Source organism: Panthera tigris, chromosome A2, assembly GCF_018350195.1.
Source record: "Panthera tigris isolate Pti1 chromosome A2, P.tigris_Pti1_mat1.1, whole genome shotgun sequence".
NCBI classification, from domain to species: Eukaryota; Metazoa; Chordata; class Mammalia; order Carnivora; family Felidae; genus Panthera; species Panthera tigris.
The window spans coordinates 145,609,525-146,186,240 of record NC_056661.1 but is presented as its reverse complement, the minus strand read 5'-3'; the positions used below and the strand labels follow the sequence as shown (position 1 = coordinate 146,186,240).

The 576,716-nt window shown below is 42.1% G+C and overlaps 2 protein-coding genes, 3 long non-coding RNA genes and 1 pseudogene across 7 annotated transcripts; 4 read left to right on the top strand and 2 right to left on the bottom strand.

Moving 5' to 3' along the window:
• Nucleotides 1-79,675: 79,675 nt before the first annotated feature.
• PODXL (podocalyxin like) lies at nucleotides 79,676-123,297 on the top strand. Its single transcript, XM_042977218.1, has 9 exons — nucleotides 79,676-79,730; nucleotides 84,758-84,811; nucleotides 112,387-113,064; nucleotides 115,439-115,827; nucleotides 116,118-116,189; nucleotides 118,133-118,280; nucleotides 118,519-118,580; nucleotides 118,831-118,998; nucleotides 120,032-123,297. The coding sequence occupies exons 1-9, from the start codon at nucleotides 79,676-79,678 to the stop codon at nucleotides 120,227-120,229; spliced, it is 1,824 nt and encodes a 607-aa protein (XP_042833152.1). The 3' UTR covers nucleotides 120,230-123,297.
• Nucleotides 123,298-136,539: 13,242 nt separating this feature from the next.
• On the bottom strand, nucleotides 136,540-350,645 carry MKLN1 (muskelin 1). Of its 2 annotated transcripts, none has more exons than XM_007076283.3 (18): nucleotides 350,509-350,645; nucleotides 272,357-272,426; nucleotides 251,289-251,431; nucleotides 249,967-250,055; nucleotides 242,072-242,181; nucleotides 239,259-239,451; nucleotides 221,008-221,085; nucleotides 218,895-218,960; nucleotides 208,662-208,774; nucleotides 198,605-198,817; nucleotides 190,666-190,887; nucleotides 187,826-187,955; nucleotides 170,040-170,187; nucleotides 166,061-166,175; nucleotides 164,759-164,898; nucleotides 157,810-157,912; nucleotides 147,530-147,584; nucleotides 136,540-136,892 (listed from the first exon to the last, which is right to left on the bottom strand). In XM_007076283.3, the coding sequence occupies exons 1-18, from the start codon at nucleotides 350,532-350,534 to the stop codon at nucleotides 136,771-136,773; spliced, it is 2,136 nt and encodes a 711-aa protein (XP_007076345.1). In that variant the 5' UTR covers nucleotides 350,535-350,645; the 3' UTR covers nucleotides 136,540-136,770. The 2 variants fall into 2 exon arrangements, with proteins under 2 accessions (XP_007076345.1, XP_042828509.1); XM_042972575.1 differs by lacking the exon at nucleotides 350,509-350,645 and adding an exon at nucleotides 319,111-319,258.
• LOC122234825 lies at nucleotides 319,317-376,498 on the top strand. Of its 2 annotated transcripts, XR_006212758.1 has the most exons (4): nucleotides 319,317-319,503; nucleotides 375,186-375,371; nucleotides 375,709-375,896; nucleotides 376,463-376,496. It is a non-coding gene; the product is annotated as an uncharacterized LOC122234825 (long non-coding RNA). The 2 variants fall into 2 exon arrangements; XR_006212757.1 differs by lacking the exon at nucleotides 375,709-375,896 and having other exon boundaries at nucleotides 376,463-376,498.
• Nucleotides 376,499-376,605: 107 nt separating this feature from the next.
• Nucleotides 376,606-423,262, top strand: LOC122234842. Its single transcript, XR_006212761.1, has 7 exons — nucleotides 376,606-376,645; nucleotides 378,503-378,701; nucleotides 401,514-401,577; nucleotides 401,661-401,794; nucleotides 408,062-408,223; nucleotides 408,899-409,049; nucleotides 422,116-423,262. It is a non-coding gene; the product is annotated as an uncharacterized LOC122234842 (long non-coding RNA).
• An 81,607-nt stretch (nucleotides 423,263-504,869) lies between these two features.
• Nucleotides 504,870-553,953, top strand: LOC122234814. The gene is made up of 3 exons (XR_006212756.1): nucleotides 504,870-505,785; nucleotides 506,876-506,948; nucleotides 553,819-553,953. It is a non-coding gene; the product is annotated as an uncharacterized LOC122234814 (long non-coding RNA).
• Nucleotides 553,954-569,019: 15,066 nt separating this feature from the next.
• Nucleotides 569,020-576,716, bottom strand: part of LOC102961354 — a 12,263-nt pseudogene continuing 4,566 nt past the window's right edge.

Below are 576,716 nucleotides of genomic sequence, written 5' to 3'. Positions count from 1 at the left end.
CCTGCGCTAGTCATTGTCTAAAGCCATGCACTCTTTAGGCATCTCTCTCATGCTGCACCTCTGCCCGGCTTGCTCTTCCACCCTCCTCCCACTAGGCCAAGTCGAAGCTCTGAGGTGCTTTCTCAGACCCGCCCAGCCCTATTCCCAGATGGCCTCTCTTTCTTCTGGATGTCACTGCCTTGGTCCCGCCTCTGTGTCCCCAGCCCCTTTCGGTATGGAGTATGTTTGATGTTCAAACACTGGCAGAATTAGATTCATCTGTTCATATGCTAACTTATTCAGTCAATAAATATCTATTTAGACCCTGCTCTATGCAAAGCATAGTCTTAGGCATTGGAGGGAGGGAGGTGTGCAAGGATTCTTGACCCAGAATCTACCAGGGAGCTAAGACGTGCGTCCTCATACCTGCGCCACCGGACACCACGAGACAGGCACAGGGGCTCCCTGGATGGAAACTTCCCAGCACAGGTGCTGCCTCCACCTTAACAATCCAAGTGGCCCACTGGGACCCCGGGCGGGGAAGGGGTTGGCAAGCACTGATGAATTCCAAGCATCATCAAGCATCCCAGTTCAGCCCTGTTCAATTCTTGGGGCACCATGCTAGGAGCCACACAGAGCCCTCTCGGCCCCCACCATCCTTCAGCTCCCCTATCCTTTCTGAAGTCCTCCCTGTCTGCCCCAGACCACTTGAACCTTCATGGCCCCAAACTCCTATAGCGCTCACACTCCTCTGGGTTGTGTACAGTTCCGCTCCGCTGCTTATTTTCTGTTGGTCCTGCTGTTCACATCAGTCAGTAACCCCGCAGGGAACAAACAGCACACTCGCATGAGGATGATTGTAGGAGAGTTTTTCAATGAGGGACGGGTTAGAGAGGAACCAGAAGAGATGGGACTACGCCCAGGGCTCTGTCACAACCCTGGAACTGAAGAGCTGAGGGAAAGGACTCTCACTGGACCCTGGAAGGTGGGGGTCAAACAGGATCCACGCAGGCAGAGCTGGCATTCCTAGCCAGCACCCAGGCTCTATTCCCACCCTCTTCCCCCGCTCTCCCACCCCCATGCCACCCACTGTCCTGCACCTTTAGGACCAGAGAGGTGACCTGGAGCTGGAGGTGCTTCCTCCAAATGCCAGTGCTGATACAGACCCTGATGACCGAGAGGAACCCATCTGCCGGATGCCAAGACCCAGTGCTGGCCATGAATTTATCATCTGCTTGTCCTAACTTAGACACTCTGGGCTCTGCCCCCCAGCACCCGGGCTGTGCAACACTGGGGCCATGTTGCCCCTTTCTAGGGGTGCCAATGTTTCTCCTTCTGAGAGAAAGCACATCACCTGGCTTGTAAACGTCTAAGAGGGAGGCTGCGGGAAAGGGGCCGCTGAAATCCAGGGCTCTTTACCAACACTATTTGACATCACTCCCCAAGTTGTACCAGGAACGACGGGAGCCCATAAGTCTACCTGAAGTTTCTCTAAACAGCAGAGTCCTGGATACAAGGCAGCTCCAGCCACAGCCCCCACATGAGAGCTCGAAGGGGGTGTGGGGCTTTGCCCGTCGTGTCAGGCCGGCCAAGAGCCCAGCCTCATGAGCACCATAAACAGGGGCCTAAGAAGGGGGTGGGGAACGGAGGCAGAGGAGGTGATGGACTGCTTTTTTTTTTTTTTTTTTTTTTTTTTTTGCAACACAGTCAATTAATAAGAAAGTTAAAAAGGCCATTGTGTTATTCCACTTATGAGAAGAATGTGACCCGGGGCCGCGGTTCCAGGTACCTGCTCCCGGCAGCTCTGGTGGTGCTCTGGGTGATAAGGGAGGCTCTGGGGGAGTGAGGCTCTGTCTGGTCTCCTGTAAGTGCTTACACTGAGCAGCCCGCAGGGCTCGTGGCAAGGAAACCCCAGTCAGCAGGTTCATCTGAGGCTCTCCCCAAACCCTCCGCTCTTCTCTGCGAGCCCCAGGCGGCCCCGCAGGGGTCAAGCCCCCCAGCAAGATGCCCAGGCCTCTGTAGCATGTCCCCTCCTGTCTGTTCTGTGTGCTGCTTCTGTCTTCTAAGGCCACACATCAATGCACAGTGTGGCCTTGTCAAGTGTGAGGTCTGAATGGACAGGCCGCACCGCGGCAGCACCAGGGCCTGTGTCACTGTCAGCGCAGAAGCCCAGGACTGGGCAGACGCTTGAAGGCACCCAGGAAGCGCACTCTCACATACTGGCCAACGCCTGAAATTCCACCCTCAGACTTTCATTCTTTTCACTTAAAACACTTAATCATCAGGAGTTCTCTAAGAGAGAGGTGTGACCGGCCCCCCTCTTCCCTCCAAGTGGCCACATGTTCATTGTTCATCCCGAAGGCAGCTCTCCAGAGACAATAATCTTGCCCTTGCCTGAGTACGTGAGTCCTAGCACAGATGGGGTTGTGGCCCGCTACTGAAGAGATGCTGCTGTGGGCTGGCCCCATCGAGATCAAATCGGTCACGGAAAGAGCAGGAGCCAAGGATCAGCAGCTGTGGATCCTAGGCTGTGTGAGCTTAAGAAGGTCGCTCCTCTCTCTGGGTCTCCATTTCCCCAGCTCTAAACTGAGGAGGTGGATGAGTGGTCTCCAGGCTTCCTCCCGGCGCCACAAGGCTCCACCATGAAAGGTCCTGATCCTCGGGGACCAGAGAGGCATAGTCCCAGCAGGCCCTGTGGCAGGCTGCGGGCCGTTCCCCCTTGCAGCTCAAGTTCAACGTATCCAGTAGTCGCTTCCGTTCTCCCCCACCTCTTCCCTCTGGCCCTCAGGCCCCTCCCACCAGGCCCCAGCCACAGGTCCCATTCCTCCTTCTGACCCACACCTGATTCGGCCCTCACCCCGCATCAAATGGTCTTCCAGCCCAAGTTCATATAGGAGCAAGGTCTTTTGCCACCAGGGTCTGTCCTTCATTGGACATGAACTTTCCAGGAGCCACCTCTAATGCCACATCGCGCCTGTGTGTCACCGAGGGAGCTGGGCTTGGGGAGCCACAGCTGCTCTTCCCTTCAGGGCTGCTCTCCCGGCTGCTGCCCAGCAGCCTGCCCCAGAGCCCTCTCCTCAGGCCTCCCCACAGCCCCGAGTCCTGAGCTCCTTCACCTTCACCTCCAGCACTTCCAAACCCCAAGTCCTGGGCTTGCGAGACCCTTGCCAACTCTGGGCCAGGGAGCCCCACTTCCCACAGGCTCCTTGGTGATCCCTATCCCCCTTCCAGTAGTCCAAGGTCACATGAGGACAGAGGCCAAGACCAAACTATATAGTTTCTTTCCTGATTTTGGTCAACAGCCATGACAGCTCTAGATCTCTCTCCCACACCCATAACAGCTCCCGACTGACAGGAGAGAAAGACGCCAGCCCAAAGCCACCCTGAACTTTCTGTGTGAAAAGGCTCAACCGGAGTCCTCCAGCAGGAGAACACCGAGGTCGTCAAACACCCCCTTCCACAGGGCAGCTGCCATCAATCTTAAGCCCCAGGACATCACAAGAAAACAGTTTTTAAAAGCTGACCTCTACCATTTCTCAAGAACATCCGGGCACGTTTTCATCTGTAATCACTTTGGCAAAGGGGAGGTCAGGGGTTGCTTTTTTCTTAAAGATTTTCTCAATCTTGCCAAGTGCTGGGTTGGTGTCCTGTCTCTTTAGCAAATGTTGGGGTGGTGGGAGGAAGTGATGGTCATTCAGGGAAGGGAGGCGGGAGCGAGGCTGACGTCTGTGAGCCGTCTGCAGGTACGCCCCGCTGAAACCACCGTGCGTGCAGACGTACCACTGACAGAAAACGGTTGTGACTTTGTATATCTGCCAGTGATTCGTACCTCAGCACAATTTAGCTCTTCTGAAAGACTTAATGCCTAAAAAATCACTGCCCCAACTCCACCACAGAACCCTCTCAGGAGGTTGAAGGGACGTGGCTTGACATCAAATGTAAAATATCCAAACTTAAAATACAGATGCAGCGCATTTAATCAAACATATACACACCCATGTTTTTTTAAATTTTTTTTTTAATGTTTATTTATTTTGAGAGACAGAGGGACAGAGCACAAGCAGGGGAGGGGCAGAGAGAGAGGGAGACACAGAATCTGAAGCAGGCTCCAGGCTCTGAGCTGTCAGCAGATTCCGACACGAGGCTTGAACCCATGAACTGAGAGATCATGACCTGAGCCGAAGTCAGACACTTAACCGACTGAGTCACCCAGGCACCCCCATATTTTTTTTATTTAATCTGTCCGAACTAGGACAGCTATGATCAATGCTATTGGCTAGCTGGTTCTCCAAATTCCAGGACACCAATAGAAAGCTTAGTGAGAGGAAAGAACAGGAAAGAAAACACCACTTGAGGGGCGGCTGGGTGGCTCAGTAGGTTAAGCATACGACTTCAGGTTAGGTCATGATCTCGCGGTTCGTGAGTTCAAGCCCCACATCAGGCTCTGTGCTGACAGCTCGGAGCCTGGAGCCTGCTTCGGATTCTGTGTCTCCCTCTTTCTCTGCCCACCCCCACCTCTCCCCCACTTGCACACTCTCTCTCAATAATAAACATTAAAATTTTTAAAAAAAGAAAAGAAAAAAGAAAACACCACTTGAGTAATCAGTACTCTGAAGAGACGGGTCCAGGTAGGTATATAAACTGGCAGCAAAAGTTTAGGATAAAGTTATAGATAGCCTATCCATAGTGGAATATTAAGACCAAAATGGGATCTGGAGACTGTCTCTGATCCTAAGGGTGACATCAGGGGAACGATCACCCACAAACCCAGGGTGCTCCCTTATCAGACACAGCTCTTCATCAGAAGACCAGACCTTAGCCCACATGGCATTTCCTATACCCTCGTGGACACCCTCCAGCCTGATGAGGCCAGAAATTCCCTCTTCCAAACAGCTGAATATCGGCCAAATGCCTCTGCCCGGGCCTGAAGGTCAAAGCACAGAAGGTGGTGTTTTTTCATTTTGCCGCCTTTCTGTCTCTTTGTTCTTCCCCGTGCCTCATTATCTTGAGAGGTCTTTAATAACTGAGCAGGCCTGCAACATTCCTCCTCCTCTTCTCCCACATGGGCTCTTGCCATCTCCCTCCGTGGAGGAGGACGGTGAGAGTGCCAAGCTAGCTGGCCTGAGTGTCTCTTCCTGGGGCAGCTGGCTCACAGCCCCAGGGCAAGAACTGGGAACAGAGGGTCCTGGAGCCTCCCCGGAGTCCATCAGCCACAGGAAATGAGATTTTAGCAGAAAAGGAGGTCTGTCCACCAACACTTCCACCCTGCCCTGTGTGTACAACCGCACGCGCGCGCGCCCCATACGCCCCTGAGTCCTCCAGCCAGCAGGGCCTGAGTCATGGTGTCCATGAGTTCATAAGTGAGAGGGGTTTCGAGGGAGGTGCCCCGGTTGGAACATGCCAAATCAGGTGTTTTCCAACAACTCAGGATGACGCTAGGAACACACCCCCACGGACAGGATATTACTTATGTGAACAGTAAGTCCCCAGCTGGTCAACATTCAAGTGGCAACTATAAACATCCCAGATCTCCCAAATACTCCTCAAACCATCACACTTCCTGTCAGTCCCGGAGCGAGGAAAGGTGGCTGGTGTAGTCAAGTCCTCAGACGGAGCACTGTGCTGAGATGGGGGCCCTGAGGAAGAAGCCGGTCCCTGACCCCCGGGGGCCCCCAGGCTTTGAGAGGAGCCAGCAGCACACACGGGAGGCTGCCAGCGGGGCTCTAACGAACTAAATCCCATGAGAGCACCTACAAGGGGTCAAAGGGAGGTACCCCAGAGGAGGTGGCACTGGGACCAAGCCTTCACCTCGGAGGAGGATCTGAACTATCCCCCAAGGCAGGCACGAGGGTGTGAGCCCAGGGCACCACAGCCTGTGTGGAAGCAGGCAGAGCAGCTAGAGCGCGAGCTACTTGAGAGCCGACGAGCCTACAGAAAAAGCACCGGCTCACAGAGGACTTGAGTGTTGGGATGAGGGTCTGAATTTCATTTGCTCCAGGAAGAGGGTTCCTAGCAAAGGCTTTCTAGTAAAGCAGAGATCCAAGAGGCTGACAGCCTGGGTTCAGGTCGCAGCTCTGCCACTTACTATGTGGGCCCTGGGAAAGGTATTTCATCATTTGGGATGAATGTGGGATAATGTATTTCATCAATTACAAGATACATCCTTTTTCTTCTACCTTTTAAAATCTGTAAAGGGGTGCCTGGGTGGCTCAGGCGGTTAAGCATCTGACTCTTGATCTCAGTTCAGGTCTTTGTCTCAGGGTCGTGAGTTCAAGCCCCACTTTGAGCTCCACGCATGGAGCCTAAATACACACATACGTACGTACAAACACACATACATCAAATGTGTAAAATCATCTTAGTATCGTTGGCTAGGTGGCAAGAATGACACAGTAACATCGGCTGTGCATGCATAGCAAATATTACAAAATCAATGTCAGCTGTCTAGAAAAAAATTCATGCTTTTTTTCTTAAATGTTTATTTTTGAGAGAGAGAGAGAGAGAGAGAGAGCATGAGCAGGGTAGGGGCAGAGAGACAGGAGGACAAAGGATCCAAAATGGGCTCTGTGCTGACAGCAGTGAGCCCACTGTGGGGCTCCAACTCAGGAACTGCAAGATCATGACCTGAGATGAAGTCAGATGCTCAACCAACTGAGCCAACGGGCGCCCCAGAAAATTCATGCTTTTAAGAAATACTGCATCGTTGCTAATGGCACAGAGAATGTTATGGGGGCGGGGCGGAACATAGGTTCTGAGGGCTCTGAGTGTTAAAATAATTCAGAAGGGTGGAAGCCTGAAAATGAGAAAATGTGGTGAACACCTAGACTAATTTACTTCATTGTGAACTTAAGTATGTGCTAGATAAATATATGACTTTGAAAATTTATGTCTAAACAAGTCTAAAAGAGCTCTTTCGGGTGCCTGGGTGGCTCAATCAGTTAAGCATCCGACTTTGGCTCAGATCATGATTTCACAGTTTGTGAGTTCAAGTCCCATGTCAGGCTCTGTGCTGACAGCTCAGAGCCTGGAGCCTGCTTTGGATTCTGTGTCTCCCCCTCTCTCTCTGCCACTCCCCCTTGCACGTGCTCATTCTCTCTCTCTCTCTCTCTCTCAAAAATAAACATAAAAAAATTTTTAAATAAATAAAAGAGCTCTTTCATTAAATAGATAATAAAAATTTGAAGTGATAAAGAATTGTGTCAGAATTTTTCTTTCTTGTGGCGCCCGGGTGGCTCAGTCTGTTGAGCATCTGACTTCAGCTCAGGTCATGATCTCATGGTTCCTGAGTTTGAGCCCTGTGTCAGGCTCTGTGCTGACAGCTCAGAGCCTGGAGCCTGCTTCAGATTCTGTGTCTCCCTCTCTCTCTGCCCCTCCCCTGCTCATGCTCTGTCTCTATCTCTCAAAAATAAATATTTTTAAGAAATTTTTAAAAAAGAATTTTTCTTTCTCAGTGTTACAAACATAAGGTGCATCTTACAACAGACAGCATCTTCAAGCCCATCACATACGCCTCACACAACTGTTAGGAGGATCAAAGGAACTGGTATTTATATTAACCACTGAGAATGGTGCCTGGCAAATGGTGATTCCAATATACACGCTATCAAATAAACAACCTGATTTGTGTCTTAGAAACGTTCCTAGCAGGGCTGTGCATTAAAGGCGGGAAGTGAAGTCACGGGCCAGGAGAGCCCTGAAGAGGACTGGGACAGAGACGGTGAGAGCCCGTGTCAACGGTGGCCGTGTGGACAGACAAGTGCCAGGTGGGCTGGAAAACATTTCGGAGGTAAGCCCTCAAATATCTGATACCCCATGTGTGTGTATGAGGAAAAGGGAGGAGGTGGAAACACCACCAGAAGTTTCTAGCTGGGGGCACAGAGCAGTGCTTTCACGTGAGATGGGAAATGCAGAGGAGCAGGTAGGGGGGAAAAAAGAGTGACATGGGTAGGTCATGTTGAACGGGGACGGCTGTGGGACATCCAAGCGAAGTACCTGGCAAGAAGCTGGCAATTAGGGTCTAGTGCTCAACAGACACACCCAGGACTGTAAAAAGAAAGTAGGGGAGGGAAGAAGGCAGGGAAGGAAGGAGGGGAGCTGAATGGATTCCTGCCACCACACAGCTTATGTCACCTGCGCAGCACCCACCCCCCGGTTCTCCTTAACACTTGAGGTATTCGTTTATTTGTCAGGCTCCCCACTCAAGAGCAAGCTGAGGGCAGGGATCAAGTCTCCCCTGTATGTGTAACTCAGTGCTTAGCCCAGAATGCAGCACACGCTAGCCATTCCATGAAGGTCTGTGGGTGCCACCCCCATCAAGGGTAGAAGCCCTGACGCCCCGTCCTCTGGTTCACTTGTTCTTCACTCTGCTCCCTCAATCTGTGCTTGCCAACTGCAAACCGAAACTGATCTGAGCAGGGAAGAGGCACTGATGCTCACCAGACGAGTAGGGAAGAGAGGGACAAGAGAGGTGACAAACAAGACAAGACAGGTGAACACAGAGGATGACAGAGAGAAATAAGGACATTCCAAGGTTGGCCATGAAGGCCTGCTTGCTGTCTCCTGCTGTGGCCTCAGTGTCCCCCATGAGGAAACCCCACCCTCTCAGCCTTCCAGTTCAAGTAGTGTCTGAAGCGGGGGTTGAAAGAGGCCTGACCCCAGGAGCTTAGTTGCAGGACCATCGGCCTCTCTATGGCAGGGTGGCCACGGGCCAAACCCCTCACCTCCCTGGGTGGGTCTCGGTTTCCTCTTCTGTGCCCCAAGGAGGTGGATGGATGTGGATGCCTGTTCCACCTCTACTCACAGCCCCTCCCCTGCCTCCCACCAGCATGCAGGGAGAGTGGCTGCACCATGCAAATTTACCTTCGTGGTGCTTTGCTAGCACTTTTCATGGTCAGTGTGGTTCAGGTCTTGTCATCCTCTCCCACTCCCCTCTGTCTTTGCTACTTCTGTATCCAGCACCCTCCTCTAGACTCTGGTCTGCATCACCTGGTGGGCTTATCACTGGGGGCAACCCTCCGAGAGTCTTTCAGATGGCCCCAGGGCACCCCACGTCCTACAACCCGAGGACCTGGCTTCAGCCCCACATACGCTCCTGCGATCACAGGACTGTTCTGGGCGAGTCACTGTCCAGTTCGTGGAGAGTCTGAAAGGGAAGTTTGGGACCACCTCCCAGTACACACCCTCAGCCACAACGGGCTTTCTGACGAGCCCCCACTCATAGGGGACAGTCCAGTCCTACCCCGCCTGCCCCCAGGGCCCAGGTTGAGAAAATGGACAGGAAAAGGGGCAGCCCACAGCTGTCCTGGTGTGAGCAGGCCCCGATAAAAGGCAGCAGGGGCAGCCCCGCACTGGGAGACAAAGGAAAACAGACACGGGATGAGATGAGGGAAGTGCCGGCCCACCCTGCTCCACACCACCGCACTTTCCAGATGCCCCAGAATGAATCCAGGCTCTATTTTTGGCCACTGCCCACCGGCTTCCCTGCCCCAGGCTCATCACAGAAATGCTGGGCCTGCCCAGCCTGAGGGTTATCACAGGGACGCTCCACCCACCCCTGGAACTGGGGGACTTTCTAAAACCCCATGACACATGCCACTGCCCCTTTTGCTCTCTCCTTGCCCCAGATGGCTGGCAGTGCATAAAGTCACTTTACTTCATCATGGCTCAAATTGGGGAGCTGGGACACTGAGCAGGAAAGGGGATGCCCGGAGGTCCCTGGGAGCCCACAGAGCCTGCGGGCTGCAAAACAGCAGCCGTGATGGTCCCCTGAGACCAGAGGGCTTTACAAGGAGACCCTGGAACAGAACAAGAGTTGGGATGGGCAGGGAGAGGCATACTCACAGGAGAAAGGAATAAGTTCCCCAGAGAGGTCCAGAAGCCAAGCATTGTAACATGAAGTTTTGCAGGCAGAAAGAGGGAGCGGTATGAGTGGGGGATCTGAGGAATGAAAACCCCAAAGGCCCCGAGGTGTATGCAAGAAGAGGTCCTCGGAGGGCAAAGGTTGGCAATCCAGCCCAAGCACCACTTTTTCAGAGGGGAAAAGACCCAGAAGAAATAAAAGAAAAACAGTACAGGTCTTGGAAATGGGTTTTCCTAGGTGAGTAGGGGCAGAGGGGGTGGGCAACGTGAGGGTTTCGCTCAGGAAGGTAAATACTGGGGAAAGTCAGTTTCTTGATGCACTTTATGTCCTGATGCTTGGTTTATCCAGTTGTCAAAACAGCTGCTTCACCAGGCAAGATGGACAGTCAGTTGAGTGGTCTGACAAGGTGCATGCTCTTTGAGGGCAGGGAACATCTTTGGTTCACCCTGCACTGATGGGTTTTTAGATATTTTAAGTTACAGATGTAAAAACCCATCAGAACAGCTGTCAGCCAGCACGCCACACCCACAGCTACCAGCTGGGTTTGTATCCCAAGCCATGCTCAGCCCCAGGAAATATTTGTTGCTTTGAACTGACTTGAGGTCGAAAGAAAGTATCAGTCAGTTTAGTTAAGTAGTAGGTTCAACTTGGGGACTGAAGGGACTTTCTTCTCCCTGAATTATGGTCCTAATCAGGGCTCTAGGCTGCCACACAGAGCTTGGAGCTGTTAGCACGTGGAGGGCATGGCCCTGGCTGCCGGCTGTTTCACGTGAGCTGGTCCCCAACCAGGGCCAGCCCAAAGGGAGCAGCTGGGCCCTGCTGTGTTTTCAGAACTCAGGATTGCCTCTGGCATCAGCAAATAGCACCAGAAAGTTCCATCACAGACCAGGGACAAAATAAATAAATAAAAAGAAACCAGTGACAGCTGCCTGCCATCACCATAATTAAAATAAACATGCAGCCCACCACGGCCAGTCAGCCTTCTGCCTCCCTGGCACCCCCCCACACACACAGGCAACAGCCACCTGTGGACGGACGGAGGTCACAGCCCTGGGGGGAAAGGGGCTCCCCAGCTCCAAGTGTGCCCACTTAGGGTCCTGTGCACCCTCTCTCCCTTCAGCCCATCTTCTCCGGTCTTCACGTTCTAGAACCTGCCAAGCTGGGTCTCTACCTCAGGGCTTCCAAATTTGCTGCTCTCGATGGCTGGAAAACATTCCTGCCTCATTTCCTCACTGTTCCACTCAAAAATCACCTCCTTAGAAAGGCCTTCCTTACATGCCCTGGGGCATGTAAGGGGCGCCTAGGTGGCTCAGTCGGTTAAGCGTCCGACTTCAGCTCAGGTCACGATCTCGCGGTCCGTGAGTTCGAGCCCCGCGTCGGGCTCTGGGCTGATGGCTCAGAGCCTGGAGCCTGCTTCTGATTCTGTGTCTCCCTCTCTCTCTGCCCCTCCCCCGTTCATGCTCTGTCTCTCTCTGTCTCAAAAATAAATAAACGTTAAAAAAAAAAATTTTTTTTAAATAGCACACGTGGGGCACCTGGGTGGCTCGGTCGCTTAAGCATCCGACTTCGGTCCAGGTCATGATCTCATGGTCCATGAGTTCAAGCCTTGCATCAGGCTCTGTGCTAGCAGCCCTGAGCCTGGAGCCTGCTTCAGATTCTGTGTCTCCCTCTCTCTCTGCCCCTCCCCCACTTGTGCTCTGTCTCTAGCTCTCAAAAATAAATAAATGTTAAAAAAAAAAAATTAAAAAAAATAAAAAATAAAATAAAATAAAATAGCACACGTGCGGCCCTCCAGCAACGAACCCTTGATTCTATTTTCATTTTCTTCTAAGCACCCACGTCTATGTGAACTTATATTATATGTTTATGTTTTGCTAATCTGTTACTGTTCCCACCTCCCCAGCCACCCCTGCCCCAAGCCCCAGTCCTGCACATGTGTGCACCCCAAAGGACAGGGACTGTCTTGCTCACTGTTGTTTCCCAAGATGCCTGATATATACAAGATCCCAAGTACTTGCTACATAGTAACTTTGAATAAATAGGTATTTACTTACTGAATGAATGAAGTGTCATTCCTTCCACGCCAAGATGACCCATCTGACTTACATCAGAATAGCTGCCATTTCCAGTAAAGGATGAGGTGAGAGAATTCCTATTCACTGATGTCACAAGGCCACCTACCAGATGGCAGCACAGGAATGACCATCATACTAGTCTCCTTGTGCCAGGCCCTCTACCAGGTTCCCTACACGTAATAGATCTTTTCCTCCTTGTAGTCAACCCTACACATGCAGCATTTTCATCCCCATTTAACAAATGATAAAACCAGGGCGCAGAGAAGAAACTTTCAGTTTCCCATCTCACTGAGTTAATCCATGATGGAGCCTGGATTCTTTTTTTTTCTTTTTTTTTTTTTTGTTTATTTTTTGTGTGTGAGAGACAGAAACAGAGTGTGAGTGGGAGAGGGGCAGAGAGCAAGGGAGACACAGAACCCAAAGCAGGTTCCAGGCTCTGAGCCATCGGCACAGAGCCCGAAATGGGGCTCAAACTCATGAACCATGAGATCATGACCTGAGCTGAATTCAGACAATTAACCGACTGAGCCACCCAGGCACCCCAATATACTTTTTTTTTTAAGTTTACTTACTTATTTTGAGAAAGAAAGAGAAAGTGCGAGTAGGAGAAGGGCAGACACAGAATCTGAAGCAGAATCCAGGCTCTGAGCTGTCAGCACAGAGCCCAGCACGGAACTCAAATTCACTAACCGTGAGATCGTGACCTGAGGCGAAGTCGGATGCTTAACCAACTGAGCCACCCAGGTGCCCCTAGAGAGAGCCTGGACTCTTGAAGCTTTTTCAAGGGACAAAACGAAAGCAACTAGACCATCCCTACAACCCTCTTCCCTCCCCCAGGTACTTTTCCTACCCACTATACTGACAGCACTGAAGGAGTTAATGAGGCCTGTCCAGCCTCAACCAAAGCTTCCCAGAAATTCATCAAAGCCTTGAGGGGTAAGGGTGAAGATGAGGGGAGAAGGAAGAAGAGAGAAAGTGACAGAAGACAGGCTGGGAGGTTAAATGATCTCTCTAAGTATGGCCCACCAGATATCTCAGGGCAGCAAAGGGCTCACTCAGACCCTCCACCCTTTCCCTGAACCTGATAGATAGACATCTCTCAAAGTTATCTCGGCCTCAAAAGGAAACTGTCAGCCCAGCAGCTGGGCTCCCCAGGCCCAGGCTGCCTGGGACAATGGGGCGGGGTTTCCGGCAAGGGACGACAGCAAGACGGGAGGCAGGGCCCCAGGCTGACCTGTGGAAAGCAGAAACTCAGTATACTAGCAAGCAGACCAGCCCACAGGGAGATGTAGGCTCCAGGACCCCCAAGCCGTTGACTCACTATGTCTCAGGGACCTGTCACTTCCCCTAGGGACAGCTTTGTCTCCAAAGGACAGTCACCCACACCCATCCTCACAGTCTGTGAGGAGATAGACAAGGGCAAGGAAGAAGGCAGGCTGGCTCCGAAGGAGCACCCTTTAGGAAAAATGGTTTCTCAGCCTTAGTAAGTTTCCTGTGCTCTGTGCTCCCTGGGCACTTTGTAAATATCATCTCAGTTGAACCTCCGCCACACCCTATGAAGCCAGTTCCTTTCTTGTTCCCACTTTACAGATGAGGAAATAAAGCTCAGAAGGGTCAAATCGCCCCAGTCACTTCAGTACAGCATTTCTAATTTTAAAGGAAAATGAGCTCAGCCTTGCCACCTTACACCCGTTCTCATCACCATCGACACAAGCAGGAGCCTGGAGCCGTGTGAAATCTTCGCAGGGGATGAGGGTATCTGTTTTGCCTGCAGGGACCACCTCTGGCCCGTGCAGGCCACATACAGCATGGACACAACGACAAATGTACAGAGATGTGGGAATTGTGCTGTCCTCTTCCGACCCTGATTACACACCTTCCGCTTTACGCAACAGCCACAGTTTCTGGAGTCTCTGGGCCGACAGTTCACCACCTGGAGGAGGGCAGGGTGGCGATCCAGAGATCTGAATTGCAGCTCAGTTCTGCTGCTCACCAGCAGCGTAACTCCACGTGTTGGGTGCCGGGAAACCTGCTCACAGAGGAGTGTTCAAAAGGCCCGTGATGAGCGGGAGACCCCCTCCCGGCCACTGTGTATAAAGCACCTGGAGCTGAGTTGAGCTAGTGAAAGCACAGGAAAAAGAAGGACACTTTCCACAGAGTGAGGAAGGACACCGGTGACGTCAACACTGGTTCGGCACAGTCCTGCTGGGGATGTCAAGGCAGAACCAGTTCTCCCGAGAGGCCCCATTCTACAGCATGAGCTTACAGAGGACACCCACACACACCTGAGGCAAGATCCAAGGCTGAAGGCAGGCATAACAAATCATGCCAGGTCCCATCTATCCAAACATGAGTTATACCACCTAGTTCCTTTCCCCCTCAGGTACAATCTCCTCGGCCACACATGTAGCTAATCTGAACCTCATTAACCCCAGAATCCAGGTTATTGACCAAAAAGGCCCAAAAAGCACACAGATCTCTAAGACTCTTAACAACAGCAGGAACAAAATCACTTTCTTGTGAGACAGCACCTGTAGAGCACCAGACATTAGTTGTTGATGCTCAAAGTCCAGTTTTGACCAGGGCATCTGACAGCATCCAGACCAAAGATCCAGTTGATTTTTCTAGGTGTAACCCTCGTACCTCAGCAGACCCTTTGAGGTTCCTGTCAACTCTATTTTTGTCCCTGTGTCTGGGAAAACTGACTAAATTTCCTTTTATTTGGAACCAAGCCCAACTCTGAAGTTGGGTGGATGTAGCCACACTTCCGCACCCAAATTTCCGTAGGCTTGAAAACAACACTGGGTGTTGCAGAGAACAGCTGTGCTAACAAGCACAGTTCTTATCTGTCAGAGCCTAGTCTGCCGGGGTGTCCTGGAGAGCTGGGGTAGTGACTGAAGAGTGGCCAGCCACACCCAATTGGGACCAGAGTTACAAAGAAGCTGGTTCATCAGATAAGGAACCTGAGAGAAAACCCTTAGAAAGGACCAGAAGAGTCAGTGCAACATTGTGAAGGCCTCTCCCCCCCCCACAAAACTGCCTCCAGAACTTCTTCCAGAAAGACCAGCCTGATTACCCTCAGGACACCCGAACTGCCTCCTTCCTCAGCATCTTCAACAGCCATGTCTGGATTGGCACAAGTTGGATACGGTGGGCATCACACCGAGTGTTCCTGTCTCTTTGTGCACAGGTTCTAGCTTGCTCACCAACATTGTGGTCAACTACAAGCCCCCAGAGGCCGGGCAGGCATCTCTGTACTGGCCCCTTTGTCCACTCCGGGGACTTTTCTGCATCTGCCTCAGTGGTCCTCAACCCTGCCCACACATTGGAGGCATCCTGGGAACCTAAAAATCACCCCTGTTTGAGGGCTCACCCCAGAGGTTCTGATTTAAGTGGTGTGGCATGGGACTCAGACCCTGGCCTTTTAATTTATTTATTTTTTAAGACCTTGACATTTTAAAAACATGCAGCCAGCTTGGAGTCAAAGACTGCTCACTCTAAAGGCTGGGAGGTTGAAACAGGTAATCCAGGGAAGAGGAGGCAGAAACCCTTCCTGCAGCCACTGTTAGAGGAAGTAAAGAGAACATCACTGGATGGGAGATGCTGGCTTGGGGAAGGGAACTGACCCCAGATTACAATCTTCCTCCTATTCAAAGAAGAGATATCATTTCTGGACTGGGAAGGGTTTTTTTAATATTTTTTTTTTAAGTTTATTTATTTATTTTGAGAGAGAGTGATCAGGGAAAGGGCAGAGAGAGGGGGAGAGAGAATCCCAAGCAGGGTCCACACTGCCGGCACAGAGCCCGACGCAGGGCTCAAACCCACAAACCATGAGATCATGCCCTGAGCCGAAATCAAGAGTCAGATGCTTAACCTTAAATATGAGTTGCCCAGGCGCCCGTGGGCAGGGAAAACATTAAAATATTTATTAATGGGTGTGGGACAGGCACTGGTCAGTCAAAACAGGTCACTGGATGCCTGCTGAATGCCAGCCCAGCTTCTGGGGCTTCTGTGCTCATCCTTTAAAGCTCACCTCAACAGTCACTACTCAACAAAATACTCAATAAACATTTCTCTTTTTACATCTCTAGTTCCTCTTTTGAGAGTGTAAAAGTAATGTTTGCTCATGGTAGAAAATGCAAGAAAGCATAAAAAGAAAACCAAAATCATCCACAATCCACCATCCAGAGACAACCACCATGAACACACACACACACACACACACACACGCACACAAACACACACACACAGCACCTCTCTCCCCTCCTGCTCAGAAAGCTCACCTGTCTTCTTCTGCTCCTCTCTGGCATGTGCCTTCCTTGATAGGGAAGGTGTGCCATCTGCAGTCAAAGGAAGAAAGTCCCAATGACCCCAAAGCCTCCCCAGGTCACTTTCTATTACCCAAGGGAGTAGGAAAGGAAATCCTAGTCCCACTTGAAGAGAAAGGGAAAGTGAGTAACCAGGATGGGATGTCACCTCCCAAGGACAGACCGAGTCAATCAGCAAACATTCCTGGAGTGCAAGGAATTTGGGGGATATAAAGATGTGTTACCCTAGTCTCTGCCCTTGAGGACTTCACTATATAATTAAAGAAATTAGACAGACTCCCTCAACCCCAACTACTGAGATTAAATGAACTAGTAACTCTAAAGTGCTTAGAATAGTACCTGGAACATAGTAAGTGCTCTCTGTGTGTTTGCTGATAATCTTATTTTTATTACCCAAGACACTTGGCATGTATGTTCCAAGAGAGTGATAAAGATCAAAAGCGCTCTTTGTTTGGAGGAAGGAAAGATTGTTAGGGTTTAGGGGAGGCAGGGATGGGTTCCTGGAACCTGAGAGCAGACAAAGACCCTAGCCCTGAGCTTTGGAAATATCCCCAGAGCATGCAGGAACTTGGGATGGCCATCTACCCAGCTGGGCCCTGCACCCTGCAAAGGAGACTGCACACCCCACAATTAAACTCTTCTCTGCTTTAGGAGTGGTGGGACGAAGGGAGTGCCTGACTGGCTTAGTCGGTAAAACATGTGACTCTTGATCTCGGGGTCGTTGAGTTCAAACCCCACACTGGGTATAGAGATTACTAAAACAAAATAAAAATATTTTTTTAAGAGAAAAAAAATTTTTAATTAAAAAAAACAACAACAACAACAAAGGAGTGGTGGGATGAGGCAGGCCAGATGCACCCTGGGCAGGTTTAAGAAGGCACTCAAAGCACAGCTATTTATAGGGCAGCTGCTGACTGAGGCGACTCTGAATCTGTTCGCTGGGTGAAAGCTGTAGTCTACAGACTGCAGGGAAATCCCGAGGAGGCCTGAGGGAAGGACCTGGGAAAGGCCCCGTTGCACTGGAGAAGAGAGGGGGTTTTAGAGTCTGAGTAAGGAACAGAAAGGGAAGAAGGGGCTGGCAGCCAGTGCTGAGGAACAAGGATGCAGAGAGGGCCAGGATGTCTACTGGGCAGGGAAGTGTTGCTGGGGGACTGGTGTGTGAAATGCCCTCTTCCTGACCTCCACAAAACGTCCAGGAAAATCCACTCTTCCTCCAGGATTTAGAGGCTAGATTACAGGCTGTAACAAAGTGTCCACTGACCCCAAGACTGGCATGGGTGGGCACAGGGCCCCCCGGGGGTCTTACTGAGGCTCACAAAAGCTGCTCATGATGTTAACTTCAAGCCAACTTGGGCCCCCGGGGATAAACCTGAAAGGACACAGGACCAGCCTCACAGGAAGACCTGGGGGAGGGCAGGGGGGTAAGACCCAACACCAGAGGGGTGGGGGGCTGTGCAGCAGAAGGTGCACAGGCTGCTTCACACACAAGATGTTTGTGCAAAGGGCTTCAAAAGGAAACACAAAATCCCCTCCACGTATATACATATGATCTGTCTTGTCACTCCACCCACCCGGTGGCGGATCCCGACTTAGTGGCGTAGGAGGCCTTGGCCCCTTTGATCCATCCTTATCTACCCTAGAGCACTGTGAGGCCCAGAACTCCCCAGCTCAGCCCCCTCACCCAGCTGGGCTTGGCCTATAACTCATACACTCTGGCCTGGCTTCAGAGGGGCTGTGGTGGTGAAACTGCAGTCCCGGCTGGTACCAGCCACACTCTGCCTCTCCCCCAGGCCCTGGGGATTAGGGCATGGGGGGCAACTGCATTCCTGCAGACCACCTCACCTCCAATCCCCTGCGTTAGGACCTCTCAGACTTCGGTGGGCCGGGCCCAGGGGCTCTAACAGCATTTCAAGTGGAGAAATGAGGAAGTGAGACTGTTTCTCCTCAGGAACCTCAGGCCTTCCTCGGAGACAAGCTCTTTCCAATGGCATCCGTGTGAGTCAACCCCCAGTGCCTGGAGCCAGGAAGCACCCTCCTTAGTGCGTGACAGACTTGCCTCAGCAGCTCCAGTTGAGAAAGAACCAGCCAGCAGCAGTGGGATGGGGTCGCCCACCCACCGCTTCTGCCCCTGAGAAGCCTCTGCCTTCACTGCTCCCTAACAAGGCAGGGTCTCTGCCCCGGATAAGGGCATCCATCCATCTACTACCTATTCAACCACAAGCTCTTTGAGGGCAGAGCTGGACCCTCAGTCCCTATCTCCCAGACTTTGACATAGGCCTGTGCAGAGAAAGGACATGGGCATTTCCAGGAAGCTTTTTTCTGCTCATGACTTCTTCCTTTTTTTTTTTTTTTTAATTGGGGGGGGGGGGGTGAGTGAGCAAGAGGCAGAGACAGAGCCCAAAGTGGGGCTTGAGCTCACCCAAAGCAGGGCTCAAACTCCCAAACCATGACATCATGACCTGAGCTTAAGGCGGATGCTTAACCGACTGAACCACCCAGGTGCTCCCATGACATATCTCTTTCATTTGTCCTTGGTGGCACAAGAACCCAGAGCTGATCTGGGAATCAGAACTCCTAGGTCTAACCTGTTCTGCTCTCTGCGTCAGCTGCCCCATGTGTGAACCCCACAGTGGCTGTGGTGGAGGAAGATGGGCTGGGCCCCTCGGCTGGCCAGCACACCCCACACCCGCTGGAGGCTCCCTCCACCACTGCTTTCAGAAGCCTGTGCAGACGTGGCCAACTCCACAGTCAAAGAGCTGTGTCCCTTGAAGTGCTTCCAGTTAACATTTCCTCTCCGGAGGAGATAAACAGCAGGCCTGGTGACATCAGTGTAGCCACCTAGGGCTTAAAGCGGGAGGACTGTTCAGGGGCTCCTATAAATTCGGGCTTGTGCTTGGTGCTCCTCTATCAGCAACACTATCTCTCACCTTCACAACAGCCTCTAGGGGTGGGGGAGCAGATATTACTGTCTAGATTTTATCCACGAGAAGATGGAGACTGAGAAAACTTATTTGGCTTGCCCAAGATTTCATAGCTACCATGTGAGAGCCAGAATTAAACTTCAAGCTTCTGGCTCTGTTCTGTGAGCTGCATACACTAGAGAAGAAAGGTCCCCCAACACGGGTCTCTTCTCTGGCTCCCCGGGACTCTGAAGGCAAGAGCGAGGGGACAGTTGCTCAATGTGAACCTCAAGGACGGGGATGTTCCCCCATATTCTACACCTCCCTACAATCCGCCATTTGTTCACTCATCAAATATTAAGTACTACCTCGAACCAAGCACAATAGCGCCCCCCCCATCCGCAGGGGATATGTTCCAAGACCCCCAGCGGATGCCTGAAACTGCGGGTAATATCGAACCCTATATAAACTATGGTTTTTCCTATACATACCTACCCATAACAAAGTTAAACTTACGAATTAGGTGCAGTAAGAAATCAGCAATAATAATACAAAGAACATGTGTAACAATATACCGTAATAAAAATTAGGCGGATGTTACCTCTCAAAATATCTTACTGTATTCTACTCACCCTTCCCGTTCCCGTGATCACGCGAGATAGTAAGGTGCTGGAGGGATGAGAGGAAGTGAGGTGATGACGTCACACTGTGACGTAGAATGAGGCTACCATTGACCTTCGGCAGATTCGTCAGGACGATCTTCTGCTGCCCGAGCGAAGCTGACAACAGGTAGCAGAAACCCGGGAAAGCGAAACCGAAGATGGGGGACGGGTACCACTGCACTGTGCTAGGAGCCGGCCACAAAGATGCAATAACCTCTGGGCGGGAAGTGTGAAAAAGTTTCAGCCTAAAATGGAATCGGAGAATAGGAAATGCAGAATCTCACGCATGCGCCCTCAGAAGGATATGCGGCTCTGAGCCTGATTATGCAAGACCGACGCTTCTCTCCTGACCAATGAACTTCCGCCAAGAATCCCTCCCCGTCCTCAAGCCAATGAACTTACAGCCTGGACTCTGGCGGAAGTCCCCACTTTGCGTTCCTTGCGAGTAAATACTCCAAAACGCTCGACGGACTGGCTTGTGGCTTGCTGCGGTCCGCGTTTCCCGTGTTACTCAAACTCTGGTAATTCGAGAGTGCCTCAATTTACCTTTTCATTTAGATTGATGGAAAAGACAGATGGTAATCAGCTAATGACAAGAAAGCCTGAGCCATGGGGGCCAGGGTGGCATTCTCGGAAGAAGTACATTTCAGGGGAGACCTGAGCGTGAGTAAGAGTTACCCAAGTCACAGCAGAAGGCACCTCATCATCCAGGGGGAAATCTTTAGCACGCTGTTGGATATAAGAGAGGTATAGACTGCATAGAAGACATTTGAAAATTATTAGCCTAGGAAAAGATGACATTAGCCTTCCCATGCCCAGTATCCACCAGTCTCCCAAAGAGGCAGACTCTAAGAGTAGCATGCAAACAATTTCTAAATAAGTGCCTTATTTGCAGTTCTAATCAGTTGGTCCCAGTAAGCGCTTTTCATATGGAAATTGGCTAACATTCTGCCTGGAGTTGGCCATCTCTCCCTTCTGCCCTTATCCCCACCTGGACTAGGTTTGCCTCTGTCTTACTCTACTCTGTCCCGCTCCCTCAGGCCAGTAGGAGATCCTCCCATCAAGAGCAGCCTTTCTCATCCCTGTGGCTCCCTCTAGCCAACATCCTGGTTCTCTCCTTCCTTTTCTGGGCCAAGCATGTTCCTACTACTCTCACATCCCTGTTCTCTGGTCTGTATTGCAGGAAGACGGACTCCTGCAAGCTGTGTTCCCCACCCGTCGGCTGAGAACCAGTTTCCAGACAAGGCTGTCCAGTGAAATTGGGGAGCAGGAGAAAGAAAGAAACCAAGGTATTTGTCCCCCTTCTCTCTGCTCTGATTGGGGCTTCCAGCAGGAGCTTCACTTCCTTGGTATTTTCAGATCCTCTCAAGCAGCCCCTAACATGATTCTGGTTCCCACTAGTAGTCCTTTATAATGCCAAGTCCCAAAAGGAAGCTATTGCTCCTGGCCAGTGGTACACCCGACCCCACCTTTGTCCTTCAGTCTCAAGGGCAGTAGCAGCTCCCAGTTAAGCCCCTCTGGCTTCCTGGCCACCCTCTGGCTTTTCTGCAATTCCAACAATCCTGTAACTAGCGACCTGCATTGTGTTCCCTGTATTGCTTCTCAAACTTTTTGGTTTTAGGATTCCTTTATATTCTTAAATATCGTTGGTGATATTTATAATAAGATATATTTAGTCTACATCCCCATCCTTGCCACAGAGCTCCTAAAACCCTCGGAATTTCCTAAGTGATGAGAGTTATCAAGGTGTCTTTTGTTATGTTAATGAGATGGCTCCGTGAAAGCTCCTAGGAAGGGGGACTGGTTGCCAGGACAACCAAGGTTGTATTTAGAGGGCTGGAACTTTCAGTCCCACCCCTCTAACCTCCAGAGAGGGGATAGGGGCTGTATATTGAAATCAGTCACCAACAGCCAATGACTTGCATGCTTATGTGAAGAACCCTTTATAAAAACCCCAAAAACAGGGACGGTAGGGCTTCCACAATGGTGAACAGGTGGAGCCTGAGGACAGTGCCATGCTGAGACAGCCCTATGCAGCTCTAACGTCTAACTGCCAGTTACACCCTTTTATAATATACCAATAATCTAGTGAGTGAAATGTTTCTCCGACTTCTGTGAGCCACTCCAGCAAATTAATTGAATCCAAGGAGGGGATTGGAACAGGTGACAACCTAGGCTTGTGATTGGGATCTGAAGGGGTGAAGGGAGGTAGGGGCAGTCTTGTAAGGCTGAGCCTTTAACCTGTGGGATCTGATTTCCGTCTCCAGGTAGACAGTGTCAGAATTGAGTTGAATTGTAGGAGACCCAGCTGGTATCAGAGAATCGTTTGGTGGTTGGGGAAAACACACACACACACTGGAATTGGGTGCAGCGTCTTATGTTAAAGACATTAAACAGCTGGATTCTATGTACTGCTATTGGTCATATTAGAAGTTAAAACAGGGGCACCTGGGTGACTCAGTCGCTTGAGTGTTGACTTCTGCTCCAGTCATGATTTCGCGGTTCTTGAGTTTAGGCCCCACATCGGGCTCGGTGCTGTCAGCACAGAGCCTGCTTCAGATCCTGTCCCCCTCTGTCCCCCTGTCTCTGTCCCTCCCCCGCTTGTGCTCTCTCAAAAATAAATAAAAAATAATTAAAAAATTTAATTAATTAAATAATTAAATAATTAAAAAATAATTAAAAAAAAAAAGATGAGAATGCAAGCTGGTGCAGCCACTCTGGAAAACAGTACGGAGGTTCCTCAAAAAACTAAAAATAGAACTACCCTACGACCCAGCAATTGCACTACTAGGCATTTATCCAAGGGATACAGGTGTGCTGTTTCGAAGGGACACATGCACCCCAATGTTTATAGCAGCACTATCAACAATAGCCAAAGTATGGAAAGAGCCCAAATGTCCATCGATGGATGAATGGATAAAGAAGATGTGGTATATACATATACAATGGAGTATTACTCGGCAATCAAAAAGAAGGAAATCTTGCCATTTGCAACTACGTGAGTGGAACTGGAGGGTATTATGCTAAGTGAAATTAGTCAGTCAGAGAAAGACAAAAATCATATGACTTCACTCATATGAGGACTTTAAGTGACAAAACAGATGAACATAAGGGAAGGGAAGCAAAAATAATATAAAAACAGGGAGGGGGACAAAACATAAGACTCTTAAATATGGAGAACAAACAGGGTTACTGGAGGGGTTGTGGGAGGGGGATGGGGTAAATGGGTAAGGGGCACTAAGGAATCTACTCCTGAAATCATTGTTGCACTATATGCTAACTGATTTGGATGTAAATTAAAAAAAAAAAAATTAAAAGTATTTCCTTTAAGATCAGGAACAGGGCAAAATGCTCACTTCTATTCAGCCTACTACTGGAAATGCTAGCCAGAACCATTAAGCAAGAGAAAGAAATAAAACAAAATTAGAAAGGAAGACATAAAATTACCTCTGCACATGAAATGATGGTATATGTAGAAAACCCTAAAGAGTCCATTCAAAAAAATGTCAGAACTACTAAATGAATTAATTCATCAAGGTAGCAGGATACAAAGTCAACAAAAATGAGTTGTATTTCTATGTATAAACAATTAACAACCTGAAGGAAATAACAAAAGAACAATTCTATTTATAATACCATCAAAAAATAATAAAATACTTAGGAATGAACTTAGCCAAGGAGACGAGAGACTTGTAAAATAAAAACTACAAAACATTGTTAAAAGAAATTAAAGAAGATATCAATATATAGGAGCACATCTCATGTTTATATTCATGGATGGTTAAAATATTAAATGTCAACTATTAATATACCAAAGTGATCTGCAGATTTCAATGTAATCCCTATCATACTCACAATAGCCTTATGAGCAGGTACAGTTATTCCTATTTTAATGAGGAGGAAACTAGGCAGTGGAAGGCCAAATTAATAATTGGATGCCACATGGACAAATGCAAGATGTGAATCAGCAGTGTGACTAGAATCTCTGTTTTTATATTACATTCCCTCCTATTGAATAAACCATTACTTGTAGAGAATTCTCCAGAGTCGCAGGGTAAGAGAATTTGCAAAGCTGTATATATATTTTGCTTTTGTATTATTTTCTTATTCAGCTAGACTGTATATTTCACCCAATCTTTGCATCACATGAAGTTCCATGATGTTCAGGTCTGGAAATACTGCTCACAGTTTTCTGTTTCCTTGGTTATTTTATAATTTTGGATTTTTAATTATTTGTGGTAGGATTTTTAATCTAGTGAGACTTTCTCTAACTTTATCTATGGGAATCTTTTGCATTTACTTTTTGTCAGTTGCTCCTGGCTGCTGACAAACTTAGAATTCAAGAACCATTTAACATCATTTTACTAATGTGATCTTCCTTGCATGTTGTGAATGCCAAAATAAACAATTTTCCTTTTTCAGCTACTTTTGCTAGTCTAGGGTATTTTTCTCAACATTTTCATTGAAGCTATCTTCTAGGGTCCAGTATTAAACCCTAGTATTCTTAATTACTACAACTAGAAACGCCCCAAGTGTGACTATAGCTTGAGAGTTATCTTGCAATTTTTGGTTCAGATTTTATTTTTATTTTTTGGCCTCTGGGGATTTTTCTTATTCTTCTACGGGCACAGTGTTGCATTAACAAATGCTTGCTACATTTTCATAGCATTTAGAGGTGTTTTGTGTCAAGAATTTTCTCAGAGCATCTGTCTTGGCTTACCAATGGAAAAGCCTGTCCAGGTACTCTCTACTTTCTGCCAGTATAATAAAAAGATCTTTGAGCTTTTAAGTTCCTAAAAGAAACCGTAACACTCTGAAAGGAGAAAGATGTAAAAGTCTATAAGATATAAAGATATAAAAAGATATAAAATTTTGAGAACAAGGAAAATTCTGCAGTGTGGCCACAATTTCATAAATCAATAAGGAGGTAATCAAAATACCTCAATGAAGTGAGAAAATGTTTGTGTCGCTTATATCAAGATGGATTTTTATGACCAATAAAAGCGATTTCTTTTTTAACTGTGAAACCATTTGTAACCTCTGAAATCAATTGTTTTACTTTTGCTATGTAAAGAATTTCATTATAAAGTACTATAAAGTAAAAATTTCTCATAAAAAAACATTAAGAAAGTAAAACAAAAAAATTAGTATAGACTCATTTAAATTAAAAATAAACCCATTCCACGTTAACGTAAATAACATTTTTATTTTTAAAAATTATAAAAACCAGCACCTGCTTGGCTCAGTTGGTTAATCCCCCGACTTCAGCTCAGGTCACGATCTCAGGGTTCATGGGTTCGAGCCCTGCTTCAGCCACTCTGCTGTCAGAGCCCCCTTCGGATCCTCTCTCTCTCACTCTGTCTCTGTCTCTCTCTCTCTCTCTCTCTCTCTCTCTCTCTCTCTCTCTCTCTCTCTGTGTCTCTCTCTGTTTGCCCTTTCCCTGCTCACACCTGCGCACGCACGTGCTGTCTCTCTCAAAAATAAACATTAAACTATAAAAACAAAAATATACTTGCGAACAGAGTGGCATTGTTTTACATGTCTGCAAATCTCTTCCTTGTCTGGATGAATAAAGGAATAGCTGGATTCTCATATCTGCTTCTGCATTCGATCTACCGTGATATGTTGTTTGGACTGAAATGTGAGGAAATTCTGGCCTCACTCAGATTTGCCATTGAGAATGGGTATAGTATTTTCATAGTCTTTGCTGATACTTGTGGGTATTGTTCTTTGATACCATACCAAAACTCAACAAGTGGTATACTTCAAAGTAACTTGCAGTGTGGAACTTGAAAATACATTGTTGAAATTTTGTACTCTGTTACAATGATACATTAGTCTCTTGAATTTTGAATGGATCTTTGTCTCCGAGGTTTTGCAATCTCATGTATTGATCATTTAAAAAATACTGGTGTGGGGGGGAGGGGAGCCTGGATGGCTCAGTCAGTTAAGCCTCCAGCTTCAGCTCAGCTCATGATCTCGCAGTTCATGAGTTCAAGCCCTATGTTGGACTTTCTCCTGGCAGCACAGAGCCTGCTCGGGATCCTCTGTCCCCCTCTCTGCCCCTCTGCCGCTTACATTCTCTCTCTCTCTCTCTCAAAAAAGAAATCAACTTTTAAAAATATATATTGGTGGGGTGTCTGGCTGACTTAGTCGATAGAACATGTGACTCTTGATCTCAGGGTCATGAGTTCAAGCCCCACATTGGATGTGTAGCCTGCTTAAATATATATATATACACATATATGTGTATATATATATACATGTGTGTGTATATATATATATATGTGTGTGTGTATATATATATATATATATATATATATGTATAGATAGATATAGATTCATTAAATCATAAAAATCTTCCAGGTGAGGGAGAGCCCATTTCATCTAATATCAAAGGCCACATTCATTAATATGAACACCAATCCCATCAAAAAAGTCTTTAAGTATTGGATAGCTGTCAAGCTCACAAAGGTGCTTTCCAAACCAGAGGTGGTTTGGAAACAAGGTTTCCAAAATTCTAATTTCTAAAATTTTTTTTTTAACGTTTATTTATTTTTGAGACAGAGAGAGACAGAGCATGAACAGGGGAGGGTCAGAGAGAGGGAGACACAGAATCTGAAACAGGCTCCAGGCTCCGCGCTGTCAGCACAGAGCCCGACGCTGGGCCCGAACTCATGAACTGCGAGATCGTGACCTGAGCCGAAGTTGGCCGCTTAACCGACTGAGCCACCCAGGCGCCCCCTCCCCCGCCCCCCGCCCCCCGCCAAATTCTAATTTCTACTTTAAAGCTGAAGTTTTATAATTGGCAACAAACAATTACTATCAGTTGTTTTCATTGTAGTCACAGTCTCACTTTGATCACTCAAAAATAACTGCAGAATATCCAAGTGTAATAAAAAAAATTGTCATTCTCTAAAGTAAAAAAATATATATATATAGGATTCTATGAAGAAAGCAGTTAGTTCAGTTGACAAATCAAAAAACTCGCACATGCTTTTTCCTTAAAACAACCTTCATACTTCAATAGGCACTAGCAGTGTTTTATGCCCACTTCCTATATCAACACTCAGAACGATAAAAAAAAAAAAAAAAAAAAAAAAAAAAAAAAAAAAATCATGAGTTAAGTGGGGCACCTGCGTGGCTCAGTCAGTTAAGCATCTGTCGGTTTTGCCTCAGGTCATGATCTCACAGTTCATGAGATTGAATCCTGCATTGGGCTCTGGGCTGACAGGGCAGAGCCTGTTTGGGATTCTCTCTGTCTGTCTGTCTGTCTCTGTTCCTCCCCTGCACACACACTCTCTCTCTCAAAATAAATAAAAATAAACATTTTTAAAAATCATAGGTTAAGGTTTAATAAAATTAATACCTTTTACAGCTTCATCAAAAACATTCTTAAGTGAAACCTCCCCCCCCCCCCAACCATGTGCCCAATGATGAAGAATACTGTAACTCCTACCATTTGGTGCTACTGCCTTGACTGATGGATGCTAAGTCCCCAGACTGACAGCATTCTGACATTTTTTAAATGCTTATTTATTTATTTTGAGGGTGGGGAGGAGCAGAGAGAGAGAGAGGGAATCCCAAGCAGGCTCCGTGCCGTCTAAACAGAACCTGATGACTCAGGGCTCGATCCTACAAACCACGAGATCATGACCTGAACTGAAATCAAGAGTGGGACGCTTAACCGACTGATCTGCCCAGGTGCCCTGCATTCTGACGTTTTGGAAACTTCTTTACAAAACTTTTTTCTTCACCGATGGGCTAGTATTTTCCATTTGCCCCTCCAGATTCACTCCGCACCCTGAGCCCCAAGAGGCCGACACATAGGGACCATGCGAATGGACTTTCCCTCTGGCTTCTGGGCAGATGCAGCCAGTGGGGAGCCCCAGCCAGAGATGGAAAGATGGGAAGGAGGAGACTGGGATATTTTTCCTCAGGCTCCCCCTCTCTCGGGTCACTGCGGGCTGCCCGCGTTCCTGTGAGGGAGCCCTTCCGTACAGCTGTCTCCCCACATTCTCTCCCTTTTCCCTTCGATCCACAGAGTGGTAATGGCTCCCAGCTCCTGCTGTTCCAGGGGTACTGTGCCCTCTCTTGTTGCTTTCTCCGACCCCTGCCCACCTGTTATAAAGTCATTTATTCAACTCTCTTCAGTAATCTTTGTGCGTGGCCTCATTTTCCTGCAGAGACCCTGACACGCCATTAACACTCCCCAACGTGTGACACCTGACGCTCCCCAACGTCATGGTCCAGGCTGTCACCATTGCTTCTCTAGCCAATCCTTGCCTTTCTGCTAATGGCTCTTTCCTTTCTCACCTACCTGCAGGGCCACCCGCTTTATAAATGTTCCACTCCTCCTTTGCTTACTCACCCCCTCTTCAGACATTCCTCCTTCACCTTTCGTCTGGGCCATATATATGAGAAGAGGGATCAATGGATAGATAGAGAGATAGACAGAGACACCGACACAAATAATAGCACATGAAGCACCATCCTGCTTTTTAAATGGTCATTATGTACAATTCCTTTAAAACTAACATCATTGAATACCCACAAAGGAGTGACCCAGCTTCCATCTGAAGTTCCTTTTGTACCATCTTGCTCACAGCCCTCTCCATCCTCTACCTCAAGGCAACAAGGTGAAGATTTTTTTAATTTTTAACTTTTTAATTTTTATTTTTTTTAAGTTTAAATTTTTTTTTTTTGTTTATTTATTTTTGAGACAGAGTGACAGAGCATGAACGGGAGAGGGTCAGAGAGAGAGGGAGACACAGAATCTGAAACAGGCTCCAGGCTCTGAGCTGTCAGCACAGAGCCCGACGCAGGGCTCGAACCCACGGACCGCGAGATCATGACCTGAGCTGAAGTCGGATGCCCAACCGACTGAGCCACCCAGGCGCCCCTATTTTTTTAAAGTTTAAAAAAATTTCTTTATTTTGAGAGAGACAGAGAGAGCATGCAAGCAAGGGAGGGGCACAGAGAGAATGGGACAGAGGATCCCAAGCAGGCTCCCTGGTGACAGCAGAGGGGCCAGTGTGGGGCTTGAACTCACAATCCGTGAGATCATGACCTGAGCCCAAGTCTGACACTTATCTGACTGAGCCACCCAGGTGCCCATTTTTTATTTTTCAAATGTTTACTTATTTATTTGGATGGGGGCAGGGGGCAAGAGGGAGAGAGAATCCCAAACAGGCTCCACACTGTCAGCACAGAGCCCGACGCAGGGCTCGATACCACAGACTGTGAGATCATGACCCGAGCCGAACTCAAAAGTCAGATGCTTAACCAACTGAGCCACCCAGACACCCCTAGGTTTTTTTGTTTTGTTTTTGTTTTATCTTACTTTTCAGAGTATCTTCAGTGCCTTTGTATGCATCCCTAAACAACTATTTTTTTTTAATGTTTATTCTTGAGAGATCGAGAGCACAAGCTGGAGAGGGGCAGAGAGAGACGGGGACACAAAATCAGACGTAGGCTCCAGGCTCCCAGCTGTCAGCACAGAGCCTGACTTGCGTCTTGAACTCACAGACTGTGAGATCATGACCTGAGCTGATACTGGATGCTTAACGGACTGAGCCACCTAGGCAACTTTTTTTTACTAAACAACTATTTTTTAAGTTTAGTATGGTTTTGAAGTCAGTTACGTTTTTTCTTTTTGCTAGTCTCCTGTCAGGACAAGCAGGCTATGCCAAACCATAATTTCCAGTCACAGCTCAGGACTGTCAGGGTCTCCTCCTTGGCACTTCTGAGCTACTTCTTACTTGTGAGGCTGTGACCTTAAACGTAGGACTGAAGTGGAAGGAGCATGGACAATACCACATCACTTCTGCCACATCCCATTGGTCAGGACTCCTATGGCCAAACCTAGCAGCAAGAGTGTCTGGGAAATGTAGTCTTGCTACGCGCCTAGGCAAAATGAAGCGGGACTTAGAGAACACGTTGTGTTGTCTCTGCCTCTCCAATGTAATTCATGCTCCCAATGAGGGTATTTACTCCTTAAAGATATGTGTCCTGTTCAGTATAACTTTATTCCTCTCCTAGAAAGCACTAAATGCATTTTAACTGACTATTCAATCGTGGACCCATGGAAAAGACCATTCTCTGTTACTTCACACTCCAGTGTCACTAAAACTTGGGCATCATCTTTCGTCTCTGTCGCCTCTGTAATTTTGTAATGTATTTCCTAGGCCCTAGGAAACAATTGCCTGTCTACTGATTTTAGACTTTATGTGAGGATACAAAGTTTGACCTGTAAACAGCAGACACTCTTCAGATAGAGCACAGAGATAAGGGGAAGTCTGAGAGGCAGAATAATAGGGCAGAAATAGTCCTGGACTAGCAGTCAAGTCTGAAGTGTTTAGGAAGCGGAGATGTATCACATTAGTCATAATTCAGCTTGAATTCAGGGTTTTATGAGCTGAGAGGATGAAAGTCTGAAAGATGAGGACTCACATTGTACGTTTGTTGTAAGGATTAAATGAAATAGCACAAATAAAGTACTTAGCACAATACTTGTCAAACTGTAAAAATTAACAAGTGGTAGTTGATGTGGGAAACCAAGGCAGAAGGAAAAGGGAGATCAAATTAAATTTCCTTATAACCTGCAGCCCACTGACAACTACTTGAGGCAGACAGAATATATTCCTTACTGTCTTAAAGCTTTGCTAGAGGGAAAAACAACCTTAGGTTGACAATAGCTAGGCCTCCAGGATCCTGGGAGTCCTCTTTGGAAAATTTCCCTTGCCTTTACCCCTGCCCCAATTCCCAAGTATATAATGAGTCACTCCTCACAATCCTGGGGCAGCTCTTTCTGCCCAAGGGTCCTGTTCCCATGCTTTAATAAAACCACCATTTTTGGTCTCAGGTGAGCGTCCCACTCTTGATCTTAGCTCAGGTCATGATCTCATGGCTCGTGGGTTCAAGCCCTGTGTCAGGCTTTGCACTAACAGCACAGAGCTTGCTTGGGATTCTCTCCCTCTCTCTCTGCACCTCCCCTGCTCACTCTCTCCCTCTCTCTCAAATAAATAAACATTAGAAATAACCAAAAAACCTCAGTTCTCTGGACCTAAGGAGTGTGGGCATTGGAGGAGCAGGGCTCTTGTGCAAAGAGCACAGAAAGGGGTCTGCAGGTCTCCCCTTTCAGAAAGTAAGGCAGGCAATTAGGGCTGTCACTATCTCTCTACCCAAAACTCCCTCCTGCCTCCTGTGGCTCCCCTGGGTTAAAAAAAAAATGCTTTAAAAAATAATTTTTTTTGATGTTTACTTATTTTTGAGAGAGAGCACAAGTGGGGGAGGGGCAGAGAGAGGGGGACAGAGGATCTGAGCTGGGCTCTGCACTAACAGCAGCAGCAAGCCTGATGTGGAGCTCAAACTCACAAAAGGCGGGATCATGACCTGAGCCCAAGTCAGACACTCAACCAACTGAGCCACCCCCCAAAAAAGTTTTAGAACTGCAGGGGGCTTTCCCTAACCTTGGGCCCCCCAGCCTTCTGTTCCAGGAAACTTCTTTTTTTTTTTTTTTAAGTAATCTCTACACCCAATATGAGGCTTAAACTCACAACCCCGAGATCAAGAGTCACATTCTCTACAAACTAGCCAGCCAGGTGCCCCATTTCCCAGGAAACTTCCAAACACGGTACCTTAGCATTGCCCAGCACTAAATCACTGCAGCCTGGAGCATGAGACCAAACACTTGGCCTCATTCGTTCGGTCATTAATTATGATACACCAGGCACTAAGTGCTAGGGCACAGTTAGGTGAAGAAACTAGTCTCTGCCCTCCTTCCATTCAAGTTGGGAAGGCAACACAAAATAGGCAATTAATTTCAGGTTGTAATCAGTATCACAAAGAAAAACCAGGTCGTAATGGGGTCACTAGGGTGGTTGAGAGGGACTTGTTCATCCACGTCACCCTCTCCCGGGCTAAGATGCAGGGGCTGCCAGCTGGGATGGAGAGAGGTATAGGTAGGGAAAGTGAGAACAAAAGAGAAGGAAGGGTACAAGGAAAAGAGACTGGCTCATGGAGGGGCAGGGCCCATCCTGGTTAGCTGAGCCCTTTTAGGAGCCAAAAGCTGCCGGTGGCCCAGGGCCCTGGCTTTCCTGGTGCTCACCTTGAGTTCATACCCTCTGCCTCCAGGCTTTTTCCAGGGGCCCTCCTGTCCCCAAGTGTGAGAAGGGAGATGATTCATTTTCAGAAGTACCAAATAAAAGCTGTGCTGTTCAGTGAACAGTAAGTCTACAACCTGCTGGAAGTATGTACAAACCACCCCCAACGGTGGAGTCCTAAACCTTTTTATACACTTTATACACTTAACTTTATACCTTAACTTAACGCCATACCTTTATACACTTAACTTCCTGGTTCTTCTCCTGATTCAAGGGCTATTTTCGTGGGCTTTGCAATGAACATGCGCCATAGAAGAAAGGGAGGAGGGACTGGAAGTCTCAGGGTCACCTCAGGGAATGTACATTTGTTCCAATCAGACTACTTGTTGCCTTACGTGGGCATAGGAGACTTCCAGGAAAGGCCGAAACCTCTGGAGCACTCAGCCAATGAGGAACCAGGGGAGGGACCTGCGTGCTAGGAGATAAATCACCTGCTGTGACTGCCCTGGATGTGCCTCTCCGTCAGACACGTGCTCTTGCAGGAATATTGATTAAAGCCTGGCTTCACTGTGCTCCGAGTCTCGGCGTTCCTCCTTTGATTGGGCTTGTTTCACATACCAAGGTTGTGAGTTTGTAACGGCCTGGGAGTGGCCCCAGGGGAGACCTCTGAAGGAGACAGCTGGACACCCCAAGTGTGACCGCCAAACATCTTGGTGCCCCAACATGACCTGGTTGGAATCATTGGTTTCTGATGGAAGGGTGGAAGCAGAACAGCTTTTCTCTGAAAATCAAGTGGCCCCTGGAGGCAGCTGTCATTTTGATGGGGCTGTGTATGCAAGACTCTCCTGGGGCTGCCTGTCTAGGAGCTCAGGAAACATGAGCCCCAGGGAGCGGGGAGTCACCACTTCGTGACAGCCACAGCAGCCCAGCCTGGAACTAAGAGCAGACACCAGGAGGACTGACTCAGGACTGCTCTGGAGACAGGGGCAGCAGCCAGGAGAAACTCAGGCCTCAGCCTTCCCAGGTGCCCCACAGCTCGCTCCCAGAAGGCCACTGACCCATCTCTACCCTGCAGTACCCCAGTCCACCGTGTAGGCCCCCTTGTCCATGAAGGACAACCCTCCTGGGTTTCCATCCAGGAGATCAAGAATTCTCTCCTGGATGGGAATCATGTGCTCACTCGTAAATACTGACACTTCTATGTGGCAACAGATACCAAAAAAGGAAAGAAAACAATCCTTCTTTTAAGGAGATCACAATCTCCTAGAGCAGATTAGGAACTAAGCATGAGGAGTGCCGGGCATATGTGCGCGTGTAAATGTAAGAGTGTGTGTGTGTGTGTGTGTGTGTGTGTGTGTGTGTGTGTGTGTGTGTGTGTGACATATGACACTGCAAGCCCATGAGAGGCCACCTCACCCAGCCTGGGCCTTTTGGAGGGATGAATGGAACCTGCTGGGCTGAGTGCAAGAGTCCTTCAAGGGAGCAAAGAAGTAGGGGATCAACGTGTCCACCGAGTGAAAATGGGGAATGCATGGATGCCTCCTCAATATACTTATGCTAAATAAACATCAGCCATAACTTGCTTCCCGATTTTATTTGAACCAGGGCTTCTGCAGACCCACCACGTCTGCAGACAATACACCATTAGCCATGCTTGCAAGTGGCAAAACAGTCCTGTCCCCTTTTGTTATCAAATTTTTGGTGGGGGAGTCATGAGAGAGAAGTATGAGAAGTTTCAAATGCAACAAAAGCTCTCCAGGATGAAAGTAGGGTGACAATTGTCCCAATTTTAGCCCCAAATGTTCTGCATCCTGGGAAATCCTTGGTCCCAGGGAATCCAGGACAATGGGTCACCCTAAAAGAGACAGTGCAAAAGGGACAGGAAACCAGGGACCTGGCTAGCTGGTCAGTTAACCACCTTGAGGAAGGGAGGGTTGGCTGCAGGTGATGGAGAGGTTGTGTCTATATGTGATGGAGGAAACACTTCTCCTTTGGTAGCATTAACCCCACCTCTCTCCCCCACCCTCGTTGTCACCCCATTCTGAATGCTCCTGGGCAGACTCCAGACAGCAGCCCCCCAACAGTGCTTCCTGACCTCTCAATAACCCCTTGGGGGCGCACAATGGGCTTGCATCCCTCTTAGACAGAAACAACATGCCTGGCATTGTCCCTGGTCTTATAGCAAGCCCCAGTGGAGTTGGGCTTTGGCAATGTCTCCAAGCAGCTATCTTTAACCCGTTCCTGCCCAGTACACATGGACCCCCTTGCTCGCATTCTGTGCCCCTGCTACAGCCTTGAACCCTGACTGATGGCCCATGGGGGGAGGGGGATGATGTCCAGGCACCTTGAGCTACGGACACTATGACTCTTCGAGTCTTCTCCTCTGAAAGGAGACATCTGACCTCCCCCCCACCCCAGCCAAGGCAGGGTCAGGAGGAGCAGCAATGTTATTCCACTGATGCCACGCGTCTACCAGACCCCACGTCTACCCGAAAGCCACCAGTCACGCTCAATGCCGCCTCTGTTGCGAGGTTGCTCGTGAAAAGCCCCTGTGTTGTGGCTCCTGGCTCCAGTGAGGTCTTCGATACAAGGTCTCCATTCATGCCACGCTGGCCCTCCTCGGCTGCACAGGCAGCCCCTGCTCCCTGAGGAAAGCTGCCTGGGGTACAGGGTGGATCTTCCCCTCAGCTTCCACAAAGGCCAAGCACATACTGCCTGTATTCCCTCCCTCCACCCAGCACCGCCTTCCATCTGCCTTCTGGGAAACCCTGACACAGGTGCAGAGAAGCAGGGCAGGAATGGACACCACAGTGGGTCCTGGAGAGCCTGTACCTCTCCGTTAACACCCATCCAAGCTCCTGGCTGCCACAAAACGTCAATGAGAGGACACACACAACGAAACATACAAAGGAAGCATACAAACTGTCTGAAAGGGATCTACCTCTAGAGACTGAATGGACAGTCCGCTCTGGGGAATGGGGCAACTATATTGGTTGGAGAGCTGGTTGACTGGCTTTTTGAAGCTTATGGAGCATGGTGAGTCCTGTAGTATTCTGTAGGGCATTCACACTCCAAGCAATGGAAGAGAGCAGTGGTTCTCAAACATGAGCATGCACCAGAATCATCTGGAAGGCTTGGTACAGCGCAGATGGCTGGACTACCCACCAGAGACAGTGGTTCATCAGGCCTGGGGTGGAGCCTGGGAATTTGCATTCTTACCAAGTTCCCAGGAGATGCGGATGCTGTGGTCAGAGGACCTCTCTGTAAGAACCATCATAATAGGGATACCTGGTGGTTCAGTTGGTTGAGAGTCCAACACTTGGTCTCAGCTCAGGTCTTATCTCATGGTTCTGAGTTCAAGTCCTGCATTGAGCTCCATGCTGGGCATAGAGTCTACTTAAAAAAAAAATAAAAAGTAAGAACCATCACAATAGGGTCTCCCCTGTTAAAAAAAGAGAGAGAGAGAGAGAGAGAGAGAGAGACAGACAGACAATAGGCCCAAAATGGAGTCACTTGTGCTAAGGCCGATGTCACCTAACCAAACTGCTGTTTCAGCCTTTCCCAGGAATGTAATTTTAACCAGTCAGTCTGGAATTTCCTGGTCAACACCAGTGACGAAATCTCCCTGACAGACTCCCAGCATGCTCCAAAGGAAGGTGACCTTGCCTGAAACAATCTACTCCTTGCTGGAATCACTACCTTGCCCTGATTCTTTCTGCCTATAAGTTTTCCCTTTTGTACAGCTTCTTGGAGCTCCTTTCCACTTGCTGGATGGGATGCTGCCGATTCATGAATCATTGAATAAAGCCAGTAAGATCTTTACACGTATTCACTTGAATTTTGTTTTTTAACACCCTGACCTCAAGATTATAAATCATTTGAGTTCCCAAAGGCAGTTCCAAAGCAAAAAGTACCCACAAATGCAGTGCAGACTAAATACATCCAAACTGAGGGGATTTGGGGGAAAAAGAGGTAGACATGTATTGAGCACTTATTACAATGTTCTCATCATCTCACATGATCATCATAAAGTCCTATATGGTGGGTAATCATTTCCCAACTTCACAGATGAGGGAAGAGAAAGGCTCAAGGTCCATCCTTTCCCCAAGGATAAGTAAGGGTGTCAGGCTACTCAGCGCTCTGAGGCCAAGCCTGCCTGAATGAGGGGAGGTGGGGTTTGTCAGAGGAGCTTCCTAGAGGAAAAGGAACTCAAGCTGGATGGTGAATGTGATGGGCAGTGAAGAGGGGAGGAGAGTTGGTGAAATGCCATGTTGAAATGGGGGACAGGAGGAGGGGAAGGGAGGTGCCCTCCATATTGGATGGGATAAGAGTCAAGGAGGTAAGAACAGACTGTTTGGGGAGAGGGGTGGGATAAATGACAGGAGAGGGTGGCCCTGTTGAGGAGCAGTGAGAGGTGAGTTGTAGAGACTGGGAAGAGGGGACCCTGGGCTGCTGTCAGACCTTGAGTGCCACACCAAGACCACTGAGCCTGATACAGTGGTCAGCAGGTGCTCCTGAGTGTTCTAACATTGGCAATGGCATTGATGTGGGAAACAAAAGCAGAATTTAAAAAATAAAATTCCCTTATAACTTACAGCCCATTGACAAGTCTTTGAGACAGGCAGAGTGACATTCCTCTAGGAGCTCAGCTGCCCCCATGACGACACTTTGCTAAGGGGCAAAAGGCAATCTAACAGTATCGTGACCCCCAGAATCCTGTAAGTCTGCTTTAACATATAAAAACTCCTTTGGAAACTTCCTTTATCTCTACCCCCCAAGATATATGTTGGTAATCATCCTCAAAGCTTAAGCCTCACTGATATCCATCTGAAGGGTCTCATGACTGAGCTTTTACTAAACAGCAATAAATGACCTTTTCCTAACAGCAGCTAGCCCCTCAGGGTCCTGGAAACCTTGTTGCCAAAATTCCTTAGAGACTTAATGGGATCCCTAACCTCCTCTCAACCTGAAGGTATATAATCAGTCACTCTTCACAACCCCAGTGCAGCTCTTTCTGCCTGTGGGTCCTGGTGCTGTGCTTTAATAAAACCACCCTTTTGCACCAAAGAGGTCAAGAATTCTTCCTTGCCCATCGGCTCCGAACCCTAACACTCCAAACCACATCAGCATGACTAGGCTAGGGCATGAGGAAAGCTGGGGAGCTAGGCGCATGCCAGCAGGGAGCAAGGAGAGAGCCTGCAGTCAGCCTACCAAGTTGTAGTTCAGGGCAGTCAGTGAACAAGGTTATTCCCTAATATTGCCATCTGATAAGTGGAACAGTCCATGTAGGACTGTGCAACCCAATGTGGGTTTTTGGTTTTTGGTTTTTTGGTTTTTTTAGATTTTATTTTTAAGTCATCTCTACCCCCAACATGGGGGTCGAACTTACAACCCCGAGATCAGAAGTCACATGCTCCACCAACTAAGCCAGCCAGACGCCCCCTGTGCAATCCAATGTTACCATTCCCACGCCACCCCCTCAAGATTTTCTATAGGTTGTTATCTTCTGTTTTTTCTCACCTTCTGATGGGTCACAGTGACCCCCAAAGAACGCAGCATTCTGCAGGGAAAGAAAAGGAAATTAGTGGTAAATAAATGGGCACAGTGCGGCCAGCAGACATTTCCCCAGACTGCCAAGGGCCTCAGGACCGTGAGTCGTCCCTGTCTGTTTCAAAGGTGTCTTAAAATGAGAATTCTGTGGGCTCTTTCCCAGTCTCTTTCTTCACTCCTCATGACGTCCTGGAAGCTTATTCCCTTTTGGTCAGCCTCCAAAGGCGAAGGAGAAACAAAAGAACCCTGAGCCGAATGAGGCTCCTTTCAAAGGCCCTCCCTCAGAAAGTGAGGACATTCTCATTGCCCTGGAGTGGGTGAGGTGCCTGGGTCTCCCCAACCCGCCATCACAGCAGTTACCCTCCCGCTGGCGGGGGCGAGGGGGGGGCAGGCAAGCAGGGGAGCCTGTGGGCTGCCCCCCGCCGTGTCCCTTCACCAGGCCCACCCACTACCTGGGTTCACAGAGGTATCTTCTTACAGGAGCACAAGAGCAGGAGGCTTAGCAGGGAGATTCCTAATTTCATTTGTCCTCAGATCCAATCTTTTAGCGAGTGGGCAGCAGGCCAGGCCAGGCCCATAGAAGAAAGCCACCATTCCCATCGTGGTGCTGGTGGAGCCGAGCCAGAGGGTGGGGGAGACGCTGTTTGCAAGAGGCACTTTGGAAATTCCTCACATTTTTTGGCTTTTGTCTCTGGGCATTGAGATGGAGATCCACGTTTGACTCTACCCAGAGCTCTGGGACTCTCCTTTGCATTCAAAAGGAAGCTCCTAGCTGAGAGCAGAAAGAATTTGGTGGCTGTTTTCTCATCTCAATGACCAATTGAGTCATTTGGGGGTAGGGGGTACAGCAGAGAGACCGGTTTTCTTTTGCTGCTTCTTTACTACATTTCCTTCTCTCTCACCTCTGGCCCCAGCACCAGGCCCAAGTCCTAAGTGATGTAAGTGTGACACCTTTTCAGAGAAGAGCTGCCCTCTTGTGCTCTCAGGGCCCCATGGGAACATCAAAGGCACCTGCACGCCACCGGAAGATCTGACTGGGAGCCAGGACGCCTGGGTACCGAGGACTCTGCAAGACCCCAAGCAAACCATTGCAGACTTGAACACCTGGTTCCTGCCCCCTCCCGACGTGGACAGGAGTTTGGTCCTATCCTCCCATTTCCCATCCCAGTAGTGGTCAGGGAGGGTTGGATGTAAGACCAGCGTTAATGAGGGACGGGGATGCCAGAGCAAGGCTCCATGAAAACAATGGCCAGAATCCCCCGTAGGCCTGTAATTTCAGAGTTCCACATTCCTCTCTGTCCAGCAAGGCTCCTGCAGTTGTTGTGAAGGAAGATCCCTGAATTACCAGTTTGGGAGCCTGTTCGTTCTCCCGCTGAACTGGCGCCCCTCTCCCATCAGATGCCACTTTGCAAATCAACTGATTCGCAAGCAGCAGGGTGGGAGGAAGAGAGGAAGCAGGGAGCCTCCATGCTGTGACTAAGGTCACTCTGTGCTCCTGAATGCCATCAATTAGCTTCTCCTCCGTTCGTTCTCTTCCTGAGTCTGTCAAAATCACCTACTCTTGGAAGGACTCAAGTCACTGTATCTCCTTTATGACCGAAATTAAGTCTTCATCAAGAATAACTGGCCCAAAGGAGGGGAGACCCTACAGATAAAATGAAGCAGAAGCTTCTGTGACAGTTTCCCAGTGGTTTCTCAGAGACACTCGTCCCTACTGTCAAGTTTTGTCCCCACCAGCCCAACCGCACTGACTTGATCTCCCTCCAGAAAGTTAAAAGAAAACTGATGTAGGGGCAGCAGCCATTGATGAAGAGTGCGCCAGGCCACCATAACTCACTGCAGGACCTCAGGGAGTCACTTAACCTCTGAGCTTCAGGCCTCTCTGAAAAATGAATGGGTTGGCAAGATCTCCAATGTCCCTGGCAGACGTGACAGCCTAAAGCTTGAGTGTGAGCTCCACATCCTACCCAGGGAGCAACTCATCCATTTCCCCTTGCTGCTGTTGAGGTGCTGGCCCTGCCCCAAGGGACTGGCTGTGGCTGGAACCCACACCCTTCGTGGTCTCAACACCCCTCTGGGTGCCTGTGCAGTGAGAACCACAGGCAGACAACAGCCACCCTTCTGGGCATCATGGGCGCTCCAGCCCAGACTGGTCATTTCTCCAGACGCTCGGAGTCTTCCAGGGCTTTCAGGGGGGGCAGGGGGGGGGACTTCTGAATGGTGGGTCACAGACTAAGCAGACTCTTGGAACTCATCTGGATTCTTGCAACTTCTCCAAAAGCGTGTCTACTCCTACTTTTTTTTTTTCCTTTCCAACTTCAAGAAACACATTTTCTTGTGAAAAGGGATTACACTGCATTGGTAGCCACAGCACTGCACCCTCTCCTCTCCCGAAGATGAGCCCAGCAACTGCTCTGCCATGACATCCTGGGCATCCACAAAGATGGCCCTTTTTTCCCCTTTGCGCTGGATGCCTCCACCTTCTGTGTGAAGGGATGAGGCAGCCTTCACTTGCACCAGACTAGGTCCGCTTCAGCCACAAGCTCTCTTCAGATCTCTGCTTGTGTCAGTGCATGTGGGTGTGCCCGAGTGAGTGTTGTGTCTCTCACTCTCTGTGTATCTCTCAGGGTTTGGATCTCTCTATGTCTCTTAGCGTTGCAGGATTTCCTACCTCAATACCTGGCGTTCGTTTTCTCGCCACTTGGAGGAACAAAGAGGTGGACATAAAATGAGCAGCAGGCAAAAGTTTAGTAGAGCATAAGATGACAAAGTAAGAATAGGATGAAAGTTCTCTTTAAAGAGAGGGGGCAGGGGTGCCTGGGTGGCTCAGTCATTTGAGCGTCTGACTTCAGCTCAGGTCATAATCTCCCAGTCTGTGGGTTCGAGCCTCACATCGGACTCTGTGCGGATAGCTCAGAGCCTGGAGCCTGCTTGGGATTCTGTGTCTCCCTCTCTCTCTGCCCCTGCCCCACTCATGCTCTGTCTCTCTCCCTCTCTCAAAAATAAATAACAACATTAAATAAATAAATACATACAGAAATAAAGAAAGAAAAAGAAAAAGAAAGAAAGAAAGAAAGAAAGAAAGGGGGCATTCGAGGTGAATACCCATGGACTGTAGGCAAGGGTCTTTGTCTTATAGGGTTCTGGTCAGCACCCCCCTTTTTCTCCCTCATTCCTTCTGAGGCTCTACCCTTATTGGTTGGATAACTCTAGGTGCTGGGTTGTCCATCCCTGATTGGCTCGACTCAGTTGTGTGAGGAATCAGACTATGGTCATGCTGTCCCTTGTATAACGTAAGTTTTATGGTTTACTTATTTTTAGTTAGGTATTTTGATTGTCAAGCTCCTGAGGGGAACCTGAAGGGAGGAGGTGGTGTCTGTTACATTCTTAAGAGGAACCTTACCCCCAAGGGGTTCTCTGTGGTCCCTGCTCCCAGTATTGTTCCAAAATACGTGTTTTTCCCACCATGGACCTCAGGTCCCAACTTTTCCCTGCCTATTTTATCGTATCTTTGTCTATCATATTAGCGTTCTGTCTTTCACTCTGTCCGTGTGTGTGTGTGTGTGTGTGTGTGTCCCTGGCATCTCTGCACACGTCTCCTCTGGGTCAATGTGCAGGCGATCCCGTGGAGGCATCCTATTTTCTCCTTCCACTCAGTGCCCAACTTCTCAAGTGTTTTCTACAGGTAACCAGTTGTGGGCCCCCCAAAACCAGCCTCTGTTCGACACCTGTGTCCCCGCAGAGGCCAGAGTCAGCACAACCAACCTCCCTCCGAAAACACAAGGATAAGGTCCAAAGTACTGATGCGCGACGCACATTTTACACGGATGACGGGGAGAGATGGTATCCGCCATTCAGTCAAGCTTCCTTGAGAAGTTTTTTTTTTTCTCTCTCCAGAATTCCTCTGAAAGCATCACTTCATCACGTGGTTTACATCGGACGGAGGAGCAGGCCCCGAAGACCTGCCGCAAGGGCAGCCCCCTTGCTGTGCGGCACCCTGTGAGCCGGGGCATGTGGGCCACAGCTGATTGGACCAAGGGTGAGCACCTGACCCGAGCGCTGCCCCTCTATTGGTCAGCCAGCCTCCTAGAGGTAACCAGGCCGAGGGGCTCGCGAAACCTGAGCCTATACTTTGGGAATTCGGGTCCATGTAGAGGGAGCGGGAGTGAGGGCGTTGTCAGTGAGAGAAGCAGAATGAGGAGGAAAGAAAATCGAGAACAGAGATTGAGATAGGTCCGTGGCAGAGTAGGATTGAGTAGGGCCAAGCGCTCCTTCTGGCAAGAAGCTGCAGATCCAGGGCCGTGCGAAGTCCTGGAGGCGCTATCACCATGCACCTTGCATCCCTGGTGCCTATCTTGGCCACCAGCCAGCCTCAGTGAGGTCCCCATACAGCTTGTTACAGGGGCCTGTATGCATTCCCGAAACACCTGCTCCCCAGAACCACACCCCGTGTGTCTTCATACAGGTTAGGAGTACTGCTCGCTGGGGGCTCTGGTGCCCTTCCTGGAGTTATAATCTGTGAAACTGAGGCCCTGGGGGGAAGTGTGCCTTGATTCACTATTTCCAGATTTCAAGGTTGGGAGGGACCACCACCGAGAGGCTTTCCTCCCCCATCGTGTCCTTCCAAGACCCTCAGTGAGGACACTTCTTCCGCATTGTCCGGTCAAGAGAAATTCCAGATCTCTGTGTTTGGGTGGTGAGGACCATTCATAAGCACCCACTATTTGGTTGGGTCCCCATGAGTCCCCTCCACCCAATGTGTTCACTCTGCCTGGGCCATACAGTACAAGGGGAGTGAGTGAAACTGGAGAAGAATGTGTGGAAGTTTGTGGCTTTCATCTCTTAAACAAATAGCAAATTCCTCCAGGCCAACGCTGCAGGCATTAAACAATGATGTGTTCGGGAAGGCTCTAAGGCGTTACCTTAGCAACGCCCAGGCTGTTTTCAGGCAAGATCTCATTAAAGAGGAAAAAGAACAAAAATAATAAAGGGACGAGTCTGGATGGGGTCCAGGAATGGGGGTCTTTTGGCTGAATGTGTGTGTTTTGTGTTCTGATGTGTTTGCAGCCTGCCTTTCAGCCAAGTTTCCTCTCAGCTCCCGGGTGGGGTCCACGGTGAAGGTCACCCACTGGCATACTAATGGCAGCTAAGAAAAGATAGCATGCTACATGGAGGACGGGTAGGAACGGGAAGGACATCATAGCAGGGACCACCTCAGCGGAAGAGATGTGTATAAAGCCTGCCAGGCTGGCTCTTGAAATCAAAAGGTCATGGGAGAAAGAGGGCAAGTCTCTTCGCGTGTGACCAATGCTTACGCCTTAGGGCAGAGGCCTGCAAGGTGGCAATCCATCAGACCCTTGCTACTCACACTGTGATCTGCTGACCAACAGCAGAGGCAGCACTGGGGAGCTTGACAGAAATCCAGAATGTCAGGCTGCCCCAGGCCTACAGACCAAGTCTGCATTTTCACAAGACCCCCAGGTGATTCATGTGTGAGCTGCAGCTTGGGAAGTGCTGGGCAGGACCTACCTTTGTTGTGTGGAGGCATCTGCTAAAATAAGGTGGCTCTCTCACACAAACACAGGCATATCCAGTTTGCTGATAATGCACTTGGGTATGTTTGCTTGCTTGCTTGCTCTAAATACTTTAAGTAATCTCTATACCCATCGTAGGGCTTGAACTTACAACCTATAGGATCAAGAGTAGCATGCTGTGTCTACTGAGGCAGCCAGGCATCCTGGTGTGTTTCTTTGTTTTTTAATGTTTATTTGTTTATTTTGAGAGAGAAGAGAGAGAGAGCACTTGCATGCACAAGCCCATGCAGGGGAGGGACAGAAAAAGAGGGAGCAAGAGGGAATCCCAAGCAGTCTCCAGGCTGTCAGTGCAGAGCCCAACACAGAGCTCCATCCCATGTGCTATAAGCTCCTGACCTAAGGTGAAATCAAGAGTCTAATGCTCAACTGACTGAGCCAGTGTGTGTGTGTGTGTGTGTGTGTGTGTGTGTGTGTGTGTGTGTGTTTATAAAGTTTATTTATTTATTTTGCAAGAGAGAGAGACAGCATGAGTGGGGGGGGGAGGCAGAGAGAACAAAGACAGAGAATCCCAAGCAGCGTGGGGCTGAAACCCATGAAACCATGAGATCATGACCACAGCCGAAACCAAGAATTGGATGCTTAACTGACTAAGCCACCCAGGAGCCCTGTTTTTTAACATTGATTCTTTGTGGTGATGATGACAATGATGGTGCTGATGATGAAGGGGACATTAAGTACTATAATGGTTTGGATTGTGTGCCCACAAAGAGATATGTTCAAGTCTTAACTCTGGTACTGTGAGTGTGACCTTATTATGAAAGCAGCTCAGGTCATGATCTCACAGTTTGTGGATTCGAGCCCTGCATTGGGTTTTCTGCTGTCAGTACAGAGCCCTATTTGGATCCTCTGTCCCCCTGTCTCTCTGCCCTTCCCCTGCTAGTGCTTTGTCTGTCTCTCTCTCAAAAATAAATAAACATAAGAAAGAAAGAAAGAAAGAAAGAAAGAAGAAAGAAAGAAAGAAAGAAAGAAAGAAAGAAAGAAAGAAAGAAAGAAAGAAAGAGAAAGAGAAGGAAGGAAGGAAGGAAGGAAGGAAGGAAGAAAGAAAGAAAGAGGGAGGGAGGAAGGGAGGAAGAAAGAAAGAAATAGGGTCTTTGCAGATGTAATCACGTTAAGACTTGGTCATTAGGGTGGGCCCTAATCCAATAACTGGTGTCCTCATAAAAAGAGAGAAATTTGTATTCAGACACCCAGGGAGGATGTTGTGTGATGACAGAGGCAGAGATTAGAGATGCTGTCACAGAATGCCAAGGATCGCTGATGGCTACCAGAAGCTAGGACAGAGGCCTGGAACAGATTCCCCTCAGAGCCCCTAAGGAGGAGCCGACCTGATTTCAAACTTGCAGCCTCTGGAACTGTGAGACAATAATTTCTGTTGTGTTAAACCCATCCAGTGTGTGGTGCTTTGTTACAGCAGGCCCAGGACACTGATGTAGAAGCCTTTTTTTATTTTTTATTTTTTAATGTTTACTTATTTTTGAGAGAGAGAGAGAGAGAGAGAGAGAGAGACAGAGCCCAAGCAGGGGAGGGGCAGAGAGAGAGGGAGACACAGAATCCTAAGCAGGCTCCAGGCTCTGCACTGTCAGCACAGAGCCCGATGCAGGGCTTGAACCCATGGACCACAAGATCATGACCTGAGCCGAAGTCGGACGCTCAACTGACTGAGCCTCCCAGGTGCCCTGAGAGAGAGAATCTTAAGTAGTCTCGACACTCAGCACAGAGCCTGACACGGGGCTTGAACCCGTGACCTGAACTCAAGACCTGAACTGAGATCAAGAGTTGGCCGCTTAACAAACCGAGCCACCCGGGCGCCCCCTAAAGCAACTCCATTTAAGTTATCTTGTGAAAGCGGAGGCAGATTAGGTGTTTTATTCAGTTTTACAAATAAGAGAGTCCCCTTATTACTCTGAGAGGTCACAAAAGTGAGGGAGTGCTGCAGCTGGGCCTGGCCCAGTGCTCTGTCATGCCTGCCTAGTCTGTTAGGGACTCACCCCAAGGGGCCGTGGGCCTGCTGAGCAGCCTGTGTACCTGTATGTACCCATCCCTTGGCAGCTGTCCTGTACCTGCTGCCACTGGCCCTGAGGACACCAAGTAAGGAAGAGGCAAGACTCAGGCCACAGGGTTCCTCTCATCTCCGTGTCTACCGTCCACATCATATGGATTCACTGGTGTCGCCAGTAGTGTGCGTCCTAGTCCACACTGGACAGGGCCCAAGTATGCATCCTTCTTGTTCTCCAGAAGTTTGTATTTAGTTGTCAAGTGTCACCCGAGAGTGACGTTTTCCCAAACCCTCTGGTTTTATTTTCTTTATCACACTTAACACCATCCATAGTGCTCCGGCTTATTTATATAATTACTGTTATATTTCCTGTTTTCGTTACTTGAATGTAAATTCTGGTCCCCACAATAGAGCTTTATCCATGACAGTTTCTCAGTAAAGAATGGGAAGTGAGCCTGTTAAAAATATGGCATGTGCCTGTACTGAAATGTCAAGCAGCCCCTGAAAAGAAAAAGTTGGGTTCGTGTGCCTTCTGTGGAAAGGTAGCTGTGACCTTACTGAAGGAGGGGAGTGATTTGAACAGTGATACACATTGTTTGATCCTGTTTTTAAACATATGTCACTAATATAAACAGCTAACTGTTGGCAGGGGCTGCCTCTTGGAAGTGGCATTAGAGGGGAGCGTGGTGTGAACCCGGAGCCCGGGACCGGGACCGGGGCCAGGCTAAAGGAGTGGGGGACAAGTCAGTTACTCGCAGAGACAGAGATTATACTGAAGTCAGGGGAGGAACATGCGAGAGGGACACCAAGGACAAATCCTACCTCGGTCAAGGGCTGACCAGGCCACAGGTCTGGGGAGCCTCTTGTCCCTTTTTCCATTCCTGCTGCCATTGAACTGTGCAAGCCTGGGAAGGGTGGCAGCTGGTGGGAGTCTACAGGAAGAGCCTCCCGGCTGCTCCCCTGGGACATAATGGAGGAGCCCCCAAGAACCGTTAGGCTCGTTGGGGAAAGCCAGTAACAGAAGTGTGGAGCGGCCGCTCAGCTGTGAGGTCGGGGGTTGGTCTGGTGGGTGGGTTAAGACTGGTGACAGAATGTGACCAGGGGGATATGCTGGGAAGTGGGCACCACCCCAATTTATCTTCCACCCTCCGTGACCGTGACAAAGGTACACACGCACCCAGATGCTCTCGTGGGCAGAGAAAGGCGGCTTCTCTCTGCGTCTCTCCTGCCCTCATGGAGACTGCGGTGTGACTGGGGCATTTTAAAGTTCAGCCCAAGCTCCCCCACCCATTGCCGCCTGAGGGATAAGGAGTAACCTCCCCTGCCCTGACCTTCTCCCACCCCCGCCCCCAAAGCAGCAACTCTTTTAGGAGAGCCTCCCACAAATTTCCTGCACTTGGCCAAAGTGCTCTTCCTTATACAAGCCCCAGCTCTCCTGCCTCTCTCGCCTATAAACCTCTGGCTGTTTCCTCTGAGTAAAGGCTCCTTCCTCCCCATTCCCCCTGGTGTCCTGGGTCCAGGTGACCGAAGCTGGGTCACGAGCTTCCTTAAACCAGCACTGAGGGAGCTCCGAGTCCCTGTTTGGCACCAGCCTAGATTCTGGTTTAGCTCTGTTGCAGTGAGTCCCTAAACTTCTCAGCCTGTACGTCCTCACCCAAAAGCAGAGCAGAGCTGTCACTAGGATTAAAGTGATGCAGAGGCAGAGAACCACCCCCCCGCCACCCCCCCCCCCCGCCCCCAAACCTGCCAGGAACATAAAAGCTGTTCAGTAAAGGATGAGGTTGTTGTATCAGAGTGTGCTCTGTTCTCAGCACCTCACTGGACACCACGAGGAAATAAAGATCAATGAGCTGATGTGCCCATACCCACATCCCAGAAGCCAGTGATCTGCTTGGAGAAACAAGACGGGTCTGCAGGGAGAGAAATTTCTGGAGACTAGGAGGGACGGGTCTAGTAGTAATAACTCCAGGCAGCACCTGGCCTCACGTATTCCGCACCCACCCTTCCCCCAGCCGTGGCTGTAGCAGCCAGCTTTGCCAGCACCTGTCAGATGCACCTGTCACCATTCTGCCCCCCAAGCTCCTCCATGACCGGGTACTCTGGACACTCATGCACGTGACAGGATAATTCTTGGCCAGTGGGGGAATGGGAGCTTCTGGGTATATGCTGTCCCATTCTTCACAGGACAATTCTAAGACCCTTTCTATGTTTCCCTCAGAGGTTTCCAGCAGGATGGAGCCCCAGCTGCCACGGCAACAGCCAGCCTGGAAGGGCTTCTTTGGACTGGCTTGCCCTCCTTCCCGCTTTGCTCTCTTCAAGCCCCCACTCCTAGTCTTTGGGATCATTTTCTTTATTTTTTTAACTTGCTTTATTTGGGGGGGTATTTTATAAAATTACCCACCTATGGTGCCTGGGTGGCTCGGTCAGTTAAGCATCTGACTCTTGATTTTGGCTCAGGTCATGATTTCATGGTTTGTGAGTTCAAGCCCCACATTGGGCTCTGTGATGACAGTGCAGAGACTGCTTGGGATTCTCTCCTACTGCCCCTCCCCAGCTCACGCATGCATTTTCTCTCTCTCTCTCTCTCTCTCTCTCTCTCTCAAAATAAATAAATAAACCTTAAAAAAAATTTTTTTTAAATGAGCCACCTAGGTCCAGGTGCTCACCTCAGGCTTTCTTTCCCAGTGGGAACGAAGTGCAGTGGCTCAAGGCACAGGCTGTAAGCTCAGACTGACTTTGCGGCTGTCTGGGGCTGTGAGCTAGGGCAAGGAGGAGTGGCATCTGTTCATTTACTCTGAGTGTACTAATCAGGGCTCTCTGGAGAAACAGAACCAACAGGATACCTAGAGATACATACAAAAGGAGATTTACTGTAGGAATTGGCTCGTGCCATTATGGAGACCAAGAAGTCCCAAGATCTGCCATTTGCAGGCTGGAGAACCAGGAAAGCTGGTGAGATAATTCAGTCTGAGGGAGAAGGCAGACACCCTCAAGAATGCACCCAGAAACAGTTTACCCACTCTCTGGGCATCCATCCCTCAGTCAGTCAAGTTGACCTATAAAGTTAATCATTATCCTAAGGGTTGCTGTGAAGTTCACCTGAGAGAGAAGGTTTAGCATTGACATTGAAGATACAGTCTCTGGAGCCAGACTCCTAGATTCTTCAGCTTGTTACCTGTGTGACCCTGGAGAAGTCACTTAACCTCTCTGTGCCTCAGTTTTCTAAAATGTAGCATGGGGATGATAGTAACAGTGCCCACCTCCCAGGGTTGTGAGCATTGAACAAGTTAATACATGGATCTGAAGCAGTCTCCACCTGTTAAGTGTCTGCAAAGTGTCTGCAAAGCACTTGCAGAGTACCTGTCACTATGGAAAACGCTAGATAAAGTATAAGCCTGGTACAAGAAAAGGTATTAACCTTGTAAGGCTAGTATAAGAAAGTATAGGACAATATTTTTTTTATTTGTTTTGAGATGGGGAGGAAGGGGGGGTGGTGGAGAGAGAATTCCAAGCAGGCTCTGTGCCGTCAGCACAGAGCCCAATGTGGAACTTGAACCCACAAACAGCAAGACCATGATCTGAACCAAAATCCAGATCAGACACTTAGACTGACTGAGCCACCCAGGCATCCCCATAGGAGAATATTTTTGTGACTTAGAAACTGGAAAGGACATCTTAAAATTTCAAAAGCATGCACAAAAATTTAAAAGTTTGATTTTGGGGGGGATGCTTGGGTGGCTCAGTCGATTAAGCGTCCAACTTTGGCTCAGGTCATGATCTCTTGGTTTATGAGTTCTGTGCTAAAAGCTTTGAATCCTCTGTTTCCCTCTCTCCCTGCCCCTCCCCTGCTCATGCGCACAATCTCTCTCTCTCTCAAAAATAAACACTGAAAAAAAATAAAAGTTTCCTTTTTCTACATCAAAATGAAGGCCTCATTGACAAAGAAGGATACTATGAACAAAATTAATAGACGGATGATAGAATGGGAGAAGCCATTGCCAGGTCTAAAACCAACACTGAGTTTATTCTAATTCTAGGTAAAATCTAGAATATACAAAGGACAGGGGTAGGGCATCAAGCCCAACAGAAGACAGACAGGCCTAAGGTACGAACAGACCACATGGGGGGAGAAAGCTCAGAGGCACATGAAGTGCTCTGTGGTTGGTAACAATATAGGCAAGTTGGGAGTGGAGCGGTGTGGCCATTCTGGAAAGCACTGTGGCAGGACCCATTCCTTGGCTACCCAAGGAAAAGCTCACCCAGGTCTGTGGGGCAGGGTTGGGGGGCTGTGCTCTGGATGTTCCCTGCAGCGTTGTCTCTAGGGGGCGAAGGAGTTGTCACCTTGACCCTAACCAATACCTCATCAATGTTTGCTGTTACTGCGTAGTCTAATCAGAGGAAATCAAAACCTGAAGTGGGGAAGGACAGTGACAAGAGACATCATGACATCTTCTTCCTTGTCATGAGTCCAGCCACTGACCAGAAGAACAGATGTGGTCAGTGACTCGTCTCCCTCTCTCTCTCCCTCTCTCTTTCTGTCATGCACACACACTCGAGTGTGCATACACATGCAGGACAGTGGAAGAGGCCCAGTTTGTTCGCTTTTTTAAAATTATTTCTGTAATGTTTATTTTTGAGAGACAGAGTATGAGTCGGGAGGAGCAGGGAGAGAGGGAGACACAGAATCGGAAGCAGGCTCCAGGCTCTGAGCTGTCAGCACAGAGCCCGACACGGGGCTCGAACCCATGGACCGCGAGATCATGACCTGAGCCAAAGTCAGATGCCTAACTCACTGAGCCACCTAGGTGCGCCCAGGAAGCCCAGTGTTTAAGCCTGGGTGCTGGTAGGATGGCAGTGCCAGCGGGAGAGTCAGGAACTGAGGTGCAGAACCAGGTGTGAGGTCCTGTAGAGATGGTCATGAGAAAACGTGCTGCAGTGAGGCCCGTGTGTGGATGGAGCAAAGCCTTGCCGGGAGGCCCGGAGAGGAGCCCAGGGGCCGGGGCCAGTGCCTGGGCCCCGCTCCCCATCCTCGCCCCCGTGGTGTCTCAGTGCAGCGGGCTCAGCACATGGCCACAGCCCCACCCACTGCCATAAGCCTGTTTTACGGGAAGCTCTGAGCCGGGAGCCGCGGAGGGCAGCGGGCCTGAACCAGGAAAGCGCCCACGAAGGTGTCCCTGTCCGGGGTCTGGGAGCCGAGCCTTCAAGGACAAAGATGCTTTTTGAGGTGGAGAGGATGGGCAGGGCCTTCCACAGAGAGGAAATGGCGCAAACAGGGGCCCAGAGACAGGAAAACACATAGAGGAGGAGGTCCCCGGGAGGGCAAGGTGGGCACGGTGGCTGCCTGCGGCCTGGAACTGAATCCTGAAGGCGTCTCGTGGTGGTTTCGGGCTTCAGAGCGTGTTCTGAAGTCGCTGAGGGCCACCGCTGCCACAGCGCTGTTTTCAAGGGGGTGAGGGTGGGAGCTGGGCCCGGAGCCTGCCAGGACTGCCCGCCCCTCACACCACGGGCACGCGGCCCCCGCTGGCCGGCGCTGCACACACGTGCTACTCACGCGTACACACACGTACCCGCACCCCTGCACACGGGCCGCACGCTCGTACCATATACACGTACTACGCACACCCCCCACGGTATACTGGACCCACAGACCTCACGCGCACTGCACACGCACACACACACACCCTCACACACACACCGCACAACATACTGTACTTACAGTTCCCACAGCCACTGCGCGCGCGCGCACACACACACACACACACACACAGTACACACACGTACCGCACCCACGCACACCCCACGCCCACCGCACACCCGTACCCCACGCGTGCATGCTGCACACACACATATCTACGGCACACATACTTCACCCCCATACCACACCCCACACACCACACACGTTACACCCACACATCACACACACTCAACTTCTACAACCACCAGCCCACACACGCACACACTGCACCACCCCGGGGCCGTGCCTCCAGTAAATGCGGGCAGGCAACTAATTCCCGGACAACCTGAAAGAGTAAAACATAAAGAGCCTGCGATCCCAGGGCACTCGGGGCACTCGAATTTAGGGGCACTCGGACCCCGAGTAAGTTCCAAAGCTTCTGGACTTGAGGGAACTTCCTGTCTCCATTTCCCATCAGAATCACAGGGGCTTCTGCCTGGCAGGGCCCGGGGGATGAGACGCCCCCTCCCCAGGTGCAGCCCCACACCTCCCCCCTCTGACGCACCCTGGCACCTTCCTGTCTCAAAGGACCCTGTCCCCAGAGGGCCCTCTTGCCTTTCCTCCGGTAAGCACAGGTTATCTGTCCAGCTGCTGGCCACTGGCCTGTTTATCTTCTTAGGACTCTCTTCCTGAAATAGCTCCAGGTTATCTAAGCTGCTAGAGCAGGCAGGCCGGCCTGCCTGACAGCCCCCCTCCCGCAGAGAGTCCCTCACTGGCGGCTTTCAACTCCTTCAATCCAGGCCCGAATTCCACACATTATTGAGCCAAGCTGGAGATCTTCCTGGGAAGGGCCAGCACCCCCGCTCCCACGGGGTCCCTCCCATCCCCCCGACCGCAGCCACAGGAGCACCAGGTGGCCTCTCCTCTCCCGTCCCTTGGCGAGGAGGCCGGGGTCCCTTCCCCAGCTCTCTCACTACAGCCCTGGGCGGCTGCACACTTACACTCGCCAGTCCGGCCATCTCAAAGCTGGCAAACCCGTAGCCAAGCTCATCGGTCTTATCCCGAACCACTTACCTCTCCCACATGTCCCTCTGTTCAGGCATGTCAAAACTTTCCTAGACTCTCGAATGAAAGTCTCAGTCCTCCTGCCATCCTGGCAGTGCCCCCTCACCAGCCCTACTGCCCACACCCTCACCCCCTGCCCTTCCAGGTTGGAGTCCTCTGGCTGCTCCCCAGGCTCTCGATTCCGAGCCCTACACACCAGCTGTCAGGGTCATCGCCTTCATCTAGCATTTCATCCTGGCACTGCCCTGCTCAAGAACCTGCCATGGCTCCCCCATTAATGGCTGCATCCAGTCCAAACACATCTCAAGACGCATCTGCATTTATTTAACATCAGAGCCAACCACTCCAATTAGTACTGTCTCTGCTTCAGTCACACTAGTCCCCGCAGCCCCCATACAAGCGTGTTCTTTTGGGCCTCTGTGCCTGTGCTTGGGCTGACACGCTGACCAGCAATACCTTTCATTATCTCCGCCCCCTCACCAAGACTTCCTCCCCCTCCAAGTCCCAATTTTCCTTTTTTAAAATTTATTTTGAGAGAGAGTGTGTGTGCATGTGCGAACTGAGGAGGAGCGGGGTGGGGGGGGGTGGGGGGGGTGGGGGTGGAGGGAGAGAGAGAGAATCCCAAGCAGGCTCTGCACTGTCAGGGCAGAGCCCAATGTGGGAGCTCTATCCCATGAACGATGAAATCATGACCTGAGCTGAAATCAAGAGTCTGACGCTCAACTGACTGAGCCACCCAGGTGCCCCCCAAGTCCCAATTTTCTTAAGTCCTCTTCAGTGGTTTCCCGTCATGCATTTACTCAGCCACTGTTAATTGAGTGCTTGCTATGGAAAAGACTCTCTCGGGCCAGCCTCCCCTCTGAGCTCCAATGGCACCAGTAACTTTGGCCCCACACTTTGGCACAGAGTCCCTTGAGATTTTGTAATGTGTCACCATTGCAGGTCTGTGGCCCTCCACCAAGCCATAGCCCCTTGAGGGAGACAGCCCAGTCTTCCTCTTCCGTGCACCTCATGTGGTTCCTTTACAAGCTGCAGGTGCTGGTGGTTGTTTGGTTTTTGTTTTTGTTTTTTGTTCAGAGGGCTAGCATAGAACTGTCACCTCTTTGTTCAATCAAACAAAAACACTTATTTTTTAAAATTTATTAAAGTTTGTTTGTTTGTTTGTTAAGTAATCTCCATGCCCAACATGGGGCTCCAACTTGGAGATCAAAGGTCCTCTGCTCTTCTGATTGAGTCAGCCAGGGGCACCAAATAAACACATTTTTAAATTACTGGGATGTCATAAACAAAAGCACATTTTAACACTAAGAAAGTCATGTTAGGGAGGAAGGAAGAAGATGATGCCAGCATAAAGGACAACCCTTAAAACTGAATACGCTTAGCAGCATGGGGAAATTCACATTTTTCTTTTTCTTCACTTCACAACATAATCTCAGAATGAAGTGATGGTCCTTTCAATGGAATAAATTTAGCAAGCTGGAAAATATATCACGTTTCTCTTTCTTCAGTTTACAGGGGACAGGGGACCACTTGACCAGCATTTATCCCAGTATCTGGGAGCCACTGTGTGCAGCTGAGCACAGCCCAAGGGAGCAGAGCGGGTGGTTAAAGTCTTCCGTCGTTGCCCAGAGAAGTGACCTGAGTCGCTGAGTCCCAGGATGCAGCTGGGAGCCAGGGACATGGCTTCCAATCCTTGAGCCTCTGTTTCAGACACATGGCCTGATTTTTTGCTCCACGAGGCTCACCTCTGTGGGCATGGAGGTATTCTGGATGCTGATTGCAGCCTACTCTGGGGCAGAGAAGTCCTGGGGTCCCAGGGGAGACAGGTGGGACAGAGACTCTGGAGTCTCGTTCGGGAGCAGAAAGCAAATGGGTCACAGAAGCAGACACCCCCACCCCGTGGCCTCACAGCTCCAAGCCAGTCTGGAGCAGAGCCAGGGTGGGACCTCGGGGCTTCTTTCTGTCCCCTGGCCCTGGGATCCTGCCCTCTCCCTGCTGTGTCTGAGCCAGGCTTCTTCAGAAGAGAAATACAACTGAAACTTTCCATGGCTCAGCCCTGGATCCCCCCGGCCTCTTCCATAAAAAGCCATCACTGCCTGGACAGGAGAAAGAGAGAGAATTTTTCCAAAGGATGTATGTGTGTATTGTTGGGAGCAGCAAGCATTTTGGTGAACTCTGGGTCACAGCACAGCCTGACAAATGGCAGGAAGTTCAGGACTTGGGCCTGACATTTGTTGCACAAAGACCCTACAGCCCGGCCAGGTGAGCTGGGTCTGGGGACCGACACAGGGCCACCGCCCGGCACTTCCTGCCCTTTGTTGGGCCATGTGACAGCCTTCCCAGCGCTCTAAATGGCCTTTCTTTCGTGCCTGACTCCTGTTCTTTATTTATGGAGAGGAGCTCCTCAATATAGAAACGGGTGGGCCCGGAGTCGGCAGCAGGATGTGGGAATGCAGACTGGCGGGATGCCCACCACCGGGGACAGGATCGCTGAATTAAAATAATGTGGCCGTATACACCCAATAATAAGCCTGCCCGGTATTTATATACCTGATGAGATGTTCCACACACTCCCCTGGCGCATGTCAGGGGATCACAAGCCTGCCCTGCCATCAGCACCCCCGTTGGCACCGTCTTCTGGTTCTCGTTGCCTAGTCTGACCCTCAAAGTCAGCATGGGCCCCATAGAAGGAAGGGACGGACCTTTTCTTTCTCCCAGAGCAAAATCTTTGCTGTCTGTGTGCTTCCTCAGGGTTAGTCTTTGCCTCCAGATAGCTGGTGTATGTGTTTGGGGGCCACAGGGCACACAGGACCTCTGTCGGATCCCAATCTTTTATTCATTATCATCATTTACGAAGGAATTCTTTCTAAAAGTAGGCACACATGTTCCTGATGTCCCAGATAGAAGACCTAGAACAGAATTTGAGGTTTTCTTGGGAACTTGGGCTCTCAGTTAGGATCCCTGTATGAGCAGTGGAAAGAACTCTGGGCCAGGTAGGACAAGGAGACCTGGGTACCACTTAAGCTGCCCGGCTGGCTATGCAGACTTGAGCAAGTTCCTTCACCTCTCTGGCTCTCAGAGGTTGCCCTGTGTACCATGTGGTCATACAATGAGGTCAACACAAAAGTTATTGAGGTATACAGAAGGCCATTTTCCGCACACGCTAAATCACAGCTGACTCTGACTTTCAAAACCAGTTTTGCTAGATTTCCTTCTCTCCTACCTTGTTTTTAGGCTAATTTTAGACCACTGTTTATAGACCCATCCATAGTAGCAACTCTCTTTCAAGTTTGTAACATCTAAATCTGTTACAACTGGGGGCGCCTGGCTGGCTCAGTCCTGGAGCATGGGACTCTTGATCTGGGGGGTTGTGGGCTCCAGCCCCATATTGGGTGGAGACATGACTTAAAAAAAGAAAACCTGAAAAAAAAAAAAAAAAGGCGGGGCAGATGGGTGGCTCAGTCAGTTAAGCGTATGACTTCAGCTCTGGTCATGATCTCACAGTTCATGGGTTCAAGCCTCGCATCGGGCTCTGTGCTGACATCTCGGAGCCTGGAGCCTGCTTCAGATTCTGTGTCTCCCTCTCTCTCTGCCTGTCCCCTGCTCACACTCTGACTCTTTCTCAAAAATAAATATTAAAAAACTTTTTTAATAAAAAATAAATAAAAAGGCATAGCCACAACTATTATTTAAACCAAAAATAATAAACAAATAAATAAACAGATAAATAAGTTTGCTAGAGCTATGTGCAAATTAAAAGTTAATAGGCCCAGAGTAAATATACAAATGTGTGTATTTATGTGTGTACTTTGTGGTGTATTTCTGACTAATCAATGACCTTTTTTCCTTCCTAGTTCTTGACTCTCTTCCAGAAGGATGGATTGTCAGAAATGTGAGATCTGGAACAGTGCAGTTCTACTGTACTTTTTTCATATATTCCTATGGTGCTTTCAGAGAACATACTAGAAATTTAATAAATCATTGTTGAACTGATAACTTCCCCTTCTACTCAAAATTCACCTAGAATAAAAGTCTGCCTCATGCAAGTTTATTTCTGAGCTCAGGTGCAGGATGCAAACTGGTCAGGCCTCCATGCTTGTCTGACAGACTCCTGGTCCTCTTCCTGCTCCCTACAAAACGTATGTCCCCCGGGGGTGCCTGGGTGGCTCAGTTGGTCAAGCATCCAGCTTCAGCTCAGGTCATGAGCTCACATTTCGTGAGTTCGAGCCCCACCTCAGGCCGTCGGCTGTCAGCACAGAGCCGGCTTCCGATCCCTTGCCCTCCTGACTCTGCCCCCTCTCAAAGATCAATAACCATTTAAAAAACAGGTGTCCCCTCCCTTTCCCATCGCCTCTTCCCTCCTTGCACGGACCCCCATCCTAATGCTCTCCCCCACAGCACTTCCCCCCCAACACACACAGGAAAGACACGAGCGTAAATAGATGTCCCTCCCTTTCTCAGTGAGATTTGGAAGCCACACAGAGACATTCCAGAGAGGCTGAGCTCAAAAGATGATAATAATGAACATTTGCATAGACTTCAAAATTCACAGAGTACTTCTGCACGCTGTACATCACTTACTGTGCAATCCTGAGATGGTAGTGCCAGCATGTGCTGGATTAACTGTGATCGGGTACAGCTGCGTCATTTTCCAGACCAATTTGGGAGCCCAGGACTTTCGCGCTGTATCTAGCTATCTCAGCTGGGGGGGCTGCAAGGAAGCAGAGAGGGCGAGGGGTGTCTTGGGAGCTCCCCTTCTTCCAAGAAGGTAAAGACAGTTGTCTTTGAGGAGACAGGGAAAGGGGGAGGGGGCAGGAGGGAGTGAGCACGGGGTTTGAAGTGAGACCAGGGCTCCCTTACTTGGCTCACTTGCTTGCCATCAGCGTGGAATGGGAAGTACCTGGGCCAGGGGTCAGAGGATCAGAAGACTTGGTCTGCACCTGGAGCTCTCCTGGTCCTGGGGAAAATTAAACTCAGAACAATACAACGATAACAATGGTAACAATAATAAACCCACGGCAGCAAGGGAGCAGACCCCGTGGAGATGTTCTAGCCACACAAACCACAATATCCCAGCGACTTGTTTTCACTCATTTCACAGAGATTCCTTGAACACCTACTATGCTCTGGGCACTGAGGCAGGCCCTGGGGATTCAATGATAAAAAAAACAAGACCCACGATACATATCCTCATGGGTCAGTCTGCTGCGTCCCTCCACACCCTCCCCCCAACCCTGCCACTTTGGTCCCACCGGGCTGTGGACAGTGTGGGCCACTATTCAGGCACCAATGTCCTTATCCCTATTACTGTTAGCTCTTCTCCAAAAGCACCCTTTAATGTCACACCTCTCTGTGGACAAAAAGGTTAAGATTTGTGTGCCCTGAGCTTAGTCACTGACTAAAATATTTCCCCTCCCTCGCACCCTCCCCCCGTCAATGCAGATTAATGCAGACCTCCAGTGCAGGCTTGGGCTTTGTGTGTGTGTGTGTGTGTGTGTGTGTGTGTGTGTGTGCGCGCGCGCGCGCGTGTGTGCGTGCGTGCGTGTGTGTGTGTGTGTGTGTGTGTGTGTCTTACCTCTCGAAATAGACCACAGGCCCCTGGAAGGTAGAGATTCACTCTCTTTCCGTGGTGGGTGCCAGAAGGAACAGACAAGTTGGTGAGAAATCCCTTGCAACTCTGGTGTTATCGATTTTCTTCCTGGCTCACCACTGAAGTGCGAAGCGCCTGACAGCATAGCAGGAAGTGTCAGGAAGTGCCTAGGACACTCGAGACGAGGGGGACCATTCACTGATTTGAGGGCCAGAAGCTACTCTGTTTTGCACACACAACTAGTTCCGGGGCAAGAAAGGGCCACCGAAGCTGTGACCTGGACAGTTTTTTCCTGGATCCCTGCCGCACACGCCCTGCCCTCCTGAATCCCCAGCCTGTGGGTATTCCATGTAATGTCACAGCCGTCCAGTCTGGCCACCAACATCTTGCCCTCCTGTTGTGATTCCAGGTCCAGAAGGCACCTTTGTGCTAGTAAAGGCAAGGGGACCCCATATTCTAGGCAGGCCACATCCACACCAGGGTATAACCTTCCCAACCGCTCAGCAGCTCTCCAGGGACACTCTGCCCTTGATGGAGCTTCTGTCAACCAGAGCCCCCATGCCCTCTTGGTGCCCAGGAGAGATGTTACCTAAGAGTCTCTTTTTGCTTTTCTTTTCTTTGTGGTTCAGCCCCCTCTGTATGGCAGCTGGCCCACAGCACAGCCTTGGGAACAGACGCTTGCTGGCCCGGAATTGAATCTCCTCCCTGACCTTGGCCTGTTGTTCTAGAACCTAAGCGATGTGCATGACTCTCTTGTTCCTTAGGCTGAATTCCCTGTCGAGAGGCTCCTCGACTCTGACGCAGGCAGAGGCCTCCCTCTGATAGACCCAAGTCCCAGTGGAAACAGAGTCTACCCTCGTGTCAGGCCCTGGTCTTCATGGAGCCATGCTCAGGGTCCAGGAGTTTTAGTCTAATGACCTTCCATGCCCCAAGGCCCACCTGTAGTGCTTCTGTTGAACCACTTTAGTGATAGGCCCTGCTGGGGCCATTTTACTTTTATTTTTATTTTAAAGTTTATTCATTTATTTGGGGGATGGGGAGGGGCAGAAAGAGAGAGGGAGAGAGAATCCCAGGCAGGCTCTGCTCTGTCAGCACAAAGCCCGATGCAGGGCTCCATCCCATGAACCAGGAGATCATGACCTGAGCCGAAGCCGAGAGTCAGACGCTTAACTGACTGGGCCACCCAGGTGCCCCTCCCCCACTTTATTTTTTAAATTGCTTTCACTGCTAGAAAGTTCTTCCTAGGTTCATTTGACAAATCTTTATAGAAGATATCCCTAACTCCCAGACCTGGTTCTCAATTCTGGAGAGCTAGATCAGGTCTAGATCTCAAGCTAGATCAGGTCCCTGCTTAGGTAGAGCTTAAGTTTAAGGGCAGACAACACAGAGTATGCAAATGGTAATCAGATGGTTTCAGTTATTGAAAAGCGCCATGATTAATAATCACGGAATGTGGTGATTGATCACGAGGAAGCCTTCCTGGAGGCAGAGGGTGGGTACCTCTGAGGCCAGACCCAAGGGCCAGAGGGGACAGCCACAGGGATGGTGAGGGCAGGGGCTGTGAGGGCAGAAGAACGAGCCCAGGAAGGCCAGTGGAGCTGGAACAGGCCCTTGGACTACAGCAAGGAGGTAACAGACGGGGAAGGAAAGAAATGGGGATTCGATCCTCACTTTTAAGGAGTTCTTTTTAAGGGCAAAACCCGCCACACCAGTCACACTGACCTGCTGTCATCTCCCCAGCTCCCTCCTGTGCAGTCATTTCTGCCTCTGCATGAGGAGGCTTCTGCCCAGCCTAACCTTCCACCGCCACCCTCCCAGCCCTGGCAAACTCCTGCTTAGCCACTGAGATCCGGCTCATAGGTCCCCTCCTCTGAGAAGCCTTCCTAGATGCCCAACCTTGGGCAGGAGTAGGTGGCTACTCCTCTCTGTCCTCCACAGATCTCTCTGAGATCATGACCTGAGCCAGAATTAGGAGTTGGACGCTCAACCCACTGAGCCACTCAGGTGCCCCTCCTTTTTTAATCCTCAGTGTTTAACACAAAGTTTGTGCTCAACATTTTTGCCTTCTGAATGAGCCACTGCTACTTTGAGGGCAACGTTAAGATCAAAGGGATGATTTTGAACATCTCCGTTTCCATCAAAGAAAATTTACTGGGGGAACAATTAGGCAGTGGTTCAAACTTTCTTGGATAAGTTTTTAATGAGCTCAGGATGCCTAAAAGGTATCTCAAAATTTATTGAATTATTAAATCAAAACTGCCTCTTAATCATTATCTCAAAATATCTTCAAATTATTCTCAAAAGCCTTTCTAACTTCTATGAAGGGCAGGGAGAATTATTGTTAATTAATCTTTAAATTAATGCTTATCACAAGTAATGTATCAGTCCTGGGAAGATTTATGAGGCAGAAATGCTATACTTTTTATGTGCTGCATGTACGTTTTATGGCTGATTGGGGCCCTTTGTGTAATCAATATGATTGGTACATTCATGTACATTTGTAAAACGTTTTGGAGTATAATTTTATTATTTTAAGTGATTAGAAAGGTTTATCGTTCTTTGCTCTCATGACATCTCTAGTCGTATCTGTGGTTTTGGATGCCAAGGCCTTACTTAGGATGTGACCTCCAGCTGCCTCATTATTTTTATGAAGAAAATGTGATCTGCTTTACAATGACTCACTTTATGGTGAGTTTCCAGAGACAAAAAGTAGAGAAAAGTGGTTAATTTTCCTTTAAAACTTAATGCCACCCCATCTTCTCTCCTTACCCCCCTGGTCTCCACTCCCTGCCCAGCCTACTCCTGAGTGTAGGCTGAATTAACTGAAATAGGACAGGTCTTAACCAATCCTAAGTGGGAGCTGTTTGCAGACAGGGTTTAAGTTTTCTGTTATATTCCCCTTGGGATCCACTTTCTAATAAAGCCTGTGCACATAGTGAGCTTATTAAATGTTGGATTTTAATTGATGGCCTATTACTGGATATCCCAGCCAAAAGCAATTCATAAAATGCATATACATTACATGTTACATATTTTAGCTATAACATATATAGCTAATTTATTTGTATAGCTAATATATATGTTTTATATACACATATATGCACAATATATTATAGCTAAAACTATTTTTTCTGGCACATGTATAAAATCTCTCTGGAAGAACACAAAAGAGAGGAATAGAGTTGGTTGTCTGCATGGAGGGGAATAAGGAGCTGGGGGGAAGAGGAAAAGGAGAGTGGTCATAATCCATTTACTTTTGAATCATGTGACTTGCTACCTAGTTCAAAAAATGTTTTCAGTTCATCTGTGTCCAAAACGAAGATGTAGATAAACATCTTTGGGCCCTTGCTGCTGTGTCCTCATAAAGCCTTAGGCTATATAGTTCAAAGGTGCATGCGTAACCTCCCAGTTAGACTGTAAATTTTTTAAACCTCTGAGATCATCGCTTTCACTCCATCTCTCTTCTTCAGGACCCCAACTAAGCACGACGCTCTCCTTGGTCCTCAGAATTGCTTGTGACAGAATCCACCACCTTCGTGTTTACCATTTTTTCTATCAGAAAACATTGGTGGGGCTTCTCACGGCGCTGGGGGCGCCAGTGAAGGATGTAAGGCAACACCTTCCCTCTAAAGCAAGGGCAGGGGTAGGGAGAACAGGCTTGGGTGCCACCATTTTTTTTAAGTTTGTTTATTTATTTTTTCAGTAATGTCTGCACCCAAACCAGGGCCCGAACTCATGACCCTGAGATCACAAAATGCATGCTCTTCTGACTGAACCAGCCAGGTACCCCTCAGGCGCCCCCATGGATTCTGGTAGGGCCAGAGCTCCAACGTTGTATGAATAAAGTGCCACGGGGTGGGGGGGGGAACGGCTCAGGACAGGCTTGCGGAAAGGGTGTTTGCGAGCTGACCCTAGAAGAAGAGCCCAAAAAGTTTTCAGTTGAAGGGCGGATTTCTTTTCTTTCTTTTTTTTTTTTTTTGTAATTTTTTTTTAATGCTTATTTATTTTTGAGACAGAGCCTGAGTGGGGGAGGAGCAGAGAGAGAGGGAGACACAGAATCCAAAACAGGCTCCAGACTCCGAGCTGTCAGCACAGAGCCCGACGCGGGGCTCATATCCACGAACCGTCAGATCATGACCTGAGCCCAAGCTGGATGCTCAACTGACTGAGCCACCCAGGCGCCCCCGCATTTCTTCTAAATAACTAGAGCACAAAGGTTCTGAGCATGCGCAGGAGGCTGCCAGGGTTCCGAAGCTCCGCCACTAACTAGTTGTCTGCCTCTCGGCAAGTTACTGAGTTTGTGTGCTTATCTATAAGCTAGGAAAACCCTAATTCCTTCTTCCCAGGTTTGTGGAGAAAATGAAATAAGACAACGCTTACAAAGCACTTCGCACAAGGCCTGGCACAAAGTAAGTGCTCACCAAACCTTAGGGGGGGATTATTAGTTGTACTTGATGCATGAAGAAGAAAACCTCTTTAAGGGCTGAGTCCTGGGTGAGAAATCTGGGCAGGTCCAGGCTCGCTGACTTTCTGTGGCCCAAGGAGTCCTTTTGTGATCAGTGCACCTCAGTTCTCAAGTAATACCTTGCCGCCTTGGTGATTTTGGTTTCAAAAATGGAGGGGAAAAAACAAAAACAAAACTCTGGCAGGCCACTGGAGGCAAATGAGGGGGCTGAGCTTCCGGTTTGGGGGTGTGGGGCAATGGGGCCGAAAGGTGGGGCACCGAGGAGCTTATGCGGGCTTGCACAGCAACAGATGAGCACGCGACAGTTAAAGAGGCAATCCCGTCTTCTTTTTTTTAAGACTAGAATTTTTTTTTTAAGTTTATTTATTTTGAGAGAGAGAGAGCGAGCATTGTGTGTGCATGCGTGAGGGGTAAAGACAGGAAGACACAGAATCCCAAACAGGCTGTGCACCACCAGCACAGAGCCCCTCGAGGGTCTTGATCCCAGGAGCCTCAAGGTCATGACCTGAGCCACCATCGAGATTCAGAGGCTTAACCAAGGGAGCCACCCAGGTACCCAACAGCCCAGGCTTCTGACCCTGTAGGTGGGGGTTGCTCTTAAAAAGGCCTTTGAGTGATCAGAAGGGGAAGGGGGATGTTCTTTGTGAGGGGTGGTCCCCAGCGACACTTTCTCACTGAACTTGGGCTCCGAGTCTGAAGTTTTAACCAAGGAAGCTCGCGTCCCTGATGGAGTCGGAGGCAAGAACTCTGTGGACACAGAACTGCCGGACCCTCCCTGAGGGGCGAAGGAACTGTGAGTGAGATTCCCTCTCCAGTGTCTCTGTAGGACGGAAGGGGAGGAAGCTGCCTCCTCCAGAATGGACTAGGTGCCGCCCGCCTTAGGTCTTGACCTCAGGTGCTCCTACGTCCCTCGCTATCTCTGGGGGCACTTACAGAGATTCTCAAAAAGCAGCACAGAGAAGTGTCCATAAATGGGCTTCCAAGATTTGGGGGTTTAAAAAAGCAACAATCGTGAGGCACTTCCTGAGATAACATAGCATTCGTTCCTGGGGTTAAAATGATTTGCCGTGCCCAGTGTTAGACGCCAACCTGTGGGAACGCTAGGGGAGACTGAGAAAAGAACCCAGAAGAAGGGAGAGGGGAAATAATTGCAAAGAGGGTTATAGTTTTCTTTTTTTAAAGATTTTTAAAAGATGTTTATTTATTTATTTCGAGAGAGTGAGAGCAGGGGAGGGGCAGAGAGAGAAAGAGGGAGCCCAAGCAGGCTCCAAGCTGTCAGCACAGAGCCCGATTCGGGGTTTGAACTCACAAACTGCCCGATCATGACCTGAGCCGAAAACAAGAATCGGACGTTTAAACCAACTGAGCCACCCAGGCACCCCTTAAGATTTTATTAAGTAATCTCTACACCCAATGTGTAGATTTATTAAGTAATCTCTACACCCACAGTCCTGAGACCAAGTCTCATGCTCTACTAACTGAGCCAGCCAGGTGCCCCAGAGTGTTATATTTTTCAAAGTTCATCAACAGTTTTTGCTTCCAGAGTTTTATATCTCTGGAGGAAAAAATTATATATAAATATATATGTATATATTTATATATAATAACTTATATATAACACAAAATTACATATAATATTAAATTATATATAATATAAAATTATATATACTATAAAATATAAAGATTAAATATATATATTTGAGAGAGAGAGAGAGAGTGAGCATGCACGTTCGAGCAGGGAGGAGGGGCAAAAGGAGAAAGAGAATTGTCAGCGAGCTCCACTCTCAGTGTGGAGCCTGATGCAGGGCTTGATCCCACAACCTTGGGATCATGACTTGAGTCAAAATCAAGAGTTGGCTGCTCAATCAACTGAGCCACTGAGGTGCCCCCCTCCCCGAGTTTTTTTTTTTTTTAAGTAAGCTTTGCACCCAGTGCGGGGCTTGAACTTACAACCCTGAGATCAAGAGTTGCATGTTCTATTGACTGAGCCAGCCAGGTGTCCCTTGCTTCCAAGGTTTTGAACCATCTCTGAAAAGGAGTTAGGGCAGATATTTTTTTTATCCCATTTGGCAGATTAGGAAGGAGACACTTGGAGAGTTTCCTGATATCATAGGCTAGTGGATGGTAGAAGAATAGAAATACAACTTTTTTAATGATCTCTGGAGATGGATTCATGTATCCATCTGTATTTACCAAGCACCTACTATGGCCAGGCACGGTGCTAGACCCTGGGGATGTAAAAGTGAACCGAGAGAGAAGAACTGTGGTCTCATGGAGCTCTGAGTGCAGTGGAAAGGTCAGAACTGCACACACAGAGAAAAAAAATCTAGAAATATACCAACCATCCCTGCTATGAAGGAGTCAGGGGAGAACCCCTTACCCTCTAACACTCTCCGAACGTGGGGTTTTATTCAAGCTTCTTTGCTACATGATTGTCAGGATTCCTTCCAATCTGAGAATTCAGCGGTTCCCACGCAGCCTCCCCGACAAGAGTTTGTGATTGTACGAAGTGGAAAGTGGGGAGATTCGGTTTTGTCTTCTGTCCCCACAGCCGCCCCTGTGTGGACTTGCCGTCCCTGAGCTGTGGGCTCTGCACGGTGTCCCTGCTGCAGAGAGGCAGATCTCACAACCCCGGCTGTACACTGAGTGTGTAAATGTTATCAACAAACCCTGGTGACAGGGGAAGAACAATGCTTCAGAGGTTAATGAAGTCATGGGAACCTCCAGTGCTGATCCCAGCCCTGTCCTGTGTCTGTCGTCCATCCATATCTGGGCCAGCTTGTTTATCTCTGCAGGTCTGTAGCCCTGTCCCTGTGGGTCCCGGCAGGCCTTGCAGTAGGTTTACTCATTCTGTAGCAAGGAAGAAGGACACATGGGCTAGATACCTCTCTTGGAGACCGAAGGCCAAGAAGCAGAAGTCATTCTGGGGTTGGATAAACCCAGGTTTTGTGAATCAATCTACCAGTTAGAGTGAATAAAAACCCTTAAACATACCAGCCGATTAATGCAGTTTGGAAGAAGATCCTTGGGAGCGTGGAAAAGGAAGAGTTGGAGTGCAGTGGTTTCAAACATTGGGGAACGGTGTGGCAATTCTGATTTTTGCAGACGGGGCAAGTGGCCCTGAGATGTGATTCAGTGAAAAGTTCTTGCTGTATTTAACTTAAATGCAGGGCAGAGACGACTGCTCTGGGAATAATGAAGTTTCAGTGAGTGAAAACTGGAGGGTAAGTCCATGTCAATTTTTTGAGTTGGGTGGACGTCTTTGGGGAACCAGAGCAGGACGGGTTTTGACAAGCGTAGGCGGGGTTGTGTGGGTGAGCAATCACTTCTTGAATGGAGAAAAACACCAGTAGTCTGCTTCATCTGTGTGGTGTGTTTTAGATTGCCCCTGGGGTAGGCATCTCCTCTTAACCATGTTTATGAAACACAGCAGGCAAAATTACAGTATAATGAATATCACTATTCATTCATGCATTTATTCGCTCTCTGAATAGTATAGTTTTAGTGTGGTTTTAGGAGGCAGGCTGCCAGGTTGGAATCCTGACTCCGCTACCTAATAGCTGGGTGATCGTAGGCCAGGTATTTAAGTTCCATAAACACCTCAGTGTTCTTATCAGTAAAAAAATGAAAGGAGGCTACGCATGTAAAATGCCGGGCCTCGTGCTAGCATGTGTGGTTAGGATCAACAAACTCCGGGTATTCTTTGCATTGTTTGTTATCAAATGCCCACTGCTCAACCAGGCTAGATATGGAACACACAAATAAATAGAGAAGCTTGCCCTCAGAGAAAGAACCTATGGGCTATATGTGTATATAACTATGAAAAAACATTCCAAGTCAGTGAATCAGGGCACGAACCCAAGGCAATGGGAACGCAGAGGAGGAGATTATGATGTCAGAGGCAGGGGGGCAGATCAGAATAGACGGCATAACATCTGATCCTTCCAACCTGGTCCGACTTCGGCTCAGGTCATGATCTCGCAGTTTGTGAGTTCGAGCCCCACGTGGGGCTCTGTGCAGACAGCGCAGAGCCCTCTTGGGATTCTCTCTCCCTTCCCCACCTGTGCTTACACACACTCCTTCTCTCTCAAAATAAATAAATAAACTTAAAAAAAAATAAAAACAAAGGGCAATTCTTAAATCTTTTTAAAAAAGAAGAGTGAAAATGAGTGTTGTAGTTGAATCTAAACAGCCATCTCCCTTTCAATGGGAGAAGGTGGAAAGGTTCGTTGGGGCCAGATCTTGGAGACCTCGAATGCTATGTTTGGGAATGTGTTCAAGAGGCAAGCAGACAGGAGTTTGAGCAGGTGAGGGACAGGATTACACCTGATTCTGAGGACAACACTCTAGTGCAGGGGGAGGTAAGACAGGGGAGGAAGGAGGTGAGGGTGCCAGATGCAGAGCTGGGGACTGCCAAGGGTTCAGGGACAGGGCACGGCTGGCTCTTTCCTCAAGGAGCTCAGAGCTCACCGGGAAAACTGGACACATGCACATCAACGCCCAGAGAAGAGGGCCATGTGACAAATCTCTCTCTGCCTTCAGGTGGATGCCAGGGAAACAAGGTTCTTGATACCTTGTCTGCAAAATGGGGTGATGGCAATATATTTACCTCTCCAAATTGTATGAGGATGTAGTCATTTTAGGCAAGTGAAGTGTTTAGCACATGCCCGGAATACAGGCATAGCTCCATGCAGTTCTATTCAAGCACACGTTCTGGTCCTGGTCAGTCTCCAGGGTGGAAGAAGCTGGCTGCATTCTGGTTTTTTTTGGTTTTTTTTTTTTGTTTTTTGTTTTTTGTTTTTTTTTTGCACAGGGGCAGAGGAAGGAGGGGGCACTCAGGGGCTAAGCGGGAGATGAGATTGGAAAGCAGGTTGGGGCATGCGTGTCACGAAGAAAGCCGGAGCCAATGCATCAGGCTTCTTTTATTTCAACTTAATTAGGACTTGACTCCTATCTCCCTCCCCTGGTTCCATCCCCACGGCACATCTTTTGTTCCTGCCATGGGACCTGTGGCTTTTTGAGTTGAGAGACCAACAGCCCAGGACACAGATGCATGAATGCGGATAATCTTGATAGGAAGGCACCAGGCTGTGTTACAACAGTGGCCGGAGTGCTATCCTGGTTCTGGAGCCAGCACTGTTTACCCGCTGTGTGAGCGGGGACAGGTCAGCCCAACTTGCCTGGCCTTTTCTTCTCATGTGATAAGGGTGTTGGCCACTGGCATCTAACATGCCCTTGGCCCTAGCCTATCTCTGAAGCTGAGGTGTTTGGGAATTCCAAGGATCACAGGTGCATGGCTGCAATCCCTGCTTGCACGTCGATGGCTCTTCAATGTCTCTTTCCCGTCCTTTCCTCAAGTCCGTGCTTCAGTGTCACAGACACAACTTCTTAAGTGTCCCCTGGATATTCAAAGTCAACATGTTCAAAATTGGACTCATCATTTTCTTCTCCCAAACTTGCTTCGCGTCTTATGTCAGATAATCCACCTAGTAACCCAGCAGGGGAACCTGGACTCTGGAGCACCTGCCATGCCTCATGCCCTGAACATACCACACACATCACATCCAGTGAGCTGTTAAGGCCTATTAATTCTGTCCCCCCCAATACCTCTAGTGGCTGGTTCCTCCTCTTCCCTCCCACTGCTACTGAACTCATGCCCTTGGGACAGCGACAGATGCATTGGCCTCTCAAAGTGCGTGACCTGCGGTCTCCCATCTACATTCTGCTTAAGGCAAAATACGTGCAGTTGTCAGCTCCTTACTCCACCTGCCTGAAATGCCTTTCCTTTTGCTATTGCCCTCATGAGTCTTACTCCTCCTGTGAGACCCTGTGCCCTCCTCAGGAGCCTTCCCTGACTTCCCTCTCCAGGCCAAGCTGAGCCTGTCCTGCTCTGTCCTTTGTGCCTGCTCACAACACTTGCCGCAGCCTCTACTGCGCTTCAGCTAGGTGCGTTTGAGAGGGCAGGGGCTGTGCTGTCCAGGTGTGCATGTTCAGCACTGTGCACAGAATGCGGCACATTTTGCATGGTAGAGCGGGTGTTGCCGTATAATCATACCTAAGTGCATGACTTTGGGGAGAGGTGCCCAACTTGAACCCCAGCTGATAGTCACAGAATCATACGATTTGGCAACGATAAGGCCCAACCTCGTGGATAAAGTCCAACCACTCATTTATCTATTCAGTCTTTGTGTTTTGACTCCTTCTTGGAGTCAGGCACCACTGTACTGGGCGCCGAGATTCCAAGATGAACGAAATACCACTCTGGGCCCCCAAGGAACTTGGAGGTCAAGGGTTAGAAAACCCAGGTAAGGGTGTCCTGTGCAGCTTATGAACAGCTGCTATGGCCTCAGGATGGATAAATGTATGCATTTGTCTCTTATTGGGAGGTGTGGTGGCTGAGGTTCTGTCCCACCTCTCAACTGAGATGTTGTGATGGGGGACTGAAGTTATTTAGTATGAAGATGAAAAGGACTTTACCAAACCTGCACTTAAGAGCAGGGTCAGCAACATGACCAAATTGCATGTAGAGCCCATAATCATGTTCCCTGACTTGGACAGGAACCATGGGAAAAACCATTTTAAACCTTGTGCCTGTGTAATATCTCCTACCTGGTGTTCATGTTTGCATTCAGTATCTGTAGCTGTGATGTGATATGTTGATCTAGGTGGTCTGAAAAAGTACAAGTTGAGTAAGAAAGACCCCCATATTAAGAAGTTTAACATCTAGGGGAGCTAACTCATGCATGAATATAAACAAAATGTAATAAATCCCAGAAGGATTGTGGGATAGCATTTATAAAGTGCTTTGAGGTTGATGGGGGGTGGGAGGGAGGGGAGGGTAGGTGATGGGCATTAAAGAGGGCATCTTTTGGGATGAGCACTGGGTGTTGTATGGAAACTAATTTGACAATAAATTTCATATAATAAAAAATAAATAAACAAAAAGTAAAGTGCTTTGAGTTTCTGCTATAAGCTCAGGTGATCTGGGCCAGCGAGAGCTTACAAGTGGCAACAAGCTGCTAAGTAGGACCAAGGACACAGGCCAGTTACCTGGGGACAGATCTGCTCACTGACCATAGGTGACCCGTAAGTCCAGCCAGCCTCAGGCCTCATTCCTGAAACTTCTATTGCACATAAGGTGTGTGTGGGGGCGGTGCTTGGATACTTGGGGTCCAGAGCATTCTAATTTTGCAGAGTCTTCAGTAACAAAGAGAGGGTACGGCTTCTTAAACCCAGATGTCTGCTCTCATTTAAAATTTTTGGCAATCTGGTAATGGGACCGATCCCAAATCGTGGGGATTTAAAATGCCCCAAGTTTTGAAATATACATTCTCCCGGTACAAAACTAACACGTTCCTTTCCCGGTTTTTAGAGAAATTGACTCACTGAGTGCAAAGCACTGTTCAAATCAGAGAACATATAATACAGATTTTTTAATTCCCAGTTTTTTAATTGTACTGCTTGGTCTCAGAGAAACAAGCTTTTGTTGACATGGATATTAGAGGAACAGTACTAAAATACACCAAAGATGGTCACACAGCCCACGGTATTTACAGGGAACACCCTCTGTCTTTCCCATATGCTGCGTGGAAAACAGGGTCAGAACGATCCTGCAGAAACTTCCCGATGAAAACAGCATGGTCAGCCGTTCCCAAGGCTGAGCCTGGCTCCGGCGGAACCCCAGCTAGGGCTCCAGCGCTCCCTTCGCTGCTCCAAGGACTTGGTGCCAATCCGCCGGCGCCTGTGTGCAGCTGACATGAGGGGCTCGTGGAGTCCAAGGTCCCTAGAACGGGGCTAGGTACAGGGCACCCCCCCCCCCCCCCCCCAGACCCATCAGAAAGATACTCCGGATTATCAACCCAGGAGTCTCGTGAGCTAAATCCAGGCTGCCCCTGCGCCCTCCCCACCCAACCTCCAGGGTTAATCGCCCCTCCCCCTCGGGGCCCGCTTCACCCCACTTCCCCCGCCTGGCGCCGCGGAAGCGCCACCCCTCCCGCAGGGGGTTCCAGGACCTGCATCACCAACCGCCCCGACAGCTTCCGCAAAACACAAAACAACAACAAACAACGAGGGGGTTCTTCTTTGTTCTTTCACTGGGTTAACTCGGTTTTTGGAACGCAACTCCCACCTCCATCCCAAGTAGGCAGATTTCTCTCACCTTCTCTTCAAATGCGGGCCGCTTCATTCTGTGTTCCCGGCCCAGGGCTAACGGCTCGTTCCGGATTAAATCTCATAGCAAGCCTCTGAGGTGGGCGGTGGTGTCAGTATATTACAGATGCAAAAAACCTGAGGTACCAAGAGTACCTTGCTTAGGGTTTTAGCTACTAATTAGATGGGCACAGCTGGATTAGGAGCCCAAATCGGGTTTGACCCCAGAGCCCTAAATCTTTATTGCTGTTCTTTACACACCGAGAATAAGAATAATAGCTAATACTTATTGAGCAGTTACTATTTGCCAGGCACTGTGCAAAGGATTTCTCCAACCTACTCTCAGAGGCGGGTATGCCACTTAACCACTTATTGGATCTTGAGCAAGTTTCTTAAACTCTTCTTGACTCAATTCCCTCTGCAAAATGAGGCTAAAAATATGGCTGCTGTAAAGAGTAAATGAAATAATAGGGGCAAAGCTCTGAGAACACAGACGGACACATATTAATCCCCCAAAAAGTCCTTTTTTTTTTTTTTTTTTTTTTACCGTCACCTCAATTTCACAGGTGAGGAACCAGGCTTGGAGACATTAAGCAACTAGTTAGCCCAGCTTGCTCAGTGCACACTGCAGCGTAGACTTGCTCGGAAGTGGTGCGGCCCGCGGGCCCGCCCGCAGGTGAGTTTGCACCTGGCAGCTGGGAGACTCGCTTCTCGGGAGTTGGAGCACCGTGCTCTGCAGCCCGGAGGCCTCGAAAGATCCTTAGCGCACGCACGAGGCTGGGGGTCGCCACGCTCCGGATTTGGGCGTGCGAGGGCCCTGGCGGTGTCGGGGGTCCCTCCGGACCCCCTCGGAAGCACTGCGGGCGACGCCTGTGTGCCAGGGCGAGCTCACCAGCGGGCGAGGAGCCGTCCGGCGTCAGGAGCCGCCCAGCCGCCCCGCGCACACACACATTCACCACCCCGCCCGCCCGGGGGCCGCTAGCCCGGAGCCCGCCGCCAGCCCGCGCTCCCCCGCCCGCCGCGCTCCCGGGCGGAGTTTCCTCCTCTGCTCATTGTTCCCGGCCCAGCGCCCGCCCCGCCCCGCCCGCCCCACTGCAGCCGCCCGCGCGCTCCTGGGCGGCGGGGCGGGGGAGGGTAGGGAGAGGAGGGGAGGAGGGGGGGGCGGGGCCGGGGGCCGGCGCGGACGGGACGGGAGTCGCCGCAGCCGCCGGCCTGGCCCAGCCGCGCAGACACCGCCCGCGACGCAGCCACCCGCCGCTCCTCCGCCGCCTGGCTCCGCGCCTCAGTCCAGCTCTGCCGCAGCGGTCGCGAGGAGGGGCCGCTGGAGCGCGACTCGGGAGCCCCGGGTCATCACCCGGCCGCCGGAGCCACAGCCGGGCCTCCCTGAGCGGCGCCCACGCTCTCGCTGTTCGGACGCTCGCACCCGCAGCCACCTGCTCCCGGCCCGAGGCCAGGACACGATGCGCTCCGCGCTGGCGCTCTGCGCGCTGCTGCTGCTGCTGCCGCCGCGGTCGCTCTCTGATGGTGAGTGGTGGCCCGGATTCCGCTGGGACCCCACCGTGCGGGTGCGCTCCCGGCCGGGCCGCACCTCGTGGCGCGACCTGGAGCAGCCCCTGTGCTCGCCTTTCGCTGGGGGCACACGCGGAGCCCTGACCTTGAACCATTCACGTCCCTTCCGAACCCGCGAACACTGCAGGTGCCGGGCGGGAGCGCGGATCGTCCCTGGTCTCCATTCGGGTGGAGTGGGCGGTGGATTGTGGATTGTGCTGGGGCAAACCGAGGGGCGACAACCCTAAATGGGTTTGCGGGCAAATAGAGCGGGGAGTTGGGGCATGGCGAGGCTCAACGTTTTCGCGGGATCTCCCCCCCAGGTCTGGTCACTCTTTCTCTCCGTTTTTGGAGGGGATGAGCAACGGTATTGTGTAGTCGATGATTCCAGCAAAACAGCGGGCTGGAAGCTCACGCGGAAGTCCCTGAAGCAGGTGACAAGCCTCCAGTAACAGCTCAGGCGGCTGTCTTCTGCGTTTGCAGAGAGGTTTTTTTTTGAGCAGTGTGGGCAGTTCAGCCCACCTGAGCCTGTGTTGGGATAGGTACAAGGGGAGTAAGTGGACCTTCCACAGTCTCAGAGTCACCTAGCTGAGTAGGACCCCTGTCTCCTTTGCCACCAAAGGAACTGCTCCCTTCTTGGCCATGGCCAGGAAGGTGAGACACCCCCCTCCCTTTTATAAACAGGAACTTGTCTCCTGGAACAAGCTTGGATGCACCTTAGAAACAGCCCTCCTGTTTTTTTCTCAAGGTGAAATGTTATCCTTTGGGGAGACGGGTGGCTGCAGACTCCTCCAAGAAAGTGTCCCAAGGCCCCTGAGAACAGCTGGAGGCTCGGCCCCAGGAAAGAGATGAATTTCTTTGTGACCCGCCTGAGCACATGTCTCCCTCGAGAAAGACTGGGGGTGGCGCTCCTACCCTAGGTAGGGCCAGGAAGACTTTGGTGACAGCCCAGGGAGGGAAGGGACCTTGCTGCTGGCAGGCGCTGGCACTTGGGGCTGAACTCTTAGGGCAGAGTGGGAGGGAATGGCTGTACAGCCTGTTCTCTGCACTGCATGGAACCGTTCGTGGTCGGGGGCTGGTTCTCAGAGGGCAAACAGGTGTGAGCACACTGCTCTCAGAGGGCAAACAGGTGTGACCACTCTGTGGTCCGTGGCCCTGAGGCTCCACCAGCTTGGCCTGTAAAAAGGAAAGGGCACGGTCAGTGGGCAAAGGTGTTGTGCCCCCAAAGGGTATTTTGTGGTGTGAAGACTGGTCTGAACAGCTCTGAGGGTGACCGTCACCTTGGATTTGTACAACCTACAGGGCCGAGAAGATGCTGGAGTGTGGCCACTCCTGAGCCCTGCTCTAAGAGCAGCCAGACTTCAGCATGGGTCTTGACGTGCACCTTTTTAGAGCGAGCTTCTTAGCACCACCTAGAAGGGAGATGGGTTGTGTCAGGAGGGATAGGCTAGTTTCTGGTGCTCCAGAGCCTAGAGACTGAGCTGTGAGGAGAGGCTGGGGGCTGTTGTGCACTAAGAAATGCTCCAGAGCCACCCAGGGGAAAGCTCGAAGCCCAGCTTGCTGCTGGCTTCAAGGCTGGGATTGCCTTCCCCAGCATCTGGGCACTGCCCAGAAACTGCCTCTTTCAGGAAGCCCTCCTCAAGCCTAGCACAGGGCAAGGCACGTGGTGGGAGCTTGATACATGTTAAACAAGTGTGGTGAACAGGACCATACTCCCATCCCCCCCTCCCCAGCAAGTCTCTGGGCCTTTCCAAGCCCCCAGTGCCCAATCCCTAAAATGCTAGTGCCATATATAATAAAGGGATAAAAGGAAGTACTTTGAAACATGTAAAGCACAAGGGATTATTATAGTAGTAGCAGTAAAGTTTATTTATTTTGAGAGAGTGCATGAGAACGGGGGAGGGGCAAAGAGAGAAGAAGAGAGAGAGGGAGAGAATCCCAGGCAGGCTCCGCACTGTCCATTCAGAGCCTGGAAATCAGGAACCATGAGATCACGACCCAAGCCGTAATCAAGAGTTGGACACTCGACTGAGCCATCCAGGCGCCCTTATTATTATTTGTCATACCTTGAGGCAGAAAAGGCTGAGGGGTGCAGGTGTGGTGTTCAATGGCTGCGCTGAATTTCATACCCTCCTATAGGGACTCCGTAAGGACTGTTCCATCTCTGCCCTTCCAAAGGTGTGGCCGCCTGGGCTGCAGTCACCAAGGATCGTGTAACCCCCGACGCCGTTGGAATACCGTGATGTGATTCTAAACAATACAGGATTATAGTGAGTCTCCTCCACAAAGGAATTACCCCACCCAGGTCCCCTGAGAGCTTACCTTTTCATTAACAGGGAAGTCACACAGCCTACAGCATAAGCAGCATTAAATCCAGGGGCCTGACAGTCCATTAGACTCCTTTTCAGTACTTTTGGTTTTTTTTTTTTTTTTTTTTTTTTCCCAGTACTTTTGGTTTGATACTCATTTAGTGGAACCACATGGCGAGCTGTACGAACGGGCCTCAGTTCCCTTATCTATAAGATAGAATAAAAGAGCAGAGGGCACCTCTAGTTTCATGTTATATAACATTTCTGGGGTTTTCTGGCCCGTTATCTGCCAGCTGAGTCGTACTATCAATCTGATCGAGCCATTCCATGGGTGAATCCTGGAGAGGGAGAGGCAGCTTGGTGTGGTGGAAAACACTCAGGGGCACCTGGGTGGCTCGGTTGGTTAAGCATCCGACTTCAGCTCAGGTCATGATCTTGCAGTTCATGAATTGGAGCCCCGCATTAGGCTCTCTGCTGTCAGCTCAGAGCCTGCTTCGGGTCCTCTGTCTCTGTGCCCCTCCCCGCCCCCACTGCGCCGTCTCTCAAAGTTACATAAACGTTAAAGAAAGAAAGAAAGAAAGAGAGAGAGAGAGAGAGAGAGAGAGAGAGAAAGAAAGAAAGAAAGAAAGAAAGAAAGAAAGAAAGAAAGAAAGAAAACAGATTGTGGGTCAAACAGACCCCCGGAGACCATAGACAAAATAGTGAACCTCTTTGAGCCTCGGTTTCCTCAGCTGTAAAATGATAAAGCTATCTTGCAGGTTGCCCTGAAGGTGGGCGATAACATAGAATGAGCTTGACAGTGTGCCCAACTACTCGAGGCCGGAGCTTAATACATCCTGGCTGTGATGATTACTCAAGCATATTAACTGAGAACTTGATCGGTCTGAGGCAGCTGAGTGTCAGGATTCTGCTAATGTCTGTGGGAATCAATTGATAGGTGGTTGCAAAGACTGCAGCCTTAGTGCCATAAGGTGTGGGAAAAGGAGGCACGTGGAAACGAAGTGGTAAGGTGTGGGTAGGGGTGACCTAGGCAAAGCTTCCTGAAGGAGGTGGGAGTTTATACAGGGGTTTTAAGATAAAAAGGGTCACGGTGGGGTGGGCTAGCTGGGGCTGAATGAATTGTCGCTGGAGAGGAGACACGGGCTAGGGGTCATGATATGGGTTCTTGAGGTGGGGAGAGCTGCAGGAAGGCCATGGGGAGGAGGTGAGTTTCCAGAGCCCGGGGGGAAAGTTCTATGGGATGAGGTCAGGGCATGGTAGATATTCCAAGCATGGTCCTGCTTTGGGCATGGCTCTGAGGCAAGAGGGAGCAAGCCATGGGGGTTGGGAGCAGACTGGGCTCAACAGGTGAGGGGCGAAGGGGAGCGGTAGGGGTCACAAAGGCACCAGGTGGTAGCTTTGCCCATGCTGTGGGGTGTGCTCTCCCCCTCCACCCCCGAGGAGGGGCAGAGGGGAGGCACGTGTTGGAGGGGTGTCCTCTGGCAGGCAGCAGGGCACAGAGGTGGGGCAGAGGCACGGATTCTGAGCCACATCTGCCTTTTCCTCAGGCATCCATGTTTGAAGGGAGAGGAGGGGCTCCTGCTGGGTGGGGTTTGATACCTCTGCCCTTGGGAAGCTGAGAGAGGAAAAGGCTCCCACCTGATTCGAATTCCTCTGAGCAGGGAAGACTAGAGATTTAACCCTGGTTTACACCTGTCCTCAGGTATCATCTCTGCCAAGAAGCCTTCCCTGGTTTCTAGATGGACACAAATTATGTTCCGTGGTCTGTTTGGGTCTCTTGCAGCCTGTGGGGAGCCCCTCCAGGGTAGGGGCCACAGCACATTTATCTCTCCGTCCAGGGCCCCAAGCAGCAATGGGCACTGAGCAGTTGCTCAAAATTTTATCTGCACCTTTCAACTGAGGGGAGCCGGGGCCTAGGCCCTGGTTTCAGGCTCTTGGAAAGGGAAGCCGTAGCCCAGCTCACATCCTGGGCAATGATGCTGGCCAGTGAGCTCTTTCTGCAGCAGCCGGAACTGGCAGGAGTGACTGCTGAGGGTTGGGGCTTCGGGGCTGGGGATCCAGGACCTGACCAGCGGCTGCTGTGGGGACAGCTTGGCCAAGCTTAGCTCAAGGCCCTCCACTCCTAAGGGAAGTGGGAGGAGCCCTGTGGACAGCTCACCGCACTTCCTGGGAAGGGGGGTCGGGATTTAGATGGTCCTACCCTAGTGAGAGCTTGTTTCTTCACATCCTTGGTGCAGAGGCTCCGGGAGCCCTCTGCAAGTTTGCTCAGTGGAAGCTCCATGCCAGAGAGAGAGTGACCCTCTTCTGCCCATCCCCTGCTCAGCAGCCCCCGCCTGAGCCCCAGCCTGCCTAGAGACTTCCTCAGACCTAGAGGCCAGGGAGCTCGTCCCTCAGCTCTGGGCTCACTTCCTATTTGTGCTTTAAGGTATGATGCAGGGCCGGGAGCTCAGTTGGTGGGTTTTCCCTCACATTCTGTTCCCAGGAACACAGGTGAATTTGCATAGAGTTTCTCTTGTCATGGGTCTTGTCAAACAAGGTTGCAGATCTAGGTTTATGACTCTGGGCCATACAAGCCTCGTGACTGTAGGTATTCTCTCTCTCTCTCTCTCTCTCTCTCTCTCTCTCTCTCTCTCTCTTTTTCTCTCTTTTCTTCCTTCCTTCCTTCCGAGAGAATCTTAAGCAGGCTCCATGCCGAGTGTGGAGCCCGACACGGGCTCCGTGCTAGTGAGATCATGACCTGAGCCAAAATCAAGAGTCGGACGCTGAACCAGCCGAGCCACCCAGGCGCCCCTGTAGGTATTCTCTTAAGGAAAGCCTTCAAGAGAATCTCCACAGAAGATCCATTGCAAGGAGCCTCTTCATATTTGCAGTAGCATTTACCATTAGATTGCTACAAGTAGGCTGTTCAAAATAGAATTCAACTGGCAAACAGTAATTTCCACGCTGCTTCTAAATAACCTAGAAAATCACAGAACACAGAATCCTAGAGCTGGGAAGCCTTCTGGAAATCATCTTCTGCACCCACATGTTTTTCAGATGAGGGAACGCAGACCAGGGAGTGGGTTCACTTGGCCAAGTCCTAGTGACTCCCAGTGAGATGCATGTGCAGCCATAGAATGTAAGAACGGGACTGAGCCTTTCTGTGCTAATTCCCTCCCGGGCACTGGAGAAACTCATTAGAACCCTTTCTAGAAAGGGTTTCGTGAAGGTGAAAACATTATACTGTGCCCAGACTCTCCCCATCCCTCCGCCTTCAGGGTGTGTTGAGAGTTGGAGCTACTTTATTCCCCAGGAGTTAGGCTCTCCAAAGGTTCTCCCTGTCATGTCACAGTGCGGGCCACCATGCTGGCCACTCTACATGTCTGTCTCCCACTGCCTGTGAGCCCCAGTAGTGACTGTAGCATCCAGCCAGAGTCTGGAACGAATGAGTGGGGTGCTTACCTGGTGCACAAATTCAGCCCTCCTCACATGCCCCCCACCCCAAGCCCTCGTATTGGCTCTGGACTGTGGTCTCACCCTGTACCACGATAGTAATGGCTGGCGCAGACCCTCAGCTTTGCTTGGCCTCCTGGCCATCCATCCTCCCTCCGTCCCCACCCCTTTCCCTGACAAACCACCGCCACCCTCTCTTCCTTTGTAGCCTTATCCCCCTCGGGTCAGCCACCTCGCACTTCCCTGCGGCCAGGGCGCAGGGTGGCACCCTGTCCGCCAATTGTCATGGCCGGAAGGCCGTGTGCCTCAGCCCAGGGGGAAGAGAATTCTGACAAATGGCTGACTGAGGCTTGCCATGCAGCCCCAGGTTGGGGTGCTGGGAGACACATGGGCTGACCAGGAGCCCAAACTGTCTGGTCTCGAACCTTTTAGCGCTCTGACCCAGGTCAACGTAGAAGGGACACTGGGGAGACCAGCCCTGGTGAGGGGGCACTTTGCAGGCCTCACACCCCTTCTTACCTGAAATTTATGGAGTGCTGTCCAAGGGGACCCTCTGTCCCCATCCAGTCTGATTCCCATGCCGACTTGGCTTTGAACATCCTCTCTGGAGCCACAGTCTTCAGCCAGGATGGCACGAGGTTGTCTTGGGATGGCTTTTGTCTCACAAACCATTCCAGCGAGGGGAAACTGAGGCATAGCACTGAGGACTTGGAGTAGGTGACATAAACAGCTTTTCCCCCAAATATCCACGTGCCTCACTCCCTCATTTCTGTTAGCCACCGTCTCAGAGAGAACTTCCGGGCTGCTCGCATAACACGCCCTCCTCTCCTTACTCAGTGTATTTTCTCCATAGCACTTATCACCTGATGCATGCTCGTTTCTGCCTTTGTGTGTCTCTCTCTTGAGTAGACTATAAGTTCCATGAGGGCAAGGTCTTCTGTTGTTCATTGCTGTAGCCCCAGTACCTGGAACAGTACCTGGGAAATAGTAGATACTCAATAACTGTTTGCTGAATGAATGAGTGAGTAAGTGGCCGAGCTGGCTTAGAACCCAAAGTCTTGTCTGCTAGTTCTGAGCCGTCCACTTGCAAGGCTCTAACCTGGTTCCAGAAGAAGAGAGGCAGGTGGCTGGTGAGACCAGCCCGGGACGTGGGAGGGATGGTTGCCTGGGCACGAAGGTGGAGCGGGACTCCTGAAGGCAGGGGTGCTGTGGGAGGTGCAGCCGCCTCATAGCTGCTTCTGGCCACCTCCCCGCCCCCAGAGGACCCTTCTGTTGAAGGTTAGGGCTGCTGGTTGTTAAAACTTAATTTGGCTGCTCTTAGCAACTAAAAAACAGTGGACTGACCAAGACGGAAGTTGTCTGTCACTCACGTGAGAGAAGTTCAGAGCGCTGGGATGGCGGTCTGTTCTGCCATCATCAGCATGCTGCCTCATGGTCCAAGATGGCTCCTGGGGCTCAGCTATCAGGAGAAAAGAACAAGAAGCCTGTGGCTCCTCTTTCGAGGGCACCTGCCAGAAACCACACACAACACTTTAGTTACATTTGTTGGACAGAACTTGGTCCTTGGCCACACCTAGCTGCAAGGGAAGCAGGGAAGAATACTTTGATTAGGGAAGAGTATTTGTTATTTCAGGTACCCATATATATGCCTAAGCAAAAACCAGTGGTTCAGTGATAAAGAAGTCAGAAAGAATGCATATCGGAGTAGGTCACTGGCAAATACTACCACAGGCTAAGTCCCTGAAAACCTTGGGTTTCTCTGCAGCTGCCCTCAAACCTCGTCTTGCCAATCAGATCGGCTCTGCTTGCGTGAAACCCAAGTAGTTGTCCGCCATGGCCAAAGGCCTTGCCCCAGCTCTGGCTGAGCCATTTTCAGCTTATCTGTTGTCTTTTTGGTGGCTCCAGTGTGTTGGTGTATTGATGGAGGGTTTCCTTGTAATGTGCAAAGAAACCCAGCTCCCTCCCACGCAAGCCCCCTCGCCTTGAGCTGCACTAGTGTCCCGGGGACCGCCGATGACCAGGGCTTCCTCCAGGGCTGCCCCTGGGGGACCTACTTTCTCCCACTGCCCTTTGAATGGCAAAGAAGTATTTCTACACCCTATCCTCCCCTTCCTAGCTCAGCAGGGGCAAGTATGGGGCCGAGGGAAGTACTGTCTTAAATGTTTGGTCCATGGGGCACCTGGGTGGCTCCATCGGTTAAGTGGCCGACTTTGGCTTAGGTCACGATCTCAGTTTGTGGGTTGGAGCCCCGTGTCAGGCCCCGTGTCATGCTAACAGCTCAGAGCCTGGAGCCTGTTTTGGATTCTGTCTTCCTCTCTCTCTACCCCTCCACTGCTCGGGCCATTTCTCAAAAATAAATAAACATTAGAAGAGATTAAAAAAATAAATATTTGGTCCATGGACACTCCTGAGAGCACCAGCTGGAGGCCGGTGGCTTTCCAAACTGGTGGAGGTACTCTATGGAGCTGTCGTGGGGGCCACCGAGAGGTTGGGGTACACACCTAGAGAGGAAAGCTAAGAGAAGGCCAATTTGGGGGCGGACTTTTCATCCCACCCCACTTTGCGCATCTCCATTTTTATCTGTTCTGTAGGGTAGGTCTCCACATAAGAGTTCCTCTGAGAAAAATTCTGCTGTCAAGGAGAAGAAACACTGAAATCTCTCGGCATGATGTGCCAGGATTTGAAGTTAGAAGCGTGGAGTTTAGCCTGGGCTTTGGCACTTGCTGGCCTTGCGGTTTCAGACTTGTTCCTTGGCCTCTGTTTCCCTGGCTGTGAGATAGTATAATGCCTTCTCTGCAAGTGTGGGTTACACACTGGTGGTGTGCCTGACGCAGTTTTGTTTTACGTCTTTTACTGGCTTTAGGTCTAGCCCAGCGTGCGATATGATGAAGCAGACCTGTTCCCCCCTCTCCACCCCCCAGCATGTGCCATGACCTCTCTGCGCTAAGCTTTTGCCCATTTATTCACTGTCCCACAGCCAGGCCCTTCAGGACGAGGGCCCCGGTTCTGAGGCTGTGGTAAGCCGTACTCCCAGGAAGGGGCTGCAATGTCCACCCCCCCTCCCTGCCTCCCAGTTCCTGCTTCCCACCTGGTGCTTCCCACTCCATTTCTCGGGGACGCTGCCCTTTCCCCTTAGGCTACAAGTCAGACGGGTTTTCCTGAAGCCACCAAGGCCCTGATCCTGGAGCCCCTGAGGTTCTGGCCATCACGCTGTGAAATGGAGGGTCACATCCTACTGCTTTTTTTTCTGGATCGGTGTCCCTCTGGCTGCTCTTTCTCCACTGCCCCTGTGCAGGCCACAGATCTGAGTATCACCCTCTAAATAGCTTCCTTCCTCCTCCTCCAACCCTCCCTGACTCTAGCACCAAATTCACTGTGGCACCATCCGAGCCGGGCAGCAAAACCTGGTGAAGGTCTTTAGAGCCAATCTGCACTCCCCTTCAGGGAGGAGGGGAAGCAATCCAGCAGCAAATATAAACCAGGGAACTGAGTATCTCCTCCCGGAGGTGAGAAGTGGGAGGAAGATAGAAACTGCTCACCGAGCTGCATTTGACTTTCTGCACCGTAATCCCCAGGGGCTGGTGCCCTTGTGCCTCACTTTACCCCTACGGTAAATCAGGGCTAGCACCCCACTTTTTTTCCTTTGGTCTTGTTTTTTACTTTTAAGTCGGTAGAATAAGCTGGGTCTCAAACTGTGCCCAAAGAGAACACCAGTAGTCCTCAAGATAGTAAGAGTTCTGCTCCCAGTAAATGTTTGATAAATGAATAGAAAGTTTGTCGTGAGTAAAAGAGACGCATGATCCAAAAGGTTTGGAAAAGGCTGCCGACTCGATTCCCCTTCTTGGAAAGTCAGTGCCTGTTAGGATCTTAAATGCTCCCAGATGCCCCTTACCGAATAGCCTTTGCTTAATTCAGCGTCCTCCAAATGTACTTTAACCGTGGAAACAACCTTTCCTCCTCCTTTTTTTTTTTTTTTTGTTTATATATTTTTGAGACAGAGAGAGCATGAATGGGGGAGGGTGAGAGAGAGAGGGAGACACAGAATCCGAAGCAGACTCCAGGCTCTGAGCCGTCAGCACAGAGCCCGACGCGGGGCTCGAACTCACGGACCGCGAGATCATGACCTGAGCCGAAGTCGGACGCTCAACCGACTGAGCCACCCAGGTGCCCCTTTCCTCCTCCTTTTTAGAACATCCACGAACATCTGGTGGGGGGAAATACGGATATGAAGATAGAGGGACCGCCTGCCCCAGTTTGCCCAGGACTGAGAGGTATCCAGGGATATGTGACTCAGGGCTAGAACCCACGCAGTCCTATGTAAAGACCGGACCACTGGGCGTGTGCGTCCAGTCTGGAGCTTTGCTAAGCAGGACCTTCTGGAAAGGGAAATGCAGCCTGACAGCGCCCTCCTTCCTGAGGGGATTTGTAGGAAACCACATGGAAGCTTGTGGCCAGAATAAAGGCTGCTTGTACCAGAGTCAGTGTAGGGAACAGGTTCCATTCCAGGCCAGTGGCCCTGCATGGGTGCTTAATAACGGTGTTGTTTCTCAGGTAGGAGTTGAAGGCATTATTACGAAAATTGTGGGTGGGTGTGTTTTTGACGTTTGATCTTTCTACTCAGATGGGGGCAGACGTGGCTTGCTGGTTGATTCTGGCTGCTTTTTTTTCCTGTTGTGCCTCTGCTCCTACTGCTTTGAGTCCCTGTTCCTGACAACATCACGGTTTCTGTGTTAAATCCAGTCTCAGGCTGTCCCCCTGTCCCAGGGGCTTGGAGAAGGGGATTCCCAAGGCTGTTCTGCCAGCCAGCACTGCCCTGGTGGCTCACCCGAGGCAGTGGTGCTGGGGCTTTGTCCTCAGCCCTGGGTAACGCCGAGCTCCTCCACCTTCGGGCTGTCATTTTTCTGGGAGCCAGGGAACCAAATGGTGGAAAGGGGGTGACTCGTTGGATGGAATCACCGGCTTGCCCGTGCTTTTCGAGCTGCTGCCAGCACATCATACATCCTCCCAGTGGCGGGTCGGTGAGCGCGGGGTCCCCTCGCTCAGGCACATGTAGCTCCACACCCCAGGCGTAGGGGGCGCTGCTGAGTAGAGCGCGTCTGGGTCTCAGCCCGTCCCTGCGCGCGGCAGCCCCGCGCTATGAGCCCAGTCCCCAGCATGCCCCCTTCTGCTGGCCAGGCCACTGCATCCGGAGACCCCGGAGCCCCACACGGAACTACTTCTCACCCTGAGCTCATCCTCGTTTTCAGCTTCTCAGTGGCCACAGTGGACATTGGAGGGCACGTGCTGTCGACAGCTGGCTCCTGGGGAGAGGCGGGGTGGGAGCTTGTCCACAGGCTCTCATTCTCCCCTTGGCATCCCGGGAGGTTGTACTTGGCTGGAAAAACACTTTGGCTTTCCTCCCAGGCACCGGGGAGAATCTGGAAGCCTGGTCCTGACCGCACAATATCACATCTCTGAATTCCATGAGCTCTCTCGGGCAGTCACGACATCACACCAGCTGTAGCTGCCCCAGCGCCTCCTGTTAATTAAGCTTCGGTGTACGTAAGTGTGTCTGTGTGTATGGGGGGTGACGGCAGGCATAGGGCAGATACCCAGGAGGGTCCTGTGTTGGGTGTTGAATAAAGGGCAGGGAAAAAAAGAAAACGGGTTTGTAAGAGCAAGATGCTCCCTCCCTCCGGGGCCGGGAGTCCTCCCGGTGGGCCTCAGTTTTCTCATCTGTGGATAAGGGGCTGTGCCCAGCCGCCAGTTATGCAGGGCGGTGGACTCAGCCACATGTTGGCCCTGACTGCTCGGTAGCTCACTGCCTCTCTGGCCCCTGCTTCCCCAGCTGCTTCCTCAGCGGAGGGGTGGACATCAGCTCCTTTTCCGGTTGCATCTTTAGGCATGATGTCATTACTGTAAAAGCAAAGACCAGTCTGTAAGGGAAGACGAGAAAGGCAACAGTCTCTGGGGGCTAGTATCTCCAAAGTCCTGTGGCCTTGGGTTGTGCCACACTCCAGAGGATTGCACCCGTTTTCCAGACGGGACATCCAAGGTGGGAGGATGGTGGTGAATTACCCAGCCACGAGCTAAGTCTCGGAGTCTTGAGGTTCCAGCTAGCTCCTTCCAACTTAGGTATGACTTAGTGCTCTTGGCCTGGCCATCTGTACCCCTTGCATGGTAGCAAGACTCCTAACACAATAAAGAGCGTGGAGAAAGAAAGGGGAGATGGGAGCATGGGAGGCCAAGGCGTAGGGGATGGTTCTTCCCCTGCCTCCACCCATTCAGGAGCCCCAAGTCTGACTTTGGTGTCAATCTTGTGTGACCTAAGCAAAGCCTTGACCCTCTTTCCTGACCTGGGAAGTTTCAGAGGGAAACATTCCATTTTGCTCGAAGTTTCTTCTGAAAAGAAGAGCCGTGAAATCACCGTGTGTGTGTGCGTGCGCACCTTCCGTCCCCCCTCTGATGTAAGCCCCCTTGACTACTTTTAGGGGATGAATTTTCAGCTGCTTGGACACCTGGCTCCAAGCAGGCTGGCCCTGGGATTCTTGATTCACTTCCCAAGGCGGCTCCCGTAGGAAACCCCGCTTCCTTGACGAGCTCTAACATCTCAAACGCTGGGGGACAACTTGGCTTTGTTTAAAAGGAACGAGGCTTTTAACTTTCCCACCACCACCGGCCTTGGCGGGAGTGGGGGGGGGGCAAGAGAGCCAGCCCTCAATTGTTTAGCTGTATTCATTTATGAGGTTTGTTTGTTTCTCTTTAAGCAATACTCCTACCAGATCCCTACTTCCCCACAGGCAAGCGGACCTCCTTTGTCTTTAAACACCAAAGAAGTCTAGATTTTGAGCTTAACAGGGGAGTAGTCCTGTTTTTCCCTGTTTCTTAGGGCCAAGCATAGTCTTGGGTGATGGAGTTTAGACTTTTTTTAAATTGTTTTTTAGAATTGTACTTGGGGGGGGTGGGGGGAGGATGCAAGTGGGGTAGGGGCAAAGGGAGTGGGAGAGAGAATCTTAAGCTCCCAACGCAGGGCTCGATCTCAGGACCCTGAGATCACGACCTGAGCTGAAATCAAGAGTCGGACACTTAAGTGACTGAGCCACCCAGGCGTGCCTTGGCTTTGTTTTTAACTTGCTTTGCAGAGTAAGTGGGGTTTCGGGTGGGGAGCCAGCTAACCTGAGCCTTAGCTCCCCTCACCCCAGCACACACACATTTCGCCTAGGGAACGTGTACTAACATGGATTATTCTGCAGCAAGAAGGATGCAGGTGTTATTCCTGGAAGGGGAGAATTCTCTCCAGGACAGAAAAAAAAAAGTTTGGAAATTTGGAAGGCTGTGCTTGCTGCCTTAACCTTCAGCTTCCAGCAGGCGGAAACTGGTCATTCCCGGGGAAGTTCACAGGCCCCGTTTCACAGAACTTTCTCATTCGGCTCATAGAGCCCACTATCTCACCTTCTATTTGGGACTTCCCTCTGGCTTCTGGCCCTTGTTTGTTTTCAGCCTGGAGCGGAGACTGGTCCCTGGTGGAGGTTTCCAAGGGCGGTGGAGAAACCGGTACGCATCTGGTTATTTTCATGGCTTCGGGACCAGGAAGGTGGCGTGGGAACGACAGCGTGCTCCCTCAGAAAAACATTTACCAAGGTTGTCTTTGAACTGACCACCGAGGGAAGAGTTGCATTCTGAGTGTGCGCAGGCTTTGGCCGGAAGCCTGCGTGTGCCCGAGGGTTTAGAGAACAGTAGGTGCCCCGGGGGAAGCGGTGTGGTCAGTTGCAAAGTTGATGAGGCATGCACCAGCCGTGGTGGTTCATTGTCATGGGCGCTCGCCTCCTGTGGACAGCCGGGGCTGGATCTGCTCTTGCCCCCACTGTCCCATAGCCAGTCCCCAGTCTGCTCTGCAAAGAGCACAACGGTGGGACCTTCTCAGAGAGCGTGGGAGACGCATGCAGAGCTCTCAGTTCAGTGTCTGGCCCGAATGATAAGGCCTCAGTAAGTGCAAGATAAAAGCTTAAGAGTGATACGATAAACTGGTTTGGATGGGGGGGGGTTTGTAGAAAATGCCACTGCGTGAGGAGGGAGGAAGTACATACTTGTGTCCTGTGGTCTCAGACCTGACGCAAGCCCAGGGCGACGCGCGGTGCCCCACCGGTTCCCAGCCCTAGCGTGCACACATTTGTGTCTCCAGCACGCAGGAGGGTGTTGGCAAGGTTGTCAGCCTGGCTTCCCATCCAGCCAGACCTGCCCCTCTGCAGATTTGAGGTATTTTGACATTTCCCCCCAAAGCTTATACATTTTCTTAAGTGCTCATTTTGTTCCAAGGTAGCTATTTCTCTCTCCCTTGGCTGACAAGGCTCCAGACGCCTCAGGCTCACACAGGACCTGGGGTTCACACCCCAGGGCTCGCTCTTTTTGTGCATCACACACGGGGACCTTGAATCTGATCCTAAAGATGGGCCACAGGGCCCTGCGTTTCCTCCCCGGAGCACCGCCCTGTTGTACTGACCCTTGTACAGGAGCCCTTCCTGGAGCTGGCGAGCTCAGCTGGCTGGGCATCACCCCTGCCGGCGCCCAGGCCAGGGGGTTGGCGGCTGCTGGGCACGCTGCCTGGTCAGACAGATCAGGATTCACATGGTCTGCAGCAGCTGAAGGGATTAGGAGGCCCTGGGAAGGGTATTGTTTTAAGGAGGTTAGCCTGTCTTTCCAGCTCAGGAAGAGCCCCAGCCCCTTTCCTGGACAGGCTGGCTGCCCTCACACCAAGCCTGAAACACCTGCCCCAAACCTCCAGGGGTCAGCACGTGCACACTCCTCATTAGGAATAGCAACGACAGGTGGCTCAGAGGTCGGTAGCGGGCCCGGGACAGGGACATCCGGGTGGGTGGAAGGAGGAACCCGGCAGGGGCAGCGGGGGCTCGGGGTAGAGGCAGGACTACAATCTTGGGTGGCACAGTTGACCGAATTCCAAGCTCTCCTCATACCTCTCTGCCTCCAGCAACAGAATTAGAATAATGAGTAATCCAAAGAATGTATTTAGAAGCTTCCTGCTGAGGAGCTCAGTCCTGTACAGGATGGGGGTGGGGTTCCACCCTCTGACCCCCACTTGGAGAGCTTCTGATGAGGGTGGGGTGGTGGTGTGCAGTCAAGTCTGGCCTCTCATTGTCATTAGGGGGGACTGCCGACGTCATCGGAGCCACCCCTCCGTGAATCGTTTGGAAATGAAGGCCTCCTGAGGCTGGTCCTCCAGGGAAGCAGGAGAGAGCACAGTGCCCCAGAGCCCCTGAAAGCCAGATCTGAGTGACAGCTAGTCGGTCAGGGTGTGGGTCTGGGACGACCAAGCTGAGTGGAGTGGCTGGAGATTCCGTCTGGGTGCGGGATGTGGAAGCTCAGGAAATGGGGCCTGGGGCTAGCAAGCATTCCGGTTCCCGAGGACCACCCCCCGCCCTGTCCACGCAGCTCAGCCTCCCAGCCTCTGCACGGAGCTGTGTGCAGGGCAGGCAGATGTTCCCCCAAAGGCAGGAGCTGCAGTGTTCATGCAGAGTGACTCCGTGCTGGGAGCCACCCGAACACCCATCAGCAGTGGAATGAGTGAGACATGGGGGGATGTCCACACAACAGAGAACAAACAGTCCACAGCGACGCGCCGTGGGAAGGATGAATCGTGCAAATAAGATGCCAAGGGAAAGAAGCCAGACCTAAACGTCAGTAGTGTGGGATACCATTGATAGACACACAGTTAGCCCGGGTATTTAAGTCGGATGAGAGCTTACCCTTGGGGGATGGAGAGTGACTGGGAGTACGGTGGGCTTCCAGGATCGTGCGCCCTGTTCTGTGGTCCGGGTATGGGGGTGTGTTCCATCAACACTTGTGATGGCTGCAGTTCTCTGAACGTATGTAATTCTTTTTAAGTTCCTGTATTCATTTTGAGAGAGAGAGAGCGCGAGCAGAGAGGTGCAGAGAGAGAAGGAGAGCGAGAATCCAGGCAGACTCCATGCTGTCAGCTCAGATCCTGATGCGGGGCTTGAACTCCCAAACCGTGAGCTGAAATCAAGAGTCGGTCGCTGCTCAACCGACTGAGCTACCCAGGTGCCCCGAATACACGTAATTCTTTACTAAAACACTGTTAAGATACAGGAGGAGGGGCTGTTCTGAGGATCTCCTGATCCAAGCCAGCAGCCCAAACCCCAGGCTTCCAGAGAGTTCGGAGGGGCGGCCCAGGGAGAGAGGCTCTGTCGACCAGGAGCAACCAGCCTCGAGGGGAACAGGAAGGAAACCACGTTAGGTGCACCGACCTGCGTGTCTGCTGGCCGACTTCTACCTTGGCCATTCCCGTGAGGGTCAAAGGGAGTACGGTTACTAGGCAGCCCCGAGCTTGGGAACACGGCAGGCGCCTGCTGGGGATGGGTGCCCGACAGGTTCCGGTGCGAGAAGACTGGCCAAGGCCCCTCCCACGATACGGCGAGTAAATGGTAACAAACAGGGCGGAAGAAGCGGGGGCGGGGGTCCCTCTGTAGGGACCCTCTCCGATGTCTCACCTCTCCGATGTCTGTTACTGGACTGTGGTGCTCTCGCATTTTTTAAGTCCTTTTCTATTATTTGAGTAGGTAGCAGTTTAGGTGTTTCTGCTTGTGGTATGAATTGCAAAACCTTTTTGCCACCGTGGTTTCTAATAGTCTGCTGGTACAAGTGGCCCTCACTGGGTCCTTCGGGGAAATCACAGAGGCTTGCGCACACGAGGCGGGGCGGGGGGGGGGCGGTGGGGGGAGGTCTGCAAACTACAGCTCAGGTGCCTGCATTTGTCCCTGCAGTTTTAGTGGGACGCGGCCACAGCCACGTGCACCGCACATACTGCCTGTGGTGGATTTTGTGGCTACAGTGCAGTTGAGGCCTAAAGCAAGGTCTAAAATATTTACTCTCGAGCCCTTTGCAGAGAAAGCTTGCTAATAACCCCTGTTATACATTACTGTGTCACGACGTCATCGTTCCACAAATGGAAAGCAAGGCCTGAGGAGTGTAAGTGGCCCCAGGCTGAGAAGTCGCCCGAATCGGCACCACGGGGTGCTCTGGGAAGAAAGCTGGTCCTCGGCTGACTGCGGGCCTAAGCCGCCTGACCCCTCAGTCGCTGTGGTGCTGAACAGGTCAGTTACCTTTTTTCACCTCCCTTCCTTATCAGAAACTTCCGGAGTTTTTCAGCATTAAGTGAGCTACCACATCAAAGCCCCCCACCCTCTGTTGGCATGAGGACGTTTTAATATTTGAGTTCCCCACCTTTAAAAAAAACATTTTTTTTTTTAATGTTTATTTACTTTTGAGAGAGAAAGAGAGCACGAGCAGGGGAGGGGCAGAGAGAGAGGGAGACAGGCTCTAGGCTCTGAGCTGTCAGCACAGAGCCGGAGACCCGTGAACCACGAGACCATGACCTGAGCTGAAGTCGGACGCTTAACCGACTAGGCCACCCAGGCACCCCAAGTCCCCCACCTTCTTAAGGGCCAGACACTTATCAGGTTCTGTTGTCTTCACACAGGGTGGGATGGGGAAGGAGGCCGAAGGGGTATAGTTTCGGTTCACCAAGGAGGAAACCCAGGCCTGAGAGAGAGAGGCACACCCAGCGTCTCTCCCCCCTGGTGCCCTGTGCACCCCCATCACGTGGGCTCTCACGCCAGACGCTGGTCCCAGAGCCCATGTAGCCTTAAACAGCTCTCCCTGAAGGGAGCCTGAGGCTGCCCGGACTTGCCCTGTGAGGCTGTGGTCTGGGGTTGCTGTCAGGGCAGAACTGGAGGCTGCCACCAGAAAAGCCCCTCCCTCCCTCACCCCTGCTCTCGTTCCCCCCCCAGGCTTCTCTGAGGAGATGAGGAAACACTTCCTGGAGCAGGAAGATTCCCACTTATCCCTTCCTCTTGTCTGGGAATTTGCTTGACCGTAGCCACCCTGATGCTGTCACCTTCCCCTGCCCCTTCTCCTAAGAGGCTGTGCTGCCCTGGGAAACCTTGGAAGAGACCCAGTGGGTCCGAGGATGCCTTGCGTCCACCCTCCCCTGTGTCCAGGCCTGTAGAGATGTGAACACCCCCAGAGGGGGAGGCATGCGGACGGTGTGGCTCTGTAACCAGGGGATTGTGGCCGAGGGCGTAACTCCGGGCTCCCAGAGGGTATAATCATTTCTTTCTTTTTTTTTTTTTTTTTTAATTTTTTAATGTTTATTTATTTTTAGAGACAGAGACAGAGCGTGAGCGAGGGAGGGGCAGAGAGAGGGAGACACAGAATCCAAAGCAGGCTCCAGACTCTGATCTGTCAGCACAGAGTCCGACATGGGGCTCGAACTCACAAACTGCGAGATCATGACCTGAGCCAAAGGCAGATGCTTAACTGACTGAGCCACCCAGGTGCCCTGAAATTGATTTTTTTTAAAGTTTATTTATTTTTGAGAGAAAGAGAGTGTGAGCAGGGGAGGGGCAGAGAGGGGGAGAGAGAGAGAGAGAGAGAGAGAGAGAGAGAATGAGAATGAGAGAGAGAGAGAGAGAGAGAGAGAGAGAATCCCAAGCAGGCTCCGTGTTCTCAGTGTAGAGCCTGAGCCGGGGCTTCAGCTCCCAAACTGTGAACTGAGCTGAAATTAAGAGTCAGATGCCTCACCTACTGAGCCACCCAGGGGCCCTCTGAGTACGTGCTCTTAACCATCACCCCGTACTGCTTTCGTGGAGGGGAAGGGAGAGGGTCACAGTGGGACAGGGCAGGGATGTGTGTAGGCTGGAGCTGGCCACCCGCAGGCTCTGGGCCACACTGTTGGTGCAGGGAACAGGAGAGAAGGGAGAGTTGTTGGCTTGGGGAAGAAGAGGTGGGATGAGGTCCTCTGGCCGTGTGCCCTCCCCTTCAGGGAGGAGAGTGCCCAAGGGAAGCCTGCCCTTCTCCACTGCCGAGGGACGTCCACGTTGGACAGTGGCGGCCCTCTCCTGCCCAGGGAAACAGCCAGACGGGGCCCCACCCTGGGAGCGAGTGTCGGGCAGGCCAGCTGAAGCAAGCTGATAAGGGCAGAACAATTCTAGATTTGAAGAATGCCCGGAATTATCTCCCTTGAGGGGGCAGCTCTGCGCCCCTGTGGGAGAGGCAGTGCCGAGGAGCCAGGCCCCATAACCCCCTGGGGTGCTGTCCTGCTGTCCAGAGACCCCAAGAAGGCAGGCTCATAGTGGGGCCAGCAGAACTGCCGGGGTGGGGGGCCCCGGGGAGGGACAGGGAGGCTGGACCAGAACCTGTGGCCACACGTCTGCCTGGCCACTCAGCCTGAGTGGGGTGATGAGGGCCGGCCGGCCCTGGCCTTCCCTAGGCAGTTGAGGCAGCTCTTCCTGCTGTTTCTGGTCTATTAACCTCCATCCGAGCCCCTGGTCTTAACTCGGTTTGCAACAGTAAGACACCACAGACTGGGTGGCCTAAGCATCAGACATTTGTTTCTCACAGTTCTGAGGTTGGGAAATCCAAGACCGGGGTGGCAGCGTGGTCGGGGGGCCCTTTTCCTGGCTTGTAGATGGCCACATTTTGTGTCCTCACTTGCCAAAGAGGGGCGAAGCTGTGTCCTTCCTCGTGTAAGGACATTACTCCCCCCCTGGGGGCCCCACCCTCATGACCCCATCAAACCTTAATCACCTCCCAAAGGCCCCTATCATACCATCACATTGAGGGGTAGGCCTTCAACCAGTGACTTTGGTGGTGGTGGGGACACAGCCGGTCAGTTCATAGCACCCCTTATGCCAGGCAAGTTGACCAGGTGCATTTTGGGGGCCCTCAGCCCAAGCAGGGAGCTGTGTGGAGGGGGTACAGAGAACAGCCCCAGAGGGACCTGTGGCAAAAAATACCATGCTACCTGCTTCCCCACCTCACCCCCCAAAAAACCAACTTTAAATCCTCAAACCTGTCATCATCACCCTATTTGGACAAAGCGTCTTTGCAGATGTAACTAATAAGCTAAGGATCTTGACGTGAGGTTATCCAGATGGGCCCTAAATCCAATGAGGAGCTTCCTTATAAAAGAGACCAGGAAAAGAGGTGACAGCAGTGTGACCAGGTGGCAGAGATTGGCCCATGGCCCCCAGAGGCTAGAGAGGCAGGGAACGGTCCCCCTTGGAAACTCCAGAGGGCCTCCAGAACCGTGACAAAATACATTTCTGGTTTTTTTTAATTTAATGTTTGTTTATTTTTGAGAGAGAGACTTGAGCAGGGGAGGGGCAAGAGAGGGCTTGAGAGGGCTTGAGCAGGGGAGGGGCAAGAGAGAGAGAGGGAGACACAGAATCCTTAGCAGGCTCCAGGCTCTGAGCTGTCAGCACAGAGCCCTACGCGGGGCAGGGCTGGACCTCATGAACCACGAGATCATGACCTGAGTCGAAAGTTGGACACTTAACTGAGCGACCCAGGCACCCCTACATTTCTCTTGTTTTAAACCACTCAGTTTGTGGGGATTGGTGTGCAGCCAGAGAAAACTGATACAGGTCCCAAGGCACAAAGAGGGTCTGGGCTTTACCCAGTACCCAAAGAGCCCAGTGCACACCTGAGGAGAAAGTCGAAGCTGGTTGGGAGAGGTGAGGGGAGTCAGCCTTCCTCCTCTCCTCCCTGGGCTCCCAGCCCAGGGCTCTGACCTTTCCCAGTCGCTGTCCTCTGCCCACTGCCCACAAGCTCCTTGCTGATGCCGTTCCCCCAGGTCAGGCTCCCCCATCCTCCCCAGCCCCAACCAATGCCTGCTTGGGACCTTTGGGGGGTGGGAACGAGGACTGGCTTTCTTAGAGCCATAGGGACGAGCATTTATAAGGGATGTGGATAGGGCAAGTGAGCAGAACATCGTAGCAACCAGCCTCCAAGGACAGGACCCATATTGGGTCAGAGGGCAGAATCCAGAAGAGCCTCTTGGTGGAGGCAGTGAGTGCTGAACTGAGTAGGAGGTGGGAGATAGCAGGGAAGGATGACCAGATAGGGCTGAGGCAGGGCACTGGTGAAGACCTGGGTGGAATGAGGAGTGTGTGGGAGCACAGAGGTGGGGACACAACATGGATGAGCCCAGAGGAGCGCAAGGGAGTGAGTGTGGTGCAGAGAGCGGGCGTCTGAGTTTGGGGCTCCCCAAAGCTCCCCATCTGCCCCACATCGCCCTAATTCCCAGCTACCACCCAGAAGCAATAAGCCCAGAGCAACATGGGCAGCAGGGTTTGGGGTCTGAGAAGAGTGTGCTCTAGCAGGCTAGGAGGGGCTCAGACTTCAGCCAAGGCTGCACCTGCGGCACCATCTGGCTCCTGGGGGGGGGGCGGGGCGGGGGGTGAGAGAGGCTCAGGAAACAGGTGGCACAGGCTGGAAAATGAGTTTTGAGGTCGGTCAGTTCTTGGAAAGGGGTGCCCAGAGGGCAAGGCCACTGGAGCAGCTGGTTAGCGTGGCTCTCTTGTCACAGCAAAAGCAGACCTACCTGTGCCGTGCTTAGGGAAGTGCCTCCACATCTGCAGGGACCTGAGAAACCTTGTCGTTTTCACAGATGTGCTTCGTGGGGGATCAGAGGCAGAACTGGGATGTGAAAGCTCAGATCTCCGGATTCCCAGTCTATGTGCTTTCCTTTATCGCTCCAGTCCGGGAAGACGCCAGCTTACCCCACCTGGTTGCTGCCATTTTACCGTGCCCCCCCCCCCCCCCCGTCCCCCCCGTCCCCCCCGTCCCCCCTGCCCCTAGCTTTTTGGTGTTATTTTCCTGGAGATAAAAGTGTAGTTGGGGGTGATGAGCTGGGGGTAACAAAGGAAGGAGGGGGTGGACGCTGGTGTCCAGGCCTGGCCCTCCCTCCCATCTAACTGCCTTCCTGCCCTCCTTCCACACGCCCTCTTCCTGGGGCATTCTTTCCAGTTTCCTTTCTCGCTATTAATAGCCCAGAGTCACCCCAGGTCTGTCAGTGGCCAGGAACAGGAGGAAGCAGGCCCTCACCGAAGGCTGGGAGCAGCCTTCTCCTCTCCCCAGGGGAGCAGACGGGCCGAGCCTCGCCTCCCACTCTCCCAGTGCAGACAGGCGTGCGGCCCCCTTCCCCCGCTCATTTCTTTCAAGACCTGCTTCACTGTCCTCTCCTGCTTGCTCTTATCTCTGACCTCTTCGGCACCCCTCCCTCGCCGCACTTTCATTTCTTCCTCTCCTTCTTAATTCTCGGTGACCTCAGTGCCCACCCGTATAGACAGCGAGATACCGTGGCCTCCCACTTTCTTGACGGTCTCCCATCTCTGCTGTTTCACACCCTGTACCTTATCACCGCCACAAACTACCTCCTCTGAGATCTAAGCATTGCGTTCTTTGATTGCTCTTCCTCTGCCGTCCAGTTCATTTGCTCAAGTACACCCGTACTTGAACCCGTACCTATACATAATGCTCGAACCTAGACAGCCCGTCCTAGTGACCCACCCCCTCCTCGTGGCCTCTGGGCCCCCATCTGCCCATAAGGATAACCCTCCTGTCCTTCGCCATTCACCATCATAGCCCGACCTCACAAATATCAAGTCCCTTGCACCCTTTCCCGCCCCTGTGCTCACCTAGCAAACCCCGTTCCCGGATGGGCCCCGCCTCCATTTTTTGCGTGCCCACACCTAAGGACTGGAACACTCCTGGGGCAAAGCCACGCACTGGCTGATGGGATTAATTTAAAATGTGTGATTCCAGGCCTCAGTTTGGCACCAACTACTACTTGGCATTCGTTCTTTATTTCTCAAGGTGCAGACCTCTGACCAGCGGCGGCAGAATCCCCGGAACTGGTTAGAAATGTAAATTCTCATGCTCTATCCCAGACCTGCTGAATCAGAAAGTCTGGGGCTGGGTTCTGCACTTAGGGTTTTTTTTTTTTTTTTTTTTTTTTTTTGGGACAGAGAGAGACAGAGCATGAACAGGGGAGGGGCAGAGAGAGAGGGAGACACAGAATCGGAAACAGGCTCCAGGCTCCGAGCCATCAGCCCAGAGCCTGACGCGGGGCTCGAACTCACGGAGCGCGAGATCGTGACCTGGCTGAAGTCGGACGCTCAACCGACTGCGCCACCCAGGCGCCCCAATGCACTTAGGGTTTTAACAAGTCCTCCAAGTGATTCTGATGCTCATTGAAGTTGGAGAACCCTTTTCTAGTAGGCTGTCTTTTCCCCTTTCCAAAACGAGCGTTGCGTACTTTTTCCTTCCGCGAACTTCATCTGTAACAGCATGACTTGATTGAGAACACTTAATCTTTCTGCCACCAAAATTACAAACGCACTTAGGTCTGTACCCATCTTTTTTCCATTTCCAAGGCAGAAGTGTCTGACCTTCTACCGAAGGTCAGGTCTGGGGGCGGGGGGGGGGGGGGGGGGCAGGGGCGGGCACTTGGGATTCACACGCTTATATCCCCTTCTGTATCTTAAGGACCCAAAGAGACAATAGAGAGGAAGCAAAACAAAAGGAGCTTTCTTTTTTTTGGTGTTTGTTTATTCATTTGAGGGAGAGAGAGAGCGCGCGCGCGCCCGCACATGAGCTGGGGAGAGGCAGAGAGAGGGAGGCAGAATCGAATGCAGGCTCAGCGCTGTCAACACAGAACTTGATGTGGGGCTTGAACTCACAAACCATGAGATCAGATGCTTAACCGACTGAGCCACCCAGGCACCCCTAAATTTTTTTTTTTTTTTTTTAACATATACTCATTTTTGAGAGTGAGAGAGACAGAGCATGAGCGGGGGAGGGGCAGAGAGAGAGGGAGACACAGAATTGGAAGCAGGCTCCAGGAAGCAGGCTCCAGGCTCCGAGCTGTCAGCACAGAGCCCGACGCGGGCCTTGAACTCACGGACCGTGAGATCATGACCTGAGCCGAAGTCGGACACTCAACCGACTGAGCCACCCAGGCGCCCCATTGTTAGGGGCATTTTTTAAGTTTATTTTTTAATTTTTATTTTGAGAGGGAGAGAGCAAGCAGGGGAGGGGCAGAGAGAGAGGGAGAGAGAGAGGATCCCAGGCAGGTTCTGTGCTGTTAGTTGAGTTGGTCACCCAACCGACTGGGCCACCCGGGCGCCCCCATTAGGGTCATTCTTATGAATGCATCCTGATTCATACATGGCTCCCTAGGATAAATGCCTACTGGTACAACTAAGAGATGTCGATTTTTTTTTTTTTAATTAAAAAAATAAATTTTTTTAATGTTTATTTTTGAGACAGCATAATGTTTATTTTTGAGACAGCATGAACAGGGGATGGTCACAGAGAGAGGGAGACAATGTTACAAGTATTTTCTGATTCGTTTTCATTTTCCTTTTGGTTTCTTTTTTGTTTTTTAACTTTTTTCTTTTTAAACAATTTTAGATTTGCCGAAAAGTTGCAAAGAGGATACGGAGAGTTTTATATCCCTTTCCTTCAGCGTTGGCCTAATATTACCATCCTACATAATTGTGGTACATTTATCACAACTGAGAAATTAACCACTGGCACAACACAACTAAACTACAGACTTTATTCCTGTTTTACCATTATTTCTACTCATGGTCTTTTTTGTTCCAGAATATATTGCATTCAGTCACCATGTCTGAGTAGTCTCTCCCAATCTGTGACAGTTTTTCAGTCTTTCCTTATTGTTTATAATCTTGCTGGTTTTTAAGAGTACTAGCCAGATATTTGTAGAATGGCCTTCAATTTTGATGTGTCTGATGTTCTTAAATTCTTCCCGTGATTAGACTGGGGATATATATTATTTATTAATTTTTTTTTTAAATTCAAGTATTGAAGTATACTAATACAATCGTGTATTAGTTTTAGGTGAACAACATAGTGATTCAACAATTATATCCATTAGGAAATGCTTACAGTGATAAGCGTAGTTACCATCTGAGGGGTTATGCATGTTTAGAAAGAGGAGGGCAGAGCTGAAGTACCCTTCTCATGACATCTTACCAGGGGACAAGATGACGGGTTACTACTTACCATTGGTGATGTTAACGTTGATCATTTGGTTAAGATGATGTGTCTACCAGATTTCTCCACTTTTTTTTTTTTAATAATTTTTTGAATGTTTAATTGTTTTTGAGAGGTGGGGGGAGCAGAGGGAGAGGGAGACACAAATCTGAAGCAGGCTCCAGGTTCTGACCTGTCAGCACTGAGCCCCACGTGGGGCTCAAATCCAGGAACCCTCAGATCGTGACTTAAGTCGAAGTCAGATGCTTAACTGACTGGGCCGCCCAGGCGCCTCCCAGAGTTCTCCACCTTAAAGTTGTTACTAGTTTTCCCTTTCCATTCTCTGCTAGAAGAGAGCCCCTAAGGGGCGCCTGGGTGGCTCAGTCCGTTGAACTTGGGACTCTTGATTTCGTGTCAGGTCCCGATCCCAGGGTTGTGGGATCCGGCCCCGCCTCTGGCTCCACGCAGTACATGGAGCCTGCTTGGGATTCCTCTGTCTCCCTCTGCCTCTGCCCTTCCCCCGTTTGCACAAGCACGCAGTGTCTCTCAATTAAAACAAAAAAAAAGAAAAGAGAAAGAGCCCCTGGGACCAGCACACCCTCTGATGGGGATGAGGGTGGGGGAATATACTTCCTTCTGGAGGCAGGAAGGATATCTACAAATTGTTGGAATTCTGTAAACGATTTTGTTCCTTCTGCCCATTTTCCTTTACGTGCAAGGACTCTCTGGGGCTCAAATCGCTGCAGGTATGGCCACTGGGGGCTCCTTCAGATTGCTCCCTAGGTCTTTTGGACTTGGCCCGCTTTTTTATTTTATTTTATTTTATTTTATTTTTAAGCACTTCCTTACTTTCTGACACGTCCCAGCCTCAGCCTGCATTTTCCCTACATCAGCACTGGAATCGAGCCATTTCTCCAAGGAGCCCTGGTTCCTGATTTTGGAGAACGGTTGGGTATACTTAAGGCCACTACTTTTTTTTTATTGTTTTATTTATTTTAGAGAGGGAGACAGAGCGTGAGTGGGGGAGGAACAGAGAGAGAGGGAGACATGGAATCTGAAGCAGGCTCCAGGCTCCGAGCTGTCAGCACAGAGCCTGACACGGGGCTCGAATTCACGAGCCGCGAGGTCATGATCTGAGCCGAGGTCGGACACATAACCACCTGAGCCACCCAGGGGCCCCTGTGTATACTTGATAGTGCTGGCGTGTGGCTGCTTCTAGACCCTCTCAGTGGACAGAGCTAAGAAATACACATTTGTTTACCCACTTGTGTGTGCACACATCTGGATCGTTTCTTTGTATGTGCGTGTTAAATCATGCATTCATACTGACATCTGTCACTAATCATCATAGGGTTCATACAGCTTCTTCCCTACCTGCCTTACTTATAACTTCCTTCTCTGACGTGGAGAAACTTGGCTCCTGTTAATTATTCATCATTTATTTACTTATATACCAACTCTGGTATACATACAAAGTAGATTTTTAATTGACAACCCACACTCTTTTGCTTTCTTTCTTTCTTTTTTTTTTTTTTTAAAGTAGGCTCCATGCTCAGTGCAGAGCCCAGCGTGGGGCTTGAACTCATGACCCTGAGAGCAAGACCTGAGCTGAGATCAAGAGTCGCATGCTTAACTGACTGAGCCACCCAGGTACCCCAACAACCCGTACTCTTGTGAGGAACAAATTTACCCCTTAGAGTACACGGTTTATGTATATTCTTTTTGTCTTTAGCTTTACAGTACCCAGTCAGTGAACTATTTTCACTTTGGTTAGCTGTTTTCTCCCATCTCTCCAGGGAGGTTATGTTATACATTTGTAACATTGTTAAGTTTATTTTCATAGTCTCCATACATCCTAGGATTTTTAAAATTTTTTTTCTTCTTCTAAATTTGCGCCAAGTTACAAGGAACTTGGCGCCAAGGAACAAGTTAATTCTTCGGGTATTCAATTCTATGGGTTTCAGCAAATGCAGTCTTACATCCGTCACCCCAGTACTATATAGAGCAAGCAGTTCCGGGGTGCCTGGTTGGCTCAGTCGGTAAAGCATGTGAGTTCAAGCTCCCCCGTTGGGTGCAGAGATTACTTAAAAAATAAAATCTTAAAAAAAAAAAAAAAAAAGTTCCATTGTACTAAGTCAGTTCTTCTCCCTTCCCTCAAACACTGACCCGTTTTCTATTCCTACAGTTTTGCCTTTTCCATAATATCATATAAATGACCTCAGACACTTGTAGCCTTTTGGCTTCTTTCGCTTAAAATATCTTTCAGATTCACCCATGTAATGTGAATCAATAGTTCCTTTTTTATTCTTAAGTAGTCGTTGTATGGATGTGTGACAGTTTGCTTATCCATTCATTTGTTGAAAGATATCTTGGTTGTTTCCAGCTTTCAATGATTATGAATCGGTGGTAAACATTAGCATTTAGATTTCTGCGTCACCACGAGTTTTCAGTCCTTTTGAGTAAATACTAAGAATGTAACTGCTGGGTCACATGGTAATTGTATGCCAACCTAAAAGAAACTGCAAAACTGTTTTCCAAAGTTTGCATTCCCGCTAGCAATGTGTGAGAGTTCCTGTTTAACTTGATATTGTCAGATTGTTTTTAGCCATGTAATAGATGTGTAATGGAATTGCAGTGTAGCTCTAATTTGCATTTGCCTAATGACACTGAAGATCGTTTCATATGCTTATTGGCCATCTGTATCTCTTCTTTGGTGATTTTTTTCCTTGTAGATCTTTTGCCCATTAAAAAAAGATTGAGTTATCTTTTTTATTGTTGAGTTTAAGTTATTTAGGAGATGTTTTTCCCTTCTTACTGAACTGCTAGGACTTCCTGTACAGTGTTAAATAGAAGTGGGGAGAGAGGACATCCTTGCCCTAGTCCCAGATTTAAGAGCAAAACATTCAGTCTCTCCACATTAGGTATGTTAGCTGTTGGCTTAATTCAGAGATATTATTTATTAGGTTAGGAGAATTCCCTCCTATTCCTAGTTTGCTCAGCGCTGTTTTTTTTTTTTTTTTCAAGGTATTATTTTTAAGTAATCTCTACACCCCACGTGGGGCTGAAACTTACAACCACGTGATCAAGAGTCCCATGCTCCACTGACTGAGCCAGCCAAGTGCCCAAGTTTTTTTTTAATCATAAATGATAAATTTTGTCAAATGATTTTTCTGCATATATTGAGATGATCATATGGTTTTTCATTTTGTTGTTAATATGGTGAATTGCATTGATTTTTCAAGTACTGAATTAGCCATGAGATGAACCTCGCTTAATCATGATATATTATCTTTTTTATATATTGCCGGGTTTGATTAGTCATTAGGGAAATACAAATTAAAACCACTTCATGCCGAGTAAAATGGCTGTAATAAAAAGGTGATAACAGTTGCTGGTGAGGAGGTGGAGAAATTGAATCCTTACACACTGCTTGTGGGCGTGTAATGTGGTGCATTTTTTAAAACAATTTGGCCGTTCCTCAAAACGCTAAATCTAGAGTTACCATATGATCCAGAAATTCCACTCCTCAGTATATATGCGAGAGAAATGAAAACATATGTCTACACGGAAACTTGTACACGAAGGCTCATAGCTGCATTATTCAAATAGCCAAAAGTTGAAACAACCCACGTGTTCATTATCTGACAAAAGGATAGACAAAATGTGGTATATCCATACACTGGAGTATTATTCAGCAATAAAAAGAAATAAAGAGCAGACACATGCTATGACTGGGGTGAAGCTGAAAAACGTTACACGAAGTGGAAATAGCCAGTCACGAGAGACCATTCGTTGTAGGATTCCATTTATGTGGGATGTTCAGAACGGGCAAATCCCCAGAGACAGTAGCTTGCTGGTTGCCCAGCGCCTGGCTTTCTCCTCTGCTGTGTCTTCAGTGTGAGGGTTTTGTGTTCATGCAGTCAAGAGTTGGGCTTCGTTTAAAACCTGTTGTGGGGCGCCTGGGTGGCTCAGTCAGTTAAGCCTCCGTCCGACTTCAGCTCAGGTTGTGATCTCGCGGTTCGTGGGTTCAAGCACCGCATCGGGCTCTGGCTGACCGCTCAGAGCCTGGAGCCTGCTTCGCGTTCTGTGTCTCCCTCTCTCTCTGCCCCTCCCCTACTTATGCTCTGTCTTTCTGTCTCTCAAAAATAAGCGTAAAACAAAAACAAAACTGTCGCACCACGGGCTGCAGATCCCTGTGTCTCCCTGTTTGGCTGTGGATCTTCCCTTTCTGCTGCTCTGCAGAGCGTCTTTCCCAGTTTCCGCCGGCTGTATTCCACTCGCTTGTACTTCACACTTGCTATTGTTAGCGATGAGGGTTTTTGGGGGTGATAGTGGAGTGTGTGGGGTCCGGAGTTGACGATCAACAAAGAATTCTTGAAGATGTCTTTGGTGCAAGAAGGTGATTTTATCAAAGCTGGAAGACAGGACCCGCGGGCAGGAAGAGCTGCCCAGGGGCCATGAGACCCTGGTTATATACTCTGGGGATTGGGGGAGGTAAAATCCTGGAAGTTTCCAAGGAGACTTTCGTATGCTAAAGAAGACTCAGAGGAAGCTGGAGGCCTAGCAGTTGTCTAAGCTAAGGTTGTTTTTCCCTCTAGCAAAGCATTAGCATTAAGACTGTAGGGTTAAGTAGTTCCTGAGAAGAAACGTTTTTCCTCCGCCTGCCCCAAGTATTTGCCAGTGGGCTGCAGGTTATAAGGAAATTTAATTTTATCTGCCATTTCCTTCTGCCTTTGTTTCCCACATCAGCTAGCACTTTGGGTTACTGGCAGGGAGAAGGTCATTCTCTGATGTTTTGATTAAACGGGATTCTTCCATAGGTGCTGGAACCTGGGGCTTGAGGGTGTGGCCTTCATTGGCCGTTCTACTTCTTTTCTAGAAGTTACTCTGGACTTCTCACGTATCCTTGCCCTCCCTAGGGCTAAAGAGCTTTTTTTAGTTTTCCTGTTCCCTTTCCCAGCTGCAGTGGCTTTCCACCAGTGCCTCCTGGCTATAATGTTTTGCCTTTCTCCAGTAGTTTAAGCTTTTGATTCCTAGAAGAAATGGGAGAGCTGAATCTGGGCAGGGTTTCATTGCTATCATTTTCTATCCCCAGCTTTGGTGAGTTTCCACCCATGTCGTGTCCTCAGGCTATAGGTTTTGTTGACTCTCACGGAAAGTAGGGATTTTTTTTTTCCCATAGGGGGTGTGGGTTTCATGGAGTTTCAGCAGTGACTACTGTTTTCTTCCCCTAGCCAGTCCCACCGGGGAACTTTCTTCTCAAGGTTCTCCCCAGTCCTCCTCATGAAGCCCTGGTGGGGTTACCAGGGCGAGAAAGCCTCCACAGGGTGGGAACCGTGCCTGCAGCTCCCGGGGCTTCACATGTTCACACTAGCCCATAGTCAGCCTTTCATGATTCATTAATCTTATCAAACTCTGTCCCGGGCAAACAAATGCGTGGGTCCCGTCTCTCCTGCAGTTGTGTCTCCGCTTTTCAAGAGACTTGTTGACCCATGACCTCAGTTCTCCAGTGATTCAAGGAAAGTCATTAATTTTGTTTCTTAAGCTTTTTTCTTGTCCTAAGGATGGGAGCAATGTTCTTTCGGGCTCCGTTCTCGTTGGTTTCAAACTGGAAGTCGTGTGGTTCTTTGGATGCACACAGATTCTTAATTTTGATAAAGCCAAATTTATCCGCCGTTTTCTTTGGTTTGTACTTTTCATGTTTTGTTGATTGACAACTGTGTATGAGCTAGTTCTTTAAAAAAAAATTTTTTTTAACATTTATTTATTTTTGAGACAGAGAGAGCATGAACAGGGGAGGGTCAGAGAAAGAGGGAGACAAAGAATCGGAAACAGGCTCCAGGCTCTGAGCTGTCAGCACAGAGCCCGACGCGGGGCTAGAACCCACAGACCGCGAGATCATGACCTGAGCCGAAGTCGGACGTTTAACCGACTGAGCCACCCAGGTGCCCCTGACCTAGTTCTTTTAACAGACACGCATATTAAGGCAGGCAGACTATGCTGTAGAGAAGTTCATGTAAAAGGCTGGAATTATTTGATCCTTGAATCCAGGCTTAGATTTTCTGTATGAGAAAATGTTAACTAATTCACTTTCTTTAAGCATATAGGATAACTTATTTCTGTTTCTTCTTGAGTCATTCTGGTAAGTTGTATTTTCTTTTCTTTTTTTTTTTTTTAATTTTTTAACGTTTATTTATTTTTGAGACAGAGACAGAGCATGAATGGGGGAGGGTCAGAGAGAGGGAGACACAGAATCTGAAACAGGCTCCAGGCTCTGAGCAGTCAGCACAGAGCCTGACGCGGGGCTTGAACTCACGGACTGTGAGATCATGACCTGAGCGAAGTCGGACACTTAACCGACTGAGCCACCCAGGCGCCCCAGTAAGTTGTATTTTCTTAAAAATTTGTCCATCTAATCTGCTTCAGATTTATCAGCACTCATACTAGCCTATACTATAAGTATCTGTTATTTTTATACCTCATATTTTGTATTTATGCATTCTGGGTTATGTTTTCCTTTCTTTGGTCAACCTCACCTAAGAGGTAGGTTTTAAAAAAATGGTTATTTTAATTTTTAGAGAGAGAGAGAGAGAGAGAGAGAGAGAGCAAGCGAACAGGGAAAGGGGCAGAGAGAGAATCCCCAGCAGGCTCCATCCATGCTCAGCGTGGAGCCCGATGCGGGGCTTGATTCCACAACCGTGAGAACATGACCTGAGCCAAAATCAAGAGTCACATGCTTAACCAACTGAGCCAACCAAGCATCCCTTAGTTTTTAAAGAAAATTTGTTTTGGGGCATCTGGCTGGCTTGGTTGGTAGAGCATTCAACTCCAGATCACAGGATCATGAGTTCAAGCCCCATGTTGGGTGTAGAGATTACTTTTAAAAAAGTGAGTAATAATGGGGTTCCTGGGTGGCTCAGTCAGTTAAGAGTCCAACTCTTGATTTTGACTCAGGTCATGATCTCATGGTTTTTGAGATTGAGGCCTATGTTGGGTTTTGCATTAACAGCAAGGAGTCTGCTTAGGATTCTCTCTCTCTCTCTGCCTGTCTTTCTCTCTCTCTCTGCCTGTCTTTCTCTCTCTCTCTGCCTGTCTTTCTCTCTCTCTCTGCTTCTCCACTCGCGCTCTCACCCAAAATAAATAAATAAGCTTAAAAAAATGGGTAATAAAATTTTCTCAAATTCCTATATTAAAAAATCTGTTTCTCTGTTGATATTTGCTATTGTCTTTTGTTTTCCATTTCATTGATTTCTGCTTTTATCTTTATTTCATTCCTCCTATTTTTTTTTTTTTTCACCTTTCCATGATCAAATTGCAGAATATATACAGTACCAGATCTGAGCGGGTCCTAAATGCATTGTAAATTGCAATGTGGATCACACTCTAGCATGTCTGTTCCTGCCATACCGCCAGCCTTTCCCTCAACTCATCCCCAAAAGGCCCAAAGAGTATAGTTCCCTGTGATCAGTTGTCTGACGAGTGTGAATAAAGCCAAGTTATGTTTATGTATGTAAGTTGATGGAACCAGGCAAGAGTGGACTGCTGTGGGATAATAGCCCTGTTTAGGGGAGACACTGAAGTATAGTAAGGAAGGAAAGAAAGTTCTTCCAATGGGTAGCACTTTGAATAGTACATTTCATAGTCAGTTTTTTTTTTGTTTGTTTTTTGTTTTTAATATGAAATTTATTGTCAAATTGGTTTCCATACAACACCCAGTGTTCCTCCCAACAGGTGCCCTCCTCAATACCCATCGCCCACCCTCCCCTCCCTCCCACCCCCCATCAACCCTCAATTTATTCTCAGTTTTTTTTTTACATTTTTTTTAATGTTTATGTTTATTTTTGAGACAGAGAAAGACAGAGCATGAACGGGGGAGGGGCAGAGAGAGAGGGAGACACAGAATCGGAAGTGGGCTCCAGGCTCTGAGCCATCAGCCCAGAGCCTGACGCGGGGCTCGAACTCATGGACCGAACGCGAGATGGTGACCTGAGCCGAAGTCGGACGCTCAACCGACTGAGCCACCCAGGCGCCCCAATTTATTCTCAGTTTTTAAGAGTCTCTTATAGTTTGGCTCCCTCCCTCTCTAACTTTTTTTCCCCTTCACCTCCCCCATGGTCTTCTGTTAAGTTTCTCAGGATCCACATAAGAGTGAAAACATACGGTATCTTTCTCTGCCTGACCTATTTCACTTAGCATCACACTCTCCAGTTCCATCCACGTTGCTACAAAAGGCCGTATTTCATTCTTTCTCGTTGCCACGTAGTATTCCATTGTGTATATAAACCACAATTTCTTTATCCATTCATCAGTTGATGGACATTTAGGCTCTTTCCATAATCTGGCTATTGTTGAAAGTGTTGCTGTAAACACTGGGGTACAAGTGCCCCTGTGCATCAGCACTCCTGTATCCCTTGGGTAAATTCCTAGCAGTGCTATTGCTGGGCCATAGGGTAGATCAATTTTTAATTTTTTGAGGAACCTCCACACTGTTTTCCAGAGCGGCTGCACCAGTTTGCATTCCCATGTTATTTGTTTTTTTTGAAGGCAAGCTATACTGAGGTGAGGATCTGACCAGATTCACAGACAATAGCTAATGATTTTTAGATAGATAAGGACTCAGAAGGAGCAAGAATAGAGAATCAGTGCAAGGAAGTGTATGGAAAAGGCGTGTGGACAGACCTCTTGGGATAGATCTGGAGTGCAAGGATTTAAATCTCACTTGTGATCATCAGATGAGCGAGATACTCGTTATGCCTCAGTTAGCTTCTTTCTCCATCCACCTACATGATTGCTCCGTGGGCTCATGAACAAGTGGCCATGACGCAGGGAGGCCGAAAAGGACACATTCTGGATCGGAATGTATTTTCCCACCTGCCATGTTCTGTTGGCGACCCCATTCGCCATCATGAGATTCCACAGAGCAAAGGGCTTCACCAAGGAGTTCACTCTAAGGCAAAGTAAGTGGAGCGTTATTAACAAGATTTTCTCCTCTTACTATGAATCCTACATGCTGCCAGAGGAATATGGTCGGGACTCAGCATACCTGTGGTGCCCCCTGGCATTCATCCTGACAGCATCCCTAAGACCTAGATCTTTCAGAAATGAAATCAAGAAAGGAAGGAAGGGAGGGAGGGAGGGAGAGGGAGAAAGAAAAAAGAAAGAAAACGAGGGAGAGAGAGAAAAAAGGGAGGGAGGGAGAGGGAGAGAGAAAGAAATCCAGTATATATACTAGTAATGATGTCATTGATGCGTGTACTGAATTAACCCGTGTGTGGTGGTAGAAATGATGTCTTCTCAGACAAGTTCAGGAGAAAGGTTCTAGGTATGGTTTCTGACCTAAGCCTGGTTCGTTAGCCATCTTAAGTGATTTTGTTAGCTAAGGGATTATCTTTTTGTTTGTTTTAACCGGCTGCTTGGAGTTTATTTTCCACTTGGTGCGAGGCACACCTTCGTGGGGGTGTCAGGAAGGCTTGCATGTGGCTTGGATAGTAGAGGGTGGGGTTCTCTCAGCTTCCTTTTTGGTGTTTGCAGTTTTGATGTTAAAGACCCCACTGCTTCTGCCTGCTGCAGCCTGCCTAGTCTACGGGGAGGGGAGGAAAGGGACCCCGGGGAGCCTAGTGCCTCCTGAAGCCTGGTGGCTGGTGGTGGCCACTCAGGACTGGGGCGGGGTGTCGGCTTTGCCAGGCTGGCCGCCAGGCTGCTTTCTCCTGACATCCAGAGCCAAGTCACAGGTGATTGTGGTGTTGGAGGCCTGGGGAGGTTCCAAGCCTGCGGAGTCTAACGCCGTAGCCGTGAATGGGAGAGCGGACTTCCCGACAAAGAAGCTTGCCCACCAGTGACCTGGGTAGGCCTCGGGGGGACCAGGGTGGTGAAGGATGGCTTCCCCAGGATATTCTGCACTTCCGCAGGAGCTGTTACTGGAAGTGGAACCCAGGCAGTGGCGGTAATAGTCGTGGGTGGCTACGAGCAAGCCGCGATAGGGGGTGGCTTCCTTGCTGTCGTTTGTGGGCTGGTGGAAACCTTGGCAGCGACCCCTCCCGGGCCTCGGCATGTGGTCGTGGGTGGTGAGGATGGTGATGGGGGCGCTAGGCCACAGAACCAATTTGCAAAGGAGACCAGGGAAAACCGCTGCACAACTGAGATGCCCACAGGGCTCCGCTTTCTGTTTAATGCAGACAGAGTTGACTTTAAAATTTTTTTTTAATGTTTATTTGTTTTTGAGACAGAGACAGAGCACGAGTGGGGGAGGAGGGTTGGGGGGGGAGGGAGAGGGAGGCCGATAGACACAGAATCCAAAGGAGCCTCCAGGCTCTGAGCTGTCTGCACAGAGCCTGACGCAGGGCTCGAACTCACAAACCACGAGATCATGACCTGAGCTGAAGTCGGATGCTTAACCGACTGAGCCACCCAGGCGCCCCAGACAGAGTTGATTTTCAGTGTTTGAAACTAAGAACCCTGGTTTCTACAGCGAAATAAGTCAAGTGGAGGAACAGATTAGGAGGTTGAATAGCATGCTCCCCAAAAGATGTGTTCAAACCCTAATCCCCAGTACTTGGTGTCAGCCAATGTGACTTGATTTGGAAACAGGGTCTCTGCAGATATAATCAAGTTAAGATCATACTGGGTTAGGTCATACTAGATTCGGGTGAGCCCTGAATCCACTGACTAGTATCCTTATAAAAGGCCAGACACACAGGGAGGAAGGCCATGTGATGCCGGGGCCATAAATTGGAGGGATGTAACTATAAGCCAAGGAATACCAAAGACTGCCACAAAGAAGCAAAGGGAGATGCTTCCTGAGTCCTTCAGAAGGGAGTGTGGCCCTGCCGATTTTGGATTTCTAGCCTCCAAAGCCACGAGAGAATACATTTATGTTTAAGCCACCCAGTTTGTGGTCATTTGATACAGCAGCCTTGGGAAAAGAATACACGCTTCATTCAAGGTACCCTGAGTCCGTGGAAAGATTCAGTTCTGTGAACTGGGTGAGTGGCTGACTGTGTTCTCTACCGTGGAGATTTGACACAGGTCTCTGTTTGCTGAGCCTTGAGGGGGGGATGTTAGTGGGCGGCCCCTAAAAGACCACATGATAGTTAGCCCCGGTCCCAAGTCCCTTTAGTTAGATGATTCCGATTAGCATGCTGATCCGGCCGTCCATTACGGTATTGAACCCACCTTTGTTCCGAGAAATGAAATCCTACTCTTCCCCCTACTACCCGAAGAACCTGGCTTCCATGCCCACTGAAATCAGTATTATCTCCTATGAGCATTCCCGGCCAATGAAAAACAGCCACACCAGTCTCTTAGAATATGCTATTAGTCTCCTCAACAGTATCCCCAATTTAATCAAATCTAAGGCACCATCAATGATAAGACACACTATTACTTTACGAACTACTTAGAAAAAAAAAACACTGTCAAAGTTTGACCTGTAATAACTTATAATGCATCTGCATTTCACAGGCATGAAAAGATGTGCATCTTAGAACTCATGGAACACAGTATTTCTCAAAGCCTTGGTGAAACAAGTGTCATTTGAACTCAGAATTCTCAGGAAAACAAAAGCGTGAGGGAGCAGATTATCCATGATAAACCATTCTACCCCTTGTGTCTCTCTGAGGTTTTGGATTTCTTCCTATTCGTTATTCCAGGGCATTTCTGGCAACTTAACTTTATTTAGTGTGGACTAACGTTGAGTGCAGGTTTCAGTTCACCAACTAAGAAAACGATGAGAACCCAGCTGCTTTAGGTCAGCATATTGAACCCAAAATCTCTGATACGCATACCCATAACGACCGATTCAGCCTGATACGATTATCCCTCCTTGATCTGGCACCCTCCTGTCATATAACCAGACATCCTTGCTCGGGTTGTTACAGGTATTTCTTAGGGTGTAAGCCTTCTCCTGGGCCAGACTCTGTATTTGTCTTTCTGGAGCATACTGGGTCTGACTGTTGTTACAGGTCTGGAAAAAGTGAAGAGTCCTAGAGACGATGAGGAAATGTGGCTTTCTGTGTCCCTGAGCTCACGTGAGCCTCTTTACGAGTTTTCAGGCAAGGTGGCAACTGCATCATCAAACAGAATAGCAGTTGAGTATAGGCAGGCGAGCACCATTCCGGATTGAGACTTAGAAAAAAAAATTTTTTTAACATTTTATTTATTTTTGAGAGACAGTGCTCAAGCGGGTTAGGGGCAGAGAGAGAGGGAGACATAGAGTCTGAAGCAGGCTCCAGGCTCTGAGCTGTCAGAGAGCCAGATGAGGGGCTCGAACCCACAAACTGTGAGATCATGACCTGAGCTGACGTCGGACGCTTAACTGAGCCACCCAGGTGCCCTGCAGACTGAGACTTAATGGAAACTGTGACTCATCTGCATCCTCTCATATGTCGCCATTTCAGTTGTCAAGGTCCTATTTTCACCTAAGAGACTTGGTGAAGAATTAAACTAACATTGGGGTACCGGGTGCCTTAATCGGTTAAATGTCCGGTTTCAGCTCAGGTCATGATGTCGCTGTTCATGAGTTCGAGCTCCGCTTAGGTCTCTGTGCTGACAGCTCAGAGCCTGGAGCCTGCCTCAGATTCTGTGTCTGCCTCGCTCTCTGCCCCTCCCCTGCTTGTACTTTGTGTGTGTGTATGTGTGTCTGTGTGTCTGTGTGTCTGTGTCTCTCTCTCTCTCAAATAAATAAAACATTAAAAAAAAAAGAAACTAACATTGTAATTTGGCAACTCGTGGGATCAAACTTTCACATTTGTCTTTTGGTTTTCTCTGTTCTTCAGCTGCAAACAATAAGAGATTCCTTTACTGTAGCCTCAGAAATTTCAGTCTGTGCTTTCATAGGAGGATTTAGAAATTAGAGCTTCTCTTTTTTTTTTTTTTTTTTTTTTTAAGTAAGCAAGCTCTATGCTTGCTGTATATAAGGCTTGAACTCAGAACCCCCAAGATCGAGAGTCGTGGGATCTACCGACTGAGCCAGCCAGGCACCCCTGTTAATTCTTCTTTAAGCCAGTTTTCACTGGTAGTGATTTTTGTCTCTCCCAGGGTACATGTGGCAATATCTAAAGATATTTTTAGCTGTCACAGCTGGGGAGGGATGTGTGTATATGTTACTTGCATCTGGTGGATAGATACCAGGGATGTTGTTAAATATCCTGTAATGCATAGGATACCCTCCTATAACCAATAAATATCCTGCCCAAAATGTCAGTAGTTCTCGGCTGAAGAAACCCCATCTTAAGCTACTCACCACAGTGAGAAGTCACCACCCTATCCCACGTCCCTTGGTCCCTCAAATATGCTTCTATCCCCTTCAGCAATCTCAGCTCTTTTGCCAAAAAAGTACCATGACATGATCAACGATAAGGAGCACCGTTATTTTATGACGGTGAAGGAAGCAGCACTGGCAAACCATAATGGCACTTTGATCTTCAACACGCCCTTTTATGTGTGCCCTTCATGGGCACTTCATTCTAGATGACGGGATAATGTAGCTGCTTCTCCGCAGGGTGCCACAGGATACTAGAGCCACGCCCCCTCATACTTGCAGGTTCTCCCTTAGGCCCCAAGTAGACCCAATCCCCAATCCTTGAAGTCCTCTTGCCTGCAACCACTTCTGATGCACATTTCTGCTTTTCAGCAGCACAGTTGTGTCTGTGTGCGTGTGCACACGCACGTGTAAGACACGGTGGGTTCCTGTGTAGCTTGGGGGGGAACTGGGATTGCTGGAGACCACGTTTACGACTACTTTTTTCTCACTTAAAAATTTTTTTTCCTCAATGTTTACTTACTGATTTTTATTATAAAATTGTTTTTAATGTTTATTTTTGAGAGGGAGGGAGAGACAGAATGTGAGTGGGGGAGGGGCAGAGAGAGAGAGGGGGACACAGAATCGGAAGCAGGCTCCAGGCTCTGAGCTGTCGGCACAGAGCCCAGTGCAAGGCTCAAACTCATGAACTGTGAGATCATGACCTGAGCCGAAGTTGGACGCTTAACTGACTGAGCCACCCAGGAGTCCCTAGTCTTTTTTCTTAATGTAAACTCTAACCCCAACGTAGCACTTGAACTCCTGGCCCTGAGATCAAGAGTCACATGCTCTACCGACTGAGCCAGCCAGGTGCCTCCATAATACAGTGTTGAACCATCCTCTTTTCATCGCCACTGTGAGTAACTTTGTACAGCAGACTGTTATCCATTCTGTCTGGATTACTGTCCTGGCCTTTTTCTCCCCGCTTCCGCTCACTCTCCCTTCCAGTCCACAGCCCTCGAAGTAGCAAGTGTGTTTCCTTTTCCAGCCACCCTATAAACCTTCTTTGCTTACAACCTTCCGTGGCTTCATTTTGCACTTAGAATAAAATCCAAAATCTTTATTTTGGTTTCTAAGGGTGATCAAGTCTTCCCTTTTGTTTTTTTTTAAAGTGTTTATTTATTTTGAGAGAGAGCGAGAGAAAGAGCACATGCTTGAGCAGGGAAGGGGCAGAGGAGAGAGGGAGGGAGAATCTCAAGCAGGCTCCACACTCAGCACCGTGAGATCATGACTTGAGCTGATATGAAGAGTCGGATGCTCAGCTGACCAAGCCACCCACACGCTCCAAGAGAGCCTCCTTTTATTCTCAAAAATTAATGCTTTGGACAGTAAGTTACTGGCCCTTTACCTGTACGGCCCTGATTTTCTTTACATTTTTTTTTTTTTTTTAACATTTATTTATTATTGAGAGAGAGAAGAGAGAGACAGAGCGTGAGCAGGGGAGGGGTAGAGAGAGAGGGGGAGACACAGACTCTGAAGCAGGCTCCAGGCTCTGAGCTGTCAGCACAGAGCCCACATGGGGCTCTATCTCAACGAACCACGAGATCATGACCTGAATGGAAGTCGGACGCCCAACCGACTGAGCCTCCCAGGCGTCCCTGGAAGGCCCTGATTTTCTGGACCCTGCTCCCTGACCCCCTGAGTCACTAACCCCCGCTCACATCTCCTCTTACCTTTCGTCCCTGCTTTGGGGCCTTTGAAGGTTCTGTTCTTCTGCCTTCTGTTTTCCACACAGTTTTCTCCTTGTCATCCTTCAAGTCTTAGCAAAATGGGCATCTGAGATGGCTTTCGTCACTTTTTTTTTTTTTTTTTTTTTTTAAGGAATCTTTATACCTCATGTGGGGCTTGAATCCACAACCCCCAGATCAAGAGTCGCATGCTCCACCCCCCCCCCTTCTCACCTCTCTACCTAAACAGCCTCTATCTCTGTTCTCTGCACCATTTCCTTGCTCACTTCTTCCATAGATTCTCCAGAATTTGATGGCTTTTTTTTTTTTTTAATTTATTTTGAGAGAGTGAGAGACCAGGGGAGGGGCAGAGAGAGGGGGAAATAGAATCCCAGGCAGGCTCTGTGCTGTCAGCACAGAGCCCAGTGCAGGGCTCCAACTCACAAACCACGAGACCGTGACCTGAGCCGAAACCAAGGGTGGGATGCTTAACCAACTGAGCCACCCAGGAGCCCCCAGAATTTGGTGTTTGTTCTGTCCACTTGTTTATCGTTAATTTCTGGCTTGTCCATCAGAATGTAAGCTCCCTGAGGGTATGGATTATGTGTGTTTTCTTCACCAGTGTGTCCTGGGGCCCGCACGCCACAGTTCCCTTAATGAATAATATGTTAAACAGAAGAGTAAAATTCACCAGGCCTTCCCTCCCTGACCTCCTGGTAAGGGTAACCTGCCTTGCAGAACAGAGTCAGACGGTCCGTCGTTCTCTTCCTTGCACGTCTCACAGCTGTACTTAGACGGCCATTTGTGTAATGTCACTATTGTCAGTTTCTCCTAGATTATACTTCCATGAGAACGGAGGCACATCTCTCTTGCCATGCCCACAACAAGGCAGTTCAGGAGGCATGAGTCTGCGGAGTCTCACGGAGGCTCATGTGCCTGCGAGCTGGGGAGAGGGAGGAGGAGGGGACCTTGGCTCTGTGGTGGCACAGTGAAAACAGGAAGGGCACGTGCGCGGCTCACGCAGGCCTCCCCGTGCAGGGTGATTAGGTGGCCCGGTCTTTCTCTTCTGCAGAATTTCCCTGGACTTCCTCTGCTGCACTCTTGTTGTCCTTAGAGGTTTCTTAAACTTCAGCAAATCTGGGTACGTGGAGGACCCAGGCCTTCAGCCAAGGCACATGGCTGGGATGGCAGCAAGGCCTCTGGATCCCGGGAAGACTTGGAGGAGTGTGGAGAGGAACACTTGCAGCTGATGCCCTAACTTCTTTCTGTGTTGTCTTTGTAAACAGATGTCCCGACCGCTACTGGCTCAAAGACCACAGTAGAAAGTATAAACTCAGACAACCCCAACGCAGCATTAACACAGGGTGGTGAAAGTCCAGTTGAAAACACAAAGACCACGACGACCACGACGACCACGACGACCACGACGGCCACGACAGCCACGACCACGACGACCACGGTTCCACCATCTCCTGAGGAAATGAAGCCGTCACCCACCACGTCAGCCGTGGTCACCAAAATCCCATCTACGGCACCCAACAACTCACCCGCTGCCCCGTCTCTAGCCCCGACGCAGAAAGACACAGCTGCCACTCCCAGTAACAAAGAGGGGGTGTTAACCGGCCCCCCGACAGCTCCTGATCCACCAACCAGTAAGTCCGTGAAGCCCGACACCACACAGGGCCAGCCAGCCGGATCTGGAGCCCAGAGTAGCACCAGTGTTCCCACTGACCACGCGACCACACAGGGCACGGGGCCTCTGCCGCCACTGGTTAGCCCCACCCGTGCCACACCCGCTCCTTCCACGGCCACCCCAGCAAGCCCTCACCAACCAGCTGCGACCGCTACTTTGAAGCCCCCGGGGGACTCTTCCAAGGCACCAGACAAAGTCTCTGCGGCTTCAAGTACTTTAGGCACCAAGACCAGTCCCGACTCCACATTACACGGGGCGCCTACCACGCCAAGTAAGTGATGTGCGCCCCCCCCCCCCCCCCCCCCCCAGGAAGAAACTTCTGAATGCTTATATTCCATACAGTTGCTCAGCTGGAAGATAGAATTCATGCTGAGGGTTACACACTGTGACTACACCACCTTCATTCAGGCCTGGGGTCCCCTTCAATGACAAGCAGAGGCCAACAATGCTGTGTTGTTCTGATGAGAGCTCGGGGTTTTGGCCTGCTCGGTTGAGCGCATTAACAAGCCAACAGTCTATTCGTGGGTAAGACTTGGGCGGTTGGTTGCAGGGTGGAGGGAGCGTTGAAAGTAGTTCAGAGCAGCGGCGCCTGGGAGACTCAGTCTGTTAAACGTCCGACTTCGGCTCAGGTCACGATCTCACGATTCGTGGGTTTGAGCCCCGCACTGGGCTCTGTGCTGACAGCTCGGAGCCTGGAGCCTGCTTCGGATTCTGTGTCTCGCTCGCTCTCTGCCCCTCCCCCGCTCACACTCTGTCTCTCTCTCTCAAAAATAAAACAAACATGAAAGAAAAAGCAGGACTCCAGAACAGTGTTCGTCACATGCGTTTGATAGCATTTACAGTAGGAAATACATTTTAATTTTACACCACGATCTGGGACACGAAAATATAACACATGTATAACAACACATGTAACTGATAACAAAAGTTTCACGTATCAGGGCTTATCCTTGCTGTATGGGATACGTCCTAATAATTTTCTACTCCATCCCATTCCTTTATTCCTTTTTAAAAGTGCTGATCTTAACCCAGTAAGTAAATTTTAAAACTCACTGATGGATCATGAGCCTCAAGGTCATGACCCATAGCAGATCTATTGAACCAGAACTTCTGAGTGTGAACCTGAGGGTCTGCATTGTCCAGGACTTCCTCGGTAATCGGGATGCACGCTGCTGTTGCCACTGTGGTGGTGCTGTCCTGCTGTAAGAGCAAGGGCTCTGAGTTAGGGACGCCGGGATTCACATCCCCGTTGCGTCTCCCTGTTGTGTCGTGTCGTCTTCTTTTTTTTAAGTTTACTTCTTTATTTCGGGAGAGAGAGAGAGACAGAGAATTCCAAGTAGACTTTGCACTGGCAGCGTGGAGCCTGGCATAGGCTCGAACACATAAACTGCAATCATGACCTGAGCGGAAACCTTGAGTCAGTCACTTAACCAACTGAACCACCCACATGCCCCGTATTGTGCCACTTCTTAACACTGTGACCTTGGGCAAATCATCAAGCCCCTCTGAGCCTCAGTTTTCTTTTTCTTTCTCTCTTTCTTTCTTTCTCTTTTTCTCTTTCTTTCTTTCTTTCTTTCTTTCTTTTTTTCTTTCTTTCTTTCTTTTTTTCTTTCTTTCTTTCTTTCTTTCTTTCTTTCTTTCTTTCTCTTCTCTTTCTCTCTTTTCTTTTTCCTTTCTTTTTTTTTCCTTTCTTCCTGTCTTTCTTAAATTAAAACATTTTTTTTCATTTTTACTTAGAGGGCAGGGGAGGGGTAGAGACAGGAGAGAAGAATCCCAAGGAATCCCAAGCAGGCTCCACAGTGTCGGCACAGAGCCCCATGTGGGGCTCAAACCCACAAAACCGCGAGATCATGACCTGACCCGAAATCAAGTGTTGGGCGCCCAACTGAGCCATCCAGGCACCCCTGAATTTTTTTTAATGTTTATTTATTTTTGAGAGAAAGAGACAGTGTGAGCAGGGGCGGGGCAGAGAGAGAAAGAGGGAGACGGAATCCGAAGCAGGCTCCAGGCTCTGAGCTGCCAGCACAGAGCCCGACACGGGGCTCAAACCCACCAGCCGTGAGATCATGACCTGAGCCGAAGTCGGGCACTTCACCACCTGAGCCACCCAGGAGCCACTCAGTTTCTTTATGTATAAAATAGGTTAATTATGGTACCTTCTTCGTAGGGCGTGGTGAGGATTAACTAAGAGAGTAACTTGGAAGCACTCAGTATGGTCCCTCAGATGGAGTGAGTCCTCATTTAGTATTAGCTGTTGCTGCTGAGACCATTGCCATTGTGACTGCTTTCATGAGGCCTCACCCTGGCTCATTCAGTCTCACCCATCCTGGACTATGTTATGAGAATGGACTTCAGGTGTTTACTTCTTCCTCATAGCCTTGCTCATTACTCCAGCTTGTAGTCTAGGTGGGAGATAAGATCAAAGAACCTTAGGGAGCTAAGAACAAGAAAGACTGTCCTCTTAAAGGTTCCACTTATTTATATTTTTTACTTTTAAAAAAAGTTTTATTAATTTTAGTAATCTCTACACTCAACGTGGGACTCGAACTCACGACCCCGCAATCAAGAGTTGCACACTCTTCGGACTGAGCCAGCCAGGCGCCTCCCACTCATCTTTTCTCATGGCATTTGCTTTCCAATTACAGCATCATCTGTTGCCTCACAAGGAAATCATGAGCACTCCAGCAAGGTGCCAGCTGTCACTGGGACCTCTTCCTCCGCCACTGGGACCTCTTCCTCCACCACTGGGACCTCTTCCTCCGCCACTGGGACCTCTTCCTCCGCCACTGGGACCTCTTCCTCCGCCACTGGGACCTCTTCCTCTGCCACTGGGACCTCTTCCTCCGCCACTGGGATCTCTTCCTCCATCCCTGGGACCTCTTCCTCTTCCTCGGGACCTGTGGCCACATCTACTGTTATGAGACCTGGAAGCTTTCGCACTCACTTGGCTCCAACTACCCGCCAAGTCTCCAGCACATCGTCTCCTGCCTTGACTCATAGGGATGATGGGGTGCTGCCAGCAGCGGTGGGACAGGTAAGAGAGACCAGACTCAGATGGGAGGGGGCTCTAAGAGGTATTTCTAGTCTTCCTTATAGCCCAGGGCCCCTGGCGAGGACTGTTAGAAGTAGGCAGCCATCCACCCCCTCTGCCTCGCTTTGCCGGACAGCCAGGCACACACCTGGCTCTGTAACTGGCCAGCCCAGCTTGCCAGAAACTCCTTCCTTTGTGTCACCCACTCAGGGGGAGGAAGAGAGGGAGGGAGGAATTAGTGATGAGACCCTGCCAGGCTGAGCCAGAATCTGAATCTCAATGGCTTCTTCTAGATACAATGCGGACATCCCGAAAATCAAACTGAGAGGATGCTCATCCTGAACTTCACGAAAACCAGCCCCTGTGTGAGTACCCTGCTAATCCAGGCTGCACCCTGAACTACACCCCCAAACTGTGGTTTAGCGGCAGGGTCAGAGAAGGTAGAAGGGAATGGTGTGTTCCTTTTCCTGCCCTTGTTTTTTTCCTAGTGGGAAGTGGCCCCTTCCAGCTTACAGAGGGACAAAGTGAAGTTCAGATTCCTCTAAGTCAAGTCCCATGGGGCTGCTGTCAGGCCAGAAGAAGTACCCAGGTCTCCTGGACTTGCACTGTGTAATTGTTCACATGTTCTCAGAGTCTGGAGACCTCAGTCCTAGTTCCTGTTTGCCTTTCGTTCAAGCTGTGATTTAATTAAGTTGATCTCTTTGGTCTTCAGAGGCTCAGTCTGCCTGCCTAACTTTTCCTGCTCTCATAGTCTGTGGTTTTATATTTGCTGGCCCATGTATTAATCTGATGGCCTCAGTGGTCGAACAGCAAGGAGATAATCTCCCTCTGGTCTGAGCAGTCAGTTCCGAAGCATCAGGGAGCCATTGCCAGCACTCAGGGTGGTGTGTGTGTGCTGGGGTGGGGGTGTCAGCTTGCGCATGACTCCATTTTCATGAAAGGGCGTGTCCTACCAGCCCAGATGGCTGCTCCCTTCTGCTGGCACCTGGGAGTGCAGCTGATGGGTGGCTCACTGCTGCCCTCTCCTGGTCAGTGACTGTTTTTGCAAACACCCCCTAGAATTAAGACAGGCTGTCTAGAAGATGAGAAGGTGGGTTTACAACATTTTAATACCACCTGTATTTTTTCAGTCATTTTATTTTGGGTGTTCGTTTTGCTGGGATTTTTCAAGTGAATTTTACAGAGCATGCATTTAGACTGGAGTTTGAAAGGGAGCGGTGCTGCCCTGGCCTTGGGTTATTGGACAAGGCAGGAATCCCACCGATGCATACCCAGCCATTCTCAGGCCCTCTTTTTTGCTAAAACTTGCCAGGTTGTACGATTGGCTGGGAGAAGCATTTTTTCCCCCATGTGCTGTAAAAGGAGGGTTGGAAGCCCTGGATCCCTACCTGGTGTGAGGCTGAGGGATCGGGAAGCCTAGGAAATCCCAGGTAGAAACCTAAGGATGGTTTGTGGGGGTCCTGAGGTGAGCCATACCAAGAGTCCTTTTCTTTATCCGTCTCCATACCTTATTCCGAAATCAGGTCAGAGAAACGCCAGCTTGGTGTGCCTCTAGATGACATGGCAGGACCTGGTAAAAACTGTCCACACTTTGCTTCCTCACCCTCAGCCCTAAAGCCATGTCAGCCATGCTCTGTCTGTTTAGAGATACAGGACTTCCTTCCAAGATGTCTCCATGTGCCTCTTCAAGATCTCCCACAGTGCCCTGTTCAGTGACAGCCTTGCCTTTTTCCCTGTCAGCCTGTTTATGGCTTCATGGACAGAATCTTAGTTTAGGGAAGGGCGTGCATCTTTCAACTTTGGGATAGATATCCTTGGGCTGAGAGCTGGGGCTTCACCTCCTGAGGTCTTTGAACTGGGCATCAACACCTGGAAGGTTGAGAGAGGGCTGGAGTCTTCCCCACTGGCTGGGGGCTGGGGGTAGGGAGGGGTGGCAGTGGTTGCTGGGAAGGACCTCCACAGTTCCTTCTAGAGCAATGATAAGGGCATCAGATCATGACCCCTGAAGAACTCTGAGAGAGAAAGGGGGTAGTCAGGTAAAAGGTATTGGTCAGCCATAGACAAGATAAACAGGGTGAGGGGACCCGGGGAGGAGATTCGCATGAGTCAGGGAAGGCAGGGACTGGCCCAGCTCGGCACCTAACCTCTGACTCCTTCCGGGCCTGCAAGTGGTCCCAGTTGAGGGAATAGAGAAATAGGTTCACACCAGGCAAATGCATTCTCCAGACCTTGGGTCTGACGGGCAGCCCCCAAAACCTAGGGTGTTGTTCTGATCTTTGAGGAATCACTTGTGGTCTCCTTGCAATAGGAGACGAACTTTTCGGATGACAAACTGGTCACACTACTGTGCAGAGCAGCAAAAGCCACCTTCAACCCACCTCAAGATCGGTGCCATATACGGCTGGCACCTATTCCCGAGACCCAGGCAGTGGCAATCAAAGAAATCGCTATCCAGAGTGAGTTGAGGGGAGGGGGTGCTGAGGCCTAAGGGGGGTGGGAATGGGGCAGGGGGTGACAGCTTAGGAGCCATGAGGATGGGTCAGGGCTGGTCCTTCCTCAGTACCCTAAGAAGGGTCGCGCCAAGAGAGACAGCACCCAGGAGACTGAGGTACAGCATGTCCTCTTGGGGCCCTGTGTCCATCCCTCGCACATCACTCTGAGCTGGACCACTAGAAACGTCTCTCCTCCCCACAGCAAACCTCCTGCCCAGGGACGTGTATGAGTTGCTGAAAGACAAATGGGACGAGCTGCAAGAGGTAAGCGGGCTCCTCCCGTGTGCTGGGGCGGAAGCCTGTCCCTCGGAAGTCTACAGTTACTCTGCTCCGCAGTGCTTCTCGCTGTAGAGGGACCTCCCGCTTGCAAGCAGCTGGAAGACGGGAGGATTAGAGAGGGGACAGCCGGGTGACGGAATAGGTCCCCCAGCAAACGCCAAGCAGGAGAGATCGTAACTGACCGGGAGTGACCCACGTTCTGTTTTCTGCCACATAACCTCCTCCTTCCTGGCAGGTGGGAGTCAGTAACATGAAGCTTGGGGACCAAGGGCCACCCGAAGAGACGGAGGACCGGTTCAGCATGCCCCTCATCATCACCATCGTCTGTATGGCCTCCTTCCTGCTCCTTGTCGCTGCCCTCTATGGCTGCTGCCACCAGCGCCTCTCCCAGAGGAAAGACCAGGTGAGGACTTCACTCCCCTCGCCAGGGAAGCAGGCCAGTTCGCCAGATGACTTCACCCCGTCACCCCCATATTAGAGGAGAGTGAGGGGGCCGTGGACCCTTTCGGACAGGCAGAGACCCTCCCTTACAGGAACCGCAAAGTTACAGGGAAATGAAAGAATCATGCGGGGGAAGGGAGGATCGCGGCTGCGGAGTCCAGACTTGGGGTAAAGCCCCGGCTCTGCCTGTTACCCACGTGGCCATGGGCACTTCCTGGAACCTCTAAGCTCCAGGTTTCTCATCTACACGTGGGGAGAACGGTCACCTTGCGGAGCTGCTGAGGGTTCCCTGAAAGAAGTGGACCTAGGCCCACGTGTCTGACGTCTGACAGGAGGCTCTTTTACCCGCCTTCGTCAGATTCCCCTCGTGACGGCCCCACCCAGACACGTAGTCCTCAACCCTGGCTGCACACTATGGGGCCAGTTAGAGAAATTCGCATGCCGGCCTCCTCACACGCCAGTTGAGACAATCTGGATCTGAATGTTTGTTCAAAGCTTCCCAGGTGACTCGACCGTGTGACCCAGGTTGTACCTCGGGTAAAGACGAGAGAAGAGCACGGGCTCCAGGTGGCTCCTATCTGTGGCCGAGACGGCTGTAGGTCGCGCCGCACCCATCTTGCCGGGGCTTGGAGAGGTCCTGGGTCACCCGGCCTGATGAAAGTCATTTCCAGCCCTTCCCGATTCAGTACAATGGGTGGGGTGAGGCAGGTGCCTGGAGAGTAAGGTTTGGGGGGAAGGAATGGAGGAGAGCGATCAGAGGACTCTGCAAAACAGAGTCCGTGTCCACTTGACTTCCTGGATTTGCCAGTAGGGGAAAGGTCAAGTGAGCTGGGAATTCTAGGATGCTGGGCAAGGCCAGTAGCCACGATGATCTCCAGGAGCACTTCGCACATTAGCCAAACTGGGGTTCCTGGATTGTGGGGCTAAATGTGTAATATTAAGGCTATAGCCCCTAAACATTACCCTTTCTTCTTGGGTCATCTTCTCTGCCCTAGCAACGACTAACGGAGGAGCTGCAGACAGTGGAGAACGGTTACCATGACAATCCCACACTGGAAGTGATGGAGACCTCCTCAGAGATGCAGGAGAAAAAGGTGGTCAACCTTAATGGGGAGCTGGGGGACAGCTGGATCGTCCCCCTAGACAACCTGACCAAGGATGACCTGGACGAGGAGGAAGACACACACCTCTAATCAGGTCTGCGGGTGGCCTCCGACAGTGCCACAGCGCTCCAGACTGAGCCACCTCAAGTGCCATTGGGACAGGGGAGGAACATCCTTCCCAGCTGAGGGAGAGACTGGCAGGGGAAGGAGACTTGGTGGCTCCCTCCTCCCAATCCCCACGGGGCCTTAATTTCCCCTTTTCAGACTGAACAAGTCACATTCTGTCTAGATCTGTCTTGTAAGATAACCCACTAGTGCCTGAGCTCAGTACTGCTGGAAGGCGAGAGGGAGCTCACTCACGTGACCATCTAGTAGGATCCCTTCATCCCACATACGTGGAGACCAAGGCCTGACAGGGGTATAAGGTCCAGCTCACACAGCCCCTGGTGGCAGAGTCAGGATGACCACAAAAATTCCCTTTTCCGGGCCGGTGTGCACTGCCACCCCACTCCACTGCTGTCACCACCCCCCGTGCCCTCCCCTCCGATCTGCCCCCGGCTGGATGGAAGGGGCAGCGGGGCCAGATCCTGTCTCAGGGGAATCGGATTCCTTGAAAGTACGGGTCCAAGCTGTCCATCTCCTGTCCCCAGCCTCGCCTGCCAGTGTTCCATCCCCTTTTTGCCTCCCCCTTCCTTCACTCTGTATCCCCACTCTGTCCCAAGGACCCCTGGGACTCACACAGGTCATTGATGGCTTTGAGCCCCTGGTCCTGGATTCTGGCTTCCTTGCATTTGCCTAGTGGGACTGAGTGGGACTCGACCCACACCAGACTCCAGTGTGAGTGAGGTCAGGGATCCACCGGCAGGTGAGGATGGGTCCTGGCCCAGCACCCAGGGCCTCCTTGAAGGGGCTCCCCAGGAAACTGCTTGGCTTCCTACTCCCACTGGGAAGTAAAATCTGCAGCAGCGATGAAGGCCAAGTGCATCTATTTTGTTGTTCACTGCTCAGCCAGTGGGGTGAAGACCCAAGCTAGGTCCAGCAAGAGTGACAGCTGTGGGGCAGACTTTCCCGGGGCCCAGTCCACGGAGAGGTGTCTTAGGAGACAATCGATTGACAGGAAGGATGGGCTTTACTCTCTGTTCCATAGGAAACTCAGGGACTTTTCAAGTTGCTGAGAATTTTGTTGTATTTGTGTTTTAGTCCAGCCCTCCACTGCCCAAAGCCAAAGCCCCAGCCATTGGGGGACTTTTCAGTTAAGCGATCTCACCGATTTCTGGTTCTCCTGTGTCATAGGGCAAGAAAGGTCTAGAAAGTGTGATACATCTTAAGGTGCACAGGGGCAGCTTCGGGGGGCCTGTGGGGTTCCCGGTGACCTCTCACTGTTCCGGCATGGAGTTGGCCCTTGCCGTGTCCCTTGCCGTGTCCCCTTCTCTATATCCTTAGCAGGGCTACCCGGTTCTGTGGTTCTGGTGGCATCTCAGGGAAACAGCACCATGGAGGGTTTAGAGAAAGCTCAGCGGTCAGTTCCCAAGCAGAAGGCACCTGAGGACTGGGCAGAGTGTAGTTTAATCTGGTTTTCTGGGAAGAAGAAATCCCGTGTGGAACTTTGCCCACTGTCTCTTGTTCCTGGGTGTAACTTTCCTGACACCTAGGAAGATGGGCAGAACTGCTTCAGAGAGTGAAAATGGTAATATCAGAGCAAGAAGCCAGAACCTCAGAAACTGGAGGCCCAGGCTCTGATAGTCTTGACGAAATAGGTGGCCTGCTTTAGGATAGCTTATTTTGAAGGAGTTTAGCGAGGGAAGATCTCTGTTCTTCCCTGGCTGCCTTGATTCCTTCTTCATAACCTTTGGCCTTTGATATCTTAGGGGAAAAGAAAGGCCAGGGGTTCAAGTAGGGCCTCCAGTGAGTTTCCAAGAGCTAGAGAGATGCTAAGCTGACAAGGAACCAAAAGCATTTGCCCAGATCCTCCAGGTCAGCAGGATGGATAACAATGCTCGTTTGGGGAAAAACAGAAGAAATCTTGTTACACTGGGAAAAGATCTGTTTGCTTCCTTCCTGCCCCACATTCAGTTCTTTCCACCCATTGGGTTTCTGTGGAAGAGGCCAGACTGGATTACTACTCTTTTGCTGATTCTGGGTCACATTTTACCAGCCGGGCGTTCAGACAGAGACAGCAAATACGCCTCCACAAATAGATCAAAGGCTAAAACCCCCAAAGGCTCTTAGGGAGAGATGATGTCCGGCAAGGACTAGAGTAAAAATTATATACTTGGTCAAGAGAGATGACTGTAGTTCTGTCCAAGGGGAATCTTGGGAAGCTTCGGGCTGGTTCACATGCTCCTTTCGGTGCATCCAGATTGGGTTACACTGGCCTTTTAGGGCAACTTCAGAATCCAGTACCTTGCCTGGGCTTGCTCTTGTCACTAGACCTCTAGGTCAAGGGCCATACAGCCACGCATGTGCAAAGGTCATCTTCATCCCACGTCTGCATTGAGTTCTAAATGCTGTCTGATAAGTCAGATGCTGGGGCTGAGAAGAAAGAAGAGGAACACCAGGAACTCAGCATGACTTTCAACAGGCTGTGCCACAGAAAGATGATAAACTTTACATCAGTGGCAAACTGGTTTCCGTAAGCTGCATAAAAGGCCAGAAACCATGGCCGATGACTGGACAGAACCCAGCAGGAAGCACGCTCTCCTGTGAACAAGGAGCGACTGCTTCTGAAGGAGGTACAGAACATGCCTTGCATCGTAGGACAGAACACGGGTTGAAGCTGGTCTAGACACCAGATTCTTTTGCCCCCTCTTGAGAAGGAAAGCTGGCAGAAAGTTTAAACCACTTCTTGAGCTTTAACCTTTTTGGCAATATATTGGAGAAACTTGGAAAAACTAGTCCAAGCTGATACATACTTTTTGATAATGTAAATACAACAGCCACATGTTAATCCACCCTGCACTGCTTTAAGTGAGTATACTTTGTAAAAACATTTGTTAGTTAAGTGAGGTGGCTTCCCCCCCCCCCCAAAACAAGAATGTAAATGTCTATTTCACTAGAAATGACAAGTTTTGTTTTGTTTTGTTTTTTTCCTTAATGAAAAAAACGAAATGTAAGACAAGCTGATGACAAAGTATTTGTCTTACAGATCAGGCATCTTTGTTTTTAAATATGGTCCTCACCCCCTCCCCAGCCAAGTCCTCTTCTATCACAGGCTTGGAGTCAATATGCACTGGTTAGAAAGTGATACTCTAGTCTTAGGGAGAGGCTTTTAGACACCTAGTCCAATCTTTGTTTTGTTCTTCCAGAAAAAGACACTGAAGGGCAGAAAGATAAAGTGACTTGGCCAAAACACATGGTTAGTGACAGAAACAGGATTAAAACACCGGTGCCGTGGGCCTTAGAAGGGATCTGGAAATTAAGGACAGGCACCAAAATGACACAGAATGCCCTTCTCAAATCTTACCCTGCAGGAAGCCTAGGGAGGGCGTGAGGACAGCAGTGGGAAACATACTGGTCTCCTCTTCCTCTGAGTTACTTAGGTCTCAGACTTGGAACGGTATGCTTTTCTGTCAAGAAACAGTTTTGGATGAGCTTTGACATGGACCTTCTAGTAGGGCTGAGGCTTAAAGGGAGAAAGGTAGGGGAAGGCAGAGGGGGCAAGAGGAAAGCGATGGCATATTTTCCATCATTCGCTAGCTGATTGGCTCAGGTTGGGGAGAACCCAATACTGAGTGGAAGGGAGGGAATTACTATTTGATGTGTCTTTTTTTTTTTTTTTTTTTTTGTTAGTGAATGTCAAACAGTTTGCCCAGGAGACTGGGGGAGCATGTGTCGTCATGGACAGGGGTCTGAAGTACACTGGAATTTACTGAGAAACTTGTTTGTAAAGACTATACTTAATTATTGCCGTTTTCTTACAAAACTATATTTTGGAAAATTGTATACTGTCAATTAAAGTGCTTTTGTATAAGCTGGTTCAAGCCCTGTTGGTTGGACTTGACTGACTGGCTGTGTTCTTACCCTGTGCGTGAGGCTCCGGTCTGAAGCGCCGCGGACATGAGGCGTTCCGGGGCGTGCAGCGCCCTCAGCTCGTCTGCTGTATGGCCGAACTGTGGGGGTGCAGAGAGCAAAAGAGAAAGCGGGAAGCTCAAAGAAAGGAAGGAAGGGGATCCTGGAGGTGATGACGGTTCCCCAGATTATCTTGGGTTGTTGGAGCGATCATAACGGAATTTTCCCTCACGCTTTTATCAGTGGTCTACCTTCTTCCTTTCTTCCACTTCCGCCTCAGATACAATTATGAATCACCCATCACTAAACATCCTTGAGCCCTGGTCAGGTGTGAAACACTGGTGTGGAGACCAATTAAAAATATAAAGAAATAAAGAGGTTCCCTCCTGGTCCTGTTGCCGCTCACAAAAGGGTTTACTTATCCCAAGAAGCCTCCCCCTTGTTCCTTGTCTACAGAGATGTTAGTGAAGATGAAGAATGTTCAGGAAAGGAAGCACTCAAAACCCATCCTGATTCTCTTCCTCTCCTGGGGTGGTACCATCTCCCTATACATTCCTCACTGGAAGGGGAAAACTGTCTCTCCCAACTTCAGAAGAGAAATGGTCAGACGACTGGGTCCACGTTCACACTGCTACACAACAATCTCTTCTCTTTGCCTGGCAGCTTACAGTTTACAAAACATTTTTACATTTCTTGTTTAGGAATGGGCGCTTCTCTACCAACAGGTAGAATTTAGGTACAGAGATGAAGGATTCTGAGATGACACAGCTATTTAAGGGGTTAGTGTGAGGCCTTGAAGCTGTATTGTTTCTCTTCAGTCTTACATTCTTTTCCCATTCACATCAATGCCGGGGTTCCAGCAACAAGTACATTTCTAGAATGCATTGTTAACAATATGATTTTGCTTCTATAGGGGAGTTCTGAAAGCCGGTTAACACTCTTAACTGTGGGTTAACACTCTTAACTGTGGGCCCGAGTTGGGCCAGGGGTATTTTGAGGTTAACTTCAAGAGTGGGCCAAGAATACAGAAAAGAATACAAATACCAGGAACTCGGGCAGGCCCCTTGGCCATGCTTGAGGCACACTGTTCTAAGAACAGAATGACTCACAGTTTATCGTTGGCCACAAATTAGACCTGAGGCCTGAGGCTCTGTGGCTCCATTCTCTTCCTGAAGAGGTCATTCACCCTGCTCCCTGCCCTGCCAACCAAGAAGCAGTCACTCAGTAGTCCTAATGCACTAGGCCTCTGTCACTCCCACGTCCCCTGTCCCCCATCCCCCATCCTACAAACTTATTTCTTCTGTACCCTAAGGGAAAAAAGTAAAAATAGGACTAGTACTATAATTAGCGTGTGATAAATACTGAGATAGTATTTTTCAAAGACCTTGGCATTTTACAGATTTAAAAAAAATCAGTGGGATTCTAGCTAACAGGATCTGCCACCAACATTTACTTAGAAGATGGAGAAAGGGAGGCAGAAGGCTTGAGACTGCCCAGTGCTACACAGAAGTTCCTGCTGGATCTGGACATAAACCTAGGATTCCGGACTCTGCCCTGGGCCACCCATCCTGGGGCCCGAGCTCAGAGGGCAGCTGTATGAGGTGTGCTATACGTCTTGCCGAGTGCCCTCATCTCCCTGCTTGGGATTTGGCAACTATTAAAACCTACTGGCACAGCAGTGCACGGGCTGCCTCCTTCCCTCTCTTCCCTGTAATAACGTTTCTGGAAAGGATGTAACTGCCTTTGCTTTGCCGTGGGGAGGAAAGTCCTCTGCGAACATCAGAAGTTTCAGAGTAAGAATGATAGGAGTTTCAGGCATCGTGTGCTACTGTCACGCATTCCCTATGCAACAGAAAGCCAGACTTGAACTCTTATTTTTCTTCCGAGACATTAAAAGGCAAAAGACGTTGCATATGTGGTGCTAAAGAGAAAACCTAACCAGCTGGTACTTAAGCCTAAGCCGGGACTGACGTGGGCTTCAGGAGGGCCCGCGGTTTGTGTTCCCACTCATACCTTCAGAATCTGGAGGACTGGTGGTGCCTCATGTTGCCCTCATTAATGAGGAAAATATTTTCTCAATTTCCACAGTTGACTCACACTCGGGAGCGTGAGCACACGTGGCCATTTCCCTGCTGGCGCTGGATAGTCCCTGGGTGAGCAGAGGCTCTCGAGGGGGCACATCCAGCTCCTGTGGGTCCCCACACTTGCTGTGTGAGCAGCCGCCATCTCAACTGTTCACCATAAAGTCCTCTTGGCTTATTTGCTGTCTTCCCACCAGAGGACAAAATCTGTCAAGGGAGAGGGGGTAGTGTCCCACATTTTGATCCTTTTGAGTTAATTCTCTGGAGGATTAACCAAGGAAAGGCCAATTTTTTAAAGTATTTTTAAGTTTTTTGTTTTTTTTTTTTTTTAAGTTTATTTTGAGCGAGACAGAGTGAGTAGGGGAGGAGCAGAGAGAGAGAATCCCAAGCAGGCTCTGCACTGTCAGCATGGAACCCAGTGTGGGGCTGAAACCAACTCACAAAACCTGAGCCCAAACCAAGACTCAGACGCTTAACTGAATGAACCACCCAGGTGCCCCTGGAAAGGTCAATGTCTTACCTTAACACCACACATCATGTTTTTCTGTTTTAAAAACAAAAATGTTACTTATGAGTCATGTTCAAATCAATCAAAGCACACTCTAGAAATGAAAGCTACGTAGCAAGACACATTATTTGGTTTATGGATTGAGAAAACATAATCCCCATTTTGAACAAAGCTGACAAGTAACACGCACTGCAGAATGCAGGATCAGACACCTGAGAATGTAAATAAGACCAGGCGATGAAAAGGGTCAAAAGGAGGTCCTGTTGAATCCTTCTGGAGAACTCATTATTTAAAAAAAAATTTTTTTTTTAACGTTTATTTATTTTTGAGACAGAGACAGACAGAGTAAGAACGGGGGAAGGGCAGAGAGAGAGGGACACAGAATTGGAAGCAGGCTCCAGGCTCTGAGCCATCAGCCCAGAGCCCGACGCGGGGCTTGAACTCACAGACCGCGAGATCGTGACCTGAGCTGAAGTCGGACGCTTAACCGACCGAGCCACCCAGGCGCCCCTATTTTTTTAAATTTTTAAAAAATGTTTATTTATTTTTGACAGAGACAGAGCATGAGTGGGGGAGGGGCAGAGAGAGAGAGAGGGAGACACAGAATTGGAAGCAGGCTCTAGGCTCTGCGCTGTCAGCACAGAGTCCGACCTGGGGCTTGAACTCACGGACCGTGAGATCATGACCCGAGCTGCAGTCGGATGCTCAACCGACTGAGCCACCCAGGCGCCCCCAGAACTCATTATCTTTGTTTGGCCTATCCGGGTTTATTTTTTCAAAGGTTCAGTCCTTAAAGTTCTTTCCCCTTTATCAGGGACAGGGATCTAGAATTTTTCAAAACTTTGCAACAGCTCCAACTCTCTCTTCCCTGTCTTTTCTACAATCAATTTTCTTCTAGTTCTTAAACTATACAGGTATGTCTCCCTTAAAGGAAACCTGGGAAACACAAGTCCAATTTACAAAACAGATCAAACAGGGCTGGTCAGCAATGGGACATAAAAGACACCATCTTATGAAATAACTTACCAGTATTCTTTCAAAATGGAAACTTCTCCAGGAAACTTTGTGAGATCCATCAGAACTTCTTTACTTCAGCACTGTCTCAAAGGAAAACACCAAAAGGCCCTTCTATAGTGTGTATCATCTTTATCTTTGGAAGCCTGAACAAAACTCAGCTTTTTGAGGGAAAAATACAACATATGAAAAGTATGTAAACATTTTAAAAAGTTGACTTCAAAGGTAGTTTCAACACAAGAACCATTTTGTAGTGTCCATATATAACTTTTTATTAAGAAAATGAACAAAATACATTCTTTCTCCATATGTACATTACATACAACAGAATTCTACAGTTGCAACCGTTCAGCAGATCACTCGTTTATTCACAAAGCAGTGTTAACACATTCACCAAACCTGGGATCAGAAAACTACTTGTACTAAAAAAAGAAGAGAAAAAACCCCTAAGAGTCCATACAGACTGGGCAAAAATAAGATAAACCGAAGAGGGTCATGAGGGGACTGGGGAAGATTGCAGAACACAGGTTCTATCACAACCTGGAACGCCAAGGATGAGAGAAGAGATCTCCAACCAGCTCACGCTGTTGCTCCACAGCCCCCTCATGATTTGTTTCAGATTTAGGTCCTTTAGGATACAGCCCTAAGCCACATTGCCACAGAAGAGGAAGAGTAAAGGAAAGAGTAGAACCTTGAAAGGGCTGCAGCTTTCTGCTTTACACACTAAGAAGAAAAGTCTCCTACGAAATACAAAACTTCTGAATCCTAGCTGGGGAGCAGAGAACTACATTTTAGGGGGAGGCATCTGCCCAAGTGTGGTAAGGGAACTCTGGTTTCCAGGACTCCTAATTCACATTTAGGTTCATTTCATCTGTTTTGCTTTTGCTTTGTTTTTTCTCCGCTTTTCCTTTGGCCTTTGAAAGTACTTCATTCTTTTTGAGTGTGGGTTTACTTATGGTCATATTAAAAAGTCCACCTAAACAGAAAGTTCTTTGTGGGTATGAATATGCTTCAAACGTCCATAATGGTGCATAAGGGGCTTAAAAGATCAAAATGAATTTTAGAGATGAAGTTTCCAATAAACTGAACAAGGCAGCTCCCTATAGGCTTCTGGGTACTACTCGACATCCTTAGTTCAGGCTTAAAAGATACACATCAAGAGAATTATTTTCAGACTGTCCGCCTGGAAAAGGGCACGGCTTGAGGGAATCTCAGTAAGGTAGGGACATAGGCTCACACCTCAGTCCTCCACACATATGGTAAAACATAATGAGAATGGCTGTATCCTTTTTTTTTTTTTTTTTTAACTTTTTCTGGGCTTTCCCATGTGGGGTAACAGAAGAAAGTCAGGAAAAACAAAATGAATTAAGTCTCATCAGTTAATAGTGGTTTTCCTTCTTTACATTTAGTAATTTCCTAAGTTTCAACGATAAACATATTTTTTATATCACAAAAATCAATAAATGTTTTTAAAAGTTCCATAAAAGAAATGTAATACTCTCCAACTTTCCGGTGAGCTGGTTGCTGTAACATCATGTTTCCAGTCTAGGAGATGTTCTAACAAAGAGAAGGGGCTGCCCACAGCATTAATAAGCAACCTGGGAAGACAAAATCCATTGTGCATATCCGGAAGGAGCTGTATCTTCCTTCCCAATCTAATTGCCAGTCCAACTTTAGTTTTGAGGATCTTTCTCTAATCCGAAGGGATCTTAATTTTTGGCCACTGAATACTAATTTTTTTTTTTAATGTTTATTTTTGAGAGAGAGAGAAAGCGTGCGAGCAGGGGAGGGATAGAGAGAGGGACACACAGAATCTGAAGCAGGCTCCAGGCTCTGAGCTGTCGGCACAGAGCCTGACATGGGGCTCGAACTCATGAGCCGTGAGATTATGACCCGAGCCAAAGTCGGACGCTCAATCGACTGAGCCACCCAGGTGCCCCCAATGAATACTAATTTATAAAGGAAGTAAAAGAGTGGACTTAAAAAAATTGTAGCTTCTTTCTCAATCTGCTTATAACATAAATAAGCCATTTTGGAAAGACGGGATAATGTCTGTTACCAAGACAAGAAAAGGAGGTCCTTGTCTTAGCTATCTTAGACTCCTTCTGAGGCTGCAAGTTCAACTTTACATGGAGTCTGAAGTGGTGACAGAGAAGGAATGAATCTCTTTTAAAAAGAAAGAAAAAATCTCTCTATATATATGTCCATAAAGGAAATTTGCTCATAGGAAAATGCCATATTATTTTGCAATTTTGCAATTGAGCTGAAGACTATACACAAAGGAAAATGAATACTATACTAATTTATTCATTCAAAAGATATTTTGCACAAGTCAAAAAACCAAGGTGGCTTAAAGAATAACACAATCATAGCATCTCTTGGCCAGGCTGTATATAATACTTAAGAAAGGAAGTCCACTTTTATTTCTCTAACCGGGTGGTTTACAATTGAGGGAGAAAATAGTTTACAACTGGTCAGTCACCACAACCATTTTTTCTGGGAAGGGAAAAAAAAAAATCTCAAAAAGGAGACCAAGTGTATAACTTTTTGAAAACACACATCTTCCCCACAGAAGACTACTCATATTTAAATTTTGGACGTTGGTATCCTACCGTCAGATTTGGGGTTGCATAGACAACTACTTTCGTATGTCTTACAGTCTATATTCAGTGTTCTTGCAAGTGTAGCTCATGTGTCTAGGTAAAATTAAGCTAAGCCTTTACAGAGGTGGAGTATCTGAGGACTTCTAAAGTAGGCAACTGAAAAAAGGTAAAGCCATGCATCTCTGTCCTCCACTTCCCCCCCTTCATCTCAAGAAGGTAAATACGGCAACTACAAGGCAACATGCTAAAAAGGTCACTAGCAGAAATCTGAAGGCACAGCCCTGTTGGCGTAAGATCCTCCTCTTTGTTGCAAAAGGAATTTATAAAGCTCTGCCAGCTGCAATGGAATCACACTTATTCCAGATACCTTCTCTAATTACTCACTTTCCAGATGTGAAGGAGACCTAAAGAACAAACCAAAATTATTAAATACTTCCAATGCCAAGCCCAGAACTCGTGTATTTCCTGGCAAAGTGGATAAACAGAAACCCATGGGACTGTGCATAATTAATTTTAAAGTATAGAAAGCAACTGATGTCAGTTCAATTCTGTACAGGTTGTAAGTTAAACATGAAATGGCTATTTTCCTCCCATTTTAAAAGTCTAGAAAATAAGCACCAACAAAATGACACTGGCTAAACTATAACAAAGGCTTTTCCTTGAGATTTTTTTAGTTTTTTTAAATCTTTATTTTTGAGAGAGAGGGAGAGACAGAGCATGAATAGGGGAGGGGCAGAGAGAGGGGGAGACACAGAATCTGAAGCAGGCTCCAGGCTCTGAGCCGTCAGCACAGAGCCTGATGCAGGGCTCAAACTCATGGGCAGCGAGATCATGACCTGAGCCGAAGTCAGATGCTCAACTGACTGAGCCACCCAGGCGCCCCTTGAGATTTGTTAACAAAGGAGAGAAATAAAGCTCAAAAAACCGGCTACTTGAGCAACTCCTTAATCATGCACGCAGGCCTGTTCAGTATATCACACAGTGTTTTTCCTTCCTGCCAATTAATTTGGCATTAAGCATTCAACGAAACTGAAGAATGATGATCTCTTCAGGCTGGTATTTGTGTGGCAGACAGCTCAAATATCCAAACTAACTGCTGTGAATGTGAGCATCCCAGATGGCACAGAGCTGTGCTGCAGCAAGAGCTAAACGCGATGAAAAAGCAGGTCCTGTGGGAGCCCACCAAAAACTGATGTTAAAATGTTTCATTGCTGGTTTTTCCGCTGGATCCTTATCAAGGAACTGGCTGAACCTAAGAAGCTGCTCACCTAGTTTAAACTCTAGAGCCCATTACACTGGCTTTTCTGTTTCAAGATCTCTAACAGTTATTTGGGAGAAATGGAGAAGAGAATCTCACCAGGAAATGCCGCTTTCCAAAAACTGTACAGAGTAAGTGAGCTTTGATGCCTTTTGACAGTCATCTTCCCAGCACTTCATTGGTAAAGTGAATTTAGGGTCAGAAATGAAGAGCTTTCTTTTTCATTTAGCTTTGTGGATCTTGGAATCCAGGAGCAAAAAGCTCCTATTTTTCTTTCTCTAACATATCCTCATTCTCCCCTCTCCAGGGGTTCAAATGCCTCCAAGTGAAAAATGCCATATAGACAGGCAAAACAGAACCACACGCCAATGTTTCATACTTCACTGGACTGTTTGGACAGCAGATAAAAAGGTAAATTATTTCATAATTATAAGTGATAATTTTAAAAAATGAGAAAACACCAATCACTGCATAGCAATCAAAGCTATTCCTAATACACGATTACATCAGAAACTGAAAGTCAATTCTTAATACAAATCCCAACTTCAGCAGAAACATCAAGCCTACTCAGAGGTGGTAGGAGTAGAGGAAAGAAGGCTAAAAAATATAAAGACAAAGGCAAATGGAAATCTGGTGATGTGAATTACACAAGCCCTGCTATGAAACTTGTACCTGATCAACCGTTTTATGATGACATGCTTCCTAGTGCCAGGAAAAGCAGCTACCACTGGCTCCTCCACTGAAGCTGCCACAGCCATGTTACTATCCTGCAAGTGAAAACGGACTCGAGGATTTTTATAGCAATGTCTGAACATTATTAATTCTTTCATAACGCATAATTTTTAATTTCACTATTCTGTTGTCATAAACAAGGATAAAAGAGCATGTTTGCCTCAGATTTTGACTTTTTTTCTTAAGCAGTACAACACTTTTAAGTAATGCCACAGAAAACCTAGGGCTAAAAAAGCTGAGAATAAAGTCAGTTTAGCTAAGGAAATAATGGATACACAATTCACACTATTTGGTAGGTAGGAGGGGATCAAGGTTAAAAAATTATGTAAAATAAAATCTCTAAGACAGCATTTTTTTTTTTTTTTTGAGGAAAAAGAGCATCTGGTGAAGAAATTAACAAACTGTAACGAGTCCTCCTGCCAAAACAAACAACGGCAACATCACTGAGCTGATCTGGTTGGCTCCCAACGAACTGTTTCAACAAACTTGGAAACTTCACCTTCAATTGAAATACCTCTAGACCAGAAATTTTAGACAGCCAAGTCATTTCAGCATTGGTACAAATCACAGGGAGATATAGGCTACAGTCAAAAATCACAAAAGAATAATGTTATTTGACTAATAATACAAAAACCTTTGAGTGAAAGAGCGCAAAGATCTAATCTACAAGTATTGTCATATGCAGAGAAGATACTCTTCAGTAACTATAAACTTTTACTGAGGAAGCATGCAATCCCAGATGGACAATTTTAAGAATTTAAACCTTAGTAAAAATTCAGGCCAGAGTTTTATGAAAAAGGATGGAACTGCAGACGATCATGGATTTTTAAGAAAAGGAAGGTTCTGAAGGCTATATTTTTTTTTTCTTACAGCTAGATGACGTCGTTTAGAGTACACATTTGTAATGATCCCCTCCCACAGAAATCACTTCAAATCATAATTCTCAACTGCTGTTCAACATTCAACCATCTAAAGAGTTAATATTCACTCAGGAGATAAGTAAATGACCCACAATTTTACCCAATGAATTCCCTTTATTGTCAAGAATAATTAGGACTTCTTCATGTCGTGATCATGAAATGGAGTACAATTCAGAGACTAAAACCAGGAATATGATCCTAAATGCTTTTTGATCCCTTCAACATCATTCTCAATCTAGTTTTTGTTTGTAAGTTAGATTTTAAAACTTTATTACGTGAAATTTTGTTAACGTATCTCCAAATAGTGGGCCAACGTGAAGAGATCCATTAGAAGGATAAACTAGGAACCATTTACATTCAACATACATATTTCACCCAAGAACACAGTTTTATCGTCTTAAATCATTGTGCTCTAAACCCAACAAGCCTTTCTGTGATAAACCGGTGAATTAACTTTCTAATGTTTTCTATCAGTTTTTACTTATTTAGACACGGACAGGTCTGTTTTAGAGTAAATGAAAACCATGTCTAAAAGGAGGATTTTGTGAAGAGTTAAGACCATCTGTCAGCTTGAGTAGTGAGTCAGGCACCCAAGTCTGCAATCCTTTGCTTGAGTAAGTGATGGATACATTTGAATTAATCAAACTGGCCACACGAGGTCTCTGTTATTCCACAGAATACAAATGCATTTTAGAATTATCTTTCAAATCAGGCAATTTCTCATGAAGTACAAGCACTGAAAATAATGTTAGAGATCTAGTTTACTATTCTGGAATAATATATTCCATTGGGAAAGAGAGAAATGGGAATGAAGTTGGAGCTAGGGATGACGACACTGAACAAACTGTACCCTACTAACGAATGCATCTAGAGCATGAGCCTGATGTTTCAATCTGGGACTCACTAAGCTAGAAGGAAAGCCTTTCAAGTAGTAGAGCACAGATAATTTGGCCTATTTAAACGCTGTGTCTAAATACCAAATTAGATTTAAATTATCATTTAAATTATACTGCTGGAATTCTTGGAAATATATGTAGCTTCTCACTATATATATATATATATATATATATATATATATATATATATATATATATATATACACACACACACACACACACACACACACACACGTAATATATACTATAGTTTCCAATCAGGTTGTGGTGTGAGATGTAAGTAGTGTGTCAGTCCTGGTCATGGATCTCATAAAGCCCTACAGTCTCCTGCAGTGATTACCAGCAGTGTTCCTTTAAAGCCCCATGGAACAAATTCTACCTAGTCAATAACCTCCTCTATACAGTCCACTCAGGTAACACTGAATGGTTCACTATGATTCAACCCTATCTAAACAGGTTGGTGTAAAAAAAAAAACAAAAAAAAAATCCAGAAATGAAGAAAAGGGTAAAGGTTCCACCTAACTAAAGTGGAGAAAGATAAAATTAAAGCAAGCACATGTGAAAAAGCAACTAGTAGAGTAGTGAGTTAGGGAGAAACAAAATCACTGAGGTCAAGAACGGAGTTTCTTCCAAATATGGAGTCTAAGGAACTGGTGAAAAAAAACAACAAAGAAAGCACTGTAGAAATAAATGGTGGAGGGCAGCAGAATTTCATTTGGTTAGTGTGTTTAAAGTGCCAGAATTCACAGTAAGCAAAACTAGAGCTTTTAAATTTAGAAACTCTTATCGAGTTCTTCCCTATCAACTCTCCGATTTGTACCTGTTTCCACAAAACAAGATTCAACAGCTACAACATTCGTGATAATATTTTATGCTCTTGACTGTCACTCAGGGGAGTCATTTTATGGAAACTGTACAGGAATGTAAGTAGATTCTATTTGCTTACCTCTAAAGTCAATTAGTTATTCTGCAGCTGCACAATTTGGTACTTAGTAAATTACATACCATAGCTTTCACAAGGCAAGGTACATATCTAATTATTTAATCACTACAGATAGCTTTGGGATGCTTGGAAAGCTAAGGAATCCAAGATTCAAGTCTAGAACTAGGAAAAATATATTGCTGTCCATTCCCAAATAAGTTAAAACCAAGCAATAAAGACAGAGTGAAGAGGGATCTCAGTCTCATTCCTATACAGGAGACTTTTCAAAAGTGCAAGTCAATTTTTTCTCTTTCTTTGGTGAGGCCTAATCTCGCTATTCAGGGACATACTCCATTCCATTAGGTCATTCACTTTTCACAGCTACTGGACTGATGAACATTTATTGTACCTAGTCGGCTTGAGGCACGGTGGGCATCGGTTGCATACAGCACACTTTCTGAGCAAGTGTAAGCACTGGCCAGGTGTGGGTTTCCTACACTGCACTCCACAGCACCTCATGGAATGACACATAATACCTCCAACCCCCACATCTGCCCTTCTTCCAATGAAAAAATATCTGTACCATTATTTCCTTTTTCTCCAACTAAAAGCCTGCGTGTGCTTAATGAAATCCCTGTCAGCTGTATTCCATCGGACAACTACAAACCATTATTCTTTAAAATATCAGTGTACAGAAACAGATGTAGGAAGCTAATGTATATGGAAATAACAAAAGCATAGCTCTGGAAACCCACCCTCCCAAGTGAAAATGCTACAAAAAGCACAAAGGAGAAATGGAAGCATAGCTCTACCAGAGAAAAGAGTCGTTTTCTTCCAAAATTTGCTACAAAGACATCAATGAACATATTAATCACTACTGGAATCTTCTTGCTGGTAATTGTTATAATGGCTCTTAAAGGTCTTGAACTATATTCTCCTCAGTTTAAGGTTTCTGTGACTCAAAGCTATTGTAATATCCACTATAAAATATATCATTATAGAAATACTATAGACCAATCTCAGATAAGTGCCTGGATCAATCTTGGGTTTCATTTTTTAGTTCTATGACAAGGGGCATACATTTGAGCCCTCTGTTCTTCCTACTGTTTAATGTAATACAAGACTCTAGTCAACAGAGACACATACATCACTTTTACATCATTTGCCCTACAGAACTCCACACTTTGAAGAATGAATTAAAGAGGTAAACAAGTGACATGACTTATAAGCAGTTTGCATGATGCGAGGTAAACTGAAATGGGAAAGGAGGAGAAAGAAGGCCAAAACAAGCCAACAACAAAACCCCAATTCTTACAGCACTGAGTCTGTTAATAGTGCTTACTTGCCCCAATTTTATAAAAATGAAATAAAAATCAGAAAAGGGTAAACTGCCTGATTACTTTTTCTTTTATACTCATTAGTTCTTAAAAGTTAAAGTAAGAAAAAAATATATATATATTTAAATGGAAAGTATACCAATTTCACTTTATTAGCCTAATTCAGGAATGGGATGAGGAGAAAGGGGCTGAGGTCAGGTATGAAGGAAGAGGGTTAAAACTTGTGACAGTAAAGATCCCTTCAAAATTCTGGTGCAGTCCTCAATCGCTGCAGCCTAATTGTCGGTCAACGGAGTTGGACTCCAAAATACTGAAATCAGACGTTCTCCATTTCTGTCCAGTGACTCTTCAGTTACAGCGTGATGAGGTCTACCAGGTTGCCTTTGGGAGGAGTCATGCTGTCAGGAAAGAAATTTACTAAGGTGTCAAAGAGCTGAGTTCTTTGAGCATAGGTGTGATCCACATCGGAAAAGCCTGGTAAAGGGAGAGATACAAAGAAACTCATCCATTGTGTCTAAAACATGTAACGGAGAAGCTAGTTGAGAAAAGCAGCAATGTAGAATGCAAAAATCAAAACCAAATCTGATTTTAAAACCAGACAAACGTAGGTCCCGAACCCAGGTCTAGTACCTGGCCAGTGGTATGATCTTAGGTGAGTTAATCAGCCTTGCTACAACTGTCTGGTCAGCTATAAATTTGTATTAATCTTGTATACTCATGGGGATATTGGGCATATTAGATATAATTATGTGAGAAGCACCTGTTCTAATGACTGGCACTTTAGTAACTAATATTGACTCTCTTCTTTTCTTTACATTTACCTCTTCTACTCCACTGAGGAAATGTCTGCCTCTTTTCCAACTTTATAATACTTCCGACCACTAACATTTTTTTATAATAAAAAAATACAATAAAATCAAAATGAAAAATAAAATCACTTTCTTTAGAAAGTGGTCTAAAATCATTAAGGTCCCAAGAGCTGAATGTAGTCTCAGAGAACTGAGTGAAAACATAACTGAGGGAAAGAAATACATGTATGATAGCAGAGAACAGTACCCGGCCATACATGTTTGATACTATGCACCATGCTCTACGCCAGGCACACGTTGTGTGAAAAACAGAGCAATGAACGACTTTTCTGCAGGTAAACATTAGAAAGTGGATGACAGAGGTGCCTGGGTGGCTCAGTCAGTTGAGCATCTGACTTTAGCTCAGGTCATGATCTCATGGTTCCTAGGTTTGAGCCCCACGTCGGGGTCTGTGCTACCAGCTCAGAGCCTGGAGCCTGCTCAGGATTCTGTGTCTCCCTTTCTCTCTGCCCCTCCCCTGCTCATGATCTCTCTCTCTCTCTCTCTCAAAAATAAACATTAAAAAAAAAAGTGGATGACATTCTTAAAAGGTGGGGGCCAATGGAACTACAGGATTTTTTCTCCTTTAACCTTTAGTAAACATTGAATTTTCAAGTTCATTCCAGTCAAAGGAATATTCAGTGAGATGCTTCCTTCCTTTAGTTAGCTGTATTGCTTTAAGCTGCCTCAAATTTCTTATGTACATATAACGAATGATAAACAAAGTAGTCTTTTGATTTCCCCATTCCTGAAATGGCTGAGACATGAGAGCCCTATAGACTACCACAAGAAACAGAAATAGTGCCAGAAAGAGTTATATATGCCATAATACTCAGTGAAAACTATTTCAAATTGGACCAATTTTCATTCAACTTAGAATACTGTTTTAGGTGCACTGTTTTCATTCTTGTAAAGAACATGAACAGAACAGAACATTGCCAAAGATATCAGTTTCCTGGAAGGAAAATAAACAATGCCTCAAGAAAAGTACATTCTTTTTTGTTAAAAAATTTTTTTTACTATTATTTTAAGTTTGAGAGCAAATGTTTACTTCTTTGGAGCTTAAGATTTAACAAAGAAATACCATGGAAAAGAACAGAAGGAAATACTCCAAAATGTAAGCAAAGGTTAGCTTTGAATGATGGTATTACTCTTTCCCCCTATTTAAATTGCTTTTCTGAATTTCTTTTTTTTTTTTTTTTTAATTTTTTTTTCAACATTTTTTATTTATTTTTGGGACAGAGAGAGACAGAGCATGAACGGGGGAGGGGCAGAGAGAGAGGGAGACACAGAATCGGAAACAGGCTCCAGGCTCCGAGCCATCAGCCCAGAGCCTGACGCGGGGCTCGAACTCACGGACCGCGAGATCGTGACCTGGCTGAAGTCGGACGCTTAACCGACTGCGCCACCCAGGCGCCCCTGCTTTTCTGAATTTCTAAATTGCTTTATTTTCAACTTATTTTGAAAAATTTCAAATTCTTAGACAAGTTTCAATAATGCAACAAATATTCATATACCCTCACCTAGATTACTTAATTGTTAACATTGTCACATGTTCTCATTCTTTCTGTTGTTTGTACCCCACACATACTTTTTTTGTGGAACTATTTGGGAGTAAGTTGTAGACATTTTCACTCATACTTGAGTTCATTTCACCTAAGAACATCACTTGAATAGCCACTATATATTAAATTTGGGAAACTTAACAATAGTCTTTTTTATAGTCATTTTCTCCACTAAACTAAAACTCAATCCACTATCAAGCACTGTATCTAGTTTTTGGGTCTTTTAAAGTTTATTATTTATTTTGAGACAGAGACAGTGCACACTGGGGTGGGGTGCAGACAGACAGGGAGACACAGAATCCCAAGCAGTCTCCACATTGCCAGTGTGAAGCCCGATGCAGGGCTCAAACTCAACAAAACCGTGAGATCATGGCCTGAGAGTCAGACACTTAACCAAATGAGCCATCCAGGCGCCCCTTCAAGTCTCTTTGGCCTGGAATAGTTCCTCAGCCTTTTTTTTTTTTTTTTTTAATTAAAAAAACCCATTTATTTATCTTGAGAGAGAAAGAACACAAGTTGGGCAGAAGCAGAGAGAAGGGGAGAGAGAATCCCAAGCAGGCTTCACACTCAGCATGGAGCCAGCCCAATGTAGGGCTCAATCCCACCTCAAGACCATAACCTGACCTGAGATAAAGAGATACTTAACAGACTAAACCACCCAGGTGCCCCTCAGCCTCTGTTTTTTTTAATGGCACTGATATTCTTTTTTTTTTTTTTTAATGTTTATTTTTTGAGAGAGAGAGAGAGACAGAGCACGAGTGGGGGAGGGGAGACACAGAATCTGAAGCAGGCTCCAGGCTCTGAGCTGTCAGCACAGAGCCTGAAACGGGGCTCGAACACACAAGCCGTGAGATCATGACTTGAAGCCGAAGTTGGACGCTTAACTGAGTCACCCAGGCACCCTGACACTGATATTCTTGAAAAGTACAGAGCAGTTATGTAGCAGAATGTGCTGGATTTGGGTTGTCTGACTGCTTCCTCATGATCAGAATGAAATTTATGCAGTTCTGGCAAGAATACTACATAAGTGATACTGTGTCCTTCTCAGTGCATCATGTCAGGAGGCACATGCTATCAGTGTGTCCCAATGTTCACTTTGACCACTTAAGCTACGGTAGCCAATTTTTTTCCAATGTGAAGGTGTTCTTTTCTACCACTATAATTAGTAAAATATTGACGAGGATACAATTTGAGACTGTGTGAATATCCTGTTCCCCAAGAGACTTGCACCCAATGATATTAGCATTCACTGATGATTCTTGCTAAAATAATTATATCTTGCTAAACAACTATAATGCTGTTTTTCTAATTACAATTCATTCTACATTTGTTGACTGACATTAATTATAAAGTTTTTTTTCCCTTCCATTTTATTTGTTTGCATGAGTATGCTCTCATGGATCCTTTTCTTCTTCAATATATTGTATTTATTACTGTCATTATTCATTTTAATACTCATACTGTCCCAGTTTGGGCCAGTGAGAGCTCTTTTGAGCTGGTTTCTATGTCTTTTTTAAATGTTCCCATTAACGGGGCACCTGGGTGGCTCAGTTGGTTGAGTGTCTGACTCCAGCGTAGGTCATGATCTCGTAGTTTGTGGGTTCGAGCCCCACGTCCAGTTCTGTGCTGACAGCTTGGAGCCTGGAGCCTGTTTGGGATTCTGTGTCTCCCTCTCTCTCTCTGCTCCTCCCCCACTCACGTTCTCTGTTTCTCAAAAATAAATAAACATTAAAAAAAATTTTTTTTTTTTTTAAATACTCTGTTCCTTTCTGGCACAACAAGATATCCAAGCTCATCTTTACACAGTTCTGGAATGAGCCATTTTCCCAAGGATGCCTTATTCCTTTTTAGTGGTGAATAACATTTAGAAACCAAGATCAGTTGTGCTAATTGCCAAGGGTGGTGCTGTTTCTAGGCCTATCCACATATGTACACACATATTATATAGCTTTTTTTAAGCCAAAATCATGAGTTCATGATTTCATTGATGATTCTCAGTTTTTAAGAACGTTAAAGGATTCTTCCTCTCCTTATCCCATTCCCTATTTATAGTACCTCCTTTCTTCCACTAAGAAAACTGACATTCTGCAATATCATATTTACTAATTTGCTCAACCTGAAATACACACAAAACACATTCCAGATTTACTATACCCAAACCACCACAGGCAAAACACAAGATTTCTTTGCTTTCACTGTCTTTAAAATATATTTCAGTAGGAGTATGGTCTAAGCATTGTACTAAACATTTTCTCTCTTCCCCCCTGCTATTGGGTGGTAATGTTACCAACTGGATAAACAGGCTTCTGTTTGTAGTCAACTTTTAGGTTTTTCCTTTCTTTGTTTTATTTTCTATATTTGTAAAAATGTGAGGTTTTATTTTTAGGAGAAAATATTGATTCTGTGGTAATCCTCTAATGAAGTAATACCTATGTATTACTAATGAAACACCTGTCTTCTTATGAAATAATATCAAATGAAGTAAATACATTTCCATGAGATTAAATGATTTAAGAGGGAGGGAAACACTGAGTTCCTGCTGTGTGCTAGGTAGTTTATGCATGACCACATTTCATTCTTATAAAAAAAATAATGAAGCGTTTATCATAAACTCCCCTTTCATGTGAGACAGGTTAGAGAGATTCAGTAATTTAGTAAGATCTCACAGCTGGTGAGAGAAGAGAATAGAACGTGGACCCATGTCTGTCTGACTCCAAAGCTCATTTATGTATTTTTATTAACAAATATTCACTGAGTGCTTAAACTGTAAGCAGTGTGCTAAGTTTCTTTAACCCTTAAAAGAACATGTTTAATTAATTTTTTGACTTAAATATTTTTATCATTGGAGTATAATGACATACAATGTTATGTTAGTTTCAAGTGTACAACTTAGTGATTTTTTTTTTTTAATTTGAGAGAGAGAGAGAGAGAGAGAGAGAATATGTGAGCAGGGGAGAAGAGCAGTGGGGGGGGGGGGTGGGGAGAGAGAGAAAGAGAGAATGATTGAATGAATGAATGAATGAATCTTAAGTAGGCTTCACAGTCAGCACAAAGACTGACATGGGGCTTGATCCCATGACCCTGGGATCATGACCTAAGCTGAAATTAACAGCCAGACACTCAACCAACTGAGCCACCTAGGTGCCCCACAATGCGGTGATTTTTACTTAACAATTCCATACATTATTCAATACTCCTCACAGTAAGTATAGTTACCATCTGAACAGGTTTTATTTTTATTCACCATTTACCAGTGAGAAGACTGAAATTTACACTATCATTAGATGAATGTTTAAATTATGGTAGATCCTATTATGGAATATCATATATCACTCAATAAGAATACAATAGATTACAGTTTCTTGCAAACATCTCCATGCCACATCATTAAATTTTAAAATGTTATGTTGTAGAATACATATTTTACATTGTGTAATAAAACCAGAACATACAAAACTATACATCTGTGTCCGTGTGTACAGTCCATCCTTATTATTCAGATATTTGTGCATTTGTCTGCCCATTAAAATTTAGCTGAAACTCAAAATCAATACTTGTGGCACTATGTGGTCTTGCACAGACAAGTGGACAGCTGCGAAAATACACACACGTTCTCAGCTGAGGATGAACTGGGTGATGCTCTGCCTTCTTTTTTCACCTCTCACATTATAAACAAGCGTCCTTTTTGGTCTATTGGTGTCATGTTTTTTGCATTTTGTGCTTTTTGTTGGTGACTTCACTGCTTAAAATGATCCCCCAAGTGTAGCGCTGAAGTGTTGTCTAGTGTTCTTAAATGCAAAAAGGCCATAATGTGCCTTATGGAGAAAATGTGTGTGTTAAGACAAGCTTCTTTGAGGAAAGAGTTACAGTGCTATTGCCTGAGTTCAATGTTAATGAATGAACAATATAAGGAACTTAACTCCCTACGTCCCATAGGGTAATGGTTCAGTATTCACTAATTCAGCCGTAACAGAACAGACTGATGACTTAACAGAACTACTGTAAATAAAGAGAATCAGCTGTATTTGTATATCTGTGTATATGGTTGTGTGTATATGTGTGTTTGTGTAAAGATCTGCCAGATATGAAAGGTTACACTTGAGAGGAGACAGAGCTGAGGAAAGTTGTTCAGGAAGAATCTTAAGCTTTATCTGTAGTCAATGTTTTTTTAAAAAATACATTAAAAAGGGTAGGCACTAGGAACGTAACATGACTAATTAAAAGGCAGAGCTGGGACAAAAACGGTTACATTGATTATCATAAATCTCACACTCCTAATCAATGTTTCTTTCACTTGATTTTCATCATAAAATGGAATAAGAAATTAATCAGAGTAGTAGAAACTGGTAGAGCTCAATGAGAAGCAGTATAGTTGGTAGTTTATAGACAGCGAGCTCTGAAGCCATACTATTCAAGTTTCTATCCTTGTTTTGCCATTCACCAGCACTATTCCTGGGCAAGCGTCCCAGTTTCTTCATATATAAAAGGGCCTCACAACAGTAGCTACTTCATAGGATTATTATCTAGATTAAATGAGTTAAGACATGTACAGTACTTAGAATAGTACCTGGCCCCATAGAAGTGCTCAATAAATACTAACTATCACTTTATTGCTACTATCATGACTAAAGATAATGACTGCTGTAAAAATAAAAGTGAACTATTAGGAATATACAATACTTTTAACTTAATATCCTATACGGACTAGGTAAGTTTTCCTATTTACATTTTTCTCCTGGATATAAGTTTATTTATACTTTCTATTGCTAATAATAAATTCACTATTATATAAAAAGTATCTGTAAACATGTGGGTTACAGACAGGAGGTTGAAGAAAGTATCTTTTATTAAAAAAATTTTTTTTTCATGTTTATTCATTCCTGAGAGAGAGAGAGACAGAGTGCAAGTGGGGGAGGGGCAGAGAGAGAGAGACACACAGAATCTGAAACAGGCTCCAGGCTCTGAGCTGTCAGCACAGAGCCTGACATGGGGCTCAAACTCATGAGCCACGAGATCATAACCTGAGCTGAAGTTGGACACCCAACTGACTGACTCTCTCTCAATCTCTCTCTCTCCTTCCAAAAAAAAAAAAAAAAAGAAAAAAAAAAGAAAAAGGCAAAATGCTCTACAGGACAGATTGTTTCCTAGTTCTCACATACCTTGCTGAAAGTATGCTTAAACTGTACCAATGCATACTTTCTGGAACCAAGATACAGCTCTAAAAATCAGCAAAATGTCTGAGTTCAAGCTTAAAAGTGCCCACAGCCATCAGAAGCTCTAAAGATCCCCAGAGGTTATTTTGCTCTGAAGTCTGTCATTTTTCAAAATTAAGATGTCAGCTGTCTGTAAATCACTTTCCATTTTTCTAATTCTTCAAGGTACAAAGGACATTAGTCAATAATTAATTCTCACTAGGAGGTTAAGAGAAGCAATTTGGAAGGAAGTCTGTCAGTAACTTTAGCAGAGGCAAATTTTTTGGAGAATTTAGAAAATGAAGTATTTAGTTTATCTATACATGAAAAAAATGTATACAACTAGAGACACTGGACTGGCTCAGTTGGTGAAGCGTGTGACTCAATCTCAGGGTTGTGAGTTTGAGGCCCACATTGGGTGTAGAGATTACTCAAAAATAAAAATCTTAAAAAATGTATATATCGGGGCGCCTGGGTGGCTCAGTCGGTTAAGCGTCCGACTTCGGCTCAGGTCACGATCTCGCGGTCTGTGATGAGTTCGAGCCCCGCGTCGGGCTCTGGGCTGATGGCTCAGAGCCTGGAGCCTGCTTCCGATTCTGTGTCTCCCTCTCTCTCTGACCCTCCCCCGTTCATGCTCTGTCTCTCTCTGTCTCAAAAATAAATAAACGTTAAAAAAAAAATTTAAAAAAAAAAAAAAAAAAAATGTATATATCTACACGTGAAATACCCCACTTGATTTCAACTCTAAGTGGAGTGAAGATAAGACAATCTGATGGGAAATAAACAAGAGTCAGGAACTTGAAGTAGGCATGAAACATTAAGGAAAATACATTTTGTTTATAAATACCAAATTTCTCCTTATTAAAATTGGCATAAAGTCCGAATTTGCCTTTCATCCGAACTTACCAGTGTTACAAAGAAGATTACATTTTTTAAAAAATCCTTTTCTGTTTTTTAATTTATTTATTTTGAGAGACAGAGCATGCACCCAGAGGGGCAGAGAGAGAGGGAGAGAATTGCTAAGCAGGCTCCGAGCTGTCAGCACAGAGCCCGATGTGCAGCTTGAACTCATGGTTCGTGAGATCATGACCTGAGCCCGAAACCAAGCTTCCGATGCTTAACCGACTGAGCCACCCAGGTACCCCAAGAAGATTATGTTTTTGAGGGAGGTAATATTAATAGTACTCTGAATGGGGCACTTACTGTTTTATTGTGTTAAGTGTTCGCCATAATTATTTCACCTAATTCTCTCAACTTATGGTAAGTACTCTTATTACCTCCATTTTATAAATGGAGAAAATTAAATATTAGAGAGGTGACTTGCTGGGGGCACCTGGGAAGCTCAGGTGACGATCTCACGGCTTGTGGGTTCAAACTCCCCATCAGGCTCTGTGCTGACAGCTTGGAGCCTGAAACTTGCTTTGGATTCTGTGTCTCCTTCTCTCTCTCTGCCCCTCCCCTGCTCACACTCTGTCTCTCAAAAATAATAAATAAATGTTAAAAATTTAAAAAAATAATAAAAAGAAAGGTACTTGCAAGAGGTCACTTTTTTTAAGTAGGCTTCACACTCAGCGTGGAGCCCAATGTGGGGCTAGAACTCACGACCCTGAGATTAAGATCTGAGCTGAGATCAAGAGTTGGACACTGAACCGACTTAGGCACCCAGGCACCCCTCAAGGTAGCTTTTTGAAATTAATTTGGTTGAAATTAGCAAGTGGCAGAATTGATATCTGAACCTAGATTCTGACTCTTAATCACTCTCCTACACTCTCATCTCTAACTACTAAACATACTGCCTCCTTCAAACAAGGTAGGAAGTGAAACCCCACAGGAATTTCTTTTTGTATTTTTTTCTATTGTTTGTATTGTTCTCAGTGTATCTGAGGTTTGCTTGGAATCCAAGTAAAACAAACTGTTCCTGAAAAATATATTAGCTGGCAGTGAATGGGGAAGAGACCAAAGAAAGGAGTTAAGTTAAAGGTAAAATATTTGCTGACACCAACCTAACATATTTAAATGACTGCCAAGAAATTTTTGTTCTAAAGGCTAAATATAAGTCAGCCAGAGACATTTTAGTGCTGCTCACCAATAAAATAGAAATAATGGCCCTGGGCTGTGGTATCCATGCATAACAAGGCACATGTTCATTCGAACAATATCTATGTGCCAGGTTCCTAATTCATGTATCACTAAATCTCTGTCTCAAATGATGAAATTCACAAGGGTATGGACTTTCTAAAATAACGCTTATACTTAAATTCTTCATCACAGGGTTAAGCTCTCTGTTAGCCTCAAAATATTTGTATGGAATAGTGCTAAACAATTATCTAAATTTTCAGAGAACCTATGTTTTATAGCAAAGTGTGCTCAGTCCTACCCTGTGGAATCCTATGTGTTCTGGAATTAGAACTCAGGACTAGAGGTGCCTCTATCAGTGGAGAAGCCTTGATTACTGGTTATGGAATAAGAAAGGGCAAGACCCCAAGGAAAATTGCTATTCTTTCCCATCCCACTGAAAAACACCAGAATTATATATGTTCTGTTCTTTTGAGGTATAGCTCACCTTTAGGAGACATAAGGATGATGAAGAAATTAAACTGCTATCCCAAAGTGTTATTTTATGCTAGAGATAAAGACTAGTATCTGTATTTCATATACTGGAAAATCTCAATACTACTGTTCAGCTCTAAGGCAAATTATAACAGCAGTGGCATGAATGGAATTAATAAGCATTTACCATGTGACTGTATTTTGTAATGCCAAGAGGGGGGCTGGAAATTCCCCTACTTCAAAAGCCTACAGCATTGTTGAAAACATAAAGCTATCATAATGATGTATCCTAACAAAAAGATTCTTGAAAATTCACCTGATTTCTACTGGATTCTGTAAGATTCCCCACTTCACTACAGTCTAGTTACGTTAATAATCCATTGATACTAAATGAGAGTACTCCTAAATGGAGACTGATGCCCATATCTGGAGTGTCTGAGAAACACTGGAGTTTCAAGTAGAGTTTATCTTAAACAATTAAAATAACAGCATACAAAATTTGGCATTTTCAGGGAAGAGATAATGCATTTTCTCTGATCTCAAAATGATTTTGTCATTGCCTACCCATCACCAATCTGTTGATTCCACGAAGAATAAACTGAGAGGAAAAATCATCCCACCAAGAAGTGTCATCTAATAGTTAAGTGTATGAGTAGTACACCTACATTCCAAAACCATGCTATACGAGTTAATTTATTTTGATCATGCTTCTACTGCCATGTGTTTGCATAAGAACCCAGCAATTGGTGTAACAGGAACTGCAAACTGACCCATGAACTGGTGACTGATGCTTGGAAAATAACTCTGTAGCAGGTTATTAGAAATTTTGCAGGCTACCTTGAAACTTGTTTTGTTTAGATGAACATCTCGCCTGATGTTTCACTTAAAAGAAACCAAAATCCAATCCCCCAAATGCTAGGGCATGTAAGCTAGATAAACTAGGCTGGAATACTTACCTAGAGCTGTAAAATCTGAACCAGATTTGAATAGAGCAGAAGCTAGGAGCTGAAACTGTAAAAGAAAAATAGAAGCAAATTAGCTGACTAAGCATATTAGAGAAAAATTACGTGTCAGTTTGACCATTTATTAGCCACTGTAGATCTCTGCACATGTGCTGCAGAAGTCTGTTCATTAAATAGTAGCAAGAACACTACATTTAAAAAAATATGCTGATTTTTCTTTTTATTATTATTTTTTTAACGTTCATTTGTTTTTGAGAGGCAGAGAGAGACAGAGCGCAAGCAGGGGAGGGGCAGAGAGAGAGAGAGAGAGAGAGAGAGACAGAATCTGAAGCAGGCTCCAGGCTCTGGGCTGACAGCACAGAGCCCTAAATGGGGCTTGAACTCACAAACCACAAGATCACGACCTGAGCCGAAGTCGGATGCTTAACTGACTGAGCTACCCAGGTGCCCCAGATTTTTCTTCTTTAAAAAAAAAAAAAAAAAAAAAAAAAAAAAAAAAAAAATTTTAAATGTTTATTTATTTTTAAGACAGAGACAGAGCGTGAACGGGGGAGGGTCAGAGAGAGTAAGACACAGAATCTGAAGCAGGCTCCAGGCTCTGAGCTGTCGGCACAGAGCCCGACGCGGGGCTCGAACTCACAGACTGTGAGATCATGACCTGAGCCGAAGTCGGACGCTCAACCAACTGAGCCACCCAGGCGCCCCAACACATCAATATTTGTAAGCTCTGACTTATGGCCTTTTGAAGGGCAGAGACTGGACAAGTATTCCAGAAGTAATTATTTAAGCAAGAGTTAGGAAAAAAGGGAACAAAAGGAAGAATTTAAGATACATGGGAAGTGTTTTTGTTTTGTTTTTTTTAAATATTCTCGGGGTGGGGTGTGCCTGGGTGGTTCAGTTGGTTAAGCGCTGGACTTTGGCTCAGATCATGATCTCATGTTTCGTGAGTTTGAGCCCCGCGTTGGGCTCTGTGCTGACAGGTCATAGCCTAGAGCCTGCTTCGGATTCTGTCTCCTTCTCTCTCTGTCCCTCCCCCAGTTCATGCTCTGTCTCTCTCAATAAATAAACGTTAAAAAAATTTTAAAAAAAAATTCCCCACTCTTAGAAAATATTCTGCCAATGGAATAAAGACAGTTTCTTTAGCAAGTGGTGCTGAGAAAACTGGACAGAGATACACAGAAAAACGAACCTGGACCACTTTCTTACACCATACACAAAAATAAACTCAAAATGGATGAAAGACCTAAATGTAAGCCAGGAAGCCATCAAAATCCTTGAGGAGAAAGCAGGCAAAAACCTCTTTGATCTTGGCCGCAGCAACTTCTTACTCAACATGTCTCCAGAGGCAAGGAAAACAAAAGCAAAAATGAACTATTGGGACCTCATCAAAATAAAAAGCTTCTGCACGGTGAAGGAAACAATCAGCAAAACTAAAAGGCAACTGATGGAATGAGAGAAGATATTTGCAAATGACATATCAGATAAAGGGTTAGTATCCAAAATCTATAAAGAACTTATCAAACTCAACAACCAAAAAAACCAAATAACCCAGTGAAGAAATGGGCAAAAGACATGAATAGATACTTTTCCAAGGAAGGCATCCAGATGGCTAACACACACATGAAAAAATATCACTCATCATCAGGGAAATACAAATCAAACCCACAATGAGATACGACCTCACACCTGTCAGAATGGCTAACATTAACAACTCAGGCAACAACAGATATTGGCGAGGATGTGGAGAAAGAGGATCTCTTTTGCACTGCTGGTGAGAATGCAAGCTGGTGCAGCCACTCTGGAAACCAGTATGGAGGTTCCTCAAAAAGTTGAAAATAGAACTACCCTATGACCTGGCAATTGCACAACTAGGTATTTATCCAAGGGATACGGGTATGCTGTTTCAAAAGGGCACATGCACCCCAATGTTTATAGCAGCACTATCAACAATAGCCAAAGTATAGAAAGAGCCCAAATGTTCATCGATGGATGAATGGATAAAGAAGACGTGGTATATATATATACGATGGAGTGTATATATACTCCATATAGATGAACACAAAGGAAGGGAAGCAAAAATAATAAAAAAATAGGGAGGGGGACAAAACATAAGAGACTCCTAAATATGGAGAACAGAGGGTTACTGGAGGGGTTGTGGGGGGGGGGGGATAGACTAAATGGGTAAAGGGCATTAAGGAATCTACTCCTGAAATCATTGTTGCACTATATGCTAACTAATTTGAATGTAAATTAAAAAAAAATTCTGGGTATTAGTCCTCTGTCAATATTTACTGCAAATATTATTTAGTCTGTGGCTTGTCCATTTCTCTAAAGTCTTCTAATGAAATTTTACTTCTGATGAAATCCAACTTAGCAGGCTTTTTACTTTTAGGGTTAGTGCCTTTGTGTCATGTCCATGAAATCTCTGCCTATGCCAAGGTTGTGAAGATGTTTTCTTCTTGAAGCTTTATTGTTTTAGGTTTTATATTTAGGTCCATCTTTGTTTTTTAATTTAATGTTTATTTATTTTTGAGAGATAAGAGCACAAGCAGGGAGGATCAGACAGAGAGGAGAGACACAGAATCCGAGCAGGTTCCAGGCTCTGATCTGTCAGCACAGAGTCCAACACAGGGCTCAAACCCACAAACCGTGAGATCATGACCTGAACCAAATTCAGACGCTTAACTCACTGAGCCACTCAGGCATCCCTAAAATTCTTATTTTCTCCTTCTTTTTTTTTTTTTTTTTTATTAAAAAACACATTTTAAAATATGTTTTTATTAAAAAAAATTTTTTTTTTAACCTTTATTTATTTTTGAGACAGAGAGAGACAGAGCATGAACGGGGGAGGGGCAGAGAGAGAGGGAGACACAGAATCGGAAGCAGGCTCCAGGCTCTGAGCCATCAGCCCAGAGCCCGACGCGGGGCTCGAACTCACAGACCGCGAGATCGTGACCTGAGCTGAAGTCAGAGGCTTAACCGACTGAGCCACCCAGGCACCCCTGTTTTTGTTTATTTTTCAATGAGAGAGAGACAGCGCATGAGCGGGGGAGGAGCAGAGAGAGAGGGAGACACAGTATCCGAAGCAGGCTCCAGGTTCTAAGCTGTCAGCACAGAGCCCGATGCGGGGCTCGAACCCACAAACTGTGAGATCATGACCTGAGCCGAAGTTGGACGCTCAACTGACTGAGCCACCCAGGCACCCTGAAAAATTCTTATTTTCTAATTGTTCATTGCTAATATAAAAATAATCACTTTTCCCCCCTATTGACCTTGTATTCTGTAACCTTGCTAAATTCACTTATTTTAGCATATTGTTTTGCGGACTGCACAGGGTTTTCCATATACACAATAATGTGATCTATACACACAATTCTGCTTTTCCCTTTCCAATCCATACACTGCTTATTCCTTTTTCTTACCTGATTGCACTAGCTATAACTTCTGGTACAATGCTGAGTAGAGGATGTCTGTTGATAACAGGCATCCTTTCCTTGTCTTAATCTTTAGGGAAAGAGTTTTATAATTAATCAGGAGTGAGAGCTTCATAGATGCCCTTTATGAGACTTAGGAAGGTTCTTTTCATTCCTTGTCTGCTAGTTTTTTTGTTTTTTTGTTTTTTTTTATCATAAATGGGTTTTAAATTTTGTCAAATGCTTATTCTCCACTTATTGAGATGATCTAAGGTTCTTCTCCTTCATTCTATCAATGTGGTGAATGACTGATTTTCAAATGTTAAACAGACTTTATATTCCTAGAATATACTCTCAGTTATTATGCATTAACCTTTTTATATATTGCTGGATTTGATTAGATAAAATTTTATTAAGAATTTTGCATCTCCATTCACAAGAGGTATTATAGTTTTATAATAACACAAGAGGTTTATAGTTTTCTTTGCTTGTAGTATTTTTGTTGGGTTTTTAATATCAGTCAAGGTGCTTCATAACAGGATGTAGAAAGTGTTCTATCTTCCTCTCCTTTCTTAGAGTCTATGAAGAGTTGCTATTTTTACTTCCTTCATTCCTGAATGAATTTAGTGAGATAGCCATCAAGAGACCAGTTTTCTTTTCTTTCAAAAAACACTTTGAAAGTGTTTTATTTTTTTATTTTAGAGACAGCATGGGTGAGACAGCAAGTGGAGGAGGGACTGAGTGGGGGAGAGGGAAGGAGTAAGAGTGAGGGAGGGGGAGGGGAGAATCTTAAGCAGGCTCCCTGTTCAGCACAGAGCCCAATGTGGGGGCTCTATCCCAGGGTCCCGGGATCATGACTAGGTGCCCTGAAAGTTGTGTTTTGTTTGTTTGTTTGTTTAGTTTTTTAAGCTTATTTATTTTAAGAGAGAGAAAGAGAAAGAGAGAGAGGAAGGGGCAGAAGGTTCAGGGAAAAAGAATCCCAAGCAGGCTCCACGCTGTGAGCAGAGCCCAATGTGGGGCTGGAACTCAAGTCACTGGAATTTACCCTTTAAATTAAACCATAAGATCATGACCTGAGCTTAAATCAAGAGTCGGATGCTTCACTGACTGAGCCACTCAAGTGCCCCCCAAAGTTTTTAATTACAAATTCAATCTATGTCTGTAACTGATATGGAGTTCCTTAATATTTTCTAATTCTTCTTGTGTCTGTTTTGTTGTGCCTTCCAAGGAATTTGTCCATTTCAGCAAGTTGAATTTGTTGGTAGTTCAAAATATCTCCTTAGTCTCTTTTAATATATATAGGGTCTGTAATAATGTTGACAACTTATATTTTCACTATTTTTTTTCTTCCTAAGTTTGGCTATTTTATTCACCTTTTCAAAGAACCAACTTTTCACTTAAAACATTTTTTTCTATTATTTGTTTCCTAGTTCATTATTTTCCAATCTTCTACTTATTTTAGGGTTAATTTGCTCCTCTTTTCTGACATCCAAGGTGAAAGATAAACATTACTGGTTCTACATGTGGAAGGGTAGGGAGAAAACTATTATTTTAACAACTGATTTAGTGGAACTGGTATGTATTGACCTAGGATTTTAACAGGTATCAAGTGATACTATATAATCTGAATAAAGCCAAACTTGAATATCTAACTATCACCTCAATGTATAAGGCTGGCTGTTCCACAAGCATCTCAAACTGAAGATATATCCAACATTATACTCCTGGTCCCAGTCAGGAGTCCACACCCAGCACCCCAAACTGGGATGACCCACAGCCTTCTCATTTCAGTTGATGGTAACTCCATCCACTAAGACTAGTAACTTTGGAGTCATTTTTTTCAAACACTACATCCAGTCGATCATAAAATTCTGTTGGTTCTACTTTTTAAAAAAGTTTTTAATTTTCAGTTAGTTAACATACAGTGTAATATTGGTTTCAAGTGTACAGCATCGTGATTCAACACTTCCATACATCATTGTGTTCATCACAAGAGCATTCCTTAATCTCCATCATTGACTTAACCCACTCTCACCCACCTCCTTTCTGGTAACCGTTAGTTTGTTTTCTATAGTTAAGAGTCTTTTGGGGCACCTGGCTGATTCAGGTGGTAGAGGGTGTGACTCCTGATCTCTGGGTTATGGGTTTGAACCCCATGTTGGGTGCAGAGATTCCTTAAAAAAAAAGAGAGAGAGTCTGTTTCTTGGTTTGCCTCTCCTTTTTCTTCCCCTTTGCTCATTTGTTTTGTTTCTTAAATTCCACACATTGAGTAAAATCATATGGTATTTGTCTTTCTCAGATTTATCCATTTAGCATAATATTCTCTAGATCTGTCCATGTCATTGCAAATGGCAAGATTTCATTCTTTTTTATGGCTGATAATATTCCACTGTATATACGTGTACGCGCGCACACACACACACACACACACACACACACACACACATAATATCAATCGATGCACACATGGGCTGTTTCCATAATTTGCCTATTATAGATAATGCTGCTATAAATATCAAAGTGCATGCATGTATCCCTTTAAATTAGCATTTTTGTATTCTTTGGATAAATAGTAGTGCAACTGCTGGATCATAGGGTAGTTCTACTTTTAACTTTCTGAGGAAACTCTACACTGTTTTCCACAGTGGCTGTACCAGAGTTTGCATTCCCACTGGTGATTCCACCATTAACATCTACTGAGAATCTGATCTACTCTACTTCTCACTATTTCTACTGCTGCTAGTGGGTCTGAGCTACAATAATCCCTTCCTTAGAATTTCTGTGGTCTCCCTTACAGGTCTCTCTGCCTCCATTCTTATTCTCCTTTAGTCTATTCTCAATACAGCAGTCAGAATAATCTTAGATCTTAGTGATCTTAGGTAAGACATAAAGCACATCTTATCACTCCTTTGCACAATACCCTGAACTGGCTCCTATTCATTCAGAGTGAAAACCAAAGTCCTAACAGTGACTTAAGAAGTCATTCACCATATGATTTCCCAATCCCTGCTCTTACCTCTCCGACCTCATCTCTGACTCCTCTGAACATTTTTACCTCTGCTCTAGCCACAGTGGCCTCCTTGCTGTTCTACACAAAGCCAGAATGTTCCCACCCTCAGGTCCTTTTTCTAGCCCTCCCTTTGCTAGGAATTATCTTCCCCAAATTAGCTGCTTAGACTCCCTCACACCCTTCAAGTGTCTGTGTGCAGCTCATTTCTTTTTTTTTTAATTTTTTTTTTTAATGTTTATTTATTTTTGAGACAGAGAGAGACAGAGCATGAACGGGGGAGGGTCAGAGAGAGGGAGACACAGAATCTGAAACAGGTTCCGGGCTCTGAGCTATCAGCACAGAGCCCGACTCGGGGCTTGAACTCACGGACCATGAGATCATGACCTGAGGCGAAGTCGGCCGCTTAACCGACTGAGCCACCCAGGAGCCCCTGTGTGCAGCTCATTTCTAAATGAGACCTGTTATGATCATCCTACTTAATACTGCAACTGCCCAATTCTCACCCTTTCTAACTCTGATCTCCCTTTATTGACCCTTTTTATCTCTTTTTAATTTTCTCATTATACCTATTTCCAATGTACTATATAACTTATATACTTTATAAACTGTACTTTATAATTTGCTATATAATAGTTTATTGTCTTTCCTCAGTGGTAGTAAGTACCACCCAGGAAGGTATTTTGCTTGGTTCACTAATGCACCTCTTGTGCCTAGAACAATGCCTGGCATGTTGTAAGGACTTAATACACATCGGTTAAATGAATGACACCAGTACTTTGGAAGCTCAGTAGAAATATAATTAATACAAAATGTGTAATACTGGCTGAAAACTTGTTTTTCTCCTTCCTTCTCTATTATAGAATCTTCTGAAAATGGCAGAAATAATTTAGGCAACCTTCTCTTGGGCCTTTTCTAGAAAATTATATCATTTTCATAAGGTTTATCAGGACCTCACTGCCAATTCAGAATCCATGTTCGGGAGACTGAAGGAAAGCAAAGAATCATTATTTGGCACATAGCTGGTAATCCACCATCATTCCAATATAGGCACAATGATGGTGATCATCATAGTAGGTGCCCCCCAAAAGAGAACCACTTTTAGTTGCTGATACAATCATTTAATACAATAAACACTTTCTAAAATATACACAGAGGACAAAAACAAGTTACTACAGAAAACAGCAGTAAGGTCTGTTTTGGTAAGTGGAACGGTATGTTATAAGGAGAGTGAAGATCTCTATGCCTTACTAACTAATACTGTGAGTATATATCCTAGAACTGTCACCAAGGGATTTCTTTTACCAAAACAAAATCCATTCACACATTTTAGAACAAAATAATCTCACAGACCAGTAATTCTCAATGTCAGGAGTGTTTTCAGTTTTCTGTTACATAAGAGCAGACAGAGACTCTTAGGGTGAGGGTATTGTTTTGAATAACTTTGGAAGTGATTCAGATGCTGACACACATGTGCAGAGCACCATTTTAACTAACTTCAACTAGGGCTAAGCAACTCTTAACAGATACAGCTATTAAGAAATAGAATGGAAGTCTGTGGCATACAAAATCATAATTTGAAACTACCGAGGAAGCGATAAAAAGAGAAACCTGCTACCAAAATTTTAAAAATGGCTCAATTTGAACTCAAGATACCTCCCTGTCCTGGCTTTTCCCATTAGCTTAGCTTTAAGAACGAACTGTTTTCTTTGGCCTACTTGCAGCTGGCACAATTGAATTTATTTACTTTGCAATATTTTAAGTTTTTAAGTCGTTGGGTTTTTTTGAGAGAGAAAGCGAAACGGGGGCGGGGAGGGGCAGAGAGAAAATCCCAAGCAGGTTCTGCAATGTCAGCGCAGAACCGGACTCAGGGCTAAAACTCACAAACCGTGAGATCCTGACCTGAGCTCAAGTCGGATGCTTAACTGACTGAGCCACCCAGGAGCCTCTGTTCTGGTTTGGTTTTAAAAAATAAGAGAAAACAAAACAAACCAAAACAAAAAATAAGAGAAAAATGAATGTTCCTGGTAACAGCCATGTCAGAATAACAATGGAGAAAACACAAGGAAATTTATTTATAACGTTCAAATGCCTGGTCTAATACAATGCACGTTAATGGGCTCTTTACAACTATGTTCAGTTATAAGCCCTAACAGATTAAACCAAACATATTCTGCTACTTGGGGATAATTTCCCCATTTCAAATAGTATCATGAATTGATTGAAGACGCAAGGAAGACAATTAACTGTCCCCCTTCAGATGGTCCTAAATTGTGTTCTGCTGATTCTCCACCTAGAGAAGGGTTACAACCAATACTAAGTAACAGCAACTATGAAAGAGAAGCTCTTTGTTTTGGTGCCAAGGACACACAGGTTCTACTGCTTGAAAGTACAATGAACCTGGTACCTGAAAGTGATTTGACATTAAATCAGAAGCCTGTGTTACTGGGGAACAAAGAAAAGCACTGCCTGATGTTGCTATTACAAAGCCAAAGTGAAACAACAGATAACAGGGAAGTAGATGGAAAGGACAGAACTAGATATCGTCAGCACCAATTCTGTGAGTAGAAGGTAAAATGGATTGCAGTTCAGATGTTGCAAGATGAACTATGAACAAGGATGCTTGGCAAAAGTTAAAGTGACAAAAGAATCTCAGAAGTTAGTAGGAAGACCAGCTATGACTATGAAATTCACTGCAGGTATATTCACCCACCACAGATAAGCAAATATTCCCCACACTGGGGGGACAGATTACCCCTAAAAATATTAATCTTCTCCTTCCCTTCCATATTAGGTAACCACCACCACAACAACAAACCCCTGAAAAGTAATGACCTGCTATTAATTCTCAAAGTTAGGGACTCCTAATGAATGAAGTCAGTAGAATGTAGTCCAACTATCCTGCTATGACATCAAGGTAGAAGGGATTCTAACTCCTACCAACCTCTCTTCACTTTGTCCCTACAAAAGAGGAGAGTTTTCTTTCTTCTCTTAAGGGATTTTGGAGTACCAACAGAAAAGTTCAGGGACATGCGGGAGGCTGAGTCGGTTGAGCATCTGACTTCTGATTTTGGTTCAAGTCATGATCCCAGGGTCATGGGATCAAGTCCCGTGTGTGATTCTCTCCCCCTCTGCCCCTTTCCCCTGCTCACACACTCTCTCTCTCTTAAAAAAAAAAAAAAAAAAAGACTCAAACTGAGGCATGTAATTCTTAAGTGAAAGAAGCATGGGACTATGAAAGTAAAAATTTCTATTTGCTTCCCAACACACAAAACTAAAGTCTAAATTAAAATTTTAAACCTGAGAATCCTTTTCTGAATGGATCAAGGGCTTTTTGTGTGACCTGAACCTTTTGTTATCACATGAAAGTAAGCCTTTTCAATTTTTATTTCATCTGCTCTGTGCCACTTTTTTTTTTTTCAGAGAGACGGGGGGAGGGAGGGAGGGAGGGAGGGAGAGAGAGAGAGAGAGAGAGAGAGAGCGAGAGCACGCGAGCATGTGCACATAAGCAGGGGAAGGGCAGAGAGAGAGAGAGAGAGAGAGAGAGAGAGAGAGAGAGAGAGAGAGAGCGAGCGAGAGCGAGCGCCAAGCAAGCCCCATGCTGTCAGTGTGGAGTCTGACGCAGGCTCGAACCCACAAACTGAAAGGCCATGACTGAGCTGAAATCAAGAGTCAGAGACCCAACCGACTGAGCCATCCAGGTACCCCCTGCTCTATGCCATTTTAAAAATTATTAATGTCATCCCATTTTCCCCATTTTCCTTTAAACATCTAAGAGCAAAATCAGCAAGTAAGAGTTAGAAAGACTTTTTTTCTTTTAATGCTCACTTTCTGAAGTTTATTATCACTTTTACCTCTTTTGTCTCTTCTGGGTCTGAATGATCCACAGTTATATAAAGATCGTTTTGCAAATATTTCAGAGCACTAAGGGGATCCATTTGGGCCTTTTCTTCAAACCTAGAAAATGTAAACAAGAACAATAATTATCTGGAGTTATGGGAAAACATCAGAAATGTCATTCAGACCTGGAGTAGAATATTGTCTAAGGAGTCACTGTAGATATCTAAAAAAAAAAAAACCCTGTGTTTGGGAATCCAGAAGTAAGAATACTGCCATGGAGACAGTACAGCTGTGGAGTTCCTGGAGACGTCACGGTGATGCCAGGAGGTCACAGGCAGCTGTGGAGCGAGAGACTGTGTAGGAGTACCTCCTACCCTCTTCTTAAAACTACAAGCTAAGATTAAATCAACTACAAAACATAGTGAACATGTCAAATATTTTACATAACAAAACTGCAAAAGAGCCAAATATGTTTCATGAGAAACAAGTAGAGATAAAATAAAAATACTTGATTAGATTTGTGCAATATACATTCCATTAGAGGTCCTTAACAGGTCAGAAACAGACATGAGTATACTTTCTTTTCACGAGTATCATGGACACTGATTGAATATATATATTTTTTTAAATGGCTCAAATATTTTTAACAAGATTATTTCCTGTCTCAGTCAATAACAATAACAATTGTAGCAACCACTTATCAAGTATTTGTTATATGCTAGACAATGTATCAAGTATTTTACATATATTACTTCATTTATCCCCTTACAATGACGATGTTTTATTATCATTTTTAAAAAAACAGATAAGAAACTGAGGTTCAGACAACGAACTTGGCCAATATAAGAGCTAAAAAAAAAAACAATGCATTAGTTCTCCAAAAGAATAAAAGTCTGCTTGGGACTATTTATCTATTTAAATAAGATACTATCCCATTGTTATAATTATATATGGATTTATTAATAACTAATAAGTTAGGATGTTTTTCAAAATATTGTATAGAGAATAAGTAGAGAAGACAATTTCATTTGGGTGAGGAAAATGAGACTTTCACAATGGTGTTCAGGCTGACGGCATCAATAATTTCCTGTCTTTAAGAGTTAATCTCAGTGATAGAACACCTGTATTTCAAGCAGGGCAAAGACTAGCAAAATATTACAGCTGTATTGTATCCAATAAGTACCATGATTGTCAGTTAGCCCTTAAGCCCTCGGATGAGAGAGCTCCTTGGGCAGAGGTCATGTTACTCTACCGTCTTGTCCAAAATGGTTTAGACCAGTTTTGCACCTGAGACGAAAGCAATCCTCTCAAGCTTGATCAGTTTATAAAGTGTCCTGGCAGAATTCTTCCCAATAGGGATACTACCTCCAGGGAGCCCTCTCTAAGAAGGTACTCTCTTAAAGAATCTGAACGTGAGATACACAAGGACACAAAAGGCACACAAAACACACAAGTCGGTAAACAGAAGGCGCGACATGGTAGGTGGATTCCTTCCCTCCTACCCGTCTTTGCCTTCCTTTTTTCCTATCTACCTACCTATTTATTTACTGAAGCTACATCTATCGATTCCTTCCTTCCTTCCTTCCTTCCTTCCTTCCTTCCTTCCTTCCTTCCTCCCTTCCATCCATCCATCCATCCATCCATCCATGGATGGATGCTAGGAGGTTAGGGAAAGCAGAGACTGTAATAATCAGCAGAACAGAAGTAGGTGGAAAGAAGCAGAAAGCCAAGAGGCTGAGTTACAAGGAAAGCTATTATCGTGGCTCCTCACTAGAATTGTTCTAAGACGCTAAACGATTCTCCATTAGGCCTCACTGTCCAAACGCTGAGGGAATGCCTTAATTCTCTGGATATTCTCATAATAACTTCTCTTCTAGTGAGGGATCCTAAGAATGTCTTTATCCTTTGCTACCTGAAATAACCTAACCAACGTGCCTACCATCCTATTCAATCCAGTCAAGAGACCCATTTTCCCGGAAAGTATGTTTCCACTCATCTTTTTTCTAAGCTTTCTTTAGCCTGCAAAAACTTATCATTGGACTTATGTCTGCGATCTAGAATTCTATTTAGGCCAACAACTGGGCCCTGTACTGAAAGGAAAAGGAATTAATCCTATAAAAAAGTTTTTCTTTTGCTCCTTTCTACCCCCAAATCATCGACAAATTTGGAAACTTGAACGTTACAAGAAAAAATAATAGTGGCACTTTATTTACTGTATTGTGCAGTACCATTAAGAATAAAGACAGATTTCTTGGCATACAATATACTTCTCTCCCTCTAAATTTATATTTTAACTAAACAGAATACATAAATGTTTTCCATAAGAACACCAGAAATAAACAAGCTAGCCCAGTAGTATAGGGTAAGGTTTCATATAATGAAATACTAGGTATCTAATATGAAATTTAAATTAAAAAGGTAATTTTCATGCTCTATTCAATTCATATAAAACAACTTCTGTTTATTCTGCCTGCAATGTATCAATGTTCCTCAAACTCCTGAATTCATCTAAGAGTTGGTATAAAAAGTGGTCTATGTTTTTTTCAAGTATCTAAAACAGGAGTGCCTGGCTGACTCAGTCAATAGAGCATGTGATTCTTGATTTCGGGGTTGTGAATTGAAGCCCCACACTGGGGGTAGAGATTACGTAAAGATAAAATCTTAAAACAATAACAAATATAAAATAAATCTAAAATAAAATAAAATAAAATAAAATAAAATAAAATAAAATAAAATAAAATAATAAAATAAAATAAAATGGGACGTTTATTGTTTGTTCAAATTAGTAGCAGACAAGATTCTCAAGATGCCCTAGCTGCTCCCTGACTGCTTCCTCTCCTACCCATGTCCAATCCATCAAGATATTCTGTTGGTGCAATCTTCAAAGCTTATCCAGAATCTTACTGGGCCTTCTTGATCTCTTTTATGGAGTGTCTCTTCCCCCACCTTCCCTCAAATGGTGATGGTCTTCAGAGAAGGCCCGACATCTCTCTACTCTTCTCACGCTCTTGAAGCAAACTCCTTTTCCTTGTTGATGACTCATAAAGGTAATAATCGGCCCATGCCTTTCCTCCAAATGCTAACAGATGATCTCTAAAACCTAAAGCGCACGAAACTGAACTCATCTTTCCCAACACACGAACCTGTTGTTTCCGAAGAATTCCTCATCTGAGTGAAAACAGCCATAACCTTTTACTCAGTTCTTTTGGAAGAAAACCCAGAATGGTTTTATTAAAAGAAGACTGAGTGTGTTATTATTCCTCTACATAAAATCTTTCAATGCTTTTCCTTTCACTCAGGGTAAAAGCCAAAGACTCTTCACCAGCTGTCCCCTTCTTATCACTCTGACCTCATCTCCTCCCACAATCGCCCTACTCATTCTACTTCCACCACACTGTCTTCCTCAATTTATTCCTCAAATAATCCAGGCATATTTTTAACCCTAGAGGCTTGTCTATTACCTATCTGGAACACTCTTCTTCTCAAATATCTACATGATTCATTCCCTCCTGTTCTTCAGGTCACTAGTCAAATGTCACCTTTGCAGTGAGGTCTATCCTAATATTCTTATTTAAAAATCATCTGTACAAAATAGTTCTTAACCTGTTTTAGTTCATATTATACTTATTAACATAAATTTCTTATTATGTTTATTACCTGTCTTCCTTCCTAAAATAGAAACTTGGGGCAGGAATTTTTGTTTGTTTTCTTCACTGACATATCCACAGAGCCTAGGACGATGTCTAGCACACTGTAAGTGCTCAGTTAACTTTCTTAAATAAATAAAGTTTCACTGATGTTTATAAAGACCCTTAGGTGAATGCTTTGGTCATTTTATACATAAGCAAAGTGATCTCCAGAAAGATTAAGTTACAAGGCTTGAACATCAATCCCAGGTTCAGCTCTAGTACTTTTTCCAATATAAAACATTAGCTCCCAGCACTAATGTCAAAAAGTCTCACAATCAGAAAAAAAGAATACTGTGCTCCACATTTTTATGCTACTATTACTATTCTAATTGAAAATAATCTATATAAATGGATGGGGGGGGTCTTTAAATATTCTTAAATTCTCCTTTTCTGGCTTTTCTGGTTTCCTTCTGAGATGGGCTAGCATACTCCTTTTCCCATGTAGAAAATTTCAAAGGCTGCCTCTTTGTTCAGTCACACAAACTTGTTGCTTCTCAGCTTCAGTTACTATTTATGAACCATTTTCATATTCAGAAAATTTGAGTCTTTTATCCTATATTTAAAGTTTTAAATGATTTGTTACCAGTTATTCTTTTATTCATTATCCACTTGCATTCCTTACTTTTATGCCTTTTTAGCAGCGTAAGCCACTAACAATGATGTTTGTGCTTTATTAAAATTTAAAACATGCCATAATAGGTAATATTTCAGATTCCCACAAATTGTCATTTAGTCTGTCCACTGATACATTTTCTTTTTTTTTTAAATGTTTATTTATTTTGATAGAGAGCATGAGTTGGGGAGGGGCAGAGAGAGAGGGAGAAAGAGAGTCCCAAGCAGGCTCCACATTGTCAGTATAGAGACTGACATGGGGCTAGAACCTACAAACTGTGAGATCATGACCTGAGCTGAAATCAAGAGTCGGATGCTCAACAGACTGAGCCACCCAGGCACCCCCAACTGATATATTTTCAAAAGAGAAAAACAACTGTCAAAGATTAAGAAAATAATAATACTTCTTAAAATGGCTTGGCTGTGAGAAAATGAATAACCCTACTTATTTCTGGAAGGAATGAAAATTAACTTTCTGGAGGGCAACTGATAATTCATCAATTCTACGAATATCCTACAGAATTTTTAGATAGGGGTACAGATGGAAGAATATAAAAATATTAAATACAGTATTACTTATAATAGCAAATAAGCTGGAAATAATCTAAACATTTCATCCAAGTAGACTAATTAAGTAAATTACACATAAAATAGAACACTATTGCAGTCATTATAATCATAATTTGTATTAAGATGGTGATATTTGTAATATATCATTCATTAAAAGAAATCAGATTCAAAGCAATATGATTCCTGTTTTTCAGCTAAACAAAACAAGAATCTATGTGTGCAAATATAAAACTTACAAAACAGTAAGTTGTTTTTTCCTCAATAATGGGATGATGATTCAATTATTTTGAAAGGTAAGGGGACTTTTTTTTTTTTAATTAACCATGGATTAATTTTTTTCAATTAAAAGCCAGAGGAAAGTGGTTATAAAGTGAGTTCCAATTCTTTACATATAGTACTAAAAAATCTCCTTTAATCTAGGGGCACCTGGGTGGCTTAGTTGGTTAAATGTCTGACTTTGGCTCAGGTCATGAGCTTGCAGCTAATGAGTTCGAGTCCCACATCAGGCTCTCTGCTGTCAGTGTATTGGTAGAACTGATGACCTGCTTCATGTCCTCTGTTTCCCTCTCTCTCTGCCTCTCCCCCACTAGCTCACACACCTCTCTCTCTCTCTCTCTCTCTCTCAAAAATAAACATTAAAAAAAAAATCTCCTTTAATTTCTAATGGGCTTTTGGTCAGGAAATTTTTTAAAAAGAGCTTAACTTAATATTCCAATTACCAGTTGTTATATATGAAGTAGAAAAAGAACACTATAATTTCCCCAAATTTGTCTCATCCTTATAAAAACTTAACTTTAACATTAAGTAAAATATTAAGGAATAACATTTTAGCACTGTAAACATTAGTTGACAGTGCCTCATTAAATCTTATTAATAAAACAGAATTTATCTCTTGTCATCCAGCCAATGTGAAGATTCAGACCCTTTCTCCTGTAGATTCTATAGGAAATACACTATTTATTCACAGTAATGCCAAAGTAACAGAATACCTAGCTCTGTTACTAATTTTCCTCTCAAGCACAACTTGGGAAAGCAGAGAAAGGAACAGTAAGTAAACATGATATGATAAAGGAAAACAGTCTAATAATTTATGCCTACTTATATTCTATACAAAACATAAATGCATTATATATAACAGACATCTGAACGTGTCTGTGTATATAAGTATACACAAAGACATCTGTGTATGCACGTGTGGTAGTCACAGTGGCAGTAAGGTGATGAACTCTGGAGTTACAATAGTCAGGATCACAACCTGGCTGTGTCACTTATGGCTGAGTGATCCTAGATGAATTATATAACCCATTTAAAAACACCTCATTTTTTCTTTTGCAAAATAGTGATAATAACAGAACTTATTCAATTACCTTATTATAGGAATAATATACAAGATCTAGCACACAAAAATTGCTCAATAAACAGTAGCTATTATCATCAAAGTCTAAACTCTTTCCAAACTATAAATTTTTATTACCACAGAACACTATCAATAACCAAAAGGACACACATGCTTTTCTACATTTTTCAGTAGCTTATCACTCACTAGTAAAAAGCAAACATGACCAGGAGATATATATGAAAATGTTTGATGACATGATTTTACAATTAAATGGCAAAGATAATTGACGTAAAATCACAATCATATTTGAAGTTGTATTGTGAAACATCAGATTAGATAGCATTTAGTCAACCATACCATCACATCCACTGTTAAGAAAGCTATCAACAGGCCAGGCATACAGCAAGAATCTAGAACTGATGTGATTTGTAGTGATTAGGCCGTGAGTAGTTACTGGAAGGTTAGGCTCATCACCTTCACAGAAATTTCTTCCATTTAACAGTTTCAAAATTTCCTTGTTCTATATTTAGAAAATTTTAGCATCAGTACATATTTTCACTTTGTATCTTCCTTTGAAAGAGGAAAGCAAAAATAAGGAAAACAACAGGGTAGTTATAAAAGTCATGATCTTCACAGTACGTACACTGTCATATTACTAAATTTCCAGAGACAAAGTCATATCTTCAAAATTTAAATAATACCAACAGTAGCTGATAATATTAAATAAAAGTTTTCAGTGAATTATTTTTATACCTGTGTTTTCTTATCAGGTACTTGCAGTGCCTCAGTAAGTAATCTTTTGAAGGCCTACATAACTTCAGTGACCAGAAGTCATCTAATCTCATCTTTGGGGAGCAAGATTTTCCTGGATTCCCACCAAATAAATAGTGAACCTATAATAAACAAAACAAGCCACATTTTAAGATGCAAGCATACTCAAGAAGCTACGGAAGTCCTAATAAAATTTCTTCACTTCGGTAGCAGTGTGTAACAGTAGTAAAACATTACTGCATTTCTACCAAATGTTTCTTTTGATTTTTCTTGTTCCCATTTTACTTTAAAATACTATGGCTACTTCCTTAAATACTCTGCATTTTATGTTAAAATGAGTTGTATTACCACAATTATACTGACAATGGAAGACCTGAAACAAAAGCAATGACAGTAAGAAGCTAATCCAAGATACAGAGTTTATTTAGGGCAATAAATACGGGGATTATTAATTTAAACAAGTGCTGGTCATAATAACAAACAAGATGTTTAATAAAACTCTGACACACATGTTGAATCACTGAAGGTCAAGAGTAACTAGAAACTTTTTAAATTTGAGCATCTTAATTTTTTTAGGCTTACTGCCAAATATTAAATGATGTATATAATTGGTGATACTTTTTAAAATATTATATTATTCAATACCAAAAAAAGGAAATGAAAAAGGAGTACAATAATGATTTCACTATTATAATTTTAGTGGTATTCTGTACTTATACAAAGTGTTAAAGCAGTTCCTGAAATTTTGAAAACATTCACTGAACTACATGTAAAGTTAAAGGGAGACATAGTCTAAAGAAACCACTCTGAACATTTAGTGACTCTAAAACTTCAGAATGCAAGACTGTTTTCATGAGGCCAATTGAAAAGACACATCACTCATAGGGGAAAAAAGAGAGAAAAGACTTCGTACACAATGGGAAAATCTAAGTCAGAAGTTACATATACTTTTTCATATCATGGGACAAGGTATCCTAATGCTAAAAACTGTACATCTTTTACTTGGGTGTTCGTAGTGCAGAAATAATAGGTTATACTATGAATCTGATCTATGCAGCTACAAAGCAAACAGTAAGTGCCAGGAATTTTGGACTATGGAAAGTGTTTATTCTATTAAGGGGTTTAGGGAGAAATGATATTGAATGTCTGCTACATATTCTATGGATGTCTGCTATGTATTATAACTTTTTATTCAAATACACTTAAAAATAGTAAGAAACCTATTTTGGGATTCTTTCAGTTTATAAGTCTTGGAAAGTTTACAGGCCGATGCAGTTAGGGTACCTTATGTAACTCATCATATACAAGCTGATGGGCAAATCTTGGACATGGCTCTTCCTCCTGAAGACTTTTACTTGGATTATCTTTTGCAGCTTGATCGTTCTTATAGACGCAAGACCTGTAAGACAGCACTTTTAAGGCATTCTATCCTAAAAAAATAGCAACATACATAATGTTTATATACTTAGCAAGCAAATTAACTGGACGTCTAATTACCAACAAAAAATTTATAAATTTGTTCACATCAAATCTTAAAAGTTCTGGTCATTCTCATACAATAATGTGAATTTGTTAGAATGAAGTTCTTATGTTTAGTGTCGATCCAAAACCTCACTTAAGAACAACCTACTTCATGTTATGAAACACAAACAGCATATATGAAAGCTCAAACCAAAGTCTGAAAGAGAAGATAATCCCATCTATTTATTCACAATGAAAAACTCACAGATTTCTTTCAGTTTTACTGCTTAATATAAATGTTCTACTTAGAAAATAATAAATTCTAGGGTGCATCAGTGGTTTACTAGGCTAAGCGTCTAACTCTGGGTCTTGGCTCAGGTCATGGGATCAGGTCATGGGATTAAGCCCCATATCGAGCTCTGCATTGACAGCATGGAGTCTGTTTGGGATTCTTTCCCTTTCTCTCTCTGCCCCTCCTCCACTTGTGCTCTCCCTCTCTCTCAAAAATAATTTTAAAAAATTTCTTAAAAAAAGAAAAGAGTAATTTCCTTAGTTGCTCTGGGCAGGTAGTTCTCTGAAGCGCCTGTGTTTGTAAAATATCCACTTATGCAGTAATCACAGAATATTAGAACAGGATTCTCTAGGCCAGTGTTTTCTGAAGCAAAACGTGCAGATGCTCTATAACAAAAACGTCCCGGTTTGAAAACACTAAATAATACCCCCTACCCTGCTCTACTGAAATCACTCCCTTTACCAAAACTAAGACCACCTGGAAACATGAAAAAAACCATTTTTCTCATGTTCACACATCTACTTGGTAGCAAATTCTAGACTAAAATATAATTCTCTTGATTTCTGGACCAGGAATCATCTACTAACCGAAAAATTCAGAGGTAAAATCCATTCACTGAACATCACTGTAAACACAGGCACCAATATTGACTTCTTTACCCAATACAGGCATGCCTCAGAGATATTGTGGGTTTGGTTCCAGACCACCACAATATTTTTTTATACAAATGTTTGTTTATTTATTTTGAGAGAGAGCGAGCAAGCACAGATGTGTGAGTGCGAATGAGGGAGGGGCAGAGATACAGAGAGAATCCCAAGCAGGCTCCACACTGTCAGCACAGAGCCTGACATGGGCTCAATCTCACGAACTGTGAGCTCATGACCTGAGCTGAAATCAAGAGTCAGACACTCAACCAACTGAGCCACCAGGCACCCTCAGACCACCACAATAAAGCAAATATTGTAGTTAAGTGATTCAAAGGAATTCTTTTGCTTCTCAATGCATATAAAAGTTATTTTTATACCATAAGGTAGTCTGTTAAGCGTGCAACAGCAATATGTCAAAAAAAACTATGCATATACCTGAATCAAAAACTACATGATTGCTAAAAAAGGCTAACCATCTTCTGAGCTTTTAACAAGTCATAATTTTTTTTTTTTTGCTGGTGGAGGGGCTTGCCTCAGTATTGATGGCTGTTAACTGATAAGAGTGGTGGTTACTTAAGGATGGGGGAGCTGTGGCAATTTCTTAAAATAAGATAATACAGCTGACCTTTGAAGAGTATTGGTTTGAACTATGTGGATCCACTACAATGCAGAGTTTTTACAATACAGTATGGTAAATATATTTTCTCTTTTCTCATGGTTTTCTTACTATTTTCTTTATCTTACCTTATTGTAAGAATATGGTAAATAATATATAAAACATACAAAATATGTGTGAATCAACTTTTTTTGTTACCAATTTATGTTATTGATAAGGTTTCTGGTCAATAGTAGGCTATTAGTAGTTGGGTTTTTCCTGGGATTGTTTTGTTTTAAGTAGGTTTCATACCCAGCATGGAGCCCAATGCAGAGTCTGAACTCATGACCCTAAGATCAAGACCTGAGCTGAGATCAAGAGTCGGAACCTTAAGGAACTGAGCCACCTAAGTGCCACAGATGTTGGGTTTTTAGGAAGTCAAGTTATACACAGATTTCCAACTGTGTGTGGGTTGAATCCTCGTGCTGGTAAAGGTTCAAGTGTAATGAAATTGGCTGCATCAACTGATTCCTCTTCATGAATGATTTATTTGTAGCATATGATGCTGTTTAACATTTTACCTATTAGAACTTCTTTCAAAATTGGAGTAAATCCTCTCAAACCCTGCCACTGCTATATTAACTAAGTTTATGCAATAACTGTAAATCCTTTGTTGTCATTTCAACAATCTTCACGGCATCTGTTTCAGGAGTAGATTCCTTCTCAAGAAACCACTTTATCATGAGAGATTGCAGCAATGCAGTCGTATCTTCAGGTCCCACTTCTAATTCTAGTTCTCTTGCTATTTCTACCACATCTGCAGTTACTTCCTCCACTGAAGTCTTGAACCCCTCAAAGTCATCCAGGAAGGTTGGAATCAACTTCTTCCAAATTCCCATTCATGTTGGTATTTTGACCTCTTTCCACGAATCTGAATGCTCTTCATGGCATCTAGAATGAAAGGAATCTTTTTTTTTGAGCAGTAGGTCTCAACAGTTGGCTTAAAATATTCAGTGAATTATGTTATAAACAGATGTGCTGTGTTCTGGGCTTTGTTGTTCCATTTGCAGAGCACAGGCACAGCAGATTCAGTATAATTCTTAAGGGCCCTAGAATTTTGAGACTGGTAAAGGAGCATGGTCTTCAAGTTAAAGTCATCAACTGCATTAGCCCCTAACAAGACAGTCAGCCTGTCCCTTTGAACTTTGAAGCCACGCACTGACTTCTCCTCTCTAGCTATGAAAGTCCTCGATGGCATCTTCCTCCAGTAGAAGGCTGTTTCATCTACAATGAAAATCTGTTCAGTGTAGCCAACTTTGTTAATGATCATAGCTAGATCTTGCTAGATAACTTGCTAGAGCTTCTACATCAGCACCTGCTGCCTCACCTTGTGCTTTTAGGTTATGGAGATGGCTTCTTATGTTAAACCTCAGGAGCCAACCTCTGCTAGTTTCATACTTTCCTTCTGTAGCTTCCTCACCTCTTAGCCTTCACAGAATTGAAGAGAATCAGGGCCTTGCTCTGGAGCAGGCACTGGCTTAAGGGAATATTGTGGCTGGTCTGATCTTCTATTCAAACCACTAAAACTTTCTCCATCAGGTGTTTTGCTTTCTCATCATTCATGTGTTCACCAGAGGCACACTTTTAATTTCTCCCAAGAACATTTCCTCCGCATTCACAACCTGGCTGTTCGGCATAAGAGGCCTACCTTTCTTCCCTTGACTCAAACAATTAGAAGCCTTTGTAGGGGTATCAACTGGCCTAATTTCAATATTGTTATATCTCGGGGAATCAGGAGAGCCAAGGAAAGTGAGAGAGGTGAGGGAACAGCTGGTCGGTGGAATAGTCAGAACACACACATTTATCAATTATGTTTGCCATCTCATTATGTGTGCAGCTCATGGTGCCCCAAAACAATTACAAAGGTAACATCAAAGATCACTGATCACAGATGACCATGACAAATACAACAGTCATGAAAGGGTTTGAAATATTCTGAGAATCACCAAAATGTGACAAAGAAACACAAAGTGTGCCAACACTGCTAGAAAAATGTCAACATGCTCGACACAAAGCTGCCACAAACCTTCAACTTGTAAAAACTGCAATATCTGCCAAGTGCAATAAAATGAGGTGTGCCTGCACTGACATTTAAATGCAAGACATCACAAATTGACATAAGCCTTCCATATTCCTCTTCTTTTGAATAAACCAACAACCTCAAACAAATATTACATTGGGATTGCAACACAGACAAGAGCTCCTTACCAACTATTCCTCACAATGTCATAAATCCAGAATGAATTTCTGACATTCTCCTCCCTCTTCTCCTTGTCTTTGCTGAGTCCAGATAAGACATGTATTTCATTCAGTTCGGGATCAATGGTTGCTCTCTGTGTGAATCCTGTCATTGGAACTATAAATTGAAAAGAGGAAATAAGAGGACAACATTTGTGTTAAGAGTAGAACTACTATATACAAGATTAATCCCTTGTGACTCTGCTCTGCTTCTGTCCACAGCACTGATCTTCTAACATACTATAGAACTTTTATATCAAACAATAAACAATTGCTTATTGTTTTCTTCTAACTCTAGAATATAAGCTGTATGAGGGCAGAGGTAGTTTGGCTCACTATTCTGTTCCCAATGCTTATAACAGTGCCTGGCACATAACAGTTACCCAACTATTTGTTGAAAGAATAAACGAATGCTAACTATCCGGAAGGAGTTACAAGGAGGGAAGAGGTAGAAAGCGGTATACTATGTAATCATTTTTATTGAGGGAAGAAAGGTCAATGTGTTAGTTAACTGATTTATTATCTGGATCAGTTCTAACTTAATAGTAAAGGTAAAATATTCAAATGTTGACCTGGAAAAACACAAATCTGACAGGAAGTAAAATGCAGGTTTGTTTAATAAGGTCAGAGTCATTTAAAATATCTGTTCATGACATACAATGAAATGACATAATTTCCAAGTAAAAATAAAACATTTTGGGCGATAATACGCCATTTTATTTTCCTGAGTGGCTCAAACTGACCAGAGTTAATAATGTTTTTTCTTTTCTTTTTTAATGTTTATTTTTGAGAGACAGAGAGGCACAGAGCGTGAGCAAGGGAGGAGTAGAGAGAGAGGGAAAGGCAGAATCAGAAGCAGGCTCCAGGCTCTGCGCTATCAGCACAGAGCCCAACACGTGACTTGAACTCATGGACCGCAAGATCATGACTGGAGCTGAAGGCAGACGCCAAACTGACTGAGCCGCCCAGGCGCCCCAATGTTTTATTTTTCTAAGAAATCTATTAAATGAGTGATTGTTATTCTGCATTATCCAGTAATTTGCAAAACACTGACACAGCAAATGCAAATTTTTCTCACCATTGTTATATGGAAATATTAGTTGAAATGTAATTTTATGGATCATGACATAATTGCCTTGAATCTAAAACAATGTCATTGTTTCAACACTACATTCCCTTTATACATGAACAATCATCATATGCTCAAAACACAAAGTAAATATTAGACTGAAGTAAAATATTTCTTTTTTTAAAAAAATGTTTACTTATTTTTGTAAGAGAGAGAGAAAGGGGGTAGAGAGAGTCTCCAACGCTGTTAGCAGAGCCCAACATGGGGCTCAAACCCAACAAACTGTAAGACCATGACCTGAGCTGAAATCAAGTCAGACAGTCTACCGACTGAGCCACAAGGGTGCCTCTGAAGTAAAATATTTCAATCAATCAAGAATATTATGGCAAGAGATGTTAGCCACATTGATCTTCATTTGTCTTTATCTACTTTAGCAGGGCCAAATAATCCAGCATTTATTTTTGCCTCATGTACTGAAATTCATGTCTCCTTTCATATTCCTCTTTAATAAATTTGTTTGGAATATCTTAGAGACTATCCAAATGCAGTCCATAGTATATATACTAAAATAATACAGACTCACACTACACAACACATAATTTGCATCCGTCCATACACAATTACGTTTATATTTATACACACATGCACATCAACCTAATCTGAATAATAATCTCAATCCTCATGCCAATAGTCTCTAGTGGGTATGTAAAGTCTGGTATTTTTTTAATGAGGTTTGGTAAACTTTCAAAAGTGCCAACGTTCTACCCTATTTCTCAGATAACCTTGGAAGAATAAATAGTAAAGAAATGACAACACTTTTATTAGTGGTAAAAGGAAAGGATGTAACTGCCTAAATTTATTGTATTTAAATTTCTCCATCCCATTTCATCTTAATACTCAGCCTTTAAATTCAGAATTCTCTAAGATGGGCTGGCAAACTATGGCTTGATCTAGCCTGCCTAGGGTCAAATCAGGTCTCATCCATTCATTTACATTTTATCTGTGGCTATTTTCACCCTGTAATAGCAAGGTTGAATACCTGCAGCAACAGTGTAAGGCCTACAAAACTGAAAATATTCACATCTGGCTCTTCATATTAGAAGTGTGCTGACCCCTGTTCTATAATCTCCTAAAATACAAATTTCAGAAATGTATGACTTATAAATTAATCCAATAATCCACTTAAGTAAGAGCCTACCGAGAAAATTGGTATTTTGGGGTGGAATGGAAATCAGTGGAGAGGGAAAGAAATTTTGAATTTTACAAAATGGGAGTGGAATCACCAAAGAGAGGGAAAGAAAGGAGTATTGGGTTGGAGGAAGAAGTATGTGAGAAGATGAAGAATGCTAAGACCAAATTTTATATGCTTCTCTTTCTAGATCGTCACAATTTGCCTAGAAGCAGCTTAGGAGCAGAAGAGAAAAAGGACAAGGATTGTTTCTTAAAAATAGAAGCAGTGGGGGGGGGTGCCTGGGTGGCTTAGTTGGTTGAGTGCCCAACTTAAGTCGGGTGAGTTCAAACCCCGCATTGGGCTCTGTGCTGACAGCTCAGAGCCTGGAGCCTGCGTCGGATTCTGTGCCTCCCTCTCTCTTGCCCCAAACCACTCGCGTTCTGTCTCTGTCTCTCTCAAAAATAAACAAACCTTTAAAAAAAAAAAAAAAAAAAAAAAGAAGCATTGGGCAGGTTTTCAATACTCAAGGATATCACACTTATAAAATCTATGCTGTAAGGTATTACAAAATATTACTTTGATTACAAAGCATACTAGAAACTATGTATTTCCCCATTTCTTTTATTTTCCACATCCACTATGCTTTTCACTCTTCATAATGTTGTTTTACCTCCCAGTTATACATTCAAATCTGTTACTGACTTTTAAACAGCTTTACAGAGATAATTCATATACCATACAATTCACTCATTTAAAATATTCACTGTAAAATCATCATCACAATCTAAGTTTTGACTATTTATAATACAGAAATCAGATCTGTGTGTTCCATAGGTTTTTGAAGGCCAATCTAGGAACTTAAATACGAATAAGCATTGGAAATAAAATAGAAGTAGAAAATCTTGTTTTAGTTTACCTTCCTCAATTAACTAAGTGATTTCATGCAAGAAACTTTTAAATTATTTTATCAAGGTTTTTTTGTTTGTTTGTTTGTTTGTTTTTTAGTAATCTTTATACCTAACCTGGGGCTTGAACTCACGACCCTCGAGATCAAGAGTCGCATGCTCTTCCGATGAAGCCAGTCAGGTACTCCCTTGCAAGAAGCTTTTTTAGACCTCAGTTTTGTTATCCAAAATTTCAAAGTAGAGCTAGATAATGTACTGGGTCTCTTCAAAGTTGAGATTTCTGTTAAGATCAGACTCTGGAGGGTGAGAGCAGTAATACTATGGGCACTTTCAGTAATATTAAATTAGTTCTTACGTGTAGCACAGACAGACTCCTGAGATACATGGATCAATTAGGAAGTTGTTATGATTATAATAGGAGTGGACTGGAAGAAGGAAATAAGGAAATACTGATAGAGAAGCATTACTTCCACGAAATGGGTGTCATCAGCACAAGGAGGGTAAATACTATGTCCTAAGCACAAAAGTCCTCTGGACTGACACAACAGAGACCAAGCTTGAAGCAGAAATGTGTGAAAAGTATGAGTAAAAATGTTTCACTGAATTTTCTTGGAGGTTTCCAAATATTGCATTCTAGGAATATTCAAAGGCAAAATTTCTATTAATCTTTACAGACGTTTACAAATATAATTTTTATTACATACTAAAGATAAGGAAAAATGTTTATATATAAAATGTTGATAATTAGAAAAAATGGAAGAACATACATCAAACTATAAATAATAGTTATGGAGGCACAGTTAGAACACTTTTACTGTCATTATATACTATGTATTTTTCCAATATACACTGCTTTTATAGTTATAAGGAAAAAGAAAAACCCAAACCAAAATATAAAAAACATATATCTGGGTATAAATATTGGGGAATTTTAGCAATGTGAAAAATTCTCACATATCCTCCCATATCTGTCATGAGGAAAATTTTACATTAATATCTGGAATGTTATTATTTAGATGGAAAAGGAATTCAGGTTCCAAGAGATGGTGTATTGGCACTAAAAAATTTTTTTTCAAAACATTTTGCTGGCATGAAGTTACAAAACTGAAACTAGGCATTACTTTAGCTGAATTAAAGTATTTTTGACTTTTCCCCTAAAAAATAAAAATGGAAACTTGTACCTGAGGAGTTAGTTCCTAACAATCAGGGGATTAATTGAAACTTACACTAAATATATCTATGTTAACGGCCTTTTGCCTAAATTTTACAAATTGCACTTAAGCTTAATTCTTACTTCTACTCCATTCCACATGCAATAACAATTCAAAAACATTTCAACAACAAAAAATAATAAAGTTTTCCATATCCATCTTCAAAAGCACTCTAGATTTCTTGAAGAAACTATTAAAAATGTCACTTTCTGTAATACTCCACATCTGTTACTTTTGTAAACAGGAAAAAAAACCTTATTTTTTATTTTAAATGGAAATTTCACATATTCTTATTAAAGAAATATATAAGAATTACAGCGTGGCACTAGTAAGCATTTTAGACTCAGATTTTCACTAACAGAAGCTGCTTACGATATCTAAAGTTTGGGCCTTTTGGTTTCAAATAGTAAACTAAACACTATGTTATCCTTCTTCCCCATCACCCCACAAAATTGGCAGGAAGGATATTCTGGCAAAAAGAAAGAAAAATAGCACTAGAAAAGAAGAAAGTATGTCATCAAGAGATAAGAAATTTTGAGGCTCTCACAGCCAAGAAAAAAAGAGCCTACTCACCAGAGGTAAAAGATGGAAAACTTCCAAATAAGTAAGTCATCAAATACAAAAGCACAAATAGGCTGTGAAGAGGACATCCCTGTGGGGAGCGTACTAAGGACACAAGGGCCTAAATGAGAATGAGAGCAGAGCCTAAAGTAACTCCCAACACAGATACTAGGGAAGAAAGCCTGGTAGACAGTATGTGCCATGCACTTATACAAAATCCCTGGTCAGTGTCTTATGTAAGGGAGAAGCCCGTGGGGAAATACGCCTATATACTGCACAGGAAGTCACTATCACTTATCTTTCTTTAACAGATGTAGTCCTTTATTCATAAATTTTAATGTTTAGACAGGAATTAGAAGACATATGAGAAAAATTTCAACAAAGATAGGAGCCTAGATAAACATACAGAATGGGAAAAATAAATCACAGAAACTTAAAAAAAAAAAACAAACCCCAAGCTCATTATCTTTGTAAAGAATAAAAGAAAATTACATGTGTAAAACAATAAGTTCCATAAAGAGGAATAGAAAATATAATATTAAAAAGTAAAACTGATGAAAAAAAAGTAAAACTGACAAAAAAAAATCAGATGACAAAATGAAAAACAATGTGCATAGTTATAAAGAAAGTCAGTGGTCACAGGATAAAAATGATACAAGTACAGCAAAAGATACAGAAATTATGATAGAAAAGTTAAGGGACACAGAGGATAAAACCAATGAAGTAAGAAATCTGTCTGAGAAGAACTCTTGGAGTGGAGAAATCAGATAGAAGAAAAAAATAATTATAGAAAATTTCCCTGAATGGAACAAGTGGGAGTCCCGTCTGAAAGAGCCCTGGGTGCTAAGCATATTTTGCAAAAAAAGACTTTATATATAGGTACTCCCTGCTTTTCCAAAGTTTACATTAGGCCACTTTGCTTATATGAAAGATCTATATTAGGACTTGATTTTGCTAACTGAAAGAGATCTGAGGAGGATTTTCAGTTTTATGAAAAAAAAGGTAAAGGGCAAAAATAGCATTCAGGGCCTGTTGTGCAGTAAGCCCTCGTAGAGGCAGCGAGCACCCTGCAGTGAGAGTGGCCCGGCCCAGCACCTCCCCAGGAATCAGACTCAGCATCTCAGCATCAAGTAGCCAGAGCTGTGAACTGTGTGTGTGAGCTCTGTGCTTTATCTCAATTTATCTTGTGCATCAGTTAGCAAGATGTGTCCTAACGTACCAGAAAAGCCTGAGAGAGGGTTTTTTACGGAATCTGGGAAGATGGAAAACGTTTTCTTTATAAATAAATGGTAATTGCTTCTTTGCTTTATGCCATTTTGGCTTACCAAAGTTTTCATAAGAATGCTATTTTTGGATACTGGGAGAAATTGAGAGAGATCTCCTAAAGAAACTTTAGAACTATAGGAATAAAAGTTCTAAAAGCTTCCAGACAGGGGGAAAAAGCAGGCTATTACCTATGAAAGAATAAGAATCAAACTAACATTAGACTTTTTAAAAAAAAAAAAATTTTTTTTTAACGTTTATTTATGAGACAGAGAGAGACAGAGCATGAACAGGGGAGGGGCAGAGAGAGAGGGAGACACAGTATCTGAAACAGGCTCCAGGCTCTGAGTGGTCAGCACAGAGCCTGACGCGGGGCTCGAACTCACGGACCGTGAGATCATGACCTGAGCCGAAGTCGGACACTTAACCGACCAAGCCACCCAGGCGCCCCTAGACTTTTTATCTGTAACAATGAACGCTAAAAAAAAAAAAAAAAAAAAAAAAAAAAAATCCCAAAACAATGAACGCTAGAATACAATGAAATAATAACTTAAAATTCTGAGGCATAAAAAGACGGAATTAAATTCTATTTCCAACAATGAGGGTGAAATAAAAGAATTTTTGGATCAGCAGAAATATGAAAATTTATACCAATGACTGCACATGAAAAATTATTTGAGGAGCTATTCCAACAAAACAAAACAAAAAAGGAATCCAGGAAAAAGAATGACATAGGATATAAGATACAGTGGCAGTGACAGATGACACAGGAAAGCAAAAGGAAGCTTGAAAGAAAATAAAGATCCATTAGATCCTGAGCCTTGAATAAGACATTTGGAATGATGAAGATTTAATGGAGAATATTTTCTTACCTATAAGTCCAACTACAATACTTTAATTATATATGGTGGCCCATTTCCCCTTCCCTCATTTTAGTTTCATTGTTTAGAATTTTGGTTGTAGTGTTTTTCTTCTGGCAACAATTTTCTCAAGAAAATTTGATCATCACTTATCACATACTTTCAACATCTCAATTTATTTCTGAGTCTTGCTTCCAAATTGGTTTCCAATATGGGTCTTCCTATAGCAAACTTTCCGAGGCAAATATACCTAAGAATATTTTACTTCTCACTAACACATGAAAGTTGGGAGAATATAAATTTCTTGGTTTACAGTCATTTCAGGGCGCCTGAGTGGCTCAGTCAGTTGAGTGTCTAACTCTTGATTTTGACTCAGGTCATGATCTCACTCACAGTCCAGGGATTGAGCCCGCATCGGGCCAAATGTGCTAAATGTGGAGCCTGCTTAAGATTCTCTCTCCCTCTCTCTTCCCCCTACTAAAGTCATTTTCCTCAAGTATTTTTAAGCTTTACTGTTTTCTTCCATTCACTATTGCTGTTGAGCTGTCTGATATTCATCCATCTATCCATCTATCTTATTCCCTTAAGTCATTTTCCTCTCTGAAATGTTTCAGAATTTTCCCTGTCTTTGATTTTTTTAAAGTAAGCTTAACGTCTAGCACAGAGCCCAATGAGGGTCTTGAACTCATGACCCCCAGATCAAGACCCAAGCTGAGATCAAGAGTTGGATGCTTCACTAACTGAGCCACCCAGGCGCCCCTTTGAAACCCACGAACCATGAGGTCATGACCTGAGCCGAAACCAAGACTTGGACGCTTAACCGACTGAGCCACCCAACTGCCCCTCCTTTGATATTCTTAATCTTACTTTAATGTGTAAGTAATATGTAATCTTACTTTAGTGTAAGTGTTCCCCTTATTCTTCCTTGCTGGTAGACTATATAAGCCCTTTCACCAATCTGAGGCCTTTGGTCTTTTCTTAATTCTAGGAAGTTTACTTCTGTTATTTCTTCAAGTATTTTGCCTTCTTAAAATTTTATGTTTCTCTCCTGTTACTGCTATTAAGATGCTGGTACTTACACAATTCTTTTCCATGTCCTTTGGTTTTTCTTTTATATATATATATTTTTTATCTCTTTGTCCTTTTTTTTCCTATTTCTTCCTGAAAGAGTATTCATTCTAATCTTTCAACTAATTTATTCATTCACATCCATTCTATTTGTAATATTTGTTGCAGTCTTCATTTCAAATACATTTTTCATATCTAATATTTCCATTTGGTTCTGTTTTTATGATTTTTAGATCTTATTTCATATTATTAATATGTCCCTCTATACCTTTAATTATATTAATCATGCTTATTCTATTGTTATTTTTTTCAGTTTATTCATTTGTTTTGAGAGAGAGAGAGAGAGAGAGAGAGAGAGAGAGAGAGAGAGAGGGGGAGGGAGGGAGGGAGGGAGGGAGGGAATATGAATGAATGCAGGCAAGCAGGGGAGGGGCAGAGAGAGAGAGAATCCTACTGCAGAGCCTGACACGTGGCTCAAAGTCATGAAATCAAGAGTTGGACGCTCAGCTGACTGAGCCACCCAGGTGCCCCAATCATGCTTGTTTTAAATTCCTGGTTTACCTATTATAATATTTCTGCTTTAGATCACATATGTTGTCAGTTTACCGATTTCTTTTGAGATAGCTGTAGTACTCAACTATCTAGTTATATTGCTCTATGAGGTAATATTTTTCAGGGTGTCAGCTATTCTTTCATTAAGATATATTACATTGGGGGGGCGGGGGGACCAAAGGTCAGGCCTTAACTAGCATCAGCACCAGTGAATTTAAGGAAAATGGAAGAGAAGAGCCATAAGCTAGTGAAGCCTAGGCACAAAGAACCAGATTAATCAATTCTACCATCATCCTCCTATGTAAGAGTTTCACACCTTTAGACCCTTTGGAGGCAGTAGAAGGCAGTCTTCTTGGACTTGAAGGGTGATGGGAGGGAGAAATGAATTTTATATATGTATATATGTATATATATGTATATATGTATGTATTATGTATGCAAACTAAGAAGGAAGAAATGAATTATAGAGAGTAGATGGTCAGTCTGTATCTAGTGATATCAATTCTTAATGCCAGTAGGGTTTATGCACTAATGTTACTCTTTGAATTCTGGCACTAGTTGTACAGGCTACTGCTGCTGGTTTCTGTAGTGAAGGAGTAAAAATTAACTCAAGGTAATTTAGGGGACAGCATTTGATCTCATTTAAAGAGTTTCTGGAGGCCAGTTGCCTCTCATTTTATTTTTCCAGGATTTATTTCTCGGGAAGGGAATCAGCCACCTATGTTAGTTTGCTACTTTGGCAGAAACTTTTCATATTATAGCATTTTATATTGTTTGAATTGTTTTATTAATTAGCACAACTGCATTACTTCTATAATAATTTTATAAAAATAAAAACTGGTTGAACAAAAATGGCATTATCAAAAACTAAAAAGACCTAAAGGTCAAAACCAAGAAAGAAGTTTTCATTTTAACATGTTTTAACTATTAACACAGTCTTCTGTATTAATTTTCTTCCCAAGAAGAAAACAAGGCTATCTTTTCTATTTAATGGTTTCTAATGGGTAGTTGTGAGGGGAGGGAAAAAGGAGATTTACAACGTATAGTATTTTAAAGCTTTTAGACTCAACTGCCAAAAAGCTCAACTCAACAGCAGGAATCTTAATCAGTCTTTATAAATAAACTGACTCACAAAGAAAAATTAAACAGATCAGTAAACAAGACCATATGTTAATCATGAACTCATTTTGAAAGGACACTTGTCTGAGAAAATAGAAAATAAGAATAATACAACAAGCAACTATTACAGCCAACCTGTTTTTAGTTCTTCCTGGAAATTAACAATGATAATCCTTCGACTCTCCCATTTTTTCTTTAGCATCTTTAAAACTTGAAATAGGACAGCTAAAAAATATTTTATCTGACAATCTGAATCACATTTTTTCTTTTCATTTTCTTCGGTTGACCCAACAGGGGGAAATTAACAGAATTTGTAACATACAGAAACTCTACAGGGAAGATAAAAAGATCACAGAGGTATTTTTTATTTACTTATTTTTTTAATGTTTACTTATTTTTGAGAGACAGAGACACAGCACGAGCAGGGGAAGGGCAGAGAGAGAGGGAGACATAGAATCCAAAGCAGGCTCCAGGCTCCAAACTGTCAGCATGCAGCCCAATGTGGGGCTTGAACCCACAAACCACAAGATCATGACCTGAGCCTAAGTGGGACACTTAACTGACTGAGCCACCCAGGCGCCCTGATAATAGAGGTATTTTTGAAGTCATTTCAATTCTTGAGGAAGATACGTTATTCCATTAATTCATAAACTAATCTCAACTCTACTTTTGCTTCCTGATCCAAAGAACATATTATTAATAGCTTTAGTTAAGACACAGGAAAAATACAATTTTAGAACTGTCATGGACACATAAGTTTAATAAAAACAGCTTTCTAAAAATTGTTTTTTAGGATAGTTTCAGCTTTAAGTAAAAGAAAACCTGAATAACAGTTAATTGGCTCATATAACAAAATTTTGCAGGTAGGCAGTTCCAGGATTGTTTCAGCAATTCAACCAAATCATGGTGCTAGGTTAGTTAACATCCCTACAATTCTCTTGGCCTTCCTTTCATTTCTGAAAGTTGCCAGTACCAGCTCTAAGCATTACATCCTTTCATACTACCTGTTCTGTTCCATTCCATTGACCTGTACAAAACTGTACCTTTATAAATATCTGGTAGTGTTAATACCACTTCATTACCTTCCATTTTCAAAACTGTCTCTAGTGTTCTTGCATGTTTGTTTCTACTGGCAAACTGTAATTCCCATTTACTATCAAATGACCTAAATTTTATATTAAAAATATGAGGGGCACCTGGGTGGCTCAGCCATTTAAGCATCCGAATCTTGGTTTTGGCTCAGGTCATGATCACATGGTTCATGAGTTCAAGCCCCACATCAGGCTCTGTGATGACAGGGCGGAGCCTTCTTGGGATTCTCTTTCTCTACCCCTCCCCTGCTTGAGCTGTCTCTCAAAATAAACTTAAAAAAAAACAACATATTTATAAGCTTGTAACTAAGCAAAAACACCTCTGGGAGAGTGGAAGGGGGCATTATGGAAAGTTTATTAACTATAACATTGAGAGAAAAAAAGTACATAATCCAATTTTATCAGAATAATGGCACAAGTGGAAAAGATGCTAAATGGAAAGCAATGAAACCCATTATACTGAAAATAAGCACTACCGTTACCTAGCTCAGTAACTAATCTATGTTAATGACAACAACTCATTAGCTTCAGAATCTTCTCTATATGGCTGAATTAGCCTGATTTAGTTAATTGATAAAGTCTAAAAGGATATAAACCGTAACGATTTATTCTATATAATTACATTCATACAAACACATACACTCTGTTATTAAAAAACAATGCCAATAATGTCAATGTTTGACCAATTCTGAAAGTTGAACTAAAAATCAGTAAGATTTTAAGGTTTTCATGAAAATATGTTTATAGCTAACTCAGATCTTGCAGACGTTACAAGCTTAGCCCTCATGTTACTTTCACAGCCTGATAGCAGAAGGGAATGAAATTTAACTGTCAAAATTTTGGAGCTAGATGAGGCCTTAAGATCAACTGGTTCAATCTCCTCATTTTCAGATGAATAATCAGGCCCAGAGGAATTATGCATATAATTCTGCCAAAGTTGCAGAGGGATGAGTGGCAGACCCAGAAGAAGAGAGACCAAGTTTTCTGATTCTCAATTGACTATTCTTTCAATTATACCAATCTGTCACTATGGTTAGAACAGAATGGAATAAACAGTGACAGATGTGGGAAAATACAGTCAACAGATGTTAAGGAACAAAACAAGTAAACACATAACTACTAGAAGAACAGGGATTAGGTTGTAAGAGCTCTGTATCACCAAAGCTCGACTTAGCATCTGGCAAATGGTAAAGACTCGATCTGTGTGTGTTACCTTGAATAATACAGATATGAGAAAGTAATCCTATTACAATAAACTGAGTTTCTATAGCAAACTATAAAGCTCTGGTGGTGTAACAGACTATCTTCTAAACATAATTTTCAATTAGTGTTAAATACAGAGCTTACATATGGGGAGTCTGCTAAACCCCCTGTGCTTGCCAAAAGTTATTCAGAAATAAACCCAAATTTTAGATGTGCTGAATTTTGATGTAATTATGTATGTGTTAGACACAATACTAATAAATCTCTTCTTTCTAAGCAGCTGCCAATCCGCTGATTTAAGTTGTAATCTCCTTCTGAGGGGAGCATAAAATTGTTATACTTTAGTAACAGTTGAGGTTTCTTTAGATCTTGAGATGTTAAATCTAAGACAATTCATTTAAATAATTGTAAAGAGCAACATTTAAGATTTTATAGTATCTGATACAAAAAATTATAATAAGCAGCAGTAATTTTACAATTACATATGCCGTCTCTAATTGGTGATCTTAATAGTTCAAATTTCTTCTATGATTTCAAACAATCCAATTTGAAACTCACATCATAAATGCAGTTTTAATCAAATAACCCACATTACTGAATCATAGATAAACATAGTAATTATATGTTAAGTCCATCTCAAATTACAGTAATTAACTGTAGTAGAAAAGCTTTAGAAGAACAGTTAATAAACAGACTGTTTAAATAAGCTACAGAGCATCCATGTAATGGAACAAAACTGGTGCTTTCCAAGAATATTTAATAATGTGGAAATTTAAATAGCATCCTGCCTTGTCCTTAGAAGGACTTTTCATGGCTTAAAAATAATAATCTAGTAAGGTAAAATTACATGGACTTTTAAAAATCAGGTGAAAGTAATCCTATGGGAGGACAATACAATATAACATAGTTCTGACATGAGGTTTTCTGATTGGTCTAACTTAATCCAGTGAAAGATTTTTTAGGAGATCTGGAGTACTGAAAAGACTGAACGCTCTTTAGGCAATCTTGATTAAAGTCTATGTACTTCAGATAAGCTTTTCACAGGTTTGGAAAAGCAGTCAAGATTATACTGTCAGATGAGTATCTAGAATTGTGTTTACAAGGAATATTAAAACCACATGCTTTAACCCTTCACCTGGGCTTGAGGAGTTAGAGAATTTCAGGAGACAATGATTTGTAAGCTAAGACCTGAAACACGAGCACAACATAGCTACACTTTGGAAGTCAGAGGGAAGAGTGATTCAGGTAAGGAGAAGAGCATGGGCAGAAACCCAAAGGCAAGAAAAAGTACTGTATCTATAAAGAATTAATATTCAGTAGTCATAAAACAAAGAATTGGTGGAAAGGTGAAGGTGGATCCTAAAAATACGGCTGCAGAACTAACTAAGGTGGGGCATATCATAAAGGAATCTGAGAGCAGGCTGAGTTTAGACCTAATCCTGAGGGCAAGGGAAAAAATTTTAATCAAGGAAGAAGACCTATCAAGTTGACATTTTAAAAAGATTTTTTTTTTTATCTCGCTAACACTAATCAAAGGTAAGGTTGTTAATCTACTTCTTTGTTCTCCCCATACACAACTGTAAGCTCTAGGAAGACAGAGCCCTTATTCCCAATTGTGATCTCTAGCACTTAGCTTGTACCTAGCACCTAGTAGGTGCTAGATACAAAAAGTATCTGTCGAATAAATGTTAAAACATATGATTCTGCACTTCACTGGTAACACAAAACTGCTATATTCTGCCTGCAGTATGGAGAAAGACTTGGAGGGAGAGGTGGGGTACACAAGAAGAGGAAGACCACTTATTATAGTCAAGTGTAATCAAGTAAATATTTATCAACTATATTCTCAACACAAAATGACTATAGTAAATACAAGAACTTGATAAGCCTTTGAGAGGTTTTAATGAAATAATCAATGTAACAGTCTCTGTTCAGAGTATATATGTTTTCAGGGCCCCTGGCTGGCTCAGTCGATGGAGCAAGCAGCTCTTGATCTCAGGGTTGTGACTTTGAGATTACTTAAAAATAAAATCTTTTAAAAACAAATAGACAAACCAAAAAAGAAGAAGAAGAAGAAGAGGAGGAAGATCAGGAAGACAGGCCAAACAGGTGATGACAGCCCACACTAGTGAGGTTGCAATGGGACAGAGAAAAGATGGAGGTAAAACTAGCATGAGTTAATTACTGAATAGATCAGTGAACCTACAGGTAGCACTGGCAGACTCTCGTGAAAATTGAGGTACCCAACAGTAACACCAGCTGAAACTAGAGGGTCAATCTGGCCACGAGCAGGGATACTACATAATTTTGGTTACTTATAGACACACAAGCTAAGGCTGAGAAATTAGGTAACTTGTCCAAGGTGACAAACTGAAATGGGCTGTGGAGAGGTAACACAGTGGTTCTCAATTCTGGCCACAGGAGTATCAGAAACCCAGGAGGGGAGGGGAGTGAGGGGAGACAGACAGAGATACATGGGTGGGGGGTAGAGAGGAAGGGACAAATGGGAAGGAAGAGAAAAAAAAGAAGGAAAGGAGGAGAGGGAGAGAGACGAGGAAGGGGAGAGAAGGAAGGAGGGAGGAGGATGGAGAAAAAGTAAGAAAAACAAAAATGAGAAGAATGGGATTTCAGTTTCATTTGAACACACCCGACAGAGCTGCTGAGGTTCCACAATTCTAAGTAAAACCACAACACTGTTAGGCGGGAAAACTTCCCAAGTATGTAGTCTAGCCAGATGCTCAACTCTGCCAGAAAAATCCTCTCTTAAAGCACCATACAACCTTTGGACGCTGCAACTTGTAGACATTGTCAAAATTAAGCACTTGGAAAATGTGTATCTGGACAAAAGAGTGATATCTGGACAAAAGAGTGATATTTTCAAAACTTCAATCAATCAGATCATGACCCTGGCATTAAACTTTTCAATAAATTCCTATTCTATTTAGAAAAAAAGAATTCCACATTTCTTGCATTTGTACAAGGCACTGAATAATCAGTCTTAACCAGTTTGCTAACCTCATTTCATACCAACTCTCCCCACCCTCAACTAGCACCAGCCCCATCTCTTTCTGGAATACGTTAAGTTCTTTCCTGCTTTGGGACCTTTGTACTTGCTCTTCTCTCACTTCTTAATGTGGTTCTTCCTAACTCTACTTCTCATCTTAAATCTTAAAGATGACCTCTGCAGAGATGGTTTCCAACCTGCTTTATCTACATGGGACATGCCTTATTCTCATGGAAGGTTTCTTCACAGCACTGAATGGCAACTGCAAGTCTCTCCAGTAGCATGTGAGTCCTCTAAGAGGAGGGATATTAACCCCCAGGCCCACAGCTATTTCTCAAAGTTCTTAAACAGCATACGGAAGGCACCAAAATATGTTAGGAGGGAAGACAAGAGAGGGTCAAACTTAGATGTTAGCAGATGACCAACAAATACCATTAAATTAATGAATAAACTTGCTTGCATGAAATAATTCACCATAAATCAATTAAAAATTAAAGAACACGTAGCAAAACTGGTGATTCTGATTTCACAGAAGTTGACTATAGCAATAATTAGGGAATGAATCCACACTTGTCTTTTTTCCTAATACTTCTAGTCCACGGTAGTAAAACCATATGATGAAAAAATATCAGCACAATTTAATGTTAATTTAAAAATTGAATATAAAATTCTGCAAAGTTTCATAAAATAAATACCTTTTTTTGAGAAACTGTTTAAAACAATTTTAATATTTATGTATTGTTGAGAGAGAGAGAGCATGCACGCACGTGAGCGAGCGAGCAGAGGACGGGCAGAGAGAGAGGGAGACACAGAATCTGAAGCAGCTCCAGGCTCTGAGCTGTCAGCACAGAGCCCGACACGGTGCTCAAAGTCACCAGCCATGAGATCATGACTTGAGCTGAAGTCAGACGTTCAACTGCCTGAGCCACCCAGGCACCCCTGGGAAACTGTATTATTATTATTTTATTGTTAAGGAATCCACTTCTATGACTATCATGAGGCCCAGGCTGGGTTAAGAGTAATGAGTCCTGGAGGTAACTACACCAGACTCTGAACTTTCTGGTTATAAGCACTGTATTCTCTCTCTACCTCAGCTGAAAACCCAGACTCAGGAGGCCTCAATCCCTGCTTCTCTATTCCCAGCAGATGCCAAAGCCAACTCTAAGAGGCTTTTTCAGAGAAGAAGACGTCTTTGCCTTCCCAGAAGACAAACCCTTTACTTTGCTTTATGAGTCACAATAAATATTCAAAAACTAGACAGAAATATACCAAAATGATAACAGATTATGTCTGGATAGTTTGATACATTTTCTTTTTTTTTGCATCTTTCTAATATTTTCCAAATTCTCTACATATTATTACTTTTATAATGAAAACAAAATTGAACAAAAAAAATAATTATCACATGTTGCTGGCTCTAAAGCTAGCCATAACCGTAAGCAAAGCATTATCCTGATCAATTCTGCAAATTACTATATAATAACAACTAATCTTGAAAAATCTCCAAATGATTGTCATTAGAGCTTACTTAGAGTGAATTTTTGTACTAGGTCTTTGCTACTATCACTGTTGCTACTATCACACTTTGCTACTATCTTGGAAGTAGCTTAAGTATGGTGGAAAAAAAACACCTCTGTACTCATTTCCCCCAGAAAATAAAGCTCTAGCCTCTATCTAGTAAGAAATATGGGAAAAGAGTCCTAAGGGTCCCTTCATGTCCACTTTTTAAGTATGGTGCTCTTTTGTCAAAAAAAATTTTTTTAAGTTTTTCCTCATTAATATCAACTATTTTAATAAAAAGGTCTATTTTCCTAAATAATAGCTATGGGGTGCCTGGGTGGTTCAGTTGGTTAAGTGTCTGACTTTGGCTGAGGTCATGATCTTGCAGTTTGTGAGTTTGAGCTCCACGCTGGGCTCTGTGCAGACAGCTCAGAGCCTGGAGTCTGCTTCGAGCCTGTGTGTGTGTGTCTCTCTCTCAAAAATAAACATTAAAAAATTTTTTTAAAAAAGCTAAAAGAAAAAAAAAGCAAGCTGATCTAATTTCTCAAATTAGACATTTCAAACCATTGGGTCTTAAACAAATATTATTCTTCTGTGTGTAATAGTCACAGGGTAACTATGTAAATTATTATCCAAAATAAGACACTTGAGAGTGAATGGGGCACTATTAATAACCATGCAGGGCAATATGCATAACACTGGGACTATCTCAAGCAAATCAATCACCCTAGTACTTAGGAGAATAACTTGGATGCTGAGCTTGCAAACTTAAAAGGCATTACCAGTTACATTAGGTCCTCCCTCAGAAAAAGACATACTCTATCATGCTAGTGCCTGTTATATTAGTCACTATAGTAAAAGCAGAAGGTGGAAAGGATTAGCAAAAATAGAGTAAGATAGTTTTTAAGATACTAATTTTTGCAAAGCCCCTCCACCAAACAAGCACACACATAAATAATATCTTTAGAAATTTATAAAAGGAAATAATATAATAACATATATTTTAAACAGCTAAAACTGAATAATTTAGCTGGTAGATTTTTCTTCCTCTTACTCAGAATTACTTCAATTAAAGACACAGGGAAAGGGTGAAGAATGGTTAGAAAGAAAAGCTAATGGTCTACAGTCTTCTTTCTAAAGTAGCTAAGACGCGAGAGAAGAATCACTAAACGCCTTTACCCATTCCAGAGTCTTTCTTGGTGCCATCTGATATTATGTCTACATGATCAGAGTCCACATCATAACTAAAGAAATCATTCAAATAGGTCTTCGATCGCTGGCCACCAAATACATATAAGCAACGATTTTTCTGAAAAATAAGGAAAAAAGGGCAAAGAAGGGAGAAAGTGGTCACTTCCATGAAGAATTCAGAGTGATCCTTTTAAAATTGAAACCTCTATAAAAGCCATTTTATGACAGATCCCATGCAATGGAGTACTGTGCTGGTATAAAGAGGGATGATGAAGTTCTCTCATACTAAGAGGTGGTGATCTCTAGGATACCCTATGAAAGTAAAAACGCAAGGTATAGAATAATGTATACAGTGCTTCCTTTGCATAAGAAAGGGAAAAAAGGAATATGTATATGTTTGTTTCTTTCTTCAAAAAGAAACAAAGGAAAGAAAGTAATAAAAGACCTTTATGAGAAGGGACAAAGCAGGAAGACAGGGATAGAGAAATCTGATCACTCCAAAAGTATGGTTTTGCCTTTAGAACCATGTATACTGTTTTTATTTAATTAGAAAACAAAATTAACTCAAAAGAAAAAATCAATCTCTGAAATTTGAAAAACAATGAAATAAATCTATCTGTACATAAAGATATGACCACACAGGGACATGATCACACAGAGAAATAGTATTTCTAGTGATTTTAATTCATGTTTTTTGACTCTCCATCCCTAGCTATATCCTAAACAGAAAAATGAGAAAGCAACCTGAAACAACATTCAGTAATTTTTGTTAGTTCTATGATTCTGTAACTATTACAGAAAAACAGAACAAATAATGTAATATTGCCATTAAGAAGGATTTTAACCTTAAAAGATACACAAATACAAAATCAAAAGGATATTAAATTTTAAAACTCTATGATTTTTAATTTGAATTGGCCATGTTAGTAGGAACTAATGACTTAATTTTTCTCTTACTAAAAAGATATATAGATATGTGCATATATACATATAGCTATATGTGTATATAGCTCTATGTGCGTGTATAGTGGGAAGGGGGCACTCTTGGACAAAGAGAAAAATTGGGGCATCAAGAATAATGACAGCACTGGATTAAACACATCAAATATATAAGTCCACAAGTTCATAATAATGCTTAAAAAAATACACTGGTTAACTGTGGAGCCTCAGCTTATCAATATGAAAAGGTGACAAAGAGAAAAAAATCAAGTATTTTTCTGTGTGGTGTACACATTAGGGTAGCCAAATCGTTAATGAGGGTAAGTTTTTAATATCAGAATCAATTAATAAATACAGAATAAATAACATAATTAGAAAAATCTGTTTCACAAACCCTACACAATGATTATAAATGACTGCAAAAACCATTCAGTAAAAAGTTGACAAGAAACTTTATTACTGATCAATCAGGCTGTAACACCTAAACCCACAGAATATTCTTAACATCACCAAAAGTATGACAACTACACATTAAATGCCTCTTGACATTTTGCAATCAGACCATCTTTTAAGTATTCTTGCACCCCTCTTTTTGCCTTCCCTGCCTCCAAAAAAAGAGAATCTAAAATGAATGAAGCCTCTAGATCTAACTACCAGCTTACAGGAAATATAGAGACTAGACAATCACAACACTACAAGGATAAAATTAGCCAAATCAAGAATACAGGAAATTTGAGAGCACACATGATTCAGTTTAACAAGTAAATAAATGGCATGCAAGGGGGAAAAAATAGGAGCAGGGAGTACTGTTATGGCTTAAAAGAAATCTCAGAGACATAACAACCAAAAACAATACACAGATCTTTTTTAGAGCCTGACTTGCTGAAACCTACTATAAAAAGGTATTTTTCAGTATTTCAGAAAACAAAAAAAAAATGCAAACTATATATTAATGATAATATGAACTTGCTGGTGCTTTGGTTCAGTATTATAATGGTATCGTAATTATGTTTATAAAAAGTCCTTACCTGTTAGAGATACACTACCATATTTACAGGTGTAATGATACATTGTCTGGGATTTGCCTTAAAATACCCCAGCACAAAATTTAAGAATAAACTTAAAAAATCTACTCCTGAAATCGCTGTTGCACTATGTGCTAACCAACTTGGATGTAAATTAAAACATAAATTAATTAAAAAAATAAACTTAAAAATCAGAGAAACATCAAAGAAAGAAGTGAAATATTAAGTGGGGCAGATATATGAAAAATGAATAGTGGAATATTGCTAATTGTTGAGACAGATAAATAAGTACACAGGAATTTATTACACTCTTCTCTATACTTTGATATATGTTCAAAATAGCCCACAGTATGTTTTTAAAGTTATGTTCACAGAAAGAAGCCCAGGTTTTCATTATAACATCTGAAAAGGTAAAACAAGTGTTTCTATATTGGTTTTGCTGATAAATTTAAATTCTAATTCTATACAGTCAATTCTTAATTCCTCACACTTAATGGAGAGTGGCAGAGAGGACAAGAGAACAATTGATCTTCTAGTTACTAAGAGAAATCAGTAAGTAGAAAGGTATTAAGAAAGAGAAATAGCTACAGTATCTGTATAAGCAGTAAAGTTAGTCATACAAGTGCCTTGATTAATAGTTGAGTAATAACTATTAAGGAATTACTAGGTTAATGGCAAGAGTCTCATAATTACCAAACAGTACACTGGCTAAGGAAGTTTTATTTTTGCCTCTCATTGCTAACACTAATCATTTATTTTTAATAAAAAGTTTTGATCTCTTTCTGAAGATTTAGATTTTACTATTCCTTTTCCTATTGAGATATACATGACAAAATAAGAATACGATATATAGAATATTCTTACTGAGTGGAATAGCATGCAGTGTCCTATCCGAGACTGGATGTCCTCAGGCCCAGCATTACAGGAGTCCTCTCGAAGAAGTTTCCAAGTTTGACATTGACAGTTGAAAGCAAACAACCCACTGAACTGTGGTTCACTGGCTCTGCTGTCGTCTACGCTGCCATTACATGTCAAAATTCTACCACCAAAGGTGTAGATCATATGTTTTTCTGAATCCATACACATCTATCAGAACAAGACAAGATTGAAGAGTTATAGATTGTTCCTGTCATATGTGCTAAAATGAAACCAACGTGTGCAGTTTTAGATTCTCAAAAAACTAAACTTTGCCTTAATAACCCTAAATAGCACCCTTGATTACCGTGTGCACTTACTGTAATAATGCTCACCATCTGCAGAGATTCAGGATGGATTCCTTAATACTTGGTCAGGTTTCCATTTTTCCCAGTGAGAGTAAAATATATAGGGTTAAAGAGCTTTATGCTTTCTTTAAACTGTGTAATTTTTACCAAACCAATCAATAATACATGAAGTGCTAAGTTATACCTAAGATTGAATACTGATCATACTCTATGGGTAAAGTGATCACACCCTCCTGTTCATCCTCCTTATAAAAAAACTCCCTTCTTTCTATTCTAGGCAAGCATCCATCCTATTAATTTTGCTACCATTTAATCAGACAGCAGATATGTCAATAAGAGTGACACAGCTGAATTCATCTTTCTGTATTTATTTTGCAAAACTCTTCAGATTATGTTGCTACAAAATAGCAAAAACAAAGACATTTGCAGTCAATCCAGACTGACTTCTGTGGTGATAACTTTACCTCCTTTAACACACTACATATTTAATTTTCTTTGATGTATGTTTTGCAATTTATGTTCAAAAGCCAACCTTGATTCTTTCATTCTTTCCACTCAAGGAGATCATGGCTTTTCATAAAAGTCTGAGAAAAAAGCCATATGCCACAAGACAATAAGAACCAAATTCTATTTCAAAGTGGATAGACAAACTGGACAAATTCTATGTAAGTCCAAGTTGGGAATCAGATGTTGAACACAAGTGGCACTGATATTTAAAGAATAAATTGCATATACAAAAACATCTATTTTTTTGGCCAAAGCACAAATACCAGCCATTGTATGCTCAATTTTCTCTTCCCATCAAATTGTGATATTCATCTATTTTTGTACTGTTTTCAGGAAAAACCTATTTTAAATATAAATTTTATTTTTTAAATTCATATTAAAAAGAAAAGATTCTAGCATCTCCTAATTTTCCCCTAACCACTAAAAAAGATCCAGTCACTTGCCAGGTTTCTGACAACCTTCCATAAATTAAGGTGAAAATCTACTATTCCTCAAGGGTGAAATCTTGGTGAATATAGTTGAAAGTATTCCCACTCTTGAGACGTTACCCTGTCTCAAGTACTTAATGCTCAGATGTCTCCAAGCACCTCAGAATCAGGTTGAAAATCTTGAGTGACTCATTATATGACCCTATTTAAATTTTCATAAATTTACAAATTCACACTATTTTTGGCCAATCTCTGTTATCCAGTCCTTATGTTTCTGCTTCATATAGCTACAAAAGGGGTTTCTATTTCCTTCTGGGGATATTGAAGTTTAATTTTAATGTGGTTATTCTCATTTGTTATTAGTGGTGAAGCATAAACATATCCTTATCTCGGTAGCTCTCTCCAGAATACCAGACCAAACCAACTCAAAAAAAAGAGTAAGATACTGTAGTAGCTTCACCAATTCTTTCCCATATCTTAGAACGAACAGGACACAAAACAGAAACAATTTTATTCCTTCAGTTCGGTTCTTCCCTGGATAAGATAAGCAGTTTCAATAAGAGTCAATTATCGAACAAAAAGTGTTAATCACCCTAGGAAACTTTATGCTGTTCAGCAGTTTATAATTTCATTTTCACTCTTAATCTCTGAAAAAATTTTCTGAACAGCTAATGATTACTAAAGTTTGTATGGTAATATTAACATCTTTTCTCTGAAGATTTCCAGAGATCACCTAAGTCAAAAATTGGAACACCACTCACTCATCTACTCTATCAAGTTAGAAATTTAATTTCTAAAATCAAATAGTGGATAGTCACTTATTCCACGCCCCAATGTTTTAAAATCCAAGAGTCTTTATTTTACTCTATCAAATGAATACAACATTGGCTAGGATTACCCTGGGTTCAAAATAATTCTCTCCTCACAAAATTTCAAGCTTTCAAAGCAGTGTTGCCCAAACCACCAACCTCTAAAAACGCCTCATACTAATCTGATCCTTGCTTACTTACAAAGGTAACCAGTTTCCTCTCTGCAGCCTTTAGGATTTTCTCTTAATTCCTGGTTCTAAAATTTCATTAAGGAAGTATCCAGGTAGGGATAGTTTTACTTCATTCATCCTAATCTGTCCCTGGTGTTTTAATTCTAAAACCTGTCTTTCTTCAGCTCTGAGTTTTTTTCCTTTTTAACCTTGAGGTTTGCTGTTTTTGGTTTGCCTCCATTCTTTTTCTAGAACTCCTATTAGGTGGATATTAGAACTTCAGGATCTTTTCTCTTTTCCTTAACATTTCTCTCATAATTTCAGCTAATTTAGTAACCACTTAAAGGTGAGAGCTTTTTAATCAATTCACTGAGATTGCTGTTCTGCTGTCAAATCTTTAACTTATATTTTTTCTAGATACTTCTTTATCATGGATGAAACAGCCTCCCGAGTTACTCTAAAAACATCACTTAAATTTATCTTAAAGGCTTCTTCAGTTTACAGTTCTAGCTGTTTTTGTTAATTCTTACTTTGCTGAATTCAGTACCCCTGTCTCATGGTATTAATTATTTGGAATTTTTTAGCTGCTGTTATAGGCCTTTTTGTATCTGTGAATCCCTATTCATCCGCCTCTTCATATCCAGCAGCCTTCCCCAAGGGAGCCGGTGGGGAGAAATGAGACATGATGCCGTCAAGGGCGCCAGAGCAGCTCTCCATTGCCTCCTGGGAGTACTGTTCCATCATTCCAGCTCCAGTGTCTATGCTCAACACCTGATCTGTAGACAATTATCAAAGGTAAGTGCTGCTCAGTCAAATTGGAAAATGCCCGGCTGTTCAGTCACCAATTGTTCATCTAATACTTGCCCTAGCTATATACACTTTGAGACTCAAGGAACTCTCCCCATTTTTTTTAAGTTCCCCAAGGACACTCTTTCTTGTTTATTAACATTACTACCAGTGTATTCTTTTGCATTTCATAGATTGTGGGGCAGAAGGGCAGTAAAAGTATACATTCAGCCTGACAATGATCTAGTGGCCCGGGGAGAATGTTAATGAGCTGAGATCTCCAATGCTTTGATTAAACTTTCTCCAGCCACTTCTTGGCTAGATTGTATTCTATTTTCTAGTAATTTCCCCCCAAAATGTTTATACTTGAAGGACAATTTGGCTTGATATAAAACCCTTGACTCACACTGTCTTTTCTTGAATACCTTCTAGATGTTGCTCTATTGCCTCTCCTGGCATTGAACATAGCTGTAGAAAAATCTGACACCAGTCTCATTTGATTTCTCTTCTAGGTGACTTGATAAGTTTGCCTAGCTGCATCAAAATGCTCTATCTTTGAAATTCAATATACCTTAGAGTTGAATGTCTAGGTCAATTTCCCCTGAAGATAGCATGCCCTTTCGATATGTAAGTAGTCTTGAATTAATTATTAATAAATATTTATTCTATTCCACGGCCTTGGTTTTCTTCTTTAATGTCTCCAATTATGTGTATGTTGGCTCTCTTTTGACTGCATTCTCCATCTATAATTTTTTGGCTAATCCTTTTTAAGTCTTTTTTCTGTTTTCTTTATCAGCTCTTCTTTTTTCTATGCTATATGACACTTACCTATTCTTTACACACCTTGTAGATTATTGTTACTTTCTGGAAGTGCCAATATAATTTTCTTTAATCTCTTTCCTGAATTTTATCAGGCCCACTTTCACTTGCACCTATTATTTGGCCATCTCATCTGCATTCTTGAACTTATGCTTTGTAGTCTCCTTGACAGTTGCAAGCTTCATTAAGCCATTTAATTCATTTTAGAATACTGGGATATAATTTTTCACCTGCTGTTACATGAAGGAAAGTTTTGCTGGTTCTTTTTCTTCTTGGTGTTTATTGCTTTTTCATTTTTCATATTTAAATGAGTTGAACTTCCCTGGATGGGATAACAGAAGGTTCCTCACAGAAGGGTGATGCTCTTGCTCCAGGATTCTCTCCTCTGCTGCTACTGAATTAAGTGACTTCTTCAAAACCTGGTGCTACTGTGAAGTCACGTTATCTCTAACTACAAACCTTATCTGGTTTGGGGGGGGGGGGGGAGGTTTCTGTTTCATGCCTTGAGCTCTCCCCTATTACACTGTTGTGGGCTTCAACACTGGTTCTGGGTATTTCAGTTGTTTCTGGCTAAACTTACAAGGAATTGGGAGTCGTGGGTTTTCTCTGGCTCCTGGTTTTACTGAAATGTGACTTGTGGGGGTGTTTTTCCTTAATCTTTTTGTTTGGTTCTCATTGTTACTGAAAATCATACACAGAAACAACTTGGAAAATTTCAGAACTAAGCTACCACTGTGATCTTAAGAAATCCAAAAGCTTTAAATTTTAGGGTTTTTTTTATGTTAAAATTCAAAATGGCAAAGTAACTTCTAAACATGTCTTCATGCCTCTAGCTTTCTCACGTTCTTCTCAAATTTGAATGTGAAGTGTCAAGTCTTAATGTATCATAAATGACCCTAGGTAATTTTTGGAGTAAGTTCCAACGTATAGTTTTATTTGTATAAAATCGAATACAAAATGAAGACTTATAAAGATTGTGTTAATTCGTGAAATCCTGGTTTCTTCACCCCTAGTGTTCTTCTATTACATCTAATCAGATGAAAATCAAGCATCATGTAACAGAACCTAGCTTCCAAAGAACATTCAATTTTATTAAAGTCAAGACAAACCAAGGTCACACACAAGGACAATAAATGTGCTCCACTCACACTACCCCTGAGCTATTCTTTTTTCAATCTATAAAAAGAAAGACATAAGCATCTTTTGTAAAAGAAATTTGTAACCAGTTGGAAGAAAATAAATGGTTTCCCTAACAGTGTTATCTGCTGATGCTCTGTTTTTAAAAGATCGGAACCAGCCTAACATTTTTTGGAGTATTTATTTTCCACATGAACAACACTGAAGGTGTCAGCAGGGAAGTGCAGAGCTTTGCAGAGTTCAGTTATGTAGAGCCAGCAGAAGTTCTAAATTCAATCTGGGGAATACTCTGAAGACTAACATTTTTGATTTTCTACCCACTACGCACCTGATAGGCATAAAACCCACTCCTCTTTTCCTTACCATTCTCCTATAAAAACTACTTGTTATTATAAGTATGTCAGTAGAATAGTTTAAAGGCAAAGAATTAACAAAAACCTCCAAAGAAAATAAAGACTGGGGTTTTAATTCCTAGATAAGATATTAGGCCTCAGCTAAATTCTGTGATAATCTTAGCACCACCTATGGTTTCTCAAGTACTAGATAATACTATGTTCATCAATGCAGTACTACAGAGTTTTAAAAAGTCTTTTCTCCCTCATACTACAAAAAACCCTTTGGATATGGGGTGAGCCAAGTAAAATTGCCTACAGAATTGTTACTGGTTATTGTTTTGGGTACTGACCTAAACTGATATACACTAAATATCTAAAAACAGATAACAGTGAAAATGACATTGATGGGGATAATGATGAGCATATTAAATTTTTAATATTAAAAAGGTTTACAGATCACTGTGTGTAGCCTTCTAGTTTATAGCACCATTATGTGATTTATACTGTTGCTCAGTTTAAATTTTGTTGTTGTTGTTCTTTTTTAACATTTATTTATTTTTGAGAGGCAGAGGAGGCAGAGCATGAGCGGGAGAGGGAGAGGGAGAGGGAGAGGGAGAGGGAGAGGGAGAGGGAGAGGGAGAGGGAGAGGGAGAGGGAGAGGGAGAGGGAGAGGGAGAGGGAGAGGGAGAGGGAGAGGGAGAGGGAGAGGGAGAGGGAGAGGGAGAGGGAGAGGGAGAGGGAGAGGGAGAGGGAGAGGGGAGAGGGAGAGGGAGAGGGAGAGGGAGAGGGAGAGGGAGAGGGAGAGGGAGAGGGAGAGGGAGAGGGAGAGGGAGAGGGAGAGGGAGAGGGAGAGGGAGAGGGAGAGGGAGAGGGAGAGGGAGAGGGAGAGGGAGAGGGAGAGGGAGAGGGAGAGGGAGAGGGAGAGGGAGAGGGAGAGGGAGAGGGAGAGGGAGAGGGAGAGGGAGAGGGAGAGGGAGAGGGAGAGGGAGAGGGAGAGGGAGAGGGAGAGGGAGAGGGAGAGGGAGAGGGAGAGGGAGAGGGAGAGGGAGAGGGAGAGGGAGAGGGAGAGGGAGAGGGAGAGGGAGAGGGAGAGGGAGAGGGAGAGGGAGAGGGAGAGGGAGAGGGAGAGGGAGAGGGAGAGGGAGAGGGAGAGGGAGAGGGAGAGGGAGAGGGAGAGGGAGAGGGAGAGGGAGAGGGAGAGGGAGAGGGAGAGGGAGAGGGAGAGGGAGAGGGAGAGGGAGAGGGAGAGGGAGAGGGAGAGGGAGAGGGAGAGGGAGAGGGAGAGGGAGAGGGAGAGGGAGAGGGAGAGGGAGAGGGAGAGGGAGAGGAGAGGGAGAGGGAGAGGGAGAGGGAGAGGGAGAGGGAGAGGGAGAGGGAGAGGGAGAGGGAGAGGAGGGAGAGGGAGAGGGAGAGGGAGAGGGAGAGGGAGAGGGAGAGGGAGAGGGAGAGGGAGAGGGAGAGGGAGAGGGAGAGGGAGAGAGAGAGAGAGAGACATAGAATCCAAGGCAGGCTCCAGACTCTGAGCTGACAGTACAGAGCTCGATATGGGGGTCGAACTCACCAACTGTGAGATCATGACCTGAGCCGAAGTCGGACGCTTAACTGACTGAGCCACCCAGGCACCTTTTTAAATGTTTATTTTTTTTGAGACAGAGAGAGTGTGAGCAGGGGAGGGACAGAGAGAAAGGGAGACACAGAATCTGAAGCAGGCTCCAGGCTCTGAGCTGTCAACACAGAGCCCGATGTGGGGCTCGAACTCACAGACCATGAGATCATGACCTGAGCCAAAGTCGATGCTTAACCGACTGAGCCACTCAGGCACCCCTTATTGGTGCTCAGTTTAAACTTCATCTAGTATATGTCAAACTCCTATCTGCTTCATGATTATATACAAAAGTAAATATATTTCACTCCAATTGGAAGAAAAGCTCTGGATTTCAAATTCTCAAACTCATTATAAAATAATTTTAAATTTCTTCCAGGAATGCAGAATAAAGTTTTAAAAGTGTAAGTTGTTACTGTTATGAGTTATGACTGTTTATTATAAAATCAAAATTTGTTTTCCTAGTATGTACTGCTCCATCTACTCTCTAAAGTTTTTATAAATTAACACTTGTTCTGATATTAGTATTTTATCTTGCATCAAACAAGAGAAAAAAATTTTATTTATTTTTTATTTTTATTTTTTTAAATTTTTTTTCTTTTTAACGTTTATTTATTTTTGAGACAGAGAGAGACAGAGCACGAACGGGGGAGGGGCAGAGAGAGAGGGAGACACAGAATCGGAAGCAGGTTCCAGGCTCTGAGCCATCAGCCCAGAGCCCGACACGGGGCTCGAACTCACGGACCACGAGATCATGACCTGAGCCGAAGTCGGACGCTCAACCAACTGAGCCACCCAGGCGCCCCGAGAAAAAAAATTTTAACTAACTTTATACCTACTGAAATAATAGTTACTTTTATTATCTATTATAGGTATTTATAGGAAATCACTAATACACAACACAGCATAACATGCGAAATAAACTCTAAGAGCAAGAGTTACTGAGCACTAATTAGTTCCACCATATATTTATCTGTGCACCAAACCTGATGATCAAACACCAATTTTGGCCCTCCGTCAGCAGCAGTATCCTCACTGAGTAACATCCATGTGTTTGTGTCAATGTCATAACGATAGAAGTCACTTTTCAGAGATTTGCTGTTCCTCACAGAGGAATCCAAATAACGCCCCAATGTGTAGATTTGCCTTCGCTGAATGTCAATGCACATCTTATGACATGATCTGGCGCTAGGACCATTCTGTGAGAGCAAAACAAGAAAAAAGAAAAATATTCAAAGACCAAATAATAAAAAGTAAAATTAAATGTTCTTTTTTGTTGACTTTTATTGAAAGGTTTGCAATATAAGTCCAACACACAGTTAGATCTTACCACAGAAATGCTTAAAATCGACCAGGAAAGATGAGATGAACTATTCTGCACGTGGCACTCTGCTTATAACACTCATATGGCTTCTGTGATATACTCACTGCACTGTAGTCATTTGTGCACAGAACTCTATTCTCTAGGACATGTTAATCTAAAGACACAATTGGTCTTTTAAAATATTTCTCATTACAATTTCTCATCTGAATCTAGCACAAAACAGACACCCCAAGAATACCTAGAATTGCTGAATTTCGTAACTGGAAGGAACCTTAAAAAGATCTCTAGTTTAATAATCTCCTTTGAAAGATGAGGAAACATAACCCAAAGAGAAAAGGTATCCTGAAGACTAGTAAACTAGTGACAGCACCAGAATAAAAATCCAAATCTTTGACTTCTTCATCCATACTTCACATTATATAAAACGGACACTTCCGCTCGGACAAATAACACAATGAGGGAAACAGTATGAATAACACTATATTATCAACAAAAATTATTTAGTTGAGATCATTTGTATCACAGGACTGAATAAAAGGCAAAAAAAAAAATATTGCAGCATAAACAAAACAGAGTTCATGGAAAAAAAAGAACTTCAATTGGGCAGGATTTGATTAGTTGAAAGGGGAAAAGGAGAGATTTAATATTTGTTAAATATGTCCTAAATTCTATGTTACAATATTTGTTAAATATGTCCTAAATTCTATGTATACTAATTACGACATGTCTATGTATATTTCATTCAATCCACATAACTCTATAAGGAAATATTACCATTTCATAGATTCTAAGTAATCGGTTCAGTGTAACAACTAGGAAAACAGAGAATCTAAGCTTCAGTGTAACTAGAACCAAAAACTGTGTTCTTTCCACTCTTCTAGATTAGTTTTCCACAAGATAAGAGAAACAAAAGCAAAAACAGACTGAATACAATGTGTGTGGTTATGGCTGAGATGAAGAATTCCTACTGCAGAAATAAGAGTTGAAGAGTAATGCAGAAATAGAAGTCTGGTGAATGACTGACAGAGGAGACTGGATATAACCTCACAGGCAGTAAAGGACTATCATGGGTTTCTAGAGCAGGATAGAACATTAAAAAAGCAGTATTATAAAAAGAGCATTCTAGCACTGTTAGATTAAATGAATAAATATATTAGGCAGGAAGAATAATTTGACATTAGTGTTATGAATCTAGATGTTAAGTTGATTTGAATCTGCACTTTAGTATTCATACTAAATACTATTTTAAAACTTATTTTTAAAGATTTTTGCCAAAGAAAATCTCCAGCAGATAAGGCGGAAATATTATTTTTTGAAAGAATTTTCTCCCTAATTAATCTCAAAAACAAAGATAGGGTAATGCATAATAAATCTATGCCATATATTCTAGAATGTGAAATTTGAAATTTTATTAGGGGAGGTAACAGAACTTCTTGCTTCAGCTTAATTAGCCTAATTGCGATTAAAATGAGTAAATTATACTCTTAATATGAAGAAAAATGGAAATAAAAAATAGGAACCAAGAGAATAGAAAACAGACAAAAAAATTGAGATAATTAACAAAGTTGGTTTCCTTAAAGATTAGAATTATAAATCACTAGCAAGACTAATTTTTTAAAAACGAAGAGAAAACACAAATTGCCAAATATGAGAAATGAAAGCAGGAACATAACTTACAGGCTCACTAGAAGTTAAAAAGAAAATAAGGGACCATTATGAAAAAACCTAGGTAAAATCTGACAATGTTGATAAAATGGACATATTCCTTGAAAAACTGTAAACTTACCAAAATTGACATGAGATAAAAGAGAAAATCTGAAGTCACTATATCTACTGAAAAATTGATTTCATAATTTAAAAACTTCCCATAGCGACCCCTGGGTGGCTCAGTCCGTTAAGCCACTCTTGGTTTCAGCTCGGGTCATGACCTCACAATTTGTGGGTTTGAGCCCCACATCAGGCTCTGTGTTGGCAGTGTGGAGCATGCTTGGGATTCCCTGTTCTCCCTCTCCCTCTGCCCCTACCCTGCTCTCTCTCAAAATAAATAAATAAACATTGAGGGTTTTTTTTTTTTTTTAAATAGAATCTTCCCACAAATAAAATGCCAGTCCTAGATATGTATACAGGTAGATTTTATCAAACACAAGAAATAATATTTCTAACTTATTTTATGAGGATAAGAGAACACTAAAACCAATTAACAATAATACTACAAAGGAGAAAGAGGAAAGATAATTTACAGGCAACACCAACCAGTGTAACTCATGAACAGACACAAAACTAATCTTTAACAAAATATTATCAAATAAAATGCAGCAATATATAAAAAGGATATTCCTTAACTAACGGGGGTTTATTTCAGGAATGCAAAGTTAATTTTACATTTGAAAACTGATCAAGGTAATTTACCACATTAACAGAATTAAAGGGAAAAATATGATCTTATCTATATAGAAAAAGCATCTGATGAAATTCAACAGACATTTATGAGGAAACTCATAGAAAACTAGGATTAGAAAGAATGGCTTCAATCTGATAAGAATGCATGAAATCCTAAATCTAATTCTTCACTTTTTAAATTTTTTAGAAAGAGTGAGCGCTCAGGTGCATGCAAGAGAGAGAGAGAGAGAGAGAGAGAGAGAGAGAGAGAGAGAGAGAGAGAGAGACGGAGAGAATCTCAAGCAAGCTCCACACCCAGCACGGAGCCCAAGGCAGGGCTCAATCCCATGACTGTGAGATCACCACCTGAGCTGAAATCAAGAGTTGGACACTCAACTGACTGAGCCACCCAGAAGCCCCTAATTTTTCACTTAACAGTGAAATAATGAACGTTGTCAGGCGAGAATCTGAAACAAGATAAGGATGTCTAGTCTCACTTCCTCTATTTAACACCATATGAGAAGTCCAAATCAGTGCAATAAGGCATTAAAAAAAAAAGGTTAGAAACAGAAAAAAAAGAGCAAAAAGGAAGAAAGAAAATTGTCTCTATTCATAGATGACAAACTGTTGAAACATCTTAAGAAATCAACAAAGAGAAATAATAAATGAATTTAGAAGTGTCATGATATAAAGGCAATACTAAAAAAAATAACTCTATATTAGCAGTAAGCAAAAAGATAAAAACAATTTTAAGCTCCATTTACAATAGCATGAAAAAACAAAATACACTGGGATCAATCTAATAAAAATATTCAAGACCTCTAACCTAAAAACTCCAAGAGTGCTGACAAATAATGAAGACTGAAATAAATGGAGATTTAACTATGTTCAAGGATTAGAAGATCTAATATTATTAAGACATCAATTCTCAGCAAACTGATTTAGACATTGCATTCTCAATCATAATCCCAACAGTTTTAGAAATTGACAATATTATTCTAAAATTTATATGAAATGTAAAAGACCTAGAAGAATCAAAATAATTTCTTTTTTTAAAGTTTATTTATTTCTTTTGGAGGGGGGAGGGGCAGAGTGAGAGGGGAAGAGAGAATCCCAAGCAGGTTCCACACTGTCAGTGTAGAACCCAACACCAGGCTTGATCTCATGAACCAGTGAGATCACGACCTGAGCAAAAATCAAGAGTCAGATGCTTAACTGATTGAGCCACCCAGGAACTCCTCAAAACAATTTTTGTTTATTTATTATTTTTAATTATTATTGTTTTTTAATGTTAATTTATTTTTGAGAGAGAGAGACAGTATGAGCAGGAGATGGGAAGAGAGAGAGAAGGAGACGCAGAATCTGAAGCAGGCTCCAGGCTCTGAACTGTCAGCACAGAGCCTGATGTGGGACTCAAACTAATGAACCATGAGATCATGACCTGAGCCGAAGTCGGATGCTTAACCAACTGAGCCACCCAGGTGCCCCACAAAATAATTTTTAAAAAGAAGGATAAAGAGGTCTTGTATTACCTGACCTCAAGAAGTGTCATAATGGTATATGAGCAGACCAAAAGATAACGGAGCAGGCTAGAGTATTCAAAAAGAGACATATACTTATATGATCTATTGATTTTTGACAAACACGCCAAAGCAATTCAATGGGGAAAGAAGATAGGCAGCAACCAGAACTTTCATACATTTCTGGCAGAAATATAAAATGGTATAATCACTTTGGATAAAGCTTTAGTAGTTTCATCAATAGATGCTAAAGGTGAAAGTTTGATGAGTAATAGGGTATTTTCATAATCTCAAGATGTCTCCTCACAAATGACATATTAATTATAGAGGGGGAAAAATCTGGAGGGCACTCTCCTTAAACAAGTGATCAAAGGTACCAGACAAGCTGACACAATGCGCCTCCTGACAGGATATACTAAGGGCTACCCAATGTCATCCACATGGTATTCCTGCTAAAAATGCTCAACCTAAATCCAATCCCAAGGAAAGAAGAGACAAGGCAACGGAGTGACAGTCTACAAAATAATTACTATGTGTTCTTCAAAAATGTCAAGGTCTAGAAAGATAAGGAAAGGTTGAGGAACTATTCCAGACTAAAGGAGACTAAAGAAACATGACACTGAAATGAATGCATGATCATGAACTGAGTCTTGGTCAGGGATGGGGGTTGGGAGTGACAGTGGGACACATATAAAGGACATTACTGAGGTATTACATGATTAGTGTCTATATCTAAAAAGGGTCTGTGGATTAAATTAAAGCAGCAGTTCTCAGTGCATTCTGGGGTTTCCAAGATACTTCAGGGAGTCCACACAGTTTCCTTTTGTTTGTTTGTTTGTTTGTTTGTTTGTTTAATACCACCACTAAGGGTAAGAATTTTGTCCTTTCACTCTTATTATCTTTTGAGTGTCCATGAAACTTTCCAGAGGCTACACAACTTCTGATATAACCACAGATTGGATACAGAAGCAGATAGGAATCCAGCTGCCTTCTGTTAAGATGAACATTAAAGAGATTTAGAAAACTATAAAACAGGGGCACCTGGGTGGCTTAGTCAGTTAAGCATCTGACGCTTGATTTCGGCCCTCATGGTTTGTGGCTTTGAGCCCTGCGCTGGGCTCCACGCTGCAGTGCAGAGCCTGCTTGGGATTTTCTCTCTCTCCCTATCTTTCTGCCCCTCCTCTGCTCTCTCTCGAAATAAATAAACTTAAAAAGAAACAAACAAACAAACAAACAAACCCATACTTAAAAAAAAAAGAAAACCGTAAAACAGTGCTACCTGACACACGGTGGTTATTTCAAGGAAATGTACCTTATGTGACTGAGTTACAAGCTGACCTAGTTGCTTTCTCCATGGAACACTATATTTACTTGAAAGAAAATTAACAATCCAAATATGGTTATCCAGACATTATGGTTATGACAGGCATTTTCTGAAAAATGAAGTATGTCATTTTGAAGGAAAACAGACAAAATTTGTATCCAATGATAAAAGCAAATTTTATTAAAATTTTTAAAAATACATATTATTAATTTTAAAAATTATTAAAAATTAATTTTAATGACTTTTATTATTAAAAACATTTTAAATAGGCTTCATGCCCAGCACAGAGCCAACATGGGGCTTGAACTCATGATCCTGAGATGAAGACTTGAGCTGAAATCAAGAGTTGGATACACTTAATCGACTGAGCTACCCAAGGGCCCCATTAAAAGCAAATTTAAGGAAAGAGTGTCCAATGGAAAAAAGACAGTCTCTTTAGCAAATGGTGCTGGGAGAACTGGACAGCAACATGCAGAAGAATGAAACTAGACCACTTTCTTACACCATACACAAAAATAAACTCAAAATGGATGAAAGACCTCAATGTGAGACAGGAAACCATCAAAACCCTGGAGGAGAAAGCAGGCAACAACCTCGATCTCAGCTGCAGCAATTTCTTGCTCAACACATCTCCAAAGGCAAGGGAATTAAAAACAAAAATGAACTATTGGTACCTCCTGAAGATAAAAAGCTTCTGCACTGCAAAGGAAACAATCAACAAAACTAAAAGGCAACCGACGGAATGGGAAAAGATATTCGCAAATGACATATCGGATAAAGGGTTGGTATCCAAAAATCTATAAAGAATTTAACAAACTCAACACCCAAAAAACAAATAATCCAGTGAAGAAATGGCCAGAAGACACGAATAGACACTTTTCCAAAGAAGACATCCAGATGGCCAACAGACACATGAAAAGACGCTCAATGTCACTCATCATCAGGGAAATACAAATCAAAACCACACTGAGATACCACCTCACATCAGTCAGAGTGGCTAAAATTAACAACTTAGGAAACAACAGAAGCTGGCAAGGATGTGGAGAAAAGGGAACCCTCCTGCACTGTCAGTGGGAATGCAAGCTGCTGCAGCCACTCTGGAAAACAGTATGGAGGTTTCTCAAAAAATTAAAAATAGAACTACCCTACAACCCAACAATAGCACTACTAGGAATTTATCCAAAGGATACAGGAATGCTGATGCATAGGGGCACGTGTACCCCAATGTTTATAACAGCACTTTCAACAATAGCCAAAGTATGGAAAGAGGCCAAATGCCCATCAACTAATGAATGGATAAAGAAGATGTGGTTTATATATACAATGGAATACTACTTGGCAATGAGAAGGATGAAATCCTGCCATTTGCAGCAACGTGGATGGAGCTGGAAGGTATTATGTTGAGTGAAGTCAGTCCGAGAAAAACAGGTATCATATGTTTTCACTTATATGTGGATCCTGAGAAACTTAAGAGAAGACCATGGAGGAAGGGAAGGGGAAAAAAATAGTTACAAACAGAGAGGGAGGGAGGCAAACCATAAGAGACTCTTAAATACAGAGAATAAGCTGAAGGTTGATGAGGGCGTGGGGGAGAGGGGAAAGTGGGTGATGGGCACTGAGGAGGGCACTTGCTGGGATGAGCACTAGGTGCTGTATGTAAGCGACGAACCATGGGAATCTACCGCCCTCTGTAAAGAGCACACTTTACACACTGTATGTTAGACAATTTGACAATAAATTTTATTTAAAAAAGTAAAGCAAATTTAAAATTTTTAAATTTGTTTTTAAGCAAAATTAGAATTTTTTAAAACTTTTATCTGCCACTGTGATCTTGACTTCTATCTACCACTTGTGATACTTAAAAGAGTTTTCTAATGAAATTGATAGGGATGTTAACAAAGATGGGGGATTTTGGGTATTGTATAATAAAATGTCAACATTTGGAAGATATGCAGAACTCAGGAAACTAGTAATTTTCAAGTGGTTGATACATGGGTAAAAAAAACCATGCACAGGTAAAAGATCCACTCAAAGAGCAGATAGAACAATGGATTTTAATGTAACAGAAAATGTTAGCTAATATGGTTTGAGTCTATAATGCAATCAATCACTTTTAAGAAACAACCACTTGTCAATTTGGGATATGAGATCAGATCAAAAAAGACCATGTGTAAGTATCTGATAAGGCTATTAAAATACTATTCTCCTTTCCAGAAACATATCTATGTGAGGTCCAATATTCTTCATATATTTCACAGAAAACAACATGTCACAAGAGATCAAACAGAGAAGCAGATAGGAGAATCTAGCTGTCTTCCACAAAGCCTGACATTAAAGAAACTTTAGAAATGCAAAACTAAAGAAAAATATATTTTTTTAAACTTTTATAAAAACTTACTTGCATATCTAAATGAACATTTAAAATAATTATTCTAGGAGGTGAACCATTCTATTATCTTTCAATCTCCTAAATGTGTTATTAGATACATATTTAAGTAAATTAAAATGAATTAAATTAATACTGCTTCTTTACTGTACATCATACTTTTAAACCACATGTCTCGTGGTATCATCAAACAATAACTTGTACCCACTGGTACAGAAAATAAAATTAGATATATGAAATACTAACTAACTGTTTAATTTTGGAAGAAATGAATATGAATATTTATGCTACAGCCATATACCATTACTATTTACTTCACAGAAAGATCAACAAAAGGTTTTTCAGCATCTATATGAAGAAAATAATAAACTATAATAAATCTGAACTCCAGTAATGGGTCATCGCTTATCTCTACTGACTTCAAAATAACAGAAACAAAGTATTCTCATCAAAATAAATTCTATATTTTCCCAGTATTAGTTTTAAATATTTATTAATTGCATTCCAAATATTGTTTATAACATATATAAATAATATAAAAGTAATACTCATGCCCAGCTTCAAAAGTAGAACATTAATATGACCTTTAAGGCTCCCTGTGAACTAACCCATCTTTTGCCAAAAGAGCCACTCTCCTGATTTTGCATTTATCTTCCCTTGCTTTTCTCCAGCATTAACTTTTCATCTATTGGAGGCAAAAGTTTAAGAAAGAAACCATAATGTTGGAATTAGCGCCAAAAGGAGTAGAGAGGAAGACATGTGAAATGCGATAGTGGGTGCTAGAACTCTTGGAACTTACGCACCAATTAGGCATATTCAATGATGAAGAAGGAGGATTTCAGGATGAACCCTAGACTTACTACTGCAAGAATAATTACAGATGCAATCAACTTGGATTTAAAATAGTTTAAGAAAAATAAATTAGGAATTTTTTTAGATCACTCTTTATTTTTGTTGAAGATAGAAATAATGACTTCAGAAAATAGTACTTTAATACTGAAAGACAAAGGCCATTTTTATATATTTTTATGGGAAAACAAACAGAAATCAGAATTTTAAGATAGCTTTGAAAAGATAAAAACTACTCAAATTAATCAATGAACACCCCAAGTAAGCAGGAATCCAATTTCCTAGAATTAAAGGCATAGCACCAGATCATTCTAAAATGGCCATCCTGGATTAATAGGAGTGGATTTTGAATTAGGTCTTTTCCCCTCACTTTTCATTTTCAGCTCCTACCATTTTGTTAAGTTTATTTGTCACCTCGTAATCTGAAACAGCTTAGATGGGAAGGTACGATAAAAAATTCTAGGGGCGCCTGGGTGGCTCAGTTGGTTGAGCATCGGACTTTGGCTCGGGTCATGATCTCACAGCTTGTGGGTTTGAGCCCTGTGTCAGGCTCTGTGCTGACAGCATGGAGCCTGGAGCCTGCTTCCGATTCGGTGTCTCCCTCTCTCCCTTCCCCTCCCCCTCTTGTACTCGGTCTCTCTCTCTCTCTCAAAAATAAATATTTTAAAGATTTCTATAAAGATTTGGAAAAAATAAATGAATTAACATTTGCTTTATACTAGTGTATAATTATGCACTTCTTTAATCCAAAGCTGTAAATCCAAGCCATCGTATTCACTAAGAAAATGCTTTATGTATATATGTATCAACACACACGTGAATACGATTTTAGTTAAGAATAAAATATACATCATTTGTGAAAACTGATATATATAGTCAAATAATAAAGGGCGAAAATAGTGAAAAAGCAAGGACATTAAAAGCGTATTTTCCCAGAGGAAATTAAAATAAGACGAATGCTCAAAGTAAGAGTAGAGGTGACAGAGACATGAGAAAAAAGATCAATACGCAGTTACATTTCCAGGCTAACATAGTTAAAAACTATATTATATTCAATACTCATTTCTATTTATCCCTATGAAATAGATCTGTTCATGTACCAGTAGTTGAAGAACCAGGTATAGAAGTTCACCGGTTCACCACGAATTCTTCTGCTACTACTGTGGACAGACATGAGAAAGGACTACAAATCATCTGGAAAAGGAAGTGTACACCCACACCCCTATCATAATACAGATGGATGAAAAGTCTGAGAACTTGCCTCTTTCTCAGTGTCTCTAGAGATACATGTCCACTGGTTCTCCTTCACACTGTACGCCCAGAAGTCAGCAAGATCTTGAGTTCCATCCCAGCCACCAAACAAATAAACGGTCTCTATGAAAATTAGAAAAATATGTATAAAAAAAACTTAACGATAAAATTTAAGTAAAGGCACCCAGATCTAGCCATTGTTTCTAAGATCATTTAAGGCATATCTAAATAAACTTAAAAATGAAATTTGTAAATGGATGGCATTCCAAAATATACCCTAGACTAGTATCTCCTAAACATGGGTATATGGAAAGGCTGCTGTAGGACCACCATTTCGAGAGACTTATAAAAGTACAAATAACTAAGAGACATCCTCAAGATTCTGATTTCATAGGTCTTCAGTCGGTAAGAAGAGTCTGCATTTTTTAAAGTTTCCAGGGTGAATCTGATGTGCAGCCGGTTTAGGACTCTCTGTGTTAGGCTGTGGAAAGTTCACATTTGGCAGTTTCTTAGCAATGCAGCTTCACATCGTTTAAAAAAAAAAAAGGAACCCTAAGGGAAAAGATGGCCTAAAATACAACATAAAGACATCTCGCGACTTCTGGAAAAAAACAAACAACCCTTCACATTAAAACTATTTCCCTCTATCGCAATATCAAAAACAATGGTTAAAACTAGCTGTGAGTTAGACACCTGAAGAATAAGGTGATGTACAGCCTTGGCATTCCCATGGAAAATGGGGAAATTTCTTCCAAATATACAATGGTAGGGGTAACTCCTCAGAAATCAACCTTTAAGTCATTCTAGGTATCTTGAGAATTTGGTTTCTTTTAACTCTGAAATGTCTATTATACCCATGGACTGCTGCACTGCAACAAAACAGATTTCTTGCCCAGTGGGTAGTGAAAATCTTTACACATAACACCATGTCCCATCCACATCCTTCTTTATAATAGTGCCTTTCTTTTCTTCAAATATAACCCCCTTTTAAATGACTCTGTCTGCTTGTTACACAAGTCCCACCAATTTATTTATTTATTTATTTTAAGTTATGGCATTTCTTTCCTTTTTTTTAAGTAAACTCTATGCCAACGTGGGGCTCAAAGTCACCACCCCAAGGTCAAGAGTCACATGCTCTACCAACTGAGCCAGCCAGGTACCCCCCTTTTTTAAAAAGTTAAATAAGACATACAGGAACACTATAAAACCACCTACTACCTAACTGACACGCCCTAGGCCTACATATGTGGAGGCTGGCATCTAAGTTTTATCCTACCATGAAGGGTTACAATTCAAAGTGCACTTCGAAATACTGTGACACCATTAAGAAAATTCTTGCCACTCACAGAGCTAGACTTTTGTCTAAGAAATTTTTATCATATTTTCATATAATTTCAAACCCTAAGTGAATTTTCTAAGTGAAATGCCCCATTCTATGCCCCAAGAAGCTAGGGAAATCAAAACAATGCTTCTGGGTAGGAACATACCATTGGGACAGGACCGAGTTCTAGTGCTAACTGGGTAGTCAAATCAAGTACAGGCCACATAATCTCCCTGGGTCTTAGTTTTTTCACTTACAAAACTCTCAGTGTTGTGGCATAGTTCTTCAGATGTAAGCTACACAAAAACATTCTGAAGGCTATCAAGCATGAACAGCACTTTTACCTCTAAGACATGCACAAAAATAAAAAATCCTCTGTGGTTACTAAGTACCACAGATGCAATAAAAACAGCATTATTGTATCTGATTTCATGTCTAACTCAGTACCTAGAACACTCTGGCTCTGTACAAATGTGAAATAATGGCAATTATTTTAAACCGTTAAAAAATAATATCTCAGAACTATACAACAATCCATTTTCATTAGTTAAGTAACATTCTGTTTCCCAAATGACATGCGGTGATGCCCAGATACTTCAAGTTTTACAGGAATAAAAAAATTAAAGAATTTTCATCTGCCTTAAAAATTATTTGCCAAGGCTTCACTGTAAATGCAATTAACCCTGATAAATTCTGAGGCCAGGAGAGGGAGGCGATACATAACTAAAATAGCAATAGCAATTGACCTTTTGTTTTATAGTGTTTCTGGGTACCCTTTGGATAAGGTTACCCTGGTTCATTAACTTTAATAACCCTTCCTCTTGGGCTCTGGGTTCTCAATGTTCTTTCTGAAAAGCAGGTCTCTTTGTACGCATAAATTCTCACAGCAAAGAAAACCCACATTTCCACAACAGCCTCATTGATAGCTGAGCAAAATAAAATCTGGCAGAGAGCAAGCATCCCAATGGAATTAATCCAAGATGTCATTCTTGTCTGTGAAAGCTTTGTAGTCCCAGTTGAAGTTTAATAGTAAAATTGAATGAGTCGGATGGAAGCAGGACCTTTTGACATACCTGAATGAAATGCATGACAAATTTTTAATTAAATCATCTCATCATTTAAACCATTCAGAGATGAAATATTATCTAGAAATAAACACGAGCAAAAGTATTAATTAATGAGTAAAGGGTATCAAAAACTTTTAAAGATTATAGAAATCACTGGAGAGAACTGTAGGGAGAAGGAAACAGAAAAAACATTATTCGCAACAGGGTCCAGTCTCATGCTTATAGGTTATGTAACAATTCACGTACATCCCTGGGCAGTACAGTCCTCCTCAAGCAGCAGCTCTTTCTCTATATTTTTTTCTTAAAGGAGCACAGGCTATTGTGGCTATCCATTTCTCCCAGCACGCAGAGGATCTTGCTTGGGATCCTGTCTCCCTCTCTCTCTGCCCCTCCCCCTGCTCACACTAGCACGTGCTCTCTCTCAAATAAACATTAAAAAAAAAAAAAAAGAAAGAAAGAAAGAAAGAATATAAAACAGGCACATAAGTCACCATAACGCAGGGCAGCCTAAGTGCCATAAGAAAGGTAAAAAGCACCATGGGGAGTTCAAAAGAGGGAAGAGAGTATACCTGGTGGAAGGGACTCAGGAAAGGTTTCATGGTGGCAGTGGCATGTGACCTATCCATCAGAAGATGGCTTTGGTGGCAGAATGGGAAACGGAGAGGAGGACTTTTCAAGCAGAGTAAAAAGTATAACAAAGGTACAGAGACAGAAAAACACATGAGAAGTATCTTAAAGCACATGGATTCTAAAGTCAGGCAGATCTGAGATAGAATTAAAGCTCTACCACCGTTGGTCTCCTTACATCCAAAACAGCACACAGCACCTAGTTTATAAAGCTACTGTGAGAATTAAATTAAATAATGCATGCAAAGTGGTTAACACTGTGTGATGAATAAACGCACTGTTCGATTTAAAAGAACACAAAAGGTTAAAAAGGTAGTGGCCAGATCGTGGAAGGGGTTAAATAACAACATAAAGGCTCCGAACTCAACTCCACAGACCATACAGTAGCTTCAGAAGATCCTAAGCAGACACGCAACTAGGCCAATTCTGAACGTGAAGCATGATAGGACTTGATCAAGAAGGAGAAGCCGGCAAAAGAGAGGGATTGGAAGTAAAGTGACCAATAACGGCCTAAGTTCAAGATGTCAAACCAATTTCATTCTAAGAGACTGAATCAATGATCAATCAATCAATCAATCTGTCGTTACTGAGGCCACAAAAACTAAAATTCAACCACATTCTTAAGCACAAATCTTTTTGGCACCAGTACTAAATAAACCCTATAGTTAGTTACTACTAGCAGTACTCGTATACACATCTTATTTACACTAAAAATAAGGTAGAAATGTTAACACATCAGTGTCTTAACACCATTCTGCACAAAGAGGCAGGCTTTTTATCTTATGGGCCCGACTGCAGTACCTATCCTCCTACTAATTCTTCTGGGTAAACCTGACTTTACTGTCTGAAAAATCCTCCACAAGATGGCACACTATTTTCGTAATTAGATCCATGTTTCCACTTTGAAACTGTATGGAATACACATACACTCACACAGCATGGGCCCAACCTTAAGTAAAATTTATGTGTGTTAGGAGAAGAGCTAACAAGATAGTAAAGGAAGTTACTTTAATTCTTAGTTCAATTAATAATATAGACAATGAGAAAAACAAATGAAATTTAAAAAAAGTTTTAAGAAACACAAATTTATAGTCAAGATAAAAATGAAACCCTGTCAGGGCATTTAATTCAAGAGTTTAATCCTTCTGAAAATGCAGTTAGTAAGACCTTAAATTAACTTGAAAATTTTGAAGAGAGGAATACATGAGAAGGGGAAAGCTGTTTTACATATTCTTCAACCTTGTCTTCTTTAGCCGTTCCCTTGAACTCTCATGACCCAACAAATTATCAACTGGATTTATCTGCCTCCCTTTTTAAATAGAACCATATTCTTACTATAGCTATAATTACAAAACTATCTTGAGACTGATCCTTTGGTTAAATTCAACATACACTTTCCCTGCTAAAAGGCTGTATTTTCAGTATATATATTTGAATATATTTTGTATCCTTAATTAAGGCTGGATTTCCAGGGTGTCTGGGTGGCTCAGTCAGTTGAGCATCCAACTTCAGCTTAGGTCATGATCTCATGGTCCAGTCCATGGGTTCGAGCCCCGTATCAGGCTCTGTGCTAACAGCTCAAAGCCTGGAGCCTGCTTCAAATTCTGTGTCTCCCTCCCTCTCTCTCTCTGCCCCTCCCCTGCTCATACTCTGGCTCTGTCTCTCTCTCTCTCTCAAAAATAAATAAACATTAAAAAAAAATTTTTTTTAAAGGCTGGATTTCCAGAATTCTTTTCTGGTAACTGTATAAAAGAAAAAACACTCGTGACATAGCTAAAGAAATATAGCCAAATGAATGTATTTGTAATTCACAACTAAAACTCATATTCACCTATTTCCTTCATAAGTTTCTTTAAGGAATTTAAGGAAAATCTATATACAGCATTGTGGAAAGAAAGAAAAGAAAAAGGAAAAAAGGAAGGGTGGAGGGAGGAAGAGAGAAAGAAAGACAAAGAGGGAGGGAGGGAGGGAGGGAGGGAGGGAGGGAGGGAGGGAGGGAGGGAAGAAAGAACAAACGAACTTTCATATAATTAGTACAGAATAGTCAAAGGTTCAGATTTCCACAAAAGGGCTCCACCAAGTGACAAGCAACACCCCTTTAATTTCTTTTGTAGATATCAAATACCAGGACTTTGCCTGAGTCTTACTACCTATCCTGAGAGAGGAAAAAAGGCACGGCACTGCAGGTTCTCAAAATTCAATGAGAGTTCCACAGCAAAGAACTGCCTGGTACAATGGATATTTAAATTTTCATCTGACTTCTTCAGAAGTCTTTCAGACTTCTACACTGAAACAGAACAGACATGCCATTTCTCTCTTTAAATTTGCGTTATTTTACCCAGAGCTGAAACATAATTCAGAGTTGAAGAACTGAAGTAGAGAGGTACCAGGTATAGGGATTATAGTCAATAAAACGGACATCCACATTCAAAATAGGACAAATAGGACAGTAGGACAAAATACCATATTTCTTCTCTACCACAGTAGAAATGATGGAATTCGCTTAGGATGGTAGAAAGCTCTGAAATTAACTAGTAAAATTTATGCCATCAAGTACTTTTCTAAATAATTACTCCATCCTTAGAGCTGTAGCAAAATGAAAAAAAAAAAACAAACTATAAAGTGGAAAAAAAAAGAAAATTTAGGCACCATTATATTTTTAATATTTAAGAAAATGAGACACATGAAACACTGGGAAGCAATAATTGCTTTGAAATACAAGCCACTTTAAGGAAGTTGAAATGAACTTTATGAAGTTTTACTGTAGTGAAGGTGTTCTTAACTTTTTGAGTTAAGGTTCTTTTGATAATCTGGGGGCACCTGGGTGGCTCAGTTGGTCAAGCATCTGGTTCTTGATTTTGGCTCAGGTCATGATGCCGTGGTTCGTTAGATCAAGCCCTACGCCAGTCTCTCTACTGACAGAGAGGAGCCTGCTTGGAATTTCCTCTCCCTCTCTTTCTCTGAAAATAAATATATAAACTTAAAAAAAAAAAAAAAAGAGGCTTTTGATGATCTGAATTCATGGATTCTCTCAGAAAAACGTACATACAAACAAAATTTTGTATATATCTTCACCAGGTAAAGAGCTCTTGCCCTGGAGATCTTTAAAATGCATACTTAAAACAGTGACTGGGTGTCTCTAAACTACATTTTACTACTTTGGCATCAACTTTATAAACGTAAAACTTCTAGGTTCTTTAAACTATTTGGGGAAAGTCATTCTTTACTACTAAACCTACTTAATCCTTATGAGCAAAATTCTTAAATTTTCTAAAAATCTTAGAAGTGTATTTATGATTTCCCTTCCTTTCTAAAACATCCATGACAATGTATATAAAAGACGAAACAAATTATACTGAAATAACATTGGTTAGTTAGAACGTGGGATTATGGGTAAGTTATTTTTTTTTTCCTTAGGACTGCCTTTCAAGTTGTTTTAAATTATTTTTCAAGAGGTTTTAGTTGTTTTAAAATATTTCTACTGTAAGATTCTGTCAAAAACACAAAGAAAGGTCTCTAGACTTGCATAGAATTCTCTTGTCAGAACCAATCAGTTTATATTGTATATTACTATGTTGCACATAAAAATACTCTATAAATAATATATACATTATATATATTATTTAATTCTCCCAACAATTTATTATTCCTATTTTTATCATCATTACAACTCATTCACGTTCAAAGAAAAAGTCAGGATTCAAACCCAGGTATGTCCAACACATACACCCCTTTCTCACAAACTCAAACCTCAGCCTATACTTGATTGCTATGTCAATAAGACTGGACTAGAAAAAGTTCTTTCAAAGATCTGCAATAAATATAATCTCTTTGAGGATGATTAAGGTCAACCTCATGGTAGCAGTTATAAGAGGGCTCTGGTACATATATTATGAAATAAAAAAGTATATGAAAACACTTTGGTAAATCATGCTATTAATAGTTTTATAACAGAAATAGAAAGATTTCTAAAGAACAAACCCAAAAACATCACAGATTCTGATTTGTACCCAAAGTAAATTCAGAAAGCACCAAATGTTGCCCTAAAGAATGCAAAGCTCTACATAACATTTAATTTTTCTACGTTGATCCTAAACTAATGATAACTACAGCTTTAAGGAAGCATAGTCTATGTTCAAGAATAAGCAGAATCACCAGAAAAGTTAAATATATTAGAATATAACAACATAAATTCACCTCAGAAAAATATTAGTCTGTTATAATAAATGATATTATAACACAATCTACTCATCAAGGATTACAGCAATGTCAGAGTATAGTTTCCAAGTAAATATTTTTCTTTCTACTTGAAGGAAAATGGATTTTAAAATTTTGATTCAATTCAATGAATAGTTAGTGTACATGTCCTCCAGACCAGGCTTTGTGGCCATAAAATTAAGGCAAGAGGTCTGCCATTCCCCTCTCAGTAAGACCACTAAGACTGGGGGACAGAGATGGGGAAACTGCATAGAGAGGCAGGGGATACATACCACACATTCAAGCAGCTCTAAAACGATACGAAAATCGTAGTAAAAATAATAGTATGAAAAATGTGCTGTGTAAATACACAGAGGGAAATGATTATTCTGCCCAGACCTGTCTACTGAACCTCAAACTAACATATCTAACTACGTATTTGACAGACCTACTTGGATGTCTAACTGGCATCTCAAACTTAACCTGCCTAAACCTGAGTTGCTGAACAATCTACCATATCGGTCCTCTTGTTTTACTCATCTAGGGAATGGCTACACTATTTTTCCAATTGCTCAAGTCACAACCTTCAGTCATCCTTCACTGCTTTCTCTCACACCTCACATCCAATCCATCAGCAAATAATGTCAACTGACACCTTCAAATACATCCAAAATTCCACCAATTCTCAACATTACTGTTACCACTTTGGCGTAAGCCAATGCTATTATCATTCTCCAGTAAGCCAACTGCTTCCTAAAAGGTCTCTCTGCTTCTGCCCTTAATCCAATTTGTCTTGTTAAAATGTAAAGTCAGTTCATCACACTTTTTTTTTTTAACGTTTATTTTTATTTTTGATAAGAGAGAGGGAGAACAAGCATGCGTGAAGTGGGGAGGGGCAGAGAAAAAGGTAGACAGAGGATCTGAAGCAGGATCTGCCCTGACAGCAAAGAGCCTGATGAGGGGCTCGAACTCACGAACCGTGACATCATGACCTGAGCCAAAGTTGGACGTTCAGCAGACTGAGCCACCCAGGTGCCCCATTTCATCACACTTCTTAAAGTCCAACAATGCCTTCCCATCTCACTGTGAATAAAGGTAAAGTGCCAACAAAGGCCTAAAAGACTGAACACAATCTGGCCCCTCATTACCTCTCTGACTTTATCACCTACTACTCTCTTCTTCATACACCCCAGATTGAGCAACAAATAATCTGGGAAAAATACAAGGAGAGGGGAGGGGTGGGCAACGGTTTACTTTGTAACACTATTATTTCAAATATGAATACCACTTAAGAATAAGTAATGAATTTTATTTGAAATTGTGACTACTTAGTTCAACAGTATTTACCATAGAATGTCAAAAATTAATATAAGTATTAACCCTTAAAAAATATGGTAATGCGGGGTGCCTGAGTGGCTCAGTCAGTTAAACGTCCGACTTTGGCTCAGGTCATGATCTCATGGTTCGTGGGTTCCAGCCCCACATTGGGCTCTGTGCTGACAGCTCACAGCCTGGAGCCTCTTCAGATTCTGTGTCTTCCTCTCTCTCTGCCCTTCCCCCACTCACACTCTGTCTCTGTCTTTCAAAAATAAATAAACATTTAAAAAAATATACATATATGTGTGTGTGTGTGTGTGTATGTATGTATATATATATGTATATATATATGTGTATATATATATATAGATATATACACACACACACACACACACACATATATACGTATATATATATGGTAACGGATCTTCGCAGTAAACTCCACAAAGACAGACAAAAATACTAAAAATCGTTTCAAGAGTATCCTGGGTCCCCATAAAGCCCATTCATAAACAGGACAGAGAATGGTGGCAGAAAAGAATATACATGTAAAAGTTACATCTGGTTCATTAACAAATAAGCATATGTATATTTATTGGATGCTCAGGTAGAAAAAAAGATACTTAAGATTCCACAGCTGAGTCAAACTTATACCTGTAGGAGGGAAGAGATTTGGGGAGAGAGACTAGGATTAGGAAAACAAGTTCCTAAGCCTTGAAATGGACCTTTTTCAGAGACCCCAATAATACTCCTAAACCAGCTCACAGGTTACTATACAAATCTAGCAGTTAATTTTAAGAGAAATATTATCATTTCTCTTTTGTTACTTATAAAACATTTGTGAAAATACATTAATGCCTAGAAGATTATTACCTATGCTGTGATAACTTTTGTACTTAATTGTTTTATGACATGAATCAACAAATTATTCCTGAAGCACTATGAATCAGCTTAACACAATAACAGAACTGCAAAAGTAAAACTAATTTATTACGTGGATCGATATTGGCACTCCCTGAAGTAAAGTTTTCTAAAACCAAACAATAAAGTAAAATTACACTGACTTCTTGGTATTATTTGCTTTTCCAGATGGTAATTTGAAAGCTACTATAATTTTAGCATTAACCTCTAAATACAATGGTACCTAAGCTGTCCTAGGCTGTAGAAACCTAGGGAAAATTTTCAGTACCAAGGTACAGAATAAAATTTAAAAGGCAGCGAAGAAGAATAACTAAAACAAATTATTTATAGGCTTGTGAACAATGTTAAGCAATTAGTGGGTCTACCAACACTTAAGCTACTTAACTTGATATTCTTTCTCTCAAAAAAGATCTTAATTCTCTTTTATTGCAATAATGCCCATATTATGGCATGAAAATATGAATGCACTGAGAAGCCAGGAGAAATACTCCAACAGTTTGCTATGAAAGTCAAAAACATATACAATCACACACACGCACACACAGAGCTACAAAGGGCTACACGTTTCTTTTAGTTTATCTAATGTTCTCTGTGCAGCAGCCTCTCCTCTCTCATATGTCGCTACCTTGTCTATATTAAAGCTATGGCTAATGTCTATTTTCTTTGCAACTTGGTTATGGTCGATAACATTTAACCTCTGCAATCGATGGGAAAAAGTACATTCGTGCTTACCTGATACTTTTAAATGTGTAATTTTTAAATGAATTTGCTTTCCATTGCAAGTATTCCTCACCTGTTTGAACATCAATAACCATCTGATGGCCCCCTCTCATTCCTGGTCGGTTATCTTCTCCATCACCTGAAGAAGAAACAGTATTTTATTTTAAAAGAATAACACAGAATAACTGTAAATCTAGACTGACTTCGTAAGTCTGTAACGAGTAGTGTAAATAACACATTTATTCATTCAATATTAAGAACCAGTAAAAAGACTCAAAAGAAGAGTGTAACTGTGTTTATAGTAATTACCTTGCTCCTTTGCCTGCTTTCTTTCAGGCTATTAATGCAACAGGAAACTATTTTCAATGTATTTATGACCAGTGCCATAAATCAGCAAGAACAGAGGATATTCCACAAAAGCATAAGACAATAAACTCTAAAGTACTGGAGTGACACAGTAAAGGTGGAAAGCAGTTACAGACTGAGATCTCAGGTCTCTATACCAGGCATACCTAACTTAGTATAATGAATTTCAAAGTTCATACAGCTAGCTACTGAAAACCAAGATGTTATCAAGTTTCATATTAATTTATATTACTGCATAGTTTACCAAATATTTTGAGTACTGACTGAGAAGTGTTAAGATTTACTTCCTTTTGATTCCTATTTCCATCACAGAGCTTAATGGGAAGTTTGAAATATAATCAAGGAAACTTTAAAACTTCTGTAGAACTACTGTTCAACTTGTATCAAATCTTACTTTATACCAAATCTTGTATTAATGAAGATATAACTTCATTTCAGTGGTTCAGTAGGGTTGTAGGATTCTAATGTCTTACTTAATGTAAACCAAAAAACCTAAGGTTTTCTTTATACCTCTCCTAATTGAAATACATTACTTTGGTTAATAATTTTCCCTGTATCAGCTTTCTCCTATGGAAAACAGGGACCATCCAAGATTTTACTAATTTCACAGGGGTACCATGAAAAAGACTGAAATGTCAGTTCTCATATGCAGAAAGAAAATGAGATGCGAAACAGAAACATTCCATTACTACTATGTTCAAGGACCATTTCTTCAGAAGTTCTCTGTAAACCTTCTTCTTTCCAATTTAGTTAAGATTTTGCAGCTCGTTATATTGAAGTTTGATCTTTTCTTCCTTCTTCCCCCCCAATCAGGATTGCCATTTTCAAGAACAGACTAAAACACTAACATTTGCATTTTATATATTTAATCCATTAGTTTTCCAATACACAACTAAAATCTGTCTGCTACGTGTTTCTCTGATGAAAATTACCTCAAAAATGACTGATAAAGGAGAAACAACGTCTGAATAATAGAAACTATGGAGGTTCATAAGCAATTTTTCCCAGTATATTAATGTTTAACACCATCAGGGGAGAGCTTTCTCACAATTAAAGAGAAGGGTTTAGCAATTTATGAAGTCTGTAGGAAAAAGTTAAATATCCATAGAACCGTCTTTCCTTAATGCAAGTAACTGCACTAACCAATTGCTACACTTTCCACTATGTTAACCATCTGGCAAAGCAGGGAGTCAAGAACAAGAAGTGACAAATATTTCCCCCTGTAGGACAAAATGGATTAATGAAAAGTACATCCTGGATCAGATTTTGATAAAGTTTTGATAAATACCCTCTAGGGTCAACAGCTCAAAGACGGAAGCAAGAGTCCAAGGGTTTACGGCTCCAAAGTCACCGTGATGCTCAATATAAGTGCCTGTGAAGAGTTAACTGTACTAGTATTTATTTTTATTAGGGTTACTACACTAGTTTTCATTAATATACGCTTAAAATGTTCCATGGATTTACACTGGTAGGCCCCATTCCTACTTTTCTCATAAGCCCTGTTAGCTTCAGCGAGCAATTCTGCAGAATCGAAGGTTTATCAGGAACATGTCTAGCATTACAATACATATGCCCATAATTTTACGGTACCTCTATAAAGGCAGTTTATGAGGGTATTCTGTGTGAAAACCGCTCAGCCTTCTGTTTTAGTGGTGAAACAAAAAGATTCAAGAGAAAAATATAATAAACTAACTCATCTAGTTAAGTTACCTAGGTCTTGTTTTAAACACCTGCTTTTCCTTAGCAAAGCACTGGATAACTTGAGAAGAGTGAAGCTGAGACATGACAGCAAGACTCACAATCTAGAAAACAGGGCTTACCCTTGGTGCTTTTGGGAATGATTTGACTCCATCGTGGCTTATATTCTTGTTGACTGATATACTGATTGAATAAACCATCTGCAAATATCAAAGAATGAGAGAGAATTTTACATTAACCAGCTTACGCTTTTTATTATAGTGAAAAAAAAAGCCTTCATTAAGGGAAATTACGAATATGTCATTAATACACTAAGAATAGCACACTTCCATAAAATGTGTCACTTCGGTTCTCACGTTATCTCAAATATAAATAGTACAGTACTAGTTGACACAACCATGTAAACAAACTCTTTTAGTGGCAGCTCATACTCAATTTACTGCTTTCCCTGTTTTGGTCGCTACTAAGAAAAGACTACAGAAGAAACTTTGCACGGCAACAACTCTGGTCCAGGCCCTTATAGCTTCAGGAAAAACAAAGTGAAAATTCATATTTAAAGTGAAAATTCCATTTTTACATCATTTTCTTTGAGTACAAAACTACAGAGGTAAAAGTACCAGTAATGGTAGGGCTACATATTTACCAAATACTTATGAAATGTTAAAATTCATTCTTAGTTAAGACAGACTAAATATGATTTAATTCTAAAATCAACTTTATAGGGGCACCTGGGTGGCTCAGTCGGTTAAGTGTCCGACTTCGACTCAGGTCATGATCTTGCAATTCGTGGGTTCGAGCCCTGTGTCGGGCTCTGTGCTGACAGCCAGAGCCTGGAGCCTGCTTTGGATCTGTGTCTTCCCCTCTCTCTGCCCTCCCCGCCATCACTCTGTCTCTCTCTAAAAAATAAACAAATATTAAAAAAAATTAAAACACTTTATGAACGAGGCATTATCATCTCCATTTTTACACATAGGGAGATGTGTGTTTACAGAAATGAAGGAACCTCACTAAAATCATGCAGCATTTAGTGGTGGGCAGAGATTTATGTTTCACTGTTTTACTTCTGAATTTATTATTTCATCGATAAATTCTTAATCTACTTCTTAAGAGTTGTTACACTAGTTGCCATAGTGATTATGAAGACTGAACTACCCACATATATATCCATTTCATCCCAAATAATTATCAAAACCTAATCCCACGCCCATCAACAAAGATTAGTTTAGGAATGGTGTGGAACTCAATTCTGGCTAATGTGTCCAATGTTCCCTTTGCTTCTAAACAGACATACCGAGAAGAAAAATCTACTTCTATTCCTCTGGAAATTTTCCTGTCTGTATGCAATATACATAACTGCTACAGCCAATCTGTGGAGGCAGGAGAATGAAGTCAATTCTCTAATGATGACAATGCAGAGAGAGAAAAAGAAACTGCATCACTGAATTGACTAACAATGAAATCTACCTCTGGACTTCTTGTTATGTCATATAATAACATTTTCTTACCTTTTTAAAAATATGTTTGTTTACTTATTTTTGAGAGACAGAGAGAGAGCACGAGCAAGAGCGAGAGTGTGCACAAGCTGGGGAGGGGCAGAGAGAGAGAAAAAAAACAGAGAATCCCAAGCAGGCTCTGCACTGTCAGCCCAGAGCCCAATATGGGGCTTGAACCCACAGACCATAAGATTATGACCTGAGCTGAAATCAAGAGTTGCTTAACTGACTGAGCCATCCAGGCATCCCTACATTTTCTTCAACAAGACTTTTCTTTTACATGAATCCAAATAGATTCTAAAGACAACTTTACTGTAAATTCTATCATTTGACTCTGAAAAAAGGTTTTCCCTTTTACTTTATTTAGTCCCTGAACGTAAATTTGTAAGTAAAACTGTCTGTTCTCCATGACTGTGTAATACACAGAAATCTCCCTAATTTCTTTCTTTTCTGGGTAATTATGAAGATTATAACCATACCCTTTAGCTTTCAAGTCTTTTCAGATGACTTTAACTGAAAGCTTCCATCTTGGGATATACACTCCTCTAGCTGTTCTTTTTCTTTGCCTTTAGGTCTTCAACAAAATTCTCGCAAAAAGAAAGTTCTAATATTCATCTTCCCTTTTTTAAAATAGCACTCACACATTAGCATTTATATTTTAATTGTCAAAGGGGAACAAGGGGTGCCTGGGTAGCTCAGTCGGTTAAGTTTCTGACTCTTGATCTCAGCTTAGGTCTTGATCTCAAAGTCGTGAGTTCAAGCCCCACAATAGGCTTAGAAAAAAAAAAAAGTATGAGGAACAAGTAGATTCATGACTTATTTTAGTGAGTGTTTCTATCATAATCCACCCCCTGCGTGCTTTTCTTTTCTTTTTTAAGTTTTTTTTTAATGGTCATATATTTCTGAGAGAGAGAGAGACAGAGACAGAGTGTGAGTGGGGGAGGAGCAGAGAGACAGGACAGGGAGACACAGAATTGCAAGCAGGCTCCAAGCTCTGAGCTGTCAGCACAGAGACCAATGTGGGGCTGGAACCCACCAACTGTGACAACTGTTGAGATCATGACCTGAGCTGAAGTCGATGTTAAACGGACTGAGCCATCCAGGTGTCCCTCCCCTGTGGGCTTTCCTGATAATTCTTGCCCATCCAGCCTACTCTGACCAATACTCTTCTCCCATTACAAGACTGGAAATCTTTTTGCAGATAAAATGTTGTGGGGCTCTGTTAGTAACGGTAAGTTGTGAGACACATAAAAGTTACATAATCCTTTTTCCAAAACCTGAAACAGAAGATAAAATTATTTGATAAAGATTTAAAAATATACATTAATTTACAAATATATATTAATTCTACATAATGGCTAACTGAAGAGAAATGAAAAAAAGTAAAAGATGGGAATATACAGAGATGAGGAGAAAACTAAGAAAGACAAACTGCAAACATGAAAAACACAAAGCAAAAATAGAGAAAATTAGAGAAGTCATAAATTTCACATTTTTAACAGTAACCAACTGCCATATTACCTACATCTCTCATACTAATTAGTTATACAACTTTGATAAGTAAGTTCCTTATCTCTAAAACTGGTGTTTAAGAGTTAGATAGGGCCTGTGGGGCACATGGGTGGCTCAGTCGATTAAGTGTCTTACTTCAGCTCAGGTCATGATCTCGCGGTTCACGGGTTCAAACCTCCCATCAGGCTCTGTGCTGACAGCTCAGAGTCTGGAGCTGACTTTGGATTCTGTGTCTCCCTTTCTCTCTCTCATGCTGTCTCTCCCCTGCTCATGCTGTCTCTTGCTGTCTGTCTGTCTGTCTCTCTCTCTCAAAAAGCTGGATAGAGCCAGTGGTTCCTTCCAAATTCTGGCACACTAAGATTACACCACCGTTACAACCAATATATTTACTGAACTACATGTGTCAGGTGATTCCACCTTATGTTCGTCTTAGAAAAGTCTCCATCTCCTCTTTCTCCTTAAGCCTTGCAGCACTATTCTGAAAGAGAACTCAAATCCACTGGGGAAAATTCTGAGAGCTGCTAAGGCAGTGATCACATCAACAGGTCCAATCAAATGGATGACCCCATCCCTGATCTTTAAAGTCCTTCTGCACATTGCAAGTAAAATTAAGCTCTCTAATTGTTTCTTCAGCCAATCCTTTCACCCCAACTCTTACTAACCTAAAAAGCACACAAATACTCATCAAGACCTTCATGTTGGTTTTTTTTTTTCTATCAAATACAACTGACCTAAGAAAATACTGTCAGTAATTTTCAAAGTAAAAAGAACAAACCCCCCAACGTTATATAATTTTTGTAAAATAATTTGTAAATATACACAGACACACAGATGGAAGAAAAATACAACAGTGACATACATTGAAAAGGTGTGATTTTCTTTGGTTTCCAGGTTTAGGATGATTTTTTATTTGGGCATTTTTATTTGTACTTTACTGTTTCCCCAACTGTTTTGCATCGAGTACTACAATTACCAGAAGAAAAGCCACAAAGCAACTAAATATACGGAATTATTTCTAAACCTCAGAAGAACTTTGTAACATATTGTTATTATAACATAATGTAACAAAAGCCATTTTCATAGCCTTTGTTACTCCTGAAATGTCTATTCTTCACAAGTCACTAGACACATCCACATTTCATCAGTGCTTTTATACACTGATGTTAGCTTGTTTTTAACAAGGACAAAGAGCCAAATACACCCAAAGTATTTACAATCAGGCTTGCAGAGGATATTACTTGCAAAATTTAAAATATTAAATCCATGGGTTGTCTGGGTGGCTCCATCAATTAAGAGTCTGATTCTTGGTTCAGGTCATGATCTCATGGTTCTTGAGTTTGAGTCCCGCTTCGGGCTGCATGCTGAGACTGCGGAGCCTGTTTGGGATTCTCTCTTTCCCTCTCTGCCCTTTCCCCACTCATGCACACACTCTCTCTCTCTGAAAATAAATATTAAGCTTAAACAAAATTAATCTTCCATGAATAATGATAGTTAATAGCATAGCATCAGATATACTCAGTATATAATAAACGCTTAGAGGGGCACCTGGGTGTCTCAGTTGGTTAAGTGTCCGACTTTGGCTCGGGTCACAATCTCACAGTTTGTGAGTTCGAGCCCCATGTTGGGCTCTGTGCTGACAGCTGAGCCTGGAGCCTGCTTTGGATTCTGTGCCTCCTTCTCTCTCTCTGCGCCTCCCCTCCCCCCCACCCCATCTTAAAAATAAATAAACATTAAAAAAAATTAAAGAAAAAAATAAAAGCTTAGAATAGAAAAAAAGGCAGGGGACAGGCAGAGTTTCCTAGCCACACGGTTGACATTTTTTCTCTGAGTCATCTTAATGTTACTAAGTATCTTACATTAAAATAAAATGCTCCTAAAACTCCTGCTTTCAATAAAGCATTTTCTTAGCATATAATGGCACCCTAACAAGTCACAGCATTTTCCCCAGAGTAGTCAAGCAAACATTTGGAAAAAAAAATTATTTGGGGAACTTTTAAATTTGTCTCCATCTCTCCCTAATGAATTCCTTTTGTGTTCACTATTCTAAAAGACAACAATTCTCTTTGATGTCTCCTACTCTTCTGTGGAGACTATTATGAAACCTAAAGAAAATTATTCAGATATAACATTATCAAATCTGGAAATAGCTTTTCAAAAAAGATCTTACCAAAGAAAAAAGAACTGACTTTTGCTGAGTACCAACTGTGAGCAAGACACCACAAAGGTTAAACTAATTTACTCCTTAAAATAAACCTATGGAATGATGATTATTAATTATTGCAAAGATTAAAAAGTCAAAGCTCAGAAAAGTTAAATAACATGCCCAAGGACTCTAAAAAATATATACATACACATATATATATATATATATATATATATATACACACATACACACACACACCCCTATATATATACCTTTATATATATACCTATATATACACCTTTATATATGTGTGTGTATATATATATACACCTTTATATATATATATATATTTATATATATGTATACATATGTATATATGTGTGTGTGTGTGTATATATGTATATATATATACATATATATATATACACATATATATACATATGTATATATATAAAACAGACATAGGACGGATCAGTTTGTTTTTAATTACATCTAAGATAAAACACTGTAACAGACATGGCAAAATTTACCTATTCAATAACACATGGAAAAAAAAGCAAGACTTTGGAAAATAAAACTTGCCATACTAAATCATTCTACTACATATTAAACAAATCCAATATTAAAAGAATAAAACTAAAAGAGTTGAAAAAATTATTTTTGATTTAAAGGAAACAATGTAATCTCCCTATAAAAACTTATGGGCTACTGTGGCTAAAGTTTACTTGTTATGTTTCATTTCTTCTCTGGAATGCTGGTTTGTCCCTACTCTGGATTACTTACTTACCCAAAGCATTCCTGTCAGTTGGAAATGGTTCCTTATAAGCAATGGCTTGTTTGAGAATCTAGCTATTCTACCAAAAAACAAAACACTTCTTCTTTTGGAGAAATCATGGCTTAACATAAGACAAAGGTAGAAATCTATGAATTCCAGCCCTCTCATATTCCTTTCTACACTCCACCTACCCAACTCTATTATTAGTTTATTGACCTTCTTACATGTTACAGTATTAAATCATCTAACCACTCTGTATCAAAAATTCTATAACAATTTTTAAAAAGCTTGTATTGTACAGAGGAACATGATAAACGAAGGATGACTCTCGTTTAATCTATTCTAATATGCATTACTGCCTCTTGCCAGGTAATCTGGGTTACCAATAAATAGTCCAGATTGGATCTGGAGTATGTTACATGGAGTGGCTACTTTCAGCAGAATAACATGCTTTAAGAGTCTTCTTTTATGTCTTCAAAAAGAAAAGTAATAATGGAAATGTTTATTAAGGCTTTGGTAAATATTAAAATTGCTTTAAATCCATAAGAGATATACTAAAGAAACTTTACTTTTTTAATAGAAAAAGTGAAATGTCTAGAAATCGAACAAGCTTGAAATCCCTTGAAACAATCAATAAAAATGCTGCAAAGACTAAAGCAGGGTAAAGATTTTTTCAAAATACGTTGATTTCGGTACCTTAAATTAAAATTACCTTTACCTCTTTTAATTTAAAAGAATTCCCTTTTAAGATCTGAAAATAAATAAAAAATTGACACCTCTCCACCCTAAACAGTTTCAGCATGTTCCCTATATTTCTAATTCTTGAAAGATCTTGCCTTTTGTTTCAGTATTCCTACTTGTAGGTATTTTATATGACTCAGCCAAAACTTAGACTATTAAAACAAATTAAAAACTGAGGCATTTAAACATTCTTGTGAACTATCTAAGTTTAAAAATTACTTCTATGTTTTAAGAGGAAGCCAGGCAGTTGCTAATATTTCTATTTCTGACAAACATCAAAAGCAGGAAATCAGAAGGTCTGATAAAAAGTAAAACTATCCAAAAGAAATGAAAATATCACTTAGGAGAAAGCATGCTATTACCTAGTTGCTAACAATTTTCTAACTATTTAAAGTCTCCAGGTCCAATACCACCTCATTTTTTTCACCTATGATTAAGACTATAATAAACACATTTCATACAGTCCTAACTAGGCACAAGATGTTCTTGTCTCTAGTAGTGAATATCCTCTCAAAAAGTACATGATAAAAAAATGCAACTTAGGAAGTTTTTACCAAAAGAAAAAAAAAAAAATTCAAACCTCATCAAAGATTAAAAAAAGAGAGAGAGAGAGAACATGGATTATAGTACTGTAGCCTAAACCCAAACTTCTATCAGACTGATTTCTCATCAAAACAGAGATGACAGGGACGCCTGGGTGGCTCAGTTGGTTGAGCCTCCGACTTCGGCTCAGGTCATGATCTCACAGTCTGTGGGTTCGAGTCCCGCATCGGGCTCTGTGCTGACACCTCAGAGCCTGGAGCCTGCTTCCGATCCTGTGTCTCCCTCTCTCTCTGCTCCTCCCCGACTCTCACTTTGTGCCACTCTGTCTCTCAAAAATAAATAAATGTAAAAAAATTAAAAAAAAAAACAACAGAGATGACATTCAGAAGAAATACAAAATCACTTATAGGCAGTAACTTGTAGAACATAAAGTCCTTTTTGATAATTCAAGAATAATAATGGCTGCATAAAGCAGATTTTTAAAAAAATATATGCTTTTCAGCAGTTTGTTAGAATTCTGCAAAGAGACATAATTATGGCAGTTTATACTACAATAATAATAACTACTGGGGAAACTGAAGCAGTAAACATTTACTAGGACAGGAAAGCATAGTAAAGTACGGATCCAAATCTTAGCTCTGCCACTTACCACCTGCACTATCTTAGGCAAACTGCTTTTTTTAGATGGGGATAACAACAGCGCTTACCCTAGAAGGTAGGTATGATAACTACATAAATTAATTCATAAATAGGGTTTAAAAAGGTAAATGGCACATTGCAAAGCCTTCAAATACATGTTAGTTATGACAATGACAATGATGTGATGTTTGGAACTATACTTAGCAGAAAACTAACCAGCTTTGATACACAAAATGAGAAATACGGCACAAAAGCAGATAGGAGTGGAGAAGGGGGAGCAATTGATGTGTGGGAATAATAAAAAAAACGATCTTGGAAGAGCTGGCCTTGAAGAATTAGTTGGAAGTGAATAGTGATGGAAAGGAGTAATCAGGGCAGGGAACAAACAGGCATGAATGAACAGGAATTACAGGAAGAAGCAACATTTTGGATAGCAATCAGGGGGAAAAAAGGAGAGATTTTATACGATGGGCACTGCTGAGAAGAAACAGTATCTGAAAGGAAAAGTATCATAAGGAAAAATCTTGCTATCCTGGAACACAGCCATATCTCCTGACCCACAGGAATTTCCCTAAAATAGTGAGGAAAAACTCACCTCATTTAAAGATTAGTACTACTCAGAAATAATCAACTCAAGTTTCATATAAAGATATAAAAAGGAAAAGGAAGAAAGAAACTTTTTAAAGTGGCAAATGAATCTGATTCAACAGGAAGATGTAGATAAAAACAACCAAATACCTCTCTATGGATGTAAAAAAGTTAAGCAACAACCCTCTCTATAAAACATTAAGAGATGTAAACAGTTGAAAAAGACACAGTGAAACAATAAAAGGAAATAAAACATGAATTGTCAGAGTTGAAGGTAAAGAGGAAGAAAAAAAAATATCACATAAATGAAGGCCAAAGTGCAAGGAGAGAAAACCCCACTTATAGTCATAGAAAGGAGATCAAGAATTTAGAGAAATTTGAAAAGTTCAAAGTAAATGTGCATTTAAAAAGGATAAATGAGAAAATGAAAGAAATGAATGACAAAGGCAACATATATTTGACTAAAAGAAAACCAAAATACACAATAGTTAACAGGGCTGCCACACTGGCGTTGCCCTTTTAACGTAACTACAAAAATAGTCTACCTGGGTGGCTCAGTCGGTTGAGGGTCCGACTTCGGCTCAGGTCTGATTTCATGGTGTCTGAGTTCAAGCCCTGCACTGGGCTCTGTGCTGACAGCTCAGAGCCTGAAGCCTGCTTCAGATTCTGTGTCTCCCTCTCTCTCTCTGCCCCTCCCCCGCTCACACTCACTCTCTCTCTCTCTCTCTCTCAAAAATAAACATTAAAAAAATTAAAAAGAATAAAATAAAATCATCTAAAACAAAAATAAAATATTTAAACAGCCATAAGGAAAAAGAGTACATTCCAAGGAGCAACAGTTGAGAATTACAGTACACTCTCGATAGGAAAAATGGAAGCTAGTTAACTGTGGACTGATATCCAAAATGTATTTGAAGAAAATAACCCTCAGGGTGCATGGGTGTCTCAGGAGGTTTAGCGTCCAACTCTGGATTTTGGCCCAGGTCATGATCTCAGTTTGTGAGATCAAGCTCCACATTGGTCTGTGCGCTGACAACGAGGGGCCTGCTTGGGATTCTCTCTCTCTCTGACCCTCCCTCACTCTCTCTCTCAAAATAAATAAATAAATAAATAAAAATTTAAAGATATTAAAATTTAAAAAAGAAAAAAAATACTGTCAACCTAGAATTCCATATTCAGCAAAAATATCCTTTAAGAAAAGAAATAAAATTTTCAAGCAAAGAAAAACCAAGAGAGTTCACCTACATTAGAAGAAATTCCAAAGGATATGCTTAAGGCAGAAGAAAACTGATCCTAGATATAAGGTCAAAGATGCAAACATCAACAAAGAACAAAAAAACTAGTAAATATTTAGGAAAACTTAATGAACACTGGCTGAAAATTGAGTTTTATAGAGTCTTTTAATATGGTATCAAAATAATGGACAACAATAGCATATGAACTGGAAGGTGAATAGATGAGAGTTGAAAATCCACTAAGTTCTAGTACAGGAAAAGGGTAAAGGTACCGATGAATTCTGTTAAATATGTGTACTTGGTATAATTTCTAGACTAATCATATAGTCTAGATAAACAGAGTATGCTGCTTCCAAACAAACATAAGAAAAAAATGGGGCACTTGGGTGACTCGGTTGGGCATCCGACTCTTGATTTTGGCTCAGGTCATGGTCGCACAGTTCCTGGGCTGCAGTCCCATGTCAGGCTCTGCACTGTCAGCATGGAGCCTACTTGGAGTTCTCTCTCCCTCTCTCTGTGCCCCTACCCCACTTGTGTGTACGCTCTCTCTCTCAAAATAAATAAATAAACTTAAAAAAATAAAAACAAAAAGAAAAACAATGAAAAGATTAAAAGCAAAAGAAGAGACAACAACCAAAAAATGAAAGATACGGCAAAACATATACCGTAAAATGGTAAGATTAAACCTATATATTTACCAATAATTCAATCATACGAAGTAAATAAATGCTCAAATCAAAAGAAGGCAGATTTTTTTTTTAAATCAAACTAAATCCTTCTTTTAACGTTTTTTTTTTTTTTTTTTTTTTTTTTTTTGGCACAGAGAGAGACAGAGCATGAACGGGGGAGGGGCAGAGAGAGAGGGAGACACAGAATCGGAAACAGGCTCCAGGCTCTGAGCCATCAGCCCAGAGCCTGACGCGGGGCTCGAACTCACGGACCGCGAGATCGTGACCTGGCTGAAGTCGGACGCTCAGCCGACTGCGCCACCCAGGCGCCCCTTTCTTTTAAAAAAAGAATACAGACGGGCACCTGGGTGGCTCGTAGCATCTGACTTCAGCTCACATCATGATCTCATGGTATGTGAGTTTCAGCTCTGCATCGGGCTCTGTGCTGACAGCTCAGAGCCTGGAGCCTGCTTCAGATTCTGTCTCCCTCTCTCTCTGCCCCTCCCCTGCTCATGCGTGAGCATCCCTCTCTCTCTCAAATATAAATAAACATTAAAAATAAAAATAAAAAATAACAAAAGGATATATAACGGTTGAAAATAAAAGGTAAAAATAGATGTTATGCAAACACCAAATGAAAAGCTTAATGTAAGCTTAATGTAATTTATACCTTTTCAAGCAAAAACACCACTAGAGATAAAAACATATTTCATAATGATAAAAGATTTAATTCAAAATTAAAGAATTTAATATGTATATATACCTAGAAACATGGCTTTCAAAATCTATAAAGCAAAATTTGACAGAACTATAAGAGACAGGCAATTCTAAAATCACACTGGAAAGTTTAATATTTTTCTTAGTAACTGAGAGAATCAGATAAAATCACTCTCAGTAAAGAAAATTTATGAAACATGGTTAGCAAACTGGACCAATTGGGCATATATAGAAAATTACCTTAACAAATAAAGAATTCATTTTCTGCCCAAGTATGTATGATATGTTTGTAGAAATTAAACAGACTGGACCATAGTAAGTCTTATCAAATTTCAAAGAACTAGAATCCTATAAATACATACTGTATTTATAAATAAATTTATAAATAAATAAGTTTATAAATAAATCCTATAAATACAATACATGCATTCATGCCAGAAATCAGTTACAACAATAAAAAAAATCATAACATATTTGGAAATTAAAAACAAAACTACATTTCTATCTAACTATGGCTCACAAAAGAGCCATATTATTTCATAATGAAATTACTGAACTGGACAAAAATGAAAATACTTCATAGCACAACTAAAAAATAAGTAGAGGGGGATTTATATCCTTAAATTCATACATGGGAAAATAACAAAGTCTGGAAATTAATATGCCAAGCATGCATCTCAGTAAGTTATAAAAAGACAGCAAATTAATGCCAAAGAGAGAAAGAAGACACATTAAACATAGAGCATCAGTTGAAGATATTAGAAGTAATGGAAAGAATCAACAAACCAGAAATTGGTTTCCTCAAAAGACCAGTATATACTTGATAAGCTTCTGGTGACAGTAAGAGTGATGGGGGGAAAAAAAGAATTCATAAATGAGAAACAGAAAGAATGAAAAGAGACATTTCAAGAAGTCCTGAAAACATTAAACAAGGGGATATCATGTATATTTTCATGCCGACAAGTTTGAAATTTTAAGTGAAACTGACAAATTCCTAGAAAAAGATATCTTGTTAAACGCTCAACCAACCAAACAACCCTGGACAGTCCTACATTTAAAGAAGTTGAATTGATAGACAAAAGTATTTCCTCCAAGCAATTTCGAAGCACAGAGAGCATTATGACAAGTTCTACCAAGCACATGAGAAAGAATTCAAATCTTACACATACTCAGATTACAGGAAGAAAAGTTTAGCTCAACCTTTTCTGTGAGATCAGTGTAACAATGATGCTAAACCTGAAGAGAAAGGTAAAAATTACAAGGCCAATCTTACTAATGAAAATAGTTGGAAGAATTCTAACAAAACATTAGTCCATCTATGTCCAAAATAGACCAAAAATTATGTAAGGAAGATAGGCTTATCTGAGAAATGAGAAGTTAAATATATCTGAGGTTTAACATTAGAAAATCAATCACTGTGATTTCACATATTAATAGCATTTAGGAGGAAAAAATCGTATCACAAAAGATAGCGAAAAAGTGGTAAAATTCAATACCCATTAATAACATAAACTCTTAGCAATCTAGGAATCTAATACAGAAGCTCCAAAACCCCAGATCAAGTAAGATACTTTGCAATGAAATGCTGAAAACATTTCTTTTGAGATAGGGATATCCACTATCATTATGTCATCTCACCCTTGTACTAGATATCCTGACCAAAAGATTAAGCACAAGAGAACAAAATAAGGCATAAGGAGGGTTGGAAAGAAAAGTGTGCCATTATGCATACGTATTTTAAACTGAACAGGAGTGAAAACACAACAAAGCAGAACTTGTGATATACAGCTAGCAGTGTTTATGTCACTGTCCGGATCCCAAGACCCACCAGCTCGTACTTACGAGCATTTGTCTTGTCTTTCCTTAAGCTCCTCTTTCTGGTTTAGCTCTTAACTCAGGCAAATGAAACCTGAAACCACTCATGAGGTGATGGCGAGGGCCCTGACAAGACCCCACAGGCTCAGACCACCCAGATCTTTTCAGCTAAACTCCCAACTCCCGTGCAGAAGGACCATGGGGTGACCTCTGGAATGACTCACAACAACCTTTACCTCATTATAATACTAAAACCTCTGCCCAAAGAGGAGACTCGGCTTCATTTACATGACATACAATCTATGTGTAGGCACGTTTCCTTAAGGCACATGGTGACCTTATGCCCTTCTCTACAAGAGATCACAAGGCTTCCCAATCTAAATATTCATCCTAACCCTAAACAAAAGGAACCCATTTATCCCCTCTTTGGGAGTCACAGTTTTGGAAGCCATCCCCTGTGATCTCCTTCTATGCTACAGTTTTCTTTGTGCAACAACTCAACCTGGGAAAGTATCTGACTCACCAGGGAGCAAACTACATTTAAAAGAAAATTCTTTAACACTAAATGCTTGTATTAGTAAAGAAGGATCTCAAATTAATGGCCTCGGGTTTCATTTGTAAGAAATTAGAAAAAGAGCAAATTAAAACTACACTATGCAGAAAAAAAGGGAAATAATAAAGGTAGAAATCAATGAAACAGGACACACACACACACACACACACACACACACACACACACACACACACACACGGGTGAGAGGAGAGGTAACAAAGAAACCAAAAGCTGTTTTCTTAAAATGAAACTAATAGATGTCTAGCCAGACTGCTGAGACAAAAAAAAGACAAATACAAAAGACAAAAATTACCACTATAAAAAATAAGACATAAAGGTGCCATAAAGGCATAAACAACATTATGCCAATAAATGCACTAATTTAGATGAAATGGGCATGTCCTTTAAAAGGTACAAACCACTGGGGCACCTGGGTGGCTCAGTCAGTTAAGCGTCCAACTCTTGGTTTTAGCTCAGGTCATGATCTCGCGATTTGTGGGATGGAGTCCCGCGTCGTGCTCTGCACTGACAGCTCAGACCCTGCTTGGGATTCTCTCTCTCCCTCTCTCTCTCTACCCCTCCCCTCCTCATGAGCTTTCTCTCTCTCAAAATAAATAACTTTAAAAAAAGACACAAACTACCCATGCTCACTCAGGATACATAGAATATGAACAGCCCTATAGCCATTAACAATACTAGATCTGTAGTTAAAAACCCTGCCACAGGGGCGCCTGGGTGGCTCAGTCGGTTGAGCGACTTCAGCTCGGGTCATGATCTCACAGTCTTTGAGTTCGAGCCCCGCGTCGGGCTCTGTGCTGACAGCTCAGAGCCCGGGGCCTGTTTCAGATTCTGTGTCTCCCTCTCTCTCTGACCCTCCCCCATTCATGCTCTGTCTCTGTCTCAAAAATAAATAAACGTTAAAAAAAAAAAAAAAAAAAAAAAACAACCCTGCCACAAAGGCTAGAAACTCCAACAAGCCTAGAGATCTCACTTAAAAAAAATGCTGTCAGGGAAACAGGCCAGCCACATAATTAACCACCACGGGGTGAGAAGAAACAGATAAAAGAGGAGAAAGAAAAGGGAGAAGAGGAGGGAAAGTGGGAAGACAATAAAGACCTCCAGCTGAAACTTTTGGACCCTTTTATTAAACTTGATTTTACTAAACTTTACTAAACTTTATCACTCCCTTACCTCACAAAAGCAAACTTTAATTTCAAGAGGAAATAAGATAAACACTGCAAAGTGATGAGTTCCTGTTCCTAGGTGATTACTTTTGCCCATAATCACTGGACTCTACCTTCTCCCCAGACATTGTCAACAAAAAAGTAGCATTAATTGGTTCAGGAATCACCTGTCACGAAATTAAATGTAAATGCAGGGATGTTTCTTTCTCTTTTTAATATGAAATTTATTGTCAAATTGGTTTCCATACAACACCCAGTGCTCATCCCAACAGGTGCCCTCAATACCCATCACCCACCCTCCCCTCCCTCCCACCCCCCATCAACCCTCAGTTTGTTCTCAGTTTTTAAGAGTCTCTTATGTTTTGGCTCCCTCCCTCTCTAACCTCTTTTTTTTTTTCCCCCTTCCCCTCCTCCATGGTCTTCTGTTAAATGCAGGGATGTTTCTAACAACTAGGAAGCCTATTAGACACTTTCTTAAAATACCATACTTGAAGAACATGTTAATATATACAAAAAATCATTTTTTGTTTCATCCATTATAAGATGCTTCATAGAAAATGCTTTTCATTCTCTCAACTTTCCTATTTAGCAAACAGGAACTTCTTGCCCTTCTCTATGTTTTTAGTGGAACACAAGCCAAAAAACTCTTCAGTGTTTACTTCCTTATTTGTCCAACAAATCATCATCAGTGAAGTCAGCAGCAACTGAACAACCCTGAAAGGAATGTTTATTAACTAAATACTGTTCCAAGCCAGTTGAGGAATACAAAAAACATGACTTAGCTCTAAGTCTCAAGAACAGAGTTACGACCAATGTTCCCTAAACTCGGGTCCTTCCTAGAGCCAATAAGTCTCTGTAGTATCAGAGTTTCACATAGTTTTAACAGTTTCTCTTATAGGAGTATATTTATAAAGACACAGTTTTTATTTAGTTTTTTAAATTTATTGTTTATTTTGAGAGCGAGCGAGCACATGAGCAGGGGAGGGGCAGAGAGAGGGTAGGGAGGAGAGAGAATCTCAAGCAGGTTCTGAGCTGTCAGTGCCTGACTCAGGGCTCCATCTCAGGAACCATGATTATGACCTAAACCAAAACCAAGAGTTGGATGCTTAAGTGACTGGCCACTCAGGTGTCTCCTAAAGACACAGTTTTTAAATATAACTGTTTCTAGCCTAGTCATAGCATAAAGTTGCCAGTTGCTTTTGCTGTCATTGTTATTTACCTTAATAAAATACTACATGCCTTAAAGATCTGAAACAAAAGTAACAAACCATGAAAGCACGTATGACTTCCTCATTCTCAGAAATGGCATACATAGGAGGGCCTGGGTGGCTCAGTTAGTTAACCTTCTGACTCTTGATTTAGACTCAGGTCATAATCTCACGTGTTTGTGAGATCAAGCCCAGATTGAGCTCAGCATCGGGCTCATGGAGCCTGCTTGGGATTCTTTCCCTCCCTCTGTCTCTGCCCCTCCCCTGCTCATGTGTGCACGTGCTTTAACGCATGCTCTTTCTCTCCCTCTCTGAAAATAAATAAAGATTAAAAAAAAAATGGCATACATACATTTATACTTTCACTGGTGGCATTTGAATGGTTTGGGAAGAGATTAATAATCATACATATTCTATTTGTTTATATTCCAATGTTTATTTTATTACCAATATGGGAAAAATTTTTTTCTTCCCAATCTGCTCCCTAGTTCCTTTCCCCCTTCTACCTCACTCCAAACAGTAATCATTTATTTGCAAGAATCATTACCAAATAAATATAAATAAGCCCTAACAATGTATAAAGCTAAGAGACAAGTTGATTATTACAAAGCAATGAAGCCAGAAGCAATTCATTTTAAGTTAATTTAAAATTTATAAACTCAAAGTAGGCTGTACTGGTTCCATTTTCTTCAGTTGTAAAATAGTCAACCTATCTGATAAATGAGCATCTAATAACAAATGGTAACAGCAATAAGATTAAACTATATGAAAGCACAGAACTGAGAAAGTCTATTTTTCTTTCTCCCTATTAAAAAAATCACCAAATTTCATTCCACAAGTTTTATACTGAATACTGAGCTGTTTTTACTCACAGTGCTTCTGATACCAAACGTATGGGGGTTTTTTTTCACACCAACCATTTCTCCAATTTTCTGACACCAAATAGGATGTATCCAACATTTCAATTCTGACACTATCTGCCTGAAGTTACCAACAGGTCCCCATAAGTGAAAGGGCTCAGTCCCACAAGCCTACCCCACTTCAGATGCCAACTGCAAGTCCCAGGCCACCTGTACTTCTGATTTACTGTGTACGAATCTGGGGTTCCCACAACCCCCTTCAGGACTGATAATAAAACCAGAGAGAGAGAGAGAGAGAGAGAGAGAGAGAGAGAGAGAGAGAGAGAGAGAGAGAGAGAGAGAGAGAGTGTGTGTGTGTGTGTGTGTGTGTGTGAGTGAGTGTTTTCCATGTGCTCTTCAGGCACTTCAATGTTTAAGGCTTTTCTTTTTTTTTGGGGGGGGGGTGGATAGGCTCCACCACCTAGGCATGACTAATTAAAACATCAGCCACTGGTGACTGAACTCAGTCTTTGACCCCTCTCCCCTCCCCAGAGTTCAGGGTGGCGCTGAAAGTTCTAGCCCTCTGCACACGTGGTTTGTGTTTCTAGAAATCTGAATCTATCTAGGGACCCCAGCCACCTGTCATTTCAATATCTAAGACACTCTTATCCCTCCACCAAATTCCAATAGTTTTAGGAGACAAAGACCAAATGTTTATTTGTTTTTTGTTATACCATAAGCACGTATTCTGCTCTTTGTCACTGTGAAAGTTAGTGGGAGATTTTTTAAAAGAATGCCATTCTATAACAGAGATCCTTTTTTAAAATAACAAAACAGGGTTGCCAGGGTGGCTCAGTGGGTTGAGTGTCCGACTCTTGATTTTGTCTCAGGTCATGATCTCTTAAGGGTCATGGGATCAAACCCTGTGACAGGCTTGGTGCTGAGCATGGAGCCTGCTTAAAAAATATTTTCTCTCACTCACTCTCTCTCCCCCTCCCTCCCTCCTTCCCTCCCTCTCTCTCACACACTCTTGCTAAAAATAAAAAAAATAAAAGAAAAATAAAAGAAAATAACAAAACATAAGACTTTAAATATTCAAATAGGTGCCATCATCCAAAACAATTACCTCTGGAGAGTATATCGTGTTCTGATATTCACATTTCTTTCAAAACCAGATTACAAACCACCCAAGAAAATCAGCAAATATGCAGCATCCATACCACACAGATATTTCCAATACAAATCTCCTAATTCATTATAGCTTTCAACTAATAATGTTTTTTTGGCATATCCAACTATCCATTATGCCAAATTATGTCATTAAAATTGGTAATTGTATATCAACAAAAATACATAAAGGAATAAATAGGCCTCTAACATAGAAGGTAGCATTTAAAGCATTTTTTTAAACATTGTTTAGTGCTAGTCAATGTTAGCATTCAGAAATGCATCCTTCCATGGTTTCCTAAGATGGCAACTTAGATTTAGATATGTGAGTTCAAATATGTTTCTTTTTTGTTTTTCAAGTCTCATTATGAACCTATTTTTATATAAAAGAAGCACATAATTCAACAAGCTAACAATCTTTACAGAATGAAAAGACAGGGAAAAAAGTAAACTAATAATTGGCATAAGCTTATATTCTTTTCAAAAAACTGTTTCTTGTATATAGTTGAAGTCACTCTAATAACCAAACTAAGTTTACACGTCTATAACATACCATTTACAGCTTTTTCAATCAATTCTTCACAAGCATCAAAATCACCCTTCAACACCAGTTTATCATGTAGATCTGTTAACATGGGATGTTCCAGGGCAATCCTGGTTTTTTTTTGCAGCGATTCAAAGGCCTCTGTATAGTTGTGTTGTCTAAAGTGTTTTAGGCAAAGGCGAATGGCTTCCTGTTCACGGTACTACTGGAACACAAGAGAAAGTATGAAAAGAAGAGATTTGCTTAGTTATTACTGTAGGCAATAACAAGTGACAACAAACCTAAAGTGAGTGTTTACTATGTGCTAAGCACTGTACTAACACTCTTCATTAGTATCATTATCATTCCCACTTTGAAATGGCAAAATTAAAGCTTAGTCAATTGTAATCGCTTGCCAAAAGTCACAAAGTATATAGCAGAAAGATATGAAAAAGATAAATATATACAAATATACCCACAGGTATGTATTGCATGAAGTTGAAAGATATAAAAAGATGAAACCAAACCTTGAGCCTGAACTTTTAAGAAAAGAAGCAGAAAAACTGTTTATCAAAGACCACTGAAGACTACCAAGATTATAACGTCTATAGCTTTTACTAATCAGATTGCAATGGTGGTACTGAAAGCACAGAAACCATTACACGATACACAGAAGTCATCACGCTTTTTGTTCTTGGTTCTTAGTAATAAGTTATTACTTGAAAAGCAAATATTATCCAATGTTTATATATTTCAAAATTCACAAACAGGTTTTATGCCTCAAAATGTTCAGAAAGAGATTACTTAAATTTTATAATTTTTTCCAAGCCTAGCTACCTTATCTATTAAATAGCTATAAAGTAAACATCTCAATTAACTAGAATCCAAAAAGAATGTTGAGCTTATTAACTCTCTAATAGGATGAATGCCAAAAATACAAGCTCAGATTTTTTTGAAAAAGTAACTTCAAGAATACTTTATGAAATTTCCACAAATTTCCTAAGTTAACAAAATTAATGACAAAAAAGCAATGCATGATGACCAAACAAAAATATGATTTTCTTATAAGCATTATTCTTTAATAAGGCAAAAAATACTACTACCTTTTAGAAGATTTATAAGACTTGAAACACAAATAAGCTTATAGTTGGCTGATTTTTTTATTAATAAAATGTCAAAATATCTTTCCTTAAGTATTACAGTTAACCATGATTTTCCTTTCAAATAACAAAAGATTATTTATCCAACCTAACTTTACATTATTAATTTATTACCCTTGGCCTCTAAATAAAGATTTATCATGACTATCAAGAAACATACTAAACAGTGATAACTTTCAATCATGTTGCCTTTAGGAATGTGAGTCATATCCACATTTTAAGTTTTCTATCAAGTTGTATACAGATACATAGAAGGAGAAAATTTATGAAATAATAGAATTTTAATGCTTTAAGAAAAACACTAAAACTCAAAGAGGATGAAGAGTTATCTAATTTCTAAAGGTTCATAATAAATGCAGAGAACTTGAAAAGTGAACGAGGCTGAACAATTTTATGCTCTCAAATATAATCTCTCCACAAGGCTGGGGGTGAACAGGTGAAATGTGCAACTTCCTACAATATCAAGAGATTTGTGATTTGTGTGAGTATGTTAAAGAAAACACACACACACACACACACACACACACACACACACACCATAGGCTAAAGGGAAAATTTTATTCAGTAACAGAGAAATTTAACCATTATTTTTTAAAAGAACCAACAGAATTTAGAAGATGTTACATATGTACTATTATGTGTATAACACTGTAAAGGTGATTTTTAATATTTAAAAATATTGTCTCTACCTTGAACGAACTTACAGTATTACAGGGAATCCAAGAATATAGGAAAAATACAGAAAATACTAAAAGTCGGCATCAATTTTAAGTTGAATATAATCAAATGCCAAAAATAAATTAGTCAAAGACTTCCTCAATTAAACTAACCAGAAAAAAGCTGAAATTCTACACTAAAAACCTAAGAATCTACATTGCTTCCCAACCTTCTAGGAGTAGATCAGTTCACCCCTACTTGAAAATAAAAATAACAGGAAGTGGTGATTGGACTAAAATTTTACTATCTTCTTGACAAGAGAGCCCCGCCCCCCAAAAAGTCATGAGTCGAATAAATATACATCAAAAACAAAAAACAAAGTATAAAGGGTATGCAAAAAACCCAGAAGATCTATTCCTCAATAATTTAAACTCACATTTTTCAGACTGCATCTCTTGTATAAAATAGTCAATGAATACAACTGTTAAATATAATTCTTATACTTCCTATAAGCACAAGATCATAATATTTATAAAAACTATTTCAAATTCTTTAAAAGAAAATATGCCTATTTTATTCAACAAATACAATGGAGTAATGTATTCTAAAACCAATATAGAATCAAAGCTAGTCCACTAAAAACTGTGTTTAAATATTTCTATCAATATAGGCTGAAAACAAAATTCAGGGTCAGACAGGTAGTAATATAATGCCAGACCATCTGAGTTTATATGCTGGCTTGGGCACTATACAATTGTGTGGACTTGGGTAAGATACTAAACTCTCGGTGCTCTGTTTCATCATCTATAAAATAGGGATGATAATTGTACCTATCTCACAGAGTGGTAATGATTAAATACATCATAAAGATTTCTTAGCAGCTGGCAGAATGTAAATAATAAATGTTAGTTAATTAAGCATAACAGTTATTATTATTCTCAATAGCAATGAAGACAAAAGACTGACACATGTCTCCCTTTATAGGAATCAGAAACATAAAATCAGGATTTTAAAGCACAGTCCTACCTTGCTATACCAGTTGAGACAGGGCTGTACTACATCAGGATCATCAATGCCACTAAGTTCAACATACCAGATGCTAAAGTTAAAGCTGGGTCCCCAGGATAAGAGTGGAACTTTGTGAAGATAAAAAAGAAAGAAAAAGAAAAAAAAAATTAACATAGTTCAAATAAAACTTTAACAAAGTAAAATCACTATTTGAGCCTATTAAAATTCATTCAGCAAATTTTCGGAACATTTTCTAGAAGCCTAACACTGTATTATTAGGTGCTGGGGCTACAGTAAAAAAAATTAAAACAAAAATAAAAATAAAGAAAATATGAATCATGCCATCTAGAGGATTCTTTGACTATAAGAACACTATAAAATAAGTTTAAAGTGCTCATTTATTTACCCCTCTAAAAACAGGACAAGGCTAGATGACTAAGTAGGCAAATTTTATCAAACCCACAATAAACAAATAATTACTATATAAATTAAACTATATCAACACACAAAAAGAGATCAAAAGTTCAATTACTTAACAAGTGGCATAACCCTGAAAACAAAACCAGAAGAAAAAGAACTTAAGGCTAATCTCAGCTAACTATATATTCAAGAATTTTTAAAAGTTGCAGAAACATTCTACCAGGTTTTCACTGTAACCAAATGGGAGTTCACTGCAGGAATGGAAGGATGGTTTAACAACAGAAGCTATATTAATAATTCACAATGTTAACAAAGTAAAAGAGAAATGTGTTTGATAACTTCAAATAGTGCTGAGTAAATTAATAATATTCATTTCCTATTCATTAAAAAAACCCTTTTAATATATAAGAAATAGAAGGCAAAATAAAACTACCTAAGCTAGGTTTTTTTTTTAATATCAAAGGCCTCAAAAACTGAACTTAACGGAGAAACATTACATGTTGCCACTCAAGTCAGGAATCAGACAAAGCCCAATTATCTCTATTATGCAACACTATGTGGGAGATCTTATCAAATGTGGTGAGAAAAAAATGCAAATTAAAAAATATTAACACTTGAGGAATACTAACACCTATCTTCTTAAATAATTCAAGAGATTCAACAGGAAAACTTAAGTTTGTATGCAAGGTAAACATGAAAATCAGTTTTCCCTCTACTTATAATAACCAACTAGAAAATATAATGAAAAAGTCCTATTTAAAATGGCCAAAAGAACTTACAATATCTCAGAAGAAAGTTTAAAATATGCAAGATCTATTTAAGAAAATACAGAGTTTTACTTAAGAAATGAAAAAACGAAATGACATACTACGTTCCTAAATGGAAAAACTCAATGTTGTAAACATCTCAGTTCCCCTCAATTATAAATTTAATGTAATCTCAATCAAAGTCTCAATGGTACATATCCATTTTATTCTTTAAAGATTATAAATAATTTCTGCGTGGGGCTCGAACTCACACCCCCAAGAGTCGCATGCTCCACTGACTGAGCCAGCCAGACATCCAATATTCATTTATCTCTTGTCATGTAATTGAACAAATTGGTTTTTAAAAAATGAGTAACACAAGAATATCGAAAAGAAAGTAAACATTCTAAAAATACATAGTAATTATAAGTTTGATATTAGTGGGGGAAAAGGAAGATAAATTACTGAAGCAGAAAAGTATATCCAAAAATCTCAAGATTCAGAGGAATTTACCTACCATAGGATGAAGGTAACATTTCACTTCAGTAATGACAGAACAAAGTAAAGGTTTTAAACATATGATCCACTGTCTCTTGGGGACCACTGCAACCTTTTCAGGATGTACCAAGTGGTCAAAACCATTGTTTATAATAAGACTAAGATTTTATCATTATTTATGATTACATTTTTAACTGTACTGACATTTGCACTCTTGGTGAAAAGACAATGGTGAGTATAACTTCCGACACATCAGCAGTGCCATGAAAAGCAGTAGCATGAAAATGTGTTAGTATTCTTGATCCAGTAGAGACTGCACTGTATTCCTCACCATCATATACTTGCAGTTAAAAAAAGTAAAATACAGGGGCACCAAGGTGGCTCAGGAGCTAAGGTATACTAACTACATCGGTTAAGTGCTCGACTTCAGCTCAGGTCATGATCTCACAGTCCATGGGTTCGAGCCCCACATTTGGCTTTGTGCTGATAGCTCAGAGCCTGGAGCCTGCTTTGGATTCTGTGTCTCCCTCTCTCTCTTCCCCTTCTCTGCTTGTGCTCCCTCTCTCTCAAAAATAAACATTAAAAAATGTTTAAAAAGAAAAGCATGGGGGAGGGGCAGCCTGGGTGGCTCAGTCAGTTAAGTGTCTGACTTTGGCTCAGGTCATGATCTCACGTTCGTGGGTTTGAGCCCTGTGTCGGGCTCTGTGCTGAACGTTTGCTCAGAGCCTGGAGCCTGCTTTGGATTCTGTGTCTCCTTCGCTCTCTGCCCCTCCACCGCTTGCACTCTGTCTCACTGTCTCTCAAAAACAAGTAAATGCAATAAAAAAATTTTTTAAAGGAAAGAAAAGTACAGGGTCACCTGGGTGGCTCAGGCTCAGTCGGCTGAGCATCCGACTCTTGATTTTGTCTCAGGTCATGATCCCAGGGTTGTGAGATCAAGCCCCGCACTGGACTCCATGCTGAGTGTGGAGCCTGCTTAAGATTCTCTCTCCCTTTGCCCCTCTTCCCTGCTCACTCTCTCTCCCTCCCTCTTTATTTTTTAAAATAAAACAATTTTTAAAGGACAATTCATTTAAGAATGTCTTTGATGACACAATAAAAATTTTTAATAAATTCCTAACATTAAGGACAAATCTTTTTAATATTCTGTGTGACAAAATGGCAAGTACACATAAAGCACTTCCACTGTATACCAAAGCATGGCGGTTACCTCAAACAAAAGAACCCGTACAGCTGTTTGAGTTATGAGCTATAATTGTCATTTGTCCCCACCACCACCACCAATACGATACAATTTCCTCTTAAAAGAAAAAGTTATAGGCAATCTATGATTATTGAGTTTGGGGTATATGCCAGATATTTATCAATCATTTCAAAGAAAACAACTGACAATATTTGTTGCCAAGGATAAAGTTCAAGCTTTCAAGGAAAAATGAGAATTTCAGAAAATTGGTATCTAAGGTTGTGGATTTAACTACTTTCAGGCAATTTCTGATGAGACTGATGGTGATATATTAACGACCATGATTTTTTTAATATTACAGAATGAAATGTTTCCACATTTGGGAGATCTGCATAACTCAGTAAACTGTATTTCTAAATGAACAATGAATGATGTTACAAAACCATGCATGGATAAAAGACTAACTCAAAGTGTAAGATAAGCCAATGGGTTTTAATGTAACACTAATATGGTTCAGAATGAATAATGTAACTATTCAGAAACTAACACTTGTCAAGTTTTAAGTATCAAAACAGAATAGCCATCATATTTGACATCAAACCTATTGATTTCCAAGTCCACTGCTCTCTTTTAGCACATCATGCTCAATGAGGAGCTACGTCAGATGACTTCCTATCTGTGTGAGTGAAGACACACAAAGGCAGTAGCCACCAGTTATTAGGATATATGACTGACTATTAGGATGTTTAATATGGCTTTCAGTTTACGTGTGCAAATGACAAAAATGTCAAAAAGTTTTATACCACTGAATACTAAATTATCATCATTGTTTTGGTGTTCATTCCTTTATGTAGCAGTACCATTTAAAAAGTAAAAAGTTTATCTATTACATCACAGCAATAACCATTAAGTAGAAGGAGTCAAAATAAAATAGGATTCTAAACCCAAGGTCAAAAGAACATATAGTCTCTAAGTATAACCAGACATTAGTTAGTAATTTGAAGTTCCAGGTCCAAGTTCAATAAGATTAGGAGGAAAAAAAATATCTTAATATATCTTACTCAAGTCCCAATAAAATGTTCACTTTATTAAAGACCTTTTAGCAATTGTGTTTTAGTGAGATTTTGTCTATATACTGGATGACCCAACAGAAATATTTCTAGACTAATATTAGTTACAATGCTTAAAACCTTTCAAAGAACAGGAAAATCATATATTAAAGATGAATGAAGAGTATAATTTTTTAACAAATTGAAGGGATCTATACAGAATAAGCAGAGTAATGTACACTCATTTCAAATTTTACAAATGATTTTTATAGCATTAATAATTCTAATAATACATAATAGACATACTACACATTATATTTCTGAAATCTAGGGGCGCTTGGGTGGCTCGGTTGAGCGTCCAACTTCAGGTCATGATCTTGCAATCTATGGGTTCGAGCCCCATGTTGGGCTCTGTGTTGACAGCTCAGAGCCTGAAGCCTGCTTCGGATTCTGTGTCTCCCTCTCTGCCCTTCCCCTGCTCGCGCGCTGTCTCCCTCTCCTCAAAAATAAATATTTTTTAAAAAGTTAAAAAAAAAAAGAAAAAGAAATCTAAATGTGATCTGCAGCTTGAAGCACATGTTCTTTGCTCCCCAATGAAAGATGCCTTTGCTCCCACCTCAAATAAAGATTAGAAACTGCTAACACACATCCTAAGGCTAAGAGTTTGCATCCTAGGGCTCAACCATCAGTTTTCCTCATGGCACAATCAGACACGGATATGATCAGGATCAGTGCTTCCCAACCTTCTTCATAATGACATGCACAGACAGTGATAATGTTTATGGCAAACAAGGATAAGAGCCTGCAGGCTCTTGTTACTCTAGGATCAAGGGGCGGGGGGGGGGGGGGGGGGGGGGGTGGGGGTGGTTCAACACCTCAGCACAATGAAATGCATCTGTGACACATTCAGTGTGCTTTAGCAGTATCCCTTAGGAAGCTCTTATCTAGATGGCTAAAACAGCTGTTAGAAGATGACAGTAATTTTAAAGTTCTGAAAGATCATCTTAAAAGTTCAAGACTAACCACTCTGAAATGCATCTATTCTCTTATAGAATTAATAAGTATACAAAACATCTAGCACAGTAACTGGCATGCAGTAAGTGCTCAATAAATGTCAGCTATTATTATTATAAGCTATTACTACTATATTGATTTTCCTCGTAATAGTACACTTTTTAAAATGTCACCTTTCCACATGCTTTCATAAAGGGCCACCATCAGGGCACTCATACCCGTCCCAGACTTAGTATTCATTCTAGACTTCTAAATACTTTTGAGGATCCAGAATGCAGGCCCAATCCAGCCAGAGCTGAAGCTTCTCCCTGAAGCCCCCACAACTATCCAGGCTGCAAAAATCCAAAAAATCCACAGAAATCCAAGTCATTCTAACAATTTATGCCAAGCAGGCAAACAAATATCTGCTAAATCACCACCAAGAGACAGCTACACATCACAAGTGCTTTTTCAGAATGACCTTTTAAGAAAACAGTTATAAACTAAAAATACTAACCTAATAGTTTCACATTTACCTTATTTTCAAACAAAACATATCAAGAGAATGTTGAAAAGACTAGAAAGCAAACACACAGCTGACCATTACTAACATCTTTTAATAGAAAAGAAATATGAAGTTATCTAAATATTAATATCCTAAATATCATGAGTTAGTAAGTGCCTATAATCACTTGAAAAGCTCAAGTTAACATTTGCCTGAAAACCATGAAACTAACCCAGGGTTAAGTAAAAGGCATCATTATACTCTGTAATTAAAGGCTGACAAAAAAGGCTGGAAAGAAGTCCAATTTCTTGTCTTCGGGCAGTTGAATGTCTAACTCATCCAGAAGAGACCTCTGTTCTACAAATTTTTAAGAAACTATGCAACTTCCCTAAATAGATATTTATTCACACTTCTTCTAATGACAAATACTAGAAGACTGAGAGCTATAGAAGCAGTAGCAGAACATATTTTCCTTAAATGTAAACCAAAGACTGTAGGTATCACGCAAAACAAGCACAAATAAAGCACATAAAAAAAAGAAATTTCATTTTGTATGACGAAGCAAAATAGAAGCTGAAGAAGTACTTTATAGGAAAATATAAGATATTTCACTACTTGTATATCTGAAACACGTAACTATCCAAGGGCTGTAGGAGCCAGCGGTCCACAAACTGAGGAAACCAGTACTTGGTTAAAAAAAAAAAAGAAAAAAGGACCAAGAGTTAAACACAGTAAAAAAATTTGCTTCTTCATAAGTTCTCACAGGAAAACAGGAAATAGGTTTTTATTTACAATTATTCATTATAATAACAGAAACTATAGTTATAAAAGAAAGTAGCACAGTGGATAGCCCAAATATCTTTTTTAATTAAAAAAAATTTTTTTAATGTTTATTATTTTTGAGAGAGAGAAAGCGCACACATGAGCAGGGAGGGGCAGAGAGAGAGAGAGAGAGAGAGAGAGAGAGAGAGAGAGACAGAATGTGAAGCAGGTTCCAGGCTCTAAGCTGCCAGCACAGAGCCCGATGAGGGGTTCAAACTCGTGAACTGCAAGATCATGACCTGAGCCAAAGTCAGACGCTTCACTGACTGAGCCACTCAGGGGCCCCTGGATAGCCCAAATATTCTAAGAACAGCTTTCCCTGTAGAGTAATCTTTATTAAGACCTTAATATATTCTTTTTGCCCAATAGAACTATTTGATTCAATGAAATGAACAGGCCACCTCTTGATAGGTTGGCAATGACAATGAGGTACACTACTTGTTCCAAAAGAGGAATTTTTCTCTCTCAAATCAAAACATGGGATTCTAGCTTTTATTACTATTATTCTCTGAAGGATCTAATTCACTCTAATTTTAAGATAATATTGTCATAGTTATGCAACATAGATACAAATTAAAATTGTCAAGTCCTCAACTTTTCTACCTTCTAAATAATAAATCCTAAAGAAAAGCAAAATAACCCTAAAATTAATAATTTTAAGGAAGCATTACAAATACTGTCTTAAGCTAAATAAATACATGCCTTAGGTAGTATTTTTTAAACATTACAATGCACCATATTAGTGGGCCATAAAATTAGTTTCATGAGGAAAAAAAAGACAAAAAAACAGAAGAGGAGGGGCACCTGGGTGTCTCAGTCAGTTAAGCGTTAACTCTTGGTTAACTTTTGGTTAACTCTTGGTTTTGGCTTAGGTCATAATCTCACGGCTCCTGACTTTGAGCCCCACATCAGGCTCTGTGCTGACAGTGCAGAGCCTGCTTGAGATTCTCTGTCTCCCTCTCCCTCTGCCCCTCCCCAACTCACACTGTCTCTTTCTTAAAATAAATAAATAAAGTTAAAAAAAAAAAAGCAGAATAGGAAATAGCCATAATATATTGCCTTAAGGGATTCATCAGTATTTAGTTTTAGAATATTATAGCTTTACAACTTGATGAATCCTCTATGAAACAATCAAAGCTGAAACAAGTCACTTATCTCATTAAACCTTTTTTCTTTTAAGTTTATTTATTTATTTTGAGGGGCGGGGGGAGGGACAGAGAGAGAATCCCAAGCAGGCTCCACAACGTCAGCACGGAGCCTGAAGGGGGGCTCAAGTCACAAACCCTGAGATCATGAACTGAGCCGAAATCAAGAGTTAGACGCTTAACCGACTGAGCCACCCAGGTGCCCCTCTCATTAAACCTTCTAAGAAAACTTTCAAATGAAAAAATATTTGGAAAAGGTCCCACTTGAAATAATTGTCATTTAGTTATAGATGTATAAAGTAAGGATCAGAAAACTTTTTCTGCAAAAGGCCAAGCAATAAACATTTTGTCTCTTGCAACTATTCAACTATGCCTTTGTTGCGCAAAAGCAAGATACAGACTTATATAACCAGTGAATAACAAGTGTGGCAGTGTTCTCAAAATGTTTTAAAAAACAGGAGTCCTGAAGGATTCAGCTCAGCCCACAGGCTGTAGTTTGCTGACTGATGGTATGAAGAATTTATTTCTATTTCAGAATGCTGAAAACCTTACCTATTTTAATGAAACGACAAGGGAACATCTGTTCATCAATTTTATGCTTCAAGGTGAATGTTTCTTTGTTATAATCATTCTTTAAGCCACTGTGAATAAAAATAAGGTTATCAAATCTGACTTTATAATTTAGTAAACACACTAAAACAAATTCAGATCTTAAGGTTAAACAAAATACATGACCAAGACAATGTAAAGTAGTAGTTGAACATGAGAATAAAACTTGTACATTCACATCAACTGCATTGTAACTGTGTTCTCTTATATAAAGGTTGATGAAAAATGTTCAGTGTTAATTAAAGGATGTGGCTACAGTGCAGGGAAATGTGTGATAGGACCTAGTATTCTTAGTGTGTAACTGAAAATGACATAATATATGTAAGCAGTAAGAAAAAAATTAAAAATAATCACACTCACATCTGTCAACTTAGAGCCAAATATTAGAAAATTCTGATTAAGATGCCAATAATGTTCCTTTTATAGCTCAACAAATTTTCAAAGACAACCTTACTCCATTAGTTTAATAGCATCCACTTCACCCTAAATAAAAATAAATCCATATCACCTAATATAAACAACTAGGATTGAAACACAAGTATTTATGGGAAAGTCACTTACCTTCAGGTTGCCTTATGTCCTAAAACACTTTCATGACTTAAATCAAATGCAGTATAGACGTAATATTTACTCATATAAAATGCTGTGCTGATGGGACATACTATATCATAAATACATTCTAAAACAATATGGCTTTATTTGCCCACTCTACTGGCTATCTGATTTTTCATGATCTATGGGGCAAATTAATACTTTCATTCCTCGTGGTCTATGTTGTAAAAACTCATATTTACTGAGCTCCTTCCAAGTGGCAGGTACTGTGCTAGTCTTATACCTTTTCTCTTTCTAGTCTCTAATTTTTACTAAATGACCAAAATATTATTTCTGGATTAGGGCAATTGATCTTAATGTTTTGGATAGAGTCTATAATTTTTATAGCAAAGATTTTTATTAACGCTGAAAATACTACTGAGGTCATTTACAGTTCAAAAATAAGACTGAAAAATAAGCAGGAAAAAAGAAACCCTAATTTTATTCTTTCTTTTTTAGTAACAATATTTAGTAGTGGCTGTTGGTTAAAAAAAAAAAAAAAGCTAACTCAAGCCACAATATTAAAATAAGGCACTAGAAATACAATAGTAGAAATATTCTTTTCTCCCTTGAAAGAAAAAAATCAAACCATGCAGATTTAGCCACAAAGAGACAAAACTAAGACGACAACTTGTTTAAAAGACAACTCTTTCTTCCCCATAATCATAACTCACCTGGACAACAACTCTGTCATGTTTTCTTCATTCATTCCACCGAAGACTTTAAATTTCTTCAAATTGCAGACATGAGTTTTCTCATATTTTCCAAATGTGATGTTCTGGACTATAGCAGGCCTTTCAAGTTTCAGAATCAAGTACTAAAAAAAATAAAAACAAAAAAACTAAGCAAGTTATATCCCCCTTTGTTTAGAACAGTTAGACAACTTTAGAAGTGAAACCTTTGGACAGTTAGCAGAAGAATGTGTAAGACCCGTCCCATCCATCCTGCACTGATAGACTGTGTTTTTAAAGCTAAAGAAGAGAATTCAACAGCCCTGTAGAGGCTACCATACCACCACCACTTTCTCCCAGCAAACTACATCATCCTGAACACTGTAGATGAAGGGGGGAGAAAACGACTAGTAAGCTAACTTCTAATCAAGGCATGCCATTCAGTAAAAGATATACAGACTAAGAATCACCAAATAAAACAAGATTAGATTGCAAAAGCAGCAATCACATTTTCTCATCAACTATATTCTGAGTGGTAAAATGTTAAACCTAAAAACAAACTTAGGGGTACCTGGGTGGCTCAGTCAGTTAAGCGTCAGACTTCGGCTCAGGTCACGATCTTTGGGTTTGTGAGTCTGAGCCCTGTGTCGGGCTCTGTGCTGATGGCTCAGAGCCTGGAGCCTGCTTCAGATTCGGTGTCTCCCTCTCTCTCTGCCCCTCCCACGCTCTGTCTCTGTCTCTCAATAATAAATAAATGTTAAAATAAAATAAAATAAATTAAAAAATAAACTTAAGAGATTTACTAACCACCCCTGCCAATTTTTAAAAATTAAAAAACCTGGACCTACTGTAGATATGTCTAATGTAGCTCAAGATTTCCTGTTATACACTAAATAAAATGGAGTCAATTAGGGAATACATTTTACATTATGTAGATTGTTTCATTTATAAAAATCAAGAAGGAAACTACTACTGGTTGAGTATATGGAGAAAGAAGTATTCAGGAAAATGATTCAGATGGTTTTTGCAGTGGCTTCATGCTAATAATGGCTAATACAGGTGACAAATGTAGAAGAGCAAAATTGGTCGTTGGTCCTACTTCCTACCATGCACAGAAAATGAACTCAGAATGGATCAAAACCGATCCAAAATCAGTCCTTTAGAATCTAAGATCTAAATGGAAGAGCTAAAACTATAAAGTTCTTAGATGCAAATAGAGGTAAATATGAGATTCTGGATTTGGCAGTGATTTCTTAGATATGATATCAAAAGCACAAGCAACAAAATCTAAAATAAATTGCCCTTCGTTAAAATTAAAACTTTTGTGCATCAAAGGATACTACCAATGAAGTGAAAATATAACCTACTGAATGGGAGATACTCCTCCATTGCTTATCTGTTCTCTAGCATACAGTTAGTTGTATCCTTAAGAAACTTTGAATTAACAAAAATCATATTACCATACCTATTACTTTGATATGGATAAAAAGAATAGCAATCTTAAGTTTTCTGTGGCAATTTTGATAATAAATTTGAATTGCTACCTAAAATGTGAACAATTTATAAACAGTTGTTACGGTGTAGTGGTTAAAGCCTTGACTTCGCAGTCAGTGAATCAGTAGAGAGGCTTTTAACTTGAAATAACAGAAGGTCTTATTATAGTGGGTTCAAACAAATCAAATCCCTCCTTCCCCTCTCCCCCAAAACTAGAGTTAGACAGCTTTTGGTGAAAGTTGAGTGGCTCACAATTGGCTGACTCTGAGATGCTCTTGATTTGTTTTTAAAATTTATTTAAATCAAAGTTAATGAACATAGTGCAATAATGGTTTCATGTGTAGAATTTAGTGATTCATCATTTACATATAACACCCAGTGCTCATCCCATCAAGTTCCCTCTGTGGTACCCATCACCCGTTTATCCCATCCCCCACCCACCTCCCCTGCAGCAACCCTTAGTTGATTTTTTTGTTCATGATTGCACAGTGGTTGTTTCAGTTTCAGATAGCAAAGAGGTAGCTTTTTTTTTTTTTAAAGCAAAACTGTAACCCCACAGTAAACTTCCACTTACATCTCAGAATTTTGTCATGTATCTACCTTTGGCAGGAAGGTGGCTAGGAAAAACTGGGTTGAAAATGGTGGTTGGGTCAGCCAACCAACAATATCAACCAGACTGATTTTTAAAGTCACATCTGTCCGTGATTAGTGTTGTAATGATGGTTAAGTTAATTAGCCTTTCTAAGCCAAAATTTCCTCATCTTTAAGATAAGGATAAAGAGGATACTTATTATTATTATTATTATTATTATTATTATTATTATTAAGATACTACTTCTATTTCTTTTATTCCTATTAAAATGAGAATGCATGTAAAAATCTGAGCAATGTGCCAGACAAGGGAGTTTAGTGCTCACAAAATGTTAACTCTGATTTTATCATCATCATTATCATCATAATCTTTCATGTCAACATCAGCTTCATTCTTTTGTGGAGGTAAAATTGACAATACATAAAATTGATCATTTTAAAATGTGCATGTTAGTGGCATTTAGTACATTCACAGTATTGTGCAACTATTCTATCTATCTAGTTCCAAGGTATTTTTATCACTCCATAAGGACGCCTGATAGTGTCTCCTGTTTCCCTTAACCCAGCTCCTGGCAATTACTAATCTGCTTTCTGCCTTTGTGAATTTACCTGTCCTGGATATTTTGTATAAATGGAATCCTATAATACATAACCTCCTATATCTGACTTCTTTCCCTTAGCACGTTTTTGAGGTTCATCCATGTTGTAGCATGTAACAGTACTCCATTCCTTTTTATGACTGAAGAGTATTCCATTTTATAGAAATGCTTCATTTTGTTAATCCATTTATCAGTTGATGGGCATTTAGGGTTGTTTCTATTTTGGCTACTGTGAGTAGTACTGCTCTGAACATATGTGTACAAGTGTTTGGATACGTTTTCTCATTTCTTTGGAGTATACACGTAGGAGTAGACCTTCTGGGTCGTATAGTAATTCTGTGTTTAACTTTTTGAGGAACTGCCAAACTATGTTCTGTATCATCTGCACCATTTTCATTTCCACCAGCAATGTCTGAGAGAGTTCCCTTTTCTCTATGTCCTCACCAACCATCATTATTTTCTGGGTTTTTTTTGTTTGTTTGTTTGTTTTTGGTTTTGTTTTTTAATTATAGACATCTTAGTGTGGTGTGAAGTTGTACTTCTTTGTGGTTTGAATTTGCATTTCCCTGATGATTAGTGATACATCTTTCTATGTGCCTGTTGGTCTTTTATCTTCCTTGGGAAAAAGGCTGTTGAGGTCCTTTGCCATTTTCAAATTGGGTTGTCTTTTTTGTTGTTGAGTTGTAAGAATTCTTTATATTTCTGGATACTAACCCTTATTTGCAAATAATTTGTTATTTGCAAATATTTTCTCCCATTCAGTAGGTTATATTTTCACTTCATTGGTAGTATCCTTTGATGCACAAAAGTTTTAATTTTAACGAACGGCAATTTATTTTAGATTTTGTTGCTTGTGCTTTTGATATCATATCTAAGAAATCACTGCCAAATCCAGAATCTCATATTTACCTCTATTTGCATCTAAGAACTTTATAGTTTTAGCTCTTCCATTTAGATCTTAGATTCTAAAGGACTGATTTTGGATCGGTTTTGATCCATTCTGAGTTCATTTTCTGTGCATGGTAGGAAGTAGGACCAACGACCAATTTTGCTCTTCTACATTTGTCACCTGTATTACCCATTATTAGCATGAAGCCACTGCAAAAACCATCTGAATCATTTTCCTGAACACTTCTTTCTCCATATACTCAACCAGTAGTAGTTTCCTTCTTGATTTTTATAAATGAACAATCTACGTAATGTAAAATGTGCTCCCTAATTAACTGACCCCATCTCCATCTTTCTCATTAACCCACACTCCCTCTCATTCCTGTCTCCTCCCTTCTCTAGTCATCCTTTAAAGTCTCAGTTTAGATGTCAGCCTCCCCTGACAGCTGGTTAGGTACAATGTTGTAACTAATATTAAAAATTGGTTTTTATACATCTGTTGTGCACCATCCATCACTCCATATATGATACCCCGAAATCCAGCAGGAAGTTGTTACATATATATAATTTTATTAATAACCAAATCGAATTTTTGTTATTAAAAAGTTACGTAAATAGGGGTCCCTGGGTGGCTCAGTCGGTTAAGCTCCCAACTCTTGATTTCTGCTCAGGTCATGATCTCACAGTCATGGGATTGGGCCCTGCACTGGGCTCTGCATTGAGCATGGAGCCTGCTTAGGATTCTCTAACACCTTCCATGCTTGCTTGCTCCTCCACCCCACCCCCAAAAGTTGCTTAAGGAAAATTTAAACTCTCTAATCGGAAGCAAACCATAATAATTTGATAGAAACCCTTCTTAGGTAAAAATTTTAATGTTTGGGGCACCTGGCTGCCTCAGTCAGGACAGCATGCAACTCTTAATCTCAGAGTCGTGATTTCAAGCCCCACGTTAGGTATGGAGACAATTAAAAAAAAACAAAAACAAAAAAACAAAAAAACTGAAGCAACCTAAATGCTCTGGGAAATTAGTTAAGCTTAATAAAATATTTTTTGAAATTTTAATTGTCAATCACATTTGGCTTTATTCATAATGAAATAATAATTCCCATTTTCCAACTCTTGAATATAAATGCTGAGTAGTGCTACTATTAAACAATGTTGTCCTATAGTTAAATAGGTTTTCATTAGTTTTAATTTGGAGAAATAACTGCTGTAGATATAGCAATACAAACTAAAAAAATTTTTAAATATTGAAGTTCATTAAGAACAAACATTTTAGAAAAACTACTTTAGAACCTATTAGAGGGGGCAAGAGGGGGCTGCCCCAAGATGGGCCACTATGGCATAAAGATTATTTCAAGTTAAAAGTAATCAAAACCTGGGGTGCCTGGATGGCTCCGTCAGTTAAGCCATCTGACTCTTGATCTGGATTCTGGTCATGATCTCAGAGTTTGTAAGACAGAGCCCTGTGTCAGGCTCTGCGCTGATAGCTCAGGGCCTGCTTGGGATTCTGTCTCTCCCTCTCTCTCCCCCTCCCTGCTTGCTCTCTTTCTCTCTCAAAATAAATAAACTTTAAAAAAAAGTAATCAAAACCCAGCAGATACAGGAAAGGCTCTCTATCTCCCCCTCAACTGCCAAAATTTACATTGGAAAGGAGCACCTGTACCAGGAAGAGAGAGCTATTAACAGAAACTCTCCTTTACCTAAGGAATTTATCTGCATAACAGGACAATCTTGTTCTTCCAAACGTCTCTTTTTCTAAGGTCTCCCCATTATATCCTCAGGCCCTACCCCTCGCCTCAGCTCATATAAGCTTCCTGTTGCCTGTCTTTGGAATTGCATGTCTGTGTGGATGCCCCACATGTATACCTATTAAATTTTATTTTCTCCTGTTAATCTGTCTCATGGCAATTTGATTCTAAGTCCAGTTAGAAGAACCACAGGGCAGAGGAAGGTCTTCCTCCCTGATACTATATATCAACCTTTGAATTGTGAGTATATAAATATTAATACATTAATTTTATAATAAAACATAATGTACCACAATCTCTTTTCCAAAAGGGGAGGGCACACCAAAAATTCAGCCACAGAATTAAGCAAGCAATGAAAAAAAAATTTCAATGTTTAAAACTTGTTCACAATTTCAAACTTAAGAGATTTTTTCAATGTGAGAAAGGTGATTTTAAAAATCATTTTTAATCAGGGGCACCTGGGTGGCTCAGTCAGCTAGGCGTCCGACTTTGGCTCTGGTCATGACCTCATAGTTTGTGAGTTCAAGCCCCACACTGGGCTCTGTGCTGTCAGTTCAGAGCCTGCTTCAGATCCTCTGTCTCCCTCTCTCTCTGCCCCTCTCCTGCCTATTCTCTCCTCTCTCTCTCAAAAAGAAACATCTAAAAAAATGATTAAAAAAATAAAGAAGAATTGCTGAACCAAATATTTGTGTACATCTAACATACTTATATTTTTATTTCTAAGAGGCAGAGCCCTACGAAGAACTGAGTAAGACAAATGTACTCTCCATATCGAGAGCCTTTGCCAGATTATATTTCAAAGACTGTAATAATTCAGATTTTTAATTTCAGATTTTCAAATGTATAGGTACCCTTCTTCTCAAATTCCTGCAACAATGAGTGTTATCATTCTTTGAATTATCTCTATAGACATTTTAAATAATCTATTAGCTAAAAAAGAAAAACACTATAAAACTTGATATGACATGAAAAGGAAATATCTGAAGGCACAGAATACCAGAGTGAACAGAAGCAACCTCTGGGGGAAGTGCATGCTCGCTGACGAAGGGCAGCCAGTAAGCTGTAAAGCAGGTCCTAGCTCCAAAGCTTTTAGCGTGCAGCTAAATGCACTCTTAGAGCAGACACAGCAGCAGTCAGAAAGTAAAGAAACCAGGAAAGTAAAGTTGGGGACCCATGAAAGTTGAAGAAAGTGGCATTTCAAGGTTCTCCAGAAAAACAAAACAGAAACAGGAGGCTGAGAAATCCCATAATATGTGATCTGCAAGCTGGAGAACCAGGTAAGGGAATCCTCCAACCCCAGGCAAACCTTGGGATAACTGCAGTCCTGGCCTACACTTTGAGTGGAGCCTTGAGCCAGAACCACCCAGCAACGTCACTCTCAGATTCCTGACCCTGAGTAACAGTGTGAAATAATAAATGCTTGTTTCTAACTGCTAAGTTTGGGGTAACTTATTACACAGCAATAGATAATACAGCATCCCAGGCCAAAATAAATATTAACAGTTCCATTTATTAAGTAAAGTCCAAACAGCTTAATAAGCATTTATGTACTGACAACTTAGTAGCCATTTGAAAAACAGACATAAATTAATACAAAAATATTTGTATTTCATTCCTAGATAAATACAAGTACCTACTAATGTGCTTTGTGTGCCTGCTGGACAGCACACAACGACGCAAACATTTGAATTAGACTAGAATCTATCTACCACTCATATTTCCTAAACCACATTGATTTTCTATGTAATAATTGTTTGTTTGTTTGTTTTATCACAGCAAATGAAATTCTCAGCCAACACAGAATTTTGCCATGTCACCACTGAAAGGGAAATACAGAAATTAGTAAAACAGAATGCTACTTTTCAAAGATCTTACTTACAATCTAATGAAGAAAATACACACTAACAACTAACCACAACACAAAGTAGAATGAAAGGATTTGAAAAATTTGAAAAAAGAAAAAAAGGATTGGACATTAACTAGTAATAGAGTAATACTTCCATTTACCCATCACCTTCAGAAAATGAGGCTTCCAAATAATACAAAATATAAAATTTGGAAATCTAGAAATAAAACACTTTTTGGATAACCCTAAAACCTTATTTTTATTGACGAAGAAATACAATCCTAGAGACATGAACTCTCTGACTTCAAATTACATAGAGTCAATGGTAGGTTACTTACAACAATATGAGATAGAGACAGAAGGGATATAAAACATAGTTAAGGGGTGCCTGGGTGGCTCAGCTAGTTAAGCGTCTCTTTAAAAAAAAAAATTTTTTTTTTTTTTTTTTTTTTTTTTTTTTTTTTTTTACCATTTATTCAGTTTTGAGAGACAGAGCGTGAGTGGGACAGGGGCAGCGAGAAAGGGAGACACAGAATCTGAAGCAGGCTCTGAGCTGTCAGCACAGAGCCTGACGCAGGGCTCGAACTCACAAACTGAGATCATGACCTGAGCCGAGTAGGAAGCTTAATCGACAGAGCCACCCAGGCACCCCCACGTCTGACTCTTATTCTCAGCTCAGGTCATGATCTCACGATTCACAGGTTAAAGATCTGAGTAGGGCTCAGGGCTCACAGCGCAGACCCTCCTTGGGATATTCATATTCTCTCTCTCTCTCTCTCTCTCTCTCTCTCTCTCTCTCTCTCTCTCCCCCCCCCCCTTCACTCACACGTATGTGTCCACTCTCTCTCTCAAAATAAACATATAAAAAATATTTAAAACATATTTGAGAAAAATAAAAGCAGTAATTTCCCCTACCTTTTCTTCCTTGTCAAAAATAACACCCACTCAGAAAAGAAAAGAGAGGCAATATTCATTTTTTGCATTTGGTTACTTGTTAGCAGAAGGCTTAAAAATGTATACATATGATCTTACATTTTTCAAAGTGTTTTCACAAGCAATTTTCATCATCTGGACAACTACCACCAAGTCAAAAGCTACCAAAATCTCTGGCCTGGATTATTGCAATAGCACTTTTTACCTCTGAATATATTATTTAGTGTATTGTCTTTCTCCTCAAGAAATAAGCTCCATGAGAGCAGAAATTTTTGTTGTGTCCTGCTTAGACCTCACTGATTTTCCTTAGTGATAAACCCCAAACACCTACAACACAGTCTGACGTATTTATAGCAGCCAATAAATCTGTACCTACTGAATTCAATGAATGAAAGCTACAGACAAAAGGTGAGAAGGTACTGCACGCATAATTCCTGGTCCCTGTTGTACACAAACCTACCTCTCAGATATTCAATCAAACACTAACCTTGTGAAAGTAGTACGGATAGATGTAATTATGTTTCCAGATCAGTTCGTTTTAATTAAAACAGAGATTATCTGGGTGGGCCCACCTAATCGTGTGTCCTTTAACTCTGAGTTTAGAGATCAGAGACAAGAAGTCAGAAATTCAAAGCACAAGAAGCAATCAATACACCAGTGCTCGTTTGAAAATGAAGGGGGGCATGTGGTAAGGCAGGTGGGCATGGTCTAAGAACTAAGAATAGCTCTTAATTTATAGCCAGCAAGAAAACAAGGACTTCAGTCCTATAACCACAAGAAACTGAATTTTGACAACAAAGCTCACTGTCTTCAGGGCCAGCAGATGAGAACCTAACCAATATCTGGATTTCAGCCTTATGATACTCTGAAGAAAGAATCCCACCTGGGGGATTGTAACCTAGGAAGTGGCTTTAAACTAAATCTGTGATTTGTTATAGAGCAATACCAAAATAATAATAGAGGGACCCACCATAATGAGGACAATGTTAAAATCACAAAACCACATAAAGCTTTAAGATTTAGAGTCAAATTCATCAGAATTAGAATCAAAGTTCCATTCAGGGACACCTGGGTGGCTCAGTTGGTTAAGCTTGGACTCTTGATCTCAGCTCAGGTCATGATCTCACAGTTGGTGAGATTGAGCCCCGCATAGGGCTCTGTGCTGACAGCATGGAGCCTGCTTGGGATTCTCTCTCTCTTCCCCTCTCTCTGGCCCTCCTCAGCTCACACACCCATGCTCGCTCATTTATTTTCATAAATAAATATTTAAAAAACGTTTTTAAAAAAAGAATAAAGGGTAAAAAGTTTAATTGGGGTCCTTTCTGGCAAAGCTTCAATGGATAGAGAAATGAGGACAAGAATGAAAACCATTATTATTTATTCCAGTAAGTAAAATCGAGGAAGGTATGCAATATCTACTGAAATATACACTCCAAATATAGATTATTATCTATTTTTCCAATAAAGACCCCTAAATGTTACACTTTTGTTTTTCTTTTTTTACACTTTTGTTTTTCTATTTGTTAGATTTTTCTATCTTTTCCATCACGACACTTTGTCAGTTGTTCTGTTTGTCAGCTTGCTGTTAATGTGCCTATATTTTATAGCTGTGCCTCCATACACAAAGTTGCATACAGTTGCTGAAAAGTGAAGAAGTAACTAACAGAGTAACTTTAAAAAAAAATTTTTTTTTTAGGTATTTTATTTTATTTCCAATATACGAAATTTATTGTCAAATTGGTTTCCATACAACACCCAGTGCTCATCCCAAAAGGTGCCCTCCTCAATACCCATCACCCACCCTCCTCTCCCTCCCACCCCCCATCAACCCTCAGTTTGTTCTCAGTTTTTAAGAGTCTTCTTATGCTTTGGCTCTCTCCCACTCTAACCTCTTTTTTTTTTTTTTTCCTTCCCCTCTCCCATGGGTTTCTGTTAAGTTTCTCAGGATCCACATAAGAGTGAAAACATATGGTATCTGTCTTTCTCTGTGTGGCTTATTTCACTTAGCATCACACTCTCCAGTTCCATCCATGTTGCTACAAAGGGCCATATTTCGTTCTTTCTCATTGCCATGTAGTACTCCATTGTGTATATAAACCACAATTTCTTTATCCATTCATCAGTTGATGGACATTTAGGCTCTTTCCATAATTTGGCTATTGTTGAGAGCGCTGCTATAAACATTGGGGTACAAGTGCCCCTATGCATCAGTACTCCTGTATCCCTTGGATAAATTCCTAGCAGTGCTATTGCTGGGTCATAGGGTAGGTCTATTTTTAATTTTCTGAGGAACCTCCGCACTGTTTTCCAGAGCGGCTGCACCAGTTTGCATTCCCACCAACAGTGCAAGAGGGTTCCTGTTTCTCCACATCCTCTCCAGCATCTATAGTCTCCTGATTTGTTCATTTTGGCCACTCTGACTGGCGTGAGGTGGTATCTGAGTGTGGTTTTGATTTGTATTTCCCTGATGAGGAGCGACGTCGAGCATCTTTTCATGTGCCTGTTGGCCATCCGGATGTCTTCTTTAGAGAAGTGTCTGTTCATGTTTTCTGCCCATTTCTTCACTGAGTTATTTGTTTTTCAGGTGTGGAGTTTGGTGAGCTCTTTATAGATTTTGGATACTAGCCCTTTGTCTGATATGTCATTTGCAAATATCTTTTCCCATTCCATTGGTTGCCTTTTAGTTTTGTTGGTTGTTTCCTTTGCTGTGCAGAAGCTTTTTATCTTCATAAGGTCCCAGTAGTTCATTTTTGCTTTTAATTCCCTTGCCTTTGGGGATGTGTCAAGTAAGAAATTGCTACAACTGAGGTCAGAGAGGTCTTTTCCTGCTTTCTCCTCTAGGGTTTTGATGGTTTCCTGTCTCACATTCAGGTCCTTTATCCACTTTGAGTTTATTTCTGTGAATGGTGTGAGAAAGCGGTCTAGTTTCAACCTTCTGCGTGTTGCTGTCCAGTTCTCCCAGCACCATTCGTTAAAGAGACTGTCTTTTTTCCATTGGATGTTCTTTTCTGTTTTGTCAAAGATGAGTTGGCCATACGTTTGTGGGTCTAGTTCTGGGGTTTCTATTCTATTCCATTGGTCTATGTGTCTGTTTTTGTGCCAATACCATGCTGTCTTGATGATGACAGCTTTGTAGTAGAGGCTAAAGTCTGGGATTGTGATGCCTCCTGCTTTGGTCTTCTTCAAAATTACTTTGGCTATTCGGGGCCTTTTGTGGTTCCGTATGAATTTTAGGATTGCTTGTTCTAGTTTCGAGAAGAATGCTGGTGCAATTTTGATTGGGATTGCATTGAATGTGTAGATAGCTTTGGGTAGTATTGACATTTTGACAATATTTATTCTTCCAATCCATGAGTACAGAATGTTTTTCCATTTCTTTATATCTTCTTCAATTTCCTTCATAAGCTTTCTATAGTTTTTGGCATACAGATCTTTTACATCTTTGGTTAGATTTACTCCTAGGTATTTTATGCTTCTTGGTGCAATTGTGAATGGGATCAGTTTCTTTATTTGTCTTTCTGTTGCATCGTTAGTGTATAAGAATGCAACTGATTTCTGTACACTGATTTTGTATCCTGCGACTTTGCTGAATTCATGTATCAGTTCTAGCAGACTTTTGGTGGAGTCTGTCGGATTTTCCACGTATAATATCATGTCATCTGCAAAAAGTGAAAGCTTAACTTCATCCTTGCCAATTTTGATGCCTTTGATTTCCTTCTGTTGTCTGATTGCTGATGCTAGAACTTCCAACACTATGTTAAACAACAGCGGTGAGAGTGGACATCCCTGTCGTGTTCCTGATCTCAGGGAAAAAGCTCTCAGTTTTTCCCCATTGAGGATGATGTTAGCTGTGGGCTTTTCATAAATGGCTTTTATGATCTTTAAGTATGTTCCTTCTATCCCGACTTTCTCGAGGGTTTTTATTAAGAAAGGTTGCTGAATTTTGTCAAAGGTCTTTTCTGCATCGATTGACAGGATCACATGGTTCTTATCTTTTCTTCTATTAATGTGATGTATCATGTTGATTGATTTGCGAATGTTGAACCAGCCCTGCATCCCAGGAATAAATCCCACTTGATCATGGTGAATAATTCTTTTTATATGCTGTTGAATTCGATTTGCTAGTATCTTATTGAGAATTTTTGCATCCATATTCATCAGGGATATTGGCCTGTAGTTCTCTTTTTTTACTGGGTCTCTGTCTGGTTTAGGAATCAAAGTAATACTGGCTTCATAGAATGAGTCTGGAAGTTTTCCTTCCCTTTCTATTTTTTGGAATAGCTTGAGAAGGATAGGTATTATCTCTGTTTTAAACGTCTGGTAGAACTCCCCTGGGAAGCCATCTGGTCCTGGACTCTTATTTGTTGGGAGATTTTTGATGACTGATTCAATTTCTTCGCTGGTTATGGGTCTGTTCAAGCTTTCTATTTCCTCCTGATTGAGTTTTGGAAGCATGTGGGTGTTTAGGAATTTGTCCATTTCTTCCAGGTTGTCCAGTTTGTTGGCATATAATTTTTCATAGTATTCCCTGATAATTGCTTGTATCTCTGAGGGATTGGTTGTAATAATTCCATTTTTCATTCATGATTTTATCTATTTGGGTCATCTCTCTTTTCTTTTTGAGAAGCCTGGCTAGAGGTTTATCAATTTTGTTTATTTTTTCAAAAAACCAACTCTTGGTTTCGTTGATCTGCTCTATAGTTTTTTCAGATTCTATATTGTTTATTTCAGCTCTGACCTTTATTATTTCTCTTCTTCTGCTGGGTTTAGGTTGCCTTTGCTGTTCTGCTTCCATTTCCTTTAGGTGTGCTGTTAGATTTTGTATTTAGGATTTTTCTTGTTTCTTGAGATAGGCCTGGATTGCAATGTATTTTCCTCTCAGGACTGCCTTCGCTGCCTCCCAAAGCATTTGGATTGTTGTATTTTCATTTTCGTTTGTTTCCATATATTTTTTTAATTTCTTCCCTAATCGCCTGGTTGACCCATTCATACTTTAGTAGGGTGTTCTTTAACCTCCATGCTTTTGGAAGTTTTCCACACTTATTCCTGTGGTTGATTTCAAGCTTCATAGCATTGTGGTCTGAAAGTATGCATGGTATAATTTCAATTTTTGTAAACTTATGAAGGGCTGTTTTGTGACCCAGTATATGATCTATCTTGGAGAATGTTCCATGTGTACTCGAGAAGAAAGTATATTCTGTTGCTTTGGGATGCAGAGTTCTAAATATATCTGTCAAGTCCATCTGATCCAATGTATCATTCAGGGCCCTTGTTTCTTTATTGACCGTGTGTCTAGATGATCTATCCATTTCTGTAAGTGGAGTGTTAAAGTCCCCTGCAATTACCACATTCTTATCAATAAGGTTGCTTATGTTTGTGAGTAATTGTTTTATATATTTGGGGGCTCCTGTATTCGGCGCATAGACATTTATAATTGTTAGCTCTTCCTGATGGATAGACCCTGTGATTATTATATAATGCCCTTCTTCATCTTTTTTTTTTTTAAATTTTTTTTTCAACGTTTTTTATTTTATTTTTGGGACAGAGAGAGACAGAGCATGAACGGGGGAGGGGCAGAGAGAGAGGGAGACACAGAATCGGAAACAGGCTCCAGGCTCCGAGCCATCAGCCCAGAGCCTGACGCAGGGCTCGAACTCACGGACCGCGAGATCGTGACCTGGTTGAAGTCGGACGCTTAACCGACTGCACCACCCAGGCGCCCCCCCTTCTTCATCTCTTGTTACAGCCTTTAATTTAAAGTCTAGTTTGTCTGATATAAGTATGGCTACTCCAGCTTTCTTTTGACTTCCAGTGGCATGATAAATAGCTCTCCATCCCCTCACTCTGAATCTGAAGGTGTCCTCAGGTCTAAAATGAGTCTCTTGCAGACAGCAAATAGATGGGTCTTGTTTTTTTATCCATTCTGATACCCTATGTCTTTTGGTTGGTGCATTTAGTCCATTTACATTCAGTGTTATTATAGAAAGATATGGGTTTAGAGTCATTGTGATGTCTGTAGGTTTCATGCTTGTAGCGATGTCTCTGGTACTTTGTCTCACAGGATCCCCCTTAGGATCTCTTGTAGGGCTGGTTTAGTGGCGACGAATTCCTTCAGTTTTTGTTTGGGAAGCCCTTTATCTCTCCTTCTATTTTAAATGACAGACTTGCTTGATAAAGGATTCTCAGCTGCATATTTTTTTTTTCTGTTCATCACATTGAAGATCTCCTGCCATTCCTTTCTGGCCTGCCAAGTTTCAGTAGAGAGACCAGTCACGAGTCTCCCGTTATATGTTAGAGCACGTTTATCTCTAGCTGCTTTGAGAATTTTCTCTTTATCCTTGTATTTTGCCAGTTTCACTATGATATGTCGTGCAGAAGATCGATTCAAGTTACGTCTGAAGGGAGTTCTCTGTGCCTCTTGGATTTCAATGCCTTTTTCCTTCCCCAGATCAGGGAAGTTCTCAGCTATTATTTCTTCAAGTACACCTTCAGCACCTTTCCCTCTCTCTTCCTCCTCTGGGATACCAATTATGCGTACATTATTTCTCTTTAGTGCTTCACTTAGTTCTCTAATTTTCCCCTCATACTCCTGGATTTTTTTATCTTTTTCTCAGCTTCTTCTTTTTCCATAATTTTATCCTCTAATTCACCTATTCTCTCCTCTGCCTCTTCAATCCGAGCCGTGGTTGTCTCCATTTTATTTTGCAGCTCATTGATAGCATTTTTTAGCTCCTCCTGGCTGTTCCTTAGTCCCTTGATCTCTGTAGCAATAGATTCTCTGCTGTCCTCTATACTGTTTTCAAGCCCAGCGATTAATTTTATGGCTATTATTCTAAATTCACTTTCTGTTATACTGTTTAAATTGTTTTTGATCAGTTTGTTAGCTGTTGTTATCTCCTAGACGTTTTTTTTGAGGGGAATTCTTCCATTTCGTCATTTTGGATAGTCTCTGGAGTGGTGCAGGACTGCGGGGCACTTCCCCTGTGCTGTCTTGAATAACTTGCGTTGGTGGGCGGGGCCGCAGTCAGACCTGATGTCTGCCCCCAGCCCACCGCTGGAGCCACAGTCAGACTGGTGTGTGCCTTCTCTTCCCCTCTCCTAGGGGCGGGATTCACTGTGGGGTGGTGTGGCCCGTCTGGGCTACTTGCACACTTCCAGGCTTGTGGTGCTGGGGATCTGGTGTATTAGCTGGGGTGGATCGGCAAGGTGCACGAGGGCGGGAGGGGCAGGCTCAGCTCACTTTTCCTTCGGAGATCCACTTCGGGAGGGGCCCTGCTTCCTCCTCCCCGGGAAGGAGTCAGACCCACCAGAGGTGTGGATCCGCAGAAGCACAGTGTTGGGTGTTTGCGTGGTGCAAGCAAGTTCCCTGGCAGGAACTGGTTCCCTTTGGGATTTTGGCTGGTGGATGGGAGAGGGAGATGGCGCTGGCAAGCGCTTTTGTTCCCCACCAAGCTGAGCTCTGTCGTCCGGGGCTCAACAACTCTCCCTCCTGTTGTCCTCCAGCTCTCCGGTTCTCTGAGCAGAGCTGTTAGCTTATAACCTTCCAGATGTCAAGTCCCGCTTGCTGTCAGAACATACTCCGTCGGGCCCCTCCGCTTTTGCAAGCCAGACTCGGGGGCTCTGCTTGGCCGGCGGCCCACCCCTCTGCCCCGGCTCCCTCCCACCAGTCCGTGGAGCGCACACCACCTCGCCGCCCTTCCTACCCTCTTCTGTGGGCCTCTTGTCTGCACTTGGCTCCGGAGACTCCGTTCTGCTAGTCTTCTGGCGGTTTTCTGGGTTATTTAGGCAGGTGTAGGTGGAATCTAAGTGATCAGCAGGACGCGCGGTGAGCCCAGCGTCCTCCTACACCGCCATCTTCCTAAACTCCTCAAAATTTTCATTATTGATTTTCATCTCTTTTTTTTCCTTTAAGACACTAAGGGCACTTATTTAAAATTTTTTTTTAACGTTTATTTATTTTTGAGAGACAGAGACAGAGTGTGAGCAGGGAAGGAACAGAGGGAGAGGGAGACACAGAATCCGAAACAGGCTCCAGGCTCTGAGCTGTCAGCACAGAGCCCGATGGGGGGGCCGAACCCGCGAACCGTGAGATCGTGACCTGAGCCAAAGTTGGACGCTTAACCGAGTGAGCCACCCAGGTGCCCCTAAGGGTTTTATTTTAAAACCTGTATCTAAAATTCTATTATCTGTAAACTCGTATTTTTGGTAGATATCAAATATGGAAAACTAAAAATAACTGGATGCCAAGGATATTAACCTCCTCTAGAAGAGGTATATCTGCTGCAGGTCTATGACTAGGGACACTACCACCTCTTGATTATTTTCATCAAATTTGAAGGACTAAGATAATATGAAACTGGGCTTCCCTGTGAGGGTGAGAGTATCTTTGGTTCACCCTTACTCCTCTAACATAGCTTCAGGATCCTAAATAAGAGAAGGGAATCTATCACATTCCAGGCTCTGATTTCTGATCTTTATCTTCCTGGCCTCAAGAGTTTGTCAGAAGTGCTGTTCAGCTTTTCAGGATCTTAACCACTTTTTTAGGGGTCAATAGATACCCAGTGGAAAAGTGGCCCCAAAGTAGGTCTCCTATTTGGGTTCCTGTATCTTCCTCATCTTGGCCCCATCACTCTTTTACTTCCTTGTTACCAATACACTGCACCTTCAAAAAAAATCTTTTTTCTTATTTCATCCTCCTTAGTAGGACAGTTGGTTAAAATTAATTTTTCTCATTAAATTTTTCATTTGAAGAAGTTTTATTTGGTTGTTTTTCAAATCTGTTATATCACTTTTTAAAGTTTCCTATTCCTTACAAATACCTTTTATTTCTTTAAATACGGTATGTTATTTTAATTGCAGTATCTTTTAGTACTTTTACTTCTTATACCTAATGTTTTTGAAGGTTGCTCTATCATTTCTTCCTAGTTCTTACTAAAGGCACCTTGTTTCCTGGTACATTTGGTTATCTTTGCGTGTGCACTGCTTACTTTCCTTGAATAATGATCTACGGAGACTACCTGAAGATTTGGGAAAGGTAACTATCTCCAGAGAGGATCTGCACTTGCTTTTATTGAGAACCTTAAGAGCACTATACATCCAGGATCACCAGGTTCATCCAGGATCATCCAGGTTTTCTTCATTTTCTCCTCCTCTACTCAGTACCAATGTAACTCTTCCCACAGTCCCCCAGAGGTGGAGATTTCTTTTGTTTAATTATTCTGAGAATTCATCAATTTAGGGTCCCAGCTTTCATAAACTTTATGTATGTGTGCATCTTTTAAAAATTCAGCCCTTTTAGGGGCGCCTAGGTGACTCAGTCAGTTAAGCATCTGACTTCAGCTCAAGTCATGATCTTGTAGTTCTGCTGACAGCTCAGAGCCTGGAGCCTGCTTCAGATTCTGTGTCTCCCTCTCTCCCTGACCCTTCCCCTCCTTCTCCCCCCCCCCAAATAAATAAACATTTAAAAAAATTTAAAAACTCAGCCCTTTTAGTAATTTTCAGAATATGGTTTGAGTAAAAAAAAAAAAGAAAGAAAAAGAAAAAGAAGAAGAAAAAGAAAAAGAAAAAAGAATAAGCGTTGGAATTAGTATTATTGACCTAGCTCACATCCACTAGGAGTACAAGACTACTTGCTACATATCTATCCCTTAAAACTATATCCATTCTATCCCATATGGCAGTTTCACACAAAACTAAGTAAAATCGGAAATTACTTTCAATTATATTTTTTCTGACAAGACTGCTGTTCTTTGAGATTGGCTACATGGAACCCCAGTTATATCTGATGTGTAATTACAATGAGGGAAAACAGATTCATGTTACCCATTTCCATGATAAGTTAGTCTCTTTTATTTTTATTTACTTATTTTTTAAAGTAGGCTCTACATCCAGCGTGGAGCCCAACATGGGGCTTGAACTCACAACCCTGAGATCAAGACCGCAGCTGAGATCAAGAGTCAGACGCTTGGGGTGCCTGGGTGGCGCAGTCGGTTAAGCGTCCGACTTCAGCCAGGTCACGATCTCGCGGTCCGTGAGTTCGAGCCCCGCGTCAGGCTCTGGGCTGATGGCTCGGAGCCTGGAGCCTGTTTCCGATTCTGTGTCTCCCTCTCTCTCTGACCCTTCCCCGTTCATGCTCTGTCTCTCTCTGTCCCAAAAATAAATAAAAAACGTTGGAAAAAAAAAAAAAAAAAAAAGAGTCAGACGCTTAACTGACTGAGCCACCCAGGCATCCCAAGTTAGTCTCTTTTAAATCACAAAAACTTTAAGTAACTTCTACTCTCAGACTTACCACATTGAATATTAATTGATTCAGGGTATTTCTTGTCTCATTAAGAGGAAAGACAATAGTTAATTCACTGCTATAAAGTTTGGCACCCCATGGGTGCTGACTAAATAATTTTTGAATAAATAAGCAAATGAATAAGTAAAAAGACATCAAGTAATACTGCCTTCAAAATACTGTTCCATAACAAATAAAAGAAATTTCACAGTAAAGAGGTTACCACCATTTCAGTAATAATGAAAAAGATTACATTCATTAGTAAGACATAAAAACAACTGAATAAAAACAGAAACACACCAAATTTGAGGGCTCAAGTAAGATGAAAAGATGAATAAGAAAAACATGATTGAAAACACAATGTATTCAACCTCAGTGTGAACAGGAGGGGGTGTGTACCAATAACATACAATATAACCCCACAAACAAATGCAAGAAGGTCTGAATGTAAACAGGAAAATGCAAATTAAAGCCACAGTGAGTTATTTTTTTTTAATTTTTTTTAATGTTTTTTTTTATTTATTTTTGAGACAGAGAGAGACAGAGCATGAACGGGGGAGGGTCAGAGAGAGAGGGAGACACAGAATCTGAAACAGGCTCCAGGCTCTGAGCTGTCAGCCCAGAGCCCGACGCGGGGCTCGAACTCACGGACCGCGAGATCATGACCTGAGCCGAAGTCGGACGCTCAACCGACTGAGCCACCCAGGCGCCCCATGCCACAGTGAGTTATAATGAAAGATCTAACAGACTGGCAAAGTCTAAAAATCAGCCATATAGAAGTGACATGGAGACTGCAATGTACAGCATTTTTCTTTTTTTTTTAATTTTTTTTTTAATGTTTTTTAATTTATTTTTGAGACAGAGAGAGACAGAGCATGAGCGGGGAAGGGGCAGAGAGAGAGGGAGACACAGAATCTGAAGCAGGCTCCAGGCTCTGAGCTGTCAGCACAGAGCCCGACGCAGGGCTCGAACTCACAGACTGTGAGATCGTGACCTGAGCGGAAGTCGGACGCTTAAGCGACTGAGCCACCCAGGCGCCCCTACAGCATCTTTCATATACTGTCAGCGAGAATATAAATTATACAGCCTTTTTGAACATATGATCCATCAATTGTGCTCCAAGGTATACACCATAAAGAAAATCTTATACATGTGTACCAGGAGACAACATACAAAAATGTTCCTAAGCAGCCTATTCATAATAGCAAACAACTATAAAAAACTGAAAAGCCTATCAATTGCAAAATGGATAAGTACATTTAGGCATATTTATACTACACTGGAATACTACATAGTAGTGAAAATTAAGAAACTACAATTATACTCAGCAACACTAATAAATATATAAATAACAAAGCAAAAGAAAAGCAGATCAATATTTATAACGATTCAATTTATATTATATTTATATAAAATCAAAGTCAGATAAAAGGACATTTATATGTTGTTTTTTGTTTGTTTTTTGAGAGAGCATGTGTGTGCGCATACAAGCTGGGGAGGGGGCCGAGGGAGAGGGAGAAAGAGAATCTTCAGCAGGCTCCATGCCTAGTGCAGAGCGCAAAGCAGGGCTCCATCATATGATTGTGAGATCGTGACCTGACCCGAAATCAAGAGTCAGACACTTAGCTGATTGAGCCACCCAAGCGCCCCAATATAGGATATGTATAAACATACACACGTATGATCCTGTGAGAAAATGCTTAACGAAGCATGAAATAACAGTTACTAGAAGTTGGAGAAAAATATAAGACAGGACTCACAAGAAGCTTCAACAGGTTGTGGTTGTTTTGTAAAGACAGTTGATGAACAGATACTTGTTTTATTATTCTTTATACTATATATAAAAACTATGAATATATATTCTTTGGACGTGTATTTTGCAATTAAACATTTAAGCACCAGGTGATCCAAAAGATATGCAGTTAAAAATATATATAAAAGGAAAAATAAGTATAAACATTAGGTTTCCAAAAATTACACTAGAAATTACACTGGAATTTACTTACCCATCTGCTTTCCTATCAGAGCATTAATTTCCTCCAGGATATGGACATATTATATGTTAATGCTTAAAGAATATAACCGAAAGAATGACTTTTTAAATTCATATGACCTCAGACAGCACTTTTCAAGGAAAGAATTTAGTTCATGGTCTTGGTATCATCTAAATATACCACTTTAGTAAAATAACAAACTATATTAAGTTTATTTTCCCTAAAAGGCAGTCATTGAGTCAAAGTCCAATTTACTAACATTTCCTTTAACATTTACAGACCGACTTGAGTTTGAATACAATAGAAGTCACAACGTCGTCTCAGATCAGCACTGAGATCAGTTACTGCTCAAAATAGTAACAGCACCTAAGCCAGTTCTTTTCATTAACGTTTTCCTCAAAAGGTATCAAGAAACTTAATTTTGCATCATTAGTTATCTGGAAAAAACACATATTAGATTTTAAATGCTCCAGGAGACACAAGTAAGCCTATGTTTGATCAAATTCCACACTGCATTTGTCTATGAAATAAAAATTCTTTCAAAACTAAAAAAAAAAAAAAAAAAAAAAACAAAATAAAAATCTACCTCACATTTTCAAAGAGTGAAGAAATTATTAATGGATTCCAGATAATTGATGTTAATTAAATGCCTATTTAAATTTTGACTTCTAAATGGTATCAGGAGCTTCATCTTACCTGGGGAGGATAGTTGCTCTCTGAGGACCACCTTGAAGATTGGTCATTTGGTTTATCCACTAAAATGTTCCTGAAATAAAGAAAATTATAGCAAATAATTAAAATTATAAGTGAATATGGGGGATGTGTGGATGGCTCAGTCAGTTAAGTGTCCGAATCTTGATTTTGGCTCAGGTCACGATCTCATAGTTTATGAGTTTGAGCCCTGTGTCAGGCTCTCAGCTGATAGGACAGAGCCTGCTTGGGATTCACTCTCTCTCCCTCTCTCTCTCTGCCCCTCTCTGCTCGCTCTCTCTCTCTCTCAAAATAACTAAATAAACTTAAAAAAAAAAATTACAAGTGAATATGAATATGCAAAAAGAGGAATAATCTACCAGAGGCTGAAATTACCATAGGTATATAATGTTTGGAGCTTGAACAGAAAGAGAAAATAAAACAGAATAAGGAACAGAAAAGCTCTAGTATATATAAGATTTTGAAAATATGATAAAGGTAGCATTTCAAACAATGGAGAAAAAAGCAAGAAAAAATATACTTCTGCTTCATACCAAGTGACAAAGTGAACAGTACATACATTTAAGGTGAAAAAACAAAATACCTAAGAATAAATAAATTACCATATATACACATCATATATATCACTATATTACACAATTATATTGTTATATGTTATATATATAATACATATATTAACATCATATATGCATATGTATATACATACAATCAATCTTTAGATTAAGAGGTCTTTAAAGTACAGCATCTGAATCAGAACTCTGGGTGAAAAAAAGGAACTGATGTAAGTAACGTTAGAAGATGGTGCCTTCACCTGAAACTATAAGGCTAAAGACAAATGGAACCATATATAAAAACTGTACTTTATTTTATAAAGTTGTTTTCTAAGATATATGGGTTAATTCTGAAATAGTTTACATGTAATGTATACTGGGGTTGAATAAATAAGTAAATGGATGGCAGATAGTGGGAGCCAAGCTTCTCACTTTGGAGTGGAAAGTTACAGAAAAGCAAAGGGAGGATGGTTAGAATGAACCCTGAGGTACTGGATCAGAGCCAGAGACATCAATCACTGTGAACTCATGTTTAGTTTAATATGGACACAGATAAATATAAAAGTAATTATAAATATATATGTGGATGTATGCACACACACCACAGTTTTTCCTAACTCTGTTTATTAAAAGGGACTAGAATTAGTGACACCCCAGTAGCAATGAGCACTCACAGCACCCAGAGCTTGGTTTCTACATAATATACCCCAATAAAAGAAAATAGGGATTCTAGGGGAAATGGCTGGTTCTAGGATTGGAACAGGGTTCAAAAGATAAACCTGGAGCATCCTGTAGCACTCAAAAAAATTAAAAAATAAAGGATGGAGACATATCAAAAAGACACAGAGAAACCAAAATAAAAGAATGAAAGAATGAATGGCCAAAGCTGAAATAATTTAAATAACAAAATAAATAGTGTAGTACTGGATTATAATCAAAGAATATAATAAATATCCATGAGTCCATACTAATATAATCCCACTCTAATCATCCAACAAACTCAAATTGAAGAACATTCAACAAAATATGTAACTAATACTCCTCAAAACCCTAAATATAATGAAAAACAAGGAAAGAATGAAAACTTGTCACAGACCAGAGGCAAGTAAAGAGACATGATAACTAACAGTAATGATAGTTTATTTATTTTTTCTTAGTAATCTCTACAGCCAATGCAGGGTTCGAACTCATGACCCTAAGATCAAGAGTCACATGCTCTTCCAACTGAGCCAGCCAGGTGCTTCAAAAGTAGTAAGTATAAACATAAACATAAATACTTATTTATCTTCAAGGTACAGATTAGGAAACTCAGAGAGATAAACTAATTTGCCTAAATATACAAACACCTAAGTAAGGATTTGAATCCAAGGCCAACTGACTCCAAAGTCAATGCTCTTAATTATTATACTCCACAGCTTGAGAATTATTCCACTTCTTGGAACTTAACCAAAAAAATAATCCAGGGGATATAAATCATCCACATTCATCACAGCACAGTTTATAATAGCAAACTGTAAGCAACCTAACCATGTAACAATAAGGAATTAATTACACAAATTATGACATAACTGTGTTACAGAATACCATGTACTCATGATCTACAGGCTAACTTTAATGTCACTGGAAAATGTTCACTACACAGTAAGTGAAGAGAAAAAGTAGTTTATAGTGTGTGTATATATATATATGACAAATCAAGTATTTAAGTAATAATATTCATACATGGAGAGATAAGTTAAAGAACATATACTGAATTGTGTCACTTTCAGTGATGAGATTACATGGACTTTTCCCGTTTTCTGTACTATTCAAGCTTTCTAAAATTAACACATAGTACTTTCATAATAAAAAAAGGTTTTTTTTAAAAGAATGAATGATAAAACACAAAATGAAGATAACCCTACACAAAAAAAATTGTATTGCAGTTAAAAGTTAAAGCTAAAAAACCAGGATTAAAAAAAAAATCACTGACATGAATGTTATAAAGCATGCAAGAAAACCGAACATAGTAGAACTATAATAAAATGGGACCACAAAAAAATCATTCACGTTAATGAACGACATGAGGGAGTTTAACTAGTCATAACTGAAAGATGAGCAGATGGACCACTAAATGCAAAGTCAAAGAGGCCAAACAGTTGCAATATGTTGTGGTCTTGTGAATTTTGAAATGCCTATTAAATAGTGTTTTGGAGATTCAGCAGTTGGGTATCTGAGGCTAAAACTCAGGGGAAAATACATGTATCTTTAGGGACATCAGTACATCACAGCTAAAATATTTAAAGCCATGATACTGAATGGGATGACCTAAGGCCTGAAATGGAGCTAGAGAAGCCAAAGGACTCATTAAGCTATGGAGGTCCATCATTTTGGGGGTCTAGATGAGAAAGGTCAAGCAAAGGAAACTAAAAAGGGACAAAGGTGAAGAAAACAGAAACTCAGAAAAGTGTGGATGCCAAATGAAAATATTTTAAGTAAAGAAGTGAAAAACTACATAACATGCTGCTGAGAAGATAGGGACTAGGTGTATTCACCCTCATATGCCTCACTCCAAGGCTAAATGCTGCTACATACAAAGTGCTTAATAAATATTTGATAATGATATGAACAGATAAATAAGTAGCACTACAAAGAAAAATTAAAATAGAACCATCAAAGCATAAAATATATTAATCATACTTATTACCTGCAACTTAAAGCTTATACTAAGTCATAATGAATGCTAAATGGGGCAACTGGCTGGCTCCATTGGTGGAGCATGCAGCTCTTGATCTCAGGATTGTGAGTTTGAGCCCCACTTTGGGTGTAGAGAATACTTTAAAATTTTTAAAAATAAATAAATGACAAATAAAATACAAGTCAGAAATAAAGTGAGGTTAGCCTGAGGTGGTTTGGAAAGATGGAGGCTTGAATATATTCCTGATAATCTCCAGTCACAACATTGGGTCAACTACTAAGTACCTCTCCTGCCTGTGCGCAGCAGGTGACAGAGGCCAGAGTAAGAACTTTAAGAACCATAATGAAAGGTTGGCCATAGGAATATCAAAAGACCCATGGACATCTCTCTCCCCAATAGAAAGGCATCAACTGCATGAGCATTTCTGGGACGATCTGCTTGTCTCCCTGGCTCACAAAGAGCTTCAGGAGAGCTAACCGATTGGGTTCCCTTTACCACTAAACTTGAGAATCCTCTTAGCTGAGGATATCCAGATACTGAGAGATGTCTCCTGGTAACCCACAGAGAACTAACAACATACAAAAAGACTGCTGGTCTACCCGCTATCTGAGGTATGAGAAGCTTTACCCAAAGAGCACACAACACAAGAAAGCTTGCATAGAAAGCTTGCATAGAAGAATAAATGCAAAAAGAGAGCCAAGAAATCTTTTAAGAAAGAATAGTGAGAGGAAGTCATGTTATAAGCTTTTAAAAACACTTCAAATCCCTAGAATTAAAAACAGTAGGGAATGGTATAGAAACAGACTTATCTCAGAGAAACAAAAACCCAGAAATTGAGCCCTGTGTATAATAGAATTTAATATTTGATAAAGGCGGTATTTTATTTCATTGGGAAATGGTAGTTCATAGTTAAATGATGCTTACGCAACTGATGGGAGAAAATAAGTTAACTCCTAACTAATACAAAATTGATGTCAGTTAACAATTTTAACATACATACATACATATACAAAAATCTTAGGAAAAGTACTTAGGGGCCAATATATGCAACCAAAAGTGTTAGATCTTTTTGCCAAGAAACCAGGAGGTGTGAAAAAAAATAACTATTTGATTATGAAAAAAACTTTTAAAACACCATAAAGAAAACCCAGAAACAAACAATAGAAAAAAATGTTTGCAACTCATAGGAGTAATAAGGTATTTATATCTAAAATATGAAAAATATTATTTCACATTGATAAGACAAACACAAAGGAAAAGCAGAATAAATGATACTAAAATCATTAAAATAATCAATAAACAGCAACAAAAATTAACATAAGATATTTTTTTTCATCCATCGAATTGATTAAATTAGATCCCTACTATCAGGAAATCAGGTAGAAAAAGGTAGACATGTCCATTACCCCAGGCTTTATGGAAAGTTAATATGCAACATCTATTAAAACTTTCAATGTTCATATTCTTTTCCTTAGCACTCTCATTTCAGAATCTATCCCATAAAAATAAAATCATCAGTACATAAGGACATATGTATACAGACTTGTATATATGAGTCTGTTTAATGCAGCATTTTTACAGTATCAGAGAAAATAAATTATAGAACATATAAACCATGGAACATTATACGTTATACCAGAGAAAATAAATTACAGGACATACAAACCATAGAATATTAAAGAATATTTCAGGAGTGCCTGGGTGGCTCAGTCGGTTAAGCATCCAACATCAGCTCAGGGCATGATCTCACAGTTCACGGGTTCAAGCCCCCTGGGGCTCTGTGCTGACCTGGAGCCTGCTTCAGATTCTGTGTCTCCCTCTCTCTGTCCCTCCCTCACTCACACTCTCTCTCTCCCTCTCTCAAAAATAAATAAACATTAAAAAAAATTTTTTTAAGAATATTTCAGTTCTATGTCAGCTAAGTGGGGAGAAATTTCTGCAATGTAAGATACAAAGAAGCATGTATGATTCTATCATTGTTAACAAAAACCTATTAGTTATATATTTGTATACAATTCAATGAACAAGCATGATATGACATAAATTTGTATCAAGTTATATAAAGCAAGCACAGATACAATAAGCCTAAAATGGAACATAAGTACTATTAAGGGATTTTAACATTATTTATATAAACAGTAAAAATCATTACTGTAAAAATATGACAGTTGAGATCTTGACAAACTTTCCGTATTTCTGGCAAACTCAGATAACTGGTAAGATCAGATAATCAAGTCGGGGTCAATCTTTCTTTCTTATTAAAGACATAGGAGATGCAGAAGCAAATACTAAGGGCTTGTTGGCTCTTAAAATTTTTAAGTGACAGGTTATCTCCCAAAGCTTAAAGTCAACTGTAGATTGTTTTTAATTCTCCCTCCCGAATGTTCCTTTCCTCAATCCATTTCCGCTCTCCTGCAAAGCAAATTAGAAAGGAGATCAAGGCGGTAGCTATTAACATCAGTCCTTCACCAACAGTAACAGAGGCACTTATGGAAGCATTCTATAAAACATGTTCATTTAATTATCCTTCCTGGTGTACTTCCTAAAGACCTTTTGAAATCCACCACTACTACTGGCATAATATAATAGTTTTTCCTTCTTTTAATTCTGAGGAATGAGCAAGAGACATTAACCTCTAATGCTAAACATGTCAATCACAATAGCAGTTTACAACCTCCGGTTTCTAAAAGGAGAAATACCCCATCTACAGCCTCTACTGAAGGAGCAATCCTAGACAGTGATGTTTTATACCTGTGACTTTCTCTAACAATTATCTAAAGGACAGTTACTCTAGACTGGCAAATGACCAATGATGAAAAAGCATAAGACAAAAAAAAAAAAAAAAAGTAGAAGTAAACAGAACCATTGAAACAGCAAAAAGATATACAGAATAAGAATAAAGGAACAGAAAAAGAACAGAAAGGAGAAGCCAGTCAGTAGTGAGATAAGAATACAGCAGACAGGGACGAATGGGTGGCTCAGTCAGTTAAGTGTCTGACTTCAGCTCAGGTCATGATCTCATGGTTCGTGAGTTCGAGCCCCTCGTCGGGCTCTGTGCTGACAGCTCAGAGCCTGGAGCCTGCTTTGGATTCTGTGTTCCCTGTCTCTCTGCCCCTCCCCTGCTAGCGCTCTGTCTCTCTCCCAAAACTGAATAAACGTTAAAAAAAAAAAAAGACTGCAGCAGACCAAAAAAAAAATTGTTTTACTATTGTCTGAAAAAATAAATGACAAGCAAAGAAAAAAGTTATAGAAAACACAATTCAGTATAGAAACTATAGGATTCAAATAATAATGATTAATATAGTAAGGTTAAGTATTTGCCATTCTAAAACATACTTGGGGTTCCTGGGTGGCTCAGTCAATTAAGCCTCTGACTTCGGTTCAGGTCATGATCTCTTGGTTCTAATGAGTTCCAGCCCCGCATTGGCCTGTGTGCTGAAAGCTCAGAGTCTGGACCCTGCTTCGGATTCTGTGTCTCCCTCTCTCTCTGCGCCACCCCCCCACCTCCACCCCCGGCTGCTTGTGCTCACGCTCACTAGCTCTCTCAAAAAATAAAATAAAATACACTTAAAATACAAAATGCAAATAATAACCGAAAACTGGTCAAGAGGAACTGATAAGGAAGATGGGCTGAGGACTAAAACGACTTTCCATGTTCACCAGGGTTTCTAAAACATACATTTTAATTTAATTTTACTTATTTGTTTAAATGTTTATTCATTTATTTTGAGAAAGAAAGAGAGCAGGAGAGAGGGAGGGGCAGTGAGGAGAGGGAGGGGCAGTGAGGAGAGGGAGGGGCAGAGAGAGAGGGAGAGAGAATCCTAAGCAGGCTCTGTGCTGTCAGCGCAGAGCCAACACGGGGCTCAAACTCACGAACTGTGAGATACGACCTGAGCTGAAATCAAAAGGCAGATGCTTAACCAACGGAGCCACCCAGGCGCCCCAAAGTACATTTTAAAATTAAAATGTAATTTTTCATTCCTACCAATGCAGAATGAAAACTGAGGGCAATAAAAATGAGCCACATTAAGCCTTCAGACACAGAATACAAAGACAAAGCTGTGAGTAATTAAATTCTTCAATAAGGACTATAAAATTTATAGTGAAACACATGGGCAAGTGAAATATGTAATACAGTTTAACTTTTTCCAAGTTATGTCTCTATTTTGCATATTTTAAAATGTACTAAATATACACTATCAATTAAACATCAGAAACAAACTTAAAATTCATCATGAGAAGACAATTTATTGGACATTTTGAGTTCAAATCAGCAAATTAAAAACCTTTTTTTGATTAAACATGCTCAAACCATAAGCCTACCCAGCAATACCTTTTAAATTACTGCTCTTAAGAATACTTTAAATATAAAAAGCAGCACTTGGGCAAAAAAAATGGAGCATTTAACATTTTTTTTCTGCTAATGGATGCTCAGAATACTTATTGGTAAATCCAGTCAATTTTAAATTCAGAGTTTTAGATACTCAAATACTTTGATGTGAAGAAGTCAGTCCAGAAGAGTATTTAAGGATTCAAGTCTGGAATATTTTCCTTTTAGTAGCTTAAAAACACCATACTAAAACCTGTGCCCTTTTTTGTTGAATGATGATTTAAACTTTGACTGGGAATCAAAAGATTACAGAGGTGGCCACTAATTGGTTGGGTGACCTTGAGCACATCACATCATCTCTCAGGGTTTTAATTCCTTTATCTGAAGTACAAAGAGAAAGGCTGAATTCCTTGGTCTTAAGTTTCTTCCAGCTTTAATCAGAGTGGCAGCATTGCACAATTCTGCAAAACACCACTCACGAAGCCATGCTAACATTCTACAATTCTGTGAAAAGCCTTTTACATCCTTGCTCTAAGTATCATGTATAATCCTCTTCCTACATAGCAGTCAATAACAACAGACAACCCAGTGATTAAATAGTTTCCATTATGTGTGAACACTGCTGGGGTACCAGCATAACGGTACAAGAATGGGTACCTGTGGCCAAAAAGGTACCCGTGTATTTTTTTTTAATTATGTTATTATGTATTTAAAAAACATTTTTTTTTAATGTTTGTTTATTTTTGAGAGAGAGAGAGACAGAGAGAAAGCAAGTAAGGTAGGAGCAGAGAGAGAGGGAGACAGAATCTGTCTGGAGCAGGCTCCAGGCTCAGCACAGAGCCCTACGCAGGGCTTGAACTCACAAACAGCAAGATCGTGACCTGAGCAGAAGTTGGGCGCTTAACCGACTGAGCCACCCAGGAGCCCTATTATATCTATCTTTTAATAAACAGTAAATAGAAATAACATAAAACTTAGAAAAAAATTATACAATAAAAAGTAATTCAAATTTTAAAAACAGAAATCAACTTAAATCAATTTTGAATATCCACAGCTATAGACAGTTAAAGAGTATACTATAAAAATAATAGCTTCTCCAAAAATTACTTATACTTGTACATATCACAGAGGTTTAGACTCCTTTCCAAATACTTCCCAATTTTCACACAGAAGCATGGTAGGGAGGGGGCCTATTATAAGCTGAAGTTACTTAATTCAACAAATATTTACTGAGTCCTATATGCCAGACGTTGCATTGGGCTCCAGGAATATAGTGGTATATAAGACAGGATCCCCACTTGTTTCTAAAAATTATTTTCGACTTTATTTATTTATTTTGAGAGAGAGCACAGGAACAAGCAAGGGAGGAGCAGACAGAGAGGGAGAGAGAGAATCCCAAGCAGGCTCTGCACTGTCATCACAGAGCCCAATGTGGGGCTCAAACTCACAAGTCACGAGATCATAACCTGAGCCAAAACCAAGAATCAGATGCTTAATCAACTGAGCCACCCAGGTGCAGACAGGATTCCCACTTGTGATACCAGTGTTCAAATGAGAAGCAATAGAAAACAAGTAGAGTTGTGAACAAGATAATTATAGACTATAAAAAGTGTTATAAAAGAAACAATGGGGTGCCTGGGTGGTTCAGTCTGTTAAGTGCTTTTCTTTTCAGCTCAGGTAATGATCTCACCGTTTGTGAGTTGGAGCCTGGTTTGTGAGTTTGAGGCCCGAGTCAGGCTCTGGGCTCTAAGCTGTCAATGCAGAGCCTGCTTGGGATTCTCTCCCCTCTATCTCTGCCCCTCCCCCACTCTCACCCAGAGGAAGTCTCCCTCCCTCTCTCTCTCTTGCTCTCAAAATAAATAAACATTAAAAAAAATTTTTTTTTTTTAAGAAACAAACAAGGAATTGAGATACCGCAGGGGAGTTCATTTAAACCCTCTGAAAAAATGCTAACTATTCTAATTTAAAGGAGCCACCCAAAAATGAAAGTAAAATCAATTCTTTACAAAGCAATCAACAAGTTTAAAATTCTAGCAATAGGAAATAATCTGGCGAGGGAAATTTGAGAACTGAATAAAGTCAGATAATGTTCTCACAGGCTCTAAGATGAGGTAAATGCAAAGAAGGTAGGAAATCTCTAAGGGGCTGAGAACATTAAAAAAAAAATGGTGATTCTAGACCCTCAGAGGATTTCAGAACTATCCCACAAACATGCTCTTACTTGTAGAAGAACAGAGACTCACTCTGTGAAAAGAAACTGTGAGGAACAGAAAATAAATTAAACAAAGAATAAAGAATGTCAACTCCAGGAAAGATCAGAGTCATATTCTACGTGGGCAGAGATCTAAGTCACACAGACTTAAAAAAGCACAACAGCAAAATACATTTAAAGGTGACTCTTCAGAAAGCAAAATACCCAGAAAACATAGTTATAAAGGTAAAAAACAAACAAACAAAAAACAAAAAACCTCAGTACATCTCAAAAGTCCAAAAATTTTTTTAATGTTTTTTATTTTTGAGAGAGAGAGAGAGAAAGAGAGAACACCGAGCAGGGAAGGGGCAGAGAGAGAGGGAGACACATAATCTGAAGCAGGCTCCAGGATCTGAGCTGTCAGCACAGAGCCCAACGTGGGGGTCGAACTCCAATTTTTAAAATACTTCACAAAGCTCAAAAACCACATCTCTTCTGCCTACAGAAGTTCTTCTAAAACTAATGGAAAACCAAACTTACTTAAACGCTAAAAACTAAAAAGCCTACAATAAGATATTTTAGGGAAAATATTAAACGTGAAACAAATACTACTCTAACAGATAATAAAAACACATGAGAAATACGCAGCCACCAAAAAGATAAATGTCACTAATTATTACTTCAACATGACCTTGTTACAGAAACTGGTCTGGATCACCCAGCAGAAGAACCCAGTGGCACTCAGAGATCTTGGAAGGCAGGAGGTTTATTTTACACTGGTGGGCTCAGAGGAGATCAATCTCCAGAGGTCTGAGCCCAGAGCATCAACAGAGGGGACAATTTATAGTCTGTTACTTCTCCATTCCTCATTAGTAGTAATTTGGTGCCAGGGGCAGCGGGGTGGGAAGAAGAACCCGGAAGGGGAGTCTTCAGGCAGGGACTGAAATTCCCCTACCAGTCCTGTCAGCCATCTTATACCAGATTTTTCCCTATCAACCTAACACAAATTTTAAAAATTTATATTTAAAAAGTTATAGTTTAATATGAAGCAGTAAGTCAAAATTACAACAGGTCAGAAATATTATGACTAGACAACAGGGAAGTATTAAGACTCACCAATAAAAATGCAAAACCAGTAGAAAGAAGGAAATGATAAAATTAGAGAAGAAATAAAATAGAAACAAACACAATAAAAAAGATCAATGAAACCAGGAGCTCATTCTTTGAAAAGGTCAACAAAATTCATAAACCTCTAGCCAGAGTCACCCAAAACAAACAAACAAACAAACAAACAAACAAACAAACGAGGGAGAAAGAGAAAGGACTCAAACAAAATCAGAAATGAAAGAGGAAAAATAACAATTGACACTACAGAGATACAAAGGACTATAAGGGAATGTTATGAAACAGTGTATGCCAACAAACTGGACAATTTATAGGAAATGGATAAATTCCTACATATAACCTCCCAAAACTGAATCAGAAAGAAATAGAAACTTTGAACATTACCAGCAATGAAATTGTATCAGTAATCAACAAACTACCAACGAACAAAAGTCCAGGACCAGATGACTTCACAAATGAATTCTACCAAACATTTTAAGAAGAGTTAATACCTATTCTTCTCAAACTACTCTAAAAGATAGAAGAGGAAAGAAAACTTCCAAATTCATTCTATGAGGCCTGCATTACCCTGTTATCAAAACCAGACAGACACCACAGGGGCGCCTGGGTGGCTCAGTCGGTTGAGCATCTGACTTTGGCTCAGGTCTCAATCTCGCGTTTGTGGGCTTGAGCCCTGATCAGGCTCTGTGCTGACAGCTCAGAGCCTGGAGCCTGCTTCGGATTCTGTGCCTCCCTCTCTCTCTGTTCCTCCCCCGTTTGCACGCTCGCTCTCTCTCTCTCTTTCACTCTCTCTCAAAAAATAAAATAAAATGTTAAAAAAATTAAAAAAAAAAAAAGACACCACAAAAAAAGAGAACTACAGGCCAATACCTCTGATAAACATAGATGCAAAAATCCTCAACAATATATTAGCAGACTGAACCTAACAATACATTAAAAAAAATCATTCACCATGTTTGAGTGGGATTTATTCCCAGGATACAAGGGTGGTTCATTGTTCGTAAATCAATCAATGTGATATATCACATCAATAAGAAAAAGGATAAAAACCATATGATCATTTCAATAGACACAGAAAAAGCATGTAACAAGGTACAACAACCATTTATGATAAAAACCCTCAACAAAGTAGGTGTAAAGGCAACATACCTCCACATAATAAAGACCATATATGAAAAATCCACAGCCAATGTCATACTCAGTGGGGAAAAACTGAGAGTTTTCCCAAGATGAGGAACAAGACAAGGATCCCCACTCTCTCTACTTATATTCAACATAGTAATGGAAGTCCTAGCCACAGCAATCAGACAAGATAAAGGAATAAAAGGAAGGAAACTGATGAGGAAAAAGTAAAACTTTCCCTATTTACAGATGACACGATACTCTATATAGAAAAGATTCCACCAAAACACTACTAGAACTGATAATGAGGTCGCAGGACACAAAATCAATTTACAGAAATCCATTGCATTTCTATACACTAATAGTAAAGCAGTAGAAAGAGAAATTAAGAAAACAATTCATTTACAATTGCACCGAAAATACAGGTGGAAATACCTAAGAATAAACTTAACCAAGGAAATAAAAGACCTGTATTCTGAAAACTATAAAACACTGATCAAAGAAATTGAAGACAACCCAAATGCAAAAATATTCCATGCTCATGAATTGCAAGAATATTGTTAAATGTCCATACTGTCCATAGCAATCTACAGATTTAATGCAATCCCTATCAAGATACCAACAATATTTTCACAGAACTAGTACACATAATCTGAAAATTTGTCTGGAACTGCAAAAGACTCCAAATAGCAAAAACAATCTTAAAGTAGTAAAATAAAGCTGGAGGTATCACAATTCCAGATTCCAAGCTATACTACAAAGCTATAGTAATCAAAACAGTATGGTAGTGGCACAAAAATAGACACACAGATCAAGAGAATAGAAATCCCAGGAACAAACTCATGATTATATCGTCAGTTAATCTTCAACATAGAGGCAAGAGTATGCAATACGAAAAAAGTCTCTTCAACAAATGGTGCTGGAAAAACTGGACAGCTACATGCAAAAGAATGAAACTGAACCACTTTCTTACAATCATGCACAAAAATAAACTCAAAATGGATTAAAGACCTAAATGTGAAACCTGAAACCATAAAAATCCTTGAAGAAAGCACAGGCAGTAATTTCTCTGACACTGGCCATAGCAATATCTATCTAGGTATATCTATCCTGGGCCAAGGGAAAGAAAAGCAAAAATAAAGTATTAGGACTACAGCAAAATAAAAATCTTCTGTACAGCAAAGGAAACATCCAACAAAACTAAAAGACAACCTGCTGAATATGAGAAGATATTTGCAAATGACACAACCAATGAAAGGTTAGTATCCAAAATATAGAAAGAACAGATACAACTCAACATCCAAAAAGCAAATAATCCAATTTAAATGGGCAGAAGACATGAACAGACATTTCTTCAAAGACATCCAGATGGCCAACAGACATATGAAAAGATGCTAAAAAATCACTCATCATCAGGGAAATGCAAATCAAAACTACAATGAGATATCACCTCACACCTGTCAGAATGGCTAAAATCAAAAACACAAGAAACAACAAGTGTTGGGGCACCTCGGTGGCTCAGTCCGTTAAGCATCCAACTCTTGGTTTCAGCTCGGGTCATGGTCTCATTGTTCATGAGTTCAAGCCCCACACTGGGCTCTGTGCTGACAGTGCAGAGCTTGCTTGGGATTCTCTCTCCCCATCTCTCTGCCCCTCCCCCACTCACTCTCTGTATCTCTCTCTCTCTCTCTCTCTCTCTCTCTCTCAATAAATAAATAAACTTAAAATTTTTTCAAAAGAAAAGAAACAATAATTGCTGGCAAAGAAATGGAGAAATAGAGACCCTTGTGCACTGTTGGTAGAAATGCAAACTGATGCAGCCACTGTGGAAAACAGTACGGAGGTTCCTCAAAAAATTCAAAACAGACCTACCCTACAATCCAGTAATCACACTGCTGGGTATTCACCAAAAGATTATGAAAACACTAATTCAAAGGGATACCTGCAACTCCTATGTTTACTGAAGCATTATTTACAATAGCCAAATTATGGAAGCAGCTCAAATGTCCATCAACAGGCGAATGGGTATAGAACATGTGGTAACACACAATCACAAAATTTAGTAACTATGTCAATATAAATAAGTAATTAAATATACAAAAAAATTAAAGTGAAAAAGGAACAGGTAGCAAAATACAAATATTAAAAATAAAGTTGCTGGGGCACCTGGCTGGCTCAGTCCATGGAGCATGTGACTCTTGATCTCTGGGTTGTGGGTTTGAGCTCTGCATTAGGTGCAGAGATTACTTAGAAACAAAATCTTTAAAAAAAAAAAAAAAAGAAAGAAAAGAAAAAGGGCAGGTAAGCAGAGACTCTTTTAAGAGTTACATGGCTACTTTGCGCAAGTCTATGGAGACAAATTTGAAAACTCAGATGAAATGTATAACTCTCAATGGGGGGAAAATGTACCTCCTGACTCCAGTAGACATAGAAAGTTAAAAGAGAATTTCCATATAAGAAAGAGTTGCCAGAATTCAACCATCAAACAACATCAAGTAGAGATGGTTCCAGTAAGGAAATCTATCAAAACATTTAAAAAGGATAGACCTAATATAACCGAAACTATTGAAGAAAACAGTAAAAAGATAAAAGCATGTTTTAAAGAAGTTAGTATAAACACTGATATCAAATCTGATAAAGACTATTAACTCAAAAAAAAAAAAAGAATACTAACAGAAACACACAGAAAATTACAATCAACTTCAGTTATATTCATTCAAAAAATCTCTTATGAAAATCCTATAAAAAGTGATAGAAAATAAAAAACTACAGCATTAAAAATCTAAACCTAGTACGTTATTCCAAAACTGCAAGCGTGTTTCATTCTTAGGTCCTCCATTGATACAATGCCATAATAAGAGATCTATAGAGAAAGATTATTCTGTCATTTCAATAGATGCCTCAAAAAAGCACTTGACAAGTTCAACACTTAATTATGACAAAAGCACTCAAACTTAAAAAATGATGGCTCCATCTTTAACTTGATTCTATATACATATAAAACATATAACCAAAGCCAGCACCTTAAACAACAGTTAAACACTAGAAGTATTTCTGCCAAAATCAAGGACAAAGATGCCCATTATCACTATTAACCTTATAATGAAGGTATTAGCCAATGTAATTTTAATAGGGAAAGCAAAGGGATTTCCAGATTCAGCTCCAAAATGTAAGAGCTAGTAAAAGTTGTCTATCATTCACATCTAGACAACACAAAAGCTGAACTAAAAATCAAAGATGTTTCTTAGGTCCTTCAAAGCGCTGAGGTTACTGAGGAAACCATGACCCTGTAATCTGGACAGATAGGTAAAGACAGAATCACAGCTGAGATCACTTTACCCAGAGCAAAAGCCACTGCAGACAGTAATTAACAAGAATAATTAAAATGTTATTTTGACAAATCTTGGGAGACTGAATATGGACTACCTTGAGCGTCAGAAACTCGTGGAGGCAGTCTTAGGGATCCCCACACTTTTGCAGTTTTTACTTCCAGTAAAAGAAGACAAAAAAACCCCGCCCGGAACAAGGTAGAAAAAAGCAACTATTTTTTAAATACTCCAATTCTTTAAATACTCTCCATTCTTCATAATGAAAGCCGGCCTTCTAAAGGCAACTACATTACCATAGCCTTACATGCCATGGGGAAGAGCAGTTAGACAACCCTAGCCCTGTAAAGCCTTCCTTTCTCACATAAGGGATGGGGCGGGGGGGCGGGCACGAGGCTAAATAAATAACATTTTGGAAATAAGAGTCCAGGGATTTAGTCCCAGTTAAATAAGTTAAAAATCTATTATTAAAGTGAGATATAGTAAGATTAGAAAATTCTTCCCTAACCTCACAGCTAACCACCACAACAGAAGTAATGTATAACAGCAGTATATTACAAGTGAAAGAGCTACAGGGCACAATCCTATTTTTCTTAGAGCACTCAAAAAATGAAACAAAACAACAAAAAAGGGGGGAGGGGAGGACAAGGACAGTAAAAGAAAATGATGCTTCTGGCACCTAAGGTTACATTAAACATAAAATAGCCCAACTTCTAACCTGAAGAACACAAAACCTCAAACTAAAAAGCCTAATTCCCTCAGTTCCCATTACCCAATACATCCTAGCTGGCTGCCAACAAAAAACTCAAAAGTATGCAATGCAGAAAGGCAAGAAAAAAAAAAAAAAAAACAGTCTTAAGAGACAAAACAAGACCAGAATCAGATTCAAACATGACACAGAGTTTGGAATTACTGAAAAGGGAACTTAAAAGAACTATGATTAAAAATAAATAAATGAGCTACAATGAATACCTTAAGGGCATTAATGGAAAAAGTAGGGGCACCTGGGTGGCTCAATAGGTTGAGTGTCCAACTTCCGTTCAAGTCATGATCTCACAGTTCCTGAGTTGGAGGCCCATGTTGGGCTTTGCATTAATAGGGCAGAGCCTGCTTTGGATTCTCTGTCTCCCTCTCTCTGCCCCTCCCCCACTCACACTCTCATTCTCTCCCAAAAATAAACATAAAAAACAAACTTCTGGGGTGCCTGGGTGGCTCAGTCGGTTAAGCATCTGACTTCGGCTCAGGTCATGATCTCGCGGTCTGTGGGTTCCAGCCCCGCGTCGGGCTCTGTGCTGACAGCTCAGAGCCTGGAGCCTGTTTCGGATTCTGTGTCTCCCTCTTCCTCTGACCCTCCCCTGTTCATGCTCTCTCTCTCTCTGTCTCAAAAATAAATAAATGTTAAAAAAAAATTTTTTTAAAACAAACTTCTTTTAAAAAAGCAGACAACATAAGCAAGATAGATGGTTAATATACCAAGAAAAGAATCAGTGAGCTTGAAGATACAGTCAGCAAAAAGTTCCCAACTGAAAGAGCAAGAAATTTTTTAAAGGAAAAGAATATCAAACAACTGTGAGAAAATTACAAAAGCTATAACATATATGTTTAAATGCAATAGTGGAAGGAGAAGAAAGACAGTAAAGAAAAAATATCTCAAGTAATTATAACTGGAAATTTTCCAAAATTAATGACAAACACCAAACCACGTATCCATGAAGCTCAGAGAAAACCAAGCAGGATACATACAAAAAAAAACAAAAACAAACAAACAAACAAAAAAAAAAAAAAACAGAAGCAAAAAAGAAAGAAAAAAAGGGAAAAAAGAAAAAAAGAGAAAAACAAACAAAACCCAAAAAACTACATGCATTCAAACTGCCATAAAACAAAGAAAAAGAAAAAATCCTCTCGAATGAAGGCAGTGGGAAAAACTCCTTATCTATCCAAGAACAAGGATAATTACTTTGAACTTCTCATCAAAAACCATACAATCAAGAAAAGAGTAGAATGAAATGCTTCTAAGCACTGAAAGATTAAAACCACCAACCCAAAATTCTATATCCAGAAAAACTGTCCTTTACAAGTGAGGGAAAAATAAACACTTTCTAAAACAAAATCTGAGGAAATCTGTCACCAGTAGATCTGCCTTGCATAAAAGTGAAAAGAAGTTCTCTGAAGTAAAATGATACAGATCAGAATCATAGATATAAATAAAGAGGGCCCGAGAATGATTAAATGAAGATAAAGTAAAAACTTCTACTTTTTATTCTTAACTGAGCTAATAAACTGTTCGAAGTAATAATGACAACAATGCATTTGGGTGATTTAGCATATGGAAAAAAAATTAATGAGAACAATGTTATAAGGGATGAGAGGGAGGAACTGAAAATACTGTTATAAAATACCTAAACTACCTGTGAAACAGTATACTGACATTTAAAGCTAGACTTAATTAGTTGCAAATGTGTATTGCAAATTCTGGGACAACCACTAAAAACATATTTAAAAAAGTATAACTGACATGCTCAGAGAAGATGAAATCACACTGAATATTCATTTCAAATCAGAGAAAGCAGAAAAACAGGAGAAATTAAGAAAACCAAACACGTGCAATAAGTATAAAACAGACACAAATATGGTAGATATCAATCTAACTGTATCAATAATTGATTAAATATAAATGGTCTAGGGGCACCTGGGTGGCTCAGTGGGTTGAGTGTCCGACTCTTGATTTCGGCTCAAGTAATGATCTCACGGTCATGGGATTGAGCCCTGCATCGGGCTCTGAGCTGACAGCACAAAGCCTGCTTAAGATTCTCTCTTTTTTTCTCTCTCAGCTCCTCCCCTGCTCTCTCAAAAATAAATAAATAAGCACTAAATAAATAAATAAATAAGGCCTAAATCAATTGTAAGACATAGACTGTCAATAGTGTTAAAAAGAAAAACAAGATTCAAATATATTGTTTACAAGAAATCCACCATAAATCTAAGGATACACAGATGAAAAGTAAAGAAATAGAGAAAGATATACCATGCTTAGGAAAGAAACCTGGAGTTACTATATTAATATCAGGCAAAAGACTGAAGAACAAGGAAAAGTATCACAGATAAGGGAGGGCATTACATAATGAAAAAAGTGCCAATTCTCCAAGAAGACATAACAATCTTTAATGTGTCTGCACCCAAAAATGAGTGCCAAAATACTTGAGGGAAAAACTGACAGAATGACAAAAAGAAATAGACAAATCCACTATTATGACTGAAGACATTAATATCCCTCTATCAATAATTGACAGATCCAGCAGGCAGAAACTCAGTAAGGATACAGTTGAATTAAACAGCACCATCTAACTGGATCTAATTAACATTTATAGAATTTTTTTTTTCAACACAGCAGGATACACATTCTCCATAAAACCATAAAACACATGTTAATAAATGTAAAAGAACAGAAAATCATACAAAGAATACTCTCTCAGACCACAATGGAATTAAACTAGAAATCAGTAACAGAAAGATAGGTGGAAAATCCCAAAATATCTGGAGTAAACAACATACTTCTAAATAATACATGGGTCAAATCTCAATATTAATTTTTTAATATAGCAAAGTAAATAAAAATAAAACATCAACGTTTCTGTGATGCAACCAAAGCAAAGCTTAGAAGGAAACTTACAGCACTGAAAGCACATATTAGGAAAGATCTAAAATCAAGCACCTAAGCTTCCACCCTTGGCAACTGCAGAAAAGAAGAGCAATTTAAGCATAAAGCAAGCAGAGAAGATAGATAATTAAAAGCAAAAATCAGTGAAACACAAAACTATAAAACTCTTAGAAGATAACAGAGGAGAAAATTTAGGTGACTTGGGTATGACAGTGGCTTTTTAAATATAACCCTAAAAGCAAAATCCATGAAAGAAAAAACTGGTTAAGTCAGATTTTTTTAAATCAAAATCTTCTTAGTTTTTACTGGAGACTGTTTCTTCTAAGAGTATAAAATTCTGCTAAATGTAATTTACACTGATGGCAATAAGGGAAATCTTTGAAGAGGAATTTTTTATATGTGGTTAGGACTAAAGTTAAAATCAAAAACTTCTGCTCTGCAAAAGACACCATTAAGAGAAATAAACAACAAACCACATATGGGGAGAAAATCCCATGCAGAATAATTCTGAATAGATTATGCAGCCATCCTACTATAAAGGAAAAGAGTATAATTCCTTACTCTATGTGTGGGCTCTATCTGTGGAATGTGCATAGTAACTTTCTCCTAAGAGTACAGTATGGAAAGAGGGAAAATGAGTAACTTGACAGGGAGACACCTGACAAACACTGCCTCAGCCAAGTGATCAAGGACAAAATCAACAGTGAAAAATCATACTAATAATATGCGCCCTTGACCTAATGCGATGAAAATGACACTTTATCTCTCTGATCTTGCTCCCCAACCCCCAAAATCCCTGTCTTATAATCATAAGGGGGGGGGGGAATCATACAAATTCCAACAGACAGGCACCCTACAATATACCTGGCCCCGTACTCCTCAAACCGTCAAAGTCATCAAAAACAAAGTCTGATAAATTATAACCACTAAGAGGAGCCTAGGAAACATGACAATTAAATGTAATGTGGTATCCTGGATGAGATCCTGGAACAGAAAAAGGACATTAGGTAAAAACTAAGAAAATCTGAATAAACTATAGACTATAGCCAGTAATAAGATATCAATGTTCATTAAGTGCAACACATATATCATACTAATATGTAAATAATAGGAGAAACTGTTGAGGAATACATGCGAACGCTCTGTACTATCTGCTCAACATTTCTGTAAATCTAACAGTGCTCTAAAAATAAAGTCTATAATTTAAAAAAAGAGAAAGCAATTATAGCACACATATTAGAAAGGAAAATGAAAAACTGTTTGCAGGTAAGATTATATATGTAAAAAACACCAAAGAACTGATGGAAAAAAATACTACAAAGAGAATTTGAAAGAGTTTTGAAAAAAATATCAAGTTAAAATAAAGAAAAAGCCTTCACACATTAAAGCAAAAAGTAGTTAGAAGACATAATGGAAGAAAATATCCCAATTACAACAGCAACAGAACAAAGTAAAATAGGTGGCACAAGCTTTAAAAAGAAATGTACAAACCCTAAGAGAAAAAATTTAAAACAACTCTGAAAGACACATAAGCCTGAAAAAATGCAGTCATACCATGTCCCTACATAGACTCATCATCAAGATGTCAATTCTCTCTACATTTATAAAGTTAATTACACCAAAAAATAAGAACAAGTTATTTCCTTAAAACTAGACGCTAAGGTGATATCATTCACATAGATAATTTTCTATAAAAAAATTAAACCAGCTCAAAAACTCTGGGGGAAAAAGAAAGCATAAGAGCAATAAGGGAGAAATCGACCCTACCAGAGTTAAAGCATACTATGAAGTGTCTATGATTAAAACAGTGGGGGATTTACAAATGAACAGATACTTGGAAACAAAATAGAAAGTACTGAAATAAAAATTTATAAAATTTAATAAATGATCAAGGTAGCATCACAAATCAGTAGGGGAAAACATGAAATTTATAATAAATTATGTTGCAACAATAAATAGCATAGCTATTTAGAAACAACATAATTAGATTTGTACCTCACACTGTTTACCACATTAAATTCCAAGAGGATCAGAAAATATAAAAACATAGAAGTAGTAAAAGGAAACATATGTAAAATGATTTACAACCAAACAATGAGAATACACTCCCTAAATATAATTCAAAATCCAGAGAAAAAAAGGAAACCTAACACCTCCAACCTAATAAAAATATGACTTCCAAAAAAGAAAATGACATTTTCCCTGTTTGCAGACACATAATTTATCTACATGGAAACCACCCCCTCCCCACCCCCCCAAAACCTCCTAGAACTAGAGAGTTCAGCAGTGTTACAAGATACAGTACCAACACACAACAGTCAACCACGTTTCTATATACTAACAATGAGTAAGTGGATGCCAAAATTAAAGACACAAAACCATTTATAATTGCTTCAAAAGAAATGAAATAAATATAAATATAACAAAACACATACAGGAAGATTTGTATCCTGAAAACTACAAAATGTTGGGGGCATCTGGGTGGCTCAGTCTGTTAAGCATTCAACTCTTGATTTCAGCTCAGATCATGATCTCACGGTTCAGTAGTTCAAGCCCTGCTTGGGATTCTCTCTCTCTCCCTCGCTCTGTCCCTCCCATGCTTTCTCTCTCTCTCAAAATAAATAAACTTCAAAAGAAATTACAAACTGCTGGTGAAAAAAAAAATCAAAAAATGCTGGTAAAAAAAAATCAAAGACAACTTAAATGGAAAGACAGATCATGTTCATAGATTGAAAGACTCAAAATAGAAGAGATGGCCTAAGGAAAAAAAAATAGAATTTTAAAATCGTAGAAGTTACAATCCCATAAATCAAATTTGAACTGGAAATAGCAGTAGGAACTCAAGATATTTTTTCTTTTATATATATATGTAAATAAATGTATATATTAATAAATATATATATATAAATATATATAAATATTTCCTAGCTGTGTCCCCTAAAAGGATCTAAAAGAAATGACAATCCAGGAGCAACAGGCATTCCTAGTTTCCAACTGCAAACAGCAAACATCATTCCTTCATCAAGGCATGATAGATAAAGGGCATCTCGCCATGCCAAAAAAAGCAACAAAATAAGTAAAGACTGTTGAGGTCAAGTCAAAGGAACACAGGAGCAAGCCTGAAGGGGTTCCCACTTGCCAAATATGGAACAATCTGGCATCAAAAGGACTACGGACACTTTAAAAACACAATGAATATATAAAAAACCTAAAGTTAAAAAAATGCTTTTCTTTTTAAAAACAAAAATATTAGATACCAACTCATAATACCAACTCACCACTCTGGAAGTTAGTCATTAAAAGAAATATTTACCTTGTGTTTCCAAGAAAACTGTATTTCAGAGTAACCCAAAAGCTATAATGGATGAGAGAGAATTCTATTAAAAATATTCCAGCTAATGAATATTTAAAAAGTGACAGGATTTTTTAAAAATCCAATTCTGATAACTTTAATAAAATAGCTTATTCTAACAATGGTTATCTTGGGATATTGAAACCATTAATGAAAGGTGGATCGGAAATTTTACACTTAAGGAATCAAGTTGTCTGTCACTCCCAGACTTTGTGTATCTCCTGAAGTGAAACAATGCAAAGTACCTGGCACCTCCTAGGGAGTAGTTTTTTTTTTTTTTAAATTGATCCAGGGGCATCTGGGTGGCTCAGTTGGTTAAGTGTCGCACTTCAGCTCCAGTCATGATCTCACAGTTCCCGAGTTTAAGCCCCTGGTCAGGCTCTGTGCTGACAGGTCAGAGCCTGGAGCCTGCTTTGGATTCTGTGTCTCCCTGGCTCTCTGCCCCTCCCCCTCTCACGCTCTGTCGTGCTCTCTCTCTCACAAATAAATAAACATTAAAAAAAATTTTACAAAAATTGATCCAGGGGCACCTGGGTGCCTCAGTTGGTTAAGCGTCCAACTTTGGCTCCAGTCATGATCTCACAGTTCATGAGCTCGAGCCCCTCTAACAGCTCAGTGCCTGGAGCCTGCTTTGGATTCTGTGTCTCCCTCTCTCCTGCCCCTCCCTGCTCACACTCTGGCTCTCAAAAATAAACATTAAAAAAAAAAAAAAATCAATCCAAAATCTAAATAAGTCTTTCCATCTAACTTCCTATGTATACAAAGTATGACAGAGGAATCAGTCAAACGCCACTACAAAAAAGTAAATGGACACAGCCAGAATGTGGTAGCTTCTTTAGGGCAAATAACCTAGTTTATTCAGCAAATCAGTGGATGAAAGAAAAGTAGCAGAAGGATGGAAGACTATTCTTTATTTTTGAGAGAGAGAGAGAGAGAGAACACATGCACACAAGCAGGGAAGAGGGGCAAAAGGAGACAGAGAGAGAATCTTAGGCTCCACACTCAGCACGGAGCCCGTCGCAGGGCTCGATCCGCAAAACTGAGATCATAGCCTGAGCCAAAATTAAGGGTCGGATGCTCAACCGACAGAGCTACTCAGGTGCCCATAGGATGGAAGACTATTCCTGAAGAAAAGAATTTTAAAGAAACACAACAACACATACAATGAGTTTTTAGATCCTGTTCAAACTGTAGAAAGAGGGGTGCGTGGGCGGCTCAGTCAGTTAAGTGTCTGACTTCCACCTAGGTCATGATCTTGGCCATTCCTGAGTTCAAGCCCACACTGGGCTCTGTGATGACAGATCAGAGCCTGATGCCTGTTTCAGATCCTGTGTCTCCCTTGCTCTCTGCCCCTCCCCCATTCACACACACACACACACACACACACACTCTCTCTCTCTCTCTCTCTCTCTCAAAAATAAACATTAAAAAATTTTAAATCAAACTATAGAAAGACATTTTTTAAGAAACAGAAAATGGAATATGGATTAGATATTATTAAGGAATTACTGGTAAATTTGCTAGGTAAAATAATGGCATTGTGGTTATTTATAGTCTCTGGCAGAGAAATTCAAGGATGCTCCCAAATAATCCCTACTTCCTAGTTAGTAATCTCTAGTAACTTACTTCTACCCACAGAGTACAGTAAAGGTAATCGGATATCATTTCTGAAACTAGACTACATAAAACTGTGACTTCTGCTTGCTAGCATATTCTCTCCCTACTCTCTCCCTCTACTGGCTGCAATATTGTGATTTATAAGAAATATACATTTGGACATTCAGATGATGAAAATATATTCCCAAAAGTTATCTGATCTTCATACAGAGCTCCTGAAACTCAGAATTTCCAGAGATGAGAGCAAAATGTGTCTTTTGTTATGTTAATGAAGGCGACTCGGGGACCCCATCCAAGGGCTGTGGCTGGTTGCCAGGAGGACCAACTATGTGATTACAGGGTTGGAACTTTCAGTCCTACTGTACCATCACTTCTATGGGAGAGGGGCTAGAGATTAAATCAGCCAATGGCCAATGGCTTAATCCATTAACACTATGCAATGAAGCCTCCATAAAAAACCTAAAAGGACTGATTTCAGAGAGCTTCCAGGCTGGCAAACACCTGGAGATTAGGGAAAATGGCTTGTCTGAACAGGGTATGGAAGCTCCCTGCCCTTTCTCCAAACCCTGTTTGATGTACCTCCATCCTGCTGTTGATTTACATCTTTTATCATATCCTTTAATAAACTGGTAAATGCAAGTGTATTCCTAAATTACATGAGCCACTCTAAAGAAAATTAATTGAACCTAAAGAGGAGGTCACTGAAACCTCTGATTTCTGCAGCTGGGTAACAAAGTACAGCCTGCAGTTTTTGACTGGTTTCTGAAATGGGAGCTGGAGGGCAGTCTTGTAGGACTGAACCATGAGCCTATGGAATCTGATACTATATCCAGATAGACAGTGTGACAATTGAGTTGAATTCTGTGACACCCTGTGGGTGTCTGAGAATTGCTTAGTGTTAGGGGTCAGGAGACACACATCTCCTCCTCCAACAATGAAACTGGGAACACCAACTCTAAAATTCTGGCTCTGATGAAGCAAAACACCATGTTAGAGAGGCCCTCAGAGCAATGAACTAAGGGCAGCCTTGGCCAACAGCTTTCAAGAAACTAAATCCTACCAACGAATATATGAGCTTGGAAGCAGATTCTTTTCCACTAAATACTATACATGAAACCCCAGCTCTGGCAAACACCTTGACTTGTAAGAGACCTGAAGCATAAACTATATATAAGCTATGTCTAAAATCCTGACCCTTATAAGCTGTGAAATAATAAATATGTATAGTTTGAAGCTGCTAATTTGTAATAATTTGATATGGAGCAATCAATAACTTATACAATGTGCTTGATGCAAATTAAAAGAAATACTTAAGAATGAAATGGCATAATTATATTTATCTTAAAATATACAAGAAAAAGAAGTGGGTGCAACAGATTTAAGAAAAAAAAGTCTGGCAAAATGCTGATGTTGTTGAAGGTGGCAACATTTATATTCATCTTACTGTACTGCTGGGTATGTTTGGAAAATGTTCACTGAAAGGTTTTTTGAAAGAATAAGTGAGTGTGACAGCAAATACACAAAACTCTCAGGAATTTACCTATGCTGAGAAGCAGATAAATGTAAGATGTAAGGTAAAGGCAAAGATTTTTAAAGACTAGTGCAAGTTGGTCTGATGGGCTCTGAATGGGAGGCAGGAGAAGGAATCAAGTGGTTCATAACCAAGTAAAGAAAAGATAAGTGAAGGAACAAAATCAGAATAGGACCCAAAGTATACATGAAAGAACAAATCTAAAATGATCTCTCCCACTGAGAGACAAAAAAAGGAAATTAAATGCAGATAAATTTCATAATGCTTAAGTGTAAAATGTACATAAAACAATATCACTTCCATTAACAAAAAACTTATATTAAGACTAAATGAAATTTAAAATTGTTTCACATTGTTAATGTATTCTAATCATGCAGAAACTATGACTGGATTTACAAAAATGTAGATTCTAAACTCAGCTCTAATGCCTATTTCTTCATAAATAACCTGAAGCTGTTATACTCTTATTGGCCTCAGTTTTTGCATTTGTAAACTGATACCTCACTTTGAAGAGTTACTGTTGAGAATTACAGGATGTCAATGGCCCAGCAAATAGTAGGCCATCTTCTTATCATCATCCAGAACAAAACACAAGTCAGCTTATTATTATCAAACACTTCAAAATGTTTGAACCTGTAGTAATTATTTCTAAGGACTCAAAGCACTTTGGGAACACATACTGACTCACACACTCCACACAAATGAAGCGTAGCAACGACTGGGAAAACAGAATGACAACAAAATAAACAAACATTCTCACACAGAAGAATAGCAAAACAGGAAACTCATTAGCCAAAAATCAAACTGGAAAGTTAGTGGTTTGGTGTCTCAAAAAAACCAAAAAACAAAACAACAACAACAAAAAAAAAACAAAAAAACACCACAACCAGAAAAATCTACTCAAATATTCACATAAAAATAGTCCTCATTTGCTAAATATCTCAAAATGCTCGAATCATCAATCTTTTCCAAAATTTAACAACTGGCCCTTCAGAACATATTTCACAATTAAGAATTGCCCCTTTCTACCTAAAGCAAAGACCAGTTAAGTTAGACATGATCTAGGAAAAGTATACCGCTGTTTAATATGCACATTCTTCAAACCTCACACAAAATAACAATACATCCACAGAGGAAAAAGATTTAAGATACCAAACGGTTTCCAAGCACCCTCAAAGGCTTCATTATATGAAAATAATTTTACAGAAACAATCACTATCATCTTCTGACTAAATCAAGTTCTCAAAATATCTTGCTGGGCAACGATTTAGCTTGCTTGTTTGAAGTTACTCTATGTGTGAGGAGGGCACTTATTTAAAAAACCGTTCTGTAATATCAAGTCTTTCCTTTCCTGGGCCAAAAAAACCTTAAGTACCTAATCCTCTTATTTTCTCTGAAAATAAATAAAAGGCTGGAGAAACTAAGTAACTGATACCAAATTCCTAATCGCTGGCAGAACTGAAATAAGAGCCCAAGTCGGCTGTCCTTGTTCAGTGTTCCCTTTATACTATACTGTTTTGATTTTTTCATGTTTTTCCTTTGTATTAGATCTAACTTTTTCCTAGATTAATGAAGTAATTTAATTTGTACTAATGGTTGGGGCACCTGGGTGGCTCAGTCAGTTGAGCATCCAACTTCGGCTCAGGTCACGATCTCACAGTTGATGGGTTCGAGCCCCCTTTCGGGCTCTGCACTGACAGCTCAGAGCCTGAAGCCTGCTTCAGATTGTGTCTCCCTCTCTCTTTGCCCCTCCCTTGCTTCCGTGCTGTCTCTCCCTCTCTCAAAATAAACATTAAAAAAAAAAATTGTACTAATGGTGAATAGTCAAAACAATATTAATTAATCTAAATCTGTTCATTTTATGAGAATTCTCCCCTTATCCCTGTAACAGGTATCTTTGACCAAGGCACAGTATTTTTCAAATTCTATTCCTCAGATACACTCCAGAGGCTCTACAAATATTAAAAATATGTATTTACTCTTAAAACTAAAAAATTCAAAAGCATTATAGACCAAATATTAACCCTCCATAAAATTTGTGAATCTTGTTTTTGTATCACTTTCAGAGTAAAAATTCTACCAACATCTCTATACCCATATGAACTTTTCAAAGTGTGTCACTGATTAATAAGACTGTAATTGTATACTAGTCTTTTAAAAGTTCAGTTCTACTTGTCTATTCATGTAAAATTCACAAATAAATTCAGAACTAATAACGTAATTAATAGCTGGACAAGGCTCAGGGCTGTTTGGTTTTAATACTCTCCTCAAAGATTAAGATACGTCATATGGCAAGTCACATTATAGATCACTATAGTACAGAAAATAAATCTGAAGTGCTTTTCTAACTTTTTAATTATATGGAATGTGAGTTTAATGACATAACTTTAAAAACAAGTTTATTACAGATAATCAACTTTTCTCATTCAACTTTTCAGACGACTCACATTTACATATCCTATACTGAGAGCTCTCAGCCTTTCCTTTATCAAATTCACAATGTTCATCAGCTGATAAACTTACAGTTACTGTGCCAGCCAACATGCCACATTCTAACATGACCCACTTGCCAGCCAACACTTGTTTCCCAAGCTCTGCTATCTTTATAGTTCAGGGCCCATTTTTGCAATTTTTAAGACATTTCATTGTTTCTCTCCTATTGTTTTATAATGGATGGAAAATGAAAATACAAAAGCCTACCAGCAATATTAATTCAACTGAATGATAATGAGAATCATCAGGTAATCCAAAAGAATAAAACTTCAAAGACTAAGTAGGCTTAACCAGCTTAAACATAAATGAGATGCTGATAAAACAGTCTAATGATCACATCAAATGCTAAAGCACAGGTGTGTCAATTATGGATTTATTGACCCCCCCCCCCACCTCTAAATTCACCTTTTTGCCTACTCTCTAAAATGAATTTGGGCTCTTTAGTATCTTTCCTTTGCCAGCTGGCACAATGTTAAGCTCTGTCAGTAGAGGAGGCAGGAGAGTCATCTCAGGAAGTGGTGTTTTTGCTTCCTCTTCAGGAAGTAAGGGGGGGTTTCTGTTTCCTCATTCAAGTGTGATTGCCCAGAACTTGCCGAGCTCTTACATCCTGCAGTACAGATGCTTCTCCAGCATCCTGCTTCTGCAGCGTATGTGGCTTCCCCAAAGCTCACGAGTGATGTAACTAACTTCTCTAGCACCAACCTTCTACATCAGAATGTATACTACGTGTGGGTACTTTTTTCTGTCTTGATATTTAGCAGGCCTTTTCAAACTAATAACATAAATCTTACTTCGGCTCAAAATTTTCCTCTTTTTTAAAAATTTCTTCCTTCTCTATTTTTCCTGACATCTTTCTCCATTTACTACTAGGTAGAAGTCATGGGGCTGCTAGATATTGTTGTACTGGTTGTACTTTGCACAAGAAAATCCCACTGAGGAGCAAAAGCTGAGATCCAACCTATGTCCCACTTACCAAATTCTGCATCCTGGTCAAAAAGCATCATCTGTACATTAAGCCATGTGACATGAAAATGAGAACATGGACCTTCTGGATCAAGAGGAGCTTTCGCATCTCAATTTTTCACTAATATTTTCCTTATCTTTTTATTTTTGTTCTAGATTTCAAATCTTTTTATATTTATGTAACTATAGAAAAAATAGATGTGTCTGTATATAAATGTAAAAAAATTATGATTTAAAAAAATTATCGTTTTTGTGGGAGCTTCATGGTAACTCTAGTATTTTGGACCCGGGCCCAAAAGAATAGATTTTCCAAACCGGAGGCATCAGGACTTTTAAAAGCTCACCAAGTAATGTGAATGTGCAAATAAGACCAGGCTCTACTGCTATACGTTAACAGTGCTCAAGCTTTTTTGCTCAAATACTCCCTAAAATAATTGTGAAAATCTATGCATATCCTCACCATTTTTAAATTGGCAAACAAAATTTTTCATACCTTACAATGACTACAGAAGTTGCAATTCTAATGTACTCTAAATATTGTCATTTTTAATAAAGCTGTGATATTTGTTTTCAAAAATATCAATACAACAAAAATACCCTCATCTATTTTTTAAAACAGATAGACTCTTCCCACATAGTCTAAAATTTATATTATTCTTGTTTTTCCATAAATTTCCCCCACAGAATTTTTTTGTGTGCGTGAAGCACAACGCAGAGCTTGAACTCACGACGCTGAGATGAGATCAAGAGTTGGATGCTTAACCCGCTGAGCCACCCAGGTGGTCCCAACCTCACAGAATTTTAACTAATGTAATGTTCTTTTATGTTGGAGGGTCTTTATGACTTCTGTGGAAAAAGAGGATGTAAATTAAAATTAAGCTTTTTTTGTTTTTTAACATGAGTTTCTAAATAATTTTAAAAATTTATCTTGGATGGGGCATCTGGGTGGCTCAGTCGGTTAAGCAGCCGACTCCAGCTCAGGTCATGATCTTGCAGTCTGTGAGTTTGAGCCCCGCATTGGGCTCTGTGCTGACAGCTTGGAGCCTAGAGGCTGCTTCGAATTCTGTGTCTCCCTCTCTGCCCCTTCCCCACTCACACTCTGTCTCTGTCTTTCAAAAATGAATAAATGTTAAAAAAATTTTTTTTAAATAAAAAACAAAAAATAAAAATTTATCTTGGATACTATCATCAATATTATAAGTACATTATTGACCAAAACAATGTAAATATATTACAAAATTTGACAGATAATGATTAAATATCGAGTAAAATGCTATTAGAAATGATTCTCAAAGACAAAGGCCAAATTTGTTAACAATTATTTCATGTGTATATAGATGAATATCACTGCTAGAATAAGATGGAACTGACCATGCTTTTGAGTAGCAACGCCCTAAACCACAGGCAAGTTCTCTGGCAGTTCAATTTTTAAGAATGGATACACAAGAATAAGAAGAGTCAGGAAACTGAATCCCTTAGAACTATTTGTGCCTATGTACCCCCTGGAAAGTCTGTACTCCCAGGGATGAGCACACCACACTCTGAAGACTGCTGTTCAAATTAGCTACTAAACATTAAAACTGCCGGGTTTTAAGAATGTTTAAATTGTTAAATTATAAAACACAGACTTCACTCACATCAGTTCTCTACTTAAAATCCTTTGATGGCTCCTAACTTTCCAAAACATAAAATTTCAAAGCATAACGTGGGATACAGGACCCTTTGTAACTTGTGTTTATAATCAAACAAATCATACATACACACAACCTCTATTTCTTTTTTTTAAAAGTAATACTTATTTGTTAAAATGAAATAAAATTTAAAACTTTGCGCAACACCCAAAGAAAAGGCATTAAAAAAATAAAACAAACCCAATTACTACAATCCAGGCATAATCACTATTAAGACTCTGGTAAATGTCCTTGAAGTTTTTCCATATGCATAAGCATAAAATGTGAGTGTGCATGTGTGACAAAAAAAATGGGGAGTTTTTCTGCCCTGTGTTTTTTTAATATGTCATTATATCTGAAGCATTTTATCTCCAGAGTTAAAAAATATTCTAGAGCTTATATTATAATGGCATCCTAAGAGCGCATCATAATTCAAGAACACCTCAAAGAACTGTTTTTTAATTTTTTTTAAATCTTTATTTATTTTTGAGAGAGAGAGAGTATGTGAGCAGGGAAGGAGCAGAGAGAGGGGGAGATACAGAATCTGAGGCAGGCTACAGGCTCTGATCTGTCAGCACAGAGACTGACGTGGGGCTCGAACTCACGAACTGTGAGATCATGACCTGAGCCAAAGTTGGACGCTCAACCGACTGAGCCACCAGGTGCCCAAAAAAACTGTTCTATTGAACTGAGTAAATCTCAGAGCAACACATCACTATCAATATCATTGTGTATTTGTTAGAGGATTAATTTGCAATCCATGCATTATATTTTAGATAAATATAAAAATAAGCACTGCCCTAAATGCCCTGGGAAAGCAGGTTAGAGTACCATAAAAAATTCAAATTATCTTAACATCCTTAAAAGAATGAGATAACATTCAAAGAGTTTTGTTTTCATTACACTAATTTTTTTCATAGTCTCCTAAACGCATCTGCAATAAATGCATGCTTATATCTCCTAACACAGAGAATCATAAAGGAAGTATAAATAAAGAAGAGTTCACTGACAAATACAGAAAAAAGGGGGAAGATGTGAAAGGGGAAGATGACAAATAGGGGAACACTATTAGCCGAGCTACCTTCAGTAAGTAAACTCTTTCGTAATACTGTAACTATGAAATAAATCTGAACAAAAAATAAAAAGACTTACTTAACACATTAAAAAGTGGTGGCTTTGGACAGAAATATGGGCAAGGATACCAGTACACATATGTAATATCTAAGGAAGAAGTATCTGACCAATGACCCAGCCTGCATCAAGCATCCTGTAAAGCACAACTATTTGACAAAAGTCTATCTCCAAGCACCTCCCTGGTTCTGATACACTACAGTAACCAGACAAATTCCAAATGCTAACACAATTTCCCAAATAGAAGTTCTTGAATATGCATGAGAGTAAGGATAAATTGCTGCATTCAAGAAATTTGAAGGATAATAAGTTATATCTGTACACAAAGGCAGGCACAGCTCATTTACCTCTTCCAAGAAGTCTCTCCTCAAGCCCTGGCCAACAGTAACAGCTCCATCCCCTGAATTTCACTTCTGATTTCTGTAACATTTACTGCTTCTATCATACATCTAAACTTAGCTTTTGTTACCTTCAATATGTATCGTTTGTGCTACTGTATGTATATAGATAGCTCACCAACAAAGATTCTTCTCTTATACCTTCAAATAGGTCTGGCTATTACCCAGGAGTTAACAGGCACCAATAACTTATGGTAAGACAGCCAAAAATGTGAAAAGCCATAATAGCAATTTGAATACCACAATGCAGCAAAAAACATATAAATAATAACCAGTTTTTCTTTAACCTGTCACCTACTGTGGCATTTTAGATTATACAAAATGGACATTATATAGATGTCAAAGCTTAAACCTTCAGACCTAGATGTATGAATTTTCCAATTATCTGAAATTGCCTCTACGTTCTGTAAGAAACCATTTTCTCAATAAAAGTTATTTTCAGCTCTTTTAAAATCTATGCCTCCATTTGTTTAAAGAAAGACTTCATAAACAAGTTTCATAAATATCTCCCACTCAGTATTTCAAATGTAAGCAAACCATATAAATTTTAGAAAAAAAACATACCAGGGGCGCCTGGGTGGCTCGGTCGGTTAAGCGTCCGACTTCGGCTCAGGTCATGATCTCACGGTCCGTGAGCTCGAGCCTCGGGTCGGGCTCTGTGCTGACAGCTCAGAGCCTGGAGCCTGTTTCAGATTCTGTGTCTCCCTCTCTCTCTGACCCTCCCCTGTTCATGCTCTGTCTCTCTCTGTCTCAAAAGTAAAATAAAACGTTAAAAAAAGAAAAAAAAGAAAAAAAAACATACCAACTTTCAACTCACATCCCCACCACTAACTGCTCAGAAAAGTATATATGTATTTCTCGATGTATGTATACTGTGACAGCTGGGTAGGTATCTTAAGAAATGAAGATATGGAGCCAATCCATAACATATATTGTAAACAATAATAAAGGAAGATAATCAAAGGAACAGAATAGAAAGCCCAGAAATTGACCTACAATTACATGGTCATTAATCTTCAACATAGAGGCAAGAATATGCAATAGGAAAAAGACAGTCTCTTCAACAAATGGTGCGAGGAAAACTGGACAGCTACATGCAAAAGAATGAAACCAAACCACTTTTTTACAACATACACAAAAATAAACTCAAAACGGGGTGACTGGGTGGCTCAGTCAGTTAAGCATCCAACTTTGGCTCAGGTCATGATCTCGTGAGATCAAACCCAGCATCAGACTCTGCACTGATAGCATGGAACCTGCTTCGTATCCTCTGTCTCCCTCTCTCTCTGCCCCTTCCTGACTCATGCTCTCTCTCTCTCTCTCAAAAAACAAACAAAACTTCAAAATGGATTAAATGTAAGACCTGAAACCATAAAAATCCTAGGAGAGAGCATAGGCAGTAATTTCTCTGGCATAGTATGTCTATCCTGGGGCAAGGGAAACAAAAGCAAAAATAAAGTATTAAGACTGCATGAAAATAAAAAGCTTCTTTCTGCACAGCAAAGGAAACATCCAACGAAACTAAGACAACCTGCTGAATGTGAGAATATATTTGCAAACGACATATCCCACAAAGGGTTAGTATCCAAAATGTATAAAGAACTGATATAACTCAACACCCCAAAAACAAATAATCCAATTTAAAAATGGAAAGACAAGAATAGACATTTCTCTAAAGACATCCAGATGGCCAACAGACACATGAAAAAAGGCTCACCATCACTTATCATCAGGGAAATGCAAATCAAAACTACAATGAGGTATCACCTCACACCTGTCAGAATGGCTAAAATCAAAAACACAAGAAACAACAAGTGTTGACAAGGATACGGTGAAACAGGAACACTCCTGCTCTGTTGGCAGAAATGTAAACTGGTGTAGCCACTGTGGAAAACAATATGAACATTCCTCACAAAATTCAAAACAGATCTACCCTACAATCCAGTAATCACATTATTGGGTATTCATTCAAAGATTATGAAAACATTAATTCAAAGGGATACATGCACCCCTATGTTTACTGCAGCATTATTTACAATGGCCAAATTATGGAAGCAGCCCAAATGTCCACCTGTAGATAAACGGATAAAGAAGATGTGTGATATGTATACAATGGAATATTATTTGGCCATAAGAAAGAATGAAATCTTGCCACCTGCAACAACATGGATGGATCTACAGAGGATAATGCTAAGTGAAGTCAAACACAAATACCATAGGATTTCACTCATATGTGGAATTTAAGAAACAAATGAACAAAGGGGGAAAACAGAGAGACAAATCAAGAAACAGACTTAATTATAGAGAACAAACTAATGGTTGCCATACGGGAGGTGAATGGGGGAATAGGTGAAAAAAATGAAGGGGATTAAGAGTACACTTATCTTCATGGGCACTGAGTAATAGATGGAATTGTTTAAACACTATATTGTACACCTGAAATGAATATAACACTGTATGTTAATTATATTGGAATTAAAATATATTTAATAAAATAAAAAAATAAAGGAAGATAAATGAGTAGCTAAACTGTCACAGAAAGTTCTCGGAGCAATAAACTGAAGTCAGGCAATTTGCTATCTAATTTCAGATGGTCCTTTTCCTTACAGGGATTCAATTCATATGCATTAATCAGTTTCTTGCTAATCATTCAATAAAAGAAAAAACACCCAACCAACAGCTGGTAATTGCTCAGTTAAACCTGGTTACCATAACCCAGAAATTCTAATCTTAGGCATTTACCCAAAAGAAATAAAAAGATACTATACAAAAACTTGTAAACAAAGGTTTATGGCAGCATTATTCATAATAGCTAAATACTGATATGCAACCCAAATGTCCATCTACTAATGGATGGATAAACAAAATGTGGTGTATAAACAGAATAGATTATCAGCCATAAAAAGGATGAGGTACTGATACTTGCTACAAAATGGATGAGCTTTAAAAACAATATGCTAAGTGAAAAAAACCAATCGCAAGACTACATTATTATATAATTTCATTTACACGAAATGCCTGGAATAAGCAAACCTATAGATACAGAAATTAGTTTAGTGCCTAGAAATGGCAGAGTAAGCAGTTAATGGCTAACAGTACAGTTTTCTTTTTGAGACTATAGAAATGTTCTAAAATTGACTACAGTAATAGTCATACATATCTGTGAACATAGTAAAAGATATTAAATTATACACTTTAAATGGTCAAAGTGTATGGAATGTGAGCTTCCAAACCAAAAACACTGTTATATAAAAAAAAGTCAACAAATACTTATATTCAAGGAATTAAATGACACCATCCTAAAATTAATCAAAATATAGATAAGATACTCTAAAACTATTAAAAACTATTAGGCAAATCAAATTCTGTAATAAAACCCAATTTTTTGCCTTTTTTTTTTGTTTGTTTTTTGTTTTTTGTTTTTTTTTTTATTTATTTTTGGGACAGAGAGAGACAGAGCATGAACGGGGGAGGGGCAGAGAGAGAGGGAGACACAGAATCGGAAACAGGCTCCAGGCTCCGAGCCATCAGCCCAGAGCCCGACGCGGGGCTCGAACTCACGGACCGCGAGATCGTGACCTGGCTGAAGTCGGACGCTTAACCGACTGCGCCACCCAGGCGCCCCTTGCTTTTAATAACCTTTTAATTCAAAATATCTTTAGATTCACAGAGAAATTGTGAAGATAGCACCAACTTCCCTTATATCCCACATACTATTTCCTCTTATTAATTTTTAAAAATTTTATTTTTTTTTTTTCATTTACATCCAAGTTAGCATATAGTCCAACAATGATTTCAGGAGATTTCAGTGATTCATCCCCTATGTGTAACACCCAGTGCTCATCCCAACAAGGGTCCTCCTTAATGCCCCTTACCCAATGAGCCCATCCCCTCACCCACAACCCCTCCAGCAACCCTCCGTTGAGTCTCTTATATTTTGTCCCTCTATTTTTGTATTATTTTTGCTTCCCTTCCATCATGTTCATCTGTTTTGTATCTTAAATTCCACATGAGTGAAGTCCTATGATATTTGTCTTTCTCTGACTAATTTCGCTTAGCACAATACCCTCTAGTTCCATCCACGTTGTTGCAAATGGCAAGATTTTGTTCTTTTTGACTGCCAAGTAATCAAAAACTAAATATATTCCATTGTATATATATACACCACATCTTCTTTATCCATTCATCTGTCGATGGACATTTGGGCTCTTTCCATACTTTGGCTATTGTTGATAGTGCTGCTATAAACATTGGGGTGCATGTGCCCCTTCGGAAAGAGCACACCTGTATCCCTTGGATACATACCAAGTAGTGCAACTGCTGGGTTGTAGGGTAGTTCTATTTTTAACTTTTTGAGGAACCTCCATACTGTTTTCCAGAGTGGCTGCACCAGCTTGCATTCCCACCAGCAGTGCAAAAGAGATCCTCTTTCTCTGCATCCTTGCCAACATCTGTTGTTGCCTGAGTTGTTACTGTTAGTCATTCTGACAGGTGTCAGGTGGTATCTCACTGTGGTTTTAATTTGTAGCTCCCTGATGATGAGTGATATTGAGTATTTTTTCGTGTGTGTGTTAGCCATCTGAATGCCTTCCTTGGAAAATTGTCTATTCGTGCCTTTTGCCCATTTCTTCACTGGATTATTTGTTTTTTGGGTGTTGAGTTTGACAAGTTCTTTATAGATTTTGGATACTAATCCTTTATCTGATATGTTGTTTGCAAATATCTTCTCCCATTATGCTTGTTGTCTTTTACTTTTGCTGATTGTTTCTTTCACCGTGCAGAAGGTTTTTACTTTGATGAGGTCCCAATAGTTCACTTTTGCTTTTGTTTCCCTTGCCTCTGGAGCCATGTTGAGTAAGAAGATGCTGCGGCCAAGGTCAAAGAGGTTTATGCCTGTTTTCTTTTCTAGGATTTTGATGGCTTCCTGTCTTACGTCTAGGTATTTCATCCATTTTGAGTTTATTTTTGTGAATGGTGTAAGAAAGTAGTCCAGGTTCATTTTTCTGCATGTCACTCCAGTTTTCCCAACACAATTTGCTAAAGAGACTGTCTTTATTCCATTGGATATTCTTTCCTGTTTTGTCAAAGATTAGTTGGCCATATGTTTGTGGGTCCATTTCTGGGTTCTCTATTCTGTTCCATTGATCTGAGTGTATATTTTTGTGCCATACTCTCTTGATGATTACAATTATGTAATACAGCTTGAAGTCCGGGATTGTGATGCCTCCAGTTTTAGTTTTCTTTTTCAGAATTGCTTTGGCTATTCAGGGTCTTTCCTGGTTCCACACAAATTTTAGGATTGTTGTTCTAGCTCAGTGAGGAATGCTGATGTTATTTTGACAGGGATTGCATTGAATATGTAGATTGCTTTGGATAGTATTGACATTTTAACAATATTTGTTCTTCCAATCTAGAAGCATGAAATATTTTTCCATTTTTTTGTGTCTTCAATTTCTTTCATAAGCTTTTTATGGTTTTCAGGGTATAGATTTTTCACCTCTTTGTCTAGGTTTATTCCTAGGTATTTTATGGGTTTTGATGCAACTGTAAATGGGACTGATTCCTTGATTTCCCTTTCTGTTGCTTCATTATTGGTTGTAATAAACTCAGCTTTAAAGTTCTCAAGGTCTCGTTAGAAATATTGGCTATAAGAATTATAAATAACTTAATACAAACTTTTTAAAACTCCAGGATAAGAAGTTTTCTATTATTCAAGTCCTTCCAAATATAACATCTCTCACTCAACCAGTTTCACTTAAAATATTCTCAGAAATTGTCAAAAGCTATGGGAACCATGAAAATTCATAGCATGGATTTAAATATTACTAATTATTTGGGGTTTTGAACATAGCCAGTATATGACTCCCTCTAGCCCCAGATTAAAACTGCATTAAAGTGGGGCACCTGGGTGGCTCAGTCAGTTAGGTGTCTGACTCTTGATCTCTAGTCAGGTCACTATCTCACGGTTCATGAGTTCAAGCCCTGCATGGGGCTGTGAACTGATTCTGTCGCTCCTTCTATCTGCTCCACTCCCACTTGTGCTCACTCTCAAAGTAAATAAACTTAAAAAAAAATTTTTTTTTATTGCATTAAAGAGAGAAAAGTAGGGGCGCCTGGGTGGCTCAGTCAGTTAAGCGTCCGACTTCGGCTCAGGTCATGATCTCACAGTTAATGGGTTCGAGCTCCATGTTGAGCTCTATGCTCACAGCTCGGAGCCTGGAGCCTGCTTCAGATTCTGTGTCTCCTTCTCTCTCTGTCCTTCCCCTGCTCCCTTTTTCCCTCTCTCTCTCTCAAAACTAAATACACATTTAAAAAAAGTTAAAAAAGGGGCGCCTGGGTGGCTCAGTCGGTTGGGTGTCCGACTTCAGCTCAGGTCACGATCTCGCGGTCCGTGAGTTCGAGCCCCGCGTCGGGCTCTGGGCTGCTGGCTCAGAGCCTGGAGCCTGCTTCTGATTCTGTGTCTCCCTCTCTGTCTGCCCCTCCCCCGTTCGTGCTCTGTGTCTCTCTGTCTCAAAAATAAACGTTAAAAAAAAAAAAGGTAAAAAAAAAAGACAGAAAAGTAGCCAAAATGCCTAGTTAATTCAGTCATTTATTCATTTAATAAACATTATGCTGGCCTACAATGATGAGGGGGAAAAAATTCCATAGTCCCTATGATACTGTGGTCAAGTTGGGGGGATAGCTATTAATCAAGAAATCGCACAAATAAATGCATAGTTATAAACTGTATAAAGTGATATATGAGAAAGGTATACATTTGTATAAAAACATTTAACTGCTGGGGCAAAGGAAAGGGTGCCACACTTACTGGGGGGGAATGGAGGTGAGACAGGGTTTCCTGAGAAAGTGACATTTTAGCTGACAGATGAAGAATAAGTAGGAGTTAGATTAAGGCTCTTCTGATCCAATTACTTAAATCAAAAGGGAAAGGGAAGAAAGGGGATAATGAGAGGAAGGGGAAAGGGGACATGATATCCAAGGATGCCTGAAATAAGTTAGCATTTCTGTTTATACAAAACAGCACGCCTTAAGAACAAATATATAGGTGATGACAATAAATAACAGTCATACTAAAGTAACAAGGATATTTAAAAAGTATTAAATACTAACAATATTTACAAACCAAAAAATTTACATTAGACCATAGTATCTTCCTTCTAAATAATGTCTTCACATAAATGTAAGATTCCCAAGAAAGTTGTTTTTTGTCATTAAAGTTCTAATAAAAAGGTAGATAATATAAAAAGTACATTATAGGAAAGGAAATAACTATTTGCTTATGACAAAGATTAAACTCTCAATTTCTGGGAGCACCTGCGTGGCTCAGTCGGTTGAATGTCCAACTCCAGTTCAGGTCATGATCTCACGGTTCATTAGTTCAAGCCCCACATCGGGCTCACTGCTGTCAGCACAGAGCCTACTTCGGATCCTCTGCCTTCCTCCCTCTGCCCCTCCCTTGCTTGTGCTTTCTCAAAACATTAAAAAAACTCAGTTTCTGGACTTCAAGAACAATTAAGTCTCAAAAAAAGACTAATACATCACCAACAAAACCAAGAATAAATCTCACTTTAACTTAGTCGAAAACAACTTAAAATAACTGCTAACAAACAATGTTATTTATATTTCATAATTTTTCCCATCAGGTATTAGGAACAAGCAGTTAAGATGTCAAAAGGCAAAGTGAAGGAGAACACTTGGCAAAAAAATTCTGGAGCTCAAAGGTTAAGTTAATACATTAAAAGAATCATGAGGAATTCACAAGCCTACAAGATACAACAATCTATTCCATAAGAACTAAACACAGAAAGATTTCTCCTTCTGGATATAACAGAATAGCCTGTAGCAGATCAACATTCCCTCTTAAAACTAGAAGAGCTGTACAAAATAGAAAAAAAAATTCTTAAGGTATCAGATACTTTCTGAGGCACCTAGGACTTGAGATCCTACAGAATTCATTAACGGGAACGTCACATTCTACACAGGGCATTCCTCCTATTTCTTTAACGGCACAGGAAAAGGAGCTGGGAAAGGACAGCAACGAAAAGGCAGAAAATCAGCAGAATTTCTGGCAATTTTCATGCGGCCAGGAGGACAAAACTTGGAAACTGGGTCTTACCATTATATCCAGGACTTAACAGGTCAAGATCCTATAGTGAAAAGAGGCACACAAGAACAAGCCATACACTGTGTACTGATTTCCCCCTTGAGGCACCTGTCAAGTCTTGAACTGTATACACAGAGCAGAGGCTAAAAAGTCCACAGAAAGCAACTGAAAAGCAAAGACGAGCTTTTAGGATTCTCACGCTGCTGCAGAGACAAGCAGAAGAGGCCTTAGAAACAACCAGTCTCTCAGTTGGGAGGACTACCAAAGTTAGGCAAACTAGAGGTTTACAAAACCAAAAACCCAGCTTCAAGTGCGTTCTTTTTATTTTATTTTTTTAAATTTTAATGTTTATTTTTGAGAGAGAGAGACAGAGCATGAGTGGGGGAGGGGTGGAGAGAGAGGGAAACACAGAACTCAAAGTGGGCTTCAGGCCCCGCACTGTCAGCACCGAGCCTGATGTGGGGTCCAATCCCACGAGCGGTCAGATCACGACCCAAGCCGAAGTCAACGCTTAACCGACTGAGCCACTGAGGCGCCCAAGTCTGTTCAGTTCTTGACTGAAGGTCCAATTGAGGCGATGTGCCTCTATTCCACCTGCCTGCCATAAGACAGGTGAATCTCCTCTAGAGAAATATATCATTAGGTACACAACTGTAATTTGTACCTGTATCTAAAATTCTGTAATGTCTGGTATTTAACCAAAAATTACCCCCCAAAATGGTGGTGATGATAGTAGTAACAATAATTATATAACATATAACATAGGACTATATATAGTTACATATTATAATAATTAGTATATTATCAAACAAGATACTTAACCAAAAAGGGAAAAAAACCAGAAATCAATGTACAGGTGATCCAGATATTAGAGTCTTCAGACATAGACTTTAAATAACTTGATTGATATGTTCAAGAAAATAGGTGACAATATGGGTATTTTCACCAAAAAAAAGAGGCTCTATTAAGAAGACAGAAAGAGAGAATCAAATAAAAATTCTAGCACTGTGGCACCTGGGTGGCTCAGTCAGTTGAGGGTCCAACTTTAGCTAGGGTCACGATCTCATAGTTTGTGGGATCAAGTTCCATGTCAGGCTTTGCACTGACAGCCCGGAGCCTGCTTCAGATTCTCTGTCTCACTCTCTCTCTGCCCCTCCTCAACTCATGTGAGCAAGAGCAGCTTTCTCTCTTTTTCTCACTCTCTCTCAAAAATAAACATTTAAAAAAAAAATTCTAGCACTAAAAATATTATAGCTGAGATCAAGAAATATAGATGGGGTTAAAAGCAAACTGGACAAAGCTGAATAGAGAATTGGTAAACAGGAACACAGGCAAGGAAAACCTATCCAGAATGGAATAAGGAGACCCCCCCCCCCCACCAAAAAAAAAAGATAGAAACGACAAGGAAAAGCATTAGAGACATAGAGAACATGACAAAAAGTAGAATATAGATTACACTGGAGTCACAGAGGGAAGGAGAAAAAGAATGGGGCAGAAACAATATTTGAAGAATATCAAAATTTTTTTCAGAACTGATGAAACACTCATGCTACAGATTCATGAGGTACCAAAAACCAAAGTAAATACAAAGAGCCACTCTTAGGTATTAACATCAACATCTCTAAAGTTAAAATCTAGAAATCTCTCATATTTCCAAAGATAATTTAAGATTTTATTGTTAAGTAATCTCTACACCCAAAGCTGGAACTCACAACCCCGAGATCAACAGTCACACGCTCCACCAAGTGAACCAGCCAGCCACTCCCCAAGGATGATTTTTGAACGACTGAAATACAGCAGTCAGATCGCCACAAACAGCTGAAACGTATCTTATCTACATGTAAAATATCACAAAGTCCCTGTATCAGGCTCCAAAATAATTTATTCAAAACCTACTATATTTACCTAGAAGTTAATGCAAATGATAGACACATCTACCTACCTGGAAAAAAATAACAATATAAAACCTCCTTAGAATTTGATCAAAATAAAAACTATTTCTACATAAAAGGAAACTGATGATGCTCAGAGAAGAATCATTAACTTTCTAAAAGTCACAAAGATCCAGTTCCAGGATCCTTTCAGTCTCTAGTCCTTTATCCACCTCAGGTTCCTTTCTTCTATCCTGGCTTATCTTTATTTTTCCAAAGTTCTAAGATTATCAGACTGAAAATATCAGAACTTTCAGTGGCCAATAATGTTCCTAAGCCAGGCCAGTGTCTAATTTCGGTTTAGGGAAAGGGAAAGGAGAGAAAGGAAGAACATGACAGCTTCCAGTCTCCAGGAAGTGGAATACCTCCAAACTAGTGATTTACATTTGTGGGTTTGCAGGAGACTATGGGATTGTAACAAACTCTCAAGTTCATTATGCACAATGATCTTTAATTATTTGATATTAATAAAGAAGACTAATAGGAAAAAAAGGTGACCACACTTAAAATGTATCAAATTTTACTACTTAAGCTATTCAAGTCTTTCAATAACATGTAAACCAGAATAATTCCATATCAATGAAATTACCTAATGTATAAAAAAACTTTTAAAGGTCCTCCCAGTTTTTATATTAATACATTAAAGCCTTAAAGGTCAAGAGAAAATATAGCTAACTATTGTTCTCTTTCTCTAACCTTATAGCACAGCACTTAATTGTATTCACAATTGTGAATGTACTATAGTCCTGCAAAATATTGAAGCAGCTTTGGTAACAGAAGTCAGAAGGCCCAAGATCAGAATACTATCTCCTATCCTTTCAACTCTTGGACTTGGGCAAGTTAGTTTACCTGTCTGAACTTCAGTTTCCCTATTCTGTAACACAGAATAATATTTACTGTAAAGTGTTTGTGAAGACTAAATCAAAAAAGACACACTAAGTGCTAAGCATAGTGCCAAAGAAAGAAGGTACTTAATAAGTAGTTGTTACTAGAAGCACGTGCAATAACTTTTAAGTCAGAGAACTTGCTAAACCTTTTGAAAACTATTATGTTCAACACGGCAAGTTACCTAACCTGTATGGACCTCAGTTTCCTCACCTGCAAAAATAACAAAATTCATCTTGCTGGTTTGTTCTAAGGATTAAGTAAAACTATGTAGAAAAAGCATCTTGTATATAATAAGTGCTCAATAAAGTGCAATTGGTATCACTATTGGTTAGCTACGTCAAGAAACAGTTGAGTATATGGGGCGCCTGGGCGGTTCAGTTGGTTAAGCGTACAACTCTTGCTTTCAGCTCAGGTCATGATCTCACAGTTCATGAAATTGAGCCCTGCATTACACTCTGTGCTGACAGCACGAAGCCTGCTCAGGATTCTCTCTCTCCCTCTCTCTCTCTGCCTCTCCCCTCCTTGCTCTCTCTCTCAAAATAAATTAAAAAAAAAATTCAATTATTTTTAAAAAGAAACATTTGAGTATAGAGATTAGCAATTTATAAAATATTCTTAAATATAAACTCTCATGTAAATCTAAAAATTATTAAAATGTATTTCTCTTAATATCCAAATATAAATTTCAGAAAAATGTAAAATATGGCAAATTTAAGAGCTTTGCAAAACAAAAGGCCACTTCGTTAGTTTCAAAATAAAAATGTACATGTATAACTAGATCTGCTTTAATATTTTTAAGGTCTTAATAAATCTAAAAGGGTTATAAGGAAAAAATGTGGTTTTTTTCTGCCTTTAGGAGAAGGAAAAAAAAATTCTAATTCCTTAGGAAGAAAACAGATATCTGAACTTTTCCTTTTTTTTTTTTTTTATGACTTCACATGTTTTTACACAACAAAACTTTAAGTGCCTTTAATATAAGAACTCTTTCCAATCTTTGAATTCCTGTCTCTACTTTTGCGCACAAGCAGAACAGCACTATTAAGGCTATGGAACCTGAATCGAGACTGCCTAGGTTCAAATCATGACCTCAGCTAGCGAGGCAAATTTTAACCTCTCCATGTCCGGTTCCTCATCTGGAAAACGTAAATTCTTCATACAGCTGTGTGAGAATTAAATGAGTTAATACATTTAAAGTGTTCATAAGGGAGCCTAGCTTATGGAAGGCACACAGTTTCAGTGTTTCCCATTGTTATTATTGTTTTATTATTCTCCCCTCCAAATGTCTAGGTCTACGACTTGTAATCAGTAAATGTTTGCCACCCAAATATTGTTTGTCTACTGTCTACAACAAATGGCTTTACTTAAAATTAGACGTTTTTAGGAGATACCTAACATGACGGTCACTGCCAATAAGGATACAGCAACTGCTGTTAAAGAGAATTTTAGGCCAAAGGTAAAGAAGGTCAATTCTCTTTCTTACACTTCATATTATACAAAGCTATACCATGCTTACTTGCTAATTGCTCAGTACCAAAAGAGTTTTACAATTTAGGCATGGCCCACACCAATTCAGCAGACACAAAATTCTCAAACTCAAGCTCCATAACAGTCATATTCTTTCAAAGAAAAAAGCTCCAATTACTCTATTTTAATAGTTTAGTGCTTTAAAATAAAAACTGTTCTGCATAAAACAGCAGAATATCGTTAAGGATTAAATAAGACATTGTAAATGAAAGCGTCTGAAAATTAAATACGCATTAAGTACTAATATATGAACATATTTGAGAGAATCATAACAATAGATTTCTCCACAATTTCAAACAGCTGCCTTCTAACCACAACTAGTATTCTATCCAGTTCAAATCTTGGGCCAGGATAATGAGGCGTAAGTCAGAGTAAAGTTGCCATCCCCCTAAACCATTTCCTGCGTGAACTGTACTCTTCCTTTTTTATTCAGAACTCTGAAGGGACTTGTGACATGCAAGCCCTGCCCCTATATCACAAACTTAAGGAGTAAAATCCTGGAAGCAGCCTAATTCAAGACCAGGAAAATTTCTGTTTTTAAAAAACTTCTCTGAAGTTATTAAATCAAACGATTTAATGCCACCCCAATTCCTTACTGCCTGCGTTCCTAAGCTGGGGCAGAGAAAAATGCTAATTTTCTTCAGATTCAAGAATTTGTTAGCCTCAAAAAATCAGAAGTCAAGCACCAAGGGCCACATTTCAACTCCAGCTGAGGGCTGTTTACCTGGCTCGTTCTCAGATGAAACGCTGGGAGTCCAACATCAATCAGGGACACGGCCATGCAGTAGCCATCAATAGGCCACACGGGCCAGATCTGACCACAAGTCACTTGGCACCCTTCACTGAAGCAAACCCTACTGAAGGCCTGACTGCCAACCCTTGACCTGGTGAGTGGGAGTTAAGAGCGTTACATTCTTCTAAGTCACAGATCCATTTGCGGATTCTTGACTGAAATCAACGTTGAGAAAATGTTAAGAATGTTTAAAATACAGATGGAAAAAAAAAAACTCTGGGTATGCTTCACAGATCTACTTTTTTGTTCAGTAACATCAACGATAAATTATTTGTGACTTGTTTTGTCCAGAAAAGCATTCTTGGACTCGTGAAATGATGTTCCAGGGGACAGCTAGTACTTTTCTTCCCCGTCTGCACACAGATCTTCAAACTTTACTAAGCCAGTTTCTCCATCTGCATGTAAAATTTTGGACTTACATGTCCTTCTCTCGAAGATAAGCTGAAGATAGGTAAATACCGTATGAAAGTACTTTCAGCATTTCAGAAGGAATTTGCTACCAAAAAATACACAAGTAGTAATGCAATGGAACTCTTTTTAACCCCGAATCGGCGACCCAGACCAAGCCAGTGCTGGAAGTCAAACTGATTAAAAGTGCAGACTTTTAGGTCTATATTTGAGTTTCTGGGCTGGGAAGTTGGTCTGTTTGTACAAATCCATGTTCCGAGCCATAACATAATGGAACTCTTCCGTAATGTCCCAGCCCACTCCCTACCTTTTTCAGAAAACACCAGCCAGAAAGGACAACCCTCGGCAAATCCTACAAACCCTCCCCACTTGCAAGGATTCACACGGATCTCACAACTTTTCAGCCTTCCGTGACTTTTACCACTCTTCTGGAGCTAACCACTTTTAATGACCCCCCCTCCCCCCGCCCCCAGGAACAATCACTCCTCTTCTCAGCTTTACACTTTGTCCCGGCAGCAATCGGCTGAGCCGTCCCCCGTCTCCGGCCAGCTCCGACGACCATAGACTCCTTCACCCGTTTGCTACCCGTCGGGACCCCGAAAGCTCCGGTTCCTGCCCCAATTCCCTGAGCCAGCCGCCCCCCGAGCCTCCCTCAACCCCCAAATCCCGGGCAAAACATCACCGGGTTCCCCGTTGTCCTACGCGCTCCGGATCCGCGCGGGGTACACGTCGCCCCTTCCCCCCCGGACCCCGCTCTCCCGACCCAACCCCTCCCTGAGACAGGGGGGTGGGGAGGGCCAAGCTCTCCGCGGCTGGACTGAGACTCGGGAGGCCAAGCGTCCCCCTCAGCAGGCCCCGCCTGGGCCTCTCGGCTCGGCTGCCCTCCACTGCCCCCCTGGCCCCGCCGGGCTTATGCCGAAGAGCAGGGCAACACGAGCCCAAGGCTCGGCACTTACTCGGGAAGGTAAGTAGAGGAGAAGGAGCTCCACTTGTGTAGCGCGTAGGGCAGAAGCCGGCACTCGGGCGCCGCAGCGACAGCCCCGCCAGCCGCCATCTTGTCAGCACCGTAGCGGCCGCCACCGACCGCCGGCCGCGCCGGGAGGAGGGGAGGGGCGTGGCCTGCTCTTAAAGGGGCCGCGGCGCGCCAGGCCGTCCACGCTCCGGGGCTGGGATGTTGCCCACCGCGTAGAGGGCTGAGGCGCGCGCGTGTCCTCGGTTCTCTCCTAGAGTTTCCACCTGCTAAGACTCCTTAATGACTGACCAAAACTGAGACTGGACTGTGAGCACCTGAGGGCTTTCCTGTGGAGCTCGGAGGGGAGTGGCGCAAAGGACTTTTCTTACAAGCCGAGGTAAGGAAAAAGCCAAGAATGTTACGAAAAGAAAGAAATTGTGGTTTAGGAGCCGGGAAGGGAAACTGAGAGGACGCACTTGGTGAAGGGACGCCGTAGCGACTTTGGAAGCCGCTGCCCTCTCCCGTTTACAAATCCTACGAGGCAGCGGCACTGAAAGGAGCTGGCGCGGGAGAGCTAACACCCTCTCCCTCTGCCCTGGTCCTGGTTTTAAATGTCTTGGCCCGCGTTCCCGAGTCACATGGAGACAGGAAAAGGAAATGCTCGCGCGTCCTCTCAGCCTGTGCCGTGTGCCGGTGGCGATGCCCGTGCTTGTAAACATTCGTGGCGAGCCCTTTCACCCCAGCCCGGGCGCTCGGCTTGCTCGGTAATGACATTCACCCCCCCGACCGGGAAAAAAAACAAAACAAAAAAGAAAAAAACCTTAAGGAGTAGGGAAGCCGTGTGCCATCGTTTTGGTTTGGTTTGGTTCGTTCCCAGTCGTTAAGTCCGCCCGCGGGTAGCCCTGCCAGAAACTTAGCCCCAAAGTTCAGAAAGAGCGAGAGACGGGCGGCGTTGTAAGAAAAAGAGCCGAGAGGGAATATGCAGTCCTTGTGCTCTCGCTGCCACACGGGCGGCGTGCCAGCTTCTTATCAAAAAAAAAAAAAAAAGGAACATTCGCTGCAAATATCTGGCAGCTGTAGATAATGCTCCCAGCAGGTACCGGTTTGTCGAGGGTTATGCAGGCTTAGTCCCTGGCTTAGCCCCTGCGGTTACCCAAGTGCTCGGCACTCCCTAGAAAAGCCCTAAAAGCCCTACCCCTGAGAGCCTTGACCGTAGCTTCGTCTCCGTCTGACCCACGGAAAAACCCAGGCAAAGAGTTTCTCAGCGAATGACCCAGGGAGTTGAAAACCTCAATAATTGTATTCTCTTCCCCCTTACTAATCACTAAGCTGCCCCAAACCTCCTCACATCCTTCCCTGGCTCCCTCTTTCCATCGGGCAAAACTTGATAGTGGCCTTCGCTAGCACATCAGGTCAAGAATGCCCAAAAGAAGGCCACAATTGGTTAACGTCTAAAAATCACACGCGCGCCTTGGGTGTGGCGGCAGGTTGGAAAAGTATTTGTTCCCTGAGGGAATAATGCCGTGACCCCAGTGACTCGAGCTGCGAGTCCAGAGTCAGGGGCAGAGGCCCGAGAAGGCTAGTCCCGAAGAGGCTTAGTGTGAACTTTGGGAGAAGAGAGGCTTGTGAGGGGAGAAGATTCAGATGGTGTCTCAGTTCTGTTAGTTCGGGGTGCTGGGTTTGCCAATTACACCTCTTACCCTAATGTAAGTAGGGCCTTTGTTCTTTCCCAGATACAGAACTGCGGTTTCTGGATGATGCTTTTAAAAAATCGAGGGGCTCAGTCGGTTCAGCCTCTTGACTTCAGCTCAGGTCATGATCGCACAGTTCATGGGTTTAAGCCCCACATCGGGCTCTGCGCTGACGGTTGGGAGCCTGGAGCCTGCTTCGGATTCTGTGTCTCCTTCTCTCTCTGCCCCTTCCCCACTCTCTCTCAAGAATAAACAAACAGTAAAAAAAAAATTTTTTTAATAATAAAAAATAGATATAAGCCAGTTCTTCCTGAGATGACTTTCAGTGACTTTCTATTCCATTTAAGTAATATGGAAATCCTTTAGCAGAGGCCTCTCATGTCCTGCCTTGATTACGTCTCCAGCCCTCTCTCTTCTTTATCCTTTGCAAGCTTTTCTCCTGCCACACTAAACTAACACACGGAATTGGCTCGTTTGAGTTCTGTGCTCTCTCAGGCCTCCAGAGCTCAGCCTAAGCCAAGCCAGGAGCACTCCACCATTCTTTACCTGGCTAACTGTTGTTCATTTTTCAGATTATTTCATTCTGGAAAATCATTCCTCGTCACCAGTTGTGGTTTTTTTTTAAGTTTATTTATTTATTTTGAGAGAGAGAGAGTGAGCGGGGGAGGGGCAAAGAGAGGGGGAGAGACAAGGAATCCCAAGCAGGCTCTGATCTATCAGCACAGAGCCCAACATGGGGCTCGAACTCACTAACTGTGAGATCATGACCTGAGCTGAAACCAAGAGTCAGAATGCTTAACCAACTGAGCCATGTAGGCACCACTCCTCATCACCAATTTTGAGGTTAGGTGCCAGTTTCTATATTTCTGTTGGCACCCTGATTTTCCTTCCTTATCTTAGCAGCTACCACAATACATTTTAATTTACTCTTTTTTTTTTTTCCTGTTCTTTCTCCCTAAACAATAACTCTCATGCAGGTAGGAATTGTGCATATCTTGTTCAGAGTTACATCCCCAGGCCTGTTGGTTCTAGTACATAGTAGATGCTCAGTAAATATTTATTGATAAACAACTAAATTATGCTAAAGGAGAACTTGGGCTGCAAAGGAAAGAGAATGTGGGAACTTCTCAGACAGCAAACATGTATTCCTGAGGTGCTATTGCCATGGAGAATGTAAAGACCCAGGATAGCTTGGCTTCCTTGCAGCAAAGACTTTACAAGCGGTGGAATAATTTAAAGTATTCATATGTTAACATAAATATGGATATATTATGATACTGAACCCAAGATGTATGTAAATGTTAAGATAAAATAGAAGACTAAAGAAATTTCAAAATCTGCAGGAGTCTGCTAGTAGCTCAGATCTCTTGGAGATCTATCTTTATACCCTCCTCTGCGTTTGGGGCGTTGCCTTAGGTGATGGAGTTCATCAAAAGGATACATGGGGAAGGCCTGGAAACTTCAACTGCTGCTTCGTCCCTCTAGTGCCCCCACACTTCAAAGATTGGGACATATTCTCACTTTATGGGGAACTGGATAATGGATCATTATTATTCAGAGATCAGCAGCTCCAGTGGCCTGTCATCTCGTCATCCCTTAAAAGCAATCATCTTTTACTCTTCTGATGCCTTCTCAGTATGCTTCTCGTAGTAAATACTTACCAGAGAAAGTAACTGATTGTATTTGGTTTGTCACTATTCACTGTCTTTTCCTGAAAAAAAGAAAATTTATCAAGAGGCTGTGATGTGCCAGGTTTTGTCTAGGTGCAAGAGAGATAGGGATAAACAAGCCAGACAAGGGCCCCGCTTTCGTGGAGCTTACATTCTGATATGGTAACATGTAATAAATAAGTCAACTAGATAATTTTAGTCTGTGTGTTTTGAGTGCTAAGAAAAGACTACACTGGAGTAATAGTTAGATTGGATAGTAAAGGAAACTTCTCTAAGAAGGTAATAGTTAAGCTAATAGTTAAGCTATAGTAAGAAAGTGCCAGGCACACAAAGGCCTGTCTTGTATCAAAAAGATAAGAAATAACAGGTGTTGGCAAGGATGTGGAAAAAAGGGAACCCTCTTGCACTGTTGGTGGGAATGTAAATGGGTGCAACCACTGTGGGAAACAGTATGGAGGTTCCTCAGAAAATTAAAAATAGAAATACCATATGATCCAGTAATTCCACTACTGGGTATATACCCAAGAAAAATGAAAACACTAATTTGAGAAGATTGGGTGCCTGGCTGGCTCAGTCAGTAGAGCATGTGACTCTTGATCTTGGGGTTGTGAGTTAAAGCCCCATATTGGGTATAGAGCTTACTTTTAAAAAAAAATGAAAAGAGGGGCACCTGGATGGCCTCGGTTAAGCATTCAACTTGATTTCGACTCAGGTCATGATCTCATGGTTCATGGTATAGATCCCCATGTCAGAGTCTATGCTTGACACTGTGGAGCCTGCTTGGGATTCTCTCTCTCCCTCTCTCTCTGCCCCTCCCCTGCTCGCTCTCTCTCTCTCTCTCTCTCTCTCAAAATAAATGAATAAGCTTTAAAAAAAAAAAAAAGATGTATCCCTATGTTTATTGCAGCATTATTTTCAACATCCAAGAAATTGAAGCAATTCAAGTGTCCATTGATAAATGAGGAGTAAAGAAGATGTGGTATATACATATATAAAAGAATTAAATCTTGCCATTTGCAACAACATGGGTGGACCTAGAGGGTATTATGCTAAGTGAAATAAAGTCAGAGAAAGACAAACACCATATGATTTCACTTACATGAGGAATCTAAAAAACAAATGAACAAATCAACAACAACAACAACAACAACAAAAACACTCTTAAATACAGAGAACAAACTGGTGATTGCCAGAGGGGTGGTTGGTTAAGGGATGGATGAAATGGATGAAGAGGATTAAGAGGTACAAACAAACAAAAAAAAGAATTCTGACATTAATGAACTATACAGGATATATCTGATAGATATCCAAGGCGGATTGCCAAGTATGCAATATGAAGAATCTATTTTGGTCAAAGTCTTATACCTAGTCACTTTAGAGGCATTTGGCTTTCTTTTATTATTTTTTTTTTATAATAATGAGTGAGGGAGGGGCAGAGAGAGGGAGAGAGAGAATCCCAAGCAGGCTCCACATTGTCAGCGCAGAGCCCAACTCACAAACTGTGAGATCATGACCTGAGCCGAAATCAAGAGTTGGACACTTAGGGCACCTGGGTGCACAGTCAGCTGAGTGTGCGACTTCAGCTCAGGTCACGATCTTGTGGTTCCTGAGTTTGAGCACTGCATCAGGCTCTGTACTGGTAGCTCAGAGCCTGGAGCCTGCTTCAGATTCTGTGACTCTCTCTCACTCTGCTCCTCCCTCACTTGTATCCTGTCTCTCTCTCTCTCTCTCTCTCTAAAATAAGTAAACATTAAAAAAAAAAAAAAAAAGAGCCAGACACTTAATCAACTGAGCCACCCAGGCGACCCTGGCCACCTTTTTATCTAACCGATCTAGTGGTTGCTTCTTTTGGCTCAGGCACTAATTCCTGAGTCATATTTTTCTCTGAGCAGCAGAGTTACTGGAGCTCCAGGTATAGCAGCTCCAGAGAGAAGAAACCATCTGTGGCAACCTTCTGCAGTAGGGGAGTAGGGGCACAAGAATAATCCATGGAAGGAAACCTAGAGAATGTGTTAAAAATCTTAGTTTTGTTCGTCGGTCTGCTACTTTTCTAGCTATGAGACCTTGGGAAATTCACATAACTTCTGAGTCTCATTTTCCACCTCTAAAAGTAAATTTAATCAAACCTATCCTGTCTACTTCACAAGGGGATTTGAAGATCAAATGAAGGAAGAGAATGATTATAGAGTGCATAATTTGTCTACTATGAAATAATGTAAGTTCTCATTTAATTCATAGAAACTCTGAGATACAAATATTATTCCCCTTTCACAAATGAGAATAATGAGACTTAGAAAGGTTAAATAATTGTTGTCTTTGATTTGCTTCTTCACACATGTGGGACAGAAGAGAGTGAGGTAAGGCTATTCCTTCCTCTGTCTGTAAGGTCACTCTGGGCCGACTGGCCCTTTGGACCAAAGGTCACACGTCCTCCTCCTCCCAGGTAGTCTCTCCACACCACTCTCTCTGGTTCTGGGTTCCAGTAACCACCCCTGCTCCTTGCTTCCTGTGGTTTCCTGGTATGTTCTCACACTTTTATAAATAGTCTCTTTATTAAGTCTCTTAAATTGCCCAATTTCAGAATGCCATCTGTTTCCAGCTGGGACCTTCAGTGATATAATAACTTATTCAAGGAGGTGTAGCTAGCCAGTGACAGCCAGAATCTCTTTGGTTCAAAAGCCAGTCCTGTTTGATCACATCCCATTCTTCTCAAGTGGGAAGAGACTTAGTAAATGGTAAAGTACAATTCAGATATAAGATGTTGTCAAAAAAGACTGACTACCAGAGTTAAAAAGCAAAACCACTTTGGCTGATTTATTTATTTCCAGGCAAAGGAACACACTAGACTAAGGGGGAAAAGAGGTGTTTTTAATTGTAAGGAACGGGTTTCATGATTGTTATGCTCACTGAAGATTAAAATAACCCCTCTCAACAGGCTGGAATAAGTCAACAGTTCTGTACATGATTGGTTAAAACAAGCCCCATACTTCAGCGGTCAGAAAAAAATAAACCTTCAGATAGGTCTTGTAAGGATCTTGCTTTAGCTGACATGGGTCATGCAAAGTTCATGGTTTCTTTCACAGCTTTAGCTATTTAGGAGAGTAGGAGCACAATACAGTATTCAGTGTGCTATCTCCTAGGCAAGCTCTGCTGTAAATGGGAGAATTTCCTTTTACAATATTATGCAACAGATGAAGAAACTAATACCCAGTTATGTTCAATGTCATGTCTAAGGTCATCCACACAATTGGCCTTTCGCAGATATGAATCCAGAACCCAAGTACCTGATTCTCAGTCCACTTTTTTCCTCATGTATTTAGTGGGAACTTTTGAGGACTACACCTGCATTATTCTTCTTCAAACCCTCCATAACTGGCACATAGCAGATACTCAAGAAATATTTCCTGAACTGCATCTCTTAGTTCCTCCTAAATTTCTTCTCACCAGTTGTCTTAGGCAATTAAGTCTGCTATAACAAAAATGCCATAAACTTCATGGCTTAGATGACAAACACTTATTTTTCACAGTTCTGGAGTCGAGGAAGTCCAAGATCAAGGTGCTAGTAGATTCAGTATCTAATGAGAGCCCTCCTCCTGATCTGCACACATCCACCTTCTTGCATCCACCCCTGGTCCCCCAAAATGTGTGTCCCTCTCACTTGCTAAATACATTCATTTCATCCCAACAGCCCCAAAGTTCTTATAGCTCATTCCAGCATAAAGTCTAAAGTCCAAAGTCTTATCTGAATATTGAAAGAGTGGACCTAGACCAGCCGACTCCATTTTGTTCTGTGTCCTCCATCTTGAGTGACTGTGTCCCCGAGATGGCCCCCTGTCCAGGAAAACCGCAGGAAGAAATTCCTGCTCAAACCTCACACCACGCCTCCTCCCCTTGAGTAACTTCCTGCTCACCTGTTCAAATTTTCCGTTCAAACCACGCCCGGCAACCTGCGCAACGGGACTCTGACCCTTCCCCATCCAATTGGCTAAGACCACGACCATCACCCCACCAACTGCCCCTAGATCCCTATAAAACCTTTGTGCTTTTGAAACTCACTCTCCGGCATCTCACCGCTGCGTCAGTGCAGGTAGGGGATTGAGCTCGAGCTAGCTCGAATAAAGGCTCTTTGCTTTTGCATCGGACTCAGCTCCCTGGTGGTCTTTGGGATCACGAATTCTGGGCATAACATTTGGGGGCTCGTCCGGGATCCCCAAGACCCCCGAGGGACCCCTGACCCGGAGAGCCTGACTGGCCACAGTTAGTGTCTGTTCATTCCCTGTCTCTTCCATGTGAGCTCATTTCTGAAATTCTGGTAGTGCCCGGCATGGTCTAAGTGGATGCACTGGAGGACCACGGGCTGGGAGTTTCAGAAGACGTTCCGATCCCCCCTTCTGGAGGGACATGGATTCCCCTCAAAGGTCTGAGAAGAGGCAGGTCGCTCCCGCCGGTCGGTGTGAGGCCGTCGTCTAGCTTTCAGTTTTGCTTCCATGGAGTTGGAAGACTGTTTCTATGGGCCCTCTGTTTGTCTCTGTGTTTCTTTGTTTTGTTCTGTGGACTTACTGGACGGACATTATGGGACAGACTCAGACTACTCCTCTAAGTATTAACAATTGATCACTTTAAGGATGTCAGGGGAAGAGCTAACAACCTCAGTGTGGAAGTCCAAAAGGGTTGGTGGCAGGTTTTTTGTTCTAGCGAGTGGCCAGCTTTCAATGTTGGATGGCCGCCAGAGGGAACCTTCGACCTCCCTACCATCCACCAAGTCAGGGGTATCATCTCTCGGCCTAAGACAGGCCATCCTGATCAGCTCCCTTACATTATCACTTGGCAGGACCTTGTAGAAGACCCACCCTCTTGGCTTAAGCCCTTCCTAGCCCCATGCCCTCTGGAGCCAAAACCCATTCTTGTTTTGCAGGGGACAGAGAAGAAGGAGAACAAGAAAAGTCTTACCCAGCCTTCAGCACCCCTCTACCCTGTCCTACAAGGGGGGACTGAAGAATTAATTTTTTCTCCCCCATATAACCCCCCTAGGATGCTGGAAGAACACCATCCTCCCCCTCCGGGGGAGGCAGAAGGCAGACGCTGTTCCAAGAGCGGGAGGTGGAAACGCTCCAGTGGGAAGCCCGCCCTTTACCAGACAAAGGGCTCAGAGGCAGCAATCCGCCTCCTCCACCGACCCCACTATTCTGCCCCTGCGAGCCACCGGACTCCCAGACGCGGAGGGGAATCAGCCCCATCACTATTGGCCTTTCGCCACTAGTGACCCCTACAATTGGAAAGCTCAGAATCCTAAGTTATCCGAGAAACCGGCAGGGCTTGTTGATTTATTAGACTCTGTTCTTTTTACCCATCAGCCCACGCGGGACGATTGCCAGCAGCTTTTGCAGGTCCTGTTCAGGACTGAGGAAAGAGAAAAAATCCTCAATGAAGCCCAAAAACTAGTTCTGGGCGCAGACGGGAATCCCACCACCAACCAGGCTCAGATAGATGCCTCCTTCCCCTTAACTCGGCCCAAGTGGGATTTCAACACGGCAGAAGGTAAGGAGAGGCTCCAGGTCTACCGCCAGACTCTAATGGGGGGTCTCCGAATGGCTGCTAGGAAGCCAACCAGTTTGGCCAAGGTAGGAAATGTGCAACAGGAAAAAGATGAGTCTCCAGCTGCCTTTTTAGAACGGATCATGGAGGCATTCCGTACCTATACCCCCATGGATCCAGAGGCTCCAGAAAGCAAGGCAGCTGTTATCATGGCCTTTGTAAACCAATCGGCCATAGACGTTAGGAGAAAATTACAGAAAATAGATAAACTAGGAGAAAAAAAGTCTGCAGGACTTACTGGTAGTAGCCGAAAAGGTATATAATAACCGGGAGCCTCCTGAGGACAAGCAGGCTCGAGCCATGGCGGCTGCCAGCAGTAAGCAGACTCGAGACCTGGCCAGAATACTACTAGCTACCACTGCTGACTCCCCCGAGGAATGAGACCACCGTCTCTGGCAGCTGGCAGATGACTCAAGAGGAGGTAAAGGAACCACCAAGGGGGGGGTGGAACGCAGAGGCTGCAGAAAGATCAGTGCGCATACTGCAAGGAGATAGGGCATTGGGCCCGAGTTTGTCCGAAAAAGGCCGGCAGGAAGGGAAGCAAGACTGATCGAGTAAAAGTCTTAGAGCTAGATAAACTGAGTGATTAGGGAAGTCGGGGTTCGGATCCTCTCCCCAAGCCCAGGGTAACTCTTAAAGTGGAGGGGACCCCTGTTGACTTCCTTGTCGACACTGGAGCGCAACATTCGGTCCTCCACACCCCACTAGGAAAGCTAGCCAGCAAGAAGTCCTGGGTACAAGGGGCAACTGGTATGAGCCAGTATTCATGGACTACCTGAAGAATGGTAGATGTGGGGACGGGACGGGTATCCCACTCCTTTATGGTAATACCGGAATGCCCCTACCCGCTGTTAGGATGGGACTTACTGACCAAGATTGGAGCTAAGATAACTTTCAGACAAGGGGGGCCTCAGGTCACCAATGGCAAGGGCCACCCCATCCAGGTCCTGACCATGAAACTAGAGGATGAATACCGCCTCCACCAGGAGGCGCTCCCGAGAGAGGATAATATAGACAGATAGCTACAAGAATTCCCATCGGTTTGGGCAGAGACAGGGGGAATGGGACTAGCTGCTCACAGGACCCCGGTCCTGGTAGAGCTCAAGCCAGGAGAAGGTCCGGTAAGGATCAAACAATACCCCATGTCTCAGGAGGCCCAGAAGGGGGATCCAGCCACACATCCGGAGACTATGAAGCCTAGGGGTACTAGTTCCTTGCCAGTCTGCCTGGAACACCCTCCTGCTGCCGGTCAAAAAACCTCACACAAATGACTGTCGACCGTTACAAGACCTCTGGGAAGTAAATAAGAGGGTCACGGACATACACCCAACTGTTCCCAACCCATATACTCTCTTGAGCTCCTTGGCACCCTCCAGGGTCTGGTATACTGTACTAGATTTAAAGGACGCTTTCTTCAGTCTGCCGCTGGCACCCCAAAGCCAACCCTTGTTCGCCTTCAAGTGGCATGATCCAGAGGAGGGCTACAGCGGGCATCTCACCTAGACACGGCTGCCTCAGGGGTTCAAAAATTTGCCCACCATCTTCAACGAGGCACTACACGAGGACCTGGGTGAGTACAGAAAGGAGCACCCTGGCCTCACCCTCCTACAGTATGTAGATGACATCCTGATTGCTGCGGACACGGCCAAGGACTGTGAGCAAGGGACTCAGGACCTGCTGGCTACCCTGGGGGCCTTGGGGTACCGGGCATCTGCAAAAAAGGCTCAGATATGCAGGGAGAGGGTAAGTTACGTAGGATACATCCTGGAGGGCAGACAGCAGCGGTTATCAGATGCCAGAAAAGAAACTGTCCTGAAGATCCCTACTCCCACCTCCCAAAGGGAAGTAAGGGAATTTCTAGGATCGGCTGGCTACTGCCACCTCTGGGTTCCGGGTTTTGCTGAGATCACCAGGCCTCTATATGAAGCTACCAAAGAGGGGAAAACATTTGAATGGACTGAGAAAGAAGAAACTGCCTTTACTCAGTTAAAAAAAGGCCCTCATAAGTGCCCCAGCCCTGGGCCTGCCAGACATTACAAAGCCCTTCCACCTCTTTGTAGACGAACACAAGGGAATAGCAAAAGGGGTTCTAACTCAAGCCTTAGGCCCCTGGAACCACCCAGTGGCTTACCTATCCAAGAAGCTAGACACAATGGCTGCCGGCTGGCCGCCATGCCTAAGAATTATTGCGGCGACAGCACTCCTAGTCAAGGACGCAGACAAACTGACCCTAGGACAGGAGATCTGGATCACGACCCCACATGCCATTGAAGGGGTCCTGAAACAGCCTCCTGAAAGATGGATGAGTAACACACGTATGACTCATTACCAGAGCCTCCTACTCAACCCTCCATGGACATGGTTCCACCCCAGTGCGGCCCTCAATCCTGCAACCCTGCTGCCCAACCCTGACCTAGATGCTCCACTACATGACTGTGCGGGGATCCTAGAGCAAGTACATGGATTCCGGATGGATGTGACCGACCCCCCTCCCCGATGCCAAGGCTACTTGGTTCACTGATGGCAGCAGCTTTGTGCGGGACAGACACAGGTATGGGGGTGCAGCGGTGGTCACCGAAACGGACACCGTATGGGCGGAGGCTCTATCCTCCAGAACGTCAGCCCAGCGAGCAGAGCTCATCGCCCTCACCAAGGCGCTGATGCTGGGAGCTGGAAAATGGCTTACCATCTACACAGACAGCCGTTATGCGTTTGCCACAGCTCATATTCATGGGGCAATTTATCAGAAGAGGGCGTTACTGACGGCAGAACGACGGACTATAAAAAATAAGCAGGAGATACTTGACCTGCTTACGGCCTTATGGCTTCCTGCCAAGCTGACCATTATCCATTGCCAAGGGCACCAGAAAACTGATAACCCAGTAGCTAAAGGTAATCGAAAGGCTGACCAGGCAGCCAAGGCAGTCCCCACCATGACCATACAACTACCCCTACAAATAAGTCCCCTTATTTCAGTCCCCACCATGACCATACAACTACCGGACCCGGGAGACCCAGTTTTACCAGACCAGCCCAAATACTCCCAGGAGGAGTTACAGAGGATCAAGAAACTCCCCATGGCCCGGGAGATAAAGGGATGGTGGTATACACCTAACAAGGAGCTCGTGCTGCCAGACCGGCTCGGAGTCTCAGTATTAGAGCACATGCATTAGTCTACTCACATGGGGGCCCGAAAATTAAAAGACTTATCCAACATGCCAGAATCAAGATTCACCAACAGGACACCAAAATAGAGCAAGCTGTATCTGCCTGGAAGACCTGCCAACTCACCAACGCGAGAGCCACATCAAATGAAAAAGGAACCAGGCTCAGAGGCACCAGACTGGGAGCCCAATGGGAAGTCGACTTCACTGAAGTTAAACCAGGAAAATATAGTTATAAATATCTTTTAGTATTTACAGACACCTTCTCTGGCTGGGTAGAGGCATACCCAACTAAGCATGAAACGGCTCAGACGGTGGCTAAGAAGCTACTAGAAGATATCTTACCCAGGTTTGTTTTTCCTGCCATGATAGGATCAGAGAGTGGACCAGCTTTTATCTCGCAGGTAACGCAGGCAGTAGCCAAGGCTGTGGGGCAAACTGGAAATTACATTGTGCTTATGGGCCCCAGAGCTCAGGAAAGGTAGAAAGAATGAATAGAACCCTAAAAGAGACCCTTACCAAATTAACCATGGAGACTGGCGGGGACTGGGTGACTCTCCTACCGTGTGCTCTTTACCAGGTTAGGAACACTCCTTACACCTTGGGTTTTACTCCCTACGAGATCATGTTTGGCAGGCCACCCCCTATTGTTCCAAACCTTCGAGCTGAACTTCTTGCTGAATTTAAAGATCAAGAACTTTTTCTTTCCTTGAGAGGGCTCCAGAAGGCACACGAGGACATTTGGCCGCGCCTCCGTGCCATCTGCGAGGCTGGCCCTACTCCGACACCTCATCAGTACAGGCCAGGAGACTGGGTCTACGTCAAGAGGCACCGCCGAGAGACCCTCGAGCCGTGCTGGAAGGGACCCTACATCGTGATGCTGACAACCCCCACCGCTCTCAAAGACGGCATCACGACCTAGGTCCATCACACCCACGTTCGGCCAGCAGACCCCTCCTCGATCCGGAAGGACTTCGTCACGCAACGGGCCGTCAATCGGGACCAACATAACCTGCTCAAGCTCAAGCTACAACGCATATGACCCACCTAATATTGGTAACTGTTAGCTCTGCTTGTCACTGCTCATGCTGCCGAGAGTCCCCACACCCCCCAAAACATCACCTAGCAGATCATAGACACCAGCTCAGGGACGATACTTAATCATACTTCCCAGAGCCACCCCAAGGACACTTGGTTCCCAGAACTTTACATAGACCTCCAAACTCTGCTCCCCTTGTCACCATATGCCCCCGGATTCCATGCGCAGAACCTTTATTTCTACGTCTGCCCCGGCTACTCTTGCTCGAGCACATGCAGGGACGCGGCTGACTACTTTTGCGCCTCCTTGTCATGTGTCTCGATGGGGCACATCTGGTGGACCCCACCACGCACCAGAGATCTCATCGTGGTAAAGCGGCCCAGTGGCCCCTGACTGCCATATGCCTGGGGGTGCGGTAATCCCATAGTTATATCCTTTACAAGCCAAGGTGAAAAAACAACAGGATGGGAGAGTGGAAAAACCTGAGGACTCAGGATATATGACCGGGTTAGGCTGGGAGCCAAGGACAAGGGAACATTATTTACCCTCTGAATGCAAGTGACTCCCCTTGCCCAGCAGTCCCCCACGGGGGTAGGACCCAACCAAGTACTAGTTCCCTGACCTGCCCCCGCCCGGGCGGCCATGCCCAGAAACACCCAGGCCCCGGCCACACAGCCCTCCATATCTCCTGTCCCTACCAGAGCGTCACCCGCATCTCCTGCCCCAGGTCACAACTTACTATCTGATGCAGACCTCCTGTGGAGCACGGTTGTCGGAGCATACCAGGTACTAAACACTTCTAGGCCCGACCTGACCAAGTCCTGTTGGCTCTGTCTAGATGTCCGGCCCCCATATTACGAAGGTATTGCCATTAAAGGCAATTATACAACAGCCTCCAACTCTAGCTCCTGCAGATGGCAGCAGGCTACTGCAACACTAACCCTCCAGGCGGTAACAGGGCAGGGCACTTGCATAGGCCACGTGCCCCCCGGGCAGTCACATCTCTGTAATGAAACCCTAACAGTCCCCAGGGAGACAGTGTATCTACTTCCCCTGCAAAAATGCATGGTGGGCCTGTTCCAGTAGCCTCGCTCCCTGCGTCCACTCCCAAGTCTTTAACTCCTTGAAAGAAGGCTTCTGCATACTCGTGCAGTTGATCCCCAAGCTAGTGTACCATTCGGGGAAAAAAATACTTAACAGGTTAGGCTCTACTAACCCCCGAAGTAAGAGAGAGCCTATTACAACCCTAACTCTGGCTGGGCTCTTGGGACTGGGATTAGTGGGGGCAGGGACCGGAATATCCTCACTCGTCATCCAGGACAAAAACTACAGAACCCTAAGGGCAGCCATTGACTTAGACATAGAAAGAATTGAGAAATCAATTTCTCATTTATAAGAATCCCTTACTTCCTTATCAGAAGTAGTACTCCAAAACTGAAGGGGATTAGACTTATTCATGCAGCAAGGAGGACTATGTGCAGCCCTAGGGGAAGAATGTTGCTTCTGTGTTGATCACTCGGGGGTCCTAAAAGAATCTATGGCCCTCATAAGGGAAGGGTTACAAAAACGAAAGTTAGAGAACAATCTCAGTCCTGGTACGAGTCTTTGTTCAACTGGTCTCCCTGGTTAACTACCCTCATCTCGGCCCTTTTTGGACCCCTCACCATCCTGCTCCTACTAGTAACCCTCGGACCCTGTATCATCAACAGGCTGGTCTAGTTTGTCAGGGACCGCATGGGGGCCATCCAACTAATGGTCCTCCGTGCTCAGTACAAGGCCTAATAACAGAAGAGGACAAAATAGAAATGCAGCCGGTCCCATGATCGGGTCTGCAAGCTACATGACAAGGGGGGAATGAAAGAGTGAACCTAGACTGGCCGACTCCATTTTGTTCTGTGTCCTCCATCTTGAGTGACTATGTCCCTGACATGGCCCCCTTTCCAGGAAAACCACAGAAAGAAATTCCCGCTCAGACCTCACACCACGCCTCCTCCCCTTGAGTAACTTCCTGCTCACCCGTTTAAACTTCCCGTTCAAACCACGCCCGGCAACCTGCACAACGGGACTCTGACCCTTCCCCAGCCAATCGGCTAAGGCCACAACCATCACCCCTCCAACTGCCCCTAGATCTCTATAAAACCTTTGTGCTTTTAAAACTCGCTCTCTCTCCGGCATCTCACCGCTGCATCGGTGCAGGTAGGGGATTGAGCTCCTGCTAGCTCGAATAAAGGCTCTTTGCTTTTGCATCGGACTCGGCTCCCTGGTCTTTGGGGATCACGAATTCTGGGCATAACAATATCATCTAAATCCAATATGGATGAGACTCATCCTGAGGCAGAATTCCTCTCCAGCTAGGAACCTGTGAAACCAAGTTAAGTGCTTCCACAATAGGATGGTAGGACAGACTAGAGACAGACATTTGCATTACAAAAGAAAGAAATTGGAAAGAAGGAAGGGGTGGTAAGTCCCATGAAAGCAAGGGAAACTGAATGAGAGCTTAAAGCCTGAGAATAATCCCCTTTGGCCCCATGCTGCCTTTAGCACCACCTTTGGACCCCCAAAAGGGGGTCCAGTTGGGGATGGCCACTGTTTTACTGTCTTGCCTGAGAAACACTCTCCAGCTCTACCCGGTGGTGGTCACACCCCCCGGGGCTCTGGGTAGCCCCGCCCCAGAGCTGTGGGTGGAAGCCATCTGGCCTGTTGTAACAGATGATAGCCTCTCTTTTGAAACCCTGATGGTACCCCTAATGATCTCGAATTGTTTTCAGGATCATTCTTTCCCTGTCTTGAAGAATAGCTTTTGTTCCAACCTAACAGCTCTGTGGTCCTAGTCCTATAAAATGCAAGACGTCCAACAGCCTTTCTTCATTCCATCCATCTCCATCCCCTTCAGTTCAATGGAGTATCCCTGCTGGGGTGGCTGATTAGTTCTACGGTTCATATCCACGCTAATCTCTTTATCAAATGGTCAGTAAGCCGTACCTTTAGTTTCTTTAAATATGCTTTCTCATTTTTTGTAATGTGGACAGTCTTAGGATTTTCCAAAGCTTTAAATTCTGGTTCCTTTTTGCATAAATTCTATCATCAGTTCATATCTCTCTTATTTCACCAATAAGCCATCAGGAGGAACCAAGCCACTTCTTCAACACTTTGCTTAGAAATCTCAGCTTGAGATTTCACAGGGTACAAGAACAAGATTACAAATCAGCCAAATTCTTTGCTACTTTATAACAAAGATCACCTTTCCTCCCATTTCCAATAACCTGTTCCTCATTTCTGCCTGAAACTGGAATGGCCTTTACTGTCCATATTTCTAGCAACATTCTATTCATGTACTATCTAAAAAAAAAAAAAAAAAAGGCATTCTCTCCTGCTCTCTTCTTTCTGAGCCCTTGGCAAAATCACCTTTAGTAGTCTCTTCACAACAATATTGAGTTTTTCCATCATGCACCACCCCCCCCCCCACTCCAGCCCCTACCCATTATCCACTTCCAAAGCTGCCTCCACACTTTTAGGTGTTTGTTACAACAGTACACCCACAGTTAGCCTGTGCTACTGTAACAAAAATATAATAGACTGGGTGGCTTAAACTAACCTTAACAATAAAAGTTATTTTGCCAGCAAAAAATGGGTTTACTCAGAAATAGCAGATGGGTGCCTGGGTGGCTCAGTCAGTTAAGCGTCTGACTTCGGCTCAGGTCATGCATTGTCTCACAGTTTATGAGTTAGAGCCCCGCGTCGGGCTCTAGGCTAACAGCTGGGAGCCTGGAGCCTGCTTCAGATACTGTGCGTGTGTGTCTCTTTCCGCCCCTGCCCCATTCTCACCCTGTCTGTCTGTCTGTCTCTCTCTCCCTCTCAAAAAATAAACTTAAAAAAAAAAGTTTAGAAATAGCAAATAGCAGAGATTGCAATTCAGGACGTGCAAGCTACTGCAAAACCATACATAAGTTCAACAAACAAAGGAGAGGGATGTTATTTTAGGAAGAAGAAAGAAAGAGGAGGTCCGGAAGGATTGTTTTGAATGAAAGGCCATTGGAGAAAAGCAAGAGTTCAGGGTGATGACTTCTCATTAGCTGGTTGCAGAGGGAGTCAATGTCTTGTAGAAGATACAATATACATCTTTTCTCTGTTAGGGCCTGCAATTGATGATTCTTTCCTGGTGATGATTCTTCTGTTGGGGCCTGTAATAGACACTTATGTTGGGAGTCTATAATGGACAATTCTTCCTATAACTGACATTGAGCGGTATGTCTGCCCTCTGTCTTCTTTAGTGAGGTTTTCCTTTATTAATTTTCATACAACAAACATTTATTTCTCACACACGCAGGCTGGGAAGTCCAAAATCAAGGCACCGGTAGATGCGGTGTCTACCACCCTATTCCTAGTTTGCAGATGGCAGCCTTATTGCTGTATTGCTGAGAGAGAAGAGTAAAGGTCTCATCCCCCACCCTTTTTTTGTTTGCTTGCTTAATGTTTATTTATTTATTTTGGGAGGAAGGGGCAGAGAGTGGGAGAGCCCACTTAGTGGGGCTTGATCTCATCAATCACTTAACCAGTTGAGCCACCCAGGCACCCCTGGTCTCGTCCCCTTATAAAGGCCCTAATCCCATCAAGAGGCTCCACCTTCATGACTTCATTGAAATCTAATCACACCTTTCAAAGGCCCCCACTTTCTAAAACCAACACATTGGAGATTAGGGCTTCAACATACAAATCTGAGGAGAATACATCCATTCAGCCCATAATGTAGTTTATGATTACATTTTTTTTTTTTTAATCAAAGGAGTTTGCTTAGGGATCATCTATAGATCAGAAGACTGGAAAGAATTAGAAGCATGGGGGCTGCCCATCCATTTTTGACTAGTAAATGAAGAAAATGATCATAGGGATTAGAATTTACCCCAAAATAATTCCCATTGAGCATTTCTTGCATACCAGGAATATGCATGCATTATCTCAATTAATCCTCACAGCAATCCTGCAAGTAAACTCAGATTTTTGGAGGTCAAGATTTGGCAAACTCATATGTGCCCTATTATCCAATTCTCAATGTATGCATTCAGGATTCAGAAGGCCAAGAGGAATATGTGATGTATTCCCACGACTAATGGTTCTGTCTCAGTCTTATTTCTGTTCTCTCATGGTTCCCATATTAACTCTTTTCAATTTTGCTCTTGTTTGGAATCCTTTCTTTGAGCACAACATTGCAAAAAGGGGAAGATGAAAGCAAATTTGTAAGTAAGCTCTTTGCAAGTAAGGAGATACCACCTTTATTTTTTAGGACAAGGAACTTCTGCCAGCCCCGGTGGGACCTCTGTCCTCCCAGGTCACAGGTGAACACGGAGACTAGTTTCAGGTGTGAAGCTCAGGTCTGTCTGCTCCCAGGAGATGGCAGCAGCAGCCGCCACAGCCTCAGTCTGCTGGAGATAGCAGACAGGATTCGTCCTTTTGCCTCTTGGCATCCAAGCCTAGAAATTCCTGGTATTAGAGACCACTTTATCCCTCCCTTGGTTTGCTCGGCTTGGTTGGAGCTGAGGCACAGGGAATGCAGGAACTGGCAATGATTCGTCATCTCATAAACGCCTAGTTTTTTTGTAAACACTTTGGTCTGAACTGTGACCTTGAAGCATGTGTGAAGGAGGACCAGGAAGTCTCTGGCCAGAGAAAAGAGCTTCAAAAAGAAACAAATACAGTTGACCCTTGAACAGGGTTAGGGGCACCAACCTCCCTCCCCACTCTCTTGCAGTCCAAAATCCATGTATAACTTTTGACTCCCTAAAAACTTAACTACAAATATCCTACTGTTGACTGGAAGTCTTACCCATAACATGAACAGTGAGTTAACACATATTTTATCTGTTATGCATATTATATGCTGTATTCTTACAATAAAGTAAGCTAGAAAAAGAAGAAAACATTATTAAAATCACAAGGAAGAGAAGATACCTTTACAGTACTGTACTATACTTATCAAAAAAAGAAATCCACTTATCAGTGGACCCATGCGGGTCAAAGCCACGTTATTCAAGGGTCAGCTGTAGGAACTTAAACACCTACATCCACACAGGTGTAAATGCAGAACCCCAGCTCACAGTTTGGTGCCACACAGAGAATATAGAGTCTCAACCCAGCCTCCCAGCTACCAGCCAGCTGACCTTGTCACCGAACCTGTCAGAGCTGCAGTTTCCTAGCAATCAGCTTAGCATGGATGCAGTGATGTAAAGTGCCTGCTAATTCTTAAATTATGAGTTACTGTACTTTTATTTTCTGGATTCAGTAAGCTTGGGCCTTCGCCCTTTCAGAATGTTAAAAATCCCAGACACAACAAGTGCTACAGGAGCCAAGTAATCCCAGGTGAGCACATATCCTGGTTCGGCGAACACTGCCAGGAGGTGGGCAGGAATCCCAGGAAATGTCTGAACACCACGCAGCTATGGATGAACTGTCAACTGCTGGGGGTTGCTTTGCAAATTACCACATCTAAATGAGGCTGACAAAATAATATTTCAGAAAGCAATTAACACTGATTCCTGGTGTATTTGGAACCAGAAGTCCTTTTGGGAAAAGTGAAACAGGCTCAGAAAAAATTATCCTACTCCTCTGGGTAGAAACGTTTGAGGTTAAGGGGCACCTAGGTGGCTCAGTCGGTTGAATGTTGGGCTCTTGATTTCGCCTCAGGTCATGATCCTAGGGTCGTGGAATTGAGTCCCACCTCGGACTCCACACTGAGTGTGGAGCCTGCTTAAGATTCTCTCTCTCTCTCTCTCTCTCTCTCTCTCTCTCCCTCCCTGTACCCCTCTCTTCCACTCACGCTCTCCCTAAAATAAAAAACATTAAAATTAAAATAAATTAAAAAAATTTTTAAGCAAAAGAAGTGTTTGAGGTTAAGGGAATTCTTAAGTCATGATCTGTCAGTGCTTCTGTCCCATTGTTACCGTCAGGAGCTCAACATGGTTTTTGCGAAAGAGAAAATGTAACTCCTCTCATTTCCTCCCTGCTTCATGACCTCCTTGTCCTGGTCTTCATCACCTGGACTGCTTCAACTTGCATCCATTTATTCAGTAAATACTTACTGGTCCCCTACTATGTGCCAGGTGCTGGGAATATACCTAGCTTATTAAGGAGGTCACAGTCAACTAGTCCCAATATGAAATGGGTTAAATATACAAAGTAGCCAGAAAGGATTAGCATATAAATATAAAATACAAAGTGACAATAGTGGCCATAGTGGTGGTTAGCAGTAGCATTATCTCCATAAGGACACAGGCCAAATATCTTTCCTAATTAAAGCTCTATCTAGAATATAGTAGACTCATCTAGACTAGACCTACAGGTGTTAGCCCCTGTGAGTCTATAAGGCAACCTCTTCTTCCCCTTTCACATGAAAGTCATCATATGAGAATCCCTTTCTGAGTTAAGAAACTTTGGATCCAGAAAGACACTTTATTATTTTTGTTTATTTATTTTTGAGAGAGAGAGAGAGAGTGAGTGGGGGGTTGGGAGGGAAACAGAGGATCCCAAGCAGGCTCTGCGCTGATAGCACAGAACCTGATGCGAAGCTTGAACTCATGAACTGTGAGATCACGACCTGAGCAGAAGTCAGACATTTAACCGACTGAGTCACCCAGGCACCCCTAGAAAGCCACTTTAAATGGAAATATGTACTATGTCACCTGACATGAAAGGATCAGGCTGACTGGGGACGACTTCTTTATGTTTTCTGCGTTAGGACATCAGCACAGTTGATGATCGGGTTAAATAAGTTTCAGTGTTAGCTGAAACAGAGAACTACAAAATGACCAAAATAGAAGAGCATAGTGACAGTGAGTTCTAGGTGGTTCTGCACTAGAAAAGAGAACCAGATCCAGCATGCAGAGCAGGTCAGAGAGTAAGGGAACAGGGATGTCGTGGGACAAGGGACTCGGCTGAGCTGCACAGTACACAAAAGAAGCAAACCAGTTCTCCTGGTTCCCCAACATCTCAGATCAGTCGGAGGAGGTCAACTGAAGTTTGTCTTCAGAGAGACACCAGATGCCTTCATACTGTTAGAACAGGACCAAATCATTTCTCAAATGCAAATTTTTATAGAGACCTTACATTGATAATTTTCATTTATTTTCTTCCTGTATATTTCCAAATAAGCTCAAAATCATTTCCTGTCCCTCCACCTCTACAACCAACTTCCAGCAATGCCACTTACTAAATGTAGAGCACAAAGGTCAAGAACATCTGGCCTTTGGCCTAATTTTATGCAATTTCATGTTCAGGTCACTGCTCTAAGAGCCCAAAAAATAACCAGCATTATAATGGGATTCTCTGGTGAGCATTTTCAGAGAGATGCCACTGAGCAGTGGCTCTCATTCTTGGCTGCATGTTGGAATCACATGGGGAGCTTTTAAAACTTCCCACACCACATCCCCAAACAGTTACATATCAGGGGTGGGACCTAGGCATTGATACATTAAGTTTCTCAAAAGGTTTCTCTTTTTTTCTTTCCCTTAAAATTATGGATGTGGCTTTATTTACCAAAGATGCTGGCTGGGGCTGGTTCTGCCAGCCAGGTGCTTAGTTTCTCAAAAGATTTCTATGTGCAGCCAAGGTTGAGAACTTTTCCCCCTTATGCTTACAGGAAGCTGTTGGTACCTGACAGCTAAGCTCTCCTTCTCCCTTTGGAATTTGTCTTGAGAAGTAAGCATCAGGAAACCAGATGCAGCAATGGCAGCTAGTTTGGACCTCCACTTAGTCGTAAGATTCCCATTTTAACTTTCCCACCTTGTCCACCAGGTCTACAATGAAAAGTATTTGGTACTTAAAGTTGTGTTTCAGGGAGAATTGATAACAGGTGATGCCAGTGTAAACGCCATGCTCTAGAGACCCCACATTCATCCTAAAAGCAAACAGAAATGCTTTTTTAAATCCCCCATACTAGGTCTTTTTCCTCTCCTTTTTAAAATTTTTTTTTTACATTTATTTATTTTTGAGAAACAGAGTGAGACAAAGCGTGAGCGGGGGAGGGGCAGAGAGCGGACACACAGAATCTGAAGCAGGCTCCAGGCTCTGAGCAAGCGGTCAGCACAGAGCCTGATGCGGGGCTCGAACCCACAGACTGTGAGATCATGACCTGAGCCGAAGTCGGACGCTCAACCGACTGAGCCACCCAGGTGCCCCACCTCTCCTCCTTCTTTACCCATTTTTCTCTTCCCCTCTCTTCCTACCTATCTCCTTCACTCCTCTCCCATGCTACCACTGACTCTCTGTCCTATTCCTCTTACCCCTTGTTTATCTTTCATTACCTTCTGCATCTCTCCGTTCCTTTTGCATCTGACTTGACTCCTTTCACTCTTCATTGTCTTTTGTCCCCCTTACCCACAACACAGACCTCTCTCCTCTGTTTCATCATCTTTTCTGCTTGCTGCTCCTTAATGGACTATGCTATAGAATAAAACCGTTGTCAGATATTTATAATTACTGAATCAGGTATTTGTTGTTAACTTTAAAAGCAGATAAGTCGTGGGGTTCCTGACTGGCTCAGCCACTGAAGCATGTGACCCTTGACCTCCAGGTTGTGAGTTTGAGCCCCCCCCCCCCCCGTTGGGCATAGAAATTACTTCAATAAATGAAAGCAATTAAGTTCTGAAAATGCTATATATGTCTCTCCAAGGAAAAAGAAAGAAAAAAAAACTTGCTCATAGCATTCTTTAAATACTAACTATAAATAATTATTTTTCTTATAACTTCCTTTATTGACCTAAGATTACTTTTGTCATGTAGTTCAGTGACCCTCAATACAAAAATGGTTCTTTGTTCTTCAACAATCCGGACAGCAGTAGCTGACACCACCTTAAAAAGAGAAACAAGCTAAAAACAGTAGTTGAGTGTATGCGCCCTGAATTGCATATTCAGTTGCAAAATCATCATTATCATTATTATTGTAATTGCAGAGAGGAGGCATTTAAATAATTGTTCAAAGTATCTTCTTGAGGAAATACGTAAATCAGGGCCAGCTGTCACAAATCAACCTGCAATAATAATCCCGTATGTGCATCCTCAGTATTCATAGCAACTCTACAATAACAAATTTGTGCATTCATCTAATGTCCTTAAACAACCTAAAAAATAACAGACAAACCTTGATCAACTCCAGTGTCTCGCTTGGTAGTTGACCTATGCTTTTAAGCCGTGTCCCTGAACAACCTTAGAATCAGAAGCCACCAAACAAAAATTGTACCACCCATTCAATGACAAACTGGGTGGGTAACCCAACATCTACCTGCTCTGTTACGGCAACAATTCTGGGTACACAAGTAGAGTGGAAACAGGATAGATAGACCAGCAGACAACTAAAACATTTAGGAGAAATATCCACAAAGATAGACAAAGATTGACTTGAAACTTGTAAACAAGCGGGAACTATGAGAAAAGAGGAAAGGTCTTGTTTTTAGTTTAGTGAAATCAGCCAAAAGTATTTGAGATTTTTCTCTTCCCAAGATACAGCTGTGAAATGACTAATAGGAATTAAGTGAGCCTGCACCAAGAACTGAATGTGCCACTTCACTGGGAACAGAAAATGTTCCCCTGATAGAGGCTGTCCTCTCAGATTAGTACCTTGGGTATTTTAAAGAGGATCAGCCAGACACAGATACGGTGCATTTACAAAGAACAAGAATTATCCAAGCATCTTTGAAACTTTTCGCTGTATCATTGGTGCTTTGGGATCATGTTTATGTCTTTAATTCCATGTCCCTGAAGAAACTCAGGAGAGAGGGAAAAAGGAAGAGGGAGAAAGAAAATTTCCCGCCACGTTGTTTTTTCCTTGCTGGGCTACTGTCGTGTTCTAGTAGAAGTCTTCTTGCAGAAGATTTGGCCTGGCCAATTTAAAAAGGGTGAATGACCAGTACTTAAGAAAGTTAGTAACTGCCCTGATCCAACCTTCCCAGGGTCTAAAAATCACACAACTGATTGCAATGGATCAATATTATTTGCATATTTGCATATCCCCAGCTAAAATCATGCTTCCTACACACAGCCTCATCCTGTTTCAGTAATTAAAATATTTTTTCTACAAAAGTATCAGAAGGGGTACTGATTGACATTTTGAAAGATGTTTCAAGGCACAATCTGTGTATTTTTTTTCTCATTGTAAAAGTGAGACACCAACTAAATTCAAACTTCAAAAAAGTTTAAAGGGGAAGGGCACCTGGGCAGCTCAGTTGATTAAGCAGCTGACTTCGGCCCAGGTCATGGATCTTATTGTTCATGAGTTCCAGCCCGGCATTGGGCTCTCTGCTGTTAGCACAGAGCCTGCTTCAGATCCTCTGCCCCACTCTCTCTCTGGGATCCCCTGTCTCTCTCGCTCTCTGCCCCTCCCCTACTTGTATACATTCTCTCTTTAAAAATTATTTTTTAAAGTTTAAAATGGAAAGAAAAATCTCACTCTTATCCCAAGATAAGCACTGTTAACTATTTGTGTATTCTTTCCACATAAGCATATATAATATATACACCATTTTTATACAAAGCAGGTCATATAATATACAGTGTCCTATTGTGAGATAATAGAAAATATACATGTTGGTTTCTAACCCCTCAGTTCCTGGCACAGAGCTCCTAAGGCCCTTGTACATTTCTAAGTGATAAGAGCACCAGGAGCATCTTTTGTTCTAATATTTGGTCTTTGATCCCACTTCCTGACACAAGTTCCTAAATCCCTTTGATTTCCTGGCAGTGTCTTTTGTTCCAGTGAGGTGGGCTCCTGGATGGCTCCTGAATGGGGGCTGATCCCCAGAAAGACCAAACCATGATTACAAGCTTGGAATTTTCAGCCCCACCCCTCACTCTCCACAGAGGGGAGAAGGGCTAGAAATGGAGTTAATAATTGATGATGCCTTCATGTTGAAGCCTCCATGAAAATCCCAATAGTATGGGGTTCAGAGAGCTTCCAGATTGGTGAACACATCCAGTTAATGGGCGGTTGACACAGCCCACCCAACTCATTCGGGACAGAAGATCCTGCACTTGGGACCCTCCCAGACCTCATTCTATGTATCTCTTCATCTGGCTGTTGTTCATCTATATCCTTTACATTATCCTTTATAATATAATAAACTGGCAAACATAGTGTTTCCCTGAGTTCTGTGAGCTCTTCTAGCAAGTAATCGAATCCAAAGGGTTAAGAGGTCATGGGAAACTCTGATTTGTAGCCAAGACAGAAGTTGTGAATAACGTAGGGACTTACTACTTGAGAATGGCACCTGACGTCAGGAGCAATCACACGAGACTGAGCCCCTAACCTGTGGGACCTTACTCTATCTATAGGTAGGGCCAGAATTGAATTAAATTGCAGGATACCCAGCTGGTGTCACAGAGAATTAGTTGGCATGGGAAAAACTCCCACATATCTAGTATCAGAGTATTGTGAGTGTGGTGGTAGTGTGAAAGCAAAGGAGACACACGGGAAGAAGACTGGGTTTTTCCTAAACACCCATACCTTGCTTCATTCATTTAATAATATGTCAGAAATATTTCCATGTCAATACATGTAGATCTTCCAAGATCTTTTAATCACTGGATATGCCATAATTTATTTAACCATTGCTCCATTGAGGAACTTTTAAATCATTTCCACTTTTTGGTATTATAGCCAATGTTTCCATGAATCATTGGGAACTTGTATGACTCTATCTGTAGAGTAAATTCCTTTAAGTGAAATTGCTAGGTCAAAATATATGTACATTTAAGATTGAATTAGATGTTTCCATATTGTAACCCCAAAATAGTTGTTCAGAACACATTTCTACCAACAGTACAAGTTCACTTATATCCTTGCTAAAACTGAGTTTTATCAAACTTGCAACTTTTTGTCAATCTCATAGGTAAAATCGTATCACATTGTTGTGATTTGCACTTTGTAAGCCCTAATGGAGTTGTGTTTTCTCCCCTGAGTAGTTTTTGCCATACTTACTTTATAAAATAATTGGCCATATTCTTTGCCCGTTTTTCAGTTTTCCTCATAAAACTGTTAAGCTTTCTTTATATAATAAATAAGCACTTTTTCTCTTGGGTTTCAAATAATTTTTCTTCTGTGCCATTTGTCCTTTGGTTCTATTTACAGTGTTTTCGTGTTATCACTGTTGTCATATTAGTTTTCACCATATGAAAGTTTATTTTTTTAATTTAATTTTATTTTTAAGTAGACGTCATGCCCAGCACAGAGCCCAGTGCGGGACTTAAACTCACAACCCTGAGATCAAGACCCGAGCTGAGATCAAAACTTGGATGCTTAACTGATTGAGCCACCCAGGCACCCCTACCATATGAAAGTTTTAAATGTTTTATACCAAAGCATTTATCAACATTTTCCTTTTTTGGTTTCTGAGTTTTGTCTCTGTTTTAAATATTAGCCCTCTTGTATGATGGTTCTCTTTGTAGTTACCACTTTAATGTATCAGGGCTTGATTTGAATTCCACTGTGTCATATAGTATAGGTTAAACAATTGGATTTTACTATGGAAAGAAGAAACTTACAAAGTCAAGGTCATTAAGAGAAGGGAAGATCCTCTTATTGTCCTTGGCTGACCTGCTGACCTCACGGAATGGGTTGTGTTCCAGGGAAGGGAACTCTGCCTCTCTTTTGATCTTTTCTTTGTATAGAACAGGTAAGTGTGAGAGTAAGCCTTATCAGTGAAAGGAAGAATCAGACTGTCTTGGCATTAGGCAGCCTGGATGTTAGTGCCAGCTATTTACCAGGGTCGCCTGGGAAACACACAAACTGCCCAGCATCTAGACTTTTGGGCCCATGGGATGTTAACATAAGCAAAGCCAGTGGTCCCACGGGAAGCTGAGCGTGTGGACAGCTCCTCAGCCTAGGAGAAACCCCTTTCCTCAGGCTCCATTCCTCCCCATACCTGGTTTGAGCTAGCTCATTGTCCACGCAATGCAGAATGAGCACCGAGATTCATTTACTATAAGCCTACTCTTTGTATCACATTAGTTAAGGAGTTAGGGAATGGAGGTGAGATGGACTCCTTTTTTTATTCCCAACTTTTTATTTTGAATATTTTCAAAGGTCACAAGAATGACACAATGACTGCCTTTATATTCTTCACCTAGATTCACCAATTGTTAACATTTTGTCATCTCTGCTGTCTCTTTCTATAAATACACATTTTTATGCATTGAAGCATTTGAAAGTGAGTTGAATACTTTATGATGGTTCACTAAAATAATTCAGTATACATCTCCCAAAAATAAAGGCATTATCCCACATAAATGCAATGCCATTTTCAGACCTAGGAAAATTAATGATTCAATATCTTTAATTCCACATTGAAATTTCTCTAATTGTCCTAAATGTCTTTTATGGCCATCTTTTTTTGTTTGATCTAAGATCTTAACAAGGTCCATACATTACATTTGATTCTGTCTCTAGTCCAGGGTGCCAAGGTGAACATCCAGCTTTTCATTGTCATGACTGGGGGTGCTACTGGCATCTAGTGGATAGGGACCATGGATTCCTGCCAAGTATCCTATAATACACAGACAATCCCCCCAACACACACACACACACACACACACACACACACACACACAATGAAGAATTAGCTGATTCAAAATGTTTAATCTCAACTAGTATTAAGATTAAAAAACCTCTCTAGTCTATCTAGAACAGTCTACTCACTTTTTCACTGTTGTTTTTCATGACACTGACTTGTAATACCCAGGCCAGTTGTAATGTAGAATGTCCCATGCTCCAGGATTTTCTAATTGTTTCCTCATGGTTAGTTTCCATTTGAACATATTTGGCAAGAATATTACTTAGATCATTGTAATAGTTAGCTACTACTGCATACCAACCCACCCCCAAACTCAGTGGCATTCTATTAACAGCCATTGACTAGGTAGTTCTGCTGATCTGGGCTGGGCTAAACTGATTTTGGCTGGACTCATTCATGGATCTGCAGTCATTTGGCAGATTGGGGGCTTGCTGGTCTAGGATGACATCAGCTAGGATGACTGGGCTCAGCTCCATTAACTGATCACACTTAGCAGGCTAGCCCTGGCCTATTCTCATGGAAGAGGAAGGATCCGAAAGAAAGTGGAAGTATGTAATGTCTGTCAAGGCCTCGGCTTAGAACCAGCACTCTGTCACTTCAATTGCATTATGTTGGCCAACAAAGATAACAAAGCCAGCCTATATTCAAGTGGTAGAGAAATAAACTCTACCTCTTGATGGGAGTTGCTGCAAAGTCACATTAAAAGGGGTGTGGATAGGGACGGAAAGAATCTGGGTCTATTGCATTCAGTCGATCAAAGTGATATTGTGTACCTTATCATACACATATGATACACATACACATATCATATACATATGATTGTGTGCATCATATCAGGAGGCACATAATGTCAGCTTGTCCCACTATTAGTGATGTTAAGTTTGATACCTGATTAAGCGGTAACTGACAGCTCTCCTTTGGAAAACCATATCTTTCATATACGTGGGTGCTGCTTTGGTGCACTGCTATCCTGTGTCTATTCTGTTAGCCACTGTTTTTAGTTTCCTAGGGCTATTGTAAGGATGTACCCACAAATTGGGTGGCTAAAACAACAGAAATTTATTGTCTCATAGTTCTGAAGGCAAGAAGTATAAGAACAGTGTGTCGGCAGGGCTCCCTGTGCAACTTTAGAAGAGAATTCTTCCTTGCCCCTTCCAGCTTCTGGTAGCCCAGACATTCCTTGGCTTGCAACGGCAGCACTTCACATCAGCCACCATATTCCCATGGCCTTCTCCCTGTGTCTCTGTGTCTTCACATGACCATCTTCTAAAAGGACACCGGTCATACTGGATTAGAGACCTCATCTTAACTAATTACATATGCGATGACCCTATTTCCAAATAACATCACATTCTAGGGTCCTAGGGGTAGGACTTCAACATACCTTTCTTGGGAAACATAATACAACCCATAACACCCATCAACCTTTCACTCAAGGTTTTATCATCCACTCATAGTCCTTGATTGAATGAGTTCTTACATTGGGGATTGCATAACTGTTTTTCTTAAGCCTCATCATTTCTTTAACATTTATTAGCTGGCATTCTTCTGTAAAAGAGAAGGTTTTATTTTCCTATTTCTTTCCCATCTCTTCTCTCCTCCCCCTTTTTAATCACTTTGAATGTGTGGCTTTTTCTTTTTATACACCATCATTTTTATACAGTCATACAACAAAATTTTGGTGATATGATTGTTTCAAATTTGGCTAGTGAGAATCCATAAAGTCAACTCTTAAGGAAAAAAGCACAGTAAGGATTTAAACTTTAATTAAATTTAAAATTATTTTAAAAAAATTTTTAATGTTTATTTATTTTTGAGGGAGAGAGAGAGAGAGAGAGAGAGAATGCAAGCAGGGGAGGGGCAGAGAGACAGGGAGATACAGAATCTGAAGTAGGCTCCAGGCTCTGAGATGTCCACACAGAGCCCAATGCAGGGCTTGAACTCACAAACCGTGATGAGATCATGACCTGAGCTAAAGCTGGCTGCTCAACTGACTGAGCCACCTAGGCGCCCCTAAAATTCTTTATTAAATTGTAATGTGACTACCCCCACTAATCTATCCCAGAGGACCTACCTCTGCTGTCCCAATAAATCAGGGCTTATATTTTTCTCCCTGGGGAGGCTATGTGATTGTTTCCTATGGGAAAAGTCATTCTCCATTCCTAAAGTACAGCCATTAAAAAAAATAATAATAAACCAACCTGTCATTTATTGAGTATACTGTTTTACGTACATTATTTTATTCTGTTTTTTGAGAGGGGGGGGGGAGAGAGAGAAAGTGAGTAGATGAGGGGCATCAGGAGAGAGAATTTCAAGCAGGCTCCATGCCCAGCTCGAAGCCCAACTTGGGTCTCAATCTCCCAACTACCTAGGTACCAAAAATAATGGGTTGTGATACTACTTTATTGGGGCTGAATGTATCAGCACTCTGTAGGAGGCCACCAACCTGCACAGGGGTGCCATGACCTCAGGTGTTGGACGATCCAGAGGCAGCTGCCCTTGAGAGTATTTAAAGGACTTAGGCATGAGCCACCCATGCTGCTCCACTTAGGACCAGCACTGGCAGAGTCAGTCTGGAGAAGAGAGAGCACTGGGAAGATTATAGTCATCCAGGAACGATATTAATGATCATAATTGCCACAGTTTATTCAGCATTTACTGTATGCCTAGCACTGTGCCAAATGCTTTAGAAGCATGAGCTCTATAGTATCATCATCCCCAGTTATGGATGAAGAAACTAAGGCTTAATAAGGTTAAGTAAATTGCTCAAGGTCACACACAGCTGCAACTTACGCATAGCTTTGCCTGTCTCCAACGCCCATGTTCCTACTCCTTTATTCTATGCTGTCTGGGAATATAATTCTCTCTGGTGTTTCCTTCTATAACCCTCAAAATACTGTCTTTCTGGAGGAAGTCCCAGTTCTGAGTTTCCAACTGCCTTTTGTTTTTTTGTTTTGTTTTGTTTTTATTTTTTTTAATGTTTATTCATTTTTGAGAGAGAGAGAGAGAAAGAGCACGTGAGAGCATGAGAGCACAAGCAGGGGAGGGGCAGAAAGAGAGGGAGACACAGAATCTGAAGCAGGCTCCAGGCTCTGAGCTGTCAGCACAGAGCCCGACGCGGGGCTCAAACTCAGGAGCAGTGAGATCATGACCTGAGCCTAAGTCGGACTCTTAACCAACTGAGCCACCCAGGTGCCTCCCTGCCCCCCAGCCACCAACTGCCTTTTGGTCATAGCTGCAACTTTCAGCCTTAACCTTCCTTCTAATGTTGAGTATACCAGACACATCTTATGTGCCTCATCAGATTCTCTTATCATTTTGTCACTTATTTTGTCTCTGCCACTGCTGCAGCTGCCTTGCTTTGTTTGGGCCCAGGTAGGCCCCCAACCTAAGGCCGGACTTATCTGCCACTTTCCCAGCCTGGTCCCTACCTTGACTGCCACTGCGTGACCAGGCTTGCCAGCTTCACACCATGAATTTCGGGCTTCTCTCTGTACTCCCCAACCAGGATTAAAGGCCATACTGTAGAGTATGTGGCTTGCTGAGAGGCTAACAAGGGGAACATATCATATAAACTAGAAGTATGAGGAAGGTTACTCCTGGTGTGGTAAATCTTGATCAGTGGGAATTAGGACATGGGAGGGAATCACAAAGATGGATTCCTTTTCCTTTCTCCCTCCCAAGCACTTACCTGAGCATGTTTCCAGCACATAGCATCTGGAGGTATTCTGCACGGACATGCAGACATGCCTACTGTCTCTGCAGTTTGTTCAAACATCATCTTGCATTGTTTCCCATCTTTCTCTGTCTTTCTTCCCTTTTTCTCTCACTCTTGCTGCCCTGGGATTGCATCTCCTAAATAAAACAAGCATTAATTCTTGGTTTGAGTTCTATTTTCTTTTTTTTTTAAGTGTATTTTTAATGTTTATTCATTTTTTGAGAGAGAGAAACATAGAGCAGTAGGGGACAGGCAGAGAGAGAGGGAAACCCAGAATCCAAAGCAGGCTCTAGGCTCCAAGTTTTCAGCACAGAGCCCAAAACGGGGCTCGAACTCACAGACCGTGAGACTCTGACCTGAACTGAAGTCAGCCACTTAATCAACTGAGCCACCCAGGTGCCCCTTGAGTTCTATTTTCTATAAAACATAAGCTAAGATTTTCAGGGTCAATTTCTCTAAATGGGACCACCACTTCCTAAATTCTCTTGGCTCAAAGCCAAGACACCAAAGGTCCAAGAGTGCATTCTAGAAGATAATCCTAACTGATAATAATTTTGTCAATATTGGGGCGCCTGGGTGGCGCAGTCGGTTGGGCGTCCGACTTCGGCCAGGTCACGATCTCGCGGTCCGTGAGTTCGAGCCCCGCGTCGGGCTCTGGGCTGATGGCTCGGAGCCTGGAGCCTGTTTCCGATTCTGTGTCTCCCTCTCTCTCTGCCCCTCCCCCGTTCATGCTCTGTCTCTCTCTGTCTCAAAAAAAAAAAAAAAAAAAAACGTTGAATAATTTTGTCAATATCATCACTATAACTGATAGAATTCATGTATTACCTCCACAAAGGTGCAGTTTATCTGGAAGAAAATAAAAATAATTAAAAGGATAAAAAGGCTCTGAACCAACAGTTCAAAACTAGGCTTAATCCTAAACTGGACAACAGAAGCTCATCTGGGTTTTGATAATCCCCTGAAAGCATCAGAATGCCTGCCACATCCTTAACACCCTTTGGGTTTCTAATAGACAGGAAACCAAATTATTTACCAACTTATTCTGCCATTCCAAACAAAACCATTTATTCTAGGAGCAGGCCCCTGATCTAGGACAATAAACCTATGATGATGTGATGGTTGCCAAGAAAGCTCTGCCCAATTGTCTGTCCTTGATGGTGAGCAGCCAAACCAGTCAGGTCCTTTGGGACAGTTGACTATGAAATACAGAGAGGGAGTCAGCAGTTAGCAATGGGCAGAAGCTAAAAGACACAGAAGGAGGGAAGAAAACTGAAGTCACATGGCAGCAGAAACCATGAGGCAGTAAAAGCTGTGAGATAGAGAAAAGAATAGAAAGTTCTTCGTAGCAAGGGCAGCAGAAGCAGAGAGTACCAATAATTGACAGAGTACAGAGCAACAGATATTTACTATGGAAGAGGCCACAAGATAACCCAGCTGCTATGACTGTACTGTGTGCTGAATCACCTTCCAGTTCCCACTTGTCATTACTTAAACTTAGATTAAGGCAACCTGAGTCTGTCTGTTCTGTAAATTAAATTTTTGCCTCATATCTATATCCGGCAAGATCGTGGCAGGAAACTGAAGGTACACTCAGCTAGGGTTTTGAAAATAATTTGATGAAGACATACTTACAAGGATGTAGGCAGGGTTTAGGAACTTAAGAGGAATACTGAAGCACTTGAGGACTATCAACAGTGGAAACCCAGGGCTAAAGAGACAAGGGAAACGTTGTCTAAAGCTAAAGAGACCTGGGAAGTTCCCCAGGTGGCTCAGTCAGTTAAGCATCCGACTTTTAATCTCAGCTCAGGTTTTGATCTCAGGGTCATGAGTTCATGCCCCACATTGAGCTCCAGGCTGGATGTGGAGGCTACTTAAAAGAGAGAGAGAGAGAGAGACAAGGGTACCAAATTAGTGTTGTAGGAGTCCCGAAGGAGGTTATATCTATGATGGGAAATGGCTGCTGCCAGACCATGGTGCTAAAGCAGGGAGAAAAGAAGAAATACCTCAACCCCTTTTTCCCCCCTACCCTCTGATACTTGCTGATGCCTCCCATTGGCCAAACCCAACAGCGAGCCAGTGCACTGAGGAGTCCAAATCATGTCATCACAGTAATAGCTTCATAGGGCACAGAGCAGGGCAGAGAAGGTTAGGGGGCTGTTGTGGGCTGACTAGTGGCCCCTTCAAAAAATAGGTTCACATGCTGATCCCCAGAACCTGAGAATATTATATGGTATAAGATGTGATTAAATTTAGGGTCCTGAGAGGAAGAACTTATCCTAGATTGCTTGGGTGGACCCTAAATGCAGTCACAGATAACCTAATAAAAGAGAAGTAGTGGGAGTTTTGAGAAAGAAGAGGAGGTAACAATGTGACCACAAGATCAGAAATTAGAGTGACATGACCACCAGCCAAGGAATGCCTGGAGCCATCAGAAGCTGGAAGAGGTGAGGGACAGACTCTACCCCAGAGCCTAAGGGAGGGAAACTGGCCAAAACCTTGATTTTTGTCTTCCTCGGCATCAGAACTATGAGAAAGTAAAATTCAGTTGTTTTAAGCCACCCAGTTTGTGGTAATTTGTTATGGCAGTCGCAATGTGGTAGAGCCCCTCCCTAAGGAATGTGACAAAAACCTCAAGACAAGGGAAGGCAACCTAGCTATGTACATGTACATGACCTTCCTTATGACTCTGTAACATAGAACGCCCAATCAGACTGTATGTCTGTATGTTACCATGTACGGGAGACAAAGAAGTAGAAATTGTATAAAAGGCTACACCCCACTCCGCTCAGGGCTCAGTCTTTCAGGCACGAATCCACTGAGCCTGGCTGGCACAAATAAAGTTGCTTCCTGGGAAGAAAAGCCTTCATGTCACGACTTTCTGTGCAAACCTTGCTCTCATTACATTTCTTGGGGTTTGTTTGCACCCAGGAGGTGGAGATGGTGTTTTACCTCTCTTGTTGCCAGGGTGCAAACCTCAGGGCTCCGGGAGAGGTGACCTCACCTGGCACCAGTGGACAGCTTGATCTGTAGGAGACTAGCCCCTCCCAGCGTGCCCAGGCAAGGACCCCAGATGCACAAAGGAACCAGGTGAGGCCCAGGAACCAGCTCAGGGAGCGCTGCCCTTCAGACTGGTTAGAACCAGGATTCATTTTGGTAGACCTACCCCTAAGAGGCAGAAGAGGAGCCTGATCACCTCCTGGAGTTGCCCGACTAGTTCCGTAAGGAATAAAACTGCAACTCCAAGGCACTGGGCCCTGGGGGGGAGGGGGGGGGAGGGGTTGGAATTGCTGTGTGACTGTGCGTGAATGAGATGGACAGGGGAAAGTTTCCAGCCTGACCAAGGGGCCAAAGCAACTGTTGAGTTTGGATCCGTGGTTCTATGCCAACCTCATAGGGCTTAAGGTGGCTTGAGATTTCTTCAGGAGTCTGATCTGGGTCAGGGAATGGTACTGAAGCTGCCAATGCTAAGAGGCACCTGAAATATCTCCAAGAGGAAAGCAGCTGGAAATAGACAAAGCGAGTGTAGGTCCTTGCCAAGTTAGCCCCCCCCACCTTTTCCCTCTCTTGTGCATGAAAGTTGTCCATTAGGAGAAGAAATGGGTGGAAAGCAGAGTAAACCGACTCCCCTAGAGTGTATGTTGAGGAATTTCAAAAAGGGATATTCAAGAGATGATTGTGTGAAATTAACTCCTGAAAAGCTCTGCACATTCTGTGAAATTGATTGGCCATTGTTTGGGGTGGCCTGGTCCCCTGAGGACTCACTTGATAAGGAACTAGTTGGCCGAGTGTTCAGGATCGTTGTGGGGGATCCAGGCCACCCTGACCAATTTCTTTACACTGACCATTGGCAAGACCTGGTCCTATCCCAAGCACCGTGGCTAAAAGTCTATATTGAAGAGAACTGTAAAGTTATGATGGCTTGTGTCATGGCTTCCTCCAAATGCTGGCCCAAAACTGAAAAACCCATACCATTTGGAGAACCTGTGGAAACCCCACCGCCATATGCCCCACTGTATCCTTTACTGCCACCTGCGCTTCCGGCTGCCTCAGCTGAAACCCCATCCGAGCCTGCCCCTAGTCCCAAGGCCTTGCCACCTCTAGCACCACTGACCTCTCCAGATGTGACCAGCTCACCTGGACCACCGGTCCTAATCACATATGCCCCTCCCAGAAGGCAACTAGAAGATCAGACCAGTGGAGATAGTCCCTCCCTGCAGCAACACTGGGGAGCCCTACAGATGCCATGAGGGAAACTAGGGGAGCCATCTATTATGATCAGGAAAGCCAGATCTGAGAATGCTAGCGTGTTTTTGTGTACCAACCCTTTACCACTACGGACCTCTCAACTTGGAAGCACCATACTCTCTCCTATCCAGAGAAGCCCCAGGCTATGATTGAACTAATGCAGTCCCTAATCCAAACCCATAAACCTGCTTTGACGGACTGCAGCCAATTCCTCCTGACCCCCTTTGACGTGGAGGTGCGTCGCTGAATTACCCAGGTGGCCCTAAAATGGTTAGAGGAGAATGCCCCAGCTGGGACACTAGACACCCAGGCTTATGCTCAAACTCACTTACCTGGGGAGGACCCCAAATGGGACCCAGATGTCTCAAGTGTAGATGGAGGGCTCACAAGGACTAAACGGTATCAAGAAGCCCTTCTAAATGGCATGAAGGAAGAGGGGGAAAAGGCCATAAATATGAGCAAATATGAACATCAGAAGTACTCCAGGGACCCAAGGAGAGCCCAAGCCAGTTCTATGAGACTCTATGTGAGGCATTTTGTCTCTATACCCCTTTTGGTCCAGAAGCACCCGTTAACCAGCAGATGGTCAATACGACTTTTGTAGATCAGGCCCAAGGGGACATCGGGTGCAAGCTGCAAAAGCTAAAGGGTTTCACCAGCATGAATGCTGGTCAGTTGCTGGAAGTAGCAACTAATGTGTTTGTCAAACATGACCAGGCAGCTCGGAGGGAAGAATGCTGGAAGATGCAGAAAAAGGCAGACTTGTTAGCTGCTGCCTTGGTGGAGCAGTCAGAACACTTCCAGAAAGATAATTCTCAGCAGAAAGAAAGAGGCCATGTGGTCCAGGGTTGGTACCAGCCAGCATCATGGCCACATGGGGCCCCCTAAGATGATTTTGTGGGGCTAACCACCATGGAGGACTATGAGGAGGACTAGGACAGACCAGGCTCTATTTGTTAGTCCCCCAAGAACCTATGGTCCAAATGAATGTGGGGGGCCAAGCCATCGACTTCATGGTGGATACTGGTGTTGAACACTCGATGGTGACCCAACCCGTGGGCTCCCTCTCACAGAGACAAGCCACCATTGAGGGGGCCACAGGAAGTCGGACACACCATCCCTTCCTGCATCCTCGATGATGCAATTTAGGAAGGCATGAAGTCATCCATGAATTCCTATACCTCCCTGACTGCCCCGTGACTTTAATGAGCATGACGTATTGGGAAAGCTGCAGGCCCAGATAACTTTCAACTCTCAGGGACAGGCTGACCCTACAGAAACCAGAAGCAAAGATTATGACTCTCATGATCCCCCAAAGAGAAGAGTGGTGCCTCTATAGCCTCATGGAAGAGCCACAACAGGAACCTGAGCTGCCCTTCAGCATACTGGGGGTGTGGGCTGAGGACAACCCATCAGGACTGGACCAGAACATACCTCCAGCAATTGTAGAACTAAAGCCAGGGAGAGAGCCCATCCACCAGAAACAATATTTCATCCCTTGTAAGGCACAGATGGGAATACGGAAGCACTTGATGAGACTTCTAAAACACGGGTGCTTTAACCCTGTCAGTCATCTTGGAACACACCCCTCCTACCTGTCCAGAAGCCGGACACCAATGACTATCAGCTTGTTTAAGACCTGCGGGGAGTAAACCGGGCCGCTGCACCCTGTTGTCCCAAACCCATACACTCTCTTAGGTCTTACCTCACCAAAGCTGCCTTCTTCACATGCCTAGACCTCAAAGATTCCTTCTTCTGCAACTGCTTGACCCCCAAGAGCCAATCAATCTTTGCCTTCCAGTGGGAGAATCCTGAAAATGGTCACAAGGGCCGGTCAACTGGACCAGATTGCCTCAGGGGTTTAAAAACTCCACAACTATTTTCGGCACTCCATTAGCCTCAGACCTAAGAGCCTTCCCAGTGGATCAACATGGCTATGTCTTGCTTCAGCACGTAGACAACTTACTGCTGGCTGAGGTCTCAGGAGGACTGCATGGAAGGAACTCAGCAGCTCCCTACCCTCCTATGGGAAACTGGTTATAAGGTCTCAAGGAAAAAGACCCAAATCTGTCAAAAGAAAGTCAAGAACACTGGCTTTCACCTCTCCCAGGGGCAGTGCCAACTCAGCCCACAGAGGAAGCAGGCCATTTGTTCAGTCACTGTCCCCTTGATCTGATGTCAGGTTCGGGAATTTCTCAGGGTCACAGGTTTCTGTAGAATCTGGATACATAACTTTTCAGTCCTGGTGAAACCCCTCTATGAAGCTACAAAGGGGGGAGAGTGGGAGCCCCTGATGTGGGAATCGGTACAGCAGAAGGCCTTTGAGAAAATAAAGTGAGCCCTCACTAATGTGCCTGGTTTGGGGCTCCCAGACATGACCAGGCCTTTCTTCCTATATGTCCATGAGTGCACTGGCATTGCGGTGGGAGTCCTAATCCAGATGTTGGGGGTCACGGCATCACCCGGTGGCATATCTCTCCAAGCAGCTTGTCTCTGTTGCCCAGAGCTGGCCACCCTACGTACGAGTACTCGCAACCATAGCACTCTTTGTGTCTGAGGCTGACAAGTTAACTCTGGGACAAGAATCGACAGTCCACGTGCCACATTCAGTATTGACGTTAATAGAATGCAAGGGACAATACTGGCTAACCAATGCCAGGATGGCCAGATATCAGGGAATTCTGTGTGAGAACCCACACATTCATCTGGAAGTAGTGAGGATGCTAAACCCTGCAACTCTACTGCCTGTCGGGCTGGGCCAGCCAGATCACGACTGCATTGAAGTCATGGATGAGGTGTTCTCCAGCTGGCCAGACTTAAGGGACTGGCCCCTCAAGGACCCTGAGGCTGAATATTTCACTGACAGTAGCAGTTTTGTGAAAGAGAGAGTGCCTTGCAGGTTACTCCATGGTGACCCCAAATTCTATCATTAAGGCCAAACCCCTGCCAAAGGGGACTTTGGCACAAAAGGCAGAGCTCATTGTGCTAACCCGAGCCCTCCAACCGGTGGCAGGGATATGTGTTAATATATACATGGACTCTAAGTATGCCTTCACCACCCTCCACGTACATGGGGCTTTATATAAAGAAAAGAGTCTAATAAACTTAGGAGGGAAAGACAAAAAGTATGGTAAGGAAATCCTTGAACTCTTAGATGGTGTGTGGGCCCCTAAAAGAGTGGCAATCATGCATTGTGTGGGACATCAAAGGGGAGACACCACGGTTGCATGGGAAAACTATCAGGCAGACCGAGAAGCAAAACTTGCAGCCCCCAAAGGAACAGCGGAATCAGCAGCTTTAATCGCCGCACTGTTCCCTAGTCCATTGGCAGAATGGGACCCTAATTACTCACAACGTGAAAGTACATGGTTTAAGACTGAAAAATGGAAGCTACCTCCCAGGTGGATGGTAGAAATTTGAAGACAGCTGAGTGGCAATTCCTGAGGCCCTAGCTCCAGCTTTTGTCAAGCACTTCCATCAGGAAACCAATTGGCTGGACAGCTCTTGAGACTATGTTGAGCTGACATTTCTACATCCCTTGACTCTCCAGCATAGCCCGAGCAGTATGTGAGCAATGTGAAACATGTGCCCGGAATAACCCATGCCAGGAACCCAAGGCTGCCCCTGGGGTGTAGAGTGCCAGGAGAGCCCCATTTGAAAATATGATGGTGGGCTTCACCGAGCTCCCCCGGGTCCGAGGCTGTAAATATCTGTTGGTCTTTGTGTGCATTTTCTCAGGCGGGGTGGAAGGCTTCCCTTCTTGCACAGAAAAGGCACAGAAAAGGCACAGAAAAGTGACCCGACTTCTTCTAAAAGAAATCATTCCTCGATTTGGGATCCCTATCACTGTGGGATCAGATAATGGGCCAGCGTTTGTGGCTGAGGTGGTGCAGCTGGTGGCAAAGGGGTTAAAGATCACCTGGAAGCTACACACAGCACACCGACCCCAGAGCTCCAGGAAGGTGGGACAAATGAACCAAACCCTGAAGCTGCAATTAAGTAAACTATGCCAGGTGTTGGCAATAGCCTTGGTAAGAATCAGGTATAGACCCACTAAGCAGATGGGGTTCCCTCCTTATTAAATCCTTTATGGGCACCCTCCCCCCATCATCAAGGGCATTAGGGGGGATCTAAATGAGATAGGCAATCTAACCCTAAGGCAACAGATGCTGACCCTTGGCTTTACCCTAACCACCTTACACCACTGGGTTAGGGAGTGATTACCTGTGAGTCTGACCACGGACGCTTACCCCTTTAAACCAGGAGATGCTGGATGGGTGAAGGAATGGAATGTCCAATCCCTAAAACCCCTCTGGAGAGGCCCGTTCACTGTCATTTTGTTACCCCTATTGCAATAAAAGTGGCCGAGGTGGGTCCCTGGATTCACTACCGCAGAGTGAAGCCAGCATTCCTGATCCATCAACACCGTGCAAGCTGACCACACAGAAGCAGCAATCTGCAACTCCAGAGGCTCTGGGAGACTGCAGCCCTGCTTTAATCACTCCGGAAGTTTACTAATCTACGCACGGCCGAAGCTTGAGAAATCGATGGTCTGGTGGAACAGATTGACTGTCCTTATCTTCTACCTCTGTTTCCTTACTGTGATGTACTGTCACCCCTTGTTTCTTGCTGTTATGATTCTTGCTATACCTTTTGCCATAAGATTGGCAGAGGCCGCCCCCGCCAGTTGGGAGTGTGGTGAGTAGTTTCTGTAAGCGTTCACCTTCCTTTTGTGGATGGGATGCTCTGTTGGTATTGGTTGCTTCTAACTCTGGACCCCTTCAGCAGACCTAGATTTCTCATCACATGACCCGTGTATTCACATAACCAGGTCAGGTCAGCGAGTCACTTGGACCTTACTATACCATACCCACTTCTCATGCCAGGGACAAGTCCTGAGGACCTGTAGACACAATAAGACCACCTATTTTGTCTGCCAACGGGAGAGTCAATACACTTGTTTTGACCTACAGTATTCCCAACTGAGGAATGGTTGGAGGTCCGACACTCCCAGGAGGCCGGGGAGGGGTGGATTAATCAGCCAAACCCGGGTTACTAATCCCCACATGCCTGTATCAGTACTTTTTTTTTTTAAGTTTTTTTTTTAATGTTTATTTTTGAGCGAGAGAGAGAGAGAGAAAGAGAGACAGTGTGAGCTGGGGAGGGGCGGAGAGAGGGAGACACAGAATCCAAAGCAGGCTCCGGGCTCTGAGCTGTCAGCACAAAGCCCGGCGCGGGGCTCAAACCCACGACCTGAGCCAAAGTCAGACACTTAACCGACTGAGCCACTCAGGTGCCCATGGTATTGGTACTTTTTGATATGTTTGCAGCTATTAACAAAAACCCTTTCTGGGTTCAAAATTGTGGAGGTTTACCACGTGAAAAGGATACAGGCTCAGTGACAAGTGTATGTGTGAACAGACCTCATCCCAAGCCACGTGTTATGGTGACCGCTGGGCTTACTGCCTCTATTGGAGCTGCGTCTCGCCACTTGGAAAGGTAAAGATAAGGTGGCACTCCTCCAAAAGGGGGCTGCAACCTCCAGCTGTAAACTGGGAGCCTATAACCCAGTTGATTTTATTATCTTTTTTTTAATGTTTATTTTTAATTTTGACAGAGAGAGAGAGAGAGCAGGAGAGGAGCAGAGAGAGAGGGAGACACAGAATCCCAAGCAGGCTCCAGGCTCTGAGCTGTCAGCACAGATCCCAATGTGGGGCTTAAACCCACAAGCTGTGAGATCATGACCTGGACCGAAGTCATATGCTTAACCAACTGAGCCACGCAGGCACCCCTAATTTTACTGTCTTTAATCCAGGAGCCCCAAAATGGGAAAATGACCTCAGGATTGGTGTATATATATATATATATATATATATATATATATATATAGTATGTACATATACATATACATATACATATACATATACATAGGCAAGGCACTGCCCCAGAAGATGTGTTGTACTTCAAGAGGGTTGCTGTCTCACTCCAAGCCTCAACTCATGAAGTCTTTCATTCCTTTTATGGAAATTGAAAGTAGCCCTCCCCCTATCTCCCCCACAACAAGAGACCTGTCTCTTGCTTTAGCAGAAACTATAAAGATCTCTTCTTGCTATGTATGCGGGGGAACCAACATGGGGGATCAATGGCATGGGAGGCTAAAGAATTAGATATCTGCAAACCTTGTAATGGAACAGAATGCCCAGTCCTACTACCGGGGTTTGGCTCCTCAAAACCTCGATTACTGGGAAGAACTGCCTTGCCCGGTGGGGAAGAAAATTCACCATCCCTTTTGGAAGCTTAACATGCCTAGGCCAAAGATTTTAAAACTCAGCTGCCTGGGAAACCCAAAGGCAGGGGTCCCCAGATGACCTTGAGCCAGATCCCCACCCCTTGTCTAACTTCTTTCATCTCCAAGAGGCCCGGGACAATGTCGATGCAGCCACTGAATGGCAGGCCCCAGGTGGACTATACTGGATATAGGGAAGGACAGCCTATACAATACTTCCCCCAGGCTGATCAGGGTCATGTGTGCTGGGAACTATTCATCCATCTTTCTTCCTGCTCCATTTCACCAGGGAGGAACATTTGGGAGTCAAAGTGTGTGGGGATGGGGAGACTCAAAGGAAACGACATGCCCTATAAACTGGCAATTGGAAAGATGATGAATGGGCTCCCGAGCGTATAATCCAATATTATGGCCCTGCCACCTGGGCAAAGGATGGGTCCTGGGACTTCTGCACTCCCATTTACATGCTAAACCGCATAATCAGACTACAAGCCATTGTAGAAATTATAACTGATGAAACTGCCAGAGGTCTTAACTTACTAGCCATGCAGCAAACCAAAATGGGCAATGCTATCTATCAAAATCGCTTGGCCTTAGATTACTTGCTTCCTTCTGAGGGTGAAGTTTGTGCAAAGTTTAACCTGAGCAACCACTGCCTACAGATAGACGATGAAGGAAAAGTCATAGAAGAGATCACAGATCAATTGAGAAAGGTTGCTCATGTCCAATCCAGACCTGGAAAGGTTGGGACTCCAGTGAGTTATTTAGAGAATGGTTTTCAACTCTTGGGAGATTTAAAACCCTCATGGCAATTATCTGCTTGATTTGGGGAGTTTGCTTAACCCTACCTTGCCTTGCTTCCCTGGTTATATGGCCTCCAGCCTCACTGAGGCAATGGTGAAAGGAAAATGGCCACACAGGTGATGGTGTTATGGAAATATAAACCTCCAAACCAAGATGATGCTCTTTGACCCAAAACAGGGGGGGTCCGAGCATCAAAGTGTGGAATGTGGTAGAACCCCTCCCTAAGGAATGTAATGAAAACCTCAAAACAAGGGAAGACAACCTAGCTATGTGCACGTATGTGACATTCCTCACGACTCTAACATAGACCACCCAATCAGACTGTATGTCTGTATGTTATTGTGTATGGGAGACAAAGAACTAGAAATTGTATAAAAGGCTACACGCTGCTTCATTCAGCGCTCAGTCTTTAGGGTATAAACCCACACAACCCGTGCTAGCACGAGTAAAGTTGCTCCCTAAAAGAAAAGCCTCGGTGTCGTGGCTCTCTGTGCAACCTTGGTCCCATTACAGCAAGTAACTAATATGGGCTAAATGGAGAATAACCAGCACAAAACCTATTAATCTCAAGTACTATGTTGACCACAATGATATCCCTGATTACCTTGGCTGGAAATTATTTTGCCTACCTTTCTGTATTCTCTTTGGCACTTCTTTTTGGACCACTCATATAATTCAAATGGAATGCTCTGAAGTTATTGTTACATTTGCATACAAAGTATATTTTCATCCTAACCAGACTATAACATTCTTTAGAACAAAAACCTTGTCATGTACATCTTTGTATCCTGTGCAAATCCTAGCACAGTGCTTTGAACAGAGTGGACATTCTGTAATTGGTAAATGAGGAAGAAAGCTTCCATTTGTCCATCTGTAAATGGAAAATAAAAATTTCCACTGACTCGCCTTTCAGAGATAATAATGGCAGTGTTTCCCAGAAACAATTTCTGCACCTGCAACAGAATGATATATCTGAAACACCCAATCCTGCTGAAGCAATTCCTCAGAAAAAATTGCATCTAGTTTTAGCATGCCCTCCATTCTATGTGGAGCTGAAACTTGGGCAGTTTCACCCTGAGGAGGAAAAGACAGGGGATAATTAAGAAAATATAAGAGCTCAGCATTGGTGTTTTCTCAGGAACTTTGGTTCATCCAGTAGATATTTATCAAAGGACTATTATGTTCAAGTACAGTCTATAAATGCTGGGAAAACACACACACACAAAGAATAAGGCATGATCCCAAGTGAGTAATTGTCACACAATTTGATGAATGTTTTTTATAAGAAGAAAATTCTATGGAACCAGAAAGAAGGGAATGATTAACTCTACTGATGGGCATTTCACCAAAAAAAAGTCACATTCAAGCTGGTCTTTTAGGACTTCATCAGGCAGAGGCAATGTCAAGAGCATTCGGGGACCAAGAGAAATAATTTTGCCTGAACTGTTGCCAAGCAAACCGCACCCTCAGCTCAGCCCTATTGTATTCACAAAGACCTATTTTTATTCATTATCCCCACAGCTACTTTTTAAGAAAGGAGGAGAATGCTGAGTACTTCCTCTTTTGCATCTTGGTACTTTGTGTGTCAAAGAAAGATTATCCGTAAGGAAAGCAGAGGTTAACTTGTAACAGGTCTAATAATGACTAGTCCGAATAGCCATCCAGTGAACTAATGAACTCTCTTACTTTTCCTCAGCTTCTACTTCATCCCTGAAAAGCGAGGCAGGCTATCCTGTGAAAGTGCATGGTACCAGCTCAGAAGAAAGCAGGCAAGGCATGAGAGCACCTCTGGTCTCACTGCCCAGCACGAGGAGGCATAGAGCTGAAGCCCTTTTCCCTCCCCTAGGGTGACCTTCACATTACTTTTTGAGGAATAGATGAGTCTGGTCAATAGATGAGTCTGACCACCCAGTTTCTCTCCCAGGACAGTCCTACTAGGCCTCTGAGACCAGAGCTGGCCGCTTCCAAGTAGGGCAAAACTCAGGAAAGCAGCCAGGAGGGAAAGACCAGTCTAAACCCACCCAGGGGCAGAGGGTTTCCCATCTTCATCCTGTAGCGCCTCCTGGAAAGTAGGGAAGCTGGGAAACCAGATTCCAGCCTCAAAGTACACATCACTTGTCTCTGTTTTCTCAAGAAGCCTCTACCTTCCAGACCTTGCCAAGAAGCTAGTGGCATTTTCATGAAGCAGTAATAACAAGGACAGAGCGTTCTAGCCTGCTGGAGCCTACTGCCCGGTCACTCTTTCCACCGCCTTTTGTTTTCATGCATCATTCCCTCACTTGCTTCTCAGATTCCTCAGGGCTTTGAAAAAGCCACAAATGCTCCCCGCGGTGACACCACCCAGCGTGCTGGCAGACGTTACTGACTTGCACCCTGCCCTAAGCCATGACATGTATGCAAGCCTGACAACTGACACCCAGCCATACACCTAGTAAGAAGTAAGACAACTTCTAAAAAGCACCCCCCCCCCCACACACATCGTAAGCCTAGCTAGCAAAGGTAGGACTTTAGATCAAGTACTACCCTATGGACTGGTAAATCACATACCCCCATTTGATTCAAAATGAATCAGTAAAGCATGTTGGGGAGTGGTACTTCTCTATCCTTTCTTCAAGAATCTAATGGAGCAACACGGGTGTTACCAACAAAGCACTGAAGTACTCTCACTGTGCTAATTCACTTATCTGTATATTAGACTGCATACAGACAGACATACAGGGGAGCAGAGGTTCTCAGTGATATTTGTGTTTGAGTATCACCTGTGGCCTGTTTTAAAATACACTGCAGACCTACCCTACCCGAATCTGAAAATAAGGCTTACGTGACGTGTATTTTTATTTTTTAATTATTATTATTATTATTATTATATTTTTGAAGTTTATTTTTACTTTATTTTGGAGAAAGACACAGACAGCAATGGTGGGGACCATCCAGGTGCCCCCTTTTTCTTTTTTTAAAGCAGATATGTGTATTTTTAAAAGGCTTGACAGTGTTGGTTAGAATATGGGAAAAAGAGGGGCGCCTGGGTGGCTCAGTCGGTTGAGCGTCTGACTTTGGCTCAGGTCATGATCTTGCATTCATGGGTTCAAGCCCCACATTCAGGCTCTGTGCCGACAGTTCAGAACCTGGAGCCTGCTTTGGATTCTGTGTCTCCCTCTTTCTCTTCTCCTCCTCCTCCCCTGCTCATGCTCTGTCTCTCTGTCTCTCAAAAAATAAAATAAAACATAAAAAAAATTAAGAATACAGGAAAGAGAAATTCTCACATATCCCTAACAAGAGTAAAAATTAGTTTAGCCACTGTGGAGAGTAATCTAGAGAGCAATCTAATAACTTTGAAAATGTACACATTCTTTCGTCTAGTAATTTCCATTCTAGGTATATTCTCTAGAATTCTCATACATGAACCCAAGGAGGCATATGCAAGGACATTAATTACATCATGATTTGAAGTAGCAAAAACCTAGACAACACAAATATTCATCCTCAGAATAGATCCTAGAATATTTATACAATGGGATTATATTGCAGTACTGTATAGTATAATATTGCTACATTATAAAGAATGGAATGGTTCTACTAGTATCACATAGATAAAGCTCAAAAACTTGATGTTGGAAAAAAAGTTTCAGAAAAATGCGAACACTGTTTATCTACATATTTAAACACCCAAAACAGGGGCGCCTGGGTGGCTCAGTCGGTTAAGCGGCTGACTTCGGCTCAGGTCATGATCTCGCGGTTCGTGAGTTCGAGCCCCGCGTCGGGCTCTGTGCTGACCGCTCAGAGCCTGGAGCCTGTTTCCGATTCTGTGTCTCCCCCTCTCTGACCCTCCCCTGTTCATGCTCTGTCTCTCCCTGTCTCAAAAATAAATAAAATGTTTTAAAAAATTTATAAAAAATAAATAAATAAATAAACACCCAAAACATATATGGTGTGTAGTAAAAATATAAAAACATGTGGGAAAGAGTCCCAGTGTCTTCAAGACATTGGTTACATCTGAAGAGAGATAGGATGGCAGGGCTTCTTTTGTAACTAATTTTTTTTTTATTCTTTTAAAAAAATCTGAAGCAACTATGGCAACTTGTTATAATTTATTAACTCTGGTTAGTGAATGTAAATCCCGCTGGTTACTCTGAGGGTCATCCATAATAGAGGGACCTTTTGGGATTTTTAGGATTCTCAAATACTGAAAATAAAAGTTTGTTTATGGAAATGAGCTGTTCCCATAAATACAGATGACACTGCTGAGTCCTCTTAATAATCTATGCACCTTGAGATGTTTTTCTTTTTTTCTTTTCTTCTTCTTCTTTTTTTTTAAGGTGTTTTTCATTAATGGAGGAGTTGTTGCATAGATTCACACACACTCTCTTACTCCGGTAAGTGACCTCCTGGATTTATGAGCATCCTTGACAGTCAGAAGTGCAACAGTATGAAATATCATATGGATATCATTATTATAATATTACCTACAGATTCCCATACTTGGATGAAAATCAGAATCAACTGATAAAAATTTTAATGCAGTTTTCCATACCCCAGCCTCTGATAATATGATGCGTTAGTTCTCAGGTGAGACCCTGGAATCTATGTTTTCAGTAGTGTTGGCAAGAGATTCCAATGATCGCCCAGGTTTGAGAAATGATGATAACTAACAATAGTTACCTTCTACTAATGTTCTCAACGAAGTCAGGTAGGGAGAGAGATGGGATTTTTAAAAAGCAAGAAAATTAAAGGAGGAAGGGGAGAATGAAGGGAGGAAGGAAGCGACAGAGTAAGCCTGAATTCAAATCTTTCCTATTCTATTTTGTCCAGACCTCTCCAGCCTTGAATTGCTTCTCCATTCCTTGAACTCTGCTAGATTCTAGTTTATCTTTAATGTTCATTGGCAATTCTGAACTTCCCTTTACATTGCTGTAATAGGCTATTATTTATTCAATGGGATTATGTCTTACTTCTTGAATTAGGCTATAAATTCTTCAGGAAAGAGGCCATATCTTGTTCATCTTTGTATTTTCTATCACGTCTAACACAATACCTTGAACAGAATAAGCAATAAAGCATCATGATTAAGAATATAAGATAAAACGAGTTTTGATATGTGGCAAGATACAAGATCAATATACAAAAATCAATTGTATTTCTATGCACTAGCAATAAACAACCTGACAATTAAATTCAACACAATCTCTATCCAAATCGTAGCTTTTTTTTTTTTTTGGCAGAACTTGACAAGCTGACCCTACAGTTCATATGGAAATGCAACCCAGAATAGCCAAACACTCTTGAAGAGACAGAACAAAGTTGGAAGATGTTCATTTCCCAATTTCAGACCTACAGCAAAACTAAAAAAACTACAATAATCAAGACATAAGACATAAGGATACACATAGAGATCAATGAAATAGAATTGAGTCCAAAAATAAACCCTCACATGTATGGTCAAATTGATTTTTTGACAAGGGTGCCAAAACAATTCAATATAGTAAGAAAAGTTTTTGCAATAAATGGTGCTGGGATGACTGGATATGCACATGCAAAAGAATGAAGTCAGATTATACCTCACACCATACAAATAAATTAACTCCAAATGGATCATAGACCTAAATGTAAGACTTAAAATTATAAAACTCATAGAGGAAAAACATAGAAGTAAATCTTTATGACCTTGGATTTGGCGATGGTTTTGAGCTATGTCACCAAAAACAGAAGTAACAAAAGAAAATAACAGATAAATTAGACTTTAAAATTAAAAACTTTCGTGCTTCACAGGACACCATCAAGAAAGTAAAAAGACAACCCACAGGATGGGAGGAAACCTTTGAAAATCATATATTTTACAAGGAACTTATATCCAGAATGTATAAAAACCTCCAACCCAGGAATAAAATGACAAATACCCGGTTAAAACATGGGCAAGGAATTTGAATAAATATTCCTCCAAAAAATGTCTGCAAATTGCCAATATGTACAAGAAGTGATATTCAACTTCACTAATCATTAAGGGAATACAGATCAAAACCACAATGAGATACCTCTTCACACCTACAAGGATGGCTTTCCTAAAAACAGACAATAACAAGTGTTGATGAGGATGTAGAGAAATTGGAACCTTTATATATTGCTAGCAGACATGGAAAATGATGCAGCTACTTTGGAAAACAGTTTGGCAGTTTCTCAAAATGCTAAACATGGAGTCACCAGATTACTCAACAGTTCTAGTCCTAGGCACGTACTCAGGAGAAATGAAAACATATCTTCACCGAAAACTTATACGTGAATGTTCACAGCAGCTTTACTTATAAACAGCTAAAGCGTGTAGACAACCTATGTCCATAAATCAATGAATGGATGAACAAAATGTGGCATATCCACTCAGTGGAATATTTTCACCATAAAAAAGAACATGGGTGAAACTTGAAAACATGCTAAGTGAAAAAAGCTATTCACAAAAGACCACATATTGTAGATAAGGTCTTTAAAGAGATAAGTAAATTAAAATGAGGTCTTTAGGGTGGGCCCTAGTCCAATATGACTGGTGGCCTTATAAGAAGAGGAAATTTGGATGCATACAGAGATGACAGGGCTGTGCCTGCTCAGAGAAAAGACCAGCTGAGGGTATAACAAGAAGGGAGCCATGTGCAAGCCAAGGAGAGAGGACTCAGAAGAAACCAGACCTGCTGACACCTTGAACTTGGACTTCTAGCCTCCAACACTGTGAAAAAATAAATCTCTGTTGTTTAAGCCACTTAGTTTGTGGTATTCTATTATGGCAGCCATGGCAAACTAGTGGTTGTTTGAATATGTAATAATGATGTGGTATATAAGAAAGGCCTATGCTTTGAATTATTGTATTTTGCAGGGTGGCATCTTCTGATCACTCGTGTCACCAATTATTATAAATATGGGAACTTACGTAAGAGACTCTTAAAAACTGAGAACAAACTAAGGATTGATGGAGGGTGGGAGGGAGGGGAGGGTGGGTGATGGGTATTGAGGAGGGCACCTGTTGGGATGAGCACTGGATGTTGTATGGAAACCAATTTGGCAATAAATTTCATATTAAAAATAAAGAAATATGAGAACTTCCCCATTTTGCAAGGACATGGATAGAGCTAGAGAGTATTATGCTAAGTGAAATAAGTGAGTCAGAGAAAGAAATACCATATGAGCTCACTCATCTGTGGAATTTAAAAAACAAAACTTTTAAACAAGCAAAGGGAAAAAAAAAAGAGGGAAGCAAACCAAGAAACAGACTCTTGACTATAGAGAACAAATGGATGGTTACCAGAGAGGAGGTAGTGGGGGGGATGGGTTAAGTAGGTGATGGGGATTAAGGAGGGCACTTGTTGTAATGAGCACCAGGTGTTGTATGAAAGGGTTGAATCACTATAGTGTACATCTGAAACTAATATCACATTGCATATTGGCTAACTGGAATTTAAATAAAAACTTAAAAAATATATGAGAACTTTCCAGAAGATCAAATATTGTATAGTAGTTACCATGCACAGACTCTGTAGAGCCCTGGCCTTTGAGGATGCCCTGTTTACCAACCCAAAAAAAGGTAAATATTTAGAAGACGATCTCTCCAGACCCTCGGGATTTTCATAAATTGGTAGAGATTGATCTAGATGTGCTTAAAACCAGGGAAAATGTCATTTAAAATGATGTTTAATTACTAAGAACTTTTAATAACATGGGGAAATGATTATAATACCCAGTAAAACAATTCAGCATGCAAATTTAACATGTAGAGATAGAACCATCTTATTTGTGTAATGGTATGCATAGAAGAACGACTAAATAGAAATATAATTAAAATTAACATTAGTTTTTCATTATGGAGAGATTGAGTTATTTTTGTTTTTTTCTTTATACCTCTATATTTCTGAATTTTCCATAGCGAGCAAGTATTAGTTTTATAACCACAAACTATGTTTATGTTTTAAAGATTGAAAACGAGGGCAGACTAGGATCGAGAATCATAATCAGGAGACACAGTTTCTTGACTCACAGGTCAGATCTGACTGCTTTTGTAACCCTGATACCCTCCTGTCCTCTTGGGATTTGGCCATTGGATGTTGCCCCATTCCTGGAAATTCTGAATATGATCCTGTAGGTGCCCTTCTCTCTAAAACAGGTCTCTGAACACTGATCCTCCCTTCATACCTCTAACCCCTGACTCGGAACTTAGGCTTCTTTTTCTGGATTCAGGTGCTCACCCTCCTTCTCTACCAATGACTCAAACCAACTTCTCCTACCCTCTCTCACACCTTTCCCCCCAGCCTTTTGTATTCTGAGTGTACCCTGTATGCTGACAGCTATGTCCTTCATGAGCAGAGTGACTGAAAAGTAATAGGTACAAAATGAGAGGAGGGGGACCAGAAGAAGGAAACTTTTGAGGGGGGAGTGCTTCTAAGGTTTCCTTCTCTGTGGAGGTCTGACGCTTCTGGCCTCTGTCTACTCCTTGTCCCTCCTCTAGGGCTTAATCTGGTGAGGTACACAGGGCATGCTCAGTTTAGCTGCTCTTTTCTTCCTCTTAGGTATCTGCCTGCCCACAGTGAGGATGCCACCTTGCTCTGCTCCTCTGAGCAGGGTCCTTTCCCGTTCCTACACTCATCTCCACCCTCAGCATGAGAAGGCCTGTCCTGGTCAATTGTTACTTGCGACTAGGTGAAAAGTCTACCTAATTCTACAACTCATTTAGTGCTTATTTATTCATTTAATATTTTTTAATGTTTATTTTTGAGAGAGAGACAGAGTGTGAGCAGGGGAGGGGCAGAGAGAGAAGGAGTCACAGAATCCAAAACAGTCCCCAGGCTCTGAGCTGTCAGCACAGAGCCCGACAACCCACAAACCATGAGATCATGACCTGAGCCAAAGTTGGACGCCTAACCGACTGAGCCACCCAGGTGCCCCCTGCAACTCACTTAGTATTTAATATCCCACTATTTCTCACAATAAACAGCATTTATCAGCAATCAAGGTGGTATTTTGGTCTCCATCTGCTCACTCTTGTCTCATTTCTCATCTTGACCAGAACCCAGGATGGGGATTGGGGAAAAGAATGCTATGAATGGGAATGTCTCAGAGACCTGAAAAGGAAATAATACTTGTTAAAAGCCAACTAGGTGCTCAGCATAAAGAGAGAGTCTTACTGATGTTAGTTTATTTGGTTCCCACAACCACCCCCACAGTTGACATTATTTCACATAATGTCCCTTTTCACATAAGAGGAAACTGAGGCTCAGAAAGGTTAAGAAACTTGCCCAAGGTCTTACAGCTAGTGGGACTCTGACTTCAAAGCCCAAGCACTTTCCACTGCATAAGACATTGTCTTTGGGTGCTACCAAGAAGCTCCTCAGGGACTGAGGCAGTAATCTCATCTTCATTAATACTTCATCCTAACCAACTGAGCTAGCAATTAAGCAACATCCAGGGAGGCAAAGATGATACAGTCAAAGAGCAAGGAAGAAGGTGGTCATAAAATTCTAGACGGAAAAATATCAAGAAATTTTATTTTTCCCAAAATTTCTTGGAGACTTTTGGACTTGTGCTGCAAATAATGCTCTGGCTTCCCAGGTGTAAAATAATTCAATTATACCTGGTGGTGGTGGTGCTGCTGCTGTTGCTGTTTCTTCTTTTTAAAGAATTTCTTTAAGTTTATGTATTTATTTTGAGGTGGGGAGGGGCAGAAAGAGAGGGAGACCAAGAATCCCAAACAGGCTCTGTGCTGTTTGCTTGAACTCCCAAACCGTGAGATAATGACCTGAGCTGAAGTCAGACACTTAGCCAACTGAGCCACCCACGTGCCCTGATCCCTGGTCCTTCTTAAGTCAGACCACACGTTATGCTCCTCTGAGACTGGCCTCAGCACTGTTGTCCCTATGCCTGTACTTGCTATTAAAAGACAAATGTATGTCACATGGCCTTACCTTCATTATAATGAATAATGAATCTCTTCATAGTATATGAAAACAGAGGTAGTGAACTGATAAACAGAAAGTGATCTTTAAATGCCAGCCCTAGGGACTGACCCTTTAAAGAGACCCTTTAAAGAGCTAAAGATGTTTTGATCTGACACTGAAGGATAGTCAGCTGGTGGGCTGAACCACAGTCACTGAGAGGGCCAACAATTCCCCACATGCCAAGGAACTAAGCAGCATTTCCAGGAGCGAAAACCCCAGTACTAGTTTCTTCTCATCTTTCCAACAAAAGCTCAGAAAGTACAAGGGCACCCAACAGGCCACTAAGCACATTCTCACTCACCCTCCAGGGAAATCTGATGCTGAAAAATGGACCTTTTCCAAAATAGTGGTTCAAGCCAGATGAGGAATTACAGAGAAGACAGCCTTCCATGGAAAATACCCTGCCTCCAAATCCCCAATGTCTTCATTAGGGAACTGAAAACACAGGCACACCAGCTGGTCTCAACTGCTTTGAAGCACTGTGGTACAGTGGAAAGAGCCCTGCTATTGAGACGGCAACAAGAGACTAGCCTTCTAGTCCCCAACTCTGCCGAGTCTTAGCTAGGTGACCTTGGCAAAGGTACTTAACTTCTCTGGGCCTCACTTTCCTCATTTCTTAAATGAGGTTTGACTAGACTATGATGTCTTCTGGTTCTGAAAGCCTATCTTTCATCTTTGGATTAGCATCTTACATTTAAAGAAAATTGAAGCAGATTCTTGGGTGTTGTGTTTCCCAAAGATTCTGTTATTCCAGCAATCATACCTCTCACCTGTTCAGTATTCTTCTTTGGCTTCCCTTCTTCCACAAGAATAAATCTAAATTTTTCAGCATGGCGTTCAAGGCCTTTTCTGATCAGCCCATGCCTATCTATCCAGCCACCCTCCCCTTACTCCCACCAATCACTTATTTTACACTGTGGCAGCAGTGGGCTAATTATACTCCCCCGTAATACACTTACTGCAATATCGGATATTTATTGAGCATGTACTCTGTGAGACACTCACCTTGGTAAGCCTTTGTACATACTGTTCCTGTTTGCTTGGACTGCATTGTATTAATTAAGGTAGAGCTTGCTGCTATAACAAACAAGCTATATCATACCAGTAGATTAACACAATAGAAGATTATTTCTTTGTCATGTAACAGTTCGGTGTGGCAAGCAGCCTTCCACCCAGGGCCCTTCGACTTTGCAACTCTGCCATCCTCTAAGCTTGAGAGTCCTTTACTCCCAGAGCTAACAACTGAGGAAGAAGAGGAAGAAAAGGCACACTTTATTTCTTAACCTAATCCAGAAATGATACACATCACTTCTGCTCACATCCCATTAATGAGAACTGGCCACTAGGCCCCACGTAGATGTCTAGGGGATTGGCAATTGGCTGGGCCACTTGCCAGAAGAACATCATACTGTGAAGAAAAGCACAAGTCTTTGATGATCAACCAGCCATGTCATGCCCTTCCTTGACTTGTCTACTTAGCAAAGGCTTATTCACCCTTCAAACTTCAGTCCAACTGCTACTTCTTTTGTGAAGTCTTCCTTAACTTATGTAGGCAGATGTAGGTCCTCCCTATGCCCCACTGCACTTTTCACATTTCTCCATTATGACAGTTATCATACTGTACTGTGTGGTTTGCATGTCAGTCTACTCAACTGGATTGTGACCCTTGAGGGCAGGAATCTTGTCTTTTCATTTTTATATTTAGAAATCTTAGCATAGTGCCTGGTAAATAGTAGTTTTACAATGATATTTAATGAATTAATGAATATTATCAGTGAATGAATGAATGATTACCCTAAAGAAAAACAATTGGTCTTCTTTTTTTTAAAGTAGCCTCTATGCCCTATGTGGGGCTTGAACTCACGACCCTGAGATTAAGAATCGCATGCTCTACCTACTGAGCCAGCTAGGCACCCTAAGCAGCTGGTTTTTATAGAGGAACAAAGACCTCAGTTAAAGTCAAAACAAAATAAAGCAACTATTTGGTGATTCGGGGTTATCCAAACACTAAAAAGAAAATAAACCTCCCATACAAATACTTTAATTACATTAATAATTTACACTATTATTTATTTATTTATTTATAATGTTTTTCTTGAGAGAGAGAGAAAAAGCGAGCATGAGCGGGGGAGGGGCAGAGAGAGAGGGAGACAGAATCTGAAGCAGGCTCCAGGCTCTAAGCTGTAAACACAGAGCCTGACACGGGGCTCAAACTCATGAATTGCGAGATCATGACCTGAGCCGAAGTCGGACGCTTAACCAACTGAGCCACCCAGGTGCCCCTGCACTATTGTTTATTTAGAATCTGTCGCAGAGCTTAATTGAAATAAGTAAATAAGTAAGTAAGTAAGTAAATAAATAAATAATAAAAATTTTAAGGTCTCCTGGCTGGCTCAGTCAGTGCAGTGTTCCACTTCTGATCTCTGGGCGGTGAGTTTGAGCCCCACATTGGGTGCAGAGCTTACTTAAAATACATATGTACATACATACATACATAGAGTCTGTTTCTCACATAAGTTCCATGAGGGTAGGGATCTTATATGTTTGTTCTTTGCTCTGACTCCAGTACATAGCACATTCTCTGGAACATAGTAGGTACTCAACAAATATTTTAGAATAAATGAATGGCTAAAGAAATTAATAAATACATGATTGAAGACTGAACCCTTAATCCCATGAGCCATATAATAAGTGCATGGCTTGGATTATAAAAGCAAAGTGTGGAAACTTACCACCACAATTAGAAAACCAGTAGAGGGGGGCGCCTGGGTGGTTCAGTCAGTTAAGCGTCTGGCTTCAGCCCAGGTCATGGTATCATGATTCATGAGTTCGAGTCCCACATCGTGCTGACAGCTCAGAGCCTGGAGCCCGCTTGGGATTCTGTGTCTCCCTCTCTCTCTGCCCGCCCCCCCCCCCCCCCCCCCCGCCCGCCACCCGGCTCACACTCTGTCTCTCTCTCAAAAATAAACATTAAAAAAAAAAAAAAAAGGAAAAGAAAAACAGAGCAGAGTGTACATGAGGACCTTACCTTCATTACCTTGTCCGATCCATGTTATCATTCTCTTTACATAAGATGAACAAACATCATTGGAAGAAGCTAAAATCTCAATGGGAATAGTAGCCTATGAGTAAATGAGGACAAACCGATGTCTCTAAAATGGTTGCACTATGAAATAGCCTTTGTTAATTGGTAAATGAGAGAAGGAGGAAGCACGAGTGCAGACAGTTACAGAGTTCTGACAGCTGAAGAGTATATTGATTGAGAAAAGACAAGATGTTTTTTATAACTTTTGACGCGGTATAGAGATAGTTCTTTAAATGTTTATAAAACATTTATTTTCTTCTCATAGGTGCCTTGTGACAAAGCTTGGTTAGATATTATATATGGCTTCTGGTGATTACCTGCCAGACTTTGTCATGGTAACCATCTAACCAGAAGAGCAAGGTACAAGTACATGGGCAACTTCCAAATCAGAGCCTCTGCACAGGCTTAATCCAGGTATCTTGAAACTTTGGAAAATCCTAAATATAAACAGGTAAGTTCACAGTGTGGACTGATTTGTGGTGGTGATGAGGTTGACACTGATATTGACAGACGGGCTTTTTCCAAAAACTGACCAAGATGTTCATGGTAGGTGTAGGCATGAAGTGACCTGAAAATAAGGCAGCACATTTATTTTGCATACCTTTGATGATATACAAGAACAGAACAATCAACCTGCGTAAGGGAGCTATCTGTCTCTCCTTGTGGGAGAAACTGCTATGGGCTGGACACACAGCTAGACTACCTAGCCTCTCCTGGAGTTGGGCAGAGCACTGTAAGTGGGTTTTGGCCAAAAGAAAATGCATGGAAGTAATGGGTGCCATTTCCAGGGCTTCCCCATAAAAAGCCTCCCGAGCAGCGATGGCAGATTCTTTCCCATTGGCTGCATGGAAAGAATTCTGAGAACTTAAGGAAGATAGAGCCAGAAGCTGGAAGAAGCCTATATCCTTGATTTACTTCATAGAAGACTGACCAGCACATTCCACATACCTCGACCCCTACCAATTCACATTGAACTGTATGTGATAAGAACAGTACATTTTAATTAGGTCAAACATTGAGATTTTGAAGTAGCTTGTTGTAAGAGTCGATGAAATAGTCAACCCTATTTCCCAACTTTTCTCTTGGTTGCAAGTAGTAAGAGAGACCAGGGTAAATTTCTGGAGTGTCAGAGGATTGAGATAAAAGAAGGTATCAGAGACCAAGCTCACATAAGGGAATATTGCATTTAAAGGGATTCTGGGGTTAATTTTAAAGCCTTAGAAATTCACAGAGCTGAAGCCTTGCATGGTAGCCTCTGCTTATCTAACCAGTCCCCTCTGGACACTATTCACTTTTGGAAGAACAGTGAATAACCATCTCCAAACCAGTTCATATGAATCCCAAACACAGCCTATTCAATTTAAAATGCTTAGGATCTAGTCAGACAATACCACCTTTAAACCTATCTTGCTTCTGCTTTTGTGTTTTGCTACACATAGTGATTAAGAAAAATAAGTTGGTAAGTAACTTTGTGTTAGGAGGTATATTTTTTATTTTATTAAAAAAAATTTTTTTTTAACGTTTTATTTATTTTTGGAACAGAGAGAGACAGAGCATGAATGGGGCAGGGGCAGAGAGAGAGAGACACAGAATCGGAAGCAGGCTCCATGCTCTGAGCCATCAGCCCAGAGCCCGATGCGAGGCTCGAACTCACGGACCGCGAGATCGTGACCTGAGCTGAAGTCGGACGCTTTAACCGACTGAGCCACCCAGGCGCCCCAGGAAGTATTTTTTTTTTAAATGATTACACAAGGTTTGATTGAGCACAGTACTAATGGGCAATCACCAGGGAGCCAAACACTGTGGCAAAAATGAGGTCTCTGGGTGGCTGCCTGAAGATGTTTTTGGGAAACTTTTGTTTACTTATCAGACTTTGAAAGCTAAATCCTTTTTCAAATAGCCTCTGGGTGTTAAGGACAATAAATAAAGATGTACTGATTGAAAACATTTAGAAAACAAGTTGTTACAGTCTTTAAAATAACAAGGTATTAATTCAGTTTAAGACAGAATATTCCACATTCATTTGGCCTGCTCCACAGAAACACCTAGCTTAAAAGCTGGGTCCTACAGGGCGTCTCTGTAAAGATGCTCTACCAAATGAAATTTAGCAGGGGCCTGGGACAAGGGCTCTGGAAATTGCTGATAGCTTCTGGCTGTCAGTTGGGAACTCGAGCTTATTTATGGAAAGCAGGGGAGGGACAACTGATCTCCCTATCTTGGGGGTGCCTACAGAAAGGGATGAACTGGGAAATAGCCAAGGCCCATTGGGAGGAAGAGCTAAGAGATTTAGGAGGAAAGTTTCATTGTTTAGAGGAGTCCCTATGGGGCTGAGATGGAAGAAGCTGACTTGGGACAGTACTTTTCAGGAAATAAAGTCTATTGCCCCATTTTCAAGGAGTGCAAATTAAGCTTTGATGATCCTCAGACTTGCCTCATCTCTTCCACAAACTTCATCTTTCGTTCCCTTTCCCAAGACACTGCATTCCTGCTTCCTTCCCCCCAAAACCCCATGTCTCCATAAACAGATAGCCAGGAGCAGACCTGGTGCTTCTTGAAGCTCATCACCAGAGTTATGTCAAAATAGCATAGGAGGGGTGCCTGGGTGGCTCAGTCAGTTAAGCATGCAGCTCCTGATTTCGGGGTGGGTCATGATCTCACGGTTCATAGGATCAAGGCTGGCTTTGAGCTCTGCAGTGACAGCCTCTGAACCTGCTTGGGATTCTCTCTCTCCCTCTCTCTCTGCCTCTCTCTCTTCTCTCTCTCTTAAAATAAATAAATAAACTTAAAAAAAAAAAAACTTAAAAAATCACACAGGAATCCAGCAAGGAGCAGGTGAGCTTAAGGAAGTGTTGCTAAGTATAGTTAGGGAGCTGAGTATCTCCCTCCGAGGATGCATTCATCAGCTCAGAGGATGTGCTGTATCTTTTTGTACATCCCTTAGTCAGAGCCCTCAGGACTTGACATGAGTTCTTAAGGGGATATGGGTGTGAGCATGTAGAGCTATGTTCTATGAGTGCTTCCCAATCTCTTTTCTCAGTGATCAGAATCATTTTTCCCCCTAAGAGCTCTATGCTTTATGAGATTTTTATCTACCAAATAAATCACATTTATAAAGAAAACCTATTAAATATTTACTGAGTACCATGTATTATATTAATGAGCGCTTTATACCCATTATTGAAAGTCCTCAAGTAGTGTGGAACTGTAAACTACTTCCATTTTACAAGCAAGTAAACTGAGGTTCAAGAGATGTTAAGTACATCGCCCAGATCTTATTGCTAGAAAAGAAATCCTGGCCTCATCTCCACACCCACATTCTTTCCAGTATACTCTGTCTGCTCTCTATAGACAGCACATGCAGCCAACCAGAACTTCTGAATATGATGATACCTTCTTTACAATGATTTAGTATGGCATAATCTCCTCATCGTCCAGCACCCCTCCCCCCCAAAGAAAGGAAAGAAGCTTTCCATTATTTAGTCAACCTGTTCAAGCTTTATTGTGGGTAAATCTGCAATGTCTTTGGGGCTTGTTTTTGAAGTACTGGACATGATTCAAGTAATTCCATTACTATCCTTATAGAACTGTGAGATCCTAGAGAAGCCAGACTGGAAACTGGAATTTGCAGTTCGAAACAAATGGAAGTTGGACAGAGGGAGTTCAGAACACAGATCAAGGCATGGACCTCCTTCTCTGGGATTCTCCCTCCCTAGGATTCTCCTGTTCCTTCGATTCTATCAAGTATTCAGTGACACAGTGCTGTACCACAGGTTGATGTAAGGTAGGAAATCCTTCGGGAACACAGAAATTGGTGGGAATAGGGGGAGTCATCAAAGCATACCAGCCTAGGATAATGAGTGGCAAAATAAGAGAAGAAAAAAAAATGAGTGAGAAGGGACAGGGACAAGGAGAGAGGCAGAAGAAGAAGAAGGAAGGACTGGAAAAGAAGGAAAGAAGGGGTTATATATAAAGAGGAAAAAAAGAAGAGAAAAGAAAAGGATGGGTGACTCTTTACACTATTTGGTCTTGTAAACTGCTTGTGTGATCTTCATTAGCAAGTGTAGTAATCCCCAATGGAAACTATAGGCATGTGTTGCTAGGTTCACTGGGAGTGCTGCTATTAAACTATCTCCTCAAAGGGACCTTTGCCACCTCCCTCACCCAACTAGTAACTTTGAAGCCAGAATCTTAAAAAAATTACAGAATAAATGGAGAAAAAGGATATTGTCAATTTCCATTGTAAGAGGAAAACTGGTAGTCCCATACCCTAAGGTTAAGTTCTGTCCTGTGACGCAGAAAGTTCACAACAACTTAATCTTTGTGCTGGCCAAAAAACAAAATAACAACAAACACACACACACACACACACACACACACACACAAAACCAAGCAATAACAACCAAATAACTCCCTCTGGGTATCCAGAAATGCACAACAACCCTGATCAGAGTTTAACTGATTTGAATATTTACTTGCTGTAAAATAAAAGTGTTGATTTTAGGATTAAAAAGAACTAATTTCCCTTAGAAACCAAATTCTAGTTAAAAAAAATTTTTTTTTTAATGTTTATTTATTTGTGAGAGAGAAAGAGCACAAGTAGGGGAGGGTAGAGAGAGACAGAGACACAGAATTCAACGCAGGCTCCAAGTTCTGAGCTGTCAGCAAAGAACCCTACACCAGGCTCAAACTCACTAGCCATAAGATCATGACTGAGCCAAAGCAGGACACTTAACAGAATGAGCCACCCAGGCACCTCTCAAATTCTTAGTTTTAATAATGAAATCCCTTAACCTCGTTGCTTATATTTTCTTCCCTTCTCAGTGCATTTCTAGCCAGGGTACACTAAATTCTACTCACAAAGAAGAATAAGGCTGGCAATGAACTTCATGATGTATATAAATATATATTTATAAACCAGTTATTTAGTTTATAGTAGCTAAAGACAAGAGACAAACATCAAAGAGAACAGATGCATACTTTTTCCTTACTCTAAACAGTACTCAAGAAACATCAAGCGGCACCTGGGTAGCTCAGTCTGTTAAGCATCTGACTTCGGCTCAGGTCATGATCTCGTGGTTTGTGGATTCAAGCACGAGCCCCGTGTTGGGCTCTATGCAGACAGCTCAGAGCCTGGAGCCTGCTCGGATTCTGTGTCTCCCCCTCTCTCTGCCCCTCCCCTGCTCGTACTCTGTTTCTCTCTCCCTCTCAAAAATAAAATAAACATTAAAAAATTGAAAAAAAAAAAAAAAAAAGGAAATATCTAAAGATCTGTCTGTTCTGCACCCAAAGAAAATGCTCATCCTTAATTAAAAAAAAATTTTTTTTTTAATGTTTATTTATTATTGAGAGACAGAGACAGAGCATGAACATGGGAGGGGCAGAGAGAGGAGGAGACACAGAATCTGAAGGAGGCTCCAGGCTCTGAGCTGTTAGCACAGAGCCCGACATGGGGCTCGAACTCACAAACCCAGAGAAATCATGACCTCAGCCGAAGAGACACTTAACTGACTGAACCACCCAGGTGCCCCTCATCCTTACTTTTTTATTCTAGAGTCTACAGTGGTTTTGGAGGGGGGAGAGGAGTGGCAGGTGGAGGATGAGTTATTTTAAAGCGCCAGGAAAGCGCGCCTAGGTTGCTCAGTCAGTTAAGTGTCCAACGTGAGCTCAGGTCATGATCTCACAGTTCATGGCTTCGAGCCCCGGGTCAGGCTCTGTGCTGACAGCTCAGAGCCTGGAGCCTGCTTCAGATTCTGTGTCTCCTCTCTCTCTCTGCCCTTCCCCTGCTCACTCTCTGTCTCTCTGTCTTTCTCTCTCTCTCAAGAATAAATAAACATTAAAAAATTTTAATAAAAAAATAAATAAAGTGCCATAAAAGATTCTCTTAGGGGAAAAAAAGATTCTTCTGTATCTGAATTCCCAGTGTTTAGACTCTTTTTAGTAAGGGTTAGTCAAAAGATCTATTTGCCGATGGTTAAATTCTGGCTAATGAGCAATTTCAGAGGAACTTCTTCTAGACCCAGAGAAAACATAGTCTCTGTTAGACTTCATATTCCAGAAATTTCTGCTCTGATTGGCCACCCTCAGAGATAAACTTGAACTTCTGTGTCTACTCCATAAAGAGGATAAAGCCTCAGTCTTAATCCTCTTATCCTTTATACAGGATAAAGGTTGTCTCCTAGGTGCTAGGCAACAACTCAGAGCCCCTTTATCTGAAACTTCAAAGTAGGGATAATCATTTTAAAACAGCATAAGTGGTCAAGTCCCCATTTTTAAAAACACATTTTTTAATAAGGTATCATCACTTTAACCTAGCGATCAATATCAGGTTTAGCAATAGTGGGACAACCAGATATTACGTACAGCTTAATATGAGGTAGTAGGAAGTACACAGCATTACTTATGAAGAATTCTTACCAAAATATTGAACCTGATTCTTATCAAGCCTTTAGACAAACTTTGAGCTTACCAAATAATACAGAGGACAGAAGAACAAGTTTAACAACACCATGAGAAAACAATCAGACAAATCCAGAAGGTAAGACATTGTGTAGAATAATTCGCCCAGAATCATCAAACATTTAATGTTTTAATACATTAAAAACAAAATGTATTAAGGCGCCTGGGTGGCTCAGTTGGTTAAGTGTCCAACGCTTGGTTTTGGCTCGGGTCATGGGCCCCTGCGTCAGACTCCGTGCTGACAATGTGGAGCCTGCTTGGATTCTCCCTCTCTCACTCTCATGCTCTCTCTCTCTCTCTCTCTCCCCCTCCCTGTAGGCCCCTCCCCCACCCACTCTCTCTGTCTCTCTCTCAAAAACACATAAATAAACTAAGTAACTAAATAAATAAATATAAAATGCATGTGGGTGTGACACAAGGAGACAGTTCTAGAATTCTCCCCGCTTTGTTTCTATGAAAATCTTTTCTATGTTAATGTGGGAAATAAAAAATAAAACAATCTTTGTATATCTCAAAAAATTCTTTGTCCATTTTTATTATTTTTTTTAATGTTTTTTAATGTTTATTTATTTATTTATTTATTTGTGTATTTATTTTTTGGTGATGATATTATTTATTTCCTTGGCAAGATCTCAAATGGAACAAGAATTGGAACCCTATTGAAAATTAATTTAACTGAATGGCAAGAACACCAGAAACACTTTGGACATTCTTTTTCATTTAATATCTAACATGTTCAAGAGATATAAATTACCTCTATACAGTTCAACTATATTCAACGTATTTGTCCAGCATTCCCATGAAAGACAAATGTAATTAATCGGACCCCAATTTATTTATTTACTTATTTATTTATTTGCTTTTCTTTTTTTTTCCAGCTATTACAAATTTTGTTTTATTTTTTTTCAATATATGAAGTTTATTGTCAAATTGGTTTCCATACAACACCCAGTGCAATGTTTATTTATTTTTGAGAGAGAGAGAGAGACAGACCATGAACAGGTGAGGGGCAGAGAGAGAGAGAGACCCAGAATCTGAAGCAGGCTCCAGGCTGTGAGCTGTCAGCACAGAGCCTGATGCAGGGCTCCAACCCAGGAATAGTGAGATCATTACCTGAGCCAAAGTTGGACGCTTAATCGACTGAGCCACCCAGGAGCCCCTCTTTGTCCATTTGTAAATTGGGTTAAAGTTTTAAATCAACGTGTAAGTATTATTTATTTATATATTTTAAATACAAGTTTCTTATCTGATATAGGATTTGCAAATATTTTCTCCCATTATGTAAATTGTCTTTTCGCTTTCTTAGTGATATCCTTTAAAACATGCAAGTTTAGGGGCACCTGGGTGGCTCAGTCAGTTGAGTGTCTGACTTCAGATGCTCAGGTCATGATCTCGTGGTTTGTGGGTTCAGGCCCTGCATCAGGCTCTGTGCTGATAGAGCCTGGTGCCTGCTTCAGATCTGTGTCTCCCTCTCTCTCTGCCCCTCCCCTGCTCCCACTCTCTGTCTCTCTCTTCAACAATGAATAAACATTAAAAAAATAAAATAAAACATGCAAGTGTAAATTTTTTTCTTAATGGTTATTTATTTTTTAGAGAGAGAGAGAGAAAGAGACAAAGTGTGAGTGGGGGAGGGGCTGAGAGGGAAACAGAATCCGAAACAGGCTCCAAGCTCTCATCACTGAGCCTTAGGCAGGTCTCGAACTCACAAACCGGGAGATCATGAGTTGAGGTCGGACACTTAACCGAGTCACCCAGACACCCCATAAAACATGCAAATTTAAATTTTGATGAATTTTAATAGTTTTACCTTACAGTAGGTCAGAGGTCCATCTTGAGTTAAATTTTGTTAAGTCATTGTTTTGCTTGTGAATATCTGGTTGACCCAGCATCATTTGTTGAGAAGACAATTCTTTGCCCCATTGAATTTCCTTGGCACTGTTATCAAAAACCAGTTGACTGTGAGGCACCTGGGTGGCTTAGCCGGTTATGCATCCAACTTTGGCTCAGGCCATGATCTCATGGTCTGTGAATTTGAGCCCTGCGTCAGGCTCTGTGCTGACAGCTCAGAGCCTGGAGCCTGCTTCAGATTCTGTATCTCCCTCTCTCTCTGCCCCTCCCCTGCTCTCTCTCTCTCTCAAAAATAAATAAACCCTAAAAAAAATCAATTGACTGTAAATGTGAGGGTTTACTTCTGAACTCTTTATTCCCTTCCACTGATCTTTATGTATATCATTATGCAGTACCACACTGTTAATTATTGTCCTCCAACTTTGTTGTTTTTTCAAAGTTTCTAGGCTATTTTGGATTGTCTTTCCACATGAATTTTAGCATGATCTGATCAATTTCTGGGGGAAAATACAGCTAGGATTTTGATAGGAGTTGGGTTGAATCTGTAAATCAATTTGGTGGTATTGCCATGTTAACAATATTGAGTCTTCTGATCTATGAATGAAGGGTATCTTACCATTTCTATAGGTCTTCTTTAATTCTTTCAACAACATTTTGTAGTTTTCATTGTAAAAGTTTTACACTCCTTTTATTAAATTTATACCTAAGTGTTTTATTCTCTTTGATGCTTTGTAAATGAAATTCTTTGCTTTTTTTTTAAGTTTATTTATTTTTGAGAGAGAGAGAGAGAGAGAGAGAGAGAGAGAGAGAGAGCAGGGGAGGGGCAGAGAGAGGAAGAGAGAGGATCCCAAGCAGGATCCACACTCTCAGTGCAGAGCCCAATGTGGGGCTCAAACTCATGAACATATTTTTTTTGCTCTGCTCTGCTCTGCTCATCAATCATGAGATCATGACCTAAACTGAAATCAAGAGACAGATGCCCAACCAAGTGAGCCACCCAGGCACCCCATGAAATTGTTTTCTTGATTTTGGGGGGGAGATTGTTCTTAGCTAGTGAATAGAAATAAAAGTGATTTTTATATATTGATCTTCTACCCTGCAATCTTGCTGAGCTTTTTTATTAGTCATAATAGTTTTTCAGTGGATTCCTTGGGATTTTTTTATATACAAGATCATGTCATCTACAAATAGATACTTTTCCTTCTTCCTTTCCAATCTGGATGCTTTTTATATCAATTTCTTGCCTAAATAACCTGGGTAGAACCTTTAGGACAATGTTTTTATTTGTTTGTTTTAAAGTTTATTTATTTTGAGAGCGACAAAGAAGAGAGAGTGCTCAGGGGAGGGGCAGAAAGAGAGGTAGAGACAGAATCCCAAGCAGTCTCTGAGCTGTAGTATGGAGCCCGACGCAGGGCTGGATCTCACAAACTGTGAGATCATGACCTGAGCTGAAATCAAGAGTAGGACACTTAACTGACTGAGCCACTCGGGTGCCCCCTCTGTAGTACAATGTCGAATAAAAATGGCAAGAGCACTTTTCTCTTGTTCTTGATCTTAAGGGGAAAGCATTTAGTCTTTCACTGTTAAGTATGATGTTAGCTGTGGATTTCTTGTAGATGCCTTTATCAGGCTAAGAAAGTTCTCTTCTGTTCCAGTCTTGTTGATTTTTTTATCATTGATGGATACTGATTTTGTCAGTGCTTTTTTTTTTTTCCATCTATTAGAACAGTCATATGTTTTTTGTGTTTTATTCTGTTGGTACGGTATATTACATTAACTGATTTTAAGATATAAAACCAACTTTGCATTCCTGGGATAATTCCCATCTGATGATTGTGTATAGTCTGTTTTCTTCAATTTTTATTTATTTTTTGTTTTTGTTTTCTTCAATTTTTTAAAAAAAATTTAATATTTATTCATTTTTGAGAGACAGAGAGTGAGCAGGGAGGGGCAGAGAGAGAGGGAGACACAATCTGAAGCAGACTCCAGGCTCTGAGCTGTCAGCACAGAGCCCGATGCAGGGCTCAAACCCATGGACCGTGAGATCATGACCTGAGCTGAAGTTGGATGCTTAACTGACTGAGCCATCCAGGCGCCCCTGTTTTCTTCAACCTTAAAAAATTTTAGTAAAATACACATAACATAAAATTTACTATCTTAAACATTTTAAAGTATACAGTTCAGTGGAATTAAATATACTCATAATGTTGTGCAACCACCACCAGCATACATTTCCATAACTCCACTCATCTTGCAAAACTGAAAGTCTATATCCATTAAACAATAGCTCCCCATTTCTTCTTTCCCCCGTTCCCTGGCAACTGGCTTTCTACCTTTTGTCTCTATGATTTTCACTATTTTAGGAACCTCATATAAGTGAAATTAATATTTATCTTTTTGTGACTGGTTTATTTCACTTAGCATCTTATCCTTAAGGTTTATCTATGTTGTAGCATGTTACAGAATTTCCTTCCTTTTTAAAGCCAAGTATTCCATTGTATGTATATACCACATTTTACTTCTCCATTCTTCCATTGATGAACACTAGAATTTCTTCCATGTTTTAGCTATTGTGAATAATGCCATTGTAAACATGGGTGTGCGAATATCTCTTTGAGACTCTACTTTCAATTCTTTGGGGTATATATCCAGAAGAGGAATTGCTGGATCATATGATAATTCTATTTTTAACTTTTTGAGGAACTACCATACTGTTTTCCATAGCATCTGGACCATTTTACATTCCCACCAATAGTGCAGAAAGGTTTCAGTTTCTCTACATCCTCACCAACACTTGTTTTCTGTTTATTTGTTTGTTTTTGAGAATAGCCATCCTACTGGGTATAGCATGGTATACCATAATAGTTTTGATTTGCATTTCCCTAATTACTAGCAATGTTGAACATCTTTTCATGTGCTTGTTGGCCATTTGTGTATCTTCTTTGGAGAAATGTCTAGTCATTTGTCCATTTTTGAATTGGTTTTGTTTTTTGTTTTTGTTTTATTGAGTTTCAGGAATTCTCTCTATATTCTGGATATTAATCCATTATCAGATACATCATTTGCAAATATATTCTGTGTGTTGTCTTGTTACTCTGTTGAATATGCCATCTCACTGTCTGCCCTCTATTGTTTCCGGTGAGAAGTCAGCTGTTATTCTTATCTGGGTTCTGTATATGAGGAGTTGTTTTTTCTTTGCTAATTTCAAGATTTTCTTTCTTTCTCTTTCGACATTTTACTATGCTGTGTCTAAATGTGGATCTCTTTGTGTTTATTCTACTTAGAGTTAGTTGAGTTTCTTGGATATGTAGATTAATGTTTTTCATCAAATTTCAGAATTTTCAGCCGTTATTTCTTCAAATAATTTTTTCTGCTCTGCTTTCTCTCTCCTTTCCTTCTGGTAGTCCCATTATACATATGTTGATATGCTTAATGGTATCCCATATTTCTCTGAAGTTCTGTTCATATTTCTTCATTCTCCTTTATCTGTGTTCTTATATGTATTTATGTATCTATCTTCAGATTTGCTGATTCTTTCTTCTACCAGTTCAGTTTTACTATTGAGTGCCTCTAGTGAATTTTTCTTTCCTGTTCTTATACTTTTCAAATTTAGAAAATCCATTATGTTCTTTTTTAAAAAAATAATTTATATCTCTTTATTATCTTACGAGACATTGTCATCATACCTTCTTTTGCTTTCTTAAGCATGGCTTCCTGGGGCACCTGGGTGGCTCAGCCAGTTAAACGTCCAACTAAAGCTCAGGTCATGATCTCACTGTTTGTGGGTTTGAGCCCTGTGTCAGGCTCTGACAGCTCAGAGTCTGGAGCCTGCTTCAGATTCTGTGTCTCTCTCTCTCTCTCTCTGCCCCTCCTCTGCTCATGGTCTGTTTCTCTCTGTCTCTCAAAAATGAATAAACGTTAATATATATATGTGTATATATATGTGTATATATATACATACATATATATACATATACATATACATGTACATATATATACATATACATACATATATATATATATATATATATTTTTTTTTAAAGCATGGTTTCCTTTAGTTCTTTGAATACACTTACAATAGCTGCTGTGAAGTCTTTGTCTGCTAAGTTGGATATCTGGGCCCTCTCACAGGGAGTTTCTATTGACTGTTTTTTTCCTCTTGTGTATGGGTCACAGCACACTTTCCTGTTTCATTGCATGTCTCATAATTTTTTTTGTTGTTGTTGTTTAAAACTGGATATCTTATTTTAAGTGAGCTCTAGCCCCAAGGTGGGGCTTGAACTCATGACCCTGAAATCAAGAGTCACATGCTCTACCAACTGATCCAGCCAAGTGTCCTGAAAAATGGACATTTTAGATAATATATTGTAGCAACTCTGGATACTGATCCCTTCAACTTTGTTGTTTATTTTCGAGCTAATGAGCTTACCATTGTAGTTTGTTTTTTTATTTCTTCAGTGACTTAGCTAGATTGTTTTAGTGAAGTCTATTTCCCTGCAATGCGGAAACTCTGCTGTTTCTCTTCAGAAAGTACACCCTTGGTCATATATGCGCATAGTGGTCCTGGGATGACAGTGATTTTAACACAGCTCTCTTTGACTCATCTCTCTGTTAAGTTGTCTGTCTCTGTTGGTATGATCCCTAGCTGTTAGGCTCCATTAGTTGTTAGCTAATCACTGCATTGTTTTCAATATGCCCCAAGGCATAAATTGCTCCACAGTCTGATCCAATTAAATTTAAGGCCCTCTGCAGAGGTAGTTTTTGAGGCCAGTCTTTGAGACTTCTTCAGACCCCAAAAGAGCTCTTTTTAGCTGTCTTTCTCCCTGTTTCTCTCTGGTAAGCTAGTTGGCTTATGGTCTAACTTTTGCTGCTCTCAGAGCTATTGGCTCCCTCTTCATTGCTTTGCACCAAATTCTCCATTGTTTTCCAGAACTCCCTTTGGCTTGAACTTCCCTATACTCTATTCCAAACAAAGCCAGTTCACTTATGGAGAGCTTCAAGCTCTCTGTTCTTATCACCTACATCTTCCCCTGGGCAAAACCTGGGAGACTAGGTTCTTGAACTAAGGGCAGGGACAGTAACCCACTTCTCTTGGAGCTATACCCTTGCTTTACAAGCAGAGTAGGGGTGGTGGCCTCTGGTCTTCTTGACTCTTATCTCCCTTTGTAGAACAACAACTTTAAATGGATGGTTTAATAAAGATTGGTTTTTGAAAATTATGGTTGTTTTGTTCAGGAGTGGGTCTATGGAGCTCCTCACACCATCATTCTGGAAATCGTCCCCTAATAGGATCTTAAGAGCAGTAAACATTTTCTTGACTGCCAACATCTTTCTGAACTTCTGTTTACGATTTAAGTTCTGATGGAAAATAAGTAGAATATTAGAAGACTAAATTGGAGGTGAATTTGGAGATAAAGATATTGATAGATCACCCCTGGGGGGAGGGGTAAGAAAACTTTATAGAGAGGCTCTGAGAACCATCACCCCTGTGCATTCTAAGCACAGAATACCAGCAGATACTGATCAAAATAAACCACTAAACCCAGTATCAGGAAACAAAGATTCTAATTCTTAGCTCTCTTCTGGCTTTTCTGGGTGATCCTGAATAAGCCAGTCAACTTCTCCTGAGCTCCAGTTTCCAGGAATAGTATATTTTGTTAAAGGATTTGTCTTACTGCTCGTCCCCCAAATAGGTTATGTGGTTGATATTGTGCTTATGAATAAGTGACTTTCACTAAATCTTTCCCATTCCTTTTCCCTTTTGCTATCTCCTGTGATTGACATCACGCATCTGGGAAGTCTCTGTCTGGGCTTTGAGAATTATCACTGCTTTGGATCTGTGAACTCTCCACTGAGCTTTGGCCTATAAGCACCATGTTCTAAATGCCTTGAACTTGTTGTATGAGGAAACAAAGTCACAAAGACTTGTCCCTTCCCTCATTGAATGTTTTGATTTATGAAAGAAAAGGGAATGGGACACTTGGAATTTCCAGCTCTTACTGCCTGGTTATAATCTACCATTCCAAGCCAGAATTATATCTCATCCTCCACAGGTACTATTGTTTCTGCTTATTTATTTATTTATTTATTATTTAAAAAAAAATTTAAAAAAAAAAATTTTTTTTTTTAACATTTATTTATTTTTGAGACAGAGACAGAGCATGAACAGGGGAGGGTCAGAGAGAGAGGGAGACACAGAATCTGAAACAGGCTCCAGGCTCTGAGCAGTCAGCACAGAGCCCGACGCGGGGCTCGAACTCACATACCGCGAGATCGTGACCTGAGCCGAAGTCGGACGCTTAACCGACTGAGCCACCCAGGCGCCCCATATTATTTAAAAAATTTTTAATGTTTAATTAATTAATTAATTTTTAATGTTTATTTATTTTTGAGAGAGAGAGAGAGAGGCACAGAGTGTGAGCAGGGGAGGGGCAGAGAGAGAGGGAGACACAGAATTCCAAGCAGGCACCAGGCTCTGAGCTGTCAGCACAGAGCTCTAACTGGGGCTTGAACCCACAGACTGTGAGATCATGACCTAAGCCGAAGTCAGATGCTTAACTGACTGAGCCGCACAGGCACCCCTATTTTACATTTTTTAATATTTATTTATTTTTGAGAGAGAGCATAGGTGGGGAGGGCAAAGAGAGAGGGGGACAGAGGATCCCAAGGGGGCACTGTGCTGACAACAGAGAGCCTGATGCAGGTCTCAAACCTGCAAACCATGAGATCACGACTGGAGCTAAAGTCGGATACTTAACCGACTGAGCCATCCAGGCGCCCCTTGTTTCTGGTTACTTAAAATGAAGTTGATTCCTAGACAATTTGTCTCACAATTATGCCCAACTATCTTTGGAACTAAGTTTGCCTCCAGTGGAATCTTTCCAAAAGCCTGTGGCCCTGACTTAATTTTTACTGACTTCTTAATAAGCACTGCCACAAACTATTTGAATACTTTGGAAATCAAGATTAATAAGTCCCATCAGTCATTAAGACGGTTAAAATCTGTTTCCCTCCAGAGATTAGGTTTAACAAGTTTACCCACAGGACAAGGACTCTGGCCAAAAAACCCAACTGCTCTGAATTGAGAGCGACTGACCGAACCAAGATCAGCCTAGTTGTCTTTATCCTCCCCGGTAGGCAGAGGATTTGCAGTACAATGAAGTTGTTTAAAACTTTGAGGGCCAATAGACAATTACTGCTTAATGGTTTTGAAAAGAGATATCATGACAGTTACACAAGATTATGAATGTAATTAATGCCACCAAACTGTACATTTAAAAATGGTCAAAATGCTAAACTTCATGCTATGTATATTTTACCACCAAAAAAAACCAAAAAACAAAAAAAGCCACCTGGGGCCCCAGTGTTGCTGGTTCTCTGTCCTGAGTGTTCTTCCAACTGCTTAATAATAGCATTGAATCTGAGGCTTTGCCAGCACCTGAGTTTCCCAAAGAGCTCCAAAGGTTGCTTAAGTATTACTGCCATCAGCATGGCAAAGAGAAAAAAAATTAACTTCCCATATTTTGTGCCTTTTTCTCCAGAGATTTGGAAATAATATGAAGCTACTTAGAATCCAGGGATGGAGAAGGGCTTAAGATGGGTGTATGTACATTTGGCATTAGCCTGAGTTGGCATCCACTTCCTTGTGCCCTCATTAAGTGGTACCTGAAATAACTAGCAGGATCATTAAGTGGCTTACCCTAATCCTTCTAAATTGTTAGACTTAATCTAGAATTATGACGATACAACTCCAATTAACTGTCAATAGTTTTTGAACATCCTTTTCTATTGACTATGTCTTTTTCCTGTTTATCTGTTAGCCTGCCACAGCCTTGTGACCCAAGGTTTGGAATGGATCAGGCCTCCTACTCACTCCCTCCTGCGCACACCACATCTCCATGGTAACAGCTTGTCGGGCCCTGCTTGGTGCAGGTTCTGAAGACCTCTCATCTGCAGTCTCAGTCCTGCACAGATTCAGTCTTAATAAACCAGGCTTCTAAGTAGGAGCTTGTGTTAGGAGCACCATCTCTCTAACTGGTAGGGTCTGAAATTGTCCTTAAGCCTCCTTTGGGGTACACCCGAGGAGTCCCCAGTGCCACCGAGTTGCCCTGACCTTCCACCACTGCTACTCAAGCCAGTGGCAGGGTTTCTGCTTCAACCTGAACTCATCGCCTCCTTCCAGCAAGTTCTCCTCCTGTCATCTTCCTCCATTCATGAAGCTGAGAGACATTCAGAGCATTTCAGGCCCTACCTGTGACTGATTCCCAATGTCAGTTGGTACTATTGCTTTGTATCTTTCCAACTCATCTTTCTCTGCATTCCTCTTACCTTTACAATGGTTCAGGCCCACATTGTTTCCTTCTTCAATTACTGCAAGACCCTCCAACCCAGTCCTCCTACTTCCATGTTTGCTTTCCTTGCATCCAATTCCCACATTCCAACCAATGAGAAAACTTCTTAAAAAAGCAGACCTGACACGTCCTTCCCCCACAGAGAGTCAGCATTTCCCATTGCCCTCAGGGTGGATTTCAGACTTACTTGTATGACACACAGGATTACACCTTTATAATGTGGCTCCTGCTCACCTCTCCAGGATCATCTCTTGCCCCCTCCCCTGCATTATTCTTACCTCAGCCACACCAAAACACTTTACTCCTCCAATGACCCACTGTTCTCTCTTGCCTTTGTGATTTCACTGCTGTCTCCCCCACCTGGGGTGTCCTTCCTCCTTCCTTCTGTATAAGCCTTTCGTACATTGTTGGGAAAGTTTTCCCAGCTTTCAAATCTTAAGTGCCTGTTCTAAGTTCTCCTAGAGCTCGTGTGTTTATTCCCCTTCTGCCATTCTGCTGAACTGTCAACTCCACAAGGGTAGAGTGTGCCAACCTCTAGCTCAGTGCCTACAATATTCATTCAAATGTCTGTTGTGTAAGTGAAAGAACAAAGAATAAGCCTTTGGAATAAAAATATCACCATGTGCTGATTATAAGTACATCCTTTTCCAGAGTCTTCTGTTGTTGGGCACCATTCATCCACCAGATTGGACCAGATAGGAATTTGCTACACCACCAGGACATTGCAATTTGGACTGCTGGCCACTGTCCTTAAGGACACTTCTACAAATGGGTCAGTTGCCCCAGCTCAGCTCTGGCTAGTCCTGGTTGCCTCCTTTTTGTTGGTCACTAGGGAGCTCCCTGCTGGCCTCGTGGCTGAACCCATGTGGCTTCTGTCAGCAGCTGGAGAGCCGTTCCTAAGAGCTGAGGTAGTGAGTCAACCCTCCTTTCATTGCCCAGGGAAGATTCCTTTTTCCCTGGTTATGCAATGTCACCCAGGCTGTGTTTTCCTTAGTGGAATCCAAGATTTGGAATCATGGTAAGAGGAGAAAGAGGCAGATAATCTCAGGAATAGATATGCTCTGTCATGTTTCTCAGGAGAATTTGGTGGGAAGGGAGGGTAGGGGCCAGGATGAGGAAATTGGTAAGGGACCTGTGTTCATAGATAAAGGAGGAGTTGAATGGATATGGATATGGATACTCTTCCCCAGAGAGTTCAATGGGTTATCTGGGAAAGAAGCCAGAAAAAGAGAGACCTCTCACCAGATCTGGGTCCCCACCCATGTGGGTACATAGTATTAAAGAGCATTCAGCCCTCAGCAGTGTTCCATTCACTTATTCCTAAATCAACACATTCTCTCATATTCCAGAAATTAGAAACCAGCCAACTTTTTGCCGTGGACCTGGATAAGATGCAAAAATAATGGATTTTGCCTCAAACTGAGTTCCCTTGCTACCAGGCTTACAGAGATAGGAATAAGGACTTTGGGAGGAGGAGGTAGCAAAGCAAAGGCACAATTTCATTTTCTCCTCTGCAGTAAGAAAGCAAAAGATCCATTAGATGAGAAAATGTATGTGAAAGCACTTAGCACAGTGCTTGGCAAATAGATGGGATTCAATAATATTGACTTTTTTTGTTTTATCTGTGCTCAGTGTAGGGACCCATAAGGCAGTCTAGTGTGTAGGAAGAATAACTGGGGAGCCATTTGGAGTAAGGGAGTGTTCTCTACCTGGATGATAGTTAAAATTTTGCTGTTAGATGGGAATGCAAGCTGGTGCAGCCACTCTGGAAAACAGTACGGAGTTTCCTCAAAAAACTAAAAATGGAACTACCCTACGACCCAGCATTTATCCACGGGATACAGGTGTGCTGTTTCGAAGGGACACATGCACCCCCATGTTTATAGCAGCACTATCAACAATAGCCAAAGTATGGAAACAGCCCAAACGTCCATCGATGGATGAATGGATAAAGAAAATGTGGTATGTATGTGTATATGTGTGTGTGTGTTTACACACACACACACACACACACACACACACACAATGGAGTATTACTCGGCAATCAAAAAGAATGAAATCTTGCCATTTGCAACTACGTGGATAGAACTGGAGGGGATTATGCTAAGTGAAATTAGTCAGAGAAAGACAAAAATCATTGACTTCATTCATATGAGGACTTTAAGACACAGAACAGATGAACACAAGGGAAGGGAAGCAAAAATAACATAAAACCAGGGAGGGGGACAAAACAGAAGAGACTCATAAGTATGGAGAACAAACTGAGGGTTACTGGAGGGGTTGTGGGAGGGGGGATGGGCTAAATGGGTAAAGGGCACTAAGGAATCTACTCCTGAAATCATTGTTGCACTATATGCTAATTTGGATGTAAATTAAAAAAAATAAAAAATAAAACAAGTTAAAAAATTTTGCCATTAGAGTTTCTTTCCTTTGACTCTATTAAAAAGCAAATACCAATTGGAGATAAAACACATTGTTTTTAGACATTTCATTTTTACTATTGATGGTTTATTTTATATATAATAAGTATATATGTATATAAAGTATAATGTATAATGTATTTATGTATAATAAGTATATATGTATACATATATAAATATATGTACATATTATATACATATTTCTTTTTTACAGCCAGTAGTGGAGATAACATAAATGTCATAGATGAGGAATAAGTACAAATTTTCTATTTCTCAAAGCTAGACAAAAACCTGCCAGTCTGAACTGTAAAACTATTACTCTTATCGCTTCTGCTGTTTAAATTTTTTTTAAAAAGTTTATTTACTTTTGAGAGAGAGAGAGAGTGAGTGGGGGGTGGGCAGAGAGAGAGGGAGACATAATCTGGAGCAAGCTCCAGGCTCTGCGCTGTCAGCACAGAGCCTGATGTGGGGCTTGAACTCACGAACTGTGAGATCATGTCCTGAGCCGAAGTCAGACACTTAACCAACTGAGCCACCCAGGCGCCCCTATAACTTCTACTATTTAAATAAATAACATTAGGGGCGTGTAGCTGGCTCAGTCAGTAGAGCATGTGATTCTTGATCTTGGGTCATGAGTTTGAGCCCCACATTGGGCATGGAGCCTACTTCAAAAAGTAAAATAAAATCTTTAAATAAATTTAACATTTATAAGTTTCTTATAGAGAGGAGACAGTAATGTAGAAACCAAGGAACAACCAGGTCATTTGCTTTAATACTGAGGCACTTTCTTAATCGGACATGTGAGGTATGGCAGAAGGTCTTATCTATTGACAACTTAGAAAGTGATAGCTGAGGCCAAAGGAAAACAGAAATCACTGCCACTTTTATGCACTTAAAGTGCTTAATAGGCAGCTTCTAATTCTACTTCATGTATTTTAATACTACCCAAACCTACAACAGCACACATAGTACTCGTAAGTGCTCAATAAATGTTTAAAACCAAACTAAAAACCAAAATAAAGCAAAACCAAACTGGTATTTGTTAACACATGTCAGCTATGTCCCACACTAGGTTCAATAAAACTATCAAGTTCATGCAAGCCCTGAAAACAAAGTGCCCACATTCTGTATTTGTGGGGACTATCCCACATGTACTTTCTTTTTACTCTCAACAGTTTCCTGAGATATGTATTAATACTAGCCTAGAGTTCAAGATTCCTAATTCCAAAATTAGTAGACAAAAGTAAAAGACTGAAAAAACAAAATAAAAACAGAAAAACAAGCAACTTTTGGGGGGGGGGAGAGATTCCCCTTTATTTTAATAGAGAACAATTAGAACTCAATAATTAAAAGACAGAAAAATTGACAAAGGATCCAAACAAACAAATCCTAAAAGGAGATCTCTGTAACAATCAAAGAAAGGCTCTGCCTAAAATCTGAGTTCAGAGCTGTCTGCTAAATGGCCTGGACCAGACCTCATAGCCAAGGCTGAAGATAAATGGGCCTTTTTCCATGCCCTAATCCCAAATCTAATCTTGCAACTTTAACACCCTCCACCGGGAGTGAAGACATCAGAAAGCCAAGAGCCCTGGAAAGAATAGGTCAGCACTGTCCGGGCTTCATGGATAAACACAGCTGTGGAGGAGGAATGCACAGGGCAGATTTCCAGAGCCTGTGGACCCCCTGATATTCCTTGCAGAGGGAATCAAGCTTTGTCTGGCCTGTGCAGAGCCTCTAGAGTCTAGCTGCTCAAAGTATGGTTCCTGAGCATCTTCAAGAAGCTTACAGAAATGCAGAGCCTTTAGCGCCCACTCCAGGCTTCTTGAACCAGAATCTGCATTTTAGTAAGCTTCCCAGGTGATGTTGATGTGCATGCAGTGGAGCTTGAGAAACACTGCCCTTGGGGACCTGGCTCAGGGTTTCCTCATTGTAGGTGCTCAGTAAATGTCTGCTGATTGAATGAAAGACTGGACAGGGTATCTCTGGGGTCCCCTTCTAAAGTAAATCATCTGACTTACTGAAAACTCGTCACTCTTCATGCTGAGTAAAGCATTAACCATTTTACAAAGGGCTTTAAGTAAGATTAATGAATTAATAACAGTATTGTGGTATTGATATTTTCTACAGTGAATTTAGAGTTTCTTATTAATAATACCATTTCACTAGGCTTCTTTATATGCCCAGGAGGCACCAACAAGGCACAAATCTTTCTCTATTGCCCTTTCTGGAATTACTGAGAATGGAAAATCAAATGAGTAAAAATGAGAATAACAAATCTGAAAATGCTGGAGAAAAGGGTGCCCACCAGTGCAGGACATTGCTGTTTTACTTGACTTTCAGAGAATGTAGTCCATAAGCTTTCACCTTGTACCACATGGGTCTCTGTATGTGGAGGGGGTGATGGCAAAGAGGGAAAGAAGAGAAAGAAGAGACCAAGGATTAAGGACCCCTGTGCTGTCCTATGAGCAGAATCACCAAATCTGGCCATTAAGGTGCTTCTGAAGCACCTGTTCACCATTATCATTATCATTACCATCACCATCACTTTTAATTCTACTTGCTGTCTGCCAATGTCTTTACTGAGAAGACCGCCTTAGTAGTCACCCAAACCTTAATGTCAAGGTTGGTCATTGACCTTAGGCTGCCAGGAAACCAGTTAAAAGAAGGAGACAAGAGGGATCCATGGGATGGAGAAGCATTCTGAGTTCCGCTAATGAGTGAGGTGACTCACGTCTGACTCAGACAAGCGAAGCCGAGCCTGGGAGATGGGAGGCGGTGCAGGGCAGACCTCAAAGGAGCTCTGCTGAAATGTTCAAATGGGAGCTGGGCTGCCAGGGACGTGGTGTTATTTAGAGAACTGCCTGTAGCTCTGGCATTGGAAGGAAGAGTGGATCCTGAAAACAGAAGGAGAAAATTGCACCTGAAGCCAGAAACCAAGTTGTGAATCTTCTGTGCTTTGACAAACATGTAAATTCTCTAGTGACAGTGACCTGCTCTTTGGGAAATCTCAGAATATGAACTCAATAGGAATTCATTGTCATCAGGTCCCTGGGGAGTAGAGGTAAATCATGTGTCACCCTCTGTTTTTCTAATGCCCTCAATTAGAAAAATAAGCCTCCTTTGACTTTATTATTATTATTATTATTTTTAATGTTTTCATTCATTTTTGAGAGACAGAGCAACAGACTCTGAAGCAGGCTGCAGCCTCTGGCTGTCAGCACAGAGTCCGACGCGGGGCTTGAACCCGCGAACCATCAGATCATGACCTGAGACAAAGTTGGACGCTTAACCAACTGAGCCACCCAGGTGCCCCCACTTTCTTTAGTATTTTGCTTTTGGAGAACATTGTGATGCAACCTGCGCTCATGGGTAGATTTTTTAAAAATCTGAACATGTGACTAAGGCACCTTCTCTCTTATTAATGTCTAATTGAGGTTCTGAGTTTGAAGATCCTAAGGTCATATATTATTATGAAGGTTGGTAACTGCACTGTCCTATGTGGATTGTACTGAAATGATATGCACACAAGTGACACAGAATCTGTAGGTAGATCCCCTGAAGAGCATGCATTTGTGAGATGGCTGGCTGTAGGTATGACTATCTGGGTGACACAGTTTGTCTCCATGTGCTAAGTAACCCACACAGATATTAACCCTACAACCTCAGCCTCATTAAGATGATGCATACCAACTCAGCTCTCTAAAAATAATTTTGGTTATTTACAGATTTATATGTGATTTGATGACTATGGTCACAAATGCACTTCACCAGAATGGCACCAAGGCAGTGGAAGAGACAGGGGTTCTTTGGCATTTTGCCCACCTGTGAACTTTCAAGGAGATGAAAATTAAATTGCTCCAAAAGCAAAAGTATTTCAACTTTGCCTGCCCCCAGCAGATGGCAACAACAATTGGGACACCATTGCTTTAGCATTGGTCAACTAGTTTTCTGTCATCAGCAGGTTTGCTCTATTTAATTTGGGGGGCTTGGCAACACTATTAACCTCAGTATGTCTAATAATCACAAAAGCAATGAGAACGTTGAATGTGCTTTTGAGGAGAGGTTTAGGATTTTGAAGAAAATAAAAGATAGTCACAAATTGAATGTGGTAATAAAAATCACCAGTGTTGCATGTGGGTAAAAGATGGATCATTAGTTAACAGAGGTGATTCAGAAAGACAAAGAGATTAAAAACGTGAAAAAAAACCTGGCAGGGTCTATGCAATGAACAGTAATCAGTAAGCAATGAGGAAAGGTAATTCAAGAAATGGAAGTAATCTGGAGTGTGAGATTAGAGAACTGACATCAACTTTAGTGCCTATACAGTTGACTATCGAACAATGCAGGGTTAAGGGTGCAGCCCCACACACACACACTAAAAAAAATCTGTGTATAACTTTGACTTCCCCAAAACGTAACTACTAATAGCCTACTGTTGACTGGAAGCTTTACTGATAACATATGCAGTCAATTAACACATATTTTGTATGTTTTACGTATTATATACTGTATTCTTACAAATAAAATAAGCTAAAGAAAGGAAAATGTTATTAAGAAAATCAGAAGGGGAGGGGCGCCTGAGTGGCTCAGTCAGTTAAGCATCCGACTCTTTTTTTTTTTTTTAATTTTTTTAATGTTTATTTTTGAGACAGAGGGAGACAGAGCATGAATGGGGGAGGGTCACAGAGAGGGAGACACAGAATCAGAAGCAGGCTCCAGGCTCCAAGCTGTCAGCACAGAGCTCGACGTGGGGCTTGAACTCACGGACTGTGAGATCATGACCTGAGCCGAGGTCAGATGCTTAACCGACTGAGCCACCCAGACGCACCAAGCATCCAACTCTTGAGTTTGGTTCAGGTCATGATCTCACAGTTCATGAGTTCAAGCCTTACATTGGACTGCACTGAAGGCTGCTTGGGATTCTCTCTCTCCCTCTCCCTCTGCTCCCCCTCCCTGCCCCCGCTTGTGTGCATGCTCTCTCTCTCTCTCAAAAACAAAAAAAAAGAAAGAAAAAGAAAATCATAAGAGAAAATACATTTACAGTACTATATTATATTTATCAAAAAAATCTGCTTTATGTAAGTGGTTCAAAGCCATTATTTAAGGGTCAACTATAATCCAAATATTAATTCAGGTAAGGGCTGAAAATATGTACGACATGTTTAAAAAAATTAATTAATTTATTTTGAAGCTCTGTGCTGTCAGCCTGATGCAGGGCTTGATCCTATGAACCAAGAGATCATAACATGAGCCAAAATCGAGCCAGATGCATACCAAACTGAGCCACCTTGGTGCCCCTGTCATAAGCATTTAAAAGCCAGGTGTTGTAAAAGTCCTCATTCTGAAACCTTTGCTGAACACCAGTAATAGTTCCATAGATTCAATATCTGTTAGATCAACACAACATTAAATTCCCTGTGGAAGCTGCTGAAGAGTTCTTTATCATACTTGGTGCAGCCTACCAAGGGCTGCTTTGACCATTTCTCAATGTATATGAACTGGTCTGTTTTGCATAAAGAAGCCCAGTAGAATGGATATCAGCAAGGAGAGGAGAATGCTACCTAGGTTTGAAGCTTTGAAGGACCATGGAACTCCCTTTTGGTGGAAATGTGTCTTTCTAAGCTTAAGTCACTCTTAGCCATTGTTGTCTTACTAATGGTCTTTCACAATTCACCTGTTTGTAAGGTGCAAAAAATGTGTATATATGTGTCTCTGTATTTTTTTCTCAATCATGCTTTTTTATTTCACATGGGGTTGTAGGATTTTCCTTTAGCCTTTAGTTAATTCTTTAATATGATTTCCCATGGCAGCTTGGTATTCCATTTCCTTATTATGTCATTTGATCCACCCTTTGCTGAACTAATAAGAATGCTTATATTTATATAACTTGGCATAAATTATTATGCTTTTCTGAACACTTCACTGGGATAAATTAGCAGAATAAAGTTACTGGCTCATAATGTTATGAACATCTTTAGAGTTTTAATATATTTCCAGATTTGCCTTCAGAAAGGTTTGGCCATCTGATAACTCTTCCAGAAATTTATCAGTGTTCCTCTTTCCATGCACTTTTGTCAGTACTAGATACTATTTTATCTCCACTCATTTTTGAGGGTATTTTAAAATGTTTTATTTATTTGGTTGTTATCAAGACCTCTTTCTATGATTTTAATGCATGTCTTTTGTGAATTTTTCCATCGAAATATTTGCCTTTTAATTATTGACTTGTAATAGGTCTTTGTATATTAAGGAAGCATACCTCTCCCCTCAATTTTTTATTAGTCTTTTAACTTTATTTATAGTGGCCACCTTTGTTTTTCATCTCTAAAGATAATACCAGTCACAATCAATTCACATGGCCAATGAGGAGACCAAATATGAAATTATTTGTGAAAATGCTATAAAACATAAAGGATTTTTATCATATACTTCTAGGGTTGATGCTACCCAGAAATTGAGATTATTTATTGGCCTACAAGTCTAAAATGAATTTGTAGGTAATTAAACTTCTATTCTCGGCTCTGACAGTACCTTACAAAACAAGAAATTAATTTAAATCTTTTGTACCATAGTTATTAAGAATGTTATAAAAAATAAACAATGATGTCAGATATAAAAGTGCTCTGAGACTTTTCGATGGTTCTACATAAAACCAAGTTGTTGCATTATTACTCTTTTACTTTCTTTTCAAAAATCTAATTAATCCAGTACAGGTGCATTATAACAGGAAAGGCACTATATTGATCACTACTGTTACTTTAGGCTCATCAGTTATGCCCTGCTCACCTTCCCAGATAGTCCTTTCCTCAAACCTTTCTTTACTTGAAAACAAAAAGAGATCCATCAGTGAAAAACTCTTCTACAATAAAAAGAAATGGTTTCTTTCTTTCTTTCTTTCTTTCTTTCTTTCTTTCTAAGCAGGCTCCATGCCCACCGTGGGGCTGGAACTCACAACTCTGAGATCAAGTCACATGCTCCACTAACTGAGCCAGACAGGTGCCCAGAAGTGTTTTTCTTAATTGCATAGTTTTATAATTAACTAAGTAATATTAGTAACAATATTTATTATTATTATTTTTTTATTATTTTTTATTTTTAGTAACAATATTTAAAGGCATGCGTGGACAAGTCTTGCTCCCAGTGATAAATCCATCCTCCCTCTGGCCCCACCCTACTCCCTATGGCTTCTTTGTATTCTTCCCGTGTTTCTTCATATGTATGCAAGCAGGTACAAATAAATATTATCACTATAATTCCTCTTTTCATTCACAAAAGTAGCATACTATATACATTGTTCTCTACTTTGCTTTTTTAAACTAAACAATATATCTTCAACAGAAGACCTTCAATAGGAAGATATTTAATGTAAACAAGAGACATGATGACATTGGCATTAAACAAGAAAGTTTTAAAATTCCTGTGTCAGTTCTGTCACCGTAATTATAGAAGCTTAGAGCTGGATACTGTGGTAAAAGCTTTGCTGGGTCAGTCATCAAACCTGTTCCTCTTTTTCTTCAGCACAGGACTGCATTTGAAGCTTCCCTTGCTGTTGGGTGTGACCATATGACTGGATAGAAAAAATGTGAGCAGAGCTTATGTGCACCACTTCTAGGTCCAGCCTATAAGGATCTCTCCATGCAATCCTCTATGTTCTTTCCCTGTCAGCACGATGTCAACACCTACAGTAACCTCATAAGCCACACGCTGAAGATGGCAGAATTACAAGATGGAAGGGCCTGGTTCCTTGAACAACACTTGGAAGAGAGCCACCCACCATGAGCACCCATTTTGGATGTTTTGTGAGTGAGAAATAAATTTCCTGTCATGTTAATAGTGCAGTAAATATGGGGCACCTGGGTGGCTCAGTTGGTTAGGTGTCCAACTTCAGTTCAGGTCATGATCTCGTGGTTTGTGAGTTCAAGCCCTGCACTGGGCTCTGTGCTGATGGCTCAGAGCCTGGATCCTGCTTCACATTCTGTGTCTCCCTCTCTCTCTGCTCCTCCCCCACTCACACTCTGTCTCTCTGTCTCTCAAACATAAATAAAACATTTTTTAAAGACTTAAAACACTGCAGCAAATATTATCTTAATTAGTTTAGATAACAACCTCAAATCTCCTCTAGTCCAATGACTGGCATATGGCAGTTGCTCAATAAATGTGTCTGGATAAATGAGTGAATATTTAAACACCTCTGGAGATAAAGAATTAATTCACTGCCCTATCGGTCCATTTAATACATTTCAATCAGCTGGAATTATTGGAAAATTATTTATATGGCGCTAAAACCCATTACCTTTAATTTGTACTCAAGACTGCCCTTCCCAGTCATTCAAAATTTAAGTCTGAACTCTTTTCAAGGCAGCCCTTCAATTATTTTATACTTCCTCTCATTCCCTCCATGACAAACCTCTGATCTCCAAGCTAAATAGCCTAATGTTTTTAATTGTTCTTATTATGTTATAGTTACTAAAACTCTTATCACCATCTTTACCCCCTTCTGGGCACTTTTGGGTTTGTCATTGTTTCCCATCCAATGGGTACTCAGAACAGAATGTCATACTCTTGGCAGACACTGACCAGCCCTGGAGGGTACCAGTTGCCTTTCCTAGTCAGGACTCCATACTTCAATTAAAACAGCTTAATATTTTAGTCTTAGAGGTGGTCGTATCACCTGTTGACTCATTTTGAGCTTGGTCAACCTTTCTACTTCTCTCTCCTCTGCACCCCACATACACCATAATTTATTTATTTATTTATTTATTTATTTATTTATTTATATTATTATTATTATTTTTAGTGTTTATTTATTATTGACAGAGAGAGAGACAGAGCATGAGCGGGAGAGGAGCAGAGAGAGAGGGAGACACAGAATCCGAAGCAGGCTCCAGGCTCTGAACTGTCAGCCCAGAGCCTGATGCGGGGCTCGAACTCACGGACAGCAAGATCATGACCTGAGCCAAAGTCGGACGCTCAACCGACTGAGCCACCCAGGTGCCCCTACACCATAATTTATTCTATGACCTTGGACAAATCATTTCACTTCTTCTCTAGGACTAATTTCTCATGAGAAAAGTGAGGTGGTTGGAGCAGGTGATTTCTGAGTTACTTATCCCCCTGCCCATCTTAATATTCTTTGGGTCTAAAATAGGAAGTTCTGAGAGCTCACATAGTATGTACCTTTTTTTAAAATTGTTTTTTAATGTTTATTTATTTTTGGGAGAGACAGAGATAGAGTGATAGTGGGGGAGGGGCAGAGAGAGAGGGAGATAGAGACTCCAAAGCAGGCTCCAGTCTCTGAGCTGTCAGCACAGAGCCCAACGCAGGGCTCGAACTCACGCACTGTGAGATCATGACCTGAGCTGAAGTTGGATGCTTAACCAACTGAGCCACCTGGGCGCCCCTGTATGTACCTTTTTATGTAGAATCCTTCACCTATAGCAGTATGAAAGTATAAATTTGCCTGGAAACATTAAACTCATCAAACAACATGAAACCGTACAGGTAATTTTTCTCAGCTTCCATTCACAGATATGTGGACAACATGTGGGATGTTGTATCTATACAACTAAGGCCAACGACCTATGCCAAACTATAGTAGTCAAGGAGGGGAAAAAAAACACACAGGCAAAAAAAAAAAAAAAAAAAAAAGAAGAAGAAAATAAAACAAGCAGTGAGAGCATGAGGGGAATCAGGGTGTGGTTTTCTCTGAAGGAATACTCCATCCATCACTTTGTTAACCCAAGGGACAATGACCATGAAAAAGAGGATACACATTTCACTCAGCAGAAAACCTGGTTTGATATTTTGTCAATTTCCTCATCTCATTTCTCACATCATCCAAACATGCCAAAACCCAAAACAAAACAAAACAAAAAACCACTCAACCACTCAATGGGCAAATAAATGTATGTGCTGTGGGCGGAAATCAAACCATGTCTCCATAACCCTTGCCCTTGGTTAGTTTCTTATAAAGCAGACATCTTCCATGATTTTAGCTGATTAATTCCTCCTGGTATTTCTGCATGACTGTCCTCCATCCATGCCACAGAGGCTGGATCCACTTTCCAGGCTAGACTGAGATTCTACGCATTATTATTTGACCTCTTTTGAAAAACTCATTGCCAGCTTTATAACCCGATCTGGGCACACCCCCCATTGGGGCCTGCATTTCCTGTGGATGATGCGTTGGTTTCCTAGGTGACAGTGGGAAGGAATAGACCTGTTAGCTGGTGGCTTCTGACTCACTCTCTGCAATGGACGTCACAGAATCGTGGCTGAACAAGTGGATGCTGAGAAAAACATGTGCTCCAGGGAGCAGCGGGGCACTAATGGTTAAAACCATCCCATTGTACCAGCTCTCTCTCCCACTAAGCAAGCCAACAGACTGACATGATATCAGATCTGAAAAAAAAAAAGCAACAGATTTGGAACCTCTCTGAACTCCCAGTCGTATAGAAGTGCACAGTGGAGTCCTAGTTACAACACCAATATTTTGTTCCTTTCCTTGTTTAGAATTTCCTTTTTTTTCTGGAGTGTGAAAGTACCAGGATTCTCTAATGAAATGTCAGATGGAGGCTGAAGAGCAGGAAGTAGAGACAAACCAAAAACTCACCAAAAGCCTGTTTACTAAGATGACAGCTCTTTTTTTTTTAATTTATTTTTGAGAGAGAGAGAGAGAGAGAGAGAGAAGGGGGGGGAGAGAGAGACAGAGCGTGAGCGGGGGAGGGGCAGAAAGAGAGGGAGACACAGAATCCGAAGCAGGTTCCAGGCTCTGAGCTGTCAGCACAGAGCTCGACGCAGGGCTCATACTCATGAGTCACAAGATCATGACCGAAGCCAAAGTCGGACACCTGACTGAGCCACCCAGGCACTCCAAAGGTGACAGCTTCTTTTGATCTTTCACACTTGCTCCCTGAGAGGAGAAGGTTAACTCACAGTGGGCTAACCAATTATCAGAGTCCAGGATGAAAAATACATTCTGTTGTGAAATTAATCTTCAGAAAAGCTGGATTTCATGAAGTCTAGACACACACACACACACACACACACACACACACAGTGAGGGGGGTGGAGAGAGAGAGATTAACTTTCTAGCTACCTCTTTTTCTATCAGCTGAACCCAGCAACGTATAAGTCAGGGAAGACTGCCTGGAATAAAACACACGGAAGAGTTCCTTTGTCCTATAAATCTGAACTACTAAAGACTGAATGGATTCTTTAGATTCTTGAATTCCTTAAATGACCAACAAACCTAAAGGTTCTCTACTGGAGATAATGCATCTTGTTTTCCACGGAGCCTTAAGGGATGCTTTAAATAGCATCAGCAAGCATCCGAATGAATTAGACAGCAAATGTAGGTTAGCTTTATTTAGACAGATAAAGACAAGCAGAGAAAGTTGTCTGGTTCAAGGGCAGTGCAGCCTGACACGACAGCATTTCTCAGAGGAGGGGAAATTGCTTTGGGAGAGTCAGAGGTATTTTGGGCAAAGAGCAAAGTTCCTTGGATCACCAGGGGAAGCAATGCTAAGTTCTTCAGTACAGAGGAGCAGGAATTAAGAGTGGCCTGCCACTCATTGAAGGAAAGATCTATAGATTTAAAATGTAAAACAGAACTCAGCATCCCTAAGTTCACATATGCATCCTCTTTTCTCTCTCGCATTCCTTGGGAGCACCATCAGAAAGGACACACTTCCCAGAACATGAGCTAAGGCAGGGAGTTTATCAGACTCCTCTGGAATGGGACTCGGCATCCCCAGCAAGTTCTGCTTCAGGAAGTATGTCCAGATGGAGGGCCCCTGGAGATGGGGGAGCCCAGAAAGCAGGGACACTGGCAAATACGAGGGCATCCACTCATTAGACAAAAATGTAGGTGCCTGGAAAAAAGGTGCAGTGCATGAATTTGGTTTACTTTTTTCTCCTTTTTCCCCCCATCCCTTGAATTATTTTCTGAAAACAAACTCCTTATAAAAAGCAGTAGGTCTAGAAAAATGTGTACAACTTTCTGGTTTCATTTGTTTTTACTGTGATGTTTACGGTTTCTTGTCTTTCTAACTTTTTGCTAACTTTCCTCCTCAGCGGGCCAAAGTCAAGTGATATTTGATGTCAGCTTGTAGCCCTATCAGTAATTTGTTTTAAAAATAAAAAACAATTTCAATCCATTATGATGTTCCAAATGTAGCACTGAATTTAGACTTGTAAAAATATCTTCAGAAAAATCTAAAAATTTAGATTTGCATAGATTTCCATTTCCTCCAAATCTAATTTTTATATGTTTCCTTTTTTAAGGGTCTCGTAACTTCTGAAACTTATACATCTTTAAATGTCGCCAAGGCAGGTATAGCAGAGGGAAATACTATGTTATGACCCTGTCATGAAGCAGAATTTAAGCTTCATTGTGAATTAGGCATGTATTCCACTTTCTTTGTACTTACCATTCAATAATTCACTGCCTTCCTCCCTCCCTCCCTTCCTCCCCTCCTTCGTTCCTTCCACAGTTATTTATTGAGAGCCTACCCTACACAAACAGTGAGCATCAGACTTACTTGCTCCTCTTCTCCATTACCGGGGGATTCTCTCCCTAATCGTTGCCTCTCCCCTCTGTCTACCCCAAGCCCATTCACTACTTACCTGGTAAACTAGCATATGGACTAATAATGTGTTCAATTGGGAACTACCGTTTTACACTTTTACCAAAGCACACAAAACTTCTCTAATTCACTGCCCCAAACTCATTATACTTTTAGCCATTTGTAAAACTGGCAAATCAGTTAATCATTTGAATTCTAAGAAGGAGGTGGAAAGCCAATTCCTGTGACTGTATTTGTAAAGTAGTAAAGTCAAAAGACTCATATGAGACCTGGTACCATGCTTATTCCAGTGTCTAACTTTTTTTTTTTTAAGTTCATTTATTTTTGAGAGAGAGACAGAGTGAGCAGGGGAGGAGCAGAGAAAGAGGGAGACACAGAATCGGAAGCAGACGCCAGGCTCTGAGCTGTCAGCATGGAGCCTGACATGGGGCTTGAACTCATGAACTGTGAGATCATGACCCGAGCCAAAGTCGGATGCTTAACCCACTGAGTCACCCAGGTGCCCCAAATGTTATACTTTTAGTAAAACCCCCTCACCTAAAGTCTTCATTTTTGTAGTTACAAGAATGTGATCAAAAGGGAGACTAGTCTTTTATTCCTTTTTGGTAAAGACACTAACATTTCCATGTGAAGTGAAATGAAAAAACTTAACATCCCTGAGGGGTGCCTGGCTAGCTCATTTGAGAGGAAGTGACTCTTTTGTTTTTTAACCTGTTTTTTTCTTTTCTTTTCTTTTATGAATATAATTTATTGTCAAATTGGCTTACATACAACACCCAATAAGAGAAAATGACTCTTGATCTCAGGGTCCTGAGTTTGAGCCCCATGTTGGGGGTAGAGATTACTTAAAAAGAAAAGAAGGAAAGAAAGAAAGAAAAGGAAAGAAAGAAGAAAAAGAAAGAAAGAAAGAAAGAAAGAAAGAAAGAAAAGAAAGAAAGACAACAGAACTTAACATCCTTGGGATCTATATTTCTTGCTCTGACATCTGTAATGTAATCACCTCACTATTATTAGAGTATCTTCATTAAAATTTCCCAATTTGTGCTAATAACGAGACTTTTAAAGTGTTCTTCAATAAGTCAATCTCAGAACTCACTTTTAATATTTTTTAAGTGCTGGAGGGAAAAAAAAAAACTTGAATATGGAGGTAGAAGACAAAGTTATAATTGCTAATCCAAATAAATAAAATACGATGTACGTAACTTTAAAAAAATCGTAACAATCTTTTGTTTGTGTTTTCCGGCCGTTCTCCACGTTTGCTACACTACTATTTCAGTAATCTTAATAATTCTCTGAAGAAGACAATGTTTTCATAGTGTTCGACTAGATAGACTGAGAGTCACACATTTTATTTTTGTTTTGTGACATTTGTGGCTCTTCAGCGTGACACTGGCATTCTTCCTCCTCTGATGCAACTTCCTTCTCTGTTTCACTCTGTTTTGGTCGAGGTTGTTTCAACCTCCCCCCTTCTCTGTGCAGTCTTTCAGCTGGACCAGGAGAGCCCGAGCTGTCGCTTTGTTTTCTGAACATCCGCTTCTGTTTCCTGTGGCAACACCTGCAGATAAATACGTGGCCGGCTACCCAAACGGACACTGCCCGCACCCCCCAGACGCTCTCCTCCGCAGGCCCGCGCAGACCCAGGTATGCGCGCACATGCGTGCTCAGCTCCTCCACCCTCCCCCGGGGAGCTCAGAGGACTCCAGCTGTTTTCCGGCCCTGGCAGCAGAAGCGGCTGCAGAGCCTCTAATGTTCCTTCTCTGGAACCAGCGCTGATCGTGCTGCTGCTGCTGCTGCTGCTGCCAGAGAAGGATTTAAGTCACCTGGACTGAGGAGAAGACCGCTGAACTGTGTAAAGACGGTGGAGCCAGATACTTCAGGCTATTTGAAGCCATCAGAGGGGAAGGAGCCAGACTTGGGGTTCCTCCACCCGAAGCGTGTTGCCCGCATTGTTGACAACCACGTACTGATATTTCAAGACTCAGCTCAAGCATAATAATCTCTTTCTGAAGCTTTTCCTGATAGGCTGCCTGGCCCTTCTATACCTGTAACATCGTTATTTCATTTAGGTGCTTATCTCCCCTCCCCCCCCCCCCCCCAACCCCACGTTAGATCCAAACTTTTAAAGGCGTGCACCTTGGCTGATTCATCTTAGTATCTTAGTGTCTTAGCATCTTGGCACATAACAGGTGCTCAATAAATGTTGGATGGATGAATGGAATTCACTGCTCCCCTCCCATGGGTGAAAGTAGCAATTGACTTTTGGTGGAGGGGGAAAGAGAATAGTGTCCTAACAGGTGTCTTTTCTCCTCTTTGAAGTTAACATTGGAAATGAAGAGCCCACTGTGATGGTGTGAGGATGCCCCCCCCCCCCCGCCCCCAAACATGTGAAAATAACTCAGCAAAAAACAGAGCAGCTGCCTGGTCATCTTCCCCATCACTGGGATTTCTTCAGGTAACCAATAAATAGGTAAGTCCGATCCTGCTTACCAGATAAGCCTTTGAAAAACTCACAAGCGGGAGTGAGAGGAAACTGTTGTATCAAGGAACATTGTATTAGCAACAGGAAAATGTGGCGCGTATCTATTAAATTGACTGATGCAATTCATGTCCCAGAGTAAGATGTTTCAACATTTAAAATGTTTCAGCATCAAGGGATGGTAAGGATAAGACAGACTGTGTTAGGTTCATAACTTGCATTATCTCATTTTGATTCTCCCAAAAACCCATAAAGAGACCTTACTGTCTTCATCTTACAAATGAAGACAATGAGGCTTGGAAAGGAAGCCATCTTGGTACTAATACTCAACCGAGCTTAGATTCAAACTCAAATCTGTCTGGCTCCAGAGTCCTTTCTTCACTACTCTTGGGTCCTCTCAAGAGCTGTTTTAACAATATCGACATCAAGTTTTCAGAGAGGTTGAAAAATAAAGATTGAATATATATATATATATATATTTATTTATTTATCTATTTAGTTTGAGAGAGCATGAGTTGGGGAGGGGAAGAGCGAGAAGGAGAGAGAGAATCCTAAGCAGGCTCTGCATTGCCAGTGACAAGCCCAATGTGGGGCTCAAACCCACGAACCATGAGATTATGACCTGAGCTGAAACCAAGAGTCGGATGCTTAACCCACTGAGCTACCCAGGCTCCTCAAAGATTGAATATTTTTGAACACTGACAATGAGCCACCTACGAGGCAGGGCAGTAAGGGAGGTTGCAATGGACTGTTCTCTACTCAAGGAGCTAAGTAGCTGGTGTAGGAAGCTGGTACCCAATACAGGCTGAACAATAGATGATGAAATAAGGGCTGCTGTGAAGGGGACAGTCAGAACTGAGGGAAGGAGTGATTGGCTTGGTTGTGCAAGGAGAGCAGGGAAAGTTCACAGAACACCAGAAGGTGTCATTTTGAGAAGACTCTGAGGAGGTGGGGAGAAGGCACAGAAGGTTTGGGGACACTGCAGAGTGAGGGAACATGTTACAGGAGCTGGGTGGAAAGTTCAGGGAAGTCAGTGCATGGTTGGAATAGTGGAAGGTGAAGGTGGGTTGGAGCCAGGCCATGGAAGGCTCTGAATAGGAGCCTGAAACTGAAATGGGGAATTATTGAAGGTTTTTGAGTAGGGGGAAGGCAAGGTTCCAATCAAATCCTTGACAAAAACATCCAAAAGTATTGCTGAATTCATCCTGACACCAGATCACAAGTACACAAAGTACACAAAATTGAAAAATATAGAAAATCAATATTCTCAAATTTTTTTTTTAATGTTTATTTATTTTTGAGACAGAGAGAGACAGAGCATGAACAGGGGAGGGGCAGAGAAAGAGGGAGACGCAGAATCCGAAACAGGCTCCAGGCTCTGAGCAGTCAGCACAGAGCCCGACGCGGGGCTCGAACTCATGGACCGCGAGATCATGACCTGAGCTGAAGTCAGACACTTAACCGACCGAGCCACCCAGGCGCCCCGAAAATCAATATTCTTAACCAAGACTCAAAACAATGGCCTGCTTACTTCTGAAGAAACACACCAAATGAAGTGGATATATGCCTGAATCATCAGCTCAAACCCGAGCTGCCCTCTTTCTTCCACACGGGCCAAGAACAATCCCATTCTCATGATTCCTAAGACAGCCTCATCAACTCAAAAACCTGGGGCAACACATACAATCCCCTCCTCCCTCCCCCTCCCCCCCCCCCCCCGAAAAAAAATTCCAGCAAGGAAATGACAATTCCTTTCACTTCCTTCCTTTCTTCAGCGGCCAGCCAATGAAGATTGCTTCACCCTTCTCTCTCTGATACACCAGACACACCTCCTAGAGTAGGAATTGGATCCTGATGGCTTAATTGAGTTAAAAGAAAAGTGCAGATTATCTAAAAGCCTCTCAAAGGTTTCAGAGTGGCTCTCACATCTCAGAAAGCCCAGTGGTGGCTCTCAGTTCTTTGGTTAGGGCGGAGCTGAATGAATTTCGTAGCACAGAATTCGAAAGCACTGGAAGTCAGCAGTTCTGAAGGACTGCAGAAAGGGCTTGTTTACACTTTTCTCTCGGGCTGAAACCCATCTATTTAAACTTTAACCAGAGACAATTATAAAACCATGGTTAGCCAGGGATCGCAGGCTGCGCAAGACGGGAGACAGATGCCAACAGTCTGGCATTGGAGGAGGGAAGGTTGAGAATATTTTGAGGAAAGGGATCAAAGAAGAAGTACAAAGGTTTTGCAAACAGGTGTCACCTAGGTTGGTCTTCATGGGAACAGGGAGGGAAGGGGGAAGGAGTGGGTGGGAGAAGACAGGCAGGGTGGGCACAGAAGACCCACAGCTTCTGATGGTATAGGTGGGACTGGGGCTGTCACTGTTCCACCAGTTCAAAAGTGCCACCCAGGCAGAGCCAGCTGCTTTAGCTCCACTGTTTACACCTTTTTTTGTTTCCCTCTTGGATTCCCTCCCCTCAGAGAGTCAGTGCCTCTGATAGAGGCACCCAGCCCACCAGGACACAGGCTCGCTTCCCCAAGGCCAAGCCTCCTCTTCAATTCAGGTTTTCCTGGCAAAGACCTACTCTGGAGCTGACAAGCAGTCCAATGATGTCAGAGGAAATACCCCACTTGACAAAGGACTGTGCTCCAATTGCCAATAAGCTGAATTCCCTCGCATGCCCTGTTCTGGGTCCTAGGATCTGGAGAATCCTAAGAACACACTCAAAGAGAGATAGTTGTTGCTGCAAAGTAAATGTTTTTATTCTGGATTTGAGGATGTCCGTGGACCTGATATTGACATGAGGGCCAGTTTTAGGTGCATATACAAATGTGGGGAGACCTACGGGACACCAGCCCCCCAGATCTCTGTGTAAAGGAGTCTGACATTCCACCCCTAGATACTCAATCTTTTTTTTTTTTTAACTTTTTGGTTTTGAGTATTCCTATTAAGATACAAATGCAATATGTAGAGGAGAGCCCCTGCCTCAGATGTTACCAGCTAATTTGTTAATAGGGATTCACTTTCTTTTTTTTTTTTTTTTTAATTTTTTTTTCAACGTTTTTTTTTTTTTTTTTTTTTTTTAATTTTTGGGACAGAGAGAGACAGAGCATGAACGGGGGAGGGGCAGAGAGAGAGGGAGACAGAATCGGAAGCAGGCTCCAGGCTCCGAGCCATCAGCCCAGAGCCCGACGCGGGGCTCGAACTCACGGACCGCGAGATCGTGACCTGGCTGAAGTCGGACGCTTAACCGACTGCGCCACCCAGGCGCCCCTAGGGATTCACTTTCTAGCCAGGTCCAGTCAGATTAGAACTAGGGCTCAATAGGAGGAAGATTCAGGACACACATTTTGGAGATGGAGAATGGGCAGAGGCCCTGGATCTATGGGTGGGAAGCTCGTAGTAGTCATGGAAGAGGCCAGAGACAAGTCTCTCTCTGTGCAACAACGAGACCCCGTCCTTCAACATAGGTCAGAGTTCATGAGGACAGCAGAAAGCCAAACTCATGCTAACTTCCTGTGAAGCTTCCTTCTCTGCGAATCCAGCTTTTACCAGGGAAAGCCGTTTGGGGCACAGCCAGAGGGAGATAGGGGAGGTCAGAGGATCTGCAGGTATTCAGGGCCACAGCATGGTCTTCCAGGGCAAAGAGGCCAAAGTCATGGGCTTCTCTCCAGACCAGTTTGTTACACTCACCGGAAGATCTGTGCTATAGCTCTGAACGTCACTCCCAAGTCCAGCCAACCATCTAAAAAATTCATGATGCTGTTCACGAGGGTCTGGGTAGAGAAGGTGGGGACAGCTCCCCGAGAACTCACCCCAACTGGGGACAGATCCCAGGGTAATATCATCGCTTATGGGGGTTGGGAGGTAAGCACTTCATACAAGGTGTGACATAGTATGACATTTATTTTTTAAGTTTATTTATTTATTTTGGGAGAGAGTGTGTGCATGAGCGCGTGCACCCATGTAAGCAGGGGAGGGACAGAGAGAGAATCCCAAGCAAGCTCCACGCTGCCGGCACAGAGCCCGACATGGGGCTCGATCCCACCAACTGTGAGATCATGACCTGAGCCGAAATCAAGAGTTGGACACTTAACCGACTGAGCCACCTAGGTGCCCCATGACATTTTATCTTTAGTAAACATAGGCTAAAATTTTTCTTTCTTAAAGTTTGTATGAGTGCAGATTGCTTTCTTATGCCCTGATCTCCAGAGGAAAGGGAGGAGGTCTGGTTCTTATGTCTCCTGCAGGATGGAGCCTGTGAACACGTGATTGCTGGCAGGTATCCCAAGATCTGCGCAGAAATTTCAGAGGGATACACACATTGCCCAGCTCCTACCAGAGGGTGTTATACCGGGGAGAAGATATTCTATAAAATCGGTCATGACATCTCCAAAGGAAATCCTGGGAGACTGGACATAAACCAGAGAGGCAGTATAGTGCAGGTGCCCCCCACAATACAAAAGTGGAGCATTCCTACAAATCCTTTCATAAGCTGAAATGGCATAAAGCAGAGAAGCTATTACCATCAATTTATAAGAAATAACCCCTCTTAGGCTTTTCCTGATACCTCAGGACACATCTTGCTAACAGGTGCACAAAATAAATTGAGATAAAACGCAGATGCTCCCAGACCCAGTTCACAGCTCTGGTGGCTCGATGCGGAGACGCTGGGTGTAGTTGGTGGGGAAGGAGCTTGGCGGGGCCACTCACGCTGCTCAGGGCGTGCACTGCCTCTGGTCGAGCTCCGCGCAAAACAAACGCTGAACCTGCTGGGCTTTTCTGCATAAAAGCAAAAATCCTCTTCGGATTTCTTTTGGTTAGCAAAAACAAGTACTAATGTAGGTCTTCTGTAAGAGGGAAGTGGTGTAATGTATACTTTCAAAAAGCGAGGGTATGTTACCTATATGGTGGCTCAAAGCATGGATTCAGGAACCAGGCCGTCTGGATTCAGATCCTGGTGCTACCACTTATTAGCTTTGGGACCTTGAGCAAATCGCTTAACCTCTCTGAGCCTCAGTTTCCTCATCCATAAAATTCAGGCAATAGCAGTTCCCAGTTCACAGGGTTGTTGTGGGGCTTAAATAAGTTAATATTTAAAGGGTTAAATGAGTTAATATTGAAAAGCACTTCAGATAGTGTCTATCACAGCAACAGCTATTTAAACATTGCATTTTCAGGTTTTTTAAATTTTTTTTTTAATTTTTTATTATTTTTCTTAACGTTTATTTATTTTTGGGACAGAGAGAGACAGAGCCTGAACGGGGGAGGGGCAGAGAGAGAGGGAGACACAGAATCGGAAGCAGGCTCCAGGCTCTGAGCCATCAGCCTAGAGCCCGACACGGGGCTCGAACTCACGAACCGTGAGATCGTGACCTGAGCCGAAGTCGGACGCTCAACCGACTGAGCCACCCAGGCGCTCCTCAGGTTTTTTTTTTTTAATGTTTATTTTATTTTTGAGAGAGAGAGAGAGAAACAGTGTGAGTTGGGGAGAGGCAGAGAGAAAGGGAGACACAGAATCTGAAGCAGGCTGCAGGTTCTGAGCTGTCAGCACAGAGCCCAAAGCGGGGCTCGAACTCACAGACCGCGAGATCATGACCTGAGCCGAAGTCGGACGCTTAACCGACTGAGCCACTCAAGCGCCTGTAACGATCACATTTTAAAAGTAACATGATCAACCCTCCAGGCCTGGAAACCTCGCTTGGTTCTATGATTGACCCTGTCTCCAAGAAGGTCTGGGGTGACTCTGGTCTGCACTTTTGTCCACCCTACTAGCTTGAGGAGACAGAAGAAAGATAACCCTGAAGCCTTTCTCCTCCGGGCTTCTTTTCCAGCGTTAGCCATGGCACTTCTGTTCTACGCTTGAAGCCTTGCAACATGCATGCCCGGGGCCGGGGTAAAGTCAGCACCAACAGGGAGCGCTGTCCGGTGCCCGGGCCAGAAACGGGAAGTTCCTTGATGCAAATCCCTCAGGCCCTCGGGCAGGCTCCATGTTTGTGCTGTAACTAAATACCACACTCACCTGTCCTTCATGGGTACCAGGCACAAAGCCAGGGTTATAGAACACAGGGAAAAGCCCTCATTGGGAAAAGTAGGAAAAACAGAGAAAGAAGCAGGTGGCAGGAAGAAGGATCATGGCAAATGGGAAACCAAATACATGAGGAAAAAAGAAAAGCTCCAATAAGTTCAAGGAAACTTTTTTTTTTTTTGGGTCTCTCTATTTTTGACCAAGTGAAAAAAAAACCAAACACAAAAGAATAAACTAAGCAACTGGAATCAGATGGGGCCAGTGAAGGGGGGGGAACAGGCAGCAGAACTCTACAAATATATGCTAATTACCTCATCCTTCCTCCCGTGCCCTGCAAGCGAGGCTCCAGAGCCGGTTTGTACATTGGCCTAATAATGATTTCATTTCACAGACATCTTTCCACGTTTTTTTTTTTTTTTCTTAACAAAGTCCATCACAATTCTGTTTTGGGATGTAGAAACAGTATCTATCTTTAGGAAATTTAAATGCCAAAGAGCTCAGATAAGCATAATTGAGAAGTAAAGAATGGTTGGTGTGACCAGGACAAATATCAAATCACAAATATTTGAAATTCTTCCCCTTCGGGGCCCTAAGGAGAGAAGTGCCTTTGTTTGCTGAATTGGCTCACAGAGGACCTGGCCTTTGCCGTGTTGCGTAGGATGTTGGATGGGGAGGAGAAGCCAGAGGAAGGTCAAATATTTAAGAGCCTACTATGCATCAGGCGTTCTGTTAGATGCTAGAAATTTAAGAGCATACAAAACAGGCCCCTACCCTCATGAAGCTAATACTTTTTTAGACTTTAAACAAAAATGTAGTAAATTGCACGTAACATAAAATTTACCACCTTAACAATTTTTTAAGTGTGTGTTTATTTTTGAGAGAGAGAGCACGAGCAGAGCAGAGGAGGTACGGGAGGTGGGGGATGGGGGAGACAGAGGATCCAAAGCAGGGTCCTCGCTAACAGCAGAGAGTCTGATGCAGGACTGGAACTCACAGACCATGAGATCATGACCTGAGCGGAAGTTGGACGCTCAACCGACTGAGCTACCCAGGTGCCCCAACTACCTTAACCATTGTTAAGTGCAAAGTTCAATAGTGTTAACCCTATTTACACTGTTGGGCATCCAATCTCTAGAATGTTTCCATCTTGAAAAACTGAACTCAATGCTCATTAAAGAACTCCCTCCCTGCAATCCCGCCCCCCGCCAACTACCCCTCACCCCAAGGTCGGAGTCACCACCATTTTACTTTCTGTTTTTATTAATTTGACTATTCTAGGTACATCATGTAAGTGGAATCATATAGTATTTGTGTTTTTGTAACTGGCTTATTTCGCTCAGTATATCCTCAAAGTTCCATGTTAGAGCATGTATCAGAATTTTGTTGCTTTTTAAACCGGAATAATCCACTGTATGCACATGACACATTTTGTTTATTCACTCATCTGTTGATGGACGTTTGGGTTCCTTCTACTTCCGGGCTACTGTGGATAATGCCACTGTGAACACAGGTGTGCAAATATCTCTTTGAACTAATGCTCTTTTAAAAAAATTTTTTTTTAATCTTTATTCATTTTTGGGAGAGAGACAGACAGAGCATGAGCAGGGGAGGGGCAGAGAGAGAGGGAGACACAAACCGAAGCAGGCTCCAGGCCCTGAGGTGTCAGCACTGAGACCAATGTGGGGCTCGAACCATGAACCGTGAGATCATGACCTGAGCCGAAGTGGGACGCTTGGCTGGCTGAGCCACCCAGGTGCCCCTGAACTAACCCTCTTTTAGGGAGCTTATCCTATCATATTAGGATTATGTATTTGCCCATCACTTGGCCTAACTATATGGTTAGCTGTACGAGGACTGTGTCATTTATCTTTGTATTCCAACTCCCTATACAATGCTGGCACGTAGTAGGAATGCAATAAATACTTGTTGGCAAAATAATTTATTTTTATACTTCTTAATCACTACTGCTGCAGCTGGCTGTTTTACATATTTTAATAAATAAGTTTTGCAATTTTAATGAATGCTATTTTGATTATATTTACATACTAAGCTAGTTTATACAAGGAGGTTAGTATAAAAACCTAAATCTCAATCAAAATTCACTTTCTAGATGAAATGCCATTGACAATTCCTTTTCATTCACTTTGCTTAAAATCAGCTCTTGTTGCTCTGATTCTTGTCCTTCCTTTCCTCCCTTTTTAAGTCAGCATTGCCTAGATATTAAGGAGTCTCCTCAAATCATGAGACATCCTGTGGAATAAAGCTAGGCATGGGCCTAGGGTTGAGTTTGCTCAGCTCAACAACTTTCATTGAGCGTCATTTTGTCTGAGGTACAAGATGAACAAGGCACAGCCCTCCCTTTGGAGAAACTCACAGTCTTGCAATTCTGTCTGGTTCTTCTTGGCCACAATTAAGCAAGAAACCTCAGTTTTCTCAGGTGCAGAAAATAGTATTTATCCCCATTTCCCATACTCAGTTGAGGAACACAGACACTGTAGCATTCACAAAGCATGAGGGGGTGAAGGACACTGAAAATTCTGGGTAGTATTATATTTGATAATAATTGCTACGTGTGGTATCAGCAGGGATAGAAGCTAGTTCTGTAATTCTTTACAAAATAGACATTTGGAATCATGATTTCTGGTCAAGGAAGCATTATTGTACATTAACCTTGGAGGGACTTTCTCAGCTCTGAACACAAAGAATGGTCTTTAAAATATAAAAGAGAAGGGCGCCTGGGTGGCTCAGTCGGTTGAGCGTCTGACTTCAGCTCAGGTCATGATCTCAGGGTCCATGAGTTCAAGCCCTGCTTTGGGCTCTGTGCTGCCAGCTCAGAGCCTGGAGCCCGCTTCGGATTCTGTGCCTCCCTCTCTCTCTGTCCCTCCCCTGTTCATGCTCTGTCTCTCTCTCTCTCAAAAATAAATAAACATTAAAAAAATATTGAAAAATAAATAAGTAAACCCATAAAATAAAATATAAAAGAGAAAGGTTAAAAGAAACAGTTGGCCCAAAAGATAAAATCTTCTAGGAACTAAGAATGGAGAGCAATAAATGAGACTGAAGACATGGGCCTGTTGGGCTCCAGATCTGAGGCAGAGGAGGCTGGAATGGGATCTCTACAGGGTTAGGGAGACTAAAAGTGAGGAAAGTGTGTGGGAGCCAGAACCGCAACCAGCCAGAACCAGGTTTTCTGTTGGAAACTACCAATGGTAGTTTCTTTCTTTCTTTCTTTTTTAAATTTTTAATGTTTTATTTAGTTTTGAGAGAAAGAGAGAAAGAGACACAGAGTGTTGGCTGGGAAGGGACAGAGACAGGGAGACACAGAACCCGAAGCAGGCTCCAGGCTCCGAGCGGTCAGCACAGAGCCCAGCGCAGGGCCCGAACTCACAAGATGCGAGATCATGACCTGAGCCAAAGTCGGATGCTCAATGGACTGAACCACCCAGGCGCCCCATCTAATGGTAGTTTCAAAACAGGGGCTAGGGGCATCTGGGTGGCTCAGTCAGTTGAGTAACCTGCTTTTGATTTCCGCTCAGGTCATGGTCTCGGGATTCATGGGATCAAGCCCTGTGTCAGACTCTGTGCTGACAGTGCAAAGCCTGCTCAGGATTCTCTCTCTCTTCCTCTCTCTCTGCCCCTCCCCTGCTCATGTGAACTCATGCACTTGCATTCTTTCTCTCTCTCAAAAATAAATAAATAAATACACTTTAAAACAATAACAACAACCAAAAAAAAAAAACCCACCCCAAAACAGGGGCTAGACTGAGAACCGCCCCCCCCCCCAACACAAAGTCGCTTATTAAAGAGGCTAAAAAAAACCCTCGCCACTGCCTGAAGATGGGCCTTATGTGAGGGAATGGTCTGGCAGGAAGACAAGGAAGGGCACAGAGCCCTCATGACTGCCTCTGTGACATCTCTATTACCACAGTATGGGAAAAGAAAAGACAAGCTCTCTTTACCTGGGTAATATGATTGTCTATAAGGAGGATCAAACAGACCATACTGAAAAAATGTTAGAACTACAAAGACAACTCAGCAAAGCTGCAGGGTATAAGATGAAGAAATACAATTCAGTTGCAATCCTATATCTCAGTATTTATCACCCATGATATTTAAGAAACCAGTTTTAATAGTTTTAATAGCAATAAGCGATGAAGTACCTAGGAATAAATGTAATACAGATGTGGATTTTTATCTATAAATACAATGTTGACATTATGTATAGAAATTAAAAAAAATTTTTTTAAATGTTTATTTGTTTTTGAGAGAGAGGGACAGAGCACAAGCAGGGGAGGGGCAGAGAGAGAGGGAGACACAGAATCTGAAGCAGGCTCCAGGCTCTGAGCTGTCAGCATAGAGCTCGACGTGGGCTTAAACTCAAAAACCGTGAGGTTATGACCTGAGTCAAAGTACGACATTTAACTGACTGAGCCACCCAGGCACCCCATGTATAGTAATTTTTTATGGAACAAATTAACTGAGATTTAATACATGGAGACATATAGCATACTCGTGAATTGGAATATTCATTAAAATGAAGAAGACATTTCTTCTAAAGTTAATGTTTGATTTCAGTGCAAACCCAATTTTTAAAATCCCAACCTGATTAGGTAACACGCAACAATGGTCACTGAGTTCATGTAAACAGTAAAGGTCAAAACTAATTATAGTAGGTAGACATGTCTTTGCCAACAAGTGAGGGAATATACAACTTAGAGTGGCTTAAACAATAACAGGTTTATTATTTCACGTCACAGGATGTCCAGTGGTAGGCGGTTTCAGTATTGGCTAATTCAGCAGCACAATGACACCTCCGAGACCTAAGGACTTTTCATCTCCCTGCCTAGCCATTCTCAGTGTGCTAGGCTCTAGCTTGTCCTCTCAGGGTGGCAAGATGGCTGCCACTGTTTCAGCCATCACTTTCTCCTCCAACTCTGTACAAAGATAGGAAGGGCAAGTCGTCTTCTTTTGTACGTTAAGTGAGAAGAAAACTTACCTATCCTATCTCTACTCTAACACAATTCCACATAGGTTTCTTTCTTTTTTTTTTTAAGTTTATTTATTTATTTTGAGAGAGAATGTTTGAGTGGGGGAAGGGCAGAGAGAGAGAGAGAGAGAGTGAGAGAGAGAGAATCCCAAGCAGGCTCTGCACTGTCAGTGTGGAGCCCAAGCAGGGACTCGAACCCACGGACTGTGAGATCATGACATGAGCCAAAAATCAAGAGTTGGACATTTAACTGACTGAGCCACCCAGTTGCCGCCCCCAAGTAACTAAAATTTAAAAGCAGAGGCAGCATAACAAACCTGGATTAAAAAATGAGTTAGTTAATAAATATGTGTTGGAATATTTATACATATTTTTTCTATTTCACATTACAAGATTTTAAGTTGGTTTAAAGACCTAAATTTGAATAGTCAAATTTAATACCTCTAGGAAAAATATAAGAGATTATATTTATACCCTTGTGATAGGAAGAACTTATTAAATAAAGCACAAAAGGATAAAATCATCAAGGAAAAGGTGAATAATTTTACTACCTCAAAATAAAAATATATCATCAACAAAGAGAGAAGATATTTTTTCAGACATACAACAACCGAGATATTCATGTTCAAAAATTATAAAGAACTGCAAAGCAATAAGAAAAAGAAACAACTAGAAAGAAAAATTGACAAAGAATATAAATAAGCAATTCACAGAAAAGAAATCCTAATGGCCAATAGATATACAAGATGTTCAGTCTCACTAGAAATGAAGGGAAAACAATATTAAATAATAAAAAGTTACCATTTTGTAACTATAAATAGGCAAACATTTTAACATTTGAAAATACCAAAAATTAGTAAGATGTGGAGAAACAGGACACTTAGAAAGCAAAGTGGTGATATGTATTTATCTAAATCCTAAGACCCAGCAGTTTCTCTGTTCTCTAGATTAGTGGTTCTCAACCAGGGTGATTTTGCCTTCTGGGAAATATTTGGCAATATTTGAAGACATTTCGGTTGTCACCCCTGCGTGGGGGTGGGGTGCTACTGGTACCTTTGGGGTAGAGGTGAGCAGTGCTGCTAAATATCCTACCCCACAGCAAAGAGTTATTTAGTCCAAAATGTCAATAACACCAAGGTTGAGAACCTGTGGCCTAGAAAAACTGTCACATGGTGTGCACCAGGAGATAGGTATTTAAATGTTAATTGCAGTATTGTTTATTATAGCAAATAACAACACACTGAAAACAATTCACACATCCATAATGCAGGAAGTGGATAAGTAATTTGTGTATTTCAAACAAGGGAATAATATACAACAGGTATATTTAATGAATTAGTTCTTCAGGTTACAATGTGAATCAATCTAAAAAGAAATGATGACTAGGGACACCTGGGTAGCTCGGTCAGTTGGGTATCCAACTCCAGCTCAGGTCATGATCTCACGGTTTAGGAGTTTGAGCCCCGCGTCGGGCTCTATGCTAACAGCTCAGAACCTGGAGCTTGCTTCAGATTCTTTATCTCCTTCTGCCCCTCCCCAGCTCTTGCTCTGTCTCTCTCTCTTAAAAATAAATAAACATTAAAAAAAAAATTTTTTTTAAGTAACAATGACTAAAAATGCATTGCAGAATATTATGTACAGGGTGATATAGTATTCCTTTACAATTTACAAATACAAAGCATACTATATATTGTTTATGAATATATACGTATAATATAAAAGTATAAAAAACATGCATGGGAATGATTTATAGGAACTTCCAGGTAGTGATTACTTTTCAGAAAAGAGGAAAGGAGGGAAAATAGAGAAATGAATGAGATCGGGAGTAGATAATGGGTTTAAACTACTTGTAAGACTTTTTATAGCAAACAAACAAACAAAACCCCTAAAGCAAATAAGCAGACATTAAGATCTGTTGAGTGTTTTATACACAGATGTTTGGTAAACTATTTTCTATATTTTTCTGTCTGTTTGAAATATTTTATGATGGAAGTATTTTAAAGTATTTTAAGAGCTGCATCTGCAAGAATTGAGTATTCTGTTTGTGTTTCAGGAGCATAGAGTTGGTAGAGGGAGCCAATGTTTCCAGAAGAAACCGTGCCACTCCAAAGGGAAATTAGAAAAGGAGAAAGTGACCCTTGAATAAAGAAGAGTTTATGCATTTAAAGACCCCTCTCCGGGATTCTTGGCAGGAAGAGTTCACTTTCCTGCTGCATCAGGGATTGGAAGGCTATTCCTCTGTCCATGGTCCTATTCCTCTGCTTCAAACAACTTTAGAAGAATCCAGAGGGAGGTTCAAATCTGCAATGTAGAAAAGCATTGAAGTGTTCTAGATACAGCTGAGAAGCTGAGAGAAGACGGAATTTGTGGGTATAGCAGATCTTTGGAATCTTTGAAAAGAAGTTCTGTCGGCAGTAGATCCCACCAGCAGAAGGGGATCCTGCTGGACAGCCATTCTTTTCAATATTGATGAACAGCATCTATCCGTGGAGTGAGCTCCACTTGAGCTGAAGCCTGCTTGGTAAGAATGACACTATCATCTCCCTAACATTTCATATTTTGAAAGAAAGCCCTTCCCATTCCTGATGCTTCTCATCATTTTTTCCCAACACTCCAGTAAGACCAGTCAACAGTCACCTGTGCTTTTATAGCGATGAAGAGAGACTAACAAACTCAGTAACTCAACTGAAAAAGACATTTTATGGGCAGCCCATGGTAATCGCCTATCTTTTGAAAAGAAACAACATTTTTTGAGATCCCAGGAGGTGTCTGGCACTACACGAAGTGGTATGAGCATGAGAGTGCAGAACATAATGTTTGGGAACATAGTGTTCCTCCGGGGACTTAAAAATTAATGCAGATCCAAAACTGTTTAAAAAAATGTGGGTTGTAATAAATTATGGGAAAACAAAGTGAAAGGTGTAGGGGCAAAAATCCCAAGCATAGTGATGGAACTAGAGAACATGGAAATGGAATATGATGAGCCAATTAACCTCAGGAGAACAGAGACTCATGGTATGGGCAGAATACAAGACGCTTATCTTGAGAAGTCAATTTTGCAGACTCAGTTACTTGTCCACACACACAAAATCAATAGCTATTTCTGATAGGCTGCTGGCAAAAAAAAAAAATACTGTTCTTTTCTATAGATGGAGTCTAAACCATCCAGCATACAATAAAGTGTTTAAGAGAAAAAATATATGTGGGCTGGCAATCTTTCAATCTGTAAAGCTGGTGATCTAGTTTTGGGTGATAGCTCTAATGGAAATAGGTGCAATTGGGTTTGTAGATACTGATTTTTATCAGCAACCAGAAACTGTGCTAAAAGCTCAATTTGGCCTACTTTAGGTTCCCCGGCTAAGTTAGCGAGGGAATTTTCATTAGGTTATTTGAAGAATAAGAAGAAATAAAGCAATGCATGAACACCGTGATATGTAGGTGAGAAGGTATCTTAATAGAAATAGTACTCTAGTCTAGAACAGTGTTTCCCCACCAAGGTGATGGAAAGTACTGGGAAATGCAGAGACCTAACTTGTCCTCAGACTGAGCTTTCTTCATTGCCCCGGCTTTCCAGTTTTAATAACTTCAGCCTTGCTAACCTGCCAGTACTAGGGAAGTCAGTTTCATGTACTGATGTCAGCCTCTAATTTGAACTCCCTCATGGTCATTGCAACTTTGTTCACTTTTGTAATTATTTTTTCACATTTTCTTGTTTTATAGCAATACGGAAAGATAAAAATACCTAGAAATGTTTTTTTTTCCAATGTTGAAGGGAATAATTTAGACAGTCACTTCCACATGGATATCTAATAGGCATCTCAAACTGAGTACGGCCAAAAGAGAAGTCTTGATTCTTTCTCTTAATCTTCTTGAATCAAACGACCCCAAGAGGCTTAAATAGAATTTTACTTTTTTCATAAAGAGATGTCTGGAAATAGGTTATTTCTGGTGTTAATTCAGCTGCTCAACTACACCATCAAGGACCAAGGTAGTTTCTCTTTTTTCCTGTCACTATCCTTAACATGTTGGCCTTTAATTATCCTGTCTTTTATTTTGTAGTCACAAGATGGCTGCTGTGACTCCAGGCATCGTGATGGTGCTCAAGATAGCCAAATTTGTCCCCAGAAGGCTTTCTCTTAGGTCTCGTTAGCCAGAAATGAATCATTCCTGGCTGCAAAGGAGATGGGGAAATTGAGTATCTAGCAAAAGAGAATGGGATTATTATAATTGAATTGTACTGATCATGATTCATCACTTGGAGCTGGACATATTGTCACCCTCAACAAAGTCAGGGCTCTGTTAGCAAGGAGGAAGAGAACAGCTGTTGGAGAGGGAAGTGACACAGACTGCCACACTTCTTATTCCCAGCCTACCTGTCTCACTGAATAGCATCACCATCTGCCCAGTGCCTGAGCCAGTAACAGAGGAGAGAGCTTGGATTCCTTTGTTTCTCTTATGTCCCCCATAAAAAAATACCACACAGTTCTGTTGACTCTACTTCCCCTATGTACCCCTAATCCACTCTATTCGCCCTTAGTCACTGGTATCCTAGTTCAAGCTACCATTGTTCACCTGAATTACTAAAACTGCCCCCTAAAGAAACAGAAACAATCACTTCCTTGTTTAGAACCTCCCATCGGCTTCCCATCTCATCTAAAATCCAAATTTCTTACGCTGACCTTCCATGCCTAGAAGATCTAGGTTCTGCTCACTGGTCCAACTTTATCTTGTTCCACTTTTCTGTTTGCCCCTGACTTCCAACCACGCAGGGTTTCTTTCTCTTCCTCTGACGCTAACTTGTTACCGTCTTGGGAACCTTGGAACCACCTGTTTTCTCCATCTAGAGTGCTATGCATTTCTGATCTTTTCATGACCAGCCCCTCCTTGTCATTTAGATCACTGTTCAAATGTCATCTCTTCAGAGAGGTCTTCTCTGGCCACCAATCTAAAACAGCAAACTGGTTGGTCATCCATCACTTCATTCTATTTCATTTCTTTATGTTTGCACCTACCACTGTCTAACATTATCTTATTTACCACTTTATGTGTCATGTATGCAATGTAACTATTTATTTCCCACCTCCTTCACACTAGAATATCAGCTCCATGACAGGAGAGACCTTGTGTGTTCTGTTCACAGCTGTATTCCTAGCACCTAGATCAAGGCACATGGCAGGTTCTCATCAAATATTTCTGAGTGAATGAATACACGAGGGGAAAGATTTTTTTTTAAGCGGAAACTTTAGCAATAAAAGAACATCTGTAAACTATTATCAGCATCCTTAGAGTTGTCCTTCACAGAGAAAAATAACTTTGTTAGTTGAAGGATGTAAAATGTGTTATGCTTTAAAGACATCACAATTAATAAGCAATACTAATTTCTTCCACACAGCCTCTTTCCTCCTGTGTCCTACTTTCCAAAGCTTAACAAGCCGCATGTCTTCATGCTCTATCAGTGCAGTTACTAAATGCCTTCTCCATTGACTTCTCTCTTTTTGCTCCAATAATGTGATTACATTTTCTGACCATTTTCTGAAGTTCTGGGACAATTTAAAAGAAACATTTGGGCGATGTCCTCCTTTCCTCCATTTTTTGGCCAGAATTTCAAGACGGGGAAAACCAAAATGTTCTTGGACAAAGAGAGAAATATTTAGCATCTAAAATTTTCTGCTTTTTTGTGAGGTTCTCATATTTCTGTATATGTTCTTCCTAAAGGCTAAAACCGTTTGTACTCTCTTCACCAGAAATCCAGACTTTTCGTAAGACTGTCCTTTGGGTAAAATGTTAAAATTGGAGAGATTGATCGGCAGCCTTCATTCATTTCCCTCCATGATCCTTTTAGTCCTTTCCACACCTTCTCAGTCCTGAGGCAACCTTTTGTAAGCCCAGGCTTCTGGATCAGCAGCCGGCTGGGCCCACGGGCTCAGCCTGCATACCAGACATCCCGTGCATCTGGCGGGCCATAGCACATGGAAATTGTGCACCAGAAGCTTTGAGAAGTTCAACCTCTTCACACTGGGGATACAGCATTCTGGTGATGGAGATCCAGCATACTCTAAAATGCCCCTATGTTTAGAAACGTTCCCCAATACTGCTCATAAATTACACACAAAGAATCCCGGGGTGTTTGAACTTCTGGACTTGTCAACAGAAAATAGCAAGCAAAATGATTCTCATCCTCAAAGGTCTTCTGTGAATACATCATAAACAAGAATAAACTGTTCCTCTGTACTTAACACAATCTCAGCCTCTTGCCTGTCTTCGCCTGCCATCACCAACCCCCCCCCCCCAACACACCCATGTCTAACTTCACACCTACATCTTAACACTTGGACATTCACAGGCCCCTGAAACAAAACATATCCCAAAATAGCCTTGGCAACATTTTTGATCATACATCCATAAGAAATGTGGCGATGTGCACCCCCAAAATACGTACATTAAAAAATAAACCATACACATATATTTCTTTAAAAACACATTAAAGGGGTGCCTGGGTGGCTCAGTTGGTTGGGCGTCCGACTTCGGCTCAGGTCATGATCTCGCAGTCCGTGAGTTTGAGCCCCGCGTCGGGTTCTGTGCTGACAGCTCAGAGGCTGGAGCCTGCTTCAGATTCTGTGTCTCCCTCTCTCTCTGACCCTCCCTCGTTCATGCTCTGTCTCTCTCTGTCTCAAAAATAAATGAACATTAAAAAACAAATAAAAACACATTAAAAAACAGGAATAAAGTAATAATTAAATTATTTGATTCAATACTGTCGAGAGTGTATTTCCAGACCCTATCTCAGGTTAACTGGGTAATTCTATTTCCTTATGGTTATCAAGATTCTAAAGATAATTCCCAAGAATCCCATCTCCTGGACTTCAGTCAAATACTAATCTAGGTACTGGTTCAGTCACTAATCTAGATACTGCTCTGAAGGGATTTTGCAGATGCAGTTACGGTCCTAAATCAGTTTACTTTAAGATATGGGGACTATCCAGATGGGCCTGGGTCAATCAGGTGAACCCTTTAAAAGAATAGTTTCCTCAGTTGGTACCAGAAGAGGGAAGTCAAAAAGATTCTGAATGTGAGAAAGATTTGAGGGTGATGGGAATGCAAGCTGGTGCAGCCACTCTGGAAAACAGTACGGAGGTTCCTCAAAAAACTAAAAATAGAACTACCCTACGACCCAGCAATTGCACTACTAGGTATTTATCCACGGGATACAGGTGTGCTGTGTTGAAGGGACACATGCACCCCATGTTTATAGCAGCACTATCCACAATAGCCAAAGTATGGGAAGAGCCCAAATGTCCATTGATGGATGAATGGATAAAGAAGACGTGGTGTATACACACACACACACACACACACACACACACACACACACACAATGGAGTATTACTCGGCAATCAAAAAGAATGAAATCTTGCCATTTGCAACTACATGGATGGAACTGGAGGGTATTATGCTAAGTGAAATTAGTCAGAGAAAGACAAATATCATATGAGTTCATTCATATGAGGACTTTAGGAGACAAAACAGATGAACATAAGGGAAGGAAAACAAAAATAATATAAAAACAGGGAGGGGGACAAAGCATAAGAGACTCATAAATATAGAGAACAAACAGAGGGTTGCTGGAGGGGTTGTGGGAGGGGGGATGGGCTAAATGGGTAAGGGGTAATAAGGAATCCACTCCCGAAATCATTGTTGCACTATATGCTAACTAACTTGAATGTAAATTTAAAAAATAATAAAATAAAAAAAAAGATTTGAGGGTGAGTGCCGGCTTTGAAGATAGAGAAGAGCACGGGAGAAAGAATGTGTGTGGCCTCTAGGAACAGAGACTGGTTCTCGGCTGACAGCCAGAAGGAAAACGGGCACCTCAGTGCTCCAGTCACAAGGAACTGGGTTCTGCCAGCAATCTGAATGAGCTTGGAAGCAGATTCTTCCCCAGAGCCTTCAGATAAGAGTCTAGCCTAATACCTTGATTTCTGCCTTGTGGGATCCTAAGCAGAGAACCCAGCCAAACCCACCCAGACTCCTGAACTACAGAACTGTGAGCTAACAAACGAGATGTAGTCCTAACCCCCTAAGTTTGTGGTAATTTGCTGCACAGCAGTAGAAAACTAATACATCCCTTTGTTTTTCACATCTCTAAATAAAGGTAATAATTTCTGGCTAGGTCCTAGGATCACTCAGAAGGCAAATATTAATAAGATTTAATTAATCTGGTTTAAGTGCAATCAGAAAAGAAATATATTAAATTATTTTCAAGATGGTATGATTTTTAAACTAATTATAACACCCACTGAGGTTCAATCCGGGACAGTTAGACTTAATCCTAGTTAGGTTTGCTTTCTCATATTCATTGTAATTGCAGGACAGGACTAACTTTATGTCATAGGAGCTTAAAACATGGAATTGTTGCAGGATATGATTTAACCTGCAGTTTTTTCATTTCACAAAACAATGTCCTGAATTTATAGGTATTTTACTGGATATCCCACCTGTCAAATAGAAAGATTTTTTTTTTTTCCTTAGCTAAATGTCCTTCTCTGAAAAACTTGGCCTTTATTTTGGCAAATATGTTGAAATTCATTAAACTGTATTCTGAAATTGAAAAAATTATGGGAGAAGAAGAATAAGATGATCATCCCTGTTTTAATAAAATTGATCATGGAGATCAGAGAAAACAAAAAAGTGGGGCAAGAACATTCTGACCACATAATCATTCCCTGGGTAAACAGAGATATGAATGGTGCTGAGCCTGCTAACCCAGATTTCTCCTCTTCAGAATGGTGGGTAACCGTGGAGTTTTCTCATGAGCACAACCCCAAGACCAGATGTAGTTTAAATGAAGTGATCTGGGGAAGATAGGAGGAAGGAAATGAAAAGTAAGTGAGAGGTTGTATACAAGGTGAGAACGTTCCATTTTAGTGAGTAGACTTTATATACAGGATGGGAAGTATAGCTTGGTAGTTAAAAGCAATTTGACCATAGGCAAATTACTTAAATTCCCTGAGCCTCAGTTTCCCCATGTCTAAGTAAGGATAGTTTTTCAATGTTCTCAGCACAGGACCTACCTAGGACATGGAGTCCTCAGTAAATGATGGCCGCATTAGGGTCGTGCAGTCTCATCCTTCCGCTCTTGTTCAAGAATCCTGGATAATCATCGCTATTCTAATGGATGCTAATAGCCCCACTGGCTAGTCCAGAGCATCATGTTCAAAGCAAAAGGCCTGATGTCTGGGCCAGAAGTCTAACACAAACACTCCCTTAGGAGAGGGAGGGACAGAGAGAGTGGTCTGGCTATGAAGAGCTGATTCCTCAGGCAAGGGCAGGTTACTTAATAGATCCACAGAAGGAAGGACCTGTAGGCAAATATTCACAAATAAAAATCTCTTTCTAAAACAATCCAATTTTCTGGCCCAATCAGTTGACAATAATTTGGCCATTGAAAATCATATTTTTCCAACATGGTCCTTTTCTTGGCTTTCCTAAGTCATTAATTATGACCATGTTTTCCCAAATGTGGAAATTCCCCTTGCGCAGATGCCTCTGCTGGCCAACCCTCCTTTCCTGAGAAGTCTCCACAGCACAAAAATATTTTTGTTTTCCCCAATTGCCCACAGGGAAAATTTCCTCACTCTTTATTTCCCTCCTCCCTTAAAGCCCTCTGGCAATTTCCAGGAATCCAAGTAAACCAGAATCAGTTAGATCACTGGAGTGCCTTTTGGATATTCTACTTCTAATATGGCAAAAGAGAATCCTGAACTTTAAATTTAGCATTATTAAACCAATCTTAAGAGTTTCTCTTAATAACCAAAGGCAATGCCACTGAAATCAAAATACCTCCCACTCCTGCCCAAGAATATGGCTCTGGGATTTGGGAGCTTAAATTATAAACAGAGGTGGCCAAAGCGATTATCCTTGTATCTGGATCAAATGCTATTATGTGAAATATGCTTCATACACATTAAAGCCCTATACAAACGTAGGCCTTTGGCCAAGTGGGTATATACTCTGAATAGGAAGTGATTATTCAAATCGTAAAAATTTGTTAGAATTGACTCTGATTACCTTATTCATCTTCTGGATTTACAAAGTGCTCTGTGCAGGGCTGACAATAGTATAGGTACTTACTCCAGAGATATTTTGTTCTTTCCAGAACATTCATCAAGAAGCATTCCCATGCCAGAAACTAGATTTACTTGGTGGGGAGGGAGTCGTAGAGTGGTGAATCAGATTGGATCTCTGCCTCCAAGGTCTTTAAAATCTAGTGAAGAAGGTATGACTTCTTTAATTACTCTCTCTTCTTTACTTACATACTCTCAATGGTTCTCAGCCAGGGGCAATTTTGTTTCCCGCACCCCACCTCAGGGAGATTTGGCAGTATCCGGAGACATTTTCTTAAAAATATATTTTACTTATTTTTTAAAATAGGCTCCGCACCCAATGTGGGGCTCGAACTCAAGACCCCAAGATCAAAGAGTTGTATGTCTTACCGACTGAGCCAGCTAGGCACCCCATGGAGACATTTTTGATTATCCAAACTAGAAGTGGGGGTATTACTGTCCTCTCATGAAAGGAAGCAAAAGATACCTTTTGCCAATGCACAAGGCAGCCCTCACAACAAAGAACTACCTCGTCTGAAATGTCATCAGTGCCAAAGTTGAGAAACCCTTAACTAGCTATAGTACCTAGAACAAAGGGCTTGTTGGTTGACTGATTGGTGTTGATCTACATGGCAAATGACCTTCACCCGAAGACCCCAGTCATTTTGAATTTGTGCCTGTGCCTAACCCATTACAGCTGTTAGAAATCTTTTGAATAAATGAGTAAATTTAGACAGGTACTAAATAAAGCATGAGATAAAGTGTCATAGGCAATATGAGTGATAATTCAGAGTGAATTGCTAACTCAAGAGGACAAAAATTTTCTAGCATGATGCCAAGCATATAGTAACTGCTCAGTGAATGTGAACTGAACATATTTAGGTAGCCTCGCCCCACTCATTTGCTTAAAGCTTACAGTGCACAATATTGAAGAATCTTATCGTTAAAGCAGTCCTGGCAGTAGCCTTCTTGGAAATACTTCACTATAGACTGCTTGAGTGGCATATTGAACCACAAAGGGATAAAACTATGAATTTTTGATAACATTATAGCATTCAAAGTTTTCACTAATTCAAATTGGTCCTTTCTCTAATGTGCCTAATTAGTGAATGTTAATGAAGTGTGATATTTCAAACATCCAAAAACTGAGGTGGCCACTTAATGAATTTAGGGAAGGAGGAAGAAGTATTTTGAAGTGTGGCCTCAACTTCTTTACATAGAATGTGGGTTCTGCTGTTTCTGTACAATGAAAGTAAAAATAAGTAGCAGAGGCATGGGCGTCCCAACTATTGCTTGATATGCATGAAACGCCAACAATAACAGAATGGTTAAGTGCCACTCTCAGTTAAGAATCAAGTAAAATGAAACTATATCTTTAAATTAGAATATGTCCAGGGCACCTGGATGGCTCAGTTGGTTAAACATCTGACTTCAGCTCGGGTCACATGGTTCGTGGGTTCGAGCCCCACGCTGGACTCTGTGCTGACAGCTCTCGGAGCCTGGAGCTTGCTTCGAATTCTATGTCTGCCTCTCTCTCTGCCCCTCCCCTGCACTCTTTGTCTCTCTCTCTCTCTCTCTCTCAAAAATAAACATTAAAAATTTTTTTAAGTAAATTAGAATATGTCTGTAGAAAAATGTGATTTAATTTACTAAATTTATTTACACTTTTTTTCCCCAGAAAAAATGATCAGGTGGTCTAATGTTCTAGTGTTTACAAGATAAACAGAGCTATTATTGCATGGAAAATCCGTACTTTGATTAAGCAATTACCTTCAATTGTGATTATGTAGGTTACCAAGGAAATATTGGCTTTCTTCTTTCACCTATTCGACCTGCATTTTCTCAATGTAAGTTGGTGAGTAAGTCAGGAAATGGCATCTAATTTTGTATTAACATTAGTCAAATACAAGTAGGAGGAGAGAGCTACCATTAAAATTTTAAATAGAAATAACGGGGATAATCTGCCATTTGGGTAATCAATGTTCCCTGAATTTAACACAGATAATGGAGACCACAGTGTCTCCGATTTTTGCAACATAAAGGAGCAAAATTTTCTTCAAGTCTGAAAATTCCCAGTTAAGTCTTTGTCAAAAAGCAACTTTAATGGGGTATGTTTAGGAGTGGGGGAGGGGGAATTTTACTCTACTTTGTATGAAGAAACAAATAAATAAAAATTATTTCACCTATGCAAGAGAAGGAATCTTATGGGGTAAGTTTACTAATGAATGAATGAAATTAAAAAATGACACATTTTTAAAAACATCAAAGGCTAGAAAATTAAAAGAATAAATCTTGGATCAGGGAAATATTTAGTATGCTCAGAAGAAGAGGCATAACCAGTAAAAATAGATCTTGATCTGGCATATAATAACTGGCATAGCACTGAGACTGGTCAATCAAAATAGATGCCCAATTAAGCAGCATGTACAGTTGGCCATAAACATTTGGAATGGCCAAATTAATATGTGCCAGCTAAATATAAACCCTGGTTATTTTATATGACATGAGACTCAGTATGACATTGATTTCTAAACTGTAAAACATTATGGAAATATATATATGTGTGTGTGTGTGTGTGTGTGTGTGTGTGTGTTTTCTTTTGAGAGAGAAAGGGAGTGCAAACAGGGGAGGGGCAGAAGGAGAGAGAGAGAGAGAGAGAGAGAGAATCTTAAGTAGGCTCCGTGCCCAGTGCCGAGCATGCCACAGGGTCCATCTCACAACTGTGAGATTATGACCTGAGCTGAAATCAAGATTTGTACACCTAACCAGTTGAGCCATCCAGGCTCCCTGAAACATATCTTATTGTAATGTAATATATTTTATTTTATTTTTTATTCAAAATTTTTAATTATTTATTTTGAGAGAGGCAGAGATAGTGTGAGTGGGGGAGGGGCAGAGAGAGAGGGAGACCGAATCCCAAGCGGGCTCTACAATGTCAGCGCCGAGTCCGATGCTGGCCTCGAACCCACGAAACTGAGATCATGACCTGAGCCAAAACCAAGAGTCAGACGGTAACCGACTGAGCCACCCAGGCGCCCCCTGCAAAATTTTTTTAAATGTTTATTTATTTTTGAGACAGAGAGATGGGGGGTGGGGCAGAGAGAGGGAGACACAGAATCCAAAGCAGGCTCCAGGCTCTGAGATGTAAGCACAGAGCCTGACTCAGGGCTTGAACCCACGAACCTTGAGGTCATGACCTGAGCCAAAGTTGGACACTCAACTGACTGAGCCCCCCAGACACCCCTATAATATGTTTTAGATGCAGGTAAATCAAGAGTCAGATCATGGATATGTAGACAAAAATAAAAATATCTGCTAATTTCTATTGAACTCATATTTTTATAGTTGTTTATGGACTAAGGATTCATCCTACCTTTACATCCTTTCATTACTTTTCAGATGAAGTAGACATTATTATAAAAACTTAGGTTTGGGGTCTCTTTAGACCATCATCAGTAAGACCACCTTTCATTGCCTGAGTGCAAATCTCTTTGAAAATTCTAAAATATCTCTTTTTCCATGTCTGGAATGATATTCCCATAAAATCTGTGATAGTGATTTTTAGTTGGTAGGATGTGAAGTGAGTATTTTTTGTTTTCTTCCTTACATTCTTCTGTGTTGTTTGAATTTTTTAAATAGCTTTTTTACAATTCATTCAAATAATAATCATTTTTAAAACCTCTCTGTTCTATTTATTTAGCCAAAATTGTAGTTCACAGTCTTTCTTCTATTAGCTAATTGATTTTTTGAATTTGCTCCCCAAACTCAACACTACTTTCACTTTTTAGGACCAAACTTTTAGTTAATAATTTTTAAAGTGTTATTTATTTATTATTTATTTATTTATTTATTTATTAGACTTCAAACCTAATAAAGCCCAGCATGAAGCCCAACGTGTGGCTTGAACGACCCTGAGATCAAAACCTGAGCTGAGATCGAGAGTCAGACGCTTAACCAACTGAGCCACCTAGGTGCCCCCAAAGTTTTTATTTTAATTCCAGTTGGTTAATATACAGTATTATTATATTAATTTCAGGTGTACAATATAGTGATTCAACCATTCCATACATCACCCAGTGCTCATCAAGACAAGTGCCCTCCTTAGTCCCCATCACCTATTTAACCCATCTCTCCACACCTCCCTTGTGGTCACAATCAGTTTGTTCTCTATAGTTACGAGTCTATTTCTTGGTTTGTCTTTCTTCTTTTTTTTTTTTTCTTTCTGTTTGCTCATTTGTTTTATTTCTTAAATTCCACATGAGCAAAATCATATGGTATTTATCTTTGACTGACTTATTTCGCCTAGCATTACATTCTCTAGCTCCATCCATGTCATTGAAAAAAAGATTTCATTCTTTTTTTATGGCTGAATAATACTGTTGTTGATATATATATCTCCCATCTTCTTTATCCATTCATCAATCGATGGACACATGGGCTGTTTCCATACTTTGGCTATTGTAAATAATACTGCTATAAACATGGGGAGGGTCATGTATCTCTTTGAATTAGTATTTTTGTATTCTTTGGGTAAATACTGCTTTCATTTTAAACTCATCTTGAAAGAATCTCCTGCAGAGCCAGTGTGAAACGGCAGGAACTGTTTCCACATGGCACACTATCTTTGAAAGATTTTCTTTTGTTATTTTTATTCTTTGTGTTGTCACATCTAGTTATTTGATAATACTGCTAAACACTTCAATTTCCTTTGAAAGGAATACTACCGTATGTATGATTTAGGTAACTTGGGAACACATTGCCCAACTTAGATGGTATTTGTAAGTGTTGGAAAGATCCCTGGATAAAACAATCTCAGAAATTTTCCTTTGTTGTACAGGTGTCAGAGTGACAAAGGGGTGTGGATTCAGGAGAGACTGTGGTATTGAGGCTTACTAATTCTTTACACAATCTTCCTTCCTTCCTTGACTCTCATGGGGTGATGGACACCATGAACTAATAAAATCTCCAAAGTGTCTTTAAGCCAAATGGTTCAGTCTCTTCACATTTCTCATGGATCTTAAAGGGTTATATTTACTTGAGGCTGGGGGATCCTGGATCAGCAACAGAAATTCAAAAATAGTTGATTTTTTTTTAATGGTAGCAGGATAGGAATAACTTCTTTTCCCTCCTTTTTTTGCATTGTGGTGTAATGCTGTTTGTGCTCTATCTACCCATCTATCGGTATATAAGTGAAAAAAGTAGGACATTTTTCGTCATTGGAAAATTTTGAGGTCAGGATGACTATCAGGTATGCTTTAGAAAAGACATGCATTTAAAGAGAACTTGACTAACATGACCTCTCAAATTCCTTTCATCTTTAAATTCTGTGCTTTGAAGTTTACCTTCCAATCTTATGGTGGTGATGCTCCACATTGGAAGTATAGGTGTCTTCTGGCCACCTTCCTCACTCTGCCTTGAACCTGCAGCTTCTGTGAGGGTGGCAGCTCTGGTAAACAGGAAATGGAGCGTGGGAGAGTATTCCTAGGAGAGCTGGAGCTGTCCAGCAGTGGAAGGAACTGCCCACACACTAAGTTCCAACCAGAGACTGATGGATGGCAGGTTGGGACAGGGCTTCAGATAGGCTACTCTTTTTTTTTTTTTTTTTTAAATACTTTTCTTTATTTTTTTTTAAAGTTTATTTATTTATTTTAAATAAATAAATAAATAAGAGAGAGAGACCATGAGCAGGGAAGGGCAGAGAGAGATGGAGGAAGAGAGAATCCTAAGCAGGCTCCACACTGTTAGTGCAGAGTGGGGCTTGAACCAGAAGATTACAAGATTATGACCTGAGCCGAAACGAAGAGTCCGACGCTCAATGGACTGAGCTACCCAGGTGCCCCGGGTAGGCTACTCTTGACCACCAAAGGGGTGTGCATGTAGCACATATGTATGTAGAAGTTCTGTACATGCTTACTCATCCCAAGGAGATCTTTCTTGCTTTCTATATTCTTTTTCATTTAAAATGGGATCAAAAATCTTTTAAATTCTGTTGGAAGAAAAGAAAGTACAAGAGACAGAAGAAGGGTTGAAGAGGACAGAACGCAAAAATAGGACTACTACATTGTACCAGTCTTTCAGTTTGTTAATTTCAAGCTATTTAGACACACACACATTATATAAACATACTCTATCAAAAGAGGGTTCAAGTCTATAGCAGCTTCATTACTTATAATTTGCAATCATAAATACTGTTGTTGTACACACCATTTGAACAAAAATCAGTATGTTGAGTATTAGCTTACAAAGGCTTCCCAGAATATATAGCTAAAAAAAATTAAAAATAAAGTTAATTCGGGCTTAAAAGGTTTCTCAGTCTTTCCCTTTTCAAGTGGCAGATGCTTTCACTTTGATGAATGCCCACTTGATTGAGGTGCTGAGGCACGATGCAAAAAATCTTTAAGCATGTTTATAGTTGTTTTTGTGGGTTTTTTAAATAAATGGCTGGATACCTAGCCCTTTTCTTTTTTCTTACATTTTCTTCTGAAAGGAAGAATCAATGTTCCCGCAGACATCCTAGATTTGAGAAGAAAGAACTTTGGGGAAACATCTCATCCAGCTCCCATATGCTAGGCGGTTAAATAGTAACCCAATTTTATAGGTAGAACAACTGAATGTGGAGAGGCTAATTGCTCCGTAAGTTTTTAACAGTTTTTAACTTTATAGGATAACATGTATTCATGCATTGCAGAACATTTGAGAATGCAAAAATACACATGCACAAAGAAAATGAAAATCCTCCTAGAGGAACTATTATTTACATTATGATGTATAGCCTCCTAAATACAGATGTATCATCGCATATGTACTTCATACTCAATATTCTTTGAGGAAAAAAGAAAAGGTTGAGTGGAAGAGCTATTGGTCCATCTGATCCATACCTGGAATCAATGTCCACATATTTTTAACCATCTTCTTTAATGTGTCTCCTCTCCCCTGAGCCTAATCTGACAATAGATTATAAATAAGGTGTCAAATTTCCTATTTAGAAAATAGTGCTAGGGTTGTAGGCAATTCTTTACCTTTCTTTTCCTGAATAGAGACCCAAGAGATTGCAAAGGAAATGTAATACTGCAAATATGGCTTTATTTTGGGGAGGTAACACTGGAGGTCCCTATGTTGACAGCTGCAAAGGCAGTCACATGCTTAAACAGAGCAAAGAGCCCTACAAAGGAAGAAGTTAACTTTAGCTTTGAAAATCCTTTTATCCTCCATGATTTTGATGGCTTTAAATTTGTCACCTGAATGCAATATTAACATAATCGTCTGCATTTCAGCTAATGAATGCACCTGCTTCTACGACTTTATTTTAGCAGTTTTAATGAGCTCTTCAAAAGAGTTTGCCTGGACTTACTGCACGGCTAGAGAAATAGCAGCTGTAAGCAACTAACAACACATTCAGTATTTGAATCAAGTTCTGCAAAGTTGTTAAACTTGAGAAGGCGTGTCTATCCATCTGTCTGTGATAAGGGGAATGAAGCTGAGACGTAGCTGTGATCTTTGGAAAAAGCAATAGAGTAAGTGGGGCTGGCCGGAGGCGGTTATTCCCTGCTTGGCCATAATGTATGGATCCCAGGCAGTTCATTTAAGCTCTCTATATCCCAGTTTCTCAGCTATATGATAATGGTACCTAGCTTATAAGCTTGTTGCAAAGATGAAATGCCTCACCTGTTGAAAGCACTCACTTATGTTTAATTTCATTATAATTATTATGGTTATTATTAAGTAGATGGGGTTTTAAGTCAATGAGTCAAATTCTCTTTGATCGGCTAGATGTTGTTAAGATGGTTCTTAGGTGAATAGCTGCTCCTGGAGACCTATAGAAGACAGACCCAAACCGATCTCTTGTACTTATCAGGAAGTCTGTTTCAATGCTGAATCATACCTTAACCCCACAGTGAAGATTTTTGAAAGAGAAGATGCCAGCCAATTTCTAGAAGTCCAAATACCTAAATAATCCAAATGTAAGCCATTTAGGATTTCTGAATACCATGTAGATGCTAGGATACTAAGATAGTTACCTGCTTTTAAAATATACATATTTTAACACTTATATCATCAAATTCATTCCACGCTTATTATGCTCTGATTTCAACAACACATTTTTTTCATGCTGGGATTCTCCCTCTTTTTTCTTTTCCTTTTTCTTTTTTTTTTTTTTTTGCTGTATGTTCCTCTATATACATTAATTTGAAAAGTAGTAATAACCCATCCAAAGTTCAATTGAATGGAAAACAAAAAGCGAGGACAAATGTTGCTTTAAAGATACACATGGCAGATACATTACAGATCAATTGGAGGTAACACTTGGAATAAAGATGCCACAGATTTTTATCTCAGTCAAATAGGTAGCACAGGGGTGAGATAGCTGTTCAGAAAATGGAATTTTTTCCTATTTCTTTTTTATTTTATTTCACTAAAAGTGAAACAATTATTCTGGTTGAAATGGAAGTAATTTATTTTCCAGATTCCTTTTCCCCTTTACACCACTCTGGCCAACGGCTTTCCTCCCTGAATAATCAGAGCTAGTTCATTGGTGTTTCACCCCACATGCCACAATGCTAGAGAGTCATTCAGAAGACAGGACCAGCTTAGGAATTCTCACCAACTTGTTACAGAGGTTTCTCTGGAAAGGCAATGCATTCCAGAAACCATCAGCTCCAACCTGCTGAGTAGGCAGGCTTCTGGTAACTGCTTGCATCTCTGCATTTCTAAAGATCCATTTTATTCAGACTTGCGTGAAGCATCTTTCCAGAAGGCATTCACTTCTACTCTTAGACCCTAGCTTTGTAACCTAAGAGAACAACCCAAGGGAGCTCACCTCTGGCTGCCCTTTGTGCTTTGCTGTTGAAGGAAGGCAAGCTGATCTCATAGTGGTAAGGTTTATGTTGTTGATGGTCTGGTCACTCACAGTGTGGTTCTCAGAAGGGCAGCATGAGCATCACCTGGGAACCAGTTAGAAACACAGGGTCTCGGGCCCCACCCCAGAGCTACCAAATCAGAATCTGCCTCTTACCAAGATTCCCAGGTGATTTATATGCACGTTTCGTTTTAAGAAGCAGAGGGCTAAGGAATCTGCCTGAGATTCTTTTTGCAGCAATGGAACTCACCATCTCCTATTCCAAAGCTGTATCCATCTACTTTCCACTCCCAGTCTCTACGCAGATTTCTCTGCAGTGTTCCAGGGCAAACTATCTCTATTTTGGACAAGTTCCCAGCCAGTGGGTCTTGTAGTGATTTGCATTTCTCTGTTTCAGGTGGTCAAATGTGTATACAGCCCAGCCTACGCTAGCCAACGATACCCATTCTCCTGCAAGTTATCTTGCCCTCCTCATTCCCACAGCTGTAGTGTTACCACGTTCATAAATTATTGTTAAAGAAGGAAATTACCAAAAGAAAAAAAATAGTCTCCATAAACCTGCAGAGTTTAGAGCTAAAGAATATGTTAAAATTTTCCATCGTGGAAATTTCCCAGCTACTGGGCTCTTCAGATTTTTTTTTTTTTTTTTCAGAGCTGCAAGCAAAGAATGGAAATTTCCAATTGCAGCATCGAGGGCTGCTGTTCTGCTGACTGTCTTGCTCAGCCAGGGTCATCTGCTTCTCTAAGACATCAAGGAATGCCAAGGTAGGTCTGAGAGAACACACACTTCCTCTGCAGGAAGGAAGGAATGTCTTTGTGCTGCCTCCAAGCTGTGATAAGGAGAGGGGCAGGGGAGGTGACACATGCCCTGCTCCTTCCACCTGAGTGTGAATTCTGTTGATCTTTACCACCTATCAAATGCTTATCCTATCTGACATCTTTCCAATGGCCACTGGCTGGCAGGTCTTCTGTTTTTTTAAGAAATCCCTGGGGTGGGTTGGGAGATGCAGAGAGAGGAAAGGAACTGACATTTTTTGAGGTCTACCCTTCCCAGTACTCTGCCAGCTGTTTTATGTATGTTATATCATTTAGCCTTTATGTGACATCGCCCAAGGTTAACTTCTGATTTCCTGCACCCAGATTTTGGAAGCTTCGTTTGTTCTTCCTGGGACAGCCCTACCTCCCCGCAATCCTCCCAGAAAGGAGTCATCTGCAAGCATTCTGAAAGCTTCCTCTCCACCTCTTCAATCATAACAGTTCAGTTTGTTTTCCCTCTATCTAAATTGACATACATTTCCATTCACAGCTGGTCCTGGTGTCTGAATCAACAGGCGTCTAATAGTCCCTTAAATCCTGTTATGTTCCTCCCCATGCACTGTTGCCACTATTACAGAAGTCTGATGGTGGCAGTTCCATGAACAAACACGTGTAAAGCCATTGGCACCTTGAGGACAAGGCCAAACACTTTGGTTCTAGGCCAGAAAGAATGTTCTCAAACCTAAGCAAGAACTACCTATGCCTACTCTCTTCTTACTGACATCCCCTGATACCAGGAAAAGAAGAGTTAAGGAGGATTTCTGACATCCACTGTTGCTATTTATACTTATTACTTATTGAGGCAAGTTTGGTAATAATGAAGATATTTCAGCAATAAAAAGATTATATCCTCAGATGGCTCCTAAGTTTTAAAAAAGAATATTTATTCCCTATCTGTGTTTTTGATCACACCCATATCCATAGATAGCAATGTCATCTTTGAGTACGGTGACCAATTTTAATGCCAACTGAAAACAGAAGTGGATAGGAGTGTGAATGGTCAACAGGAATAGTGTAGGTCTGTTTAGGCTTTAGTCTCAAAAGCTAATGTTTAGTCATTGGTTACTTCTGTAACGATGGTTTTGCTTATCCCCTTAATCCATTAAGACTGGGTCTAATTCCTTGGTGAAATTTGTCAACTGGCATTATAATGCGGGTCTGGGTCTCATATAATACGTACCATACTTCTGACAGGCTCTTTCCACTCCTCTGCGTTTGTCATTACCTAGAAGATGTTGGTCCTCTTAGTTGACAATACTGGTGATTCATACCTGTGGGTGGGGCTGAATAGACGCCTGATGACTATTCTTTTCCACGTTAGACCACAGAGATGATTAAAAAAAAAATATGGTTGGATTATATGCTGGTCTAATTGCTGATTGATTGACATCAATCACAGCCCCAATTCTCTCCTTCCTGTTTCTCTACTCCTTGCAATGTGACTTTTCAGTAACTCATACCAAGAGTTAGAGTCTATTTCCCGACTGGTCTTTGACTTGCTTTGGCCACAAGAATGCAGAAGTAACAGGGTGCCTATTCCAAGCCTGAGCCTGAAGTATGTGTTTCCACTTCCTTTCTTGGAACCCACCATGGCTCCTTGCCTAAGTCCATTCTAACCTGCTAGGGGATGAGAGATCATGTGGAGTAGAGATGAACCGTTCTAGCTGAGGCCATCCCAGACCAGCCAGCCCAGAGCTAATGTACCACCTGACCACAGATGCATGGACAAGCCCACCAAGATCAGCCAGGCCCAGCCTGGATTAGCAAAAACACTCAGCCAATGCACAGTCTCATGAGAAATAGTAAATGGTAGCTGTTTTAAGCCACTACATTTTAAAGTGGTTCTTTATGAAGTGATAAGTAACCAAAAACAGTGACCAATTCCCTTCATTTTTTTCTTCACACCTCCTCTCCCCACCCCCCGACTGCCAGAAGCTCAGAGTCAACTCTGAAGGCCAATCACAGAATCTATGTTTATTCATTTATACAGATTTATTGAACTCTTTACGGCTAACATATTTGCAATCCTCTCTTTCCTTGGTAGAGAATTTAAAAAATTTAATAATCTATTGTTTGCCATGTTCGTTCTAAACCAACTCAGTCTTCTGTCTTAAATATTAGGTGATTTCTACTTAACGTCAGATTAGAAGAGATGACCCTAGAGCAAGACTGGCAAATGTTTTCTGTAAAGAGCCAGCTAGTAAATATTTTAGGCTGTGCAAGCCATACAGTCTCTGTCACAAGGCTGCTGTTATAGTGCTCAAGTGGCCCTAGACTACGTGTAAACAAATGGGCATGGCTGTGTTCCAAAAAAAACATAATTACAAAAACAAGCAGTGGATAGGATTTGGCCCTCAGGCCATAGTTTGCTAACCCTTGATCTAGAGAATCTGCGTTACTGTGAAAAAACATTTTCATCTATACCACGATGCCATCAACTTTGTTGTAATTCAGCTCAATCACTTTGAAAAACAGAGAAATTAAGTCAATTTACTTCCTCGATTAGAGGACTAAGAAGGGGCTTGCTCTTCCAGAGCAGAGCTGTATGGAGACTAACAACATTAGCACCAGGGCAAGTACTACACTCAACAATGGAAAATTCCCCAGCCACCTAGTCTGTGACTGGCTATTGAGTCAATGCTAAAGGCCAGGGTGACACAAGCGATGCCTCATTTGTTTTGTTTCATTTCCCAGCCTCTAATCTCAAATACTCATTTAACAAACGTGCGCTGTATGTCACAACGAGGATGAGACTCTGGTCGTACTTGCCTACTCGGAGTTCCCTGAATGTATTGTGCTATTTCACGGCTCTCTAGCTCTGCACACAATGTTCCTTCTGCCTAGAACACACTTAGTCCTCTTTTCTTACTGGCTAACACCCACTCGCTGATCAAAACGAAGCTCAGTGATCCTGCCTCTTGGAAGACTTCCCTAAGTGCTCCTCCACCTTCTCACCCCCAACCTCCAGTCCACACACAAAGTCTCAGCATTCTTCCTACCAAATTAATAATTAAAATAGTTAATGATACTTATATGGTGCCAGGCTCTTACTAGGTGGCAGGCACTGTTCAACAGAGTCGTTTAACTGAAATGATCGGTATTCTTGCCTGTTTCCCCAATCCATTCAAATCCCCAATCCATACATTCAAAAACATGTGTCGAATACCTCTGTTTTGTGAGGCAAAAAAGATAAGTAAAACACTAAGCTATACAATACAGAGTGTAAGCCCACTGAGGGCACATGCTCTATCTTATTTGTTTTTTACATCTCAACACGTAGCAGTGTCTGGATCTAAGGTGTTAATATTAGAAGAACGAACAAATGAAAATAGCTGGCACTTATATAGTGTATAGTATGCGCTGGGTGATATTCTAAGCTCTTTAGATGTCTAAACTCATTGAACCCTCATGACAATTTTATGGGGTAGCTGGCATAATTATCACTTTTCACACGTGGGGAATCGAAGGCATGGAGAGTTTTTAAGTCACTTGCCCAAGGTCACACAACTGGTATGTGACAGAGCTGATTCTAGAGCCCATTTTCATAACCACTGGGTGAAATCAAAGTCTGAGTGACTCAGCATAAATCCATTGCCACTCCTGAAAAAATAATTCAATGGCTGCATCTTTGAGAGCTTGAATAGTCCAGTGGTAGCAGCTATGTGTGTGGGCTTAGGAGTCAAACAAAATGTGTTCACATTTGTACTCAAGTGCTCAGTGTAAGTGAGCAATGTTGTTGGAAGTGTTGACAGTGCCTCCGAAGCATACCTTCACATTTACTCATAGCCCGTTAAGGTTGCCTTCCGACTCCAAGTTGATTTCTCCCACGCCCTCGCCTCCTTGCATTGGTGGGCACACATCAATGCTTGAGGAATGACTCCGGCACTGGTCTGCCATGTGGCCAGTGTTTGGACTCTTCACCTGTGGCAAGCAGGATTATATAGGAGATCCATCCATGCTGGCCTACTCCAATGGACACTTAGCTAATCAGCACGTTGAAGAAGACCACACAGGAGTGTCCATAATGCCGGTAACCTGGATAACCATGTGCATTATTTTAAAAGATTGCTGTCAGTCACTCACTGATGGCTTTGGAAGTCCTCCTGGAGCCTCTCAGGTAATATGCCACTCAGTGGGGGAGATACAGACAGGGAGAGACAGTGGCTGGCCTGCAGGTGTCTCTGAGGACAGATTTGCTCTGTTGATAAAGAACAGATATTTCCAACAGAATTTTGCTTCTGAAACAAAAATGGGTTTGGAAAGTTTTAGGTTTGAGCATTAGAACATTAGGAAATGAAAATGATCACAAAGTCCCTGTAGACCTTTGAAGTCCACGGTTCCATTGGGTGTAGAACAAATGTGCCCATTCTTCTGCCTCTAGGCAGTTGCCTTAAAAAAAATTCGACTCTTTCTTACTTCTCTTTTACTCCCTCTGCAATTAGGTAAATAGGAAGAAGCAAAGAAGCAATTTGCTTCGTAGCCTCCATTGACGGCCTAGAGCACCTAACGAAGATGTGCCAGGGCTACTCGCTTCCACAAGCTTCCAGTTCTCAGATGGAGGTTCAACAGAGGCTAAAAGTGATTCAACACTTTAAGAATCGGCTCTTGCAATCAACCATGTGTCACCAGAGCACGGTGCAACATTGTACCTGTAAGTACATGATAGTGTATGAAAAGATATTGTCTTCTCCTTTCTCCTCTACAGGCTTTCCTCCCAGTCAAGAATTAACCATGAGGGGTGCCTGGCTGGCTCAGCTGGTTAAGCATCCGACTTCGGCGCAGGTCACGATCTCATGGTTCATGAGTTCGAGCCCTGTGTCGGGCTCTGTGCCCACAGCTCAGAGCCTGGACCCTGTTTCGGATTCTGTGTCTCCCTCTCTCTCTGTCCCTTCCCCAGCTCACACTCTGTCTCTCTCTGTCTCAAAAACAAATAAACATTAAAAAAAAAAAAGAATTAACCATGGGACTCGTCCAGGAAAGCATGGATTGCTTGGCTGGAAGACTGGAGAAACATTCAGTTGACCAGCATTCTTGGGCACCTGCAAGTGCATGTTCCAGTGCTTGGGTAGAATTTATCACACCTTATTTTCCAATTAAAATAGCCCAAATGTTATTGTAGATATAGCCCATTTCATACAGTTTAATGCTTAATAATTCTCTGCTTGCTTCATTATGTAAAACTTGCATTTTCCCATCTAGGTCATAAACTCTCTGAGGGCAGGGATCATGGCTTTGCTTCCTTTGAATCCACCACAGGACCAAACGCAGAATAGAGGGGCACAATACTGGGTGGTCAAAAGGGCATGACCATGAGATGGTGTCTGAGACCTGGGTGGCTTCCATGCCCCCTGCCCCATCTAGCTGGATTAAGACCTTCAGGAAGCATTGAAATCTCTGAGATGTAATTTCTTCAAGTTAAGATTGCCCCACTCACCTCATTGGTTCATTGGGAAGATCGGATAAGATAACGTACGTGAGAGTATTTTGTAAACCAAGATTTGCAAGCTACTGAAATGTGAGAAATCATCAGAAGAGGCACTTAGTAAATATCTGATTGATTTTTAATCATAAAGTAGTGTCTTCCTCTCTTCCCTACATTCAGTTCTTCAGGGGTTTTGCTTCTCAGGATTTGAATTTATCTGAGTGGAAAGCTGCTCTACATCTTTCTGATTCTGTGTAGAATGTCTCCTAGTGCATTTCACCCTATAGTTATCTTAAAGTTTGATTGACATTTAATCAAATCAACCAAAAAAGTCACAAAGCATGCCATGGTCACATCTATCACATAGGCCTCCTGGAGACCAATAGCATTTGTAACTCACTAGAGTTCCAGAGCCTTTTTTTGTGTCACATCTGCCTACTCCGCTGTACCCCAGGCAAGGATTATGTATATTTCTATATTCTAGCACATACTTGATACATGGGAGTGTCAGATCATTGCCCTAAGCCCAGGCCAGCTGAGAAGAAAATGAAAAAGTGGCACCTTATATGAGAAATTTTACAAAGAGATGACACTATGAAACAGACTTTTAGAATGGTTCATTTATTTAGAGTCTTCATTTTCTACTTGTTCTTAGCAAAGAAGACAATCTCTCCATAGTAACAGAATTCTATATGATACATTAGAAAACTCCCCTTTCAAACATGGTTATTCCTCAAATGCTTCTGTAAGATATCAAATTTAGGCACAAGGTTTCTTCTCACTTAACTGGAAAAAAAAATGGAGACACCAAGACATAAAATAAGTTGTATATTCTAGAGATTATTATATGGATTTTTGGTTCTCTAATACTCTTAGTCTTAGTAACATGAAAGAAGAAGTAACCAGAGAACTAATGACTTTTTTTGGTCATCTTTACTGAAAATGTTCCATTTCAGTATTTTCGGTTAATTCATGAAAGCTGCTTGAGCCTTTTTTTCTTCCCTAAGTTTAATCACAGAGTATCAACTGCAGGACTTATATACAGAGTTGAGGCATTTTGGTGATATGTGGAATCCAAACCAATTGTGAACTCCACTAATGAACATATTTAGGATGCCCTTTTATATGGGGCATAAAAAGAGAAAACTATTTTTCAGAATTAACTGATCCAGAACAGTTTTCGGAAACCTCATTTCTATTCTTTTAAAATTGATTACAGAAAGTTTCAAACATACCCAAAGGTAGAAGAATAGTAAAAATGAACCCATTCTTATGAACCTGTCATCCAGCTTCAACATAAGGGCAATCTTGGCAAGCCTCATTTTTATTTTTTATTTTTTAATTTTAAAAAATGTTTATTTAGAGAGAGAGAGAGAGAGGCAGAGAGAGAATCCCAAGCAGGCTCCACACTGTTTTCATTGAGCCCAACATGGGGCTCAAACCCATGAACCGTGATCTCACGACCTGAGCTGAAATCAAGAGCCAGACACTTAACCGACCGAACCACCCAGGAGTCTCAAAAATGTTTATTTATTTTTGAGAGAGAGAGAGCAAGCAGAGGAGGGCCAGAGAGAGAGGGAGAGAGAGAATCCCAAGCACGTTCTGCACTATCAGCAGTGAGCCTGATTCAGGGCTTGAATTCACGAACTATGAGATCATGATGAGCCGGAGTCTGATGCTTAACCGACCGAGACACCCAGATGTCCCTATCAGACACTTTTCTTTTTCATTCTTGTATCTCTGTCACCTCTCCTGAGGCTCACATGGGACCAGCTCCTTGAATAGTCCATACTAGAAGAAAAATACTAAACAGGAGGAGGAGATGCTAGATTTTAAATTTATTAATTTATTAATTATTCTCTTCCTGTGACACAGTGCCTTGTTTCTTCTGACTAACATGCTGCAGGGAAATAGTGATAATGGGAAAGGAGGCATTTCCAACAACAGAACTGACTCTTTGTCCCTTTGCCCCAATGATATATAGCGAGTGGCAGAACGAGGGGTCACTCCATTCTTGATCCTAAAGAGAAAGGCCCAGGACAAATCTTATAACCCAAATGTTTCAAGGCAGAGAGTTTCTTATATGTAACATATTACTCATTTATTATATATATATATATATATATATATATATATATATATATATATCAAATTACATATATATGTAAAAATTTTTGCAGAGTACAAATAGCATGCTGTATTATTGTTCTAAGATTTATCAAAATGCATACCAATTTGTAGCCAAATCATACCCATAGGGAATCTAAAATAATAATAATTTTTTAAAGTAAATTAGAGGGGCACCGAGGTGTCATAGTTGGCTGAACATCCAACTCTTGATTTGGGCTCAGGTCATGATCCCACGGTCATGAGATTGAGCCCTACATTGGGCTCCATGCTTAGCTTGGAGCCTGTTTAAGACTCTCTCTCTTTCCCTCTGCCCCCTCTCCCACTTGTGTGCTCTCTCTCAAAAAAATAAATCAATAAAAATAAAAATAAATGAAAGAAGTAATGGGGCACCTGAGTGGCTCAGTTGGTTAAGTGTCCAACTTTGGCCCAGGTCATGATCTCACAGTTGGTTGGGTTTAAGCCTCGCATCAGGCTCTGTGCTGACAGTTCAGAGCCTGGAGCCTGCTTCAGATTCTGTGTCTCCTTTTCTCTCTCCCCTTACCCCGCTCGCACTCTGTCTCTCTCTCTCTCTCAAAAATAAAATGAATATTAAAAACTAAAAAAATAAATACATAAAAGAAGTAAATTAGAATGATGAATTTGGGTAGAAGTCATATGGCTTTAACAAAACTTCGATTTCTTCCTTTACGTTGTTCCCCCTGGTAAAACAGCAAAATTCCTACCTAGATGGTAAGACTTGTACTATTTGCTTAATTTTAAGATCCTTGGTTGCTCTTGGGAACAAGTTTACTGCTGTGGCATGAAGTGGAAGGTATAATTTGAAGCCAGACTAGAGAAAATAGGCTCCTTTTAGAAATAATATATTCATGAAAATGTAAAAGTATCAAAAAAGGCTTAATAATTTCACCAAGTAATGTAAAGCTAAATGTCATATGCAAGTTCCTTACAGAACTATAACAAACTTTGTAGAACTCAAGCCTTCCATGGAAGAAGGTTTTAAAACTTCTTTTAAAGCCAACACAATGGGAAGAGCCAACCACAGAATGTGTTGCACTGTTACTCCCTGTGGTTATTTGCTTTATCAGCCACGATAACTGATTTTGCATTCAGTAAAGACTTAAGAAAGGTTGGGGCACCTGGGTGGCTCAGTCGGTTAAGCGGCCGACTTCAGCTCAGGTCATGATCTCACAGTCTGTGAGTTCGAGCCCTGCATCGGGCTCTGTGCTGACAGCTCAGAGCCTGGAGCCCGTTTCAGATTCTGTGTCTCCCTCTCTCTCTGACCCTCCCCTGTCCATGCTCTGTCTCTCTCTGTCTCAAAAATAAATAAACATTAAAAAAAAATTAAAAAAAAAAAGACTTAAGAAAGGTAAAGATGAACACTTATCATATTTCTTTCCCATGCGGACTTTTAAAATCCAGGACAATAGCTTTCCTTTTTCCTCTAGTAATTAGACTCTGAAAGGAATCTGGAAAGTGTTACACACAGGAGTGGTATTCAGTCAAAACAGGGCTCATTTCCAGCTCTGCTTGAGTTTGTTGCTGTCTACGTGTGATGTTGAAGGGAGTGAGGAAAATAAACTTCCCCAATTATTACATGGTGCCAATGACTTGACTTGGCTTTGAAGAAATACATTGCATTGCTTCCTCAGTATATTTACAATCAGTCTCTGAGATGAAGGGATATGGTTATTCCATCAGAAAAAAAACCACATTTAATTATTTAAGACAACTAAGTACTTCATGTGAAAACTACCAACTTAACAGAAGGGAGGGAAATAACTCTTAAAATAGGCTCAAAGGGTAGGGGTGTCTGGGTGGCTCCATCGGTTAAGCATCTGATCAAACCCTGTGTCAGGCTCCATGCCAGGTATGGAGCCTGCTTAAGATCTTCTCCCTCTGCCCCTTCCCTCCCTCCCTCCTTCACTCTCTCTCTCTCTCCCTAAGAAAAGAAGGAAGGAAGGAAGGAAGGAAGGAAGGAAGGAAGGAAGGAAGGAAGGAATAGGATCAAGCCAGTAAACCCAAGGAAAGGGGAAAAAAACAAAGAAGGATAAGTAATAAGAAAAAGAATGAAAATAAATATATCCATTACCATAAAAATTTGAATGAATCAAATTTCCCTTTTAAAGACAAACTTTCAGATTAGGTTGAAAAACAAAAGTAAACTATGAAACTGACTTCAAATAAAATGGCAAAGAAAATTTGAAAATAAATGATTGGGTAGATGTATGTCAGGCAAATCCAAAACCAGGAGTGACAACATTAATATCAAACTCAAGGCCAGAAACATTAAATAGGAACAAGAGGATGGAATGTGCCACACAGTGGCAGAGATTGCTACATGTCTATGCCATCCACACCCATCCCTCTTTACCCTTGCTAACAAAACCTCAGTTTAATTTGGTACAGCAATGTGTACAGATAAAAACAAATTAATTTTCCTATCCTATTTTACAATTAGGAGTGGACAATAAGTTGTAAGCAGACATAAGTCTGCTAGGTCTTAATAGGTGGGCCTGCTGACGTCTAATTGAGTTGGAAGCTACTCTTTTCTGACTTCTTTTTCCTCCTTCATGACTGGAATATACATGTGATGGCTGGAGCTGCAGAAGCCATCTTGCAACCATGACTTGGAAAATGGATACCACATACTAAAAGGTAACAGAGCAGGAAGACAAAAGGAGCTTGCATTCCCGATGACCATGGAGCCACTATACCAGCCCTGAACTTTTTACCACCAGGTATATTTTATGTTTGAGAAAAACACATTTCTATTCAGCCACTATTATTTTGGTATCATTTTATATGTAGTCAGCTCAATTTCCTGTGGCACAGATATAAACTTGAAAAAAATATAACAATTGTCAGTTGTTAGGAACTAAAAGGCATAGCATAAAAATTGTTTTAAATCAAAACCACCAGAGAGTGTTAAAAGAGAAAAGAATCCACTAGAAAGACATGCAGAATTTGAGGAAATGGCAAGCTTAGTAGTAGGTTTTCATTCAATTCTTTCAGAGTTTGATAGAATATGAAACCAAACACAAGCAAGAATATAGAAGAATGTAATATATAATATAATAACTAATATAATCATAATATAACTATAAGCTTATTATCTATGCATGAATATATGAATTTATGTATGATTCATATATAGTATAAAAAATAAATTTATACCTTACGAAAAAGAGAATATGCAATCTTTTTATAGGTGTGTGGAATATTTACAAAATCAATCATGTACTTGGCCGTAGAGGATGAAAGCTATTGTGGTGTCAGGTACAGAGGAAAGATGCTGGAACTAGATGGTCTGTTCTACAACTTGCTGGCAGTGACCTTGGACAAGTTACTTAACCTTCTAGGGTTTTGTTTCTTTATCTACAGACTTGGGATCATAACAGCTAGAAATTGTATCTTTTACAATTTATTTTTTTTTTAATTTTTTTTTTAACGTTTATTTATTTTTGAGACAGAGAGAGACAGGGCATGAATGGGGGAGGGTCAGAGAGAGAGGGAGACACAGAATCTGAAACAGGCTCCAGGCTCTGAGCTGTCAGCACAGAGCCCGACGCAGGGCTTGAACTCACGGACCGCGAGATCGTGACCTGAGCCGAAGTCGGCCGCTTAACCGACTGAGCCACCCAGGCAACCCCTTTAAAAAAAAAAAAAAAAAAAATTTAATGTTTATTTATTTTTGAGACAGAGAGAGACAGAGCATGAACAGGGGAGGGTCAGAGAGAGAGGGAGACACAGAATCTGAAACAGGCTCCAGGCTCTGAGCAGTCAGCACAGAGCCCTATCTTTTACAATTATTATGATTTCTCCCAGCCTAGCATTTTCCAGCTTGATGTCCATCCATCTCCCTACACAAAGCTGCTGGCACTGCATGTAACTGACTCTAGGTGGAGGTGCCAGGCCATCAGATGGTCATCACTATGTCACAGTGGGAGGGTCAACAGCAGGAATAGAAGGTTAACCTCCCTCAGATTGGTGAACACGACGCTGTCTACAACGGAATTCAAGAGCACCAAAAGAATGTTAAATGGATGAATTGTTACTTGCAGGAAAAGAAACAGGAACCATGTTTCCAATTATTCCTCATTTCAGACAACAACTAGCTGTTTCCGTTGGCTGGCACGGTAGCTGAATGGGGAATGCTATTGAGTAAACTCTGCCGAAGAGGGATGAATGCGGGCCAGTGAATTTTCTGACACAGTCCCAGCTTTATTTTTGCTTATTGCTGGCAAGCTAATACGAGGGACATTAAAAAACAAGTGACAAAAACTTTATAAATAAGGTTGAAAGGACAAGAAGTCTCCATAGTTCCCCCAAATGTAAACATTTTGTACCGATAAGGATTATTTGTGACATAAGACAGAATCTCTAAATTTAGCTGTTGGTTAGAAAAAAGAAAAAAAAACCAATATAAATCTTTTAAAAACCCATAAAATAAAACATTTCTTAATATCACAAAAGCAGAACACTGAAGTACTTAAAAATATATTTTTTAATGGTTATTTTTGAAAGACAGAGAGAGAGCGTGTCAGGGGAGAGTCAGAGAGAGAGGGAGACAGGATCAGAAGCAGGCTCCATACTGTCGGGGCAGAGCCAGATGTGGGGCTCTAACCCACAAACCATGAGATCATGACCTGAGCTGAAGTCAACGCTTAACTGACTGAGCCACCCAAGCACCCCTGTACTTAAACTATTTAACATAAGGAAAAGATGGTTTTTTAATTTCGTGAGCAAGTACTCTAATACATGAAAATATATGACCCTAGGGACACTATTAATTGTACGTTTTAATAATTATTTCATATAAGTAAATTATAAATATACAGGCCATTTTATAAATTATAAACATTCAATATGTTTATGCATTTAAGTAAAATTAGACGTAATAAAATATTAGACCTATAAAAACATAAAAGTTTTATCCCTGAACTTAGGGGGAAAGCAGAAATGAACTAAAGATGTAAGTCTTCCCCACTCATTTTAGGTCGCAAACACTTGATAAACTGATGTCAGCAGGGAATGAATGGGGTGTATGTTCCTTTGCTTTGGGGGGGCCTGCAGTATCATCAGCAGAGTGATCTTTATGTTTTTGCCTATTTTTCATATGTTTCATCACAAACATATTGATGTACGAATAGATAAATTCAGGATGGTTATTATTTTTGGTCCAAACTATATCCTAACTCACGAGCTATTCCTATGTTCTCTCAGCATTATCTTAGTGTATCAGTTCTTTACCAATCTTTACTCATTCCTCTCTTTAAAAAGTTTTGTGTGACAACATCGGCTCCCATCTTTCTGCTTAGAATGAACTTCTCGCTAACCTCTGCACACATAAATGTCCTTTCTCAGCCTCTCCGTAAGCTGTTGTCATTCACAGAAGCTCCATCACAGAAGCTCCATGTATAAGAGAGCATTAAACTCAGGAAGAAGTTCCCCCCCACCACCTACGGGGTTTCAGACTTACTCAGATACAAGGCAAACAATGCATGCTTCCCCAGCGAAGATACATAGAGAGTGCCCATTTAGCTGGAGACAGAGAGAGACAGAAACAGAGAGGAGAGAGGCGGAGACCAGACTTCCCCTGTCCAAACTGTACTAGAAGTAGAGATTCTGTACTTCTGTAATGCAGATTATTAGCACAATGCTATCAGGATTATATGGATTGTTTTTTTATTCAACTTGGCAGATAGTAAGTACACACTTACCAGATTGACTTGATGAAATCAGTGTTAAGAACTACTTTAAAATGATTAGAAGAATTCTTTTTCAGGGGGCGTCTGGGTGGCTCAGTGGGTTAAGAGTCCGACTTCGGCTCAGGTCATGATCTCACGGTCCGTGAGTTCCAGCCCCGCGTCGGGCTCTGTGCTGACAGCTCAGAGCCTGGAGCCTGCTTCGGATTCTGTGTCTCCCTCTCTCTCTGCCCCTCCCCCACTCATGCTCTCTCTTTGTCTCTGAAAAATGAATAAGCCTTAAAAAAAATAATAAAAAATAAATAAATTTTTTAAAAAAGGCATTCTTTTTCTGGTCTAGATATTTTTAAAGGATTTTTTTTTTTATCATCCCCCAAATTGTCTTCCTAAAATTCGTTATGAGTCTATCTAATCACCTAAGGCACAGGATCGTCTTGCATTCCTGCCTTCTCCCAACACACGAAGGTCAGATGCCTCATGCTGCCTCATCCTCGTGATGGGAAGACATGCCACAAAGCAATTTTAAAGGATAAAGAAGGGTTAAGAAGAACAGAGAAGGGGTTCTGAGGAACATACAGCATATGAAACCAGCAATCTTTCTGTCCACGTAACTTGTAAAGCTTTGTTGAATCTATCTTGTCCCCTGTTGTTTTCCCTGCGTCAGGCAGGGAACTCCGTTATGCCTATTAAGAACTCCATCTGCCTCTGAACAGGAACAGATCAAGTCGGGTGGGGCTGTGGGGCGAAAGATGGGGATTAAAAGTCTTTAGAGTTTGAACAAGAAGAAAGGTGAAAAGTGAAAATTAAACGTAATTGTCAGTTTCTTCCTCAAGCATCACTCGGGTTACAAGATAATTTGCAGTAGGCGGCCACGTTTTTTACAAACCTAACTAGCATCATCATTCTGGGACCGGGATGTGCTTCCCTTCCACTTGCTGGTCAATATCTCACTCAGAATCCAATCATTTACAATGAGTCACAATGCATGACTCAAGATTCAACTAGCTACAGTATTTTTCCTCATATTAGATTTAATGTTCCTTTAAGATTGGCTTGTGGGAGGGTTCCTTCCCCACTCCCAGGTAGCTATAGATTTTTGTCACATTGTGTCTGTTGTACGAATATCTCTATGTGGGAGTGTGAGTAAAATGCAATGTGTACATATATAGTGTTTGAGCAGTGCTATCATCAGAAACACAAGCTTAAAGAAAATATTGATTTCACCAATTCATGCAAGGAAAGGACAAATTAACTAAAACAAACACCATATTACAGAATGCATCTGATTTCATTTTTAAAATCAAGTAATTTTTACTCAAATTTTACAAATTTGATTCAGTCATTTCTCATATGCTAGGGATCAAAATCTCCCTCATATATTTGAATTATTCATCATAGATGTCAAACATCACACAAAGATTTATGGTGAAATTAATCCTGTGGATCAAGCGCACGTGGCTGCTCCCCAATTGCATTTGACAGCATTTCCATCTTTCAGTGGTTCCTGAAAAGTCTAACAACAGGTTTGCATAAGTCAGAGCCTTTCTTGCTACCAGAGGCATTTCCATGGTTTTTCATGGTGTGCAAGATAGGTACATTTGAATCCATATCATATAACTTTGCTGGGTATTCAAGTGTGATCACTAATTAATGAATCTTTGTGCAGCTGGATTAACCAACCCTGAACCAAATCCTTCCAAGACTTTTTTTTATTGCTTCTGGCCGAAGGTGAAAGGCTCACACCCCCAGGTCGTGCATTCATAACCTTTGACCACTGGCCCCAGTCTGAGCTTCTGCTACATCCAACCCTTCTGTGCTGGTCCCACTCACATCCTCACTCTTCTCCAGACACATCCTGTACCTTCCCGCCTTCGTGAGTTGACTCAGACCGCTCTTCTCACCTGGAATATTCTTTGCTTTTTGCTCTGTAAACTCAGCTCTTATTCATTCTTTTTGCAAATTTTGCATTTTTTAGGTACACAAAATAATGCATGACCACATTCTCCTTGGAAAGCTCTTCAACCAACATAGAAGTATATATACAGTACAAACTGAAAGTCCCCATGAATTCTAGCCCTTCCCTCCACTCCCCACTATCTGCCAGTGGCACTCCTCTCCTCCCAATTTGCTAGCTATCCTTCCAACTCTTTCTCTCTGCATTTAATATACAAATACAATTTTTGTTTATTTTGTTTTTAAGTAAGCGGAATTGAACTCTACAGTCTGTTCTGTGGCTAGGTTCCTCCTCCTCGAGGCCACTATTAAATTCCTGCTCTCCCCTGAGGACCCCCTCACTGCTATAGCCTCTCTCCGCCTCCCCCATTACCCTGCCTTGAACCTCTTCCTCCTGACACCCATGGCACTCTATTGGCTTCTGATTCACCTCTATGATATTGGGTTCTTTAACTTCCTTATGTGTAAAAGTCTTCTCACTGGAATGCAAAGTCTTTGAGGGCAGGAGCTTATCTATATCTTTTGTGGTGTTTAGAACTGTATCATGCACAAAGCAGGCATTCAAACTAGTTTACTGAGTAAGTGAACTCGATTCTCCATGTCCTGTCTACCGTGGGAAAGCTGTGCTTAAACGGAGAGAAACGTACAAACGTACTGTAATGGCATCCTTTAGAGTTTCCATGGCCTCTCCTAAGAATTTCCCCCAATGTTTTCTATGTGGCGGGCTGGTAGATTTCTACACGTCAGCTGAGAAGTGCAGCACTTTTCTTCTGGGACCTCTCAGACCAAGGACAGCTCCACCAGCTTAAAAACCCACAGAGAAAAAAACTTTCTTACAGTGAAGGGAAGTTTGTAGTGCAGACTGATGGAGCAAAGGGTCACGAAAAAAGCATAGATGACCCAAGGAAAACTCACTCTCAGACGTTTAGATCTAAAATTTCAACTCTCATGGAACCACTTCTCCGGTGGAATTAATCACGGGCACAACAGCCGTGGCAATTCAAAAAGTCATTCGCTTTTCCTTTTAACATAAAAGCTGTAAAGTCAAACTTGGTATTCCTTTTTAAAAATGTGATTTTCTCAGGTCATAGAGGAAGCAAAACAACCAATATGACATCTCGTGTTTCATTTTAAATGCTGTCTCTTGAATACGTCACTAAATACTTCTATGCCTCAGTTTCTTTATCTCTCTATAAAGTGAATACAATAATAGTGCCTACACTTCTGGCTTCTGAGCATTAAAACGAAATAATCAAGTGCAATATGTAGCAAAGTCTGACTCACAGTAAGCACTCAAAAATGTTAGCTATGATGAGGATGATTACATTATGGCTTCTCACGTCTATGTCAGGAGCTGAAAGGTTTTTCTACCGGGGACTTCAGCCAAAGAAGGCAGACAAGAAAGAACACTGTTGAACTGTTATAATGGTGAACATTATGAGCAATATTTCTTGGAAAATGCTATTCAATTCCTTCAGTCTCATTACGACGAATTTGCTTAGAATCTTTATTAAAGTATTACTTGAAATAAATGGATTATTAAATGCAAAAAATATCTTTCTTTGTTAGAAACTTCCTCTGAAATAGTATTAGTCATAACTGGATTTTACATTCCTTTTGACATCTTACATGTCTTCTATTAATAGTGTCAATTCTTGGGGTGCCTGGCTGGCTTAGTCAGTTGAGTGTCTGACCCTTGATTTCAGCTCAGGTCATGATCCCAGAGTCATGAATTTGAGACTCACCGGGCTTCATGCTGAGCGTGGAGTATGCTTGGGATTCTCTCTCTGCCCTTCCCCACGTGCCCTCTCTCTCAAAACAAATAAACCTAAAACAATTTTTTAAAATAGTTTCAATTCTTAAGTCCAAATAACCAATCGAAAGGATCTAACTTAATATTTAATAACTAATTTGTTTTAGCAATAAAGTTGCTGTTGGTTTCAAAGGAGAGCTTCTAAATCCTTCAAGTGAGGTCATTAATCAAAACAGATAAAATCAGGGGTGCCTGGGTGGCTCAGTCAGTTAAGTGTCCAACTTCGGCTCAGGTCATGATCTCACGGTCCATGAGTTCGAGCCCTGTGTCTGTGCTGACAGCTCAGAGCCTGGAGCCTGCTTCAAATTCTGTGTTTCTCTCTCTCTCTCTCTCTCTCTCTCTGCCCCACCCCTGTCTGTCTCTCTTTCTCTCTCTCAAAAATAAACGTTGGGGAAAAAACAAAAAAAAAAACCCAGATTTTAGTTAATAACTAAATACCTAGAATACTGCAGATAACCAACATAGTTAAAATACTTCAAATTTTTGGTTTTAGGGTCTCAAATCATTATGGAGACCCACCCTGTTACTGAGTCCACACTGTGGACATTCACAGAAAAAATCTGAAGCAACGAGCCAGTTACTTCTGACACAAAGGCACCAGTCATCGGAGAGTTTCAGGTTGAAATATTCAGTTATGCAATTGTTTATTTCACCCAGGCGATTTCTATATAATAAATCAATGTAGACTATCTGATTATTTAAGATGTGTTCATCAATGTACAGGCTAAGGCCATAGGATTTGAGGTCAGAAAGATAAGAGTTTCAATTTCAACTTGGTAACCTCCTAGTAAGTGGACTTGGGCAAATTGTCTAACCTTTTGAAGACTCAGTTTCCTCATCCCTAAAATGGGACTAACACTTGTTTTGCTGGATGGAAAGGATAAAATGAGGTGATATATAGAGTTTAATTGACAGTGGGTAGACACTGAGTAATTTTTTTTTCTTTTTAGCCATTTCAGTTTCTAAGCTGTGCCGATAAACAAGTAAATACATAATGTATCAGATGATGATAAGCACTGTGGAGAAGAACACATGGGAACCCTAAATGCCAGCCAATTGGGAAAGGAGTAGGCTACAATAAGAAAAATGAAAAAGTAGATGGAGATGTGGATGAGGTGGCTTAGTCTCAGTCCATGCATATAAATATCGTCAAGAAGCACAAGCAAGTTGTACTCTTTCTGCTTTCATTGTTCCATACTTGAGACCATCACAAACAGGAGGACACAGCCTATAATTATGCAGGCAAGTGGAGAAGACGAAAAAGTTAGGAATGAGGAGGTGGGGGAGCTGAGATTGGGGGGCTAATGATCTGTAGGGCCAGCCATTTGTGACAGTGGCCCTCAGTCCTAAACAGTGTCCATGGGCCTGGAAACTCACATTTCCCATTGGTACCCAACAATGCAGTCTAGAGAGTATGTTGGGTTGTAGCAGCAGTTTCTTTTGATGATTAAAAAAAAACTGCTTTAGGGGCACCTGGGTGGCTCAGTAGGTTGAGTGTCCGACTTCGGCTCAGGTCATGATCTCGCAGTCTGTGGGTTCGAGCCCCGTGTTGGGCTCTGTGCTGACCGCTCGGAGCCTGGAGCCTGCTTTGGATTCTGTGTCTCCCTGTCTCTCTGCCCCTCCCCTGCTCATGCTTGTCTCTCTCTCTCTGTCAAAAATAAATAAACATTTAAAAAAAATTTAAAAAATTGCTTTAAAAATAAAATCACCGCGTTTACAGGAAGGATATGACAAATAGAGCAAATCTGAAAGATTTAGAGAAAATAAGCCACCTAGAATCCCATTCGCCTAATGCATTTAATATCAGCGTTTGAGTTTATTTCCTCCTAGATTTTCTGTATGTATATTTGAAGATGACTGAAATCATACTGTATACAATTATGGATTCTGTGCTTTTATTTTTATTTCTTTCTTTCTTTCTTTCTTTCTTTCTTTAATGTTTATTTTTATTTTTTAAAATATTTTTTTAATATTTTCTTTTTTTTAAATGTTTGTTTATTTTTGAGAGAGACAGAGACAGAGTGCGAATGAGGGAGGGACAGAGAGAGAGGGAGACACCAAATCCGAAGCCGGGTCCAGGCTCTGAGCTGTCTGCACAAAGCCCTACGCGGGGCTCAAAATCACCAACCGTGAGAACGTGACCTGAGCCGAAGTCGGACGCTCAACCGACTGAGCCACTCAGGTGCCCCAAAATATTTTTTAATGTTTGTTTATTTTTGAGAGCGCAAGAGACAGAGTATGAGTGGGGGAGGGGCAGAGAGAGAGGGAGACACAGAATCGGAAGCAGGCTCCAGGCTCCGAGCTGTCAGCACACAGCCCAGTGATGTGGAGCTCAAACTCAGGAGTCCTGAGATCATGACCTGAGCTGAAGCTGGAAGCTCAACCGATTGAGCGACCCCGGTGACCCTGTGCTTTAAAAAAAATTTTTTAGGGGCGCCTGGGTGGCTCGGTCGGTTAAGCGGCCGACGTCAGCTCAGGTCATGATCTCGCGGTCCGTGAGTTCGAGCCCCGCGTCGGGCTCTGTGCTGACTGCTCAGAGCCTGGAGCCTGTTTCGGATTCTGTGTCTCCCTCTCTCTCTGCCCCTCCCCTGTTCATGCTCTGTCTCTCTCTGTCTCAAAAATAAATAAATGTTAAAAAAAATTAAAAAAAAATTTTTTTTAATGTTTATTTATATTTGAGAGAGAGAGACAGTGTGTGACTGGGAGAGGAGAGAGAGAGAGGGAGACAGAATCCAAAGCAGAATCCAAAGCTGAGCTGTCAGCACAGAGCCTGATATGGGGCTTGAACTCACAAGTCGTAAGATCATGACCTGAGCCAGAGCTGGGCGCCCAACCGACTGAGCCACCTAGGTGTCCCTAAATATAAGATTGTCTCATACGCATTTTCCTTGTTGCTAACCAGGTTTTCCTAACTATCCTTTTAACATATGAATAATACATTGTTAAATAAACAAATCGTAATTTACTTGTATTGTTAGATGTTTAGACTCTTTCCAATTTCTTGATATTATAAATATCACATCAATACACATTTTCCTGTATATTTTCTCTTCCATGCTTTAGATTACCTTCTTGGAATTGATTTTCAGAATTTTCAAAACATAAAATGTTCCAGGACATCAACATTTTATGACTCTTTATATATACTGCCAAATTGCTTTTCAAAGGGATTATATCAAGGTGTAGTCCCAAGAATGACGTGTGAGAATAACAAATCTCAGTGTACCCTTGAAAACAGTGGCCTATTACATCATTATTTTTTATTTATTTATTTTTTGCAGTTTCAGTTTCCAGGATGTGATAATAAACAAGTGAATACATGGTATATCAGATGCTGATAAGCACTGTGGAGATCAGCAAACTGAGGGAAGGGAAAGTGGTAAGGGGTTAGGGGTTGCTATTTAAATAGAATGATCAGGAAAGACCTCTCTAAAAGGATGGCATTTGAGTAAGAGCTGAAGGAAGAGAGGAAGCAAGATATAAGAATCATCTGAGAGAAGATGCTTTCCGGCAGAGAAAACACCAAGAAAGGCCCTAAGGTAGATTTCTGTTTATTGAACAGTCCTGGGGGAACAGCAAGAGGGCCAGAGTGTTCCTGTTGCTGAGAAGAGGGGTGTGTGGAAAGAGAGGAGACCAAAAGGAAAGCGGGCAGTCAGGACATGTAAGGCTTTATCAGCCACTGTAAGGACTTTCTTTTTTCTTTTAGAGAGAGAGAGCATGCTCATAGTGGGGGAGAGGAGCAGAAGGAGAGAGGGACAATCTTAAGCAGGGTCCATGCTCAGTGTGGAGCCCAATATGGGGCTTGATCCCGTGACCCTGGGATCATGGCCTGAGCCTAAATCAAGAGTCAGACACTCAAGTGACTGAGCCACCCAGGCGCCCCATAAGGACTTTTTTTATTTTGAGCTAGATGGGAAGGCACTGAAGGGTTTCCAAAAGAGGGGAGTCGGGAATTGTCTTTTGTTTTATATGATTAGCCGATGTGTTCAGAATAGTTGAAATATGCTCAAAACCAAACTCGGCCTCTTCCCCAGCAAACCTCCTACATTCCGAGCATCTCCATCCTCTGATTCATCAATGCTCAAAACCTCAGTCATCTTTTGCATCTCAAAACCAACTGTCACCAAACCCTGTCAATCCTCCCTCCAAAACGTCACTTGCGTTTGCCTTCTTTATCCATTCCTATTGTCTAAACCCTACCACGATCTAACCGGTTCTCGCATCTTCTGTCTTTCTGTTCACCACTCATACCACTCAGTGCTTGTCAGAGCAATCATCCTAGCAAAGCTGACCATTTATGGGTTTACCCTTTATCTTTGCTACCCCTTCCCCCAATAAAGTCCAAATTCTTTAGAATGGAATTCAAACTCTACCACAATCTGATTCTAAACCAGCAGTCAAAACTTATCTCCCATTATTATTCAGAATTAAGTGTGCCTTCCTGTCTAACAAGTTTTCGGACCCAGCTGTGGACTTTCTCACCATACACCTTTGCTTACATTGTCTCCCCTTCCCTTCCGGCCCCACCCAGAAATCCTACCCATACTTGTAGGACCACCCCAAGTGTCACTTCCTTCATGAATACATACCGAATCTCCCTGGCCGGAATTTATGCTTCTTTCTTTTTTTGCTCCCATAAACTCAACTTCATTACCCACGCATTCTGTATCATATTAAACCAGAGTTTTGTGGGTATGCTTTCCTTCCTATGTGGTGATGAGTTTCTTGAGAACCCATGTCTTAGCCATCTTTATCTCCTATAGTACTTATTACGATGCCTTGAAGAGGGGTGCCTGCATGGCTCAGTCAGTTGAACATCCCACTCGTGATTTTGGCTCAGGTCATGATCTCTTGGTTCATGGGATGGAGCCCCATGTCAGGCTCCATGCTGACCATGCAGAGCCTGCTTGGGATTCTCTCTCTCCCTCTCTCTCTGCCCCTCACCCACTCATGCGCTCTCTCTCTCTCTCTCTCTCTCTCACAATAAATAAATAAACATGAAAAAAAGAAACCAATGCCTTGAAGATATTAGGTGTCCAATAAATGTTTCTGGAACTTAAACTCTCCAAGGCCCTGTTGCTAATTTGTTGTTGAAACAGAACCAGGATTCAGATCACCTGATTCTCAGCTCTGTGCACCTTTCCCCATACCATTATTCTGATTTCTTCTGTGATTTATTGTCATCTCATCTGAAGTACATTTGAAACCTCTGAGGAATTTTAACAAAGAATGATTAAACAAAGAACAAATGGTGGAATTTATTTCCCACGCAGCCATTTAAGTTAAAGTGAACCTAATTTAGGGGCACTAAAAATCTGACTTTGGAGGCACCTGGCTGGCTTAGTTGGTAGAACATGGACCCGTGATCTTGGGGTTGTAAGTTCGAGCCCACATTGGGTGAAGAAATTACTTAAAAATAAAATCTTCAAAGCAAATTTGACTTTGAATTTAAAAATAAAAAGTATAAAACATGTTTTATAAATAATTATATACATGTTTAGAAATTTTTTAGCTTCTTAGAGTTTGATTTTTGAGTTACACTTAATCTTTTAGGAGCCAAGTCACCATGTTTCTTAGTAGCTCTAAATTTGTAGTCTGGGGGAAAAAAGTGTGTTTGATTTGGTTTAACAGCTGGAAGCAACATTTCTAGCCCCTAAGAATAGGAGAGGGCTTAAACATTTGGGATGAGACCCTGAGGCAAAGTATAATTCCCAATTCTCCCAATCCTCCCCATCTTGGAAAAATAGCTCAAGGCGCTACCGTTCTCAACTAGGATTCCCCTTTGGTAGTTGAAGTTAAATAAGTAAATTATATTCCCACGTGTGTTATACATAAGTATATGTAAAATGAGCATAAAATTAAGTTATAGTATTGAAAATATAGTAATAGCTAGCATTAGTAGGTACATATGAGAATTCTTTTTGAGTGATGAATGTGGATACCTTGGGGAAACGCAGACTTGACTGAATTAAGACACATATTTTAGGGAGACCATTAGAGAATTGTTTAAGGTAGCGGGGGCGGGGGGGGGGGGGAAGAAAGGCGATGGAATGACTCTTTCTCTCCTAAATAGTTTTGCCTTCTCTCCGTTGCAACTGGGAAGAGGTCAGCTCTGCTATGAAAAATGTCCCGTTGAGGTCTTCACAAATTCAAAAGAAATGGGATGAAATTAAAGCCCTATGTTTTCTAGGGAAAAAAAAGGACAAAACTGAAGCACAAATTCGCCTCCCTCTGCTCTGTCTCACTCTGAGGGTTAGGCAACAACTGACCTGTGAACCTGATGACAATTGTAATGCAGGATCATAGAAGTGACAGTAGCCTCGGGAGTAGTTTCCTCTACCTCCTTTCCTTGGTGAGTAAGCCCCAAACTGCCCCAAACAAAGAGTTAGCATTTAAGAAACTTTCCCATAAGCAATTTCCCCCAACTATAACCTAAATTCTACCTTACAGAGTGATGTGGACAATTTTTTCTTGAGCCCTACATGGAGATGTGAAAACAGCTTTTTGCCATAGCTAATGATGATAACCATTTCTGTATCATAGGGGTTATATTTCTGGGCCATGGAGAGAGAGCACAAAGTAATGGGTACAAATTCAGGCCTGGAGACAGACAGAGTGGTGCTTAAGCCACAGCTGTATGATCACTGGCAATTTACTTAAGCTCTCTAAACCTCAATTTCCTCACCCATAATGTGAGGATGATAATACCATCCAGCCGATCAAATTACTGTGAAGAATAGTCTAGAACAAGTGCTGTCCAATGGAAATATAATTTGACTCTGCAAATATGAGTTCCATACATAATTGAAAATTTTCTAGTAGGCCCAGTAAGGAAAGTAAAAAGACACAGGTGAAATTAATTTTAGTAATATATTTTCCTTAACACATCCAAAATATTTCAACATGCAAAAACAATTAGTGAGATAATTGTGTGAGATAATTAGTGAGATAGTCCCTTTTGTGTACCAAGTGTTTGAAATCTAATGTATATTTTACACGTACAGTTTATCTCAACTCAAACCAGCCACATTTCCGTGGCTATTAGCAAACTATAGGTCCAGAAAAAGGCTACAAAGCATCTAGCATGATGCTAGGCGTGTAGTGAATGTCAAGAAGTTGGTGCTTCCAATATTATCGTTAATATTATTCTTAGAGAACAATGTCATCTTCTCAAAGCCTTTGCTTTTCCAGACTGAGGCTAATAGCACTAGGATGCCATTAGGGGTACCTGGAGAGACTGGCGGGGGTGCTGCTCAAGCCTGAACCTTCCATCTACTTCAAGGGCAACATCCTCATGGTTGCTCTCTATCCTGTTATACGGAGGGGTCCACAATAAGTGGGATCTGCCTGGAGAATATATCCACTGAATGCCAATGACTTTCAGGTACTGACACATTAAACCCCAAGAAGTAGGCACCTCCCCTCATCTGCTACCTTCTCATAGAAATAGGACAGGCTAGGGCATTTGCTAATGCAACCATTTGCTCTGATATTTTTTCCCTTATAAATAGTGAGGTGCCATGCCATACGCTGTGTTCAAAAGTTGATTTGATAAGTTAAACATTGTTACCATATAACCCAGCAAGCCCACCGGGTATCCCCAAGAGAGTTCCAAAACATACCAAGAGAGTTCCAAAACATACCCGCACAAAAACTTGTACACAAATGTACATAGCGTTATTCAAAAAGGCCAAGAAGTAGGAGCAACCCAAATGTCCACTAACTGATGAATAAGTAAACAAAATGTGGCATATGCTTACAATGAAACTTTATTCAGCCATAAAAAGGAAACGGAGGGCTGACACATACTACAAGCATGAATGGATCCTGCAAACATTATGCTGAGTAAAAGAAGGCCCCATACTGTACAATTCCCTTTATCCGAAATGCCCACAGTGGGAAAATGCGTAGAGACAGAAACTAGATTAGTGATTTTCGAGGGCTGCAGGGAGGGGAGAATTGAGAGTGCCTGCTCATAGGTATGGGGTTTCTTTCTGGAGTGATGGGAAAGTTCTGGAATTAGATACTGGCAATGGTTATACAACATTGTGAATGTATAAGAAACCACTGAATTATGTTAAAAAAAAAAAGTTGATTTGTTGTCCCAAGGAAGCACTAATCAAACAAACAAGTATGCCAGAATTTCAGAATAGAGAAGTATTTGTAAGACTTTAAAATTAGAAGAGATTAGGAGCATCTGGGTGGCTCAGTGGGTTAAGCGTCCGAGTTTGGCTCAGGTCACGATCTCACAGTTTGTGAGTTCAAGCCCCACATCAGGCTCTGTGCTGACAGCTCAGAGCCTGGAGCCTGCTTCACATTCTGTGTCTGCCTCTTTCTCTCTGCCCCTCCCCCACTCGCTCTGTTTCTCTCTCTCAAAAATAAACAAAAACGTTAAAAATTTTTTTAAAAAACAAGTAAAATTAGAAGAGATCAAGGGCACCTGGGTGGCTCAGTCGGTTAAGCCTCTCACCCTTGGTTTCGGCTCAGGTCATGATCTCGCAGGTTTGTGGGTTCAAGCCCCTGCATCAGGCTCTGCACTGGCAGCATGGAGCCTGCTTGCATTTCCCCCTCTCCCTCTCTGTGCCCCTCCCCCACTCACGCTGCCCCTGTCTCTCTCAGAATAAATAAATAAACTTTAAAAAAAATTAGAAGACTGGGGTGCCTGGGTGGTTCAGTGAGTTGAGCATCCGACTCTCGATTTCGGCTCGGGACATGATCTCACAGCTCATGGGTTCAAGCCCCACATCAGGCTCTGCGCTGACAGTGGGGAGCCTGCTTGGGATTCTCTCTCCCTCTCTCTGCCCCTCTCCTGCTCTCACACACACACACTCTCTCCAAATAAATAAATAAAGTTAAAAAAAAATTAGAAGAGATCACTCATGCCAAAAAAGATTATTTGATAGACTATCATCTTTAACCAGAGCATACATAATATCAAACCTTTCTCTCCTTTCCATCAGTTAAAATTGTTCTGCACTTTACCATTAAGCTATTAAGTAAGAGAGCACAAACCCGAAGGGCACACACACACACACGCACACACACACACACACACACACACACATATACATATACGTAAACGTGTAAATGTGCCAGAGTGTTCTGGAAGACTGAACTGGTTCCTCTCTCAAGGCTCCCATTTTGCCCTCAGGATGGCCCCACCGCTCTCCAGTACCACCTGCCCTACTGTGTGCACAACATTTGAGGCATGGGCTCCAGAACCACACAGCCTCCGTGAAAGTCTGGGTCTGACCACTCACTGATTTGTGATTTGGGGCAACTTTCCTAACGTCTCTGTCCCACGGGTTGCCTTTGCAAGGATTAAGAGAGTTAGCATATATAAAGGACGCGGATGAATGCCTGGCCTGTGGTAGATACTTTGTAAGTGTTTTAAAAACACAAATTCTAAAAGTGTTTTTAACCCCCTGACCCCACAGCATGCCAGAGGCGCTGGAGTGTACTTTCCCTCTGTCTGGAACGTTCTTTCTGTACAATAGCACTGGCTCTCTCTTCTTTCAGTGCTGCGCTCAAATATCACCTCAGCCGCCCCGATCGTTCTCCCCCCTTCCTGGCGTGTTTCTGTTTGTAGCATTTACTGCGTTCTGATATACAAAATGATAATTCACTTATGTATCTTCTTGGTGGCCCATCAACTCCTACCAGAAGGCAGAGATCTTATCCGTCCGTTTGCCACTCAGCCCTACGTGTCCAGAGCAGCGGCTGCTACAGAGAAAAGTACCCCACCGTGTTTTCTGGTAAACAGATGGGGGTTACTCCTGGGCAGCGTCCTGGGGACCAGGTTAGGAGTAGGTGTCCCTTTCACGGAATACCCCTTTGCATTTCGTATTTTACCACGTGCTTCTGTTCCTTTTGCAAGAACAAAAAGTGAGAAATAAAATACTGGAAATTAGAGAGTACAGGGTCCAGAGAGAAGCCAAAAGCACGAAGCATTAAGACTTCAGGCATCAGTGACCAGAGGAGGATTCTAGAGGAAGGCATGAGCGTACTCCTACAGGCCCCCATTAGACTTCGTCCCTGAGTAAAAAGTGGAGTGACGCCTCAGGAATGGCACTCAGCCCTAGTCTTCAAGCACAGCATGTACACAGGTTAGCGAGAAGTCTTAAGATCATTCGTATTGTGCAATGTGTGTCCTGTACCTATGGGTACAATGAGAAATTTTTCCATGGCAAAAGGCCTGTTTCCAGGCACAGTAAACAGAGCATTTGCTGAGGGTTATTTGCCCCCTTCCACCACAGCGGCGTGGGCAGGCAGGTGGCCGTGGTGTGTGTGACTCCTTGGGCGGAGACAGACGGTCTGTGTCCATGGCCTGAGAACACTGCCCTTCCTCATTTCCTAATAGGTCCTCTGGAAACATGATAAACATTAAAGGAGCCCTTGTAAGAGACTTGGACTTCAGATGAACTGTTCTGTAAACGTATCCCAGTTGATTTGGGGTAAAGCTCTGCTCTAAGCTGCTTTTGGGGTCCCCTCATCTCTCTTTTCAGTCTCTCCCTTTCCTTTCCAATGCTATACTACCTTCATGGTCTCTTCTGTCAGCAGGAAAACAACTGACAAGGCCCTAGCCCCTTGGATAATGTATTACTCCTTCCACATTTCTTTCGCATTTAAAGAGGGGTTAATTGGAAAGAAATAATCATGGTGATGCTGTTGATAATGATATAAATATCTATAAATCTCCAGTAGAGTAATTTACTTCTAGGTGTGAATAACAGAAGTGCTCTTTTACCTGATTTTATTTTATTTTGAAATGTTAATTTATTTTGAGAGAGAGAGAGAATGAGTGGGGGAGGGACAGAGAGAGAGGGAGACAGAGAATCCAAAGAGGGCTCCACGCTGACAGCAGAGAGCCCGGTGCGTGGTTCAAACCCACAAGCCGTGAGATCATGACCCAAACTGAAGTCAGGCACTTAACCTACTGAGCCACCCAGGAGCCCCTCACCTGATTTTATAATGTGCTTGTTGATTTATTTCCTATAGGTTTTTTGTTGAAAAGGTAGCATGACAATAGAATTTCAAAGGACAATACCCCAAACCTCATTTTCCTAACGCAACAATTATTTTTACTTTTTACAGATTGCCTTCAAGTTTTGCTAATACTAGGAAGCTACATGGCGAGGGCACTATATTGAGTCAGATTGGGATTTTTATCTCTCACTGTTGCAAATTAGCTGTACAACCTCAGAGGGTTGTGTAACCGCCCTTTGCTTTAGTTTCCCAAAGTATAAAATAAAGAGGCTAGACCAAATGGATGATCTTTAAGATCCCTCCACCTTTAACATTCTATGAGTTTTATCTATAATCTACTTTTTTGTTTCATGATATTCACATGGAATGGTATATGGAATAAACACGCTAAGAAATGTTTGCAAAGTTAGTTGACTTTGTAAACTATGTCGGGGAAATAGTTCCATATATAATGAGTTCTGCAAAGGTAGGGTTCTAATGACAAACCCCAGGGATTTCAAAAGTAGCTACCAGATTACCAAAAAGCTACAAAAATTAATATCAATACATTCGTGATATGTTTGCAACTAAAGTGTTAGCAAGCTCACCCATAAATTCTAAGTATACACTTAGTTTGATAAGACCATTGTCATCTTTGTTGATATACAGTTGTTAATTCATAATGTAAATACAAAAAGGTTACATCAGTGTAATTTTTCCATGTGGCATTCTTAACTTTTAAAGGCTCTTTATAAGAAAATCAAAGAGGAAGAACAAAAAGAAAGGAGTGACTCTATCTAACTTAGATCATATTGGCAGAAACGTGAATATAAATGTCTAAAATGTCAATAACTATTAATGGGATGAAGGAGTCACTCTCCCACACTGCCGCTTGGTGTGTGACCCGGTATAACCTTTCTGGAGGCGACTGGACAATACTAATCAAGAGCTTAAAAATGTTCCTACCCTCTGTCCGGGTAATTCCACTTACAGGAATTTGTACTAGAAAAATAAGACGTGCACAAATGCTTGGTTGCAGTATCGTATATAACTGGAAAGAACTGGAAAGAATCTAAATGTCCAGAAATAGAATAGCTAAATAACGGATTACATACATTACATAAAATATACATTAAATATGTGAATATGTATATTTTTGATGTATATTCATATATTATGATGTATATATGATAAATATATATTTGTTGATATATATGTATATGTCTATAGACTTTTTTCCTGCCTCAGTCAGGTCTAATATAGATACCAAGGGTGCTCATTGCTACTGGCTTAATCACTATTAGGTCTTTTCAATGAACAGAGGAGGTAAGAAATATATGTAAACACATACATATGTGTCATAAATTTATATCACTAACTTCTCTTTTTTTAAATAATTTTTTAAAACTAATTGCTATGTCCAATATGGGGCTTGAACTCACAACCTCAAGATCAAGAGCCCCATGTTCTACCGACTAAGCCAGCCAGGTGCCCCTTATATCACTAACTTCTAATTCAAATTCAGAACTATGGGGTTTTTACCTAACTTCTTCTCTTTTACATCTCGATTTCCTTCCTCCTGTGCTGTGAATCTTGGTTCTCAAGGGCACCGAACCTGATAGAATTAGAAGATCCCATAATTAATATTTGCTTATTCCGTATTACCCGGAACAGCAGTATCGGCACCACCACCAACCATACAATTACCAAATATGGTTTAAAAAAGTGTTTTTGCAGTCCTTTTTGTCCTGAGGAAATATCCCGTTTAGGGATAAGCAGTCAGATTGCTGTGTCTTCAAGTTATTCAAAATAATTTCTCTGTATCCCACCAATTGTATGCAAAATTAGGCTTTTAATAAAAATTAGGAATTGGATTTTTTAAAATTCGTGTTTTTATAATTATGTAGATATTTACATAATTCCAAAGTCAGGTCTCAAGGTAGACAAGTCTAATTTCTATCACCATCCCTTCTACTTCATTCCTTTCCCCCTTTTACAGGTAACTATTACTCTGTGATGTCTATCCCTCCACACGTGCATGTATGTATATATGTGTATCTACGTATGTAAATATATATTTATATCCGTTCTGACATAAACGGTAGGCTCACTTTTCTCTCCCTTGCTATCTACTTACAATGTATCCTAGAGATCAATCTATGTAAGTATATGTAAAGTTCCCTAATTCAATTTTATAACCGCACAGGACTCCATTGTGTGGATGCACCATATTTTGTTCAACGAGTCCTCTATTAATGGACATTTGGGTTGTTTCCAGTCTTTGTTATATAAATAGCTTCTGTCCTATGATTTGGTATTATATTTATACATACTCAAGTCTTAAATATAAATAGATTTTTAAAAAATAGACTTTTACTGCATGGAACTATACAAGAGGAGCCTAGAACACCTTACACCAAATAACAAGGACACTGTCAAAGACTACTAGAGTCATGTCGGAAGAAGCCAGGAGCTGATTTGAAGATGCTACTACCGGCCACATAGGGATAATTTAGGCATTAATAAGAATAATAAATAAGATGTATTGAAACACATTGAATATGTTTTAATTAATGAGTTCAAATGATACTTAGAAATGACAACAGGGGCACCTGGGTGGCTCAGTCAGTTAAGCCTCCCACTTTGGCTCAGGGCATGATCTCAGTTTCTGAGTTCAAGCCCCAAGTTGGGCTCTCTGCTGTCAGCACAGAGCCTGGTTCAGATCCCCTGTCCCCGTCTCTCTCTGTTCCTCCCCCCACCAAAAAATAAATAGACATAAAAAAATAAATAAATAAAAACAACAACACCAAAAGCAAAATTAAAAAAAAAACAAAAAACAAAAAACATGATTAACCACCATGGGCACATGCCAGAAAATCAACTCAAGGAATCATAGGATTAAAATATTACTATTTTGCAATTCTTAATAAACTAATGAATCTACATAACATAAAAGAAGAGGTTATTACACAGTGTGCACCTCCTAATGGCAAAACATACAAGTACCCATGAAAGTGTCTTGCAAAAAACCCCAAAAAAACAAAACCCACCCCCACAAAAACCAAAACACTGAATCTGATAAAGCCTGTAGATAATTGTAGGAAATACACAAGACAGAAGAGATGTTAAACTATACTATGGGGAAGAAATGCGAAAAATCCAAGCTGTGGGAAGGTCTACAAACAGCTTGGTTTCTTCAACAAATAAATTGCAAGGAAAAAAATATTAGAGTGGAAACCCATATATATTTAAAAAGATTTAACAGACCTATCAGCCAGTCTTAGTATGTGAACCTTATTTGGATCCTGCTTCAAACAAATTATGAAAGTAAATTACAATATTTATGAGACAATTAGAAATTTGAACACCGACTAGTTCACATTATTAAAATATTATTAAGTAGTTCAGGTGTCATAATGGTTATGTTTAAAAAAAAAACCTTACTTTTAAGATCCAAGTTGAAATATTTTTGGTTTAGATGATGTAATTTCTGGAATTTGCTTTAAATAAAATGAGTAGAGGGATACCTGGGCGGCTCAGTCAGTTAAGTGTCCAACTTCGGCTCAGGTCATGATTACGGTTCACGAGTTTGAGCCCTGCGTTGGGCTCTGTGCTGACAGCTCAGAGCCTGGAGCCTGCTTCTGTGTCTCCCTCTCTCTCTGCCCCTCCCCTGCTCGTTCTCTCTCTCTGTCTTTCTCAAAAATAAATAAAACATTAAAAAGATTTTTTAATAAAATGAGTAGGGAAGAAGAAGACAGTATTGATGGGTTGGCCATCATGGGTTGATGAGTACATGGGGTTCATTATGCTCTCTGTCTACCTTTGTTTATGTTTTAAATTTTCTATAATAAAGCACTAATATGCATTTATATATAATGGGTATTTTGAGGTATGTGTGTATGTATAAATATCCATTATAAAAAAATACAAGAAAATGTTAATAGTGTTTATTTCTGGATGATAGAGTTATGATTTATATTTCCTCATTTTTACTCTATTGTATATTCTATAATTTTTATGCTGCACGTATATTCTTTATCAGGAAAAAGCTATTTAGAAAGAAAAATCTTTTGTATAGCAATACCATTTTCACAGTTCAACTAGAATTCACGTCTGACATAGTGAATAAAATAACTTTGTATATTTTAAATATCACTGGGCAAAGCAAATTATTTAATATTTAATTATATTTAGTTTTGAATGGGTGCAGATAATAGTTCATAAAAATATAACTCTAAGGTTTGAGGTGTGGAAATTGTGTCATTTGGTATAATAGGATAATCTTAAATTTATGGCTTAGGAGTAAACAGTTCTTTTTTTTTTTTTTTTTTTTTTTTCTCCTTCTTACATAACACAAAAACAACGGATCCAGTTTGGCACCAATTTTCTCCTCCAAAGTCACCTTTGTGTGAAATGTAGCACCTCAGGTTTCAGTGAAATAACTTGCAGATGAGAAAAGGTTTCTTAACAAAATTTTCTTGTAATTTTACTACAGTGTTAGTTCCTGGCAGCCTCGGAGAGTCCTTTTTTTCATAGGTAAGTGGGTGGGAGGAATGCTCTTCTCTCCTTTCTAGAATGTAGAGAGAGCAAGAAGTTAAGATCACTCCTTTTATATCGCTGAAATAAACGCAGGGCTATGATAGTAGATGCAATTAAAGAAAAAGATAGATACTGGGTAATTTTAGCGTATTAATAGTTAATACGGTGTACCTCAAGGTTTGCTATTCGATTATGGGAAATGAGTTCTTTAAGATCAGTAAAATTGTTTAAAACCAACTTATAAAAACTAGCGTGATTTATAATTACATATGGACATCTAATAATCATTATATCATCTGAATGATCTATAATCAGATAAGTAACCCTTCATTTATTCTGAAATAAAGAGGTTTCATTTATCTAGTGTTCCTTCTTTCTTTTGTTCACATGTAATTTTCTCCTAAAGAAACCATACTTAGCTGGGTTATGAAACACAGTAACTGAGTATCGTTCAAGTAACATTTTGTTCTAAACGTAGACGTTAAAGCAAAATCATGGGTAGCTGTGATTATTCATTTGGAAGTGGAATTTTCTGATTTAACAAACGGCTAGGGGGCAGATAATGTTGACTTGGGTCCCCTTGTCCCTTTGAGGTTCCATGGATGATTATAGATTTCACATAAATTCAGTCTACAGTTGCAACTATGTGCCAGGCTTTGTGCTAAGTGTTTTCACATATAATCTCAATTATTGACTACAATAACCCTGTGAAATAGTTATTTGGGAGAGAGGTTAAGTTTCTTGCTCAAGGTCTCACCGTCATCCAGTGCCTTGCAAATCTCGTGTTACCACTTTTAAGTTATGAACACTGGTGAGTGAGAGCATTCAAAGCTGTCCTTGGTGCCTAGTACGGAACCTTGTACTGGAAAGTACGTCAAGTCAGCTCAGAGGATGATATTCATCTGTCTCATTGTAAAGACAGGGTTCTCTGCCTCCCCCACACTATGGGGGATACGCAGGGGTGCAGCATGCTTCCTGTTACAGTATAGACGGAGCCAGTTTAGATGGAGCATTTCTCACGGAGACACAGACTGAGAAGCATCAAGGAGACGACACGGCGAGATCTGTTCTTCATAGCAGCAAGGCAGTGCTCACTTTCTGCCCTGATCTTTTAACAAACGTTAGAAAGTCAGACGTCTTTAACTCTGGGAACCAATAGTTTTGGATCTGATGACCAACAAACTAAAGCTCAACCTGAGAAGTTTGATTCTTGACGTATTTCCAACAAGGGTCACTTGTTTCATCCCAGGGGACTCAAAGTTAAGAATTAAAAACCTCAACGTTAGTAAATTATATGTCTGAAGTACGGAGAGTTCTAATTAGATGTGCATCCCAAATGCCAGTAGAGCTCACTCTGTTCATTTACTCATAACTTTATGAAAAACTGTTTGTTTGAGATGTGGTTTTTAAAAGCAATTTACCTTCAGGCTTAAAGAACCCAATGTGTGTGAAAAGAGTTTTCCAACTTTTATCGACTCGGTGATGAAAAGGAAAATATGTTTATGAGAATTTGTCTGTGTGGTAACTCAAAATTAATTGATCTATGAAACCTGATATTTCACATTAAATGCCAAACCCAATTATAAATTTCAAACATTATTTTTCAAAGCATACCTGTGTTCTAGCTACTAATACTACAGAATCATTCTGATGGGCATTAACTGGGCATCGAATTATTAAGTATCCCGCTAAGGTTGTATTAGAAGCTACTACTAAGAATATTTTATTTGTGGAGGCATAAATACAGGTTACACAATACCTGGTAAGTTGACTTGAACGAAAGGATCTTAAAAATAAATAGGAACAACAAAAATAAAACATGACTAACTCTCCTGCTATCATCAAAACAAATGTTTCCAAGGACCTGAAGCCAAGAAAAAAGAAATCCAGAAACACAAAGGCCGAGATAATCGGTGAATCTACCAGGCGTCTATAAATGACAAAACAAAACACTAAAAGCCAAACCAAACAAAAAAAAATCCCACCTGCTTTGAAGGAACGAACGCTGAACAATGTTCACCCTTTCTGCCCCTCTGCCTGCCACAGAAATCCCAGCCTCCAGCTAATCTTAAAATTACCAAATCTCCAAAAATTATGGGAGATGTATGTCGTAAAATGCAGTCCTACCCAATTGCACGGATCGTATCCACATTAGCTGAAGTAGTAATTATTGAGGGAAGGGTAATCCACTTCATTCATGTTAATAACCAATTCTTTCTCCGATTTGCCACAGAGCCAACTCAACTTAATTATTAAAGCACAATAATATTGGATTGAACTATTTCTCAATCCAAGAATTTTTATTATAGAGGAAAGGCTTGGACAATTTAAGCAATTATGTGCTTCATTTCTCCTTTTCTGTAACTCCATTCTTGCTTATTTATAAGGTATTGAATTTAACTTGCTTCATTCTTAAAGTTTTACATCCTGTTGTCCTCTTTTAAAATTTTTAAACTAGATTTTAAAAGGCTGCAGAGTGTCAGGGTGGCTAGTTCCTATGAGTAACAAATCATAGTCCCTAGAGCTCAGGGTGCTGCCCTGGAGAACAACAAGCCAAATTTTGGCTGCCCTGAAAACCCTGCATACACAGCTGAAGCACATTCTAGAGTTTACCACACCTCTCCCCAAACACTTGCAAGGGTGCCCGCCCCACACAACCTCTCCTTAGATCCAGGCACACACCATTTCTTTTCACTTGGATGCAATATCGCTAAAGGGCAAGGTCGCTTGGAAGAGAATTGAACTTGGAGTCAGAATCCAAGTGAGCTCCAGCTCTTTAGGGGACCAGTGAAAGGTGATTTAGCTCCGTGGGTAAGCATGTGCCTGCTAAAGCCCGAATGCAGAGATGCGAATCCTAGTTTTTTCACTTCCTCGCCACGTGACTCTGGGCAAGTCATTTCAATCTTGTGCCTCGGCATTCCCGTCTAGAAAATGCCAGTGATAGCAGTAACAGCCTCAGAGAGTAGTTGTGAGTCTTATTAGGGCCTAAAACAGAGCCTCAGGTATCCTGAGCACTCAGTAAATGCCAGCAATTGTTATCACCAGCTGCATGACCTTGGAGAACTACCCTAACCTCTGTGAAACTTGACGTCATCTCCTGTACAAAAAGGGATCACAACCTCACACGGTCTTTATGAAGACCAAATAAACTCATAGAAAGTACGTGGCCGTCATTTTTAAAACAGAAGTACCAGGCAACTCTTTCAACCGAGTAGAATTAGTTCACACACACACGCACACGCGCGCGCGCGCGCGCGCGCGCGCGCTCCTGAGATAGCACTTGTAACATTGCATCAGAAGAATGTGCCGACCTGTCCATCTCCCCCACTAACATTACTTCCTCTGATTCACCTCTGCACCCTCAGCATGTTGCACATACCTAGCACAGGACAGGTACTCAGTAAATATTTGTCGAAATGAGTATCGTCCAAACGACTGGACAGGAATTCTCAAGGCCTTTGCTAGAAATGATGGATTTTTACCACTTTTTGCCAAGCGTCCTCAGCAGACCACCCAGAAATTGGCTTGTTTTCCCTCGGGCCCAATATATTGAGATTTTGTCATTTCGAATGCAGCCAATCTTGTGTGGTTGTATTCGCTCATTCTTTTTGCTTAATAAATAATTATTGAGCACCTATTGTGTGCCAGGTCCTATGCTGGGTTCCATATGGTGCACCACGAGTGGCAAATGCCCACACGAATTTAGTGCCTGCGTACTATATTGAAAGAAACTATTTACTATAGAATCATTTACTACTGGAGATAATAAGCTCCTTGGTTTGATTACTTCATTAGAGTGATAGAATCTCAGGGTGGGAAAGAAGGGTTTTCTTGAAGTGGGAGTCCTTTATAGAGTAATAATTGAGATCAGGGATGTGACTGTTTAAGTTCAAATCCTTGCTCTGCCTTGTACAAGGTGTAAGACCTTGGGCAAATTACTGAACCCCTCGGAGCCTTATCGTTTCTCATCTGCAAGATGGAACTGGTATGGTTGATGTGAGTATTAAACATGATAATGCATGCTAATCACTTACGGTACCCGTCATATAGTGGGCACTCAATACGTGTTTGCTATCGTGATGAACCTGATCCCTCACCCCAGTGTTTGAACTTCCATCACAAATATATCCAGCAAATGGGGCAAAAATGTCCGCATTCTGCTTGAATAGCCTCAGGGTCAGGGAACTTAACTACCTCCAACAGTTATCCAGTTGATTGGTGGGCAAGTCTAATGGTTGATAACTTCTGGTGGGTTGAAATGTACATGCTTACATCTTCCACTCGTGGCTCCTCCCTCTGTCATTTGGGATTACTCAGAAGAAATCTGATCTCTCCTCAGCAGGATAGCCCCCCCTAACTTTGGAAGGTAGCGACATAGGCTAGCTGATATCCCCATCCTCACACACTCACACACGACGTTACATTTCTTTAACCATTTTTTACATGACACTGTTTACCAGATCCCTTATCCTTTTTACTCGTGTTGAATAATCTTGTGTTTATCAATGTCTTTCTTCCAGGCTGAAGATCAGGATTCACCACATGGAACAAATGTAGCCTGGTCACAGGTGAGTACTAGAGAACGACTTCCCAACTTGAGCACTATATTTCTATTAATATAACAAAAGACTGATTTTTTTGGAGTCACATCACACTGTGTTGACTCATCATCTATTAACAATCTGCAGGAGACTCTAAATCTTCCTACGTGCACAATTGTAAGCCTTCTCACCCCCAATCTGTACTTGTACAATTGATCTTTGAGTACTTTATATCTGTCCCTATTAAACTTCATATTATTAGAAGTGATTCATGATTACATTTTGTCAGGATTTAGCTGGGGGGGGTGGGGTGGGGGGAGATCCTGATTGTATCATTCAGCTTATTTGTTACCCTTTCTAGTTGGTATGTCATGTCTAAATGTGTTTATCACGCTATCAGTGACATGATCAGTGACATGATCATGTCATCAGTGAAAGTGTTAAGGGCAACAGGGCCACAAACCAGACCTGCATTAGATGCCTAGAGACCTAGGTGTGCATCAGCCTCTCGAGAGTTTTTTTAAAAAGCATCATTCATTCAATCAACAAATATTTATTGAGTGCCTACCATGTATCAGCTACTGTTCCATGTGTTGAGTATAGAGTGGTGACTAAAACAAAATCCCTGCCCTCATGGGGTTTACGTTCTAGTAGAGGAGACAGATAATAAATAAGAAGACAGATTATTAATCCTAAGGGTTTTAAATGAAAAACTAAAGTGGGTGCGGAGCTAAGGAAGGTTGACAGTGTGGTAGAATGCGGGGGAGTCCCTAGACGGTATGGCTAAAGCCGAGTTGTTTTTGACGTTTGATGGCGTTGCTCGTGTCCTCCATTCCTAGTGTGCCTCTGGACCGAAAGGTGTCCCAGAGTGGGCAGCAAGTTGATTTTTCAAAACCCATTTTTCTCTATCTGGGGTCACATTAAGAAAGCAACTGATAGCACGGTGGTGAAGGATGTAGACGGTCATGAAACCAAACAGGAAATTTGAAAGGACATGATTCCTCAAGAGACTTGACGGCATCCCTTCATACGAGGACCCGCGGACCCTGTGAGGCCAGCGACACTAGAACGGAAGCCAGGTCATAACTCTCGAAGAAGACTCCAGAAAGGAGAACTGAAAAGTGGAAAAAGAGAAAAGGTGACACTTACCTTATTCCAATCCCCATCTTCTCACATATGGAGTGGGTTGTGAATCCAATAACTTATGAAAATTCAGGAGGATGGACTGCTTGGGTGATCCCAAAACTTGGCTCAGAGAATCTGGATATTGAACTCTGGAAAAGAATCCCACAAGGAACAGATGTGAAATCTACCTCTATTAACTGCTCTCTGCTCATGATTCTAATGCTGATAAGTTCTTCTAAATCGTTTTAGATAATCTCCAATCCCCTTTGATATTAGAGGGGCTTGATAAATCTTTCTCTGGTAAAATCCGAATTGTATTTTCTGATTTGAAATTTATATTTTCGCAATGAATACTTTTAACATTTACATTCCTTCATTCGTTGAACATCTATTTTGTCCTAACTACTGGGTGGAGCTAGGAATACAAAGGTGAATAGAATAAATGTGGTCCCTGCTTATAGGGGCTTTATAGTAGAGCTTCTCATAGAAGGCAAGCTAAAAATAGGAGAGGAAGCTCTGATAAAGAAGTGTACCAAGAGCTCTAGGAGGGTCACCTAACCCAGACTTTAGGAGAATTGAAAGTTACTGATTCCTAGGGCCGCCTGGGTGGATCAGTTGGTTGAGCAAACAACTCTTGCTTTTGGCTCACCTCGTGATCTTATGGTTTGTGAGACCAAGCCCCACGTCAGGCTCTGTGCTGATAGCTTGGAGCCTGCTTGGGATCCTCTCTCTCCCTCTTTCTCTGCCCCTCCCCAGCTCTCACGTGTGCCTGGTCTCTCTCTCTCTCTCTCTCTCTCTCCCACTCTCAAATAAATAAACAGTAAAAAAGCAAGTTAGTGGCTTCTACATGGGGACTTACAAGTTATGGAGGAGTTAGTTAAAAAAAAGAAGGGGCACCTGGGTGGCACAATTGGTTACGTGTCTGACTTCAGCTCAGTTCATGATCTCATGGCTCGTGAGTTCGAGCCCCACGTCGGGCTCTGTGCTGACAGCTCAGAGCCTGGAGCCTGCTTCAGATTCTGTGTGTGTCTCTCTCTCTGCCCCTCCCCAACTCATGCTCTGACTCAATCTCTCTCTCCCCTTCTTAAAAATAAATAAACGTTTTTAAAAATTAAAACAAAAAGAGGAGCAGGCCTGTTTGAGGTGGAGGGTGTTGCAGATGTGCATTTTTGAGGTGACAGAAATGACCGTGTGCGCTGAGCAGCTGAGCACTGAAAATTAGTTCAGCATAGCTGAGACAGAGTGGTCAGAGATGACACTGGAAAGGTAAGCGGGTCCCAGTCGCTCAGAATTGTACAAGTTATGTCATAGAGGAGGCAGAATCTACTAAAATGTGTGATTGCTTGATCGTTGGAATTTTGAAGGGGAAAGTCAAGACTGCTGCTCAGATGTTTGGCTTGAACAATGGGGTGGACAGTAATGTCAGTCACTAGGACAGCAAAATGGAAATACAGAATAGAGGAGCTGTGGAGGAGAAGGGGAGAGTCCAGACGGGGTCACGTTTTGTTTGTGATGTCCGGAGAACACTGGCAGGGTAGCAGCAGGTAGTTTGATCTAGAAGTCTGAAGATACAGGTGTGGGAATCACCAGTACCTGACAGGCCACAACAGAATCCACACGGATGAAAGAGTTACCCTGAGTGAGCACCGGGGAAGAGAAAAGACCCAAGAGAGCGCCCAGAGGAATGACAACCTTAAAGAATGGGCAGAGAAAGGATCCCTGGGGTGGAGGCCTTTGGTGCCGGGGGTTGGGGGGGGAGTGAGTAAGAAGGTGAAATCAGAGGGAGGAGAAGGCAACAAGAATGTGAGGTATCACGGAGGACAAAGGAGAAACACATGTCGAGTAGGTTGTGGTCAACAAAGGCAAATGCTGTCAAGAGATCAAGAAAATGTTGAGAAGCAGTCATGGGGTGAGCACCAAAAAGGTACTTGAGCAGGTGCCGGGCAAGAGCAGCGTCAGTGGAGGCAGAAGCCAGGTCATCGTGAGTTGAGGAACAAGTGGAGCCAATGAATGTAGACAACTATTTCGAGATGTTTGCCTTCGAGGGGCACCTGGGTGGCTCATTAGGTTGATCGTCTGACTTCAGCTCAGGTCATGATCTTGCGGGTTCGTGGGTTCGGGCCCCGCGTCGGGCTCTGTGCTGACAGCTCAGAGCCTGGAGCCTGCTTCGGGTTCTGTGTCTCCCTCTCTCTCTGCCCCTTCCCTGCTCATGCTCTGTCTCTCTGTCTCCCTCTCAACAATAAATAAGCATTAAAAACAAAAAATTTTTTTTTAAAGTTTGCCTTAGAAATGGAACACATAATCCCTAGATCTTCTTCCCAAAGGTGAGGAAAGAGGGCCACCACAAAGTCTTCCTCACCGCCTGTAGCCACCTGTAGCTCAGCTGACTGTATGGCAATGGTCTTGGTAGGCGTGGCCGGTGTGCGAGACTGTGGTCCTACGACCAGCGCTGGCTGTGGCTAAAACTGTAGAGTTAACCAAGTCTGCCTTCTGTGCTCTGCACCCAGCTCTTCCTCTGCACCCCAACCTTTCACTAGGCCTGGAAGGCCCACATCATCTTGCCGGCCCCCGGCCCACTGTGCTGTGCTATGTAAACTGACCTCTCTGAGGAGCACCCCCCCAGGTAAAAGTCTGGTCAGATACCGTTGCTGTATCATCATCGTTGTTCACCTGCTGCTATAGCTCCTGGATTGGGACCAGTCAGAGGGAGAAGAGAGAGATTTGGTCACCTTGGAATCTGGAGCAGGCAGCTGGCCCCACAGCTGGCCAGACAGCTCTCCAAGCAGGGGGCCGCTCTGAGAACAAAATCCAGAAGCCAAAATAAATGGGTCAGGTGGAAAACAGATGACCACCACTAGAAACAACACTGAAGGTCGGTCCTAGGGAATGAAGGTGAGCCAATACATAATGGATGAACACTGTAAGGGGTTTGGACAAGAGGGGAGGGGCAGGGGGCAGTCCAAGATCAAAGACGAAGAATTAGAAATGGGCTGAAGCTGTTCTGCACACACAGAGGCCAGGCACCGTTATGCTGGACAGTCTATCCCACCAGCTCTGTGATCCTTAATCCTCCCGGTGTGTTCTTTCAGTGACTCGAACGGAAGCTCTCGACGTTCACAGTTCCCCAAATCTTATTTCCACAACCCCTCTCCTTCCGTCATAAGCCTGTATTGCAAGAGGAACATAGAAACAGCTCTGGCCTGGGTGGTGCTAATGGGGAGCACAGAGGCACTGGCAGTAATAACCTGAGAAGGTTGTAGCTAATAGCACTCCCCGAACCTCAGAACCGTGAGTTGATGCAAAGGCCTGACAAGGTTCATTTAGGCCCTAAATCAGTAACAAAACCAGTTGCATGGCTTAATTAGTTGAAGCATTGTGTCCAAATTGCAACTGTTCCGGGATGTCCATCTTCTGTAAAATGCACGAGGTGACTGAACGGCAAGCCTTAACTGTCTTCGGTTTGTGATTACAGCCCAGAGAGGTGATAGAGAGCGGTGATGAGCATCACAGATAAAGACAGTATTTTTGCCTTGCGCACCGACTGGCTATGCTGAGTTTTCAGCTAAAGACTTTTTTTTTTTTTCATTTCACTTGAGTCAATAATCATTTACCCACTGGATATTGCTTAAAGCCTAGTTTTCATCTAATTCTTGTTTAACGATATTGAAAAGGAAAAACTAAATAATAATACCTCATTTGTGTGGAGTGCGTGTCTTTCAGAGAAGACATCGTAACCCATTTTATCCTATCTAATTTACAATAACAACACTTTTATAATGTAAATATGAGTAAGGGCTATTATCATTCTACAAAGTATGCATGAAAGAAACTAAAGCATGTTTGGATAAAATGATGGGTTCAATGTACCTTCCATTTTAGAGGTGTAACAGCTGGTTTGTTTTCTTTCTCTTTCTTTCTTTTTCTTTCTTTCTTTCTTTCTTTCTTTCTTTCTTTCTTTTCTTTCTCTTTTCTTTCTTTCTTTTCTTTTCTTTCTTTCTACAATGAAGCCATGCTTCAGATAAACATGTTTATTAAGGTGTACCTTGCCCTCACATTTTAAGATGAAAAACACCTTGATTAAAAAAATAATAAACACCAGGGGCGCCAGGGTGGCTCAGTCGGTTGGGCGTCCGACTTCGGCTCAGGTCATGATCTTGCGGCCCGTGAGTTCGAGCCCCGTGTCGGGCTCTGTGCTGACAGCTCAGAGCCTGGAGGCCGCTTTGGATTCTGTGCCTCCCTCTCTCTCTGACCCTCCCCTGTTCATGCTCTGTCTCTCTCTGTCTCAAAAGTAAATAAACGTTAAAAAAAAATACCAAACACCAAAATGTTCAGGTGTCCTACAGATCAAATCTCTCTCTCGAATCTAGATCGAAACCAATCAATTCTTTACTACCCAACTCTGACTTCAATCAGCACGGTTCTCACCAACTTGTGCTACACATATTACTAGTCGACTGTACTAGCTCTTCCTTATATGCATTATGCTGTAATGATCTTCTCGTCTCCGCTGGATTTGGCACGTACCTGCACACGCACAAATTCTGCATATATGTGAAGTCACTGACATTTTTATGCTTGTATTAGCAACCTTTTGGGGGATCCCATTTTTCTGATGTTTTTATGCATCCATTCACTCGTTCTCTCATTAAGGCTCTCAAGCCTTCATACATCCATTCAAAACAGTGATCATGTGCCCAAAACGTACAAACGCTATTCTAGATGCACAGAATGAAAATAGGAAGACAAAATTGCTGACTTCAGGAGACTCAGAGCCCAGTGAGGGAGCCAGAGGAGTAAACAACTGTAGTTCAGTGTGGTAGGTGTGGTGATGGAATGACAGATGAGAATGGTCTGGGGAGCACGGGGAAGGAACCGGTCTGTGTGTGAGAGGATGAGGAAGGCTTCTGAGAGAAGGTGCTCCTAGGTCTCAGCATGCCAGGAAGAAGGGATTGGGGTATTCCAGGTAGAAGGCACAGAATGCACAAAAGTAAAGGCAAACAGGAGCACTCTATGCATCTGGCAAACTACGGGGAACATGGTAGGACAGGAAGTTCCTCAGATATTCTGTGGTGAGTTCTATGTCACAATCCAAGCCCTGGACTTCACCATAGACAATTCTGTAAAGGAAAATATATGGTCCCTAGGGTTGTTTGTCCTTAGTCATGTAAGTAAAAACACATTCTACATGGGATCCATACCAAAGTGCCTTTTAAGACACTGAGTAACGTCACAACATCAAAGCTCGGGTCTGGTCTACCCAAAGTCTGTAGTCTCCATACTTCCTTACGATTATACTCCAGGGGGTGGCAGGTAAGAGCAGCCTACTTCCTCCTCAAATATCGGTGGTCACGTAGCCCATTCCATTAGTATTTCAGTATAAGAAATTTCTATAGAAATATTCCCAAATACAGCATTTTCTAATGTACTGTGTTGGAGGGGTCAGGTTTTTCCTGTTCACCTCTTCCCAATCATTCAGATGTGGTACTGCCCAGCCTCCAAAGGAGTGAGAACCAACTTTACAGGCTTCTTACAGCAACCCCACACACTAGCAAGAGGCATTTGGAAAGAGTCTCTGAATATACACCTAGGGTCTGCAAGGACAGCTCTTCCCTGAAGCCTCTGAGGAGTCCTGCATGAAGGTCTTCATGAACTGGGTCAGCAGTAGATAAAATGTGATCACTACAGAACTCACACAGAACCTTCCCTAAAATAACCCTACTGCTCGGTTAGTCCTACTCTGAATTCCCTTGTCACTTAAGAAAAGCTTTGCATCATGAAATCTCATCCTTGTTTCTATTTGGAAACTTTTCAGAGACTCTAAGTTCAAAATAACTCCTCTATTTTGGTTCCCGACCAATTATGGAATCCTCTCTAAGACATCATTTCTTCATTCATCCAACACGTCACCCATTCAACAAACATCTACTTCCTCGTTTCTGGCTATCTCTTGAAGCCAGTTCAATCAGCCTTCTGTTCCCCATTACTCCACTGAAAACACACACGTGAAGGTCACAATGACCTCTATGTTGTCCAATTTAAGGGTCAATTGTCCGTCCTCACCTTACTTTCCTCTCAGCAGCTTCTTGGCACTGATGATCACTCCCTTGTTGAAACATTTTCTTTACTTGGCTTCATACCCACACTGGCTTTCCTCCTACCTCATTGTGTATTCCTTCTCATTCTCTTTTGCTGGGTCCTTCCTCATTTCTGAATGGTGGAAGCCCCCTTGGGCTTGGTTCTCTACAATTACCCAGCCAGTCCATTGCTTTATTTTATTTTATTTTAGATTTTATTTTTAAGTGATCTCCACACCCAACGTGGGGCTCTAACTCACAACCCAGAGATCAGGAGTCTCATGCTTCACTGAGTGAGTCAGCCAGGCACCCCCAGTCCCTTGTTTTAAATACCATATCGTGGGGTGCCTGGGTGGCTCAGTCAGTTGAGTGCCTGACTCTTGATTTCGGCTCAGGTTATAATCTCACGGTTTGTGGGATCGAGCCCGAAGTCAGGCTCTGCGCTGCATGGGATTCTCTCTCTCTCTCTCTCTCTCTCTCTGTCCCTCTGCCCTTCTCCTGCTCACTCTCTCTGTTGTGCTCTCAAAATAAATAAATTTTAAAAACTTAAAATTTTTAAAAACTTAAAAAAAAAATCATGTCTTGTGCCCTGATGTCTGACTTGCAAGTTAAAAAGTGTTTTTTTTTGTTTGTTTGTTTGTTTCTTTGTTTGTTTTTTCTAGAGATGCTAAAGTTTGGGTTAGGCACTGAAGGAGGAGATGAGTTGGTCCTGTCCAGGGGAGAGGAGAGGTATTTTCCCTATGGGAATAGGATGAAAAGGGGTACAAAGTTGTGAAAAGGCAAACTGTGTTCAGAGAAAAGAGGGAAGTCTTGTGTGAGTTGAAAGTGACTATCATAAGGTAGGTTGTAGCCATGTCAAGAAGAACCTTGATTTACAGGTAAGGAATTTGGACTTTATACTGAAGACAATAAATAATTATCAGAGGTTCTTAAATAGGGTAGAGATGTGATCATTCATATTAAAAAATGAATAAGACTTTAGCTGGCAAGATGAAGGCCACACTAGAAGAAGGGGAGACTGGAGCCTGGAAAGCCAATTAGAAGGCCCCTGTAATAGTCTAAGAAAGGGATTAAGGTCTGAATCACCATAGCAGCAGTGGAATGAAAAGTAGTGACAAATCCAAGGGAGATTTAGAAGTAGCGTTGAGGACATGGTTATTGATTACATAGGAGTTTGGGAGCAGGGGAGAGAGACCAAGGTTGAAGTGTAACGACAGTAACTAAGCTAAAAGGGGGAAGGAGAGCAAGTGTGGTGGGGGTCATGAGTAGCATATTAAATTTGCAGTAACGGTGGGTTACCAGTGGCGAAATGCAAAGGTCTGCAGATCAGGAAAGAGGTTTAGACTGAGTGTATAGGTTCAGAAAGCAGTGCCCAATGGTAGCCAAGTCCTCAGAATGGATGGGATATCCTGGGGAGGGTGCATGGGGAAAAGAATGCCAGAGGAAAGTATGCAGACAGTTGTCAGGGGAGGAGGGGGCTGAGGAGGAACAGAAAGGGAGCTTGCGTATGGGATGGAGGAGGTCCACAAGTAACGGGAGGAGAGCCCTTCCGAGAGGAAATAACCAAGAGTTCTCCCTGGGGTAGGATGACTGATACCATTATGTTTGGTGATTAGATCTCACGAGCACATACTCTAGAGAATTAGAAGTCAGGCTGGAATGGATAGAGTGAAGACTCCTCTTTGAAGTTGGCTGGGAGGGAAGCAGGTAATGGCTGGGAAAAGGGTGGAGTTGGGCAAGGTATAGGGATTTCTTTTTACGGGATGGTCGTCTTTACACCAAAAGGTTGCCAGCCGGCTTCCACCCACATATTACTACCCCACAAGGCAAACTTGTTGAGTTTTTGAGCAACTGAACATTCCATAGAGTTCAGTACATATATAGAGTGCCTGCTGTGTCTAAAGCACTGCACTGTGTCTAAAGCACTGCATTTTAGTGCCTAAAAAACATATGCAAGATATGGTCATGTTTTAATTTTTATTAACTGGCCCAAATCTGCCTCCTTCCAGCCACAGCTCCCTGTCCTCTGGAGCCACGCACAATATAAGAAGTATCTCTTCCTCTTATTGAGGGTGGTTTTCAGCTACCTTCTGGGTATTCTCATTGAACTTTTGTGAAATAATCCAGACTTTACGTATGCATACTTGCATAGGTGTATGTATGTATTTTGTTACCAGCTAGCAGCTCTCCTCTAGACATCCATTGCTGTCTGTCCTTTTTAAAATGTGGCTCCCAGCGGGGCACCTGAGTGGCTCAGTCGGTTAAGCGTCCGACTTCGGCTCAGGTCATGATCTCACGGTTTGTGAGTTCGAGCCCCAAGTCGGGTTCTGTGCTGACAGCTCGGAGCCTGGAGCCTGCTTCAGATTCTGTGTCTCCTCTCTCTGCCCCTCCCCCACCTGTGCTCTGTCTCTCTCTGACTATCAAAAATAAATAAATGTAATAAAAAAGCCTTAAAATGTGGCTCCCAGAATGAATCTCAATTTCTCTTATCTGCAGTGTACAAACCAGCTGGAACATTCTTGCACCTTCCCAGGACATGGGTTTTCTGTTAATGCCATCTGAGACTGTATCAGTATTCTGATAGTACAATACTTACTCATAGTACTTCACAGTCAACCCACATCCTGAGATCTTTTGCACCTGAAATGTTAATGAAATAGGTCTCATAATTCTTGTATTTATACAGTTGACTTTTTAAAGCCAATTGCAGAAGTTTGTTTCCCACTAAATACCATATTTTTCCATTTTGTTTGTTTATATATATATGTATCTATCTATCTATCTATCTATCTATATTAACGTTTCTTTATTTTGGAGAGAGAGACAGACAGACAGAGCGAGTGGGAGAGGGGCAGAGAGAGATGGAAACACAGAATCCAAAGCAGGCTCCAGGCTCTGAGCTGTCAGCACAGAGCCCGATGTGCGACTCGAGCTCAGAAACAGTGAGATCGTGACCTGAGCCAAAGTTGGACGCTTAACTGACTGAGCCACTCAGGCGCCCCTTACACTTTGTTTTTATTAGCCAGTAATAAAAAGAGCAAGGGCTTAGGAGTCAGGCGGGTGTGAATTTGAATTCTGGTTTTGTTAGGTAGCTCAGTGACCTTGGTCATGTCATGCTCGCTCTGGCTCAACTTATCAGTGAAAATAGGGATAATCATAACTACATTGCAAAGTGGTTCTTTGCAAGAAGAGGCTTACAAGAGGCAGTACAGTACCTAATATATCATGAGGGTTCCATAAACGTTGGTTTTCTCGCCTTCTTTCTCTTCCATTTTCTCAGCTTTGTGTTCTTAGCAGAACTATGCCTTTTAAGTTGTAACTCAAGACTAAGAAATCTTCCTTTTATTTTGTTTAATTATTTATTTTTTTGCTTGTTTTTATTATTTGTTTGTTTTTAAGTAGGCTTCATGCCCAGCACAAAGTCCAATGTGGGGCTTGAACTCATGACCCTGAGATCAAGACATGAGCTGAGATCAAAAGTCAAATGTTCAACTAACTGGATGGGGGAGCCATCCAGCTACCCCATAGTTATCTTATTTTTTTAAATTAAATCTTCCTTTTAAAAGAAAAAAGTAAGTTGAGCAGAACAGGGAGGAGCCCAGGACCAAAAAAATACTTTAGTCTAACAGTGGGGCATGAGGGCGCTGAGACCAGACTTTCTGTGACCGAATCCCAGCTCCGCTACTGACTTGTTGTCTAATCAGAAGCAAATTCATTAACCATCCTGAGCTTTGTTTTCCTCATCTGTAAAATGGGGATGATGGCAGTGCTTGTGTTTCTGGGTGTTGGGGAAGATCAACTGACATGGTAGGTGGAAAGTACTTTTGCACAGAACTTGCACATGCTAAGTGGTAGAGTTCTCATTACCCACTTAGAAACCTCCAGGTAAATAATGTATTTAAACTCTTCAGTGAAATGACTGTGTTAAATGGTTTGCATATGTTAGTTTTTTATACACAATGCCGAATTGCTGACCCAATTTGAACCAACAGAATGCTTGAACCAATTTTCATGCCCAATATTGTATGATGGTGCTTATTTCCCTGTATCTTTAGCCACTCAACGTACCATTTTAAAGTGCTTGACAATTTGCTAGTCGTAAAGACATCTGGTTTTACCTTGATCAGTGCCTCTCTAATTATTAGTGAGATTGGACTGCTTTCCTTTTATTTTTTTTTAAGTTTATTTATTTTGAGAGAGAGAGAGTACACACATGCACGTGCGTGAGTGGGGTGAGGGGCAGAGAGAGGGAGACAGAGAATCCCAAGCAGGCTCCTAGCTGTCAGCACAGAGCCTGATGTGGGGCTTGATCTCACAAACTTTGAGACCATGACCTGAGCTGAAATCAAGAGTCAGATGCTTAACCCACTGAGCCACCCAGGTGCCCCTGGATTGTTTTCATTTTAATTGACCAACTGAATTTTTTTTTTTTTTTGCCTTTTCATGTTCTTTACCCATTTTTTTTTGAGATGTAGTCTTCTTATAAGTTTGCTAGAGCTCTTTATATATTAAGGATACTACTCTTTGTCAGATATATATTTATATATATATTTATATATAAATATATATATTATATATATTATATATATATGTTTATATATATTTTATATATATGTTTATATATATATTTATATTTATATATATATTTGTCATATATAGTTGCAAAGTTCTAGAATGTCTCATTTATCTGTTAATTTTGTTTGTGGTACTGTTGTATCTACATAAATTTAAGTGTTGTAAGTAGTCAAATCTATAAATATCTTTCTTTTATAAACTATAAGCCTTTACTTCTTTGCCCATGAAGGCCTTTAACATGTTAAGACCAAGATGTGCCTATACCACATCTTTTCAACACTATTAACTTCTTTTATATGGCCATTTTTCACATTTAATGTTTTAACCCATCTGAAATGCATTCCATTCCTTCTTAGCCATGTTTATTCATTCTTTTGAATACAAAAGAAATGCTTTGGTTTCAAGAAACAGCAAATTTAACTCAAATTGGCTTAAACAAAAAAAATATTTATTGGCTCCCGTAAGTGAAAAATTCAAAGGCTTCAGGGTCACGATTCCCACGTGGTTTACACAATGTGGAGAGCACCTGAACGCTCCCTTTCATTTATGTGCTTTAATCCCTGGTGATAGCTCCATTCTCAACAGACCCTCCCCTTGAGGCTCCAAGATGGTGGACAAGAACTCCCAGAGTTAAAATCTCGTGCATCCAACTCCTGAAGAAAATTATCTTCGTTCTGGCATTTCCAGCACGAATCCTGACCTTCTCTTTCAGTGGACCGACTTGGGTCACATACCCATATCTGAAGTAGTCACTGTGGCTAAGAAAATGAAATTCATTGATTGGCTTAGTCTGGAACACATGCTCTACCTCCCGGAGATAAAGTGAGAGTCAGCTTTCCCAGGGCTACATGGATGTCCCAAAGGAAGCACCAGCTGGGAAAGGGGAATGCATTTGAGAAGGAAAGTAAGGTAAGGACTATATTTTTGAATATCAAGATTATTGTTTTTAATAGGCAATGAGAAATTCTTGGGGCACCTGGGTGGCTCAGTCGGTTAATGCCGCCGACTCTTGGTTTTGGCTCAGGTCATTGTCTCACGGTTTGTGGGTTCGAGCCCTGCATCGGGCTCCGCGAGGACAGTGCAGAGCCTGCTTGGGATTCTTTCTCTCTCTCTCTCTACCTACCCCTCTCTCTCTCTGCCTTCCCCTGCTTGTGCTCTCTCTTAAAATAAATTAATTAATTAAAAATTAAAAAAAAAAGAAAATGAGAAATTCTCTGCCATTTAAAAACTCATTTGTTGGGGCGCCTGGGTGGCTCAGTCGGTTAAGCGTCTGACTTCAGCTCAGGTCACGATCTCGCGGTCCGTGAGTTCGAGCGTCCAAGCGTCGGGCTCTGGGCTGATGGCTCAGAGCCTGGAGCCTGCTTCCCATTCTGTGTCTCCCTCTCTCTCTGCCCCTCCCCCGTTCATGCTCTGTCTCTCTCTGTCTCAAAAATAAATAAACATTAAAAAAAATTTAAAAAAAAACTCATTTGTTTCATCACTATTAACATGGTAGACACTAAGAATTAAAAATCATGAAAAAACATGGTCCCTTCCTCAAGTGCTAAACTCTTTACATTCAAGCTGCATAGGGACCATCTGGGTACATCACACTTTGTAAAGGTCTCATCATGTATGGTTGGAACAATTTCCTTCATGGCCAAATGATCTATAGGTTCTATGAAATTCTTCTTTAATATGGATTCCATAGACCGGGTGGAAATAGACCACATCTTCCACTCTCCCCTGTATTTATTCTGGTAAAACCATTGTCTTACGGTCATTTTGTTCTCTGGTTATTCATTTGCACTATTCTTTGCCTTTTTTTTTAATTCAGGGTTTTATTTATATCACTTTGCAATGTCTTTTCCTAGTTTGAGACCCCAGATCTATATCTTGATCTAAACATTTTCTATGTTGGACCCTGGAGCACCGAGGCTCTACGCTGATCACAGCAGTGATTCAGAACGTAAGACACAGCAGTGCCCACAACTATGAGCCAGGCACAGTTCAAAATGCCCTGCCCAAGACAAGCCGTCCTCCATCCGACCCCATGGATGGGATTCGTGCTCTTACAAGAAAAGACACAAAAGAGATGATCTCTCTCTTTCTATGTGTGTACAGATACACAAGAAGATGGTTATCTGCAAACTGGGGAATGCCTCTTACCAGACACCAGAGCTGCTGGTGCCTTGATCTTGGACTTCTTACCTCCAGAACTGTGAGAAATAAATGTTTTTTGTTTAAGTCACCCAGGTTATGGTATTTATTATGGCAGCTCGAGCTAAGACGTCATCCCTTCCCCCTCTGTGACATGCCTATAAATTGACTAAGCCTCTGTGGGCCAGCAATAGCTCTTTTTACTGCTTCTTAGATGTTTTGACCATGGTTTTCCTCTCTTGTCTCAGTCCCGTCTCTAATATTTTCGACACTTCTATTCTACATTAGTGCTTATCAGCCCTCCTCCGCTCCCCTCCATAGGGCGAAACACTTTTGAATGGGGCCTCTAAACTGCTTTCTGATCTCTCCTACCTTTGGCGGCCACCGGCAGCATTGCCCCTGCCAGGACACAAAGTGGACCCTTCATCTGCTGAGCGTGATTGATCCCAGCAGAGCTACGTGAACAAACTGCCATTTAAGAAATTCTATTCTCTGGCACCTGGGTGGCTCGGTGGGTTAAGTGTTGGACTCTTGGTATCAGTTCAGGTCATGATCTTGCGGTTCTGAGATCAAGCCCCACGTCAGGCTCCATGCTGAATGCCGAGTGCAGAGACTGCTTGGGATTCTCTCTCTCCCTCTTTCTGCCCCTACCCTGTGTGCATGCATGCCCTCTGTCTCTCTCTCTCTCTCTCAAATAAATAACCATTAAAAAAAAAAGAAATTTGAAGACCAATTTATTGGCTGATGTACCACCATTTAATCACTGTTTTTAGAACCCTCCTCCAAAACACTACCACATTAAACATATATACTGAAGATACATTCTGCTGCTTCAAATATAAAAGATGTGAGAGGAAAAAGTTTGTACCTTATAATCTAGGAAATGCTGTAGTTGAATGACTGTGGTTTTCAAATATCAGTATTAGAGGGTCTTCCACATTCAACAGCACTATCCTGTCTTCATTATTATTCTTATTATAAACATAAGCAAAAAACAAACAAAAACCCATTAACTGTCTTCAGTACTATTTCCAGATCCTAGTTGTCTTTGGACATTAGCTCTCTTGCATTCTCTTCACAGACCAGAGCCCTTCCTTGGAACAAGGCCCTACTCCTGCTTTCTGTATGTGTCCTTTAAACATATGAGCTTATCAGAACCCTTCTGGAGCAGCCACATTGATCATATTTATTTGTCATTTATTTTTTAAATAAATTGTATTTACTTTGAGAGCGAGAGAGGGAGAGTGCAAATGGGGGAGGGGCAGGGACAGAGGGAGAGAGAAGATACCGAACAGGCTCAGTGCTGCCAGCGTTGAGCCCGATGTGGGGCTCTGTCCCACCAACTGTGAGGTCACGCATGACCTGAGCCGAAATCAAGAGTCGGGCACTTAACAGACTCAGCCCACGTTGATCTTTCTCACATGCTCCCTTTTCTTCATTGAAATCACCTGTTGTATAAAAATTTAAATTTCTTTTTAAAAAATTTTTAATGTTTGTTTTTGAGAGAGAGAGAGCGAGAGCAAGCATGAGTGGGGGAGGGGCAGAGAGCGAGGGAGACACAGAATCCAAAGCAGGCTCCAGGCTCTGAGCTGTCAGCACAGAGCCTGACGCGGGGCTCGAACTCATGAATCGTGAGATCATGACCTGAAGTCAGACACTTAACCGACTGAACCACCCAGACACCCCGAAATTTAAATTGCAAGTCATTTTACTCCTCTTTCACCTTCTTTCCTAGTTCCTGGCCAGACAGAGCCTCGTGCCTATCTTTTCTCTTAACTTGCTCAAGTCTTTTTTGTGTCAGGTTAGCAAGTGCAGAATTGCCTTCGCTGGCTATTACAAGTTCAAGGATGCTGTGGTCACTTGTTTTAAGTTGCATGTCACTTCTACTTCACCAACACATTCTTCTTAGCTGGTGAGAATTAAGCATAGAATAGTACCTCTTCTAAGTAATTTAGATTCAAGTCATGCCAACTTTATTTGATACTCTTTTCACCAGAATGAGCTTGTCAGTGGATGTTGAAGTCCTTCATTACCCCTGTATCATGCCCCTCTGCCAATAAGTGTGTCATTTGTATTGGGAAAGCATTATTAATGTTGCCATAACAGGATCGCAAGGCTTGACAACGCACGGCCAGTGGAGAGAGAGTATAAGCCAAGACTGGGGTAGGGAGTACTCCCCGGGGCATGGGCTGCGAATACAGAAGCTGGCTTGGATTAGGGCAGCTAGGCTCCTCAAGCCTGGTGTCTCTTACCAAGGTAAAGTTCAAGAAGCTATTAATACTAGGCAGTCCAGCATGAAGGGCAAGGCCAATGTGTACCATAGTTTAAGGAGATCACAAGCAGGGGTGTGGGCATCTCTAGGGAAGAGATACACTAATAATGTCAGTGTCGTGGTAAAGAAGGGCAGGATTCAGAAAGGGGTCCCAAATCTACAGGAAGACCGGGATGCAAGGCAAAATGACCAGAGACTGAAGGTGTGGAGGTCAAGGTGGAAGCCCCAAATTGGATAAACGCAGGAATGGAAGGCAGGATAGGAGCAATCTACAGCTGTGTCTGAGGCTCACAGCTGACCAGACTGGAAGAAAGCACGATGCTGGGGCTGACACGGGTGACACGCTTTGTCCCCAGTCAGAATGGTGTTTAAGTATCGGGAGATCAGGGAGCGAGACCCCCCTCTAAGGTGGAGCTCCTTAGACAATCCAGCACTGGTCACCAGGAAAGGCAAAGACAACCGGCCAGCTGCTTTAGTGTATGCTCCAGTGACAATGTCACTTCTGCTTTTATTTTCACCCAAATCTTCTCTACCAGGCATTAACCCTCAGGCTTGTGGGTTTCTATTTGTGTTCAGAAGTTTTTAACTCACAAGGTTACTCTGCTTTGCCTCCGATTGTGTGCTTCTTTCGAGCAAATTGTATAGCTTCATATTGGTGGAATACAACTACAGTTACCATTTACTGATTATTTACCACCTACCAGGTACCACACTAACTGATTTACATACACGAGTTTATTTAATCCCCACGACATCCTTGAAAGGTAGGTATTACTATCTCTCTTTTAAAAAAGAGGAAACTGAGGCTTATATGGTTTATGTAATCAGCCCAAGGTCACACATCTGGGACACAAAGGGGCTTGGATTTAAACTTAGTTTTGTCTAACGACGTGTCTATGTGTTGCTAAAGTGGCTACATCGATCCCACGATACATCCAAACAATTGTCATTGACACCTATTAGCTACTAGATTTTTCATCTTCCTAAGTATCTACCCATCTACCTGATCCATCTATCTTCTTTTATCTCAAATTCCGTAACACTCCGTACTGCACTACGTAAGAAGCAGATCATTAATAAGTACTTGCTGAATGAATGAATGCAGTTTAAAAATATGATTAGAACTACCATGTCCTCTCTTGTTTGGGTATTCAGAGTCAAGCAGCAAGACTTCATCAGTTTGCTTTACAAAAATACCACATCCGTACACATTTGTTCATTACAAGGAAGAGGAGGGGCAACGTCTTAAATCAGTACTGAACTAGGGAGACATATGTTATTCCCAAAGAAATCAGACGTGGGCAAATGTGTTTGCATGTTCAAATAAATTTGAGACGTTAAAATAAAGGGGTATGCAAAAAACGGATTATCGTCTTCAGAAGTCTGAATCTGAAAATCTTGCTTGTGACACGATTTTCATATTTCTCCAAATCAAAGGTTGCCAGACTACTGTCCCTAAGCCGAATCCAGCACACCCCTTGTTTTTGTGTAGCCCGTGAGCTACGAATGGGTTTCCCGGTTTTAAGTAGCTGAGAAAGACTTTTTAAAAAGATGATATTTTGTAACACGTGACAATTATATGAAATGCAAACCTCAGGGTCCACAAATAAAGTTTAATTGGAATGCAGCCATCCTCGTTCACTTACGTGTTGTCTGTGACTGGTTTCACACTACAGTGGCAGACTTGAGTAGTTGGGACAGAGACTGTATGGCCCACAAAGCCTAAAAGATTTCCCATCTGGCCCTTTACAGAAAAAGTCTGCTAACCCTTGGTCTAACTAAATAATACAGGATGTCGTAACATTTTAAATATTGTTTAAACTACACCTATTATTTTAGTTTCTAATTCAAGGACACTAGACTGAAAGGTGATGACATCTCTTTTGCTATGTAGAAGGTTTCCATGTTCTCAGGATAAGGTCAATCTCCTTTGGTATCCCTACAGCCTCTCTTGACAACGGTAGCACCTTTCTGTAGGAATGATAACAGACCGAGAAGCTGGTGGTTTCTCTAAGAGGTGATATATCTCTTCCTGCTAAAAGTCATCTTTCTCTTTGATGGAAAACTGGGGCTGGGTATCCTTGTGAGTGGTTACAGTGTATTACAGAACTGTAGTGGCACCGAAATGGATTCTCCAGACTCCATCAACTGATTCAAGGTGGTATGATGGGGTCAGATAGACGAGGAAAAGCAAATTGCTCTTTTTGTCATCACCCAGGACCTAAATAAAGACAAAAATGACTCAGAATGACCAGACACAGGTGAATATTACTTATCAGAATGTTTTTAGGAGGCACTTAACATCACAACAACATGGCACTCTGAGAGCTCAATCGATGTGATGGCTCAAGAGCAAAACCGAGGGAAGAGAACTTCCTTAATTTTTCTGAGATCAAGTTTGGTTTGCAGTAATGTTTAAGGGAATATGTCTTATTCATTTAATTTTTGAGACCCAAGGATACATTCTATTATCTTTCCGTATCTCTGCCTTTTTCTCTCTCTTCCTGTAACCTTGTCTCTCTCTTTTTTCAATGTAACAAAAGTTTATTGGTCATTTATTATGTGTGAGGCACAGGACAAGGATTTAGGAGAGAAACAAGTGAGAGTGATCTTTCTGGACCTTTTGGCAGCATTTAATGTGAGTTGATCACCCTTAACATATTATTCTCTTAGTTTCTTTGGTCCTATAGTCTCCTGGTTTTATTTTTCTGGTTTCTGATTTTCAAGCTCTATTGCCATCTCTTTCTTTCTGTCCAATCTTTAAATGACCAGAATTTAGTCCTGGGTCTATTTTTTTTTAAATTCTATCTATCATCCCTAGTCAGTCTTCTCCCCAATTTATAAATCCAACCCTAGCAGCTCTCCTGAGCTTTGGACCCATATCACAAGTCTGCAGTAGACGTCTCTACTCACACAGAACTTTGGTCTTCCCCTATAGTTTTGTTACCACACCAAGATTCTTGTGTTTCCTTTCTATCTTGGAAAATGACACCTCTGCTCATGCACCAGATCTTGGAAAGACACTACCTCCCTCCCCACAACCCCCCCCCCCCATTTCCCTTCAATCATCAAATTCTTTAAAATAACTCTCGACTCTGGTCATTTTTCTTCCTGTGAATATTGCCACTATAGTCTGAGAAACCATCATGTCTTACATGAATCTGAAATAATATATCCCCAGCTGGTCTCTCCACATCGCTCTTGTCCTGCTCTATTTTATCTTCTCACAGATAATGTCTTTCAGGCAAAAAAAAAAATACATACATCATATATATACATATATATATATATGATCTTTTGACATCAGTCTACCTAGAACTACCTCACAATTTTTAACAGCTACCTACCACTCACTTATATAATGTACCATGATTTACTTAACCACTTTTCTCTCTTATTTATTTATCTATTTATTTATTTGAGGGAGAGAGAGAGAGAGAGAGAAAGAGAGAGAGAGAGCAGGGGAAGGGGGTAAGGGGCAGAGGAAGAGGAAGAGCATGGAACCCGACATGGGGCTCAATCCCATGACCCTGAGATCATGATATGAGCTGAAATCAAGAGTCGGATGTTCGACCAACTGAGCCACCCAGGAGCCCCTCCTTAACCACTTCTCTGTCGGTGGACATGTAAGCAATTTCCAGTCTTTAACTATGGTAATTAATGCTCCAGTGAAGATCCTACAAGAGATATCCTTCAAGGTATGTGTGAGTAAATCTACTGGGCAAATACAGAAAAGTGGAATATCTAGGTCAAAGGCTTTGTACATTTAAGAATTTGATAAATACTGCCAGGTGGCTCTCCACAGACATGGTACTGTAAACGAGTGCCTGCTTCCAATCCCGGCCAAGTATACTATTAAACATTTTGATTTGTGTCATCCTGATATGTAAAAAATGCACCTCACTGCAGGTATAATTTGCATACCTCTTGTTAAGGGAGAACATTCCTTGATTTGTCATCCTTTTACCCAGTTTTCCAACATCCAAAGATATTTTCTTATTGATTGATAGGAGTGCTTTGAGTTCTTCTTAACTAATCTGATTTCTACGTTCTTTCAGGTATCCTAGTGTGTTTTAAAAGCCACACTTCAGCCAATTTGTTTTTAATAATAAGTAGTTGGTGGAGTATAAGGTCCATTATGGGGAGCACATATGAAGAGCTCACATGTAGAGGTCATGAATTGATTTGCAGAAGTCCTGACTTCCTGAAAGTAGCTGGACAAGACAGTCTTACATGCATACCTGTTTTACTTCATTTAATTTTACTAACAGCCCTGTGAGGCACGTGTTATTATAAACCACAAAGTGAAGTTCAGAGACTGTGAATGTCCAGGATCACACAGCTAGAAAGTTGTCGACTTCTGGAATCTTAAAAGCATAGTAATCCATCATCACTGGTGGGTCATTCCTCAACCACACGAGGCTCGGATCCTTGATGCCTTTAATTTCTAATAATTATTGATCCTCTCTTTTTCTTTCTATAAACATCCTATGAACATTTCTGAGTGCCTATGAAATGCCAGGAATCTCCACGGGCATTACATTTCAAAGGGGTTATCAGCTATAAGCAAAAACAAAGAAACAAACAAATAAACAAAAACCCCAATAGTGATAAAGTTTTGCCCCTAGGAAATAAATACAAAGGATGATTGGGAAGGTGGACAGAGAGGGATACTTTCATCAGGGTGGTCAGGCAGGGCCTCTTTGAGGAGGTGATATTTAAACAGATTGGCACGACCAAAAGAGTGTTCTAGGAAAAGGAGTAGAAAAAAGGTCATCGCGATTGAAGTCAGGGGGGGAGTGGTGGGAGAGGAGGTTGAAGAGGTAGTCTGGAATGCTGCCTAAGGCTTTGCAGGCCAGCAAAGGAGTCTGGACTAGATTCCAAGTGCAATCAGAAGACATGGAAGGATTCTAAGACGAGAAGTGATATGACATGATTTATGTCACTTTAGCTGTGAGGAACAGGGATAAGAGTAGAAGCAGGAAAACCAATTAGAATGCTATTATACGAGACCGGAAGATGACATTTGACAGGTGGTGACAGTGGAGGTAGAATGAGACTGATTTTGGAAATGTTTTGGAGGTAGAGTTGACCCACATTCTTCATGGACTGGATATGAGAACTGAGGAAAAGAGAAGAACCACAAGTAGCTACGTGTTTTTTTGGCTTGAGGAACCGGTGCACGGTGATGACATTTAGTTTGGAGGAGAAGGCTGCAAGAATGAAGAATTGAGTATTACTGTATTATTTCCTTATTTCTTTATGCAGCCTCTACCTCACAGACCACGATTTCACTCCTTTTTTAAATTTTAAATTAATTTTTAAAATTTACATCCAAGTTAGTTAGCATATGATGCAACAATGATTTCGGGAGTGGATTCCTTAGTGCCCCTTCCCCATTTAGCCCATCCCCCCTCTCACAGCCCCTCCTGTAACCCTCTGTTTGTTCTCCATATTTAAGAGTCTCTTCTGTTTTGTCCCCCTCCCTGTTTTTATATTATTTTTGCCTCCCTTCTTTTATGTTCATCTGTTTTGTACCATGATTTCACTCTTTTCCCAATACCTCTATTTTCCTTCTCTACTTGCCCTGGCCTCTTTCTTATCCCAAACAACCACTTCTACCTATTTCCTCTACCCCCATCCTCTCCTCAATCCCATGCAATCTGTTGCTATCCCCCCTCTATCCCAAAAAATTCCTTCTTGCCAAACACAATGACCTCCTTGTTCTGAAATCCAAGTCCTCATTTTTCTTGACCTTTCTCTAGCGTTTAATACTGTTGACATTTCCTCCCTTGGCTCCTCTGAAATGATTTGTTTCTGGTCCTTTTAACCTTTATGGATGTTCTTCCCCTGTATCTTTGTTTCCTTACTTTTTCTTTGCCCCACCTTTGAAATGCTGGCATTTTCTTAGGGTTCCAGAGTAGGTCCTCTTTTCCTCTTACTCTGTACCTTTTCTTTTGGGGGTTTTATCTACTTCCATGAGCTATCACTTATTCTGATGTCCCCAGTGTAGCTCTCTCTCCTGGGTTCTAGACTCTCCTGTTCAATTACATAATAGAATTATGTTCTAGACTCTCCTGTTCAATTACATAATAGCTTCACTTTGATATCTTGTGGACATTTCAAACACAACATGTTTAAAATCAAACTACTTACCTTCCCTTCTCCACTTAGTGGTTGTTCTTCCTGAAGTCTCCAACTTAGCAAATGGGACCATGATCCTCCCATTTACCTAAGCCATAAATCTCCTATTCCTTGATCTTGCAAACATAATCAATAATAAAATTCAGTTGGTTCTATGTCTTTGATAGTCCTCAAATCCTTCCCTTCTCTCCATTTCCATTCTTGCCCCCTATATTTTGATGTTTCTCATTTCTTTCCTGTAATACTAAAACAACCGCCTAAGTAGTCTCTCTGCTCACGGTGTTAATCACACTAATAAATTCTCCAAACTGGAGAATTTCTAAAGTGGACAATCTTGATCCCCTCAGCGTGCTCCTTGATCTCCTCAATGTCTCTCCGTGGGCCTTGGGATAAGTTGAAACCTCTTAGGAAGAAATAAAAGACTTTTCCCAGTACAGGACCTTGCTGATCTTTCTGGGTATGTCCTTTAGAACCTCTGCCAAGCATTCATACAATGCATTTACTGAGAATCTACTATTTGCTGGGCACTGCCTTTCACCTTCAACTCTCTGTGCACAACTTTAAAAAAAAATTTTTTTTAATGTTTATTTATTTTTGAGAGAGAGAGAGTGAGAGAGACAGAGTGTGAGTAAGGGAGGGGCAGAGAGAGAGGGAGACACAGAATTGGAAGCAGGCTCCAGGCTCTGAGCTGTCAGCACAGAGCCCCACACAGGGCTCGAACTCACAAACCAGGAGATCATGACCTGATCTGAAGTCATTGCCTAACCGACTGAGTCACCCAGGCACCCCAACAACTTTTACCAGGACTCTACACAGAGTACGTTCTCTGCCTGGAAAACATTTCTCTTTAACTTGCCCACTTGTCTGGATACTTCTGTTTATCCTTCCAAACTCGCTTCCAAACTCATCTTCTCTGGTAAGTTCTGTCAGGGCTAGGTACCCCTCTAATAAGCTCCCTGGTGATGTTATCTCACTGTTGTGTGATCAACCGTGTCCTCATCTGTCTCCTTGTTACACTATAAGTCCTTTAGAACAGGCTGTGCTATTCATCTGTGTACTCCCAGTGCTTAACACAGTACCTGGCACACAGCAGGCACGCAACCATGAATGAATTAAAGTGGCAGAGCTAGGTTTCAGAGTCAGGTCTTTTCTCTGTGGCACAAATCTCACCCTTCTTCTTGCTACATCTTCAATCGGAAAAATTTGAAAACCTGGGATAGGTGTATTTTTTCCTATCATTAATTAAAATATAGACAAATAGATTATTAGCGCCATGAGGATTCAGTTGACTATTTATTTCTTGTTTAGCTCTTCCTCATCACTCCACGGTTTTGTTCATCAAAGTACTTGGGTTAACTAAATCTAAAATGACCAAAAGGTCTTTCCATACACTTTTATATCCTTTCTACCTCTTATCCTGTTGCTTCTACAACACCACCAAGGAAGCAGAGAGTAAGTACATCAGGAGTAAGGTTGGTTTTATTTTGGTTGTCTGGTAACACTAAAAAATAATGTATCAACAGCAAATCACATCCCATTGTCCCTTCCCCCAGGGTCTCTATGGATAGGCGTTCAAGTTCCAGAGTTAAAATTTAACATTGCAAAATCCAGCTAAAATTGAAATTTTTATGTAGTGACTTCAATATAATCACAGAACTTTGCAAACGGAAGGAAGCTTAGAGATCTTTAGTCTAGCACTTTCCTTAAGCTTCTGTGAGGAAACCAACGCTAGGAGACCTAGAGTGGCTTGCCCAAGGTCAGCCAGTCTAAAGGAGGGGTAGGGGCAAACTTCCTGACTTCCAGTTGCCTGATATTTCCTCTAAGCACCCTTTTATTTTCCATCTCAACGAATCATCCACACCAGAACCCCCCTATTTACACAGTGTGTATTTTTATGATATCGCCTTTGTAGTATTCTTGTCGTAAAAAGGAAGGACCTTAAAAAAGAATTCCCCCGTCCTGTCCAGGGGAATTGGTAAAAGAGACAATTAGTACAGAAAGTAACGGGTTCCTATTTGCAGGGTAGCCCTGTAATCACACTCTGTTCTCTGAGCGCCCCAATGCTAACCCAGCCTTATTTGTGCTCCCGGGGCCCGGATTCCATTCAATTTCATGCCTTATTTAGTCTAAATGATCTCCCCAGCTTCAATGTGTATTTTTTGAGCTTCATTTTAGAAATATCATACTTTTTTTTTTTTAATTTTTTTTTCAACGTTTTTTATTTATTTTTGGGACAGAGAGAGACAGAGCATGAACAGGGGAGGGGCAGTGAGAGAGGGAGGCACAGAATCGGAAACAGGCTCCAGGCTCCGAGCCATCAGCCCAGAGCCCGACGCGGGGCTCGAACTCACGGACCGCGAGATCGTGACCTGGCTGAAGTCGGACGCTCAACCGACTGCGCCACCCAGGCGCCCCTAGAAATATCATACTTAAATCTACTCTCTACTTGAGTTTGTTTTAGTTCTAATGCTGAGGAATGAGGATTCTGGGTAAAAGAAATAAAGGTGATGGATTTTTGTAAGCCTTTCATCTCAAGAATGGTTTTCTCAAATGGCAACTGGCAGTCTAATTTATTCCTCAAATGATGACGTTTTCCGTGGGAATTAGAATTTAATTGGGATAATTTGTTTTCACAGAAAGCAGAGATTTCTTTCCAAGAGTTTTCAGTTTGATAATGTTTTACCAGCCAGTGCACGGAGACCAAATATAAACCAGTTCTGAGAAACAGGAAGTGAACCTGACTGGTCTAGTCTGCATGTCCCTGGCAGTGACGCAAATACAGAAATCAAATTAGGAAAACAAGATATGTGGGTGTGAGGCAATCGATAATAATCCAGGATGCTACAACGCAAGGAAGAACGCCTTTAACCGAATGCCACTCATTTTAATAACACCCTGAGAAGTTTGATTTCCACTGAACATGCTAGGGGTTCGGAGCAGAATGAGCTTGGGTTCCCTAGCAACAGCATGTGCTTTTGAGACTGTCATTAGCCTTTCAGTTAATCCCGCCAACCCCTTACTTCTAAATGTATGACTGACATTAAAAAAAAAAAAAAAAAAAAAAAAAAGAAAGAAATGGTATTTCAGAAAGTGCTTTGAAATTTTCAGGAGCAAAATGGAAAGGAATTGGAAAAAAAAAAAAAAAAAGTTGTCCTGAGAATTGTATCAGGTAAAAGATGTTCGTCGGTGCCCAGCCTTTCCCCACATTCACTGCTCTCAGTTCTGTTTCTGAATCTCCTGTTGGAGGGGAAATGGTTGAGAGTTTAGGGCAGTCCCCTCATGCAACATCAGTCCCAGTCTGAAAGTGGGGTGAGTAGTGGGGTGGCAGTTTGTGTGGGGCAGAGGCTGGGGGTGGGTAAGTGGGATGGGAGGGAATATAACACAGAGGTTACTTTCCCCATTTTATGCAGATTACATTATCCTGGTCGAAGGAGCTTGGGGAAGGAGGGTGGTGAGGGGGAATGAAGCTATTTTTCCTATTGATTGTTTAATTGCACCAGAGGCTGTTTGTCCGAGGCCCCTGGCCAAGAGCATTATTTTGGTGGCTAAAGTGAGGCTGGGCAGGTTTCCATCCCCTTCCTTAGTTTTAAGCAAGACAACCCTTAAAGCGCAGCCGGGCTATAGGAATATGGTGTATGCTGACTTCTGCTACTCAGATGTACCCTAAAGCGCCAAGCCTGATGGGACGGTGGTTTTCAAACCCTGAATCATTGCTCTAGCTCTGTCCTGGGTTCGGGATGCACAACTCCTCTTTGTAGCCTGGGTCAACTGCGGGGCGTTATTAGAATGGTAATTATTGCTGCGTTTGGCTGGTCATCCTTATTATGGCCTGGGTCCTTTTCGACTGGACACTGGGCTCCTTCAGTTTGGCCGGGTGACTCCTAGTTCTCCCCGCCTCCCCACCTAACCCGCCCCCCCCTCCCTGCGCGCTCCCTTCCCAAGGCGACCACCTGCGCCGCCCCACTTACCATCTGCCCCGCGGGGAGGGCCCCTCGGGGTAGCGGTGCCCTCCCTGCTCCCGGGCGGCTCTGGGGGAGCTCGATGTTTGCCTCCAGCCCTCCGCTACCGGAGAGATCAGGTTCCTCCCCTCCTCCCCCTCCAGCTCCGGCCGCCGCCGCCGCCGCCTCCTTCTTGCATGACACAGCAGAACCGCAGCTGCTGCAGCAAGTCCCAACCATCCGCCCAGGAAGCGCCGCAACCGGGACTCGGGAGGGGCAGAGGGGGGCGAGGCTGGGGCCACCGCCGAGGGGGATTCTTGCCCCCACTTTGCACCACACACTTGTTTCCCAACCCGGGGGCATGGGAACAAAATCAGGCTAAAGCCGACAAGGCCGAGCCGTTGAGGAGTGCTGGGGTTTGGCGTCAGAAGGGATGGGACCAGAGAGAAGGGTGCGAAGGAGACCCCAGTAGGGGCAGGACATTATTGCAGGGAAGGAAGAGGCCGAGAAGTCAAGGGCCAGGCTGTGAAGGAGAATAAAGGAGGTCAAAGAGAGGTAAGGAGGGAGAGTTGTTGAGAAGGGAGACGGAGCTGGGGGGGGGGGGAGGGTGGTGGTGGTGGTGGTGGTGGAGAGCTGCAGGGGAGGGAGGACCTGGAGGGAGTACTGGGGGAGGCCTGAGCTAAGTACCCAGGCAGCATGAGGGCTGAACTGGGAGGCAAGGGCACAAAAGGGGAAAGGGATGTTGGATTTAGGCGTTACATAGGAAGGTAAAAATTGGGGGACATATTATGGCATTAGAAGGGATGTAGTGGAGATCATTCATCATGGCTGATGAGGTAAACTGATGAGGTGGAAAGAGAGAGAGAGTCGAGGCAAAGCCAAAAGAACGGGTGATCTTACATCCCACCCTTTAGTTTCCTGAGAAGTTTTTCATAATTCCGCCAGTACAAACAGGGAGTTTTCCTTATAAATGGAACAGCATGAACTAAAGCATAGAAGTAGCTGTTTAGCTCAGATTTACAGCACAGGATTTCCATGGTCCACAAAAACTTTAAGGCAGAGATTTGGGATTTAAGGCATAAGCGCATAAAGGGGTGGTGATTCAGTAATCCCGAGGGCACTCAAAACTGATGTTACAGTTTCCACACAGCACTGGATTTGAATAAGTATTTCAGAGTGTTTGTTAAATGTTTCAGTTAAATGCACTGGAAATGAGGACAAAATTATTGGCTGAAACTATCCTAAAAATGCACCTGCTCTTTTTCTTTCTCTCTATACTCACGTACACACACATACGTACACACACACACACACACACACACACACACGTGTAATTTCGAGGGTCTAGCATGTACAGTATGATTAAGGGAAACATGTTTTTCTGATGATTTTATTTCCTACCAAAACACACGCTACTAGCATTTTACAGCAAACCAGCTGCTTCTCACCATTTGAAACAATGTGGTCAGAAAACTAATGCAAACACTGCCACTTTGGTTTTGTTTGTACCTTCCAGGTCACATCTACGTACCTCACTTCCTGACACAAACAAGTTTTTACTGTTGTCAGCAACAAAGCCCTAATATAGCTGCGGAAGAGAAAAACTGCATTGCATTTAGCCTCCTGCAAGCATCATCAACAGTTACCGGAGGAATGTAATTCCAGAAAGCTTTAAAGCTGGTGGTGATGGTAATTATGTATCAAATGCCTGATTCTATTTCTGTTATTATTGTTTTGTCATTTCTGTTCTACCCAAGAGCTGGCTGAACTCGCAGAGAGACGAATCCAGTTTTTCTTCTTGACTTGGTACAAAATTAATCAGACCTGATAGAAAACTCATTGCTCTTGGGGAAAATCAAGTAGGAGCCACGAAATGTCATTTTAGCAGAGCGTGGGTTTTGCGACTGTAGGAAAGGATTTGAAGACGCTCCTTCTGTTCGGTTTCCTATGTGACGAGCAAAGGCTACACGCACGCACAGACGCCACAGCTCCCGGATGCTGTGGCTCCCTTATCTGGGCTCCTGCAGCGCCAGAAGCCCCTTCGGGATGCTGCGAGGGGCTCCCGGTGGGTGGTGGTAGGAACGCTGCGGCCGCGGCCACTCCAGCCGCTGCTGCTGTTGTTGCTGCTGCAGTCACGTGGGAGCCCCTTTAAGTTTCCATAGAGAGGCCTCTCCGGTGTCACATGATGGACATGATATAATGAAACAACATTGTGGAGAGGAAAGCATTAGGGGAGCCCACGGCTACGAAAACAAGTGAGTGAGAAGAGGTGGGAGGAAGAGAAACTACGCCACCTCCCCTGCAGCCGAGCCGCACGCAGCAGCCAGCGAGAAGTGGGCGACGCCGGGGGGGAGGGGGGGCAGGGAGACGGGGTCCTCAGCCCCGGCCCGGGGACCCCGCCGCCCACCGCCGAGAGAACAACTTTTAGCCGGCAGCCTCGGCCACCGCCGCACCTGTCTCCGGAGCCTCCATCGCTCCTCGTGACGATCAAAGGGAAATTCTAGAAGAATATGCTCTACAAATATACATGCGCATCATTTTCCTCCTCGCGTCTGGCTCTGGAAGGAGGAAAGAGAAAGGGATTCTAGCGGCAGCGTGCGTTCCGCCCCAAGGTAAGTTGTGGAGGGTGGGGAGAGCCGGCCCAGCGGGACTTTGGGGTGGGAATTTTGTTCCCCGTGTAGCCCTCTCGAGGTGAACGGGGCGTCCCCTCGCTCCTGACGAGGCGGACGGGTCGGATGGTCCAGCAGAAACATTTCCACTGTGGACTGTTATTTCCTCTTTCGCACGCCCGGCGGTCCCACCCTCGGACTCCCCGGGGCCCCTGGCCTCCCCCCGGAAGGGGCGGCAGGTCACGGCCGGGATGTTCGGGAGCGGGGCGAGGGAAGGTAGGGGTTGTGGCGTTGGCCGGGAATGCCGAGGCGGTTTCGCCATGTTTGTGTTGCTAAGAGCACTTTTTTCCCCTTTGAGGTGGCTTGATGCCACATGGCTCCTCCGGAGCCGCTGCCGGGTTGAGAGAGAGAGAGAGAGAGAGCGAGCGAGAGTGTGTGTGTGTGTGTGTGTGTGTGTGTGTGTTTTCAATGTCCGCATTCCAGCTAATGTTGCGCAGATAAAATTCAAACTTGAGGTAAACAGAAGAGGAGGAGGAGGAGGAGGGGGGGGGGAGGGAGGGGGAGACTGTTTCCATTTCGAGATCCCACCTCTTCACTCCGCGGAAACCAACATCCCGAATCTGGAGAGCGCTCGCTGGTTTCTCCCACCTACCCCACCTTTGCTGTCGACTAGAAGTCAGGCGGCGAGGGGGAGGGTACTTATGGAGGACGCGGCGTCTGGGTTCAGAAAGGGAAAAACACCCCTGGCACTCGGGCCTGGGGCTACCTCCTCCTTTTCGCCGGGAGGGATGGAGGGTGTCTTGGGATCGCTCTGGGCCTGGGGGACGGGAGGTCGGCGCTCCCGGGCGGGGCGAGGGGGCGCTTGCCCCACTCCCTCCCTCTTACTTTCGGGGACCGGACGGTCTCGCTCCCACCCCACCCCACCCCAGGCGCAGGTTCCTGCAGGCGGGCTGGGTGGGTCTCCGGGCTTCCAGAGGGCTGGTTGCGTAGCAGGTGTGTGGTGGGCATTTCTATTTTGTAAGTCTTGCATTTGGTGGACGACGTGGATGGACAGAGCTGCGTCTTAATTTTTTTTTTTTTTTTTGCAAATTAGGGAGAAAAATCAAGACGTTCCACCCCGCCCCTCCTGTTTTAAATACGGATTCAGCTCGAAGCTAGGCTGAAGGGTGAGTGGGGATGTTTAAGGGTGAGGGTGAGCTTCGTCATGTGGAAAACTAGGCTTTTGACAGCTTGTGGCCACCCCCCCCACCCCCCCCCCCGCCCGGGCGGAGTGCGGGCTCGGTGGTCTGACAGGGGTGACGTCCCGCGGGGTGGGAGCAGGCGCAGGGTCCCGAAGTGCGCGAGGGTCCGCAGCCCTCGTCGCGGGGGAGTGCCTGGCCACGTGAGGGTGGTCTGCGGAAGCGCGGGAGCCGAGAGATGGGCGTGAAGTGCGTAGCACAGTGGTGCCGGGGGCGGACACGAAACAGCCGTGGGCGGTGGAGCGCGGAGGAGCGGAGACTCGCGCGGGCCCGGCCCCAGAGCCGAGGCGACCGTTTTATTCCGAGCGGCGGCCGGAGCCGGGCGCCTTCCCCGCCGGGCCGGCGTCCCGGGCGCGGGTGGGTGCGCACTTCACGGCCCTCTCCCGGGAGACCGTTTCCGGGCGGGGTCCCCGGCCACGAACGAGGGCTGTAAACAGGGTGGCGCCCTCTGCCCTCCCGCCCCCGGCCTGCCGGGGCGCGCGGCCGGCGGCGCCCGGAGCGGCGGAGGCGCGGCCGCGGCGCCGGCCAGTGGCGGCGGGGGCGCGCCCGCTCCCCGCCGCCCCCGCGCGCCCCCGCCGCCCCGCCGGCCGGCCTCCTCTGTTTTTGTTTTGATGGAGCCCGCGTGCAGCTGGCGCGTGTCGAGTCACGTGCCAGGGGCGGGAGGGGGCTGGGGCGCGGGAGGCGAGGGCGCGGTGACGCACGCGTCCGGAGGGCCTGCCGCGGGGCTAGGGGCGAGGGGGCGTGTGCCCCAGGCAGATCCCGGTGGTGCTGGGTGTCGAGGCCGCATCTGGTGGGGTTCGTGGGAGTTGATGCTCGGTAAGCCTTATTCGGACGTGGGTGTGAATCCCACTGCACTTCTAGCTCGTCGTCACGGCATCTAGGCGAGCCTCATCGATCCGGGCGGGGGCCCGGCGTGCGCTGGTTCGGTCCAAGATGGAGCAGACCTTACCGGCGTGTGTATTTTCTGCGGGCACGTAGAGACCTGTATGTCGTGCTTAATCCTGGCTGCAAGTTATAAACAACTTGAGAAAGACACCTATGCGTGGCCCAATCCCAGACTGATTGACCCCAAATCCAAATAGGGCTTGGACGATAGAGTATTTAGAAAAAAAAAACCTTTCTCGGTGTGTTTGATGCACAGTGAGGGGCGAGAACTTACAGAGGTCGCCGGCTTGATGGCATAGATGTTTGTGAAACGATCTGTAGGGAGGAAATAGTAAAAATAGCTTAAATAGTTAACACGTATTAACACTAGATGGGTCACTGTCTGCACTGTGGCGACGCGGGTATGGATATTTGATGATACATTGTCGTCCCCATTTTACAGCTGGGAAATTGAAATTCACGAGGAGTGGTAAGAGTTGGTCAGTGATGATACCTGATTAGTACCCAGGGAGGCTGACTCCAGACCTCCTGCTTTAGACCATTGCATATGCTGCATCTGAAATAACACCTTGACCTAAGGGCCATGAATTTGAGTGAATAGGAATACTTACATGTTTGCCCACGATCCCGCGAGTGTATGTGCGTATGTTTATGTATATTTTTTATGTACGAAGTTTTACTGGTATTGTCGGGGGGATAGGGGAGAATCACTTGGTGAATTCGTTAAGGCCTATAGGCTACTAATATTTACATGAAGTTTATTGTGTAGAGAGAGGGATCCGAGTAACGTGAAGAGGACCGATTCTGTGGAAGTTTTTTGTTTTGTTTTTGTTTTGAGGCTTGAACATGGCGTTTGTGAAGTGAAGAGTCTGGAAGGTGTAGATATTTTCTAAGGATTTACATGAGCAGCCACAATAAGCCCCTTTGGTTCTTACTAATGACTGCTGTCTAGTATTGTTAGCTGTAAAGCAGACATAGGCATATTATCAAGTTTTAGGGATTGGTTTTCATGTGGCTTGCAGTTTGGGTTAGAAAAGTTTATAGACCCCCTGAGGCAAGCCGGACACAAATATGAGTGTCATGGGTCTGGCATGGAAATGATCTCTCTCCTTCTCCTGTCATCCCTGTCCTTCTTAAGCCACCAAGAACACTTTTCTCCAGCATTGCCTAACCAGTTGTGGTTCATTTGCACAGCTCTGCACAGGTTGTTCCTCTGCTTCTTGAGTACCTGGTTCCAAACTTCCCCTGGTTTCTGTTCAGAAAACATTTAAATACCCTCCCTGTGTCACCGCTGTGTTCTGTATGTATCTGTGTTGCTGCATGTTTTACAACACAGGGTATTTTTGTTTACATGTTAGACACTCTGACTAAATCCAGCTTGTCAAAGGTGCTAATGGTGATTCTTTGTATATCACTGGGACACAGTAGGCATGTAAGTTTACCGTGTGGGTCTGAATTGAATTTGTGTTGCGTTATACGTGGTGTTCGCCTCTGTCACCCATCCTCATTCTTAAATGTCTTCATCTCCTCTGCTGCTAGCTTATTAGGCTCAAAGCACACATCCTTGAACAGAGAATACAGAATACTATGGACACGTTCTTGCGAAAGGAACAGAACCGAAGGAGCAAAATGTAATCAATTTTCACTTGTTTCCGAATTTCATTCCCAGTTGGCTAACTGGACCGCGTGAATTTTCTTGGTTACTCCTGTAAACCGGGACGGATGCTCAACATCCTCACTTTTCAGCTTTTTTAGGAAAGGAGAAAGGGCACTCTGTTATAGATGGACGTATTTTATGTGCCATAGCAGAGTATAGATGCTTAATCACTTTTCATTACACTGTAATTTTTAGATTCAGTATTACCGGGGTATTTATAGAGCAGCATTCTCCCGTAGAGCTTTCTGAGACCATAGACATGAATTTTACTGATATATGTATCATGACTTCAAGTAATAGCCACTAGCCACTTGAAGAGTTTCAATGTGGCTAGCGTGACATAGGAACTGATTGCTAGTTGATTTCAGCATAAGGAGCCACCACTATCTAGGGGCAAAGGTATTGGACAGCACAGCTATGGAGGATTCGCTTATGGTTAAGTCTGGTACTTGACAGGTAAACGTTTAGGCTGAAGTTATTCTGCCTTTACAAGAAAAATCTTGATTCATTTCCTAGGGCCTAACACTGTGCTTCTCGTTCATAGATTATAAGGTGTTTACTAGGTGATATTTTCGACCTGTATGAGGTCTTCATATTATAGAGCATTTGTCTGTGTGTTCTGGGAACTTTCCACGTAATTCATGTCATCTCCCTTTTTTTAGGAGCAGAGTGGAGTGATTATGAATAGTTGTAATTATGAGTAGCTACAAGTCAAAGGGATTTGAGCCCTTGACCTGTAAACTGAATGAAAGTCCCATAAGCATAATCATTACTTCTCTAAGATGTGTTGTGAAAAGCAGGCACTGTGTTTGTCCTGCTGACCCTTGTATCCCTGGTGCCTCATACAGTATCTGACACATACCAAGCGTTTATAATTAGTTGTCGAATGGATGAATGTTCAAGTAGGTTAACCCCTCTAATGTGGCTTCAGAAGGTACATGTATAGAGCTGAACAAGAGGCTGAGTACCAGTAACTACACCGTATTTATGGTTCTTCCAAGGAACGCAGTCTTTCCCAGGACGTTATTGTTCACTCAGTGACTTTGATTTCTTCCCTGTAAGGTATGTAGCAGGACTTGTGATCCTTTATTGATAACACAGAAGTAAAGTCACGAGAAGATTGGTGGTCAGGTCATACAGAGAGAGTTGGAAGCGTAAGTCAGATTGAAGTAGTTCCTTCTATTGCCTTCTGCACTCGTCCCCGATTCTTTTTCAGTGAAATAAACTCATGGCACTGAGCTATGTTAGAAAATTTGGTTTGTAAAGTTGAAGGTAATTATGTATGTTAATAGAGTCTGAAAACAGCTCTGAAAATACATCTAGTATGGCATGACATGGAGAAAAGAGCTTCAACATGAGAAACAGGAACGGAAGCATTTATTTCTTAAATCTCTAAATCTCAGTCTGTGGTAATCCTAACGCCCAGGTTATAAATTTCTCAAAGGGAATATTTAAAAACGTAAATAGAAACAGATGTTTAGGTTGTGCAGATAACCACTACCAGGCTTTGAAATATTTATGTCGAAAGGTACTATATACATCAAACATCTGTTCAGAACGAGAGCCCCGAGGCCCACAATTGTAGATTTCATTTCATGTGGTGGGTGCTGTATTGGGGAGTTGATGACGGAGCCCGATATGTGGTCTGGTGCTTGTCGAAGGTGGTGCACAGGCTGCTGTCACCGCTGTGCCTCAGACTTCCCTTCCTCGTGGTGTGAGGTGTGGCTGGGTTACAGGCTCGTCCTTATGCCTAGGACGCAGGCTAGCTTCCTATTTTTCTGCCACTGTGTGTTCCACAAATGAAAACTAAGTTTATACTAGAGTAAGTAAAATATATTTGAAAATGCAAATCTATCATTTAGAAGAGATCACGTGATACATTCCAAGATAAAAACATGAAGTGTATTTTTCGGTGGGGGGGGGGAGTGGGGAGGGGAGGGCAACTTTCCCTTTAGCGATTTCTGGCCTCTTAATCCATGGCTCTTTACACACATTTGGTGTGTGCTTCTTTGATGTCAGTGGTAGTGGGGGGAGGCCCCAAAACTGTTAACCACGTGTCCCATAAATTTGGGGACCCTTAAAACCAAAACCAAAACATGACTATAACAAGACAAAACTAACCTCTCCTGTCAGCAACAAAAGTTAACCCAAGTAATCAATTAAATGTAAAGGACTGTGAGATTTGAGTTGTGTAGAGGTCAGTAACATGAAGGGTTTTTTTTTTTTTGAAGGCATTAAATGTAAATTATTCTAGATAAAAGAATTTATATGTGTTTAACCATGTAGCAATAATAAAAGAATTCATATTGCAGTAGGTCAAGATGGATGTATTTGTCTAGAAGATCCTGTGGGACCACTTCGGATTCAGGTGTGTAGTTAAAGAATCATTTCAGGTTTATTGAGAACTGTCCCTAGTGACGTCGGTCACTAACTTGGTATAATAATTGAGGGAAGTTAACTGGTTTCATTTCTTTTTCTCCTCACTGGGGTGGGTGGATTGGATCACTGGTTCCCAGACTTAGCGTGCGTTAGGCTCACCCAGGGCTTGTTAAACCCAGATTGTCGGACCCCCGGCCCAGAGTTTCTGACTCAGCGGGTCTAGGGTGGGCCTCAGGATCTGTAGTTTTTGCAAGTTTCTAGGAGATGCTGCTGCTGGCCGGGACTACATTTTGAGAACCACTGGATCAGATCATCTTTTGTAAAGTTGTATAATCTTGGGCCTGTTTCTTCGTTTTTCAAGTGGCAGGCACCTGTCCTTTGAATTCTGCAGTATCGTGTCCTTTAAAGATTGCTGGATGGCAGACTGAGTTGTAAAAGTTTAAAATGGGTTAATTTAATTTTATGAGAATTCAGGTATTTTGCAAAATCTTTGGATCTGTTCAAATTTAGATTGGGTATTCTCACCCAGTAGTCAAGGTCCCCGGTTAAATTACACTGAAATATTTCCGATGTTATTAAAAGACAACACTATTCTCTGTTTCTTAAGCCTGAATGTTCTATCAAATATAACCAAGCAACTTATAATAGCTCCAGGATATGATGGAGCACATTACGTAATTGGGAGCTCACTAAATAAAATGGTGTTTATGAGACAAAGCTCCTTTCCGAGTTAAAACTCTGTGAGTTTGGGTTCTTGGTAGATGGATAGCATTAACCTGGACATCCTTCCAAGTTAACTGCTTTAGCAGAAGAGTCACGGCTACAGGAAGGAGATGCTCATTAGGGGATTAAGAGTAAGTTGTCACGGCACTGCCATTCCCTGTCTTGAGGACTTTGGGGAACAGCGGAGGCTCTGCAGTTTGTAAATGAGGAGCATTTCGGGCTAAAATCTGGTAGGACGGCCGTGGAGCCAGGAGATGTCATAAAGCAGCCCTTGCAGGTCACGTGTACGGTTCTTACCCAGAGTGTGTGTTTATTTTTGTGGTGGTGGTGGTGGTGGTAGGGGGAAGTAGTGAAGGGGCTTTGGGGAGGGGTTGGTGGCGATTCTAAGGCATTCTGACAGGTTGTGCTCTGCAAATATTCCATATTAAACTAGACTCCCAGGTGCCAAGAGCCAGATGGACTCACAGTCTGAGGTGAGTTGAAGTGAGGATTGACAGTACATTCTAATGTGAGTGAATTTACGGGAGAAGAAAGGATAGCAAGCAATTTTTTTTTAAATTTTTTTTAATGTTTATTTTTTCTTGAGACAGAGACAGAGTGTGAACAGGGGAGGGGTGGAGAGAGAGGGAGACACAGAATCCGAAACAGGCCCCAGGCTCCAAGCCGTCAGCACAGAGCCCGACGCGGGGCTCGAACCCACGAACTGGGAGATCATGACTTGAGCTGAAGTCGGATGCCCAGCCACTGAGCCACTCAGGTACCCCAGGATAGCAAGAATTTTTAAGGGAAAAATCTTACCTGAGAGCGAGGAAATAAAAAAGAAATGGGAGAGGTGTAGGGGATGGCAGGGTAAAAATGAAAGGTTTTAAGTTTTTTAAATGTTCTAAAACTGTGTGTATGTCAAGACTAGTTAATAGCACAGGGTTCTTTGTTAGAAAATAACTTAATGAGTTTTCCTTTTAATTTCCAGTGAATGCTTCAAGATACCACCAGATGCTGTTATTTGACTTCTCTCGCATGCCTTTCCAACGTTATGCCCAAGATCCATACAGTGCTTACTTTTTTAGATTGCTTTATGATCGTTAACTTGTTTAAATCAAATTCCTGGAAGGCACACGCGGTGTTTATTATTGGATGTGTTTTATGGATTAGGAAGCAAATCATTTGTGTAGCACAGGCCACAAATCTGGGCGGAGGCCATGAGATCTCACTGCTTTTCACGTCTGCTGGTGTTAATTTTATCTTGAAATTCTCTGTTTTCTAACTGCTTTTATAAAATGATTGAACCTTAAATCTTAAAGTTGAGTCAGCATCCATATAATTGATTTTAGACTGTATTTCAAGGAAAGGGCCTTAGATTTTGATATACTGTTTATTTCTTTGAAAAGGACCACATGTGACTTGCTGCTCGTCATTTCTTGACTTCAGCATCTGTGACATAATCTTCGGAACTAAATCTGTGACACTGGTTTGAATTCTTTAGACTTGAGAGTTTGAGGCTGGGGTTGGCAGTCTCTGTATGACAGGAGTGCTGGGGGGAATGGCCCTTGGACCAGTTTTCACTCAGCAGTGGGAGGTGGGGTGTGCCGCTGTGTTACCTCCCGCCTTCCCCTTCCTCAGCATCTTTTAAAAACCTCCTGTGCTTCGGGGAGTTAAGACACTTAGTGTTTTTCTTGTATTTAATCACATTAGCACCGGGCAACATCGTCTTTGCCCTTGTCACATGTCTTCAGTTTCCTCTCTTCCAACTTGTGTCACTTCTTTTCTTAGTTAGGCATCTAGCTTCTCAGGATGACTTCTGGTCGGCCAAAGCCCCCCATCTCTGGATTTCCTTCATGATCCTGTCTCCACGTGTTTCTCTTCTTCCTTTCCCTGCCAGTTCTCTCCTTGTGCTGTGGCCGATTTTATTTAGTTTGGTGGAAAGGGTATTAAGGTAGAGTAGTGTTAGTAACTGTAAGAACGATTAGTGGGTACGTGCCCCTTGGGATGCTCTGCTAAGCGCTTCGTGTTCTTCCCACGGGATCCTAGTTCCCACTTGCTACGGTACCGTGGGGGAGAATGTCCAACTCTGTGGCATAGGCTGTCATCTGGAAAACGGGGGCTTGGTGGAGTAAGGTGTGTCTGGCCCTACAATGTTGTGATTGAGTTTATTCACCCTCGAAGGAATACTTCAGCTTTCTGAAAGATACCTGTTACTCAAGACTGGCGTCTCAGTGTAGGGGTGTTGCTGCTCAATCCCAGGAGCAGGATCCAGGACTCCTTATTTCAGACTGCCTGCAGTGTGGCCGGCCTTCTTTTTCCTTCAGAAGCCAGGGAGGAGCCTCAGGGGACCCTTCTCCATACTTGTGCCATCTACAGTAGAAGACCTGAAAACTGAACCTGAACACTCCACTTTGGAAAGGTTGTTGACCCCGATTTGGAAGATTTTGCCACTTCTCATCTCCATGGTGGTGACATTCTGCTTCTGAAGACATCTTTTTTCATTGATGGTTCATTAGGAGAGTTTCTGGGAACCTGCTTAATTCTTCTGTTAATTCTTGAAGAGCTTATTAAAAAACGCTACCTCACAGGTTTTCTCTTGCAAAATTATACGTGGTCTGTGACCTTGAGTGCCTGTTTCCTATTTCTAGGGGAATTTTTGTTAGTACTGAATCTTTCTGTAATGTTCACAGCTACGCCAAGCTACTTATCTGTTCATTGTCAAGGCCACTGACAATTGTTTTGCTTTCTGCTTTCGTATTGATGTATCATGCATTCATTGCACGTATTGTCCATTTTCTAAAAATCTATGATTATCTTTTTTGTTTCTTTATGTTTCCAGAGAGATTAATCATTGCTGTGCTAGGAACACTTACTTACTCAGCTTTGTCTTTCGTGTTGTTCGTATTCCTTCAGCTTTTCCTACTTTTTTAGTTTTTCAAAATTGTATGGTACCTAATTCTTAGAGGCTCTATCCCAAAGGAATTTGTGAGGACTCTTTGAATTTTAGGGATTACTGCCCGAGGATGCAAGTATTTGGTAGCAACAAGTGAAAAGTATTTTCTTTTAAATTCATTTATTTTTTTGAGAGAGTGAGAGTGCATGCACATACACGGGGGAGGGGCACAGAGAGAGGGAGAGAGAGAATCCCAAGTAGGCTTCACACTGTGAGTGCAGAGCCCCACGCGGGGCACCGTCTCACGGCCTTGAGATCAGACCTGAGCTGAAATCAAGAGTTGGATGCTCAACTGACTGAGCCACCCAGGCACCCCAAGTGAAAAGTCTTTTTAAATAGAATGCTATTCATAGGCTTTCTTTGGACTTTATCTTTAAAATCTGTGGTCTAGTTGATTATGCCTTTTAGCTGGTTTGTGAACAGTTAACTGTGGTTGCTGTGTTTATAAGCTTCTCCTATTTTCATGACAAAAGGTATAAAAATCCTGTTTTTCTCCCACTCTTAAAGGGTTCAAAATTAAAATTCTTTCTGCTACAAATTTAATTCTTCTGAAAGGGAACATAGGAGTTTGCTCTTTGCCATTTATATTTGTTACTACCTAACTAGTAGTTTGGAACAAAGACTTTGTAGGCTTAGTGAATCAGTATGCTGTTCAGTCCTTTCATATCAGCTACAGAATATTTTTCAGTAGTAGCAGAAACAACAGAAATATCCCAACAACAGATTTGCTTTAAAAAGATTTTTAAATGTTTATCCAGATAAGAAATGCCTCCCCATAGCTGAAGAACATTTGCTCCTATGTGTGTGGGGTGGGGATGGGAAAGTGGTGGTGATGGTGGTGTCCTGGCTTATCCTGGGCTCATTCTGTGTCTCATGGTCCCAGCCCCTTAACCCCAGGAAGGGCCCAGCAGTTTTAGAGGACATTGGCAGTGGGACCCCGAGAGGGACTGGAAACGCCCTTCTCCTTACTGCGTTTCGTTCTTGTTTTTGCAGGGTACTCGTTGTTTGAAAGCACTGAAATGCAATTGTATAAATACACATATTGCTTGCTTACATCTTTTTGGATCATTGTGCTCTTTTGGAGTTAAGGGATCTAAACTCTGGGAAGATTACTAATTAGGAACAGGTCAGGTCCTGGACATTCCTGGTAAAATCCAGTGTATTTTGGAGTGCAGCACTTTTCTGTGTTACTTTTCATGCATTGGAATCCTCCTAATCCTGGACCTGGAGTCTAGGAGCAGGCCCTAGTTAAGTATGTCCTCTGTGGGCAACTTTTGTGTCCAAAAGTAAACCAAAGAAAACAAACAAACAACGCTTAAAGATGTCTGGGATCCATCTGAAAGTGTTGTGTGATGTTGTCACACCATGGCCTTGGGATACTGACAAGCCATTTTCGGCCATTCCTCTCTTTCTCGTTTATTCTTTTTTTCTTCCTGTGTTCTTTACTGTCTTGACTTCTTTCCCTTTTGTCCCCCCCTCTTTGGGTTCTTTTCTGTTTCTTCTGTTCTTCCTTTCTCCTTTCCCTTTGCCATTCCTGGTATGGATAGCCTAGTGACGCCCTGAAGTTACTGTAGGCATTTTTTTTTAACCTAATGGCAGCCCAGAGCTAAATACAAGTTTTCCTCTACGATTCTGTGCTGATGCAAACGATCTCTGAAGAGTTTCATATGTTTATATAGCATATTCTATGTTGAATGGAAAATATTATGTGAGCTATATTTCATATGGATGTTCAGATTTTGTGCTCAAGGACATTCTGCCAAAATTTAGGTAATAGTAATCATACAGATAACGAACTTCAGGATTCTTTCTATTTATGAAATTGTTGGTAAACGGCGATGTTGTCTGAGTTAACGTAATGATTTTAAATTGCTTAAGCTTGGGGCAGTTGGGTGGCTCAGTTGGTTAAGTGTCCGACTTTGGCTCAGGTCATGATCTCGTGGTTCGTGAGTTCGAGCCCCACGTCAGGCTCTGTACTGACAGCTTGGAGCCTGTAGCCTGCTTCAGATTCTGTATCTCCCTCTCACTCTGCTCCTCCCCCACTCGTGCTCTGTCTCTCAAAAAATAAATAGACGTTAAAAAGAATTTTTTTTTTTAAATTGCTTAAGCTGTAACAAAGTTTGGTGAAAAAATGTGACAGTCGAATGGGTTGTAAATACGCGATGATTACTTAACGCCATTCTCAAGGGATCAGAGTATATTCTAGTTCCAGTGGCTTCACAGCTGATTGAATGCCTCTTCTTATTTTATAAATAAGGCAGCTTACTTAATTTTACACGGCTGGTTAGTGGCATAGATGACCACAGTTAGGTTTTCCACTTCACTATCCACCCTGCTTTTTTGGACAGAAAGTTTAATTTATGAAATTTCGAGGTAAAATGGGCAGAGAAGCCTGAGAAGAATGTACACTTTCTAAACCTAGCTTGGCTTGAATTTATTAGTTATGAGGTTTTGGATGAGGTGATTAACTTCTCTGGATGCCAGGTTTTGGACGGATGTACTTGAAGCTCCCCTCCAGGACGGTGACTTGTACTCAGGTGAGAAAAATGAAAGAGACACAGGTTTTCTTGTCGTGCATTTCCGCGATTTCCATGTGTGTCTTATTTCAAGTAGATACTGTCCCCCCCCACCCCCCCGGCTTTTTTTGGTAGGTATCACTCGTGTATTTTCTTGTCAGTGAATCAGCTTTTCTAAGGATATTGTGGTTGCCTCTGTATTCAGGTGTCTCCAGCTTCATCTTGGTTAACTGAAGTAAAAACATTTAGAGGCAGGTCTCTCCTAGTTTCAAACTGGTGGAAGGGTACCATATGGGATATGCATAGGTGGATACCTAAGAGGTGCCTTATTCAAATTGTTTGTAGTTTCTTACGGTGTTAGAAAGTAATGTCATGTAAATAAGATATAAGAGAATTTGGCTCTTCTGGTTTCTAGAGTTGCTTTATTTGGGATTGTGGAACAGGTTTTTCCATTCTTAGTAGGATAACCTGGCATTGTTTGTGTCAGAGAGAAGACAGTTGTGACAATCTCGAAGGATAGGAAAGATGAGAAGAGTTGAAAGCCTTGGAGAGAAAGATGAGGAGGCTGGAGTGTGACCGTGAACTCTGATCCCCTTCCCTCATTGCTTAGAAGCAGTTACCATGCTCTGCTTTGCCTAAAGAAACCCCTTGTTTCAGTTAAACACTTTGGAACGCCTCTCCTGTGCATCACATCGAGCTGGGTGCGAGGGGAATTACAAAAGAATTATCCATGAAGACTTCTTCCTCTAGATGTTTACCCTCCAGCTGGGTCTCTGATGCATAGGCCGTGAAAGGAGTGGGTGAACGTCTCAGTGCCCCAAGAGTGGTGGAGGCAGGAGAGAGAAAAGAGTGCAGAAGTAGGGAAAGACCCTGGGGAGCCATGCAGTTGCTGCAGCCTGAAGCCCTGGTAGTTAAGGACCCCTAGAGAACTCGTTTGCATATTCTTTTGCCAGAGAGTGCGGGGATGCTGTCGGGCTAGGTTAGGACCCAGGGTTGGGTGTTGGGGAATGACCGTTGCGTGTTTTCAAGTGGCAAACGAGGAGACCCTGTGAAAGTACCAGAGCCTTTTTACCCCATCTTTTTATTTTGAAAGCTTGAAACCTTTAGCAAAACAGTCCCGTAAGCACACATATATCCTTGTAGATGAAACAGTCGTTAACATTTTGCCGTGCTTTCCCTCATGCTCACTGTATGTGTGTCTTTTGAATCAAATGTGGTAAGTAAATTTATGTTTGCCTCACCACTTGAATCTAAGTTTCAGATACCATGACATTTCACCTCTAAATACCTGCTAAAGGGGACCTTTTTCTAATTAAAGCTAATAACCGCACTACAATGATCACACCTAAGAAGTTTAGCATTGATATAATAACATGGTCAAATATATACGAAATATTTTAATTTGGGAGTGGAATGTGTATTTATTTTTGTTTTTAAAATCAGGAAGACTTATCTGGCACAGTGTGTGTTGAATGAACTGGTGGGGCAAGACTCAAACTGGTTTGTACATATTTAAAAAGTCACGTATAGTCATAAAAATAGAAAGACGTTCACTATTTTCTTGAATATATTCATGATCTATTCATGATACAATCTTAAGTAAGAACAAGACATGGGAGAGTGTCAAAAAGAGAATTTATAGGGGCTCCCGAGTGGCTCAGTCGGTTAAGTGTCTGACTCTTGATTTTAGGTCAATATATGTAATTTACATTGCATATATACATATGCTGCCTTTGATGATAAAAGAGAAGTGTGTTTAAAAAGCTGCTAAGAGAAAATGAGTGTTTAGGAATAATGTCTTTTTTCTTTAAAGGCAGATTCTTGGGTTTTATTGCTGATTGTATGAAGGTTAACAACCTTTTTGAGAATATACCAGAAATCTGTTTTATTGGTAAATTTTTTCCATTTGATAGCAATTTGATTATTTCATGTGATGATTTTTATAGAATCGTATAGTGAATTTGTGTGATACTTATCTTTAAAAAATAACTTTTCAATGTTTTGAAATACATTGCATGAATGAAAGGTTAAAATTAATTTTGGAGTTAACTCAGCCACAGTTTATTTTCTGTTGTTGTATGATTAACAAAGTTATTGATTGGTACTTAGTGCCTTTTTCTTTTGAAGGCCAGTGTTTATTAATTAGTGAGTGTTGAATTGCTCCCAGTGTCCATTAGGCATCCTGTGGTTAATAAAGACAGATAGCCTGCTCTTGATAGATGCTTCTGGAAAGTTAACTTGTCAACAGTGGTAGTTAAATTCCTGTCAGGGAGGGAAGCCCCTGATTGCTGGGACAAGCCTTCAAGAGGAAAGGAACTCCAGGCTGCTTAATCAGGCACCTAGGGTGTGACTTTGCAGATGAAGAAATCTGATTTTGCTAGTTCATTCAGAGTTGATGGGGAATGTGAGACTGAATGAAGCCTGCCAAACAAGCTTACAGGAGACTGAACTTCCATGTGTTAATTTGCAGTGGGAGATGTACTATGGCCAGCTGTAAATTTGTTGAAAGGATGACATTTGGATCATAACTTTACTTGGTGAACATAGAAATAAGATGGGGGGGCAAATTAGATATTTTCAATTGCTATTTCCATCAAGTCATTAGAATTTGATAGAGGACTTTTCATTTATTTGTTACCCCAGGGGCTATTCTGCTTAGAAACTGGGGCCTGGGGTACCTGGGTGGCTCAGTTGGTTCAGTGTCTGGCTTTTGATTTTGGCTCAGATCATGATCCCAGGGTTGTGGGATCGAACCCTGTGTTGGGCTCCATACTTGCTTAAGATATGCGCCCCCCCCCCCCCCCCCCCCCCCCCCCACCAAGCTTCAGAGTCTGGGTGGCTCCGACTCTGGATATTGGCTCACAATCTTTCAGTCCTGGGATGGAGCTCTGCTGTTGCTTGGGATTCTCTCTCCCTCTCTCTTCCTCTCCCCCGGCTTGGGTGCACACTTGTGCACTCTTGTTCTCTCTCTCTCTCTCTCTCTCTCAAAAATAAATAACCTTTAAAAAAAAAAAAAGATTCTCTCTCTCTCTCCCTCTGCCAATCGCACATGCGCGTGTGCACGCGCTTGCTTGCTCTCTCTCTCTAAAATCAACAACAACAACAAACCCAAAACAAAACTGGGGCCTAAAATTAGAGCCTCTTTAGTATAGTGTGGTGCTAGATAAGAACAGGATGAATTCTTTTCCAGTTCCCTTTGTAATCAGTTACCAAAGGCCCCATAGCCTTATTTATGCCGGGTACATTATAATACAGTAGGGAGACAATAATAATAGTGAGTGCTTAGCACGTGTTGGGCATTTTACTAAAATATTTTTCTTCTGTAATTCCATTAATCCCATAATAGCCCTAGGAAATAGGCACTATTATCATTCCCACTTCATAGATGAGAAAATCAAAGTTTAGGAAAGCTTGGGGCTTAGAGCCCAAGTTCCAAGCCAGGTGGCCTGACTCTGGAGACGCTTATGATCTTAGCTCATGATAGAATTTCTTTTGCACATTGCAACTTCTTTCCAGTTGTGTTTTCCTTAGGATATAGCGTGGTCATTTTGAGACCCCTCATCTCCCAAGTGAACACGTAGGAAATGTACTTAATGTTAAAATATTTAAGCACTAACTCTTAGGGTAGTTTTTTTTTTTTTTTAAGATGCTGATTTTAATCTATGATAATTCTGAATAGTTTCATTTGGAGGATGGACCATTAAAAATTTAAAAGGTTGCAAAAACCCCCAAACATAATGCAAAGAACAGCTATTTTTAGTTCACCTGTTAACATTTGGTGCCCATTTTCTTGCTCTCTGTATTTATGTATATATGTGTGTGTTACATGTATATTTTTTTTTCTGAGTCATTTGGGATGTTACATATTGCATGACCCTTTATCTCTATTTCAGTGGGCATTTCCTAAGAACAGGGATTTTTGGTTATATACAGTTACTACCTCATAAATTTATGTCGTTAAATCAGTTTCATCTAATCTGCTATACATATTGTGATTTTATCAGTTATCCTAATGAGGTCCTTTTTAAAATATATTTTCTTAAAGTTTATTTATTTTGAGAGAGAAAAAATGGAGGAGGGGCAGAGAGAGAGGCAGAGAGAGATAATCCCAAACAGGCTTCACGCTGACAGCTCCAGGCGTCAACTCATGAATTGTGAGATCATGACCTGAGCCCAAGTCGGACGTGCAACCGACTGAGCCACCCAGGTGCCCCCTAGTAAGGTCCTTTGTAACATTTTTTCCCCCCGTGGTAGGAGATCCTGTCTAGGGTTATATGTCGTATTTAGTTGTCGTATCTGTTTATATCCTTTAATTTGGAATATTTCTACAATTTCTTTGTCTTTTTTTAGATTGACGTTTTTGAAGAAGATAATCATGCCTGTCCTTTTTTTTTTTTTTTTTAATAATAGAAATTTTTTCATTGTGTGTTTGTCTGATGTTTCCTCATCTTTAGAATCAGGTTATGGGCCAGAACTTACCTTTTCCCCTTCTTAATAAGTTTATCGTTTTTAAAAATCAGGAAATTAACACTCATGTAATAATATTATCTAAGTACAGACCTTACCAGATTATACATTACATCTAGTCTTATTTTATCTGGAACGGTTTCCCTGTCTGACTTTCATGGCATTGACATTTTTGGAGAGTATTAGCCAATTATTTCTAGAATGTTCTTCAATTTTGGTTTGTTTGAAGTTTCCTCTTGGTTAGAGTCAGGTTTTGCACTTTTGGCAGAAATGCTGCACAAGGGACATTGTGTTTTTCTCAGTGCGTCATACTTGGAGTCACATGATGTCTGTCCCACTGCTGGCGATACTCATTTTGCTTATTTGGTTAAGGTTCTGTCTGTTAGGTTTGCCCTCATTTTGCTTATTTGGTTAAGGTTCTGTCTGTTAGGTTTGCCCAGCATAAAGCTACTCTTTCCCTCTTTACAGACAATAACTATCTTGTGGAGTGATTTTTTAGTTAATGTCCTAATTACTCCTCAAACTTTTACTCATAGGCTTTAGAATCCTTGGGTGACTCTTGCCTGAACTGGTTATTCTTATGATGCCCACTGGTGATTTAACATGCCATCATTCCCGGGGCGCCTGGGTGGCTCAGTCAGTTGCGCGTCCGACTTCAGCTCAGGTCATGATCCTCACGGTTCGTGAGTTCGAGCCCCGTGTCGGGCTCTGTGCTGACAGCTCAGAGCCTGGAGCCTGCTTCAGATTCTGCATCTCCCCCTCTCTCTGCTCCTCCCCCGCTCGTGCTCTGTCTCTCTCTCCTTCAAAAATAAATAAAAACATTTAAAAAAAAGATGCCATCATTCCCTCTTCATTTATTTTTTCTTCCACAAAGAAGAGTGTTCCCTTAACTCTTGTTTATTTATATTGGTGTTGACTCATGGATTTTTACTGTATTCTTATTTTATATTATCCTTACTTACTGCGTTGCTCAAATTGTTCTGGATTTGGCCAGTGGGAGCTCCTTCACGCAGGCTCCTAGGCCCTTTTGACACTGTCATTTTTGGGCACATCCTTCCTTTCTGGCACAGAATAGTCCTTGTGTACTTTCTCCGTGTCAGCCCTGGAAGTGGCCACTTCTCCATTCTTCCTGTATGAGAATCCCTGTTTCTCCAAAGCATAACTGTTTGCCTTTTGCCGATGTGGTGGGTGAGCAATAGCAATTCAGTGTAGTTTTAACTTCTGTGTCTTTTACGAATTGAATTGGACGTCTTTTCCTGAGTTTAAGGGGTATGTATGTGTATGTATATGTGTGTGTGTGTAATCCTGTTTTTGGCCCATGTTTCTGCCAAGTTACTAGTATTTAATTCTTCAATTTCAAGAGTTCTTTATATATTATGATATTAGCCCTTTATCTCATTTTATTTATTGTCTTTGGTTAATGATGTTTTTTTCTTGTCATGCAGATTTTATTAAACATTTTGGTGTAAGCGTATTATCAGTCTTTTCTTGTAGTCTACCTGATTTTGAGTCATAGTTAACATTCTTTTCCTTAGATCATCGTTAGAGAAGATTCACCACTTTTTCCCCTGTAGTACTTGGATAGCTTCATTGTTTTACATTTAGATCCCTGATTCATTTGGAGTCTGTTCTTGTGCGTGGTATGAAGTATGGGTCTAATTTTATCTTTTTCCAGATGGCTAACCAATTGTTTTAACCATTTATTAAAAAGTTAGTTTTTGCCCCAGTGATTTTTAGATGGTCCCTTTATCACACACAGTATTAAAGTTCCATCTGAACTTGGGTCTGTTTTTGACTTTTTGTATTACCACACTGATTTGCCTGTCTACTCATGGGTCAGCAACACACTTTTAATTATAGAGTCTTCAGAGTATAATTTAATGTCTGTAAGGACCAGTCCTCTCCTCTAGCATTTTAGCGTTTTCCTGACTGTTCTTGCACATGTGTTTTTAATATGAGGTTCGGTATCAATCGTTAGCTTCATTTAGAAGAATTATTGGTATATTTGTGGGGATTGCATTAAATTTATAAATTAATTTATAGCAACTTGACATTTTTGATACTGACTTGTGCTGTATGCCCAAATAAGAAATGTCTTTCTATGTGTGAAAGTATGTGCCCTTTTAGGAATGTTTGAAAGTTTTTCTTGGATGGGTTTTATACCTTTGTTGTTAAATTTATTCTTAAATATCTTACTTCTCTGTGAAAATTGTTTTTTTTTTCACTTACTGTATCATGGAGATCTGAACAGTCATGTCAGTACGTGTAGACTTATTTTGTTTTTTGAAATGGGTTCATGGTAGTGTACTGTACCCTAATTTCATTTAATTTTTTCTCTATTGGTGTATTTTATGTTGCTTCTGATTTTTTCCTATTACAAACAGTTCTGTGGAGAACATATTTCTACCTATGTTTTGGCTCACTTGTGTTACTATATCTGTAAAATAGATTCCTAGAAATGGAATTGCTTATTCTTAGGCCATGTAGAATTTTTTGGTAATATATTCTACCACATTATCCTCCCACATTATTTGACACTTTTTAAAAAATTTATTTATGAGAGAGAACACTCAAGGGGGAGGGGGTAGGGAGGGGAGATGGACGAGGATCTGAAGCAGGGTGCCCGCACGGACAGCGGCGAGCCCGCTCTGGGGCTGGAACTCCGAGCCAGGAGATGATGACCTGAGCTGAAGTCAGATGCTCACCTGACTGAGTTACCCAGAGGCGCCCCGATGTGACACTTTCTAAGTCAAGTAAACTTTTATTGTATATGTCAGTTGTTAAAGGACGTTCTGGGGCGCCTGGGTGGCTCAGGCGGTTAAGCATCTGACTTTTGGTTTCGGCTCAGGTCATGATCTCAGGGTTCACGAGTTCAAGCCCCATGTTGGGCTCTGTGCTGACAGTGCAGCTCCTTCTTGGATTCTCTCTCCCTCTCTCTCTGCCCCTCTCCTGCTTACTTGCTCTTTCTCTCTCTCTTAAAATAAATAAAGAAACTTAGAGAAAAAAAAGGACATTCAGAACTTTTTTTTTGAAAGAAGCTCCATGAGCGTTAATTCTAAACAAAAAAGTTCTATGTGTGTATTAGTGTGGGGAATATAAACATTGCAGAATTATGATTTCTACCTTAAATAACTTACAGTTTTGGGAATCACATGTATATTTATTTGTATGCGTTAAAAGTAGAGCCATATCTTTGGTAGGTGGACTTTGAATGGAGCCTAAGAGGAAGTGTTGAATTTAGTTTAGTGGAGAGGATCAAGGGCATTTCACGTGGGTATAGCTCAGACTAACGTAGAAGCACGATCTTGCCGTCACCTGTGAGGTCAGTGAAGTCCCTGGTGTCAGGCTGAAGCCGTGTGTTTGCATTCAAAAGTAGGGTGGGGTGGCCCGCGGAAGGCCTTGAGTGGCCAGGGTTTAGATTTGATCCGCTCGGCAGTAGAGGCCTCCTGACTTGGTCATCTATTGCCGTGTAACAAAGTACCCCTCATGGTAGTGGCGTTGGACACCGGTAAACATTTATTGTCTCTCAACGGTTTCTGTGCATCTGGGGTTTGGGAGCGGGGAGCACTCTTGCCGCATTCCCCTCCTTGGAAGTGAGCAGTAAGTTCAGCCCACATTCCGGGGGAGGAGTGCTAAGTTGCACGTTTTAAGGAGAGGGGTGTCAAAGACTCTGGGAACACACTTCGAAACCACCACGCTGTGTTGTGAAGAAGAGGGGTGGTGGTATGATTTTGACACTGAAAAAAACCATCCTTTCTAGTGGAAGATTAATCTGGTGACAGTGTGAAAGATAAAGGGAGGAATGGTAGATGGGAGTGAGGTGATCCAGCAGGAAGGTGCTGATGAGGAAGGAGAGGTGGGACCACATCTGAGGGATGAGCAAAATGAGGACAGAGAGGAAGATGGGAGTCGAGGTGGCCCTAGGGCTTTCAGATCTGCATAAAGGTCCCACGTAGTTACTGGAAAGAGAAGCCAGATTTAAGGGGGTACTTGTTTGGTTTTAGACACTCTAGGCAACATTGCTAAGCAGTTGAGGGAACCAGACTCCTGTTGAGATGTCCAACCAAAGAGGGAGGGTTCATATCTGTCACCCAGAAGTGATGGTTAGATTTCTCAAGGGAGGAGTACGCAGGGAGGCCAGAGTGCCGCGACCAAGCCCCGGGGCGGCCGTGGCTCAGGGTACCGCCGGCCAGACAGCTGGATCTGCCCCGTGAGAGACAGAGGCCCCTGTTCGTGGGCACAACAAAACAAGCGGAGAAGCAAGAACTTCAGATGTCGCAGGATCTGAAGAGAATGGTGTTTGAAATGAATGCATTTGCCTGTGAGATGATGAGAGGTGACAGCAGTGTAAGTGGAGTAGAACAATTTTGGAAATTGGATTATAACATTTAATTCGATGATTAACTTTTTAAAAAGTGCTCGAGGTAGGAGGATGAATGGCTGGCATGCCTGCAGATCTTGAGATGTCACATGCTTCTTGCCCCCCTTTAGCCCCGCCATCCCTCCCTGGAACGGTTCTCAGTGCTTGGATTGAGGGATGAAGTAGGATTTTACCTCACTTGTGTCCAGAGAATCTTTAAACTGTAAGTGAAGTCAGCTTAGTCTAGAATTCTTTCACTTCACCTGCGGCTTTTAACTATTCTCACCTGTGCTCTTGCCCTTCCTCCCTTCCTTGTCCTTCCTTTTCCTTCCCCTGGTTTGTATGACTTCTGAGATCAGATCCCAGACTTGAGATCATCCCCCTTTTCCTCTCCCTGACTCCCCAACTTGGAGAGTGATTCTACTTCTCATGTTTTGTTAACTGAACTTGCAGGCAGGCAGGCAGGCAGTTAATGCATACTAGATATGATTAAAATTAGGAACTGACAGATGTCAGTACTGAATCGAAAATGATTTTTACAATTCAGTGTAGTATCTGTACATGTGCAGTTTTCAAATTAGTGAAATACTTGTCAACAAAAACATGAAAATATTCTTACAGTCACTTGGTGTGACAGTATATTTCAAGATTTCTGTAAGGATTTGAGATTAATGGACCAAGAAATTGTGTAGTGAAATACTGACAAAGCTATAAAAAAGTAAATTTGAGTTTTCTCCACTACATGATATGATTATTATTTTAATTTTTTCTGGTAGTGTTACTTTTCTTTTAAGAAAACCTTGGAGTTGCCTGGGTTAAGTGTCTAACTCTTGATTTTGGCTCAGATCATGATCTCACGACCGTGTTGGATTCCATCTGCACTGAGGGTGCACCTGCTTAAGATTCTCTCTCTCCCTCCCTCCCTCTCCCTGCTTGCGCTCTCGCTCGCTCTCTCAAAAACCAAAAAGTAAAGAAAAACTTTGGTTTCACTGAAGACTTCAAGAAACTAAACAGAAAAGCTATCAACCATCATTCCAAATTAAAGAGTAGACTTTTTGCTGTGAAAAAAAAAACAAACTATTATTGATCAATTCTTTGTAGCAAAAAAGATAGCATTGTTCTCAGTCACATCATCTTTGAATAAACAGGGCAGCACTGAGTGATGTAACTTGGCTCTGCAGAATGCATAGAAGGTGAGCCGGGGAGAGACGAAAGGGGCTGGGGGGACAGTGAGCCCAAGTCGTAGGAGGGAGGGGAGTCTGAGAGACGTTGGTGTGGACAGCACAGGTAACAAGGGGCAATTGAAGGAGGCACGGACAGAGAAGCACTGCCGTGAAGGTTCTTTCATGAAAATTTTTTTAAGATTTTATTTTTAGGTAATCTCTACACCCAGTGTGGAGCTCGAAACTACAACCCCGAGATCAAGAGTCGTATGCTCCACCACCTGAGCCAGCCAGGCGCCCCTCATGAAGTTTTTTATTACACATGTTAAGCTTTTCCTGTGTGTCGGGCGGGCGTGTGAGAGAGGGACAGGGAAAGAAGAGGGAGTGAGAAGGGGGTGTCAGGAGAGCGATTTGTTTGTCTTCACAATTAAGGGTCTGGATATATTTGCAAAGATTATGTCATGACTTTTACTATTTGCACTTGGACAGCTGTCAGAAGGTTAATGTGGTTAATTGATGCAGTTTCCTTTTCCTGTCTCCCACTTGTCCTGTCCTCGCCTCTTTGCCTTATCTTTGCTGAGGCTCGTTTTAGGCACCATCGGTCCTAGAAGCTTTCTTCAGTGGCTGCTTCCATTCCCAGTGCCCAATACTTGCTGGGCTAAATGTCTCCTCCATGCCCCTTCTCCAGAATGTCTTGGGAATCACTCCATCACTGGGCTTCTATGGCATGTTATATGAATATCTGTTTTACGTTTCTTTTCTTCACTAGACTGGGAGTTCCTTAGTGGAAGGGGTCAGTTCTTACTCACCTGTATATCTTCCCATCTAACAAATGTTAATTGAATGGACAAATGAATGATTTTCCCATGCTTTGTAGTAGACACACTCCCCACCATCCGTCAGTGTGCAGTGATGTCATTGAGCTTTGATGGTTGGGAGATCCATGGCTACGGAGATAGACCACTTGAGCCTTAAAGAAATCAGGATGGACTGAAAAATAAGTAAGGTGGAGTTTCTGATCTAGAGATGCTCCACTAAGAAGGATTGAGCGATGGCTGGGAGCAGGAAACAAATTATGCAGTGCTGTGTGGGTGTCCCTGGAGAGACCTCATATGCAGGCTGCTCTGGAAGCCTGTGATTAATTCATCCCGGGGAGGTCCTGGGAAGACTGGCATTTGACTTGAGTCTTTGAGTATGTGGTTGCTCACCAAGTGGAAAAGGAGGAGCATGTGCCAAGCTGTAAAGGTATGAGGATCATTTTCTGAGGAGTTGAGAGGAAGTTTGAGGTTCCCAGGAGTTGGGGAATGGGAATGTGGCGGGAAGTGAGATCAGGAGGAGCCGCGTGTGTAATGATGACGTAGCTGGTCTTTACTCTCTTGGCTGCGGGGAGCCATTGAAGGCTTTAAAATCAGAGGAGCGGCACGCATTCGCGTTTTAGAAAAATGCCTGGCAGCAGGGTGAAAATTGGATGGGAAGGGAAGAACTAAAGTGGATACGCTGGTTAAGAAACAGGTGCAAGAGGGGCGCCTGGGTGGCTCAGTCGGTTAAGCGTCCGACTTCAGCCAGGTCACGATCTCGCGGTCCGTGAGTTCGAGCCCCGCGTCAGGCTCTGGGCTGATGGCTCGGAGCCTGGAGCCTGTTTCCGATTCTGTGTCTCCCTCTCTCTCTGCCCCTCCCCTGTTCATGCTCTGTCTCTCTCTGTCCCAAAAATAATAAAAAAAAAAAAAAAAAAAAAAAAAAGGTGCAAGAGTCCAGGTGTGCGGGATGAAGGGCCTGGATTAAGGCATTGTAGCGGAGGTGTGGAGAGAAGGCAGTGAACGTGTGGCGTATGATGTGGGGAGGCAGGATTTACGACCTGTTTGTTGAGCTACCTGCATGGAAGAATAGACAGTGGTTGTAGGTTTTTAATCCTCCAGCCCCTGGCTGGGAAAGTAGAAAGGGAGCATTGGGGTTGGTTTTGGACATTTGAGAATGGGACATCCAAATGGTGATAACTAGCCGACCGTTCGGAATGGTCTCCCAAGTTGAGGAGCAAAAGCTGCAGAGTGTGGAGTCACGTGTGTGGAAGGGTGTGATTACAAAGGGAGAGCTAGCCGAGCAGTGAGGGAAGGCCAAGCAAAAGACCCGGGACACTGTAACATTTAAGGGCATACTCAGGGGAAGGCCATATAAGAACAGATTCCAGACGGGAAGTAGTCAACATCAAATGCCACCAAGAGGTTAAGTTGGGATGAGAAGTAAAATGAGGCCATTGGGTTTGACCAAATCAGAAGCTCTCAATGAGAAAAATTGTAATAACCGGCATTAGAAACTTCATTCCAGGGACTAAGTGCAGTGGGTGTTAAAGGGTAGAGAAAATGAATATAGACCACTTTTTTTTAAATGCAATTAAAAAATAAGAGTCTTATTACAGATAAAGGGTAGAGGGAAGATCATAATTCTAGTGTAAGGTAGTGTAAGCATAATGCAGTGGTCTGAACGTGTTTACACATGCTTGGAACAGCCATTGTAGGAATGGAGAAAGAGCTGACCAGGGACAGGTCCTGGCACATTGCCCAGCAATGAGGGCCTGGCTGAAGTGGAAAGCAAGTTATTCTACCAAAGGGAGCATTACCTGACTTTTCTCCCATTAGCACACTCTTTATCTTGGGAGCTGGAACAAGTAAACTACATGTTTATTTATTTTACTAAATCATTGTTTTTTCAAAATAATGTACTGTAAGGTCTTTTTTTTTTTTTTTTTTTTAGGATTTCTTAAAAAGTTTATTTATTTTGAGAGAGAGGGAGAGAGTGCTTGTGCGCACACAAGCAGGGGAGAGGCAGAGAGAGAGAGAGCATCGCAAGCAGGCTGCACGCTGACAGCTACTCCGCTCCTGAACCGTGAGATCATGACCTGAGCCAAAAATCGAGAGTCGTATGCGTAACTGACTTAATGCGCCCCTATTGTTAGGTTTTTTAAAATAACAAGTACTTTCCAGTATTCTTTTTTTGTGTGTGTCTGATAAAATCCATGTAAGACTTGCCATTTTAAACAAAAAAAAATTTAACTATTTTTAAGTGTACATTTCTGTTAACCTTAAGTACATTCACAGTATCGCGCATCCATCACCACCATCCATCTCCAGAACCTTTTCCTCATTCCCAGCTGGAACTCTGTGCCCATTAAACACTAACTCCCCATTTGGTCCTCCTCCCCAGCCCTGGGCAGATACCATTCTCCTTTTGTCTCTATGAATTTAACTATTCTAGGAACCTGGTTTAAGAGGAATCATACAACATTTGCCCTTCTGTGACTGGCTTACTCACTTAGCATGTCCTCACGCCTTATCCATGTTGTAGCATATGTCAAAATTTCCTTCCCTGTTCTTAAAATATGATTTGAACGCACCGTGTTTCCAAGAACACAACTGCTCCACAACCATTATGAAGTCTCAAGACGTGAGTTTTCCACAGGGAAGGGAGGTAGAAGACAGTTCACATTCATTACGTATATCCCATTTACCAGGTGTCGGGTGCTGCGTTGGTTGCAAAAGTTTCATGTGACTCATCCGCCATCACAACAACTCTGGGAGGTGAATATTACTGTTACTGTCCTTCCGCAGCTGAACGAGTGGAATTTCAGAAAGCTTAAGCAGCTTGTACAAGGTCCTACAGCTGGCAAGTAACTGACCCAGGATTCAAATCCTGGTCATCCTGATACCAGCCTCCATGCTCTTTTTACGACCCTGCAGTACTCTGTGTAGTACCGTATCTAATTATATTATTCTAAAGGAGTCTAATCTCTTTGCTTTGACTTAACGAAGATGTGCTTTTTAAGGTTTTCCTGGTGTTCAGTGAACGTACTAGGCTCCTCATGAGCATTAAAGCATTCCTATTTTATATTTAAGCTTTTAAGAACAGAATCAAGCATTTGCCAAAAGTGGAGAATTACTCGAGTAATTAATTGACTTCATGTAGTGAGTTAATGTTGTCTGGTGTATTTATCCAACTTGGAATTTATCTGAGATAATTTATAGCACTAAGTTGATTGATTGATAGCATAGGTCTCTGGAGGAAAATACTTTTATTGACTGTATATATTTCAGTCCTAACCACAAACAGAAGAGGAGAAGAATTTTTAAATGAAAATACATAAGTATTCATTTTTGAGGATCTCACAAAACAAAATATTATTCAAGTAATCCGACTGCAGTATTTGAAGCAGTATTTGAAGCCAAAAGCCACAATCTGATATTTGCCTTGCTGAAGGGCTTTTTTTTTTTAACCTATTAATGTTTTTCTGAATTCTTGAATCCTCTATCCTGTGCCAGTGAAAGATATTTTTCTTTAAAGATCTAAGCGATGACAGTGACATCTCAAGGTTGTTGGAGTGGATGATCCTGATTAAAAAAAAAAAAAAAGTCACAGAACAATTATTTCCAGAACTTGGGACCTTTGTGGAAGTAAGCCAGTGAGCTTCGGTGGTGTTTGAAGGCTGTGCTTATCTGTGCATCTTTGTTCAGTGTTTTGCTCTGAAAGCTTTGGGAGCACCACTGAATTTTTGAGTTTCATCTGCATTCCGTGACCAATTGGTGGTTAGACCCAAAGTCTGAAGTTTGTGTTGACTTTAGAAAGTTGTTCTCTGAAGCTCCTTTTTGGAATGAGTTTAAAGAAGGAGGAGTACCCAAAGCCAGGTTCAGTCTTACCGTGGAGGCCTGCAAAAGGAAAAGCGGTTCTCTGGGACCATTACTTTCTAAGTAACGATGCAAACAGGGAGGAAATTGGAAGTAACGTAAGACACCCTAAATTCTTCCTTCAGCTAGATAATACCAAGTCAGCCAGGATATATCGTTGTTTCTGTCCATTTTGTTTTTTATTTTTTCTTGAAGATTGACAGAATTAGAAATTTCACAGCCCTGGTCCGTGGTACGTTGAATGCAGTGTTTTAGTATCAGGTGATTGGGAGGTGCGGAATCTCTTCTGTTACGTCAAGGCTCTGCAGAAAACTTAAAAACGACTAATTAACATCGTAGTGAAAAATTTCTCGTCGTAAAAGTCATGGACAAAGAGCACATTTGCCTGCCTCAAGTCAGGGACTTAAACTATCATCAGACATTCACGCCATGTCATTTTATTCAAATGTAAAGGAAAGAACAATGCTCAAGTTACATAGCAAAGATATTTTTAAAGCAAAACTTGTGTGACTCTTGCTGAGTCAGGTGAGTGGGTGATGCTGGGCAGAGTTGTAGTGAAAACTGACTTCGAGCAAGGATTGGAGAACCCGCGCCACGTACAGCAGGTGTGGGGCTGAGAATATGCTCAAGGAGAAGGAAGTCTCTGGAAGGGGGACAGCTGAGTGGTTAGGTGGTGGGTCCAGTGCCTGAGGAGAAAGCTTTTTACCTGAAAGGACTAGATTTGGGGCCCAGAGGCTAAAGGACTTGCTCTCTTTACCTCAGAACCTATGCCTGCATCTGGATAGAAGCAGAGTGGCCTGACAGAGAGGACGGACTCCTAGGAATTGTCTGCACTGTTGTTCAATTTTGTAAAACTTAGCAGAGTGTTCTCTAGTTTACATTGAAGCCAGAATTATTCTTTGATATCAGGCAACACGTCAGCTGGCTTTCTTAGTATATATTTAGTCACCTGTGGGCACATGCTAAAAACAAGTGTACTGCATGCTTTGGGTGGATACTAAAACGCATCAGAGGTGGACATTTTTCTCGAGTTACCTGATCTAATGGGACAGATGGTGGGTTCTGCAGTCAGACCCAACCTAGGTTCAGATCCTGGGATTGACGTGTGGTAGATAGATGACCTCGGGAAATGCTACTCAGTCTCCTTGAGGCTTCCAAGGTTAAACGTCTAGTGTATAGCCACCCCAGGACCTAATAGTCCCTGTCTCATAGGAGTGCCGGAGCCCTAAAGAGATAGTGGCCACACAGAATTTAGAACGTAGGAAGGCCCCTGTCACCTTGGGAGCGCACACACAGATTTGAGTAGAACGCTGCCCGATGGGTCCAGGGCATTATGACTTTGCTGGAGGTTCGGTGTTAGAGATACAACTTGGGGAGTTACATGCGTGGAAGCAACGACTGAGACCGAAAGACACTGGAGAACATTGCCAGAGGCACGTACAGGAAGTGATGAGACCGAGCACAGAATCTTACATTTTTTTATTCACAAAAGTGGACTGGCAACATACTATATTTCTTATTTTCTTTGATGTTCTGTTTCCATTAACTTTGTGGTAGTTTGTGTATTAACTTTGTGGTGACATCCTAGATGTTAAAGGAGTTGAATCAGCCTGCATCAATATGAAGATAGCTCATCAGTTTTTTTTAGGATACAGTTACTGAACCTGTTGTGTACTCCTGTCATGGATTCTAGCACTAGATGTAGTTTATCGGCGCTGCGTATCAAACAGCTGAAGAGCCATTTTGGTGGTTGGCTCTCAAACTCAGGAGCTCGGCCCACTATTAAAGATATGTGGTTCTTGGGGCGCCTGGGTGGCTCAGTCAGTTGATCGACCAACTTCGGCTCAGGTCACGATCTCGCGGTTGGTGAGTTCGAGCCCCGCGTCGGGCTCTGTGCCGACAGCTCAGAGGCTGGAGCCTGCTTCTGACTCTGTGTCTCCCTCTCTCTCTGCCCCTCCCCCACTCATGCTCTGTCTCTCTCTGTCTCAGAAATAAATAAACATTAAAAAAAAGGAGACATGTGGTTCTAAATGTTTGAGGGTTTTCAGGCAAAATGCACGAAACTACGAAGTAGTAAAGAAGAGGTCGAGTTGGATTGCTTAGCTCACTATTTTGCTCAGACATTGTGGTCTCAACTTATTTTAATATCTAAATATTTAATATCACTGATTGCTCTGTGATGCGCCTTATTCTTAAAAAACTGTGTAATATTTGGTATATGCAAAAAGTTGTATGATTCTATAAGTTAATAGAATATTACCAATACATTGAAGCTGCCATGTGAAGGGGAGTTTAAACCGTTTACTGCCCGGTTCGAATTAAATATACATTCGTCAGTCATGACATATTTCTTGAATGCCACCTCTGTTTCTCCTTCCAAGTGTCTGATATTGGTCTTGGGCCCTTGTTGGTCAGTAGGCCCAGTGTTTGGGAAAAAGAGCTGAACGTGGACCAGCGGGGTGGGGTGTGAGGGCACGCCGGAAGCTGCCAGTGTCCACGTCTGTCACCACATCTAACCAAGAAGAGAGTCATGATTTCGGAGAGTGACTGCTGCTGTAGTTCCCCCTTCCACATCTCAAGTAACTTCCCCTTTTGGCTCCTCTGACCTAGCAGCATTTATGGAAGGGGAGCCTGGGAAACGTAGTGCCACCGTAACCAAGTTGCCATAGTACAACCCACCCCACGTTCCCATGCTTACTGTTGTATCGTAAACGGGAGAGACACAATTATTGCTGCCTAGAAAATGTCGGGGATGCCTGTGTGGCTCAGTTGGTTACGTGTCTGGCTTCGGCTCAGATAGTGATCTCACAGTTCGTGGGTTCGAGCCCCGCATCGGGCTCTGTGGTGACAGCTCAGAGCCTGGAGCCTGCTTCGGATTCTTTGTCTCCCTCTCTCTCTGCCTCTCCCCTCCTCGCGCTCTGTCTCTCAATGAATAAACATTAAAAAGTTTTTAGAAAATAATCAGAATAGTTAAGATATCATGATAGCTTAAAAATAAAATTAACTTGATTATATCATGGTTTTCTTTTCCATTAAATCACATCTTTATTTTTAAAGCCATGAAATAAGACAGGAGGAATATAACTCATCTTCTTTTGTTAAAAGAAATTATTCTTCTAACTTGACAAGTAAAGTGGATCTCATGCTAACAAATTTTTAAAAAATTATCCAATACAGTGCCATCTAGTGATAAATAATTTACTTTCCGGTTATTGAAAATAGTCCACTACCACATTTTACTTCTTAATAAAGCAAGAACTTCACTTTCAGTTATGCCTAACTCAGAAGACATTATAGGGGACTATTTCTAAATGAAATTTGTAAATGATTAGAAAGAACTAGAAAAGGAAAAAAAGAGTTAGAAAAGATTTTTTTATCCTTAGAATTTATTCTACATCTGCATATGTAATGAATCATAGTTTGTTCATTTACTGGCTACTAGTTAGATCCAGGAGGAAAATAATTTTTTAGTTTATGAAAAGAATAGCGTTATTTTAGAAATGTGATGTGACAGAATGAATGTGGATTTCAAAATCAGGCAGGTAAGTGTCTTCTTAGTCTTATTTTTCTTATGATCTGGCAGGCAGTGCACTAATAACTTTAGATGCGTTGAATTACTGAATATTCACAAAAACCTGAGGAGGCATTTCACAAATGAAGAAACCAGGGCTCACAGAACAGTTAAATTGTGGGTTCTTATCTCATTGCTTTTTGCTTTTTGGTTATTTGTGTGTTTCTCTAATACAGAGTGACCCTTTGCAGGGAAGGGAAGCATTTAGTCCTGTTTTCTCTCAGCTTCAGGAACATGTTCATAAGTCTCCAGTTCAGTGGTGAACGTTTGATTTTTTTTTTCTTCCATGAATGAGAACACAATAGCCACAATGAAAACAATAGAAAAATTAAGTTGTTCAGATAAAACATCAGTGTTCTATCTCTCTTTTATTCAAGTGGAAAGAATATATATAATTTTAAAACAAGTATTATATAGTCAGAAACCCTAGGTTCTAGTGTCTCCTTGGCCATTTAAAAAAAAAATTTTTTTAATGTTCATTTATTGTTGAGAGACAGAGACAGAGCATGAGTGGGGAAGGAGCAGCGAGAGAGGGAGACGCGGAATCCGAAGCAGGCTCCAGGCTCTGAACTGTCAGCACAGAGCCCGACGCGGGGCTTGAACTCACCAACCGCGAGATCATGACCTGAGTCGAAGTCGACGCTTAATCGATGGAGCCACCCAGGCGCCCCACCTTGGCCACTTTTTAATTTAATTTTAATCTTAGTTCTACATGCTTAGAATTTAGAATCCAAGAGTTATACAAGGCTGGTTTATAAAATCCCCGCCCAGCTCCCTGCCCTTGGGAGTTCAACTCTAAGACTTGATTCTCTTGTTATTCACCTCCAAATCTCTAAATGTATGTTGCTCTTCCCAGCTTTTAAATTTTCAGTCTTAGGCATTACCTCTGACTTCTCATGGTAGAAGAAGAGGACTTAATATTTCTTTTGCATCTCACCCTATGTGCAGAGCCCTCCTCCCTTCTCACATAGTTAAATTTCGAGTAAGAGTCAGTGTTTACATTATTATCACTATGGTAACATTATTCACAGCTGAGGCATACAATCCATGAAAGTTTCGTCTGGTGTTAATAATTGTCTTTTTTTAGAGAGGAGGCTGTTGTTGGTTTTCTTAGATTTTATGTATTTATCACTGACTCATTTGTAAATTGTTTCCCAGGTGTCTAAATGTAGTTACGATATGTGACCTTGAGCCAGTTGCTTAGCGCTTCCGATAAAATACTTTGTCATTCACAGAATGAAGTGTCCAGATGATGTGAAGACTTACACTGCTTGTACCTCTACAACTTTACGGTTCCATGAAACAGACACCTGGGGATTCTGTGCGGATCAATCACTAGCGGGCAGTGTAGCCCGCCGGCACACAGCCTTCCTGGCTGACCGGCGGTCTTTTCTCAGGTTGGCTGGAGCCTCTCGGCTGCCTCCCGGAGGGCCTGTGGGACTCAGGGTCTGGGTCGAGGTAAGGCCCCATTTGAGTGGGACCAAGACTGCTTATCAGCAGGAGCCCCCTCAAATACGCATTATAAGCTTAGAAATACCCTCATTCCAGTCAGAAGATCAGGGATTCTTTGATTAAGGAGACTTACTTAAGTTTTTTGATGGGTAGAAACACTGGTTAATTTTTACAGTGAATAGTCCAGGAGAGCAGAGTGGATCCATTAAGTTACCAACAGTGAAATTAGACTAAATGGCATATAAGAGATGAGCAAACAGCAGTTCAAATCTTGTTTGAAACAAACAAAAGTAAAACAGAAGCCCTGGGAGTACAGCTTCTCACAGATTGTTAAAGAAAATAATGCTGGACACATAAGCATGAACGATCTAATGACTCTTAGCTCGGTAGATACTTTGCTTACCTCAGTCATGGACTTGGTAAGGCTGTGGGTAGCGTTGAGATGTTATTTTGGGGGGTGGTGTTATTACCATATATAAATGTGGAGGAAAAACTAGACGAGAGAATGAGTTCACGTTATTTTAGTAAATAGAGTTTGCCACAGAAGCTGTCATGCTAGACAGCCAGCACTAGGAGGCCACAGAGATTGGGATTCTGATGGAGGAGTTTTAGTCCTGCATCATTCCTGTCAGACTTGAGGAAGAAACCGAGGCTAAAGAGCCCTCTTGAAATGCTGTAAAAACTTAAAATTCAGGATCAGACAAACTCGATGAAAAATTCATTATCTTATTTTTCATAATGCAGTAGTTCATGAGTCTAACACATGCAACACTGCTTCCTTATGTGCTTGTGACGTGGTTTATAAATCAAGTAGGTATACTCCGCGTATAACCACCACTTCTAAAAACTGCTCTTCTCATTTTTAGTTCTTGAACCTCTGATCCCAGCCCCTGGTTTACCGTATGCCTGGATGAGTTCAGTAGCTTCCTGATTGATCAGACTTCTTGTCTCATTTTCCTCCAGTCCATTCGGTTTATTGACAGCAAGAGTTCTTATCAAAAATGGTTTTGGTCCCATGAGTTCTCCAACGATTAAAACCTTTGGTAGTTTCTGGTCACACAGGATTTCAAATCCAAGCCTGTTCGTTCATTCATTCATTCACTCATTCATTCAGCGAATATGTATGAGTGCCTTTAATACAAGACAGACTGTCAGGGGTTGTGCCCTCGTGGGCTTTAGGGTTACCTGTTCATTTTCTGTGTTCCCCACAGAGTTTCTCTTCCGGCTAAACAAAGATACCTTTTGCCACCTAAATTTTTACCTTTGTGCCTTTAAACATGAATCAACCTCTGTCATTTCAGAATTCTCTTCTTTCAGGACTGCTTCTTGCAAATTCAAAACCTTGTCTCCCTCCATGGCTCTGATCTCCTAGCCCTTGTGGTACTTAGTTCATTCTATGTTAGTTGCATTTATTGTTAGGCTTTTTTGTGTGTCTTAGAATTAAAAGATTTATGTCTAGGAGGTTGCTGAAGAACAAGGTGGTCTTTTATTTTATATCTCCTGTTAATGTGAGCATAATATTCTGAAGAAGGGAACTACTAACTTAATGGCTATGGCACATCCTCCTACTGGTTGCTTTCCCCGCAACCTTTCACCACTCTGTTCTTTTCTTTTTCTTTTTTTTAACGTTTACTTATTGTTGAGAGATGGAGAGAGACAGAGCATGAGCACGGGAGGGGCAGAGAGGGAGACACAGAATCGGAAGCAGGCTCCAGGCTCTGAGCTGTCAGCACAGAGCCTGTTGCAGGGTTTGAACTCACAAACCACAAGATCATGACCTGAGCTGAAGTCGGACGCTTAACCGACCGGCCACCCAGGCGCCCCGGCTCTGTTCTTTTCTAATGGAACTTCAGTTTTGTTTAAAAATCTTTGCATGTCCATGTGCTTTGGGGAAGGTGGGCTTGGGCCCCAGCCTCTGGCCATCGAGAAGCTTCCATTCTTGCCAGCTGATTAGTTGGTGTAAGCCCAGAACCCGGTTCTGGCCCACAAGAGCTTTGGGAAAATTTTTCCCCTCTGGGAAGATCTTGCCCACCGTAGGCTGTGCTCCAGTCATGTTGCAGGCGCAGAGTGAGCACCAGTTGTCACACGAGGACGGAGGGGTAGGAAGACAGCTGGAGCTTGTGCCCTGGCTGGCACGATTGAGACTTCCTTGGGATTTCTTGTTGTGTGCAGATAATACGGCTTGGTTGGTTTGGGATTTTCTCTCCCTTTCAGACGAAGGCGTCTGGCTGACTCCTCATCTTGCAGGTCTCCGTTCACATCTCTCTAACCTCTCACAACGCCCTGTAGCCTGTCACGGGCTTGCCGTACTGCGTGGTAAGATGACTTGTGTGTCCGAATGCTTGACTGCAAACTCCGTGAGGGCGGGAGCTTTCTCTGGGGCACTGCGGTGTCCTTAGGAACTAGCCTAATGCTTGGTGACCGATAAGTTTCTAATGTCTGTATTTATTCATGCTATTCTGAAAGTAGACAAGGGGACAGGGGCAGATCGTTAGTTAACAGCAGTAACGTAGGACTGGAGACTGAATTTATAACCCCTGGAATATCTTTCCGGTCCCAATCTCATCACCCTCTGAAAAGTGAACACACTCCTCGAGGGAGATTCATCTCTTACTATCTGTTCAGTCATCCTTTAAATTTTAAGGCTTGTCCCTTAATCCAGGTCTCAGTAAAATTTGCCCAGAAAGTTGTAAGTGTGCAAGTGTATAAAAACATTCCCTTCCTGACAGTGACCCACACTAGGTGCTCAATAAACTGTTACATGTTTAACAGATTGAAAGAGTACATCTAACCAAGAGGTCTCAGCGGGGGCAGGGATTGGAGGCTTTGGTGGGAGGATGGGGAGAAAGTGTATAAGAATGACCTGGGGGAATTTCCTAAATAAGACGGTTCCCACCCCCAGATTCTGACCTGCTCCTGTTGCTGTCATATTCCATAGGGGTTTGGTTTTTGTGTCCCAAAGGGTGAGACCCTCTTCTGTAGCCTTTCCTGTTAAAGTTCGCAGTGGAAACATTTTGTCTTGACCTCTCATCCCAGAGCTGCTGTGTCATTGTTTACGTCCGTCCCTGCTGACTGTTCTCTTGCGTGCTTGCTTACCTACATCCATTCGATAGGATTCTTTCAAGGAGGTTTCTTTCTTTTTTTCATTAATACCTTGCCTTTTTTTAGAGAGGGTTTGAGGCATCTCTATGGCAAAAATGTGTAAAATGAAATAGCATATAAACAGAAAATCAGAACTACGAAGAAGATTATAAATATGTTGACTTACTTTCATTTAGATTTGGTTCTGGGTTTTTTTTGTTGTTGTTGCCTGGTGCAAAATGGCAAATATCGTCAGTTATGTTTATGATTCTCAACATTTTTGTTTACGTCACAGACCCTTCCGATGAAATCCGTGGACCCTTTTCTGAGGAGACTGAATGCGCACACACAAATGCAATTTTGCTGTAATAATGGGCTTATCCTTTTGTTATCGGAGGAGATGAAACATACTCATAGAAAGGAAGAAAACGTTGTTAGGATTAGGTTCTTAAAAAACTATTTCTATAATAAAATATTTCAAGCATATAGAAAAATTGACTAGCTGTCACCTTCCAGTTTGTAGTATTTGCTTTAGTTTTTTTTTTCCTAAGTAATAAAACATCCTAGACAAGGTAGAAGTCTTCTGTTCAGCATTTTTGATCCCATTCTCTTCTGTCTGTAGTAGAAGCCACTACCCTGAATTTAGTGTTCAACATTTCAACACGTTTTACACTTTTACTAGTGTTGTATATATCTGTGGCATATATATAACACTATTTTATAGGATTTCAAACTATTAAGTATTATATTGTCACCGTCTGCAACTTTTTTCATCTAACATTTCTTTTACCGTGACAAAAATGCTATAACGTGAGCTCTTCTGTCTTGACGGATTTCTAAGTGCACAGTGCCTTACTGTTAGCTGGAAGCACCATGTTGTGCAGTGGGGCCCTGGAACTTCTTTATCTTGTATGACTGAAACTGTGTACTCAGTGAACAGCAATTCCCCTTTTCTCCCTCCCCCCGCCCCCTGGCAGCCACCCGTCTACTTTCTGCTTCTGTGAGTTTGACTACTTTTATGCAAGTGGTATCATGCAGCATTTGTCCTTCTGTGACTGGCTTGTTTCACTTAGCAGAACGGCCTCAAGGTTTGTCCATGTCACATATGACAGGACTCCTTTCTTTTTATGGCCGAATAATACGCCGTTGTACATATATGCCGCCTTTTCTTTATCCATTCATCCGCTGATGGACGTTTAGTTTGTTCCCACCTCTTGGATATTGTGGATATTCCACCTCTCGGATAGAGCTGCTGCGGACATGGGAGTGCGGATATCTCTACTAGATTCTCCTTTTATTTTTTTTTTGAATAACTATCCAGAGGTGGAGATTGCCGGATGGTAGTTCTGTTTATAATGTTTTGAGGAGCCGACATACTGTTTTCCACAGAAGCTGTACCATTTTACGTTTCCACCGGCAGTGCGCAAGGATTCCATTTTCTCCACATACTTGCCCGCACTTGTTCTGTTCTGTTTTTGTTATTGTTGTTAACAGCGATTCTGACAGGTGTGAGGTAGTACCTCATTGTGGTTTTGATTTACATTTCCCTCATGATTAAGGACGTTGAGCATCTGTTTATATACCTGTCTTCTTTGGGGAAGAATGTCTTCAAGTCCTTTGCCTGTTTTTTAATCGAGTGTTACTGGATATTTTGCTGTTGGGGTGTGGAAGTTCTTTATGTATTTTGGATAATAACCCCTTATCAGATACATATATGCAGTATTTTCTCCCATTCTGTGGGTTGCTTTTCATGCTGTTGATTTTTTTTTTTTTTTGCTTTGTGGAAGCTAATGTGGTTTTTTTTGTTTTTTGTCTTTTTGTTTTTTTGTTTTTTTTGAACATTTACCCATGTTTGATTATGTGACTGTCTTGGATTCTTTTACATACATGCAGTATTTCATAATAAGATGATATCACCATATGCTTACCATTCTCCCATTAATTCATGTTTGAGTTGTTTCCAATATCTTGCTGTTACAAGCAGTGCTAACACACATTCCTTATATGCCTCCTGATGCACACGTGCCAGTGTCTACTGTGCATATTCAGGAGGGGAATTTCTTGGTTATGGGCATGGGCAGCTTCATTTTATTTTTGCCAGATTGCTTTATTCTTTGCCAGTTGCTTTCCAAAGTGGTTGAATCAGTTCAATATTTCTTTCATTATTGTGTCCTATTTTGCTAGTCTGGTGTGAAATGGTATCTTACTGTAGTGTTACATTGCACTGTGCTGAGTTTGGATGTCTTCTATTCACTTTCCTTACAGAAATTTTTTTAATGTTTTGTTTATATTTGTGAGAGAGACCGAGCATGAGTAGGGGAGGGGCAGAGACACAGAGACAGAATCTGAAGCAGGCTCCAGGCTCTGAGCTGTCAGCACAGAGCCCGACATGAGGCTTGAAGTCACAGGCTCCCGAGATCAACACCTGAGCCGAAGTCAGATGCTTCACTGGCTGAGCCACCCAGGCACCCCACCTTATATTTATTTTCCATTTAGATTTTCTTTTCTGTTAATTGGCTGTTCACAATTTTTGTTCCATTTTTTAAAAAATTATTTATGTATTTTGAGAGAGAGGTTTGCGAGGGACAGAGCGAGGGAGAGAGAGAATCCTAAGCAGGGCTCAATCTCACGACCGTGAGACCACGACCTGAGATGAAATCAAGAGCCAGACACCCAACTGAGCCACCTAGGTGCCTTGTTCCATTTTTAAAAAAATTTAGTTGTTTGTGTTTGCTTTGTGTTTTTAAGAGTCCTTTATGTTTTCTGCAGATGAACACTTTGTTGGTTATCATTACGTTCTCCCAGTCCATGGCTTGGATTTGCATTTTGTTTAAACAATCTTTTGTTGTTTAGAATTAAAAAAAAATTTAACGTAGTAATAGTTACCAACATTTTGTATCTTATTTTTAAAATCTTGCATTACCCCACGGGTGTTTTTTTTCTAAAAGTTTTCAAAGTTTTATTTTCATGTTTATCGGTGGCATGCAACATGGATCTAGTTTTATTTCCTTACAGATGACCTGTGTCCAAGCATCACTGCTCAATAACCCATTCTTGCCCCACTGATTTGCAGTATCACTGCTATTATATGTCAGATTTCCAAACATATGGGAGGTTTTTTTCTGGGTTCTCTGTTGCCTTTTCATTTGTCTGTACCATTTTACTTACCGTAGTTTTATGTAAGTCTTAACATTTTGAAGGGCGAGTTCCCTGCCTGTTTTCTTATCATTATTTGTCAAAGCTGTTCTTCTTGGCTCTTTTTTCTTATGGATTTTAGGATCAACTTAACATGGTCCATGAAAGCCCTGTGGGAAGTTTTATTAGAGTTTTATTGAATTCAGTTTAGGAATATTTATTAGATCTTCACCCATAAATATTTCTCTGTTTACTCAACTCTGTAATTTTCTCCATAAAGCTCTTAAAGTTTTTTTGTTAGATTATTAGAAAGCTTATAGCAGTAGTTACCATTTTATTTTATTAAAAAATTTTTTAATGTTTATTTTTGAGAGGGAGAGGCAGAGATAGAGTGCAAATGAAAAAGTGCAGAGAAAGAGAGGGAGACACAGAATCCGAAGCAGGCTCCAAGCTCTGAACTGTCAGCACAGAGCCTGATGTGGGGCTCGAACTCACGACCTGTGAGATCTCACGACCTGTGAGATCATGACCTGAGCCAAAGTTGGATGCTCAGCTGACTGAGCTACCCAGGTGCCCTGGTAGTTACCATTTTAAATGATAGTTTTTCCTATTTAAATTACAAAGTGGTCTTTTTTGGCTTGTAGGAATTATATTAACTTTTGTATATTGATTCTTCTCTCCAGAAACATTGATAAACTTTTTTAAAATTAGTTTTAATAGCTTTCCTTCATAATTCTCTATGTAAATAATTAACACTTGGGAGATAAGGACAGTTTTGTCAACTCACATAAATTTTTATCTTATTTATATTTTTTCCTTTTTTAAAAATGTTTATTTATTTATTTTGAGAGAAGGAGAGAGAGAATCCCAAGTAGGTCCATGCTCAGTGTAGAGCCCCACGAGGGGCTCAATCTCACGACCATGAGAACATGAGCTGAGCCAAAATCAGGAGTCATTCGCTTAACCAGCTGAGCCACCGAGGCGCCCTGCCTCCCCCATTTTAGTAGTCTCTGTGCCTAACGTGGGGCTTGAACTCATGATCCTGAGATCAAGAGTCACATGCTCTACTGGCTGAGCCAGCCACATGCCTCTCTATTTTTTTTTATTACATTGACTAGGACCTCTACATTATTGAATAGAAATAATGATTGTCATCATCTGTCTCATTTCCTGGCTTTTAAAGAAAAGACTTCTATTATTTAATCATTAGGTATGATTTTCCTGTAGCATTTTGATGAAGTTAATCATGTTCTTTCCTATTTTTGATATGCTAGGATACATATATAGTCTTTTTTTAAGTTTATTTACTTATTATTTTGAGAGAATGACAGAGTGTGAACAGGGGAGGGGCAGAGATGGGGGAGAAAGAGAATCCCAAGCAGGCTCCACACTGCTAGCATAGAGCCTGATGTGGGCCTGAACCCATGAACTGTGAGATCATGACCTGAGCTGAAATCAAGAGTCAGGTGCCCAACCAACCAAGCCATCCAGGTGCCTATACACACACACACACACAGAGTTTAAAATTTTTTTAATGTTTCTTTTTGATAGAGAGCAGGGGAGGGGCAAGGGAGACAGAGAATCTGAAGCAGGCTCTGCGCTGTCAGCTCAAAGCCCGACATTGGGCTTGAACCCACCCACCATGAGATCATGACCTGCGGTGAAGTCAGACGCTCAACCGACTGAGCCACCCAGGCGCCCATATATAGTTTTAAGTCATGAAGGTAAAGAATTAACAAAACCATTTCTCGCTTTGTAAGTACATATCTGACCTCGGATGAACTTTCTACTTAGTTCCTCTGAATCCTGATAAAAATGGAAAGTCAACTATGTTACTAGGCAACGTTGCTTATGATAAAAGTGACCTTTACTTGGTAAATGTATTTGGACTGGGAGGAACTATACATGAACTCTTAAGTTCCTGGTTAGAAGCAGGAGTTTTGAGCTTCCCTGGGAGCACTGTTCAGACATGGGTATGTCCTTTGTGGGGTCCCTAGAAGCTGCGATTGGGACCATCGTGTGAGATACTGGTTTCTCTTTGTGACGTAAGACTTCTAAGCCTGCGTGACTCTACACCCACCCTGGGATTCTCATTTCCTTGCGCTGAGCTGTCATCTGAATCCGGAGTTCTGGGCTGGCCACGTGGGAAGACTCCTCCCATGAAGAGAAATAACGCGAAACTGCCCTGCTGGCATGCTGTGTTTTCTTCTTAGGCTTTCTGAGTAGATGGCTGCTCTGTGTGTGGCCTGTGCTGATTGGGTGGCTCAGAATGTGCAGTTAGGAGTGCCACGTGGGCACTGCAAAGTGCATCCGAACGAAATACAGAAAGTGTTTACTGGGGCCGATCTACGTTTATTAGCTCTCGCTTACAACCTTCCATTTTTAATTTTCACCGATTAGAAAGCTCATATTCGCGTTGCCTACAAATTAATACTGTAAATTTGAACTTACAAAAATAAATACATATAAGATAGCATCTTTATTTTCTTACGTGTTCGACTCCCATCTGTGTTTGCCAACCCCAGAATGGTTCCGCTGCTGAAAAATGTTTGATAACTATAATGTTTCAGAAATGTGCAGTCCAGTGGGTAGATACTTGCTTTTCTAATATGGCTCTTAAAATTAAAATTAAATGTAACTAAAATTTTAGTTTCTTGGTTGCCCTAGCCTCATTTCAAGGGTGCAGTAACCACCTGTGCCAAGTGGGCTACCATACTGGACAGTATAGATGTAGAACATTTTCAGACATCACAGAAAGCTCTGTTGGACATACTTTTTAGGTTTTATTTTTTGTCATCTGAATAGATATCCAGATTATCAGAGAGCTTTATATTTTTGCTGTGTATGTTACATACTGTAAGAAACTGCTGGATGAACCAATCAGGATGTCTGTCAGGGCCAGTATTGAAGACCCCACTGTATTATTTATGTGATAATATGCTAGAGAAATATTTCTCAGATTTTGCGTACTAAGACAAATTCTGTCCCTCTGGACCACATCCCATCATGGCCAGTGTGAATTTTGCAATTCATTCGTTTTTCTGTTTTGCTTTATCAACCAGACAGTATGGGGCCAAATTTACGGCTTAATTTAAATAACTTTCAGGCCTATATAATCGCATGGTATTTTTTTCTTGTCTGAATTTTTATATTTATAAATTATGATTTTATTATAATGTCTGCATTTTTATAGACTGTTTCAAATGTGTTGTGAAAGGAGGTAGAATATAAATACAGTAATAAATTAGGAGCCACCTATCACTGAACATCAGTTTTGAGAAGGAGTGAAGGAGCTGAAAACCATTCTGGGCTGATGACGATTATCATATCCAGACATGTAATCTGGACTGCTTTCCAAATGAAGTGACTTAGAATGTATCCTTGTCATAAAACCAGTTTAATTCGTTCTTCTAAGACATTTTTAATTTTCAGAGTAATGTTTGAAGATCTCTCTTACTACAGGAATTTGTGAAAATGTCAGACTTTTTAGTATTGCTAGGGAAATTTTAACCAAGAGCATATTTGGATGTTCACAAACTGGTGTGAACCGGGTTTAAACCAAGAAGGTGGAGTGCTGTTTTGTCTCTTTATGGAATCTTTTGTGTCGTTTGGATAACAGAGAATTTATTTTGGGGCATTTATTCTGGGCATTTACACCTTCTCACTGTAAAAACATCCCTGTGTTTTTCTTGTTTTTCCATCTTAGTCTGGAACTTACAAGCAGGTCAACATTATGTACGTCTTTTACATTTTACATTTTGCAGCTTTTCTTGTTTCTGAAAACACTTACTGCACCATACACATTTTAGGCCAAAAGGTAGGGTAACTTAAAAAAAAATAAAACCAACCTGAACTAAAAGAAGTTGAGGGTTAAGTACTCCCAAGTGTCAGTCAGTGTTGAGCAAATTTGGGCAATCTGTTTGATTTTAACGTTTTCTACTTGCTCAAGTGAGAAAAAGAAACACAGAATTATATAATTTTCATGTACTGACAACCGGAAGCATTACAAACATCTGCAGAAACCAAACATTTCCTGGAACTAAACTCGAGCAGAAATTTATCACGTGAATCTTGTTTAAAGAACCTGGTGAAAAATATCTTCAACCACAGTTACGTAAAAGGTCCAGGAGTGCAGTTCCCGTGGATCAGGTTCCAGAAAGCAGAGCTGAGGAGGCCACGCAGCCGTGGCTCAGGAGGTGCGTGCGCTGGCGCTGGGCTGGGGGTGCAGAGGGGCTCTGAGAGCACAGAATCTAGCACCTCTGTTCTTTTGAAACTCTGTTGAAGGAAGGAGCTTAGAAAATCATGATTGCCAGGAGGACCGTTAGAGATTTCTCTATAATATTAAGTGTTGTCAGTGTGGCTTTGTAGAGGTACTGATTTCATTTTTTTTTAACTTTTTAAATCTTTATTATTTATTTTTGATAGAGAGCAAGCAGGGTGGGGGCAGAATGAGAGGGAGACACAGAATCTGAAGCAGGCTTTTCAGGCTCTGAGCTGTCAGTGCAGAGCCTGACGTGGGGCTCGAACTCACAAACTGTGAGATCATGACCTGAGCTGAAGTCTGACACTCAACCAGCTGAGCCACCCAGGAGCCCTGGTGCTGATTTTATTTTGTCTGTCTTAAGCCCTCTAACAAATACCTACACTGGAGATATTTTATTTTGTAGATTAATGTGAAGCTTTTAAGCGTTGAAGGAAGCACACAGCATTTTTCATGGCATTTTAAGATCTGGGTCTGTATTTCTGCCCACTCAGAAGTCTGGTTCACATCAGAATGAAGGACAGAAGTGGAGTCGTCTTTTCCCCAAGGAGCTTGCACTCATTAACATGTTTCCAGGACAGAAAGTAATTTAAGACTTCACAACTTATGTGACATGGAAGAAACAAATTTTGCCTGAAATACTTTGAGGGTCAAGTACAAGTAACTCTCTGTCTTTATCATGAAAACCTTCAGTATGGTCATTATAGAATGTGCAGTTTCTTTTAAGAATGCTTGTATCCCTTGGGCCTTCCAGAGTGAGTTAACTGAAAAAATTTTAAGACATTATAGCCTGTCCTGTAGGTTTGAGATTGATCTTTATGTGTTTGCCAGATAAAACAGTCTTAAATGGGTGTTAATTATTACCTGCTCAGATTTAACTAGTAATTTCTGCTTCTTAAGACTGAGTCACACCTGGGTAGGTAAGAGGATGTGGTACTGCGATTTAGGAAGGCATCTTGAGGGGTTTTGAAGTCTGCTGCTGTATACCTCCCATACAAGGCTATCATAGGGATTACTTGTGATAATGTGGATAAAATGCCTGGCATACAGTAGGTACTTAATAAATATTCTTCATTCTCTCATATTATTGATAATGGCCGCATATATGCAGTTTTTCTAAACTGTATACTAGATTGTTATCATGGTATACTATATAGTGTCTATATAATATACTGTTCATATAGATGTATACATCTATGTGTATATAATATGCATATAATATACTGTTCATATAGATATATACACCTATCTACGCCTGTCTGTGTACTATACGCATTTACTACACACATTTAGATGTATGTACCTATACATAGGCGTGTTAGGATCTATTCTGATTTTAGCAGTGTTGTTTTACATTGACACTTAAGAAAAGCAGTAATAGCATACATTGAAAGTGTATAGTTTCTCATTAAATTTTCGGTTTTGATCATTCAGGAAATAATGCAAATGGTTTTGAATTCCTTGGTAATATGAGACAAGGTTGAACAGGGTATAAAAGTAGACTAATAGTATCAGAATCCACCTTGCCCCAGTTTTGTCTGTGAAATTGAGTTCATGTAGAAGTACTGCATCGATAAAATATTCTTTATGTAGCGTCCACTAAGAACTACACTAGGCTTAGACTTGGAGTCTGGGGATTAGAGATGGAAATGTGTGCAGGCAGTGGGAGGAAGGCAGGCAGACTCATGAAAAGAACCTCGAAATCATTTGGCTGCAGGCTGAGAAATGGCTCTGAAAGTGTTCCAGCAATTCGTCGGTACACCAGAGGAGTTTAAGGAAGAACCTTGTGAAAGAAAGCAGCCACAGCTAGACTCTTAGTCACCGTTCTTCCGATCATCCAGTTTAGGCCTCCGCATAGCTACAAGGTCTTACAGATAATGCAGCAAATAACGTAATAGTGGGAGCTCCAGAGTAACTCTTTCAAGACAACGCTCGCGGGCAAAGCGTTAACAGGTAAACTTAAGCCTCCCAAAAGGAGGATGCAGTTGGATAGCTGCAGTACAAGTTGAAGGAATTTGGTATTGGTAATTGAGATCCAGATGTCTTCTTTTAAAATGTTCCACTTAACTGTTAAAGTTAGTAACGTTCATAATATGGGAAAACTAAAATTTCAATGAAAAATATGATAAGTGATGAAATTATACTAATACGGTGCAAGTTACTCTGCAGAATTTTGATTGTGACTGCATGGTCTGTGTTCTCCAAGAGCTTTCTGTTAATAACAGTAAGGTCTCGAGATTTAGGTAGATTGCCTACCCATAATCTTAATTTTTCAACCATTTATTTATTCAGTAAATATATATTGGTGACAAAGCATTTTCTTGCCACTGGACGGATACAGTATTGGACCCAACAAAAGTTTCTTCCTTCAAGAAGCTTAAAGTCTACAAGGGAAAGTGAAAAAAAGAGGAGAGGGAGGTACCCAGCGGGAGTGATACGAATGAATAAATGAATGAATGGGTATAAACAAATAAAAGTAAATCAAGGTAAGTGGATAGAAAGTTGTAGTGGTGGTGATGAGGTGTGTTACATGAAATAGAGTGGCCAGAGAAGGCCTCCCTGACAGGTTGATACTTGGATTAAGGGTCTGTAGTAGGTGATGGACAGCATCATGCAAACGTCTGTGAAGAAGCACATTCTGGTGAGAGGGAACAGCAGTCTACTGCAAAAACCCTGGCACGAGTGTGTTCACATCCTTGAGGAGTAGCAGAGAAGGCTGTAGGATAAGACAGGGGTGAGTGAGGGAGAGACTGGTAGCGATGAAGCAAGAGGTTTTCTGGGGCCAGTTAAGGACCTTGTAGACCACTATGGTGACTTTTACTGTGAATGGGAAGGGAAGCATTTGGTGGGTTTTGAGCAGAAAATGTTATCTGAATTTTTAAAATCAGTAGGACTCTGGCCTTTTGTTTTGAAAACTGCAACGAGGCAAGGGAAGAATCCGCTGGGAGGCTATTGCTGTAATCCAGATGGAGGTGAAGGAGGCTCAGAGAGCATTTGTGGTGGCGGACATAGGGAGAAATAGTTAGAATTCAGATATATTTTTAGGATTGAGCCAACAGGATTTGCTGATGGATTGGGTATGTGGTGTGAGGGAAAGGGAAGAGTCTGGGATGACTTGGAAGATGGAATTATCATTTACTGAGATGGGCAATCCTGGAGGAGCATTATTCTCAGTGGGGTGGATCGTCTGGGATTTGGCATGGGGTGATGGTCCATTAAGCTGAGAATTGACTAGTAGATGTAATAAAAATGGTCTCTACTGCCTTTTTTTTTTTTTTTTTTCTTCTGACCTGAGTAGCCTTAAATGAATTCAGTTAACCTCTCTCTGGAGATAACAATACTTCCTGCCTCATAGAGTGGCTGTGATGAACAGTTTAAATGGATAATTCATTTTTATTTTATTTTTAAAAATTTTTTAATGTTTGTTTATTTTTGAAGGAGAGCGAGCATGAGCGGGGGGAAGAGCAGAAAGAGAGGGAGACACAGAATCTGAAACAGGCTCCAGACTCTGAGCTGTCAGCACAGAGTCCGGTGTGGGGCTCGAACTCACAAACTGTGAGATCATGACCTGAGCTGAAGTTGGACGCTTAACCGACTGAGCCACCCAGGCATCCCTGGATAATTCATTTTTAAATGCCTGTCTCAGTGCCTGGCTTGTTCAAGATGGTTGGATAGTTAGAGGGTTGGATAGATACCCAGACCTCACATAGTTCAAGATGGAAGTCATTGGTGGCTTTAACAAGAGCAGTTTTAGGTCAGCAGTGGGGACAAAGGCCTGATTAGAATGGGTTCAAGTGAGGATGGGAGGAAAGAATTGGAGACCGCAGATATAGTCAGCTCTTTTGAGTATTCCTATAAAATTGGATTGGAGAAATGGGAGTTTATTCATTGGAATGTGGGGTCAAGAGAGAGGTCTTTTTCTGTCTCCCTTTCCTTCGGGTTGGAAGAAAGTACAGACTGTTTATATGTTGAAGGGAGTCATCCCTTGTAGAGGGGACCATTGATGATACAGTTGGATTTAGGATTGTGAGGTGTTTTGGCCATAGATAACAACTTGACTCAGCTAACCAGAATGTCCTTTGTCTCCTTACTTTCTCCTTCTCAGTCTTTTATTCGTTCGTTCACCAGATACTTAGTGAAGGTTCACAAGGTGGCAAGGACCGCGCCAGGTGCTGGGTAAAGACTGAAGATGAAGGGGTGAATCAAACAGGAGTGATCTCTACACACTCCTGAAGATTTTACTGTCTGGTGGAGATAGGCTTTCCAAAAGCACACAAATAAGTCAATACAGATTTTGATGAACACTCTGTAGGAAAAGTACGAGTCCTTTTTGGGAGAGAATACCTTGGGGTAACTTAGGTTGGGGGCATTAGGAGACTCTGTGACGTGAAGCGTGGCCACAACCGAGAAAAGCATTCTGAGCCAAAGGAACAGAGCAGGCAGAGGCCCTGGGGCAGGGAAGGCCTGCTGCCTTTGAGGATTTGAGAGGTTGGAAAGGACCAGGTCTCCCTGTTAAGGTTTTGGATTATATCCAAGGAGCAGTGGGAGCCATTGAAAAGTTTTAAGTCGGGAAGTGACACGATGAGGTTTGCATTGGGCAAGAAAACCCCCTGTGGGGCTGTGTGTCAAGGTGAATGGACTGGAGGGGGTAAGAGTGCAAGAAGGGATACCAGTTTAGGCCAAAAGATAGTATCTGTGAAAATCTTTAGACCTAAATACTAAACAGTTTTGGTGTGAAACGTACAGAATTGAGAATATCCTCTGGCAGAATTTTCTTTGAGCAGAATTAGCAGCTGTGAAGAGAGCATTTCTTGTTAAAAATAATATCAACACAGAAGAGTCAGACAATGTCAGTGATTTCAGATTATTTAACATAAAATGAAACTTTGAAAAAGACTTTGGCAACGGTGAACGATTGAAAAAGAATACCATGTCAGCCTTTTTTCTTAGCAACAGTACCAGTGACACGGTATGAGAGATAGACTCTATTAAGTAAACAGATTGAAGTACATGCATATGTACCAAGAATAATTAATCTGCCTGTGGTATTTTCAGCGTTCATGTAATATAAATAAGCCTTTAATTTTTTTGCTTTAATGTAGTGGATGTAAATTACTTTTATTTTTTTAGAATATAAACCAATATAATAAAGACCATTTATTAGTTAATAAATAAATATTTCCAAAGTTCCTCTTTTCACTCTCAGAAGTGTCTTAATTTTGCACCATGATTATAGAATGAGGATCTACTGGTTGAAGGGTCGGGCCGGTAAAAGGGTGACCAGGTGATAGTCCAGGATGCATGCATTATTAAACTGAGTTAGGCTTCTCCCCAGAGAGAGTTCTTAAAACAGAGGGTGGTTAGAATGCAAAGTATTGCTCTCTCTGCTCACCCACAATTCCAGGGCCGTGAATTAACGTGTTCTGAGCCCTCACTTAAAGAGAAAAGAAAGAAAAGAAGCAAGTTATTTCCTATCTAGACAAGACACTCGCGAGAATTCTGTCTTGGTTGTAACTCCATTTTTTATTTTCCTCACACAGGCATTTTATTAATGCCTTTGAAGGTTAGAAGATATTTTACCTTCTGGAGTTTCTCTGACTCACGGATGATCACAGCTCAAACCTGCCAGTTCAGGGGAGATGATCGATAACACCCTCAGATGATCGACATCTGAGTAAGTAGATACTGCTGTGTATTGTGTTTAACTGCTTTAAAAAAAATAAAATTTTGTAACTTTAAAGGCTTAAAGTATTATGCATTTTAATGGAGTTTTTTAAATTTTGTTGTTGAATAATGATGGCAATTATTGTAATTCCTATAAGTGAATATTTATAAATAATGGGTTTCCAGAAGTTAATCCCCTAATGATAAAAAAAAGTTAGTGAAAACATTTTCCACGCATAATACTTTACCTTTTAAGAAACATATTGAAGACCTAAATGCATATATTAAAAATTTAAAAGCATTCTCCTTAGTGCTTTATTTTACTTTCATATTAAGAAATGCAAAATTATTAGTAAGACTGTTAACTGTTAATGAATTTTAAAAATGCAGTTATATCCTTACAGAAATTGTCTTTTAACATGGAATGTATTTTGGTTAACTTGAAATAAATACTGGTTTGTTTTGTGGAAGTAGAATTTTAATAGCTCTTTCTATTTGAAAATAATAATGTTTTTTCCTGCTAATGTAGACAAGAACATAGAATCTCTCTGTATTTAACTTTCGTTTTTAATTGAGGAGACTAAGAAAGAAGAGCATGCATGCTTTCTAATCAAAACCTCTGAATGAAATTTAAAGAGTTGGGCCAGTAATCTTGATATAAATTATTTCTCAGAATGAAAGCTGTTATTCCTCTTGTTATATCATTTGAAACTGTTTTAACAAAACTAGGAAACCATGAGGTCGTACCATGGTCTTGTTTTGGAATGTGAAGTTCAAAACAATTAATAAATATACAAGATGTTCCCCTCTTCAATGGGGTTATTTAAATTAGGTCTATATCTGTGCTGTCCCATATGGTAGCCACTGGCCACACGTAGCTACTGACATTTAAAATGTGGCTAGCCCCAGTGGAGATGTGTTATGCATAAAATACACACCACATTGCAAAGACTTAGTCTGAAAAAAAGGCTGTGAAATATTTTATTAATAATTTTGTATGAACCACATGTTGGAATAATAGTTGTTTAGATCTGTTGGGTTAAGTAAGCCACTTAATGTTTTCTTTTACTTTTCTATGTGACTGATTGCTAGAAAATTCTAAATTACTTGTGGATTACGTTATATTTCCAAAGGGCAGAGTTAGCCCGTCATCGTATATGATTAACAATTCTTAGTTATCCATTATGCGGTATTCTTTAGGCTTGAACCTTCTGGTGTGTGCATGGATAAATGAATATAAATCTGTATTCTTTTTAGAATAGGATTCTTTGATTTATCAGATATTTATTAGTGCTTACATGTGCCAGACAGTAGTCCGGGCACTGGTGATACAGTCAGGAACAAAATAAAACTTCCTGCCTTCATGGAGTTAACTTTCTCATAGAGACTAAAAACAGACTAAGGTAAGTAAGAAAGAAATACATAATCTGTTAGAGAGCCATAAGTGCTTTCAAGGAAAGCCTCACTGCACGGGTGATGTTCGAGCAAAGAGTTGAGGAAGGTGAGCGAAAGACCCTCCGGATATTTGGGGCAGAGCGTTCCAGGCAGAAGGAATAGCAACACAAAGACGTCGTGGCAGGAGCTCTCCTGTTTGTTGGCATGGGGGAAGGAGGCGTGGTGATGGCTTGGAGAGAGTGAGGAGGAGATGAAAGGGAGTGCGTGGGCACGTCAGGCGAGCACTTGCAAGGATTTTGGCTTCGAGTAAGGTGGAAAGCAGTCAGTGGGTTTCGAGATGAGAAGTGGCAGGATCCTTCTGTGGAAGCTGTTTTGACAAAATGCTCGGGGGTGAGGGTGGGAGCGTTCGCAAGAGTGGAAGCAGAGAGCCCCGGTTCAGGGCTACCGCAGTGACCCAGGCGAGAGATGGTGGTGCCTGAGCCCATAAACGAGGAAAGTGACGAGAAGTGGTGGAATTAATTAATTACCCATTACTGTGGACTTGGATGTGGAAAGAGAGAGAAAGAGATACGTCAAGCTGTTCCACCTTAACAGCTGAGGAATGGAGTGGAGTTGCCTTTGGTTGAGATTGGGAGGAACAGATTGACGATTGACGGGGAGGGGGTGCTTAGTTTGCGACACATTAACTCTGGGAAGCCTCTGTAGACATCTAAGTGGAGAGGTCAGGTAAGCAGAGCCTGGAGTTCAATGAGAGGTCGGGGCTGAAGAGGCAAATCGGAAATCATAAGCAATTATCATTACTTAAAGCCCAAAGAAGAGTTGAAGCCACCGAGGCGGTGAGCACAGATGGAAAAGAGGAGAGGAAACAGACCGTAATTCCGTAGCATCATCCACACTCAAAGATGCCCGTCGGACGATGTTACTGAATTAGTTTTCTCAGGTGTGGCAATGATGCTGGAGTTACATAGGAGGTGTTCTTATTTCTGGAAGATGCATACTTAGGTATTTAGGAGTGAAATGTCGTACGTCTGTTTTCCCCTTTCGGATGGTCTGGCAGAAAGGAATTACAGAAAAAGGCGGAGGAAGCATGGTGAAATGTCAGCAGTAGGCCTTTAGTAGGTATTCAGGCATGACTCCCCGAGTACTTTCAACTTTTCTGTAAGTTCAAAAGTTTCTTACAAGTGCCTCCGAAGAGGGACAGATGTGAGGATGGCGGGCTGCCGTTTTTCATAAGCCCTTGATGAGTATTTGGCTCTATAAACTACATACATGTTTGATAAGAATAAAAAGCAGTAAAATCAGTCAGATCTAATAAGGGGAAACATTATAATTTTGAGAAATGTTATGTAATAATCAAGTCAGTTCTTTGGAAATTAGTACTTTTTAAATATGGCCGTTGAGTCTTAGGACTGGAGTTTACCTTGGAGACCTCTCAGCCTGCCTCCTCTACCCTAGAAATTAATAAAGTGAGTTTCAGGGGAATTAAGGGACTTGCACAAGGTCACATGCCTGTGTAGCAGCAGAGCCAGGACTAGAAGCCAGATCTTTGTACTGCTGTTCCATTAGTTAAAAAAAAAGGAAGCAGAGAGGTCTAGGACCCAAACAAAGGACCACGGCAACAATCAGAGCTCGGGAGTCTGAACAAGAAGCATGAGGAAGGGACGGGAAGGTAAACATTGGGATATTCAAGTCACCAAGGGGAGAAAGTGTCTCGGGAAGCAAGAATAACCAGCATTGTCAAATGCTCCTGATGGGTTAGGTAAGACTCGAGCTGAAAATCGATCCTTGACTTTAGCAACGAGGAGGTTGTTAGTGACCTTGACAAGAGGAGGAGGTTTTAGTGAAGTCAGAGGGAAACAGATTTGAGGGAGAGCCTGGAGGAAATGCCTGGAAGAGGGTGAGTGTAGACCCTTTTCTGAGGAACTGTGGAGGCAAAAGGGAGTCAGGGTTTTGGTTTTGTAGATGAAATAAATTACCTCATTTCTCCCAATGTGTGCATTAGGAGAGATTTCAAGGTACTCTTCGGAAATGCTCCACCAGATTTGTGGCATTTAAGACCACCACCTTGTGTATGTGTGTATGGGTGGGGTTACTGTTTCCCTCCCAGAAGGATTTCATAGAACAGTGTTTGGTAGAGAGAGAGAGAGAGAGAGAGAGAGCGCACGTAGAGGTTGGCATTGTGTTAAAGGTTGCTTTTATAATTGTTACAAATTTGACTTCATTTCTTCTTGCTCAGGGTCTGTATTCTCATAGCTATAATTAAAATTTTTAAGGAAATAAATGCTGAGCCTATTCTCAACTGAAAGTGTTGAGAAGGCTATTGCTTGGTTGGGGGGGGGGGTGGTAATCTGTTTTCCTTGCCTTTAAAGAAGGTACCAAAATGTTGGAAGAGATGGCTGCAAAGACATGCCCAAGGTCACAAGACAAAATGTCGCCAGAATAACTGGATCTTAGATCTGATCCACCTGCCACGTGGAATACTTAATCCCTGTGTATTTCACTTCCAACAGGTATAAAATGAGGATAAGATTTGCTCCACCTCCTGCATGAGGTTTTCGTGTGTCAGCTACAAAGCATTCTATACACACGAGTCACAGTGCTAAAGGCAAGTTAGGCTTGAGGGTTTTCTGGATAACTGGGGAGAAAATGTGTTAACAAAATGTGGATTGAGACGACTTATAACAATAATAGTGGAGCCTGCAAGAGTTTGCTTTTTGCCCCTGTCAGGCATTGTTAATAACACCACAAAATCCGTCGTCTTTGGGCCCATCAGAGTTTTGTGGTTAAGAGTCATGGCTGAGATCCAAGCAGTCAATCAATTAATCCCCTAGGAACTCAAAATTACTGAACAACTGACTGTTCTAGTACTTTTAATACAACGTTAGTTTGCTGGCACTGTGTGTCAGGGCTCTTAAATGGAAAACGACGCAGGCTATGATGATAAATTTTATGTCAGACTCGGAAAGCAGTTCTGCATTTGATACTCCAAGTGGAATTATAGTCATACTATATTTTTAAGAGGTTTACGTTCTGGGAGGTTGAGAGACTAAAAATGGATAGATAGCCAAGGTCACTCCCATTAATGATGATGTAAAGAAATCGGGTGGTTCTTTCTTAATAAAACAAGTATAAAATTGGACAAGATTGACAAAAGCAGTAATTTCTGGCACTGGAGAGAGACTGGAAAGGCAGACAATGATCACACTGGAACGTCGGGTAAGATGAGTGGGAGTTCTGTGGCCTTTCTTGCCGGGGCCCCTCCCCCGCCTCTTATCTCACTTGGTGAGAACTGCAGTTTTACCAGCGGGTACTTCTTACCAGAAGTGATAGATGCAGTTTGGTGGGGTTGGCGGTAAAAACCCACAGCTTTGCTGGTTAAAAGTGGCACACTCAGTTCATAATGGACAGGGAGAACCCACAGCTTTGCCACCTCGGTTTTGCAGTCTTGGGTTGGGGCCACCGGCCAGAAATTTAACGGGGAGATCCCTGAAATGAGAGAGCCATTGAAGGGCTGACATCAGCTCTCCGCGCAGTCTTGGCTGAGGGCTAAACTTTGCATGCCTTAGGGGATAGAGACTCAAGACAGCCCAGCAAAAAAGCGAAAGTCAGGGAGTTCCTTGAGAGCTGGAGACAACTTCGAATGCTTTTTCAACCTACATATAGCTTCCTCAGTGGAGGGTGGGGGAAGCCTTACAGGTACAATGTATTTGGGCACAGCCTCTCCCCAAATCACCGTGGCCTGTGGCTGACCAGGACACTATGAAGACACAGAGGTAGCCTGGAGGGAACCAGGCCACAGAACAGAAATACGAATTTCAAAAGTAAGTAGGGGTGCCTGGCTGGCTCAGTCGGTGGAGCGTGCGACTCTTGATCTCAGGGTTGTGAGTTCGAGCCCCACGTTGGGCGTAGAGATTACTTCAAAACAAAGCAAAACAAAAAACTAAGACAACAGGGGCCACATTCATGGAAGAGGCAGATTCTACCGTAGAAGTGCAAGCAAATTGCTAAGAGGAGCGCCACCCCTTGGAAAACTGAGGTCTGTCGGCTGGTGAGTGGATGACTAAAACATGGTGTATTCATATAGTGGAATACTATTAGGCAGTAAAAAGGAATGGTGTACTGACACAGGCTATATATAATGTGGGTGAACCTTAAAAACATCATACTAAGTGAAAGAAGATAGCTCCACTTAAATGAAATGTCAAGAATAGAGAAATCCATTCATAATAGCATCAAAAAGACCAAAATACATATAAATGAATTCAATGAGAGAAGTTTAATCAAAGGTAGTAAGTATACCCAAATAGGGAGGAATATATTGCCATGGTTATAGGTTGGAAGGCTTAATATAGTTAATGTGGCAGTTTCCCCCAAATTAATCTATAGGTTCAACAATGTTGTCAAAATCTCAGAAAGGATTTTTAGAGAAGTATCTATAGAGAAAACAGAGTCTAAAATTCGTATGGAAATGCAGAGAATCTAGAATAATCAAAGTGACTTTAAAAAAGAAGTAGGTTGGGGGATGTGTAGTACCTGGTTTCACAACCTACCATAAAGCTACAGTAGCAAAGACTGTGGTATATGCATAGGGATAGACATATAGATCAGTGGAACAGAATGTCTAGAAATAGTTGTATTTCCTATGTGGTCCACTACGTTTCAACAGAGGTACTGATGTAATTCAGTAGGGACACCATAGTCTTCTCAGGAAACAGTACTGCCACAATTGGATACCCATGTAAACTAAAATGTGCTTGATTTTTACTTTACAACACACACAAAAATAAACTTGAAATGGATCATAGGAAATATAAAGAAGAAAACATAACAGGAGATTTTCTTGTCCTGAGTTAGACAGAGACTTAGCAAATAAGATATAAAAAGCATGAGGTATATAAAAGAAAAAATGATAAACTGGACTTCATCAAAGTTGCAGTTTGCTTTTCAGAAGACACCACTGTTAAGAAAATGAAAAGTCAGGCCACATATTGGGAGAAAATATTTATAAAACAGATAATCTGATAAAGGATTTGTGTCTTGAAAATATATGAAGAGCTCTCTTAAAACTCAATCCATAAGAGAGTAACCTAATTTAAAAATGTGCAAAAGATTTGGATAGACATTTTACCAAAGAAGGTACATGAATGGTACGTAAACGCACACATGAAAAGATTTTCAACATCATTAATCATTAGGGAAACGCAAATTCAAGCCGTAAGATACTGCTGTGCACCCACTCTACTGGCTAAAATTAAAAAAGACTGACAGTCCATGTGTTGGCAAGGATGTAAAAACAAACAAACACAAAAAAAACCCAGAATACTCACACATTGGTAGTGGGAATATAAATGGTACAGCCATTGTTGGAAAACGTTTGTTAAAAAGTTCAGCATACACTTAACATATGACCCAGCAATTCCATCCCTAGGTAGGCCATCAGGAGAAGTACCAGCATATATCTAGACAACAACTCATATACAGTGTTCATAACAGCTTTATCTATGGTTGTCAAAAACTAGAAATTGTGTAAATGCCCATCAGCAGATGGGTGGATAAGCAAATTGTTACACAGTAAAGGAAAGCAATGGACTGCTGATATATACAACAGCATGTATGAATCTCAAAGTGATTATACTGCATGAAAAAAGCTGGCACGCCCCCTCCCCCCCCCCGCCCCCCCGCCCCAGAGTACCAATACAGTCTGATTCCATTTAGGTGAAATTATACAAAATGCAAACTAACTGATTGTGACAGAGCAGATCATTGGTTGCCTGAGGATGGCTTAGGGGAGGAGGGAGAAACGAATTCTCAAGGGAGGGGTACAGTGAAGCATTGGGGTGATTATAGATTCATTATCTTGATTATGCATGATAGTTTCATGGGTGTGCACATATGTAAAAGCTCGTCAAATTGCATATTTTAAACGTGCAATTTATTATATATGAGTCCTACCCCAATTAGGTTATAAAAATTGTGCCCATTCAAAAACCAAGTAGATGTTCATAGCAGCATTATTTGCGATAGATAAAAACTAAAAACAATCCAGTTTGTCAACTGGTGAATAGATGAGGAAAATGGTCATACAGTGGAGTATTATTTAGCCACGAAAAAGAAGGAAACACTAGTTCATACTACTGATAGATGCTACAACACGGATAAACCTCAAAAACATTGTGGCAGCTGAATGAAATCAGAAACCGAGAACTGTGTATTGTATGATACCATTCATATGAAAATGTCAGAAAAGGCAAAGCCATGGGTCAGATCCGTGGTTGTCTGGGGCCAGAGGTGGGAGCCGAGACTAGCCATAAACAGGTACAAGCGAACTGTTGTGTCAGTGGGACTATTCTTGGTGATAGTTGCGCTGCAGTTGAATAAATTTACAAAGCGTGTCTAACTGTACCCTTAAAATGGATGACTGCCGTGGCCTGTAGATTATACCTTAATAAAGCCATTAAAAGGTGATTAACCACTCAACATTTTAAATTCTCTTTAAGATGGCCATTCAAGAAACTGGACTAGATTGCTGATTTCATTGTTGTCTATTGCTTTGGCATACTTTGGTGAGACCAATTAAACTGATGTTCTATGCCAAGTACTTTTTGGGATTCTAATTGCAAAACAGAAATCCTCATTAGTTGTCTTTCATGGAATTTAGTGGCTAGTAACCACTGTTTTTCCCTTGCACATGAACACTGATTTTATGTTTAATAATTGTTACCCACCCCCCCCCCCACGCCGCTGGAAGAAATGGTGGCTTCTTAGATTAATATTCTGTTCGTGTAAAGCAGTTCCAACCTGTGGAGGGTAGGTTATCAGGAAGGAATTTGATGATGGAGTAATACTTTTGCGTTTAAAATTTTTTAATGTTTATTGATTTTGAGAAAGAGCGAGCGCATGCACGTGGGAAGGGCAGCGGGAGAGGGAGCAGCCTCCACGCCCAGTATGGAGCCCAGTGAGGGCCTGGATGTCACGACTGTGACATCCTGACCAGAGTTGGTATCAAGAGTTGGATGCTCAACCGACTGAGCCCCCAGGAGCCCCACCTTTGCAGGTTTTAGATAGAGAAAGGCGCACCTTTCTAGGTGTTGGGTGTCCATCCACGTGTCTCCAGCCCCGTGTTTGTGGAGATATCAGGTAATCTGGGCATAAGGTCCTTTGGGTGTGGGGATGGGGAAACTGCAACCAAGAGAATTCCTTCCAGAGCCCTTTTTTGGCTGGGTCTGGCCATGTTCTGTACCAGACTAGGAGTCAGGATCTCCGGGGTTAGTGACTTCATGCCTGCCTTCACCTCCATGTCTTCATATATAAAATTGGAAATTGAAGTTTGCTTTTTTAGGTAAAAGTGAGTCTCTATTAGAAAGTTGCCTAATTTTGATGAAAAATGAAGAATCCTGGAACATTTTGCCCACGATTCTGCCTCATTCTATGCAAATTAGAGTAATTTATTTTGAAAACAACCAGAGTCATTTGGTTTGACTGAACCAAATGACTGAAAGTCGTGAATTCATTTTCCCAAATAAAGTAATTCTACTTTCCCCCGTTTTTCCTTCCCCCCAAACAAATCCTTTATTCAACAAAGATTTATAGGCACTCTGAAGTTGAGATAAACCTGCAAAAATAACGGAAGCATGGGGGTGGGGTAGGGGCTGATCTCTAACCTGCCTTCAGTAGGGGTACGGGGGCTGTACAGAGAGGGGCCGGGAAAGCTCTGGGGAAGGGCATGTGGAGAGCTGAGTTTTGAAGGGTATAATAGGACTTGGCTGTTATCCAGGTGGTGGGGACGGGGGGAGTTTGCTGGAGACTTGAAAGCTGTGGCATTGGCTTTAAAGAAGAGAGAAGAGGGTGAAGAGATTCGGTGAGTGGGCGTGATTTTTGACTTTGTGACTGGCAGAATTTGAAGGATTAAGGGAGGAAAGAAAGCAGTCAAGGATAAGTTCAGCCTCAGCCTCAGCCGTCTTAAGCAAGTGGTGGTATCATTCATTGACCTGGGAACAGAAGGCCCCCAAAATTAGTTTTGCTTGTTGTTTTGGGAAGACAAGAGTTCACTTTGGAGGTTTTATCAGAGGAGTGCAACTATTCGCACACACTCGATGGAACCTAAAAGATGATGCTCTGACCCCTTGTCCAGCTTTGTCAGGACACCCATGGAGCATTAGGGACAAGAGTGAAAACTTGACATGGTCTTGGTGGTCTGTGTTTGTGCAGCATCACATAGGCTGTCGAGTCTGTCACATGTGCCCAGGTAAAATCACCCTTGAAAATGGCAGTCACAGAATGCAGAAATTCTGGCACATGAAAACCTATCACGTTTAAGAATTTAGTAGTTCCTTTGGTTACTCTTTTCTCCCTGATCTCTTGTCTCTGGATTTTTATCATTTGTAAAGTATACTCTTTGTACTTCTTTCCTATAAAAAAGATGAAAATGGGTAAAGTTTAGAAAAGACCGCTCAACCTTTCACGTGCATCAGGTCATTTAGCTTTTAAAACAACCTTGTAAAGGAGGTACTTTTAATCATACTGGTTCACGATAAAGATTCATAGTAAAGATGTTTGAAAATCAACAGGTTTAAAGTTTTTGACATGCCATTAGCACAAAATATAAATTCTTATTCAGGTCCATTGACTTCAGCATGTAAACAAGGGTGGCAATTTATTTTGGAAATTCTATTTATTTCTGCCTTGTCCTTCTTTTGAAAGCACTTTGGTAACAAGTAGATTCATGATCCATAAAGTAATACCCTACTTTATACTTTCTGAGAATATTTTCAAAGAATCATTTGGAAAATAACTTTCTCATGAAAACGTTTGCCAATTATTTACTTTTCTTTTTTTTTAATAATCACGAATATATATATATATTAAACCAAAGATGCTATGTAAGCAGTTGCTTTACAACTACATCAAAACAGAAGTTAAAATTAGGTTCTATCTATGGCTTCAGATTTATCTTTTAGTAATCTGTGGTCAGATCTTCCTTTAAATGTATTCTTGATTGAAATACCTTGAGGGAAGTAAGTTGGTGGACCTCAGGCTGTTCCCTTGTCTATAAAATGAAGACCATGAAATACCTGCTCCAATGACGTAAAAATAACTTCTTGGGTTTAGTTTAAGTGCATGTACACAGGCAGTTCCCTTTTGTACCACAAGAGGGAGTGCCTGCGTTGTCGCTAACCTGAGCTGAGCGCTGAAGTCCTTTCTAAAATGTGGTTGCAAAGTTCCAAATGAGTGGATTGCTGGGAAAATGAGAAGGGAAAAGATTGTTTTGACAGTGTCACGGGAAGGAGGTACTCAAAACACAGTGATGAAAAGGAAGGGATTGAATTTTAAGATACGAAGGCTTTTGCTGACATACATCATTACCGATTTCCATTCCCAGTCAACAACCCTTCTTCTTTGCTTGTATCCTCCGAGAATTTTGATTTATTTTGTTTTCTTCCTTCTTTGTTACTGTATCTATAAATCTTTTGTATCAAACAAATACAGAACCCAAAGTTTAGTTTCTCAGTAGTGGTCCTGAACAATGAATATTGGTTAAAGATAAATTGGATTGTTTATGCTCTATGCCTTCGACATGTACAACATCTGTTTGTTTGCCGTAAATTGGCAAATCAGAAAGATTTGAATGTTTTCATCCTGCCTTTCTCCCTCCATACTTTTTTTTCTTTGTTCATGCTTCTGAATTCTTTTATGTGATGTTTTCCTGTCATACATAGCTCAGAAGGTTGGGTGTGGACAAGGAAAAACATTGTTCTGTGGGTGAACCCTAGGGACATGGAAGTAATTATATTATACAGTGAAATTTAAAAATTTGAGACCAAGATCAAAGCCAAACAAAAAAAGTGGATTTGGCAATTGTGGAATTATTCCAGTAAATTTAGGTTAATATTCAGTTTTATCTCAGCTCTGTGAATATTTCATGTCAGTGTTGGCTTTTTAATTTAAATCATCCCTTTATGATATAAAGATAATCCCTTTATTTTGCTAATGTTTGTATTATATATACAAAAGTCATGAGCCCATCGTGTTTTATGTAACGGTAATTATACTGTTAACGCTTTTTGTATTAGAAAATTTTCTGAATTTAGAAAAACAACAATCCCAGGCATCTGGGATTATTACTCTGAACCCTGCTTTTAGAAGATTTCTCTGGAGCTTGTTTCTAGTAATAAATTTGTCCAAGTTTGGGGTCAGACTGTTCTGGTTCAAGTATGGAACCACTGTGTTTGAAACTTGACAAAAGCACACTTATCCCTATAATTTCATTTTCACTTGTTTGAAATCTGGTAATTTCTTGAGCAGGAAAAACAGAAGTGGAATTACTATAGAAATTATGCCCATTTTATCTGTATAGCAGCCAGTTTAAAAAACCATCATTGCTGGGACCCTGTAAAGAGTTATAAAACTTATAAATACCTTTGAGATTGCAACATTCAAAAGAGAAAACAGGAAAGAAAAAACTCTGTAGCTCTATTTTCTTTGCTTCTACTGCAAAATTTGTTCTTGTTTCCAAATGTGGGCACACCCATGGTAATCTGTTGTTCACATGGATGTCATCCGTCTTGTTTTGGTAAAAAGAAGGTAGAGAACAGTTGAGACAGGGGCAAGCTGTTCCTTTTATTAAAAAAATGTTTTTTAAGTTTATTTATTTTGGGAGAGAGAGAGAGAAAAAAAAATGAGTGCACGTGAACAGGGAAGGGAAGAGAGAGAATCCCAAGCAGCCTCCGTGTTGTGAGCACAGAGCCCAGTGCAGGGCTCGATCCCACGACCGTGAGATCATGGCCTGAGCCGAAATCGAGTCGGATGCTTAACTGACTGAGCCATCTGTTCCTTTTCTTTTAAAGTTACTTTAAAAATTAAAGAATATTTCAGGCATAGGGAGGAAGTATAAGGAATATTAAAGAATTGAAGTGTTGTGTGTTAATGTAGTTATTAAAACATGGTATGTATCGTTCCATAAGCCTGACCCTCTTCCTGCCTTACAGAGGTGTAATGTCCTGAATTTGGTGTTTATCATTCTCATGCATATTTTTACACTTTTCTAAGTACAGATTTATTCCTAAACCTAAATAGAAGGTACGTGATTTTTACCCTTTCAACCAGTTTCTGAATGTACATTATTGTTAACCGTAGGCACAGTGTTGGACAGCGTATCTCTAGGAATTTTCCATCTGGCACTACTGAAACTTTCTATACACTGAACAGCAATCCCTCATTTCCCCTCAAAACCATCTTTCTCCTTTGAGCTTTTATGAGTTTGACTGTTTTGGATACCTCATATAAATGGAAATCATGCCGTATTTATCCTTCTGTGACAGGCTTGTGTCACTTGGTGTGATGGCCTCAGGGTCCTTCCGTGTTGTCACATACAGCAAGATTTCCACCTTTTTAAAGGCTGATTAATACTCCCTTGTTTGTATGTGTCACATTTTCTTTCTTCATTCATCTGTTGATGGACATTGAGGTTGTTTCCACCTCTTTGCTGTCGTGAATAATGCTGCAGTAAACGTGGAAATGCAAATATCTCTTTGAGATCCTGGTGTCCTATGTTTCAGATCAATATCCAGAGGTGGAATTGTTGGATCATATTACAGTTCTATTTTTAATATGTTAAGGAGCCTCCATACTGTTTTCTGTAGTAGCTGAACCATTTTAAATTCCCATCAGCAGTGCACAAGGGCCTCTATTTCTTCATATCCTTGCCAGCTTTTGTTATTTTTTTTGTGTTTCTTTTTAAAAATTTTCTAATTTTTTAAAAGTAATCTCTCCACTCAACATGGAGCTTGAACTCGCAACCCTGAGATCAGCAATTGCACATTCTGCTGACTGAGCCAGCCAGGTGCCTGTTGTTTTTGTTTTTGTTTTTGTTTTGTTTTGTTTACAATAGCCATTCTAACAGGTGCGGGGTGATAACCTCATGGTTTTATTTGCATTTTCCTGATGATTGGTGATGCTCAGCATCTTTTTATAATACCTGTTGCCCATTTGTATGTCCTTTTTGGGAAAATGTCTATTCAAGTCCTTTGTGCATTTTTTAATCGTGTTCATCTGTCTATCTTTATCTATTTTTGCTGTTGAGTTGTAGAGGTCCCTATATATTATGGATATTAATTCCTTACCGGATATGTGGCTTGCAAATATTTCCTTCCATTCTCTAGGTTTCCTTTCACTTTGTGGATTGTTTCCTTTGCTGTGCAAAATCTTTTTAGTTTGGTGTAGTCCCACGTGTCTGTTTTTGCTTTTGTTGCAAGACCCGTGTCATGAAGCTTTTCCCCTATTTTTTTTTTTTTTGGCACTAGAACCGTTTTAATATATGATACGTATCTGCCAATCAGAGAAGAGGTTTATGCGTGTACAACTTTATCAGTTAACATCTGCAAGCATACATGACAGTGATCTCAATTTATAAATTCATCAGGGTCAGAGCAATGGACCAGTGTCTCTTTACTGCTCTGCTTACCAGCTGTAAATTACAGATGCATTAGTGTCCTTTTGTTGCTCTTCTTTGACTCTCCTTGTCCAGAGACATTTTGTTGTCAAGTTTCAGTGCAGCTCACCTCCAGCCAAAGGTAATCTTTTTAGATAAGTGCTCAGTTGCTACGGATTTTGCTTATAATTATAACCTATTTAATCACAGAAGAAGCTCTGCAGACGTGAAGTTCAAGGTTGCATACAATAACAGATCACAGTTTTGAAGTCGAGCACAGATTAAAAACCACAGATGTACCACTTATGTAAGACACACACCAATCATCTTTTAAGCTGCACAGTGACTCCTTATGAACATTATTTTTTTTTTAAGTTTATTTATTCATTTTGAGAGAGATGGAGAGGGAGAGAATCCCAAGCAGGCTCCACACTGTTAGTGAGGAGTCCTATGTGGGGCTCTAACTCCCGAACTATGAGAGTATGACCTGAGCTGAAGTCGGATGCTTAACTGACTGAGCCTCTCAGGCGCCCCTTTGTGAACATTATGTTTTATTTTTTGTGTATTTTTTTATTATTATTTTTTTAATGTTTATTTACTTTTGAGAGAGAGAGACACAGAGCGTGAGCGGGGGAGAGTCAGAGAGAGAGGGAGACACAGAATCTAAAGCAGGCTCCAGGTTCTGCGTTGTGAGCACAGAGCCCGTGCAGGGCTCGAACTCACAAACTGCGAGATCATGACCTGAGCTGAAGTCGGATGCTTAACGGACTGAGCCACATAGGCTCCCCTTTATGAACATTATTATTATTTTTTTAAGTGCATCTATGACAATCAGTCACACAAAGTTTTTCAGTGCCAAGTACCAGTTGGTCATGAAACGTGAGTGAGCTTGAGGCACTGTCCATTCCTAAGGTTCAGCCAGAGATTGGCCAGAGCATTCGAACACCTCTGCTTAGGAAGGCTGTTTCCCTCCCTCCTTTCCCTCACCTTTTCGTTTGGTGTTTGGCTGCACATGGCTGGAATGCTTTTGATCGTTTTGCAAGTCAGGAGAACCAGTGATCTAAAACTATGCCAGGATCCTAAGTAGTCCTGTCTGTCCATTTCAGGCTGCTGGTTGGTAGGTCCGTCTCAGGGCCTTCATTCCTCCTCCTGTGACTCCCGGAACGTTGATCAGAAGGTCAGAGCATCATCACCTCTAACTCTTTGAACTAATGCCTGGCTGACACTGGAACGTCCAGCCCGGTCTCTTTGAAAATCACTCACAAAAAGAGCTTCTGCATAAAACCTGGAATTGCTATGAAGATGTCTGATCTTTATAATCCAGGCAGCGAGCATTGAAGGGAAGCTTCCAGGAGGCAGTTGGGTCCTTACAATCCAAGCAATCAGTGGTTGAATTAAAACGCCAGCTTGAAGCTCCATAACCCTGGGTGGAAAGAGAAGCTAAGGACTGGTTGAGATAGCTGGTGACTGCACCGGTACCCACAGGGCTGAGTGTGTCCCCCGGTCCAGGAAGCTGGTGACACATGGGGGTCAGGTAACATCCTTGGCCTGTGCCCCCAAATAGGAAGCTGAGCAGCATATCCTTGACCGTCATCTGAAGCCTGTGTATGGATCACAGGATAGGACCTGTGTATGCAGGAAGAGGAGGGGGACAAGGAATTTGACAGTGGGGAGACAGAATCTGGAGTCCAGATAGACTCGAGAGCACTGCTTCTGGAAACGGTGGGCACTGAGGTGCTAGAGAAGGGAGCGAATTGGCCGCTTGTTCCACTCTGTGAACTCGGTTCCTGATCTGGAGATTTCTTCATTTTGGCTTTGTTTGACTTTGTTTTGACCTCCCTTCTGTTGTTGCTGCTGCTACTGGCAGCACTTAGCCCGTTGATTCTTAAGCCTGGTTCTTTATCCTGGACCTGGACAAGCTGATTTTCAGCACCACCTCCACGGCATGAAGATGTCAGGGTACCAGGTCTTAGCAGACAGCACTTCGAGCGTGTCTGGCTGCACCTGGGTGAACGTTGTCCTCTCCTGACTCTGGGTGGTGGGGGGTGGCCAGGTGGCCCACTGAGGGGCGCAGCAAGTACGTGCCCGAAGTGGTCAGACTCAGCCCATTGACTGTGTAAGGTGGTTGCTTAAGATACCCTGCTAACGTTTGGACGTGCAATGTGCAATGTTTGGAAGTACCCTCTCGATTGGGGGTACCCAGCTAGAAGGTCTCTCTTCTCCTGGGGTGGGCAGGTTCTGGGTCCTTGGTAGGTGGGTTTGGAGTGATGGAACTAAGGGCAAGGCAGACAGACAGAGGTGCTGTTCTGTAGGCATCCCCTTCCTATGTTTTCTTCTAGAAGTCGTCCAGCTTCAGGCCTTAGGATTCAGTCTCTCACCTACTTTGAGTTGACTTCTGCATGTGGTGTGAGATCAGGGTCCAGTTTCATTCCTTTGCATGAGGATATCCAGTTTTTCTGATTATTTATTGAAGACATTATCCTTTCCCTTTTGTGTCCTCTTCCTCCTGGCACTCTTCTTGAAGATCAGTTGCAGGGTATACGTGTGGGTGTATTTTTGGGCTCCCTCTTTGGCTCCATTCGTCTCCATGTCGGTCTTTACGCCAGGACCAGTTTGAGAAGAATTCACTTTAGTGCCTTTTTAAATATTTGGTAGAATTCACCAGGGAAGCTGTTGGTCCCGTGCTTTTCTTTGTTGGGGCGCCTTGGATTACTGATTGAACTTCCTTACTAGTTAGAGATCTGTTCAAATTTTCTGTTTCTTCTTAATTTGGTCTCTGCAGGTTGTGTATTTCTAGGATTTTTTTCCATTTCTTCTAGGTTATCCAGTTTGTTAATGGGTATGACCCACTTGGATCCTTATAGTTTCTGTGGCATCAGTTATATTGTCTCCTCTTTCATTGCTGATTTTATTTATTTGAGCATTCTTTTTATCCTTAGTCTAGCTAAAGCCTTGCCAATTCTGTTGCTCTTTTTTAAAAAAACAAGTTTTAGCCTTTTTTTCCCCATTTGCTCTCTTTTTAAATTTATGCTCTAATCTTTATTCTTTCCTTCTTGCTGCTAACTTTAGACTTTAGTTTGCTCTTTTTCAAGTTCCTTGAGGTACAAGGTTAGCTTATTTATTTGGGAATCTTTCCTCTTTCTTAACATGGGTGTTTATCACCAAAGACTTCCCTCTTAGTACTGCTTCTGTCATATCCCGGAAGTTTTAATATGTTGTGTTTTCATTTTCGTTTTTTTTTTCCCAAGATATTTGCTAACTTTCCTTTTGATTTCGTCCGTGACCCATTGGTTGTTCAAGAGCGTGTCAGTTAATTTTCACATGCTTGTGAGTTTTCCCAGTTTTCCTTCTGCTTTTGATTTCTGGTTTCATCCCACTGTGGTCAGAAAATATACTTGGTATGATTTCAGCCTTCCTAAATTTGCTGTGGCGCATGTTTTCAAACAAGATATAAATTGTATGTGTTGAAAGAAAGTAGAGTTCCAAGGAACGCAGACTCTGAGAAGCAGATAAACACGCAGGAAGTTTACTAAGGAAGTTTTAGGATTAATGCCCACGAAAGAGACGGAAGCAGGACTGGGCAGAGAGAGAGACTGGGCTGCGGTGCAGTCACAAGGAAGCCCTCAGCCCATCCCAAGGGGAGTGGAGAGGCGGGCTGGCCCTTCAGAATTGCCCCAGCTCTGGGTGAGGGGTCAGGCACTGAGCTGCCCCTGGAGAGGGGACATGACTTGGGTGAGGTGACCCTGCTCAGCTGAGAACTGTCAGCCTGCAGCACTCCCAGTGGCTGGGGGAGGAAGCCCTTCAGCGCTAAAGGAGACCTAGCGGCACAAAGATCTCAGGGTTCGCCGCGGTGCATGTTGTGTGTTCTGTTCTTGCCTTCTTGGCCCAATACTATTTTATTTAAGGTTTGTTTATTTTATTTTGAGAAAGAGAGCGTGAGCAGGGGTGGAGCAGAGAGAGAGAGAGAGAAAGAGAGAGAGAAAGAAATTCGAGCAGGTTTCACACTAAGCCAGATGCAGGGCTCCATCTCACCACCGGGAGATTGTGACTTGAGTCGAAGTCAAGACTTGGACGCTTAACCGACTGAGTTACCCAGGTGCCTCTCAATTTTACGTTTTTTTGAGATTTGTTCATATTAATGTCCATAGCTGTAGTCACCCATATTAATGGTCTTACAATATTCAGTTTTTTCCCTAAACGTTTACTTAGTTTTGAGAGAGAGAGGGAGAGAGATAGAGTCTGAGTCGGGGAGGGGTAGAGAGAGAGGGAGAGACAGAAGCAAGAAGCAGGTTCCAGGCTCCGAGCTGTCAGCACAGAGCCTGACGCGGGGCTCGAAGCCATGAACTTTGAGATCATGATGTGAGCTGAAGTTGGATGCTTAACTGACTGAGCCACCCATGCGCCCCTACGGTATTCAGTTTTATAAATATGTCATAATTTTTAAATAGATTTCCCTATTGACTGACATTGAAGTTTTGCAGTGTTTCACTGTTAAAAAAAAATGTGGCTATGAACATTTTTTATATATCTCCTTAATGTATGTACTTAGTTCATCTGGGTTATGTAACCAGAAAATTCCTGGGTCTTAGGATATGGACAACTTTAACTTTCATAACTACACTGCAATGAAATTTCTCACTAAAGTGGTTTTACCTTGCTTTATACCCTTAAGACACTTGTCATTGTCAGACTAATTTTTCCAGTTTCATGGATATGAAATGGTATCTCAGTGTGGTTTTAATTAGAATTTTGTTGAATTCTGGCGAGATTGAGAATTTATGTGTTTGTTAGCTCCTGGGGTTTCTACTGTGAAGTGTGAATTCCAATTATGTGCCCATTTTCCTATTATTTTATTTATTTTATTTTATTTTATTTATTTATTTTTTTATTTTATGCTTTTTAAACAGTGTTTTAAATTTATTTTTAGAGACAGCAAGAGAGCGGGTGGGGGGGGGGGAGAGAGAGAAAGAAAGAGAGAGAATCCCAAGCAGTCTCTGCACTATCAATGCAGAGCCTGACATGGGGCTTGAACCCACAAGCCATGAGATCATGACCTGGACTGAGATTGAGAGCTGGACGTTTAACTGACTGAGTCATCCAGGTGCCCCTCTTTTTTTTTTTTTTTTTAAGTTAATTTGTAGACAGTCTTTATATATTTTTCTTATCCATTCTTTGTTATCTCTATGTGTATACTTTCCTCCTGGATTGGGGCTTAATTGTTCACTTTTGAAATAATACATTTCGCTGAATAAGAGTTTCCTTTAGATGCAGTCAGATTTAACTAGTCCTTTTCTTTGGCATTGTTTCTTTGCGTCTTATTTTTAAAATACTTCCTTAGGCTCGGTCGTATAGAAATATTCTCCTCTGTTTTCTACTACAAGTTTTGAAAGTTTTGCTTTCCACAGTTTCACCTGCAGTCCATTTAAAATGGAGTTATGTGTCTGTTGGGAGGTCTAGAAACCTCATGTTATTTTTCTCTGGACAGCAGGTTTTCCTGGCAATGCTCGTGAACCGGTTCATCTTGGCTGCACCACAGTGCGGTGAGGTCCTGTGGTCTATTTGTGGAGACCTTTTGGGGGTTATCTTGTGCTCTGGTCTACTTGTTTTTTTCCCCTGCTCCAATTTCACACTTTCTTTATTGTCTTTATTTCTCTGTGTTGTGTTGTTTTTTGGTAGAACCAATCCTCCCCTCTCTTTGTTCTTTAAAACTGTTGTTACTTTTTGTCTTTTGATCTCTGATACGCATTTTAGAGTTGCGTCCAGTGAAAAACCTTCCTTTGATTGAGTTCATGTGCTGAATTTATAGATTAATTTGAGGAGAATTGGCATCTTTGTAGAACAGTGGGTGTTTCCCAGTGTTTTCTTTTTTTTACTGTTTATTTTGAGAGAGCAAGCACGAGCGGGGGAGGGGCAGAGAGAGGGAGAGAATCCCCAAGCAGGCTCCACAGTGTCAGCCCAGAGTCCAGTGGACACTTAAGTAGGGCGCCCGGGGTGGCTCGAGTCGGTTGAGCGTCTGGCTCTTGCTCTTGGCTCAGGTCAGGATCTCACGGTTCATGAAATCGAGCCCCATGTGGGCTCTGTGCTGACAGTATGGAGGAAGCCTACGTGGGATTCTCTATCTCCTCTCTCTCTGCCCCTCCCCCGTTCTCTCTCTCTCTCAAAAGTAATAAACATTAAAAAAAGAGAGAGAGACGCATAACCGACTGAGCCCACCCAGGCACCCCTCACTGTTTTCTTTAATACCCATATGTAGGTCCTCTTACTGTACACAACATTTTTGTAACTTACCTTTCTACTTGAATACACTTTCATGTTAATAAATAAATGTCTTCACCAACAATTTAACAACTACACGATAATCCACGTGGCTAGAGAGTCATTTAATCGTGACATTTAGATGAACATGTTTCACAGTGATTATTCTGGAACTCCATCTTTCTCATGACAAAGTTACACATGCAGCTACGTTTTATTCTAGTACTGCTGGGATATTGTATATAATTATTTATCTGAGATGTGTTCAGGTGTAAGGTGCGAGAAAAGTATCTAACTGATTTCCTCCCCATATGGTTAACCAGTTTTCGTGTATTTTGTCCTTTTGGTTTGACTGTCTTTGCCTGTTTTGTGTCACCACCCAGCAGCCATCAACAGTGCACACCGTAAATGTTTGAGTAAGTGAACCAGTTTTTAATGTTTGCTTTATTTTCAGAGGTGTTTTCTTCTGCGTTGACCTGTCGGTTCAAGCCAGTACCACACTGTTGGAATGATCACAGCTACTAGAACAAGACTCCCCTCTCCTCCTCCTCTTCCTCCTCCTCCTCCTCCTCCTTCATCATCATCATCATCATCATCATCATCATCACACTTTTTCAGATTTTCCTAGGCTATTTCTGCACCACTTTTTCCCCCCTGAACTTTAAGTAATTGGCCACTGTCCCTTTAAAACTGTTATAATTTCGATTGACAGTATATTCATTTTCTGAAGAAATTTGAAGATGTTTATATGTAAAGTTTCTGGCCTAATAAGTACTGCATGTTCCTCTAGTTTGTAGATTCTGGAATTGTTGGGTTAGAGAAGATAAATCCCCAGATTTCCTTCTCGATTGAAATTCAGGGCAATTAAAGAAATTCGTTGCAGCCAACAGGATCCTAGCACATGTTTATTCTGTAAAGACAAAACGTTTTTCTATATTGAGCAGCACTTCAGCGGCTTTGCCTCCTTCTTAAAAAACACGGCTCACATGGTGCCACACGCTCCCTGTCCGGACAGATACTCGCAAATAGGTAACAGCTGACGTGCTGTTTGGTCAAAGACCTGGTTTTTCTTTAATATGGCCTACCCTCTCCCCTTTCTCCCACCAATCCTTAAAGGAATTCTGTGCCCTCACTTCCCTGGTTTACCTTTTTTAGGGTAAAGAAATAGGCTACAAAGCTCGTGGGCACGAGGGAAGTCTGCATAACTCTTTTTCACACCTGCTTGGATTCTGGCAGTGGTATTTGCTAAGTGGGGATGAAGGCTGGTGTGTCATGTGTTCTCGCAGAGCACTGATGGCTGCAGGCCAACCCATTTAGCCTTTGTTTTTTTTTCTTGCATAAAACTGCCTATTTTTCACTTCAGATGGGGGTGTTAGGCACTTGAGAGATGTTTGTTCTTGTCACATGCACGCCATCTGCGATCTCCTGGCATCCTACGCAGGTTCCCAAGTTGGCCAGAGTGTCTGCGGGTCAGTGCACCGGATGGTCAGGGTCTTAGCCTCTGTGTGTTGGTGGAAGCGGTGCTACCGAACACACTCAAGTATCCGACTGGGGCTGTGGACTCAGTTTTGGAAAGTTCGAAGAAGCCCTTTATGTAGAATAATTTCGGCCTTGAAGAAAAGTTACAAAGATAGTACGGAGAGCTCCCATATGCCCCTCACCCCATTACCCCAACTGCTGCTTCTTATATTATCCTGCGACATCTGTCACAATTAAAGAGCAAGCGTTGCTACGTTACTATTAACTAAAACCCGCACTTTGTCCACATTTCACTGGTTTTTCCCTAACGTCGTTTTGCTGTTCTGGGATCCACATTCCATTTTATTGTCCGGTCTACTTCACTTCTTCGGGTCTGTGACAGTTTCTCAGTCTCTCCTTGTGTCTGATGACATTGTCGGTTTGGGGAGTACTGGTCAGATACCTTGTAGAATTTCCCTCAGTTTGGGTTTTTCTCGTGTTTTTCCTGATTGGACTGGAGTTGATGGGGTTTTGAGAGGAAGACCACAGAAGCGAAGTGATATTCCTGTCACATTGTATGAAGGGGATATGCCTTATCCCTCATGATGTTGACCTTGATCACCTGGCCAGGGTAGTGTTGCCAGGTGTAAATTTATATCCCACCTTCTTCCATTCTCTGCTCTTTGGAAGCGAGTCACTAAGCACAGTGTAGACTCAATTTAAGAGTTTCGTTAACTGTCTCATCTATCTGTGCCCTATTATGTCTCAGCCACGTCTATTATTTTGTTGTACTCCAAATGCATAGATTTTGTGTTTAAAGCCTTAAGAATAAATAAAAGTTTCCTAGGCTTAAGTGGGATTTGAAGTATCTGGTAGCTGTATTGAGTCTTCATTCCATTCCTTTTATGTTTGGTTTATTGGTTTTATTAAGAAAATCTTCAAACCTTGGGGCACCTGACTGGCTCAGTCTGTGAGCAAGCGACTCTTGATCTCAGGTTGTGAGTTCGAGCCCCACATGGGGCATAGAGCTTACTTTAAAAAAAAAATGTAAAAATCTTCATAGCCTGTACGCTGTCTCCTGTACCACACAGCCTAGTTTGTTCTGCTCAGATGGTTGCACAGCCTGTACTTTATTCTTCTAGCACAAGGAAGCCTCATGTCTCTCTTACTGTTGGGAAAAAAAGTTTAGCATAAGAACATTTTTTATCCATACTGAAGCTTATCTAGTAAACACTGCAA

Coding starts and splice junctions, on each gene's coding strand:
- PODXL (XM_042977218.1), top strand. CDS start 79,676: ATGGACACTCCTGAGAGCACCAGCTGGAGGCCGGTGGCTTTCCAAACT. Junction 115,828..116,117: donor TGCCAGCAGCGGTGGGACAG/GTAAGAGAGACC, acceptor GGCTTCTTCTAG/ATACAATGCGGACATCCCGA. Junction 118,999..120,031: donor TCTCCCAGAGGAAAGACCAG/GTGAGGACTTCA, acceptor TCTCTGCCCTAG/CAACGACTAACGGAGGAGCT.
- MKLN1 (XM_042972575.1), bottom strand. CDS start 319,208: ATGGCGGCTGGCGGGGCTGTCGCTGCGGCGCCCGAGTGCCGGCTTCTG. Junction 208,775..218,894: donor GGTTATTGATGTTCAAACAG/GTGAGGAATACT, acceptor TAATTTTCATAG/AGACCGTTTATTTGTTTGGT. Junction 170,188..187,825: donor CAAGAAAGACTCTGGAATGG/GTAAAGGCGTTT, acceptor TTCAATTTATAG/TTCCAATGACAGGATTCACA.